At 43.6% G+C, this 549,556-nt stretch overlaps 7 protein-coding genes and 1 pseudogene across 11 annotated transcripts; 1 reads left to right on the forward strand and 7 right to left on the reverse strand.

Moving 5' to 3' along the window:
- Window positions 1-18,326: 18,326 nt before the first annotated feature.
- Window positions 18,327-20,333, reverse strand: LOC132779808 (5-beta-cholestane-3-alpha,7-alpha-diol 12-alpha-hydroxylase-like). Its single transcript, XM_060783472.2, has one exon. The coding sequence runs from the start codon at window positions 20,019-20,021 to the stop codon at window positions 18,474-18,476; it is 1,548 nt and encodes a 515-aa protein (XP_060639455.2). The 5' UTR covers window positions 20,022-20,333; the 3' UTR covers window positions 18,327-18,473.
- Window positions 20,334-41,549: 21,216 nt separating this feature from the next.
- LOC132779809 (7-alpha-hydroxycholest-4-en-3-one 12-alpha-hydroxylase-like) lies at window positions 41,550-43,371 on the reverse strand. Its single transcript, XM_060783473.2, has one exon. The coding sequence runs from the start codon at window positions 43,359-43,361 to the stop codon at window positions 41,820-41,822; it is 1,542 nt and encodes a 513-aa protein (XP_060639456.2). The 5' UTR covers window positions 43,362-43,371; the 3' UTR covers window positions 41,550-41,819.
- A 43,240-nt stretch (window positions 43,372-86,611) lies between these two features.
- On the forward strand, window positions 86,612-88,520 carry CYP8B1 (cytochrome P450 family 8 subfamily B member 1). Its single transcript, XM_060783474.2, has one exon. It carries the CDS (start codon window positions 86,758-86,760, stop codon window positions 88,285-88,287), a length of 1,530 nt encoding a protein of 509 aa, XP_060639457.2. The 5' UTR covers window positions 86,612-86,757; the 3' UTR covers window positions 88,288-88,520.
- Window positions 88,521-104,839: 16,319 nt separating this feature from the next.
- On the reverse strand, window positions 104,840-394,250 carry OBSCN (obscurin, cytoskeletal calmodulin and titin-interacting RhoGEF). The gene is made up of 112 exons (XM_067470395.1): window positions 394,024-394,250; window positions 384,910-386,056; window positions 380,404-380,673; window positions 375,785-376,045; window positions 366,358-366,660; window positions 362,368-362,637; window positions 358,674-358,943; window positions 355,640-355,924; window positions 352,641-352,922; window positions 349,192-349,467; window positions 344,573-344,854; window positions 341,985-342,269; window positions 339,725-340,006; window positions 339,141-339,416; window positions 333,350-333,625; window positions 327,451-327,726; window positions 326,152-326,418; window positions 324,397-324,666; window positions 322,641-322,907; window positions 319,470-319,736; window positions 318,391-318,503; window positions 316,547-316,700; window positions 314,324-314,485; window positions 313,886-313,990; window positions 311,703-311,969; window positions 309,550-309,819; window positions 306,935-307,201; window positions 303,954-304,223; window positions 300,411-300,677; window positions 297,208-297,477; window positions 295,448-295,714; window positions 292,225-292,491; window positions 287,473-287,739; window positions 286,253-286,519; window positions 284,271-284,534; window positions 282,982-283,248; window positions 281,892-282,155; window positions 280,480-280,746; window positions 278,156-278,422; window positions 273,106-273,369; window positions 269,304-269,570; window positions 267,902-268,165; window positions 265,612-265,875; window positions 264,336-264,599; window positions 263,630-263,893; window positions 261,251-261,514; window positions 256,867-257,133; window positions 256,369-256,641; window positions 251,362-251,628; window positions 248,592-248,858; window positions 245,872-246,138; window positions 241,839-242,108; window positions 240,898-241,164; window positions 237,628-237,894; window positions 233,480-233,746; window positions 229,532-229,807; window positions 226,642-226,908; window positions 224,713-224,985; window positions 223,054-223,326; window positions 220,785-221,072; window positions 218,838-219,110; window positions 217,390-218,742; window positions 216,532-216,810; window positions 215,392-215,464; window positions 214,741-214,865; window positions 213,629-213,826; window positions 211,955-211,987; window positions 210,743-210,838; window positions 208,932-209,153; window positions 207,893-207,959; window positions 206,982-207,011; window positions 205,664-205,701; window positions 205,244-205,357; window positions 203,563-203,702; window positions 196,376-196,576; window positions 195,096-195,178; window positions 193,217-193,390; window positions 189,820-189,979; window positions 188,702-188,818; window positions 188,407-188,571; window positions 186,127-186,285; window positions 182,899-183,076; window positions 182,652-182,765; window positions 180,075-180,242; window positions 178,008-178,110; window positions 175,067-175,196; window positions 171,812-171,917; window positions 149,444-149,564; window positions 148,831-148,964; window positions 148,369-148,475; window positions 146,536-146,704; window positions 145,168-145,249; window positions 143,925-144,125; window positions 142,525-142,585; window positions 142,089-142,166; window positions 139,399-139,571; window positions 136,193-136,219; window positions 135,664-135,816; window positions 135,263-135,308; window positions 132,705-132,782; window positions 127,394-130,631; window positions 126,806-126,928; window positions 126,028-126,138; window positions 124,716-124,883; window positions 122,129-122,251; window positions 119,895-120,065; window positions 117,780-117,870; window positions 114,467-114,706; window positions 112,768-112,991; window positions 112,191-112,266; window positions 108,809-108,958; window positions 104,840-106,995 (listed from the first exon to the last, which is right to left on the reverse strand). Exons 2-112 carry the CDS (start codon window positions 386,045-386,047, stop codon window positions 106,821-106,823), a joined length of 27,504 nt encoding a protein of 9,167 aa, XP_067326496.1. The 5' UTR covers window positions 386,048-386,056; window positions 394,024-394,250; the 3' UTR covers window positions 104,840-106,820.
- LOC137097281 (PEST proteolytic signal-containing nuclear protein-like) lies at window positions 221,415-222,214 on the reverse strand (annotated as a pseudogene).
- Window positions 394,251-407,151: 12,901 nt separating the features above from the next.
- On the reverse strand, window positions 407,152-427,470 carry LOC132779028 (meiosis-specific coiled-coil domain-containing protein MEIOC-like). Of its 2 annotated transcripts, XM_060782674.2 has the most exons (8): window positions 427,406-427,470; window positions 420,379-420,504; window positions 418,458-418,624; window positions 417,068-417,169; window positions 413,879-415,544; window positions 411,546-411,680; window positions 409,992-410,172; window positions 407,152-407,614 (listed from the first exon to the last, which is right to left on the reverse strand). In XM_060782674.2, the coding sequence occupies exons 1-8, from the start codon at window positions 427,433-427,435 to the stop codon at window positions 407,346-407,348; spliced, it is 2,676 nt and encodes an 891-aa protein (XP_060638657.2). In that variant the 5' UTR covers window positions 427,436-427,470; the 3' UTR covers window positions 407,152-407,345. The 2 variants fall into 2 exon arrangements, with proteins under 2 accessions (XP_060638657.2, XP_060638658.2); XM_060782675.2 differs by lacking the exon at window positions 420,379-420,504 and having other exon boundaries at window positions 427,406-427,464.
- A 2,121-nt stretch (window positions 427,471-429,591) lies between these two features.
- IBA57 (iron-sulfur cluster assembly factor IBA57) lies at window positions 429,592-437,450 on the reverse strand. The gene is made up of 3 exons (XM_060782676.2): window positions 436,989-437,450; window positions 434,216-434,562; window positions 429,592-431,804 (listed from the first exon to the last, which is right to left on the reverse strand). Exons 1-3 carry the CDS (start codon window positions 437,306-437,308, stop codon window positions 431,410-431,412), a joined length of 1,062 nt encoding a protein of 353 aa, XP_060638659.2. The 5' UTR covers window positions 437,309-437,450; the 3' UTR covers window positions 429,592-431,409.
- An 8,657-nt stretch (window positions 437,451-446,107) lies between these two features.
- On the reverse strand, window positions 446,108-529,444 carry GJC2 (gap junction protein gamma 2). Of its 4 annotated transcripts, XM_060782678.2 has the most exons (3): window positions 528,971-529,444; window positions 510,538-510,674; window positions 446,108-451,028 (listed from the first exon to the last, which is right to left on the reverse strand). In XM_060782678.2, exon 3 carries the CDS (start codon window positions 451,006-451,008, stop codon window positions 449,752-449,754), a length of 1,257 nt encoding a protein of 418 aa, XP_060638661.1. In that variant the 5' UTR covers window positions 451,009-451,028; window positions 510,538-510,674; window positions 528,971-529,444; the 3' UTR covers window positions 446,108-449,751. The 4 variants fall into 4 exon arrangements, with proteins under 4 accessions (XP_060638661.1, XP_060638665.1, XP_060638664.1 ...); XM_060782682.2 differs by lacking the exons at window positions 510,538-510,674; window positions 528,971-529,444 and adding an exon at window positions 495,830-496,095; XM_060782681.2 differs by lacking the exons at window positions 510,538-510,674; window positions 528,971-529,444 and adding an exon at window positions 459,307-459,740.
- Window positions 529,445-549,556: the final 20,112 nt, after the last annotated feature.

Below are 549,556 nucleotides of genomic sequence, written 5' to 3' on the forward strand. Positions count from 1 at the left end.
TGTCCAATTCTGTGCACCACAATTGAAGAGAGATATTGACAAGCTGGAATGTGTCCAGAGGAGGGGAACTGAAATGATCATGGGTCTGGAGAACAAGCCCTATGAGGAGCAGCTTAAGGAGCTGAGCATATTTGGCCTGAAGAAGGCTGAGGGGAGACATGATAGCCATATATAAATATGTGAGAGGAAGTCATAGAGAGGAGGGAGCAAGCTTGTTTTCTGCTGCCCTGGAGACTAGGATGTGGAACAATGGCTTCAACCCTGAGTCGCCTTTGGGCTGATATGGGCGGGGTAAAAATGATATAAATAAATAATAAAAAATAAATTCAAACTACAAGAAAGGAAATTCCATCTGAACATTTGGAAGAACTTCCTGACTATGAGAGCTGTTCAGCAGTGGAACTCTCTCTCTGGAGCGTGGTGGAGGCTTCTTTTTTGGAAGCTGGATGGCCATCTGTCGGGGGTGCTTTAAATGCAATTTCCCTGCTTCTTGGCAGAATGGGGTTGGACTGGATGGCCCACCAGGTCTCTTCCAACTCTATGATTCTATATAGTTGGCTTTCCATTTGTACAGATTCTGTATTCATGGATTCAACATCCACAGTCTGATAGCATTCAAAATAAAATTCCCAGAAGCAAGGCTTAATTTTGCCACTTTCCCATTTTACTACACCATTGTATATAATGGGCCTTGATGTTGAGATCCATGAAAGTTTCCAGGCCCCAAACCCAAGAGATACCAACTCTCTCTCTGTGTGTGTATACACACACACACACACACACACACACATATTTTAAGCACCCTGCAGACTTCCAAATAATGGCAATGGCCACACAGGTTCAGACATTGGGAAATCCATGTTTATCTGTACAATAGACCTCTCAATATGTGTAGAGAGAGACTGGAGAGAACAAATGGCCCCTCCTTGCAAATTTGTTGTTTTATAGCAAAAAAGAAATTGATCTTATAAGTCCCCCTTTCTCCTATTCTGAAACAAACTAATCTTCTTGCGTCTTAACTGACAAAGGACTTTATCACAAAATAGCTTTGTAGCATGATTGGACTGTGTTTGATCTTTCCTTATCACTCAATGTTGTGACTCTTCCACTTTTGTATTTGCATTGTTAATGGATCTCATTTGCCTTTCCATTGTTAATGGGTCACATACTTTCACTGATGGGAAAAACCCATCAGTGGCTCTACTATCAGTATTGTTTCCGGTGCAATAGCATCATTTTGCTGTAGATTGGATATTCTGGCCGTTGTGTGCTATGGTGGACCGTGGTTGTACTCTTCTATTCCTCTCTGTCCCCAAATAGGACGATGTCACGTTACTTTACTTTGATATTGTTTTCATTTTAAAATAAATTTTGTAGTAATTGCACAATTGTACTGCCATGGGGGAGAGTCACCGGAATGCTGTAATTACGCAATCATGGCAGCATCCTCCATTTCAGGAGAAATGTTCAAACGGTGTAATTGCACAATTGCAGCCTAAAAAGAGAAATTTAAAAGCGTGCGTGCACTACGTAGAGTGGACACAGGTAGCAAGGATATGTCCATTGAGTACTAGGGCCTGGACTATGGTTAAAAACAATTGTTTTCAAACTGGGAACAGATTTACTATATCACCTCATTCATGAAGCCTCCAAACTCCTTTGGGGGAAGAGGACTGAATGAAAAGCGGCCTCAGCTGGACTAACCGCATCCCTTCTGCTCCATTTGGGATTCAAAATGGCACAAGAATCTTTGAAGCAAAGGTTGTGGGACATTGCCCTGGGTGAGCTAATAATAATTGTTCTGTCACGCACTGGGCTTGTAACGAATTGCTTTTAAAACAGGACGTGTAACTTTAGCCCAGCGGGAAGCCAGGGGGCCCGAAGAGAAATTCTTAAGGATTTTCACCATAAATAGTCTTTGGAAGGCTTGTGAAATATAACAAAGTCTTTATTGGTGAACAATCAACAGAAACTTCTTTTGTCTTCAAAAGGTTAAACAAATACTTCCAGGCTTTTGTGCAACTGGTGGCTTCTAACTGTTACTTTACTCTAAAGGAAAATCCCTTTCCAAACTTCTCCCAGGCTAACTGTGAACTAGGCCTAACTGATGTGGGATCCACTACCGGGTTGAACTGCATCTCAAAGCACCGAGTGGACCTACCAGTAAGGCCTGAAGGCTCTTCAGCTGAAGTTCTTTGATATTCAAAGCTGTTTTTCCCTCCAAATTCCTTAGAGCTTTAGGGCTGTTTCCCTGGGAATCTTTGGGAATCCTTTTGCTCTTAAGACTGTTCTCCCCCGGGAAGTCTTAAGGGTTGAAGCCTTTGTACAGGAGAAAGTCTGTACACGTCCTGTACATTGACTTTCCTTACTGAGACTGACTAAACATGGCTCCCTTCCCTGCTCAGGCATGAAAACCCAGCTGGGAACTGTATTTATTTTCTGCTCCTCCAGAGCCTAGGAAATGGAGCAATGGATTCAAATTATAGGAAAAGAGATTCCACCAAAATATTAATAGGCGGCAAGAGCTGTTCAATAGTGGAATGTGCTGCTGCCTAGGAGTGTGGTGAAGTTTCCTTCTCTCCCAGAGTTTGGATGATCATCTGTTGCAATTATTTCGATTGCATCTTCTTGCATAGCAAAATGGGTCTCTTCCAAATCTATGATTCTACTACCTTGGGCAAGTCACACTCACACAGCCTCAGTGGAAAGGCAAGGCAAACACCCTCTGAATAAGTGTTGCCAGGAAAACCCTGGGATAGGTTCACTTTAGGATTACTTGAAATTGAAAACAACCTGAAGGCATGGAAAAGCAATTGCACTTACATATGAGTCAGAAATAAAGAGGTAGAAAAGTTGTCACATACTTTTGAAGCCGTGCGCATTCAATGCAAACAGTGTACCATGTAATGTGAACACCTTTCAATAAATGTGAAGAACAACAGGCAGAGGAGTTTTATTAATTATTCATAATGATTTTAACATCCTGACTGATGAACTGTGGTCTAGGGATACATGACAAGTTCTTGGTATTTATGTTTTAATTGAATAACATGCAACATTAATTTGAATGCTAGTTATGTAACTTCCTGCAAAACAAGAAAGCCTGCAATTAGGTTCTGGCTTTTTTTAAACTTTAATTTCCAAAGCTCCTGGGAATCCTGGAAGAATGAGCCAAGATGTCATAGTTTTCTCTTGCATAGTGGGCTTGTGAGTGGAATTAATTTCTTCAGTTTCCCCCACTTCATTTGGTACCTTCATGTCACGATGCCAGGGCTCTGCCTTATTCAGGTAGAGATGAACCAAACAAATACTCAGTTTGTATCAAGCAGTTTAATTAAAACAGCACTTACTTTCTGGCTGTTTTAATAGCCCAAAATATAAAACATAAAGTATTGTCGAAGGCTTTCATGGCTGGAATCACTAGGTTCTTGTGGGTTTTTTCGGGCTATAGGGCCATGTTCTAGAGGCATTTCTCCTGACGTTTCGCCTGCATCTATGGCAAGCATCCTCAGAGGTAGTGAGGTCTGTTGGAATTAGGACAATGAGTTTATATATCTGTGGAATGGCTGGGCTGGGGCAAGGAGCTCTTCCCTGCTGGAGCTAGGTGTGAATGTTTCAACTGACCACCTTCATTAGCATTTGAAGGCCTGGCTGAGCCTGGGAAAATCCCCTGTTGAGAGGTGTTAAGATGTGCCTGGTTGTTTCCTCTCTGCTGTTTTGCTGTTGTAATTTTAGAGTTTTTTAATACTGGTAATAATAAACAAAATCTGGCTACCAGTATTAAAAAAACTCTAAAATTACAACAGAAAAACAGCAGAGAGGAAACAACCAGGCACATTTTAACACCTCTCAACAGGGGATTTTCCCAGGCTCAGCCAGGCCTTCAAACCAGCAGCATCTGCCACCAAGATAAAACAATACTTTTCTCCCAAAGATCAATTCCAAGGCTAGCTCATTATATCCAGAAATTCCCAGCTGCAACCTGTTTCTTGCATACCTCCACGCTTAATTGCTTTCTCCCATGAACTTAGCCCTTTGGAACTAAGATCCACATTAACCCTTACATCACCAACTGCTAGGCCTATCACCACCAACCAGCATCAACCGCAGAACATGATACAGGACACTTCGGTACTTTGGGAGCTCGTAAAGGTAAAGGACTTCCTGGTACGAAAACCTGCCCGCAATGAGAGCAAGCAGGAGCTGATCTCAGCTCCTCCTCAGCTTTCCATCATCACAGTTTAATTTTTTATTAATCCCCCAGCAAACAAAAATAAAACCCTCATTCTCTGAAAAGTACTACCAGTTACCTCTCCTTTAGAGAAGAAAGTAGAAACAGCTGTAAGGAAGCATTAGAGCAGAAAGGAGATTGAAGCATGCCAGGAAATAAGAGCTGTTTTTAAGGAAGCTCAGGGATAGCTGTAGGAGGTCATCACTCTTCCTTACCTGGAAGTGGGAAGCCCCCTTAAAATGCCTTGGAAAGAGTGTGTGGCTGCTGGTGTGGTGCAAGCCTAGGAGAGGAAGCATGCGCGCCTACCTGCCTGTGCAATGCAGCACCTCTCCTGAACAAGAAGACTCCTTACGGCGTGTATGCCTGTCTGCAGCCAAACACCTCTCCTCTAGAGTAGAAACAGGTAAGAGCAGCCTCCTTAAAGCGCGTGCACCTGCCTGCAGCCGAGCACCTCTCCTCTAGAGTAGAAACAGCTTTTAAAAGAACTTGCCTCATTTAAATGCCTTGGGAAGAGTATGAGTGGCGTACAGACCCAGGAGAGAAAGCGTGCACACCTGCCTGCAGCACCTCTCTTCTAGAGTAGAAGCAGCTTAAACGCCTAAAATGGCAGGAAGGAGAGCCTGGGAAGCCCATCCTCCCATAATGGTCTGATAAAAAATGGATCTTTCAGTATCCCAGAGCAAAAAAAGATATCTGACCTGTCGAATTCAGGAGGCTCCCCAAAAATGGATCAGGCCCCCACCGAAAGCCCGGAGACCAAAACAGATCAAGATTTACCCAGATTGCACAAGCCTATTGCATTGTGCGTTCCATGAAAGACCATTGCCTCCCATATGAACTTACCTGTGTTTTGAGATCTTCTGGGAATGCCCTTCTCATGGTCCTTTCATCTTTGTGATTTGTCCAAGGTTATCCATTGCTGAATGAGTAATAGGTCATTCCAAGGTCCAGGGTTGTCATATGTTCTGCAGTTGATGGTGCTTGGTGATGGAAGGGTTAATGTAAAGGGTTTAGTAATCTGTAAGTAAGAGTTCATGGGTGAAAGCAATTAAGGGTGGAGGTATGCAAGAGATGGGTTGCAGCTGGGTGTTTCTGGATATAAGGAGTTAGCCTTGGCACTGATCTTTGGGAAAAAAGTATTTGTTGTATTTTGGTGGTGGTTGCTGCTGGTTCCCCCCCCCCCCCCCGGTCTGTTGGATTTTCGGTATCCTGACCTGTCTCCTGTAATCTTGGAATCCTGGAACCTTGAACCTTTGGATTGGCTTTTGACTACGGTATAGACTCTTGATCTCTGGACTTTGTTTATTGAGCTCTTGGCATTTGACCATTGGACCGGACCCTTTTGACTGTTGTTGTTGTTGTTCATTCGTTCAGTCATCTCCGACTCTTCATGACCTCATGGACCAGCCCACGACAGAGCTCCCTGTCGGCCGTCACCACCCCCAACTCCCTCAAGGTCAGTCCAGTCACTTCAAGGATGCCATCCATCCATCTTGCCCTTGGTCGGCCCCTCTTCCTTTTGCCTTCCACTTTCCCCAGCATAATTGTCTTCTCTAGGCTTTGCTGTCTCCTCATGATGTGGCCAAAGTACTTCAACTTTGTCTCTAGTATCTTTCCCTCCAGTGAGCAGTCGGGCTTTATTTCCTGGAGGATGGACTGGTTGGATCTTCTCGCAGTCCAAGACATTCTCAGAACTTTCCTCCAACACCACAGCTCAAAAGCATCGATCTTCCTTCGCTCAGCCTTCCCTAAGGTCCAGCTCTCACATCCGTAGGTGACTATAGGGAATACCATGGCTTTGACTAGGCAATGGATCTTTGTTGCCAGTCTGATGTCTCTACTCTTTACTATTTTATCGAGATTGGACATTGTTCTCCTCCCAAGAAGGAAGCGTCTTCTGATCTCCTGGCCACAGTCTGGCTCTGCAGTAATCTTTGCACCTAGAAATACAAAGTCTGTCACGGCCTCCACGGTTTCTCCCTCTAATTTCCAGTTGTCAATCATTCTTGTTGCCCTTGTGACTATGAAGTTATTTTTGCTATCAGTATTTGTTTATTCTGTAGCTGCGTGCTATCTTTGTGCTTTATATTTTGGACTATAAAAACAGCCAGCAAGTAAGTGCTGTTTTAACTAAACTTTTTGTTAAAGCTGGGAGTTTTGATTCATCTCTACCTAAACAAGGTAGAGCCCTAGCAACGTGACAAAGGTCATTCCATGGCTGAACGAGGATTTGAACCCTAGTTTCCAGAGTCATGGCCAAATGCTTATACCACTACAACACACTTGTATGGACTATGATTTGCTGTTTTTAACTGGTTTTAGGGGTTTTCTAAAAGTTGAACTACTTTTTAACTTTTGAGCATTGTGAATTTGTCAAATATATTTGTTTTAAAGATTGGAAGCCAATCTTAGTCTAGAAATGAGAAGAAGGCAGAACAGAACTAAATACCATTGTTGTCATCCTACATTATGAGAGCTAAACAAATTATTGTGGTGCCGAGAAGGAAATGCATTTGAGGCCACGGGAAACAATTCAGGTGATCTTATGATTCATAACATCTTGGAAAGGAGAATAAACAGACCCTGAGGGAAACACTCATAAATCAACTACGAAGCTGCTAACACTTTTGGCAAGGAAACAAAATAAAGAAACACCCATATAACTGATATAGGATATGTTTCATTTCTAAAATTGAAAAAAAAGAAGAGGAGAAAGCCAAAACTCCAGAGATTCCTGATTTGCAAACCATGAGAAAGCATGCTTATGCACGTTTCTGAGAAGACAGTTCTGGGAAGCTGCTTATCAGATGCCAAAAAATGACTAGTCCACTCCTAGTCACCGATTCCCAGATACCTTTCAAGCCACTTCTATTTCAAACATGTTTGAGGAGTGTCATGTAGCAAGAAACGAAATACCTCTGAATTTAAATGGGAATTTTTAATTGTCAACCAGAAAAGCTGCATCCACCTTGCAACATACAATTTCAAGTCGAAATCTGACACTCCAAATGGGTGGTTTCTTAGAAACCAAAGGGAACGTGCCATAACTCATTGGGACCTTGTGGTAGAGACCTAAACGTTGAAGTCCCGAAGCAGACAAACTGGCATTTGGTGACAGGAAGCTCTTTGGTATTAAATACCTGGGCAGTGCCAAGGACACGTAAGCTGTTATAAATAATTCACTTATTTGTCTATCAAAATTGGTCTATGTTTAATGTTGGAGCCATGGTGTCATAAGCTTGTTTATTTCATGGATTAATATGTATCTGTATAGTTAATTTTGGGATCTCGAGGCACATCGCCTCATGAGACATACTGCCAAAGGTTTGCTTGTGCAATGTGATGCCCTTTAATTGTAAATGCTTATTAAATGCTTTCCTGGCATAGCATGAGACTGTGACACAGTAGTTTTTGGCTTGGAGAAGCAGTTGCTTCAAGAATATCCGCATTTATGAGGCGTTTGGGTGCTTATTGGGTGCATTATTTATTTAAACTTCAATTACATTTGGCCCAGCCATAGATTTTAATATGTGCACTGTACCTTGTTTAATGTTTTTTTCCTATTTGTGTATGAGATTTATTTTAATTGCTTTGTATTGTGTCTGTTATTGCTTGTATTGATATGTTGTTGGGCTTGGTCTCATGTAAGCCGCACCGAGTCCCTTGGGGAGATGGTAGCAGGGTATAAATAAAGTTTTATTATTATTTATTATTTATTTATTTCGTATCAAAAGCATTGCATAAATTAGTACAAAACTGATACAAATAGAAGGTGCGCAGGTGGCGAAATATCCTTTGACCAAAAACTGGCAACAGCAGCGGCATTGTCTGTAGCCTCCAACAATTCCTCCTCTGTGCATGAGGCAGGGCATAGTGGACAAGCATACAGATGCGGAGGTGTCTGTTCTGCTCCACAGTCACACAAGGTGTGGGATTTTTTTTAGGTTGTGCCATTTTGCCAGGTTGTCTTGTGATCTGCCCACTCCACTTTTGAGTCTATTCAAGGACTTCCAAGCTGCCCATTCTTGGTTTGCCCCTGGAGGAAGACCCACCTAGGTGGAGGGCCATCCAGTTGGGATTTCCTGGTTTAGCTGCCCAGAGGGATACCCTTTCTGCTACTGGAGGGACGGCAAGAGGAGTGGTAGCTCTCATAAAACGTTCCCTTGATTTGAGTCTACTGGGAAGAGGCTGGTAGCCATGCAGTGGGTGGTTTTCATGGTGTTCAACCTTATTTCTCTCACAGTTAGCAGCAACTTCCCATCGCACATCGGGGGGGGGGGGGGGGGGGGTCAATGCCAGCTAGCTTGTAGCGTTTATCAACAGGTGTAGGTTTAAGACATCCTGTGATTATTCTGCATGTTTCATTCAATGCTATGTTCACCTGTTTTGCGTGGGCAGACTTATGCCAAACAGGACAGGGTGCTTAAAGAAGTGAACATAGTATTCACTCACAAAATTCCATCTGATGGGAGTCTTTTGCAGATTCCAGCACAACATTGTTTCACGTATGGTGCATCTAGAATAATATGTGTAACCCATTCCAAACTCCAATAGGTGTTCTGACTTAGAGGGATTCATTGCGTCATCAATGAAAAACAAAAGATGATAGCTCTCATCTTTTGAAAGGAAATTGGAAGAAGTATTCATTTGGAATTTCTTCAGAGATTCTGCTTTTAATGTTGTTGCTGTTGTTGTTGCTACTACAGTGTTCCCTCGCTACTTTGCAGTTCGCTTTGCAGTTCGCTCTCAGCCTTCTCTTCTTCAGGCTAAACATGCCCAGCTCCTTAAGCCGCTCCTCATAGGGCTTGTTCTCCAGATCTTTGATCATTTTAGTTGCCCTCCTCTGGACACATTCCAGCTTGTCAATATCTCTCTTCAATTGCAAAAACTTTGGAAGAAGTTGCTTACTGATTTCTTTAACTAGAAAAGAAGAAAGTGTAATAGTGGGGTACTGGTCTGTGTGATGTGGAAGTGCATCTTTGACATTGGGCAGGAAGGAATGGTGCCCTTCTTGCTGCTGCTGCTCCTGGAGAAGTTATCGTTTGGGGAATTTTTAAAAGGAGATTTTATTTTTAGAAAGAAAAAAAATGCTAAAAATCATGGGATGACCCAAACATTATGAAACTTTGGTGGGCTAACAGTGGTAGATGTCTCCTCCAAATGTGGTCATTTTCATCCTGATAGCCCTAAAATGACAGAAAGGAGAGCCCACGGATCAAAGTTCAGCCAAAATGGACAACCCTACTGCCTGGACAGTTGGACTGGGTCCGTTTTGGCTGGCTCCCCTGAACAGACAGAGACTGGGAAAAGAGATGGCTCATCTGCCTTCTCTTGACACAGCCTCATCATGAATTCCCTTTCTGCCATGCAGCTTTCAAGACTGCATGATATTTACTAGAGAGAATGGCATTGTTCTCAGAATGAAATGGCTTCTGTCCACTTTCATGTTCCAAATAATCACACATCAGTCCTGTAATAACAGTAACTAATAATAACAAACCTGTAATTATGGCATTAGATTAGCCATTCTGAAAGTCTTTCAATGAATGGACTAGGGATTGCTGTGATCCTAAATAACATATAATAATTAGCATTGGCAACAATTTTAGCATTAAAGTTGGAGACGGCATCATCCTAGAGAGGATTTCAAGACAGGTCGTATAATTAAATATGTGCCACAATGGCTTAAAATCTAACAAAAAACTCACTAGCCTCTCCACATTTGTAGGTTTAACTTTTATGGAGAGGTGATAATTTGCATTTATTTATTTATTTACTATATTTATTTACCGCCTTTCTTAGCCGGAAGGTGACTCATGGTGGTTTACATTCGGAACAATTTGAGGCTCCCCAACATATAAAATACAATTAAAACATTAGCATATAAAATATAGGTTCATAAAAAGTCAATCAAAACATAAATCCTTAGCATCTCTTTACTGAAATCACTATTCATAGAATCATAGAATCATAGAATCAAAGAGTTGGAAGAGACCTCATGGGCCATCCAGTCCAACCCCCTGCCAAGAAGCAGGAATATTGCATTCAAATCACCCCTGACAGATGGCCAGCTAGCCTCTGTTTAAAAGCTTCCAAAGAAGGAGCCTCCACCATACTCCGGGGCAGAGAGTTCCACTGCTGAACGGCTCTCACAGTCAGGAAGTTCTTCCTCATGTTCAGATGGAATCTCCTCTCTTGTAGTTTGAAGCCATTGTTCCGCGTCCTAGTCTCCAAGGAAACAGAAAACAGGCTTGCTCCCTCCTCCAGAATGACTGACAATCGCATTGTCAATCATTCTGTTACATTGCATTTGCAAATGCCTGCTCAAAAACAGAGAAATAGAAATGCAAAGTTCCATAGGCAAAACAGAGTCTTAAATGTAAAGGTTAAATTCCCAAAATTCAAAAGCAAAACCATGAAGCATAATCCCTAAGCAACGGTAAAGCAAGAGTCCACGGTAAACAGGTACAAACAGGAACAAGATCCAAGTCTAAAGAAGCCAGAGGCGTGCTGCCAAAAGCCAAGGTAAATCCACAGAAGTTGTTGCAATCCAGAGCAGGGAACGAGGCCCTCAGATAACTATCCACCACACTTGGCTGTGAAAAACAATCCTTTTTCATTGAAGAAAAATGGTTACAAAATAAAGGAAAAATGCAAGTCAAAAGCCACAGCAAAATCAGCAAACATGAATTTAAATGGACAAAGCAAAACCAAAAGCCTCACTGGGAAAATACTGGAATCTGTTATCAATCCACCAACCGTACTTGATATCCTAGAAATCTTTCCAAATTATGGCCAGGGAACCGGGAGAACTGCCAAGGTCTTCATCAATTCTGAAACGATGCCTGAACTGAGACAATCAGCCCGGCGTATTGCAATTAAAACTCAAGAATCGGTTCCGTGAACCGCCCTTCTGTTTTGAAGCCAATGTTTTTAATTCTTGAATTCGGGAGGATCGACGCAAACTGAGTGTTTTACTTCTGTCTTCCCAAATTTGGCCCCTTCTGTTGTCATTACAGTTAACAGGTGCAGAAGGGAAGGAAAGTTCAAGGTCTCCCTCTGAAACATTCTCATGAACACTGGTACTTTCATTTTCCAAATCTACAGAAGTTCCTTCCTCACTAATTTCAGGAACATTGGCATTTTCCAAACCTACAGCAGTTTCTTCCTCACTAATTTCAGGAGCATTAGCATCAAAAGGTACATTTCCACTAGCATCAGTAAATATACTTTCATTAGCATCAGGAGGAACAAACAGAGAATCAGGTTCAAGTTCAAACTCAGGCTGAACCCCAACAGAAGTTAACATGGGAAGAGTAACGTTGGACTGACAGGGATTGCCTGTTGGCTGCATCATTAAATAGTTTTCCCAAACATAAAAGCATTGCGTTGACCTTTGGCTTCACGCTTGCTGGCCAGACGTGAACTTCTACGGACTCTTAATTGTAAATGATCTTGTCTAGTCATTAATTCAGTCTTATCAACAAGGCTAAGCAACTCATTATCTCTGGTCAGCTGGGCCTCATCAATCTGGGAACCGAAAGGATCCACCTGAACTTTATCTAAAAGCACATTCTGTTCCCCGGGGAACAGGCTTACTGTTTCTCCTTCAGAAATCTCACTATCAGCCCCGTCTGTAACATGTACAGAAATCTGTAACCCATCAGCCTCCTCGTCATCCTGCAAAACGACAGGCTCAGAAGACCCAGCAGGCCCAGAAAGTTCAGACACAGATTCAGGCTCAGCTGAGTCACAACAGGAGGGGGCCAATTTAATATCCCGAGGAAGAGCGTTCCATAGCTGAGGGGCCACCACTGAGAGCGTTCCATAGCCGAGGGGCCACCACTGAGAAGGCCCTGTCTCTCGTTCCCGCCAAATGCATCTGAGATGGAAGCAGGACTGAGAGCAGGGCCCCCCCAGAAGATCTTAAAGTCCTAGATGGTTCATAAGGGGAGATTTGTTCGGGCAGGTAAGCTGGGCAATCATGCAAGGGTTGAAAAAGTAGGCAAAGAATATATATTATGCCTGTAATCTTGTGGCTGTGTCCTGCAGAATTCTGACTCTAGTGCATAGGCAAAGTTTGGTTCTCCGGGTGTTTTGGACGTCAGCTCCCACAATTCCTAATTCCTACCGGCTGTCAGGAATTGTGGGAATTGAAGTCCAAAACAACCAGAGGACCAAAGTTTGTCCATGCCTGGTCCAGAGTCTCCAGGAATGTGTGATCCCTTCCAAATCAGGCTGGAATTGGAAATGTCCAGGAGCCCCTCTGTCTTGTCTGGATTTAGTTTCAAATTATTTTCCTCATCCAGTCTATTACAGATGACAGAGACTGAGTAAGGACCAAGGTAGCCTCCTTGGATTGGGATGGACAGGAGAAGTAGCGTTTAGTGTCATCTGTATATTAACAGTATTGTATTCCAAAATTCCAGATGACCTCTCCCAGTAGTTTCAATTAAACAGTGTGTGAAACAACACAGAATACTATGGAAGAACATAAGTCAATGGCCACACAGAAGTTCTCCAGCATCTTCTGCTGGGTTTGCCTCTTCCAGAAGGAATGAAAAGGTAAACAATGCTTTCACGTCCCACCCTGGAGCCCCCGGTGGCACAGTGGGTTAAACCCCTGTGCAGGCAGGACTGAAGACCGACAGGTTCGAATCTGGGGAGAGCGCGGATGAGCTCCCTCTATCAGCTCTAGCTCCTCATGCAGGGACATAAGAGAAGCCTCCCACGAGGATGGTAAAACATCAAAACATCCGGGCGTCCCCTGGGCAACGTCCTTGCAGACGGCCAATTCTCTCACACCAGAAGCGACTTGCAGTTTCTCAAATCGCTCCTGACACGAGAAAAACAACAACAACACCAAAACAAAACAAACGTCCCACCCTATGAGGAATCCCTGAAGCTATCATTGTCAATGGTATCAAAAGATGCTGAGAAGTCCAGCAGAAACAACAGGAGCATGCTCTCCCTGTCCAGTTCTCGGCATAGGCCATCACGCAAGGTGACTAAAGCTGTCTCTTCCATAATCAGACTTGAAACTAGATGGAAATAGATCAGCTAATCCATTTCATTCAGGAAGCCCTGGAGCTGGGAGGCCACCACATGCCGCAATTCCTTGCACAAGAATGCTATGAGATATTTGTTTACAAAAAACAAACCCAAATACACTTGAGGGGAAAATACACACTGCAAAACACATACAGCATCAAGAAAAAACTGCTAGCACACAAGCCATCAAAAATAGTCAGGCAAAAGTGAGATGGAAAGAGCGAGAGAAAGCATGGAAACAGTCAGTCTATATCAGTAGTTCTGAAATTTCCTAATGCTGCGACCCCTTAATACAGTTCCTCCTGTTGTAGTGACCACAAATTAATTTTACTTATCCATTTCCTGACTCGGTCGGTTTGTTGATTATCTGTCCTGTGGGTCAGATCCTATATTACAGTGGTTCTCAAGCTTCTTAATACCGCGACCCCTTAATCCAGTTCCTCATGTTGTGGTGACCCCCAACCATAAAATTATCTTTGTTAATACTTCGTAACTGTAATTTTGTTACTGTTATGAATCATAATGGAAATATCTGATATGCAGGATGTATTTTCATTCACTGGACCAAATTGGGCACAAATACCTGATACGGCCAAATTTGAATTCTGGTGAGGTTGGGAGAGCGTGATTGATTTTGTCATTTCGGGATTTATAGTTCACTTACAATCAAAGTGTATTCTGAACCCCACCAAGGAGAGAATTGAACTAAAATTGGCACACAGAACTCCCATGACCAACAGAAAATACTGGAAGGGTTTGGTGGGCATTGACCTTGAGTTTAGGAATTGTAGTTCACCTACATCCAGAGAGCACTGTGGGCTCAAACAATGATGGATCTGGACCAAATTTGGCACTGATACTCAATATACCCAAATGTGAACACTGGTGAAGTTTGGCAAAAATAGACCTTGATATTTGGGAATTGTAGTTGCTGGGATTTGTAGTTCACCTACAAACAAAGAGCATTCTGAACCTCACCAAGGATAGAATTGGGGCAAACATCCTATTCAGAACCCTCATGCCTTGAAGGGACTCGCTGGTGAAAACCTCCCTCCAGCCTCGCACCCTCTACCTCACCTGGACATGCACATAATGCTGCCATGCGCCAAGCATGCCTGCTCTCCCTTCCCTACTTAGAAAGAGCCCCCCTCCCCCTTGGCTGAGAGGCTGGGCAATCACAGCAGAGGAGGGCTTTCGGTGGGAGGATTTGCCATCTGTTTCCAGAAAGGAAGAGAAGGACAGGCGGAGAGATCTTCAGCCTTCTCTACCAAAGGAAATATATGTTTTCTGATGGTCTTTGGCGACCCCTCTGAAACCCCCTTGCAACCCCCCCCCTCCTGGGGTCCCACTTCCCAGGTTGAAAAAAGCTGATCTATGTGAATCTAAGTTGCTGCCTCAAAAATGTGATGCAGGAGCTTTTAAAAAGCCAAGGCAATTCTAGGCTGCATCAATAGGAGTCTGGTGCCAAGATGAAGGGAAGCCCCACTCTATTCCACTTTAATCATATGGAATGCCATACTTAGTGAAGAGTAGAGACATCACACTGGCAACGAAGATCCACATACTTAAAGCAATGGTCTTCCCTGTCGTCACCTACGGATGTTAGAGCTGGACCTTAGGGAAGGCTGAGCGAAGGAAGATAGATGCTTTTGAGCTGTGATGCTGGAGGAAAGTTCTGAGAGTGCCTTGGACCGCCAGAAGATCCAACCAGTCCATCCTCCAGGAAATAAAGCCCGACTGCTCATTGGAGGGAAGGATACTAGAGGCCAAGATGAAGTACTTTGGCCACATCATGAGAAGAAAGGAAAGCTAGGAGAAGAGAATGATGCTGGGGAAAATGGAAGGAAAAAGGAAGAGAGGCCGACCAAGGGCAAGATGGATGGATGGCATCCTTGAAGTGACTGCATTGACCTGAAGAGTCAGAAACGACTGAATGAACGAAAAACAACAATACCATACTTGTCCAGTTCTGGGCACCACAATTTGAAAAGGATATGGATAATATAATATAATGCTTTATGTATCTCCCCGAAGGGATTCAGGAACAAAGGCTGGGAAACCATGTACCCTCTGAGGAGCATCTTAGAGAACTGGGTGTTTTTAATTTGAAGAAGAGAAGGTGAAGGAGTGGCATGATAATAATCACGTTTAAAGATCAGAAAAGATGTCATGATGTGGAGGGAGCCAGAAACTAGATCATGGAACAATGGATTCAAATTACAGGATAAGAGATTCCACCTAAACATTAGGAATAAGTATTGGCCAAGAGTGCTTTCATGGCATTTTACTGCATGGCAGAATGGGACAGGACTGGATAGCCCTGGGAGATCTCTTCTAATTTAGGATCCTATTATTATATGACTATAACCATGACCATGTGCACAGCTAAAGCACTATTACAAAATTCCCATCACCTTATGAACCCCACTCCCTGAGACATTCTGTCCTGTCTAGCGTATCTTTTCTTTCCTCCTGGATGCAGGGAAAGGGTGGTGGCACCAGTGTCCAATCTGGATAGCAAATTTGGCTGATTTGAACCCAATTCTGCTCACCAGACCACCCCAATGCTACAGGATACTCCGGATTTTCCAGGAAAATCCAGAACATTCCCTGATTTTGTCCAAAGGAGGTGAAAGTAAGTTAAAACAACAACATCGTATTGTCGAAGGCTTTCATGGCCGGAATCACTGGGTTGTTGTAGGTTTTTTTCAGGCTACATGGCCATGTTCCAGAGGCATTTCTCTTGACGTTTCACCTGCATCTATGCAAGCATCCTCAGAGGTAGTGAGGTCTGTTGGAACTAGGAAAAAAGGTTTATATATCTGTGGAATGACCAGGGTGGGACAAAGGACTCTTGTCTTCTGGATCTAGGTGTGAATGTTTCCTCTCAACAAAAGATTGCTCTAGGCACTGCCAGGCAATCAAATGCTAATCAAGGTGATCAGCTGAAACATTCACACCAAGCTCCAGAAGACAAGAGTCCTTTGTCCCACCCTGGTCATTCTACAGATATATAAACCCTTTTTCCTAGTTCCAACAGACCTCTATGCTTGCCATAGATGCAGGCAAAACGTCAGGAGAAATGCCCCTGGAACATGGCCATGTAGCCCAAGAAAACCTACAACAACCCATCATCATCATCATCAACAATAACAACAACCCTGCCACATTCTCCAGAGGCCACTGTGCATCATGTGAACAGCCAGCAGTCAACTTGGCATAAGCCTGGGTTTGAGGGCTTGTATCGACAAACAAACAAACAAACAAACAAAACTTTATTTATACCCCGCTACCATCTTCCAAGGGACTCGGTGTGGCTTACATGAGGCCGAACCCACAATACATCAATACAAGCAATAACAATTACAATACGAAGCAAAATACAAATGCTAATACGAAGCAATTAAAATAAATCTCATACACAAATAGCATAAACATTGAACAGTGGCAACAAAACACATATAAAAACTATGGCTGGGCCAAATGTAATTAATTTTAAAAAAATAATGCTGGGCATGGACAAGATAGAGGAGGTGGGGCGTTGGGGGAACATACAAGCAGTCCTAAGTCAGTATAAAGTGCTTTTGGAGGACATAATGCTAAGGGTTCATTATTCTGGGAAGGCACACAGGAACAGCCATGTCTTCAAGCTCCTCCTAAAGACTGCCAGAGATGGGGCATGCCTGATATCCTTAGGAAGTGAGTTCCAGAGTCGAGGGGCCACCATCAAAAAGACCCTCTCTCACGTACCCACCAAACGCGCTTGCGATGCAGGTGGGAGCGCAAGTAGGGCCTCTCCAGATGATCGGCGGGATCGTGTGGGTTCGTACACAGAAATCAGGCTAAATGCGAATTTCAGCATTCTAATTTCTACCCAAGAGGTCACTCTTCACCTTCAGAATCCTAGAACGACATTCTGTTTATACCCCCAGGATACTTTGAATCAATGGGATTGGCCTACATCTTGACTCACCATTCAGAAATTGACTAAATAGGTCTGCTCTAGTAGGATTCCAAGGCCTACTTAGGTATGTCACAAAAAGTATGCAGTAGAAAATTAGTCAGCAATAGCTGTGGTTGTTGTGTACCTTCAAGTTATTTCCGGCTTATGGAGATGTTAAGGTGACCCTATCACTGAGTTTTCTTAAAAGCACATGAATTGCCCAAGACAGAACTAAAGCACTGCCCTTCCCTTCGAAGAATGCCGTCCCATTGAATGAATTTTTCCTTCAGTCGTCAAACTTCTAGCCTTCTGTAAATTTTGAAACTTCATCATTTCGAAAGATATCTAGAAATACAACATTTGGAAAAACAAATACTCAAAAGATCCATAATAAAGTTAAAATTAGCAACAAACAGCCAACAGAATTAACAGAACAAATAATGTCAAAGGTTTTCATGGCCAGAATCATTGGGTTGTTGTAGGTTTTTTGGGCTATATGGCCATGTTCTAGAAGCATTCTCTCCTGACGTTTCGCCTGCATCTATGGCAAGCATAATCAGAGGTCCTCAGATGTTGTGAGATCCTCAGAGTTATTATAATTATTTGTTCTGGATTGTTGTAGATTTTTTCGGGCTATATGGCCATGGTCTAGAGGCATTCTTTCCTGATGTTTCACCTCTGAGGATGCTTACCATAGATGCAGGGAAAACGTCAGGAGAGAATGCCTCTAGATCATGGCCATATAGCCCAAAAAATCTACAACAACCCAGAACAAATAATAATAATAATAATAATAATAATAATAATAACTTTATTTATATTCCACTCTATCTCCCCAAAGGGATTCAGTAGGCATATACAAGTGATATATATCAATGGGAACCTCTTCAGGAAGCCTGCTAGCAGACAGTCTAAAGCAGTGTTTCTCAAACTGTGCTTCTCCAGGTGTTTTGGTGTTTTGAAATCCCAGAAATCCCAGCCAGCTTACCAGCAGTTGGGAATGGTGGGAGATGAAGTCCAAAACATCTGGAGGAGCACAGTTTGAGAACCTCTGGTCTAAAGATAGAATCTAAAGTCAGACTAAAGATGAAATCAATCATGCCCTTGAAATTGCAAAACAACACAGCCAAACCTCTCACATGGATTTCTTTCTACACCCACATTTTTTAAAAATGAGGTTTTCTTTTCCCTTCTGAGATCCTGAGATCAGAATAAAGAGATGCAAAATATTACCAAGTTTAAATTTCTTTAATCTGAGCATCTCAGGCGATACCTGAACTGGATATCGCGGGAAGGACTGGCAGCCCCAAAGCCGCAGCGCATTTCATCTGTGGGCGGCATGTCCTCTTCGGCATTCACCAGCTCCATATCAAAGTAGACAAGCATCAAGATCACAAACATCTTCATTTCACTGACAGCAAAATAGCGCCCAGGGCACATGGTAGATCCACCCCCAAATGGCATAATGTAATGTTTCAGCAGCTTCCCGTTCTTATAGAATTCCTTTTTGGTGCCATCCGGGTTGATGAATCGGTCATATTTGAACGTCTGAGGCTCAGGGTAGATTTCTGGATCCATATGCAATCCAATGTAGGGGAAAAGAAACAGAGTATCCCCCTTCCGTAATGTATATTCTTTGCCATCTCCCATCTTGATATCTATGTCTTCCATGACACCTCTGATTATGAAAACACTTCCTTTCAAGCGCAGCGTTTCCTGTATTGCGCTGTCCAGAAGAGGGGTCTTTATTTTGTCCAAGGACAAACTGAGGAAGGGGTTTCCTGGCTTCACCTCCTGGCCCGTCTCCTTGAGGACTCTGTCCAATTCTTCCCTCACTGCCTTCATTGCTTCTGGGTGTTTTAAGAGGAACAAAATAATCCAGAACGTTGCTGGACCAGTGTTAGCTTGAGACGCCCAGAGAAGCAGAAGCAGGAACTGAGTCCGCATCTTTTCCGTCATTCCAATGTTAACCATCTCCCGATCGTTTTCAACCACCCAACTGTTGATGTCATCCCTCTGATACAGCTTATCTACTGACAGAATGTCCCACAAGACGCTCTGTAATTTCTGTGTCTCTGTCTTTCCTGCAGGATCCAACAGTTTGACAGCAAGTTGCGGAAAATAATGGTCAAATTTATGAAAGATTTCAAATGTCTCTGCACATTGTGCTAGATTGGTCTCGACTGAATTTTCTTTGCTTCCTCTTTCTTTGTCTGACTTGGTGCCGAATAGAGAAAGAAAACCTGCTTGGAAAATAGTTTTGTAGCTGAAATGGAAGAGTCCAGCTTGGTGCCAAGTTTTTTCTCCATTGCCTGGGCCATGGCCTTTAAGCATCGAAATTTGCAACTTCTCCATCATCACTTGGTTCAGTTCGTTTAGATGCTGCCCATTCAGAAACCTCTTGCTAATTGTTTGCACAGCCTGATGATGAACTTGTGTGGGCTGGAAACCAAATGCGTTATGAACCACTGTTGACGAAAATTGTTCAAAATCCAGTTTTTCTTTGGGTTCCTTCATTAAAGGTTCATGCGTATGAGGATCTGCCACAAAATTTATATAATTGCCACCAACCAAGACGGTGAAAATATCTCCATGTTTCTTCCGCATCCTTTCCAAAAACTCCGCAGGGCTCTTCCTGAATTGTATTGCATATCCGAGCCAGGGAATGAAGCCTTTGTCCAGTGGAGGTTCTTTGGGTCTCCGCCTGCGAAATGCTCCTATTGTGTGAAGGCCACCAAGAATGATGGCCAAAAGGGAGGCGAGGAAAGCAGAAAGCACCGTCTCCCAGAAATTCATGACTGCTGGAGCCAAGGAGCACTGAAAATAATAAGTAGGTCTCCTGGTCTAGTTATACAGCACCCAATGAAGGTGCACATCTGGACAGGACTTCCTCATTCCACCTGTGAGCTGGCAAGAGCAGTTGTGGTTTTCCTGTGCCCTCTGTTGTTAATAACATTCCGTACTCATCAGTCCCTCCTAGGCGATTATTATGTTTTATGCTATGACTCTTCGTGTCTTTCCTATGAACCTGTCATTGCTTAGAACTTATACATATTTATAGGAATCTCATAATTCCTGAAAGAAATGACTGCACTAAAAGAAGCGAAAGAAGAGGAGAGGAAGAGAGAATGGCAAGTGATTTCTGTCGTGGCTTCCATTGGTACAGGAAAAGACACATCCAAAATCTTATTCTGCAGGGCTTCTCTACACGAATGAGGAACTCTGTTCAAGGAGCTCCACTGGCTCTCATTCATCTGCCGGACCCAATTCAAGGTGCAGGTTCTTACCTACAAAGCCCTGAACGGTTTGGGACCCACCTACCTGCGTGACTGCATCTCTGTATACGAACCCACACGATCTCTTCGTTCATCTGGAGAGGCCCTGCGCCAGGCGCGTTTGGTGGGGATGAGAGAGAGGGCCTTTTCGGTGACCAAGGTGCTCGTCTATAAAGCTATTGTCCTCCCAACCCTGCTCTATGCTTGTGAGACGTGGACTGTCTACAGACGTCACATGCAACTCCTGGAACGATTCCATCAGCGCTGCCTCCGGAAAATCCTGCAAATCTCCTGGGAAGACAAGCGGACAAATGTCAGTGTGCTGGAAGAAGCAAAGACCACCAGCATTGAAGCGATGGTCCTCCAACATCAACTCTGCTGGGCCGGCCACGTTGTCCGGATGCCTGACCACCGTCTCCCAAAGCAGTTGCTCTACTCCGAACTTAAGAACGGAAAACGGAACGTTGGTGGACAGGAAAAGAGATTTAAAGATGGGCTCAAAGCCAACCTTAAAAACTCTGGCATAGACACTGAGAACTGGGAAGCCCTGGCCCTTGAGCGCTCCAGCTGGAGGACAGCTGTGACCAGCAGTGCTGCAGAATTTGAAGAGGCACGAGTGGAGGGTGAAAGAGTGAAACGTGCCAGGAGGAAGGCGCGTCAAGCCAACCCCAACCGGGACCGCCTTCCACCTGGAAACCAATGCCCTCACTGCGGAAGAAGATGCAGAGCAAGAATAGGGCTCCACAGCCACATACGGACCCACAAGGAAACCCATAATGGAAGACCATCTTACTCGTCCAACGAGGGATCGCCTAAGTAAGTACTAAGTAAGTTCGGTGGTGGCCCCTCGACTCTGGAACTCACTCCCTTTTTTTCTTTTTTATAAATAAATCTTTATTGAATTTTTCAATTTTAAAATAGACATACATTTACACATAAAAACATACCATACATTCGACACATCGGACAAATCAGACAAATCCGACAGACACACCAAAACTGGTACATACAAGTTAAAATAAGTTGACTTCCGTTTTATGTCCCATCAGTTATAGTATTTGTTGCTTGTAGACTCCCTTTGATCCCCTCGTTACATGAGGATGGAGTCCTACTCCGATTGACCCTATGTTTTCATTTCAATTTTTTTTCCTTTCTTTTTTTTTAATTTTCCCTTAGAGCGGTTCATTCTTCCTCTCTTTTCAACTCATATTCTTCCACCATATCCCAGGTCTAAATATCATTTTTTTTTTTGCTCAAGAATATGAAATGATTCTTATGTTTAAAGCAAACCTAATGGACAGCAGCTGCCTTTACAGAGCCAGAAGAGAGATAACAGAAAGATATATGGCAGCCTGCCGAGAGACGTTGTTTTCAAAGATGCTTTGTTTTACTACCCCCACCCCCTCCTTTCTTTCAAGGACTGTTCTTAGATGTTAACTCTTTATAGGTTGGGACATTTTTAAGGCTTGTGTCAAGAAGAGAAAAGTTACATCTGTGTGTGTGGACAAAAAGGTTTTAAAGGATTCAGGTTGTCATAACTTTTACAGGCTGAATGGCCATGTTCCTGAAACATTCTCTCCTGACAATTTGCCTGCGCCAATGACAGGCATCCTCAGATGTTGAAAGTTTAAACTTTTTCTTTTGGCTATTTGGAGATGCACTCACTAGGAACTGTGTGAGGGCTAATAATTTACAGAAAATAGGGATTTTCCAGCAACTTCTTTTGCGATAAAGAAGAGGCATAGGATCCATGTCTAAAATTTGTTTGGAACAAAAGGTGTTACCGGAGAGTCTGATTTTGTCTCAGGACAACAACTTGCTAGGAGTTATAGAATTTCAAATGCATTTTCTTTTGAGGGAGGATTCAACCCCTCCTTCTTCGCTCCTTTCTCTCTGTTGTTTTGTTGGAGATACAAGATAACAAGATGGTTTTTCTTCTACATATGACGGTGGGTGACCGCTGTGGTTTTATGTTAAAAAAATACATAAAAACTCCCTCAAGATGTCAACAGATAAAAAATGTTTTAAGTTAAAGCAACACAAAACTGTTTTTTAAAAGTCAAGTTGCGAGACATTGATTGTTAAACAGAGTTCTTTACATTGTTTTTTTTGTTTGTTTGGTTTGGTATTTAATTCAAAAGGAAACCAACAATTGATTTTTACAACAGAATTTACTTTTATGTGGATACAATAACCCTGGACATAAATCATAGAATCAGGGAGTTAGGGAGTTGGGGGAGACCTCATGGGCCATCCAGTCCAACCCCCTGCTAGGAAGCAGGAATGTTGCATTCAGATCACCCCTGACGGATGACCCTCCAGCCTCTTCTTTATAGTCCTTAGCCCGAGGTGGCTATATTTCACAGCTTTCTTCAAACATAGGACAAAATACCTCTACAGATTTTGTTATTTAGACCCAATCCCTCTACAAAGTTACTGAAAGAATTAATTTTAAAATGGGACATTAAACCAGAAAGACAGGGCAGTTTGCCCTAGAGTGCCAGATTTAAAAGGCAATGCCTTGCAAAGGGCCAAAAAGGTTTTTGCCTGATTTGAGAGACATTGCCAGCAAAAAGGTTAAACTGTTTATTTAGTTGAAAAAGCAGGTTGAAGTTGGAAAAGCAAGTCAAAGATGGAATGAGCTGTTGCTTGCAGTAGATGGACAGAGGAACGTGAGATAAATCATGGAAAGAAAACCATAGAGAATTGTTTAAAAGGATGGAGATTGGTTGAGAAGACTTCGAAGTGAGAGATTGTGGAGGCCCGCCAATGGATGGAGTGAAAGCTATCGACGGAAACCGACGACAGATGGGTAATCAGTATCCCCCTCCCCCTTTTCTCTCACTATCTTTCTATTTATCTTTTCCAGCTCTTGAGCTCCTGATAATGGGAGTCCAAAATACAAGAGCCTATCCAAAGCACCACCTGCTGGATAGGACAAGCAAAAGACATAAGTGTTTACAACTGTGTTTTTAAAAGAGACAGAGATGATGTCATCACCAGCCTTGGGCCTATCTGATATGGAGAAACCCTTCATTCTGTTCGTATCAGAGCGAGAAGGAGTACCAGTGGGCAGACTTACCCAGGCTTTAGGGTCATGGGAAAAAAAAAACCAGTGGCATACTTGTCAAGACAACTAGACACAGTAGCGCAGGGAATGCCACCATGCCTGCGGGCTGTGGCAGCAGCAGTAGATTTAAATAAAAGAAGCAAACAAATTGACTTTAGGGCAGCCACTGGTCGTAAAGGTACCACACCATGTTAAGGCATTGTTAGACACCAAGAGACCACGCTGGCTCACAAACGAGAGACTGACTAAATATGAGGGGGTGTTATGTGACAACCCGATGATAACCCTAAAAACTTGCGCCACCCTGAATCCGGCTACCTTGTTGTCTGCCCCGGGAGAGCAAATGGTCCACCAGTGCATTCAGGTGATGGAACAGATATACTCCAGCCGACCCGATTTAAAAGACATACCAATGTCCAACATAGACATGACCCTATTCACAGATGGCAGCAGCTTCGTGGAGAATGGTGAGAGGCGTACAGGGTATGCGGTGGTGCAGGGGGAGGGAGAGATTTTGGAAGCAGAGTTGCTCCCTCCGAGAACCTCCGCTCAGCGGGCCGAGTTGATAGCCCTCACCAGGACACTGCAGTTGGCAAAAGGAAAGTGGGTCAATGTCTACACGGATTCAAAGTACGCTTTTACTACGCTTCATGCCCATGGAGCTTTATACAAGGAGCGGGGACTCCTTACGTCGGCTGGAAAGGGCGTTAAGAATGCAGCTGAGATTGTGGCCCTTCTGCAGGCGGTTTGGAAACCGGATCAGGTTGCTGTAATGCATTGTAAGGGACACCAGAGGAGAGAAGATCCAGTTACGCAAGGAAATAGGTTAGCTGATTTGGCCGCAAGGGAAGCAGCAAAACACCCCCGCAATAAGCAGTGCTTGCTGACTGCAACTGCATTAAAAGACTCCCCATTAAAAAAGTTTACATATACACAAGAGGAGGAAAATTGGGCCTTGGGGAAAAAGAGAAAAATGAAAGAGAGAGGTCATAGTGATGCCAGATAACCGCGTCCACGTCCCTAAGGACATGGCGTGGCACATAGTCCGACACACGCATTACACTACACACCTGGATAAGACGGCCCTGGCAACGTCGTTGGGACGACAGATGTACATCGATGGGCTCCATAGCTTAACGGCAGCGGCTGCACGCAGGTGCTGGACCTGTGCCAAGAATAACCCTCGAGAAGGACCTTTAAAGCCCCCAGGAGTTCAACATGTGACGAAGTGCTCATTAAGGAGTGGAAAATTGACCCGCTTAGACCAAAGTGGAGAGGACCTTATACTGTGCTGTTATCAACCCCTACCGCCATCAAAGTGAAGGAAGTCAAACCTTGGATACACTACACCCGTGCCAAGTTGGCGCCCCCGTGTGGAAAGTGGAAAAAGCGGATCAGAGTGACCTGAGACTCAGGATCGTCCAACAACCCCCTATGGGGTCAACAAGGCCATGAAGCTGACCCCATCGGGTACAACAGAACGTCGAAGGTCAAATATGTCACAGTGTGGCCCAACAAAAACACTATCCTGAAAGTGATAGAAAGACAGTGTGATGGGAAGGGGAGGAAGAGACACCAGAAAACCAACAGGAGTTCGGACAGTTTTTGGGTTCCTAATGCTTGTAAATATGATCACTATGATACAGGGAAATTGGCTAAAAAAACATGCAAGACTCATGTTTGCCCAACATGGGGAAGATGTGTCTCTTATATTAGGTTGTTTCATTTTTCTATTGTTAATATGTTGTTTTCCAATTATGCTCCAAACCTGCCAAAACTGTATAATACAAATAACGCCAATAAGAAAGATAGGCCTCATCCAGAGGAAAAGTTGAAGAGACCCATAATAACCTTTGCTGATTTGCTTTCGCTTTTGTAAAACGCTTAGCAAAAAAGAAAATGGAGAAATGAGGCAGCATTAATTATTGTGGAAATGAGAACAAGGCGGATATGTTACCAAATAAGGAAAGGGGGTCTCGTGTGCAAAAGTTGATTGCAGGGCTTTGTGCAAAAAGTTGAGTGCGGGGTGCAGCCCTTGAAGGAATCATGTGTTTTCCTGGAAATCACATGATTTCAGGGAAATGAGAACTTTCGTTTTTCCAAACATATATAAAGAGTTCAGCCCACTAGAGGGGGTCTTCCTAAGAAATGCGCCATGTTGCGCTGGGAGGGGACCTAAGCAGCTGCTTATTTCAGTAAAATGCTTTCCTGGAAGAGAACACGTTGTCTGTCCCATTGATTCTATCGCGCTCGCATTTTGACCTTGGTTTAGAGTCCCAAATGGGACTGGAGATCTGCTACAGTATGTCTTTCCACAAAGGCCACTATCACCTTTTCGTCCATGCTTCAGCACTATTTCCAATTTTAATTTTACATTTGGCCTTCCCACAGTTTTTAATTGTATGTTGTCTTATTGATAATGTTATATATTTATTGTTTATGTTTTTATTTTAATTGCTTGTATTGTTGTGATTATTGCTTGTATTGTTGTGTTCGGCCTCGGCCTCTTGTAAGCCACACCGAGTCCCTTGGGGAGATGGTAGCGGGGTACAAATAAACTGTAATTATTATTATTATTATTATTATTACTCTGGGCTCACCTGGAATGAAAGGCTGGCCATCTTAGGACCTCATCAGACAGACTTCTGGCTCCGTTTCCATGTGTATTGGAAACTGAATCTCATGCAAGTCCCACAAAAGCCATCACATGACCTTAGGGAACCTCCAGTTTGGGACTCCATGGGGCTCCGTTTCCACAGCCCTGATCTAGAACACTGATCTGGTTGAAAGCACCTTTCCACGGTGGCAGACAAATCAAAGTCTTTTCAATTACTAGCAACTTCATCCTTTCTTAAATGGCACCTCTGTTTGTGCAATGGGTTAAACCCTTGTGCCAGCAGGACTGAAGTCGGAGGTTCAAATCCACTGAGAGCATGGATGAGCTCCCTCTGTCAGCTCCACCTCCCAATGTGGGGACATGAGAGAAGCCTCTCACAAAGATGTTAAAACATCAAAACATACAGGCATCCCCTGGGCAACATCCTTGCAGACAAGCCAGAGGTTTGTCTTCAGGAGTTGATTGTTACTCAACTTCAAACCTGAGCAACTGGGGTGTAACAAAATGTCTAATTATAATGTGTGTTTTAAATATGTTTATCAATGTTATGATATAAGTGCAAGCTAGCTGATGTGTGGCCTGAAGCCCAGGCATTGCCATTGTGACGCAGACACCCTTACTTATTTACTTAGGCGATCCCTTGTAGTCCGAGGATGATGGTCCTCCAAGTGTAGTATGGGTCACCAAACTTTAACAGGACTAGTATCAGACGGACAAAATTCCCCAAACAGGTTTTGTGCCCTGTAAATGCTGGATGTTGAATTCATGAGCAGATTCAGTACTCGCCTGCTGCTGTCTACATATAACTTTACCCAAACTTACTTACTTACTACTTACCTAGGCGATCCCTCATAGTCTGAGGATGATGGTCCTCCAAGTGTAGTATCCTGGCGGTGGGTCCGTAGGTGACTGTGGAGCCCTATTCTTGATCTGCATCTTCTCCCGCAGTGAGGGCATCGGTTTCCAGGTGGAAGGCGGTCCTGGTCAGGGTTGGCTTGATGCGCCTTCCTCTTGGCATGTTTCTCTCTTTCGCCCTTCATTCGTGCCTCTTCAAATTCTGCAGCACTGCTGGTCACAGCTGACCTCCAACTGGAGCACTCAAGAGCCAGGGCTTCCCAGTTCTCAGTGTCCATGAGCCCATCTTTAAATCTATTTTCCTGTCCTCCAACATTCCGTTTTTCGTTTTTGAGTTTGGAATAGAGGAACTGCTTTGGGAGACGGTGCTCGGGCATCTGGACAACATGGCCAGTCCAGTGGAGTTGATGGTGGAGGACCATTGCTTCAATGCTGGTGGTCTTTGCGTCTTCCAGCAGGCTGACATTTGTCCGCTTGTCTTCCCAAGAGAGTTGCAGGATTTTCCGGAGGCAGCGCTGATGGAATCGTTCCAGGAGTTGCATGTGACGTCGTAGACATTCCACGTCTTGCAGGCGTCTAGCAGGGTTGGGAGGACAATAGCTTTATAAACAAGCACCTTGGTATCCCTACAGATGTCCCAGTCCTTAAACACTCTATGCTTCATTCGGAAAAATGCTGCACTCGCAGAGCTCAGATGGTGTTGACTTTCAGACCCCCAGGCAAAGGAGAAATGGGAAGAGCTAACTGCCACTGGAGGAGAGAGGACAGTTTCGAAAGAAGTCTGGTAATGGTCAGTTAAGAGGATAGACCTGTCCTGGCTATGTAGAAGCAGGACTCAGAGATTTCCATTGTAACTAGTATAATATTCAGCCTTGTGTTTTAAGAATAGGAGTATTTAACTCCGAGGTATGATCTAGCCAGGACGCTAGAAGAAAGAAATGATCAGACATTTTGTTTTGACTTCAGAGTCAAACCTGAAGCAACAAAAGTGAGCCTGAGAGAAACCAAGTCTTAAAAGAAAAGAAACCTCAGACATTAAAGCGACAAAAGAGAAGCCAATGTGAAAACTTTAATAGTAATAGTTTCATATGTTTAAAAGAACCAAGAGTTAAGTGAAGATCTTGTGTAACCATCAATATGAACCAGAGAAATCTTCAAATAAATGTTGTTTCCGTTCAGTTCAAATACTGAGAATTTGTGTTTGCTTATTTAAGAGAGGATTCTCTAGAAGAGAGGAAACTGAAGATCTTCTGGAGCCGAAAAAAAATTTGTTGCATTGGAATTACACATATTAAAGTGGCACAAACAGGTGTTTTTAAAAATCATCTGTCACTCATATAATCCTCAGTCAAGCCCATGGCCAAGTTGACAATGGTGGGATAAAAAAAGGATAAGATCTATCCTGTCTCTTGACAGAAGAGATTCCTCAGTGCACATTCAGTAGCTACATGGGGGAAAGGATAAAATATGGGGAAAGGACATGGGATGGCTGGCCATCCCAGAAGACAGGGAAAGACAGTAGGGAATGGGTCAGACGGTTCCCTTCACTTTCCCTCCACCCATGTGATGAAGTTGTTGGGAATCAGCCTGTGTTTGTGTTCCTAGATCATGCTGCTTCTGATGTGATTAATGATGGTGCCAAGGATGAGGTGCAAGATGGAGAGGGTTTGGTCAATTATTTTCATACAGACAATGACAGAGAGGCCCTAGTGCAAAGGGCAGTTTCTCATGAGACTATTCCTGCTGAGCCTAGGGATGATGGTTCACTCCCTCTCTCTGTGAGCTCTCAAGATTTGGGTTTGGAAAACAATCTGACACCTGGAAACTTTAATGAGCAGCCAGATAAGGAGTTGAAGGATAGGTGGCTGGAGATCAGCCAGGATCAACAGCAAACTCAATGTTTACGTTGCTCCGAAAGACTTTGTCAGATAAGGGGTAAATGTTTGGGAAAGCAAAACCAATTTCTGAGTTTGGGGATATAAGGTTTGCTTCAAGAGAAAACCTGTTAGATCAGGCAACGTTTGGAAATCAAGTTCATGTGCCATGGAAATCCTGTTCATGGGGTCTTGTTCATGTGGAGAATTTTAGTCTTTTGGGTTGTCTTTGCTCCCTGTTGATTCCTGCCTAGATAAACACTGCCTTGGGAACTGCTTTTATATCTTGTGTGGACATTACTTTGTGTTACTGCATTTTACTGACATTACTTTTTGGAACCTTCTTATTTCCTTACAAGCATTTATTTTTACTGGCTATTTACTAAGCTTCAATAAAAGAGGATTTGTTTCTTCACTCATCGTGTGGTGTGTTTTAAAGTCAGAGGGCTTTTTCCTGACCTGGAGTGCAACAGAAGTCCCTAATGAAGCACAATTACCTCCAGTGAACATCCTATTTCATTTTTTGTTAAATCTGCTTTTCCCCACTTTGGGCAAAAGAGAGGGATACTTCAGAATTTCCTGTTGACTCCAGAGCATCTTGTGGCTTTGGGTAAGTCTGGACAGCTAAATCTAATCCCATTTGGACTGAACACCACAGGATACATCAAACCAGGGAAAGAGGATGGCCCATGTCCATGTCGCCACCGCTTCATGATGACCACAGTTCCATGTGAGCTCCTGACCATCTTGGATATCTATAGAGACATCAGAATGGTGCATTTACGTGATGGCTTGAAGAAACAGGGCAATATCCTTCCTTCTTGTGAGCACCCCATTCTAATGTCAACAGAGATGCCCATGATGGTCAGGACCTCTATGCGCATCTAGTAGTGGAGGCAGTGACAGTGATATGGATGAGTAAGATATATGCTGCATTCCCCAGCCATGGGAACAATAGTTCTGGATTTAGCATGAAGGGGACTCAGAGCAAATCACAGTACATATACACAGCAAACATTCAACGCCACTTTGAATAGACAATACACAGACAAACAAAACAGAAGGAGGTGGTTTGTTGGTGTCAGCTGTTTTTGGTGCCATGGAAGGTTGGGCTTGAGTCCAGGGGGTGCTGTTGCTCTATGACGAAGAGCTGTCAGGACTTCCTCCTTCCTTTTGGTTGCCCAGCATTTTCTGATCTTGTCGAAGGCTTTCATGGCTGGAATCACTAAGTTCTTGTGGGTTTTTTCGGGCTATATGGCCATGTTCTAGAGGCATTTCTCCTGACGTTTCGCCTGCATCTATGGCAAGCATAGATGGCAACCTCACCTCTGAGGATGCTTGCCATAGATGCAGGCGAAACGTCAGGAGAAATGCCTCTAGAACATGGCCATATAGCCCGAAAAAACCCACAAGAACTTATTTTCTGATCTTCTTTCTTTATGGTGTCGTAAAACGCCTCCCCCTCCTTTTAGAAGTACCTAATTTCTCTAATTACACCTAAAGCTGTTTTCGAATTGCTTAGGTAAACAATGAGCTAGGCTGACAGTCGGCAGCTCATGCCAACCCGGGGCTTCGAACTTGCAAACTTTTGGTTGATAGATCTTATAATTGCTGGTGATTTACCAGCTCTGCTAAACCTCCGGCCCTTAATTCCAATTTGTCCAGGATGTCATCTGGACAGCGGAAGATTTTGCATTAAAGGGGCTGTCTAGATTCGCCCCCTGAGCTTGAACAATGCAAGGCAGAAGTGTCCAGGTGAGTAAGCTAGGCTCTTAAATGCTATGAATAAGACTCTTGAAGAAGAACTGAGAGTGAAGTTTGGCATCTGGTGGAGAAAATCAGTCATTACAGTTAATTAGAAAAATCTCTGGGACGGGTTTGTTCTGCTGAAGCTATTATGAAGACATCCTTGCGAGAAGAATGGATTCGGGATTAAGATCAAAAGGGAACGCTACAGAAACACGATGAGAATCGTAAGCCTTCCAGATACAAATGGCTCAACTAGAGCCTAATTTGGAGAAAGCAATGTCAACTGAATTTAAAGGAGATCTCAAAATGGAGCTAAGAACTGAAACAATCTATAGTCCAGATGACATCAGAAATTAATGATTGGAAATGAATACAAGACTCTAGATTAGATATGCTACAAGAAATGCAAGTAGACATTGTGTATCTCTATAAATAAAAATGCAATGTTCGTTTGTGGGATTAATATAACTCAAAAACCACTGGGCGAATTGACACCAAATTTGGACACAAGACATCTTCTAACCCAGTGTTTCTCAACCTGGGGGTCGAGACCCCTGTGGGGGTCATGAGGGGGTGTCAGAGGGGTCACCAAAGACCATCAGAAAACAGTATTTTCTGTTGGTCATGGGGGTTCTGTGTGGAAAGTTTGGTCCAATTCTATCGGTGGGGTTCAGAATGCTATTTCATTGTGGGTGAACTATAAATCCCAACAACTACAACTCCCAAATGGCAAGTTCTATTTTCTCCAAACTCTCCCAGTGTTCACATTTGGGCATATTGAGTATTTGTGCCAAGTTTGATCCAGATCCATCATTTCTCGTGCCCACAGTGTTCTCTGGATGTAGGTGAACTACAACTCCAAAAACTCAAGGTCAGTGTCAACCAGACCTTCCCAGTATTTTCTCTTGGTCATGGGAGTCCTGTGTGTCAAGTTTGATTCAATTTCATCATTGGTGGAATTCAGAATACTCTTTGATTGTAGGTGAACTGTAAATCCCAGCACCTACAACACCCAAATGACAAAATCAATCCCTGTCCAACCCCACCAGTATTCAAATGTGGGTGTATTGGGTATTGGTGCCAAATTTGGTCCAGTGAATGAAAATACATCTTGCATATCAGATATTTACATTACGATTCATAACAATAGCAAAATTATAGTTGTGAAGTAGCAACAAAAGTAATTTTATGGTTGGGGGTCACCACGACATGAGGAACTGTATTAAGGGGTCGCGGCATTAGGAAGGTTGAGAACCACTGTTCTAACCCAAGGAATGACCATCACTCAAAAAAATTGATTTTGTCATTTGGGAGTTGTAGTTGTTTGGATGTACAGTTCACCTACAATCAAAGAGCATTCTGAACTCCACCAAACACAGAGAAACTCCAAGGAGGAAACAATCAGGGACAGCTAATCACCTCTCAACAAAAGATTACCCCAGGCACTAACAAGCTACACCAAAAACTGCCAGGCCATCAAATGCTAATCAAAGTGGCCAGTTGAAACATTCACACCTAGCTCCAACAGACAAAAGTTCTTTCTCCCACCCTGGACTTTCCAAAGATATATAAACCCAAATTTCCTAGTTCCAACAGACCTCACTACCTCTGAGGATGCTTGCCATAGATGCAGGCAAAACGTCAGAAGAGAAGGCCTCTAGAACATGGCAATATAGTCCAAAAAAACCTACAACAACCCAGTGATTCCAGCCATGAAAGCCTTTGACAATACATTCAATTCCGAAGGAATCAAAACTTAAGCATCGAAGCCATCAAACGGTTCAATTTCTTAATGTTTGATGTGGCTCGAGCATGCACATCGGAATACGTGTTGTAAGTGTCAAATATACGAAAAGGATCCGAGTTTTGACTACTTCCGATTTATTTGCACATCTCTGAAAACACACATAAAGGATGTCTCTACAAGGTGGAATTAATGGCATTTGACGAAGTACTAGCATTCTTTCAACATCAACACCTAAATACAACACCGCCTGAGCTCTGCGAGTGCAGCATTTTTCCGAATGAAGCAGAGAGTGTTTGAGGATCGGGACATCCGTAGGGAGACCAAAGTGCTTGTCTAAAAAGCTATTGTCCTCCCAACCCTGCTTAACGCCTGCGAAACGTGGACTGTCTACAGATGTCACATGCAACTCCTGGAACGATTCCATCAGCATTGCCTCCGAAAAATCCTGCAAATCTCTTGGGAAGACAGACAGACAAATGTCAGCGTGCTAGAAGAAGCGAAGACCACCAGCATTGAAGCGATGGTCCTCCACCATCAACTCCACTGGACTGGCCACGTTGTCTGAATGCCCGATCACCGCCTCCCAAAGCAGTTCCTATACTCCCAACTCAGGAATGGAAAATGTAACGTTGGTGGACAGGAAAAGAGATTTAAAGATGGGCTCAAAGCCAACCTTAAAAACTCTGGCATAGACACTGAGAACTGGGAAGCCCTGGCCCTTGAGCGCTCCAGCTGGAGGTCAGCTGTGACCAGCAGTGCTGCAGAATTTGAAGAGGCACGAATGGAGGGTGAAAGAGAGAAACGTGCCAAGAGGAAGGTGCGTCAAGCCAACCCCAACTGAGACCACCTCCCACCTGGAAACCAATACCCTCACTGAGGGAGAAGATGCAGATCAAGAATAGGGCTCCACAGCCACCTACAAACCCACCGCCAGGACACCGAACTTGGAGGACCATCATCCTCAGACTACGACGGATCACCTAAGTATAAGTAAGCATTTTTTGTCAGTGCAAGCTAAAGACCTTGTAAAACAATTAGATCCCAGGACCCCATTGCATCGAGCTATGGCAGTGGAAATTGTGCCAAACATTCCCACCATATATATGAAAGAAAGCAACCCTTCACACAAGTCAAAACACGTGCTCTGAGAACACCCTGAAAATATACAGGCAACACAAACCCAAACCAAATGGACATCACATTAAAAAAAACATCCAAAACCTATAAACAAAAAAGCAGGCAAGAGAAGTAGAAATCATGCATACACAATATAAGCCAGTGGCAGTTGCAACCGCAGTGAAACTACCCAGGATGGTCACCAAATTTTAACAGAGCTAGTATCGGACACAGCAAATCCCCCAAATAGGTTCTGTGCCCTGTAAACACCGGATGTTGAACTCATGAGGAGATTCAGGACTCGTCTGCTGCCGTGTACGTATAACTTTTCCAAAACAAAAAGAATCTGCGAAGCCCACCTCCTCCAAGATGAACTGAACCACCTCAACTGGGCTCTCCAGGCCAATGGAGAGTCCGCCTCAGACATCTAAAGAGCTGCAAGACCAAGAACAAGCCACAAGAGTCAAGATGAAGATCCACCCAGAGGAAAAGTGTTCCTGCCATACATCAAGGGAACCACTGACAGCATAGGGAAGCTGATGAGGAAACACAACATACAAACAATCTACAAACCCACCAAGAAAATCCAACAAATGCTCCGTTCAGCAAAGGACAAGAGGGATCCTCTCACCTCTGCAGGAGTCTACCGTATACCATGCAGCTGTGGACAAGTCTACATAGGGACCACCAAACGCAGCAGCATTGCCCAAACACGCATCAAGGAACATGAAAGGCACTGCAGACTATTTCAACCAGAGAAGTCAGCCATAGCAGAGCACCTGATGAACCAGCCTGGACATAGCATATTATGTGAGAACACAGAAGTGCTGGACCACTCTCACAACCACCATGTCAGACTACACAGAGAAGCCATTGAAATCCACAAGCATGTGGACAATTTCAACAGAAAGGAGGAGACCATGAAAATGAACAAAATCTGGCTACCAGTATTAAAAAACTCTAAAATTACAACAGCAAAATAGCAGAGAGGAAACAACCAGGCACATCTGAACACCTCTCAACAGGGGATTTTCCCAGGCTCAAGCAGGCCTTCAAATGCTAATGAAGGTGATCAGTTGAAACATTCACACTTAGCTCCAGCAGGGAAGAGCTCCTTGCCCCATCCCAGCCATTCCACAGATATATAAACCCCTTTTCCTAGTTCCAACAGACCTCACTACCTCTGAGGATGCTTGCCATAGATGCAGGCGAAACGTCAGGAGAAATGCCTCTAGAACATGGCCCTATAGCCTGAAAAAACCCACAAGAACCTAGTTTTCCAAAACACTCCCTAATCAAACCCCATGGTCACTTCTGGACACTTTCAGTGTTCCTTTCACCTGCCTTTTTCTCCTAGGTGGCTGGGAGCACATCAACATAAACAATCTGAGCACTAAGTCATCGATATTTTATTTTCTGAGAATGCCTTTGGAGCCTGCATCAACTCCAGTGCTTGCTTGGAAAGAAAACTGGTATGGGCAGGACAGCATTTTTACTTTACGACATGAACTGTGGTGTCGAAGGTTTCCATGGCTGGAATCACTGGGTAGTTGTAGGTTTTTCAGGCTATATAGCCATGTTCTAGAAGCATTCTCTCCTGGCGTTTCACCTGCATCTATGGCATGCATCCTGAGAGGCTGTGAGATCAGACCTCACAACCTCCAAGGAAACCTGCCTTAGATGTAGGCGAAACTGGGTTGTTGTAGGTTTTTTCAAAGTGCTGGTCTTAACCTATAAAGCCCTAAACGACTCCGGCCCAATTTACCTGTCCGAATGTATCCTCCCCTATGAACCATCAAGATTGCTAAGATCGTCTGGAGGGGCGAGAGACAGGGCCTTCTCGGTGGTTGCCCCTCAACTCTGGAACTCCCTTCCACTGGAGATCAGAACTGCCCCTTCTATCTTAATGTTCAGGAAACAAGTGAAAACTTGGTTTTGGGGACTGGCATTCGATGAATGAGCCATGATCCTGTGACATGGATGGATGACGACGAATAATGACTTTTGATGACGACTGACCACTGTAATTATATGATTGTATTTTGCTATTTTAATGTTTTAGTGTGATTTGGAATATGATGTTTTAATGACTGTCTGTAAATTGATGTTAGAAACCGGCCTGAGTTCCTCGAACAGTATACAAAACTGCTAAATAAATAAATAAATAAATATGGCCAAGGTCTAGAGCAGTGGTTCTCAACCTGGGGTCCCCAGATGTTTTTGTCCTACAACTCCCAGAAATCCCAGTTTACCAGCTGTTAGGATTTCTGGGAGTTGTAGGCCAAAAACATCTGGGGACCCCAAGTTGAGAACCACTGGTCTAGAGGCATTCTCTCCTGACGTTTCGCCTGCATCTATGGCAAACATCTTCAGAGGTAGTGTAGGCGAAACGTCAGGATAGAATGCTTCTAGGACATGGCCATATAGCCTGAAAAACCTACAATAACCCATGAACTATGGAGTTGGAGGAAAATTCTGAGAGTGCCTTGGACTGCAAGATCCAACCAGTCCATACTTCAGGAAATAATGCTTGACTGCTCACTGGAGGAAAGGATATGAGAGGCAAAGATGAAGTACTTTGGCCACATCATGAGAAGACAGGAAAGCTTGGAGAAGAGAATGATGCTGGGGAAAAGGGAAGGAAAAAGGAAGAGGGGCCGACCAAGGGCAAGATGGATGGATATTATCCTTGAAGTGACTGGATTGACCTTGAAGGAGCTGGGGGTGGTGACGGCCGACAGGGAGCTCTGGCGTGGGCTGGTCCAGGAGGTCACGAAGAATCGGAAGTGACCGAACAAATAAACAACAACACATTAAGAAATCCAGCATTGGTAGAAGTAGAGGGAGAGGGGCTTGATGTTGGATATTGGTAGCGTTTTTCAGTGCTGGATGCCACTCTGGAAATCGGATGTGAGGAATAGATTTTGGCAGCCTGATCAGAGTATGTTATTCCACCTCTGTCCAATCCATAAATATGACAAAATGCTAGCCATGCTATTAATCCAGTTCCCTCCCTCCAAAGGAAATAGAAGAACACATGAAGCAATGAGTTTTAATTTCTAGTGGATCACCCAAGTTCCAGAGAAAGACTCGTAATTGCGGCATTGCACAGACCTCTTTTAGCAAGCTAATTCTGGCATGCTACAAAAAGTATGGCAATCAGCATGGGACAATATGGTACTGCAATGTCTTTATGATGTACCAGCTCTCCATTGCTTTGATGGCACATACTTGGACAGTAGCTTTGGTCAGGATTGCTAGATGAGCAATGCGAGAATGATGTAAAGCAGGCGTGCAGTGACGTGACAACGTCCTACATTGACACCAGACACTTGAGACGCAAGCACGGCACATTTGTCCTAGTTGGAGCAATAGTAGTGAATGGTACATTTGATGGCTGGGAGTAATATCAAGATTACTGGGAAAAATCAGGGCTGAAACCAAGTGCTAGCCTCAACTACAAGAGACCCATTGAAACAATTGTTGAAAAGGAAACCAGTTGGCAACCAATCACTGAACATTTTATATATATACACACACGCACACGCACACGCACACGCACACGCACACACACACACACACACACACACACATATATATATATATATATATATATGGGATATGGCCAAATATTGGCCCTCCAGGTATTTTGAACTTCCTACTGGCTGTTTGGAATTAGTCATAGAATCAAAGAGTTAGAAGAGACCTCATGAGCCATCCAGTCCAACCCCATTCTGCCAAGAAGCAGGAATATTGCATTCAAATCACCCCTGACAGATAGTCATCCAGCCCCTGTTTAAAAGCTCCCAAAGAAGGAGCCTCCACCACACTCCGGGGCAGAGAGTTCCACTGCTGAACGGCTCTCCCAGTCAGGAAGTTCTTCCTCATGTTCAGATGGAATCTCCTCTCTTGTAGTTTGAAGCCATTGTTCCGCGTCCTAGTCTCCAGGGAAGCAGAAAACAAGCTTGCTCCCTCCTCCCTGTGGCTTCCTCTCACATATTTATACATGGCTATCATATCTCCTCTCAGCCTTCTCTTCTTCAGGCTAAACATGCCCAGCTCCTTAAGCCGCTCCTCATAGGGCTTGTTCTCCAGACCCTTGATCATTTGAGTCGCCCTCCTCTGGACACATTCCAGCTTGTCAATATCTCTCTTGAATTGTGGTGCCCAGAATCGGACACAATATTCCAGGTGTGGTCTAACCAGAGCAGAATAGAGGGGTAGCATTACTTCCCTGGATCTAGACACTATGCTCCTCTTGATGCAGGCCACAATCCTATTGGCTTTTTTTGCCGCCACATCACATTGTTGGCTCATGTTTAACTTGTTGTCCACGTGGACTTCAAGATCTTTTTCACACGTCCTGCTCTCGAGCCAGGCATTGTCCTCCATTCTGTATCTTTGCATTTCGTTTTTCCTGCCAAAGTGGAATTGTGGGAGTTGAAGTCCAAAACACATAGAGGACCGAAGTTGGCCTCGTCCCTCCGCGCTCCTTCCTCACCAGGCTGGGTGCCAGGCTTGGGAGCCCAGCCTGGCGAGGAAGGGACCCTTTGAGGCACAGGCACCTTGCCAAATGTTCCTCCTCTCTGGCCTCATGGCTTTCGGCGCTTCGCACACAACTGCTCTCGCCTCCTCGCATGTGGCACCACACCAAGTGGTGGGAAACAGATGAGCCCGCCTTCCCCGTCCAACTGTTTCAAGCCCATGCGCACATGCATGAGGCTAGAAGGAAGGCGGTGGAGTCAAGAGTGTCGCCTTTAAGAGGGAGAGGGAGGCAGAGAAAGGTTGCGATTCGCAACTGGGGGGGGGCATTTAAAGAGGCGCCTCTGCACCCCTGGCAAGCAAAGTGTATAGCAAATGCTTAGTTTGCATAATGGACGAGCCGCCCCTGCCAGTTGGGCTACTCTCACTGGGACAAGCCTTTGGATTTAGATCTTAGGAAGATAGCTCTTCTCTGCTGGCATTGCTCACTACAGGTCGTAGGTTCGAATCCAAGGAGAGAGTGGATGAGCTCCCTCTGTCAGCACCAGCTCCCCATGCAAGGACATGAGAGAAGCCTCCCATAAGAATGGTAAAACATCCAAGCCTCTGCACCCCTGGCAAAACAAAGTGTACCGCAAATGCTTAGTTTGCGTAATGGACGAGCCGCCCCTGCCAGTTGAGCTACTCTCACCGGGACAAGCCTTTGGATTTAGATCTTAGGAAGATAGATCTTCTCTGCTGGCATTGCTTACTGACAGGTTGCAGGTTCGAATCCAGGGAGAGAGCAGATGAGCTCCCTCTGTCAACACCAGCCCCCCATGCATGGACATGAGAGAAGCCTCCCATAAGGATGGTAAGACATCCAAGTATCCCCTGGGCAATGTCCTTGCAGACAGCCAATTCTCTCACACCAGAAGCAACTTGCAGTTTCTCAATGGAAAAAAATGCTCACTGATGTCAGATGTGCACAACAACCATATAATTTAAGGCTTGGTAAGGGAGATTTTCTGAAGTTTGCCTTAAATCTATTTATTTATTTATTTATTTATTTATTTGGTACACTTGTATACCGCTAATATCTCAGCCTGTACGGCGACTCATTGCGGTATACAACATATTTAAAAAATACAATATTCACTTTAAAAATATAGAATAAAATATAAAATACATACATATACATACATAGTATTGGGCCACCAATACAGACCGGAACATCTCATAGTTAAAGTCGTAATCCAATTCGTTATCCTTGATTGCTAGTCCATGATCAAAACATCATCACATCGGAATTAGCCGAAAACTTGCTCGAACATCCAAGTTTTCAGTTTTTTCCGAAATGCCATTAGCGAGGTGGCTGATTTTATTTCAGTAGGGAGGGCATTCCAAAGCCGGGGGGCCACCACAGAAAAGGCCCTATCTCTCGTTCCCGCAAGCCGCACTTGTGAAGCAGGCGGGATGGAGAGAAGGGCTTCTCCCGAAGATCTTAGGGTCCTGGTGGGCTGATAGGCCGAGATACGTTCGGATAGGTATGTAGGGCCAGAACCGTTTAGGGCTTTAAAGGTCAAAGCCAGCACTTTGAAATCTAGAGATGAACCTTTTTATAGCCAGAGAATGGGTGACATTGCATCTCAAAAAACCACTGCAAAGCACAACTAAAATGTCCCAATCCCCAAAAGAGTAAAATAATTACCATAATTCCACAGATATATAAACCCATTTTCCTAGTTCCAACAGACCTCACTACCTCTGAGGATGCTTGCCATAGATGCAGGCGAAACATCAGGAGAGAATGCCTCTAGAACATGGCCATATAGCCCGAAAAAACGTACAACAACCCAATTACCATACTCTTTGGAGATATAACCATTTTAACTCACAACTGAGCTAGTGCACAGACTTGCACTCCTTCCCTAAACTTTACTCCCAGAAAGATTACTGGGACGGAGAAGCTTGCTTCAATAGCAATAAGCCTTGACCTGAATTTTCTCATTCAGCGAAAGCTTAAGACACAAGGTGGACAATACTGTCCTCTATGCTGGAAAGAATAAAGATAACCAAGCTTTAGACCGGAGTTTTAGTGTTAGAGTTATATTAAATTAGTTAATGGAGTAATTATTCATATTGGTATACAACAGTGTTTCTCAACCTTCCTAATGTCGCGACCCCTTAATACAGTTCCTCAATTTGTGGTGACCCCCAACCATAAAATTACTTTCGTTGCTACTTCATAACTGACATTATACTATTATTGCAAATCATAATGTAAATATCTTATATGCAGGATGTATTTTCATTCACTGGACCAAATTCGGCACGAATACCTGATATGCCCAAATTTTAATACTTGTGGGATTGGGTAAAGGATTGATTTTGTCATTTGGGAGCTGTAGTTGCTGGGATTTATAGTTCACTAAAATCAAATTCCACCAACGATGGAATCGAACCAAACTTGGCACATAGAACTCCCATGAGTAACAGAAAATATTGGAAGAGTTTCATAGAATCATAGAATCATAGAATCAAAGAGTTGGAAGAGACCTCATGGGCCATCCAGTCCAACCCCCTGCCAAGAAGCAGGAATACTGCATTCAAATCACCCCTGACAGATGGCCATCCAGCCTCTGTTTAAAAGCTTCCAAAGAAGGAGCCTCCACCACACTCCGGGGCAGAGAGTTCCACTGCTGAATGGCTCTCACAGTCAGGAAGTTCTTCCTCATGTTCAGATGGAATCTCCTCTCTTGTAGTTTGAAGCCATTGTTCCGCGTCCTAGTCTCCAAGGAAGCAGAAAACAAGCTTGCTCCCTCCTCCTCCCTGTGGCTTCCTCTCACATATTTATACATGGCTATCATATCCCCTCTCAGCCTTCTCTTCTTCAGGCTAAACATGCCCAGCTCCTTAAGCCGCTCCTCATAGGGCTTGTTCTCCAGACCCTTGATCATTTTAGTCACCCTCCTCTGGACACATTCCAGCTTGTCAATATCTCTTTTGAATTGTGGTGCCCAGAATTGGACACAATATTCTAGATGTGGTCTAACCAAAACAGAATAGAGGGGTAGCATTACTTCCCTAGAGTTTGGTGGGCTTTGACCTTGAGTTTGGGAGTTGTAGTTCTCCTACACCCAGAGAGAACTTTGGACTCAAATGATGCTGGATCTGGACCAAACTTGGCACAATTGCTCAACATACGCAAATATGAGCACTGGTAGAGTTTGGGGGAAATAGACCTTGTCATTTGGGAATTGTCGTTGCTGGGATTTATAGTTCACCTACAATCAAAGAGCATTCTGAACTCCACCAATGAGCCAAACTTCCCACACAGAACCCCTATGACCAACAGACAATACAGTGTTTTCTGATGGTCTTTGGCGGCCCCTCTGACACCCCCTCAAGACCCCTTCAGGGGTCCTGACTCCCAGGTTGAGAAACACTGGTATACAACAACTGTTAACTTTACAGAAAACAATAAGATGACATCCAAGTGAATAAAAAAAGATCCAGAATTATAAAAAAAAAACCAGTATAAACAGCCAGAAAATTTAAAGTTGTAATTATTCTAGTGGCCAAAGATGGTGCCAGGTCTAGGGATCATCAACATCTCCAAGTTCTTGGTTCTAATGTCAATGCAGTGGTGCAAAGAATTGCAATACAACATGAGTGCTCTACTGGAATTTGGCTCTACCCACTCCACACATCCCCACTGAGAAAGGGCATATTTACATAGGAACTAGTTTTAGTCCTTTTTTACCTATTGTTTCCCCATCAATCAAAATAGTACACAGCTTGGAAAGCTTGTTTATGTTTCTTTAATCTCAACGTTTCAGGCGATACCTGAACTGGATATCGCAGGATGGACTGGCAGCCCCAAAGCCACACCGTGTTTTGTCTGTTGGCGGCATGTCCTCTTCGGCATTCACCAGCTCCATGTCAAAGTAGACAAGCATCAAGATCACAAACATCTTCATTTCACTGACAGCAAAATAGCGCCCGGGGCACATGGTAGATCCACCCCCAAATGGCATAATGTTATGTTTCAGCAGCTTCCCATTCTTATAGAATTCCTTTTTGGTGCCATCCGGGTTGATGAATCTGTCGTATTTGTACATCTGAGGCTCAGGGTAGATTTCTGGATCCATATGCAATCCAATGTAGGGGAAAAGGAACAGAGAATCCCCTTTCCTTAAAGCATATTCTCTGCCATCTCCCAGCTTAATTTCCATGTCTTCCATGACACCTCTGATTATGAAAGTACTTCCTTTCAAGCGCAGCGTTTCCTGTATCGCGCTGTCCAGAAGAGGGGTCTTTATTTTGTCCAAGGACAAACTGAGGAAGGGGTTTCCTGGCTTCACCTCCTGGCCCGTCTCCTTGAGGACTCTGTCCAATTCTTCCCTCACTGCCTTCATTGCTTCTGGGTGTTTTAAGAGGTACAAAATAATCCAGAACGTTGCTGGACCAGTGTTAGCTTGAGACGCCCAGAGAAGCAGAAGCTGGAATTGAGTCCGCATTTTGTCTGTCATTCCAAGGTTAACCATCTGTTGATCGTTTTCAACCACCCAACTGTTGATGTCGTCCCTCTGATACAGCTTATCTATGGACAGAATGTCCAACAACATGCTCTGTAATTTCTGTGTCTCCGTCTTTCCTACAGAATCCAGCAGTTGGACAACAAGTTGTGGGAAATAATGGTCAAATTTCTGAAAGATTTCAAATGTCTCTGCACATTGTGCCAGATTGGTTTCTACTGAATTTTCTTTGCCTCCTTTGTCTTTGCCTGGCTCGGTGCCAAACAAAGACAGAAAACCTGCTTGGAAAATAGTTTTGTAGCTGAAATGGAAGAGTCCATCTTGGTGCCACGATTTTTCTCCATCGTCTGAACTCCGGCCGTGAAGCATCACAACTTGCAACTTCTCCATCATGACTTGGTTCAGTTCGTTTAGATGCTTCCCACTGAGATACTTCTTGCTAGTTATTTCCACAGCATGGTGATGAGCATGTGTGGGCTGAATACCAAATACGTTATGAACCACCATTGCCGAAAATTGTTCAAAATCCAGTTTTTCTTTGGGTTCCTTCATGAGGGGCTCATACGTATGCGGATCTGACACAAAATTTATATAATTGCCACCAACCAAGACGGTGAAAATATCTCCATGCTTCTTCCGCATCTTTTCTAAGAACTCTGCGGGAGTCTTCTTGAATTGTATTGCGTATCCAAGCCAGGGAATGAAGCCTTTGTCCAGGGGAGGTTCTTTGGGTCTCCGCTTGCGAAAGGCCCCTATTTTATAAAGGCCACCAAGAATGATGGCCAAAAGGGAGGCGAGGAAAGCAGAAAGCACCGTCTCCCAGAAATTCATGACTGCTGGGGCGAAGGAGCACTGCAAATAATAAATAGGTCTCCTGGACTCGTTATAAAGCACCCAGCCAGATAGCAATCAGGGCGGAACTACCTCTTGCCATTCCCAAACTGGCAAAAGTAATTGAGGCTTTCCTCTCCCTGCCAATGTTAGTCACAGTTCAGTCGTTACCTCTCTGTTCTATACCATTATACCTACGTTCTGTTTTGTTTATGGGTGGGATTGAGGGGAGTTTTTGGTTGTTATAAGTGACACATTTTAACTACAAACATTGCTAAGAACTGGAAGGACATGTTGACCCAATCGGTGTTTGTGTTCATTGAATAATATAGTTGCTGCTTACACTGTGATTCCTCTGATCCCTATTCCCCAAAGCTGGGATCAGGAATATCTCATATGCTGAAAACAGCGAAAAATAGGGGCAGGCCCTTTAGATGCCACAGAAGGGATGTGTTTTGAGAGTTTGGCTAGGGTCATAGACAGCTTCTGAGACAATTGATTAACCAGCTAGGAGCCAGAGGACCAAAAGCAGGGGTGGCTCAACCCATTACACAAAGTAAGCATTCGCAGTATAGTTGATTTTGCCCAGGGGCGCTCTTGAGGCGCTCTTGGGGGAAAATAGACCTTGACATATGCGAGTTGTAGTTACTGGGATGTATAGTTCACCTAAAATTGAAGAGCATTCTGAGTGTTGGGATTCAGCCTTCGTGCGAATCAGAACCTGAACCTGATTCTTTAATTGTATTTCCTGATGCAACTGAACAGGCCTCTGAACATGTATCTTTCCTTGATGGTGTTGAAACTGTTGATTATGAGGCTAGTGGTGGGGAAAGTGAAACTGAACTTCCTGATGAGAATGTTTTGGAATCAAGCAGTGATAGCTCTCCAGAGGGACTCACACCTGGGTTTGTTAATGAGAACCAAGGGAACAGATTTGGAAAAACAGGAGTGAATCGCAGTTTCTACGAAGGTCAAATAGATTACGGGAGAGGGAGGCTTCAAAGTCTGGAGGCGTTTCAAGAAATAGTTTCTTTAGTTTAAGGGGCCTCTCCCCGGCTGTCTAGCTAGATCAAGCATTGTTTTAGACTGAGGCAGTACCTTGGCAGATTTCCTGTGTTCCATGGTCTGCATTCCCAGAGGTTTCTAGTTTTCAAGTACGGTTAGTGATATGCTAACAGGTTTCTGGTTTTTGTATTGTGGCTTTTGGAATTTTGCTCAAGTTCAGAGATTTTCCTGACTGCTGTGTTTCTACTGTGGCATTTTGACTTTGCATTTACCTTTCTTTTGAAACCATTTTTCATCAATAAAGAAGATTGTTTTTTCCCACAGTCCAGTGTGGTGGATTTAATCTTATGGACTCGTTTCCTGATCTGGGATGCAACACTGAACTCCACCAGTGATGGAATTGAACCAAATATGGCACACAGAACTCCCATGACGACCAGAAAATATATATCAATGATTGGTTGGGGGGGGGGGGGAGGCGCCAAAATACTGTTTGCTTACCATTGAAAATTACCTAGGGCCGCCTCTGACCAAGAGCCAATGTTGAAACCATTATGTCATTTCAAGCCGAAAGGATGAGCGACAACAACATTCACCCAACCACCGCTGACGCTGCCATCATTCCTTCTTGCTCTTCCATTCCATGCAATACATATGGCTTTTGTTGTTGTTCATTCATTCAGTCGTTTCCAACTCTTTGTGACCTTATGGACCAGCCCACACCAGAGCACCCTGTCAGCTGTCACCATTAAGGGCTTCATTTTGGACTTTCTCTTGACTTTGCTTATGTTGGATTACTTGGATTAAAGTGTGCTAAACTGTGCTTTTGAAGCATGCATAGCCTGTCCATTCGTTCAGTTGTTTCCGACTCTTTGTGACCTCCTGGACCAGCCCACGCCAGAGCTCCCTGTCAGCCATGACCACCCCCAGCTCTTTCAAGGTCAATCCAGTCACTTCAAGGATCCCATCCATCCACCTTGTTCTTGGTCGGTCCCTCTTCCTTTTTCCTTCCATTTCCCCCAGCATCATTGCAAGCGCGGCTGGTGGGGATGAGGGACAGGGCCTTCTCGGTGGTGGCCCCACGACTCTGGAACTCTCTCCTGCCAGAGGTCAGAACCGCCCCAACAATCCTGACATTCAGGAAACAGGTGAAGTCGTGGTTATGGAGACAGGCTTTCGAAGAATGAGACAACGATCTGGAGGGAAAACGGTGTATATTCGATATTCGAGTTTAGTATGACGACTGACCACTGTAGTTTTAAATATATGTGCTTTTTTAATGTTTTATTGTAATGTGTACTTTGATATTTTACCGATTGTATGTGTTTTTATGGTTGGAAACCGGGCTGAGTCCCTCTTATGAGGTGAGAAACTTGGTATATAAAACTTTGAAATAATAATAATAATAATAATAATAATAATAATAATAATAATACTTGTCTTCTCTAAGCTTTCCTGTCTTCTCATGATGTGGCCAGAGTACTTCATCTTTGCCTCTACTATCCTTCCCTCCAGTGAAGTATGGACTGGTTGGATCTTCTCGCAATCCAAGGCACTCTCAGAACTTTCCTCCAACACCACAGTTCAAAAGCGTCTCTCTTCCTTCGGTCAACCTTCCCTATGGTCCAGTTCTCACATCCATAGGTGACTATGGGGAATACCATTGCTTTGGCAATATGTAAGAAGCGCGCATGTGCAATCTAGTCCTTGCACTTCCTTACCCGCATCTGCTGCGTGTCCACCCAATAAATGCCTCTGGAGCCACTTTCTGGGCCACGGTAGTGTAGTAGGCCACACTTCGTGACTAGCAGGCCTTCCCCGCACACCAGCCTCCCTTTCTGATGCCCATTGGTTGGTCGCCAGGCAGAGCTGCTCGCCGTCTGCCACCGCATAAATAATGTAATGTAAATATTTTACATTAATATTTATTTAAAATCCGCAAAACAGCGAGTCCGTGAAAAGCGAACCATGAAGTAGTGAGGAAACACCATATTCCACAGTTCCTCAAATATCCTTATGGTATGCAAAGCATATCCTACTACTGTTGGAAGAGGTCAGAAAACTGTTGGAGGATACAAATCTCAGGATGAGCAAATAGTAAAATTGGACGTTTGTGAATGATGCTTTCAAAGCCTGGGCATCCATCTTCTACCATTTGTGCTTGGAGCCAAAATATGGTAGGTACATTGTGATGACATACACATCAGTGCATCAAAAAACACTGCTGGATGCATGCCTCTGGATTCACCATTCTGTCTCAAACAATGACGTAGGAATTCATTGATGTTCTTCTTGCAGAAGATCTAGGAGTGGAAGTGTGACATCAGGTGGGAGAAGACTCCTTGTGAAGTATAGTTTAGTTTCTCAAAAATACCACCGATAGGCTGGGATCTGTAAAAATACCAGATGTGCCATATGGAGGAACTGAGGAGCCTTCTAATCAAGATGAAAGAAGAAAGCACAAAAGCCGGGTTGCAGCTAAACATTAAAAAACCCCAAGATTATGGCAACAAGAATGATTGACAACTGGGAAATAGAGGGAGAAAATGTGGAGGCCGTGACAGACTTTGTATTTCTAGGTGCAAAGATGACTGCAGACGCAGACTGTGGCCAGGAAATCAGAAGACGCTTCCTTCTTGGGAGGAGAGCAATGTCCAATCTTGATAAAATAGTGAAGAGTAGAGAATCACACTGGCAATGAAGATCTGCATAGTTAAAGCAATGGTATTCCACGTCTTCTTCTTAGATGATCCCTTGTAGTCCAAGGATGTTGGTACTCTAAGTGTAGTATCCTGGTGGTGGGTCCATAGGTGACTGTGGAACCCTATTCTTGACCTGCATCTTCTCCCACAGTGAGGGCATTGGTTTCCAGGTGGAAGGCGTCCCAGTCGGGGTTGGCTTGCCGCGCCTTCCTCTTGGCACATTCCTCTCTTTCGCCCTCCATTCGTGCCTCTTCAAATTCTTATTCCCCGTAGTAACCTACGGATGTGAGAGCTGGACTATAAGGAAGACTAGCAAAGGAAGATAGATGCTTTTGAACTGTGGTGCTGGAGGAAAGTTCTGAGAGTGCCTTGGACCGTGAGAAGATCCACCAGTCCATATTTCAGGAAATAAAGCCCGACTGCTCATTGGAGAGACAAAGTTGAAGTATTTTGTCCATATCATGAGAAGACAGGAAACCTTGGAGAAGACAATGATGCTGGGGAGAATGGAAGGGAAAAGGAAGAGGGGCCGACCAAGGGCAAGGTGGAGGGATGGCATCCTTGAAGTGACTGGCTTGACTCTGAAGGAACTGGGGGAGGTGACGGCCGACAGGGAGCTCTGGCGTGGGCTGGTCCATGAGATCATGAAGAGTCGGAAATGACTGAACGAATGAACAACAACAAGAAGGGAAGACTGGGAGCATTATTGCATGCAAGCAGCTGTCTTACAGCATTTCTGCAAAGTGGAATAACAGCTAGCTGCCTACCATCATTTTATAAGGAACTGATGTTAAGCAACTATGATGCCTCAGCAGTACAAAGCCATGCTTCTGGGTGGCAATGTAACTCCAAACTCCCACTGTTATGCTTCCCCTATTTTTTAATGTTTACAGGTGTTTCACAATGGCCTGTAATTGCAAAGTACTGAGTTAGAAATGTAAATGTTTTTTTGTTTTTTTTCTGGTGAGAGGAGGGCAGAGGACGCCACCACAGAAGTGCCTGGCCTCACTGCACAAGATAGGTCCTGGAACCATGGTGCAATCAGGGGCTATTGCAATGCTTTGTGCGGAGGTGGCAGACTAGCAATGGTATCACACAATGTTGTGTAATAGTGTGCCAATATCTATCCCCATGCGATAAAGTCCAAAGTAATACAACTTTCCTAAATAGCCCAGAGGAAAATAGAAATGTTAACTAGGGCTGGGCGGTTTCGTTTCGTTAATTCGTAATTCGTTAATAATTCGTTAATTTTTTCAATTACAAAACGATAACGAACCATTCTGGAGCAATTATTTAAAAAAAACGAATTTTCAAAAACGTTTTGTAAATGCTTTGTATTTCGATATTGTATTCGTTTCGTTATTGTTTTGAGGTCGTTTCATTATTATTTCCGCATGTCTGGGCCAGTTTTATGGTTTAATTAGTGAAAAAAAATTATGATATCACACCAACAGTCAACAACAGAGGGAGAGGGAAGCTTCAGAAGGTTTTGGAGGTTTTTTAGCGTATTTCGCGGTCGCGTCCGCCATTAACGAATCAATTCGTTATTGTTTCGGAAATCGATTCGTTAATTTTTTACCATTTACGAAATTTCGTAAATATCGAACTTTTTAAAAGGAAAATTTTGTAATTATTTTAAATATCGAAACAAAAAAAAACCCCAAATACAAATCGATTTTAGAAACAATTTTTTCCGTTGTTACCCAGGCCTAATGTTAACGTCTTAAGAGAATGCATCACTGATGGTTGACATTCAGTGGAATGACAGGGAATGCGGGAAAGAAAGAAATTTTCTAGGACCCCAAGCTAGAATACCCTGTCTTCCAAATTTGTGCTGTAACTTCTCTATGTGGCTTTCAAAAGCCAATCCACCCTTCTCACTGTTAGATAAAACTTTCCTTAATATTTTGGAGTTTTTATGAGTGGTCTTCCACAATCTGGGTATATCTTGTGCAAGTGTTGTCAAGAATTTGACTTTGGCCCTTCCTTTTGTCCACCTCATCCATTCTGTTTTTCCATCCTTGCTTTTCTTCTGTTCACTTAATTGGAGGAGGAGGAGGAGAAGGAGAAGAAGAACTTTATTTTTCATCCCCGCCTCCATCTCCCCAAGGGATCCTGGGGGCGGCTTACATGGGGCAAAGCCCAGGCAACATACAGATTAAAAGCAAAGACAACAGCAAATTACAAATTAAAATAGCACAAACAGCATAACAGTAATAAACAAGTATCAAGCAACAGCAAAACAATTTTGGAGGCGGGGGGGAGAAGATCCTCATAGTTAAAGCAATGGTATTCCCCATAGTCACCTACGGATGTGAGAGCTGGACCTTAGGGAAGGCTGAGCGAAGGAAGAGAGATGCTTTTGAACTGTGGTGTTGGAGGAAAGTGCTGAGAGTGCCTTGGAGAAGATCCAACCAGTTCATACTTCAAAAAATAAAGCCCGGCTGCTCATTGGAAGGAAGGATAGTTGAGGCAAAGATGAAGTACTTTGGCCACATCATGAGCAGAAAGGAAAGCTTAGAGAAGACAATGATGCTGGGGAAAATGGAAGGAAAAAGGAAGAGGGGCCGACCAAGGGCAAGATGGATGGATGGGATCTTTGAAGTGACTGGATTGACCTTGAAGGAGCTGGGGGTGGTCACACCCGACAGGGAGCTCTGGCGTGGGCTGGTCCAGGAGGTCACAAAGAGTCAGAAGCGACTGGGTGAAACGTCAGGAGAGAATGTTTCTGGGACATGGCCATACAGCCATGCTTCCAAAGCACAGTTCAGCACACTTTAAGCCAAGTAATCCAACACAAGCAAAGTCAAGGGAAAGTCCAAAATGAAGCCCTTAATTTGTATTAACAAGCTGTGGTATAAAGCACATCAAGCGACAAAATAAACACAGGATGGAAATGGCTATGCAGGCATCCATAGTGCTTCACTGATGCACACATGCACATTCTGGGGGGGGGGGGGGGTGTTAGAAAAAGGAATTCCCTTCTCCGTTTCTGTCAAGTTGTGGATCCTGCAGATCCTGGAACCAGTTCGAGGTCAGCCTCTGTGTATCATAGAATCATAGAATCAAAGAGTTGGAAGAGACCTCATGGGCCATCCAGTCCAACCCCATTCTGCCAAGAAGCAGGAATATTGCATTCAAATCACCCCTGACAGATGGCCATCCAGCCTCTGCTTAAAAGCTTCCAAAGAAGGAGCCTCCACCACACTCTGGGGCAGAGAGTTCCACTGCTGAACGGCTCTCACAGTCAGGAAGTTCTTCCTCATGTTCAGATGGAATCTCCTCTCTTGTAGTTTGAAGCCATTGTTCCATTGCGTCCTAGTCTCCAAGGAAGCAGAAAACAAGCTTGCTCCCTCCTCCCTGTGGCTTCCTCTCACATATTTATACATGGCTATCATATCCCCTCTCAGCCTTCTCTTCTTCAGGCTAAACATGCCCAGCTCCTTAAGCCGCTCTTCATAGGGCTTGTTCTCCAGACCTTTTATCATTTTAGTCGCTTTCCTCTGGACACATTCCAACTTGTCAATATCTCTCTTGAATTGTGGTGCCCAGAATTGGACACAATATTCCAGGTGTGGTCTAGCCAAAGTGGAATAGAGGGGTAGCATGACTTCCCTGGACCTAGACACTATGCTCCTATTGGTGTAATCACCATCCAGGCCTTGAAGTACTTCCAGGGCTTACAATCTAATCATCTGCATAGTGAAACTGTATTCTTAAATACGGGTTTCAAGCTGACTTAAGTGGTCAGTGTAGACGTGGCTTTGTTTCCGTTCATGTGCTTAGCATCTCACAGGGCACAAGGAAGTCTATCTCGGAAACATCAGACTCTGAGACAGTTGAAAGGAATGTTTTTCTCAGAACTGGCACAGGGTGGCCATAAATTAATATCCAGATCCAGCTAGATATTAATTAAATGCCATTCATGATGAGATGCTTAGAAACAACTGCAGGAGAAAATTTGACACGACTGGTCAACATCTCCAATTTGAAGCTGAAAACAATGGTGCAGTAACTTAAGTTCTCAGAAATGTTTCAGTCTTAGTGGATCCGGATCGTTTTCCCTCATCATACAGCTGATTCAAATCAATTGAGGGCATGCATGTGTCAAGCACATGGTACAGATTTATATACACTGATTGTTTGATTTGATATCTATCCATCTATGCAGATAAATCTGTGGAGCACTTTGGATGTCTGCACAGCCATTTGCATCCTGTGTGGTCGATTTCACCGTGTGATATGTTTTATACCACAATGTGCTAATACATATTATTATTATTATTATTATTATTATTATTATTATTATGATCCCACAGCAAAAGGAATGTGAATCATAGAATCAAAGAGTTAGAAGAGACCCCATGGGCCATCCAGTTCAACCCCATTCTGCCAAGAAGCAGGAATATTGCATTCAAATCACCCCTGACAGATGGCCATCCAGCCTCTGTTTAAAAGCTTCCAAAGAAGGAGCCTCCACCACACTCCGGGGCAGAGAGTTCCACTGCTGAATGGCTCTCACAGTCAGGAAGTTCTTCCTCATGTTCAGGTGGAATCTCCTCTCTTGTAGTTTGAAGCCATTGTTCCGCGTCCTAGTCTCCAAGGAAGCAGAAAACAAGCTTGCTCCCTCCTCCCTGTGGCTTCCTCTCAGATACCTATGGCTATCATATCTCCTCTCAGCCTTCTCTTCTTCATGCTAAACATGCCCAGCTCCTTAAGCCGCTCCTCATAGGGCTTGTTCTCCAGACCCTTGATCATTTTAGTCACCCTCCTCTGGACACATTCCAGCTTGTCAATATCTCTCTTGAATTGTGGTGCCCAGAATTGGACACAATATTCCAGGTGTGGTCTAACCAAAGCAGAATAGAGCATGGGGAGCATGACTTCCCTGGACCTAGACACTATGCAGGCCAAAATCCCATTGGCTTTTTTTTTTTGCCAAATATAACTATAGTAGTTTGGTTTGATGTCAAGTTTGCAGATGACACCAAATGAGGAGGGAGAGCCAACACTCCAGAAGACAGGATTAGAATTCAAAATGACCCCAATGGTTGAGGGAACTGATTGGACAAAACTCACAAAATGAATTTCAACAAGGACAAATGTAAGATACTACACTTAGGCAGAAAAAATAATATGCAAAGATCCAAGATGGGGGATGCCTGGCTTGCCAACAGTCATTGTGAGAAAGTTCTTGGAGTCTTCATGGAGAATAAGTGGAACATGAGCCAAGAGTGTGATGCAGCAGCTCAAAAAGCCAATGGCATCTAGTGTCTAGATCAAGGGAAGTGATAGCATATCTCTAATCGACTTTGGTTAGATCTCTTTACCTAGAATACTGTGTCCAATTCTGGGCACCACAATTCAAAAGAGATATTGACAAACTGGAAGGTGTCCAGAGGAAGAGGGCCACTAAAATGATCAAAGATCTGGAAACCACGAATCCTTCTGAGGAGCATCTTAAAGAACTGGGTATGTTTAGACTTCAGAAGAGAAGGTTAAGAGGAGACAGGAGAGCCATGTATAAATACCTAAATGTATGCCACAAGGAAGAGGGAGCAGGCTTGATTTCTGCTGCCTTGAAAACTAGGACTGGGAGTAATGGGTTCAGATTACCAGAAAGGAGATTCCATTGAACATTAAGAAGAATCTCCTGACCATACAAGATGTTCAACAGTGGAACTCTCTACCTCAGAGTCTGGTGAAAGCCCTATCTTGGAGAGTTTTAAGCAGAAGCAGGATGGTCATCTGTCAGGGATACTTTGATTGTGCTTTCCTGCATGGCAGGGGGTTGGACTAGATGGCCCACATGGTCTCTTCCAACTCTATGTTTCCGTGATTCTATATCTATCAAACTACTATCGTTATATTTAACATGCCTTCTGTTGTAGGATGATGATGATGATGATGATGATAGGATGCTGTGAGTTTTCCAGGCTGTATGGCCATGTTCAATCTAGAAGCATTCCAGAATGCTTCTGGAACATGGCCATACATCCCTGAAAACTCACAGCAACCCGGTCATTCCAGCCATGAAAGCCTTTGACAACACAGCAACAACAACAAGAACAACAATAATGGTGGTGGTGGTGGTGGTGGTGATGATGATGATGATTAATTTATTATCCACCTCTCCCTGCAACTCGAGGTGGGATATAACATCATGAGATCATGACTATAAACGCCATTTGTGGAGGGAAAGAGATTTCCCCATACCTGTGAGGTGGTATTCTGCACTTTGGCAAGTATTAGTCTGTGAAAAAATACTCTTTCTTTCTGAGTAGAAAAAAAATTTCTCCAGAAATGTGTTTTTGCATGTCAACCAGTGCATTGCTCATTGCACAGCTAACACATTTTCCTCAAGGAAACGTGGCATTGGCAGAGATCCCCAGATGTTCTTCTCTGGAAAAATACTTTCAAAATGCTTTCAAGAACTGCACAAACAAATCATGGGAATTCTTGCTGTATGTGAGGACAGAGAACACAAACATATACACCTCTGTTCCTTGGAATTGTTTATATTGCTCACATTTCACACATTTTGAAATTTGGAAATGATGTCATACTGAGAAGCGAGCCAGCTTGTTTTCTGCATGTGTTGCGTATTTCAGCATGGCGGAAAGGTTGGACTGGATGACCCATGAGTCTATCATTTTATGGTTTTGTTGTTGTTGCTAGCTGCCCTAAAGTCAACTTTGATTTATGACAACCCTGTGAATGAGAGTCGTCCAAGTCACCACCAAAAGTCATGCTCAAGTCTTGCAGACTCGGGGCAGTTGTGGCTTCCATGATGGAGTCCATCTATTTGGGATGCAGTCCTCCTCTTTCCTATTCTGCAAAGATACAGACTCGAGAGCAGTACGTGTGAAAAAGATCTTGGAGTCCTTGTGGACAACAAGTTAAACATGAGCCAACCATGTGCTGTGGCGGCAAAAAAAGCCAATGGGATTTTGGCCTGCATCAATCGGAGTCTAATGCCTAGATCCAGGGAAGTCATGCTCCCCATGCTCTATTCTGCCTTGGTTAGACCACACCTGGAATATTGTGTCCAATTCTGAACACCACAATTGAAGAGAGATATTGACAAGCTGGAATGGGTCCAGAGGAGGGTGACTAAAATGATCAAGGGTCTGGAGAACAAGCCCTATGAGGAGCAGCTTAAAGAGCTGGGCATGTTTAGCCTGAAGAAGAGAAGGCTGAGAGGAGACATGATAGCCATGTATAAATACGTGAGAGGAAGTCATAGAGAGGAGGGAGCAAACTTGTTTTCTGCTGCCCTAGAGACCAGGACTCAATGGAACAATGGCTTCAAACTACAAGAAAGGAGATTCCATCTCAACATTAGGAAGAACTTCCTGACTGTGAGAGCCGTTCAGCAGTGGAACTCTCTGCCCCGGAGTATGGTGGGGGCTCCTTCTTTGGAAGCTTTTAAACAGAGGCTGGATGGCCATCTGTCGGGGGTGCTTTGAATGCAATTTTCCTGCTTCTTGGCAGGGGGTTGGACTGGATGGCCCATGAGGTACCTTCCAACTCTAGGATTCTAGGATTCTATGATTCTACTGCTGTCCAACTCACCAAGCATTGTCTTTTCTACTAATACAGCAGGATAAATCACAAATAGGTGCAAGCAAAATGGATTAGAGTGTTTTAGAGTATTTTAGAGTCTTTTAGAGTGTTATTGTTGTTAACTTGCATCAAGTTGGCTTTGACTTATGGTAACCTCATGAATGAGCGACCTTAGAGTCATCTTACCCTCAACAGCCTTGCTTGTGTCTTCTAGTCTCAGGGCAGCGGTGGCTTCCTAGATTACATTCATCCATCTGGGACATGGTCTTCCTGTTTTCCTAGCGCCCTCCACATTTCTGAGAATGATCATCTTTTGTGGTACGGCCTGTGTCCTTGCTTTCTTCCCTCTCACATTCTTGGCATCTCAGGGCATCGGCTAGGGTGCGGCGCGGGCAGAGAGATGTGAAGAAGGAAGGATCACGTCCTGAGCCACTAAAAAGGAATGCCTTTCTGAGAACTGGCAAAGAGCTGTCACAACCAGGAACTATGCTGGTCTGACAATAGTCATCACAGGGAAGATTGCAATCAAATCAGGGGGCATGCATGCAAGATCCAGCACATGGTATGAATTAGTTTTTATAGGCTACTACAGGTCGAGACAGACAAGGCTTCAAACGTGCCAAACACATTGGTAAACAAAGGATGTGACAACGCTGGCATCGGTTTCTTGTTGTTGGATGCCTTCAAGTTGTTCCTGATTTATGGCGGCTTTAAGGTGGATCAATTACAGGGTTTCCTTGGCAAGAATTTTTCAGATTTGCCCTTGTTTTCCTCGTGACTTGCTCAGGATAAACCACTGGATTTCATAGATTTCGTGGTCTCCAGTCATACTCCAGTGTGCAAGTCACTTACACCATGCTAGCATCTGGTCCTGGAGCTTTGTTTATTTATTTATTTGCATATTTATGTCCTGCCCTTTGTTCAAAGATCTCATCAAGGCTTACAATGAAATCAATTTAAAACAATACATAATTACAATCTGTTGATGGACAGATCATTGGAAACTACTCTCAGGTGTCCCAGTTCAGCCGCTGGAGCTGATGGTCATAGTGCCTATGGACACATCACCATTTGGATGGAGGACCCATTGTGATCTGCTGATAGCCTCTAGCTTGTGCCAAATTATTCAGGTTTTTGAGTGAGGTTGTTCAAGTTACTGTCAACAAACAAGGTGGTACTCAACCCATCTCCTAAATCCTACAGCTTTTCTATGGGAATGGTTCCTCGTACAGCATATTCACATTATCACAACGCATTGTGCCAGGTTGGATACCACTTTTTTCAGATTCCCTCAGCAAGACTCCACTTTGGGCCATTCTACATTGCCAGATCATCCAGAACGACAAGGCAGATAATCCACATTATCTGTTTTGAACTGGATTATCTGAGTCTACTCTGCCATATAATCCAGTTGTGTAGATGGGGTCTTTGATGACATGAATGGTCCCACCACATGACTGTGTTTTGAGAGAATATTTCCCTGTGAGGTCATCCCACTGTAGACCGTTTAAGCTTCATATTCCAACACCAAGCGTAGGCAGTTCTGCTCCAGACCAGGAATTTAGAGGAGACCCATGAGAAGATCTCTGATGATGGAGAAGCACTTTTCTTTCTTTATTTCTTCTGTTCCCACTCCTGTCTTGGATGATCAGGAAACCATGAAGAGAAAATGCAAATCTTGTGGGCCCAACAAACTTGACTCCCAGCTCTTTTCTCACTGTCACAGGAGGAGTTTCCTCATCTTCCAGCATGTCCAGATCTCTTCATGCATTCCAGAGGTTACATATATGGGCCACACATGGGGCTGCACGGGCCGATGTGTGGCTTATATATGAAACCTGATCATGTAGGATCGGGTTCCTTTAACTCCAGATCTTTTAGAAGTCCTCAATGCCTCCCACAAACCTTCTTCCAGGAAGTCGTATTAGTGAGTTGGTTAACTTGCATTCTCATGAGCCATTCCTCTGCTCTCACAAGAACAAAGTCAAGTTTAGTCCTGATGCCACCTTTTTGCCAGAGTTTGTCTCCTTCTTTTTAATTCAACCAGACTTACTTATTTAGGTGATCCCTCATTGGCCAAGTAGGATAGTCTTCCAGGATCAGTGTTCTGGTGGGTCCGTAGGTGACTATGGAGCCCTATTCTTGACGTGCATCTTCTCCCGCAGTGAGGGCATTGGTTTCCAGGTGGAAAGCGGTCTCGGTCGGGGTTGGCTTGACGCTCCTTCCTCTTGGCATGTTTCTCTCTTTCACCCTCCATTCATGCCTCTTCAAATTCTGCAGCACTGCTGGTCACAGCTGACCTCCAGCTGGAGCGCGCAAGGGCCAGGGCTTCCCAGTTCTCAGTGTCTATGCCAAAGTTTTTAAGGTTGGCTTTGAGCCCATCTTTAAATCTCTTTTCCCGTCCACCAACATTCCATTTTCCATTCAACCAGAATATTCAATCAAAATACTGCACCCCATTAGAAGTTCTCTAGATGTGTGCATTCTACCTAGATCATGCCAAACCTTTCCATAAGTCTTCTCATCATCTGCTATAGTGACCTGAGGAAGGCTTCACAGATTTCATCCCAACATTTTCCAAATTGTGTCGTCCACACCATTCCCTGGCCTACTCGTTGATTAAATAGTTAGGGGACACTCATCAAGGGCAGTGGCAACTTCACTAGCTATGTTACAAAGAGTGGCAGTGCCACATAGAATCATAGAATCAAAGAGTTGGAAGAGACCTCATGGGCCATCCAGTCCAACCCCATTTTGCCAAGAAGCAGGAATATTGCATTCAAATCACCCCTGACAGATGGCCATCCAGCCTCTGCTTAAAAGCTTCCAAAGAAGGAGCCTCCACCACACTCTGGGGCAGAGAGTTCCACTGCTGAACGGCTCTCACAGTCAGGAAGTTCTTCCTCATGTTCAGATATGTTCAGATGGAATCTCCTCTCTTGTAGTTTGAAGCCATTGTTCCGCGTCCTAGTCTCCAGGGAAGCAGAAAACAAGCTTGCTCCCTCCTCCTCCCTGTGGCTTCCTCTCACATATTTATACATGGCTATCATATCCCCTCTCAGCCTTCTCTTCTTCAGGCTAAACATGCCCAGCTCCTTAAGCCGCTTCTCATAGGGCTTGTTCTCCAGATCCTTGATCATTTTAGTCGCTCTCCTCTGGACACATTCCAGCTTGTCAACATCTCTCCAAGGCTTCCACATGATCTCAATCATCTACATTTATTCACCTCTAGAGTTTGGACAGATGTATCCTTTGTTAGGGCTGTCATTTCTTCCATTTTACATTGATCAGACCCTATTCCATTGGTAATCTTGCTAGTCACCTATTTTGTGTGAGGCACAGAGGCCAAGATGACAAAGAGTTTGCTCACTTAAAAGTGTAGTTATTTGAGAGTGACCTTATACAACCCACCCACCTCCCTTCTCTCTCCCACTGGATATGGGAGGAAGAAAACAGACCAGAGTTCCTGCTAAAACAATTTTTGTGTGAGTACACAGGTGGCCACTCAGAGAACCACCATTGCAGGTAAAACTCCCAAGAAGTTACCAACTCCATTCACATCAGATCTTCAAGCTAATCAAATGTGTCCTAAAGACTGTTTAGCATTATCAAACAGATCCATCAAGTTGAAGGGCACAATGGAATTAGGCAGGGCATTGTATAATCATCCCTGGATCAAAGTAGAATTACTAAAGTTGCACTCCTATTCTGAAGGGATGATACCCACAAGGACTATGGCAGGGATGGCCATATATAAATACTGTAAATAAATAAAGAGCCTCCACTGGCTGCCGGTCCACTTCCGAGCACAATTCAAAGTGCTGTTCCTGGCCTGTAAAGCCCTATATGGTGCTGGCCCAGCTTACGTTTCTCCCTCTATGATCCACCTCAGTTTAAGATCCACCAGGGAGGCCCTGCTCTTGGTCCCACCAGTCTCACAAACGCTTCTGGTGAGGATGATGGACAGGGCCTTCTTGGTGGTGACCCCCCACTTTTGGAACTCGCTCCCCAGCAAGATTAGATTGGCATCCTCCCTCCTTTCCTTTAGGAAAGAACTAAAATCATGGTTGTGGAACCAGGCCTTTGGCTAGCAGGTATAACGGCACTTCGGACATTGAAATGGACCATATGATTGTTATAATAATGGAAACTGCTATATGAATGTATAACTAATGTTATTATTTTTACTCTATTGTGTATTTATGGTTTTATATTGTTGTTAAATTGTGATATTGTGGCATCGAATTGTTGCAAGTGTTAGCCGTTCCGAGTCCCACCTCAGGGGTTGAGAAGGGCAGGGTAGAAATGTTGTAAATCTACATAAATAAAATGTAATATTCGTTTGTGGGATTAACAGAACTCAAAAACCACTGGACGAATTGACACCAAATTTGGACACAAGACACCTAACATCCCAACGTATGTCCTTCATTCGAAAAAATTGATTTTGTCAGTTGGGAGTTGTAGTTGCTGGGATTTATAGTTCACCTACAATCAAAGAGCATTCTGAACCCCACCAACGATGGAATTGAACCAAACTTGGCACACAGTTCTCCCATGACCAACAGAAAATACTGGAAGGGTTTGGTGGGCAGTGCCCATTGGTTTTGGAGTTGTAGTTCACCTACATCCAGAGATCACTGTGGACTCAAACAATGATGGATCTGGACCAAACTCTACAAGAATACTCAATATGCCCAAATGTAAACACTGGTGGAGTTTGGGGAAAATAACTTTGACACTTGGGAGTTGTAGTTGCTGGGAGTTATAGTTCACCTACAATCAAAGAACATTCTGAACTCCACCAACAATGGAATTGAACCAAACATGGCATACATGACTCCCATGACCAACAGAAAACACTAGAAGGGTTTGGTAGACATTGACCTTGAGTTAGGGAGGTATAGTTCACCAACACTGAGAGAGCACCGTGGACTCAAACAATGATAGATCTGGACCAAACTTGGCACAAATATTCCATATGCCCAAATATGAGCACAGATGGAGTTTGGAGGAAATAGACCTTGACATTTGGGAGTTGTAGTTACTGGGATTTATAGTTCACCTGCAATCAAAGAGCATTCTGAACTTCACCAATGATGGAATTGAACCAAACATGGCATACAGGATTCCCATGTGGGCCACAGCATCACGTAGCAGGGGACGTCTAGTAATAAACAAATAATAAATAAATAGGCAATCATTCAATACTTTAAAACACATACACATTCTTCTTTAGTGTGTCTGCCTGCTGTGCATTTTCTTGATGCTGTACTGACGGGAGCTTCTCAGAAGGCCATCTTCCATGCTGAAACATTCCAAGTATACCTTCCTGGCTCAGTCAAAGGACTCCTACTTCTTCCTTAGGCCCGTGGAATTCGCACATGGACTGCATGAACTAGCTTTAACCTTACCTATCACGGTTCAGTCTTAGCAGTATCACAACTTGTTTACGCAAAGTTAAACCATTAGTCTAGTTGCATATTTAAAGTCAACACCTATAATAATAAATGCATTACGCGAACACGTATTCAGAAATGGAATAATGGGGTGCAAGGAATGGCCATTCACTACTAGAAACTACTTCTGACGCACACAACTGGTATGCTGGCTCATATAATTTCCTGAATCATTTTCACTATCCATATCAATAATACATTTGGAATTGGGAAAGCTCTAGGAAGAAAACATGGAGTGTGCCTCTTCCCATTCATAACATTACATACATATACAGTATGACCTCTATATCTGCGGAGGTTATGTCTCTGGACTTTGCATGAATCCATGGATAATAATGAACCTTATTATTTTCAATCAGCTGTACCCGCCATGTGTTGCTGTGGCCAACCTTCCCTCCCTCTTTCTCTCCTCCTTTCTTTCTCTCTTCCCTTCCCTTTTTTCTTTCGCTCTCTCCTTCCTTCCTTCCTTCCTTCCTTCCTTCCTTCCTTCCTTCCTTCTCTTCCTCTTCCCTTCCTTCCCCCATTTTCTTTCCCTTCCTCTTTCTCCCCATTCGTCCTTCTCTACTTTGGACTGCAACTCCCAGCAGCCCTCCTGATCCATCTATTTATCTATCTACCTACCTACCTATCTCTATCTAATCTATCTATCTGGGGGATTACTGGGAGCTGCAGTCCAGGAATAGGAAGTTGGAAATATGCAGGGATTGGGATGCTCTCGAAAAATCCAAGGAGAAGAAAGCTTGCAGCTTGGTGTCGCACACCAAGGCTGGAAGCACACCTTTGAACCCACAAACACTCCCAAGTTCTTTAGCAAATAAACAGTTTATTTAATAAATGCAAGCAGTATTGAAAAAGGCAAGTAAAATATCATGTAAGAAAGTCTAAAAACAATCCAAAACAGCAGGTAGGCAAATATAATCCATAAAAGAGAACAGGGTTGATACTTAGTTCCACAGCAAAGTCCACGAATGCATGGTCCTTAAAACCCACAGAGGAAAATGTCCAAAGTCTCTTGAAAAGCCAGGGAACAAGGTTGCTCAGAACCAAAATCCACAGAAGTACACAGGAAAACATTCACCAATAGCCACTTGAACATGAGTCTTGATCAAAGAGTTCTATGAATCTTGACATGACATACATACAAGACTTGACCGGTAAACCACGTTGTGCTCACTGAAGGCAATGCTGTGAAAATCCTATATTTATTCAAAAATGATGTGTTAAATGAATAGTGATGCTGTGGATAAGTAAAACCACAGGGCATATAGGGGTCATACTGTCATTTCATCCAGTTTATAACAAACTAGCTGTCCCCTGCCAGGTGTTGCTGTGGCCCAGTCTGTTGATCTGGGAAATAAAGTAATGAGAAAGTGTTGGTTTCCAATATATATAATTATGCTTGTGAGTAAACAGTATTTCTTGCTGTGTCTTTGTCAGTGTTGATGTGGAGAGTGTCTGGTTTGCCCACTCTGGAACATGCAACGTATCATTCTTTAGGGGCCCCTTTCACATCTTTAATACTGCATCTGTCATATACATGTGTGTGTGTGTTTGTGAATGGCTGGATGGCCCTTTGTCAGGAGGGTTTTGATTATGTTTTCTTGCCCTGGTGAAGGGAGTTGGATTGGATGGCCTTAAGGCAGCATTTCCCAACCTGGGAAGTCAAGACCCGGGGGGGGGGGGTCACCAGGGGGGTGTCAGAAGGGTCACCAAAGACCACCAGAAAACACAGTATTTTCTGTTGGTCATGGGGGTTCTGTGTGGGATGTTTGGCCCAATTACATCGTTGGTGGGGTTCAGAATGCTCCTTGATTGTAGGTGAACTATAAATCCCAGTAACTACAACTCCCAAATGTCAAGGTCTATTTCCTCCAACTCCATCTGTGTTTATATTTGGGCATATTAAGCATTCATGCCAAGTTTGGTCCAGGTCCATCATTGTTTGAGTCCACAGTGCTCTCTAGAAGTAGGTGAACTACAACTCCCAAACTCAAGGTCAATGCCCACCAAACCCTTCTAGTGTTTTTTGTGGTCAGGGGAGTCCTGTGTGCCAAGTTTGGTTCAATTCCATAGTTGGTAGAGTTCAGAATGCTCTTTGATTGTAGGTGAACTATAAATCCCAGCAACTACAACTCCCAAATGACAAAATCATATTTTTTGAGTGATGGTCACTCCTTGTGTTGTGAGATGTTTTGTTGCCAAATTTGGTGTGCTTTGTTCATTGCTTCTTTTGTTTTTAAGGTACTCATTATGCACAGAGCATTTTATAGATAGATAGATGATAGATAGATAGATAGATAGATAGATAGATAGATAGATAGATAGATAGATAGATGGTGTGATCCAGGTAGAGCAATTATGATAAAAAGGGGGGTCCTAACTGATAATGAAGCAGGTGAAGCTGAAGCATGAAGTCATGGTTTTGTACTTTTAAAGACAGAAGTTTTCTCTCCCCTGCTAATTTTAAGTTATTATTTGTTGACAAATCCATGGTATGCAAGGTGTAGGTACTTGCACAGGACACACAGAAACATCTATAAGCTTGTTGACACTAGAAGAAGGAATGGGGAAAGAGTGATATGACTTTGGGTGCAACTCCATTATTCCTAATGACTGGCCATTGTTTCCTCAACATGAGCGATTGGGAGATAGCTATCTAGCGATCTTTACCAGGAGGTGTTGGCTCTGGTTCAGAAGAGCAAACTTGCAAAACCACCTCTGAGGGATCTTCCACACATGACAGAAATGCGCTCCAAAGCAGGTCTTCAAATCCAGGCTCCCCAAAGCCCCCCAAAAGAAGCCTAAGATCCGGGTCTGTTCGGGTACCTAATTAATTCAGAACAATGCAGGCAATGGGCACCTCTGGTAAAACCAAGATAGGTCTTTGGTTAAAGGCCTGTCTGGATGGGCCCTGAGTCTTCTTTCCTAAGAAAACCACATGATATTCATGGGATTGCCATAAATCAATGAGTAAGATATAAACACATATGAAGACATAAACACATATGATCATCGGTTCTTGAAAAAGATAGAGTTGCCACTAGGTGGCCATTAAGCCATGAGTTAGATTTTGCATTTTTACAGGTTATTACAAGTTCTTTCAATAAATAGGTCAGAAAATAGCTCTCTAATGAATTTTCTTGTGTCTGACTCTTGATTTCCTGGTGAGAGTTCAAGGGATTGTTGCCTCTTTCTTCCACAACATCTACACAAGACCTAGAAAGAGAAAGGGCAGCAAAGATCTAGCAAAAAGGTGGACATCATTTTGGAAGCAAGATGTTTCGGTCTTGAGATCAGTGAGAGGCAGGAAGACTTCTGCCTCTTCCCTAGACTCTGCTGGTATATTTGTAAATAAATCAAAGACACCAAAACTCTCCTGCGCAACCACTTTCAAAGGAAGTAAATCCCATGTAGTAGCACTTTAAGATTGCTAATCCCTGTGTAAACTTACTTACTTACTTACTTAGGCGATCCCTCGTAGCTTGAGGATGATTGTCTTCCAGATGTGGTGTCTTGACAGTGGGTCTGTAGGTAGCTCTGGAGCCCTATTATTGATCTGCATCTTCTCCTGCCGTGAGAACATCGGTTTCCACGTGGAAGGAGGTCCCGGTCAGGGTTGGCTTGACACACCTTCCTCTTGGCACGTTTCTCCCTTTCGCCCTCCATTCATGCCTCTTTGAATTCTCCAGCACTGCTGGTCACAGCTGACCTCCAGTTAGAGTGCTCAAGGCCAGGGATTCCCAATTCTCTGTGTCTATACCACTGTTTTTGAGGTTGGCTTTAAGACCATCTTTAAATCTCTTTTCCTGTCCACCAATATTCAGTTTTCCATTCTTGAGTTTGGAGTAGAGTAACTGCTTTGTGAGATGATGATCGGGCATTTGGACAACGTGGCCAGTACAGCGGAGTTGATGATGTAGGAGCATCGCTTCAATGCTGGTGGTCTTTTTTTCTTCCAGCACGCAGACATTTGTCTGCCTGTCTTCCCAAGAGATTTGCAGGATTTTTCAGAGGCAGTGCTGATGGCATCGTTCCAGGAGATTGGGGGCAAACTGGGAAGAGATTCTCCAGGACCTCACAGTGGCCAACTCCACGTTTCACAGGCGTATAGCAGGGTTTGGAGGACAATGACTTTATAAACAAGCACCTTGGCATCCCTATGGATGTCCCAGTCCTCAAACACTCTTTGCTTCATTTGGAAGAATGCTGCACTCTGTGAAAACAGAGGGCCTACTATAATGTGACATCAGACTGGCAACAAAGATCCACCTAGTCAAAGCCATGGTATTCCCTGTAGTCACCTACGGATGTGAGAGCTGGACCTTGGGGAAGGCTGAGCGAAGGAAGATCGATGCTTTTGAGCTGTGGTGTTGGAGGAAAGTGCTGAGAGTGCCTTGGACTGCGAGAAGATCCAACCAGTCCATCCTCCAGGAAATAAAGCCCAACTGCTCACTGGAGGGAAGGATACTAGAGACAAAGTTGAAGTCCTTTGGCCACATCATGAGGAGACAGCAAAGCCTGGAGAAGACAATGATGCTGGGGAAAGTGGAAGGCAAAAGGAAGAGGGGCCGACCAAGGGCAAGATGGGTGAATGGCATCCTTGAAGTGACTGGACTGACCTTGAAGGAGCTGGGGGAGGTGACGGCTGACAGGGAGCTCTGGCATGGGCTGGTCCATGAGGTCACGAAGAATCGGAGACGACTGAATGAATGAACAACAACAACTATAATGTGAAATGCTGAGATTCTTTCAGACTAGTATGTGAGGCATAAGTTGTACCATCACACCCAGATACTATGAAGTTAAAACTAAGATGTGCTTCTCTCTTTATCTGGGCAAACCACGCATGCCTTTCTTAAAAGCTCCAAATTCTCAGCAACTGAGGTCAGTCCAGAATTGAACATCAACAGAACATTTATTTTACAAAGTCCTTGGCAGACTTGGCACAGCTTGATGAAGTTACAAACAAAACAGTCAGTTTGGGAAACCATACAGATGTTCTTTCTTTCCTTTTTCCTTCAGTTACCCAGTTAACTTATCCCCAAAGGTAGAAAAAATCCTGAGATCTTTTACCCTAACCCTGAGCTGTTGTCTTTCAGAAAGAGCAAGTCTTCCCCTATCTAAGCTCAAGGTTAGTTTTGGAGATGAAGTAATGAAGCCTTTCTTAATGGCAGAGAAATCCAGAGATATTCCCTACCCCAGCAATGAGCTACTGTCTTCTAGAAAGAGGTCTTTCTCTATCTGAGCTCGACACCAGTTTCAAAGGCATAACCTTGACCCTAAGCGCAATCTCAATCGTACTCACAATGGCTTGTCCGAGCTTGCCTAGCTGGCCACCAACACATCTGAGGCTTTTTCTATACTGAAGAAGGCAGGGAAGATTCCAAAATGGAGAACTCATCCTCAAGAAAAAGGGTGGTCTCTAGACCCAAAGAGATACTTTTTAAACCAATAGTTGCAAGGGCTTGCAGGCTGGCTTCCAACCTCTGTTAATAATTAACTTTCAGGGTACTGCTGCAACCCTGGGGAAAATGCAAAAGGGCGCTATCTCAAGCAACTAAAAAGCAATGCAAACCAAGCTCCTGGAAGACGGAACATGAGTGGTCTTTCTTCCTCTCTCTCCATATTTTTGTAATGTGGCAGCTGAGAAAGAAAACTCAAAAATACCTTCCAAAGGATGGCATCTGGAGCATGAAATTACCGATGTGGTGGGAAGCTTTATCTAGGTCTATCATTATGCCAGCATGCACTTATTTATTTATATAACACCCCTTTCGCAACGGGTTAGCACTTGCTTAATTTATTGTCTGTTGGGTAGCTTTGTGGTTTTATTTTTTATTCGTAAGAGACGTTGGATGTATTTGTTGTATATTGCAGAATATCCATCATGGCATCAAATATTAAAGAGTTGCCTTCTATGTTATGGCACTTTCCTTGAAATACGCTTTGCTATTTGCTATGGTATTTATTTACTGGTGAGCAAGCACGGACAGGATTATCCCACACTTGGATGGTTTGGCATTCCAGTTCACACCAATGATCTTAAATTGCATATATGCTGAATGAGTTGCTGGCAACCTGCCTATGATTGAGCCATACCCTTATAAAGGCTGGCTTGGAATTGTTGGTTAATGCAATCTGACGCCACTTAAACTCCCAAGGCTCAAGGTTTTGGAAACATGAGAGTTGTAGTTTTACAAAAACTTTGCCCTTTCTCCCAAAGCGTGATGGGCCTCACTAAATACAACTCCCAATATTCCATAACATTCAACCATGGCAGTCAGGAGCCCTGGTGACGCAGTGGGTCAAACCTTTGTGCCAGGAGGACTGCTGACTGACATGTGAGTGGTTCGAATCTGGGTATAGTGCGTTGAGCTCCCACTGTTAGCTCCAGCTCCCCATGCAGCAACATGAGAGAAGCCTCCCACAAGGATGGTAAAACATCAAACATTCAGCTGTTCCCTGGGCAATGTCCTTGCAGACGGCCAATTCTCTCACACCAGAAGCTACTTGCAGTTTCTCAAGTCGCTTCTGACACGGAAAAAAAAAGCCATGGTAGTTAAAGTGATGCCAAATTGCATTCATTGTATAGTATGGAATAGATCCATCCCTTGTTTCATATATTTTGGACTTTTACGTTTTCAGTATGCCTGTTAACTGTGCTTTTCATGCATTTCGTAAACTTATGACCTGGACAGTTTCATATTCTGAAATAATATGATTCCTTACATGTGCTCTTGAACTTTTGGTCTAGAATTGGGGACAAATTGGGAATAGATTCTCCAGGACCTCACAGCAGCCAAAATTTTTAAAACTGTGACACTGGGAAGACAAATGCCCTCTGTTTATGAAATAAGACCCCCTATTTTTTCTGCATTTGAATGCATAGTGTATAGATGTATGGATATGCAGGTAGATTGGGCCCTAGGGTGGTGCGGCGTTGAACCACTGAGCTGCCAAACTTGCTGACCGAAAGGTTGGCAGTTCGAATATGGGGAGTGGGTTGAGCTCCTGCTGTTAGGCATAGCTTCTGCCAACCTAGCAGTTTGAAAACATGCAAATGTGAGTAATGTTCCATCTCCCAGGAGATTGGTTTGCCTTACCTTACAGTTGCTTGAAGTTGCTATCTCTTGCATTTTCTCCCAGGGCTGCTGCAGCTCTGCAAGAGCTCTGAAAGTTAACAGTTTCAGAGGCTGGAAAGCCAGCCTGCAGGACTCTTTGCAACTATTGGCCTAGAGAGCAGCTCTTTGGGTTTAGAGACCGCCCTTTCTCCCAGGGAAGAGATCTCCATTTTGGAATCTCCCCTGCCTCTTTAGTTAGAGAAGGAACTTCAGATGTGCTGGTGGTTAGTCAGGGTAGCTCTGGGAGAATCATTGTAAGTACTATTGAGCAATATTATAGTTAGATATTGAGAATCAGATATAGATTAAGATACTATAGATAAATATTGAGTAAGTGTTGGGGTTCAGCCTGAGTTTGAACTTGAACCTGATTCTCTGTTTGTTCCTCCTGATGCTAATGAAAATATATTTACTGATGCTAATGAAAATGTACCTCTTGATACCAATGCTCCTGAAATTAGTGAGGAAGAAACTTCTGTAGGTTTGGAAAATGCCAATGTTCCTGAAATTAGTGAGGAAGGAACTTCTGTAGGTTTGGAAAATGCCAATGTTCCTGAAATTAGTGAGGAAGGAACTTCTGTAGATTTGGAAAATGAAAGTACCAGTGTTCATGAGAATGTTTCAGAGGGAAGCCATGACCTTTCACTCCCTTCTGCACCTGTTAACTTTAATGAGAACAGAAGGGGCCAGATTTGGCAAGACAGAAGTAAATCACTCAGCTTGCGTAGGTCTTCCCGACTAAAAGAAAAACAAACAATGGCTTCAAAGCAGAGGGGCGGTTCACGGAACCAATTCTTCGGCTTGAAGTGCCTTCCGCCGAGCTGACTTTCTCAATTCAGGCATCGTTTCAGATTGATGAAGACCTTGGCAGTTCTCCCGGTTTCCCTGGCCATGGTCTTGAAAGATTTCTAGGATATCAAGCACGGTTAGTGGATTGCTAACAGGTTCCAGTATTTTACAGTGTGGCTTTGGGTTTTGTTTTGTCCATTTAAATTCATGTTTGCTGATTTTGCTATGGCTTTTGACTTGCATTTTTCCTTTATTTTGTAACCATTTTTCTTCAATAAAAAAGGATTGTTTTTCACAGTCAAGTGTGGTGGATAGTTATCTTAGGGCCTTGTTCCCTGCTCTGGATTGCAACAGTAAGATTGAGTCATAGATAGATACATTTAGTATTGAGATATTGAGCTTTACTTCATCTCCAAAGCTAACCTTGAGCTATAGATAGGGAAAAAAACCTGCTTTTTTTCTGAACCATAGCAGCTCAGGGTTAGGGTGAAAGATTTCAGAATCTTATCTGCCATTTTGGGGGAAGGTTGCCTTAGTAACTCAAGGAAAGGAAAGAAAGATCATCTCTATTGCTTCACCAATTGACTGTTCTGTTTGTAACCTTGATGAACTGTGCCAAGTCTGCAAGGACTTTGAACAATAAATATTCCTTTTTTGATATTCAAAAGCCTTTAATAGTCTCAGTTGCTGAATATCTCAAACTTCTAAAGAAAGACACTCGCCGTTCGCTCAGACATAGAGAGCAGCACATCTTAGTTTATTTTTATAACGTCTGGGTGTAACATCACAATTAATAATAATCATCTTTATTTGTATATCACTCTATCTCTCCGAAGGGACTCAGGGGGGTTTCCAGCATGGTATAGCATTGCAATTACCAACATAAGATCAGTTCAGTACTAATTACATCGAACTGCTCAGATCTCGACAACTACAAAAGGCCTGGGCTAGTGCAATGAGGTGGACTAGGGCCTGGGGAGTGGATAAAGTGCAAGTATTGCCTTTCTGATTGTCAGGGAGGGACCTGGAGCTATTTATTTCCAAGGTCTGCTGCATAAGCACAAGAAAACTGGGACAATGAGGAAACATAGGGCCAGAGAAACTGGTAAGGTGCATAACAAGTAGATCAATAGCTACAGCTCTGGGAAGATCAGGGTGCTCCATGACCTCGGAGGTATCTAGACAACGCCGGAAGATCAGGGTGTTCCATGACCTCGGAGGTGTCTACAGACAATGCCGGAAGGTCAGGGTGCTCCATGACCTTGGAGGTTTCTACAGACAACGGCAGAAGGTCAGGGTGCTCCATGACCTTGGAGGGGTCTACAGAAAACGCCAGAAGGTCAGGGTACTCCATGACCTTGGAGGTGTCTACAGAAAACGCCAGAAGGTCAGGGTGCTCCATGACCTTGGAGGTGTCTACAGACAACGCCGGAAGGTCAGGATGCTCCATGACCTTGGAGGTGTCTACAGATAACGGCTGAAGGTCAGCATGCTCCATGGCCTTGGAGGTGTCTACAGACAATGCCGGAAGGTCGGGGTCCTCCATGACCTTGGAGGTGTCTACAGACAATGCTGGAAGATCAGGGTGCTCCATGACCTTGGAGGTGTCTACAGACAACGGCGGAAGGTCAAGGTGCTCCATGACCTTGAAGGTGTCTACAGATAACGGCTGAAGGTCAGCATGCTCCATGGCCTTGGAGGTGTCTACAGACAATGCCGGAAGGTCGGGGTCCTCCATGACCTTGGAGGTGTCTACAGACAATGCTGGAAGATCAGGGTGCTCCATGACCTTGGAGGTGTCTACAGACAACGGCGGAAGGTCAAGGTGCTCCATGACCTTGAAGGTGTCTACAGATAACGGCTGAAGGTCAGCATGCTCCATGGCCTTGGAGGTGTCTACAGACAATGCCGGAAGGTCAGGGTCCTCCATGACCTTGGAGGTGTCTACAGACAATACTGGAAGATCAGGGTGCTCCATGACCTTGTCTACAGACAACGGCGGAAGGTCAAGGTGCTCCATGACCTTGAAGGTGTCTACAGACAACGCCAGAAGGTCAGGTGCTCCATGACCTTGGAGATGTCTGCAGATAATGTCGGAATGTCAGGGTGCTCCATGACCTTGGAGGTGTCTACAGACAACGCTGGCTCTTCAGCTTAGAAATGGAGATGAGCACCACCCCTCAGAGTTAGACATGATTAGATTTAATGTCAGGGGAAACCTTTACCTTTACTTTACAAGTAGACATCTGAACGCCTTTCCTGGAATTTTATGAATAATTGAGATTTTAAAAGGTCAGAAACAGCACTGTGGGTGGAGAGTAATGAGGGGATCATAGAATCATAGAATCATAGAGTTGGAAGAGACCTCATGGACCATCCAGTCCAACCCCCTGCCAAGAAGCAGGAATATTGCATTCAAATCACCCCTGACAGATGGCCATCCTGCCTCTGTTTAAAAGCTTCCAAAGAAGGAACCTCCACCACACTCCGGGGCAGAGAGTTCCACTGCTGAACGGCTCTCACAGTCAGGAAGTTCTTCCTCATGTTCAGATGGAATCTCCTCTCTTGTAGTTTGAAGCCATTGTGTTTATCAATGTTTATAGTTTGATGAGGCTCCAAGCAATTCTTGGGCAGAGGAGGAAAAAGACCTTGTAAAACTACAACTCCCACGATTTGCTAGCATTGCATCTGGGAGGTTAAAGGTATGTCAAACTGCATGCAATGTGGATGCATCCCCATTCAGACACTTCTACCCATCTCTTGGCCTTGGAAAAGGTCACTCTTTCTCAAAGGAAGGTAAGGTGAACTCCCTCTGAACAAATTTTGCCAAGGAAATCCTTGACAAGATTGCTCTACATGAGAAATGACTTGAAGGCTCCTTACAAGATCAACAACCCAAGTTGTTCCATCAGAGGGTTGACAGCACCACCTGGCTGCAGGATCACTACATTTTTTTTCATTGCTAACACACACACACACACACACACACACACACACACACACACACTCTAATAATTGTTTCTTGAGACATTCTCGACTCTGACTCATCTAATTTTTCATAGCCCTGTCTCATAGACATTTTATCACACTTCTTCTTGGAAGCAGTATGTAGATGGGAGTGAAAGAGAAGATTTTACTCTCTCTCTCTAAAGATCCATAAAAATTGACTTCCCACCTTCCAACTTCAAGATTTAAATCATTGGAATTATTAAGCTTCATCTTAATATCAAGCTAAACCACTTGCCACTGACTGAAACAAAGAAAATGTTTCCATCTATATAAATAAAAATGTAATGTTTGTTTGTGGGATTGACATAACTCAAAAACCACTGGGGGAATTGACACCAAATTTGGACACAAGACACCTACTAACTCAATGTATGTCCTTCACTCAAAAAAAATTCATTTTGTCATTTGAGAGTTTTATAGTTCACCTACAATCAAAGAGCACTCTAAACCCCACGAATGATGGAGATGAACCAAAACGTGGTACACAGGACTCCCATGGTCAACAGAAAACACTAGAAGGGTTTGGTGGACATTGACCTTGAGTTAGGGAGTTGTAGTTCACCCACATCCAGAGAGCACTGTGGACTCAAACAATGATAGATCTAGACCAAACTTGGCACAAATATTCGATATGCCCAAATATGAACACAGATGGAGTTTGGGGAAATAGACCTTGACATTTGGGAGTTGTAGTTACTGGGATTTATAGTTCACCTACAATCAAAGAGAATTCTGAACCCCACGAATGACAGAATTGGGGCAAACTTCCCACACAGAACCCCCATGACAAACAAAAAATACTTAAGGCCATCCAGTCCAACTCCCTTCACCAGTGCAAGAAAACGTAATCAAAGCCCTCCTGACAACGAGCCATCCAGCCATAGATATAGATAGATATGATTCACACACACACAGATATAGTATCATAGATTTGAAAGGGACCCCTAAAGAAGGACAATGATATGTTGCGTGTTCCAGAGTAGGCAAACCAGACACTCTCCACATCAACCCTAACAAAGAAACAACAAGAAAAACTGTTTACCCACAAGCATAAAAAATTACATGTATAATAATAATAATAATAATAATAATAATAATAATAATCCTTTATTTATACCCCGCTAACATCTCCCGAAGGACTCGGTGTGGCTTACATGAGGCTGAGACCCAACACAACAAAAAACAACAGCATAACAAATATAACAATAAATGAACTCATAAAACAAGCAGTTTTGGTGTAGTAGATACACACACAAGTCTTGGTAAATATCCTGTGAAAATACAGACAACCTGGTTCTCAAGGGGGTTCTCTTATTATCCACCACCCAGTGATCTCAAAACAGCAGGCAGAAGAACCCTGTGGACGGAGATAAATGTTTCAAAATTCCTCATCCTTTCTTGCTGAGATGTGGGTGTAGGAGGTCATATAGGCAGGGCGGCTCGTCCATTACGCGAAGTAAGTGGTCGCAGAACACTTTTTTTGCCAGGGGCGCAGAGGCGCCTCTGTAAATGCCCCTCGACAGCCACTTGAGGAGCGGCCCCTCAGCTCACAACAGCCTTAGCAGTCCAGGGGAAGCCTCGGCTTTCTTGCCTCGCTGCCGGGCGATCCTCTTCCCAATGGGGCTGGGCCCTTGAGCCTCACCTCGCCCCTCTTGTTCCTGCTCCACCCAGCCACTGGGTGCGCGAGCAGAGCCGCCGCTCAATCGTTCTCTGTGTTCGATCCCTTCCCCATGACCCTTCCCTTCCCCTTTCCCGATCTCCTGGCGCTCCACCCGCCTCCTCTCCTCTCCCCAATCCGCGGGTGGGTCAAAGGGTGGAGCCGCCACGCCTGGCCCGCTTCGGGTCCGGAGGCATGTCTGAAGACCCCAGCGTGCGCACCAAAAGTCGCCTCTTCTCCTGACTTTCTCTTCAGCCATTGGGACCAAGAGAGAGAGAGAGAGAGCCCCTCCGGCTGGAGGTATCTCCCACCTCCGCTCCCTCCTTTGTTTTTGTGCCTATCTTCAGGAAAGGTGGGCATCTCCACCTCTCTCTCTCTCTCTCTCTCTCTCTCGGTCCCAATGGCTGAAGAGAAAGTCAGGAGAAGAGGTGACTTTTGGTGCACACGCCGGGGTCTTCAGGCACGCCTCCGGACCCAATGCGGGCCAGGCAAGGGAGCAAATGCGGCAAGGTAAACTATTACTGGGATGTATAGTTCACCTACAATCAAAGAGTATTCTGAACTCCACCAATGATGGAATTGAACCAAATATGGCACACAGAACTCTCACGACAAACAGAAAATATATATCAATGATTGGTTGGGGAGGCGCGCCAAAATACTGTTTGCTTACTGTTGAAAATTACCTAGGGCTGCCTCTGCATATAGGGGTAAGTGCAAGTATGTGCAAATGCAGTCCTCCTTGCCCTCTGCACAGCCAAAACCTGGTGGAACCCAGTTGAGGAAAAATGTTGCCAGTGTGGTGTAATGGTTTGAACAGGGTTCAATTCATCACGCAGCCATGGAAACCCACTGGGTGACCCTGGACAACTCACACACTCTCAGTCCCAGGAACCTCTGTGATAAGCTTTAAGGCCATCATAAATTGGACATGACTTGAAGGCTGGCAGCTGTAGTCCCCTCCTCTTACTGGTACTAGGTACTGAACCATGAACCTTTCACCTGCAAAGTGGATTGACTGCATCTATAACCTACCTTGAGATTATGCAATAAGGAGATGTGGTATTTGCCCCAGTTAACTGCCAAGTTCAATTAAATTTAATTATGTTCCAAGCTACTAAATGTTTTTATAAGGCATGAGCTTTATTACTGGTCTATTTCAATAGTGAAACTTCTAGCAATGTTATATCTACTGGCCATGCTGGTGTTGTTGTTGTTGTTGTATTTATTTATACTGGTTCTAGTTTGATTTCTTACTGCTGTTGTCACATTCATAGAATGATGGAATCATAGAATTGGAAGAGACCTCATGGGCCATCCATCCAATCCAACCCCCTGTCAAGAAGCAGGACAATCGTAAACAAAGCATCCCTGACAGATGGCCATCCAGCCTCTGCTTAAAAGTCTCCAAAGAAGGAGCCTTCACCACACTCTGAGGTAGAGAGTTCCACTGCTGAACAGCTCTCACAGTCAGGAAGTTCTTCCTAATGTTAGGTGGAATCTCCTTTCTTGTAGTTTGAAGCCATTGTTCTAGTCTCCAGGGCAGCAGAAAACAAGCTTGCTCCTCGCTCCCTATGACTTCCTCTCACATATTTATACATGGCTATCATATCTTCTCTCAGCCTTCTCTTCTTCAGTCTAAACATGCTCAGCTCTTTAAGCTGCTCCTCATAGGGCTTGTTCTCCAGACCCTTGATCATTTTAGTCATCCTCCTCTGGACACATTCCAGCTTGTCAACATCTTCCTTCAATTGCGGTGCCCAGGATTGGACACAATATTCCTGGTATGGACTGAGCAACACATAATAGAGCATGGGGAGCATGACTTCCCTGGATCTTGACACTAGATTTCTATTAATGCACGCCAAAATCCCATTGGCTTTTTTGCCACCACATGACATCCCTGGCTCATGTTCACCTTCCTCCCCATGAGGACACCAAGATCTTTTTCACAGGTACTGCTCTCAAGCCATGTGCCCCCCATTCTGTCTCTTTGCATTTCATTTTTTTTCTGCCTAAGTGGAGTATCTTGCATTTGTCCCTGTTGAACTTCATTTTGCTAGTTTGGGCCCATCATCTCTCTAATCTGTCAAGATAATTTGAATTCTGCTCCTGACCTCTGGAGTATTGGCAATCCCTCCCAATTTGGTGTTGTCTGCAGACTTGATGATCATGCCTTCTAACCCTTCAGGATTTTGATTAAACCTGCACGTACTATTTCTTATTGGCCACAAGGAGGCAATCTCTGGATTGGTGTCCACTTCAAATCCAATGCAAAAATAAAAGAGCCACATGGGAGAGCTGTCCATGAGCAAAGAGGTTCCCAACCTTTTTTGAGTCAGGATCCCATTGTGTAGAGGCAAAGTGACACATTAAAATAGGCTTTTTGATAGAGTAAATGAAAACACGTTGGATCCGCTTGGAGGTCACCAAAATCAATTCTAGCCTTTGGGAAAAAGAAAGAGGGGTTCTCTGGTATGTTCCACAATTAGGATTTTTACTGCTAAAATTCTACCACAATTTATTCATTGACCTTGCAAAGGCATTTGACACAATTAATTGCAGTGCTCTCAGGACCATTCTCCAAAAAATCGGGTGCCCTGACAAATTTGTGGGCCTCCTGCAGCTCCTCCAAAATGACATGATGGCAACAGTCTTGGACAGTAATGGGTCCCAAAGTGACCCATTTAAGGTGGAATCAGGTGTCAAACAGGGATGTGTGATTGCCCTAGCCTTATTTGCTATCTTCATCACTATGATACTTCATCTTGTTGATGGGAAGCTTCCCACCAGAGTGGAAATCATCTATCAGACAGATGGACACTATTTAACCCCAGCAGACTAAAAGCAAAAACTAGGGTTACAACAACATCTGTTACAGAACTCCAATATGCTGATGACAGCATCGTCTGTGCACATTCAGAAGAAGACCTACAAGCCACTCTAAACACCTTTGCAGAAGCATATGAGAAGTTCGGCCTGCCATTAAACATCGAGAAAACCAAAGTGCTCTTCCAGCAATCACCAGCCAATCCCTTTCCAATGCCAGAAGTACAGTTTAATGGTGTAACATTAGAAAATGTTGGCCATTTCCACTCCCTTGGCAGCCTCCTCTCAACAAAAGTCAACATTAACACTGAAATACAACACCGCCTGAGCTCTGCGAGTGCAGCATTTTTCTGAATGAAGCAGAGAGTGTTTGAGGATCATGACATCCATAGGGACACCAATGTGCTTGTTGATAAAGCTATTGTCCTCCCAACCCTGCTATATGCTTGCAAAACGTGGACTGTCGACAGACATCACACTCAACTCCTGGAATGATTCCATCAGCATTGCCTCCGAAAAATCCTGCAAATCTCTTGGGAAGTCAGGCAGATAAATGTCAGCATGCTGGAAGAAGAAGCAAAGACCACCAGCACTGAAGCGATGCTTCTCTGCCATCAACTCTGCTGGACTGGCCACGTTGTCCGAATGCCTGATCACTGTCTCCCAAAGCAGTTACTAGACTCCCAATGGGACATGTAACATTGTTGGACAGGAAAAGAGATTGAAAGATGGGCTTAAAGCCAGCCATAAAAACTGTGGAATAGACACTGAAAACTTGGAGGCTCTGGCCCTGGAGTGCTCTAACTGAAGGTCAGCTGTGACCATCAGTGCTGCAGAATTCGAAGAGGCCTGAAGGGTGACAGGGAGAAACATGCCAAGGCATATCAAGCCAAGCCTGACCAGGACCACCTTCCACCTGGAAATAGATGTCCTCACTACGAGAGAACATGCGGATCAAGAATAGGGCTCCACAGCCACCTATGGACTCACTGCCAAGACACTGCACTTGAAGGACAATCATCCTCAGGCTACAAGGGATTGCCTAAGTAAGTAAATAAGCACAACAGTTGCTATATGGAGCAGAAATATGGGGACAAGGTAACACGAAGCAGGTTGAGTGTCTCAATAATAAGTTTGTAAGAGCTCTTTTAGCCCTTCCTCCTGGGCTCAATCTTGGTTGGCCCTGCTCCATCGGTATTTTGATGGATCAACAACAACCCCATTGCAGTTGGATAAGAAGGTGATTAGAGATTAAAATCTTTGAGATGGATGCATCTGACAACTTGTGGGCTAGTAAACAGCAAGGTTTCACTACTTGGTATCCCCTAATAAAGAGTGACCAATATTGCCCTCAGTATCTTCAAGACTGGGGTAAAAATTGCTGGAAGAAACAATAACAACCTTAGATATGCAGATGGCCGAAAGCGAGGAGGAGCTGAGGAGCCTTCCAATCAAGGTGAAAGAAGAAAGTGCAAAAGCTGGGTTGCAGCTAAACATCAAAAAATCCAAGATGATGGCAACAAGAATGATTGACAACTGGGAAATAGAGGGAGAAAACGTGGAGACAGTGACAGACTTTGTATTTCTGGGTGCAAAGATGACTGCAGATGCAGACTGTGGCCAGGAAATCAGAAGACGCTTCCTTCTTGGGAGGAGAGCAATGTCCAGTCTCAACAAAATAGTGAAGAGTAGAGACATCAGACTGGCAACGAAGATCCGCATAGTTAAAGCAATGGTATTCCCTGTAGTAACCTGCAGATGTGAGAGCTGGGCAATAGGGAAGGCTGAGCGAAGGAATATAGAATAGAACTGTGGTGTTGGAGGAAAGTGCTGAGAGTGCCTTGGAGAAGATCCAACCAGTCCATACTTCAGGAAATAAAGCCCGACTGCTCACTGGAGGGAAGGATACTAGAGGCAAAGATGAAGTACTTTGGCCACATCACGAGAAGACAGGAAAGCTTAGAGAAGACAATGATGCTGGGAAAATGGAAGGAAAAAGGAAGAGAGGCTGACCAAGGGCAAGATGGACGGATGGTATCCTTGAAGTGACTGGATTGACCTTGAAGGAGCTGGGGGTGGTGACGGCCGACAGGGAGCTCTAGCATGGGATGGTCCATGAGGTCACGAAGAGTTGGAAATGACTAAACAAATGAACAACAACAGGGAGCACACAACTCCCATGTTGCGTCAGCTCCACTAATGCCAGTTTGCTACCGGGCACAATTCAAAGTGCTGGCTTTGGCCTATAAAGCCCTAAATGGCCCTGGCCCAATCTACCTGTCCAAATGCATCTCCCTCTATTTATTTACCACATTTGTATACAGGAGTCAACTCAGGACAGTTCACAGTTGGCAACAATTTGATGCCTCAACAATTGTAAACAAATAAAAAAGCATAAAATACTGTTAAAAACATTTAGCATAAAATATAAAAATATAAAAAACGTACAAAGCCATAAAAACATTGTCGTGAGCCATATAGCCTGAAAAACCTTCAACAACCCAGTGATTCCAGCCATGAAATCCTTCGACAATACATTGTCATGAGCGTCTCCTTGTCAAAATCATTATTCAATTGCATTATCAAGTCGTTCCATGATTTAGTATAATTATGCTGCATTAGCAAAGTCTTGCTCAAAAAGCCAGGTTTTAACCTTTCTTCAAAACGTCAGAAGGGAGGGGGCTGATCTTATATCCCTAGGCAGGGTGTTCCACAGTCGAGGGGCCACCACTGAGAAGGCCCTGTCTCTCTTCCCCACCAAACGCTTCTGTGAGGACTGAGAGCAGGGTCTCCCCAGAAGATCTTAACATCCTAATGTCCTCTATGAATCACCATGGCGACTAAGGTCTTCCTGGGGGGCCCTACTCTCGGTCCCACCACCATCACAGGCACAATTGGCAGGGATGTCTCTCGTCCCTGCCAAACGCATCTGCGAGGAAGGCGGGACCAAGAGCAGGGCCTCCCCAGAAGATCTTAACGTCTTAACATCCTCTATGAACCACCGTGGCGACTAAGATCTTCGAGGGAGGCCCTACTCTTGGTCCCACCACCATCACAGGCACAATTGGCGGGGATGAGAGAGAGGGCCTTTTTTGGTGATTTTTCCTCGGCTATCGAACTCTCTTCCTGGTGAGATTGGATCAGCTCCTATCCTTTGGACTCTTCCTGGGAAAATGTTTTTTGTGATCCTACACATGTATATAGCACTACATGTATAGCTCCACACCTTGCGATCACATGTACATAGCACAGTTCCACATCTTGCCATCACCAGTCTGAAATTTGAGAGGTGTGCTCTCAAATGACTCAGTTTTAAGGAAATCCAAAGACCTTTAATCTGAGGCAGCCCCGGCGTCCCGTTGGGTACACAGAATTTATGTCCTGTCTACAGTCTTATGCACAGGCCCAGCGTGCGACAGCACAGACAGTGTTTCTCAACCTTCCTAATGCCGTGACCCCTTAATGCAGTTCCTCATGTTGTGGTGACCCCTACATGTGTCGTCATTTTTATTAATGACTTGATTGAAGGTTTAGATCTTGGAACCAGTTCAAGGTCAGCTTCTGTGTAATCACCATCCAGGCCTTGAAGTAGTTCCAGGGCTTACAATCTAATCATCTGCACAGCGAAATTGCATTCTTAAATACCAGCTTCAAGCTGACCTAAGTGGTCAGTGTAGATGTGCCCTTTTTCCAAGCCTTTGTTTCCTTCCATGTGCTTGGCATCACACGGGGCATCAGGAAGTATATCCCAGAAACATCAGACTCTAAGACAGTTATATTTTTTTAAAAAAAGTTTTACATATTCAGTGCTTAAACATTCTTATACTTATCACAAATTATACATAGAACATATATGTATTAATATAACATTCCATCCTCCTGCAAGACAGAGGTCCTACTGGTCAGTCGTAAGTCCAAACAGGGTATAGGGTTGCAGCCTGTGTTAGATGGGGTTACACTCCCCCTGAAGACGCAGGTTCGCAGCTTGGGAGTGATCCTGGACTCATCGCTGAGCCTGGAAGACCAGGTCTCAGCGGTGGCTGGGAGAGCTTTTGCACAATTAAAGCTTGTGCGCCAGCTGCACCCGTACCTTGGGAAGTCGGATCTGGCCACAGTGGTCCACGCTCTTGTTACATCCCGAACAGATTACTGCAACGCACTCTACGTGGGGTTGCCTTTGAAGACTGCTCAGAAACTTCAACTAGTCCAATGGGCGGCAGCTAGACTACTCACTGGAGCATCATACAGGGAGCATACCACCCCTCTGTTACGTCAGCTCCACTGGCTGCCGATCCAGTTCCAAGCACAATTCAAAGTGCTGGTTTTGACCTACAAAACCCTATACGGCTCCGGCCCAACATATCTGTCCGAACGCATCTCCCTCTACGTCCCACCTCCGAGTCTGAGACCTTCTGGGGAGGCCCTGCTCTCGACCCCACCTCTATCACAAGTGAGATTGGTGGCGACGAGAAGCAGGGCCTTCTCAGCAATGGCCCCTCACCTGTGGAATTCACTCCCCGGGGAAATTAGGTCATCGACATCCCTCCTCTCCTTCAGAAGGAAATTAAAAACATGGTTGTGGGACCAGGCTTTCGGGCAATCTGGCAGTTAGACAAGGACAATGATGACTAGAGAATATGGAATGAATTTATGGACTCTGAGATGGTGAACACTGAGTACTGACTGGTTTTTATTGATTTTTATTGATTTTCTTGTATAAAGTGACTGTTTAATTGTTATAATTGCTGTATACATGTTTTATCCATTGTTTATGTGTATCGCTGGCATCGAATTGTGCCTTTTGTAAGCCGCCCTGAGTCCCCCCTCGGGGGTTGAGAAGGGCGGGGTAGAAATGTGTAAAATAAATAAATAAATAAATAAATAAATAAAATTCTGTCCAATCATCTAGTGCTGACCATTCACCCTAGAACAGCTAATTTCAATACTTATTTCCAAAATGCTGCTGTTTCTATTACAGGTTTGGTCCCCTTACCTTCTATGTATGCATATTCTATCAATAACAGAAAACAGAATGTTGGAGGACAGGAAAAGAGATTTAAAGATGGGCTCAAAGCCAACCTTAAAAACTCTGGCATAGACACTGAGAACCGGGAAGACCTGGCCCTTGAGTGCTCCAGTTGGAGGTCAGCTGTGACCAGCAGTGCTGCAGAATTTGAAGAGGCACGAATGGAGGGTAAAAGAGAGAAATGTGCCATGAGGAAGGCGTGTCAAGCCAACCCCGACCGGGACCACCTTCCCCCTGGAAACCAATGCCCTCACTGCAGGAGAAGATGCAGATCGGCAATCTTTTGTTGAGAGGGGATTAGATGTCCAGATTGCTCCAGGCACTTCCAGGTTATCAAATGCTAGTCAAGATGGTCAGTTGAAACATTCACACTTAGCTCCAGCAGACAAGAGTCCTTTTATTATTATTATTATTATTATTATTATTATCATCATCATCTTTATTTGTACCACGCTAACATCTCCTGAAGGATTCGGTGCAGCTTACAAAGGCCAAGGCCCTCAATAAAACAACAGCATAACAAATACAACAGTAAAACTCAGAAAGCAAACCAATAAACATTAAAGCAATAACAGTAAAACATTAAACAATAACATCATGACACATTTAAAACTAAGGGGCAGGCCAAATGTAATGAATAAAATTAAAAGTGCTGGACATGACAGGTGAAATGTAAGGATTTTAGGGTAGGTGCGATGTGCAGGCAATCTTAAGTCTCTAATAAAGTGCGTTTGGGACATGATGCTGAGAGTTTCCTATTCTGGAAAGGCACACTGGAACAGCCAGGTCTTCAAGCTCTTCCTAAAGGCTGCCAACGTTGGGGCTTGTCCCACCCTTTGTCCCACCCTGGTTTTTCCACAGATATATAAATCCATTTTCCTAATTCTAACAGACCTCACTACCTCTGAAGATGCTTGCCATAGATGCAGGTGAAACGTCAGGAGAGAATGCCTCTAGAACATGGCCATATAGCCCGAAAAAAAACCTACAACAACCCAGTGATTCTGGCCATGAAAGCCTTTGACAATACATTCCTCTGGACACATTCCAGTTTGTTAATATCTCTCTTGAATTGGACACAATATTCCAGGTAAAGTGGTCTAACCAAGGCAGAATAGAGCATGGGGAGCAGTGACAGACTTTGTATTCCTAGGTGCACAAATTATTGCAGACGCAGCCTGCAGCCAGGAAATCAGAAGACGTTTCCTTCTTGGGAGGAGAACAATGACCCATCTTGATAAAATAGTGAAGAGTAGAGACATCACACTGGCAACGAAAATCTGCTTAGTTAAAGCAATGCTATTCCCTGTAGTAACCGGCAGATGTGAGAGCTGGATCAGAAGGAAGGCTGAGTGAAGGAGGAGAGATGCTTTTGAACTGTGGTGTTGGAGGAAAGTGCTGAGAGTGCCTTGGACTGCGAGAAGATCCAATCATTCCATACTTCAGGAAATAAAGCCTGACTGCTCATTGGAGGGAAGGATACTAGAGACAAAGTTGAAGTACTTTGGCCACATCATGAGGAGCTTAGAGAAGAAAATGATGCTGGGGAAAATGGAAGGAAAAAGGAATAGGGTCCGACCAAGGCCAAGGTGGATGGATGGTATCCTTGATTGGATTGACTCGGAAGGAGCTGGGGGTGGTGACGGTCGACAGGGAGCTCTGGCGTAGGCTGGTCCATGAGGTCACAAAGAGTCAGAAATGACATAAGACAGTCTGGCTTTACTCATTGACAGATGAGATGGAAGTCCATGAACTATTTGAACCTTTATGTGTATTGTGTGGTTATTCACCCCTCAGATTAACAACCTACATATTATTTTGAGAAACTCTAGATTGTGAAAGCATGTGCTTTCCCAACAATAATTTGCCTGTACATGGAGATGTGAGGCTGAAACTGCATCTGGGGCAGATGGGTATCTAGCCAAGTGGGCAGTATGGAGCAGCAGAAAGTGGCCAGAAGCCACAGCGCATCACAGGTATGCACCCAACCCTATCTCACACCCCAAACACTCTACCCAGTGCTGTTGAGACACATTATAAACCTTATGAGTCACCTGGAAGACAAACATCAGCTCCCTAAAGCTGAAACGAGGCTAATTTCCATGCAAGGACTTGCACAGTAAAATATTGTTTAGTAATCTCTGTATAAAGTAATGTTTGTTGCCCTCTTAAATGGTTATTTTGTGTTAGAGAGTGGTGTTAGGGCATGTAAAAATCAGTTGGTGGGTGTGTTAACTGAAAATGCAAAGCCCGGGGAGCTAGCTGAGCCTGGGAGTTTTGGCAACAGTTACATATTTAGGCTTTAGCTGTGCAGGAGCTAGCAGAGAGACAGTTCTTGCTTCATGAGCTGCTGGAAGAAGGTCTTCAACATGGACACCCAAAGAACATTTGAATTTCTCTCAAAGGATATTGTGTGAGTCAATGTAACTGTGCTGCCACACGCTGGGCCTGTAATAATTGACTTTTTAAACAGGACGTGCTCTTTGTGCCCAGCAGGGAGCTGGGGTGCCACTGGTGAGAGGCCTTCAAGGATTTTCTCATACACAGTCTTTAAAGAGCTTGAAGTATCTAACAAAGTTCTTTATTATTGCTTAGATCTTCAATAAAACAAGAAACACTTCTTGGATCTTCAACAGATTAAACAAATGCTGCTTAACTTGCCCCCAAAATGGACAGGCACCTTGCTTGGAGAACTATTTCTTTCTTTAACAAGGAAAACCCCCTTTTAACCCCTCCCAGGCAATCTACTGTCTAAGCTTTGCTGATGTAGGTTCTACTACCGGTTCCAATCTGCGTCTTGGGTCCCAAGTAGACCTACCAGTCAAGGCAATGTAGATTCTCCAGCTGGAGTTCTTTGGGTATGAAAAACGGTTTTCTTCTGAAACTTTAGGACTGTTTCCCTCAGATGCTGTAAAGCTGAGAGGCTGTAAGCTCCCAGCCAGAGCTTTGGGTCTGTTTTCCCCCGGAATTTCTGCCCCGGATGCTGTAGGAAATGAAGCTTTTCTACGGATGGAGCTAATCCACATCCTGTAGCTTAGCTTTCCACTATAAAACTGAACTAAAAATGGCTCCCTCTCTTCCCATGGCCCCGGGGAAAGGGGCGGAACCAAAACTTAACAATGATAGACAGGTGGCTAACCCTATGATTGCAAACCAAGGGAAGCCACCTTGTTGCAAATGCATGGAACCTTGGAATATATGTAAACACTCAATAGAAAGAAAATGAAGCTGAAGCTCCTGATACAGCCGTACCAGCACAGTAACTGTTCACATGACTGTATATATATTGCTCTGCATTACAAAGAGTAAACGCCTTGTTCTTTACTGATCATCTGCATGGCATATTTTCTTTCGGTAGCAAGACAGTGAGTGAACTGGTAAAAGCATGAACGACACATAGAATGTATTGTCGAAGGCTTTCATGGCTGGAATCACTCAGTTCTTGTGGGTTTTTTTCGGGCTATATGGCCATGTTCTAGAGGCATTTCTCCTGACGTTTCGCCTGCATCTATGGCAAGCATCCTCAGAGGGTGAGGACCTCACCCTCTGAGGATGCTTGCCATAGATGCAGGCGAAACGTCAGGAGAAATGCCTCTAGAACATGGCCATATAGCCCGAAAAAAACCCACAAGAACTGAGAGACACATAGAATCATAGAATCATAGAATCAAAGAGTTGGAAGAGACCTCATGGGCCATCCAGTCCAACCCCATTCTGCCAAGAAGCAGGAATATTGCATTCAACATACTCTTGATCCAACATACTCAACAGCCATGTTGACTCAGGAATTTGGAGATTTGCAGAAACAAAAAGCCCACAACAGAGCAACTTGTCAATCTGTTGTCTCTATTCAAAAAGCTCTTGCTGGTAGGAGGAGCAATGCCACCATAGAGCTATGGAGTTTAACTCTATGGTCCTATGGCCTATGCCAAATGATTTGCCCAAAGAAAACAATTTCAAACATTGCGCTTGGAGATTGCACTATTCTGTGTTACAAACCCAATTTTACCCATCACATTTGCAAACTGTGCTCACTTTTAAAAGAGTCTTGAAGACTAGAAGGAAGTTGTTCCTTTCAAACATGACTGGTGGCTTTTTGATGCACGTCAAAAATGGCTGATGACCTAGAATCATAGAATCCTAGGGTTGGAAAAGACTTTGGGGGGCATCCAGTCCAACCCCCTTTCAAGAAGCAGGTAAATTGCATTCAAAGCACCCCCAACAGGTGGTCATCCAGCCTCTATTTCAAAGCCTCCAAAGAAGGAGCCTCCAACACATTCCAGGGCAGAGAGTTCCACTGCTGAATGGCTCTCACAGTCAGGAAGTTCTTCCTAATGTTCAGATGGAATCTCCTTTCTTGTAGTTTGAAACCATTGCTCTATTGTGTCCTAGTCTCTAGGGCAGCAGAAAACAAGCCTGCTCCCTCCTCCCTATGACTTCCCCTCACATCTTGATCCATGGCCCTCAACATGTCTCCTCTCAGCCTTCTGTTCTTCAGGCTAAACATGTCCAGCTCTTAAAGCTGCTCCTCATAGGGCTTGTTCTCCAGACCCTTGATTCTTTGAGTCCCTCTCCTCTGGACACATTCCAGCTTAGAGTTAACATCTCCCTTCGTTTATGGTGCCCAGAATGGGACACAGTGTGATTCCAGATGTGGTCTGACCAAGGCAGGATAGAGCATGGGGAGCATGACTTCCACATCCTAGTCTCCAGGGCAGCAGAAAACGAGCCTGCTTCCTCCTCCCTATGACTTCCCCTCACATATTTATACTTGGCCCTCATCATGTCTCTTCTCAGCCTTCTCTTCTGCAGGCTAAACATGCCTAGCACCTGTCAAGAGTGTCTGATGACCTGTTTGATGCTTGCCTCTCTTAACTACTCTTATATACTACTACTAGTATATATTTATTACCTGCCTCATCTTGTGGCTTGAGTATGGTGTGTGTTATGGTGTCTCGGGTTGTTTTACTCAACACTATACTAAGGAGTAGTTATATGGTCTTATAAATGGCCCTTTGAAGTCAGCCATAAGGCTGAGGTGGCCTTAGGTGGAAATGAGTTTGTCATCCCTGTTAGAGAGAAAGAAGCAGCCAATTCAAAATGCATATTCATCGCTGAGCCTGGATCCCCAGGTCTTGGTGGTGGCCAGGGGAGCTTTTGCACAATCAAAACTTGTGCACCAGTTGCGCCTGTACCTTGGGAAGTCAGACTTGGCCATGGTAGTCCATGCTATAGTCATATCCTGAATAGACTTCTGCAACATGCTCTATGTGGGGTTGACTTTAAAGACTGTTCATAAGCTCTAAAATAGTCCAATGTGTGGTAGCCAGATTGCTCACCAGAGCGGCATACAGTGAGCAACAAGCCCCCTGTTATGCTGGCTGCCGGTCTGCTACCGAACACAATTCAAAGTGCTGGCTTTAGCCTATAAAGTCCTAAATGGTTCCAGCCCTGCTAACCTGTCCAAAGGTCCTAAATAGTTCCAGCCCCGCTAACCTGTCCAAAGGTACCTCCCTCTATGAACCACCTTGGAGGCTCTGCTCTCAGTCCCACCTCCTTCGCAAGCACGACCAGTGTGGACGAGAGAGAGGGCCTTCTCAGTGGTGGCCCCTCATCTATGGAACTCCCTCTCCAATGAAATTAGATCAGCACCCTTACTCTTGACCTTCAGGGGAAAAAAGCAAAAACATGGCTGTGGAACCAAGCATTTGTACAGGACAAGAAACGATGTTACTGTTGTTTTATGTTAGGTTTTCATGTAAGGCATTGTATTTTGCTGTGAACATGCTGGAAATCGCTTTGAGTCCCCCCCAGGGGTGGGAAAAGCAGTATATAAATGAAGTAAGTAAACCAATCAATAAACACTCCATGTTCCGATTCAGATCTCTACTTCCCTAGAATTGGCAGCCAGCCTAGATTCCATTCCAACCTCTTTGCCAACACAAAACACTCACATTGCCTTCTCCCGCTTGTCCCTGAAATTAGATCTTGTGATTAGATCATATAACGAGTTATTAATTAAACCAGATAATCTCCTATATAGCACACAGCAGGTGCCTTCATTGGATACAAAAAGGCATAGCAAGAGTTAAGCTCAGCTTGCTGTGTATCCAAAGTTCTCCGGCTCCACCCTCAGTTGCAGATCATCAACCTTCTAACCTGACTTGTTTTGCCACAGAGCTCCAAGAGAGAGAGAGAGAGAGAGGGGGAGAGAGAGAGAGAGAGAGAGAGAGATGGATTTCTGGCTGACAGTCCTATGTGCCCTCCTGGCAGCCATCCTAGGGGGGCTCTACCTGGCGGGGGCATTCCGCAAGCGGAGAGCCAATGAGCCCCCGCTGGACAAAGGCCTCATTCCTTGGCTAGGGCATGGCTTGAACTTCAGGAACGACGGTCTCAGTTTCCTGCAGCAGATGCACAAGAAACACGGTGACATTTTCACCGTGTTGATCGCCGGTCACTACTTCACCTTTCTGATCGACCCGCTGTCTTTTGGAGCCGTGGTGAAAGAAGGAAGAGCCAAGCTGGATTTTATCACCTATGCTGCTGAACTTGTCCGAAATGTGTTTGCCTTTCGGCCTTCTGAAAAGACCCATAAGGTAATAGAGACAGCGAGTGTCAAGCACCTTAAAGGAGACGGGCTGGAGGTGATGACCCAAGCCATGATGGACAGCTTGCAGAAGGTGATGCTTCGCGACCTGGGCTCTGGAGAAAGTCCTAAACCTTGGAAAGAAGACGGGCTATTCCACTTCTGCTACAATACAGTCTTCAAGGCTGGATATTTCGCTTTGTATGGAAACAAGACCGGTAAAGGGGAGAAGGAAAAAGAAAATGCCTTGAAGCAAGACCTCAAGGAATCTGAAGACATCTTTAAGGAATTCCGCAAGTACGACCAGCTTTTCCCCCGCTTAGCCTATTCGATGTTGTCTTCTGGAGAAAAGAAAGAAGTCGAAGGTCTCTGGAACTACTTCTGGAACATCCTCGCGGTGAAGAACGTCTACCAGAAAGACAACATCAGTGGATGGGTAAATGACCAGCAGCAGCAGCTTGCTGAGTCTGGCATGCCCGAGCACATGCGGGATCGGTTTATGTTTTTGCTCCTTTGGGCAGCTCAAGGCAACACGGGCCCGGCATCCTTCTGGCTCCTCACTCACCTTCTAAAGAATCCCCAAGCCATGGAAGAGGTGAGGAAAGAAGTGGCCACAGTGCTGAAGGATTCTGGTCAGGAGCTGAAGTCGGGCAACGCTTTGCTTAATGTGACTCGGGAAATGCTAACCAAAACCCCAGTTTTGGACAGTGCCGTGAAAGAGGCCCTAAGGATGGGAGCGGCTCCGATGCTGATCCGGGCCGTGCTGGAAGACATGCAGCTCAAGATGCATGACGAGAGGGTGTACTCCTTGCGCAAAGGGGACAAGATCTCCATCTTCCCCTATTTGACCCACATGGACCCGGAAATCCATCCCGAGCCCCATCTTTACAAGTACGACCGCTTCCTCACCACGGATGGCAACAAAAAGGAATTCTATAAGAACGGGGAAAAGTTGAAATACGCCACCATGCCATGGGGCGCGGGGATCTCCATATGCCCGGGGCGCTTCTTTGCGGTCAATGAGATCAAGCTCTTTGCCTTCCTCATGGTGGCATGTTTCGAGATGGAGCTGGTGAACCCGGAAGACCACGTTCCTCCGATAGACAAAAGGCGGTACGGGTTTGGCGTCATGCAACCCACGCATGATATCCAGTTCAGGTATCGGATGCGCTATTGAGTGGCACGGAACACAAGCCAGGAGTCAGAGACATGTCTGTTTTTGGACCCAAACATCGGTGCAGGGACCTAACATTTAAACATCAACTGTGTGTGTTTTTGTGGGTAGAAGAAAGCACTTGTTTAGGATTGTTTCCTGGTACTGTAAGATTGCAAAGGGATCTTGTAGCACTTTAGAGACAAACTAAGGCAACAGTGTTGACAACCTAAGCTTGTAGACTAGGCATGGGCAAAGTTGGGCTTAAGCGGCTGAGGGGGAAAAGGAAAGGGCCTGAGGCTGTTAGGAATGCTGGGAGTTGGAGTCCAAAACACCTGGAGAACCCAACTTTGGCCATATCTGTGTAAACTAAGAAATCATCCATACTTTAGAAATATAGCTCTCTGAGATCACATTAACTTCCAGTGACTCAATGTTATGGAATTGTGAGAGTTATACTTTTTTGAGTTACCTTTCTATCAAAGCGACAGGGTGTCACAACAAACTACTCATCCCCAGAGTCCCAAACTACCTTCATTCAACATTGCAGATCCACCACCCATTTCACATATTCTCCTTGGTGTATTTCCCATTTGTCGGACAGGTTTTGTGCTTCCCGCATAGGGCAACATGAATGATTCATGTCAAACCAGAGTAACCCAAGGCCAATAGAGAAATTTCAGACTAGTATGTGACAAAATGTGAAAAATGTTCCGTTCCTGGTTCGAGTTGTTATTTCCTGTTTAATTGTGTAGAACAAATAGTTGTTCTACTCCAGAAACTTCATTTTTGTGGCTGCTATTTTTAACCTTTCGTATGCCATTTTTAACTTTTTGTGCAGACCAACAAAACAAAGATTTTGCAGTTTAATAAACTTTTCCCCATGTATCGTCGAAGGCTTCCATGGCTGGAATCACTGGGTTGTTGTAGGTTTTTCGGGCTATATGGCCATGTTCTAGAAGCATTTTCTCCTGACCTTTCGCCTGCATCTATGGCAAGTATCCTCAGAGGTTGTGAGGTATTTCTAACCTTTCATATGACATTTTATCTTTTGTGCAGACCACCAAAATGAAGTTTGTGTAGTTTGATAAACTTTTCCCCATGTATTGTCGAAGACTTCCATGGCTGGAATCACTGGGTTGTTATAGGTTTTTCAGGCTATATGGCCATGTTCTAGAAGCATTTTCTCCTGACCTTTCGCCTGCATCTATGGCAAGTATCCTCAGAGGTTGTGAGGTATTTCTAACCTTTCATATGACATTTTATCTTTTGTGCAGACCACCAAAATGAAGTTTGTGCAGTTTGATAAACTTTTCCCCATGTATTGTCGAAGGCTTTCATGGCTGGAATCACTGGGTTGTTGTAGGTTTTTCGGGCTATATGGTCATGTTCTAGAAGCATTTTCTCCTGACCTTTCGCCTGCATCTATGGCAAGCATCCTCAGAGGTTGTGAGGTCAGATCTCACAACCTCTGAGGATGCCTGCCATAGATGCAGATGAAACGTCTGGAGATAATGCTTCTAGAGCATGGCCATATAACCCGAAAAACCTGCAACCGCCCAGTTTTTCCCATGTGTTTATGACAGAATCTATTAGGAAATGGCATTTATAACCCAAGAACAAGAATCATATTACATAGTGTTATTACTTAGCAGGGAGGAGCCCCGGTGGCACAACGGGTCCAGTGGTTCTCAACCTTCCTAATGCCGCAGCCCCTTAATACAGTTCCTCATGTTGTGGTGACCCCCAACCATAAAATTATTTTCATTGCTACTTCATAACTGATATGAAGGATGTATTTTCATTCACTGGACCAAATTTGGCACAAATACCTAATACACCCAAATGGGGTTGAGGGGGGTTGATTTTGTCATTTGGGAGTTGTAGTTGCTGGGATTTATAGTTCACCTACAATCAAAGAGCATTCTCAACTCCACCAATGATGGAATTGAACCAACTTGACACCCATGACTAACACTGGAAAGCTTTGTGGGCATTGACCTTGAGTTTTGGAGTTGTAGTTCACTTACATCCAGAGAGCACTGTGGACTCAAACAATGATGAATATGGGCCAAACCTGGTACAAATACTCAACATGCCCAAATGCGAACACTGGTGGAGTTTGGGGAAAATAGACCTTAACATTTGGAAGTTGTAGTTACTGGGATTTATAGTTCACCTACAATCAAAAAGCAATCTGAACCCCACCAACGATGGAATTGGGCTATCATATCCCCTCTCAGCCTTCTCTTCTTCAGGCTAAACATGCACAGTTCCTTAAGCTAGAGAAGATAATAGACTTACCCTGGGCAGTCCTGCATTTCTGCCACTTGCTGAATGTAGTTTAGGGCAGGGTTCCGTCCTGGGCCCAGCCCTGTTCAACATCTTTATTAACGATTTAGATGAAGGGCTAGAAGGCAGGATCATCAAGTTTGCAGACGACACCAAATTGGGAGGGATAGCCAATACTCCAGAGGACAGGAGCAGGATTCAAAACGATCTTGACAGATTAGAGAGATGATTGGCCAAAACTAACAAAATGAAGTTCAACAGTGACAAATGCAAGATACTCCACTTTGGCAGGAAAAACGAAATGCAAAGATACAGAATGGGGGACGTTGATGCCTGGCCGTGTGAAAAAGATCTTGGAGTACTTGTGGACAGCCAGTTAAACATGAGCCAACAATGTGATGTGGCAGCAAAAAAAGCCGTTCAGCAGTGGAACTCTCTGCTGTGGTGGAGGCTCCTTCTTTGGAAGCTTTTAAACAGAGGCTGGATGGCCATCTGTCAGGGGTGCTTGAATGCAATATTCTTGCTTCTTGGCAGAATGGGGTTGGACTGGATGGCCCATGAGGTCTCTTCCAACTCTTTGATTCTATGATTCTAGGACCAGTTGAACTCTCAGCTACAGAGGTCCTTGCCTTCTCAAAGTACATTTTCCAGAATTCTGCAGGTGGCGGAAATGCAAGGCTGCCTGCTTTAAAGCCCTGGTGTGATAATAACATGGTTAAAGTGCTATCAAACCATTATAATTGTACAGTATGGATATGACTCTAAGTGCTGGGTGGCTTTCATAGAATCATAGAATCATAGAATCAAAGTGTTGGAAGAGACCTCATGTGCCATCCAGTCCAACCCCCTGCCAAGAAGCAGGAATATTTCATTCAAATCAACCCTGACAGATGGCCACCCAGCCTCTGTTTAAAAGCTTCCACCACACTCCAGGGCAGAGAGTTCCACTGCTGAACAGCTCTCACAGTCAGGAAGTTCTTCCTCGTGTTCAGATGGAATCTCCTCTCTTGTCGTTTGAAGCCATTCTTCCATTGCGTCCTAGTCTCCAGGGAAGCAGAAACCAAGCTTGCTCCCTCCTCCCTCTCACATATTTATACACGGCTATCATATCTCCTCTCAGCCTTCTCTTCTTCATGCTAAACATGCTCAGCTCCTTAAGCCGCTCCTCATAGGGCTTGTTCTCCAGACCCTTGAGGAGCGGCTTAAGGAGCTGGGCATGTTTAGCTGGGCATGTTTCCCGGTGGAAAACTCCACTTTCAGTATGCAGCAAGGGCACAGCAAACCTGCCTGCTTTTCATTTTAATTACAATGATTGCATTGTATATGGAGATCTTGGAGCTCTGTAAACACACTGTATAAGTCCTAACCCAGGCAGTTATATTTGCGATTGTTTGGACTCCCAACGGAGGAGTACAAATATGTTGTCATTCCTGTATCAAAACTGGCTGAATTCCAATTGCTCAACTCATGGTTCCCTACATTTCAATCTGCGAAAACAACCACTTCATTTCTCTTGGCTTTGTCAAGGCACTCCAAGGGTTGTGTGCTTTCCTCCTTATCAGTCCTGAAGCTGATAACTCTGTCTGCACTTACTGGGGCTGAACCAGGGCCAGGGCTGTTTCAGGAAAGAATCTGGGGGGAATGGCATGACCTATAGATTATGAAAGGATAAACAGATTTCTACCAATTGCTTTCCCACTCATAATGAGGAGGAGGAGGAGGAGGGTGCCTTGCTCCCAGCTGGGACTTTGTAGGGGTGGGACCAGTGTAGTTACATGCTCCCGCCCTGCTCTCCATTCCAGCTTCAACTTTGACCCACCCGCCCACCTATTTTTTAAATTGTGTCAGAAGCAACTTGAGAAACTGCAAACCCTTTAACCCAGTGTTTCTCAACCTGGGGATCGGGACCCCTGGGGGGGTCGAGAGGGGGTGTCAGAGAGGTCGCCAAATACCATAAGAAAACACAGTATTTTCTGATAGTCATGGGGATTCCATGTTTGAAGTTTGAACCAATTCTATTATTGGTGGAGTTCAGAATGTTCTTTGATTGTAATGAACTATAAATCCCAGCAACTACAACTCCCAAATGTTGAGGTCTATTTTCCCCAGACTCCACCACTGTTCACATTTGGGCATATTGAGTATTCATGCCAAGTTTGGTCCGGATCCACCATTGCATGAGTCCACAGTGCTCTCTGGATATAGGTGAACTGCAACTCTCAGACTCAAGGTCAATGCCCCTCAAACCCTTCCAGTGTTTTCCATTCGTCATGGGAGCCAAGTTTGGTTCAAATCCATCACTGGTGGAGATCAGAATTGTGAAGAAGACAGTTTTAATGCCACCAAATGTGAAGATGTGAGTGGTAAAACACCCACTGCCACCTAATCTGTGAGGGAAGCCGGGCAATGATCAATATCAGCCTAGGAGCTATTTTATAAAGGAACTGTTAATGACAGAAGGTTTTATTCAGTGGATAGCGTAGCGTTTACTGTCTCTGGCTGACTTCACTATTGCAGGCTGTTCAACTTAGGAGAAACTGTATCAGGCAAGGCTTGAGGAAAACAGTAACAAGTTTATTTTAACAGGAGTATAACATGTTTAACTGTTTCTTCTCAAGAGGCACAAATCTTGATGGTTACATTGGAAAGGTTTCATGAGTAATCTCAGGCACAGACTTCAAAACGTTTCACAGCAGGCACAGCAGGCTTAAACCTAGCCAAACCTTGATTCTTAATTCAGAATCAACAACCCCCTGTAGCTCTCTCACTACCGGGTCCTTCTCTGCAACTACTTTGGTCACCAACTGATTCCCTGAATCCCCACCCTGAGATTCAGTCTTTCCTATAGCACACCGGCTACAGACACATTCCCTGAATCTCCACCCAGAGACTCAGTCCTCTCAGTAGCTCACCAGCGTACTGACTGACTTTTTAAAACAGCTGCCTCCTGAAGAGGCAGTTGGCTCCGCCCCTGTTGCTATGGCAACTCAGCTAACGCCAAGCCACCGTCTCCCACAAAACATAATCTCCCATACTTACCATCTCTAAACCACTCTCCAAACTACACATAACCAAAGGAATAAAACTTACACATCGTCACAAGAATGTTCTTTGATTATAAGTGAACTGTAAATCCCAGCAACTACAACTCCCAAATTACAAAATAAATCCCCCCACAACCCCACTAGCATTCACATTTGGGTGTATTGGGTATTTGTGCCCATTTTGGTCCAGTGAATGAAAATGCATCCTGCATATCTGATATTTACATTATGATTTATAACAGTAGTAAAATGACTGTTATGAAGTAGCAACGAAAACAATATTTTGTTTGGGAGTCACCACAACATGAGGGACTGTATGAAGGGGTCACAGCATTAGGAAGGTTGAGAACCATTGCTTTAACCCTTTAAGAAACTGGTGACTTTAAGGGTCACCAGTGGGACCAAGTAAGAATTTCCCCCCCTTTGTTTTGGTTTTGCCTAGCCTACACTGTTCAGTCTAAAGCCAATTGGGTGAGTGGGCTTTAAATAAGCTATCATGTGGGAAAAACATCCCAGTGTGTACCTAAGGCACAATGTTGTGGTGCAGGCCATGAAGAGGAACCCTCATCTGTGGTTAAAAGAACCGAGGTGAGGGTGAACAGTAATGGCCTTGAGTGGAGAGAGATTTGGTCTCAGTATCCCCTGGAATTATAATTCTCCATCCGTTTCCCTGAGCGGTCACTCTGACAACAACAGTTTGTTTTAGCTGGAGACACTGGTGTCTCGTCCTTGATAAATGAGGACTAACTCTTGGATGGCCACTGCCTCGGTTTATTTACACACCAAGTTCATGCCCTTAACATTGGTTGGCAGGTCACATACACCCAGATACTTGACGTTTTACCATCCTTGTGGGAGGCTTCTCTCATGTCCCCACATGGGGAGCTGGAGCTGACAGAAGGAGCTCAACCCACTCTCCCTGGATTAGGACTGCTTTTTTTGGTCATGTCAGGAGCGACAGAGTTGCAAAAGGTCAAAATGCTGGAGGCTCTGGAATGGAACTAGCAGCAGCTCTACCCTACAACTACAAAATCTAAACTTTCTGTAAATTGATAAACTGGAGATTTTATGAGTAACTTGTATTTTTTATGTACTGTGTCAATTCCTAAAAGAATAAACTGCATCAAATGAAATATATCAACATGTATCTAGGAGGCAGCTACCTTTCTATGCCCTATGTTTTACATAATCTCTTGGAAAAGAAAATTTCAGCCAGGGTTCCTCCAGCTATTTCCCAGGCCAAATAAAAATCGAAACCTTTATGTATGTATGCAGACAGATGATCCTCTTTGTTACCAGAATAAGCTCGGGATGTTTGCTCATTCAAATTGAGACTGAGAGTCTGCTGCTCCCATGGAAGAGGGGGCTCAGCAAAGATGAATACATTACCTCTCTATAGGGGCAGCCAAGCTTTTGATTGCTTGGAATTACCACCTTTGGCTTTTGGGTCTTGCACCTTTGTTTCACACTGAACTGGACACTTGAGTTAATCAGGGACCCATCAGCATATCCACACCACCATTTCCTCCTGGATTGTGCCCTCCCAAGACGTATCTCTACAACGGATTGGCCCTTTAAACCATGCAACAGCCAGCTGTCTTCCTTCCTGCTACAGGAATCTCCTCTGCAGGCTGTGATGTCAGGGGAACCCCAGGCCAAACCAGGTGCGGATCTCAGCCTGCTTCTTTTTCAACCCATCGGGGAGGGAGTGGGAAGTCTGAATAGCTGTCAGAACTGTATAATATGTTATGTATTATTCTGTGAGTTTATGGTTGTACCTTTTGAAGTGTATTGCTTGTACTTGCATCCTTTTTGGCCAAATTGTAATAAACCTCTGTGGCTTACCTTCAACCCAGAGAGCATGTTCTCTGTCCTGGCTGATCTGGTTTCGTGGATGCTCGCCAGGCACGGGCCTAGACAACTGTGGTCCTAGCTGAAATCACTACTACTGTGGAATCATTGGAGTTGTAGTGTTACAAATTTCTTTTACTTTTTCTGCCAAAGAGTGCTAGTATTTCACCAAGCTACAACTCCTATGATTCCATAGTACTGAGTCATGGCAGTGAATGTGGTGTCAAACTGCATTAATTGTAAACTGTAGATGCTGTAATGATTTCTTTCTACTGTTAATCTGTCCCTTTCTACTTCTTTAAACAAAGGTGTGTCTATACCAAGTATGGGCAAACCCAGGCCCGGGGCCCGAATTTGGCCCCTTGGGCTCTTTTCTCAGGCCCTCCTCTCTCTCTCCATCCTATCCTTCCTTCATTCTCTCTTTCCTTCCTCCTTCCCTTCCTCCCTTTCTAACCTCCCTCTTTCTCCCTCTCTCCTTCCTTCCCTTTCACCATTTCATCCTTCCTTCCTCCATCTCTCCCTCCCTTTTGTCTTTCCTTCCTTCTCTCTTTCCTTCCTCCCTCTCACCCTCCCTCCCTTTTTCTCCCTCCATCCATTCCCTTCAATGCTTTCATCCTTTCTTTCTTCTCTCATCCCTTCCTCCTTCACTGTCTTTCTTCCATCCTTCTCTTCCTTTGTTTCTTCCTTCTTTCCTTCACTTTTTCCTTCCATCATTTCCTTCCTTCCTTCCATCCTTCCCTTCTAACCTTCCTTCCTTCCCTTCTCTTCTCTCTTTCCTTCCTCTTTACCTCCCTTTCTCCCTTTCATCCCTCTTTCTCCTTCCATCCTTCCCTTTCGTCCTTCCTTCCTTCCCTCTCTCCCTCTTTCTCCTTTCATCCTTCCCTTCCTCTTTTTCATCCTTCCTTCCTTCTATCTTTCCTTCTTCCTTCCCTTCCTTCCTTCCATCACAGGGCAGCAAGTCCTCTCAGCAGGGAGTGCTAGCATGTGGCCCCCAAGTTAGAAAGTTTGCCCATACCTGGTCTATACTACAGAATTATCCGGTTTGACACCACTTTAACTGTCATGGCTGAATGCTATGGAATCCTAGTACTTATAAGTTTACAAGCTCTTTAGCCTTCTGTGTCAAATAGTACTGCAACTCCCAGGTTTCTATAGCATTGAACTATGACAGTTAAAGTGGTAACAAACTGCATTAATTGGTAAATTTATTATGGTCCAGAGATCCTTATTATACTGTAGCATTAATTCTACAGTGTAGATGCACCCCAAGATGAGTGTACCTGAACTAGATGCAGGGAAATGCTTTGGAAAAAACAAACTGACAGCCAGGCCTTGGAGTTTATGATTTATCTGATGTCTTTGGACTGCTCCGCTTGGCATTTTGCCCCATGAGATAAGAAGAAAAGCCATGTGGCAAATGGGAAATAAATCAAGGGCAATGATCTTTGCCCACACAATGCTGATAATAAACTGTTAAAAACTTGGCAGAAGTGAGAGCAAGAATGCCAGCATCTTTGGACTCTGTGGGCGTTTTCATGCCTTCAGTTTCACTTATTAAAATGAACTTGTTAGAATATGAAGATGTCATGAGATTCCCAATGGCATCTTGAAGCCTCTCCTTCTCTGTTGGAACAGAAATAGAAAGGTTTCGGAGTGCTGGAGGTGGTGGAATCAAGGGTCTCTAACCTGTACTTGTCTGTGATAAGAAGCAATATGAGATTCCCATAAAAGTCACTGTTCTTGCAGTCCAACCAAAAGTTCATGCAAAATGTTGGGAAGGAATGAATGGAAAAACAATGAGGGAGAGAAGGATCAACATTACAAGTCATTGACATTCTCATGACATCTCCACATTTCTCCAAGAATTGTCCTTCTCCACCTTTTGTTTGTAGTTCTCCAATCTAATGGTAGCAGAAGAGCTCATGGGGATCAAGTATCCAACACTGTGCAGGGGAGCTCAATTGCCATTCTTAAATATCTCAAGACAAGAGGGGGCCACTTCACACTGGCAGCGCTCAAGCTGTTTGAAGCCAAGTCATTAGCCCAACTCTTGTATGGTGCTCAGCTGGGCCCCTTCCCCAGTTTTGCCCCATTAGAGCTGGTTCAGTCCAAGTTTCTGAGATCGGCCTTGCAGGTACCTATATGTGTTTCTAATGCCACCCTGCGACTAGAGACAAGCTTTATGAGAGTGGAGGCCAGGGTGTGGGTGGCCATACTCAACCTCTGGCTCAGACTGTCCCGTGCACCCCTTGGCCTTGCCCCACTAACCATGGAGGATGACTTCCAATCCACATGGAAGCAGGCGGTAGCATCCAAAATCTCCTCATTGGGATTTTCTCCAGGTCTACTATTAGCTATGGATTACAATCAAGCTAAAGCACTTATTAAACAACGTATCACAGACTCAGAGCGCCAACTAGATCTGGCCTCAGTTCCAACCTTCCTTATCAATGAAGACAGCAGATATCTTGCCTCCCCTATGGCATATTTAACAAACTTAGAGGTTCCCATTCATCGAAGGGCTTTCAACCTGGCTTGATGCCACGCTCTACCATCAGCTGTACTCGAAGGCCGCTACCGGAAGATCCCTTTCCCAGAGAGACTCTGCCCCTGTGACTTGGGTCATGTAGAAACAATAGAACATGTGCTCCTTCAGTGCCCGTTCTACAGGGATATTCGTGCCAGGCTTATTTTACCTCTGATATACAAGCACCCAGGCCATTCAGGACAATTTTATACCTCCCTGCTACTTGCAGATACTAATTCAGCTACAACCTACAATGTCGCAAAGTTCTGTGCAGCAGCATACAAGATCCGTCAGGGAATGACTAGTTCCAAAGTCAACTGTGTGTCCAGTAATCTTCTTCCCTGAATCTGCAATTTGGTGATGGATCTGGGCATTGTATGTTTTTATCCTGTTTCACTTTCTGCTCCCTCACCCATATTGTGCTTTAGTAGTTATATTTATATTTTTAATGTACCAAACATACCAAGTTTGTATGAAAATGTGACTCTATTTCCTGTGCTGGTCAATGACCGAAATAAATGATTTGATTGATGATTGATTGATCAGTAGAGACAATGGCTTTAAAACAACATAGAATAAATATCCATTTGCAGAGATACACAATGCTAACAGTAACCAATCTCTGCAAAGGAGCATTATTATGCAATATGTGTCCATGAGATGGTGCCATTGTGCCACAACAAATTTCCCTGTGAAACTACTACTTCTCAATGCATAGCATACAACCAAAATGTGCAACGTAACTATATGCACAACTGTGCTTGTACTGCTGCCAGAAGAACATGTTACTTGCTCCGTGTTGCACCATTTACATACCCCATAAGTATATGTTATGAACAAGATGCTGGCCAAACAGATAATGACAACAAGGACAAGGACAACAACCACACTTTATTTGTAACCTGCCCTATCTCGAGGAGACTCAGGACAGATTCCAGCATAGTCAGACATAGGCAAACATTAAATGCCTCGAAACAATGAAAGACAGATACACAGATAAAGTTAAAAGCATTCGGCTCTGGGTGTAATTCTTATCTCCAGCTCTCAGGGTGGTGCTCACCTCCATTGCTAAGCTAAAGAGCCGGCATTGTCCATAGACACCTCCAAAGTCACGTGGCTGGCATGACTGCATAGAGCACTGTTACCTTCCTATTGATCTGATGAGGAGATATTGGAAAAATAGATATTTATTTATATATAAATTGTATGTACTTTACAAGCACTGAAATGTATAGAAAAATCAGCCCTTCCCTGTATCAGAAAAAATGCTAACAGGACAAGCAAGCTGCTGTCCAGGCACAGCAAGAGGGGGGCTGAAGAGGGGAGCATGTTATCTATACATTCCAAGAGAGAGATAAGCCACAGAGACTGGTACAATATAGCCCAGTGCCTTCCTTCTAGGGAAGGAGCCCTCCTCTCCCTCCTGACAGGTCAAAGTTAGGCCCCTTGATTGATGAATGTAAGCTATGCTGCTCCTAGAAATACACAGAGACATGCCTTTTGCATGTTGGAAAATGTTGTTGTTGTTCATACGTTCAGTCGTCTCCGACTCTTCGTGACCTCATGGACCAGCCTACGCCAGAGCTCCCTGTCGACCGTCACCACCCCCAGCTCCTTCAAGGTCAGTCCAGTCACTTCAAGGATGCCATCCATCCATCTTGCCCTTGGTCGGCCCCTCTTCCTTTTGCCTTCCACTTTCCCCAGCATAATTGTCTTCTCTAGGCTTTCCTGTCTCCTCATGATGTGGCCAAAGTACTTCAACTTTGTCTCTAGTATCTTTCCCTCCAGTGAGCAGTCGGGCTTTATTTCCTGGAGGATGGACTGGTTGGATCTTCTCGCAGTCCAAGGCACTCTCAGCACTTTCCTCCAGCACCACAGCTCAAAAGCATCGATCTTCCTTCGCTCAGCCTTCCCTAAGGTCCAGCTCTCACATCCGTAGGTGACTACAGGGAATACCATGGCTTTGACTAGGCAATGGATCTTAGTTGCCAATCTGATGTCTCTACTCTTCACTATTTTATCGAGACTGGACATTGCTCTCCTCCCAAGAAGTAAGCGTCTTCTGATTTCCTGGCCACAGTCTGCATCTGCAGTAATCTTTGCACCTAGAAATACAAAGTCTGTCACGGCCTCCACGGTTTCTCCCTCTATTTTCCAGTTGTCAATCATTCTTGTTGCCATAATCTTGGTTTTTTTGACATTTAGCTGCAACCCATGTTGGAAAATAGAACTTGATATTTCTGTGATGCTAAGGTGACGTAGTGAATGAGGTTAATGTATATAGACGCATGTTCTTTGTTTGCCTGCATTTGGAGGCTATAAAAGGCACAGTCAACGCCTCTATCGGGGCTCTGGATGCTTTTGGACATAGTCCACTCCAGGGTCACAGCTGGAAATAAATCCGTGCTTTTGAGACCTCTGGACCTCTCTTTGTCTCTTTTCCTGAAACCTTTTCCCTGCCATTTCAGATCTACTCAAATTTGCATGTTTTCAAACTGCTAGGTTGGTAAAAGCTGAGGCTGCGGGACGGGTGAGCGGGAGCTCACCTGTCCCGCAGAATTGAACCTCCAACTTTCCAGTCAGCAAGTTCGGTAGCTCAACACTTTGTGCCACTGCGGTCCTAACTAGTCTTGAACAAGTATCTTGCAATGTGATTTTCTACAGCTGGTGGTTGAACCCACTGTGCTAAAGCCCAGCTTGGAACACCATGAGGATAGCCAAGTACCAGCTCAAGATGAGTCTGGTTTTTCATGCCCATATAGACTCATTCATGGGTAGAACTGGATAGGTGGAGGAAATATGTTTTGGGTGGATGCTTACTTCATGTGACCACAGCATGTGAGGTCCTTTGTAATTATGGACCATATTACATTGGTATATACTTAATTTCTTAGACCTTTTGAACTTGATTTCGAATGGGTCATATCGCATGACGTTACCCCGGTCCGTCAATAATCTGTTGGAATCCTTCTGCAAAACATTACAGAAATGAAGTAATTGCACATCGGATTCGAATCATGGGGGGTGGGGGGGGGTGGGTTGTGTGATTTTATATGTTGTTGAGGGACTGTTTTATATGTGACCATAAAATCAGTATGCATTTCGTCAGATTGAGACTTCTAGGCTATGTCATTGCACATAATAATAATAATAATAATAATAATAATAATAATAATAATAATAATAACTAAAAGTCAACGACAGATCCCAAGTGTAGACTTTGCAAGGAAGCAGACGAAACGATGGATCACATACCTAGCTGACGTAAGAAGATCATGCAGACAGACTACAAGCAGAGGCACAACACAGTTGCTCAGATGATCCATTGGAACTTGTGCCACAAACACCATTTGCCTGCGACAAAGAACTAGTGGGATCACAGCCAGAAAACATTACAGAAAATGAACACGTCAAACTACTCTGGGACTTCTGAATTCAGACTGACAAGAGTTTTGGAGCACAAGACTCCTGATCATGGGGAAAAAAGTATGGGTTGTCGATGTTACAATCCCAAGCAACAGCAGAATTGATGAGAAGCAACTGGAAAAGCTTACACGATACGTGGATTTAAATACTGAATTGTAAATACTCTGGCACAAGCCAGTTAAGGTGGTCCCAGTGGTGATCGGCACACTGGGTGCAGTGCCTAAATACCTTGGTCTGCACTTAAAAACAATCGGCGCTGACAAAATTACCATCTATTAGCTGCAAAAGACTCGTGCCGAATTGTGCCAATTGGAACACATTATTTGCCAATACATCGCACAGTCCTAGACACTTGGGAAGTGTCCAACATGTGATCGAATACAAAACCAAGCATAGTCACTCTGTTTGCTGTGTATTAATCCTGTTGTGTGTCTAATAATAATAATAATAATAATAATAATAATAATAATAATAGTAATAATAATAGTAATAATAATAATAATTGTGCTGGTACGGCTGTACCAGGAGCTCCAACTATTTTCTTTCTGTCATCTGTTTGCAGTCATAGGGCAGGCCTCCTGTCCATCATAATTAAGCTTTGGTTCCGCCCCTTGTTCTGGGCTCTGGGAGGGAAAGGAGCCATTTTTTGGGCAGTCTCGTATAAGGAAACTAAACTATAGGACGTAGATCAGCTCGTCCCGTAGAAAAGCTTCTTTTCTCCAGAACATCCAGGGAAACAGAAACAGAAATTCCAGGGAAAAGGTCCCAAGGCTCTGGCTGAGAGCTCACACCCTCTCAGCCTCACAGCAATCAGAGGGAAAACAGCCCTGAAGTTTTCAAAGATTTCTCTGAGGGAGGACAGCACTACAGATCCACAGAACTCCATCTGAAATATCTACAAGCCTCGGCTGGTAGGTCTACTCGATACCCAGACGCATTTGGAACCAGTAGTAGGACCCACACCGATGAGGCATAGATAGTAAACAACCTGGGAGAAGTTAAATAGGGTTTTTTCCTACAGAGAAAGTACAGTTAATTAAAGTCAGGTGCCAGTCCATTGAGGACTAGACTAAGAAAGCCTTGAAGTGTTGTTTGAAGATTAGTTGTTTGTTCTATAATAAAGACTTTGTTGTATCATTAAAGACTCTAAAGACAATCACTTCAGAAAAATCCCTAAGAACCCCTCTTTGAGGCACCCTGGCTTCCCGCTGGGCTTAAAGTATACGTCCTATAGAAAAGTACAGACAGAACAACAACAACAACAACAACAACAACAACAACAATAATATGACATTTCAAATGGATTGGGAGTAGCCAGTCTTCTGCGATGTGATGAATCAGAGCACTGTAACATTTGTCCATTGCTTTTGTAAACTTGGTGTTTACAAAATAATATGGGAGAAATAATATGGGTTGTAGTTTTTTTGGGTTTTTTTCCCATTGGTGAGGATCTGGAAAACACAAACTTCATTCCGAGTACAAGACAGTAAAAACCAAGCATTTTGGCATAAAATCTTTATTAAAATAATTTATTTAACAAAACAACACTGTGTTCATAAATATCTTTTGCTGTGCCTTTTTAAAGTGCATGCAAGCAAAGGAACTAAATCTTGCACATCATATACAGAATAAAATATACCACGAGGCTAACATTCGAATAGAAATAATGGCTGGAATCCTCAAATAGTTTAGAACCATTCGATTAACTTAGAATCCTTCCACAAGACCATATAACCCAGAATATCAAGGCAGAAAACCCACAATATCTGCTTTGAACTGGGTTATCTGAGTCCACACTGCCATGTAATCCAGTTCACTATGGGAGGGGGCTTAGATAAATCCCACTGAGTCAATGGATCCCCTGGTGGCACAATAGGTTAAATAAACCCTTGATGAGCTCCCCCTGTCAGCTCCAGCTCCCCATGCAGGGCATGAGAGAAGCTTCCCACAAAGATGGTAAAACATCAAAACATTGTGGCACAGTAGGTTGAATAAACCCTTACGTCGGCAGGATTGAAGACTGACAGGTCGGAGGTTCGAATCCGGGGAGAGCGTGGATGAGCTCCCCCTGTCAGCTCCAGCTTCCCATGCAGAGCATGAGAGAAGCTTCCCACAAGGATGGTAAAACATCAAAACATTGTGGCACAATAGGTTGAATAAACCCTTATGTCAGCAGGATTGAAGACTGACAGGTCGGAGGTTCGAATCCGGGAAGAGCGTGGATGAGCTCCCTCTGTCAGCTCCAGCTCCCCATGCAGGGCATGAGAGAAGCTTCCCACAAGGATGGTAAAACATCAAAACATTGTGGCACAATAGGTTAAATAAACCCTTATGTCGGCAGGATTGAAGACTGACAAGTCGGAGGTTCGAATCCGGGGAGAGCGTGGATGAGCTCCCTCTGTCAGTTCCAGCTCCCCATGCAGGGCATGAGAGAAGCTTCCCACAAGGATGGTAAAACATCAAAACATTGTGGCACATTAGATTAAATAAACCCTTATGTCGGCAGGATTGAAGACTGACAGGTCGGAGGTTGGAATCCGGGGAGAGCGTGGATGAGCTCCCCCTGTCAGCCCCAGCTCCCCATGCAGGACATGAGAGAAGCTTCCCACAAGGATGGTAAAACATCAAAACACTGTGGCACAATAAGTTAAATAAACCCTTATGTCGGCAGGACTGAAGACTGACAGGTCGGAGGTTCGAATCCGGGGAGAGCGTGGATGAGCTCCCCCTGTCAGCTCCAGCTCTCCATGCAGGGCATGATGAGAGAAGCTTCCCACAAGGATGGTAAAACATCAAAACATTGTGGCACAATAGGTTAAATAAACCCTTATGTCGGCAGGATTGAAGACTGACAGGTCGGAGGTTCGAATCCAGGGAGAGCATGGATGAGCTCCCTCTGTCAGCTCCAGCTCCCCATGCAGGGCATGAGAGAAGCTTCCCATGAGGATGGTAAAACATCAAAACATCTGGGCAATGTCCCCTGGGCAACATCCTTGCAGATGGCCAATTCTCTCACACCAGAAGTGACTTGTAGTCTCGCAAGTCCTTGCAGATAGCCAATTCTCTCACCAGAAGCGACTTGCAGTTTCTCATGAAACAAAAAAAATGGCTCCACTTTTGGCAACGGAAATGAGGCCAATAATTCTACATGGTGGGAAACATTTTCTAGGACTAGCAAGAGAATTCAGACCAAAACTTTACATTAACATAAATAAATACATAAATAAATAACATTCCTTCTAATTATGGTTTTTCTCTCCGTATTTCCACTAAAACCTCAAACTTTTCAAAAGATGTCCTCTTTTCATGTGAATATATCTGGCAAAAGACCTATATTTCTTATTTAGCCACAATAAACAGTCCAGACCAGGCTTGGGCAAACTTGGGCCCTCCAGGTGTTTTGGACTTCAACTCCCACAATTCCTAACAGCCTACCGGCTGTTAGGAATTGTGGGAGTTGAAGTCCAAAACACCTGGAGGGCCCAAGTTTGCCCATGCCTGGTCCAGACAGTCAAAATCCAAGCTCAACAATCTAGTTCTTGCCAGGAACTCATCTTGCCAAGAACACACCCTGCTTAGGTTCACCTTAGGGTTGCGATAAGTCGGAAAGGACTTGAAGGCACACAGCAACAACAAACACGATTATGTAAGACTATGAAAGATTCTCCTACATGGACAAATCTCTTTATCATATGGAAATGATGGATTTAAGTGGTGCTTTTGTATCTCCAACAATGTATGATTCTCATGTACTTCTGTAGACCTACTGGACAAGTTTACAGAAGGATAGAGACTCCTCTGCATGTGAAGATAGGTCCTTCTTGTATATCTAGATAACAATGAGTAGGTATCAGTGGTGGAAAGGTCAATATTGGTAGTTGGATAGTACTCTGGGTGGAACACCTCAGCAAGCAAGAGTCCAAAAGTGATGATTTGGTAGTTGGATAGTACTCTGGGTGGAACACCTCAGCAAACAATACTCCAAAAGTGACGCTTTGGTAGTTGGATAGTACTTTGGTTGGAACACCTCAGCAAGCAAGAGTCCAAAAGTGACGCTTTGGTAGTTGGATAGTACTCTGGGTGGAACACCTCAGCAAGCAAGAGTCCAAAAGTGACGCTTTGGTAGTTGGATAGTACTGTGGGTGGAACACCTCAGCAAGCAAGAGTCCAAAAGTGGCGATTTGGTAGTTGGATAGTACTCTGGGTGGAACACCTCAGCAAGCAAGAGTCCAAAAGTGGTGACCTGGTAGTTGGATAGTACCTTGGGTGGAACACCTCAGCAAGCAAGAGTCCAAAAGTGGCGGTTTGGTAGTTGGATAGTACTCTGGGTGGAACACCTCAGCAAGCAAGAGTCCAAAAGTGACGCTTTGGTAGTTGGATAGTACTTTGGGTGGAACACCTCAGCAAGCAAGAGTCCAAAAGTGGCGGTTTGGTATTTGGATAGTACTTGGGTGGAACACCTCAACAAGAGTCCAAAAGTGGCAGCCTAAAACCCAGAACCTCAATCACTGGCTGATACCAAAGGAGAGACTCCCTCCTGGTCACACAGAAAACTGGGCAACTTGGAAGATGCTGAAAAGACTGTGCTCTGGCACCATGAAATGCAGAGCCAACCTTAAGAAATGGGGCCACAAAGTGGAGTCCATGGCATGCAAGTGTGGAGATTAGCAATCCACAGACCACGTATTACAATGCAACCTGAACCCTGCCACATGCACAATAGAGGACCTTCTTATAGCAACCCCAGGGGCACTCCAAGTGTCCAGCTACTGGTCAAAGGACATTTAATAAAATGCCAAGTGTGCAAACCTTGTGTTTTTTTAAAAATACAATACAATTGTTTGGTTCACTCCTGATACAATAAATAAATAATACTCTGGGTTTGAAAGCTCACTCAGCCAAGAAACCCCTACTACAGAACTGCCATTAGAAACCTACTAAGCTTACAATTATTGGCACACCTAACTATGCCAACACGTTGGCGTGCTTTGACTCATGCCGACTTGTGCTTCATTCAGTTGTCTATTATGATAATTACAGAAAGAAAACATTGCAAAATAAGGTAGACCAGTCCATGAACTATGAAGTGACATCCACCCCTTAATGAAGATACAGCAGATATTGCAACTGAACCTACCTAAAGAGGCAAACAAGGTGCTGACTTGTTCAAACAGCTTGCACATTGCAATATCCAAAAATTATTAAACAGCAGGTGTCAAATCTTTGGAGTGAGCATTTGTAAAGGGAGGATAAACAGGAACCGAGATGGTCTCCATGCATCTGGGAACATAGACTAAGCTTATGTTATGACTTCTTTCTCTTAGCTAGTCTCCAAGGTTCTACCATCTCCCTTTGCGTACTGATATTCCCGATGAATATACAGCCATGTCTTTGAATTCAGGTGTGCCTGTGCTTTACTACACAGCCATGACACCGTACTTTGAGCACAGCAGAGCTCTTTTTCTTTCCCGTTCAGCCATAAAATTCCTCAGCTTGGTGGTAGAGAACGACACTGTCGCCTGCTGCCTCTCATCCAGGCCCGTCTCTTGCAGCCATGGAGACTGGAGGCATTCCGATGCTGTTGGCCGCCTCCTACCAGGGAACAAGAAAGATGGCTTTAGTTGAGAGGAAAGCATAATTTTCCCAAGAAAGGTCACTTGATTGGAGGCAAAGAAGAGCAACCAGATTGCCTAGAAGGTCATGTCATAGAATGCATCCTGTTTTACTGCTTTGGTTTGAGAGGGACTGGACCTCCTTTGAAGAACATAGCTTAACAGGCAGAAATCCCATCCCAGACTGGGATTTCTGTTAAAGATCTAGGTCAGTGATTCCCAATCTCTGGTCTTTCAGGAGTTTTGGACTTCAACTCCCAGAAGCCTCAGCTACTTTGGCCAACGATTCAAGCATGTGGGAGCTGAGGTCCAAAAACACCTAGAGCAGTGTTTCTCAACCTTCTTAATGCCGCAACCCCTTAATACAGTTCCTCATGTTGTGGTGACCCACAACCATAAAATGATTTTTGTTGCTACTTCATAACTGTAATTTTGCTACTGTTATGAAGTATAATGCAGGATGCATTTGCATTGACTGGACCAAATTTGGCACAAATACCCAGTATACCCAAATTTGAATACTGATGGGGTTGGGGCGAGGGGGATTGATTTTGTCATTTGGGACTTGTAGTTGCTGGGATTTATACGTGACCTACAATTAAAGAGCATTCTGAACTCCACCAACAATGGAATTGAACCAAACTTGGCACACAGAACTCCCATGAGCAACAGAAAATACTGGAAGGGTTTGGTATTGACCTTGAGTTTGGGAGTTGTAGGTCACCTACATCCAGAGTGCACTGTGGACTCAATGATGGATTGATGGATCTGGACCAAACTTGGTACTAATACTCAACATGCCCAAATGTGAACACTGGTGGAGTTTGGGGGAAATAACCTTGACATTTGGGAGTTGTAATTGCTGGGATTTATAGTTCACCTACAAATCAAAGAGCATTCTAAACCCCACCAACAATAGAATTGGGACAAACTTTCCACACACTGTGTTTTCTGATGGTCTTTGGTGACCCTTCTGACACCCTCCTCGCAACCCACACAGGGCCCAACCCCAGGTTGAGAAACGCTGACCTAGAGAGTTTGGGAAGTACTTAATTACAAGTTTGTGTACATGTCAACTTAATCCTTGGCTAGTTTGTAGTAGCAGTACTCTGGACTGGCCCCAGAGGCAGTCGCATACTCCATGCCTGGTGGTGGGGTGGTCTACATGACCCAGTTGGTCCAAAAGCATTGGCCCAAACACTTGAGCTTCCCTTCCCTGTTACTGTCGCTGCTGATGGATGGTTGCAGAAACCCATCACAGGAACACAGTAACAAAACAGTATTTGCAAAGGCTTTTGGGTGGCCAAGGAGAAGCAAGGGAGAAATCCCCTCTACTTCTCCCTAGCTACACCCCTATTGATGTCAACACAGGGCATTGCAATAACCAGGAGCAGAGAAAAGACGAATTCATCCACATCAGATTTCTTCATCTCTTTTTTGGCTTTTCCAGCAGTCCATCAGACCACCACAATGTCCCATGGACAGAAAATATGCCCCTGATTCACCAAAGCTGCTCAATCCTTCAGGACAACCTAGAAGGCCCCAGGGATTGTAAGTTGCCATCCGAACTATAGGGACCCAATATTTTACTTGTCCAAAAATATCTGAGCAGACCTTTGCAGGTTAATTTGACTTCTCTCCACTTACTGTCTGCTTGGGAACAGGCAAAGAGCCATACTGACCTTGCATTAATAAAACAGCCCTGGGTGGGGCTCAAGAAACAAGAGGAAATATACAAATACTTTGGGTGAGGAGGGGGGATATTCTCAAGCACTGAGAAAGGATCTTCTCACCATGGGTTAGAAGAAAGTGTGCTTTGGAGGAATGAGACTGCACCCCCAGAAAGACCAGCGTAGCATTTGTTCAGCTTGACTTTCTCTCGCTTGACGAGTCTCCCAAAGTCGCAGGCAGCCTCGGAATGGATGGGGTACTCGGCACTTAACCTTAGGACAGAGAACAAGAAAGATATGAATATTGGCTTTTGTTCCTTTGGAGTCGTCACTCCCCATTTGCAGGTTTGATCATTCATGGATTTTATTGAAAACTTTCTCTCTCAAATTCTCTAGGTCTTCCGCTGTGGTCAAATTCTGCTGGAACTTGAGCAAACAGTCCTGCTGGACGGCCTACAGATTTCTAGAAACAACATCTATAGAAATATCTACATTTTCCAGCAAAAATCAAACCATAGTCTTGCTGGAGAAAGTAAATATTCCAAAAGAGATTGAATGATTGATTGATTGAAAACATTTATATTCCGGAGGGGACTCAAGATGGAGTACAATAGATATATGGCAAACATTCAATGCCTAAACATAAATAAACTATAAACAAACATAAACACTAAAATCAATTATCCCATGTTAAAATAAACTGTTATAACTGTCTCAGATCATCCATATCGACTCCAGTTGGCAGGGCGAAGTTTCCTGTTGCTGCCTTATTGCACTCTCCCAAAGGCTTGGTCCCACAGCCAAGTTTTTACCATCTTTCTAAAGGACAGGAGGGAGGAGGCTGATCTAATCTCGCTAGGGAGGGAGTTCCATAGATGAGGGTTGTAAAGGATTACGACTTATGTATGGACAAATCTCAACCACTTATAAAGGATTATTAACAAAATCCCAACCCTTTTACCACCACTTGTAATAAAATGTGGCCTATTTAAGTAAAAATCAAAAGCTGAATAAGCTGGAAAGAACTTCTGGCTGAAAACCTTTTAAAAGAACAGTGGCTACCAAGCCTTTGGCTTGCCTTGAGGTATTTTTAGGCTAGAATGTGCTGGATTCTCACTCAGGCTTTATACTCTGAGGTAACACTTAAGAGATTCCTTATAAAATACATGCTGCCACCATTTAACTTTGATTTCTGTAATAATCTGCTTTGGAACTCCTCACACAGAGGCACACATGAGACAGATGTTGTGAACAAATAACAAGGTTGTTTATTTGAGAGAACTTGAACAATACAGGCTTTAAGCTTAGCGGTTTCAATGTTGAATAAAGCGTATGGTTTCTTTAAACAGTTCAAAACTTAGTTGCAAATAACACTCCTCTCTCCCTCCAGAAACTACTAACAGGATCCCTCTCTGCCTAGTATTCTAAACTCCACACAGACAGTCCTTTCCTTTCGGACCTGTCTCTCCACTCCACCAGCTATCCTTCCCAATAGCTATAAAATCTTCCCACTAACTAACTTTGCTGACTAACTGACCAACTTCTGGCTTCATTAACTCTTCTCTTCTTCACACCAAACCCTAACTCCTCCTTCTTTGACACACAGACCATAACTGAGCTGTCAGGTTTTAAAACGCACCCTTAAAGTCATTTTTTTCTCAAGTTAAGCTCTGCCCACTCTCTCCCAGCCAATCACAAACTCCCCTTATTTCCCTCCAAGCTGCTCCTAAGCACCGCCCCCTCCAGGAAATGAGATTCTAAGATGGATGCCCCCAGGCAACCTTTTAAAATGGCTACTGAACTTCCTGGGCCTACTTTTCTGAGCTTTTCCTAGCCTAACAGGTAGGGAATTCATCACTATCAATTGTGCCTGTGACGGTGGCAGGACCCAGAGCAGGGCCTCCCCAAAATACCTTAATCTCTGCGATGGTTCATACAGGGAGATGTGTGCAGACAGGTAGATTGGGCCAAGGCCGTATAGGGCTTTATAGGCCAAAGCCAGCACTTTAAATTGTTCTTGGTAGCAAACTGGCAATCAGTGGAGCTGACGCAACATGGGAATTGTGTGCTCCCTGTATGCCACCCCAATTATTAAGCTGGATGCCTCACGTTGGACTATTTGAAGCTTCCGAACAGTCTTCAAAAGCAACCCTATGTAGAATGTGTTGCAGTAATCTATCCTAGATGTAATGAGAGCGTGGACCAGCATGGCCAAGTCTAACTTCCCAAGGTACGGGTGCAACTGGTGCACAAGTTTGAATTCTAGCCAATGAAGTAACCTGGGGTTCTAGGCTGAGCAATGAGATGAAACACTACACTTTCCACAAGTCTTGTGTTCCATCCTCTGTTTTGCCATCTCTCTGTACAATGCAAAGGCAATGTCAGGTATTTATTTTTTTTGCTTGGGGCACTGGCAGGGAATGTATATTTGTTCTTTTCTGCACCTACCTTTCTGCACCTACCATTGGAAACCTTTATAGAAATGCCAATTAAAAATGTGAAAGCTCTATTTCAGCAAAGAAATGGAGAAATGGAGGAAAGGGGCACATGTAGGGATGGATATTTATTATTTATTTATTATTTATTATTATTATTTACATTTGTTAACCGCCACTCTCAGCCCGAAGGCGACTCGTGGCGGTGTACAGAACATAGAACATAAAGACAACAGTTACAGTAAATCAAGATCATGACGCACATCAACTAACACACAACTAATTAAACTAAAAATCCGCTTCGTCTTGTTAGGGTCATAATCAATCTCGTGGTCATAGCCATTCCGGTGGTCATTCCAAAACATAGCACTTAATTGAAGGCCTTTTCGAAGAGCCAGGTCTTCAAGCCCTTACGGAAGGCCATGAGGGAAGGCGCCTGTCTAATTTCAGCGGGGAGGGAGTTCCACAGCCGGGGGGCCACCACCGAGAAGGCCCGCTCTCTCGTCCCCGCCAAGCGTGCCTGTGAGGCAGGCGGGACCGAGAGAAGGGCCTCCCCGGATGATCTCAAGGTCCTCGTGGGCTCGTAGGCCGAGATGCGGTACTCAAGGTATTTTGGGCCGGAACCGTTTAGGGCTTTGTAGGTTAGCACCAGCACTTTGAATTGGGCCCGGTAGCTAATCGGCAGCCAGTGGAGCTGGGACAGCAAGGGCGTTGTGCGCTCCCTGCGTCCCACTCCGGTTAACAACATGGCTGCCGCGCGCTGGACTAGCTGGAGCTTCCGGGCCGTCTTCAAGGGCAGCCCCACGTAGAGAGCGTTGCAGTAGTCGAGGCGGGATGTGACCAAAGCGTGTACCACCGTGGCCAAGTCAGACTTCCCAAGAAGTCTGTTTGTCTCAGCAGTCAAGAAGGATTTCTGTTTCTGTTTGTCTCAGCAGTCAAGAAGGATTGCTAATCCTCTGCAAAGAATGCATTTGTGCACCAAACTTCCCCTGCATTTTTTGTCTTAATGATCCTAGAAAGTTTTAGTGACAACCATAAAGAAGGAGAAAAAAAGACGCAAGGCAACTTACATGATAAAGGCCGTAACACCAACAGACCAGATGTCCGTTTGAGGGACAGCTCCTTTGTCTGAGAGAAGTTCTGAAGCTAAGAAGACATGTTCAAGTTAGGAGAACGCAATAAGCTGGTTCAAGAGCAGATAGTCCAGTGGCAAGAGGTCACTCTGATACTGATATGGCACGGAGACTCTCTGCTCTTAGTTTTAGCCAAAACTTTAAAGGAGCTGGCCAAAGTACTAAACCGTACCTCTAGAAAATTTCAGCACCTTGGAAACTTTCCTTGTAGCTCCCAAATTTTGGCTCTCCAGAGATTTTGGACTAACTCTCAGAAACCTTAGCCAGCTTGGTCAATGGTCACAGATCCTGGGAACTAAAATCCCAAACATCTGGAGCACCAAAGTTTTGGAAGCATTACTTTCAAGTTTAGACTAAACCCTAGAACAGATTCAGTACCTCTCTGACATAAGAGACAGAAACCACTACTGGTCATATTTGGGAGGACTTGTGGGCATTCAAAGGACTGAAACACACAGCATTAACTTGATCCATGCTATGTTGCACTTACAAATCACTGCAGAGCCACACTTACCCATAGTTTCCACATAGTCGGTACACCCATCCAAGGTAATGACTTGGCCTGGCGTGTAGAACTGGGCATTACCAAAGTCGAGGATTTTAAGCAGATTCGGCTCGGTGATAATCATATTTTCCGACCTTAGGTCCAAGTGCAGGATATTCTGAGCATGGAGATACTCGACTGCACTGAGAATCTGCCAGAGATAGTCTCTGACTTCCACCTCTGAGTAGGATGACCTAAGGAAAAGAATTGAGTCAAACCCAACAGTCATCTCGGTTCCTCACAAGATTCAACTTCATCTTCAACTGTGCAGACTCCAGGAAAACACATAAATATTTGACTGAAGACAAACAATAGTGTAAATACACTAATTGTGAGCAGAACAGATCCACTTTAATAGTAACAATTAATCAAGTTAGACATGAGCCAGCAATGTGATGCGGTGGCAAAAAAGCCAATGGGGTTTTGGCCTGCATCAATAGGAGTCTAGTGCCTAGGTCCAGGGAAGTCATGCTCCCCATGCTCTATCCTGCATTGGTTAGACCACATCTGGAATATTGTGTCCAATTCTGGGCACCACAACTGAAGAGAGATATTGATAAACTGGAATAAGGAGGGCAACTCAAAGAATAATAATAATATTATTATAATAATAAACCTTTATTTATACCCGCTACCATCTCCTGCAGGACTCGGTGCGGCTTACAAGAGGCCGAGCCCAAATATATCAGAAACAAAAAACACAACAACAACAACAATACAACAATAAATAACTCATAGCAAAGCAAAACAATAACAAAAACCATGACACATTAAAAAACCTGTGGCAGGGCCAAATGTAATGGTTAAAATTTTTAAAAAATGCTGAGCATGTCCAGGTGAAATAGGATGGATATTTTAGGGATAAGTGGGTGAGCAGACAATTCAAACTCTCTTGTAAAGTGCATTTGGGACAAATTGCTTGGGATACCTTAATCTGGAAAAGCACACTGGAACATCCATGTTTACAAGCTCCTTCTAAAGACTGCCAGTGTTGGGACATGCCTGATGTCCTTGGGGAGGGAGTTCCAGAGTCGTGGGGCCACCACAGAGAAGGCCTTGTCCCTCGTTCCCACTAATCGCGCTTGCGATGCAGGTGGGATCGTGAGCAGGGCCTCTCCAGATGAACGAAGAGATTGTGTGGGTTCGTATACGGAAATGCAGTCACGCAGCTAGGAGGGTCCCAACCCGTTTAGGGCTTTGTAGGTAAGCACCTGCAACTTGAATTGGGCCCGGAAAATGAATGGCAGCCAATGGAGCTCCTTAAACAGGAGGGTCTGGAGAACAAGCCCTATGAGGAGCAGCTTGAAGAGCTGGGCATGTTTAGCCTGAAGAAGAGAAGGCTGAGAGGAGACATGAAAGCCATGTATAAATATGTGAGGGGAAGTCATAGGGAGAAGGAAGCAAGCTTGTTTTCTGCTACCCTGGAGACTAGGACGCAATGGAAGAATGGCTTCAAACTACAAGAAAGGAGATTTTATCTGAACATTAGGGAGAACTTCCTGACTGTGAGAGCTGTTCAGCAGTGGAACTCTCTGCCCCGGAGTGTGATGGAGGCTCCTTCTTTGAAAGCTTTTAAACAGAGGCTGGATGGCCATCTGTTGGGGGTGCTTTGAATGGAATTTTCCTGCTCCTTAGCAAGCACCATAGCTTAAAGGATGGGTGTATTTACCTTCCAGCCAAAGCATTCAGGAGTTCGGGCCCAACGCAAAGCTCCATGATCAGCACCAAGTGCCTTGGGCTCACATAAGCCCCTTGCAGCTGCCCAATGTTGGTGTGGTGAAGTTTCCGCAGAATGTGATACTCCATGAGCACGGCCTCCTTGTTTTCTTGCCTGTAAGGGATGATTTTGGCAGCCAAGGGGTTCCCGCTGAGCTTTTCTCGGCACTGTTTGGTGATGCTGAAGCGACCCCTGATTCAAGGAAGAAGAAGAAGAAAGGAAAAGACACACATCAAGGTCAACCTCAATTCCTCCAAAGGTTGGGCATCACCAGCCCATCACCAGACACAGTGAAGACATCTGCCCTTGCGCTGTGCTACTCTGCTGCTGAGTACGCATGCCCAGTGTGGAACACATTTCACCACACTAAAACAGTGGATGTGGCTCTTAATGAGACATGCTGCATTATCACGGGGTGTCTGCGCCCTACACCACTGGAGAAATTACACTGCTTAGCCGGTATTGCACCATCTGACATCTGCCGGGAAATAGCAGCCAATAGTGAAAGGACCAAGGCAGAGACATCTCCAGCTCATCCCCTGTTTGGGTATCAGCCAGCACGTCAACGACTTAAATCAAGACATAGTTTTCTAAGATCTACAGAGACACTCGCCGGAACACCTCAGCAAGCAAGAGTCCAAAAGTGGCAGTGCAGGCTCAAACCCAGAACCTCAACCAATGGCTGATACCAAATGAGAGACTCCCCCCTGGGCACACAGAAGACTGGCACCACGAGATGCAGAGCCAACCTCAAGAAATGGGGCCACAAAGTGGGATCCACGATATGCAAGTGTGGAGAAGAGCAAACCACTGACCACCTGCTGCAATGCAACCTGAGCCCTGCCACATGCATAAGGGAGGACCTCCTTGCGGCAACACCAGAGGCACTCCAAGTGGTCAGCTACTGGTCAAAGGACATTTAATCAACTACCAAACTCGCAAATTTTGTATTTTGTCTGTTTGTTTGTTTTGTTCTGTTATAAATGTAATACAATTGACTGGTTGCCCTGACACGGCAAATAAATAAATAACCTGCCCACATTTTTCCATGGCTTTCAAAGTAAAATCATTTCATATATTGGTATTATTTCTACCAGTTGGACAAAGAGGGGAAACACCTACCACAACATCCTGGGAAAGGGCTTACCTCCCCCCTTCTGCAATTTTTAAAAAGTTTAGTACTTATTTGAACTTCAAGAACAAATGTAAACAAATAAGAGGAAAAAATAAGAACTGATGCTCAAAGAGGCTCAGAAGGTGGATACCCACTCTTTACAACTCTTTCATAGTTTGTACATCTGCACGAAGTTAACACGAGCCAACAATGTGATGCGGCAGCTAGAAAAGCCAATGGGATGTTGGCCTGCATCACTGGGAGTCTAGTGCCTAGATCCAGGGAAGTCATGCTCCCCATGCTCTATCCTGCCTTGGTCAGACCACATCTGGAATCACTGTGTCCAATTCTGGGCAACACAATTGAAGGGAGATGTTGACTCTAAGCTGGAATGTGTCCAGAGGAGGGAGACTCAAAGAATCAAGGGTCTGCAGAACAAGCCCTATGAGGAGTGGCTTAAAGAGCTGGGAATATTTAGCCTGATGAACAGAAGGCTGAGAGGAGACATTTATTTATTTAGAGCTTTTATAACCCAATCTCCTCGACCTCTGAAGAGGGACTCAGGCCTGTTCACAACAAAAGATTCATAAACACTAGTATAAAAACATCACACCTCATAATACACTAATCCATAAAATACATTAAAGTACAATCATATAATTACGTAAGGCCAAGTCGTCAGAATGAAATCACAATTCATCACCATCCGTCCGTGTGGTCAAGAGTTATTGATTCACTCATCAAATGCTATATTCCAAAGCCAAGATTTCACCAGCTTTCTAAAAGTCAGGAGAGAAGGGGCAGATCTAATCTCCAGTGGGAGAGAATTCCAGAGCCGAGGTGCCACCACCGAGAAGGCCCTGTCCCTCGTCCCCACCAGACGCGATTGTGAGGGTGGTGGGACCGAGAGCAGGGCCCCTCCAGAAGATCTTAACAACCTTGATGGTTCATAGGGGAGAATCCGTTCGGACAGGTAAACTGGGCCGGAGTCGTTTAGGGATTTATAGGTCAACACCAGCACTTTGAATTGTGCTTGGAAGCTAATTGGCAGCCAGTGGAGCTGGCGCAACAGAGGAGTAGTATGCTCCCTGTACCCCGCTCCTGTTAGTAATCTGGCTGCCACTCTTTGGACTAATTCCAGCTTCCGGGCAGTCTTCAGAAGCAACCTCACATACATGATGAGGGCCATGGATCAAGATGTGAGGGGAAGTCATAGGGAGGAGGGAGCAGGCTTGTTTTATGCTGCCCTGGAGACTAGGACGCAATGAAACAATGGCTTCAAACAACAGGAAAGGAGATTCCATCTGAACATGAGGAAGAACTTACTGTGAGAGTTGTTAAGCAGTGGAACTCTCTGCCCCAGAGTGGGGTGGAGTGGGGTCTTTGAAACAGAGGCTGGATGGCCATCTGTTAGGAGTACTTTGAATGTGATTTTCCTGCTTCTTGGGAGGGGGTTGGACTGGATGGCCCATGAGGTCTCTTCCAATTCTAGGATTCTATGATTCTATGAGCAGTCTTTAGCAGAGAATGCTAAAAGCCTTGTAAAACTACAACACCCATGAGTCAATAGAATTCAGTCATGCAAAATAAAGTGTAGTGGCATTAATTCTACCTTGTATTGTGCCAAGCTGAACATCTTCTACCTCCTCATTTATCCTGGTGGCTTTATTTATTTCACTTACAGTTTGCCTTCTTTGACCTTGTAAAACTACAACACCCATGTAAAACTACACCAAAGTGTAGCGGCATTAATTCCACACCATATTGTGCCAAGCTGCACCTCTTCTACCTCCTCCTTTAGCCTGGTGGCTTTATTTATTTCGCTTACAGTTTGCCTTCCTTTGACCTTCAGAGACCCATTTTTGTGCGGAAGTGCTACCAATACATGAGTGCATGAAGAGCATGGATTGTCTTTGAGGACAGTGCAGTTAAAGCTTTAGATCAAAAAGCATCACCTCATTCTAATCTTCCCCAGAAGCTTCTTGTACATCAAGTGGGCTGTGCATGCCAAAGGTATGACTGTATTCCCTTTGATTTAAACACCTGGACGGACAACTTTCTAGACTTGTGCAAAAGGTTCGATGCTAAGGAGAAGAGAGTTGAGGACACCTGCAAAGACGTCGTTCTGTGAAAATCAAACGTTCCGTGTACCTTTTAATCTCTGTCTGGAAGGCATAGGTCTGGTGGGTTGGCTGAGCTGGAGCCGTCATTTTGTCGTCCGCCGCCTCTTGAGCCTGGAATGCTGGAAGGGGAGGGGGTGGCAGGGGAGGAGATGCCAAAGCAAGCCAAGTTGAAACACAAACACTGCTGCAGGCAACAGGGAGACGCATGGTATCTCCTGCTAAGGCCATTTACTGGATTCGAGGATCTTGGCACTACGTTATCATGATTGGATCCTGAGAAAGACATGTTACTGAAAGCTCCTTGCAATTCCCTGATGTTACCGAAAAATGATAAATCAAGGATTCCCTTATATTCTATTTCTGCATTCATGCATGGGAGAGAGTGGGACTGGAGGGCCCTTGTGATCTCTTCCAACTCCATGATTCTATGACTGACCATGATTCTAATATGGTCAACATTTGTATTGTATTGTCGAAGGCTTTCATGGCCGGAATCACTGGGTTGTTGTAGGTTTTTCTGGGCTATATGGCCATGTTCTGGAGGCATTCTCTCCTGACGTTTTGCCTGCATCTATGGCACTCATCCTCAGAGGTAGCGAGGTCTGTTGGAAGTAGGAAAAATGGGTTTATATATCTGTGGAATGACCAGGGTGAGACAAAGGACTTTTGTTTGCTGGGGCTAGATGTGAATCTTTCAGCTGATCACCTTGATACCATGCAACTGTGGACAAGTCTACATAGGGACCACCAAACGCAGCGCCCAGACACGCATCAAGGAACATGAAAGGTACTGCAAACTACTCCATCCAGAGAAATCAGCCACAGCAGAGCACCTGATGAACCAATCTGGACACAGCATATCATTTGAGAACACAGAAGTGCTGGACCACTCTCACAACCACCATGTCAGACTACACAGAGAAGCCATTGAAATCCACAAGCATGTGGACAATTTCAACAGAAAGGAAGAAACCATGAAAATGAGCAAAATCTGGCTACCAGTATTAAAGGACTCAAAAATCACAACATCAAAACAACAGAGGGGAAACAAACAGGCACATAAAATCACTCTCAACAAGGGATTCCCCCCAGGCAATTCCAAGCCACTGAATGCTAATCAAGGTGATCAGCTGAAACATTCACACCTAGCCCCAGCAGACAAAAGTCCTTTGTCCCACCCTGGTCATTCCACAGATATATAAACCCATTTTTCCTACTTCCAACAGACCTCACTACCTCTGAGGATGCTTGCCATAGATGCAGGCGAAACGTCAGGAGAAAAATTGCCTCCAGAACATGGCCATATAGCCCAGAAAACCTACAACAACCCAGTGATTCTGGCAATGAAAGCCTTCGACAATACATTTTCTACCTTGGCAGCCCCCTCTCCACAAAAGTCAACATTGACACTGAAATTCAACACCGCCTGAGCTCTGCAAGTGCAGCATTTTTCCAAATGAAGCAGAGAATGTTTGAGGACATCTGTAAGGAGACTAAGGTGCTTCTTTATAAAGCTATTGTCCTCCCAACCCTGCTATACGCCTGCGAGACGTGGACTGGCTACAGACGTCACATGCAACTCCTAGCATGATTCCATCAGCTCTGCCTCCAAAAAATCCCTCAAATCTCTTGGGAAGACAAGTGGACAAATGTCAGCGTGCTGGAAGAAGCAAAGACCACCAGCATTGAAGCGATGGTCCTCCACCATTAACTCTGCTGGACTGGCCACATTGTCCGGATGCCCAACCAACGTCTCCCAAAGCAGTTTCTCTACTCCGAACTCAAGAGAAGAAAAACAGAATGTTGGAGGACAGGAAAAGAGATTTAAAGATGGGCTTAAAGCCAACCATAAAAACTCTGGCATAGACACTGAGAACTGGGAAGTCCTGGCCCTTGAGCGCTCCAGCTGGAGGTCAGCTGTGACCAGCAGTGCTCTAGAATTTGAAGAGGCATGAGTGGAAGAAATGTGTCATGAGGAAGGAGCATCAAGCCACTATGATATTTTGCCCATTGGCTACAATTACTTCTTTATTTCTTGGGAGCATACCAAGAATCAGCCACTGACGGCTCACAGACCAGCCCTGATCCCAGGACCATCACTCTAGTACTGCACTAACTCATTTGGCTTGGAATATGGGGATACCTTCTTGATCCCTTTCGCCAATTTTCACTTTGGCCGTTGGGTTGCTGTAGGGACCCACGCCAGCTTTGGTGACGCAGGCAATCCGGAAGGAGTAGACCAAGCCCTCGGGGAGATGTTCCACGGTATAGCAGCAGTCGGAGATGTCGCTGGCCAAAGTCTTCCACTCTCCATCTTGAAAAAGGAGAAAAAGGATTTGTATTTGAACCTGGCAAGGGGTTATAATTGCAATATGTTGACAAGATATATTCTGGAGACTAGGCTTGGGCCTGAATTAGTTTGAAAAAAAAAAGATTTGTAATATTTTGTGGTCCATCTATATATATAAAAATGCTCTGTGTGTAATTAGTACCTTAAAAACCAAAGAACCAATGAACGAAATCACACAAAATTTGGCAACAAAACGTCTCACAACACAAGGAGTAACCATCACTCAAAAATTATGATTTTGTCATTTGGGAGTTGTAGTTGCTGGGATTTATAGTTCATCTATAACCAAAGAGCATTCTGGACTCCACCAATAATGGAATTGAACCAAACGTGACACACAGGACTCCCATGACCAACAGAAAACATTAGAAGGGTTTGGTGGGCATTGACCTTGAGTTTTGGAGTTGTAGTTCAGCTACATCTAGAGAGCCCTGTGGACTCAAACAATGATGGATCTGGACCAAACTTGGCACAAGCACTCAATATGCCCAAATATGAACACAGATGGAGTTTGGGGAAAATAGACCTTGACATTTGGGAGTTGTAGTTGCTGGGATTGATAGTTCACCCACAATCAAGGAGCATTACGAACCCTAACAACGATGGACTTGGGCCAAACATCCCACACAGAACCCTCATGACCAACAGAAAATACTGTGTTTTCTGGTGGTCTTTGTTGACCCTACTGAGACCCCCCTGGTGACCCCCCCCCCCGGGGGTCTTGACTTCCCAGGTTGAGAAATGCTGCCTTAAGGCCACCCAGGGCCATCCAGCCATTCACACAAACATATATATGTATATGACAGATGCAGTATCAAAGATTTGAAAGGGGGCCCTAAAGGAGGACAATGATATGTTGCATGTTCCAGAGTAGGCAAACCAGACAATCTCCACATCAACACTGACAAAGAAACAGCAAGAAATACTGTTTACCCACAAGGAGAAAGACATTACATATATTAGAAACCAACACTTTCTCATTACTTTATTTTCCAGATCACCAGACTGGGCCACCAGTGTCTGTCCATTTCTTTTTGAAAATTTTCTTAGGTTCCTCCTCCAGGGAGGGCCCTGCTGTGAACTCACTTTCCCAGCAGCACTTGCATGGGGTGGACATTGAAAAGTCTCCAAGTTCCTCTTGGAGCATGATGGGAATTGAAGTTTTTCTCTCTCTCTGTTTCCCAGCCAATAAAAAGCCTGGCTGTGTCCATGCTCTGATTGCCTGAGAATGGACACAACTGGCCACTACAATTCCCAGAACCCTCTCTTGCAGTTTGTCTTATTTTTTAAAAAATGTTATGGTTAAAACTTAAAATAATTCTAAAAAATCAGTAGATTGGTGAGTTGTTTTGCAACCTGGCAGGTCTACAGTTGTAAATGGGGTTCTAAAACTGAGGTAGGTTTCATGCAATCTTTGCCAAATGAAAATAGCAACAGCCCTCCCGATTCGAGTTACTTCCTAGTAAACAGAATGAAGGGCTAGCTGACTATTGATCCCAAAATGCCGTGCTGAATGGCACACCTCTACTGGAGACTATACTTTTCAAAAAGGGAGACCAAAGTTGGGGAAAGCAACAGTGTTTGCTTGAAGTTCTGGAATATCCCACAGCTCTGGGACAGCGTGGATAGCTAAATCAGGTCCAGTGTGGACTGGCTGCAGAATGGTCAATAGTGAGTGTGCATGTGCCTTCAGATTGTTTATTGACTTATGGAGACCCCATGAATTTACTAGGGATTTCTCAAGCAAGGAGAACTCAGATGTGGCTTTGCTGGTTTCTTCCTCTGAAATAGAGCCAACATCACCTGGAATTCATTGGCAGTTTCTCCATTCAAGTATTTAACAGGGTTGATCCTGCATAGCTTCCAAGATCTGGTGCCTTTGGGGTATTTACATCTTCTGACAAAGAAACTCCTTTTAATAAGTATTGGAGTATGGTTTTGGGACCTAAGGCAAGGTCTCCATAGAGAGCATGTGGAAGAGATGCAATTTTTCTCAAGTTGTGAAGATGAATGGAATTCTCTTTTACCATCTTTTTTGCACAAAACAGAGTAGGTCACGGGGGTTTTCAGGTCCACGGGCTCCCAAGCCAGCTGCACTCCATCTTCAAGGACATCAACAATATCAGGAGCTGGTGGGTTGGAAGGTGCCTCTGTCAGAAAAGAAGGCAAGATTAACCATGTGGCTGGTAAAATCATAGAATCATAGAAAGAGTTGGAAGAGACCTCATGGGCCATCCAGTCCAACCCCCTGCCAAGAAGCAGGAATATTGCATTCAAATCACCCCTGACAGATGGCCATCCAGCCTCTGTTTAAAAGCTTCCAAAGAAGGAGCCTCCACCACACTCCGGGGCAGAGAGTTCCACTGCCGAATGGCTCTCACAGTCAGGAAGTTCTTCCTCATGTTCAGATGGAATCTCCTCTCTTGTAGTTTGAAGCCATTGTTCCTCGTCCTAGTCCCCATAGAAGCAGAAAACAAGCTTGCCCCCTCCTCCCTGTGGCTTCCTCTCACATATTTATACATGGCTATCATATCTCCTCTCAGCCTTCTCTTCTTCAGGCTAAACATGCCCAGCTCCTTAAGCCGCTCCTCATAGGGCTTGTTCTCCAGACCTTTGATCATTTTAGTCGCTCTCCTCTGGACACATTCCAGCTTGTCAATATCTCTCTTGAATTGTGGTGTCCAGAGAGATATTGACAGAATAAAGCCCCTTCTATACTGCGTACTAAATGATTACAAGCATGCCTTTGATCCCAGAGTGCTTAATATTTTTGGAGGAGGGTGTAGCACTCCAGAGCAGGAAAAAGCCCTCTGATTTTAAAACATGCTGAGTGAAGAAACAAATCCTTTTTATTGGAGCTTAGTAAAATAGCCAGTAGAAAGAAATAACAAAATAGGAAAGTTCCAAAAAGTAAAAGGTCAGTAAAATGCAGTAACTCAAAGCAATGTTCACAAAAGGTATAAAAACAATCCAAGGCAGTATTTATCCAGATAGGAATCAACTGGATGCAAAGACAATCCAAATCCTGCTAATCAACACCAAAATTTATTTATTTATATATTTCACACATTTCTACCCCGCCCTTCTCAACCCCCGAGGGGGGACTCAGGGCGGCTTACAAAAGGCACAATTTGATGCCAGCATAAACATAACAATGGATAAAACATGTAAACAGCAATTATAACAATTAAGACAGTCAATTAGAACATCAAAATCAATAAAAACAATCTAAAGCTCCACATTCGCCATCTCAGAGTCCGTAAATTCATTTCACATTGTCAAGTACAATCGATTCTGGTCGTCACTGTCCTTATCTAACTGCCTGATTGCCCGAAAGCCTGGTCCCACAACCATGTTTTTAATTTCCTTCTGAAAGAAAGGAGGGATACCGATGACCTAATTTCCCTGGGGAGTGAATTCCACAGGTGAGGGGCCACCACCGAGAAGGCCCTGCTCCTCGTCCCCACCAATCTCACTTGTGATAGAGGTGGGGTCGCGAGCAGGGCCTCCCCAGAAGATCTCAAACTCCGTGGTAGGACGTAGAGGGAGATGCGTTCGGATAGGTACGCTGGGCCGGAGCCGTATAGGGTTTTGTAGGTCAAGACCAGCACTTTGAATTGTGCTCGGAACTGGATCGGCAGCCAGTGGAGCTGACATAACAGAAGGGTGTATGCTCTCTGTATGACACTCCAGTGAGTACTCTGGCTGCCACCCGCTGGACTAATTGAAGTTTCCGAACAGTCTTCAAAGGCAACCCCACATAGAGTGCGTAGCAGTAATCTATTTGGGATGTAACAAGAGCGTGGACCACTGGCTAGAAGTATCCACAGGAACAAGACCCCTTAAATAGGATTTCCACAGCACATGATCTTGATTTCCAAGTTTTCCCTAGAAGCAAACCTTATATCCCAAAACCCAGAAACTGGTTTTGTTTTCCCCCACCCTTGATTCCTATCTGACGAAGCCTTTTGGAGCGATTTAAACCTTGAGTTTGTTGTCGGTCCAAGGCTGAACTCCAGCCACCTGTTTTTTCAACTCCCTTTGTGGCTGCTCATTAAAATTTCCAGGTGTCAGATTGTTTTCCAAACCCAAATCTTGAGAGCTCACAGAGAGAGTAAACCATCATCCTTAAGCCCAGCAGGAATATTCCCATGAGAAACTGCCCTTTGCACTGGGGCCTCTCTGTCATTGTCTGCAAGAAAATCAATCACCAAACCATCTCCATCTTGCACCTCAGCCTCAGCACCATCATTTCCCTCATCATTTCTCACAGCATTGCCCACATCGGAAGCATCATGATCCTGGAACACAAACACAGGCTGGTTCCCAACAGAGGGAAGATTATAGAGAAGTGGTTCTCAACATGTGGGTCCCCTGATGTTTTGGTCTTCAACTCCCTGAAATCCTAACATCTGGTAAACTGGCTGGGATTTCTGGAAGTTGTAGGCCAAAACAACTGGGGACCCACAGGTTGAGAGCCACTGCTGTAGAGGGAAGCTAAGCACTTGTAAAGCTAGAAGGTCAGAAGAAAGTGATCTGGGGACCTTCTTCCCAATTGTGCTTTTGACAATTTTATGCTCAGGAGAGCAAGGGGGAAATAATTCCTGGTGTTACCTGCTCTCCTTATTACACAGGAGGTAGAAATGGTGCCCTGGGAGTTGGTGGCCACACAGGTGTAAGTGCCAAAATCCTCTCTTGTAGCTGCTAATATTGTTAAAAGCTGGTAATGTTTGAGCGTGGATGAAATTAGGATCCTGTCGGTGCTGCGAAGGGCTGCTCCATCTGGGAGGTGGAAGCAAAAAGGAAAACTGGTGAAGCATTGCGTATTAAATTCAGTTGGTTCAGGGGAACATGGCAAGAAGCATTTGATATTATTAGGCAAGTTCCACAATCTGGAGTGAATATAAGATGAGGTGTCTTTCTCTTCTTGGGTAGATCTGGGAGATACAAAGCTGAAAAGAAACAGGGCTCTCTGTTCTTTTCCACTTAGCCTGGGGAATGAGATAGATGGGAAAAGCTGAAATGCAAACCCAAAATCTCTGGAGGCTACCAGGTTGAGAAAAACTGGTGCAGATTATGTTCCCTGTAGAGAAAAGCTGTCCCCACTAACTGCTCAGACTCTAAGCCCTAGTATAAGCATTCATTCACTGCTTTCTTTATCCCACTACTTAATCTCTGAGAGTGTGCATGTCACCCCTTAGTACAGTTCCTCATGTGTGGTGACCCCCAACCATAACATTATTTCCATTGCTACTTCATAACTGTAATTTTGCTACTGTTATGCATCGTCATGTAAATATCTGATCTGCAGGATGTATTTTCAAATCCCAAATACCCAACATGCCCAAATTTGAATACCGGTGGGGTTGGGAGGGGATTGATTTTGTCATTTGGGAGCTGTAGTGGCTGGGATTTATAGTTCCCCTACAATCAAAGAGCATTCTGAACACCACCAATGATGAAATTGAACCAAACTTGGCACACAGAACTCCCATAGCCAATAGAAAATATTGGGAGGATCTGGTGGACATTGATCTTAAATTTTTGGAGTTGTAGTTCACCTACATCCAGAGAGCATTGTGGACTCAAACAATGATGGATCTGGACCAAACTTGGCACCAAAACTCAATATGCCAAAATGTAAACACTGGTGGAGTTTGAGGAAAATAGACCTTAACATTTGGGAGTTGTAGTTGCTGGGATTTATAGTTCACCTACAATGAAATAACATTCTGAACCCCACCAACGATAGAATTCGACCAAAATTCCCACACAGACCCCTTATGACCACAGAAAATACTGTGTTTCCTGATGGTCTTTGGCGACCCCTCTGACACCCCCTCACGACCTCCACAGAGGTCCCAACCCCCAGGTTGAGAAACACTGTGCTAGAAGGTGGACCAAATGTATAAATGGATAAGGTCACCTTTGAACCATTCGATACGAGGAGACGAACGAGACGATGTCCGACAGGAGAGGGTTAAAGATTGCCCCAAGGAAATGGTCTGGTCAGTAAGCTCTTCTACAAAAGATGGTGCTGAAAAAGAGAGACATGGCTATAGGATTTTTCTAAGGTATGGAACCATAGGCAGCAGTAATGCAGAAAGCAGTAGGCCCTCCATTTTCGTGGAGGCAAGGCATACAGGGCCTTTGCAAAAGTGGAAAAAACACAATGAAAAATACTAATTTTTAAATCTGGGGATTCATGGTTCTCCAGAACAATTCCATGATCAACTTCTACTGGTACTTTACTCCAGAATTGTGCTGAAGAACCTAAAAATGTTCCCTTTGGGAATCTCTGCTTCATCCAGCTTGACTTTATGGTCAACTTTTGGCAGAGGTTGACCATAGAATTATTCTGCAGAACTAGAGATTCCTACAGATCACATATCAATGAAATCCACAATTAATCTAATTTGCAAGTGTGATTTGCTGACTGTACTCAAAATGTGCCAGAAATTTAAAAAATTCTATTCTACAGTATGCAAACAAATTTCTTGTAGACAGGAAAAATTAGCTCTGCAGAAAGAAGGAGGGGAAGCATGCAACACCATCTTGCCCTGCCAGGAACTGGCCCTGGCAACTATTGCCAGTCCTTTCAAATGGTGCCTTTTGTCGCTTGTATAGTTAATTAGGATTGCATTTTTGTGCAATGTGCAAGCTACACTTCTCTGGGTTCTAGCTTTTTGTGTTTCGTGGACTACCTTTCTCCTTCATCTTGAGGCTTGGCAGAGTGAATGAAGGGAAAGCGAGTCTCCTCTTTGCACTTCCAGGAGACTCTGGCAAGGACACCCGCTCCTGTACCTCGCTCTTCCGCTCTTCAGAGTCTGTTGAAAAGGAGAGAAACCATTACAAATGATACTTGGGATGGCTTACAGTAGCTGGGATGAGATAGAGACTGATTCAAGGATCCTCTCTGTTTACATTTTTGATTTGTTTGCTTGTGCTTTGATCTCAGAGGGCACTACAGCTGTAAAACTATCTGCTAAGATTAACTTGGAGCTTTTGGGAAAGCACATAGAAGAAGAGCTTAATTAAATAAAGCAAAATAAGAATCCCAAGGACATGCTCTGCAAATAATTCTGCAGATTATGGGGTATATTTTAATCTTTCTATCATATAGTTAAGTTTGTAAAAGGGTATTTCTTCTTTAAAGTGACCTTTCATGATAACTAAAGCTTGAGTCTCACATACCCATCATTTCCCACCCCATGTTCATCAACCCTAGAAGTTCTAGCCAACTCACATTGCATTCCCCTTGGTCTATGTGAGACACCGAACCAAAACCTCACCTGCCCTGCTTTCCTCATCAGAAGAGGATTTTCTCGTCAACATCCTGGAAAGATGGGCAACTGAGGCTTTCATCTTTTTCTTTAGGCTTTGCTCTACCAGTTCCATGGATTGAGACCTGACAAAAGGTTTGAAGCGCCCCAATCTGCTCTGGAGGGAGCTCCTTCTCTTCCCTGTTGGATCTTCTGAGAGGACATAAATCTGTTGGGAGTCAACGGGGATATCTCCTTCTGAATCAGACCTTTTCCCTATCATGGGTGCTTGAGTTTGTCTTGACACTGTCTCCAACTCAGGAGTAGATGCCGTTTTCTCTTCATCTTTGTGCATTTCCCTTATCATAGCCTCTTCTTGCAGGTTGTCATCCCTGACACATATTTTCTTCTCCTGATGCACAAGAGCTTGGATCCCAGGTTGCAACCTTCCCAACGGGAAACGCCTTTTCCTGGGTAACTTCTCGGGTGATTTCCTGAAGCTGAGGAACTCAAATGGGAAGTAGACAATGTCATAGAGTTCATAGAGATTGAGGAAAGCAGGCTCCACCTCAGAGATGTCAAACTTGGCTGTCTTGCTGTCAGGATGGGGCATGTCTTCTGAGAGATCCTGGATCTGCACCAAAGCAATTTCATACATCCGGTTGTACATCTGGCCGCTTCCTTGACTGCCTGCATAATAGAATCTGTCCCAAAAATCGGAACTAGCAAGCTGAGAGTCCATCGGCATTTCTTCACCTCCATAACCCAAGGCATGGCCTACATAAGAGGGAGACATCCTTGCCTTTTTGGTCATGAAAAGATCTTCTTCTCCAGGATAAACAACATCTACTTCTGAGGGATCTGCTAATCCAATGCCCCCTTCTCTTTTTCCTCGGCGCACAAGATACCTGGCTGTTCCTCTTCCACGTTGCCCAGGGGAGCCTTGGAAGACCATCTCCCTTGGCGGAGAGATATGTCTCATTCCTCTTGATGGAGAGACATCCCTCTCAAATCCCTCTTGTTCATAAACTGACTCTGCCAAAGCAGTCATCTCTTCTGACAAGCAAACCATTTCATCTACTAGATAGTCTAGATCTTCAGCTTCTCTGTCACTGTAAACTGAGGGTTTCGGAGATAGGCCTTCTCTTCCTCTTCTTTCACCTATAGCAATGGAAGGTTTTGCTAGCAAAATAGGAACTTCTTCCCCCACAGTTGAAAATAGTCCCATTTTTCCTTGAGAAAAGCCTGAAGCAGATGCCCCTTGGTCCCTTGGGATCAATCTATAGACATGTTCTCCTTCTTGAGGGAAACTTCTAACGTCACTAAGAGTAGGCATGGCTTCTCTGTAAATGGAAGGCTTTGAGGATGAGCTCTTTTCTTCATGAGCCATTCCTACAGAGGAGATTTGGGCTTGGAAAGCACCTTGAGAAAATGAAGGAATATTTTGGAGGACACCAGAAACCACCCCACTGTAAATAGCGGGTTTCTGCTGTGAAATTGGTTGGCTTTCTTCCCCAGGGATGTGAACAGGCACTGTCTCTATACCAAAAGGGACCTGGCCTTTTATATCAGGTAATTTTGTCTTACTCGGCATGACAGGTGCTCGGTATAACTGTTTCTGGCTTTTGATTTCTGAGATAGAACTTGGAGCAGACTTTGCTTGAGAACTAGATGGGACTTGCCCCTCTAACACAGTTGATTTTGCGACAGCTGAAGGCTCTTTCCTTCCAGATATTGATGAAACAGACACTTCTGCTTGTGAGACAGGCATACCTGGAGCCATTTTGGTGGAAACTAAAGGCTTCTGGTCTAATACTGAATGGGCTCCAACCACCTGCACAGTCTCTGGGACCTTCAGGCTCTTGCCCTTTGCTGTAGTGCCTTGTTGCATCTTGACCTGATCAGAAGGAAGCCCAGCTTGATGTTTCCCTTGAATATCCAAAGGCTTTAGAAGAGAAGGCCTTACACTCTGGGGAACTCTTTCTTCTTTCAGTTTTGTCTCTTGAGGAAGGTGTTTCCCTCTTTCGCTGCCATGGGGGACCATTGGGAGAGACTGTCCATCAGTGAAAACAGCACTTTCTCCTTTTGTAATGGAGTCCTTAGGTGTCTGAAGTAACTGCTTGACCTTACCTTCATGCTTGTGGACCAACTCTGAGGCTATATCTTCTTGATACATTAGTCCTTCACCTCCAGAAACAGGCTTTTCTATTTGTGTGGATGAAGGCAACTTTGTGTCTTGAAGTAATCCTTCTCCTTTTCCAGGGAGCTGTGTTGCAATTGAAGCTTTCTTTTGCTGTTGTGTGCTCAAAACTGAGCTCTGCTTCATGCCAAGTTGTGGCTGCTCCTTGGAATAATCCTGTTGAGTTCTTGTTGCGTCTTCTCCTGCAGACGTCTTTGTGATGCCACTTTCAGAAGCATGTCTCTGATGAGATACCACCATGGGACTACCCTGAGGAATTTGGTCACTTTCTTCTTCCTCGATGTATTGTTCCTCAGCAAAACTTGCAGCTCTGATTCGGTAATCATCCAAAGAACGACTTCTGCTGGTAACTGGGAAGGCAACTCGGGGGGATTTCTGGGCTGTATCAAAAGAAGCTGATTTTTTCATCGGAGGTCCCCCTTCCCTGGACTTTTCTGTTTCTTCATCACCAGATATCTCTTCGACTCCTTCCTCTCCAAACTGCTCTAGCAGAGGTTCACGCAAGCCACTTAAAGCCGATTTTGAATATCCTGCTTTCCTATATGATCTCTTGGCTCTTTCTAAGTGTTTTCTGTGCTCTTTGCCTGGCGATGGGGGAACATTTGCAAGACTTTCAGACGGCTGGCCGTAGAAAGTACTTTTGATGACACTGTGCCTAGGGATACATCCCGGAGACCGTCCTGCTTCAGCTCCTTCTACTTTTCCTCCTTCTGGAAGCAACAAACCAGTTGGAGAAGAGTCAGATACCTCCATCGGACTTGGCAGTTGGTCTCCACCTTTGACTAGTAGCAGTGAGGTTTCAGAAGGTTTAATCTCAGTGGTGAGTTGATATTCAGGATAATTTGCTTCCTCAAACACAGAAAGGTGAAGTTCTGGCGTGGGACCAAAGAGTCTTCTCCCTGGTGAGACTGCAATTTCATTGTCAGAAGATGACCCACTGGTACTAGAGGAGCTGCTGTCTTCCACCAAGTGTCGGGAGATGCCCAGAGAAGTGTTCTGATGGGTTTTCTCCAAAATGTCTGGGATGGATCTCATTACCAGGACAGCTTTGTAGCTCATAAGGGAACGCTGGGCATTGAAAGAAAGCACAAGAGCAAAGATGTAAGTAGCAGAGAAAAGAAAACTCTGTTATTCAAAGCATACTTGACTTCCAAAAGATACTTGCTTGTACTTTCTGGAGAACAGGCATTGTGATATATGCACAGGGGCGGCTCAACCCAGCACCGGGATTGTAGCGCAGCTGGCTGAGTGTCAGCTGCATTAAGATCACTCTGACCAAAAGGTCATGAGTTCGAAGCCAGCCCGGGTTGGAGTGGGTTTTCAACCAATTGTGTGTAGTCTGTTGTCAACTTTTGCAACCCGAAAGACAGTTGCATCTGTTGCATCTGTCAAGTAGGAAAATAAGGTACCACCTTAAAGTGCGGGGAGGCTAAATTAACTGATTTATGAGGCCATAAAGAAGACTCCGGCAAAGCATTCCAGCAGGGAAGCATGCGGGGAATGCGGAAGTGCTTCATCAGCGTCGCAGATGGATGATGAAAGCGACAGCTCCCCTGGCGGCCAGAAAAAGTTAAATAGCCTCTGGGTATGTCTGTATATGTTTGTATGTCAAAAATTGGCATTGAATGTTTGCCATATATGTGTACACTGTAATCTGCCCTGAGTCCCCTGCGGGGTGAGAAGGGCGGAATATAAAAGCTGTAAATAAATAATAAATAAATAAATACACAAAGTAAGCATTTGCAATATAGTTGATTTTTCCCAGGGGTGCTTTTGAGGCGCTCTTGGGGGGGAAATAGACCTTGACATATGCGAGTTGTAGTTACTGGGATGTATAGTTCTCCTACAATCAAAGAGCATTCTAAACTCCACCAATGATGGAATTGAACCAAATATGGCACACAGAACTCCCACGACGAACAGAAAATATATATCAGTGATTGGTTTGGGGGGGGGGGGGGCGCAAAATACTGTTTGCTTACCATTGAAAATTACCTAGGGCCGCCTCTATATATGCAATTGCACAACAAGGTCCTTATCTCTTTGCAAATAAAAACCGTACAGTGGATTAATGCCCAACAGCGAACAAAACCTGAGATTTGCAGTCTCAGACCTAAACTTCTATGCATCTTATGGTTTTGAGTCTCCACTTACATTTTTAACTGGTACCCCTCACAATGGGCCATCCTAAATTTAGTATGTTGTGGGAATAGTTAAAACTCCCTCCCCATATTTTTATGGTTCCAGTTCAAGACAGTTCCTTCATTTACTTTAAGTCTTCTAATCCCATTCATGAAATTGAAAGAAACACCCTGAACATCATTAGGATACAAAATTGCACTCTTTTAGCACATTTTCTGCAATGGCAATCAAACTGCCAGTCCTGGAGGCATGGCAACTCTCCAGAAGTTAAAGGAGCAGTAAAAACATTGGGTTGTTGTAGGTTTTTCGGGCTAAATGGCTATGTTCTAGAAGCATTCTCTCCTGATGTTTTGCCTGCATCTATGGCAGGCATCCTCAGAGTTGTGAGGTTTGTTGGAAACTAGGAAAATTGGATTTATATACCTGTGGAAAGTCCAGGGTGGGACAAAGAACTCTTGTCTGTTGGAGGTAGGTGTGAAAGTCCCAACTGGCCACCTTGATTAGCATTTGAAGCAATACTAAAATCTGGCAACCAGTATTAAAAAAAACACTCTAAAATTATAACAGCAAAACAACACTCAAACACAGGGAGACTCCGGAGAGGAAACAATCAGGGACAGCTAATCATCTCTCAACAAAATATTCCCCCAGGCACTAACAAGCCACACCAAAAACTGCCAGGCCATCAAATGCTAATCAAGGTGGTCAGTTGAAACATTCACACCTAGCTCCAACAGACAAGAGTTCTTTCTTCCAGCCTGGACATTCCATAGATATATAAACCCATTTTCCTAGTTCCAACAGACTCACAACCTCTGAGGATGCTTCCCATAGATGCAGGCAAAACGTCAGGAGAGAATGCTTCTAGAACATGGCCATACAGCCCAAAAAATCTACAACAACCCAGTAATTCCAGCCATGAAAGCCTTCGACAATACAGTACAAACATTTACACACAAAAGGAAAAACAGTAGAATAGCCAAATTGATGTTTACTAACCTGCCATTTGCTTCGAGATACGAAAAATTTGAGTTGCTTTGTATCGATGAAATGAGTTTCTTCAAGTGGAAGATTGTGCTATAAAGGAAAACCAATTGAGAATATAATTATTCCATGTTCAGGTCAAAATTTCCTTTTGCAATAATACACTGATGCTATTCAGCACACATAGCATCAGTGTGGAATGAAAAGATTACAACATTATTGATTACAGATGTACATAAAGTTGGCTCAAGCACATGGGTCCTTGATCACTTTAATTGTGTGTTTACTTCTGTGTTCCTGCATGGTAGAATGGTCTTAGACTAGATGGCCTTTTCAATCTATATGTTTCTTAGGGCTGTGCAAAACTTAGTTTGTGCCTCATTTGTCGTATTTCGTAAGATTCATACATACAATGCAATATTAAGAAATGCAAGCAGCGCCCACATAAAAAACTTAAGATTCAAAACACTGACCATTTATGAGAGTGATGCAAGTCTCGTAAATGGCTCCCGGTCTCCGTTGCGAGCGCTGCTTCTGCCCCAAAAGGGCTGGGTTTGGTTCACCCAAAGGACTCCAAGGAGGATGGAAAGGCCCGGAGTCGAGGGAGAAGCCCTGGTCTTTCCACAAAATGGGTGGCAAGGGGCCCCAGGGTCGAAGGGAGGGCAAGAGGGCGGGATGTCTGGCTGGATGGTGGGGCAAGGAAGAAAACCTCCAGCACATGGCTGGCCCAGAGAGAGACAGGCAGAGACCACAGTCACATTGAGGCTTTAACACAGGCAGCCCCAGTATTCTGAAGCAAGCAGAATTCGGGGAAATGTAGTTTAGGGTGGGGCCTTTTGAATTCTCCGCCACAGGGGTCCTTGCCTTCCCAAACTATATTTCCCAGAATTCCTCCCTGAAAGTTTTGGTGTTCATTTCCTAAAGGGAATGTTGGGAGTTGAATTAGCCCTGTGAGGTAGGCAAAGTTTTGAGGCAGTAACTCCAAAATTTACTAGTAGTCTTCTTCTTCTTCTTTTTCTTCTTTTTCTTCTTCTTCTTATTATTATTTTTAAGGCTAGATGGGCATCTTTTGGGAGTGCTTTGACTGTGCTTTTCCTGCCCGACAGAAGGGGGTTGGACTGAATGGCCCCTGGGGTCTTCCAGTGAAATAGTACTGTTAATTTAAATTGGTTAAAATTCCCTAAAAATCAGTGGATGTGCAAATCTTTCTGAAACTTTGAGGAACCGATGCCTTGTTATATTTTATTGTTGAAAATAGAAATTCAGTGTTGTGGCTGACATGTTCTGTGATGATGAGGATGATGGGATTCAGATTCCTGGCTCTTTTTCTGTGCCTCAAATCTCTGGGCCTGCGGCTCTCACAGACAGCACAGACAGTGCAGAGTCAACATCAACACAGCAGTTCCCAAGAGAAAGGAATTTTAACGGAGATAGCGAACAGGTGAGGAGGCATTCACCTCCTTCCCATGCTGATACTGAAAGTACTGAAAGTACTGAAAGCCTTGACAGTGACCTGACCCGGCAAGCTCGTCTTGATCTCCGGGTCAGGCGGAGATCTCACCTGGCCAGCAGACAAGAGGCCAGCTCGGTGAAAGGTCATCGCAATGATTTCATGTAATGTTTTCATGTTAGAAAGGTATTTAGGCTTCTTGCAAACCAAGGGAAAGTGTCAGTTCAACGTAGCTTATTAGCCTGAAAGCTTCATGGAATAACCTTAGCCTGGAAAGCAGTACGCTTGGGATTTCTTGCATTGTGATTCATGGGGCAATTGTTTCATTGCTTGTACCTGGGACTCTGGTTTGAACTTTGCCGATAGGATTGTGTCTCCTGCTTTTACCTGAAGATCTTTGGAACTATATTCTGCATTTAACCTTAATCTTTGGAACTTTGCAATGCTTATTCTTTATTTTGACTTGGATTTTTTCCTCAATAAACTATAAAACTACAGTTCTTGTGTGGTGGTGTTTGGAAGCAAGCTGAAGCAGCATTCAAGGAGATCGCTCTTGTAGGGTTTTTTTTAAATGTTGTTCATATAAGCTTTATAATATTCCCAAAAAACAGTAGATGTGTGAAACGTTCTGAAACTTGGGAGGATAATAGAGGTAAATGTGTTCTACCATTGTAGCAAGTTTCATCCCAATATCTCTAAAAATGAGGGTGAAGGGAGTCCTGGAAGCTTCCCCACTTGTGCAATTACATAACGAAAAAGTAACAAAAATGTTGTTAAATCATTATAGTTACAATACGAACCCTTACCATATTTTAGAAGCACTTTAGAAATGATCCCCCCTCCAAACTTAGTAATGATTATTGAAACATTTTTATTGATCGCACAAGCCTAATGATTCTAAATTCTAGAATTCATCTAGTATTTCAAATAATTAGTATTTTTGTTCATTAGATGAATTTTTGTTCCCTCTTTTGGTTGCTTCATTTAGCATTGTTTGCCCCCAAAATAAATAGCTCTTGCAGAAACATCTTGGCTTGAGTTGAGAGTTGGAAGAGGAGGAACAAGCCAATGCTGTTCCTCTTTCCTAGAAGATCAAACTATGTATTGGAGAGAGATTCCATACCTGAAACCAAGCATGGGAAAGGCACTCCATTGCACTAGGTCTTGCCCTGGGAGGGAAGAAAAACATATACTTTGCATTAGGAGAAATGCCTCTAGAACATGGCCATATAGCCTGAAAAAACCCACAAGAACTGAGTGATTCCAGCCATGAAAGCCTTCGACAGTATTTACAACTACTCCAAATAGCTCAGGAAATATCCAAATCAGTACAAATGAGTGACCTGTACAGATGGGAAGGTGGAAGTAATCACACCGATGCAAGTATTTGGGAAATTACACTGAGGAGCTGTGATTTGAGCTGCGGAAAATGCCCCTTTGCCTTCTTTTTTCTCTTTCCTCCCTTCCTCAATGCCCATCCATATTTCTGGGAGATGTCTGGGAAATAACAAAAGAGGTACTCACTCTGGAGAAGGTTGTAACATCTTTCTGATAAAGTCTTTGGCTTCTTTGCTCAGGCGAACGACCTCAGGAACATCCCAAGAAAGGTTTCCACTCTGAATGTTTAAGAGGGTGGCTCTGTCATTTTCACCAGCAAATGGAGACTTGCACGTCAAGCTAATTGTGTCAGAGGAATACAAAAGCATTAATAGGCTGTGTGCATTAGGGGGAAAGTCAGCATAGTGTAATGGTTGGATTGTTGGGTTATGAATCTGGAAACACATCCTTGCTCAGTCACAGGAACCCATTGAGTGACCTTAGGCAAGTGACACTCTCTCAGCCTTGGAGAAAGGCAAAGGCAACCTCCATCTGAAGAAATCTTGTCAAGGACAAGCCATGATAGCTTGCTTTATGATTGGCATAGGTTGGAAATGATTTGAAGGCAGACAGCATTACAAAAGCAGAAGACTGATTAGGGCAATGGATAAAAAAATCAAAATGAAAGGGCACAGCATTGGGAATGTGTCAAAATGAAGAGATCCAAAGTGCTTACCTTAAATAACTAATTACTCCAATAGGCCTATAGAGAAAAAGGGGGAAAGAAGTGTGTCAGAAATAAAAATTAATGTGATAGAAGTTATATAGACAACTTCACTCCATTTATGTAGAGATTATCATCTATATAAATAAAAATGTAATGTTCGTTTTTGGGATTAACAGAACTCAAAAACCACTGGACGAATTGACACCAAATTTGGACAGAAGACACCTAACAACCTAATGTATGTCCTTCACTAAAAAAAATGATTTTGTAATTTGGGTGTTGTAGTTGCTGGGATTTATAGTTCACCTACAATCAAGAGCATTCTGAACCCCGCCAACGATGGAATTGAACCCAACTTGGCACACAGAACTCCCATGACCAACAGAGAATACTGGAAGGGTTTGGTGGGCATTGACCTTAAGTTTGGGAGTTGTAGTTCATCTACATCCAGAGAGCACTGTGGACTCAAACAATGATGGATCTGGACCAAACTTGGCACTAATATTCCATATGCCCAAATATGAACACAGGTGGAGTTTGGGGGGCCTTGACATTTGGGAGTAGTTGTTACTTGGATTTATAGTTCACCTACAATCAAAGAGCATGCTTTAGGAGAGGAGGATGCTCCAAATGCAGTGCTTCCAAGGTGCAAGCTTGCTTCTCCTTGGATTTCTTTGAGAGCATCTCAATCTGTGCATATTTCCTTTTTCCTATTCCTGGACTGCAACTCCCAGCAATCCTCCAGATAGCTAAGATAGATAGATTAGCTAGAGATAGAGAGTAGGTAGGCAGATCGATTAGAAGGACTGCTGGGAGCTGCAGTCTAAGAATAGGTCAAGGAAGAAGAAAGGAGAGAAAGAAAAAGTGAATGAAAAGGGGAGGGAAATCAAGGAAAGAGGTAGAGAAGGAAGGAAGGAGAGAAGGAAAGAAAAAAGGAAGGAAGGAAGGAAGGAAGGAAGGAAGGAAGGAAAGAGGGAGGGAGGGAAGGAGGGAGGGAAGGAAGGAAGGAAGGAAGGAAGGAAGGAAGGAAGGAAGGAGGGAGGGAGGGAGGGAGGGAGGGAAGGAAGGAAGGAAGGAAGGATGGAGGGAGAGAGAGAGGGAGGGAGGGAGGGAAGGAAGGAAGGAAGGAAAGAAGGAAGGAAGGAAAGAGGGAGGGAAGGAAGGAAGGAAGGAAGGAAGGAAGGAAGGAAGGAGAGAGGGAGGGAGGGAAGGAGGGAAGGAAGGAAGGAAGGAGAGAGAGAGAGAGAGAGAGAGAGAGAGAGAGAGAGAAAGAAAGAAAGAAAGAAAGAAAGAAAGAAAGAAGGAGAGAAAGAGGGAGGTAAGGTTGGCCACAGTAACACGTTGTGGGTACATCTAGTCTGTACAATAAGAGTGATCCTGGATACATTTCCACAGGTACTCTAGCAAGAACCCGGGGAATTCTTAATGTAACTGCCTGGCTTATATTTACATGTCTCCTTGATAAACATTTAGAAACAACCATCTCTCCTCTTTAATGTGAATCTTTTCATACTTTAATTATAACCCCAACATAGCAATGATCCTACATCTCCAGATCTGTCAGGAAAATGTCAGGAAAATAGGTCCATAAAGGACAAATTACAGAGTATTCTTACTATTCGATCAAGAAGAAGACTGGGAAGATTCTGAATTACACAGCTGGTTTGACCTCAGCTACAATGGCCTGTTGATGCATTTAATATTCAGACAACGCAACAAACTGGCACATAAAAGATATGGTCTAAGCAAAGAGAAAGAGTAAGAGATGTTTGCCTCTGTCAAAGATTAAAAAATGGGATATGAATTCCTCTCAGAAACTTATCATCAAAGGCCCTGCCTTGAAGCAGCTTCCTCAAGAGGACATACTGGACCAAAATTGTGGTGCATAGGGATCTTGTAGCACTTTTGGAAGCTGAGAGAATGAAGTGGATAGCATAAATATTTGAAGACTAAGTACTTCCTCGTTCATAGCAAATAGACTTAGGGCTCATGTACACTGGACCCAAAACATGGACTCACTAGCCATCTTCATGATGCACAGCAGTTGCCGGTGACTGTCCTTGGTTTTCTTTAAAGCTTTAAACTAACTTTGCCCTGATGTTTTGAATCTGCACTCAGCTATGAAAACACTTTGTGTGATAGTGGTCAAGTCACACTCTCCTCGGGCCCGTCCAGACAGCACCTTTATCCCAGGAGCTTCTGCAGCAAACAGGAAGCTGGCTAGATCCCATTCCCAGTAAATGTGGAAGCAATAGCTACCAAAGGCAAAAAATGTGAGATTTCCAAGTGCGGGAATATCACGATTTTGAGCCGAAAATTTAGATCTTCACATGTCTATATGTGCCTGCAATCAGATATGGGATTTTTTAATCTGGGTTTTAGATGTTTGTTCCCGATTGGTCAGTTCCTAAAAAGAAGATGACATTTGAGTAGAAGGCAAAAACTTTGTTTGTGTGCCAAAAACTTCATGAAACATGTGGAGGGCACATTTGTGGCCCCCGAGTCAATAATGTACATCATTTCACAAGAATAGCAATCAGGGACAGTCATGTATAATCCAGGAACAGCACCCTGTTGTTTGATGCCACAAGTACACAACCAAATCTGTCTGGAAAGATGGCCAAGCAGCCAGACGATAAAAAGTGTCAGTAATGACGAAGTTCTGTTCCTGGCTTGAAAGTATGTGTTCCTGTTTGATTGTACAGTGCTGACTTGGAAAGAAGTGGTCCTACCCCATAAACTTTGTTTGTGTGGCAGATACTTCATGAAATGTCAGGACAAAGAATGAAACTTTTGCAGTCATTCACTGGAGTGATTCTCCACATATCCACATCCTGAGTTTAAAAATAAGAAGTCCCACAGTGACATTCTTGAGAGCCTTTAAATCTCAAAACAAATCATCAAGTCTGAACAACGGAGGCAGAAATCCCAGGACCAACAGGTCTGTATGTGGATCTCTTCTGAAGTCCCAGGATTTTTTGCCCTTGTTTAAAACCCGTGATTTAGTGCTGTCTGGAAGCGCCCTTAGCCTGGAAAGAAGGACATGGCAAACTTCTACAGAATTCTTGCTAAGGAAACCCTACAAGAAGGTTGCCACATACATAAAAGACAGTCATAACCATTTAGACCACTACTTTGTTCTTCAGCGGACCTAAAATGTATTCTCCATTAAACAAGAGCTACTTTGAAGTGAGGATGGGTGGGTTGTATTTTACCAGATATCAGAAGCTTTTGACACTGGTGACTGGGAGAGAATTTCTGGCGAGACAAACTCCGGAGACCCATATTTGCTGTACTGAGGCTCAGCCGGGTTGATCTTCTGAGCAAAGCCAAAATCACAGAGCTTAATGTCATCCCGGTCATCATAAACCATCAAGATGTTTGAGGGCTGTGGAAACATAAAGAATGAAAACATTAGTCTATCTTCATTGTGGTCATCAGCCTCATCCCGCTGGAGCATTGCAGCGCACCCAAATACCTGGGAGTCACTCTGGACTGTGCTTTGACCTACAAGAAGCACTGCCTGAATATCAAGCAAAAAGTGGGTGCTAGAAACAATATCATGTGAAAGCTGACTGGCACAACCTGGGGATCACAACCAGACACAGTGAAGACATCTGCCCTTGCATTATGCTACTCTGCTGTTGAGTAGTACACATGCCCAGTGTGGAACACATCTCACCACGCTAAAACAGTGGATGTGGCTCTTAATGAGACATGCCGCATTATCACGGGGTGTCTGCGCCCTACACCACTGGAGAAACTACACTGTTTAGCCGGTATTGCACCATCTGACATCCGCCGGGTAGTAGCAGCCAATAGTGAAAGGACCAAGGCAGAGACATCTCCAGCTCATCCCCTGTTTGGATATCAGCCAGCACGTCAACAACTTAAATCAAGAAATAGTTTTCTAAGATCTACAAAGACACCCATTGGAACATCTCAGCAAGCAAGAGTCCAAAAGTGGCAGGCTCAAACCCAGAACCTCAATCAATGGCTGATACCAAATGAGAGACTCCCCCCTGGGCACACAGAAAACTGAGCGACTTGGAAGGTGCTGAATGGTCCATGAGATGCAGAGCCAACCTTAAGAAATGGGGCTACAAAGTGGAATCCACGACATGCGAGTGTGGAGAAGAGCAAACCACTGACCACCTGCTGCAATGCAACCTGAGCCCTGCCACATGCACAACGGAGGACCTTCTTTTAGTTACACCAGAGGCACTCCAAGTGGCCAGATACTGGTCAAAGGACATTTAATCAACTACCAAGCTTGCAAACTTCGTGTTTTGTTTGTTTGTTTGTTTGTTTGTTAAAAAATGCAATACAACTGTTTGGTTTGCTCCTGACACAATAAATAAATAAAACCAGCCTCATACTGATCAGACACCCAAATTGTTTCCTTGCTGAATGTGTAGACTCAGTTTGGTGGAATCTTGCCCTTCTTGGGCAAGATTCTGTCCATTTATACCCATGTGAAGCAATAATCCTATCATTTCCAGGAGTTCAGAGACTTTAGGAGGTGGGATCATCAACCTTCCTTGGCCTATAAACCAGTCTGAAATAATTATGGGTTGGTATCTCAACACATGTGGACTGGGATGTTGGCTCTACATCAGAAAAGGAGTTTCTTCAGGCTGCATCCCAGGACTGTTGGGAATTAATTCAGGAAGAATACGACCTTCCACTCAGATTCTTGGATCTCTTATGTCTTCTTCTTTTCACTCCTTCCCTCCAGAAGTCTAAGAATACCTGGGGCACCATCAGAGGCGGCCCTAGGTAATTTTCAACGGTAAGCAAACAGTATTTTGGTGCCCCACCCAACCAATCATTGATATATATTTTCTGTTTGATGTGGGAGTTCTGTGTGCCATATTTGGTTCAATTCCATCATTGGTGGAGTTCAGAATGCTCTTTGATTGTAGGTGAACTACATCCCAGTAACTACACTTGCCGCACTTGCTCCCTTGCCTGGCTCGCTTTGGGTCCGGAGGCGTGCCAGAAGACCCCGGCGTGTGCACCAAAAGTCACCTCTTCTCCTGACTTTCTCCTCAGCCATTGGGACCGAGAGAGAGAGAGAGAGAGAGAGAGAGGTGGAGATGCCCACCTTTCCTGAAGGTAGGTGCAAAAACAAAGGAGGGAGCGGAGGTGGGAGATACCTCCAGCCGGAGGGGCTCTCTCTCTCTCTCTCTTGGTCCCAATGGCTGAAGAGAAAGTCAGGAGAAAAGGTGACTTTTGGTGCGCACGCTGGGGTCTTCAGACATGCCTCTGGACCCAAAGCAGGCCAGGCATGGCGGCTCTGCCCCTTGGCCCACCTGCGGATTGGGGAGAGGAGAGGAAGCGGGTGGAGCGCCGGGGGATCGGGAAAGGGAGCCGGTCATGGGGAAGGGATCAAACATGGAAAACAATTGAGCGCCGGCTCTGCTCACGCACCCGGTGACCGGGTGGAGCAGGAACAAGAGGGGCTAGGCGAGGCTCAAGGGTCCGGCTCCTTCGGGAAGAGGATCGCCCGGCAGCGAGGCAAGAAAGCCGAGGCTCCCCCCGGACTGCTAGGGCTGTTGTGAGCTGAGGGGGTGCTCCTCAAGTGGCAGTCGAGGGGCATTTACAGAGGTGCCTCTGCACCCCTGGCAAAAAAAAAAGTGTTCTGAGACCGCTTACTTTGCATAATGGACGAGTCGCCCCTGGGCACCATCTTGGTTCTAGAGCTTCAGCTCTCCTGGATGGGAGATGTCATACTTCCAAAAATGGCCATTTGTTTTTCAATGGATTTAAGTCTTTACTCAGATTAGAGAAGGTCCAATTCACTCAACAGGACTATTCCTTCAACAAAGCTTCTTTGAAGCACTTTCGTTACTCTCAGAAGCATTTTTCCTATTTTCTGGTCACAATCATTTTCAAGTGTTACCTTGATATCCAAGTGAAGAACTTGATTTTCATGAAGATAGCCAATCCCTTCCAAAAGTTGTTTGATATATATCTTCACCTGTTCGCAAATGAAAAGCATTATCAGCGGATCTCAAAAAAGATACCTCCAATTTTAGACTTCTTCAAGAAGACTGTTACGATTCATAGAATCATAGAATAGAATCATAGAATCAAAGAGTTGGAAGAGACCTCGTGGGCCATCCAGTCCAACCCCCTGCCAAGAAGCAGGAATATTGCATTCAGATCACCCCTGACAGATGGCCATCTAGACTCTGTTTAAAAGCTTCCAAAGAAGGAGCCTCCACCACACTCCGGGGCAGAGAATTCCACTGCTGAACGGCTCTCACAGTCAGATTCCTTGATTTAAAATCCCATTTTTAAATTTATTTTTTAAAAATACAAGGAAGCACCATTACCTCTGCTTCCGTCACCGCATTCTTCTTGAACAATCTTTCCAGAAGCTCTTCACTTGAGCAGCTAATACATTAAGGAATAGTAACGGTAAAGGCTTTTCCCTACATGAAGTCCAGTCGTGTCCAACTCTGGAGGTTGGTGCTCATCTCCATTTCTAAGCTGAAGAGCCAGCGTTGTCCATAGACACCTCCAAAGTTATGTGGCCATAGACATGACTGCATGGAGCGCCGTTCCTTCCTGCCAGAACGGTACCTATTGATCTACTCAGATTTGCATGTTTTCAAACTGCTAAGTTGGTAGAAGCTGGAGCTAACAGCAGGAGCTCACACCACTCCCCGGATTCGAACCTGCAACCTTTCAGTCAGCAAGTTCAGCAGCTCAGCGGTTTAACCTACTGCGCTAAATGCAATGTATACACATGTTGATGACACCTAATTTTGTGCATGAAACAAAGTTTGTGTACCACCACAAAGCAAAGACATGACAATTTCAGCTACTGGTATGGATAATTTTGGAGTATTTCGAATCTTTGAATTCAGAAGAAGGAATTATATGCAATCCTGGGGGTTGCAGTTTAATGAGGCACCAGCACCCGTGCTAGAGATAGCTAAAGAACTTAGAAAACAAAAACTCCCATGATTCCATAGCACTAAGCAACAGCAGTTAAAGTGGTACATAATATAATACTAATAATATAATATAATGTAATACAATATATTGTATATAAATATAATATTTATAATATTATAATGTAATACAATATAATGCTAATAATAATATGAGATTATAATTACATATTTTATATTACATGTAATATTACTAATAATATTACAATATAATGGTTTAGTACAATATAGTAATAAATAATACTGATATTGTATTATGCGTCTATCTACGTCCCATCTCGGAGTTTAAGATCTTCCGGGGAGGCCCTGCTCTCAGCCCTGCCTTTATCACAAGTGAGACTGGCAAGGATGAGGGACAGGGCCTTCTCGGTGGTGGCCCCTCGCCTGTGGAATGCGCTCCCCATGGAAATTAGGTCATCAACATCCCTCCTCTCTTTCAGAAGGAAGCTAAAGACCTGGATATGGGACCAGGTCTTTGGGTAAGCTGGCAGATGGATAAAGGACAATGATGACCAGAGTAGGAAAGGACAATGACAATGCTGGATGGATTATGGATTTATGAATTGACGAACGTTGACCACGAGATGATTTTATTGCTGCTGTTGATTTAATTTGACTGTTTTAATTAGTTATAACTGTCGTCGTTATATTGTAAACTGTATATTGTATTTTGTGAATTGTTGGGCATCGAATTGTGCCTTTTGTAAACCATAACTTGAGTAGCATGCGTGCCATTTCAGGATTTTGGTGTTTGCTGCTGTCTATTAAAAGGATACAGCTCCAAAATAAGGATTAAAGTCTTCCGTGTTTCAAACTGATCCAGAAGCTGAATGATCCTCTCATGGGAGAGAGAGGCCAGAATGTCCCTCTCCCGATAAGCCTGCTCCCTTCTTTTGCCTCGTAGGGGTATAAACTTGGCGGCACAGGACACTCGGTTTTCTTTGTGGACCACCCTCTTGATAAAGCCAAAGGAACCCCTGCGAAGAAAGATAACACCCTCAGGGGACACATTTCCAATACTGGAAGCAACAAGTTTCCTATTAAGTTCCTTCCCAGACTTCAAATATACATTCACAAAAACAGTTGTGACTTCTAAGGACTTTATCACATGAAGCTGATAAAGCGTAATTACAGCAGGACAGTCTCTTTTCATTGGTAGAAAAATCATAGAATCATAGAATCCTAGAGTTGGAAGAGATCTCGAGGGCTTTTCTGTCCAACCTCATTCTTCCAAGAAGCAGGAAAATTGCATTCAAAGCACTCTCAACAGATGGCCACCCTGCCTCTGTTTAAAAGCCTCCAAAGAAGGAGCATCCACCACACTCTGGGGCAGAGAGTTCCACTACTGAACAGCTCTCACAGTCAAGAAGTTCTTTCTCATGTTCAGGTGGAATCTCCATTTTCCCATTGTGTCCTAGTCTTTAGGGCAGCAGAAGACAAGCCTGCTCCTTCCTCACTATGACTTCCTCTCACATCTTAATACATGGCCCTCATCGTGTCTCCTCTCAGCCTTCTCTTCTGCAGGCTAAACATGCCCAGCTCTTTAAGCCGCTCCTCATAGGGCTTGTTCTCCAGACTCTTGATCCTTTGAGTCCCTCTCCTCTGGACACATTCCATCTTGTCAACATCTCCCTTCAATTGCCGTGCAAGTTGTCAATGTTGTTACAAATTCTTTCTTATCTTTATCTACTGCTGCCATCCTGATATTGCAAAGTGGAGGAACGTCTTACAAAAATGCTATAACTAGTTGCAGCAAAAGAGGAAAAACAGTGAAAAACACAGCACAATTGCATTGTTTGGGTAAACATGAGTAGGAAACAAGATTGTGAAGATAACTGATTGTAGAAATTTGCATCCGCAAAATGCAAGCTTAGTGCAATTGTGCCAAGGTGTGAAAGAAAGCATTCAAAATAATAGTATATTTCCACTTGCTTAAACAATGCAATGCCATGAGACGACAGATTGGTGTGATAAAGTCCTAATTTTTAATTGGAATTCCAAGTGAAATTTTGCTCTCACCTTCCTATTTCCTGCTTGACCTCATAGAAGGCATGAAGCTTTCTTCGTGTACTTTCTTTCTTGGCTTCTTGGCTTTTCTTATCTATAGTAAAAATTCAGACAACAATGACAAATAAATGTTGGAATTTGCAAGATGATTATATTCTTGTGCTAAAAAGGAGCATGCACATCCTGCTTCCTGCATATATTCTACACGTCTTTTATTGAATTTATTTATTTGTGGGACTAATTCTGGCTATTCTGAGTTTTCAGAGGACAGGGAATTGCTTTTTTTCTGAATCATGCCAGAGATAGCAGGATCATAGCCTTTGAGCTTGTGGTCACACCTTCTGGGACAGAGACAGACTGGAGATGCCCTCAATTATCCCATCCTTTGGGCCTGAAAGGGATCTGGCCACAGTGGTCCACGCACTTGTTACATCCCGAATAGATTACTGCAACACACTCTATGTGGGGCTGCCTTTGAAGACTGTTTGGAAACATCAATTAGTCCAACGGGCAGCGGCCAGGCTACTCACCGGAGCATCATACAGGGAACATACCACCCCTCTGCTATGTCAGCTCCACTGGCTGCCGATCCAGTTCCAAGCACAATTCAAAGTGCTGGTTTTGACCTACAAAACCCTATACGGCTCCGGCCCAGCGTACCTGTCCGAACGCATCTCCCTCTACATCCCGCCTCAGAGTTTAAGATCCTCTGGGGAGGCCCTGCTCTCGACCCCACCTTTATCACAAGCGAGGTTGGTGGGGACGAGGAGCAGGGCCTTCTCGGTGGTGGCCCCTTGCCTGTGGAATTCACTCCCTGGGGAAATTAGGTCATCGACATCCCTCCTCTCTTTCAGAAGGAAACTAAAAACACGGATATGGGACAAGGCCTTTGGGTAACCTGGCAGACAGACAAAGGACAATGACAACTAGAGTTGGATAGGATTATGACAATGCAGAATGAACTTACGGATTTTGAACTTGGCGAACGTTGATCGCTGGATTGGTTTTTATTAGTTGTTATTGTATAATTGGACTGTTTTAACTATTTATTTATTTGGTTTACTTTTACCCCGCCCTTCTCACCCCGAAGGGGACTCAGGGCGGCTTACATATCCTATTTATAACTGTTGCTGCTATGTATTTTATCTTACTATGTGTATTGCTGGCATCGAATTGTGCCTTTTGTAAGCCGCCCTGAGCGCCCCTTCGGTGGTTGAGAAGAGCGGGGTAGAAATGTTCAAAATAAATAAATAATCCAGGGTGGGAAGACGTAAGCTTTCAAGAGCAGACAGACAACCAATAAGTAAGGAGGAGATGTAAGAAACATATACAAGCTAGGCATAAGGAATATGATGGTTGGAGGGCCATACATCCAGTTACCTTCTTGGACCATCAGTTCTGCTTTGCATAAGACCTCCCCTGCTGAATTTTTGGCCACGAGAGTATAGACACCCCCGTCTTCTGGCCTGGTGTTGTAAAGAATCAAGGAGTATCTCGTGCCTTCGTTGAACTGACGAATCCTTGCACTGTCTATCAACATCGAAATGCCCTGCAAGGATGAGAGTATATTTTAATCTATATAAATAAACATGTAATGTTCGTTTGTGGGATTAACAGAACTCAAAAAACGCTGGACAAATTGACACCAAGTTTGGACACAACACACCGATCAGGCCAACTAGTGACCATCACTCATAAAAACACTGAAAAACACAGCAGAAGAGACTAAAAAACCAAAAAACCAAAAAATACATTACAATGCATGCACAAAACCACATATATACACATATACACAAATATATAGACACACAAAACATATATACACAGATTGGATCACAGCAATGTGTGGCAGGGGACAGCTAGTGATATAATATCACAGAAATGGAGAAATCAACTCAGACGTACATTATGTTGGTGCGTAAAACCTTTACACATTGGGCCATCATGTTTGATGGTCTCATACACAACTCTCCACGTTTGGGAGAAAATACAACTTTGTGAGTTACTCTTTGAAAGTAATTTGTTTAGCTTGTCACAAACCCCATTAATCAGTTACTGTTATCTGCAAAAAACAACAACCCAGTTTTCAGTACATTTGGAGGTGAACCCTTTGGACTGATAGCAAATTATATACATTTGGAAGGAAACCTGACATGTACTGAAAAAGTAACTTTTTAAAAAGTGGCTAGGAAATTATACCCAGTACATCAAAACTAGTTTTAAAATCATCTATGTTTGTATTACTTTTGAAATGTCATGCTACGCCTGCAACATTTGCAAATAGTTAATGTGTTAATGTTAACTATATTTTGTTCTCAAATTAACAAGGTAATTCAGTCAAAAACATTTACATGCACACTTTAATATAAGCAAAATTTCAACTTGGGAAAATTAAATTATTTTTGGGAAAAATACTATCTTTGGGGTGTTTTGATCATGGTTCAGTGAAAATTAGAAGGAACAATAGAATGCCAATAATTTGTTTCTTAACACTCATCTTCCAATCATGCCACATTATCATGGGTATCTGCGCCCTACACCACTGGATAAATTACACTGTCTAGCCGGTATTGCACCACCTGACATCCACCGGGAAGTAGGCGCCAATAGTGAAAGGACCAAGGCAGAGACATCTCCAGCTCATCCCCTGTTTGGGTATCAGCCAGCATGTCAATGACTTAAATCAAAAAATAGTTTTCTAAGATCTACAGAGACACTCGCTGGAACACCTCAGCAAGCGAGAGTCCAAAAGTGGCAGGCTCAAACCCAGAACCTCAACCAATGGCTAATACCAAATGAGAGACTCCCCTCTGGGCACACAGAAAACTGGGCGACTTAGAGATGCAGAGCCAACCTTCAGAAATGGGGCTACAAAGTGGAATCCATGACATACGAGTGTGTAGAAGAGAAAACTACAGACCACCTGCTGCAATGCAACCTGAGCCCTGCCACATGCACAATGGAGGACCTCCTTGCAGCAACACCAGAGGCACTCCAAGTGGCCAGATACTGGTCAAAGGACATTTAATCAACTACCAAACTTGCAAATTTTGTATTTTATCTGTTTGTTTGTTTTGTTCTGTTAGAAATGTAACACAATTGACTGGTTGTCCTGACACGACAAATGAAATCTTCCAGTGTTTATTGACGGTTGATATGACTGAACTCATTTTTCTTTATATGTCCTCCCATTTCACAATATTTCCAACCTACCTTGAACCACAAAACAATCGGATCTCCTTCAATTATGGCATGAAACTTTGCCATCTCCCCACAACGAACTTGTACATCCTCAATCGTCACTTGCATATATGGTGGGCCTGATGAGATAAAAACATTAGTTAGACTGGAAAAATATTCCATAGGTATACAAATCCTCAATCATTTTCTCTTTGGATGCAAGAAGGAATAGTTAAGGTAGTTTTCTCCATCCTCTAGAAGAAAATGAATATGCCTCTAAGATATTCATCATCTTCCAAAGTCTTGCACGAGAATTATTCTGTGCAGAAAAATCTTTTTTCTGCGCAGAAATGATTTTTGTATGCAAAAAATGTTTTCTATGCAGGAAACTGTCTGCACAGAAAAATAGCACAAAACACATGTTTTTTTCTTCAGACTACCCCTGTGATATACTTTGGTTCATTTTGACTTTAGAGTGGAACATGTTTGTCTTACTTGCTGCAACTTTCTCTGCCATTTTGGGGATGCAGGTTCTCTCGATGGTCTCCATATAAAATTGTTTCTCTCTTTCCAGCATATCTGCTCCATCGCCACTGTGCCCTTCTGTTCCATCCATTGTTTGGGGAGTTCTTTGGTATTAAATGAAGAAGGAAAATCACAATGCAAACAGGATTTTTTTCAATATATTTTTATTCCAAAGACACAGCATGAAAATATTATTGTAATCCAACTAATATATCATGTTAGATAGTTCCTTCATTCTGCCATGATATTCCTTGTTGTACTTGGCTGTTCTTATAATGGCTTCACTTGAAAGGGCATGTGCTAACAATTAAAACTATCAAGAATGAAGTGACGGAAAACTGCTTAAAACAGTAGATATTTTTCCACCTGAAGAAAAAAGGGGTGCAGAAGCGATCCAGGCAATCAATCTCTCTCTCTCTATATATATATATATATAAAACATTTTGCCTGGATCCTGCCTTAGGAAACTCCAAAATATTCAATGTTACCTAATTCATCTATCTGATCATGAGAGATGTCCAAGCATGAAATGGGACAGAAAAGGATTCAAAGGCACTGTACCTGAATTGCACAGGGAAGTTACCTTGCAATGGGAATGGTCTCTTCATGAATCCCATCATCCTGGACAGCCGTGTCTTTTTGAGCAAAGACTTGACTTATTTCACCTTTGTCTGCCATTTCAGCAATAGGCTCCCGTTTTTGGGCTAGCAGCAAAAACAGAAGTGGTTAGTTTATGAACGCATGACTGGAATGGAGGGAGAACAAGAGAGAGACACTTGCCATGATGTGTCTACTTCAGCCCTTTTCTTTATGCCTTCTCCAACAGGAAACATAAGCTAGAAAGCTTTTACATAAATCAATTTGGAATGAGCTTTTCATGGGTTCCTCTCAAACTACAGATTTCACAAAAGGTAACCAGATTGCAATCGTGTCGTCTCTTTTAGGACTTTTATGGAGAGTACCAGTCAAAACTGCCCAGGACTGAATCCTAAGAATGAGGTCAGGTGCAGAATGTCACATTGCTGCAATACAAGAGCTGTGTATGGAAATGTTCCTCGGCCATCAATAAACCCAACACAAAGTTCTTTCATTTAAATGATACGAATGACAGGAATGCAGTAGTAGCAAACTTCTTGCATCAGCCAGGAGATGGCTTTGTCCAGTGCTATTCCAAAAGGGACTCCTTGAACGGACCCTAGTTCATACAGCATCAGCCACTTGTCTCTGGAGTGTAAGTAAGTATATTTATTTTATTTATTTAGAACGTCTATATCCCGTTCTTCTCTACCTCCACGGAGGGACTCAGAACAGCTAACAACAGCAAAAATTCAATGCTACACAATAAATAATATTTTAAAAAACAACATACATAATAAATAAGTTATAAAATACACATAAAAGACTGTTCGCCGAGTTAGAAAAAAATCATCCAACTCAATCCAAACATTGTGGTCCAATAACTCTTAGTCTTTACCAGTTCAAACCATCAATATAGAAATGCCTGATTCCAAAGCCAGGGTTTCAGCTGCTTCCTGAAAGTCAGGAGGGAGGGGGCAGACCTAATATCATTAGGGAGAGAGTTCTATAGCTGGGGGGCCACCACAGAGAAGGCCCTGTCTCTCGTCCCCACCAAGTGCAACTACAAAGGTGGTGGGACCGAGAGCAGGGCCTCTGTGGAATATTTTAAAGTCCTGGATGGTTTATAGGGGAAGATACGTTCAGACAGGTAAACTGGGCTGGAACCATGTAGGGTTTTATAGGTTAAAACGAGCACTTTGAATTGTGCTTGGAAATACAATTCAGAAGGTTCAGGTATGGTATCAGTTCCTGGTACTTTGGGGGAAAATAATCTCCCTCATCAGATAACTTGATAAGCCTGGTCTAAATAGCCTTTCAGACACTTTCCAGTATAAGGACCGATGATTCTGGAAGGCTTGGGTTCCATGGACACTTCTGTGGAAACCTCAAGAGTTTCAATGTATTGTCGAAGGCCTTCATTGGCGGAATCAATGGGTTGTTGTAGTTTTTCGGGCTATATGGCCATGGTCTAGGGGCATTCTCTCCTGATGTTTCACCTGCATCTATGGCAAGCATCCTCAGAGGTAGTGAGGTCTGTTGGAACTAAGAAAAAGGGTTTATATATCTGTGGAATGACCAGGGTGAGACAAAGGACTTTTGTTTCAAGGGTTTCTGTGTGTGCAGAAGAATTTTGCACTGCTGCCAGCAATCTCTGAGAGAAGTAATATGTATTTTAGTGTTAGGAAAAGTAATCCAGAGAAGACCCTGATATGTCAAGATACATCGCTGAATACTAAAGTAAGGATCATCCATGCCATTGTGAAAGGTGGACAATAAAGAAAGCAGATTGGAGGAAAACTAACTCATTTGACATGTGATACAGGAAGTGAGTTCCGCAGATGCCATGGACCACATCAAAATTATGTTGGCCATTATATCACAAGATGTTTCACTGGAAAAGATGATAATGCTTGGGACAATGGAGAGCAGCAGGAAAAGAGAAAGGCCACATCCCAAATGGGGAAATTCAACCAAAGAAGCCCTGGTTGCCCTTAATCTGCAAGATTTGAAGAGGTCCATTAAGGTGACCTTGAAGTTTCTCATTCTTGGATTGCCATAAGTAAAAGTCATCTTCATGGCAGTTAACAACAGTTCCAGAGAAACATTGATCCAGTTGTGGTCTTACCAACAGACAGACTAGCAAGTCCTAATCTTTACAACCAGTCTTGTAAGGAACATGATTTCTAACCCTCCAATAAGGGTTATCCCTTATAATACAGTGGGGCTTCTATACCTGCAGGGGTTTGGTTCTGGGACCTACCATATATGGTTCTGAACCATATTACTGGTATTAAATGGTGTTGATATGAAGGCACACACTTCAGCTTGCCCATGTTCACATTCACACATGGTCACTAGAAAATATGGATTGAGATCATGGTAAATGCCTCACTGCAATGGACGCTTGGCAACCCTACATGGAGAAGGCACCATTTTGTGTTCTTTGCTTCAAGGAGCAAAACATCCCAAACCAGTTCCAAACTATGAGAATTTGTTTTGAAGTGCGGCAAATTCTGACACCTTCTAACTGGACCTCACTTTTCTTCTTGATTTTAGTCTCCTGCTTCCTTCTCTTTCTTCCTTTGCATTCTTACCTCTGTCCACAACGGATGGTGCCCCATTTCCACCTAACCATGCCAAGGGTTCTTTTGAGACTAGTACATCCATGCCCACTTGGAAGCTTTGTTCCAACCCATAATGATCTTGATTCAGATGTAACTTTTCAAAAGCTACTAGTTGTGCCAAGGTGGCGTTGGAGGAAGAACATTAAGGTGACCTTGATGCAGTCATAAATTATCCCTTTCATATCATACACCATATTATATGGTTTGAAACTACATTATATGGTTAGTGTAGAGTCATATAATACAGTTCGTTGCAGTTAAACTGCATTAAATGAGTCTAGACTAACCATATAGTGCAGTTCTGGGGCCGGGTATAGCACAGCAGACTAAACCGCTGTGCTGCAGAGATATCCTGCTGATCAGAAGGTCGTCAATTCGAGCCTCGGTTGGAGTGAGCACCTGCTGTTAGCCCCAGCTCACCTGCCTACCTAACAGGTCGGAAGCAGAAATGCGAGTAGATAAAATATGTACCATTTTTAGCGGAGAGGTAATAAAGGTGCCTTTAAAGACATCAATTGGAGGATAGCTCCTAGGCATGCAAGATGGAGCAACAGCATCCCTTGTGTCCGGAGTCGAGCACAGCCTCCAAGATGCCAGAAATAAGATGGGGAAAACTGCCTTTACCTCTATTTGTGTTGTCTGTCCTTGTTAATTGTATAACTGGCATTGAATGCTTGCCGTATGTGTGTTCTGTCAGCCACTCTAAGTTCCCTTTGGGGTGAGAAGCGCAGGGTATAAATACCATAAATAAATAAATTATAAATTATATAGAGGAGATTCCATCTGAACATGAGGAAGAACTTCCTGACTGTGAGAGCCGTTCAGCAGTGGAACTCTCTGCCCCGGAGTGTGGTGGAGGCTCCTTCTTTGGAAGCTTTTAAACAGAGGCTGGATGGCCATCTGTCAGGGGTGCTTTGAATGCAATATTCCTGCTTCTTGGCAGAATGGGGTTGGACTGGATGGCCCATGAGGTCTCTTCCAACTCTTTGATTCTATGATTCTATGATTCTATTTAAATTATCCTCAGAACTCTAGCAACCTCTTTGATATATTTTCTCCATGAGGAGAAGCCTTCAAACCAGGCATGGGCAAACTTCGGCCCTCCAGGTGTTTTGGACTTCACCTCCCTGTTGTATGTCAGCCTGTGATTATGCCTGATGTTTATGTTGATGTTCATGATTGGAATGGGGATGATGCTCCTGATGATGGGCCTGGTTCTGTTCGCATTGGGGATGAGGGTTTGCTTGGGCCTGAGTTAAGTTGAGACGAGAGGCCTAAGCTGTCTTAGGAAGATTCACAAGGCCACATTCTTGAGAGAGGCCCTTCACAGCTTTTCTCAGAACAACTGTCTGAAAATGATTTGTCAGGTGCAGAAGTTAATGAGGGAGAAGATAATGAAAGCTTGGACAGAAAGCAAACTTATAGTAAACAGAGACAAAGTCTTCAGAGACTGAGATCATCAGTTTGTCTACAGCAAAAGAGAGATAACAAACCTTTATCTGGTGGGAAAGTCAAGAGAAATGCTTTCCTTTCAGTTTTGGGATCTGAAAAAAGCTTTATAATGGTTCATGGGAGAGAGCTGCCTCAGTCAGGTCAACGTTGTTATTTTATCCTGGTCTTGCTTTCAAGTGCTCTGAGTTTCATGTACCATGTTTTTGCCAAGATTTGTCTATGAGATTTTTCTTGTTTCATGGATTCAAGTGCCTAGTTTCATGGATTTTTATGTAATCATAAATCTTGTTTTACTTTGAAGCTTATGGACGCAGGAGCGGCTCAACCATTATGCAAAGTAAGCATTTGTAGTATAGTTGATTTTGCCCAGGGGCGCTCTTGAGGGAAAATAGACCTTGACATATGCGGGTTGTAGTTACTGGGATGTATAGTTCACCTACAATCAAAGAGCATTCTGAACTCCACCAATGATGGAATTGAACCAAATATGGCACACAGAACTCCCAAGACGAACAGAAAGTATATATCAGTGATTGGTTGGGGGGGGGGGGGGCGCCAAAATACTGTTTGCTTATCGTTGAAAATTACCTAGGGCCGCCTCTGTATGGACGATTATATATATTAGACCTTCACTGTTTTTGTTATTTTTTTACTGATTTGTCTACATATATTCTTCCATGAACTCCTTGCTGATTTTACCAAGCTCGTATTGTATTTAAGGTCAGAGGTGTTATTCCTCTGGTGTATGACACTCCCACAATTCCTAGCAGTTGGTAAGCTGTTAGGAATTGTGGAAGTTGAAGTCCAAAACACCCGGAGGGCCGAAGTTTGCCCATGCGTGCTTCAAATTCATTTGAGACTCCATCAAATCATAGAATCCTAGAGTTGAAAGAGACCTCGTGGGCCATCCAGTCCAACCCCATTCTGCCAAGAAGCAGGAAAATTGCACTCAAAGCACCGCCAACAGATGGCCATGCAGTCCCTGTTTAAAAGCCTCCAAAGAAGAAGCCTCCACTACACTCCAGGGCAGAGAGTTCCACTGCTGAACAGCTCTCACAGTCAGGAAGCTCTTCCTAATGCTCAGATGGCATCTCCTTTCTTGTAGTTTGAAGTCATTTTCCATTCCGGAACATGACAAATGTGCCATAAGAGACCATCGCAACCTTTCTATCTCCCACACCTTTTGCCATTCTTTACTTCCTTTTGAACTATGGCATCTTGGAAAGAAATGCACCAAAACTTAGAAATCATTTGAAAACAAGACACAAAAGAGATGGAGTAGTACAGCAGCTGATATTAGACATTTATTGATACGAAATTGAGCAGCTAATAAATAGCACGTCCTGTCTTAAACTGCGTCTCTCAAACAATCTGCCTTCCATTTTCCTCTTCTGTTGAGAATACGTTTTAGGAATAGGTTCACTTTTTAAAAAATAAGAAATAAATCCCCACACGGCTCTTTCGGTTTCTACAATCAGGTACAAAGCAAAAATACACTTTGAATCTCTAGGAAAACACCTTGAAAATAAACAGAGAAATTCTTTTCTCTCTCTAAGTATTGTGAAGGAAGGAACGCATCCTTCCATCAAGTTACTTTTCTGCTTCGAAAAAGATAATGTAAACCAGTGTTGGGTGATCGAAGGAAAGTTGTCATTCTTTATAACAAACCATTATTTGGTTTTATATATATATATATATATATATATATATATATATATATATATATGGCAAAGTAAAAACAAAGGTGGGTTGTTGTAGGTTTTCCGGGCTATATGGCCATGTTCTAGAGGCATTTTCTCCTGACGTTTCGCCTGCATCTATGGCAAGCATCCTCAGAGATAGTGAGGTCTGTTGGAAGTAGGAAAATGGGTTTATATATCTGTGGAAAGACCAGGGTGCTGGAGCTAGGTGTGAATGTTTCAACTGATCACCTTGGTTAGCATTTAATGACTTGGAAGTGCCTGCGGGAATCTTTCTTTGAGAGGTGATTTGATGTGCCTGATTGTTTACTCTCTGTGGTTTTGCTGTTGTAATTTTAGAGTTTTTGAATACTGGTAGCCAGATTTTGTTCATTTTCATGGTTTCTTCCTTTCTGCTGAAATTGTCCACATGCTAAAAAAACTCTAAAAAAATCACAACAGCAAAACCACAGAGAGTAAACAATCAGGCACATCAAATCACCTCTCAAAGAAAGATTCCCCCAGGCACTTCCAAGCCATTAAATGCTAATCAAGGTGGTCAGTTGAAACATTCACACCTAGCTCCAGTAGACAAGAGTCCTTTGTCCCACCCTAGTCTTTCCACAGATATATAAACCCTTTTTCTTACTTCCAACAGACCTCACTACCTCTGAGCATGCTTGCCATAGATGCAAGCGAAACGTCAGGAGAGAATGCCTCTAGAACATGGCCATATAGCCCAGAAAACCTACAACAACCCAGTGATTCCGGCCATGAAAGCCTTCGACAATACATTAAAAACAAAAGATTAGCATGTATGCACATGTACAGACATAACACTTGCTTGTAAGTTCTGCTTATAGGATTACAACAGCCCGCTATGGAAGATTTCCAAATCTGGTGCCGTCTTCCAAAAATATTAGGTGAAATAATCTATTGCAGAGAGGTATTTCCATCTTTTGAAATGTCTGTATTTTTCCAATGTAAAATTCATAGTGCAAGACACTATGGATCAGGCATGGTCAAACTTCAGCTTTCCAGGAATTGTGGGAGTTGAAGTCCAAAACATGAGTAAAACATGTACACAATTGCAATGTAATGTTATTACACTGCGGGATTGAAGTACCATCATTGGTATAAACAAACCACTGGTGGTGCAATGGGTTAAACCCTTGTGCCAGCAGGACTGAAGACCAACAAGTCGGAAATTCGAATCCCGGGAGAGCGCGGATGAGCTCCCTCTGTCAGCTCCAGCTCCTCATATGGGGGACATGAGAGAAGCCTCCCACGAGGATGGTAAAACATCAAAACATCTGGGCGTAAACAAACCCTGGTGGTGCAATGGGTTAAACCCTTGTGCCGCCAGGACTGAAGGCCGACAGGTTGGAAATTTGAATCCAGGGAGAGCGCGGATGAGCTCCCTCTGCCAGCTCCAGCTCCTCATTCAGGGGACATGAGAGAAGCCTCCCACAAGGATGGTAAAACATCAAAACATCTGGGCGTAAACAAGCCCTGGTGGTGCAATGGGTTAAAACCCTTGTGCCAGCAGGACGAAAGACCAACAGATCGGAAATTCGAATCCGGGGAAAGTGAGGATGAGCTCCCTCTGTCAGCTCCAGCTCCTCATATAGGGGGACATGAGAGAAGCCTCCCACAAGGATGGTAAAACATCAAAACATCTGGGCGTCCCCTGGGCAATGTATTTGCAGACGGCCAATTCTTGCACACCAGAAGCAACTTGCAGTTTCTCAAGTCGCTCCTGACATGAAAAAAAAAAAAGCTGGGATAAAGCTGTGTTCAGAGGAAGCCTTGATAATAATATTTGAGGTGAGTTGTTGTAGGTTTTTCTGGGCTATATGGCCATGTTCTAGAGGAATTTTCTCCTGATGATTCGCCTGCATCTATGGCAAGCTTGCCATAGATCCAGGCGAAACATCAGGAGAAAATGCCTCTACAACATGGCCATATAGCCCGGAAAAACCTACAACAACCCAGTGATTCTGGCCATGAAAGCCTTTGCCAATATTTGAGGTGGTTTGTGAACTTGAGTATGCTACGTGTCATATTGCTTCCTCTGTAAAACAGAGCCAAACAAATAAACAAAAAAGAATTTTGCTGAAAATACTTGAAAAATGACCTGTCCATCCAGATAGATAGATAGATAGATAGATAGATGGACAGGTCATTTTCAGGCAGTGGTGCAGTGGGTTAAACCACTGAGCTGCTGAACTTGCTAACCGAAAGGTTGGCTGTTCAAATCCGGGGAGCGGGGTGAGCTCCCGCTGTTAGCCCCAGCTTCTGCCAGCCTAGCAGTTCAAAACCATGCACATGTGCGTAGATCAATAGGTACCGCTTCTGGAGGAAGGTAACGGCGCTCATGCAGTCATGCTGGCCACATGACCTTGGAGGTGTCTATGGACAACGCCGGCTCTTTGGCTTAGAAATGGAGATAAGCACCAACCCCCAGAGTCGGACACGAGTAGACTTAATGTCAAGGGGAAACTTTTACTTTTTATATTACGTGTGTGTGTGTATGCCTTCTTGTTGATTTTCAATATTTGTTTTTTCCAGTGACACTGATAGTTAAGACACTGATACAGAGGCAAGTCAACTCAGTATTCCATACAGCTCTTTATTTACTCATGAGCAAATCAGCTACCAATATTAGACGTGTTTTAGTTTAGTATGTGTTCATACATTGTCATTCCTTTGACAAATGAGTTGTGATGTCACAATGGCAATTGTCTTAAAATCAAAGAAATATATAGAGGAGGATTGGATTTCAGATAGTGCTCTGCCAACAACTCAAAACAGTTGAAGAATGAAATTATATCAACACTGTTGGCAATGAAAACATTATAGATCAGGTTGAAAAGAACAATTATCTATTATGTTGTCTTGTGTTATATCCCATAGGATAAAACTGGTTTTAAAAAGAAATGCCAGTGTATTTATTTTTTAGGTCATATTGTTGATCGATCCAGTTTTGTTTGACACCAGAATAAAAGCTCAAAGTCTTTGCAATTTGGTTTTAATTGTATTGCAAAGCAATGAACAACTTGACATGGCTTGTACCATCAAAATGGTGCCTGTGTTTTAAACTTTGATTAAAGTAAATCATTATTTAAATGTTCAGAAGCAATCTAAGGTCATTATGTTGTTTATTCAAAATGCTGCAAAAGAGGCAAGCCATCTTTCCTACAGCTTAATTGTAGAGTTTGGCAGCCCATAATAATAATAACCATGTGAATTATTTCTGGAGGGCTGGTTACTAATTCTCCCATAGGCTCACACTTTGTCATGGAATGGTGTGCCCTCTTAAAAATCACAAATCAAAGGTTACATTACATCTAGCGCAGTGTTCCCTTTAAGACTGGAGAGACTCCATGTTTAATATACAGTATTTTCCATATCATATTTTTCTGTTAGGTTCCAATGATCGTTTCCTTCTTAAGGCTCTTGGTGTTGCATATCGTTGTTGGTAAAGTTCATATTAACTAACTAGTGAGGAAAGCGACCTTGTTTTGGCTCAACTTTGGGAGGAGTCTTCCTTCTTGATGCAGAGCGTGACGGTTCCTCCAACCGTTCCATAGCTGTGGGTTCTGGTGGAAACTTCAGTTTTGAAACTGGATTGTCCATTGTCTGCAGTCAGCTGTACCTCGGTGCAGAAAGACGAGCTCAATTTGAACGGTGTTGATGTCGTATGTGAAGCTGGTGTGGCCATCGCGGCTGCAGAGGAATCACTGACATGGAAGGAGATGTTGGATGGACCCATGGACTGTCCTCCTGTCATGGTGGAAGCTGACACAAAGACCTCTCCAGGGTGATGTCCTTCAAACTCTCTAAAAAAGGTTTGCCGTGGGCTAGAAACCACAGGTCTGCCCACGTTGAGCAAAACCGGCTTCCCAATGGTGGGTTTGTTAATTTCCGTCTGGAGCACCGCAATTTCGCAAGGCCGGTCTTCTGTGGAGTTTGGGCCCCCACTTCTGTACATCTCCCCTTCTTCAGGGACATAGTCCTCCAGGTCCTCAAAAGTTAACACTTTTCCATTACGGGTCAGGATTTTGAGATCTCGGTGTTGGAGGTCGTCCAAACCCACCTGCTCTGGCTCATCGATTATAACATCTTCCGCAAGAACAAACTCATCTTGCATGGGACCTGAGGGTTCATCTTTGGCTACACATACTGGATCACATTCAGCAGCATCATCTGTCTCCTTTAGAAATTCATGTGGTTGTAGACAGTCATCCTTGTCCACCACAGTGGCCTCAAATGGCTCAGCTACAAAGGCAACCACAGGGGATTTTGGAGGTGAACTGGTCTTGCTGATGGATTCTTGAAGGCTGCTCTTGTCTTCCTCCATTTTGTGAACTTTCTCAGTTATAGTAGTGATTTGTGGTCCCTTGTAGTCCACTCCAGCTTTCTCAGCACCTTGGGATAGGAAAGTCTCTGCCTGCTCAACAAATTTATTGTTGGAGTTATTTGCATTTGGATCATCTTCAGATGAACGTCTAGGCTTGGTGCCACGCCGAGGATAACTCGACCCAAATTCATCCTTGTCTGATCTCGCAGGAGACGCTCCTCTCTTCCTTGTTGTTTGGGTGGGCTTCATCACATTGAACTCAATGATTTCTTCTACTTCCACCCACTTGGGTTTCTGCTCCTCCACAGTGGTTTCTACGATCATACTCCTGACGCCTGCCCCTTGCCTTTCGTCCGGCTCGGTCACAAAAAGAGTAGGGATGCCTGCCTTCTGCATTGCTTCTGGGTCGTGCCGGTGGGTGGGTTGCCTAATCTTGGTCACAAACATTGGCTCTGGTGTCGAGAACTCAGATCTCGGGGAGTGAGAAGATGAATAGCTAGAAGGTGGGCGGGCAGGAGATATCCGTCGCTTTACCCTTGGGGTCTTCACCACTGTGGTTATGGTCTCCTCTCTGATGAGGAAAATGTTGGAAGACTGTGTTTGTGTGTGGAGTGAAACTAACCCCGCAACCCCGCACACTTTGGGGTGCATTCCTCGTCACATGCTAACGCCAAACAGGCAGGGTTAGACTTTGTGAGCATTTCAGCAACATGTGAGCGCTGGCATCAGAAAAGCATGCAACAACACTCACCCATACAATCATCTCAAACTCAGACTAGCTTCTTTAACAACACTTTCCAGTATTCCTTGGGCCCATTTGGCTCTCATTGACCAGAGCATCTCAGATTGGCTATTTTACATGAGAAGAAGAGAGACTCTCCCAAATGGAGACCAAGCAACACTTTGGGCAAAAATTGGCCAGACCTTCTCAGATGGTCTACAGCAGTGGTTCTCAACCTGTGGGTCCCCAGATGTTTTGGCCTTCAACTCCTAGAAATCTTGACAGCAGGTAAACTGGTTGGGATTTCTGGGAGTTGGAAGCCAAAACACCTGGAGACCCACAGGTTGAGAACCACTGGTCTACAGTGTTCCCTCACTTATTACGGGTGTTATATCCCAGGACCACCCGCGAAAAGTGAAAATCTGCAAAGTAGGGATGCTATATATGTATATCGAGTTACGAGAGTGAGGCAGAAGCGGGAAGAGATTTAAAGGCACCACACACCTCTTCTTTTGCTAGCTATCTCTGCTTTGTTTGGCAATCTCTCTTGATTGGCTGCCTCTCTCCCGAGGGGGATGATGAAACCCCCTTCCACACTCCATTGTTGTCAGGAGGCAGGATTAGAACACCACTCTGGGCAATGGCAACCAGTTGTAAACTGGGAGGCAAAAACCCGCGAAACAGCGAGTCCGCAAAATGCGAACTGTGAAGTAGCGAGGGAACGCCGTATTCTACTTGAGGATTCTGTATATAAAAATTACTCCTAAATGTGGAGGCCAAGATACATTATAGGAAAAATGGACCATCTCTATTTTACTTGATGATTCTGTATGGTAAGGGTGACCTCCAAACTTTGGAGGCCAAGCGGTATTTTTGTTCCTGAAATAATGTGCCACATTGTGTTTTTCTTTTGTTTTAAGAGGTGCCACTGACAATCTATGGGGAAACTACTACGACCTTTAGAATTACTAGTGCTCCAGCACAAGTAGTTGTTTTTGCCTTCAGGTTGGTTGTTCCATCTTATAATGACCTTAAGGCAAGCTTATCTTCGGTTTTCTTGGCAAGATTTGTTGAGAGGAGGATTCATCCTTGCCGTCATTTGTGGCTGAGAGTGTAAGAGTTGCCCAAGGTCACCCACTAGATTTCGATGGCTGAGCGAGGATTTGGATGCTCTTCATAAAAATCTTGTTAATGATCTTTTAAAAATTATGTTATATTGCAACGTGCGGCAAGCAGGCAAGACTTCACAGCACAGTTATGCGATAGCAGCAAAAATTGAGTATCAACCCAAGGACTGAGAATCTAACCAGGTCACTATGGAACTTCTCGTTGTATTTCATTAGTAGAAGAACTGATGTTCTATTCAGTGGTTCTCAACCTGGGGTCCCCAGATGTTTTTGGCCTACAACTCCCAGAAATCCTAACAGCTGGTGAACTGGCTGGGATTTCTGGGAGTTGTAGGCCAAAAACATCTGGGGACCCAAGGTTGAGAAGCACCGTCTATGTGTTCACCAATATGATAAAGAAGGCTCTCTGGGTTTCATCTCATTTTGTGGTGAAGTGTTCCTTATTTCTATGATGAGCTTCTCTGCTCATTTCAGAGTTAGTGATTCCTATTACGATATGTACATCTGATTTGCAGGACATTGCTTTATAATTACTTAGAATTATGTAGAATGTCCATAGATATTGGGATCAAGACTAGCTTTCATTATCTTTTTATATTTAAGGTTAATGTTTGAAGGATTGGAGATCTGGTGACCAGCTGCAATCAAAGAGTACATTTCAGTGTTGTCAAAGGCTTTCATGGCAGGAATCACTGGGTTGTTGTAGGTTTTTTTGGGCTATATGACCATGTTCTAGAGGCATTCTCTCCTGATGTTTCGCCTGCATCTATGCCAAGCATTCTCAGAAGTATGCTTGCCACAGATGCAGGTGAAAAGTCAGGAGAGAATGCCTCTAGAACATGGCCATATAGCCTGAAAAAACCTACAACAACACATTTCCGTGTGTTTCAACATGTGGTAAGGAGCCCGTGGTGGCGCAGTGGGTTAAATCCTTGTGCCAGCAGGACTGAGGACCAACAGGTTGTAGATTTGAATATGGGGAGAGTACAGATGAGCTCCCTCTGTCAGCTCCAGCTCCAGCTCCCCATGCGGGGACATGAGAGAAGACTCCCACAAGGATGGTAAAACATCAAAACATCCAGGCATCCCCTGGGCAATGTCCTTGCGGATTGTCAATTCTCTCACAGCAGAAGCAACTTGCAGTTTCGCAAGTTGCTTCTGACAGCAAAGAAAATGTGGTAGATTGTTGCTCAAATATTTCTAGGAAGCTAAAAGCTTTTTTCCCCTCTTTTGTTTCAAATCAAAAACTTTTGACAACAACATTGGCAAATGAAAGAGCAGTGGCTGTTCTTCATGGATCAAGGGAGTTGCCTTATTCAACTTTGTGACAATTCCACACAGTCTGGTTGGCTCATGACTATGTGATGTCAACAAACCACGTTTGATGGACAATATGGAGACCAAGGGGAACATATTTTCTTAAAACACTATGGTAATATTTGCCAGTAGAGGCAGAAAATGTGTGCAAACATGTACATTGGACCCTTGGCATTCACTGGGGTTTCGTTCCAGATACCAAATTCTATGGATGCTCAAGTCCAAGTAACATAATGAAATAGCATCTCTTATATGTAATGGCAAAAACAAGATTTGCTATTTTGGGGTGGAGGATTAGAATATTTTCAAGCTGTGGCTGGTTGGATCCATGGATACAGAACCCACAGATATGTAGGACTGACTCTATAGCATGAGAATAAGGATTGAGAAAACATTTTTGGTCACCTTGTCTCAGCTCAAGAAGAGAAGGGAAAAAAGAGGACGAAAAGAAGGCAAGTTAAAAGGCATGTTAGTATGCACGAGCACATCTTTTGAAGAGGTTGCGTTCAAAGATGGAATCTCTATCTGTTTATTTGATCTTTGGCCTGCTCACCTTGCAATAAAAAATAGAATTAGGCGGATACTATAGGTTTAAGTGCTAATTTTGCAGTGAGAGATGGGTTACAGGTCTCGTCGCCAACCCTATTGCTTCCTTTCCTCGTAAGACAAAAATACCACAAGATCTGATGGGATGGGGGGAGGAAAAAAAATATTCACACTTGCATGACCAATAAACCCAGGCGTATTATTGGGACATGCAGAGGCAGCACATCACAACGTGAATGTTAAAAAATATCAACACTTACATGATGATGGTTTTCTTGGGCACTTTAGTCTCTTGTTCAGTGACTACAAAGAAAACAGTATGAACAGCATGGGGTTAAAGAACGGCAGAAGCTGAAACGATGACATTAACTTTGTTAAGCGAATCAAGAAGAAAACTTGATTGGAAAGAATTAAAATTTAGAGCGGGGAGAGGGGAGAACATACACCATCCCATCACTGCTTTCTGTGGTTGTTTCAAACATTTCCGTTTGCAAAATAGTCCTGAGAGTTGGATCCACAATCGCTTCAGTTGAAAACATGCTTGCACGGTGTAAATTGGCATCATTAGTGTTTGTTCTCAAACCAATGGGATCAGCATCTTGGCATGCAATTCTATGGCTGGATCTACACTGGATCTGATCCCAGATTATCTGCTTTGAACTGGATTGTATGAGTCTGCACTGCCAGATAATCTGGGATAAACAATCTGGGATCTGATCCTGGGGTATAGATCCAGCCTAAGGAGCCTATACATGGTCTGTAAGATAGACTTCAATCAAAGTTAGAATAACAGTCTTCACTTGTATCTGGTCCCCATGTGCAACTCCTATGATCAGTGGTTGTCAACCTTCCTAATGCCGTGACCCCTAAATACAGTTCCTCATGTTGTAGTGACCCCCAACCATAAAATTATTTTCATTGCTACTTTAGAACTGTAATTATTCTACTGTTATGAATCGTAATGTAAATGTATTTTCATTGTTACAAATTGAACATAATTAAAGCATAGTCATTAATCAGGGAAACAACATGTTTTGGGGAGGTTGGACAACGGATGATGGGATCTACAGTCCCTCTGACTTCCACAGACCTGGGTCACCCAGCTCAGGGGGGAGGGCCTGGGCCCTGTGGGGAGCCATTTTGAGGAAGGGGACAGGGCCAAAGGAGGTGGCCTCGCGACCCCTCCAAAATGGCCAAGCGACCCCCCTGGGGGTCATGACCCCCACGTTGAGAACCACTGCCTATGATGATGGATTTCTTCTTTCCAATAATGGTCAACTTAGGGACCTTACATGAAGCAGGGGATCGGGGTGGCATTTGAATTGAAGGCTGAGTTAGTCAATTTACTGTATATACTCATAAATAAATGTATCTCATGTGTTGGTAGGGGGCAAGTGTTGGATCCAATATTATAGATCTTGAGATGACCCATGGGAAAGTGCAGGGTTATTCCATGGAGAGGGGGAAACACATTAACAGGTCATCTGCTTCTGGTTACCAGTATTTTCCCACCAAAACATTCAATAAGGTCAGAAGTAGCTCAATAGCAGAGAGAGTGGAGGGGGACAATGATGTATTTTTAGGTTCCTTTGGGACAAACTAAACTCTCACCTTTTGGCATTCTTCACAGAGAAGGCGATAAGAGTTAGGATATCATACTTACCTTGACCCCTAGGCTCCATCAACACTACTAGTCAGTGTAGATTAACTTAATGCAGTTAAACTGCATTATGTGAGTCTACACCAGGCATGGACAAACTTTGTCTCTCCAGGTGTTTTGGACTTCAACTCTCATAATTCCTAACAGCCAATAGGTTGTCGAAGGCTTTCATGGCCGGAATCACTGGGTTGTTGTAGGTTTTTTCCGGGCTATATGGCCATGTTCTAGAGGCATTTTCTCCTGACGTTTCGCCTGCATCTATGGCAAGTATCCTTACTATCTCTGAGGATGCTTGCCATAGATGCAGGCAAAACGTCAGGAGAGAATGCCTCTAGAACATATTGCCCGAAAAAACCTACAACAACCCAGCCAATAGGTTTTTAGGAATTGTGGGCGTTGCAGTCCAAAAACACCTGGAGAACCAAAGTTAGCCCATGCCTGGTTTACACTGACCACATAATCCAGTTTCAAGCTGCATTATATGGTAACATAGCTGGAGCCATAGGTAAGCTAACCCAGTTTTGTTTTGGTCAATGTGTTGACCCCAATCTCTAGCTTTATACATGAGTATATACAATATGCACAAGAGAAGTGTTTCAACTGATTTGTGGATCACAACCTGAGGCTATTTAACCAATAAACAATTCCAGTCATATTTATTTAAATGCATTTATATCCTGTCATTTTCCCACTGCCCCATCTGTAAATATCAAAACTAATTCCTCTGGAATGCTAGAAACCAACACTAAACAGACCCTGCTCTGACCAGTTTCATTCAACAACACAACTGCGGTGTCGTCATCATATGAGATTATTGAACAGAAAGAAGAAAACTTGAATATGAGTGGGAAATTTATTCTGAAGTTTGAAATCATGAGTATATGCTTTGAACTTTATCTATGAACATTACAGCATCTTCTTTTAGACCAGAAGAAGGAGAAGCTGTCATCCTAAGACTACTTTTAGCAAATCTGTGATCTGTGCAAAGCAGAGTGTTTCCTATTAGATAAAATTAGCCTTATTTCTGGCTTGATTTCATAAGGGAGAGGTTTAATCTTTTTTGTGAATGCCTCCTCAAAAGAACATAAAAATTATATATTTCTTAGCTCTTTCAGCAAAAAGAGTACAAAGTCTACAATGGGTGTATCTATGGTGTAGAATTAATGTCCTTTGGCACCACTTTAACTACCATGTTTACATGCTATGTTGTATTTACCTTCCGTGCCAAATGCTCATCAAATTACATAATTCCATAGCATTGAATCATGGCAATTAAAGTGATGTCAAGCTGCATCAATTCTAGAATATAGATGCACCTGATGTCTCCAAAGCAGGTATTAAGCAAAGCAAAAGACACTCCATTTTATGAGTTAGTAAGCTCTGTGGAAAATAATTCCTATAATTCCTAACATTGCATTTTAAATAAGCAATAAAAGCTATGGCATTTCTCATGTTACTCCAGACTCATTCCTATGTAAGAACGTGTATAGACATGGCACCTATGCAAATCTGTAGACGGGTGCGTAAACTCAACCAATATGTCTTTCGTTGAGCCAAATTTGCAAACTGTCCAAGACATTTGCATGTCTTTGCAAACACAAGGGTGCCTGGAAGGAATTACTATGTATTTTTTTAAAAGCTGAACATGAGAAGTCGTGGTCAACAATGGTAGGCCAAGTATCACATATTAACCATGAGCTCCTAGAACTACATAAAAATATCAACATTTCACGGTGTGTGAAGTCAGTTGATGGCAAACTGGTAGAACAGTGTTTCTCAACCTGGGGGTCGGGAGGGGGTGTCAGAGGGATCACCAAAGACCATCAGAAAACATAGCATTTTCTGTTGGTCATGGGGGTTCTGTGTGGAAAGTTTGGTCCAATTCTATCGGTGGGGTTCAGAATGCTATTTTATTGTGGGTGAACTATAAATCCCAACAATTACAACTCCCAAATGGCAAGGTCTATTTTATCCAAACTCTACCAGTGCTCACATTTGGGCATATTGAGTATTTGTGCCAACTTTGATCCAGATCCATCATTGCTTGAGTCCACAGTGTTCTCTGGATGTAGGTGAACTACAAATCCAAAAAACTCAAGGTCAATGTCCACCAGACCTTCCCAGTATTTTCTCTTGGTCATGGGAATTCTGTGTGCACAGTTTGATTCAGCTCCATTATTGGTGGAGTTCAGAAGGCTCTTTGATTTTAGGTGAACTATAAATCCCAGCAACTCCAGCATTACCAAATGACCAAATCAATCACCACCAACCTCACCAGTATTCAAATTTGGGAGTATTGGGTATTTGTGCCAAATTTGGTCCAGTGACTGAAAATACATCCTGAATATCAGATATTTAGATTACGAATCATAACAGTAGCAAAATTACAGTTGTGAAGTAGCAACGAAAACAATGTTATGGTTGGGGGTTCACCACAACATGAGGACCTGTACTAAGGGGTCGTGGCATTAGGAAGGTTGAGAACCACTGTGCTAGAAGAAAGCATGAATTGTACCCATAACAACTTTGATTATCAGCTGTCATTGAAAATGGATTGTTCAAAATTATATTGAGAAACACAATTGGATTGACCCAGTCCTATTTGCAGAATGGTTAATGGGAAATAACCCAAAAGGAATCAACTTTCTCTTTAACTGTTCCAAAACCATCTTCCTTGCTTCCAACTGTTATATTTTAGCAATGTTTAGCTTTGCAAAGCAAGAGGTTCCGATAAGCAGGTTAAATGCGGTCGGTTAAGTGTGAAGGATATCCATCCACAGCATCTAGGCGACAGGTTTTCCTTGTTAATAAAAGCATTAAGACGGCGAATTCACACAATGGAGAATGATACAATGGTTGTGTATGAAACAAAAGAAAACTCAGAAGTCTTCCCGCTGCATAGAAGGTGGTTTCCAAAGATAACTTTATTGCATCGCCTACAGAAAGGAAAATGTCATTTTCATCGTACATTTATCTCGCATGCTGAGCTAAAACAATCAATAGATTTACAGACAAGGTGACATCGTAATACATTGTTAGGCTGAAACTTTCAGATTAATTCAATCGTAAAGTATTAGTTGAGGAAAAGGAAACATTTCGTGGCATGCACTTAAGAAATTTACTCTGTATGCAAATTTAGCAGAACATGGAAGAAAAATGGAATGGTAAACTTGAATCCATTTATCCCGAGATGCATGACGGCATTCACAACGGATTGAGATGTTGTTAAAAACGGTATGAAGACAGACACCATTAAAACGAATAAACCCCAAAGGAATGTCCTTGCAAATATGTATATTTAAACCCTATACAAATCCTTGTCCATTTGACATGAGCACGGATCCAATTTTAGCCAGTCCCTTCAGCCATTCGGCTTATCTGTTTTGTTATGGGTGCTTGAAACGGTAAAGCCCTTCCCGTACGAAAACCCGCCCAACGCAAAAGCAAGTGGGAGCCAATTTAGGCTCCTCTTCCCCTATTCAGCATCACAGTTGAAACTTTTTGATTTTCCTTTATTTTCCTGATTCTTTTATTTAGTGGGACTGACTAGGAATTGGGGACCTGAGGGACGGTGGTTGGGGTGAAACCTACCTTTCCTCTAGATTTAAGGAAGCAAAACTGGCAAACATAAAGGAGATTGCAGGAAGTAGAGAAAACAGAGGGGATTTTTAAGGTAGTCCAGGGAGGATAGCTCCATTGAGCTACAGGGCATCGCTCTTCCTTCCCTGGGCCTCCTTAAAATGCCTTGGAAAGCTGCATGGTGTGCTGCTGGTGCTCTTGAGATCAAGTGCATGCACCTGCCTCTCCTCTAGAGTAGAAACAACTTTAAGAAACATTAAACACGGTCTCCTCTACGAACAGAAAATAAGGGGTCCAGAAAGAGTGTTATCTTAACTCTGATGCTTTTTAAAATCCAGGTCTTAATTGAGAATATGGAAGGGGGAGCCCATGGAAAGTAGCCCCCCCCCACATAATGGGTTGCATAGGGTGCTTCTGTCTGACTGTAGGATCGATATACCAATATTAAATAACCACTCACAAGCCGTTTTGCTTTGAAATGGATATATTGCTTGTATCTCTGAAGCAAAGAAAGACACGACTGACTTTTTCCCACCACCACTTCCTTTTATATACCTTTCCTGGCCATCTCCCCCTCTTCTCAGTTTCCTTGTTAGAACTTGTTGCTTCACAAGTTCCAATACAAGGTTTCCAGCGCCCTTTGCTGGCTTCAAAATGTCACAGAGAGAGAATTGATTCAGCCAGGATGATTCAGCCAGGATGTCATGGAGGAAATTTGTGATGTCTTCATGCTGTCAGAAATTGACTCCTGACAGCTTCCTTAATCCCATTGCTGACACCCAGGCTCCCTTGAAGGGAAGAAAGGAAAGGCTCCCAGGGGAAAGGGGACCCTCGGAAGTTCCCCATTGCCACCAATGGGCTGAAAATATCAATATTTTCAAATGCGGAACAAAAAGGCCCATTCAGCAGCACGCCCATTTTCAGGAAGCACTTGAAAATGGATATGGGGAGCTTCTGGTATCTGACAAATAGAAACAGATAGCAATTCACCGGAAATGCACAAGCTTACTATCCATTTTCTCATTAGAAAAAAATAGGGTTGCCAGTAATAAATCAAGGCTTCCAAGTAATAATCAGGTGATCTAAGCAAAAGGGAACTCAGGGTGGATTCCTTTAGCCAAAGTTCCTTTACAGAGTCACCAAACTAAATAATAGCCATTTTCCCAATTATTATATGTGTCTTTATACCCCACTTTTTCTCAGCTAAAGGTGAATCAAAGTGGCTTCATAAGAAACAATCTAAAACTAAAAAGCGTAAGAAGAAACCATCTAAAACTACAAAGCAGTTACTCAAGAATAAAGTTCTTCCTGGTCATAATGCAACAGTAAAACAAATAAAACAACTACTTCTTTGGGAGATTTGTAGATAAGTATTCAAAACCTGTTCCAGATGAACTCTAGCCTTGGCATGGAAAAGCCCTGCAAATCCTGGGTCAAAGTTGTCATGCGATGTGCAGTCCACATGCAATGGATGGGTTATGAAAGGAACCACATGCTACTCTTCGTAGAAGTCAGGAAAGAGAGAGATGCTCTGCGGAGCATGCAACTTTCATCAAACTTTTTTTAAAAATAATAAAAGGCAAAATAATAATTGTAAAGTGCCACTGTCATTGGACTTCTGATTTTTTTTCAACTTCAAGTCACTCTATAAAATATTAAGATGGAACCCAAGGCAACATTGGTGGTTACTTGGAGACAAACGGGTTCTACCTGTTGTGTTTGCCATGGAACAAGTACATACAAATTCCCCAACAACAGGAAAAAAAATGGAAGGTACAAAACAGAGTGGAGGAAGAGTGGTGAATTGCTTTTCTTCCTCTCAATATCAGTGGGAAGTTAATTGTCAAGAGAAATAATAGATGAGGGAAGACAGTAGACCATATATGGACAAACTTGGGCCCTCCGGGTGTTTTGGACTTCAACTCCTACAATTTCTAACAGCTGGTAGGCTGTTAAGAATTGTGGGAGTTGAAGTCTAAAATACTCAGAGGGCTGAAGTATACCCATGCCTGCTTCAGACCCTTGAAGAATCTCAGTTTTGTGAGCTTGGAGACATTTAGACTTTTCTAGTGACCAAGGGCAAGATGGATGGATAGCATCCTTGAAGTGACTGGACTGACCTTGAAGGAGCTGGGGGTGGTGACGGCCGACAGGGAGCTCTGGCGTGGGCTGGTCCATGAGGTCACGAAGAGTCGGAGGCGACTGAACGAATGAACAACAACAACAGTGACCATGAAGTAGCCATGGCTTTGAATCATGGTGGCCCTCCATAATCGTTGGTCATTTCATGCCAACTATTATCAACAAACAACAAACTATATCACATAAAGTCCTGCTTCCACCCCAAACATCAGCTTGAAGACATAAATAAACATACTACAGCAGCAATGGAGATAATATTATTTTGTAGTTTTTGGAGAAATCTCCATAGTTAACCATGCTGAGATTCAGCGGTTATGTAGTGAAACTTTTAAAAAACAAATCCTATCTTTTCACAATGCACAAACCTTGATCATACAGATACTCAAAACTCTGCTCTTCAGTAAGAAATCATGGATGGATTCCTTATGTGAACTGAGCATTGTATAAAGAAATATGTCCTTTTGTGTGTTATGCCCTGTCACGTTTGCATTGCTACTTCTAGAACTTGTACAATTTCCAAACTAATAACTTCAAGGGAACCCAATAGAGAAATTGTTTATTCTGCACTCTGCAGATAAAGGCTCCTTCCACACAGCTGTATAAAATCCACATTGAACCAGATTATATGGCAGTGTGGACTCAGATAATCCAGTTCAAAGCAGATATTGTTGATTGTCTACCTTGATATTCTGGGTTATATGGTTGTGAGGAAGGGACCTAAAACATGGATGAATTCAAGAAGTGGTCATCCAACCTTTCTTAAATTGGTTTTACTCCTAAGTAACCTATATGGATTGACCTTGAAGGAGCTGGGGGTGGTGACGGCAGACAGGGAGCTCGGGCATGGGCTGGTCCATGAGGTCATGAAAAGTCAGAAATGACTGAACGAATGAACAACAACAACCTATCTGATGTAGACGCAGACTAAGATCATGCTCCACACATAACATTTTGTTATTTTGCCACAAGAGATTAGCATGGCTACTCCTCTGAAACCAACTACATTAAAAGATTTTGGATATCAACAAATTATTTCTATTCATAACCAAAGGGGATATAACTGCTTCCAAGATAAGCAAGCAATTACATGAAGTAATTCTGGAGATGACTTCATGGACACAGGGCTTCATGGCATTATCACTGATCTGATAAAAAGACATACCTTCAATCGTAATGGCTTGATCCGGTCTCCTCTCCTGGGCCAATGCTGCTGCACTCTGATGGTAGAGCTGGGCGCCACTCTTTGCTGTCCCTAACCTGTTCACCAGCTAAAGAGAAGGGTGCAAGGCAAGTGAACATTCACTGAAACATCTAGGAAAAGAACAGTGCTCTTTCCTGCATGCTAACCACCTAAACAATGCAACAGATATGGGGAAATCATGGAATCATAGAATCAAAGAGTTGGAAGAGACCTCATGGGCCATCCAGTCCAACCCCATTCTGCCAAGAAGCAGGAATATTGCATTCAAATCACCCCTGACAGATGGCCATCCAGCCTCTGCTTAAAAGCCTCCAAAGAAGGAGCCTCCACCATGCTCCGGGGCAGAGAGTTCCACTGCTGAACGGCTCTCAAAGTCAGGAAGTTCTTCCTCATGTTCAGATGGAATATCCTCTCTTGTAGTTTGAAGCCATTGTTCCACGTCCTAGTCTCCAGGGAAGCAGAAAACAAGCTTGCTCCCTCCACCCTGTGACTTCCTCTCACATATTTATACATGGCTATCATATCCCCTCTCAGCCTTTTCTTCTTAAGGCTAAACATGCCCAGCTCCTTAAGCCGCTCCTCATAGGGCTTGTTCTCCAGATCCTTGATCATTTTAGTCACCCTCCTCTGGACACATTCCAGCTTGTCAACATCTCTCTTCAACTGTGGTGCCCAGAATTGGACACAATATTCCAGGTGTGGCCTAACCAAAGCAGAATAGAGCATGGGGAGCATGACTTCCCTAGATCTAGACACTATGCTCCTATTGATGCAGGCCAAAATCCCATTGGCTTTTTTTGCCGCCACATCACATTGTTGGCTCATGTTTAACTGTTGTCCACGAGGACTCCAAGATCTTTTTCACACGTACTGCTCTTGAGCCAGGCATTGTCCCCCATTCTGTATCTTTGCATTTCGTTTTTCCTGCCAAAGTGGAGTATCTTGCATTTGTCCCTGTTGAACTTCATTTTGTTAGTTCTGGCCCATCTCTCTAATCTGTCAAGATCATTTTGAATCCTGCTCCTGTCCTCTGGAGTCTTGGCTCTCCCTCCCAATTTGGTGTCGTCTACAAACTTGATGATCCTGCCTTCTAGCCCTTCATCTAAGTCATTAATTAAGATGCTGAACAAGACCGGGCCCAGGACGGAACCCTGCGGCACTCCGCTCGTCACTTCTTTCCAGGATGAAGAGGAAGCATTGGTGAGCACCCTCTGGGTTCGTCCATTTAACTTCTTACACCGACCTGACATCCTTTCTTTCTTAACATCCTCAATGTCTGGCACAAATGCAGGGAACCACTAATCATTCAAGAGGTATTTGTGGGTCAACCAACATTGGTGAATATGAGCTTAGATGCCTCAAGGTGGTAGTCAAGAACCATAATTGTCAGTCAGTATGCGTTTGGAGGCCATTGTGTTCCTCTGCTAACTGAAAGAATTGTACAGTATTTGGAGAGTGGAAACTAATTATTACCATCAGTTTCCCATGAAAAGGGATCACATGCCTTGAATCACTTTCATAAGCTACGTTTCGGATTCCCTGTCAAGACACATTACACTGCTGTCTCACCAGTGTTTTAAAGTTTTAATCTATTGAAATCGGCCCGCCCAATGTGATCAATTTCTGTGTTTTAAATGTTGTGACTTTATATTGTTGATGTGTTTAAATGGGTTTGTATTTTATTTTATTTTTGCTGTGTTCTGTTGTATATTGTTTTACTTTATTGCTGGGCTTGGCCTCATGGTAAGCTGCCCTGAGTCCCCTTGGGGAGATGGTGGCGGGGTATAAATAAAGTGTATTATTGGATTGTTGTAGGCTTTTTTGGGCTATATGGCCATGTTCTAGAGGCATTCTCTCCTGACGTTTTGCCTGCATCTATGGCAAGCATCCTCAGAGGTAATGAGGTCTCACTACCTCTGAGGATGCTTGCCATAGATGCAGGCAAAACGTCAGGAGAGAATGCCTCTAGAACATGGCCATATAGCTCAAAAAAACCTACAACAACCCAGTGATTCCGGCCATGAAAGCCTTCGGCAATACAAAGTTTATTTACTTATTTACTTATTTATTTATTATTTCCACTAGAGGTGTGCAAGACATGCCATTTCAGGGTCCATTTTTGGCTAAGCCCTCATTCTGTTTACCGGGAAGTTACTCGAATTGGGGGGAGTGTTGCAGTTTTCATTAGGCAAAGAATCGGCCCCAGTAGCTGATCAATCCGGCTCTCTTGATCCATTTTGCCAAGCTTTTTGGTTCCCTCCTCCCCTTTCAGTTTTCAGCAGATTACATGAAACAGGCCACTGAATATTACAAATCAAACTAATTTGGGCCCAATACTAATTTCCACATTGTTCATTGTGGCTCTCACTACACATACCGTTTGGCAGTGTGGGTATTATCCGAGCCAAAGGAATATTATCGTTCATCTGTATTGGAAAGTGATTCACAATGATGAATAATCATACCATAAGCAAGCCACCATGACTCACCCATTCTATGATGGACTAAAATGATATGCGTGACCTCACCTTTGAAATTAATATTTGAAACTTATTCCATAAATTATATTGCTTATTGCATCCTAACCCAAGCATTCCTCTCACTCAAAAGATGAAGTTGAGTTATAGTTGCATTTGCTTCGGAAGGAATTTTGTTTACAGCAAAGCTTTATAGCCTTGATGTCAATGTATTAAATTGCATGATGCAAGGGTTGAATGCAAAGAGGTATTTGGAGGCCTGTCATTAAAAAGCTAAAGCCAAGGGAGTGGGACTACAAAGTTGCAGGGATGCAATAACCTTTCTCGTGTTGCTCACCCTTAACTTGAATTAGTCATACTTTCATAGAGAAGGAAATTGAACGAAGAGGAATCTCAATAAAGTCCTGCACACTCACTTTAAAAGAGAAGAGTCAGGAAAATACAGCCATTGACCTCCCAATCCTTCATTAAGTTCAGTCATGAATCCTTCTGAATGCAATGGGCTTTACTCCCAAGTAAGTGCATATAGAACTGCAAGTCCATGTGTTGGTTCATTTAGGATAGGAGCTCCAAAACTTTGTGTCTTTATTAAATGGACTTCATTTGAGGTAACTGGGGCTTTGGGGAAATGAAGCCCAACACACCTGAGGGACCAATTTTGGGTGGACCATTGATTTAGGAGACCCGAAACAATGGGTCATCCAGGAGAAACTGGTTTCCGAACTTTCAGATGCCTTACCTCACATTCATAGACCCCCATGTCATCTTTGCAGGCATTTTTGATCACCAGAACGATCACGCCACTGCGTGGTTCACTGAAACTCTGGTGTTTATTTGGGTCGGTCAATGGGCTTCCATCTTTATACCACCTGTAGCGAGAAGATTAAAAGAGAACTCATCTTAGGTAAAGGTAAAGTAAGGTTTTCCCCTGACATTAAGTCCAGTCGTGTCCAACTCTGGGGGTTGGCGCTCATCTTCATTTCTCAGCTGAAGAGCCGGAGTTGTCCATAGACACCTCCAAGATCATGTGGCCAGCATTACTGTATGGAGCAACATTACCTTCCCGATGGAGTGGTACCTATTGATCTATTCACATTTGCATGTTTTTGAACTGCTAGGTTGGCAGAAGCTGGGGCTAACAGTGGGAGCTCACCCCACTCCCCGGGTTCAAATTTCCAACCTTTCAGTCAGCTAGTTCAGCAGCTCAAAGGTTTGAACTCACTGCACCATTGGGAGCTCCTATACTCAGTTTAGCAAGGCATTAACTCTAAAATGCTGGGGAACAGAGAATGGAAGAGCGTGATGGTTACTTCTGGAGCTTGTGTTCGTATTTTGCTGCATACTGACTGGTGAAAACATTAGATATCAATATAATCAGTACAATGGTTGTGCTGGACCTGCATCTATGGTCCTCTTTCAATTTCCCTTCTATCACTTTTAGGAGAATTTGCTCAATGGTTGCTCAGTTCCACTGTTTGCTTCTACTGCCAAATGAAAGACCTGCTTTGAAGACTCAAGAAGGAATGGAGTTCGAGGTCCTACAGACCAAGTGCTGGCTTTGGCCTATAAAGCCCTTAATGCAGTGTTTCTCAGCCTGGGGGTCATGATGGGGTGTCGGAGGGGTCGCCAAAGGCCATCAGGATACACAGTATTTTCTGCTGGTCATGGGAGTTCTGTGTGGGAAGTCTGGCCCAATTTTATCGTTGGTGGGGTTCAAATGCTCTCTGATTGTAGGTGAACTATAAATCCCAGCAATTACAACTCCAAAAAGTCAAGGTCTATTTTCCCCAAACTCCCAACAGTGCTCACATTTGGGCATATTGAGTATTCGTGCCAAGTTTAGTCCAGATCTATCATTGTTTGCGTCCACAGTGCTTTCTAGAGATAGGTGAACTACAACTCCCAAACTCAAGGCCAATGCTCACCTAACCCTTTCATTATTTTTTTGCTGGTCATGGGCATTCTGTGTGCCAAGTTTGGGTCATTTCCATCTCTGGTGGAGTTCAGAATGTTCTTTGATTGTAGGTGAACTATAAATCCCAGCAACTACAACTCCCAAGGTCCAGATAATCAAAATACATCCTGCCTATCTGATATTTACATGATGATTCATAACAGTAGCAAAATTCCAGTTATGAAGTAGCAACGAAAATAATTTTACGGTTGGGGGTCAGCACAACATGAGGAACTATATAAAGGGGTCGCGGCGTTAGGAAGGTTGAGAACCACTGCCTTAATGGTTCTGGCCCAGTTTACCTGTCCGAACGTATCTCCCGTTACAAGCTACCTAGGACCTTAAGATCCTCGGGGGGGGGGGGTGCTCTCAGTCCTCCCAACATTGCAATCACGCTTGGTGGGGATGAGCGACAGGGCCTTCTCCATGGTGGCCCCTCAGCTATGGAATTCCCTCTCAAACGAAATCAGATCTGCTCCATCTCTCCTGTCCTTCCGAAAAAAAGTGCCACTCAGGGTGCCACTCTGGCTCTGGGATCAGGCCGTTGTGGACTAGACTGACTTGCTGGCAAAGTTATGGTTTTAATGGACTATGATGGACTGTTTCTAGGATGAATTCGACGATGTGTGTTAATATTTCTATATCGTTTTTATACTGTTTTTATTATATTATGTATATTTATGCTTTTATTATTGTGGGCACTGTGTTGTGCCAGTTGTTAGCCACCCTGAGTCCCTCTGAGGAGGTGAGATAGGACGGGATATAAATGCCCTAAATAAATAAATAAACAAACAAACAAATAAATCTATATAAATAAAAATGTAATGTTCATTTGTGGGATTAACAGAACTCAAAAACCACTGAACGAATTGACACCAAATTTGGACACAAGACACCTAACAACCCAATGTATGTCCTTCACTCAGAAAAATTGATTTTGTCATTTGGGAGTTGTAGTTTCTGGGATTTATAGTTCACCTACAATCAAAGAACATTCCGAACCCCACCAACGATGGAATTGAACCAAACTTGGCACACAGTTCTCCCATGACCAACAGAAAATACTGGAAGGGTTTGGTGGGCAGTGTCCTTTGGTTTTGGAGTTGTAGTTCACCTACATCCAGAGATCACTGTGGACACAAACAATGATACATCTGGACCAAACTCTACATGAATACTCAATATGCCCAAATGTGAACACTGGTGGAGTTTGGGGGAAATAGAATGTTGTCATTTGGGAGTTGTAGTTGCTGGGATTTATAGTTCACCTACAATCACAGAGCATTCTGAACCCCACCAATGATAGAATTGGGCCAAACCTCCCACACAGAACCCCCATATGGGCCACAGCAACGCGTGGCAGGGGACGGCTAGTATATAAATAGAAATGTAATGTTAGTTTGTGGGATTAACGTAACTCAAAAACCACTGGACAAATTCACACCAAATTTGGAAACAATACACTTCTCAGGCCAACGAGTAACCATCACTCATAAAAATGCTTAAAAATACAGCGGAAGAGACTTAAAAAACCAAAAAACACATTACAATGCATGTGCCTAACCACACACACACACATGTATATACACACAAATACACATATACACCAATGCACACACATATATACAAATATTTTCACACACAAAACACATAAACATAGACTGGGCCACAGCAACATGTGGCAGGGGACGGCTAGTAATAAATAAATAAATTTATTTATCTTTACCTGATCTGTGGATACGGTGCACCTTCAATAGTGCAAGTAAACTGTGCATCTTCGCCATCAGCGTAGTAAGCATGTTTGACCTTGTTCACAAACCGGGGAGGCACTGGAAAGAAACAATAAGCAGTAAAATAGCTTAATTTGAAACCACATCAAGGAAAACAAAGACGACGGGGGAAAGTTAAGAATGACTACAGACTGGTCAGTCCAAGGCCATAGTTCTTGCAAGTGGTGGAACATCTGGGAAACCAATAACTCTTTTTCTACGCTTGGTGCTCTTCATATGTATTGAACTATGTTGCCATCATTATAAAATGTAATAAGTATGTGTTGTTAAAGGCTTTCATGGCCGGAATCACTGAGTTTGTTCTGGAACAGCTGTTCCAGGAGCTCCAATTTTGTTTGCTTTGCACTTAATGTTTGTTATAGTCCTAAGTTTCAGGGACTCAGCAGATAGGTGGCTTCTTTTGGCTGCAATCATAGGGCAAGCCACCTGTCAATTATCATTAGGTTCCCTGGTCCCGCCCCTTTTTGAGTTTTGGAGGGAATAGGAGACTTTTTGAGTCAGTTCTCACAGAGAAGCCTTTCGCACAGGACATAAAAGCAAGAGCTCCTGTAGAAAGCTTCGTCTTCTACGGCTTGGCTGGGGAGATATACAGCCTACAGCTTACAGCTGTGGGAGATACAGCCCACAGCTTGGATAAGGATTTTGCAGCCTTACAGCTCCTTTGCTGAGGGACTTCAGCCGGCCATCACTGAAACCTGAACTCCTTCTTTTCCCCTGGAAGTCTACAAAGCTCTGCTTGGTAAGGGTCGCTTGTGGAAGCCAGACGCAGTTGGTACCGGGTGCAGGAACTCCACGCCAACAGAGGCAAGTACAGATTGCCCAGATTAGAAGTTAAGGATTTCCCCATTAGTTAATTACAGTTATGAAGATAGTGCCTGTTCCCAGTGGACAAGATTGCAAGAGCCAATAGACTGTGAAGAATGCTTGAAAGTACCTGTTTGTTTTCATCAATAAAGAACTTTGTTGGACTTAATTTAAGCCTCTACAGAACTTTGTTTTGGAGAGGTCCGAGGGCCTTTAATGTGAGGCAGCCCCGGCGTCCCGTTGGGCACACAGAATTTATGTCCTGTCTACAGTCATATGCACAGGCCCAGCGTGCGACAGCACAGAGTTGCTGTGAGTTTCTGGGCTGTATGGCAATGTTCCAGAAGTATTCTCTCCTGACGTTTCACCCACATCTATGGCAGGCATCCTCAGAGGTTGTGAGGTCTGTTGGAAACTAGACAAGTGGGGGTCTATATAGAATGTTCAAAGTGGGAGAAAGAACTCTGGTCTGGCTGAGGCAAGTGTGACTGTTGTAATTGTCCAGCTTGATTAGCACTGAATTAAAGAATTCCAGACAAGAATTCCAAACAAGAAACAATCAGGGCCAATTAATACCTCCCAACAAAGGATTCCCCAGGCAGGAAGCAGCCAAGCTTTGAAGCTGCAAGGCCATTTAATGCTAATCAAGCTGGCGAATTACAACATTCACCATTGCCTCAGCCAGACAAGAGTTCTGCCCCCCCCCCCCCCCGGACATTATTCCATAAATATATAAACCCCACTTGCCTAGTTTCCAACAGACCTCACAACTTCTGAGGATGCCTGTCATAGATGTGGGTGAAATGTCAGGAGAGAATGCTTCTGGAACATGGCCATACAACCCACAGCAAACATGTAATAAGTATATTTGGAGGACTCTAGGTTGGAGAAAATTGCAATAGTCCTTCTTAGTTTTATCATTGTTGCTTGGCATTTAGAGTGATGTTAATTTTAAGTATGGATTCCTTATGTGATTTGAGCATTGTATGAAGAAATATGTCCCTTTGTGTGTTATGGCATAGCAGAGATACCCCAATTATAGTATTAAATGATTGATATCAATGTGGCAGTTGTGAGAATCAAGCCATGATGTATTATTAACATGTCTGACATACAATTCTGGCAATTTTCACTCTGTGGATAAATAAAAGGACTCACTAGAAGGATGCCCCAGTGTATTTTTTCCAAGGGACTCTTACCTTGAACAAGGATCTTCCCTAAAGTGCTGGCACTACCGGCTGGACTAGTAGCGTAGCACATGTATTGCCCCGAATCAACGCCCGTGAGGTTGTCAAGGATCAAGGTGCAAGAGCCATCGAGATCTTCAATGATGATGTGATGGGGATCCACCTCCACAGGCTTACCGTCTTCAAAGGAAAGAGAAAATAACACTTCTGTAACCACAATGCTGAGTTTAGGGCTACAGGTGAATTCACCAAATATGTTCTTACTGGTTGTTGGGACTCAGCCTGTGATTGAACCCGAGCATGTGCTTGAACCTGTGAATGTGTTTCAGTCTCCTGATGTTTCTGTGTCTGATTTGAGTAATGAGGAGGGAAATCAGTCCCCTGTTGCTTCTGATGTGGGGGATGCCGGGACTGACTCTGAGGGGCAAGATGGAGACTGCATGAGTTTCATGCAGACACTGACAGAGAGGCTTCGGTGCAAAGGGCAGATTCTCATGAGAATGTTTCTGTCAGGCCTTGGGAGAAAGCCCTAAACGGCCCAGGCCCAATTTACCTGTCCAAACTAATCTCCCCCTATCAGGCATGTAGCCGGGGGGGGGGGCTTGAGGGGCTTCACCCCCCCCCCCCCGAAATTCTCATGGTGGTCCGCGAATAGGCCTTACTGGTGCATTATTTAAACTGTTACGTTTATTCATATCGTGATCTGATCACCATACGCAATATATCCCATATGCATGGGGGTATTGGGGTAATGATACAAAAGGTTTGCTAGGGTAGACCCTCTTTCACTCAGACTCAGCCCCCCCCCCAACCCAACCCCCTGAAAATAATCCCCCCCCCCCAAAACGAAATCCTGGCTACGGGCCTGCCCACTATGAACCATGGCAGAGATTAAGATCCTCCGGGGAGGCCCTGCTTTCCATCCTGCCATTGTCACAGGCACAATTGGTAGGGACAAGAGACAGGGCCTTCTCGGTGATTGCACCCTGACTATGGAACTGTGGTGAGATCAGGTCGGCCCCTTCCCTCCTGTCCTTCAGAAGGATGGTCAAAACTTGGCTGTGGGACCAAGCTTTCGGGACAGGGCAATAAAGCGGCAATAGGAAAGATGACCAGGCCAATTAGATTTGACGCGGTTGACTAGAACGGTTTTAAAAGATATATTTTAATATTTTGAGAAATGTTTTTTAATGTTTATGTATTGTATGTGAATCTGTGTCCCATCATTGAATGTTTGCCGTATATATGCTGTGCTCCGCCCTGAGAAGGGCAGAATATAAATGTTTTAAATAAAATATAAATAAATAAATACCAGTAATGCATATCATTGAGCCATGGCATTTAAATTAGAGATGACGTCCCTCAAATAGGAGCGGTAGGTGCTCTTGACGCACTTTTTGCTTTGGCTCAACACTAAGATGACTATACGACACAAATCTAATGTGTACTCTAATTTTGGGAAGGAAATTTAGTCAAAAAAGGTGATCTTTAGATTTGAGTATATGCATAACAACAATAACAACAGCTCCATCTGCATTGGGACATCATTTTCATCTCAAGAACAGACAAGCATCCCGAGCTCTGAGGATTATTACCTGGGAAGGAATCCCACTAGAACATTGCAGCGCACCCAAATACCTGGGAGTCACTCTGGACCGTGCTCTTACCTACAAGAAGCACTGCCTGAACATCAAGCAAAAAGTGGGTGCTAGAAACAATATCATACAAAAGCTGACTGGCACAACCTGGGGATCACAACCAGACACAGTGAAGACATCCACCCTTGCGCTATGCTAGTCTGCTGCTGAGTATGCATGCCCAGTGTGGAACACATCTCACCACACTAAAACAGTAGATGTGGCTCTTAATGAGACATGCTGCATTATCACGGGGTGTCTGTGCCCTACACCACTGGAGAAATTACATTGCTTAGCTGGTATTGCACCACCTGACATCCTCCGGGAAGTAGCAGCCAATAGTGAAAGGACCAAGGCAGAGACATCTCCAGCTCATCCTCTGTTTGGGTATCAGCCAGCACGTCAACGACTTAAATCTAGAAATAGTTTTCTAAGATCTACAGAGACACTCGCTGGAACACCTCAGCAAGCGAGAGTCCAAAAGTGGCAGGCTCAAACCCAGAACCTCAATCAATGGCTGATACCAAATGAGAGACTCCCCCCTGGGCACACAGAAGATGGGGCGACTTGGAAGGCGCTGAACAGACTGCGCTCTCTTACCACAAGATGCAGAGCCAACCTCAAGAAATGGGGCCACAAAGTGGAATCCACGACATGCGAGTGTGGAGAAGAGCAAACCACTGGCCACCTACTACAATGCAACCTGAGCCCTGCCACATGCAGAATGGAGAACCTTCTTGCGGCAACACCAGAAGCACTCCAAGTGGCCAGCTACTAGTCAAAGGACATTTAATCAACTACCAAACGCACAAATTTTGTATTTTGTCTGTTTGTTTGTTTGTTTTGTTCTGTTAGAAATGTAATACAATTGACTGGTTGCCCTGACACGACAAATAAATAAATCATTAAATCCATTTGATGAATATTTAACTAAGATATCCAATAGCCATACCTTTATACCATGTAACTGTTGGCTTGGGTGTTCCTGTTACCCGGCAGGCCAACTTGACCGTTTCTCCAACCTCAGCTGTACAGTCGGCCAGTTCCTCCTCAAAGTCTGGTGGATCTGAAAACAAGCAGACTGAAATCAATACCTTCCACTGAAAAGCTGTCTAAGGAAAAGATGAAAAATGGGATTTTCAAGAAAAAGTGTACAACAGCATTATGCTTAGTCCTCCCTCCTCCTGACCTATACTTACCCCAAACAGGGAGGCTGATGCGCTGCTGGATCCCACAGATTTCCTTCACCCAAGAGTTCTTGATGATGACCGTTCTGGCTTGGAAGAGATACTTGCGGACAGCGTCTTCCCGCTCATGCCAGATCTCAAACGCCCGGTCATCCCCTTCCACCAAATCATTCACATCTATATTTGTTAGCTGATCAAAGAACAATGTTAAAAGTCAAGTGAGATCTCATGAGAATAATAATATAGTATCAGATAGCATTGAAATCTTCGTCTTCTCCAAAAATGGCCAAATCCAAAATCAGAACAAACATTTGCTTTTGTGATAGATTCTCCTTCCTTGGAGGCTTTTCAACAGAGGCTAAGTGGCCATCTGTTGGGGGTGCTTTGATTGTGCTTTTCCTGCATGGCAGAAGGGGGGTTGGCCTGGATGGTTGGTCTCTTCCAATCTAAGATTCTATGATTAGTAATTTTATATTCCCTTCTTTTCCTAACAACTTTGCCTAACAACAATGTATTTATTTTATTTATTTAGAACGTTTATATCCCGTTCTTCTCTACCTCCGTGGAGGGACTCAGAACGGCTAACAACAGTAAAAAATTCAATGCTACACAATAAATAACATTTTAAAAACAACATACATAATAAATAAATTTATAAATGCATATAGAAGACAGTTTGCCGAGCTAAAACAACATCCAACTCAATCCAAACATTGTGGTCCAATAACTCTTAGTCTTTACCGGTTCAATCCATCAATCTGCGAATGCCTGGATTTTGGTTTTTTCAGGAGGGTGAGGGCAGACTTAAGCTCGTTGGGGAGAGAGTTCCATAACCGGGGGCCACCACAGGGAAGGCCCTGTCTCTCGTTCCCACCAAGCACAACTGCGAAGGTGGTGGGACCAAGAGCAGGGCCTCTCCAGAAGATTTTAAAGTCCTTGATGGTTTATAGGGGAAGATACATTTGGACAGGCAAACTGGACTGGAACCGTGTAGGGCAGGGGTCCCCAAACTTTTTAAACAGAGGGCCAGGTCACAGTCCCTCAAACTGTTGGAGGGCTGGATTTTAATTTGAAAAAAAATGAATGAATTCCTATGCACACTGCACATATCTTATTTGTAGTGTAAAAACACTTAAAACAATACAATAATTAAAATGAAGAACAATTTTAACAAATATAAACTTAGTATTTCAAGGGGAAGTGTGGGCCTATTTTTGGCTGATGAGATAGAATTGTTGTTTTGTTGTTGTTGTTGTTGTTGTGTGCTTTCAAGTCGTTTCAGATTTAGGTTGACCCTGAGTGAGGGCCGGGAAAATGATCTTGGAGGGCCGCATGCGGCCCCCAGGCCTTAGTTTGAGGACTCCTGGTGTACGGTTTTATAGGTTAAAACCAACACTTTGAATTGTGCTCGGAAGCTAATTGGCAGCCAGTGGAGCTGGTATAACAGGGGAGTTGTGCACTCCCTGTACCCCGCTACCGTGAGCAGCCTGGCTGCCAAGCGTTGGACTAGTTGGAGTTTCCAGGCAGTCTTCAAAGGCAACCCCATGTAGAGTGTGTTGCAGTACCCTATTTGGAATGTAATCAGAGCGTGGACCACCGTGGCCAAGTCAAACTTTCCAAGGTATGGGTGCAACTGGTGCACAAGTTTCAACTGTGCAAAAGCTCCCCTGGCCACTCCCAAGACCTGGGGTTCCAGGCTCAGCAATGAGTCCAGGATCACTCCCAAGCTGCGAACCTGCACCTTCAAGGGGAGTGTAATCCCATCAAGAACAGGCTGTAACCCTATGCCCTGTTCAGCCTTGCAACTGACCAGAAGGACCTCTGTATTGTCTGGATATAGTTTCAACTTGTCCGCTCTCGTCCAGTCCGTTACAGCTGCCAAGCACCGGTTCAGGACCAGAACACACTACTTAGTAGCTGGTGGGAAGGAGGGACAGAGTTGGACAGATGACACCGCCCCCCAAAACTCCGGATCCCCCCCACCAATGGCTTCATGTAGATGTTAAACAACATAGGGGATAATACTGAACCCTGTAGTACTCCACAGTACAATGGCCGTGGGGCCGAGCAGGTGTCCCCTAACAATAATAATAATAACACTTTATCTGTACCCTGCTACCATCTCCCCAAGGGACTCGGTGTGGCTTACATGAGGCCAAGCCCAAACACAACAATACAAGCAATAATCACAACAATACAAGCAACTAAAATAAGAACATAGACAATAAACATATAACATTATCAATAAGACAACATAGAATTAAAACTGTGGGGAGGCCAAATGTAAAATTAAAATTGGAAATAGTGCTGAAGCATGAACGAAAAGGTGATAGTGGCGTTTGTGGAAAGACATACGAGCAGACCTAAAAATCTAAAGTGCTTTGGAGGGACAAAGTGCTATGGAATAATTGTTCCGGGAAGACACACTGGAACAACCACATCTTCAAGCTCCTCCTGAAGACTGCCAGGGTTGGGGCCTGCCTGATGTCCTTAGGGAGTGAGTTCCAGAGTCAAGGGGCCACCGCCGAAAAGGCCCTCTCTCTCATCCCCACCAACCGCGCCTGTGATGCTGGTGGGATCGAGAGCAGGGCCTCTCCAGATGAATGAAGAGATCGTGTGGGTTCGTATACAGAGATGCGGTCATGCAGGTAGGCGGGTCCCAAATCATTCAGGGCATTGTAGGTGGGAACCTGCACCTTGAATTGCGTCCAGTAGATGAATGGCAGCCAGTGGAGCTCTTTGAACAGGAGAGTTGACCGCTCCCTGTAAGGAGCCCCAGTTAACAACCTGGCTGCCGCCCGTTGGATCATCTGAAATTTCCGGGCCGTTTTCAAGGGCAGCCCCACGTAGAGTGCATTGCAGTAATCCAGTCTAGAGGTGACTAAGGCGTGGACCACTTTGGCTAGACAACAACACCTAACGCCTAACAACACCTTCTGGGAGCGACCCTCCAGGAAGGACTGGAGCCACTGCAAAACAGTACCTCCAAATCAAGGGTTCCAGTGCATCCTTTCCAACCATCACCCCAGCATCAGCTGAAGAGGTCTCATTCTACAAGTTTCCAAAGATGTCTGCACAAGCACAGAGAATTCCATATATGTGGATCACAGATACCACGAAGAACTGTTTTTATATATTATAGTTCCTGTAACCAATCAAGCCTACATAAAACCTCCCTGGACTCAAGTCCATAAGCAAACCCAGGAAGCAATCTCATTAGGGAAAGAATAAGGAGCAAACCTTCATCATGTTCTTGAAGATGTAGCTGTAAGTGTCCGTCCTGGTGTCTCTTTTGGGTTTGCACACCAGGAGGTAATTCTTAAAGAGGAAGACGTGGCGCTTGTGGCCCTTCCATGCCATTCGGGCTCCAGGGGCCCCTTCCCATACAATGAATTGTCCCTACAAAGGAAAAGAGTAGAAATTAGTTAACACTTGGCCCTTCACAGATTTCTCACTCTTGGAGAGTCCTAATGCTTCAGGGTTGCTGCTTTGTTCCCATCCAGTGGTTCTCAGTCTTCCTAATGCCGCAACCCCTTAATTTAGTTCCTCAAGTTGTGATGACCCCCAATCATAAGATTATTTTTGTTGCTACTTCGTAACTGTAATTTTGCTACTGTTATGAATCATAATGGAAATATCTGACATGCAGGATGTATTTTCATTCACTGGACCAAATTTGGCTCAAATACCCAATATGCCATAATTTGAATACTGGTGGGGTTGGGAGGAAGTGGATTGAATATGTCATTTGGGAGTTGTAGTTGCTGGGATTTATAGTTAATGTACAATCAAGGAGCATTTTGAACTCCACCAACGATGTGTCAGTTTCGGTATTTTGGGTTACATAGTAGATTTCCATAACCCATGTGATTTAATGCTGTAAGCATGTGTATGAAATAATGTTCAGCAGGCATAGTGTTAAGTGTGTTAGTTCCTACTTGCTGTATGTGACGTATAATGCCTTGTATGGAATGTGAGTAGGCATGTTTTCTACTCAGCATGAAGAAGGAGCCGAGGAGCCATTACTGAGAGTTTTTTGCCACGAGCAGACACTACCATGCAGCTCTGCTATGTATATAAGCTGTAAATAAAGCTAATTGGTTTATTGTTTTATGGCTGTGTGTCAGAGAAGTTTTTATCGCCTCGTCAACCATAAATTAACACGATGGAATTGAACCACACTTGGCACACAGAACTCCCATGACCAACAGAAAATACTGGAAGGGTCTGGTGGGCATTGACCTTGAGTTTCGGAGTTGTAGTTTACCTACATTCAGAGAGCACTGTGGATTCAAACCGTGATGGATCTGGACCAAACTTGGCACATATACTCAATATGCCCAAATGTGAACACTGGTGGACTTTGGGGAAAATAGACTCTGACATTTGGGAGTTGTAGTTGCTGGGATTTATAGTTCACCTACAATCAAAGAGCATTCTGAACCCCACCAACAATAGAATTGTGACAAACTTTCCTCACAGAACCCCCCGACCAACAGAAAATACTGTGTTTTCTGATAGTCTTTGGCGACCCCTCTGACACCCCCTCATGATCCCCCCCCCCAGGGTCCCGACCCCCAGGTTGAGAAATGCTGTTCTAATCAGATAGAAGAGCATAAAGAATTCTCTCCACCGAGTTTTTTTATTAAGCAGTTTTACCCAGTTCTGTATCTCTAGTAGGTTCACCTCCGAATGAAGCAGAGAGTGTTTGAGGACCGGGACATCCGTAGGGATACCAAGGAGCTTGTTTATAGAGCTATTGTCCTCTCAACCCTGCTATATGCCTGCAAAACGTGGACTGTCTACAGACGTCACATGCAACTCCTGGAACGATTCCATCAGCACTGCCTACGGAAAATCCTGCAAATCTCTTGGGAAGACAGGCGGACAAACGTCAGCGTGCTGGAAGAAGCAAAGACCACCAGCATTGAAGCGATGGTCCTCCGTCATCAACTCCGCTGGACCGGCCACGTTGTCCGGATGCCCGACCACCGTCTCCCAAAGCAGTTGCTCTACTCCGAACTCAAGAACGGAAAACGGAATGTTGGTGGACAGGAAAAGAGATTTAAAGATGGGCTCAAAGCCAACCTTAAAAACTCCGGCATAGACACTGAGAACTGGGAAGCCCTGGCCCTTGACCGCTCCAGCTGGAGGTCAGCTGTGACCAGCAGTGCTGCAGAATTTGAAGAGGCATGAATGGAGGGTGAAAGGGAGAAGCATGCCAAGAGGAAGGCACGTCAAGCCCACCCCGACCGAGACCGCCTTCCACCTGGAAACCAAGGCCCTCACTGTGGGAGAAGATGCAGAGCAAGAATAGGGCTCCACAGCCACCTACGGACCCACCAGAACACTGGAAGACAATCATCCTCGGAAAATGAGGGATCGCCTAAGTAAGTAAGTATCTCTAGTAGGTCCTCCACTTTTTAATCAATATTTAATTCAATATTTCTGTGGCTCAGCATGAAGAAATATGATGCAAACTCCTAATATCCATTGGCATGGATGGCCAGCTTCCCTTACCTGTCGGATGGGCTCCCCTAAGATTTCTAAGGTTCCTGGATAGTTCTCAATCAGAGACACATGTAGGTTGTTTTCTGCTCGCCTCGTAAGTGCGGACACAATCGCATACGCCTGCTCCAGCAGCGCACAGTTCTGGCTATTCCTTGCTTTGTTTCGGATGAGCTCCTGCAAATACATCAAGTCAAACCATTGGCTTCATTTGTACTCAACTAGAATTGTAGAGTTGGATGAGAACACAAATAAAATCTCTTCGTTGTAAATAGTCACATCTAATAGTAAAAGGAAAACTCCAAACCTTGATAACTGTTTGATACTTCTGGATCCTGTTGATAGGTCTCTCTAGATAGTGTTGCAGAGGAAAAATAGGTGGCTGGGAAGGATCCTCACTGGATAACGTTCCCTCTGTGTAGCGCTGGACAAAAGAACACAACAAGAAGGCTTCCATAAGTGTCAACTTTCCTATTGTCAATCACTGAAGGTCTTGCTCCTTCATAAACAACTACGCTCACTCCTAAGAACTACTCATGCAACATCTAATTCTCAAAGCTAATGTACCTTCTTCTGATTTGTTGACGGATTCCTTTTTTTTACAATATGTTTTGTCCAAGAAAGAGACAAAATAGGGATTTTGGCCTGCATCAATAGGAGTCTAGTGTCTAGATCCAGAAAAGTCATGCTCCCCATGCGCTATTCTGCCTTGGTTAGACCACACCTGGAATATTGTGTCCAATTCTGGGCACCACAATTGAAGGGAGATGTTGACTCTAAGCTAGGATGTGTCCAGAGGAGGGCAACTAAAATGATCAAGGGTCTGGAGAACAAGCCCTATGAGGAGCGGCTTCAAGAGCTGGGCAAGTTGCTTCTGGTTTGAGATAATTGTCCATCTGCAAGGATGTTGCCCAGGGGACGCCCAGATGTTTTGATGTTTTACCCTCCTCATGGGAGGCTTCTCTCATGTCCTGCATAAGGTGCTGGAGTTGACATAGGGAACTCACCCACAGTCTCACGGATTTGAACCTGCAATCTGTTGATCTTCAGTCCTGCCGGCACAAAAGTTTAACCCATAGCGCCATCGTGGGCAATGTAATAATGATAATGTAATAACACCTCTACTTTTGGCAACACCCTACTGATTTGTGAATATCACACTGATAGATGCTCCCATCACTACTGTGAAAAAGTGCTGGAGGGGTCCCAATCTTTCTTAAAGTTAATCAAGAATTTATTCCTGATCGATTTGTCCATTTTGGCTAATTCACAGATTTCCCTTAGCTATTCTTCTTGTGTTTTGATAAATGGTTCCTTCCCTCTCTGAGCATAGATTATTCTTGCTATGGTTATCATACATTGCAGCATTATCATAATTTTTTTCCCTTGGTGATCATCCACCATTTGTAACCAGCTACATCTTACCTTATAGAAGTCCTGGACTGCTTTACTAACCACGATTGACTCCGCCTGTATGCGTCCCACCAAATACTGGATGTATTTGTCAAATTCCCCTTCGTTCTTAATGAAACACATTGCCACGTCATCATCCGTGTCACATTTCTGGAGCTCTGGGAAGAAAGCGCTGTGGGCAATGGAAGGAAGGAAGATGAGACCTCGACAATCAAATTCCCTTTCCTCAATTTGGCTGTTTCCCCATTTTTAGAACAGTCATGAAATCAGCAGAAAATAAACCTTGAATAAGCATTCATTTATTCTAAAATGGTTCTTGTGGGGTTTTTTCGGGCTATAGGGCCATGTTCTAGAGGCATTTTCTCCTGACGTTTTGCCTGCATCTATGGCAAGCATCCTCAGAGGTAGTGAGGTCTGTTGGAATTAGGACAATGGGTTTATATATCTGTGGAATGGCTGGGGTGGGGCAAAGAGCTCTTCTCTGCTGGAGCTAGGTGTAAATGTTTCAACTGACCATCTTCATTAGCATTGGAAGGCCTGGCTGAGCCTGGGGGAATCTTTTGTTGAGAGGTGTTAAGATGTGCCTGGTTGTTTCCTCTCTGCTGTTTTGCTGTTGTAATTTTAGAGTTTTTTAATACCGGTAGCCAGATTTTGTTCATTTTCATAATCTCCTCCTTTCTGTTGAAATTGTCCACATGCTTGTGGATTTCAATGGCTTCTCTGTGTAGTCTGACATTCACACATATCTCCAGCAGGGAAGAGCTCTTTGCCCCACCCCAGCCATTCCACAGATATATAAACCCATATTCCTAATTCCAACAGACCTCACTACCTCTGAGGATGCTTGCCATAGATGCAGGCGAAACGTCAGGAGAAAATGTCTCTATAACATGGCCATATAGCCTGAAAAAACCCCACAAGAACCTAGTGATTCCAGCCATGAAAGCCTTCAACAATACATATTCTAAAATGGTTAGAGCAGCTGAAAGTATTTGTAAAATAGCAAGCTTACATATTATGAAAAATCCAGTTGGAAAAAGCATTAAAGCAGTCAGCAGAGTAATGGGGTCAACCTCACTTCTCCACCCTTCTTTTGGGGCCATAAATGAAAAAAGCCCTGTCTTTTCTTAGCCTCATCTCAGGAGGGGAATTGGCATATAGTCTCTATTGTTGTAATTGAAGTACATTGAAAGGAACAGATGGTGTTGGAGCTCAGCCTGTGATTGTGTTTCAGGATCAGGGTGCTTTGGATGTGGGGAGAGATGTCAATGAGTTTCAAGATGAGTTTAAAGATGGCAATGGTTTGGTCAGTGATAATGATGCAGAGAATGACCAGGAGATCCCTGTTCAAAGTGAAGTTTCCCATGAGACTGTCCCTGAGGGGTGTGGGGATGATAGTGTGCTCTCTGAATTGTTACCAAAGAGTTCCCATGATAGGAAACATGAAAAGAGCTTGGCACCTGACCCAGCTGCAGAAATTAATGAGCAAATAGATAGACGGGAGGAGATTAGTAAAAACAGGAGAGCCGGACAGTGGTTTTGGCGTTCTGCCAGGCTCCGAGAGAAAAAGATAAGAAATTCTCAGATAAAGCGAAACCAATTTCGAAGCGCTAGAGACATAGCTAACGAGGGGATAAAAGTTCCAAGTACAGGATATGTAATCAGATGAAGCATCATTTGGAATCAAGTCAAGATCTTGTCCTTGTTTCATGGAAGCTTTGCTTGGAAAATTCATGTTTTAAGTGCCTTTGTTTCATGGTTTTGATTCTTGAATTCTATGCTTTTATAGTCATGCCTTGGATTCATGATTCCTGATTTCTTCCATTTTATTTGGGAAGTTTGGACTTTGTTTTCATGTACTTTGCTGGACTATTACCCTGGACTACTTTGCTCCTGCTTATCTTCCTACCTAATTGGATTAACCTATTTCTTTAAAGTGCTTTTTTACTTTACTGCTTTTTAATTATCTTCAATAAAAGGATTGTTTCCCTATCCAACGGTGTGGTGTTTAAAGTCAGAGGGCTTTCCTGTCCTGGAGTGCAACAGATGGGCACAATATTTTTCTTTCAATGAAGACTCAATGAAGTGAACAGGAATGTAGAAGGGCATGTCAGACACTCGCTGGTCTCTTGTTGCGGGACCAAGAAAACATAAAATCATAAAGTTGGATAGGGTCCCAAGGCCATCCAGTCCAACCCCATTCTGTTACGTAGGAAGATACAAATCAAGCCCTTTGGACTAAAGGCCACTCAGATTGTTTCAAAACCTCCAGAAAATGAGATTCCACCACCTTCCAAGGCAGCATATTCCAGATTTCACCATCAAGAAGTTGTTCCTAATGTTTAGGTGGAATTTCTTCTCCTAATATTTTGAACCCATTGCTTCAGCTCCTAGTCTCTGGAGCAGTAGAAGGCAAGCTGGCTCCATCTTCCATTCAAACATGCCCAACGGAAAATCCATGTAGATTTCCATATAATCATGACCTCCCATTGCTAATATTGATTTTTAATCCCTACAACACAGGATTCCAATGTCTTTTCTGCATCTTGGAAGACATCCCCATCACTCTACACATTCCTACTTTGAGGTTTTTTCCTCCCTTCCATAGAATGGTTCAATGTTGGGCTGCTAAAAAGTAGAGATGTGGTAACAAAGAATAGCTGGCTCCTTCAAGCCTTCACATACAATAGAGTCTCACTTATCCAACCTTCGCTCATCCCACCTTTTGTATTATCCAGTGTAGTCTGCCTCCTGCCCAGATCCACAGCTGTTTCAATACATTGCAATGTTTTGGTGCTAAATTTGTAAATACAATAATTACTACATAATGTTACTGAGTATTAAACTGTTTTTTCTGTCCATTTGTTGCAAAACATTATGCTTTGGTGCTTAATTTGCAAAATCATAATGTAATTTGACATTTAATACGGTTTTCCTTAATCCCTCCTTATTATCCAACATTTTTGATTATCCAGCACTCTGTTGTTCCATTTATGTTGGATAAGCGAGACTCTACTGTACCATCATTTCAAACTGTGTGAGAATCCTATCACTGGACCTGAACAACACAATATGTACAATGGTGTAGTAACAAGCCAAGTGCTTTTTTCCAGCTTGGGAAAGGGATACAGAGATGTGGAGAACTTGAATCTTTTCCCATTTCTATATGTTTCCAAAATTTCCCTCCCAAAGTGGCTTCTCCTCCCGAAGAGGGAAGGGTGTTTTACACATTTACATCTAGATCAGGCTTGGGCAAACTTGGGCACTCCAGGTGTTTTGGACTTCAACTAAATAACTACTGGCTACTGGCTGTTAGAAATTGTGGGAGTTGAAGTCCAAAACACCTGGAGGGCCCAAGTTTGCCCATACCTGATCTAGACTGTTGTGCAGTCACTTCTAATGCACATACCTGGAATGGAAGTGTGTCAAGTCGGTGATATTTCTGAAGATAATGAGCTTCTGGCTGGAAACAGCAACAGGGACATTGGCGCAGGTCTCCGTGTATTGGATGTGATGAGTCTGGAGGAACTGCAGGTCCTTGACAAACTCCTCCTCGGAGTTCAGCAAATCCTGAATAATGGGACTGAAGAGGAACATGGAAATAAAAAGAGAAAGGTGCCAGAAGCTTTCATTGAGAGAACATCATTCCATAATACAAGAGAACACACGGTCAGTTTTTAAATAAAAAAATGCCTGTTGCCTTTTGATTCTATCCATTGGAAAAACAACTTCAATTCAGCTAAATACTCATCACATCGTAAATAAATAAGTATCTCAGCAAAGAGACACTTCTCTTGCAGAATCAAAATACTGCAAGAATACCCTTACTTAGACTATATTTGCAGAAAAATAAGGATGTAATAATAATAATAATAATAATAATAATAATAATATCACCATAAACCATACACCAGACATCACGATTGTGGAAAAGAAAAAAGTTTGGATTATTGATGTCACCATACCAGGTGACAGTCACATTGAGGAAAAACAACAGGAAAAATTATCAAGACCTCAAAATCGAACGGCAAAGGCTCTGATTGCATAAACCAGTACAGGTGGTCCCAGTGGTCATTGGCACACTGGGTGCCGTGTCAAAAGATCTCAGCCAACATTTGGAAATAATAAACGTTGACAAAATCACGATCTGTCAACTGCAAAAGGGCACCTGACTTGGATCTGTGCGCATCATTTGGAAATACATCACACAGTCCTAGACGCTTGGGAAGAGTTCGACTTGTGATTTTGTGATACAAAATGCAGCATATAGATCTCGTTTGCTGTGACACAGTGAGGTAATAATAATAATAATAATAATAATAATAATAATAATAATAATTTATTACCTATCTCTCCTTGTGAATAAAGGCAGGGAACAATAGAGAGAAAGGATTCCCCGAAGTACAAGAGCAAAAGGCCACTATACACAAAAAGTAATGCAGTTATATGAAATATTACTGTATTACTTTTTGTGTATAGTGGCCTTTTGCTCAAGGCTGGAAACAACAGGGTTAAACAAGGCAATAAAATTGAAATCTTCTGAGACAGACTAGAATACAGCAGGATCGCCATCTCCATCATGAATACCTCCCCAGACTATGCAAAAATGCAGATAACACAGGCTCCTATTGAAGTTAAGGACTTCCAAACCAGGAATACTACAGGGTCATAGTGAAGGGCCTAGAAAATGTCCAGAATGCCACATTTTGTCAGAAGTGGATCAATGAAATGGATGTATTGGCCCCATAGGTACAAAGGTAATATTGCGTATCGCTTCAGACTGTAGGCAAATGGAAATGACTTTGAATGCTCTCTTAAGAAGGAACATCCCTTTAGGAATGTCTAAATCCTCCAGCATGTCTCTATTGTCAACTTTTGCCAGAAGATATTCTCTTTAGGAAATCACTAGGTACTTCAGGGTGACTCTATGGCAGGTATGGGCGAACTTGAACCTTCCAGGTGTTTTGGACTTCAACTCCCACATTTCCTAACAGTCTACCAGCTGTTAGGAATTGCAGGAGTCCAAAATACCTAGAGGACCCAAGTTTGTCCATGCTTGCTCTATGGACAACCTCCAGTTGACACTGATTGCAAAGTCTCCCCAAAAGACCTAGAGATTCTTAGAGAGAACATTTCAGTCAAAACCATGAATAACCAAATCTGCAAGAGTTGACCATGCAAATGTGGAGGGCCACCTGCATTAAGAACATGGGTAGTTGGAGCTTCAGAGGTAACAAGAGAATGGAAAGCTCTTCCAAGAAAGGACCTTCCAACACAGTGCTGCTCACCTCAGCTTCTTTTTATATTCATCCTCGGAAACAGATTCACCAGGAAACTCGGGGATTTCTGCAACGCCCCACTCTGTAGATAGCTAAAAGACAGGAAATACAACCCGAGTCACTGGGGATCAGGAGCTATTAAGAGGCAGGTCCACAAGAGAGCTTGTGTTGGTTATTAAACTATTCATCCATGTCACAGACCACACAACAGTTAGAGAGAAACATTAGAGAGAAAGCATTTGGCTTATAACACAAGCACATTGTGACTTTTGGAAACATTGGTCACAGAGCTTGGTGGAGAGATTTCGTTGTCCATCAAGGTACGGTTCACCCAGATTCCTCAACGACAAGAGTTGATAAATGATAACAAATTTTTAGGCTTTATCATTTTAGGTAATAGAAAAAAAACTCTAAAAATTCTAAATTATAATTTAAGAAATGAATACCTCGGGTTGTTGTAGGTTTTTTTGGGCTATATGGCCATGTTCTAGAGGCATCCTCTCCTGACGTTTCGCCTGCATCTATGGCAAGCATCCTCAGAGGTAGTGAGGTCTGTTGGAACTAGGAAAATGGGTTTATATGCCTGTGGAATGACCAGGGTGGGACAAAGAACTATTGTCTGTTGGAGCTAGGTGTGAATGTTTCAACTGACCACCTTGATTAGCCTTTGATGGCCTGGCAGTGCCTGGGGCAATCTTTTGTTGAGAGGTGATTAGATGTCCTTGATTGTTTCCTCTCTGTTGTTTTGCTGTTGTAATTTTAGAGGTTTTTTTAATACTGGTAGCCAGATTTTGTTCATTTTCATAGTTTCCTCCTTTCTGTTGAAATTGTCCACATGCTTGTGGATTTCAATGGCTTCAATGGCGAAACGTCAGGAGAGAATGCCTCTAGAACATGGCCATATGGCCCGAAAAAACCTACAACAACCCAGTGATTCTGGCCATGAAAGCCTTTGACAATACAATGAATACCTCACTACCTCTGAGGATGCTTGCCATAGATGCAGGCGAAACGTCAGGAGAAAATGCCTCTAGAACATCACCATATAACCTGGAAAAACCTACAACAACCCAATGAATACCTCCTTTGTAAAAGTAACAACAGGGATATGGCATCATTGAATTGTCTTCCATCACTACTGATTCCCACTCAGGTTTAAGGATATATACTGTGGCTGAGTAGGATATACAAATGACTTTAATATGCTTGTATTTGTGCATAGAAACTTAGAAGAAAACAAAACAAGCTGTTGGTCTCCAAGTTGGGAAGGAGTCTTGGGTGGTCCTTACCTTCAGCCTCTTATCCAGATAGGCCGGAGAAACCCAGCCTTGTCTTGATGGGCTGGACTTGGTGGGTTTGGTCCTCACCAGCCATTTCAGAGGATGAGCAGAATCCAGGACCTCCACATATTGCCCTTCCTTCAGAGTGATGGTTTCACGGTCAGCTCCCATGGGCAGATAGTCAGCTGTGACCATGTAGATGTCAAAGATCTGTAGAAAGGAAGCTTTCTTAGGGTATGTGTACCTACAGTTTCATTTACCCAGGTCTGCTACAATACCTCCTCTCTAGACATGTTCTAGGTTCTCCATGTAATTCGATGGCGTGGTTCCATCCAAGATTGACACAGAGTTGTACCGAAGCACCTAACAATGCCTAGATCAGTGTCCTCACTAAGAATTCCTTATGATAATTCACTTGTTCAATGGGGTTTTTCAAATCCACATGAGCCTCTGGAACTTATCCTCCAAAGATAAGTGGGTGGTACTACATTACTCAGTAGAAATAAGGGGCATTGGAAAGTACACAGGACAAAATGTTCTAAGCATTGTACTATATTACCTTTTTTCCTCTTGTTGTAACCCTTCCCTAACTTTTGTTACTCAGAAATAAGTCACATTGACATTAGTAGCATCCATTCTGTATGTCTATAATAAAAGATTCAAAGCAAGCTAAGAAGAAACGTTGTGCAAGCCCTTGAAGAGCATCACATCGCTTTTGTGCAATGAATAATGGAGCATGGTTTCCCTTGGAGGGAAAGCATAAAGTTGACTCTCTGAGAAGCTGAAGGTTCAGTCTACAAATGGGCAAAAGAAGCTTATTTGGTTTGTTGTATGTGAACATTGTGTTTCCCCCATTCTTTTCCATTCAAAGGGGTGCCCTAACTTAGCTTTATTTCAAGTAATCTATACATATCAAATTGGCGCCCCCAGTAGTACAGTGGGTTAAAGCACTGAGCTGCTGAGCTTGTTGACCGAAAGGTCGCAGGTTCGATTCCAGGGAGCAGCATGAATACCTCCTTTGTAAAAGTAACAACAGGAATATGGCATCATTGAATTGTCTTCCATCACTACTGATTCCCACCCAGGTTTAAGGATATACACTGTGGCTGAGTAGGATATACAAATGACTTTAATATGCTTGTATTTGCGCATAGAAACTTAGAAGAAAACGAAACAAGTTGGTACAGTGAGTTAAAGCACTGAGCTGCTGAGCTTGTTGACCGAAAGGTCGCAGGTTCGATTCCAGGGAGCGGCATGAGCTTTCGCTGTCAGCCCTAGCTTCTGCCAACCTAGCAGTTCGAAAAAAATGCAAATGTGAGTAGATCAATAGATACCGCTCCGGCGGGAAGGTAACGGCACTCATAGAATCATAGAATCAAAGAGTTGGAAGAGACCTCAAGGGCCATCCAGTCCAACCCCCTGCCAAGAAGCAGGAATATTGCATTCAAATCACCCCTGACAAATGGCCATCCAGCCTCTGCTTAAAAGCTTCCAAAGAAGGAGCCTCCACCACACTCCGGGGCAGAGAGTTCCACTGCTGAACGGCTCTCACAGTCAGGAAGTTCTTCCTAATGTTCAGATGGAATCTCCTCTCTTGTAGTTTGAAGCCATTGTTCCGCGTCCTAGTCTCCAAGGAAGCAGAGAACAAGCTTGCTCCCTCCTCCCTGTGGCTTCCTCTCACATATTTATACATGGCTATCATATCTCCTCTCAGCCTTCTCTTCTTCAGGCTAAACATGCCCAGTTCCTTAAGCCGCTCCTCATAGGGCTTGTTCTCCAGACCCTTGATCATTTTAGTCGCCCTCCTCTGGACACATTCCAGCTTGTCAATATCTCTCTTGAATTGTGGTGCCCAGAATTGGACACAATATTCCAGATGTGGTCTAACCAAAGCAGAATAGAGGGGTAGCATTACTTCCTTAGATCTAGACACTATGCTCCTCTTGATGCAGGCCAAAATCCCATTGGCTTTTTTTGCCGCCACATCACATTGTTGGCTCATGTTTAACTTGTTGTCCACGAGGACTCCAAGATCTTTTTCACACGTACTGCTCTCGAGCCAGGCGTCCCCCATTCTGTATCTTTGCATTTCATTTTTTCTGCCAAAGTGGAGTATCTTGCATTTGTCACTGTTGAACTTCATTTTGTTAGTTTTGGCCCATCTCTCTAATCTGTCAAGATCGTTTTGAATTCTGCTCCTGTCCTCTGGACTATTGGCTATCCCTCCCAATTTGGTGTCGTCTGCAAACTTGATGATCATGCCTTCTAGCCCTTCATCTAAGTCATTAATAAAGATGTTGAACAGGACCGGGCCCAGGACGGAACCCTGCGGCACTCCGCTCGTCACTTCTTTCCAAGATGAAGAGGAAGCATTAGTGAGCACTCTCTGTGTTCGTCCACTTAACCAATTACAGATCCACCTCACTGTAGTTTTGCCTAGCCCACATTGGACTAGTTTCCTTGCCAGAAGGTCATGGGGGACCTTGTCGAAGGCTTTACTGAAATCCAGGTACGCTACATCCACGGCATTCCCCGCATCTACCCAGTTTGTAGCTCTATCGAAGAAAGAGATCAGATTAGTCTGGCATGACTTGTTTTTGATAAATCCATGTTGACTATTAGCGATGACTGCATTTGTTTCTAAGTGTTTGCAGACCGCTTCCTTAACAATCTTTTCCAGAATTTTGCCCGGTATCGACGTGAGGCTGACCGGACGGTAGTTGTTTGGGTCGTCCTTTTTTCCCTTCTTGAAGATTGGGACCACATTGGCCCTCCTCCAATCTGCTGGAACTTCTCCCGTTCTCCAAGAACTCTCAAAGATGGTTGCCAATGGTTCCGAAATGACTTCCGCTAGTTCCTTCAATACTCTGGGGTGTAGTTGATCTGGCCCTGGGGACTTGAATTCATTAAGAGCGGCCAGGTATTCCTGGACGACTTCTTTCCCAATTTGGGGTTGGATGTCCTCCAATCCCTCATCCACGCCATCTTGCTGAGGTTGAAGACTCTCTTTTTGTGAGAAGACCGAGGCAAAGAAGGCATTAAGTAGTTCTGCCTTTTCCCTATCCCCTGTCAGCATTGCCCCATCTTCTCCTCGAAGAGGTCCTATCGCCTCCTTGTTTTTCCTTTTTCTACTGACATAAGAATAGAAGCCCTTTTTATTGTTTTTAATGTCCCTGGCAAGTCTGAGCTCGTTTTTTGCTTTAGCCTTGCGGACCTTTTCCCTACAGGTGTTGGCTATTTGTTTGTATTCTTCTTTGGTGATTTCTCCCTTTTTCCACTTCTTGTGCATGTCTCTTTTGTGTCTTAGCACAGTTAGAAGTTCTTTGGACATCCATTCTGGCTTCTTTGCACTTGTCCTATTTTTTCTCTTTGTTGGCACGGTTTGCAATTGCGCCTTGAGTATTTCACTCTTGAGAAATTCCCATCCATCCGTAGCTCCCTTGTCTTTTAGTATCTGTGTCCACGGAATGCTGCTCAGCGTTTCCTTCATTTTTTGGAAATCAGCTCTCCTAAAGTCCAAAATGCAGGTTTGACTTGTCTTAGTTTCGGCCTTCCTTTGTACCTCAAATTGCAGGAGCACATGGTCACTTGCCCCTAAGGATCCTACCACTTCGACCGCATCGATCAGGTCCTCCGCATTTGTTAGGATGAGATCAAGAGTAGCCAATCCCCTTGTTGCCTCTTCTACCTTCTGGACCATGAAATTGTCTGCAAGGCAAGCGAGGAATTTGTTGGACCTTGTACTCTTGGCCGAGTTTGTTTTCCAGCAAATATCAGGATAGTTGAAATCGCCCATGACTACTACATCTCTTTTCTGTGCCTGTTTGGTCAACTGTTGGCAGAAGACTTCATCAAGTTCTTCCTCCTGGCTTGGGGGTCTGTAGTAGATGCCTACAACGACATCTTTTTGAGTCCCAGTTCCCTTGATTCTTATCCAGATGATTTCAAGCTGGTTTCCCAGATTGCTGTCTTGAATTTCTTCTGCAGCATAAGAGTTTTTGACATATAAGGCTACTCCGCCTCCTCTCCCCTTTGTTCGGTTTCTGTGAAAGAGGTTATACCCCTCGATATCTACATTCCAGCGATAGGAGTCATCCCACCAGGTTTCAGTGATGGCTATGATATCATATTTGTGGTGTTGTGCTAGAAGTTGGAGTTCGTCTTGTTTATTTCCCATGCTCTGTGCATTAGTGTAAAGACATGTGAGCCCCTGGGATCTTCCCTTGAGCTGTTTAATTGGGATTATTGTGCTTTTGGCACTTGGTCCTTGTCGTGTTTGTGCAGCCCTCCGTTTAGCCTTCTGGCGATTCCCAGACATTATGGGTAAAGTAGTGTTCGCAAGGCTGTTGTCCCCCTCCCCCGGTGGACCTAGTTTAAAGTGCGTCTAATGAGGTTTGCGAGTCTGTGAGCAAAAAGGTGTTTTCCTACTTGTGTGAGATGCACCCCATCCCTTGCCAGTAGGCCATCCTCCTGGAAAAGCAGGCCATGGTCGAGGAAGCCAAAGCGTTCCTCCTGACACCATTTTCTAAGCCAGTCATTGACCTGTACTATTTTTCTGGCTCTTGTGGGTCCGTGTCTTACAACAGGGAGGAGGGATGAAAAGACCACCTGTACATTACATTCTTTTAGCATTGCTCCTAGAGCTCGAAAATCATTTGTGATCTTTTGAAACGTATGCCTTGCAGTATCATTGGTTCCTACATGAATCAACATGAGGGGAGGACGGTGATAGGGCTTGAGGAGCCTGGTGAGCCTCTGAGTGATATGGTGTATTTTTGCCCCCGGTAGGCAGCATATTTCTCGAGCCATCCCATCTGGTCTGGAAATGACAGCTTCCGTTCCTCTAAGGAGGGAGTCGCCTACTACCAAGACCTGTTTACTTTCAGGAATGACAGGGCCCCTTTTGTGCAATGTAGTGTGTAGGTCTCCAGAAAAGTGATCCTGTTGGTGTGAATTGTGTAGGTGAAAAGTGTTGTCCTCCTCCTCGACATCCCCGGTGCATTCGTCAAGGACAATCCATTGAGATTCGTCCAAGAGCCTATGGTTCTCCTGTATGTGTTCCTGTTGCTCCTGGTCTATGGTTGGGGATGGTACACCTGCAGGATTGTACAAGTGTGAATGTTGTGAAGTGTTGTCCCAGTCAGGGCTATCCCCCGCACACTGATCAAGGATGAGCCACTGATCAGTATCTAAGCCATTCTGGTCTTCCCCAATATGTTGTGTTTCTTGGTCAGGTGATAGTTGTGTGAGAATTTGGAATCTATTGTGTAACTGCAGCTGAGCGGAAGTATTCTGAGGAGGCTTCCGGGTCCTATGTGTCCTTCTAAGGGTGACATTTCTCCAAGCCTGAGGGTTGTCCACATCTGAGGTGCTGTTCTGTTGAGCCCCCCCGTAATGTTGGTGTGATATGGGCTGCGTGTCTAGGCCAGTGTGGTGTGTGGTGTCTAAGAACAGCTCAAGTTCCTGAATGTCCTTAAGGGTCTTAATACGGTCCTCAAGTTGTCGTATCCTGTGTTCCATGCGAGTGATCTGTGTACACTTGGGGCAGATGTAATTGAGTAACTGTAGTGTGAAAAAGCTGAACATGCCACAGCTTGTGCATGAGACGGGAAGTTTTCGTGTTTGTTCCATCTGGAGGTTGCTAATGACCTCCCCTTGGTGTGTGTTTGATGTTGTTGTCTGTATGCAGGGGTGAAAGTATAGGTTACTGAGTGTACGAGTTGCCCAGCTGCCCCTTGGGTTCAGACACTGGTTTATATAGGATAACCAGGAAGCTCCGCCTCTCAGACAAAGCAGTTAATTTTCAAACTCAGGAAGCCCCTCCCCTGAAGCAGAGCAGTTAATTTTTAAACTCAGGAAGCCCCTCCCCTCAAAGAAAGCAGCACTGAAAGCTGTTAAATTTAAAGAAGCTTACCCTGAAGCAGAAGGAAACAAAATGGGTTCCTGCTTCCTCAACTTCTGTGGAAAGCCCAGCTGCCCCTTGGGTTCAGACACTGGTTTATATAGGATAACTCCATGCAGTCATGCCGGCCACATGACCTTGGAGGAGTCTATAGACAACGCTGGCTCTTTGGCTTAGAAATGGAGATGAGCACCACACCCCAGAGTCAGACATGACTGGACTTAATGTAAGGGGACAACCTTTACCTTTACCTTATACATATCAACTGCCCATTCCAACTGCAATGTCATTCTGCAACACAGTACTGCTGACCCTCCATATCCATGGGTTCTGCATCCACTGATTCAGCCAACCATGGCACAAAAATAATCCCAAAAGACAACCTTGATTTGACTACTTCTTGAACACCACATTGATGTCCAGTAATGCCCTGTTGTAACCCTATATCATTTCAGATACTCAGATACCATCTACACTGTCCTTATATCCCCGGATCTGATCCCAGATTATCAGTTTATATCCCAGATGATATGGCACTGGAGACTCATATAATCCAGTTCAAAGCAGACAACCTGGGATCAGATTCTGGGTTATAAGGACAGGGTAGAAGGGGACTATGACCAGTATTTGTTTGAGATATTTATTTATTTATTTATTTATTTACAGTATTTATAATCTGTCCTTCTCACCTCGAAGGGGACTCAGGGCAGATTACAATGTACATATACTTGGCAAACATTCAATGCCATAGACACACAACATATATAGGCAAACACACAGAGGCCATTTAACATTCCAGCTTCATGAGAGTATTCTGGCCACCAGGGGAGCTGTCATTTCACCGTCCATTTGTGACACTGATGGAGTACTTCCTCATGCTTTGCATGCTTGTTGGAGATTTTTATGGCGTTGTAAATTAATTAACAGCCCCCCCCCCCCCACTTGAGAGATGCAAATATCTTTCGGGCTGCAAAAGTCAACAGCAAGCTACACAATGGTCAGAAGCTCACTCCAGCCCGGGATGGCTTCAAACTCATGACCTTTCTGTCAGTAGCAATCTAATGCAGCTGACTCCCAGCCAGCTGCGCCACAGTCCCGGTGCAATTCACCATTTTATATAGGGAACCCATTTTCCTCTGTTACTGTATATAATGGGATGAGGACCCAAGCATTTGGTATCTACCAGATAGCCCTGGAGCCAAAGCTGAGCAGATGCCAAAGGGTCCCTGTATTGTGGTTGCTTTTTCTTGAAAAAGAAATGCTTGCAACAAGTTGACTTAAGTAGGTATGATACCTCTCCCCTGGCATCCCCTTCATCCGATTCAGAGGAAGACTCCTGAGCAGTGGATGAAGGCCTGGACCTGCCATGTCTTGGGGATGGAGATGGTGTTTTGGATTCATCATCGCTATCAGCTCCAGGGACTCGAAGTGTGGCTGAAAAGGAGAGATAAACAATTAAGAGGCACAAAGAACCAATAGATGCTCTACAGATTACTACTTTATTTTGCAGGAAGCAAACATTTGAAATCAATGTATTGTCGAAGGCTTTCATGGCCGGAATCACTGGGTTGTTGTAGGTTTTTCCGGGCTATATGGCCATGTTCTGGAGGCAATTTTTCTCCTGACGTTTTGCCTGCATCTATGGCAAGCATCCTCAGAGGTAGTGAGGTCTGTTGGAAGTAGGAAAAATGGGTTTATATATCTATGGAATGACCAGGGTGAGACAAAGGACTTTTGTTTGCTGGGGCTAGGTGTGAATGTTTCAGCTGATCACCTTGATTAGCATTCAATGTCTTGGAAGTGCCTGGGGGGAATCTTTTGTTGAGAGTGATTTTATGTGCCATAGCAGAGCACCTGATGAACCAACCTGGACGCAGCATATTATTTGAGAACACAGAAGTGCTGGACCACTCTCACAACCACCATGTCAGACTACACAGAGAAGCCATTGAAATCCACAAGTATGTGGACAATTTCAACAGAAAGGAAGAAACCATGAAAATGAACAAAATCTGGCTACCAGTATTAAAAAACTCAAAAATGACAACAGCAAAACAACAGAGGGGAAACAAACAGGCACATAAAATCACTCTCAACAAAAGATTCCCCCCAGGCACTTCCAAGCCATTGAATGCTAATCAAGGTGATCAGCTGAAACATTCACACCTAGCCCCAGCAGACAAAAGTCCTTTGTCTCACCTTGGTCATTCCACAGATATATAAACCCATTTTTCCTACTTCCAACAGACTTCCAACTACTGGGGGCGCCAATTTGATATGTATAGATTACTTGAAATAAAGCTGAGTTTTTGAGTACTGGGACACCTGTAGGGAAACCAAAGTTCTTGTTTATAAAGCTCTTGTCCTCCCAACCCTGCTATACGACTGCGAGACGTGGACTGTCTACAGATGTCACATGCAACTCCTGGAACAATTCCATCAGCGTTGCCTCCGGAAAATCCTCCAGATCTCTTGGGAAGACAAGCTGACAAATGTCAGCATGCTGGAAGAAGCAAAGACCATCAGCATTGAAGCTATGGTCCTCCGGCATCAACTCTGCTGGACCAGCCATGTTGTCCGGATGCCCGACCACCACCTTCCAAAGCAGTTGCTCTACTCCGAACTCAAGAACGGAAAATGGAATGGTGGTGGGCAGGAAGAGATTGAAAGATGGGCTCAAAGTCAACCTTAAAATCTCTGGCATAGACACTGAGAACTGGGAAGTCCTGGCCCTTGAGCACTCCAGCTGGAGGTCAGCTGTGACCAGCAGTGCTACAGAATTTGAGGAGGCACGGGTGGAGGGTGAAAGAGAGAAACGTGCCAAGAGGAAGGTGTGTCAACCCAACCCCAACCATTGGAAATTGTCAGAAATGGTCAGGAAACCTGAAGCTCACCTAGGATGTATGGGCATCTTAAATTGATAACCGGTCTTCAATATTGGTTGCCTCCTATAAACGTGAAGTTGTGAAGCTCACCTTGACTTATCTTTGCAGAGACCATTTCTGTGATCTGTGAGGTCAGCTTCTGGAGAAACTCCTCCGTGCCAACTTCCGTAAGTGAAATATGGCTCCGAGCGGCTTCTCCATCTCCTGCCGAAAGAGACAGTTGCACTGAGGAATGCAATTTCCTAGAGTGCCATTGTTCATAAAGATGCACCATGTATGTTACATTGGAAACCATTTTTGTACTATAGGGAGGGAGATTCTGATGGTATGGTGGGCTTATTTTACTATTTACAGTTGGGTTCCCCCTGCCCCCATTCTCCAATGAAAAATTATTTATTTTTTCACAAGTATTCTAGGAAACAAATTAACATTAGTGAATGTAATATGAAACACAAAGCAGTCATTATGTAAACGGTTCAGTATGAATGAAATTGTAACAACTTTTCCTACCTTTTTGTGCTTCAGGTGTTTGAACTGAAACCCCAACCCTGACAAACAAGAAAAGAAAAATAGAAGAGAGGGTGAACAAGTAAGCAGACATCTCATTCTTATCTTGAGATATTGAAAGTAACAATAATGTGCCACTTTTCTGGTTACACATGGAGTTTTCTGATATTGGGTTAGAAGCAAGATAATGGGAAGTTTTCCTGCACATAACCATGGCAAGGACAGACAGACATGGAAGTCTTGGCAGTCTTCCATCGTCCTAATTTTCTCTCTTTCTCTATTTTTTGTCAAATAAATGGACAAAATGGAAATCCAGACAAAAGACACACCTACACTGTGTTGCACTTCAACCACAGTTCACCTTGCTCTTACCACCAACCAGGAATCCAAAAGCAATAGAAAAACAGTTTATTTATATAAAAGTACATATAAAAAAAGGGGGGGACACCAAAAGAAGTAAGAAAAGCAAAATCCAGCAGGTAATAATAAAAAGTAGTCAATAAGTAAAAAGCCCAACTCAACTGATAAAGAGTAAAACACTTCAAAGGCAATAATGCATATAATCCATAATGTATATGACAACAAGAGTCATAACATGAGACTAGATCAGAAAACAAGAATCAAAACATGAACATGAATCCAGAAACATCCATAACCAAAACTCCCAAGATCTCAGACTAGAACCATGAACTGGGCCAGGACTAGATATCTTCACAGCTTCGTAGCGTTGCCTGATCTGAATTCCCAAAGAGACACTCTCTACTTTAAGGGCTGCAAAACATGAACTCATTTCTTTGACTTTGGCTTTCCAGCTTGTGGAATTTTCTCCCTGCTTCCATTCTCGCGAATCCTCCTTGATTTCCTGAGCCTGATATCCCTATCTAGCCCAGCTTTCCCCCCAGATGAGCTATCTTTATCTGAGGTTGCTAAGCTTCTTGTGGGTGAAAAGTCACCTCCCTGTCTGCTGGACTCCAAAACAGTTTCACTTTCATCCCCAACTCACAGACAGAATTTTGCCCTGAAATCCCCTCATTTCTCTCATTGAAAGAACCATCCACCACTCTCCCAAGCTCTCCAGGTTCTGGAATCCCAATCCCCTCATCATCATCTGTCTGAACCACAACACACTGTAGAACTAATGCAATTTGCCATTACTTGAAACACCATGTTTCAATGCTATGGAGTCCTAGGAGTAGTAGTTTCATAAGTTCTTTAGCCTTCTCTGCCAAACAGTGTTGGTGCCTCACCAAGATTCATCCTCCGAGTATCTAAACATTTAAAATATCATTAAAACTACATATTAGAAAGACTCAAACATTACCCGCGTTCGTTTCTTTCCTTGTCTTCATACCTGCAACAAAAAAGGAGGAGAAAACAATGTATTTCCTCAGGAGACATTCCAGGAGACCTTAGAATACTATGAATTTGTAAAACTGAAAAACTTAAAGTTTTTATTACAGATTAATGAGTGATTTATAGCAGGACACCTGTGGGGTGCATAACATCAATGCATTAACCAAGTATTCAAAAGGATACATCCTGAGAAGAAAGTGAATTTGGGAGGGTCCCAACCTCAGTTATGGTAGCCATTAGCCAAGCTACTCCTATGCTTAGAAGCTAACCAAATCACATTGCATTATTTTTATTTCTCTACCTTCCTATCCTTGAATGAATACTCCCCCTCCCCAATACACACACATTTAAGTTTTATTACGAGCATCCAGAACAATTGCTTCTCTTAGCTTTTGGGAAAATTGAATCAGCCCAGCCCATTGCACTCTGCTAGTCTAAATACCAAAGTATCAAAATGAGTAATGGGCCGCAGGGATTTCCTGGGAAAGAAACTGAAAAGATGCCTTAAAATTATGGCAAATTATATCTACGGTACACTGATTTTCAAAACTAGATAAATTAGTTTTCCTTTCTGAATTGAAACCATGACATTCATTGCAATACTTGAATCTTAGCCATATTGCAAAGTCACCCAAATTTGGATAAAAACAGACAAGCTCCCCATACTGTTACTGTTTGGACAATCCCTATTTCTGTGACTAGTGCGCTCGTATAATTTTTGAGAACATACATTCTTATCTTCTCTTTTCCATGGTTGGTATCAGGTATTGAATTTTAACAAAATGTCCTCCAAAAGGTTGTGTGAGGGGCATATTTAGGGCATAATTGCACAGTGTATTCAGATTGTGAGTTCTTCTGGCCACACTGCCATCAACTTACCCAAGTGACGTCATGATAGCTTCGGTCACCATCACACGCTCCTGGGTCAGGGATTCTGCCTCCTTCACTGCAGGAGAATGAACAAAACCATACAACTAAAAATTATAATTCAAATTGTAACAGTGAGAAGATTGAACAAGTCTGTGATAGAGATGTGGACCTTAGATTTTTCAAGTAGCAAATACCCTCTTTTGGCTTAAGGTGGAGCTATGGGGAAAGATCTGTTGTCATATTTACAAGCTACAATTTCTATTTACAAGCTATAATTTATCTTTCCACATCTCCCTTTATTTTCAGCATTTGATTATAAATTATTTCTTTCCAATCTTAAATTAGCTTTTTATTGAATACGCGCCTTTAGTCAACCGTAAACTTATGGCAATCCCATGAATGCCATAATTCTTTTATGTGTGGAAATGTGGAAAGCTTATTGTAGTATGGCCATGTTCTAGAGGCATTTTCTCCTGACGTTTCGCCTGCATCTATGGCAAGCATCTTCTGAGGATGCTTGCCATAGATGCAGGAGAAACATCAGGAGAAAATGCCTCTAGAACATGGCCTTTATCCCAAAAAAACCTACAACAACCCAGTGATTCCGGCCATGAATGCCTTCGACAATACTTATTGTAGTAGTTCTTTAGAGGCAAATGTATAATATAATACCATATAATACCTAAGTCTAGCATGGGCAAACCTCAGCCCTTCTGGTGTTTTGGACTTCAACTCCCGAATTGTGAGAGTTGAAGTCCAAAAGACCTGGAGTACCGAAGTTTGGCCGTGTCTGTCCTAAGTCATCTCTCTATAGAACTGGTTATTTGTCTTAGAATGGTGTCCACACCAAAACCCAGAAATTATGTTTTTCGTAGCTAATGTTTTGCAAACCAGTCAAAGCATGCAGGTACAGGAAGCACAGATGGAGCATCCCTTATCTGCAATCTGAAATGCTCAAAATATTGTGTATAAACACTTCTAGTCCCAAGCATTTCAGATAAGGGAATACTCGACCTCTATTAACAAAAGACAATGGAGAAGAACTTACTATCTAAAACTTCTAGCGTTGCACTGCAGATCGACTGGCCGGCCTGATTGGAGGCAATGCAGGTGTAGTTCCCACTGTACCCCTTTTTCACATCCAGCAAGATAAGGCTGTGGTGCATGTTGGAACTGGCCAGTTTGTAGCCTGGAGTGTCCGCCTTGATCCAGAGGATCTCTTCTCCATCAGTCTCTTCCTTCAACCAAGTCACGGAGGGCGGTGGGCTTCCTAGAGGAAGTAGTTGGGTTAGTAATAATAATAATAATAATAATAATAATAATAATAATAATAATACACTTTTTATATATATTCCGCTTTATCTCCCCAGAGCAGTGGCTCTCAACCTGTGGGTCTCCAGGTGTTTTGGCTTACTACTCCCAGAAATCCCAGCCAGTTTACCAGCTGTTACGATTTCTGGGAGTTGAAGGCCAAAACATCTGGTGACCCACAGGTTGAGAACCACTGCCCCAGAGGGACTCACAGCAGATTACTTTTACATATATAAGTCAAACATTCAAGGCCTTTTAACACAACGTACAATGCACAGACAGAGGTAAAGGCCATCCCCTTCCATCTCTGGCATCTGGAGGTAATGCTCAACACTGGCCATGAGGAAGTGCTCTTGGTCCATTTTTCCATGCTGAGGAGTCTGTTGTCCATATGAAAGGGTCTTTGAGTGAAATTTGCAAATGCTAAGCAAGCAGCTTTGAGTGAAATTAACAGCAAAAGAGAAACATACCCTTTCTCTGTAGAAAAGGAGCAACAGGGAAGAAAATGTTTTTAAGAAACAAGATATGACATGTAGAGGTTGGAAGTTGTGTTGTGGTTAAGTTCAAAGGTTGTGGTTAAGCGCAGAGTCTGCAGGTACAAGAAGGTACTTTCCATCAAAAGGTCAAGGGAGAGGGGCTGGAAAGAGAGTGCTTTCCATGACCTATTACTTGAGTATAAAAGTCAGCACAAAAAGAGGAGGGGCGCGGCAGTCACTTGAAGGGTAGCATCTGCGCATGCTGCCAGGCTGTCTGTCTTCTTCATGAAGAAACTAAAATAAACCTTGGGTTTTTTAAATCTCTTTTGGGACTGTCTCCTTCCTTACGTGTTCCCGTGATGTGGACCTAAGAAGAACCAATTTAGGGTCTCTAACACATAGACTTCTCTGATTGTGTTGCCAGCAAGTCTGCATGGAGAACCCCTTTACCTCCTCCCCGAGCAGTACCTACTTGCATTACATGCTTTCGAACTGCTAGGTAGGCAGAAACTAGGGCTGACAGCTGAGACTTGCAGCTTCGAACTACTAACCCTCCAGTCAGCAGATTTCCTGCAGCTAGCAGTTTAACCCACTGTGTTACCGTAGTCCCATAGTAGACCACGACACTCCAAATCTAGAAGATAGCATCTTCTAAAATGGCCTTCAACCATGACTAGGCCCTTGTATTGTTTTTACTTTGCTGCAAAATGCCTGGAAACATGACAAAATGGACAACATCCTCCTTTTCAAGGAACTGGGTATTTTAGAACACACAGAAAGAAAGAGTTTAGGAGATGCAAGAATGAAGGGACACTTATATCTTGCAAAATGGATTGCCCTTTGGCCATCATTGCTTTAAACTGTAAGCTGACTGAGACAAGATCCTAATATGTCAAAAGGTATGGCATTTAATGATTAAAATCACAGTACACCAAAAGTACCATCTGCAAATTCAATAACTGGGGGGGGGGGGGGAGAATCAGTTTTATACTTGTTTTATTTATGCAATGCTTTTGACACATAAATAAATAAATAACTAGGAAGGGGGAAAATCATGGTTAAGATCATTTACCTTCAACTTTCACGGAAAGGGTAATGCTGACCCCTTTGTTCACTTTTTTGTTGGTAAATCTCTCAAGGAATCGTGGAGGTACCAGCTGCTCAATGTCTAAAAAGTAAGATAATAAAATGCTAATTTGGCTTTGGACATGTTGAAGCAATCCTAAGAAATCACTGGAATTGATCAAGGCACTCCTAAAGGAAATGAGCCTTAGATTTCAGTCAAGGGCTACATTTTCATTATTATGGGTAGGATCCAGCTGGGTCCTTGCACTGATGCAGGAAATGCAGTAGATCTTAGAGAAGCCTGTTCTCCATCCACCCCAACACACTGTTGCACCTCAGAATAGGTTCACCTTGCTGAAAACACCAAACTGCACACAGCCAGAAGTCTTTATAGTTTATTAAAAAGTAAAAGATAAAAAGTTCTTAAAAGCAAAAGTATTGCTCTAAAAGATCAATACAAAATAATACTTTGAAGCATGATCCAAAAAGGCACCAGCAAAGCAAAATCCCATGAGAACATGACTGAGTCTTGAGACCATGAACACAAGAACTGCAAGATAATCCAGAGAGGCAAAATGGTTAAACAAAAAGTTGCTCTTACAAAGGTTTGGTCCCAAACACACTGCTTAATACCCTTTGCAATACATGAAAGTATTTCTTTGGCCTCTGACCTCCTTCTTGTTAGCTATTCTCACACTCCTTCGAACTCTGAATTCCAAATGGTCAGCATGATCTAAAGTTCCCGTTTCGTCAAGGTCAGTCTGTTCGTTAGTGTTATCCAGTTTGTCTTCCTGCTCATTATCAGGCTGAGAACTGTCCTCCTTTTCTGAGTCAATGTGCACCTGCACCTGGCTAATTTCAGTATCAACAAACTCATTCCTTGCTGTGGAAAACTGAACTTCCACACCCTGTTCCTAATTAACTGTAACAGGGACATTTTGAACCAGATTGTGAACCTGAATCCCATCATCCTCATCAGAGGCACTCTGTGGTTTCTGCTGAGTCACAACACACACGTGCAATTGCAAGATCTCATTTCTTCTTCACCCCAGCCCTCCTCCTTAGCACAGCTCTGCTCTGAAGGGTCGCCCAGAAAGAAGATAGTAATAACATATGGGCTGGGCAGCAAGCAAAAATCCTGACTGCTCCAAACATTGCTGATTGATAGTACCACAATCTAATCTAAACAATTCTTTCCCTCCTCCATTTCCTTTCTCACCTTTTCTTGGCTCTTCGTCTTTCTCATAAGGCTCTGCAAAACAGAAACAACAATAGAACCATGAATTGACAACAACTGACAATATTCTAACATGGTGAATCTTTATTCAAATCCAAGGGGAATTAATATATTTCCACTGTGATGAATCTAACCTTTTGCCAGGAAGGCCGAAGCCTGGAAAGTCAGTAGCTGACATGTTGAGAGATAGGCAGGAGAGCTAAGAGGCAAGAGGGAGGAGTCAGCTGACTCCTGATTGGCTAGAGCAGTCAGGGGAGGAGTTAGCTTTTAGAGGGAAAAAGGCTGTGTCTTTTTGACAAGTGGAGAGAAGAGCTTTAAACATCGGAGAGTGTAGAAGGATAGTTAGGAAGAGGGAGCTGTGAAGAATTTAGACAGGGAGAGAGAACTTTTGAAGTGAGCCTTGTAGTTAGAGCATAGGGAAGGTAAAGGTTCCTGGTTCACTGTACATAGTAGGGTCAGTGAAGGAAAGCCTGGTTTGCTCTGTGAGGCAGTCAGTGGGCTGTTCTCAGGGACACACTGTGTCAGTGTAGTGAACAGTGTGAAGCAAGGAACTCACAGGAAACAAAAGTTAAAGTCTTAAGAGAAGACTGCTTGTCTAACCAGCTAAGCCTCATGTAACCGCATTACGCTTATATACCACTCTTATTAAGAGTTGATTTATTCACCAAGTTTAAATAAACCTGTTTGAATTTCATCTTAAACTGGTGTCTGCCTCGGTCTGTCACATTCCTTAGATCTCAGCTAGCCTAAAGAAAACTAAATTTCAGTCCAGTCAGCAAGAGAAGCAGTCTTTAAAGAAGAACAAAAGGCTTGAACAAACTTTACCTATTTCACATTCACACTCATGTTTTCCTCAGACATATAATTGAGGTGGTGGCGGCGAAACTACCAATTACATCAGTAATTAACATCGTTAAATTAGTTGGTCACAACAATATTGCTGAGGTGGGATAAGAGAGTCTTCCCCCTTTGTCATAGTCATTTATCCTTGTTAAAGTAGTGTCCAGCTGAACGTTAACCCTTCACACTGGTGGGCAGTGGTGTGATAGTTTGTCCCCTCTGCCCAGTGTGTCGTTGATCTTTGTTATACTGGTGGCAGCGGTGGGATTGCTTGTCCCCCCTGCCAAAAATATCGTTGATCTCCTTTATACCACCTTTCTAGTTTCTGCCTTGAATCAAGGTAATATCTGGTGGAACTCTAATTCAAATTTGCTTGTCTATGTAATGCTTGCATGACAATAGGAAAATGTACATTAATGTTTAGGATTACTACCATTCACTTATAGGTATAAGAGCTTGTTTCATTGTCACGTTGTTGATAATGATGATGATGATGTTCAATGTGTTGTTAAAGGCTTTGAACATCTCTACAAAGAGAAACTGTTCCAAGACACACAGAGATTGGAATAATAATAATAATATTAATATTAATAATAATAATAATAATAATAATAAATTTTATTTATATTCCGCCTATCTCCCTGGAGGGACTCAGGGCAGATTCCAAACATAAAAGGCATCCAATCAATGCCTGAACACAATAACAATACACTCATAATAGCAAAAAATGACAACACAATATATAAAAGCAAAATATAACTTAACAACTAAAATTAAATGAAAAACGCAACCTATTATACCAGACATGGTACTCACCTTTGACAACCAATCTGGCAGCTGAGTAAGCAGAACCAGCGGAGTTGCTAATAAATACAGAGTATTCACCAGCATCCTCCTTTGTGACATTAAGAATTTCAAGAGCATGAAACTCTCTCTTGTCGGTCTTCAGCAGTCGTTGCGACACATGCAATGGTTGGCCGTCTTTGAACCAGTAGAGCTTAGGCTCTGGGTAACCTATGGCAAAAAAGTCGAGATGTGGATTAGAGACAAGAAAAGAAAAGATGGCAGCAAAGTACTGCTCCAGACTTTTCCATTTTCACCACATGACACTAAGGACTTTATTGCACAAGGCAGGCAAAGTGGCATCACTTTTGGGGATGGCTCTTATCACAGGACAATGTGCCCATCCCATTGCTGGTCTACCTCCTAATCATGGTTATCTCAACCCTACCTATTAATAGGCAAAATCTGCCAATAGACTGCAACCACATAATGTTCTCATCACCTATCTCAGTGTGATGAACCTCTTGCACATCTGTGCCAGCACGACAGCAGTAAAAGGACATCAAGAGGCAGGATTTTCCTCCTCTTTCCCTGTCCCCCTTCCACCTCACTATTGCCAAACTATCAGCTTTCTGTTTGCTTTATATGACATAGTTATATTTGCTCTTTTTTTTTCAAAGTTTGAAATACAGAATAGCAGTTGTGCAGGATTACAAGGGTATGCAAAAGTATGATTGCAGGACTATGAATTGGGGAACGTTGTGCAATTGCACAATGGAATAGCCTTGCAATATTGAGGTGCCTCAACCCATTATCATCGATAGTGTGCCTCAACCCATTATCACTGATAAGTGTGCCTTATTGTGGTTTTGTGCAATAAAGGCCTAAGGAATCAATCATCGCTCTCATGGTCTATCACTGAACTAAATAACTCCTCGCCCCCAAAAATGATGAGCTATGAATATAAGCACTCTAATGATATGACGAGCTATGAATATAAGCACCAACTACTTCTCTCTCACAAGTTAGAAAAAGTCTGCCTTTAGAAACAGGTTGTCGTGATTTGGAAAATTAAGGACATCTTATCAATAATCCAACCACTATACAAACATATGGGTAAGACTGGTATGGAAGTTTTCTGTTACCTTTAACCTTCAGGTGGAATTTGGCAAAGCGAGCTCCAGGAGCTACATGAATGTCATGAAGTTCGTCCAGGATTTGAGGCAACTGTTCCTCTTCCGTCATGGATTCTACTCCTTCTTGTTCACGACTGGCTCAGGAAGGGAGAGAAAAAGACACTTTTGAGATACAACCCCCAGGCTTTGCTAGTAAACAGGTATGAAACACATGCACACAAGTTGATCATTCCTTGTATAGAATTTGAGAATCTATAATTGTCCCTATGGATGGTTGACATAGTGCCATCTTTGTAAACTGATGGTTTAACATACCAAACCTCGTTTTCGGCACAAAATTATCAAAAACATTGTGTAAAATTAGTCTATGTGTATAAGGCATATATGAAACACAAATGATTGTCATGTTTACACTTGGATTCAACCTTCAAGATATCTCATTATTTATGTTTAGGCAAAAAGAGGTGTTCCAATTTTTTTTAAAAAAAAAACAACCAAAAACCCTGAAATTCAATGTACCTCTGGCCCCATGCATTTTGGATAAAGAATACTTAAGTTGTATATCTTGACTGAGAGGTCTAAGAATGTACCCCAATGGTAGTTTCTCCTAAACCATGTTAACGTAATGTAGAAATTTTTCAGAATGTAGTGATTGCTTACCTGGAGAGGTACCCTTTGGCACTGTAATAGGATGAGGTCTCTGTTGCAGCTGTATCATAATCTGTGCTGGTTACTAAAGAATAGAAAAGAAAGGGGGAAATGCATGATTTTGGTGATATGTTGATTCCAGCTGTATGGAAAGTTCTGCAATCTCCATTGCTTGTTTGTTCTTCACACATTTCAGAATGGCTTTATCAAAAGGAATTGTGTGTTGGGATTAATGCAGCTGCTTGAAGAACAGAATGAGAAACAATGTAACTTGAGCTGGGAAACTGGTTGGGAGAAATTCTCCCAACAGATATATAATAAGTTGTAGGAAAATAATAATAAAACTTTATTTATAACCCACCCTACCCCCCCTACCCCCACGGAGATATCATGGCAATGAACGATTGCCATCTTTTGTTGGAAACCAAATGCAGTTATATATTAAAGCTATATGCCAGGCACGGGCAAACTTTGTCCCTCCAGATATTTTGGACTTCAGGAATCCAATTGTGGGAGTTGAAGTCCAAAACACCTGCTCATACCTGCAATATGCAGTTGTATAACCACATTTACCAAGTGATATTCATCCAGTGTTTACACGCTTTTTCTCCAAAACTTGCACTCTGAACTCATTGTGAACTTGTTGAACCCTCCAAACCATTAGCATCCTGTTCATTTACAGTGAGTCCTCCACATATACGGGGGCAAAGGGCACAGGAGCCCTGTGAAAATTAAAAATTGCAAATTTGAAAAAAAAAAACAACCTTCTCCAGGTTCTCCTGATTAATTATATGGCCAACCTCTTAAGAATCTCTTGGTCAGTGGTTCTCAACCTGGTCCCCAGATGTTTTGGCCCACAACTCCCAGAAATCCCAGTCAGTTTATCAGCTGTTAGGATTTCTGGAAGTTGAAGGCCAACCCATCTTGGGACCCACAGGTTGAGAACCAGTGCTCTAGGTCTTCCAGTGTGGCTCTGGAGAACCTAGAAATCCTAGAGAACATTTTAATCAAATCCTTGAATCATCAAATCTGCAAAAAGTGAACCCACAAATGTGGTGGACTGTTTGTACTCCTATCTAACATGTCATATTGTTTGAGATGCCATTCTCTCTTCTGCATTGTCCTCTGCCCGGTCCCTGTGGCAAAACTCACAGTCCACTCGTAGCTCAGCTTTTGTCGAAGAGACTCCCATGCTGTTTTCGGCCAGGCACCGGTAGACGCCCATGTCAAGCGGGACGACCGCTGTGATGATCAGCTGGTGACAGCCTTCTTGATCCTCGTTGATCATGTAGTGGTCATCCTCTTCAATGACTCTCCCGTCCTTGAACCATCGGACAGTGGGGATTGGTTTGCCAATAACAACACAGTCAAAACTGACTGGATAGCCATCTTGCACCTCTTGGTTTTGAAGTTCAGTTATGAAGACAGGAGCTGGAATGATTGCAATGATGATTAATCATTCTCATCTCATCTCACAGTGAAGAATCATAGCAAATAAGATGACCTCGAACTTTTATCCTAGCCTGGACCCATAGAGACAGTTGTTCAATCCTGAACCCAATCCTGAAACAGTGCTGACACTTTCCCCTCTCCATAGCATGACTTTTGACTTATCTAGGGGTCATATCAAAACCTATAACTTTGGACCCAAAAACCACCCCCAACTTAAACATTAAGTTGACTTATGCATGAATATATATGATGTTACACAGAAAATTGTCATCTATAGTCCAATGATTTTCCAGCCCTGTCATTAAGTAAAACTGGGAAACCACACCAAATAACATTGCTTTCACCTTTATGGAGATCATGTGTGGAATATAAACATAACAGGTTCTAATCCCATTTGTCCTTAAGCCATTATACAAAATGGCAGGTGAGGATGTTAACATTTTGATGGCATTCTGAGAACCCAGTTATGCATTTTAGAAAACTCGTCGGCCATCTTCAAAGTCCCTAACATCTGAGAGTCACCTTCCAAGTAAAAAAAACTTTGACTTTTCCACTTACCAGTATCAGATGTTAGCAAAGGAGGTGGTGGCCGTTTCACCAGGCTCTTGAGTTGACCTGGCGCAGGTGGAGTGGCTTTCCCAATACGCAGCTCTATCTTCTTGGGGCCCTGATCCAAAATGTCAATCTCAACAGGGATGCCCATAGCGGCGAACATCTCCCTAAACCGGTTTGCAGCTGTTTTGGCCTCAAACATAATTTCAAACTTGATGTAGATGTATCTTTCATCTTCACGGTAGGTTTGGTGGTCAACCACCTCTATCTCTCCTTCGTCAGCACTGACAAAGAGTTCCTCCTCCACGTCTGAGATCTCAGTGGAGATTTTGGATTTGAACAGCTTATGAAGCCTTCTCCCTGCTTTGCGGAAGGCATCATCCAACTCACTGCCGGAGGAGCTCTCTGTCTCACTCTCAGGAAGCTTTTTGGCAGGTTTGTGCTTGCGTACAGGCACTTGGGGAGGGGGCTTCACTGTCACCTTGGCACTGTGGGAGACGCTGCCAAACTTGTTGGACACTTCACACGTGTATTTGCCCATATCGTCCATTTCCAAGCCAGTGATAATCAGGGAAAAGGTCCCATCACTGTAAATGTCAATGTGGTAATGGCGCCCATCAAAGATTTCATTGCCATCTTTCAGCCAGCGGACTTTCATATCAGTCTTGCTTTGGGCCACACATTCAAAGTGTAGGTTACCCCCTGGTTCACCAAAGAAGTCTTTGAAGGTCTCCACAAACACTGGACATTCTTGCTGCTTGATCTCCTTCCTCACTTTATACCCTTTGAAAGCAGCTTGGATCTTCACAGCTGCCTGAGCCATGGAAGGATCATCCAGATCTCCTTCCATCACTTCTGGTTCGGTTGGCTTAGCCAGAGGAGCTGCCTCAGTGCCAGTCTTCTCCCACTGTTTATAGATTTTCTCAGTGGAAACGGTCTGGACTTTAGTGGTGACACTAACACCGGGTGTGCCCGCCTTTTTGAGATACGTGATCAGGGAAGGTGTGCCAGATCTGGACTCATCATCTGAACTGGTGAGAGAGAAATCGGCTTCTCCTGCTTTGGCTGATTCATCGCATGTGGAATACTCTTCAGAGTAGTACTGTCCCATCTCAGCTTCCTCCTTCTTCCGTTTCTGAAGTTTGTCATCTTCTTCTGGCAGTTCGCTGATTGAGTCCAAGGTTGGTTCCCGACTCATTCGACGCTTCTTGGCCAGAGCTTCCCAGAGAAGGTGAAGGTCACCCTCTTGAGCAGCTTCAGGTGGTAAGCTGGGCTGTGTCTGCTCATCTTCTGCTTCTCCCAAAGCTGCAGGTTTTGGTGTTTCCTCGGTGACTGCTTTCAGCATCGACACTGTGGAGACTAAGATGAAATTAAAGTTTTGTTATTCCATCAAAGGACTGCCAAAGAGAAAATACCAAAGCAGTAAAAATATTGAGAAATAACCACTCACATACCTTCTGTGGAAAGACTGGCAGATGTTTTGACATCTGGAGATGCCATGCAGGTATAGGACCCTTGATCATCAGGCTTGAAATTATGAATGATGAGAATTTGTTTTCTGCCCTCCGAGATGATTTCGTATCTCCCTCCTGGCTGGACCGGTTCTTTTCCCTTGAACCAAGTTACATCTTGGGCTTCGCTGGATAATTCGCACTCCAGGCGAGTCTTCTCCCCTTCCACGGCAGACTTGTCCACCAACGGCCGAGTGACGGAAATTGCCTCTGGAACTGGATGCATCAAGAAGAATGGATTTATTCCACACTATTACGGTTTTGCACTTCAGCAAACAAGGCAATATCAAAGAAGGCCATCCAACAAAAACCTAGCAACTTGTTTTCAGAGTTAGGTTTTTGCCTTGCTAGGAATGTGGGTTGTCATTATGAGAGAAGAAATAAGGAATGTAGCAAAACTGAGAGTTTCTGCTTTCATGGAAGACAGTAATAAAGAACATTATGGCACAGAAAGGCTGATATTATCCTAGTCTGAGCTTTCATGGGACACATATCTGACTTTTTCAGCCTGACCAAGATCTAGCAAATGTCTCTTTAAAATCAGAATGCGGAAAGAGACGCAAATAACAAAATATGACTACATAATTGTGATGAGTTCAAAGCCAGCCCGGGTCAGAGTGAGCTCCCAGCCATTAATAGTCTAGCTTGATGTTGACCTATGCAGCCTACAAGATAGTTGCCTCTGTCAAGTAGGAAATGTAGGTACCGCTTTATACCATGAGGCTAATTTAACTAATTTATGACTCCATAAAAACTTCCAGCAGTGTGCAGAAGAATGAGGAAGTACTCCATCAAAGGACTCAGTGTCACAAATGGTCGGTGAAGTGGCAGCTCCACCTGTGGCCGGAATCGAGCATACCCTCATGAAGCCGGAAAAGCTAGAATGTTATATTGACTCTGTGTCTATCTATATATGTTGTATATCTAACTGGAATTGCATGTTTGCCATGTATATGTGAATTGTAATCCACCCTGAGTCCCCTGTTGAGTGAGAAGGGCAGGATATAAATACTATAAATAAATAAAATAATAAATAAAAAAATATTGTATAAAGAAGTCATCACAACTCCACCAATCTCATCTGTGAAGAAGCAGACTTTAGCGGCAGCATGTCAGTATTTCAACACACCATGCCAAGATGATACATAATTGTTTTTGTTAGGAGAAACACAACTTATGACGTAGCATCAAACACAACAAGGCACACTAGAAGCTGTGAGAAAGTTCATTTTGATGTGGCCCATGATTATATTTCTTTAAATATTTGGGAGGATATCATATTGAGAAGGGAATCACTGTGCTTTCTACAGCTTCAGAGACTAAGATGTGGAGCAACAGATTCAAACTACAGGAAAAGGGATTCCACAAAAACATTAGGAAGAACTTCCTGGAGGTCAGAGCTGTTTGACAGTGGAATCCAGTACTGACTTGTTTTCTCGTAGAACCTCTTTCTCTGAAGGCTTTCAACAGAACCTGGATGGGCACCTGTTGGGAGGACTTGGATTCATAGAATTGGAAGAGACCTCATGGGCCATCCAGTCCAACCCCATTCTGCCAAGAAGCAGGAAAATCGCACTCAAAGCCCCCCTGACAGATGGCCATCCAGCCTCTGTTTAAAAGCCTCCAAAGAAGGAGCCTCCATTGATTATATATACTTGTATGGCAAAACCAGGTTGTGCTGGATCACCCTTGGACTCTCTTCCAATTCCATGAAATTGTAGCCTTGCTCATCCATAGATTGTTGGATACAGCTTCTTATAAACTCAGCTCATGGCCAGAAATTGCTTAGAACTAGGCAGGTCTTTCTCCAGGAGGGTAATGCACACATCATGCAAAATATCAGACTATAGCGCAAGTCTAAGGACCGAGCGGGATGCCTCTAATTCTCACCTAGCTGCACACTTTGAGGCAAATGCACTGGCTTGCCAGCACCCCCTTTGCTCACAGCGGAAATGCGGAATCTGTAGGTCTGTCCCGCTGTGAGACCGTCCGCCACAAACTCTGTGCTGGGGATGACTCCGGTGTGGCATGGCTGCCAGTCACTGCCTGGGCTTTTCCTTTCAACCTGGTAGCCGAGGATGTCACTGCCCCCATTGTTGAGCGGCTTGAACCAGGACAAGGTGACCGAATGACTGGTCTTACTTAAGATCTCCGGCTCCTCAGGAGGGTCAGGGAAGGCTGAGGGCACAACATAATTCCAGGGATGTATAAGGTGAGTGCGCAAGGGATCATAACTCAAGTAACATATTGAAAATCATCATGAAGTAGAGGAAAAACTGGATGCCATTTCACAAGCGTATCTGTACAATGCCACTTTAACCATCCTGCTTCCAACCTATGGGATTCAGGAAGGTGTCGTTTGCTGAAGTAATATTCTACTCCAAGGAAGTCTAGTGCTGTAGTTCAAGGGAACAGAGCAGATATCTTTAGCAGGGAATGTGTGTGCCCCTCCCCAAACTACAAATTACCTCTACCTTTAAACACATTTTTGTGCACCCAAAATAGCCTTAGACCACTCTAAAAAAGGAAACTGTTCCTTTAATATCATACCCTCCTGTTTCCCCAACACCCTAGATCTTAGTACAGAACTAATCCTCTTGTTCATGGACATTTCCAAGGTGGGGTTTCATGTTCCTTTCCCATAGCTTCTGGCTGTCTGAAAATCCATGCTTTCCTTTGTTGAAAGATTTTGGTCCTGCTGAAGTTGGAGTACCCCTTCCAATGTTCTTCATATGCATTTTAGCTTCTGGGGGTATCTCTTCAGGTTCACTATCATCATCTTCATTGAAGATTTCTGCTACAGAAAGTGGTTTTGCAGCTAGGTTGGGAGTAGGCTCTTTAGGTTTATTTGCTCCAAGTTTGATGGATATTGCATGTGGTTTTTTTGCAACCTGTGTGCCAATTTGCAAATCCAACCTTGGACATTTTGGCTGGAGCTGGCTTTGTTGAGAAGTCTTCAGCTTCTTCCTCAGCTGCCTACTTCTCCACGCTGCGACTGGAGCTTTCTCCTCCATTACTGGAAGAAACAGTCATGGTTTTAGGTTGTTGTAGGTTTTCCGGGCTATATGGCCATGTTCTAGAGGCATTTTTGTTTCGCCTGCATATGGATGTTTGCCATAGATCCACGTGAAATGTCAGGAGAAAATGCCTCTAGAACATGGCCATATAGCCCGGAAAACCTACAACAACCCAGTGATTCTGGCCATGAAAGCCTTCAACAATACAGTCTTGGTTTTCACAGGTTTTTCTGCCTCTTCTTCAGGTCCTTCGTCAAGCCACGGTCGTTTCAGCTTCATCTCGCCTGCCTTGCTGTCCGCCATCTTCCCTCCTTCTAGATATCCCCAAGGATTGAGAGCAGCAGTTAAAGTGGCACCAAACTGCTCTGACTGTTCAGTGTGGATTCACCCCTTATAGCATTCGCATTCCTTTGAGGACTGTGGACTAGATGGTCACTTTGAATTGTATTCCTTTCACAGCAATGGTTCAATGCTGGACTCATAGGATCCCTCTATGTACTGCGTTCCATCAACTGCCCATTTCACCACCAACTTTTGGCTCATTTAAAGATGTGTTTGATCAGCTCCAAGGACAAGCATGATCAGCCCCAACTCCACAGTCTGCTATTTGTCTAGAGTCCACCCAAGACACTCACAAATGCCCAACCTTTTACCATCGGGGCCCTGACATTTCTTGCTTGAGTTCCTTTCCAAATCAATACCATTGCTGTTAAGTCAGACAAAATCATGATGCAATCCTTCTTTTAAAAACCAACAACCTTTTCCACTTGAATCTAATTCTGGATTTGTTAGGATGTTAAGCCAAAACAGACTCTAATTTTCAAATGGATTTGCTGGAACCAGAACAAATCTTTGAAAATTGATGCAATGCTTGGGCCACCCAATAGATCTGCATTAGGCTGTTGAGGCAGATCATCTGGACTCCAAGCATTAAAACTGGCATTTACAGCAGTCCTGTATATCATGCAAGTTATACTGGAGTTGATGAAAGAAATAAACATCTTTGATCTAAAATTCCACAGAATATGCCAAGCAAAGAAAGAGGGGCATGATACAGAAACAGCTATATCATGACCTACCAATACTGTTGTACACAGCTAAGACAGAATCATCAAGAACTTGGTTTTTTCCCCACCACCTACCTATGATGGATAACTTGGCAGATGCAATGGCGTCCCTCGCAGCAAAGGTCACTTCCCCAGAATGATGTGGTTGAGCTTTCTTGAGTATGAGTGTATACGTATTTCCTTCTGCCTGGATCCCCCAGGTTTCATCTGGTTGGATATCCACGTCATTAATGTACCAAGCAACCTCATGGACTGGCACTGCTTCACTTAAAACACAAGTGAAGACCGCTTGGTCCCCAGCGGTGACTGTGGAGTCTGTCAACGGCTGCAAGAATTCAAGACGCCATCCTGAAATTTAGGCAAAGAAAGAAGGAAGAAAAGGTTAAGTGGAACCTTGGAGCTGTTGAAAGGAAAGTTGAATGGCTGTGAAGACACCAAAGGATGCCAAACTAACTTGGTATCCACTTGAGTTTGGTTCTGGAATGGATACCAAAATCCATAGGTGCACAAGTCCTATTATACTGGCCAAAACATATGTTGGTGTCTTAAATGTTAGATCTGTTCCTGGATATATTTGACCTGCTGATTCCAAAAATTTCACCACTTTCCCACTATCTAGTATTTGAGATACAGAACATATGCCATCTATTAGTCACTACCTAATTACCCATAGAAAACAGAATGACTATATCTAAGAAACAAGAGCTGTTGGGGTCTATCAATGTGATTATCTGAATCAGTGCCCCAAATAGTCCCAGGAACAGGCCTAAAAATGAAAACACCAAGATTTTCTTTTGCTGGGCTGTGTTAAACACAATAAAATAGTAAGCAACTCAAATGAGTGCCAGAGAGAGCCTGAGGATCTGTGAAATGGTAGGAGGCTACATCCGTGTAGTGTTCAGCATACAGCATAATCAAGGTTTACTTTCTGGATACATATTGAGTCTCCTTCGAGAGAGATAAAGCAGGGTAATAATAATAATAATAATAATAATAATAATAATAATAATAATTTTAAAGCTATTGATACAGAACCCATGAATATAGAGGGCCACCTATATATTAGGCAATATTCAAGGATTGTACAACTATATTGCAGTGGTTTGAAATGACATAATGAATTCTCAAAGCACATGCCACATACTAAATTACACAAAAGATGTCTGACTTGGTCCGCAAATTGATAAACATTAAAGAGACTGCAAAAAATGAGAAAGCTCAGGTAGGCATTATTGCATTGGATATATATAAAGCCTTTGACTCAGTGGGTTGGACAGTGCTGAAATCACTAATTCAAAAATATGGCTTTGGAGAGGGTTTCCAACATATTAATAGACAAATATACTCAGAAAGCAGGGCTAAAGTCATAATTAATTATTTGGGTACTGAACCTTTTAGTATTAAGCAAGGAATAAAGCAGGGTTACCCTCTTTTCTCGGTACTATTTATATTAGTTATGGAATTATTAGACTCTGCAAACAGATAAGATAAGGAGATACAGGGAATGGGAGTGGACAATAAAATCAAAATCAGCTTATTTGCGGATGATACACTTTTGACAGTCAGGAATCCAGGTGGGGCACTAGATCAAAAGGCACTTTCTAACTATCTTCAAGATGTTATTTAGATAGATATCAACATCCATAATCTGCCAGAAAACCCTAACATGAAAGGCACTTTCTAACAAAGTGTGCATATATATTCTAGGAAGCCTTCTGTCTATGTTGTCATTACCTTTCACAGTCAGGAAGGCTGACGTCACCACATCGCTGGCTTGGAAAGTCACCCTGCAGCTGTCTTGCAGAGTGAGGTTCTTCAAGAGAAGGAGATGGCGGAGCCCATTTTCAAAATAAACCATCTCGATGTTCTCAGAGGTTTTGGCTGGTTCGTCATCAATCAGCCAATTGTAGTTGTAGCATTCTGGTTTGGAAAGGTAGCATTCAAACAGAGCTTCACCGCCTTCCATGGCATCGACATTCTCCAGGCCTTGGATGATGGTGTTCTTGGCTGTTCAAAGACAAAAATGGTTTTGAAAGATATTAATCCTTGTGTTCATTCCAATTAGGCACTGCATTAGCCAGGACCAGAAGAACTTGGACTGATCGCAAAGAACAGTTGGACATAATTCTTTAGGTGATAGGTCTCACCTTGTTCTAGAAATGCAATGCAACCCCTTATCCATAGTTTGACTTGAGTATCTGTTCCCAAAGATTTTCCCTTCTCGGAGTGCTTGTGGGCCCAGATTTACTGACCAGTGTAGACTTGCCCAAAGTCCTCCAGTGAGGGGACCTAGGGCTTACGCTTTTCACCAAAGTATAATAAAATATAGGGATTGCTGTTACCCACAGTTTTGAAATGTATCACTTGCAGTTATATGGGTCAAGCTATTAACTCATAAGTCAATATGGCTCAATATTGACAAAGAGCTCTGAAATGATGCGGCCTTTTCACTTGATTCCCCCTGACCAATGATATTGCCTCTTCTATTTTGAATGCTGCTGTAACATTCATATAAAGGTGACAGGGAGTTAGGAGTCATTCACAACTATAGCTAAACCCTTATTTTAGAACAGTTTTTGCAGTGACAAGACAATGCTAAATTTACACAATTTCTGCAGCTTCAAATAACTTGTCAACTACACAAAGCTATCAGGGACTGACAAATAAGCTGAATGTTGTCCAAGTCGCCTTGGAGCAAGAAAGGTCATTCAATGTCAAGATGAATGCAGATCCATTTTCCTTTTTTGCTTAACATGAAATGTTTTGAACAAGCCTAATTCCTCTCTTGAATTGCTGAAAGGATCAGTCAGGAAGGCTATGAAAACATTCTTAGGAACAATATGAAGGCTTCTGAAGAAAATCCTATCATGTCTCCAAACAACCAATGCAGATAATGAAAATTGTGCAATAACAGAGGTTGTGTGTTATTACAAATGCATTCATGTATATAATAGTGTTCTTTCCATGCTCATTTTATTGATAAACAATAATTGTGGTCTTTCCACAGGCAGAGAACAGCCAAAAGTTAAAATCATACAGCTACACAACTGTAAAAACAACATAAACCCAAACAACAATCACATAACGATAGCAGCCAAAATCTACTAAAACAATACCAAGTTCCCATTTAGAAAGTATATAGAAAGTCAAAAGTATTATTCAGTATTAAGGGTGTTTCAGAGGCTTTGGATACATTCTCTTATTTATCCTTACAACAGCCCTGTAAGGTAGGCCATGTTACAGTTCCCATATTACAGGTAGGAAGGCTGATGCTCAGGTAGACTTGTCTAAGGTCTTTCAACTGAACCCATGCTTGAGATGAAAGTTAGGGGTAATTCATTGGTCAGCTGACTTTCCAAGGAAAGACATTACATTGGAATATGACATTGTCCAAGAATGGAAGGAACTTTTGCATGAACCAAGGGGACATGTTTAGGTAAAATTGATCAAGGGGCATCATCTCAAAAGGTTCAGAAAGACCTTCTCTGCTACAGGTAACAGCTGAAGGAGAAGTTTAGATTAAATGGTAGATTCAATAGCTAGGAATTGAAATATAGATTGGAAAAATATGGCAGCCACAAAAAAAGAAACAATCTGCTGGGCCAGGTCAGGAGCTCTCTTTTATTCACACGAGAGTCTTCTTTCCACCACAGAAGATCTCACCTTGGACATCGAGCATGGCCACCACTTTGGTGCCTCCGGCTTCACAAGAATAGATGCCAGTGTCCGTGGGAAGAGCTGGCTGGATTTTAAGCCTGGCCACATTCCAGTCCTGCTCAATGGTTATCCGCCGGCCATCGGCATGGACCTCCTGGTCGTTCTTCATCCACTTGGCCTCCACCGGCCGGGAGTACTGGCAGATGAATTCAGCCGTGCCATCCTCGTCGACAGTAAGGTCCTTCATGGGGCTGACCACCTCAATGGTTGGATCTGTCAACCGACACGTCAGGGAGGGGACAGGTATTAGTGCAGCCTTTGTGGGGAGTCTGCGGGCACTTTTTCAGTGCCTGCCAGTGTGAGTGAGTTGCACGAAAGCTGATGAGAAACACGATTTAGTTGGTGGAGTTTAGTGTTTGCATGTGTCAGCAGCGGGGCTTGTGGAAGCAAGGAGGTTAGACATTAAGGTAGCTGTTGTGGTCGAGGTCAATACGTAATGTGGACTGGTCAGGGATGGAAATAATGTGAAAGTGGCAGTAATGCAACAAAATTGTCCAGAGTGGCAAACAAAGTTAACTAAAATTGTGAGGAGCTTAAGATCCAGATCACAAGAAGACTGGTTGTATTCTAGGGTGTATCTACACCAGGTATGAGCAAACTGCCATGATTTCCTAGCATTGAATGATGGCAGTTAAAGTGGTGTTAAACTGCATTAATTCTATGGTGTAGATCAGGCATGAGCAAACTTTAGCCCTCCAAAATATGGTGTAGATCAGGCATGGGCAAACTTTAGCCTTTCAAAATATGGTGTAGATCAGGCATGGGCAAACTTCAACCCTCCAGGTGTTTTGGACTTCAACTCCCACTTCAATTCCTAACTTCAGTTGTGAGAGTTGAAGTCCAAAACACCTCGAGGGCTGAAGTTTGCCCATCCTGATCTACACCATAGAATTAATGCAGTTTAACACCATTTTAACTTCCATCATTCAATGCCAGGAAATCATGGCAATTGTATTTTATAAGATCTTTAGTTTCTCTGCCCAAGATGCTGGTGCCTCTCAGATGCAACATGACTCTCAGATGTCATGTTGCACTCATTCTCTAGTATAGATGAATCCTATTACTCCGGAGATCCACTTAGCCATGGCTACTCACTGGTAACCTTGGGCAAACTGCTCTTTATCAGCCTCAGAGAAAGGCAAAGGCAAACTTCCTCTGAATCAATCTTGCTCAGCAAATCTGTGATAAGGAGTGGTTTAAAGAGGTGGGCATATTAAGCCTGGAGAAGACTGAGAAGAGACATGATGGCCATCTACAAATATGTGTGAGGAAGTCATAGAGAGGAGGGAGCAAGCTTGTATTCTGCTGCCCTGAAGACTAGGATGCAATAGAGCAATGGCTTCAAACTATAGGAAAGGAGATTCCACCTGAACATTAGGAAGAACTTCCTGACTGTGAGAACTGTTCAGCAGTGGAACTCTCTGCCCCAGAGTGTAGTGAAGGCTCCTTCTTTGGAGGCTTTTAAGCAGAGGCTGGATAGCCATCTATCAGGGGTGCTTTGAATGGGATTTTCCTGCTTCTTGGGAGAATGGGGTTGGACTGAATGGCCGATGAGGTCTCTTCTAACTCTAGGATTCTAGAGTGGCCATAAAGCAGAAGTGACTTGAAGGCCCACAACTTCAACAACCCAAGCTGATCCATCAGGGTCAAACCAAGTACAGTTGGCCAGTGAATGGATGGGAACACAGACAAGGCCAATGTAAGTTCAATTGATTCAGTTCTGTTCTACTTAGGACCAGACTTCGAATCTTGAAGTCTGTGTTTCATTCACACCAGTAGCTACCAATCTTTGGTCCTCCAGGTGTTTGGGACTTCAACTTCCAAACATCCCAGCCTAATTACCAGCTGCTAGGAATTGTGGGAGCTGAAGTCCAAAATATCTGGAGGACCCAAGGTTGGGAACCACTGATTTACACAGCTGTTTCATTCTTCTTTGGTCCCATAAATGGTTGTGCACAATGCCTCTTCCAAATAGAATCACAGAGTTGGAAGAAGACACCTCATAAGACATCCAGACCAACCCCCTGCTAGGAAGCAAGAAAATCACATTTGAAGCACCTCGAACAATGGCCATCCAGCCTCTGTTCCAAAGCCTCCAAAGAAGGAGCCTCCACCACAGAGAGTTCCACCAGTGAACAGCTCTCACAGTTAGGAAGTTCTTTCTAAAGTTCAGATGGAACCTCCTTTCCTGTAGTTTGAAGCCATTGTGCCGCGTCCTAGTCTCCAGGGCAGCAAAAAACAAGTTTGCTCCCTCCTCCCTAGGACTTCCCCTCACATATTTAAACATGGCCCTCATCATGTCTCCTCTCAGCCTTCTCTTCTGCAGGCTCAACATGCTCAGCTCTTGAAGCCGCTCCTCATAGGGCTTGTTTTCCAGACCCTTGATCATTTTAGTCGCGCTCGTCTGGACACATTCCAACTTAGAGTCAACATCTCCCTTCAATTGTGGGAGATGTACATTGTCATGATTTATTGGCCAAGTATTGGCCAAGTGTGTGATGGAGGCTCCTTCTTTGGAAGCTTTTAAACAGAGGCTGGATGGCCATCTGTCAAGGGTGATTTGAATGCAATATTCCTGCTTCTTGGCAGGGGGTTGGACTGGATGGCCCATGAGGTCTCTTCCAACTCTTTGATTCTAGGATTCTATTGGAAGAAATGGGGCACTATTAAACCACTTTTGTCTCTTTTAGGGGAAAAAAGATAAATACAGGATTGTGCTTGTTAATGCATGCCTTCCGGTGGCCATTTTGCAGAACCGTGTTAAAGGGCAGCTGAAGCCAGAAGCATATGCAGCAGTGTGGTTTGTGGATGGAAAGTTGGCATTGCATTCCAATACCTTTGATTAATAATTTAGCGGAGGATTTGAGGGGGCCGGCTCGGAAGGTCACAATTCCAGAATCATTAGGCCCCAGATCCTTCAGTGTCAACGTGTGGATTTTTCCATCTTGGACAGAGATTTCGTTCAGGGGGCTGCTCTGGAGGGGAGAACCGTCCAGCCACCATTGTGCGCTTTGCACGCTGGGGCGCGAGAGCACGCAGGTCAAGGTGGCCGATTCCCCCGCAAAGACGTCTGTGTTCTTTAAACCAGAAACTATCTGCAATTCCTCTTCTTCTGCGTAACAGAGCGGGAGAACGCACACCGAGGGAGAACAAAGGTGTAAGATCCTTTTACAACACTGACAGCATCTCCCATTTGAGCCTCTTTTGAGGGTTTGCAAAATTGATATCCAAACATATGCAGAAATATATTTCGCACCCACATAGACGCATTGCTTTGATTATTATTGGAACAGATTTAAATCATTATGGAATTATAATGGTTTGACACTTGCCTTCCAAACCTACTGGTAATGTTGATATTATATAAGAGGCTTTGGGAAGTATCTGTGGTAACCGATGTGCATGGAAAAGTGAAAACTCTTTGGAAGTTTGGCTGAGGATAAGATCTTGCAAAATTCAATTTGGTCACACATTAACATCTATCTATCCACATAATAAAAGTGAAAATACTTGTGCGCCAGCTGCGCCCGTACCTTGGGAAGTCTGACTTGGCTACGGTGGTCCGCACTCTGGTTACATCCCGTATAGACTACTGCAACGCACTCTACATGGGGTTGCCTTTGAAGACGGCCCGGAAGCTTCAAATGGTCCAGCGTGTGGCAGCCAGGTTGCTAACAGGAGCTGGGCTCAGGGAGCATACAACTCCCCTGTTGAATCAGCTCCACTGGCTGCCAGTCTGCTACCGGGCTCAATTCAAAGTGCTGGCTTTAGCCTATAAAGCCCTAAATGGTTCTGGCCCAGTCTATCTATCTGAACGCATCTCTCCCTACGAACCCCCCAGGAACCTAAGATCGTCAGGAGAGGCCCTGCTCTCGATCCCACCTGCTTCACAGGCACGTCTGGTGGGGACGAGAGACAGGGCCTTCTCTGTGGTGGCTCCCCGGCTGTTGAACTCCCTCCCCAGGGATATTAGATCAGCCCCCTCCCTCCTGACTTTCCAAAAAAGAGTAAAAACTTGGCTCTTCGAGCAAGCATTCGGAACCCCGGAGTAAACAGACAAACTAGAGTTGGAAATTGACCCAGGAACGGTTAAGACAATGTAAATGGATGAAGATTTGAACAGAGGACATAGTTTCTTTTTAAATTGTTATTATGCAGTGTCGTTTATGTTTAATTGCACTGAATGTTTTTGCTTTATCAATGTATGTATTTTGTTTCGGCATCGAACTGTGCCGACTGTGTATACCGCCCTGAGTCGCCTTCGGGCTGAAATGGGTGGGATAGAAATAATGTAAATAATAAATAAATAAATAAATATGTGTATGTGGCTGGGGTGTCCACTTACACAGACAAGTTCCTGCCTCCACGAACAGCTATAGCTCCCACTAGTCAAGAGACACCAATGGCCCTCCCTCCAATGACATTGCAGGCTATAGTGAGTACCGTGAACATGTCCAAGAACCCCACCAATGTCTTCCACATACGCAATACTGCCCACCACCCAAGTGAAGTATTTCATATGGAGACAATTTCATCCTAGATTTTATGTGTTTCCTCCATCACAGACATCCCAGTGTTTCTAACTCTCTCCGTTGGTGTGGAATTTGCATGACCCCACCACCCACTTCCTCTCCCATCACCCTTTCCTATTCTTTTCTATGGCACACAGCAAACAGAGGAATTGATCAGCAACTGAACATACTAGAGAGAGGTTTGGGGAGAATTCACCATAATTTATAGGAGTTGTAGGTACTGGGATGTATAGTTCACCTGCAGTCAATGAGCACTCTGAACTCCCCCAGTGATGGACCTGGAAATAATTTGGTACACAGAACACCCATGACCAGAACAAAAATACTAGAGGTCTTTGGGGAAAATTCACCTTGATTTGGTGAAGTTGTCGTTCACCTGCATCCAAAGAGCACTGTGAACCCAAACGCTGATGGATCTGGACCAAACTAGGCGCACATACCTGATATGCTGAAATTTGATTACTGGAAGGGTTTGGGGGGGGGGGGGCTGACCTTCCCTTCTGTGAGTTGTAGTTCACCCACAACCAGAGAAACTGTGACCTCCACCAATGATGGACCTGGACCAAATTCAGCACACAGAACCCCCATGACCAATTCAACCTACTGGAGGGGTTTGAGGGACTGACTCACTATAGTGAGAGTTGTAGTTTACCCTACAGACAGAGAGCACACTGAACTCCACCAATGATGCATCTAGAGCAAACTTTCCCAACATAACAAACTTTAAGGACTGATGGGAGTTTTTTGGGGTTGACCTGGCGTGATGTGAGTTGTAGTTCACCCACAACCTTATGCATTTTATACAGTTAAAAATTTGACTTTCAAATAATCCAGGCAATGTTGTGTACCCAAGCTGAATAATGAAATAAGCCCAAAATAAGGAAAATTCAACTCAACTGGACTCCAGTGGTAGTTGATAACATTCATGTCAGTTGGCGAAGGCTTTCATGGCTGGAATCACTGGGTTCTTGTAGGTTTTTCGAGCTATACAGCCATGTTCTAGAAGCATTCTCTCCTTACATTTTGCCTGCATCTATGGCAAGCATCCTCTGAGATGGATGCTATAGACCTCACAACCTCTGAGGATGCCATAGATGCAGGCGAAACATCAGGGGAAAATGCTTCTAAAACATGGCCATATAGCCCAAAAAACCTACAAGACTCCCATGACCAAAAGAAAATACTGGGAGGATCTGGTGGACACTAATCTTAAATTTTTGGAGTTGTAGTTCACCTACATCCAGAGAGCACTGTGGACTCAAACAATGATGGATCTGGACAAAACTTGGCGCCAAAACTCAATATGCCGAAATGTAAACACTGGTGGAGTTTGAGGAAAATAGACCTTAACATTTGGGAGTTGTAGTTGCTAGGATTTATAGTTCACCTACAATGAAATAACATTCTGAACCCCACCAACGATAGAATTGGACCAAAATTCCCACACAGAACCCTTATGAACACAGAAAATACTGATGGTCTTTGGCGACCACTCTGACACCCCCTCACGACCCCCACAGGGGTCCTGACCCCAGGTTGAGAAACACTGATCTAATGTGATAAAAATTAGTTTTTTTCCAGATTAAGCACTACAAGAAATGCCCTCATATCTCCTCATATTGCCCCCAAAATAATAAAATAAAATAAAATTTTATTTATATCCGGTCCCATCTCCCTTTGGGACTCAGGGTGACAATGCCCTGAGTCCCCAACAACACTCAGAGACTGGGGAATTCCAGACAGGAATCATTCAGGGCCAACTAATCACCTCCCAACAAAGGATTCTCCCAGACAGGAAGCCGCCAAACCTTAAGGGTGCAAAGCTATTCAATGCTAATCAAGGTGATCCATTGCAGCATTCACTTGTTTGTTTACATCTTTGTCAACAGACAAGAGTTCTTTCTCCCACCCTGGGTACTCCACACTTGCCTAGTTTCCAACAGACCTCCCAACCTCTGAGGATGCCTGCCATAGATGCAGGCAAAACATCAGGAGAGAATGCTTCTGGAACATGGCCATACAGCCCAGAAAATTCACAGCAACCCAATATTGATGGATACATTCATTGAGAGTCATCGTGTGCCGAGACATCAAGTAATGAGAAACAAAACGTGACTTGTGTGAGGTACTTGTAAGAGTTTAAACGACACTGTGTTGCCACACAGTTGTAAAGTGATAACCTGATGTACTGGTACATGTTTTAGATGCATGTTTTTCTTTGGAAGTAGCCAAATAAAGTATGGCCAACGCACCTTGTACATAGACGGAGCAGGTGGACTGCTCGTCTCCAGTGCTGCATGTGTAGGACCCACAATCCTCAGGCTCCAAATCATGAATGATCAGCTCAACAGTGGTGCCTTTCTGGCGCATCTCATGCTTGGCACCGGGTTGAAGGACTACAGCTCCTTTCCTCCATTCAATGGGAGCGTCGGGCCTGGAAGTCTCACAGTGCAAGGTGGCCTTTCCCCCGGCTTCAGATTCCACGTTCTGCAACGCTTTGGTAAAGAGCACTGGCACAACTACAAGGAAGAAAAAGGTCGTCACAGGAAAAAGGAATGGAAGGAAGGGTTGCACCCATGGATTGTTACAGTTCCATGGGGGTTAGCTATGGCCATAAACTATCCCGAGTCACTGTGATGGGCATCTGGTTGCTTGTGCTTTTCACCTTAAGAACAAACAAGCATCCCGAGCTCTGAGGATTACCTGGGAAGGAATCTCACTGGAGCATTGAGGGCACCCAAATACCTGGGAGTCATTCTGGACCGTGCTCTGACCTACAAGAAGCGCTGCCTGAACATTAAGCAAAAAGTGAGTACTAGAAACAATATCATATGAAAGCTGGCTGGCACAACCTGGGGATCACAACCAGACACAGTGAAGACATCTGCCCTTGCGCTATGCTACTCTGCTGCTGAGTACAATAACAACAGCTCCATCTGCACTGGGACATCATTTTCATCTCAAGAACAGACAAGCATCCTGAGCTCTGAGGATCACCTGGGAAGGAATCCCACTAGAACATTGCAGACCCAAATACCTGGGAGTCACTCTAGACTGTGCTCTGACCTACAAGAAGCACTGTCTGAACATCAAGCAAAAAGTGGGTGCTAGAAACAATATCATACAAAAGCTGACTGGCACAACCTGGGGATCACAACCAGACACAGTGAAGACATCCGCCCTTTCGCTATGCTAGTCTGCTGCTGAGTACGCATGCCCAGTGTGGAACACATCTCACCACGCTAAAACAGTGGATGTGGCTCTTAATGAGACATGTCACATTATCACGGGGTGTCTGTGCCCTACACCACTGGAGAAATGACACTGTTTAGCCGGTATTGCACCACCTGACATCAGACGGGAAGTAGCAGCCAATAGTGAAAGGATGAAGGCAGTGACATCTCCAGCTCATCCCTTGTTTGGGTATCAGCCAGCATGTCAACGACTCAAATCAAGAAATAGTTTTCTTAGATCTACAGAGACACTCGCTGGAACACCTCAGCAAGCGAGAGTCCAAAAGTGGCAGGCTCAAACCCAGAACCTCAACCAATGGCTGATACACAATGAGAGACTCCCCCCTGGGCACACAGAAGACTGGGCGACTTGGAAGGCACTGAACAGACTGCGCTCTGGCACCACGAGATGCAGAGCCAACCTCAAGAAATGGGGCTACAAAGTGGAATCCACAACATGCGTGTGTGGAGAAGAGAAAACCACTGACCACCAGCTGCAATGCAACCTGAGCCCAGCCACATGCACCATGGAGGACCTTCTTGCGGCAACACCAGAGGTACTCCAAGGGGCCAGATACTGGTCAAAGGACATTTAATCAGCTACCAAGTTTGCAAAATTTGTGTTTTGTTTTTTTTTAATTTGTCTGTTTGTTTTGTTCTGTTAGAAATGTAATACAATGTCCTGGTTGTGGATGACACGATAAATAAATACTGCTAATCAGTTGAAACATTCACACCTAGGTCCAACAGACAAGAGTTCTTTGTCCCACCCTGGTCTTTCCACAGATATATAAACCCATTTTCCTAGTTCCAACAGACCTCACTACCTCTGAGGATGCTTGCCATAGATGCAGGCGAAACGTCAGGAGAGAATGCCTCTAGAACATGACCATATAGCCCAAAAAAACCTACAACAACCCAGTTCCATGGGAGTCAGTTTTGGCCATAAACTGTCCCAAGTCACTGTGATGGGCAGCCTGTTTCACAAGATGCTGGACCATTTTTGTCAAGAGATAGGGGACAAGTCTACACAAACAAATTACTCATCTTGTATTTACTTCTAGATGTTTCCATAATGTGTATGGACTTCCAGTGAGGACCTTGGGTTTTGCAGGGTTAGACCAGCTTTGTCCCACTTTGGACAAAGTTGGAGGATACTTCGGAGTTTGCTGGAGACTGGCTTTGGGTCAATCTTGACGATGGGATCAAATCTAATTTGGACCAGTCTGCTGCCAGAAGGGACACCAGCAACACCACGTTTTCCCTGTGTTCATCAGTGCAGGAAAAGGGGATATATTGTGTCTATCCCCCACCTTCATCATACAGGGACATTTGCTGATTTCAGAACATGGTGCTTCAAGGCTTGCATTGGGGTTTGTGTCCAATTTGGAGCAGCAGCAATGGCATATTTATTTATTTTATTTACAGTATTTCTATTCCGCTCTTCTCACCCCACAGGGGACTCAGGGTGGATTACAATGTACACATATATGGCAAACATTCAATGCCAAAGACACACAACAGATATAGACAGACAGCCAGAGGCTATTTAACTTTTTCTGGCCACCAGGGAAGCTGTCGCTTTCATTGTCCATCTGCGACACTGATGAAGTACTTCCACATTCCCCCTATGCATTTTGCTGGAGTGCTTTGCTGGAGTCTTTTTTATGGTCTCGTAAATTAGTTAAGTTAGCCTCCCCACACATAGGTATTACCTAATTCTCCTACTTGACAGATGCAACTGTCTTTCGGGTTGCAAAGGTCAACAACAAGCTACACAATTGGTCAGAAGCTCACTCCGACCCGGGCTGGCTTCGAACTTCATGACCAGAAGTGATCTTAATGCAGCTGACATTCAGACAGCTGCGCCACAATCCCGGTGCTCGAGGTTAACATAATGGTACAATAAAGGTTAACATGATGGTACAATAGGCCTATGCACAGTCAGCCTGGTTGGACTGTGTGGATGCCAATGTGGAACTGCACTGGGTTCGGATAAGTTAATATGAGCATGTCTGACCACCTTTGAGGCCAATTCAGAGCAAGTGCTGCAAATTCTCAACAGATTTAGAGACTCCTATAGACCAGGCATGGACAAACTTGGGTCCTCCAGGCATTTGGACTTCAACTCCCACAATTCCTAACAGCCTGTCAGAATATGGTGGTTTAAATGTAATCGAATATTGTAATAATTTAAACTGTGTGGTATAGCAATGCAATGTAAGAGTTAAATGCACAGAGATGTGCTTGATTCCTAAAGCGTAACTTTGGAGTGTTCCGATAATGTATTTACATTCCACAGAAATCAGATAACTATGTGTTCCTGCTTCCAACGATGTACAGCTAGGTGGATAGATGTGTTTTTGCTACTTCTGTAAATAGTTTGTAGTTTTCAAGATTTGCATTAAAGTAAGCCATTCCAGGCTTTGGGGTTGATTTACAGTAGTATGATGTGTTTATTTTCCTTGTGCTTCCAAGTGCCAAGAAGTATCGAGATAAGGAAGAGAGGTATTTTATCTCTGTTAGGAATTGTGAGAGTTGAAGTACAAAACGCCTGGAGGGCCTAAGTTTGCCCATGCCTGGTATAGACACACCTAGGATTTGGGGGCCAGGATGGATGGATGTCTCATTCTGGGACTGTGGCAACTCTGACCACAAGGTCATGAGTTCGAAGCCAGCCCGGATCATAGTGAGCTTCCGCCCAATTGTGTAGCTTGTTGTCGAACTTTGCAACCTGAAAGACAGTTGCATCTGTCAAGTAGGAAAATTAGGTACCACCTTAAAGTGTGGGGAGGCTAAATTAACTGATTTATGAGGCCATAAAGAAGACTCCAGCAAAGCACTCCAGCAAAAGCATGTGGGGAATGCGGAAGTACTTCATCAGTGTCACAGATGGACGATGAAAGCGACAGCTCCCCCAGTGGCCAGAAAAGATAAATAGCCTCTGGCTGGCTGTCTATATCTGTTGTGTGTCTTTGGCATTGAATGTTTGCCATATATATGTACATTGTGATCCGCCCTGAGTCCCCTGCTGTAAATAAAATAAAATAAAATAAAATAAATATTTCACTGAGGACAGATGGGACAAGTAATCGAAATAAGATTCATATCCTCATTGCCAAAGGCAAGTGTGTGGGTGGCTGGGAATTAGCCAAAGTCTCTCTTACCTTTAACCTTCAACGTAGCAGTTGTCTGTTGGTCCCCTGAGTCACAGGTGTAATCCCCCGCATCCTGCGCTTCCAGGTCGTAGATGAGGAGCTCCGCAAAGGTTCCTTCTTGACGGATCTCATACTTGTCGCTTGACTGAATGGCCACCTTCCCCTTCTTCCAGGCCACGGGAGCCATGGCCTTTGAGAGCTCACAGCGAAGCGACACCGTGTTCCCTGCCTCCACCTCCTTGTTCTGAAGGCCACGCTTGAAAAGCACAGGGAGAGCTGGAAGACAACAAAGAGATCTCACACCATTATTATAATCAGAGGGCTAGATTTTGATTCTGGTCAAATATTCGGCTTTAGGAGCTGGGCATGTTTAGCCTGAAGAAGAGAAGGCTGAGAGGAGATATGATAGCCATGTATAAATATGTGAGAGAAAGCCACAGGGAGGAGAGAGCAAGCTTGTTTTCTGCTTCCTTGGAGACTAGGACGCAATGGAACAATGGCTTCAAACAACAGGAAAGGAGATTCCACTTGAACATGAGGAAGAACTTCCTGACTGTGAGAGCCATTCAGCAGTGGAACTCCCTGCCCCGGAGTGTGATGGAAGCTCCTACTTTGGAGGCTTTTAAACAGAGGCTGGATGGCCATCTGTCAGGGGTGATTTGAATGCAATATTCTTACTTCTTGGCAAGGCGTTGGACTGGATGGCCCAGGAGGTCTCTTCCAACTCTTTGAGTCTATGATTCTATGATTACTATGGAAGGCAACAACAACATTAAATCATTGTGAGTCGGCCCTTGGTATCCACTGTGGTGTGGTTTCTGGATTCCCCATGGATGCCAAAATCCATGGATGCTCAAGTCCCATTACATACAATGTCATCCATCATATATGTAGTGACAAACACTCAAATAAGTGACAGAACAAGTCTAAGAATCTATTAAATGGTACACATCAGCATACTATTGGGAATCCAACAAAATCAGGGTTTGCTTTTGGAAATACTTCAAGCCATGGTTGATTGGATTTGTAGGCGCAGATGTTATAATTCAGCCAATGATTGTGTCTGATGTCACTGAGGATGATAGCTTTGCTGGGCCTAAGATTTCAAAATCCTGGTCTTGCTGAAAGGCCTGAGGTTTCAAGTCTTGAAAATGAACATTGTGTTTCTCCTGTAGAGTCTGAAGGTCAAATTCCTGAAGTGGGCCCAGAGCAGACTTTCTCTAAGGAACTGACTTCTGAAGATGAATTGTCAGGTGCAGAGGTTAATGAGTCAGGAGATAGAAGACAAAACTTTTAGAAACTTAGGGTGAGTTTGCAAGACCTGAGCAAGACCTTGCTCCTATTAGCAAAGAGGCCCTTATCTGGTTGTAAAGATAAACAAAATGATTTCTTGATGGTTTATGAGACAGAAAAAGCTTTATATGAGAAGGGAAAAGATTTTAGATCAGTCTAGGCAATGTTGGAGTTTTAAGGAACATCTTGCATCAAGCTTTTGTTAAGGGAATTTCTAATTTCATGTTCCAAGTCAGCCAAATTCCTGTTTCCAAGCCTAAAGGATTATTTTGGAGTTCTGTGTATTAGGTTTTCATACTGCCTTGTTTATCTGGATTTTTCATCCTTTAATTTTGCATTCTGCCATTGTAGCTTGAAGTTAATGGGCTAGTTCACATCTTTGGACTATAATGTTTTACCATTTTATTGCTTTGCTTTTATATATTCTTCAATAAACTGCTTGCTGATTTTATTGGACAGGCGATTAAGGACAGAGGTGTTCCTGCTCTGGGATACAGTAGCAAAACCCATGGATCCAGAGGACCAACTGTATTTCAAATCTACTCAATTTCATGGATTCAAAGAGACAACTGTATTTCAGATCTTGGCAATTTCGTAGATACAGAAGGCCAACTATATTTCAGATCTAGAAAACCTCAGAAAGATCTAAGTTCTATTCTTTAACCTGTCTACAGGGGCGGCTCAACCCATTACGCAAGGTAAGCATTTGCAGTATAGTTGATTTTGCCCAGGGGTGCTCTTGAGGTGCTCTTGAGGGAAAATAGACCTTGAAATATGTGAGTTCTAGTTACTGGGATGTATAGTTCACCTACAATCAAAGAGCATTCTGAACTCCACCAATGAGGAGGAGGGCGACTAAAATGATAAAGGGTCTGGAGAACAAGCCCTATGAGGAGCGGCTTAAGGAGCTGGGCATGTTTAGCCTGAAGAAGAGAAGGCTGAGAGGAGATATGATAGCCATGTATAAATATGTGAGAGGAAGTCATAGGGAGGAGGGAGCAAGCTTGTTTTCTGCTTCCCTGGAGACTAGGACGCTGAACACTGGCTTCAAACTACAAGAGAGGAGATTCCATCTGAACATAAGGAAGAACTTCCTGACTGTGAGAGCCGTTCAGCAGTGGAACTCTCTGCCCCGGAGTGTGGTGGAGGCTCCTTCTTTGGAAGCTTTTAAACAGAGGCTGGATGGCCATCTGTCAGGGGTGATTTGAATGCAATATTCCTGCTTCTTGGCAGAATGGGGTTGGACTGGATGGCCCACGAGGGCTCTTCCAACTCTTTGAATCTATGATTCTATGAATGATGGAATTGAACCAAATATGGCACACAAAACTCCCACGACGAACAGAAAATATATATCAGTGATTGGTTGGGGAGGGGGGCACCAAAATACTGTTTGCTTACCGTTGAAAATTACCTAGGGCCTCCTCTGCCTGTCTACATGGATGTACAGACATGAAAGATGCAGGCATATGTGCCCGATATAAATTCTCTCCCACCCCATTTTTTTAAAGTATTGAATTAATTCTGATGCATTTTATTGCAAGCAAGGCCTCCTGGGTTGTGTGCCTATGACTAACAACATGTGGCATAAAGACACTATTGATATGTTTGTTTTGTAAACTCAACAGAGTCAGACCAGCACAATCTATAAGCACATAGATGTCTCTGTGGTTATAAACAATGCCGTGCATCTCATTTCCTGCCAAGAAATTGCAGGAACTGTAATCTACTGACTGCCTTTGGGCTAATCACCAGTTGGGCTCACACTTTAATCTGTGAACAGAAATGTCTAGCTGTTCCGGCTTTAAACAGAGGCTGGATGGCCATCTGTCAGGGGTGATTTGAATGCAATATTCCTGCTTCTTGGCAGAATGGGGTTGGACTGGATGGCCCATGAGGTCTCTTCCAACTCTTTGATTCTATGATTCTCCTCTAGCCTTGGTCCTGCAAAATGCCCAACTGATTGCTACCAAGACAAGTCCTCACCTTTAACCTTGAGCCTGGCTGAGGTCTTCCTGTCCACAGTGCTGCAGCTGTACTCCCCTCCATCTTCAGGGACCACATTGCGAATGGTCAAGGTGTGTTTAGTTCCTTCGACCTTGATGTCAAACTTCTGGCTGGGCTGGATGGCGGTTGAATCCTTTTTCCATTCTGGTCGGATGCCAAGTTTGGAGAGGTCGCAGCGGAAGACCGCTGTGCCGTTCTCGTCTACTTCCGTATTATCCAGCTGCTTTATGAAGACTACTGGTGCAGCTGTGCAGAGAAACATGGAGTTTTTACAAGACTGGAATTGCAAGAAGACACTGAAATCCACAAGCATGTGGACAATTTCAACAGAAAGGAGGAAACCATGAAAATGAACAAAATCTGGTTACCAGTATTTAAAAAAACCCCTAAAATCAGGACAGTAAATAAAGAGCAACACTAAAAGAACAGTGGAATTCCAGACAAGAATCAATCAGGGCCAGCTAATACTTCCCAACAAAGGATTCCCCCAGGCAGGAATCAGCCAGGCTTTGAAGCTGCAAGGCCATTCAATGCTTATAAAGGTGGCCAATTGCAACATTCACACTTGCCTCCAACAGACAAGAGTTCTTTCTCCCACCCTGGATATTATTTCACAGATATATAAACCTCACTTGCTTAGTTTCCAATATACCCCACAGCTGCTAAGGCTGCCTGCCATAGATGTGGGTGAAACGTCAGGAGAGAATGCTTCTGGAACATGACCATACAGCCCAGAAAACTCACAGCAATCCAAGGCTGGAATCATTATAATTATATTCAAGTGAGCAACAAATTGCTCCAAAGACTTGGCATTTAAAAATGGGTTTCCACTTGAACTACTTCCTTTTTTTACGCAGAATTCTGTGGTATAATATGCATTGCTCAGTGTTTTAATGATTGAGCAGCATTAGATCACTTACGCTGCACTGTCAGTTGAGCCTCCGAAGTGTTTTGTCCCACTCGGAAAGTCACGGCACCAGAGTCTTCGAGGCCCACCTTCCGGAGGGTGAGCGAATGGACCTTCCCTTTCACCGCAATCTCGTTCATTTCGTTGGACTGGAGAGGCACGCCGGCTAAAGTCCACTCCACATCCTTGGCCTTTTCCTGGGAGACTTTGCATTGAAACACTGCGTCCTCGTCTTCGTACAAGGTGATGTCTTTCAGTGCCTCCACAATGGTCACCGGAGGCTCTGAAAACAAAAGCAGAACTGTGCTTTCCAAAATTTTCATCTCAATAAAGAAAGGAGCTCTTGTCCAGAATGATCATCAACTGCATCTAATGCAAACAGAATAGACCAGCCATGGGCAAACTTCGGCCCTCCAGGTGTTTTGGACTTAAATTCCCACAATTCCTAACAGCCTACAGGCTGTTTGGAATCGTGGGAGTTGAAGTCCAAAACACCTGGAGGATCAAAGTTTGCTCATGCCTGGAATAGACTCTCCAGTTTCAAGCCAGACTCCCAGAAAGCAGGAAAATATGAATAAACTGAGAGAACACCATCCTGGGAATCCTCTGTCAGTTTTATGGTCAACTTCCTCGATCACATCTTTTCAATTAAAAAAAAAGAATCAAGGGAGCAGAGGGATGATTTATTGTTGCCACCAATTTGAAAGGAACCAGTATTCAGGAGATTTTACCCCAGTTCCCAATTTTAAAAAGAACTGGCCAATTTGCAATGGAGGTTGCCGATTAGGAAGCAAATTTACCATCAAGTTGGAAGGGAGGCTGTTCAATTGCACCTCCTCCTTTATTAAGAAAGTAATAACTTAGTAGTAATTACACTGTATATACTGTAGCGTAACTGGAGAGAAGAGTGTAGGTTTATTGGGTTACTTTTCCCTGCGTTTCTGCCACCACGTGAGGTAAGTTGTAATATTGTGAGAAATGGCACTTTGGACACATAATAGGCGGAGCTGAGGCAATCTTCTAATAAAAGTTAACAATTTTATTAAGTACACAGCGTGTGGATGCAAGACATAACTTTTCCTTGTTGCACTTGGAAAAATACTTGTAACTTTAACAGTTCATTCTTTCAAGTAACACAGTATCCTTCTGACATAGAGCACTTGTTTCAGACAAAGTTTCAATACAGGGATGTTTCCCTTGTTTGATCCTCCCTAGATCAAATACTAAGTAAACTATTCTTTAGCCTCTCCTTAGACTAAAAGAATACCAGCTCTGTTTCACCATTTGGCTGCACTAGCCTGAGAAACTTCCAATAGCCAAACCCAGCTTTTCAAAGCCTCAAAGCTTTGCTTCACAAGTCACTCTGCCACCTTTCCTTTCCTTCTCTCTCAACTCCTAACTCCTCACTCCCCTGAACCTAAACCCGGACTGCTCACTCCTCTAAACCTAAACCCTAACTGATTTTTAACTGTCGTTTTTTCAAACTCTCCCCTCTAAGCTCCTCCCACTTCCCTCTCTCCTGCATTGGTCTCCATGGCAACGCACATGGAGGACTCCTCTGACTTAGGCCGCTCCAGCATTACTGCAGCCAATCTAAACACAAATACAGTTAAAATCAAACAATTTATAATCAACTCCTGTACACTATGTAACAAAATTTGAAAAAAAAACAGTGTCTAACCAAAAAGATCTAACCAAAAAGGATTGGAGGGAAAGAATGCGAGAATATATCCTAATGGCCAGACTAACTTATAACAGGAGGAATAAGAACAATGAGGACTTTTTAGAAAAATTGAAGTTGGCCATGGCATATCTGATTAGAGAGTCAGTAATATAGAGGAGCTCCATTAGGAATTTAGGTTTACCATGAATAAGGATAGATAAATAGGCTTAAAGGCTTCATAGTGTTTCGGTGATGGAAGTCATGTTGAAGGGTGCACGGGTGTGGGGATGAGGGTTTATTTTGTTTAGGATAGGGGTTTTGGGATGAGTGTATGGTCTGATGTGTGTAAAATGCTATGTGCTGATTTCCTGAATGCTATGAAAAAAATTGAATAGAAAGCTTTGATTGAAAGCAGTGGAAAACAGGCAGAAATAGCAAGTCTATGTGTATTAAGTTATGTAAATGATAATAATTTGTACTCAATGTCAAAATTAATTAGTTGATTGAATAAAGTAGATAGGCATGTACATGTCAAAAATATTGGTACCTGATTCTATCTGCCACGATTGATGTACCATAATCAAAATAAACACTTTTTTTAAAAAAAAAAAAAAGGGGGGGGGGGAGAAAAAAGAAGAAGAAAAAACAGTGTTTCTGGTTTTAAAATATTATTTCCTGTTCAAATGTGCAGTAATTACTTTGATAGTAGTTGTTCTACTCCAGAAACTTTGTTTTTGTGACTGCCACAAACTAAGTTGAATTGGTTGAGAAACAATGAGGTATTCATTGAAAGATGGAGCCCCCGGTGGCACAGTGGGTTAAACCCCTGTGCCAGCAGGACTGAATACCGACAGGTTGCAGGTTCGAATACGGGGAGAGGCAGATGAGCTCCCTCTATCAGCTCCAGCTCCTCATACGGGGACATGAGAGAAGCCTCCCAGATGGATGATAAAAACATCAAATCATCCAGGCATCCCCTGGGCAACGTCCTTGCAGACGGCCAATTCTCTCACACCAGAAGCAACTTGCAGTTTCTCAAGTCACTCCTGACATGACAAAAAAAAAATTCATTGAAAGGTAAAGGTTTCCCCTGACATTAAGTCTAGTCGAATCCAACTCTGGGGTGGTGGTGATCATCTCCATTTCTAAGTTGAAGAGCCAGCGTCATCCGTAGACACCTTCAAGGGCATGTGGCCAGCATGACTGTATGAAGCACCTATTGATCTACTCACTTTAGCATGTTTTCAAGCTGCTAGGTTGGCAGGAGCTGGGGCTAACAGTGGGAGCTCATCCCACTCCTCAGATTCGAGCCACCAACCTTTTGGTCAGCACGTTCAGCAGCTCAGTGGTTTATAGAATCATAGAATCAAAGAGTTGGAAGAGACCTCATGGGCCATCCAGTCCAACCCCCTGCCAAGAAGCAGGAATATTGCATTCAAATCACCCCTGACAGATGGCCATCCAGCCTCTGCTTAAAAGCTTCCAAAGAAGGAGCCTCCACCACACTCCGGGGCAGAGAGTTCCACTGCTGAACGGCTCTCAGTCAGGAAGTTCTTCCTAATGTTTAACCTGCTGCGCCACCCAGGAGCCTCAATTCATTGAAAACTATAGCAAAATATGCTGCAGGATGTCCCTTCCACAAGAATGAAGTTTTTGCAGTTGAATAAACTTTTTCCAAGTTGTTATAATAGAACCAATTAGGAAATTGCATGTATAACCCAAGAACAAAAAATGTGTAACATAGTGTAATAGCATAACATGGAATTTTAAAGTTATAGTTGTTCAGCTATGATGAAATACCGTAAAATCCAAGTGGGTGGCTTTTGACATAAGGTTCTGAAAGCATAATTGAGCACAATGGCTGGCTCAGACTATCTGAATATGACCACAGGTAAACTCTCATAAATACTCCATTTCCTGAGCACCGGAATGGCCAGACAACAATACACAAGTTGAATATCTCTTATCTGAAATGCTTGGAACCAAAAGAGATTTTAGAATCTCCTTATTTGTAGATATATATATATACCCATAATATGATCTCTTGGAGATGTGACCCAAATCAAGACACAATATTAATTTATACTTCATGGCCACCTTATACACACAGCTTGAAGGTTGTATACAAGATTTTAATAATTTTGTGCATTGAATGAACTTGGTGTACATTGAACCATCCAAAAGTAAAAATGTTGCTATCTTAGCCACTTAGGTTTTGGATTTGAGGTATTTTTGATTTTGGAATTCTGGATAAGGGATGCTCAAACTGTTGCATTGTTATCCCACCACCTGATCCTTATTCCCTCTAGTTGACAGACATGAATCCAGTTCCTTCTGGCATAGCTAGGAACTGCCTCCCCAAAAAGCCAACCCAAATGCCCACCTTTCACCAGCAGAACTGCTGCTGTCTTGTCGTCTGGCGTGGTGCAGGTGTATTCTCCGGCATCAGCAGCATTCAACTTAGAGATGGTCAGCTCCACTACGGCGCCTGCTTGCTTCATCTTGTACTTATCACTGGAGCGGAGGACCGAGCCTTCCTTTTTCCATTGCACCGTTGCATCTGGTTTAGAGATCTCACAATGCAAAGTAACGGAGCCCCCTTCCTCTGCCTCCTGATTCTCCAGAAACTTAACAAAAAGTACTGGCAAAGCTAGCAGGGAAGAAATAGAAAAGGAGGAAGAATTGCTGACAGTTGCTATTTCATGTTAAACCGCATCCTAACTTGGAGACTGTGACTCAATGCACTCAATCTTGAGTACATCTCCACTGAAGAATTAACATAGTTTGACATCTCTAGAACTGCCATGGGTCAATGCTATGGAATTCTGGGAGATGTAGGATGGTGAGCACCCACATTCTTTGGAAGAGAAGGCTAAAGACATGTAAAACTAAGGCTCACCTGATTCCGTACTATTGAGCCAAGTAAAAAGTTGAAACAAACTCTATGCTTATTCTAGAATGTTGATACAGCAAACATTTCACTTTTGGAAGATGCACAATTATAAGCTGTGATTAAAAGAAAGATGGATGGATGGATGGATGGATAGAGGTCTGCCATAATCACCCAAACACTGAAGACGGATATCAGAAAGAAGGCAGCAATAACAAGCCCTACTTAAAATGTTTGGTGATGGCTACAAAATGTGTTCCTTGCATTTTCATAGAATCATAGAGTTGGAAGAGACCTCATGGGCCATCCAGTCCAACCCCCTACCAAGAAGCAGGAAAATTGCATTCAAAGCACCCCAAACAGATGGCCATCCAGCTAGAATATATGGTTAAGAGTCTACATCAATACTCCTGTGTGATTTTTTCTTTTAATGTCATTTTGTATGTGCATTTCTCCTTTTATATACCTGTTTGCTTACAAATTTCCCAAACATATACATTTTAGCAAATAACTAAAGAGGCTCCTTCTTTGGAAGCTTTTAAACAGAGGCTGGATGGCCATCTCTCAGGGGTGATTTGAATGCAATATTCCTGCTTCTTGGCAGGGGGTTGGATTGGATGGCCCATGAGGTCTTTTCCAACTCTAGGATTCTATGATTCTAACTCTATCAAAGAGATGCTGTTTTTTGTACAGTAGAATCTCGCTTATCTGACTTTCACTTATCCGACATTCCATCTTATCTGATGCTCTTATCCGACGCCCGCCTTTTCCTCCAGCATTTCCCCTTCAATTAAAGGAGCGCTCCCCAACTTTCTCTCCATTCCCAATAAGTGAAAAGGGCAAGACAAGGAGGAGGAGGAGGGAGAGAGGGAGGAAGACGCAGGACTAGAAGAGGAAGCGTCCTCCCTCCTTCCCTCTGTGATTTCCAAGTTCCTCTTCTTCATCCGGGTGCTTCCTGCTGGGCCGCTCTAGCCCTGAGACATTGCCTTGCCTTAATCCTTTGAGTCCCTGTTGTTAGTATTCTAGAAGTCTAGTGCCGCGTCAGACAGGAGGAGACTCCGTATTATCTGACATTTTCGTTTATCCGACGTTCTGCCAGCCCGTTTATGTCGGATAAGCGAGATTCTACTCCAGGGGTCCACACACATTTTAAACAGAGGGCCAGGTCACAGTCCCTCAAACTGTTGGAGGGCCAGACTATAAATTGAAAATGAATGAATGAATGAATTCCTATGCACACTGCACATATCTTATTTGTAATGCAAGAAACACTTAGAAACAATATAATAATTAAAATGAAGAACAATTTTAACAAATATCAACTTATTAGTATTTCAATGGGAAGCATGGGTCTGCTTTTGGCTGATGAGTTAGGATCGTTGTTGTGGTTGTATAATTTCAAGTCGTTTCAGACTAAGGTTGACACTTAGCGAGGGCCGGGTAAATGACCTTGGAGGGCCGTATCCGGCCCCCAGGCCTTAGTTTGAAGACCCCTGCTCTACCATATGTAGTTTCCTCCATCCAAAAATTTAGACAAGTACAAATGTCAAAAGATAACTCTGTTGCAATTCACATATTAATGGATGAAATTAGAAGTAGCCTAGTGTTTATCTTGTTTATTTGCATTGCTGTATTGTTGGGTTTGGCCTCATGTAAGCCGCACCGAGTCCCCTTGGGGAGATGGTGGCGGGGTATAAATAAAGATTACTATTATTATTATTATTATTATTATTATTATTATTATTATTATTAAAATCAGAAATGCATCAAACTTCTGCCCTATCTCTACTATGTAGCAAAATTTGAAAAAAAATCTGTTGGATGCTTGCCATGGATGCAGGCGAAACGTCAGGAGAGAATGCCTCTAGACCATGGCCATATAGCCCGAAAAAAACTACAACAACCCAATCTGTTCCTGGTTTGAAAGTGTTATTTCCTGTTTAATTGTGTGGTCGTTACTTTGAAAATAGCTGTTCTACTCCAGAAACTTTGTTTTTATGGTACTAAATAGACTCAATGAGGTATTAATAGAAAAACTAGAGCAAAATGTGCTGCAGGATGTTCCTCCCGCAAAGACAACGTTGTTATAGTTGAATAAACTTTTTCCATGTTTTTGTGATAGAACCAATTTTTAACCCAGGAACAAAAATTGTGCCACAGAGTGTTATAGATACAAGGCCAATCCTGGTTTCAGAAAATGAGCCCCTGCTCACCTTTGATGACCACTGATGCTGTGGTCTGGTGGTCGCCTGAGTCACAGGTGTAGTCCCCGGAGTCCTCAGGTTGCGCATCGTGAATGAGAAGCTCAACTCTGGAGCCCTTTTGCTTCATCTCATACTTGGTGCTCTGCCGCAGCTTAATGGACCCTTTACTCCACTTCACAGGGACGTCGGGTTTAGACAGTTCAGCCAGGAGGGTGACGGTTGAGCCTTCTTCCACCTCTTGGTTTTCAAGCTGAACTTCGAAAAGGGCTGGGATGGCTGAAGACCCAAGAGAGGAAATAAGAGAGAACGTGCACTAAGAAAATGTCAGGATTAATTTAGTTATATATGTATTTTAAATGTGTTTCTATGTATTTTCAAGATGGATTCCACTGTATATTAGAAATGCTGTATAGAATGTTTATTCAATGAGGCTGTGTTTATGTAACCTTGAGAGAAATAAGATAAAGTTTGCTCTTGCTGGGAACAGAAGGGAGTAACTAGTCTCAGCAAGAAGATATAAACAGATGTAAAGAGACTTTCATTTAGACTAGTTCCTGAATTGTAGCTCGCTGTAGTAAGACGTGTCTGTTGAATGTGCTTAGTAGACTTAGTTTCTTTTGTAACTCAAAGCCTACAGAGTCCTTATTTTACAACACAGTGTCTGCTGATCTAACAATCCTTCTGCTGTGCACCACCAAACTCTGACAGAAAATACATTCAGGTTTTGTGACTACAGTGCATCTGTTGGAAACAGAAACCTTCTTCAAGCCTCCACTAGTTATTTGTTATGTATATAATTCAGATTGCTTACTGTATTGTATCTGTGTGTATTGGTTTGCAGTTTTTTACTCTTTGTTGTTGGGAGGGACTGCAGACCATGTGATCAAGTCTGGGCTTGTTCAGGACTCCATTTTAGAAATAGATGTATGCTTTAGACTTCAATAGGAACAGTATGCTTACAGACTCCACTGGACTTTCAGACTAGACAGAGACTCTATTAGACTCTCAGAACAGAGAGATGCTTTGGACTTTGGATTGTTGATTCTAAGAAAGATGCCCTGTGTTACCTACGAAGAGAAACTACTACAAATCCTATCTGTAACTGGACTGATAAGCAAAGTACCTGTATGCTGAATACATGAAGTTTGTGAGTAAACCAACTGTTACTGAAGTCTACTTATTTTTGTCTCTTGAGAGCATGATTAAGAAGCAAATATATTTTAAGGGAGAGTAGATGTTTTGGACAACTAAAAAAGACACTTCTGAAACTCTGCTAGATATACATGTGTGTTTTTGTGCATTGGCATATCTTTTGTCCCTGACAGTTCAAAGAGATATTTGGGATATCTGTTTAACAGCTGAGAAACCTAATTGCCTTGAATGCCATTTTCCCACAAGGCTATGACTCTAACAGGTCATGCTTTTTACCAAAAGGTTGTGGCATCATTTTTCAAAAGGTTATGACTTCTAACAAGGTCCTGACTTTCTGGAGATTTCAATTTTCCAAAAGCATCTACACCAGACATGGGCCAACTTGGGCCTCCAGGTGTTTTGGACTTCAACTCCCATAATTCCTAACAGCCTACCGACTGTTAGGAATTATGGGAGTTGAAGTCCAAAACACCTGGAGGACCCAAGTTGGCCCATGCCTGATCTACATTGTAGAACGAATGCAGTTTGATACCACTTGAACTGCCATGGCTCAATACTATGGAATCCTGGGAGTTGTACTTTGCTGAGGCACCAGTGCTCTTTGGCAGAGAAGGCTAAAGACCTTGCCAAACTACAACTCCTATTATTCTGTAAAATTGTGCCATGGCAATTAGGAAAGAAATAAGAAAACTATCCAATCAAGGAAGCAATGTTTCTAGACCTGGAAGACCTCGAAGGATAATTGATGACCAGGGCTTTTTCATTCATAGGGTTGCTAGAAATCAATTTGATGTCAAAGAATGTGCCGTCGCACCTGGGGGCTATTATTCTCAATAAAGGAGGGATGGACGTGGCATCTTTCTCCCAGAGGATTGCTTCTTGCCCTCCTATAGGAAACTGGATCTTTCAAGAACCCAAAATGCTGTAAATAACTCAAAATAAGTTTTATTTATCACAAAGTCATTTCTTTAAAGCAATGAGTTGGAAAACTTCAGAGGGGTGAAGGAAAACATACGTTACAGTCTCAATTAGTCCTGGGTCCAAGGGGTTTGAAGCTGAGAAGCCTCACCAAGATTCCTCTTTCCTCAATGGTTGTGAACCCCGAGGCAAACCACAACCCCAGTTCAGATGGCCTATGTTTTGAAGACTCAGGATCTTCCTTTGGTGCCAAAAGAACCGGTTTGAAGGTGCTTGGGTCTCCTCAATGTTGTCCAGGATGATCTGGACATAAAGCATGAGTCCCAAGGGTAAAAAACCTCAGAGTTGATGCTAAGACATAACTTAAATCAGGGTCTTTTAGAGTCAAGTCTCTTACTCACATCCATGTGGTATGAACTCTGATGGCAGAATGAGAAAGAAAAGGGAAGCACTCCCCTCCTGCAGGAAGAGGTGGAGCCAAACAGTACTGATTGACAGCTATAAGTAACCAATCCATACAACCATACATAAGCAGGGCAAAAGGGGCAGGATTAAGCATGATACAACAATTTAAATCTTGCAACTGACAGTTTTATACATAGGTGGCGCCACTCGCGCCATCACAAAGAACAACAAAGCAAAATAAATTGGGTCCTTCTCCTTTGGAGAAAAACAAAAGCATCATCTACCGGGATTGTGACTGCCTCACCTTCAACAGTTATGGTTGCTGTGGTCTTCTGGTGTCCGATGTCGCAGACATATTTGCCAGAGTCTTCAGGTTTAACATTGTAAATCTTTAAAGTATGTACTGTTCCTTCCTGCTTGATCTGATACTTGGAGCTTGGGGAGATCACTTGGGAACCCTTCTTCCATGTCGCTGAGACGTCAGGCTGGGAGACTTCACATTTCAGAGTGGCCGTGCTGTCCTCTTGCAGTTCTTTGTTCGCCAGCTGCTCTTTAAATACAGGAAGTGTGGCTGAAAATATAACGAATTTAGTATTTTAAAAAACTGTACTGAGCTGAAGGATAATATGACCCATTTTGCATCATTCCATTTCAGGCAGTCAACTCTAGACTCAAGGCTAACACTGTACCAATGTAATTAATGTTTCTTAATTTGCATCACAAGCATAGCTCCCAATTTCTGGACCTTCCAAGAGTGCATGACACTACAAATAATAGTGGACCCCAACATTTTTAACGGGTTAAATGATGGATGCACCAAGAAGAAGGTGTAACTTGGATAGACACATTTGGAATTGATTGAAATACGGATGAAATCATACGATTTTGGACATCCGAAGTGAGTTTTGAACCATGCAGGAAAGGTGGGAGGGGGGATTCTGAATTTGAACCACTCACCCATTTTTTTTCCAAAATATTCTGTAATGTTTGGGTGTCTTCCGTTGTTATTTTAATTTTCACAACCATTATGCAACTTTGGTGAAGCCAAAAAAAGCATAAAGTAAAGCAAGGGTTTTGCACAGCTGGTAATCTCCATCAACTATAAGGGGAAGTCTGACTTGGCCACGGTAGTCCACGCTCTTGTCACATCCCACCTAGACTACTGCAACGCTCTCTAAGTGGGGGTTGCCCTTGAAGACGGCCCGGAAGCTTCAATTAGTCCAACGTGCGGCAGCCATGATTCTAACAGGAGCGGCGCACAGGGAGCACACAACCCCCCTGTTGCGCCACCTCCACTGGCTGCCGATTTGCTACCGGGCTCAATTCAAGGTGTTGGCATTGGCCTATAAAGCCCTAAACAGTTCCGGCCCAAGATACCTAGCCGACCGCGTCTCGGCCTATGAACCCACCAGGACTTTGAGATCTTCCAGGGAGGCCCTGCTCTCGATCCCGTCGGCTTCCCAAGCATGGTTGGCGGGGACGAGAGATAGGGCCTTCTCGGTGGTGGCGCCTCAGCTGTGGAACGCCCTCCCTACAGACATTAGGATGGCATCATCTCTCATGGCATTCCGAAGACAGTTGAAGACCTGGATGTTTGTGCAGGCGTTTGAGTAATCTAGTGCAATCTGGTAATTGAACATAGGAATGGAATAATGGACAACGAACCCAGACTTTGCTTGGATGATGAAATGATTGGGTACGACTGTTTTTGTGATAATTGTGCATTGTAATTGCTTATTGGTTATTAGTGGATAATGTGTTAAGTTAATTGTTATATGTTGTATGGAACTACCTTTTTTTTTTACTATTTTTTACTGTTTGTGAACCGCTGTGAGTCGCCTTCGGGCTTGAGATACAGCGGTATATAAGCAAAGTAAATAAATAAATAAATAAATAAGATCTATCAACCGAGAGGCTGCAAGTTTGAAGCTCTGGGTCAGCGTGAGTGGCCAACCGTAAGCCCTGCTTGCTGTTTACCTAAGAAGTTTGAAAACAGCTTTAGTTGTCATTAGAGAAATTAGGTAACACTAAAAGCAGGGGCGTTGCTTTACGGCGCCATAATGAAAGAAGATCAGAAAGTGCTGGCCGACCAAAAGGAAGAAGGAAGTCCTGACGGCTCTTCATCATAGAGGTTGGAGCGAAAGCACCCTCCCCCCGCCCTTGGATTCGAGCCCAACCTGCCATGGAACAAAAACAGTTGCACACTGAGTCGAAACAAATCACCTTCTTCTGTTCTGTCTGTCTGCCTATTCTTTATACAAAGCAGCATTGAATGTTTGCCATGTATGTGTACTGTGACTCACCCTGAGTCCCCTTTGGGGTGAGAAGGGCAGAATATAAATAAAGTGTTGTTATATTGTTGTTATTGTTATTTTGGCCGGTGCTGCCAGAAGGGATGCATGCATTGGGTGTGGCTAATCACAACCATCTTAACTGTAGTTTGGGAAGACCAGGCCACCAATGGTAGAGATTGTAAAAAGCACTGCTGTTAAACACATTTCCCACAATGCATGCCTGCTCAGTAGCCAGATGATGGCTGAAGGACCCAAAATAGCTGTCTAAATATAAAATAAACTGATTGAATCTACAAAGAGGTCTAAAGAAGGCAGCAAAGCAATAAGCAACTTTTGCAAAGCCAAGAAAACATAAATTGCTTAAAAAACCAATCATTTTACTTTGGCCTGATTGCCATGAACAAGGCACTAGGGCTGCCAGCCACAGCCAGCCAGCCCTTTACAGTCAGTAAGTAATGATAAAATAAAATGATGGATTGTATCTGCAAAAAGGAATAAACAGAGGGATGTGTCTTGAGGGTCCCTTCCAACTCAGTAGAGGAAGCAAATGGATGTCAGGAGAGTTTGGATGGTGCCTTTCCTCCCAGAAGAAGGGGATCAGTCTAGATGTCCCTTGATGAGGTCTGTACTATGATTTCTGTTCTCCACCAAATTAACACAGTTTGTGCCACACAAACAATGTTTCTGAAGTAGAACAACTACTTTCAAAGTAAAGGCCACCCAATGGAACAGGAAATAACACTTTCAAACCAGGAACAGATTTTCTTTATTATTAAAAAAATGTTTTTATAAAAAAAATTGAAAATTTCATCAGGATTGGTCTAAAACTGAGGGAGGGAGAATTCCCTGAAATTTCCCCAGTGCCAGTGCTGTTCCCCTACTGTGCATGCACATCCACTTTAAAGAATCAATTTGAAAGTGCTGGAAGTTTCGGAAAGTTTTCAAATTTTTTTGGAAAAATTTGGAAGTGACTTTAGAATCAAACCACTAGTACCCCCTACTTCCGAACTGAGTTTAGCACCATTTTTTTAAACCAACCAAGCCTAGTAACTTGTTCAAGAAGACATTCTAAAACAGGCATGAGCAAACTTCAGTCCCTCCAGGTGTTTTGAACTTCAATTCCCACAATTCCCAACAGCCAACCAGCTGTTAGGAAATTCACCTTGGCTTTAACATCATTTACTCTCATTCGTGATCATTAAGTGAGTTCTCATCTTGCCATGAGCTGAAAATGAGATCAAAAATGTACCTGCGCTCTTCACTTCTCAGCTATTCTGGTTCACCTTTGACCATAAGTGAAGACATATTGTACAAGTGGGCCTTAGAAATTTCAGGATATGTTTCTCAATATACATGCAATACAGGGGATATGTTCCTGGACTGACCATTGAAATAGAAAACAGTTGATAATGGTGAACCCTACTGAAATGAACCTCTGTATAATGTTCCAACGTTAGTGTTGGGACTCAGCCTGTGTGTGACCCTATGTGCGAACTTGAGCCTGAATCTCTGATTGTATTGCCTAATGTTGATAATATTTATGTAAATGTTGAAGGGCCTAGTTTGGATAGTGAGGGTGAAGTGATCAATGAGGATGAGGTTCAAGATGGAGACACTTTGGGCAGTAAAAATCCTTGTTGTTGTTGTTGTTGTTCATTCAGTCGTCTCCGACTCTTCATGACCTCATGGACTAGCCCACGCCAGAGCTCCCTGTCGGCCGTCACCACCCCCAGCTCCTTCAAGATCAGTCCAGTCACTTCAAGGATGCCATCCATCCATCTTGCCCTTGGTCGGCCCCTCTTCCTTTTACCTTCCACTTTCCCCAGCATAATTGTCTTCTCTAGGCTTTGCTGTCTCCTCATGATGTGGCCAAAGTACTTCAACTTTGTCTCTAGTCTCCTTCCCTCCAATGAGCAGTCGGGCTTTATTTCCTGGAGGATGGACTGGTTGGATCTTCTCGCAGTCCAAGGCACTCTCAGAACTTTCCTCCAACACCACAGCTCAAAAGCATCGATCTTCCTTCGCTCAGCCTTCCCTAAGGTCCAGCTCTCACATCCGTAGGTGACTACAGGGAAGACCATGGCTTTGACTAGGCGGATCTTTATTGCCAGTGTGATGTCTCTACTCTTTACTCTTTTATCGAGACTGGACATTGCTCTCCTCCCAAGAAGTAAGCGTCTTCTGATTTCCTGGTAAAAATCCTACAGGCTTTGATTTAGAGGCTTCAAGGGAGAAGCCAAGTTCTCATGAGAAAGAAATTTCACTCCTTTCTCCTCCTGGCCCAAGCTTGCAAGATAACGACACCTGGTCGAGTCAATGATAACAGCCGCAGTTTAGAGATAAGCCAGAGCCACAGAGAGACTCAATGTTTATGTAGGTCCGAGAGAATTCGACGACTGAAACCAAAGAATAGAGTTAGCCAGAATCAGTTTCTGGAATTTATGAGTGGCCATGAGGTGGATTTCCTCAGACCAAGCATCGTTTAGTTTCAAGTACAAAGCTCCAGGGTTTTCCAGTTTCCAGCAGCCTGGTCTCCAAGGGAATTTCTGGCTTCAAATGAGATTTAGCAGGGGCTAATCTGTTCATGGATTTCTATTGAGAGTTGTCTAGATATTATTGCTTTGGATTTTCTGCAAGCTTTCTGGACATTGCTGTTTGCTGTTTTATTTTGACTCTTTTGTTGTTGTTCATTCGTTCAGTCGACTCCAACTCTTCGTGACCTCATGGACCAGCCCACGCCAGCGTTCCCTGTCGGCCGTCACCACCCCCAGCTCCTTCAAGGTCAGTCCAGTCACTTCATTTTGACTCTACCTTTGGACTTCTATCTATTTTATATTCATCATTCAATAAAAAGGGATTGTATTTTTCCTAAACCAAGGTGCGGTGTATTAATGACAAGAGGGCCCTGTTTCCTGCGCTGGAGTGCAACAATTAGAACCTTTCAGAGAAGCAGTAACAAACTGAGATGAACCCATGCAGTAGTCCTCGATAGCAAGAGGCCACCAGTCAGTCCTTACCTTTCACTGTGAGCTGGGCAGTGGAGGTGTATGGTCCAACTCGGAAAGTGACGGTGCCAGAATCTTGTTGGCTGACTTTCCTCAGCCTCAGCGTATGGATCCTGCCTTTCTCAACGGAGATCTCATTCATCTCATTGCTCTGGAGAGAGGCCTCCTGCAGCTTCCACTCCACATCTCTCGCATTGTCATGGGAGACTTTGCACTCAAAGGCCACGTCTTCATCCTCAAACACTTCGATGTTCTTCAGGCCCTTGGTGATGGTGATGTCCAGCTCTGTAAGAGGCATGGCATCCATCAGAGACAGAGCAACAAGGGGGGAGCAAAGGTCTCAAAACACAACACATTTTGGGATTGACACAGTGGAAATTATTTCAATTGTCCCTTCAAATCAATCTTGAATTCTTGCTAGAGGTTCTTAACTAGGAGTCATTTGTAAGTTGGATGTTTTTAACTCAGGGACTGCATGTAATGACATTGGCAAAAAGCAGCACCACTTACCCTTCACAGTTAATGTCGCAGAGGTGGTCTGATCTCCCGTAATGCAAGAATACTCTCCGCGATCTTTGGGCTCCACGTCACGAATAAGCAGCTCGCATCTGGTCCCTTCTTGCCTCATTTCGTATTTGTTGTCAGGATGAAGAGCCACGCCATCCTTCCTCCACTCCACCGGGGCCTTTAGGACGGTTAAGTCGCATCGGAATCTGGCTGTTCCTCCTTCTTCAGCTTTTTCGTTCTTCAGAGGTTGCTTGAATTCAGGCTTCAGGGCTGCAAAATCAACAACAGTCAATGAAGACACAATATGGGCTCCTGCGCAAGAAGAGGAACCTACAAACTGTTCCAGGAAGGAAAAACACCAGAGGTTTCAGGCTGTGGAATAAATGGTTATTTGATCTTCCAAGAGGACAACATACAGTGCTGGTAACAAGGCACAACCATAATGGTTACAATTTTATACAAGGAAGGAAATGTTTGTCATTAATCCTAAAGCAAAAGAGATGCATTGATTTCCTTGGCATTTCCACAGGAAGGTCATTGCTTTCTTCCTTTCCACCACCTTTAAAAAATAACCAGGATCTCTCAAAATATGTTTGCAAGTGTTCAAACGACATATTTCATTCACTCCTGTGGATTGTAAATTACCATAAGCTATGTTTGTTGGTAATGGTGAAGAACCCAGTTGGTTTTCCCCCATTGTTATCGAGACACAGTGAAGACATCTGCCCTTGTGCTGTGCTACTCTGCTGCTGAGTATGCATGCCCAGTGTGGAACACATCTCACCACGCTAAAACAGTAGATGTGGCTCTTAATGAGACATGCCGCACTATCACAGGGTGTCTGCGCCCCACACCACTGGAGAAATTACACTGCTTAGCCGGTATTGCACCACCTGACATCCGCTAGGAAGTAGCAGCCAATAGTGAAAGGACCAAGGCAGAGACATCTCCAGTTCATCTCCTGTTTGGGTATCAGCCAGCACATCAACGACTTAAACCTAGAATTAGTTTTCTAAGATCTGCAGAGACACTCACTGGAACACCTCAGCAAGCGAGAGTCCAAAAGTGGCAGGCCCAAACCCAGCACCTCAATCCGTGGGTGATACCAGATGAGAGACTCCCCGCTGGGCACACAGAAGACTGGGTGACTTGGAAGGCGCTGAACAGACTGTGTTCTGGCACCACAAGATGCAGAGCCAATCTTCAGAAATGGGGCTACAAAGTGGAATCCTCGACATGCGAGTGTGGAGAAGAGCAAACCACTGACCACCTGCTGCAATGCAACCTGAGCCCTGCCACATGCACCATGGAGGACCTCCTTGTGACAACACCAGAGACACTCCAAGTGGCCAGATACTGGTCAAAGGACATTTAACCAACTACCAAGTTTGCAAAATCTGTGGGTTTTTTTAATCTGTGTGTTTGTTTTGTTCTGTTAGAAATGTAATACAATGGTATGGTTGCTGATGACAGGATAAATAAATAAATCTTGTCCTCAAATTTTGACTCACCTATAACTTTAACGAATGCATATGCCCTATTCTCAGATCTGTAATGAATCAGTTTCATAGTTACGTTTTTCATTTTCCATCACTTTTGCACAGAATTGCGGTCACACGCCATACGGTATCCTTCAAAAAGATGTTAGTGTGCACTTTCTGGGATGTTAGCATTCAAACAATCAGCTCAAAATGCACAAAATATCTGTATCCTAAAAACTAACCTGTTTCATTTACTTAATTAATTCATGTGCCACTTCCCTCCCAGATGTTGACCCCAAGCTAGCTTCCAAGGACAGTGAATTAACTAAATTACCTTGTTAAATGATTGGTGAATGTGTGAGCATATATATATATGTCTGCAGGATTAATCACATACCCTAACATACAGTTCACCAACAAACTATAAATTAGCATACATCTATCTGATACGGGCGGGATAGAAATAGTGTAATTCATTCATTCATTCATTCATTCATTCATTCATTCATTCATTGAAGAGAGATATTGACAAGCTGGAATGTGTCCAGAGGAGGGCGACTAAAATGATCAAGGGTCTGGAGAACAAGCCCTATGAGGAGCAGCTTAAAGAACTGGGTATGTTTAGCCTGAAGAAGAGAAGGCTGAGGAGATATGATAGCCATGTATAAATATGTGAGAGGAAGCCACAGGGAGGAGGGAGCTAGCTTGTTTTCTGCTTCCCTGGAGACTAGGACACGAAACAATGGCTTCAAACTACAAGAAAGGAGATTCCATCTGAACACGAGGAAGAACTTCCTGACTGTGAGAGCCGTTCAGCAGTGGAACTCTCTGCCCTGGAGCGTGGTGGAGGCTCCTTCTTTGGAAGCTTTTAAGCAAAGGCTGGATGGCCATCTGTCAGGGGTGATTTGAATGGAATATTCCTGCTTCTTGGCAGGGGGTTGGACTGGATGGCCCAGGAGGTCTCTTCCAACTCTTTGATTCTATGATTCTATAATATCTTATACTTTTCACTGAGCTTGGAAACCCAGGTTTCGGTGGTGGCCAGGGGAGCTTTCGCACAATTAAAATTTGTGCGCTAATTGCACCCGCACCTTGGGAAGTCAGACTTGGCCACAGTGGTCCACACTCCCGTTACATCTCAAATAGACTCTAAGTGGGGTTGCCTTTGGAGACTGTCCAGAAGCTCCAAGTAGTCCAACAGGAAGCAGACAGGTTTCTCACTGGAGCAATGTACAGGGAGCATACAACTCCCCTGATACGTCAGCTCCACTGGCTGCCAATTTGCTACCGGGCACAATTCAAAGTGCTGGCTTTAGCCTATAAAGCCCTAAATGGTTCCTGTCCTAGTTACCTGTCCAAACGCATCTCCCTCTATGAACTACCCAGAACATTAAGATCTGCCAGGGAGGCCCTGCTCTAGGTCCCACCTCCTTCACAAGCGCGACTGGTGTAACATAACTGTGTTTTATATTATTGTGGGCATCGAATTGTGCCATTTTGTAAACTGCCCTGAGTTGCCCTCGGGCTGAGAATGGCGATATAGAAATATAGTAAATAAACAAACAAACATCTCAGTAATGTTGTACATATTTGATGAAACTTCCTAGCAATTACACTATGTAACAAAATTTGAAAAAGTTTCTGTTCCTGGTTTGAAAGTGTTATTTCCTGTTTAATTATGCAGTATTTACTTTGAAAGTAGTTATTATATTGCGGAAACTTTGTTTTTGTGGCTGCCACAAACTGTTGGAAAACTATAGGAAAATGTGTTGCAGGATGTCCCTCCTGCAATGACAAAGTTTTTGCAGTTTAATAAACTTCTTCCATGTTTTTATTATAAAACCAATTAGGAAATGACATGTATAACCCAGCAACAAAAATCGTGTTACATACTGTTATCATACATGGCACCCAAACTAACAAAATGAAGTTCAACAGTGACAAATGCAAGATACTCCACTTTGGCAGGAAAAACGAAATGCAAAGATACAAAATGGGGGAAAAAATGATGCCTGGCTCGAGAGCAGCACGTGTGAAAAAGATCTTGGAGTCCTCGTGGACAACAAGTTAAACATGAGCCAACAATGTGATGTGGCAGCAAAAAAAGCCAATGGGATTTTGGCCTGCATCAAGAGGAGCATAGTGTCTAGGTCCAGGGAAGTCATGCTACCCCTCTATTCTGCTTTGGTTAGACCACACCTGGAATATTGTGTCCAATTCTGGGCACCACAACTCAAGAGAGATATTGACAAGCTGGAATGTGTCCAGAGGAGGGCGACTAAAATGATCAAGGGTCTGGAGAACAAGCCCTATGAGGAGCGGCTTAAGGAGCTGGGCATATTTAGCCTGAAGAAGTGAAGGCTGAGAAGAGATATGATAGCCATGTATAAATATGTGAGAGGAAGCCACAGGGAGGAGGGAGCAAGCTTGTTTTCTGCTTCCCTGGAGACTAGGATGCAGAACAATGGCTTCAAACTACAAGAGAGGAGATTCCATCTGAACATGAGGAAGAACTTCCTGACTGTGAGAGCCGTTCAGCAGTGGAACTCTCTGCCCCGGAGTGTGGTGGAGGCTCCTTCTTTGGAAGCTTTTAAACAGAGGCTGGATGGCCATCTGTCAGGGGTGATTTGAATGCAATTTTCCTGCTTCTTGGCAGAATGGGGTTGGACTGGATGGCCCATGAGGTCTCTTCCAACTCTTTGATTCTATGATTCTATGTTCACAGGTCCCACCAAATGCTCAGTAATGAAGTGATATGTGTGTATGTATGTACCAAGTAGAGTATAGAAAATGAATCAGAGGTCAATTTTCCCATCAGCAGCATCAACATCTATATTTCCTTATTTACACACCCAGAATTCTACTGCCAATGTATCAATGAACTGGCTTAATTTCACATGTTTTACCGTGAACGGTTAGAACTGCGGTGGTTTTCTTCTCTCCACAAAGACAGCTGTAACACCCAGCATCCTGAATGTCTAATTCACAGATCGCCAATTCCACAATGTTGCCTTCTTGTCTCATATGGTATTTGTTGCTTTCTTCTAGCTTCTTGTTTTCCTTCCTCCACTCCACTGGAGCAGCCTTGGTGAGCTCACAGTGCAGCGTGGCTGATCCATGTTCAGTGGCTTCCAAGTCCTTCAGCTCCGTTTTGAACTGTGGTGGGAGGGCTGCAGAACACAAAAGACATGGGTGAAGGACCAGCCTCCATCAGGGGGTGGCGCAGCAGGAGTGGGAAACCAGTGGGAGGGAGGAGAACAGAAACTGGAGTGGGGAGTTTGGTCCAGCAGCTGAGGATGGTTAATGGAAATAAGGGCCTCCATTGCCTTCAGCAGCCACTGGCACAATTTCAAACGTAGATAGCACTATGAATAATGACTCTCCAAACATATCTTCACAACAGTCATTGACGCTCACTACAGATTTACAATGGAACATGAAGACACAGAAGACAACACAGAACAAGTGGGAATGTTGCTACATTGGTGTTCAATGGTATGGTAGAGTCCAAGTTCCATGTCATCTGCACAGAATGGTTTTTATCGTAGACTGTTAGAGTCAATGGCTGGTCTCTATAGGTTCAAATATATGTCTTGATGCAAGACCAAGAACAAGCCACAAGAGTAAAGATGAAGATCCGCCCAGAGGAAAAGTGTTCCTACCATACATCAAGGGAACCACTGACCGCATAGGGAAGCTGATGAGGAAACACAAAATATGAACCACCTACAGACCTACTAAGAAAATCCAACAAATGCTTCATTCAGCAAGGGACAAGAGGGATCCTCTCACCTCTGCAGGAGTCTACCGTGGACAAGTCTACATAGGGACCACCAAACACAGCGCCCAGACACGCATCAAGGAACATGAAAAGCACTGCAGACTACTCCAACCAGAGAAATTAGCCATAGCAGAGCACCTGATGAACCAACCTGGACACAGCATTTTATTTGAGAACACAAAAATGCTGGACCACACCAACAACCACCATGTCAGACTACACAGAGAAGCCATTGAAATACACAAACATGTGGACAATTTCAACAGAAAGGAAGAAACCATGAAAATGTACAAGATCTGGCTACCAGTATTAAAAAATTCTAAAATTGCAACAGCAAAAACAGCAGAGAGGAAACAGGCAGGGACATCTAATTACCTTTCAAGAAGAGTTTGCTCCAGGCACAGTCAGCCCATTGTATGCTAATCAAGGTGGTCAGTTGAAATATTCACACCTAGCCCAACTGAAAAAAGTCCTTTGTCTCACCCTGGTCATTCCACAGATATATAAACCCTTTTTCCCAGTTCCAACAGACCTCACCTCTGAGGATGCTTGCCATAGATGCAGGCGAAACGTCAGGAGAAATGCCTCTAGAACATGGCCATATAGCCCAAAAAAACCCACAAGAACTTATTATCTCTTGATGCTTTTCAGGTTTACATCAGAGAGACTGCCAGCTCAACAAATGGATCCAGTTGCTTCATGAAATACTTGTCTCTTAGCATCAGGACCTCTTGTCCCTTTCTCCACTCCCCCAAACCATCCAGCCATGTTAACTTACACTGCAACTTACCATTTTACCCTTGATGACTTCTGGACCATGAACACCTTGTTTGAAAGACCAGCAAGGGTGAAAGGTATGACAACAGATCCAAAGGCAGAGTTACAAATGGGGAAAGCAAATCTTTCATGAGCTGATTTTTAATATAATGACTTCAGAACACCATGTATCTTTTAGCCAGGATGAAGACTCAAGGCTATTAAGAAGGACTAGGAATCATAGAAAAGGAAGATAGTGAGGAAGAACAAGCAAGTGAGATCAGTGAAGGATTTGTAGGATGAGAATGAGATGTGGCATCCACACAGGAATTAGTGTCCAGTACTGAAAGAAGACAGGGTGACATGGATGAGGGAGAACAAGCAAGTGAGATCAGTGAAGGGTTTGTAGGATGAGAATGTGGCATCCACACAGGAATTAGTGTCCAGAACTGGAAGAAGACAGGGTGACATGGATTTCCAGGTTGCAGTTTGGACTCACTCTTCTTGACTGTCTCCATGAGCATGCTAGGGATACAGACACACAGACACAATATCCACTTGGTTAGGACTTCCATATTATTACAAACCACCACACTTCAATTTGGTGGAGGACACATGGACAAACTAGGCATACATTGTAGTTGGGCTTGGAGCACACTTGTCAAACCGTTGACCATCACGACTACTGACAGAAAGGAGAACAATATCTGTTGAGAGTTTGCAATGTAGTAATTCACATGTTGTTTACCATTGACTATCAAAGAAGCTGTGGTTTGTTCATCCCCACATGTACAGGTGTAGTTTCCAGCATCCTGAAGATTAAGTTGGTGGATCACCAGCTCAACACTGGTGCCATCTTGTTTCATGACGCATTTTTCACCTGCTTGGAGCACTTGATGCTCCTTCTTCCATTCTACTGGCGCAACTCGAGTCAACTCACAACAGAGTGTGGCTATGCCACCTTCTGTGGCATCTATGTTCTTCAGGTTGCATTTGAAGTGTGCTGGCAAAGCTGGGGATCAGAAAACACCGTATTTCTTTTAATGACACATGACAGCTTGGAGAAGGCATTTGGGACCACACAACACAAGATGACACAAACACAATAAAATAAAATGCATAACATTGGGAAAGGCAGAAAGTTGAACATGTCTTACAATGTGCCTAGCTTCCTGTCCTTGTAATTTGTATCACAAGGACCAGAAGGGATGGGAATTTCCACAAGGTAGACAATGCTGTCTTGTGGGGAAACATTGAACTGTCTTAGGAAGATGTAATTAGTTTCAGTATCGCTTGTGTGACAGGTCTATGGATGGCTTCTGCCCAGCAGGAGCAATATCACACATACACAAACAAACAGACAACTCCAAATGACAAACATCAATAAATAGGAAATATGTGCAACTACAGAAATTGGATAGTGGGCGAAATAGTAAGCAACCATGTTCCTTTACCATGAACAGTCAAGAAAGATGCTGTCTTCTCATCTCCACAAAGGCAAGTGTATTCTGCAGAATCTTCCAATTCCACATCTTGGATCACCAGCTTAACAAAGCAGCCCTCCTGCCTCATTTGGTATTTATCGCTTTTGCTGAGCAAATGCTGCCCCTTCATCCACTCCACCGGAGCGGCCTTAGTCAATTTGCAGCTCAGAATGGCAACTCCACTTTCCATCACTTCCTCGCTCTTTAGATGTTCTTCAAAACTGGCTGGTAGAACTGAGGAACGCAACATATGGAGACGGTTAAAGCACAAATACACAACAGAAATTACCTTTGTCTAGCAGCTGAGAGGCCATTCTGAGGTCACTCAACAAGGTCGGATCATTGATTAGGTGTTTAGCCAGATGTCCTTTAAAAAGATCTCCTGACCTAAAATGTGTTTTGGTTGCACCTGGGAGAAGTGTTTGGAACAGACTAATGTGTCCAGAGGAGAGCAACTAAAATGATAAAGGGTCTGGAGAACAAGCCCTATGAGGAGCGGCTTAAGGAGCTGGGCATGTTTAGCCTGAAGAAGAGAAGGCTGAGAGGGGATATGATAGCCATGTATAAATATGTGAGAGGAAGCCACAGGGAGGAGGGAGCAAGCTTGTTTTCTGCTTCCCTGGAGACTAGGACGCAATGGAACAATGGCTTCAAACTACAAGAGAGGAGATTCCATCTGAACATGAGGAAGAACTTCCTGACTGTGAGAGCCGTTCAGCAGTGGAACTCTCTGCCCCGGAGTGTGGTGGAGGCTCCTTCTTTGGAAGCTTTTAAACAGAGGCTGGATGACCATCTGTCAGGGGTGATTTGAATGCAATATTCCTGCTTCTTGGCAGGGGGTTGGACTGGATGGCCCATGAGGTCTCTTCCAACTCTTTGATTCTATGATTCTATGACTTGCTAAAAAACCAAGCAGCATTAGTATTATGATGTTCACCAGATGTTGGGTATGGGCATTGCTGGTGTTGTTGTGTGCCTTCATGTCATTTGGACTTATAGTGCTCTTCTCACAGGTTTGTCTTGGCAAAATTTGTGGAGGAGAGCTTTGCCATTGCCATCCTCTGAGGCTGTGAGAGGAAATAATATTTAGGGGCAAAGCATGCCATTGTGTAATGTAAAGGCCCAATGAAATTAAAAATCTTCAAAGCACGTAAACAACAAGGGCACTGCTCTAAAAACACACATACACACATGGGAAAAGGGATGGTGGGCAATAGGAGAATTCTGTTCAGGTGCTCAATATTACCATGTACAACTAAGGCAGCGGTAGTGTGTTCATTGCCACAAACACAGGCATAATCCCCAGCGTCCCCTTCTTCTAGGTCTTGGATCACTAGTTCCACCACGGTGTCCTTCTGTCTCATTGTGTATTTTTCATTAGGTTTCAGAGACTGGTCCCCCTTCTTCCATTGCACTGTGGCTTCTTTGCTGAGTTTGCAACGCATGGTAGCCGTCTCCCCTTCTGTGGCTTCGGTACTTTTTAATTCTTCTTTGAAAAATGCAGGTACAGCTAAGGAACAAAGGAAGGAGCAAATATTCTTTACATCCTTGCATTCTCTCACTGAGCAGCGAGTGACTCACCATTCCCACTGTCTGTTCTACACCAAACAAGGGTCCTTTTTGGCTGTACGATAGCACGACACAAGACATGGATTCAACACAAGTACAGTAGCCATACAATTGGCAATTGTCCGAACAAATAACAAACGAAGACACATAAACACTCAATATGAAGACATGGGATTCTTAAATCCGGGATATCATTGAAGGATGCTCTAGAACTGTAGTTTCCAAACTTCATGGGATCTCTTCTACCACAATTTGTCTGCCATGGAATACTTTTTGCCACCAGAATCCAGATGTCTTGCAAGGATTTTGAAAAAGGTTATAGAAAATGCAAAATTCACAGACAGCATTGTCCAGGATTTGGGCGCTTAGTGGCCCATGCTACAAAAGATTTTTATGCAGGCCTGGATCAAATTCTGCTACAATTCTAGATCAAGAAATTCATTTGGACCAACAAAGAATTGCAGCATTTGGATTCCATCATAGGAATCCACCCTATACGGTTCCGAATAGGGCTCCACAGTCACCTACGGACCCACCAGAATACTGATCCTGGAAGACTATCCTACTTGGCCAACATGGGATAGCCTAAGTAAGTAAGTAAGTGTACGGTTCCGGCCCAGCTTACTTGTCTGAATGTATCTCCCTCTACGTCCCGCCTTGGAGCTTAAGATCATCCGGGGAGGCCCTGCTCTCGATCACACCTCCATTGCAAACGCGGTTGGCAGGGATGAGGGACAGGGCCTTCTTGGTGGTGATCCCTCGCCTGTGGAACTCACTCCTCAGCAAAATTAGGTCAACTGCATCCTCCTGCCTTTCAGGAAGAAGTTGAAAACATGGATGTGGGACCAGGCCTTTGGGGTAGCAGGCTGACAATGATGACAATGCTATGGAGAGCGGACTATGGACTGGCTTGGACTGAGTCGTTGGTTGCAGAATTTGGATTTAGATATGGCCAACAGTTAATACTATTTTTAATGGATTTAAATGTAATTTAACCTAATGTTTTTACTCATTATGTAATTGTTATGTTTACTATGTTTTGTATGTGAGGGTATCGAATCGCTGCCAGCTGTAAGCCACCCTGACTCCCCCTCTGGGGGTTGAGAAGGGCAGTGTACGAATATTTGAAATAAATAAATAATAAATAAATTTTGGATGCCTATTAATGCATCCAAAGACTGTTTAATCATTTGTTACAGGGTTGCCTTAAATACATGATTGCCTTAATATGTTACTTGAGGATAACATCTTCTAAAACCCTCAGTGGAAGACCATGTATATACTTTCACACCATCCTCCTGAGTTGCTGTTGTTGTTCATTCGTTCAGTTGTCTCCGACTCTTGGTGACCTCATGGACCAGCCCACACCAGAGCTCCCTGTCAGCCGTCACCACCCCCAGCTCCTTCAAGGTCAATCCAGTCACTTCAAGGATCCCATCCATCCATCTTGCCCTTGGTCGGCCCCTCTTCCTTTTTCCTTCCATTTCCCCAGCATAATTGTCTTCTCTAGGATTTCCTTTCTTCTCATGATGTGGACCAAATTTGGCACAAACACCCAATACGTCGAAATTTGAATACTGGTGGAATTGGAGTACTTCTTGAGTACTGGTCAGAATTTCAAAGCCACGCTATCATTTTTGAAACAAACCCTTGTATGATTAATGAAAAATGCAACATTGCCCTTGAGAAGTGAAGATGGTGGTGACACAGTGGAGAAAGCTGTCCTTCAAGAGTAGTAGATAGTTTGATAATACGTTGCAGAGAAGATTTCCCTAGAAGAGAGACCGGAAATTACAGTTCTAGAACTTGTGGGGCCACACTAAATAGACCAAGGGGAGTTCCAGTGAATTTGACAAACACCACAAAAACGTCACATTACAAAGGAGAATCTGACATCAACAGATGAGACAAGTAGAAAGGAACGTGTAGGCTTCTCCACAAATTTACGGAGGGATGCAGTAATTTACCATGCACGGTTAGAGCTGCAGATGTCTTCTGATCTCCACAAACACAGCAATAGTCTCCAGCATCTTTCACTTCCAGGTTGGAGATCACAAGCTCTGAGAGGACGCCGTCCTGCCTCATCTTGTATTTGTCACTCGGTTTGAGCAACTTATGCTTCTTCCTCCATTCCACGGGAGATGGTTTCGTGAGTTCACACTGGAAGGTGGCCGTCCCATCTTCCAGGGCTTCTTGGTTCTCCAGGCCTTTCTTGAACTGGGCAGGGAGGGCTGAGAAGTTTAGAGTGAACAGACCATGTCAATGCAAAACCAACAATGTGCACAGATATTCAAGGAATATGGACCACATGGTTTGTCATGCTGTGTTCCAGGAATTCCACAGTTCCCTTCCATGAGAAATAGAGAGAGCTGCCAATTTAAAGGATTGAGCAGCTTCATGGAGGAGGAGGTCAGGAGTGGTGACCAGCCATGGTTAGAACCTCCAATATCAGAGCATTTCTCTGTATATGCTTCCTGGAAAGCATGAACACCAAGGAATTGTACTCATAAGGTGCCCAAAGGTTTCCATGGACAACTAGTTGGTCATCTTGTGAACAGAATAACTGGATTAGGCCTAGCTTCAGTCTTTTGTTCTTACTATATCCTCCATTTACCTTCCACACTGCTAAACATTTTTTATGGAAATGCTTCACATGTAATAGGGGAGTCTAAGGCCCCTTCTACACTGCCCTATATCCCAGGATCTGACCCCAGATTATCTGCTTTAAAATGGATTATATGAGTCTCCACTGCCAGATAATCTGGGATGAGCAAATAATCTAGGTTCAATGTATTGTCGAAGGCTTTCATGGCCGGAATCACTGGGTTGTTGTAGGTTTTTTCGGGCTATACGGCCAAGTTCTAGAGGCATTCTCTCCTGACGTTTCGCTTGCATTTATGGCAAGCATCCTCAGAGGTAGGGAGGTGCTTGCCGTAGATGCAGGCGAAATGTCAGGAGAGAATGCCTCTAGAACATGTCCATATATCCTGAAAAACCTACAACAACCCAATCTAGGTTCAGATTCTGGGATATAGGTCAGTGTGGAAGGGGCCTAAGAAGCTTAAAATGTTCCTCCTCAAGTCTCTTGAGAAGCATAGTAAAGGACTAACATGCCAACAGAATTAAAGCATTTATTTATAATGGAACCATGCTATCCCACATTTAATGTTCTTGCCATCTTTTAAATAAGGATTAAGACTTCTAAACGTCTGATTGCTTTCTTTGGTTATAAAATATATGAGTTATCATTCTGTTTACAAAATAAGTAAATCTATTTGGATTCCTTGACTGCCCAGGAGAACAATCAAGGATGTTCTTCAAATCTACATGGGTTGTATCTGATCATAAGAAGTAGAACCTTCAATATACCATTGACTTTCAAGGAAGCAGAGGTCTTCTGGTCACCAAACATGCAACTGTACTCTCCACCATCAGCCAGTTCCAGGTTGTGAACGACAAGCTCAGCAACAACACCTTCCAGCTTCATTTCGTATTTGGCACTTGGCTTGAGCGCCTCGCTGCCCTTCTTCCACTCCACAGGAGCGGCCACTTTGGTCAGTTCACAGTGCAAAGTCGCCGTTCCACCTTCTGCAGCTTCCAGGTTCCTCAACTCTGTTTTGAATCGTGGAGGCAGAGCTGGAGATCGCAAAGATCGTGTTAAACAAGGCAAGGTCATCATGGCTGGAAGATTCCAATACATTCCTTGGGATTTACAAGCAAAGCTGGTGGATAAAGGAAAACCTACAACTGGCCTCCAGATTCATCTCAAGACCAGTGTTTCCCAAGGTTTAGTTTCGAGATGTTTTCTACTTCAGCTTCTTAATACACTTCCTCATGTTGTGGTGACCCCCAACCATAACATTATTTTTGTTGCTACTTCATAACTGTAATTTTGCTACTGTTGTAAATTGTAATGTAAATATCTGATATGCAGGATGGATTTTCATTCCCTGGACCAAATTTGGCACAAATACCCAATACGCCGAAATTTGAATACTGGTGGAATTGGAGGTGGGATTGATTTTGTCATTTGGAAGTTGTAGTTGCTGGGATTTATAGTTAACTCCACCAATCATGCAATTGAGCCAAGCTTGGCACACAGAACTCCCATGACCAACAGAAAATACTGGAAGGCTTTGTTGGACATTAACTTTGAGTTTGGGAGTTGTAGTTCATCTCCATCCAGAGAGCACTGTGGACTCAAACAATGATGGATCCGGACCAAACTTGTCACGAATACTCAATATGCCCAAATGTGAACACTGGTAGAGTTTGGGGGAAATACACATTGACATTTTGGAGTTGTAGTTGCTGGGATTTATAGTTCACCTACAACCAAAGAGCATTCTGAACCTCACCAAGAGAACTGGGCCAATCTTCCCACACAGAACCTCCATGACCAACAGAAAATACAGGAAGGCTTTGTTGGGCATTGACCTTGAGTTTGGGAGTTGTAGTTCACCTCCATCCAGAGAGCACTGTGGACTCAAACAATGGTGGATCTGGACCCAACTTGGCACAAATACTCAATATGCCCAAATGTGAACACTGGTGGAGTTTGGGGAAAATAGACATTGACATTTGGGAGTTGTAGTTGCTAGGATTTATAGTTCACCTACAATCAAAGAGCATTCTGAACCCCACCGAGAGAACTGGGCCAATTTTCCCACACAGAACCTCCATGACCAACAGAAAATACTGTGTTTTCTGATAGTCTTCAGTGACCCCTCTGACACCCCCTCACAACCCCCCCCCAGGTTGAGAAACCCTGTTATAGACCACCCATAACTAGCTTGACCACTCTAATTTTTTCAGTAGAAAAATATATGGGATTGCGTGTTCCTAATGAAGCCATGAACCTTGTCCAAGTTTCAAATAGCATTCACACGCATTCACACGCATACTTAAGCACACAGGACCAGAGTAAAGAAGGGAGTCGAGAAGACAATTCCCTGCGACATCAGATCCCCTTCCCCATCAAAAATATACTAATATTATGAATAATGTATTAGTACTATGCTAATAATATAGTATGTTTTATGTACATATGACTTGTAAGTCGCTCTGACTACCCTTCGGGGTAAGAAGGGCGGCATATAAATGTCATAAATAAATAACTCATGAAAAATAAATATACCATCTACGCTACAGTTCCAAACAGAGCTTTCAAACTTTACCAGACTTTACCAGTACCCACCTGTAACACTGCCAACAAAATATTTGTATTGCATATGCATTCATGTGCAGCTATGGGAAAACACTACAATTAGAGTATTTTCTGATACGCACACAGCACACATGTCAACCAAAAATAGATCCTTTTGTGCCTTGAAATCATTGTTTGTTCAGGGCATAGGAACTCAGCAGTGACTTGGTTGCTTTCAAATATTGCATATCCATCAAAGTACAGTATGAACCCCCATATCCACAGTGAATACATTCCAAAACCCTATGTGGACACATTAGAGTCTCGCTTATCCGACCTTCACTTATCCGACCTTCGCTTATCCGACATTCGCTTATCCGACATTTCATCTTATCCGACGCTCTTATCAACGCCTGTTTTTCCTCCAGCATTTTCCCTTCAATTAAAGGAGCACTCTCCAACTCTATCTCCATTCCCAGTAAGTAAAAAAGGCAAGGCAAGGAGGAGGAGGAGGGAGGAAAGGGGGAAAAGAAGCAGGACCGGAAGCAGAAGTGTCCTCCCTCCTTCCCTCACTGATTTCCACGCTCCTCTTCCACATCCAGGCACTTCCTGCTGGGCCGGTCTACCCCTGAAGCATTGCCTTGCCTTAACCCTTTGAGTCTTTGTTAGTATTCTAGGTGTCTAGCGCCACGTTGGACGGGTAACAGTAGGAGACTCCATATTATCCGACATTTTCATTTAGCCGACATTCTGTTGTATCTATCTATATAAATAAAAATGTAGTGTTTGTTTGTGGGATTAACATAAGTCAAAAGCCACTGGATGAAAGGCCGCCAAATTTGGCCACAAGACACCTACTAACCGAAGGAGTGACCACCGCTAAAAAAAAATTGATTTTGTCATTTGGGAGTTGTAGTTGCTGGGATTTATAGTTCACCTACAATCAAAGAGCATTCTGAACTCCGCCAATGATGGAATTGAACCAAACTTGGCACACAGGACTCCCATGACCAACAGAAAACACTAGAAGGGTTTGGGGGGCATTGACATTGAATTTGGGAGTTGTAGTTCACCTACATCCAGAGAGCACTGTGGACTCAAACAATGATGGATCTGGACCAAACTTGGCATGAATATTCCATATGCCCAAATATGAACACAAATGGAGTTTGGGGGAAATAGACCTTGATATTTGGGAGTTGTAGTTACTGGCATTTATAGTTCACCTACAACTAAAAAGCATACTGAACCCCACCAATGACAGAATTGGGGCAAACGTCCCACACAGAACCCCCATACTTAAGGCCATCCAGTCCAACTCCCTACATCAGGGCAAGAAAATGTAATCAAAGCCCTCCTGACAAAAAGCCATCCAACCATAGATATAGATAGATATATATATGAGTCACACACAGAGAGATATAGTATCAAAAGAAGGACAATGATATGTGGCATGTTCCAGAGTAGGCAAACCAGAAACTCTCCACATCAACACTGACAAAGAAACAGCAAGAAATACTGTTTGCCCACAAGCAGAAAGACATTACATATATTAGAAACCAACACTTTCTCATGACTTTATTTTCCAGATCAACAGACTGGGCCACAGCAACGCCTGGCATGGGATGGCTAGTGTTGCATAAGCGAGACTATACTGCACCTAGAAAATGTGGATAATAGCAAACCCTATATTTTTTACTATACTTGAGCATGAAGAACACCACAGAGTTGTACTGGAGGACCTAGATAAACATATAAATCTTGGAGGAAATCGTTTTTGGAGTCTGGGTTTCCATAATCACAAGGAGGGAATCCATGAATTAGTAGGTCATACTGTATAACTATATGGCATGAGATGGGATTCTGGAATTACTGTAGAAAGGATTTGGGAAATAGAAAAAGGAGACTTAACACTATGAACAGAACCTCATCTAGAATGTATACAAAGTGGTATTGGAATCTAGATATAAAGAAATGCCACAGAACACCTGCAATATGACACTTTTCTAGATATATAATATTTACCATGCACCGTTAGAGACGCAGATGTCTTCTGATCACCACAAATGCAGGAATAGTCTCCGGCATCCTGCTCGGTGACATTGTGGATCGCCAGCTCAGCCACACGATCCTTCTGCTTGATTTTGTGTTTGTCGTCTGCCTTGAGCGGCTGCCCGGCCTTCCTCCACTCCACCGGGGCAGCCTTGTTGAGTTCGCAGCGGAGAATGACCGCCTCCCCTTCGGTCGCGTCTTTGCTTTTGAGCTCTTCTTGGAAATGTGCGGGTACAGCTGAGGGTGCAACATCGACAACGAGCGTGTCATGGTCCAAAACGTCCCACGAACAGCAGGCTCTTCCACAAAGTTCAAAGGAGCCCCCTTCTAATCAGTGGGGCCTTCCAGAGAGCCATACTTTGCTGGTTAGGCTCAACTTGGTATGGCATTGTCAACAACAGAATGCCATACAAAGTACTGAAAATTCTTTCATGGGAGTAATGCCCTTTTGACAAAATGTCATTTGGCCCCAAATTTTTAAAAATTGTGTTGTCAAAAGTTTTTCATGGCCAGAATCATTAGGTTGGTGTGTATTTTTCAGGCTGTATGGCCATGTTCCAGCAGCATTCTCTTCTAACATTTCACCTGCATCTGTGGCTAATGGCATCTTCTTAGGTTCTGTTGGCAGTGGAGCAAATGGGGTGTGTGTGTGTGTGTGTGTGTATGTATGTGTGTGTGTATATATATATATACACACTAGCCATCCCGTGCCACGCGTTGCTGTGCCCAGTCTGTGTATATGTGTTTTGCGTGTGTGTATATGTGTATATGTGTGTATTTATATATTTCTGTATATGTGTATTTATGTGGTTATGTGCATGTGTTGTAATGTTTTTTTGGGTTTTTTTTTTGTTTTTTGGGGGGGTTTTAAGTCTCTTCTGCTGTGTTTTTCAGTGTTTTATGAATGACTGTGGCCAAACCTTCCCTCCCTCTTTCTTTCCTTTCTTTCTCTCCTTCCTTCCCTCCCCCTTTTTCTTTTCCTTCTTCTTTCCCTTTTTCTTCCCTCCCTCTTTTTCTTTCTTCCTTCTCTACCTGTTTCTTTCTTCCCTTCCTTTGCTCTTTGGTTCCATCCTTTCTCTTCGCTTTCCTTCCTTCCTTCCTTCCTTCCTTCCTTCCTTCCTTCCTTCCTTCCCTCCCTCCCTCCCTCCCTCCCTCCCTCTTTCTCTCTTTTGTTCCTTCTCTCCTTTCTTCCCTCTCTCTTTCCTTCCTTCTTTCACTTTTTTATTTCCCTCTCTTTCCTTCTCTCCTTCTTTCCCTCTTTCTATCCCTCCTTCTTTTCTTCCTTCCTTCCCCTTCTATGTGTATATGTGTTTTGTGCATGTATATATGCATGTGTGTGTGTGTGTGTGTGTATATATGTGTGTGTGTGTGTGTGTGTGTGCATGAGTGTTTGTGTCTATATGTGGTTTTGTGCATAGTTTGTAATGGGTTATTTTGGTTTTGGTTTTTTTGGGGTTTTTTGGCTTTTTGAGTCCCTTCTGCTGTGTTTTTCAATGTTTTTTATGAGTGATGGACACTTGTTGGCCTGATAGGTGTCTTGTGTTCAAATTTGATGTCAATTCATTCAGTGGTTTTTGAGTTATATTAATCCCACAAATGAACATTACATTTTTATTTATATAGATAAGATATATATCTGGAATAATGCCCATGTGAGAGAAATAATGGAATAATGCCCGTGTCTGTTTGAAGCAAGTGTGAATATTGCAATGAGCAAGCTTGGTTAGCATTGAGTGGCCATGAAGCTGCAAAGTCAATCAGTGAGAGTATCTGCATAGAGGTAGCCTGGGTGCTGTTACCCGGAGGCATCCTTTGTCTGTTTACTGGCCCTTGATTGTTTGCTGTCAGGAGTTTCACTGTTTTTGAGTCTTGTTCATTATTTTCTCTCTTGATTTTGGTGCTTTTTAATACTAGTAACCAGATTTTGTTCATTCTCATGGTTTTCTCCTTTCTGTTGAAATTGTCCATGTGATTTTAGATTTCAGTGACTTCTCTGTGTAGTCTGGCATGATGGTTGTCCGAGCGGTCCAGTGTTTCTATGTTCTCCTATAATATTTTGTGTTCTAGCACGGCTGTACCAGGAGCTCCAACTCTATTTTCTTTCTGTTAAAGTTTGCAATCATAGGGCAAGCCACCTGTCCATCATAATTAAGCTTTGGTTCTGCCCCTTGTTCAGGGCTCTGGGAGGGAAAGGAGCCATTTTGGGCAGTCTCACACAAGGTAGCTAAGCTATAGGATGTAGACCAGCTCGTCCTGTATAAAAGCTCCCTTTCTCAAGAACATCCAGGGATACAGAAACAGAAATTCCAGGGGAAAGGTCCCAAAAGCTCTGGCTGAGAGCTCACAGCCTCTCAGCCTCACAGCATCAGAGGGAAACAGCCCTGAAGTTTTCTAAGAATTCTTGAAGGGAGAACAGCATTATAGATCCATGGAACTCCGGCTGAAATATCTACAAGCCTTGGCTGGTAGGTCTACTCAATGCCCAGACGCATTTGGAATCGGTAGTAGGACCCACATCAACAAGGCCTAGATAATAGACAGCCTAGGAGAGGTTAAAAGGGTTTTTTTCTTACAAAGTACAGTTAATCAAAGTCAGGTACCAGTCCATTGAGGACTAGACTAAGAAAGCCTTGAAGTGTTGTTTGAACCATTGAAGATTTGTTATTTGTTCCATAATAAAGACTTTGTTGTATCATTAAAGACTCTAAAGACCATCACTTCAGAAAAATCCCTGAGAACCTCTCTTTGAGGCACCCTGGCTTCCCACTGGGGATAAAGTATACGTTCCATACTAAAGACAATTGTTACAGGCCCAGTGTGTGACAGAACATTTTGTGTCCAGGTTGGTTCATCTGGTGCTTTGCTATGGATGACTTCTCTGGTTGAATGAATCTGCAGTGCCTTCCATGTTCCTTGATTCATATCTGGGCAATGCTACTGCATTTGGGGGTCCCTATGTAGACTTGCCCACAGCTGCCTTGTATGCAGTAGACTCCTGCAGTGGTTAGTGGATCCCTCTTATCCTTTACTGAATGTAGCATTTGTTGGATTTTCTTGGTGGGTCTGTAGATTTTTTGGAGGTTGTGTTTCTTCATCAGTTTCCTTATGCGTTCAGTGTTCCCTTGATGTATGGTAAGAACAGAGGGTGCCCCCAGGCAACAGACGCCAGGCTACCTCTACACAGATACCTTCACTGATTGACTTTGCAGCATCATGGCTACTCAATGCTATTCAAGCTTGCCAACTGCAACACCCACACTTGCTTCAAACAGACAAGGGTTCTTCCTCCCACACTGGACATTATTCCACAGGTATAAATACACTCCTCTTGCTTCACTGCCAACAGAACCTCTGAAGGTGACATTAGCCACAGATGTAGGCGAAATGTCAGGAAATAATGCTACTGGAACATGGTCATACAGGCCAAAAAACTCACAGCAACCCAGTTTTTAAAAATTGACATTTTAAATTTTAGCATAAACATCAAATTATACTCCTCTAAAGAGGAAATATTGGGTTTTTCCTACTTTTTCCTAGCAACACATTGGACAAAACCCAAATAAATTGCCCATTATCATTCCATTCACTGCTGTTAATTAATTGCAGTTTCTTTTCAGGGCAGCTCTCACAAACAGATTACAAACACATACAAATCCTTCTCAACGCAAATAGTACGATGAGGACAACGACACACAATTGCACCAGATATAGTGGGCAGATTTCATCGAATGACTTTAAATGCCCACAACAAGTAAACAACAGCAACAACACATTTAGGAAGACATTGTAACACTGAGGGTCAAAAATGACTTGAAGGCACACAACAACAACAACAACAACAACAACAATGTATTGTCAAAAGCTTTCATGGCTGGAATCACTGCGTTGTTGTGAGTTTTCCGGTCTGTATGGCCATGTTCCAGAAGCATTCTCTCCTGACATTTTGCCTGCATCTATAGCAGCCATCCTCAGAGGTTGTGAGGTGACAGCCTCACAACAACAACAACAACACATTTAGGAAGACATTGTAACACTGAGGGTCAGAAATGACTTGAAGGAACACAACAACAACAACAACAATATATTGTCAAAGATTTTCATGGCCGGAATCACTGGGTTGTTGTGAGTTTTCTGGGCTGTATGGCCATGTTCCAGTAGTATTCTCTCCTGATGTTTCGTCTGCATTTATGGCAGGCATCCCCAGAAGTTGTGAGGTCTCGTGTGTCTTGGAACAGTTTCTCCCGTAGAGATGCTCAATGTATTGTCAAAGGCTTTCAGGGCCAGAATCACTGGGTTGTTGTGAGTTTTCTGGGCCGCATGGCCATGTTCCAGAAGCATTCTCTCCTGACATTTTGCCTGGCTCTATAGCAGGCATCCTCAGAGGTTGTGAGGTGACAGCCTCACAACAACAACAACAACAACAACAACAGCAACAGCAACACATTTAGGAAGACATTGTAACACTGGAGGTCAAAAACGACTTGAAGGCACACAGCAACAACAACAACAATGTATTGTCGAAGGCTTTCATGGCTGGAATCACTGGGTTGTTGTGAGTTTTCCGGGCTGTATGGCCATGTTCCAGAAGCATTCTGTCCTGATGTTGTGCCTACATCTATAGCAGGCATCCTCAGAGGTTGGGAGATGACAGCCTCACAACAACAACAACAACAACAACACATTTAGGAAGACATTGGAACACTGGGGGTCAGAAATTACTTAAAGGCGCACAACAACATGAACAACAACAGCATATTTAAGAAGACATTGTAACACTGGAGGTCAAAAATTACTTGAAGGTACACAACAACAACAACAACAACAACAACAACAACAACAACAACATTTAGGAAGACATTGTAACATCAGAAATAAATACAGCACAATACACAGTATTTCACCACATTGGCAACAAAGCCAGACAAGAAACAGAACAATGAACGGAGACAGCACAAAACCAGGAGTTTCCACAGAGTAGACAGACTCCGAAACATCTCCGACGCAATGCAGAACATTCCATTACCATGAACGGTCAAGACGGCTGTTGTTTTTTGATCTCCACAAAGGCAGGCAAACTCTCCCGTGTCCTCCACCTGCAGATCCCGGATCAGCAATTCCGCCGCTGCTCCTTCCTGCCTCATTCGGTATTTGTCGCTGGGCTTGAGGGCCTGGGGCCCCTTCCTCCACTCCACTTCAGCTCCCGCTCTGGTCATTTCACAACGCAAGGTGGCCGTGGTGCCTTCTACCGCTTCCCTGTTCTTCAGTCCTTCTTTGAACAGTACAGGAAGGGCTGAGAGGAGGGCAATAAGGACAGAGTGTAAAAATATGTAAGGAATAGGTGGGAAGAAAAGAAACTGAGTTCATGCAACCAATGCATTTCCATCGCTCAGAGCAGCAAAAGGCATCACCCCTTGAGGAGAAACATTGGTTGTCTAAACTTCTCTAGAGTGTTCTTTCCTTTGGAAGAGATGAAAAATAGATATGAATAAAAAGATTTGTGCAATTTAGAAAGGTACTTGGCCCAAGATAGATAGAAACCAATCAGGGGCGGCTCGTCCATTACGCGAAGTAAGCGGTTGCAGAACACTTTTTTTTGCCAGGGGCGCAGAGGCGCCTCCGTAAATGCCCCTCAACTGCCACTTGAGGAGGTCCCCCTCAGCTCACAACAGCCCTAGCAGTCCAGGGGGAGCCTCGGCTTTCTTGCCTCGCTGCCGGGCGATCCTCTTCCCAAAGGGGCCGGGCCCTTGAGCCTCGCCTAGCCCCTCTCGTTCCTGCTCCACCCGGCCACCGGGTGCGCGAGCAGAGCCGGTGCTCAATCGTTCTTCGCGTTAGATCCCTTCCCCATGACCGGCTCCCTTTCCCGATCCCCCAGCGCTTCACCCGCCTCCTCTCCTCTCCCCAATCCACGGGTGCCGCCGCGCCTGGCCCGCTTCGGGTCCGGAAGAGTGTCTGAAGACCCCAGCGTGCGCACCAAAAGTCGCCTCTTCTCCTGACTTTCTCTTCAGCCCTTGGGACCAAGAGAGAGAGAGAGAGCCCCTCCGACTGAAGGTATCTCCCACCTCCGCTCCCTCCTTTGTTTTTGCGCCTACCTTCAGGAAAGGTGGGCATCTCCACCTCTGTCTCTGTTGGGGTTCAGCCTGAGTTTGAACTTGAACCTGATTCTCTGTTTGTTCCTCCTGATGCTAATGAAAATATATTTACTGATGCTAATGAAAATGTACCTCTTGATGCCAATGCTCCTGAAATTAGTGAGGAAGAAACTGCTGTAGGTTTGGAAAATGCCAATGTTCCTGAAATTAGTGAGGAAGGAACTTCTGTAGGTTTGGAAAATGAAAGTACCAGCGTTCATGAGAATGTTTCAGAGGGAAGCCTTGACCTTTTCCTCCCTTCTGCACCTGTTAACTTTAATGACAACAGAAGGGGCCAGATCTGGCAAGATAGAAATAAATCACTCAGCTTGCGAAGGTCGTCTCAAATTAAAGAATTAAAAACATTGGCTTCAAAGCAGAAGGGCGGTTCACGGAACCAATTCTTGGGCTTTAATTGCCTTCCGTGGGGCTGACTTTCTCAGTTCAGGCATCGTTTCAGAATTGATGAAGACCTTGGCAGTTCTCCCGGTTTCCCTGGCCATGGTATTGAAAGATTTCTAGAATATCAAGTACGGTTAGTGGATTGCTAACAGGTTCCAGTATTTCAGTGTGGCTTTGGGTTTTGCTTTGTCCATTTAAATTCATGTTTGCTGATTTTGCTGTGGCTTTTGACTTGCATTTTTCCTTTATTTTGTAATCATTTTTCTTCAATTAAAAAAGGATTGTTTTTCACAGTCAAGTGTGGTGGATAGTTATCTTAGGGCCTCGTTCCCTGCTCTGGATCGCAACAGTCTCTGTCTCTGTCTCTCTCTCTTGGTCCCAATGGCTGAGGAGAAAGTCAGGAGAAGAGGTGACTTTTGGTGCACACGCCGGGGTCTTCAGGCATGCCTCCGGACCCAAAGCGGGCCAGGCAAGGGAGCAAATGCGGCAAGTGTAGTTACTGGGATGTATAGTTCACTTACAATCAAAGAGCTATCTAGAAAGGAATCTATGAAAACCCTCTTGAAGATATTGTTCATGCAAAGTCATGCACCATTGTAGGACACCTTCTTGAAATAATAAAGTTTCATCACTATTCTGACCAAGAAGCTTCATGACTGGGATTGTATTTGATGTTTCCCCTGGAAAAACTGGAATGCATCCAGTGGAAAAGGTCTGTAAACCATGAGTACAAAGGATAGGAAAGCCATGGGGATCGGACCAAAGCAACAGAGCGAGCAATGGAACAACAAAAGTGGTTTCTTGGAAAGGGCTTTACCCTTGACTTCTAAAGATGCTGTAGTCTGCTCCCCTCCACAAACACAGCTGTAACTCCCAGAATCGGTGACGTCCAGGCCTTGGATGACCAGTTCGGCCACGGCACCTTCATGCCTCATTTTGTACTTGGAGCCTGGCTTCAGGGTCTTGTGGCCTTTCTTCCATTCCACGGCGACAGAGGCTTTGTTCAGCTCACACTGCAGAGTGACGTTTTTCCCTTCGGTCGCTTCTTGGTCCTTCAAGGGTTTGGTGAAAAGCACGGGAAGGACTGCAGAGTGAAGGCAACATGGGATGGAAGCCCATCAAAGATGACACAGTCAGCATCACGATCTATTCTCCTCTTAGCAATCAATCAGAAGCATGCTAACAGCATGGACACACTGATTACAATTGGCCCTCTGTACCAAAGGATTCAGCATCCATGGAATATATTAATAGACAGACAGACAGACAGACAGATAGATAGATAGATAGATAGATAGATAGATAGATAGAGATATGTGGGATGCCATTTTTCTATACCATGATATATAATGGGACTTGAGAATCCACAGACTTTGGTCTCCACAGGGGATCCTGTAACCAAAGCCCTGTGGGTACCAATGGCCCACTCTATATGCATCTTCATTAAAAATGTCTCAGAGACATCCATTTGGTCAGGTTGCAAAGCTGTTGAATACGTTAAAAAATTAACATTAGAAGTCCTGACCAAACATATCACTCAAACTTCGCTAACTGTCTTCAGTTTTGAAACAAATACTTTTCACATTTCAGTAGCCTGGATTTCAGTAAGTTTCCAAGTGACTGCTCATTTGTGTCCAGCTAGCTGGCAGATCTGGAGATGTTCCTGTCCTTGGAATTTTATGTGCCAAACTGAAAAGAAAACCTACATCTTCCCTCTCCTACTAATGCAGACTCTCACCGACAGTACTGAATTAAAATTTCAGGAAAGAATTACAGAGATCCTGTGACATTTCTCCAAGATTTACATTGCAAACAAACTTGGAGAAAATTCAAAGGGATCGTGTGGCACCATAGAAAACCTCCATAGACTTATTCTACGTCTAAAGATGCATGGGTTCCATATATCTGAAGAAATACATTAAGTCTATGAAAGGTTATGTTGCAACTTCTTTCTCTCAGCCTCAAAAGGTGCTAAAAGGTCCCTTTGCATAATGTTATTCCAGACTAGCACAGCTATGTCTTTGGAGAAAATATTTGTCAGGGTCTCCTCTAAGCCTCTGATGAATTAGTTCCAGAAGATCACAAAGGTATGTTGGAAGGAGGGGAAAAGGAATGGTGGACATGCAATAATACAGTAATGAGTAAGGATCAGAAAGTGAAGCTTTGGAATTAATTTCAGAAGGAAAATTGGAAGAGAAGGCTGCAGGCCAGGTATACATAGTATATTACCATTCACTGTCAAGCTAGCTGTAGTCTTCTGGTTTCCACATTTGCAAGAGTAGTCTCCAGCATCTGCCACAACCAAGTCATGGATCACCAGCTCAGCATTGAGCCCATCCTGCCTGATTTTGTATCTGCCGCCTGCTTTGAGTGCCTTTGGCCCCTTTTGCCACTCCACGGGAGAGGCCTTGCTCAGCCTGCAGTGCAAAGTCACCGTCTCACCCTCCGCAACCTCGTGGCTTTTTAGCTCTTCTTGAAAAAACACAGGCAGTGCTAGAGAATGCAATATGGACAGAGAGAAAGAGTCACATCAATGGAGGACTGGGTGGCTTAGGTAGGAAAGCTCCATGTTACTGGGAAAGCACATGAGGACAAAACGAAAAAAATAAACAAATGAAAAGTTTCAGAGAATGTTCCTAGCATGAGAAAGAGCGGTATCAATAGGATTGTGGCGCGGCACCGGGATTGTGGCGCAGCTGGCTGAGTGTCAGCTGCATTAAGATCACTCTGACCAAAAGGTCATGAGTTCAAAGCCAGCCCGGGTTGGAGTGGGTTTCCAACCAACTGTGTAGCCTGTTGTCGACCTTTGCAACCCAAAAGACAGTTGCATCTGTCAAGTAGGAAAATTAGGTACCACCTTAAAGTGTGGGGAGGCTACATTAACTGATTTATGAAGCCATAAAGCATTCCAGCGGGGAAGCATGCGTGGAATGCGGAAGTGCTTCATCAGCGTCGCAGATGGACGATGAAAGCGACAGCTCCCCTGGCGGCCAGAAAAAGTTAAATAGCCTCTGTCTATGTCTGTATATGCTTGTATGTCAAAAATTGGCATTGAATGTTTGCCATATATGTGTACACTGTAATCTGCCATGAGTCCCCTGCAGGGTGAGAAGGGCGGAATATAAATGCTGTAAATAAATAAATAATAAATAGATGAAAAGTACACTCTGGGCATCTTGCAAGATATCATACATTTGCGTATTAAGAGAAGTTAGAACTACGGGAGCTACTAAGAAGTAAAAGAAATCCTTGGTGGAGCAAAAGCACTTTAAGGTATGATGTAAAGCTTGTGCATTAACAGGCTGTTGCTGTTAATTACCATTGACTTTCAAAGCAGCAGTGGTTTTCAGATCTCCGCACACACAAGTGTAGCTCCCAGCATCCCCCGGTTCCAGGTCTTGGATGGTGAGCTCAGCAAAGCGGCCTTCTAGCCTCATTCTGTACTTCTCGCTGGGTTCCAGCACCTTCTGATCCTTCATCCACTCGACGGAGTCGACTGCCTTAGTTAGCTCACATTGCAGAGTGGCTGTTCCACTCTCAGTGGCTTCCTCGTTCTTGAGTTGTTTTTTGAACTGGGCTGGCAAGGCTAAGAAATGCAGATCAAACAGAGACTCTGTCAACAGCCACAAGCTACAACAGGCATGGGCAAACATGGGCCCTCCAGGTGTTTTGGACTTCAACTCCCACCATTCCTAACAGCCGGTAGGCTGTTAGGAATGGTGGGAGTTGAAGTCCAAAACACCTGGAGGGCCCAAGTTTGCCCATACCTGAGCTACAATGAGCTCCTCCAACCAACCCACTTCAGTCTCTATTTATGATACTGGACTCAGTTGCGAGGAGTTTCCTTCATGACATACTTTCAATAGAATCCATGCATTTCTAACTTTCGAAGGCCAAATTCAACATCAATTTCTTACCAAATAATAAGGGACTCCGTTGTTTTTTAAAAAAAATAAGATTGGAAACCTACATTTTTCATGTCAGGAGCGACTTGAGAAACTGCAAGTTGCTTCTGATGTGAGAGAATTGGCTGTCTGCAGGGACGTTGGTCAGGGGACACCCAGATGTTTTACCATCCTTGTGGGTGACTTCTGTCATGCCCCTGCATTTGGAGCTGGAGCTGACAGAGGGAGCTCAACCCACTCTCCTCGGATTCAAACTGCTGACCTGTTGATCAGAAGTCCTGACGGCACAAGGGTTCTCAACGTGGTGTCCCCAGATGTTTTTGGCCTACAACTCCCAAAAATCCCAGTCAGTTTACCAGCTGTTAGGATTTCTGGGAGTTGAAGGCCAAAAACATCTGGGGACCCCACGTTGAGAACCACTGGTTTAACCCACTGTGCCACCGGGGGCTCTGCGGAAACCTACTTATAAGGTGTAACACTCAACCCTTTCTTAATGGAGGTGGAAGAGCTGCATGATAAGGTATATCCCTTCTGCCTGCTCTACAATTTGTCAGATATCACGTAACAAGTGAAATCAATGAAGAGTAAATCTTGGTACATCATGCCAATATAATGAAGAAGGCCAAGACAAAGAAGAAAATAGAAGAGGAATGAATTAAGGTGAAGGGACCTTGCCAAAAGACTACCAACGTTGAGTTTTTACCATTCACTGTTAGGACAGCTGTTGTCTTTTGGTCTCCAGCGGTACATGAGTAATCTCCAGCATCCTTCAGGTCCAGATCATGGACAATCAATTCCACAACAGGACCATCTTTCTTCATTCTGTATTTGCTGCTGGGCCTCAAGCCTTTCTGCCCTTTCATCCACTCGACCGGAGTTGGTTTGTTGAGCTCACAACGCAGAGTGACCACTCCGCCTTGTGTGGCTTCTGTGTTCTTCAGGGCTTCTTTGAAACGGACAGGTGTTGCTGAAGGAAGAAGGGTTTCTTTTACATATATGAGCATCACTTCACCAACATCTGGTGGCATTTTAGGAGATGAAAATTCACACAGCCATTGATTGCATTCAGTCTCTGAACTTCATTCCACCTTCCTCAGTGTTGTAGCTTTCTTGCTCATTCTTTCTAGTTCTCCTGGTCTTTTCTCCTCTGGCTCTTTCCCTCTTACTATTTTTGGACCATTTCATTTTCCCTTGGTGTTTACTAAAACTCTTCTACCTCTCCTATATTTCTCTAAGTTTAGTTTGGCAAATAGTATCTTAATCCTTTGTTGATTATCAAAAGATGAGCAGCTGATGAGACCTTAACACTAGGGATGTATGAGCCATTAAAAATGGTTCAAAAGCCATTACAAAACTGGGGATGATAGTGTTTCATTTCTAAAGTGTTTCTAAAGTATACTTAGTGAAAATTTCATTACTATAACGAGACTAATAAAATTTCATTATTATTTCGTAACCGTAATTGTGCATAATTAAATTACTATAACTGGGGAAACTTCAGGGACTATTTTTCTTCATTTTTAAAACTATTGAGGTGAAACTTGCTCCAATGGTAGAAGATATTGACCACTGTCAGCCCACCAAATTTCAGAATGTTTCACTTATCCACAAATTTTTGGTGAATTTTTAAAGTTTTTATAAACAAGGGTTTTTTAATAATAAAAAAAATCTATTCCTAGTTTCAAAGTGTTATTTTCTCTTTAATTCTTTAGTCTTTTTTTTAAAAAAAAATAGTTGTTCTAATCCAGAAACTTTGCTTTTGTGGCAGAAACTTTGCTAAATTGGTGAAGACTCGACCAAGCAAAATGTGCTGCTATATATAGGATGACTTCTCTTGCGCAAAGTAATAAACTTTTGCCATGTTTTTATGACAGAACCAATTAAAAACTGCTATTTATAACACAGGAACAGAAATCATATTATAGAATATTAACAAATGAATTGGTAATCTTGCTGGCTACAGACCAATCTCCTCTCCTAATCAGGGCTTTCTGATGCTGTTGTATACTGGGAAATGTAGTTTAAGGCAGAGCCTTTTGAATTCTTTGGCATAGGACTCCTTCCCTTCCCAAACTACATTTCCCAGAGTTCTATGCTGTTCCCAAAATGCATTGCTCCCTCTTTTCATGGTTCCTAATACCCAAACTCCATTAATTCCAGGCAGGCAAGCAGCCTTTTTGGCTGAAAGGCTTTGTTTCCTTGCACTGAGGATGAAATTGACTTTGGGACCATTCCGAGATTTACAAAACTAAAACGAAAAAGTATGGGGTCAGCTGCAATTCTAAAATATTTGGTGTGGGCCACGCAAATGTTTCAGATATGGCTTCTGACTTACAAAACATCGTATTTTCTTATGATTTCTGACACTTCTGAATTTTTTGCACCTGCCTACTTAACACTATAATCACTCCGTCACTCTACAGAAGACTTTAGATTCAGATTTCTTAATGAGCTATGAACCAAAAGAGTACTAAAATCCTGTTGACCATCCTGACCTTCAAATGAGAAGATAAGGATATAGAAATGTGAGCCAACACTATAAGATAATCCAAACTTATTTAGTTCACAAGATTATTACACTGCATGATAAATGTTAAACCTGGCAAACCAAAACTTGAAAGAGCTTGTGCAAAATCAGAGAAGGGGGAAGAGACAATGCGATGGACGTATCCCTGTTCACCCTACCATGGACTTTGACCTGAGCTGTGCTCTGCTGTTCTCCAGTGTCACAGGAGTATCTCCCCGCATCCTCTGTCTCTGCGTCATGAATGATTAGTTGAGCTACACAGCCTTCCTTCTTCATCTCATACTTCTCACTGGCCCGAAGGACAGTGGCTCCTTTTTTCCAGGACACGGCGACATCCGGTGCGGCAAGGACACAGCGCAAAGCTACAACTTCCCCCTCTTCTTTCTCCGTATCTCTAAGCTCTTCTTTAAACATGATTGGTGCAGCTAAAATGAATAACCAGGAAAGGAGGAAAAGTACAGGTTGGAGTGGAAATGCAGATAGGGAATACACTCGGATCTCAATGAGGTAGTCAGGGAGAAAACCATAACCCTTCTCCCTCACATATAGAATTATTCAATCATCTTAATCACTGTTTCAGATTACAGGGGTACGTGCGGTCAAGACTACATTGAGACTAGCCCGGGCATATCTGACCTACTCCAAACTCTTTCAAGATCCCATTCTGAGAGCCACCACAACAGACTCCAGTGAGTCCATAACCAAATACATCATTTCCTGTGATGTAGGACATACAACCTAGCATTTTCTCTATCATATCATGGTCCTTGAACCAATATACATTGCTCAGTTTCAACCAAATCTCTGTAAGTACTGTCAGGAAGGACTCAAGTCTAAATTTTAAAAATTTAGTCGGAAAACAGGCCCCAAAATCTAGATTGATTCATCTATGTTTGGGTCAAACATGACTGCACAGGTGACTGAGACCCATATGTGCAATTTCACAGAGACCACGTAGAAGAATGGCTAATTCATGAGTCTAAATGGTCATATGTCCCACTAGGGCAGTGCTGGTGTTTCCTCCTGTCAACAGAATGTCCTTGATTTATCCATGGGATAAATCCATAGTTTTGGCCACAGCATCCATGCTTCAAAATCCATAGTTTTGGCCACAACATCTGACCTCAACTTATACATGAGATCAACCAAGCATGGGCAAACTTGGAGGGCCCAGGTTTTCCCATGCCTGGTATATACAATTATAATATGCAAACACTGGTATAATCTCATACATATCTGTACGAGCTGAGGAAAAACAGAGACAAGTAGATTATGGAATGCACTATAATCTGCTTCTATAAGGTATGAACTACAAAACGTTGACCATCAGATGATTGCAAACAGAACAGAGCTTCCCAGAGCCCATGGCTCTTCCTACCCGTCACTTCCACACGAGCAGATGTCTTGACCTCGCCAATGGCACACGTGTATTCCCCGGCATCCGCCGCCTTCACATCCCGGATGACCAGCTCCACCACAGTGCCCCGTTGCTTGAGTTCGTACTTATCGCCGGCTTGCAGGACGTTGCTGCCCTTCATCCATTGAACCGGCAGGTCTGGTTTGTTCAGCTCACAGCTCAAGCGGACTTTGCTTCCTTCCTGAGCTTCCCTGTTTTGCAGTTCTTGTTGAATAAGAACCGGCAGGGCTAAAAATGCAGAATTGAAGATGGTGAACATAAAATGGGAGATCAAGGAATGTGGGTTCAGGGTTTCCCTATGTGCTGTTTTGCAAGTATATGAATATGAAAGCCTGAAATAGGAAATCCAGAAGACGGAAGTAGGAATTAACAGCTATTTAACTAACAACTTGCAATCTATATATATAAGAACCTTAAGGTCGTAATTAAGCAGTCAAAAATGGCTAAACCACTGGACGAAATCTCACCACATTTGCCCTGCTAATACCTCTTCCCTCAAGGTATGACCAACAACCCTCAAAACACCAATACGCAACAACACAAACGCACAATACCCGAAAAACATGGAGCATGCGCAAAGGCCTCGGGAGGAAAACGATGAGGAAGGACTCCATTTCCCAGCTTTCCCCGTGCCCAAATCTCCCTCCGCATGCGCACTGCCGTCTGCCTGGCTCCCTCTACACGAGCCCAGCCTGAGAAAGCCCACCAGACCGATGTAAGCACTCACGCTCGGGGAGGGCATGGGAGCTGGGGGGGGGGGCCGCCGAGGGCAATGAAAACTACACAAAACAGGAGGGAGAGGAAGAGAAAGAGGGAAAGAAGGAGGGAAGGAGAGAAAGAAGGAAAGAAAGAAAGATAGAGCAGAAAGGAGGGAGAGAAAGAGGGAAAGAAGGAGGGAAGGAAAGAAAGAAAGGGTAGAGAAGGAAGGGGAGAGGAGGGAAAGAAGGAGAGAAGGAAAGAAAGAAAGGTAGAGAAGGAAGGAAAGAGAGAAGGAAATAAAAAAGTGAAAGAAGGAAGGAAGGAGAGAAGGAACGAAAGAGGGAAGGAAGGAAAGAGACAAGGAAGGATGAAACCAAACAGCAAAGGAAGCGAGAAAAGAAACAGGTAGAGAAGGAAGAAAGAAGAAGAGAAAGAAAAAGAGGGAAAGAAGGAAGGAGGGAGGGAAGGAAGGAGAGAGAAAAAGAAGGAGGAGAAAGAGGGAGGGAAGGTTTGCCACAGCAACGCGTGGCGGGTACAGCTAGTTATCTATATAAATAAAAATGTAATGTTCGTTTGTGGGATTAACATAACTCAAAAACCACTGGACGAATTGACACGAAATTTAGACACAATATACCTATCAGGCCAACAAGTGACCATCACTCATAAAAACACTGAAAAACACAACGGAAGGGACTTAAAAAGCCAAAAAGGCAAAAAGACGCTACGGCGCATGCGCAAAAACAACTCCCCTCGATAAACAAAACACACAAAAGCATATACACACTCTCTTTAGGACTACAGCTCCCAGCATCCCCTAGACCAGGCCCTTTAGGGGGGAGGATGCTCCAAATGCACTGCTTTCCAAGCTGCAATCTTGCTTCCCCTTGGATTTCTTTGAGAGCATCCCAGTCCATACATATTTCCTATTTCTGTACTGCAACTCCCAGCAATCCTCCAGATAGATAAGATATATAGATTAGGTAGAGATAGCTAGTAGGAAGATAGATCAATCAGGAAGACTGCTGGGAGTTACAGTCCAAGAATAGATAGAGAAAGAAGAAAGGAGAGAAAGAAAAAGGGAGGGGAAGGAAGGAGAGAAGGAAAGAAAAAAAGGGAAGGAAGGAAAGAAAGAGGAAGAGAAGGATGGAGAGAAAGAAAGGAGAGAAAGATGGAGGAAAGGTTGGCCACAGCAATGCGTGGCGGGTACAGCTAGTGTGTGTAACCTCAGTCTGCTTCCAATATAATGCTCTTTAATGGAGAAAAATTATAATTTAGGTTCATGTGGACTAAGTGTTATAACATGTAATTAACATACGCACATATAACGTACAATTTCTGCCTACAATATCAACATGTAACATTGATTGTTGTACACATAGTAGGTGACAGACTGACACAAAAGGTAAGACAAAAATACACACAGCTAGATGTAAAATAGAGACAAATAGACTCTACAATAACAGAAAACAGCAAACACAGAAATATCCGATGACGGCGATATCGTACGCATGATTTTGTTGACAGCTGTAGGGTTAGGATGCTCCATTGGTGGAAGTGAAAAGGTTTCTGAAATTTTGCTACTGAGATATTCAATGTATTTCCAACTGCCTTCCAGAATGAGATATCGCTAGAGTAACTGGAACGCACTGGTCTTGTCTGATTTCAGAAACTAAGTAAAGTTCACACTTGGATGGGAGGCAACCAAGGAATTTATTTATTTATTTCGCTTGCTTCTACCCCGCCCTTCTCACCCCGACTCAGGGGGACTCAGGGCGGCTTACAAAAGCGAGGCACAATTCGATGCCCGCATCACATAACAACAATAGGGCAATAAACATCAGTTAACAAACAGCAATAACATCCATTAGCAAAACAACAACTATTATAGGCAAAAACAACCTTAAAACCAATAAAACCAATAAAACTGATACAAACCATTTCTCCTCATTAACGGTCAGCGTTTCACAATCTCATAGTTCACATTCCAATTGTCAGTCCTTTCAGTCCTATCCCTCTGGTTGTCCATATCTAATTGTCAGATTGGCCAAAGGCCTGGTCCCACAACCACGTCTTTACCTTCCTCCTGAAGGCGAGGAGGGATGTCGATGCCCTAATTTCCCCCGGGAGTGAGTTCCACAGGTGAATCCCAAGGCCCTCCAGATATGGATAGGAGAAATCCTGCCTCAAACTCTAGAGAATCACTGCCATTCAGCGATATCAAATACTGCCTTGATAGACCAATGAAAGCACCAAGCACCTAACTGAGAATGAGTCCCATCAAACCCATTGGCATGGTATTTCCCTTCCAAAAAGCAAATACAATTTACTATATTGGATTGTAGAGATCCACCACTTGAACACAGCAGACTATTAGTGACTCTGCACCATACTCTTTGGTCCTGACCTAGAAATGGAAAACAGACATACACATACATGAACACAAGAACTTTCATTTGCTAGCATGATTCAGAACTTTGTGTGTGGAAGCTTGAACCTGTGGTGTAGAGGAAGGGAGTTTAGATACCTTGATAAGATAACAGTACAGGAATTAAAGTTTAAATAATTATCACAATAAACAAATTGCAATACTGCACAAATGTCGAAATGGGACTCATCATGAAGGCAATCCATTTGACAAGACAAGACGTAGTCACAATGTGTGGTGAATTGTGCTTTTTGTTGCACATATCTCATTTTATAGGAGGCATTAGGCCAAGCATGGGCAAACTTGGGCCCTCCAGGTGTTTAGAACTTCAACTCCCACCATTCCTAACAGCCTACTAGAGTTATAGAACTCCAGTATGCTGATGACAATGTTGTCTGTGCGCATTCAGAAGAACCCTAAACACCTTTGCAGAAGCGTACAAGAAGCTCAGCCTGTCACTGAACATTGAGAAAACCAAAGTGCTCTTCCAGCAGTCACCAGCCAATCCCTCTCCAATGCCAGAGATACAGCTTAATGGTGTAACATTAGAAAATGTTGACCACCTCCGCTACCTTGGCAGCCACCTCTCCACAAAAGTCAACATGGACACCAAAACAGCTTTTTTATTAATGAAGCAGAGAGTATTTGAGGACCGGGACATCCGTAGGGAGACTGAGGTGCTTGTTTATAAAGCTATTGTCCTCCCAACCCTGCTATACGCCTCTGAAACGTGGACAGTCTACAGACATCACATGCAACTGCTAGAACGATTCCATCAGCGCTGCCTCCGGAAAATCCTGCAAATCTCTTGGGAAGACAAGCGAACAAATGTCAGCATACTGGAAGAAGCAAAGACCACCAGCATCGAAGCGATGCTCCTCCGCCATCAACTCGGCTGGACTGGCCACATTGTCCGGATGCCCGACCACCATCTCCCAAAGAAGTTGCCCTATTCCAAACTCAAGAATGGAAAACGAAATGTTGGTGGGCAGGAAAAGAAATTCAAAGATGAGCCTCAAAGACAACTTTAAAAACTCTGCCATAGACACTGAAAACTGGGAAGCCCTGGCCCTTGAGCGCTCCAGTTGGAGGTCAGCTGTGACCAGCAGTGCTGTTGAATTTGAAGAGGCATGAATGTAGGGCAAAAGAGAGAAATGTGCCAAGAGGAAGGCGCATCAAACCAACCCTGACCGAGACCGCATTCCACCTGGAAACCGATGTCCTCACTGCGGAAGAAGATGCAGATCAAGAATAGGGCTCCACAGTCATCTACGAACCCACCGCCAGGACACTACACTTGGAGGACCATCATCCTCAGACTACGAGGGATTGCCTAAGTAAGTAAAGTAAGTACCGGCTGTTAGGAATTGTGGGAGTTAAAGTCCAAAACACCTGGAAGGCCCAAGTTTGCCCATGCCTGCAATAGACACTACAGTACGCCCTCCATATTTGTATATGTATAGAAGTGTATTCATGTCCTTACATGCTTCTTTGCAGAAATTTAGTGTTGGAACTGATTTCCCTCCAGACACTAATCTATGAACCTGCCTCTGCTCTACTGAGAGAAACTAGATGGCATTTCCTACCTTGTACAACCAGCTTTGCGCTTGACTGCGTGTCGCCAATGTCGCAAGTATAGATGTCGGTGTCACTTTCCACCAAGTCGTTCACCGTGAGTTGCAACACGTTCCCCTTCTGGCTAATCTCACATTTCTTGCTCGCTTTGAGATCCGTGATCCCTTTCCTCCATGTCACAGTCGAAGCTGGCTTCTTAGTTTCGCAGGTAAAAACTGCTTTTTTATTTTCTTCTATCTTCAGGTCTGAAAGATCTTTGATGAAGCAATTCCCCGCTTCTAATGTGAGATAGAATAAAAAATTTTTTTTTTAAGTTAACACTCCCCTGAAGCAAAGAAACAGAGATAAGACAGTTCCGGGTAATAGCTCAAAGAATAAACATGATGACAGCTGAACACGTTTCTGGAATGTTTATTTATGTATTATACTAGCTGTCCCCTGCCACGTGTTGCTGTGGCCCAGTCTCGTGAGCTGGAAAATAAAGTAATGAGAAAGTGTTGGTTTCTAATATATGTAATGCTTGTGGGATAAAAGTATTACTTGTTGTTTCTTTGTCAGTGTTGATGTGGAGATGTCTGGTTTGCTTACTCTGGAACATGCAACATATAATTCTCCTTTTTTAGGGGTCCCTTTCAAATCTATGATACGATATCTGTGTGTGAATCATAACTATCTATATCTATGGCTGGATGGCTCTTTGTCAGGAGGGCTTTGATTACATTTTCTTGCCCTGGTGATGGGAGTTGGACTGGATGGCCTTGAGTATTTTCTGTTGGTCATGGGGGTTCTGTGTGGGAAGTTTGGCCCCATTCTGCCAGTGGGATTCAGAACACTCTGATTATAGGTGAACTATAAATCCCAGTAACTACAACTCCCAAATGTCAAGGTCTATTTCTCCCAAACTCCATCTATGTTCATATCTGGGCACATGGAATACTCCTGCCAAGTTTGGTCCAGATCCATCATTGTTTGAGTCCATGGTAGTCTCTGGATGTAGGCGAACTACAACTCCCAATCTCAAGGTCAATGCTCACTAAACCCTTCTAGTGTTTTCTATTGGTCATGGAAGTCCTGTATGCTCCGGTTGGTTCAATTCTATCATGCTATTTGATTGTAGGTGAACTATAAATCCCAGCAACTACAACTCCCTATCTATCTATCTATCTATCTATCTATCTATCTATCTATCTATCTATCTATCTATCCATATCTATCTATGGCTGGATGGCTCTTTGTCAGGAGGACTTTGATTATGTTTTCTTGCCCTGATGAAGGGAGTTGGACTGGATGGCCTTAAGTATTTTCTGTTGGTCTTTGGGGTTCAGTGTGGGAAGTTTGCCCCAATTTGGTCGTTCATGGGGTTCAGAATGCTCTTTGGTTGTAGGTGAACTGTGAATCTAATTAGCAAAAATTCAATGCCTTAAAATAACATAAAATTTGTAAACTTCTACATTAAAAACCAGAAAGTTAAAACATCTAAAAACAATCACATCAATTATTAAAATCACATAATCCAAAATCATAATCCATGGCCATTCCGAATGTCATTGCACAGATTCTATGTTCATTTATTGCACTGTGGTTATTCTCCAAAAGCTTGGCCCCAAAGCCAGGTTTTAACTCTCTTTCCGAAGGCTAAAAGGAAAGGAGCTGATCAAATATCACTGGAGAGGGAGTTTCATAGTTGAGGGGTCACCACTGAGAAGGCCCTGTGTGTCGTCCCAACTAATCGTGTCTGTGAAGAAGGCAGGACCAAGACCAGAAGATATTAAGCTCTGTTATGGTTCATAGGAGGAGATACATTTGGACAGGTAAGCTGGGCAGGAACCGTTTAGGGCTTTATAGGCTAAAGTGAGCACTTTGAATTGTGCTCAGTAGCAAACTGGCAGCCTGTGGAGCTGATGTAACAGTGGAGTTGTATGCCACTCCAGTGAGGAACCTAACTGCTGCTTGTTGGACCACTTGAAGCTTCCGAACAGTCTTCAAAGGCAACCCCACACAGAGTGCATTGTCGTAGTCTACTCAAGATGTAACAAAAGTGTGGCTCACCATGGCCACGTTTGAGTTCCCAAAGTACAGGTGCAACTGGCGCACAAGTTTTAACTGTGCGAATGCTCCCCTGGCCACCCATGTTTCATGTGACTCTTGGTTCACCCCTGCCTTGTTGATCCTTTGACTGGTTTCAGTCACTGAATTATAGCTAGGTTCCAGTTTTGATCAGACATCTCTTGATTTAGCCAACCAATTGTCATAAATATGATATGTGGTTTGAATGAGATTGAATGAAATTGTATGAAATGAGTGTGCCTGGGACATATAGAGGCTAGAGATGCCATCCTAATACTGAAGCCTGGGAAACTACTAAAACTGCTGAACTGCTTACATTGATGGACAGAGACAAATTATTAACTCCTGGTGGAAAACAACATGTTTACATTACCAGAGACAATGGCTCTTTTAAGTTAAGTCAACACAATAGTTCCTTATGTTAAGAAGGAAATCCAGTAATCAGTTAAAGAAGAAACGCTAACATCTGTCTGGACCTAATGGAGTCAGGATGTTTTAGATGCCTATCATCCATTTACAACTTTTTGGAACAACATCAGCAAGATGTATGCTATGTAAGAGATATTTTACTATTCCAAAATTGTGGCAGACTAGAGGAGTCTGGTCCACCTGCCATCTTCTCCAAAGCAGTTAGGAATTGTGGGAGCTCAAGTTCAAAACACCTGAAGGGCTGAAGTTTGCCCATGCCTGACATAGACAAATGAATGGGTCCTGGAACAAATCAAGCCTGAACTTTCCCTAAAAGCTAAGATGTCTAAACAGAAACTTACCACATTTAGAGCATATCATGAGATGGGACTCATTAGAAAAGACAGTAACATTTAGTAAGTTAGGAGACAGTAAGAAAAGATGATGACCACATATCAGATGGATAGACTCAGTCATGGAAGCCATAGCCCTGAGTCTGCAAAACCTGAACATGACATTTGATGGTGGCTTGGAAGTATCTCATTTATGGGGTCATCAGAAGTCAAGGTCAACTTGATAGCAGTTAACAACAACAATAAGAAAAATGTAGGAAAGTTTCGTTAAGATGAACCAGAACCTGCTCAGATCCTGAGAATGCACTGTGTTGAACGATGACTCCCAGAAACCCAACATGACCACAAAAGTTACTACTCTGAGCTCTATCTCCTGCGCCATTCTTCTCAGAGGATGAACACTCACCTTCCACAGTAAGCCTTGCTTTGGTTTTGGAAATTTCTGTCTCACAGGTATATTCCCCACTGTCCTTGACCGAGGCATCGTGGATGATCAAGATGGCCCGGGTCCCCTCCTGCCGGATGTCGTACTTCTGGCTCCTCCGGATCTCCTTCCCATCCTTGCACCACTTGACGTTGCTGTCCCATTTGGACATGTCACAGCTCAGGCTCACCTCCTGGCCCACCACCGTGGTTTTGTCTTCCAGCTTCTTAGTAAATTCCGCTGGCTTTTCTGGAAGGAAGCAAAATAACAAAATAATTGCAACCAATGCAGCCCCAACGGCAATTTTTGTTGTTCCCAGCCCTCCTGAATCCTCCATCCATCTAACATCCATCTATCACCCATCTATCACCTATCTATCACCCATCTAACACCCATCTAGCAATCTATCTATCCATCCATCCTCCATCCATCTATAATCTATCTAACACTCATCTATCATCTACAGTATCATCCATTTTTAATCCATCTATCACCCATTCATCCTTCATCCATTTATAATCCATTTAACATCCATCCATCACCTATCCATTCTCCATCCATCTATAATCCATCTAACATCCATTTATCACCCATCTAGCACCCATCTATCATCTATCTATCTATCTATCTATCTATCTATCTATCTATCCATCCATCCATCCATCCTCCATCCATCTATAATCCATCTAACATCCATCTTTAATCCATCTGTCATCCACACATTCTTTATCCATTTATAATCCATTTAACATCCATCCATCATCTATCCATCCTCCATCCATCTATAATCCATCTAACATCCATCTATATACCATATATCCATCCTCCATCCATCTATAATCCATCTAACGTCCATCCATCATATACTCATCTATCACCCATCCATCCTTCCTCCTTCTATAATCCATCTAACATCTATCACCCATCTAACACCCATCCATCTATTCATCCATCCTCCATCCATCTATAATCCATCTCCTATCTATCATCTATCTGTCTACCTATCCATCCATCCTCCATCCATCTACAATCCATCTAATACACATCTATCATCTATCATCCATCTTTAATCCATCTATCACCCATTCGTCCATCCATTTATAATCCATTTAACATCCATCCATCATCTATCCATCCATCCTTCATCCATCTATAATCCATCTAACATCCATCCATCATCTACCCATCTATCACCCATCCATCCATCCATCTATAATATATCTAACATCCATCTATCACTCATCTAACACCCATTTATCATGCATCCATCCATCCACCATCCATCTATAATCCATCTAACAACCATCTATAATCTATCCATCCATCCTCCATCCATCTATGTGTATAATCCAGCTAACATTCATCTATGACATTAATGCTCCACATTAACTGAAGTTAGGAGCACAGGACCAGAACAAAAGTGGTAAAACTATAAATTACAAAGTCACTTTTTAACAGAGAGGCATCTCTATTAAAATTTCTAGGTCCGGCATGAGTCTATGGTCAACTTCTATCAGATGCTAACCATAAAATCACACTGGAGGAACTGGAGATTGCTAGAGAGTTGTTCTCTCTAATCATCTCTAAGTCATCCAGCATGACTTTGTGCTCCACTTCCAGGGATACTTGACCACAGAATTGAACTGGGAGACCTAGAGATGTCTAGAGAGAACATTTTAATCAAATTCACAAAAGTGAAATGTGGAAAGCGGACTGAATATGACAACTCTTTTGTTACCCACCTTTCACGACCAGCAAGGCCTTAGAGTTCAGGTCCCGTCCAGAGAAAACCACTTCTCCAGCATCAGAAGGAAGGGCTTTTTTGATATTGAGGGTATACTTCCTTCCTTTGTTGAAGGCCCTAAACCGTCCTTCATGGCCCACTTCAGTCCCATTGAGCAGCCAATGGCAATCCTCAACACTCTCGTGGGAGAGGACACATTCAAAGCTGCAGCTCTCTCCTTCCAGCACTTCGGTGTTCTTTAAGCGTTTTGTGATGCCAACATTCAGCTCTGGAGAGGAAGATACATATATCAACCATCTATGGTAAGGTATGGGCAAACTTTGGCCCTCTATGTGTTTTGAACTCCAACTTCCACCATTCCTAACAGCTGGTAGGCTGTTAGGAATGGTGGGAGTTGGGGTCAAAACTCCTGGAGGGCCCAATTTTGCATGCCTGACTTATGGTCTGGAAGACTCCAGATGCAATGGACCACAAAGCCCATCAGCCCCATCCACCTTTTTTGCAGTGGCATCATCGGGTTTGGTGTCACTCATGGCATCTCCCCTATGGATCTCCTTCCACAGCAGATCATACAGAATCCTTAGCAATGTTTTTTATATTAATGCAATACAGAAATAATTATTTTGACGGTGTCATTGAATGCGGTCTGCACCCATTGCAACCCCCAGTGATGCCACTTGTTTCTACATTTCCAACAAGAGGAAAAAATGCATAAAATATTATGAAGGCATTTGAATACATTTCCTAGCATTGTTCTTGTTGTTCATTCGTTCAGTCGTCTCCGACTCTTTGTGACCTCATGGACCAGCCCATGCCAGAGCTCCCTGTCGGCCATCACCACCCCCAGCTCCTTCAAGGTCAGTCCAGTCCCTTCAAGGATGCCATCCATCCATCTTGCCCTTGGTCGGCCCCTCTTCCTTTTGCCTTCCACTTTCCCCAGCATCATTGTCTTCTCTAGGCTTTCCTGTCTCCTCATGATGTGGCCAAAGGACTTCAACTTTGTCTCTAGTCTCCTTCCCTCCAATGAGCAGCCGGGCTTTATTTCCTGGAGGATGGACTGGTTGGATCTTCTCGCAGTCCAAGGCACGCTCAGAACTTTCCTCCAACACCACAGCTCAAAAGCATCTCTCTTCCTTCGCTCAGCCTTCCCGAAGGTCCAGCTCTCACATCCGTATGTGACTACAGGGAATACCATGGCTTGGACTAGGCAATGGATCTTTGTTGCCAGTCTGATGTCTCTACTCTTTACTAGTTTATCGAGATTGGACATTGCTCTCCTCCCAAGAAGTAAGCATTATTATGTGTTAAATCTGAATGTTAGAGCAGTCCCAGACATGGACCAGGACCTTAAGCCATTCCATACTCTCTATGGTGCTGCCATGGGCTTTTGCTGTGTACAATCACATTGCCTACTGTGGCAGTGTTATCCATGTTTTGGTATTTCACTGTATTAGATATTGAGCTATAGCTATATATGCTGTACAGTAGAGATGGGCACAGTAAAACTTGCTTAACTCGGAATAAAAGCATGTCTTGTTAGGGTTGATTGGTGGCTCTTTATTTTTTAATTTTTTATTTTTTTTTTGTAACGAAGAAACTATCCGAGTTCTTTCTCATTAGAAACTTGAGAGAGAGAGAATGTGGAAATGTTTTTACTGGTTAGGAAATTGATGATTACCTAATCAATGGAGGGAACAACTGCAGAAAGTATAATGTATATCGTATTTTGATGAACACAAAGTATTTGAATTGTAGAATCTATAAATACGTCATGCATATGATGCCTGCTCATTCTGACTAGATCTTGGTAAATTACTATTATTATTATTATTATTATGCTTATTTATACCCTGCTTTTTCTCTCCAAGAGGAAACAGAGACTCTAAAGTAGCTTGTTCCTGTTTTTTCTTAAATAAGAAATTTTTCAAAACTTACAAAATGAAGTTCAACAGTGACAAATGCAAGATACTCCACTTTGGCAGGAAAAACGGAATGCAAAGATACAGAATGGGGGACAATGCCTGGCTCGAGAGCAGTTCGTGTGAAAAAGATCTTGGAGTCCTCGTGGACAACAAGTTAAACATGAGCCAACAATGTGATGTGGCGGCAAAAAAAGCCAATGGGATTTTGGCCTGCATTAATAGGAGCATAGTGTCTAGATCCAGGGAAGTAATGCTACCCCTCTATTCCACTTTGGTTAGACCACACCTGGAATATTGTGTCCAATTCTGGGCACCACAATTCAAGAGAGATATTGACAAGCTGGAATGTGTCCAGAGGAGGGCGACTAAAATGATCAAGGGTCTGGAGAACAAGCCCTATGAGGAGCGGCTTAAGGAGCTGGGCATGTTTAGCCTGAAGAAGAGAAGGCTGAAAGGAGATATGATAGCCATGTATAAATATGTGAGAGGAGGGAGCAAGCTTGTTTTCTGCTTCCCTGGAGACTAGGACGCGAAACAATGGCTTCAAACTACAAGAAAGGAGATTCCATCTGAAAATGAGGAAGAACTTCCTGACTGTGAGAGCCGTTCAGCAGTGGAACTCTCTGCCCTGGAGTGTGGTGGAGGCTCCTTCTTTGGAAGCTTTTAAACAGAGGCTGGATGGCCATCTGTCAGGGGTGATTTGAATGCAATATTCCTGCTTCTTGGCAGAATGGGGTTGGACTGGATGACCCATGAGGTCTCTTCCAACTCTTTGATTCTATGATTCTAAAGCTTTACTACTTCAAAGTATAAAAGGCAGGGGGAAGAGGAACCAGAATGGTGTAGTGATTATACCATGCTGGCTTTACTAAAGGTTATTGTATCTACTAGGGTTGGATAGGTTCGCTTAAATGTGGAGTAGCAGTATATCAGCTTTCATCAAGATTGGTGTAAAAATGAGGGAGGGAGAAGAACTTGGAGTTTCCTCAGTGCCAGTGCTGTTTTCCACATATTGCACAAATGCGTCTGCCATTAATGAAGCTATTAATTCGGAAGTTTCAGAAGTTTCGGAAAGTTCCGACTTTTTTCGGAAAAATTTGGAAGTGACTTTAGAATCGAACCACCAGTGCCCCCTACATCTGAAACCAGTTTTGAACCATTTTTTTAATCAACCAAGCCTAGTATCTACTCCTGTTTGTAACACATTGTACTATGGACTATACAGCTTAATGGGTGCGTGTCCCATCCCGTAGTTCTGGATTTCTCCAGAGTCTCTTACCTTGGATGTTGACCCTAGACTTGGCGACCTCTGTGCCGAGGTCACAGGTATACAGTCCGGCGTCGCTCTTGCTGAGGTCATGGATGACGAGACCCAGCGTCTTCCCCGCCTGAAGCATCTCGTATTTCTCTCCTGGCGTGAGCTCCAGACCCTCCTTCTTCCAGATGGGTTTGACCTTTGGCTTGGAGACCTCACATTCCAGGGTGATGGTGCCCCGCTCTTCTCCAACCACATCATCCAAGGATTTCATGAAGACAGCAGGCTTCTCTGCAAAACAAAGCAACAAGGAAAGAGATGAAGCATTTAGAAACGTTGGTCTATCTGTAACTCATGTCCAGGTCAGGATTGTTGATCATGCATTTACACTGTGGAATTAATTCAGTTTGACACCACTACATGACTCAATGCAATGGCATTCTGGAAATTTATGTTTTACAAGGTTTTTGTTGTATGTCAGCCTATTCAGCCTGTGATTGTGTCTGATGTTCATGATGGGAATGGGCATGATTTCCTTGATGGTGGGCCTGGGTCTGTTGGCAGTGGGGATGAGGGTTTGCCTCAGTTTTCCTGGGTCTGAGTTAAGCTTAGATGAGAGGCCCAAGCTGTCTCTGGAAGATTCACAAGGTCACATTCCTGGGAGAGGCCCTTTACAGTCTTTCTCAGAGCAACTATCTGAAGATTATTTGTCAGGTGCAAAAGTTAATGAGAGTCAAGCTAATTAGAGCATAGATAGGAAGCAAGGCTTTTGTAAACAGAGACAGAGTATTCAGTGCGCAAAGAAAATAAGTTCGTTTACAGGAAAAGAGAGGTAAGAAACCTTTATCTGGTGGTAAGGTCAAGAGATGTTTTCCTTTTAGTTTTGAGATCTGGAAAAGTCTTATATTGATTCATAGAATCATACAATCAAAGAGTTGGAAGAGCCCTCATGGGCCATCCAGTCCAACCCCCTGCCAAGAAGCAGGAATATTGCATTCAAATCACCCCTGACAGATGGCCATCCAGCCTCTGTTTAAAAGCTTCCAAAGAAGGAGCCTCCACCACACTCCGGGGCAGAGAGTTCCACTGCTGAACGGCTCTCACAGTCAGGAAGTTCTTCCTCATGTTCAGATGGAATTTTCTCTCTTGTAGTTTGAAGCCATTGTTCCGCGTCCTAGTCTCCAGGGAAGCAGAAAACAAGCTTGCTCCCTCCTCCTCCCTGTGGCTTCCTCTCACATATTTATACATGGCTATCATATCTCCTCTCAGCCTTCTCTTCTTCAGGCTAAACATGCCCAGCTCCTTAAGCCGCTCCTCATAGGGCTTGTTCTCCAGACCCTTGATCATTTTAGTCGCCCTGCTCTGGACACATTCCAGCTTTTCAATATCTCTCTTGAAATGTGGTGCCCAGAATTGGACACAATATTCCAGGTGTGGTCTAACCAGAGAGGAATAGAGCATGGGGAGCATGACTTCCCTAGATCCAGACACTATGCTCCTCTTGATGCAGGCCAAAATCCCATTGGCTTTTTTTGCCGTCACATCACATTGTTGGCTCATGTTTAACTTGTTGTCCACAAGGACTCCATGGGAATGAGTTGCCTCAGTTGGGTCAATGTTGGAATTTCACGACGGTCCTGCTTTCAAGCGTTCTTAGTATCATATACCAAGTTTTTGCAAAGGTCCTGGTTTATTTATTGGATTTTTCATGCTGTCTTGTTTCATGGATGTATATACCTATGGACCTTGTTTTACCCTGAAGGTCATTGAGTAACCTTTGCTTTGAAACTGTACTGTTTTTGTTAATTTTATTGCTTTGCCTACTTAAATTCCTCAATGAACTGCTTGCCAATTTTACCAAGCTGGTGTGGTGTTTAAGGTCAGAGGTGTTCCTTCTCTGGTGTATGACAGTCTTTAGCTTTCTCTGCCAAAAAAGTGTTGATGTCTCACCAAACTACAAATCCTAGGATCCCATAGCATTGAGCCACAGTGGTTTAAAGTCTCGCTACATTAATTCTGCAGTTCAGGTGCATCCTTGGAGAACCTCTTTGAAAGAATGTTGATGGAGGACATATTCATGTGGAGAATTAAACATAAGGCAAAAGGATGGGAGAAAAATATATATGCATGTTTTAGCTTTAAGCTCTTATTACCAGTACAGGCAATTCCCAAGTTACGAACAAGATTGTTTCTGTGGGTTTGTTCTTAAGTTAAATTTGTATGTAAGTTGGAACAGATGTGTGTTTTCAGTGTAACTCCAACCAAATAAATACATGCATATTTTAAGTTTAAGCTCTTATTGTCAGTAAAGTGTTAAGAGAAGAATATTAACCTTTCAGAAAGGAAAAAAAGAATATACAAAAGTTGAGGAAAGACCAAGCAATCCTGCGGAAGGAGACATGGTCATCTTGGAATCCCCAGGATGAAGGTGGACTATATGCAGGGGCGGCTCGTCCATTACGCGAAGTAAGCGGTCGCAGAACACTTTTTTTTTGCCAGGGGCGCAGAGGCACCTGTGTAAATGCCCCTCGACTGCCACTTGAGGAGCGCCCCCTTAGCTCACAACAGCCCTAGCAGTCCGGGGGGAGCCTCGGCTTTCTTGCCTCACTGCAGGGCAATCCTCTTCCCAAAGGGGCCGGGCCCTTGAGCCTCACCTAGCCCCTCTCGTTCCTGCTCCACCCGGCCACTGGGTGCACGAGCAGAGCCGGTGCTCAATCGTTCTCCGCATTCGATCACTTCCCCACGACCGGCTCCCTTTCCTGATCCCTCGGCGCTCCACCCACCTCCTCTCCTCTCCCCAATCCGTGGGTGGGCCAAGGGGAGGAGCCGCCGTGCCTGGCCCGCTTCGGGTCCGGAGGCGTGTCTGAAGACCCCAGCGTGTGCACCAAAAGTCGCCTCTTCTCCTGACTTTCTTTTCAGCCATTGGGACCAAGAGAGAGAGAGAGAGAGAGAGAGCCCCTCCGGCTGGAGGTATCTCCCACCTCCGCTCCCTCCTTTGTTTTTGTGCCTACCTTCAGGAAAGGTGGGCATCTCCACCTCTCTCTCTCTCTCTCTCTCTCTCTCTCGGTCCCAATGGCTGAGGAGAAAGTCAAGAAAAGAGGTGACTTTTGGTGCACACACCGGGGTCTTCAGGCACACCTCTGGACCCAAAGCGGGCCAGGCAAGGGAGCAAATGCGGCAAGGTGAACTATTACTGGGATGTATAGTTCACCTACAATCAAAGAGCATTCTGAACTCCACCAATGATGGAACTGAACCAAATATGGCACCCAGAACTCCCACGACAAAAAGAAAATATATATCAATGATTGGTGGGGGGGGGGGGGGGCAAAATACTTTGAAAATTACCTAGGGCCGTTGAAAATTACCGTTGAAAATTACCTAGGGCCGCCTCTGACTATATGTGACCCCAACACCTGTGGTTTCTCACCCAAAGATTGATTTATTTCCAATAATTCTTCCATGGCATCAGGGTAAGGGTTCCTGGGCTTCATTTGGTAACACAAGAAGAGCATTTTGAAAAGCAATACAGAAAAGTAGAAACAGACAAAGATGACAACTTCTCACCTTTCACCTTCAGCCGTGCGCTCTCTGAGACCTTCTTGTGCACCTTGACGGTCACTGTCCCCGAGTCTTCTGGCATGACGTGTTTTAGCGTCAGGCTGTGAATCTTGCCCAGGCTCTTGATCTCATTGAAGTTGTTGGGAAAGAGATGTGTGTCGTTGAGGAACCATTCCACATCTTCAGTGTCTTCAGACAGTTCGCAGGAGAAGGCCGCACAGCTCTCCTCCTCGATCTCCACGTCCTGCAGGTGTTTGGTGATCTCCACCTTGCGCTCTGTTCATCAAGGAGAGCAAAGAATGAAGCATTGTTAGTGCTTTGGCACATTCTTGGGCTTCCCACTGTTGTCTCCCTTCCATAAGCAAATACAGTGGGGTTGCCATGAAGTATGAGTTCTGGAAGCCCACAGAGATATGAAAAAACATGGATGATTGCAACTCATATTATTAAACATCAGCCATGTGAATGTACATGATTCCACATCTCCATGATCACATCACTGCCATTCAATGACATGGGGAATGATGTTCCATGTTCAATGGAATTTGCTGTAATTATTTCAGAAAATTAGAAAAAGGTTGATATCCCAAGTAGGACATCCATATCCACATTTCAGCTTAGTGTAGCCTTACAAATACACTAAAGCAGTGTTTCTCAACCTGGGGGTCGGGACCCTTGGGAAGGTCGCAAGGGGGTGTCAGAAAGGTCGCCAAAGACCATCAGAAAACACAGTATTTTCTGTTGGTCATGGGGCTTCTGTGTGGGATGTTTGGCCCAGTTCTATCGTTGGTGGGGTTCAGAATGCTCTTTGATTATAGGTGAACTATAAATCCCAGCAACAACTCCCAAATGTCAAGGTCTATTTTCCCCAAAGTCCCCCAGTGTTGGGCATATTGAGTATTCATGCCAAGTTTAGTGTAGATTCATCATTGTTTGAGTCCACAGTGCTCTCTGGATGTAGGTGAACTACAACTCCCAAACTCAAGGTCAATGCCTACCTAAAACTTCTAGTGTTTTCTCTTGGTCATGGGAGCTCTGTGCACCAAGTTTGGTTCAATTCCATCGTTGGTGGAGTTCAGAATGCTCTTTGATTGTAGGTGAACCATAAATCCCAGCAACTACAACTCCCAAATGACAAAATAAATCCTCCCCCAACCCCACTAGTATTCACATTTGGGTGTATCGAGTATTTGTATCAAATTTGGTCCAGTGAAGGAAAATACATCCTGCATATCAGATATTTACATCATAACAATAGCAAAGTTGCAGTTATGAAGTAGTAACAACAATAATTTTATGGTTTGGGGGTCACCACAACATGAGGAACTGTATTAAGGGGTCGTGACATTAAGAAGGTCGAGAACCACTGCACTAAAGACTCTTTCTCATTACCAAGTTACATCACTTTGATATAACTCCCAAAAATGCATCCTACTGGATCCTAGGATTTGTTGTTTAATGAGCTATAGGATCACTCTGGCAGAGAATCTTAAACATTTAATGAAACTACAAATTTGATGATTTCATAAGAGTCTTTCCTTCCTGATGAGAGCCTTCTTCCATATCTAGTGTGCCTTCAGGTTGACTTATGGTGACCCCATTAATTTCATAGGGTTTTCTTAGGTAAGGAATAATGCAACCAGTTTCTGCCTCTCCCACAGAACTATGGGAGTTGTAGTTTTACTATGTCTTTTGCCTTCTGTGCCAAAGAGTGCCAATACCTCCCCAACCTGCAACTCTTAGGATTCAACAGCACTAAGCCATGAAAGTTAGGGTGCATACAGGGGCGGCTCAACCCATTATGCAAAGTAAGCATTTGCAGTATAGTTGATTTTGCCCAGGGGCGCTCTTGAGGCACTCTTGGGGGAAAATAGACCTTGACATATGCGAGTTGTAGTTACTGGGATGTATAGTTCACCTACAATCAAAGAGCATTCTGAACTCCACCAATGATGGAATTGAACCAAATATGGCACACAGAACTCCCACGATGAACAGAAAATATATATCAGTGATTGGTTGGGGGTGTGACAAAATACTTTTGCTTACCATTAAAAATTATCTAGGGTCGCCTCTGGGTGCATCTACACTTTAGAATTATGCAGTTTGACACCAATTTAACTGTTGTGGTTCATAACTATGGAATCATAGGAGTTCATCAGTGTTCAACATATTTAGCCTTCTATGCCAATATGTGCTGGAGCCTCACCAAACGACAACTCCCAGAATTGCAAAGCACAACAGTTGAAGTGAAGTCAAGCTGCATTATTTTTATAGTATAGATGCATCCAAAAACTCTCTGGGATTTTGGCCTGCATCAATAGGAGCCTAGTGTCTAGATCTAGGGAAATCATGCTACCCCTCTATTCTGCCTTGGTTAGACCACACCTGGAATATTGTGTCCAATTCTGGGCACCACAATTCAAGAGAGATATTGACAAGCTGGAATGTGTTCAGAGGAGGGCCACTAAAATGATCAAGGGTCTGGAGAACAAGCCCTATGAGGAGCGGCTTAAAGAGCTGGGCATGTTTAGCCTGAAGAAGAGAAGGCTGAGAGGAGATATGATAGCCATGTATAAATATGTGAGAGGAAGCCACAGGGAGGAGGGAGCAAGCTTGTTTTCTGCTTCCATGGAGAATAGGACACGGAACAATGGCTCCAAACTACAAGAGAGGAGATTCCATCTGAACATGAGGAAGAACTTCCTGACTGTGAGAGCCGTTCAGCAGTGGAACTCTCTGCCCTGGAGTGTGGTGGAGGCTCCTTCTTTGGAAGCTTTTAAACAGAGGCTGGATAGCCATCTGTCAGGGGTGATTTAAATGCAATATTCCTGTTTCTTGGCAGAATGGGGTTGGACTGGATGGCCCAGGAGGTCTCTTCCAACTCTGTGATTCTATGATTCTATGATTCTCAACCCATTCCTCTTTGTGTGAATGAATAAGCAAAGGCAGTTACACACACATACACAACATTCCTTCTGACATACCTAAAACAGTCAGCGTGGCTTTGGTTTCCGTGCTTCCAGCTTTGCATTTGTAAACACCGGAATCGCCAACATTCAGCTTCAGGATTTTGAGCTCTGCCGAGTATTTCTCCCTCTTGATCTTAAACCTGTCGGAGGCCTCGATGAGGGTATGGTCTCTGTACCACTCCACCGTCTTTGGGGAAGGCTTGAAGTCACAAGAGAGGACCACCGAGTGGGTTTCCATCACCACCTTGTCTTCCAGCTGCCGGGTAATGGTCACTTGGAGATCTACAAGGGTCACAGAGGAGAGACAGCCAATGCTAACTGATGAGTGGAACAATGAACGGAAGAGATAGACCTTCATCTTTCCTTCCTATCTATCCCTTCCAACCCTTGGCTCAATGCAGATGCTTCCATCACTAAGGGAGCAGGAGACAGCACGGAGGTTATAGACACCAATTTATAGCGTGCATACTAAAATAAACAGAATATTCTTCCTCTTGTTTACATTCTCTCCCATCCACCTCCATTGTTTTTTCTTCTCTGCATTGAATTTTAGTTCGTGAAGCTCCATTGGGGAGAACCACAATAACTTAGTGATTTGAGCATTGGACTAATAGCAGATATTATTTATTTATTATTTATTTAGAAGTTTTCTATACCGGCCTTCTCACCTCGACGAAGGACTCAGGTCGGTTTACAGCATATATAAAATACAATCATATAAAGAACAACAAGTGCAAAGTCATTACATATTAAAATAGTACAATACAGTACAATAAAACATCATCATCACAATTACCTAAGCCAAATCGTCAATCCAGTCATGGTCATAGTCATACTCGTAGTCACAGTTCATCATAATTCATCACAGGGGGAGGTTCTAGGTTCAGTCCTCGAATGCCACATTCCAGAGCCAGGTCTTTAGTAATTTCCTGAACGTCAGGAGGGAGGGAGCACATCTGATCTCTAGTGGGAGGGAGTTCCAAAGCCGGGGAGCCACCACCGAAAAGGCACTGTCCCTTGTCCCCACCAACCGTGATTGCGAGGGTGGTGGGACCGAGAGCAGGGCCCCTCCGGAAGATCTTAATAGCCTTGATGGTTCATAGGGGAGAATCCGTTCGGACAGGTAAACTGGGTCAGAGTCGTTTAGGGCTTTATAGGTCAGAACCAGCACTTTGGATTGTGCACGGAAGCTAATTGGCAGCCAGTGGAGCTGGCATAACAGAGGGGTTGTATGGTCTCTGTACCCCGCTCCTGTTAGCAATCTGGCTGCCGCACGTTGGACTGATTGAAGCTTCCGGGCAGTCTTCAGAGGCAACCCCATGTAGAGAGCGTTGCAGTAGTCTTAACGGGATGTAACCAGAGCGTGGACCACCGTGGCCAAGTCAGACTTCCCAAGGTACTGGCGCAGCTGGCGCACAAGATATGGGCAAACTTTGGCCCTCCAAGTGTTTTGGACTTCAACTCCTACCAGTTCTTAAGAATTGTGGGAGTTGAAGTCCAAAACAGCTGGAGGGCCAAAATTGTCTATGCCGACTCTAGAGACTAAGACTCTTGAATCCTCTCTTGGCCATAAAACCCCATTCTGCCACATCAACCAAGACACACTTTCCCAGCTTGAGAAGCAAATTCCTAAACATTGCTAGGCAAGAAAACCCTATGATAGCATCATCTTAGAATCACCATGTGTTGGAAATGATTGGAAGAGCCACAACAACAAGGGACTTGTTTATTATCATATTCTTGATGCTATAAAACAGTGTTTCTCAACCTGGGGGTCAGGACCCCTGTGGGGGTCGCGAGGGGGTGTCAGAGGGGTCGCCAAAGACCATCAGAAAACATAGTATTTTCTGTTGGTCGTGGGGGTTTTGTGTGGAAACTTTGGTCCAATTCTATCATTGGTGGGGTTCAGAATGCTATTTCATTGTGGGTGAACTATAAATCCCAACAATTACAACTCCCAAATGGCAAGGTCTGTTTTCTCCCAACTCTACCAGTATTCAAATTTGGGCATATTGAATATTTGTGCCAAGTTTGATCCAGATCCATTATTGCTTGAGTCCACAGTGTTCTCTGGATGTAGGTGAACTACAACTCCAAAAACTCAAGGTCAATGTCCACCAGACCTTCACAGTATTTCCTCTTGGTCATGGGAATTCTGTGTGCCAAGTTTGATTCAATTCCATCATTGGTGGAGTTCAGAAGGCTCTTTGATTTTAGGTGAACTATAAATCCCAACAACTCCAGCATTACCAAATGACAAAATCAATCACCCCCAACCTCACCAGTATTCAAATTTGGGCGTATGGAGTATTTGTGCCAAATTTGGTCCAGTGACTGAAAATACATCCTGCATATCAGATATTTACATTACGATTCATAACAGGAGCAAAATTACAGTTGTGAAAATAATGTTATGGTTGGGGGTCACCACAACATGAGGACCTGTAGTAAGGGGTCGCAGCATTAGGAAGGTTGAGAACCACTGCTATAAAAGGAATAAATTGCAATGCATTTTACCCAGGTGGAAGGACATAAATTTAGCTGGCCATATCTGTTTCAAAATGGAGTAATGTACACAAGCCCTGGAACAATCCATCGTAATTTCAACTACAAAGCAACTAGCAAGTTACCTTTCACAACCAGGTTGGCTGAGGATTTGGATTTGCCAATGGCAAGCTGGATGGTGCCGGTCATGTCCACGTCAGTCTTTCTCAAGATCAGGCGGTGGATCTTCCCTTCTTGCTCTATCAAAATGTCCTTGCTGGCTTGAAGGACCTCCCCGCGTAAGGACCACTTGGGAGGTTTCACCGACTGAATGGAGATCTCACACTCGAACCTGGCTTCCGCTGGCTCAATCACCTCAACGTCTTTCAGCTCCTTCACAATATTAATGGATTGCTCTGAAAGGAAGAACCAGAAGGAACCAAAGAGAAACGTTACTTGCCTGTCCCATCTACTTATCCAAAAGTCCTCGGACCACAAGGGTTTGGGATTTTGGATTTTTCCAGCTTTTGAAATTCCTGTCTTTGCATGACAGGGAGTTGGAGTAGATGGCCCTTGTGATCTCTTCCAGCTCTATGACTTTATGACTCTTTGATTGTATATATGTTTATGATGAAATATGTTGGAGATGGGACCCAAGCCTAACCATGAAATGCATTTCCATTTCATAGACGCCTTATACAAATAATCTGAAGGTATACTATGCCTAATTAATAATTAATTAATAATTAATAATTAAATATTTATTTATTGTCGAAGGCTTTCATGGCCGGAATCACTGGGTTGTTATAGGTGTTTCCGGGCTATATGGCCATGTTCTGGAGGCAATTTTTCTCCTGACGTTTCACCTGCATCTATGGCAAGCATCCTGAGGATGCTTGCCATAGATGCAGGTAAAACGTCAGGAGAAAAATTGCCTCCAGAACATGGCCATATAGCCCGGAAACACCTACAACAACCCAAATATTTATTTATTTATTTAAGTCTAATTAATTGATTGATTAATATTTAATTATTCAATTAATTAATTAAGCCTAATTAATCAATTATTTAAGTATAATTAATCAATCAATTAATTAATTAAGTCTAATTAATTAATTAATAATTGTGTCCAAGAGACAAATGTTTGGAAACACTGGGCGATCAGAAAGCAAAGTTGCCACTATCTCAGCAACCCATGATTTCATAATTTGGAGTATTTTGGAGAATTTTGGACAAATAATGCACAACCTATACTGACTGATGTTGCTTCTGGATCCAGACAAAGCAAAGGATTACCAATAATCCCCTATCACTCTTCAAGGGCTGAATTGCTTTTTAAGATTATGTCAATGGGTGATGATGATGATGATGATAGTGATGATGGTTCCTTAAATGAGCACAGACAACGAACAGATAAGACTTCAAAGCATTTTCATCCAATGGACATATCAACAGTAGGTTTGTTTTCTTAACAAGGCTTACATTTCCACAGTCCCTTATGAAAAACAAAATCCAAAAAACTATGTAATAAAATTTGCAAAATGTTCAGTTCCTGGTTTGAAAGTATTAATTCCTGGTTAATTGTGCAGTCCTTATTTTGAAAGTCATTGTTCTACTCCGGAAACTTTGTTTTTGTGGCTGCCACAAACTAGATTCAAGTGGTTGATATGAGATATTCATTGAAAAACGGTAGCAAAATGTTCTGCAGGATGTCCCACAAAAACAGCATTGTTGCAGTTTAATAAACTTTATGATAGATCCAATTAGGAAATGATACGTATAACTCAGGAACAAAAAGTGTGGAATGCAAGGAGTCCAAACCACAGAGCTTGCACATGTTGCAAATCTGGATTTCCAGCAAACTTGGATCATTTTGGATGGCCATTTTATATTTAAATGAATGTGCAAATTGACTGCAAAGCTGTTGAAATTTCCTGAGGCAAAGAAGCAAAGTTGTTGTCAAAGGCTTTCATGACAAATCACTGGGTTGCTGTGAGTTTTCCGGGCTATATGGCCATGTTCCAGAAGAGGAGGGAATGCTCCTGGAACATAGTTATACAGCCCAGAAAACTCACAGCAACCCAGAAGCAAACTTGCTTAAAATTTTATTGATTTCTCCAACTTATTTCATTTAGGAAACTGGACCGAGAAAGGAATGGCAAAGAAAGGGCAAATAAACAGGACTGATGACTAAACATAAACAATACTCTTTTACATGCCATGAAACCCCATCATCAGCTCTTCACCATATGCACAAATCTGTTCTGACCCATATTTCAACCAAGAAGCAGGTTGTTACCTTCCACGTAGAACTGAGCAGTGCTCTTCTCGTCAATTGCATCACAGGTATAGATGCCTTCATCCTCAAATTCTGCCTCGTTGATGAGAAGCTTCCTGTAGACCCCGTCGCTCACCATCTCATACTTCTGACCCGGATGGATCTCCTTGTTATCCTTGTACCATTTGACCTCCGCATTGGCCCGAGACACTTGGCACTCCAGAAAGCCCCGGTGCTTCTCAATGGCGATCCTCACGCGCAGGGGTTTCACAAACCGTACGGGCAATTCTGAAAGAAGATAAAGAAATAGTAATATTTCACATTTGGACAGTATTTTAAGGAATTCAAAGAGTTCCATATATAGGCCTTAACCTACTAATTTGGCAAGCTAAGAACCAAGGAAATATCAGAAACTAGAAATGGTTGAAAAGTTGTCTTTTCAAAACTTGCAAGTGAAAGAGTGAATACTAGATACCTCAATGCTATGAAATCCTGGATTTTGCAAAGAAGGCAAAACACCTTGTAAAACTATAATTCCCAGAATTTCATACCGTTGAGTCATAGCAGTTCAAGTCAGTGTCAAACTGTGTTAACTTTACCATCTAGATACGTTCTTTTTCAGTATGTCACACTAGGTTATTTTAAAATTAATTCATTTAAGTGGCATCCCATTAAGTGATCAAACCATCACCGCTCAAGCAGGGAGCTTTGAGATGGTTGAACAGGAGCTCTCCGAAGCTCTAGGTGCTCTAACTGCCTATTACAGGAAAAACCAGCTGATTCCTAATCCATCTAAAACACAGACATGTGCTTTTCACCTTAAGAACAGACAAGCATCCCAAGCTCTGAGGATCACCTGGGAAGGAATCCCACTAGAGCCTTGCAGCGCACCCAAATACCTGGGAGTCACTCTGGACCGTTCTCTGACCTACAAGAAGCACTGCCTGAATATCAAGCAAAAAGTGTGCGCTAGAAACAATATCATACGAAAGCTGACTGGCACAACCTGAGGATCACAACCAGACACAGTGAAGACATCTGCCCTTGTGCTATGCTACTCTGCTGCTGAGTACGCATGCCCAGTGTGGAACACATCTCACCACACTAAAACAGTGAATGTGGCTCTTAATGAGACATGCTGCATTATCACAGGGTGTCTGCGCCCTACACCACTGGAGAAACTACACTGCTTAGCCTGTATCGCACCACCTGACATCCGCCAGGGAGTAGTAACCAATAGTGAAAGGACCAAGGTAGAGACATCTCCGGCCCACCCCGTTTTGGTATCGGCCAGCACACCAACGACTTAAATCAAGAAATAGTTTTCTAAGATCTACAGAGATACTCGCAGGAACACCTCAGCAAGCGAGAGTCCAAAAGTGGCAGGCTCAAACCCAGAACCACAATCAATGGCTGGTACCAAATGAGAGACTCCCTCATGGGCACACAAAAAACTGGGTGACTTGGAAGGCGCTGAACAGACTGCGCTCTGGCACCACGAGATGCAGAGCCAACCTTCAGAAATGGGGCTACAAAGTGGAATCCTCGACATGCGAGTGTGGAGAAAAGCAAACCACTGACCACCTGCTGCAATGCAACCTGAGCCCTGCCACATGCACAATGGAGGACCTTCTTGCAGCAACACCAGAGGCACTCCAAGTGGCCAGATACTGGTCAAAGGACATTTAATCAACTACCAAGCTTGCAGACTTTGTATTTTGTCTGTTTGTTTTGTTAAAAATGTAATACAACTGTCTGGTTGCTCCTGACATGATAAATAAAACCGAATGAGAGACTTCCTCCTGGGCACACAGAAAACTGGGCCACTTGGAAGGCACTGAACAGACTGCGCTCTGGCACCACAAGATACAGAGCCAACCTTAAAAAATGGGGTCACAAAGTAGAATCCATGACATGCGAGTGTGGAGAAGAGCAAACTACAGACCACCTGCTGCAATGCACCCTGAGCCCTGCCACATGCACAATGGAGGACCTTCTTGCAGCAACACCAGAGGCACTCCAAGTGGTCAGCTAGTGATCAAAGGACATTTAATAGAATACCAAGTCTGCAAACTTTGTGTTTTGTTTGTTTATAACTGTTCTGGTTCGCTCCTGACACGATAAATAAATAAATAAGTGACCAAACAACGATTTCTATTCTGGGTCTTTGAGAATTTCCCAAGTTAGGGAATACTAATCCTTACCTTTCACTTTAAGTTTTGCTCGAGATTCTGCCGTTTCGGCAACAAATTTGATCTCCGCCGAGTCCTCCACTTCCACGCTTCTGTAGACAAGCTGGTAGCTCTTTCCTGCAAAGGAAAATCCGTGGGTGAAATCAATTAATAGGTCTATTAAAGTTTTTGAGGATTGAAGGCAAAGTAAAATCTTGCTAAAAGTTTGTTGACGATTGCTATTGGCTGTTCAATGGGACTTTATAGGGCATCTTGGAAAATAATTCTCTAAGTGAAGAACACTCAATGCCATCAGGATACACAGTGTCAAACTACAATTCCAAATATTCCTTGCATCTGCATGTTCAGCAAGTCTAAACAAATCAAGTCCCTCGTCATTGCTTTCCCCAACATTTTGTTCACAACATACAACCGCCTAAAAAGTTGGCCATCCGTTGACTTTTTCCCTACCATCTTGACGCAACTTGATGTTGTCTCCTGCCCGGATTTTGTGTTCGTTGCTGAACCACTGCGTTTCCACCTCATCGTGTGAAATCTCACAGAGGAACGACGCGCTTTCTTTCTCGCTCACTTCCAAGTCTTCAAGCGGCTTCACAATCTTGATGTCTCGGGCTGAAGAGACACAGAGACATGCTCATTGTGGCATATTTGTTGCTTCTCCTTTCCAATACTAGTTGAACCTAAAAAAACACGTTCCTTCCAACTTTAGGTGCATCTATGCTATAGAATTAATGTGGTTTGACACTACTTTAACTGTCTTGGCTCAAAGCTATGGAATCTTGGGAGTTATAGTTCTGCAATGTCCTTAGCATTTTCTAACAAATAGTCTCACCAAGTTAAAACTTCCATGATTCCTCTGCAAAGAACTATGGCACTGAAAGTTCCACCTTGTCTCCTGTGCTACGCTAATCAATATAAATAAAAATGTAATGTTCGTTTGTGGGATTAACAGAACCCAAAAACCACTGGACTAATTGACACCAAATTTGGATGCAAGACACCTAACAACCCAATGTATGTCCTTCACTCAAAAAAATTGATTTGGTCATTTGGGAGTTGTAGTTTGCTGGGATTTATAGTTCACCTACAATTAAAGAGCATTCTGAACCCCACCAATGATGGAATTGAACCAAACTTGGCACACAGTTCTCTCATGACCAAGAGAAAATACTGGAAGGGTTTGCTTTGGGAGTTGTAGTTCACCTACATCCAGAGATCACTGTGGACTCAAACAATGATTGATCTGGACCAAACTTGGCACGAATACTCAATATGCCCAAATGTGAACACTGGTGGAGTTTGGGGAAAATAGAATCTTGACATTTGGGACTTGTAGTTGCTGGGATTTATAGTTCACCTACAATCACAGAGCATTCTGAACCCCACCAATGATAGAAATGGGCCAAACCTCCCACACTGAACCTCCATGTGGGCCACAGCAACGCATGGCAGGGGACGGCTAGTAATGTAATATAATATAATATAATATAATATATTGTATATACATATAATATTTATAATATTATAATGTAATGCAATATAATACTAATAATATTATTATATTATAATTATATATTTATATTACATGTAATGTTACTAATAATTTTACTATATAATGGTATAGTACAGTATAGTAACATTTAGTACTAATATTGTACTATGCTAATAATATATTGTGTGTGTGTGTGTGTATAATAAACAACTCTGAGTTCCCTTCAAGGCAAGAAGGGTAGTATATAAATTCGTAAATTAAATAAATAAATAAATAATAAAGTGGTGTCAAAATGTATTAATTCTACAACGTTGATGCATCCTCTGCAAACCAAATAGGACACAAGACTTAGAACGTCAACCAGGACTGTGGCGCAGCTGTCTGAGTGTCAGCTGCATTAAGATCACTTCTGACCACAAGGTCATGAGTTCGAAGCCAGCCCGAGTTAGAGTGAGCTTCCGGCCAATTGTGTAGCTTGTTGTCGACCTTTGCAACCCGAAAGACAGTTGCATCTGTCAAATAGGAAAATTAGGTACCACCTATGTGTGGAGAGGCTAACTTAACAAAATTTATGAGGCCATAAAAAGACTCCAGCAAAGCTCTCCAGAAAAAAGCATGCGGGGAATGCGGAAGTACTTCATCAGTGTTGCAGATGGACGATGAAAGCGACAGCTCCCATGGCGGCCAGAAAAAGTTAAATAGCCTCAGACTGTCTGTCTGTATCTGTTGTGTGTCTTTGGCATTGAATGCTTGCCATATATGTGTACATTGTAATCTGCCCTGAGTCCCCTGCGGGGTGAGAAGGGCGGAATATAAATACTGTAAATAAATAAATAAATAATAAATTAGTGCAGTTGGCCCTCCATATTTGTGAATGTAACTTTTTCAGGTTAATTTGCCAATTTGATTTAAATAATATATAGGTCTTCCAGCAGACTGCAGGACCTAGAGATTGCTAAAGAGATCACTTCTCACTTTGTAGGTCCTCTGGTGCAATTCTATGACCAATATCAAGTGGAAGTTGACCTCTGAGTTGTGCTGGATATGGAGTGACATTGACCAATAGCACTTTATTGGCATCCCATTTTTTAATGTTAGCATGACAGTCACAGATATGAATTGGTAAGCTGGCTATAATGATGAACATCTTGTAAGTATTCATCCTTGCCATGGAAACATACCTTGGATCTCCAAGGCAGCAGTGCTCTTGTCATCATCCGCATCACACATATATTTCCCTCGGTCTTCGTATTCACATTTGTGAATGGTGAGGCTTCTCTTCGTCCCCCGGGCCACCATTACGATTCTTTTATTTGGCCGCAGCTCAGTGCCATCCTAGAAGGGAAACATTCAAATTGGAGTCAGCAATCGCAAGCTCTTCACAGATTAGATAGAATTTTGTGCTCTTGATTTGTCAAAATTTATTTATTTTATTTATTTATTTACACTATTTCTATCCCACCCATATCAGCCCGAAGGCAACTCAGGGCGGCATACAAAGTCGGCACAATTCGATGCCATATATACATTGATAAAAAGCAAAAAGCCACATTACAGTACATTTACAAACATAAAAACAATCAATAATAAAAAATTAAAAACTATGTCCTCTCATTCAAATCCTCATCCGTTCCATCGTCTTGACCATTCCTGGATCATTTTCCGATTCAAGTTTGTCTGTTTATCTTGAGGTTCTGAATGCTTGCTCGAAGAGACAAGTTTTCACTCTTTTTCGAAAGGTCAGGAGGGAGGGCGCTGATCTAATATCCCTAGGCAGGGAGTTCCACAGCCAAGGGGCCGCCACAGAGAAGGCCCTTTCTCTCGTCCCTGCCAAACGTGCTTGCGAAGCAGCGGGATCGTGAGCAGGGCCTCCTCCGACGATCTCAAGTTCCTGATGGGTTCGTAGGAAGAGACGCATTCGGATAGATAAGTTGGGCCGGAACCGTTTAGGGCTTTATAGGCTAAAGCCAGCACGTTGAATTGTGCGTGGTAGCAAACTGGCAGCCAGTGGAGCTAATACAACAGAGGAGTTGTGTGCTCCCTGAGCGCCGCTTCTGTTAGCAACCTGGCTGCCGCAGGCTGGACCATTTGGAGCTTCCGAGCCGTTTTCAAAGGCAACCCCACATAGACAAGTTGCAGTAATTTATACGGGATGTAACCAGAGTGTGGACTACCGGATGGAAAACCAGAATGTACTATATTCTCTCATTTAGCATACTTCCAAACTTCATAAAAACTTTTTTTCCCCCAAGTAAGATATAATTAAGTCAAATATCCAGGACCTTATAACAGCTGTTAATAGTTTCCCAGATTGAGAGGGAGCACTTGAAGGAATATGAGATGAGACAAAATAATCTAATAATAATGTAACACGACTTTTGTTCTTGGGTTATCAATGTCATTTCCTAATTGGTTCTCTCATAAAAGCATGGGAAAAGTTTATTAAACTGCAAAAAACTTTGTTTTTGTGGGAAGGACATCCTGCAGCACATTTTGCTATGGTTTTCCAATGAATATCTCATTGTGTCTCAACCAATTCAACATAGTTTGTGCCACAAAAATGAAGTTTCTGGAGTCTAATAGCTACTTTCAAAGTAAGTACTGCACAATTAAACAGGAAATAATACTTTCGAACAGGGAACAGAACATTTTTCTAATTTTCTTACATAGCGTAATATGAAAATGTCCCAAGAACACAGAGGAGAGAATATCTCATAGGGTTCAGATACAGGTAATAGTCAAGAAGAATATAATGAAGCTCGAAGGTGTCCAAAGGAAGCCAATCAAAATGGCTAAAACTCTAAAAACCATCACTTTATATGTAATATTCATTCATGATATGCCTTATGGATAAATTGGCATGCTAGTTCTTAGCTGATTTAACTTCAATCATCTTCCATTTATTCAACTGCAATTGCTATTGGATTCATTACAGGCAACTGGATCAAGAAGCAAAACTCTTATACTTTTTGCAAAACTCAGAAAGACAACTTCGTAACCTATTCCTGGGAAATGAATTCATTACCTTACGCCACTTCACTTCCGCATTCGCCCTGGACAGTTCACACTCAAAGGTGACGTTATCCTTGTGCTGAGCTTTGAGATCTACCAGAGGTTTGATTATTTTCACTGGACTTTCTGAAAGGAATAAAAGAGGGGAGAGAATGAAAAGGACCCTTGGGTTTGTGAAAGACATCATGAGATGAACATGAGATGTTCCGACCATCAGGTTAGATACACAATAGAAGTGTTGCTTTGTGGCGATAAAAACCAGAGCCATCACCAAAACCCATATTCAAGTCTCAAAAATGTGGGTTGAGGATTAGTATGACAGCATCTTTAGAAGGAGCTAGAATATCGTACTTCCAATAATACAACTTCCATATTCAGAAATTGCTGCTTCTGGAAGTTCTTATAGAGTCATCCTGGACAACCTAGCAAATTCCCAAGCAATGTATCTTTTCTAAGAATTTTCTCGTTTCTCCAGCACAACTCTATGTTAACTTCCAGTTAAAGCATAACCATAGGTATCAGTCCTGGGGTAGAGAAGAAACTTTCCCAACCCTGCGCAGCTGGGCTGGGAGAGAGGTTTGCCTCTTCCCATGAAGAGAGAGAAGCTGTAGCTCTATATAAGCAGGTGTGCATATAACTAAGTAGACCTTAGTGTTATTTCGCCTCAGTGTGAGAGAGGCGTCAGTCTGAGTGACCCCTCAGTGTTAGCAGCCCTCAGTCTGTGAGGTCTCTGTGGAAGAAGGGTTTTAGTGTGTTAGTATGCCTAGTGTGAGAAGGCCTCAGTGGGAGAAAGGCCCCAGTGTGAGGTAGGTAGGCCTCAGTGTTAGTAGGCCTCAGTATGAGAAGACCTGGTGTGAGAAGCTTCGATGAGAGAAGCCCCAAGTTGAAGGCCATTATGTGTAAGGTTCCAGTGTAATGGCTGCTATGTATAAAGCTAATGTGTGAAGCTCTTGTGTATGTGAGAGAAGAGGCTCTGTGAGAGTGAAGCTGCTTATCTGCATGAGGAAACTTCCTTGCTCTCGAGATTTTCTGTCTTCCTTTCTGGAACCAGAAGTGAAATACCCACAACATCTTCTCTGAGAGGACACCTACCTTTCACATTAAGTCTTCCTGTGGTGTGAACTCCTTCTGCCTTGAAGGCGATGAGACACGAATCCTCCATGGCAAGTTTGGAGAGGGTCAGCGAATGCTTCTTCCCTTTGGTGCTAATGAGGCAGTTCTCCTTGGGCTTCAGCCTCAAGCCGTCCTTCATCCAGGTCCCTTCCACATCTTCATGGGATAACTCCACCTCGAAGGTGACAGAGTCTTTTTCGTGGACATCCATAGGTTGCAAGCCCTTCACCACCTTGATGGGCCTCACTGAAGGGAGAAAGCACGTGATAAAGAATTAGATGGATCTTCTATTCAAGAGAATATGAAACCCTTCTGGAAATTGAACTAAGAAAGCAATACAGGAGGAAGAAGTAGAGGAACTCTGAGAATATGGCCAAGACAGAAGACCTAAGAACTGTGTTTTGATCCTGTTGTATCTCACCTCAAATCACAAGAAGATAATAAGGAGCATCACAAGGAGGTAATACATTGTGGTTGTTGTTTTCACACTACACACATATACCATTTCAATATAACTTTAAATGTTATAACGCCCACCTACTGTCAGACTGTAGGATTTATATAGCAATATTAAATAACCACTCACAAGCCGTTTTGCTTTGAAATGGATATATTGCTTGTATCTCTGCAGCAAAGAAAGACACTTCTGACTTTTTCCCACCACCACATCCTTTTATACACCTTTCCTGCCCATCTCCCCCTCTTCTCAGTTTCCTTGTTAGAACTTGTTGCTTCACAAGTTCCAATACAAGGTTTCCAGCGCCCTTTGCTGGCTTCAAAATGTCACAGAGAGAGAATTGAGTCAGCCAGGATGATTCAGTCAGGATGTCACGGAGGGAATTTATGATGTCTTCATGCCATCAGAAATTGACTCCTGACACCTACCATATTCTGGGGTATGTAGTTCTGTGAGGCAGTGAAGCTTTTTGGCAGTAAATTTTAAGTCGCCCATAAAACCGCAAATCCCAAAGGAATACTCTTGTTCCATACCTGGGCACTGTTTCACAACACAGCGCTCCAGATTATTTCAATAGGTGTAGATGCATCCTAGCTAAAGAAGTAAGCTTGCAGAGGTTGATTATCCCTAATCTGAAATGAGTGGGACCATAAGTAGTTTAGATTCTGAATATTATCCCTTGTTTTTAGAATACCTGCATTTGTAATTATGTACATAATGAGCTGTCTTGGAGATGCGACCCAAATCGGGATACAAAATTTATTTATATTTCATATACACTTTCCCAGAATTAAAGCAATGTGGCACTTGTAATAATTGTGCAAGAAACAAAGTTTGTGCACATTGAACCATTTTCAGAAAGCAAGTAATGACTAGTCAGTTCTGTGAGCATGTAATTTGCTCTTCAGCTTCCATCTTTCTGATATATATTTTTTCCCAGGCTCTGCCCTCTAAAGTCATATTTGTCTTTGACTAAATTTATGGCTGGCTCTGCAAGGCCCCTTTTTGACATCTTCTGTCTAAGTTGCAAGGATTCCAAAAACTCCAGCATACCTGTTATAGGGTTGACCTTTGGACTGGGTCAATGGATATCCCGTCCCTCATGATAGGGAATGTGCTTACAGGGACACTGGGGTTATTTTGGGGAAGGGATTAGCAAAAAGCACCAACTCAACACACTTAAGGATGACCCAAGCAGCTGTTTGTGCTGCGGTACAGTAGGAGACAGAAGCAAAAGCACTTTTTGTCTTGGAAATCAAACTCAGGGCCCTTCCACACACCCATATTATCATAGAATCATAGAATCAAAGAGTTGGAAGAGACCTCATGGGCCATCCAGTCCAACCCCATTCTGCCAAGAAGCAGGAATATTGCATTCAAATCACCCCTGACAGATGGCCATCCAGCCTCTGTTTAAAAGCTTCCAAAGAAGGAGCCTCCACCACACTCCGGGGCAGAGAGTTCCACTGCTGAACGGCTCTCACAGTCAGGAAGTTCTTCCTCATGTTCAGATGGAATCTCCTCTCTTGTAGTTTGAAGCCATTGTTCTGTGTCCTAGTCTCCAAGGAAGCAGAAAACAAGCTTGCTCCCTCCTCCCTGTGGCTTCCTCTCACATATTTATACATGGCTATCATATCCCCTCTCAGCCTTCTCTTCTTCAGGCTAAACATGCCCAGCTCCTTAAGCCGCTCCTCATAGGGCTTGTTCTCCAGACCTTTTATCATTTTAGTCGCTCTCCTCTGGACACATTCCAGCTTGTCAATATCTCTCTTGAATTGTGGTGCCCAGAACTGGACACAATATTCCAGATGTGGTCTAACCAAAACAGAATAGAGGGGTAGCATTACTTCCCTAGATCTAGACACTATGCTCCTATTGAGGCAGGCCAAAATCCCATTGGCTTTTTTTGCCACCACATCACATTGTTGGCTCATGTTTAACTTGTTGTCCACGAGGACTCCAAGATCTTTTTCACACGTACTGCTCTCGAGCCAGGCATTATCCCCCATTCTGTATCTTTGCATTATCAAGGCAGTTTTGTTTGTTTTTTTGTCGTGTCAGGAGCGACTTGAGAAACTGCAAGTCACTTCTGATGTGAGAGAATTGGCCGTCTGCAAGGACGTTGCCCAGGGGACGCCTGGATGAATTGATGTTTTTATCATCCTTGTGGGAGGCTTCTCTCATGTCCCCGCTTGAAGAGCTGGAGCTGATAGAGGGAGGTCATCCACCTCTCCCCAGATTTGAACCTGCAACCTGTCCGTCTTCAGTCCTGCTGGCACAGGGGTTTAACCCACTGCGCCACCAGGATTATCAAGGCAGATAATCCACAATATCCGAGTCCACGTTGCCATATAATCCAGTCCAATGTGGATTTTATACAGCTGTATAGAAGGGATCTCAGTCACCCCAACATAATGAAATGGGATACATGCCTAATTTAATATATTAAAAATTAACCATATCCACACAATACTAAATAGTCCTGTGATTCCTAGATCCACTAAAGCTGCCTAATCCAGCCCTATATGGAAAGAATGTGCTGTGTGTGTGACTAGCCCCCTTTCCTCAAAGTTGGGGATGGATAGCTGGCAGCAAAAAGTTTTGGAATATTTCCAGATAATACTCAACTGCCTGAGAGGCATAATTTGCATTTCCAAAATGCCTATCTGCCTATATGACTAATTCTGACTTACTTTCCACAGTGAGTTTTGCCTGGGTCTTGTCATGGAGGGTCTCGCAGGCGTAAAAACCACGGTCCTCGCAGGCAGCACTCTTTATCACGAGGCTGTGCTTTGTCCCCTCGGCCTTGATCTCCATGTTGGCATCTGAATGGAGCAGGCTGCCATTCTTCACCCACTTCACCTCTGTGGTGGCCTTTGAGAGCTCTACTTCTAGCGTCACGGTCTCCTTCTCCTCCACCGTTTTGGCTTCCAGCTTCTTCACAAACAAGGCTGGGGCTTCTGCGTACAACATAAACATAGAAATGTCATTTTGGAAGGTCCCAGGAAAGATGACCACAGTTAGACACAGCTCAAAATGACTTTGCAATAAAGGTTATCTGCAAAGAAAAGGGCCATGGCAGGTAGTCCTACCTACAAGGACACCACAGTCTAAGAAGGATATTGACAAGTTGGAAGGCATCTAGAGAAGGGCAAGTAAAGTAGGAGAACATCTGGAAACCATGAATTCCTATGAGTGTAAGGATCTGGGTATGTTTAGCCTGGAGAAGAGGTTCTGGAACACCCTACCAAAGGAAATAAGACAGGCCCCATCCCTCCCCTCTCTTCGTAAGAGTTTGAAGACTTGGTGGTTACAACAAATCTTTAAGAATGACCAGTGCTAGCTCAGCCCAGACACTGTCCGGACACGACCTAGCCCCTTATATATTACCCTGGACATTCTCCTAACAGGCCCCTGGAAATAGCCAGTCCCCGCTTTTGTCGTTTACCTATTACAGTACTATACCCAAATGCCGGTCCCATCTTATTTCAATTTGTATCAGTCTCGACCCAACCTTTTAATTGTTCTGACCCATTCCTTTTCCATGCCCTAACAAATAGACATGAAGAGCAGGCAGGGTTTTTCCTTTTAATGTTTATGTGTTGTTGGGTAATTCCATGCTTATGTTGCTGTTACTGACATTTTTTGTTCATGTTGTGACTCTGTATGTTTTGATGTTGTTGCTTGGAAACTGCCTTGAGACGTCTGTCCCCCCCCCCCTCCCAGAAGATAGAACAGTATATAAATAAATTATTATTATTATTATTATTATTATTATTATTATGCTGCTAAGAGGGGACATGACAGCCATGTTTATATATTTCAGAATGTTGGTGGGCAGGAAAAGATGGGCTCCAAGCCAACCTTAAAAACTCTGGCATAGACACTGAGAACTGGGAAGCCCTGGCCCTTGAGCACTCCAGCTGGAGGTCAGCTGTGACCAGCAGTGCTGTAGAATTTGAAGAGGCATAAATGGAGGGTGAAAGAGAGAAACGTGCCAAGAGGAAGGCGTGTCAAGCTCCACAGTCACCTACGGACCCACCGCCAGAACACCAACCTTGGAGGACCATCATCCTCAGACTATGAGGGATCACCTAAGTAAGTAAGTTTATATATTTGAATGAGGTCATATTGAGGAGGGGGCAAGTTTGTGTTCTTTTGCATGGACATGAAGCACTGGATTAAAACTGTAGGAAACCAAGGATCCTTCCACACAGACCTATATCCCAGAATATCAAGGCAAAAAAAACCCCCACAATATCTGCTTTGAACTGGGTTATCTGAGTGCATATGGATTTATATATTCCATTGTTGAATTCCCTTCAAGTGAAAACTAGAACCTTAGAGAGAGGAATTCCTAAGACCTTCTGGGATCCATTCTGGCCAGATGTCACTAAGACAATCTACCCTGTGATGTCAATCCCGTGTTTTGCTTCTTTCCTTACTCACCTTCAACCTTGAGGTTGGCCTTGCTCTGCACCCCTTCTGCATCTGCTGTGATTTCACCTGAATCTTGCAGATTCAGGTCAGTGATGGTGAGGCTGTGGTTTGAGTCCTTCTGGAAAATGACGTATTTCTTGCTGGCATCGATTTTGGTTCCGTTGCGGCTCCATGTGACGGCTGCATCATTGGGGGAAACAACACATTTGAAGAAGGCTTCCTTGCCTTCTTCACCAACTATGTTGTGGAGGCCTTTGACAAACTTCACCACTCTGGGCACTGGGGAAGAAGATGATTCTGTGTCAACACATCATTAAGATCATCATGAACATATATCATTCACTTCTTTTTTCCCAGGTGGTCCACGGTTACAAGAAACTGTGAATATGACCACACGCCATTAAATTAGCTTACTTTTGGTAACAGAGTTGGGTTGGAGGACCTCCAATGGCACATCATAGGGTTGCATTGTGAGGTCTTCCAATGCAATTATGTAGTAAACATACTGTACAATCATCTAAAAGGTAAAGGTTTTCCCTGACATTAAGTCCAGTTGTGTTTGACTCTAGGGGGGGTGGTGCTCATTGTCGGCTTTGTCCATAGACACATCCAATGTCATGTGGCCAGCATGTCTGCATGGAGCACCATTACTTTCCCATCAGAGCGGTACCTATTGATCTACTCACATTTGCATGTTTTCGAACTGCTAGGTTGGCAGAAGCTGGGCCTTACAATGGGAGCTTATCTTGCTTCCCGGATTTAAACTGCCAATCTTTCAGTCAGCAAGTTCAGCAGCTCAGCAGTTTAACCCGCTGTGCCACCAAGGGTCTACAATCACCTAAAGGACCCAGAAAATTCCCAAAAAAAAAAACCCACCATATTTCCCTAAGCAGTGACACCACATATATGCTTTCCAAGATTACAGAATTTTAAAATATTCCCACCAAATGACAATTTCTCAGGATATTATTTTGCATGAAAATACACAGGATTTATGCCTAAAGAAAAGCATTGTTTCCAGATAACGACATGAAAGGTTGTTGGGGCTTTTTTGCACAAAACTCCCAGTATTTTTATTTATTTATTTACTTTATTTCTATACCGCTTTTCTCAGCCCTCAGGCGACTCAAAGCGGTGATTTTTAACTAAAAACAAACCCTTCCTTCTGTAGAAATAGTGTTTGTGTGCAGGAAAAATGTGGATTTCACACACAGACAACATTCAAATCAAGATAGAGAGCCACTATGACTTCCCCTGATCGAGACACCAGACTCCTATTGATGCAGCCTTGAATCGCATGGCTTTTTGTGCAGTTGCATCACAGTGTTGACTCCTGTTCAGCTTGTAATGTACTCCTGTATCTAGGCATTTAATTTCACTGTGCTAGTTTGGTCCCGGCTCTCTCATCTGTTAAGGAACAATGGCTTCAAACTACAAGAAAGGAGATTCCATCTGAACATTAGGAAGAACTTCCTGACTGTGAGAGCTGTTCAGCTCCTTCTTTGGAGGCTTTTAAACAGAGGATGGGTGGCCATCTGTCAGGGGTGCTTTGAATGCAATTTTCCTGCTTCTTGGCAGAATGGGGTTGGACTGGATGACCCACCAGGTCTCTTCCAACTCTGATTCTAAGGTCATTTTGGATCCTGACCCTATCCTTTGGGGTATTAGCTGCCCTCCTAATTTGGTGGAATCTCCAAATTTGCTAAGAAGGTCCAGCAATGAACAAGGAACACCTTAGCCTTTATGATACTACCCAAGCCATACCTATGGGAGTGACCTGAATGCTGCACTTGTCATCTTTGGTTTCACAGCAGTAGTTTCCTTTATCTTCTGCCCGGAGTCCTGTAATGGTTAGAATGCGCTTTTCACCGCTCTCGCGCATCTGGTAGTGCTTGTCTGCTTTGAGCTCCACTCCATCCTTGCGCCAGACAACGTCGCCCTTCGGCTGGCTGAGCTCACAGCTCAGAGTCACGCTCCCGCCAATCTCCGCTTTCACTGGCTCCAGCTTCTTTGCAAATTTGACTGGGACTTCTAGGGTTAAATGGAGAGAAAGTACGTTATCACACATAACATGTAATCTTAAAGGAGACTTCTCTTCTGTGTTACATCTTCCAGTTTGGATTGTCTCTCATAAATGTTCTAAAAGAGGTCTGTTGGAAACTACGATAATTGGGTTTATATATCTGTGGAATGTCCAGAGTGGGAGAAACAACTCTTGGCTGTTTGAGGAAGGTGTAAATGTTTCAATTGGCCACCTCGATTAGCATCTAATGGTCTAGCATTTTTCCAGGTGTGGCTTCTTACTGCCTGGGGGAATCCTTTGTTGGGAGGTGATTAGTTGGCCCTCATTGTTTCTTGCCTGGAGTTCCCCAGTTTTGAGTGTTGTTCTTTATTTACTGTTATGATTTTACAGTTTTTTTAATACTGGCAGCCAGTATTTGTTAATTTTCATGGTTTCTGTCCTGATTTGCCCTTCAAGAACAGCCTTAATACCACGTTGGAAATAAATGAAAAATGCTTTACTTCAGCAAACACAGGAAAACAGCACATGCAGTTTAATGAAGTACTTTCCGCATTCCCCGCATGCTTTTGCTGGAGAATATTTTTTATGGCCTCGTAAATTTGTTAAATTAGCCTCCCCACACATAGGTGGTACCTAAATTTCCACCTTGACAGATGCAACTGTCTTTCGGGTTGCAATGGTTGACAACAAGCTACACAATTGGCCGGAAGCTCACTCCAACTTGGGCTGGCTTCAAACTCATGACCTTTCGGTCAGTAGTGATCTTAATGCAGCTGACACGCCACAATCCCTGATATAAATGTCCGAAATAATTAATTAATTAATAATAGACACTGATATCCAAAGCAATTGCAGGACACCAAGGTACAATGTTCTTGGGTTGGGAGAAGCTTGGGCTGCTTGAACTTGATTTGATATTTAATATTCACCTTAGATTACTCATTACTTTATCCTTGCAAGTCCATCTGACTTCCACCTGTCTTACAAGATTCTCCATTTGAAACTCCATTTCTGACTCATCTAGAGATGTCTCCTCTCACCTTGGACCTGAACTTGGAACTGCTGCTTGTCACTCTTGGTCTCGCAGGTGTAAACACCAATATCCTTAACCTCAGCCTGCTTCACGGTCAGGGTCCGGGAGGCTCCATCCTTTTTCATCTCGTACTTCTTGTTGCCCTTGATTTCGATCCCATCCTTGAACCATTTGACCTCGGCATTATCAGGCGTCACAGAAGTTGACAGGACCACGCTTTTTTGCTCCTGGACAACAATCTTTTCTTCCTGGGCAGGTTTTCTTTGGAATTTGGCCTCAGGTTCTAGAAAAGGAGAAGGAAGAAGAAATGGTGGAGGAAGAAGTAACAGTTATCACCATAACTCTTTAAAGCTATCCAACATGATCCTCATATCTACAGGTATATCCAATTGTGACAAAATATGACTTGTATTGTCAAAGGCTTTCTGCCATAGATGCAGGCGAAACGTCAGGAGAAAAATTGCCTACAGAACATGGCCATATGGCCCAGAAAAACCTACAACAACCCAAAATATGACTTCTCGGCATTTTCTAGTTCTTCCAGCACAAATCTATGATATTGTGTCCTTCATTTCAATTGATTTGGCTATTATCTACATTTTCTCATATCCATGTGAAGTCTGTGAATGTTCCACTATGGGTATGTGGGTCATACCAAATTGGGAGGGATAGCCAATACTCCAGAGGACAGGAGCAGAATTCAAAATGATCTTGACAGATTAGAGGAATGATGGGCCAAAACTAACAAATGAAGTTCAACAGGGACAAATGCAAGATACTCCACTTAGGCAGAAAAAACGAAATGCAAAGAAACAGAATGGGGGGCGATGCCTGGCTTGAGAGCAGTACGTGTGAAAAAGATCTTGGAGTCCTCGTGGACAACAAGTTAAACATGAGCCCACAATGGGATGTGGCAGCAAAAAAAGCCAATGGGATTTTGGCCTGCATTAATAGGAGCATAGTGTCTAGATCTAGGGAAGTCATGCTACCCCTCTATTCTGCTTTGGTTAGACCACACCTAGAATATTGTGTCCAATTCTGGGCACCACAATTCAAGGGAGATATTGACACGCTGGAATGTGTCCAGAGGAGGGCGACTAAAATGATCAAGGGTCTGGAGAACAAGCTCTATGAGGAGCGGCTTAAAGAGCTGGGCATGTTTAGCCTGAAGAAGAGAAGGCTGAGAGGAGATATGATAGCCATTTATAAATATGTGAGAGGAAGTCACAGAGCAGAGGGAGCAAGCTTGTTTTCTGCTTCCCTGGAGACTAGGACGCAATGGAACAATGGCTTCAAGCTACAAGAAAGGAGATTCCATCTGAATATGAGGAAGAACTTCCTGACTGTGAGAGCCATTCAGCAGTGGAACTCTCTGTCCCGGAGTGTGGTGGAGGCTCCTTCTTTGGAAGCTTTTAAACAGGGGCTGGATGGCCATCTGTCAGGGGTGATTTGAATGCAAAATTCCTGCTTCTTGGCAGAAAGGGGTTGGACTGGATGGCCCATGAGGTCTCTTCCAGCTCTTTGATTCTATGATTCTATTCTATTATTCTTGATACTATAAAACAGTGTTTCTCAACCTGGGGGTCAGGACCCCTGTGGGGGTCATGAGGGGGTGTCAGAGGGGTCACCAAAGACCATCAGAAAACATAGTATTTTCTGTTGGTCATGGGGGTTCTGTGTGGAAACTTTGGTCCAATTCTATCATTGGTGGGGTTCAGAATGCTATTTCATTGTGGGTGAACTATAAATCCCAACAATTACAACTCCCAAATGGCAAGGTCTATTTTCTCCCAACTCTACCAGTATTCACATTTGGGCATATTGAGTATTTGTGCCAAGTTTGATCCAGATCCATTATTGCTTGAGTCCACAGTGTTCTCTGGATGTAGGTGAACTACAACTCCAAAAACTCAAGGTCAATGTCCACCAGACCTTCACAGTATTTCCTCTTGGTCATGGGAATTCTGTGTGCCAAGTTTGATTCAATTCCATCATTGGTGGAGTTCAGAAGGCTCTTTGATTTTAGGTGAACTATAAATCCCAACAACTCCACAGGGAGGGGGGAGCAAGCTTGTTTTCTGCTTCCCTGGAGACTAGGACGCAAAACAACGGTTTCAAACTGCAAGAAAGGAGATTCCATCTGAACATGAGGAAGAACTTCCTGACTGTGAGAGCCGTTCAGCAGTGGAACTCTCTGTCCCGAAGTGTGGTGGATGCTCCTTCTTTGGAAGCTTTTAAACAGAGGCTGGATGGTCATCTGTCAGGGGTGCTTTGAATGCAGTATTCCTGCTTCTAGGCAGGGGGTTGGACTGGATGGCCCGTGAGGTCTCTTCCAACTCTAGGATTCTATGATTCTATGATTCTATACTATGTATCAGCCCAAACTACATAAAAACTCCAGAGAACTTAAAGTTAACAACATGGATGCAAATATGTGCTAATGCTCACAGATCTATATAAATAAAAATGTAATGTTCATTTGTGGGATTAACATAACTCAAAAACCACTGAACCGATTGCCGCCAAATGTGGCCACAAGACACCTACTAACCCAAGGAGTGACCATAGAATCATAGAATCAAAGAGTTGGAAGAGACCTCATGGGCCATCCAGTCCAACCCCCTGCCAAGAAGCAGGAATATTGCATTCAAATCACCCCTGACAAATGGCCATCCAGCCTCTGCTTAAAAGCTTCCAAAGAAGGAGCCTCCACCACACTCCGGGGCAGAGAGTTCCACTGCTGAACGGCTCTCACAGTCAGGAAGTTCTTCCTAATGTTCAGATGGAATCTCCTCTCTTGTAGTTTGAAGCCATTGTTCCGCGTCCTAGTCTCCAAGGAAGCAGAAAACAAGCTTGCTCCCTCCTCCCTGTGGCTTCCTCTCACATATTTATACATGGCTATCATATCTCCTCTCAGCCTTCTCTTCTTCAGGCTAAACATGCCCAGTTCCCTAAGCCGCTCCTCATAGGGCTTGTTCTCCAGACCCTTGATCATTTTAGTCGCCCTCCTCTGGACACATTCCAGCTTGTCAATATCTCTCTTGAATTGTGGTGCCCAGAATTGGACACAATATTCCAGGTGTGGTCTAACCAAAGCAGAATAGAGGGGTAGCATTACTTCCTTAGATCTAGACACTATGCTCCTATTGATGCAGGCCAAAATCCCATTGGCTTTTTTTGCCGCCACATCACATTGTTGGCTCATGTTTAACTTGTTGTCCACGAGGACTCCAAGATCTTTTTCACACGTACTGCTCTCGAGCCAGGCATCCCCCATTCTGTATCTTTGCATTTCATTTTTTCTGCCAAAGTGGAGTATCTTGCATTTGTCACTGTTGAACTTCATTTTGTTAGTTTTGGCCCATCTCTCTAATCTGTCAAGATCGTTTTGAATTCTGCTCCTGTCCTCTGGACTATTGGCTATCCCTCCCAATTTGGTGTCGTCTGCAAACTTGATGATCATGCCTTCTAGCCCTTCATCTAAGTCATTAATAAAGATGTTGAACAGGACCGGGCCCAGGACGGAACCCTGCGGCACTCCGCTCGTCACTTCTTTCCAAGATGAAGAGGAAGCATTAGTGAGCACTCTCTGTGTTCGTCCACTTAACCAATTACAGATCCACCTCACTGTAGTTTTGCCTAGCCCACATTGGACTAGTTTCCTTGCCAGAAGGTCATGGGGGACCTTGTCGAAGGCCTTACTGAAATCCAGGTACGCTACATCCACGGCATTCCCCGCATCTACCCAGCTTGTAGCTCTATCGAAGAAAGAGATCAGATTAGTCTGGCATGACTTGTTTTTGATAAATCCATGTTGACTATTAGCGATGACTGCATTTGTTTCTAAGTGTTTGCAGACCGCTTCCTTAACAATCTTTTCCAGAATCTTGCCCGGTATCGACGTGAGGCTGACCGGACGGTAGTTGTTTGGGTCGTCCTTTTTTCCCTTCTTGAAGATTGGGACCACATTGGCCCTCCTCCAATCTGCTGGAACTTCTCCCGTTCTCCAAGAACTCTCAAAGATGGTTGCCAATGGTTCCGAAATGACTTCCGCTAGTTCCTTCAATACTCTTGGGTGTAGTTGATCTGGCCCTGGGGACTTGAACTCATTAAGAGCGGCCAGGTATTCCTGGACGACTTCTTTCCCAATTAGGGGTTGGATGTCCTCCAATCCCTCATCCACTCCATCTTGCTGAGGTTGAAGACTCTCTTTTTGTGAGAAGACCGAGGCAAAGAAGGCATTAAGTAGTTCTGCCTTTTCCCTATCCCCTGTCAGCATTGCCCCATCTTCTCCTCGAAGAGGTCCTATCGCCTCCTTGTTTTTCCTTTTTCTACTGACATAAGAATAGAAGCCCTTTTTATTGTTTTTAATGTCCCTGGCAAGTCTGAGCTCGTTTTTTGCTTTAGCTTTGCGGACCTTTTCCCTACAGGTGTTGGCTATTTGTTTGAATTCTTCTTTGGTGATTTCTCCCTTTTTCCACTTCTTGTGCATGTCTCTTTTGTGTCTTAGCACAGTTAGAAGTTCTTTGGACATCCATTCTGGCTTCTTTGCACTTGTCCTATTTTTTCTCTTTGTTGGCACGGTTTGCAATTGCGCCTTGAGTATTTCACTCTTGAGAAATTCCCATCCATCCGTAACTCCCTTGTCCTTTAGTATCTGTGTCCACGGAATGCTGCTCAGCGTTTCCTTCATTTTTTGGAAATCAGCTCTCCTAAAGTCCAAAATGCGGGTTTGACTTGTCTTAGTTTCGGCCTTCCTTTGTACCTCAAATTGCAGGAGCACATGGTCACTTGCCCCTAAGGATCCTACCACTTCGACCGCATCGATCAGGTCCTCCGCATTTGTTAGGATGAGATCAAGAGTAGCCAATCCCCTTGTTGCCTCTTCTACCTTCTGGACCATGAAATTGTCTGCAAGGCAAGCGAGGAATTTGTTGGACCTTGTACTCTTGGCCGAGTTTGTTTTCCAGCAAATATCGGGATAGTTGAAATCGCCCATGACTACTACATCTCTTTTCTGTGCCTGTTTGGTCAACTGTTGGCAGAAGACTTCATCAAGATCTTCCTCCTGGCTTGGGGGTCTGTAGTAGACGCCTACAACGACATCTTTTTGAGTCCCAGTTTGAGACCACCACTAAAAAAAAATGATTTTATCATTTGGGAGTTGTAGTTGCTGGGATTTATAGTTCATCTACAATCAAAGAGCATTCTGAACTCCACCAATGATGGAATTGAACCAAATGTGGCATACAGGACTCCCATGACCAAGAGAAAACACTTGAAGGATTTGGTGAGCATTGACCTTTAGTTTGGGAGTTGTAGCTCACCTACATCCAGAGAGAACTGTAGACTCAAACAATGATGGATCTGGACCAAACTTGGCATGAATATTCCATATGTCCAAATATGAACACAGATGGAATTTGGGGGAAATGATACCTTGACATTTGGGAGTTGTAGATACTGGGATTTGTGTTTTGAGAGAGAAAATGTCCTGTGTAATTTTGTTTGTGATCCATAATACAACATACTTTCATTTTAAGTAAGTTCTCTCCATTCAAAAATTCCAAAAGATGACCATAAAGTTGAGTCAGAAGACCTAGAGATTTCTAGAGATAGCCCTTCTCTAAGAATTCGTTGGCCTTCCAGCACGATTCTGTGGTCAACTTCTGGGAATACCTATGGAAATGCCATGGATGCTTGCCATAGATGCAGGCGAAACATCAGGAGAGAATGCCTCTAGAACATGGTCATATAGCCCTAAAAACCTACAACAGCCCATGAAAGATTCTTCTAGAAAACCTTGATACCCATGCCAAAGATCATTCCAATGCCATCACAGGTCTCACATCATTTTGGTTCTTCACTGAACTCTACCTTTCCTCCTGTGGAGGCGATGAACTTACCAACTGCTTCAACCTTGAAGGTCAGCTTCTGTCCAGCAGCTTCACAAGTGTAGGCCCCAGCATCCTTCTTCTCCACTTGTTCCACGACCAGTTTTCTGGAGGTGCCTTTGGACTCCATCTTGACTTTTTTGTTGGAGCTGAGCAGCTTCCCGTCTTTGTACCACTTCACTTCCGTATCAGAACTGGCCACCTCACAGGACAAAACGGTGTCCTCTTTCACAACAGCTTTGACCTCCTTCTGCACCTTCTCCTTGTTAGCAAAGATCTCTACAGGCTCTGTGAATGTGTAAGAAAGAAACACAGCTTCTGTTGGGGGAGGATGGATGTCTCCATTATCAATTAAACCAGTTCTTGAGACCTAGCTATGTAGCCCCATAGCAGAAATTGATAAACCCATGGCAAACTTCTTATTTATTTATTTACTGCACTTATATCCCTTCTCAACCCGAAGGGAACTCAGGGCAGCTCACAACAAAGGCACAATTCAATGCCATGAGTACACATAAAAATAAGACAACATATAATTTAAAAATCACACAATTAAAACATATCAACTTAAAAGAGTTACTTAAAATTTATTTATTTACTAGCTTGGGGACCCGGCGCTGCCCGGGTTATTAGAGAAAGTGGGTAATGGCGGTTCTGTATGCCAAGTTTGGTTTTTCTTGGTCATTGGCTGATGGTTGCATTGTTTTCAGGAAGTGAGTGAAGGTACTTGAAGTGCCATCATCCATGGTCCACCCTTCTCCAAACAGCAGCAGGATATAGAGTGTGTCATGGGGGATCTGTGTGCCAAGTTTGGTCTTTATCAGCCATTGGATGAGGGTGGTAGTGGTTTCAGTAAGTGAGGGAAGGTAATGCAAGTCCCATCATCCAAAGTCCATCCTCTTTCAAACTGCAGCAGGATGTAGAGTGGGCCATGGGGACTCTGTGTGCTAAGTTTGGTCTAGATTGGTCTATGGATGAGGGTTGCAGCAATCTTGGGAAGGAAGTGGAGGTACTTGAAGTCCCATCATCCACGGTCTGTCCTCCTCCAAACTGCACCAAGATGTGGAGTGGGTCATGGGGGCTCTGTGTGCTAAGTTTGGTCTTGATCCGTCATTGGATGAGGTTTGCAGAGGTCTCAGAATGTGAGTGAAGGTACTGGAAGTTCCATCATCCATGGTCCACCCTTCTCCAAAACTGCAGCAGGATGTAGAGTGGGTCATGGGGGCTCTGTGTCTTGATTGGTCATTAGATGAGTTTTGCAGCAGTCTTGGGGAGTGGAGGTACTTGAAGTCCCATCATCCATGGTCTGTCGTCCTCCAAACTGCTCCAGGATGTAGAGTGGGTCATTGAAGCTCCATGTGCCAAGTTTAGTCTTGATGAGTCATTGGCGAGGGTCTCAGTGGTCTCAGGAAGTGAGTGAAGTGACTGCAAGTCCCATCATCCATTGTCAAATTCTTCCAAACCGCACCAGGATGTAGAGTGAGTTATGCGGGCTCTCTGTGTAAATTGTGGTCCTGATCCATCATTGTTGGCAGTTATGGTCTTAGGAAGGGAGTGCAGGTATTGCAAGTCCCATCGTCCATGGTGCATCCTCCTTCAAACTGTACCTGGATGTAGAGTGCGTCATGGAGACTCAGTGTGCCAAGTTTGGTATTTATTGGTAATTGGTTGAGGGTTGCAGTGGTCTCAAGAATTGAGCAATTGTACTGCAAGTCCCATAATCCACGCTCCATCCCCGGCCAAACCACACCAGGACGTAAAGTGGGTCATGAGAGGTCTATGTGCGAAGTTTGGTCCTGATCAGTCATTGGATAAGGTTAACAGCGGTCTCAGAATGTGAGTGGTGGTACTGCAAGTCCCATCATCCATGGTTCCTAGTCCTCCAAACTGCAGTAGGATGTAGAGTGGGTGATGGGGGCTCTGTGTGCCAAATTTCGTCTGTATTGGGAGTGTTCTGACCCAGCCCCCGGCCTTTCCTTTCCTCTCTTTCTCATCTCGGAATGTTGGATTTGAGGCTGGCCAATCAGAGACCATATGCAAATTTCCTTCTGTCATGCCCCGTTTCTGCCATGAACCCTCTTCTCCACCAGGGGCTCCTATTGAAGCTGCCCAATCAGAGACCATATGCAAATAGCAGCATAGTGGCAGCCAATCAGAACGCTGCCACAAACTTTTCCGCCCTACGTCCTCCCTCCACATACAAACACTCTTCTTTATTATATACTAGCTTGGGGACCCGGCGTTGCCCGGGTTATTAGAGAAAGTGGGTAATGGTGGTTCTGTATACCAAGTTTGGTCTTTATTGGTCTTTGGATAACGGCTGCATTATTTTCAGGAAGTGAGTGAAGGTACTTGAAGTCCCATCATCCATGGCCCATCCTCCTACAAACAGCAGCAGGATATAGAGTGGGTCATGGGGGCTCTGTGTGCCAAGTTTGGTCTTTATCAGTCATTAGATGAAGGTGGCAGTGGTGTCAGTAAGTGAGTGAAGGTACTGCAAGTCCCATCATCCAAAGTCCATCCCCTTTCAAACTGCAGCAGGATGTAGAGTGGATCATGGGGGCTCTGTGTGCCAAGTTTGGTCTTGATCGGTCATTAGAAGAGAGTTGCAGCAATCTTTGGAAGGGAGTGGAGGTACTTGAAGTCCCATCATCCATGGTCTGTCCTCCTCCAAACTGCAGCAGGATGTAGAGTGGGTCATTGGAGCTCCATGTGGCAAGTTTAGTCTTGATTAGTCATTGTCGAGGGTCTCAGTGGTCTCAGGAAGTGAGCAAAGGTACTGCAAGTCCCATCATCCATCTCCAAATTTTTCCAAACAACACCAGGACGTAAAGTGGGTCATGAGAGGTCTATGTGCCAAGTTTGGTGTTGATCCGTCATTGGATGAGGTTTGCAGAGGTCTCAGAATGTGAGTGAAGGTACTGGAAGTTCCATCATCCATGGTCCACCCTTCTCCAAAACTGCAGCAGGAGTAGAGTGGGTCATGGGGGCTCTGTGTGCCAACGTTGGTCTTGAGTGGTCATTAGATGAGTTTTGCAGCAGTCTTGGGTAGTGGAGGTACTTGAAGTCCCATCATCCATGGTCTGTCGTCCTCCAAACTGCTCCAGGATGTAGAGTGGGTCATTGAAGCTCCATGTGCCAAGTTTAGTCTTGATGAGTCATTGGCGAGGGTCTCAGTGGTCTCAGGAAGTGACTGCAAGTCCCATCATCCATTGTCAAATTCTTCCAAACCGCACCAGGATGTAGAGTGAGTTATGCAGGGTCTCTGTGTAAATTGTGATCCTGATCCATCATCGTTGGCAGTTGTAATGGTGTTAGGAAGGGAGTGCAGGTATTGCAAGTCCCATCGTCCATGGTGCATCCTCCTTCAAACTGCACCTGGATGTAGTGTGTCATGGAGACTCAGTGTGCCAAGTTTGGTATTTATTGGTAATTGGATGAGGGTTCAGTGGTCTGAAGAATTGAGCAATGGTACTGCAAGTCCCATAATCCACGGTCCATCCCCGGCCAAACCACACCAGGACGTACAGTGGGTCATGAGAGGTCTATGTGTGAAGTATGGTCCTGATCAGTCATTGGATGAGGTTAACAGTGGTCTCAGAATGTGAGTGGTGGTACTGCAAGTCCCATCATCCATGGTTCATAGTCCTCCAAACTGCAGTAGGATGTCGAGTGGGTGATGGGGGCTCTGTGTGCCTATTTCGGTCTGTATTGGGAGTGTTCTGACCCAGCCCCCTTTGGCCTTTCCTTTCCTCTCTTTCTCATCTCGGAATGTTGGATTTGAGGCTGGCCAATCAGAGACCATATGCAAATTTCCTTCTGTCATGCCCCGTTTCTGCCATGAACCCTCTTCTCCACCAGGGGCTCCTGTTGAAGCTGGCCAATCAGAGACCATATGCAAATAGCACCACAGTGGCAGCCAATCAGAAAGCTGCCACAAACTCTTCTGCCCTACGTCCTCCCTACGTCCTCCCTCCGTCCTCCCACACATACAAACACTCTTCTTTATTATATATATAGATATAGATTTATTTATTTACTGTATTTGTATACCGCCTTTCTCAGCCCGTAGGCGACTCAAGGCGGTTAACAGGGCAAAATTCAATGCTTACAATGTCATAAATGCAATTTAAAACACAACATATAATAAAAACTAAACAAATCAATAAAATATAAATTCATAGTGTCTCCTCATTAAAAACATTGTCCGGACTCATTGTCTAGTTGTTCCATTTTCCTGTGTCAGTTACTCTGCATTTGCAAACGCTTGTTCAAAAAGCCACATATTGACTTTTTTCCTCAATTTTAAAAGGGAGGTGGCCGATCTAATATTTATAGGGAGGACGTTCCACAGCCGAGGGGCCACCACCGAGAAGGCACTGTCTCTAGTCTCCACCAAATGTACTTGTGACGAAGGCGGTAACGAGAGCAGGGCCTCTCCAGATGATCTTAAGGTCCTAGATGGTTCATAAGGGGAGATACGTTTGGACATGTAAGTTGGGCCAGAACTGTTTAGGGCTTTACAGGTTAAAGCCAGCACTTTGAATTGTGCCCGGTAGCAAATTGGCAGTCAGTGGAGCTGACGCAACAGAGGAGTTGTATGCTCCCTGAGTGCCGCTCCTGTTAGCAATCTGGCTGCCATTCATTGGACCATTTGAAGCTTCTGGACAGTCTTCAAAGGCAACCCCACGTAAAATCACACAGTCCAAAAGCATATTCCAGGAGCCATTCCAATTGTCACCTGCATTATTTATTATTGCAATGAGAGATCACTGTTGCACTGGGAATCATTGTGCAAACTCTTGGCCCCACAACCATGTCTTCACTTTCTTCCTGAAGGTCAGGAGGGAGGGGCTGATCTAATCTCACTGGGGAGAGAGTTCCACAGCCGAGGGGCCACCACTGAGAAGGTCCTGTCTCTCATCCCTACCAATCGAGTCTGTGAAAGAGGTGGGACCAAGAGCAGGGCCTCCCCTGCTGATCTTATACTCTGAGGTGGATCATAGAGGGAGATACATTTGGACAGGTAAGCTGGGCTGGAACTGTTTAGGGCAGTGGTTCTCAACCTGTGAAGTTCTTAGAACTCTGTGAACTACAGTCTTCAAAAGCGCTAGAAATATGAAGTTTGTTTGTTTTTTGTTTTTTTGTCGTGTCAGGAGCGACTTGAGAAACTGCAAGTCATTTCTGGTGTGAGAGAATTGGCCGTGTGCAAGGACGTTGCCCAGGGGACACCTAGATGATTTGATGTTTTTATCATCCTTGTGGGAGGCTTCTCTCATGTCCCCGCATGAGGAGCTGGAGCTGATAGAGGGAGCTCATCCGCCTCTCCCCGGATTCGAACCTGTGACCTGTAGGTCTTCAGTCCTGCTGGCACAGGGGTAATATGAAGATTATTACCTGCTCTGTATGTCAATTACAACATTTTATGTAAAAGGGCAGGGTATAAAAAAATTGTTTTAAAAGCTTCTCTATTAGATAAGCTCTTCTTTAAATATGCTTATAGTTAATATTATTTATCATAATTTATCTTGAGTTCTGTGTGTGCCTGAAACTTTTCGAAATTGATAGCGGCTGTTGTGAACATTGTTTGGGATTTGACAAGAATAATAAAATATCATCTGCAAATAAATTTATTTGCAGTTACCCCTCCATATTTGTAAGCTTCACTTTGGCAATTTTGATCATTCGTGCATTTCTTTAATAAGTTCCCTCAGTATTTGTATTTCCTCCAGCATGATTCAGTTGTCAATTTTGGACCATTCCCAGAGAGGTGTCCTCTCAGGTTGGTGTATTTGATTCTTACCTGTGACATTAAGTTTGAAAGTCACTTTCTGGTTGCCGGCTTCGCAGGTGTACTCGCCCACATCCTTCTTCTCTGTTGCTTGTACAGTCAGCCTCCGGGATTTGCCTTCAGCTTCTACTTTGTGTTTCTTGCTAGAAGTGATGAGCTTCCCATCTTTGAACCACTTGACTTCAGTCTTGGCCTGAGCCACTTCGCAGCTGAGTGTAGCCTCCTTTGAAAAGACAGCCTGGACCTCTTTTTCGACCATCTCTTTGTGGGCAAACACCTCCTCAGCTTCTGAACAATTCCACCAACAGAAAATTTAATATCAATATTTCAGTTACGGACAGATATAATATTTGTGACTTAAGATGCATCTACACAGTTGAATTAATACAGTTTGACATCATTTTAACTCCTTTGTCTCAATGCTAGGGAATCCTGGGACTTGTAATTTGGTGATGTACCACCAATCTTGGGCAGATAAGGCTGTAAGACCTGTAAAACTACAGCTCCCAGGCTTCCATGGCATTGAGCCATGCTCAAAATTACTTTAAAATCTATATAAATAAAAATATATAGGGGAAATAAAATAGTATTTGTACCTGTAACTGTGACTTTGAAGGCCAGTTTCTGTCCCGCTGCTTCACAAGTGTATTCCCCAGCATCTTTCGTCTCTACCTGTTGGACAATCAGCCGCCGGGATTTGCCTTCAGTCTCTACTTTGAATTTCTTGCTGGCGGTGATGAGTTTTCCATCCTTGAACCACTTCACTTCTGCTTTGGCCTGGGCCACTTCACAACTGAGAGTAGTGTTTTCTGAAGACATGGCCTTAATCTCTTTCTGTACCTTCTCTTTGTTGGCAAATATTTCCTCAACTTCTGCAACTGGGGAAAGAAGCAGATAGGTTTTCTAGCTTCACCTCCCTCAAACCTAAGGCCATTCAAGTTTCCCATTCACCCCCATTTGACTGAGAAACACATTTAGCGATCCACTGGAGTTTTTTTGATCCACCCACAAAATTCACATCACAAGCACAGAGCTTTAGAGTGTTCATCAAGCTGAGTTTTGAGAAGACAACCTCATTAATACCTGATGTTCTTGATAATTGGGTTCCTGAAAAAAGTAGGTAATGTTGGAGCTCAGCCTGTGATTGTGTTTCAGGATCAGGGTGCTTTGGATGTGGGGAGTGATGTCAATGAGTTGCAAGATGAGTTTCAAGATGGCAATGGTTTGGCCAGTGATCTTGATGCAGAGAATGAGTAGGAGATCCCTGTTCAAAGTGTAGTTTCCCATGAGAATGTCCCCAAGGGGTGTGGGGATGATGGTGTGCTCTCTGAATTGTTATCAGAGAGTTCCCATGATAGGGAACATGAAAACAGCTCGGCACCTGGCCCAGCTGCAGAAGTTAATGAGCAAACAGATAGACGAGAGGAGATCAGTAAAAACAGGAGAGCTGAACAGTGGCTTTGGCGGTCTGCCAGGCTCTGAGAGAAAAAGATAAGAAATTCTCAGCTAAAGCTAAACCAATTTCTGAGCACTAGAGACATAGCTAACAAGGAAATAAAAGTCCCAAGTATAGGATATATAGTCAGATGAAGCATCGTTTGGAATCAAGTCAAGATCTTGTCCTTGTTCATGGAAGCTTTGTTTGGAAAATTCATGTTTTAAGTGCCTTTGTTTCATGGTTTTGATTCTTGGATTTTATGCTTCTATATTTATGCCTTGGATTCGTGTTTCCTGATTTCTTGCATTTTATTTGGGAAGTTTTGACTTTGTTTTTATGGACTTAGCTGGACTATTACCCAGGGTTACTTTGTTCCTGCTTATCTTCCTACCTAATTGGATTTACCTATTTCTTTAAAGTGCTTTTTTACTTTACTGCTTTTTAATTATCTTCAATAAAAGGATTGTTTTCCATCCAACGGTGTGGTGTTTAAGGTCAGAGGGCTTTCCCTGTCCTGGAGTGCAACAGGTACGATTTTGTAAGGGAAACCTATTTTGAATGTGCCATATCAAAGGTGAGCAAACTCCAATAGGCAAAATATACAGTATGCCTCCCCACCTTATCCACAGGGAATACATTCCAGGGCTTCATGTGGATATGTGGGTCTATGGGTTATAGTGGAATCGACTGAATGGATGAATTCTGACAATGTCTTGATGGAGGACTCAGAAGATACCTCCAGAGGACATCTCTCTAGGTATCGCTGTATCCTCGAACACATGCACCCTCAAACTGCAGCCCTCCAGCTGTTTGAGCTTCCAACTGCCAGAAGCTCTAACCAGCTTGTTAGTCAGAAATTCTAGGAGTTGGAGGTCCAAACAGATGGAGGGCCACAGTCAACTTCTGATGGAAAAATTCCATAAAGTCTTGCTTCAGATTCTAGAACAAACTTTGGCCCTCCAGGTCTTATGGACTTCAACTACCACCATTCCTAACAGCCTACAGGAATGGTGGGAGTTGTAGTCTGAAACACCTGGAAGGTTGAAGTTTGTCCATGCCTGTTCTAGAACATGCCAAGACTAGGTCCTTCAGTACAACTTTACGATCCGGTGGAAGCCTACCTTAGAATTCCCTGGAGACCTAGAAAATATCTAGTCAAATGCAAGTAATGAAATCACAAGTACCAGTTCTGTGGATACGGGGGTTATCCTCATCCAAAGTGTAAACAAATTATACAGCAACTCTTCAGAAATGGATTAAACTCTTACAAATTTCATTTGTACTTCCTTAAGAATGAATCAGGTAAAGAATGAAATCCCAAGGAAAGGGAGCAAAGAAAATAAGTGGTGTTGATTATCTTTAGTCAATAGAAGAAGGCAATCCAAATATATGATTGTGTATTTTGAATATCCACAAACCTTTTTCATCAGCTACAGTGACCTTGAAGGTCAGTTTCTGGTTGCCGGCTTCACAAGTGTATTCTCCCACGTCTTTTTTCTCTGCTGCGTGTACAATCAGCTTCCGGGATTTGCCTTCAGCTTCTACCCTGTGTTTCTTGCTAGATGTGATGAGTTTCCCATCCTTGAACCACTTCACTTCTGTCTTAGCTTGAGCCACTTCACAGCTCAGTGTGGCATCCTTTGAGGAGACAACCTTGACCTCTTTCTGGACCTTCTCCTTGTTGACAAACACATCCTCGGCTTCTGTAATATTGACAATGAACCATATCCCAGCTGAGCAAAAATGTTAGGATACACCAAAACGTCAACAATTAAAAGAGATCTGGCTTTTGAGGTCCAATGAGAAATGGATAACTCCGTGGAGACCAGGGGTCAGTTTCTTCCTCCTATAAAGCCATCATCACTTGCAAAAACTCCTCCAATAATCCTGACAAATATTTCTATCTTCCTTATTTATTTATTTATTTATTTATTTATTTCTACCCTGCAACCATCTCCCCAGAGGGACTCAGGGTGGCACACAAAAGCACTCAAGGTGCAAACACATAAAATACAATAAGTGCATGACCAATCTTACTTAGCAGCTTTCCCAAAATGACACTTCCTATTGCCATTTTGAAAAGCCATCTAATGAAATTTTAGGTATAGATTCCTATATCCACAGGGGATACATTTCCAGCTGAACTATAATTAGGTTCTTGTGGGTTTTTTCGGGCTATAGGGTCACGAAGAGTCGGAGACGACTGAACGAATGAACAACAACAACAGGGCCGTGTTCTAGAGATATTTCTCCTGACATTGTCCACATGCTTGTGGATTTCAATGGCTTCTCTGTGTAGTCTGACATGGTGGTTGTTGGTGTGGTCCAGCATTTCTGTGTTCTCAAGTAATATGCACAAATAATATACACAGAGAAGCCATTGAAATCCACAAGCATGTGGACAATTTCAGCAGAAAGGAAGAGACCAGGAAAATGAACAAAATCTGGCTACCAGTATTAGAAAAAACCTCTAAAATTACAACAGCAAAACAGCAGAGAGGAAACAACCAGGCACATCTTAACACCTCTCAACAAAAGATTTTCCCAGGCTCAGCCAGGCCTTCAAATGCTAATGAAGGTGGTCAGTTGAAACATTCACACCTAGCTCCAGCAGAGAAGAGCTCTTTGCCCCACCCCAGCCATTCCACAGATATATAAACCCATTGTCCTAATTCCAACAGATCTCACTACCTCTGAGGATGCTTGCCATAGATGCAGGCGAAACGTCAGGAGAAATGCCTCTAGAACATGGCCCTATAGCCCGGAAAAACCCACAAGAACCTAGTGATTCCAGAAATGAAAGCCTTCGACAATACATTGAACTATAATTACTTGAAAATGTGGATGATGATGATGATGATAATAATTTATTTATATTCCGCTCTATCTCCCCAAAGGGACTCAGGGTGGATAGAACTGAACGCCATTAAATTGGGTTGCTGTGAGTTTTCCAGGTTGTCTCGCCATGTTCCAGAAGCATTCTCTCCTGATGTTTCACCCACATCTATGGCAAGCATCCTCAGAGGTTGTGAGGTCTGTTGGAAACTAGGCAAGAGAGGTTTTTATATCTATTGCCTAGTTTCCAACAGACCTCACAATCTCTGTGGATGCCTGCCACAGATGTGGACAAATGTCAGGAGAGACTGCTTCTGGAACATGGCCATACAGACTGGAAAACTCACAGCAAACCAGTGATTCCAGCCATGAGAGCCTTTGACAACACACCATTAAATTACCTAACTTCTTGAACCACTTCAAGAACCACTTCAAGAACCAAGAACCACTTCTTGAACCAAGACTCATCACACAATAGAATTGCTCTGAAGGACCTCGAGATTCCTAGACAGGAATCCTAGGTAATATATTGTGTCTTCCCTTGTGGAGAGAAAAAGCGGGGTATAAATAAACATAATAACATAATAATGACTCAATGAGTACCACAGAATCACTTGGAACTTGCTGACCAAAAGGTTGGCAGTTCAAATTCGGGGAGTGGGGTGAGCTCCCACTGTTAGCCCCAGCTTCTACCAACCTAGCAATTTGAAAACATGCAAATGTGAGTAGATCAATAGGTACCACTTCTGTGGGAAGGAAACTGTGCTCCATGCAGTCATGCCAGCTATATGACTTAGGAGGCATCTATGGACAACACCGGCTCTTTGGCTTAGAAATGGAGATGAGCACCAACTCCCAGAGTCAGACACGACTAGACTTAATGTCAGGAGAAACCTGACATTAATATATAGCAGTTTACTCTCCAGTATAGTATAGTGGTTGGAGCATTGATCTATGACACTGGAGAACAGGATTTGAATCGCAACTCTGCCTGGAAAGCCATATGGTTAACTTGGGCAAGTCACTCTCAGACCCAGAAAACCTCATGGTAGGTTCATATTAGGGTCACCATAAATTGGAAATGGTTCAAAGGCATACAACGGCAAATTTACCTGAACCTGAGGTCCTATAATTACACTACCTACAGCCCCACTTACAAATCTATTTGTACCTGATACAGTCAGTTTGAAGGCCAGTTTCTGTCCCCCAGCTTCACAGGTGTATTCTCCCGCATCCTTCTTCTCCACCTGCTGCACAACCAGCTTCCGCTTCTTGCCTTCGGTTTCTATCTTGAATTTGTTGCTGGCTGTGATCACCTTCCCATCCTTCAACCACTTCACATCTGTTTTGGCCTGGGCCACTTCACAGCTGAAGGAGGCATTTTCTGAAAGGGTCGCCTTGATTTCTTTGAGGACCTTCTCCTTGTTGGCAAAGACCTCCTCCACTTCTGCATCTAGAGAGGAAGAGAACATGATGTGACCAGTGAGTCTTTAAAGATTCCCAATAACATGTTGATGGGGAGATATTGGAAAAGTAGATATTTATTTATGTATAAATTGTGTGTACTTTACAAGCATTGAGATGGATAGAAAAATCAAGTTATCTCTGTATTAGAAAGAATGCTGAAGGAGATCTGTGTCCAAGGCATGGGCAGGAGGGGGAACATTCCAGGGGAGAGATAAGCCCATCCTAGTAGCAACAGAGATAAGTAAAAAGTAAGGAGCCAATCCCCCTCCCTCGTGACAGGTCAAAGTAGGCCCCTTGATTGATGAATGTAAGCTGTATGCTGCTCTTTAGAAAGAATCATAGAATCATAGAATCAAAGAGTTGGAAGAGACCTCATGGGCCATCCAGTCCAACCCCCTGCCAAGAAGCAGAAATATTGCATTCAAATCACCCCTGACAGATGGCCATCCAGCCCCTGTTTAAAAGCTTCCAAAGAAGGAGCCTCCACCACACTCCGGGGCAGAGAGTTCCACTGCTGAACGGCTCTCATAGTCAAGAAGTTCTTCCTCATGTTCAGATGGAATCTCCTCTCTTGTAGTTTGAAGCCATTGTTCCGCGTCCTAGTCTCCAAGGAAGCAGAAAATAAGCTTGCTCCCTCCTCCTCCCTGTGGCTTCCTCTCACATATTTATACATGGCTATCATACAGAAATACAGAGCCATGTTGGAAGATAGAATTTGATATTCCTATGATGCTAAAGTGACACAGAGAATGATGTCAATGTATGTAGAAGCATGTTTCTTTGTTTGCCTGCATTTGAAGTGTATGAAAAGGCAGTTAACGCATTTATCGGGCACTCTGGTGCTTTTGGACACAGCTCCACTCCAGAGTCCCAGCTGGAAATAAAGCCGTACTTTTCTTTTCTCCGGAAAGGGCCTCTCTTGATAGTATCTCTCCATCAAATGCTGCTACAATATGGAATACATAACACACATTAGGTAGCCCAGAAGGCTGGTTATTCCCAAATCAGTCTCCTAAGTCAGAGGACTCCAATGTCTATTAATACATAGTCACAACTAACATCTCTCATCCAAGTACTAACCAAAGCTGACCCCACTTAGCTTCCAATATCTGATGAAATGTTTATATTGCAGGCATGGGCAAATTTGGGCCCTCCAGGTGTTTTGGACTTCAACTCCCACAATTCCTAACAGCCTACCGGCTGTTAGGAATTGTAGGAGTTGAAGCCCAAAACACCTGGAGGGCCCAAGTTTGTCCACACCTGCAATATAAACATTGAATTCCTCAACATCTGCCAACTGCATTCGTTGAATGCTGCCCTTGCAAAAGCAAACATCCCATAAACATTCGTCAACAACCCCACACACAAAAAATGTTCCAAAGAGGGGAATTGTGACCTTTGGTGACCAATGGAAACAGAACAAGGATGGTCAGGGAAGCTGGAAGGAAAAGGACAGCTGTTTTAATGTGTGAGAGGAGATTGGAACGGGAGAAGCGGCACACGAGAAAAGGGCTTAGGCGGCCCAGAGCTGAGCTCAGGTTTGCTTCGTGGAACTGGAGAATCGGTTTTGCTGGCCCTGGGGATTTTTAACCCAAGATGCTGGAAGGTGGCACCTTGCGATGGATTAATAAGAAGCATACTTAGAAGTGGAGCTTGGAAAAGGAATGTCTTCTGCTCTTGTGCATGCCGACACAGAAGCGGAGCGGACTCATTGCACAAGGCAAGTGACAGAAAGGTTCCTAAATCAGATCCCATAAGGCTCGGCTTCCAAACTTATGACCATTTTGGTTGCTGTTCTCTGGACACCTTTCAACTCATCAACATCATTCTTGAACTGTATTGCCCAGAACTTGACACAAGATTATTCCAGATGAGGACTAAGCAAAGCAGAATATAGAAATACTATGACTTCCTACGGTCAAAAACACTATACTCCTATTGATGTAACCTAGAATTGCATATGCTTTTTTAGTTCCTGCACCACATTGTTGACTCATGTTCAGCTTGTTGCCTACTGATTGCCACCTCATCACATTGAGAGGGAAAAGCATGGGTGACTCTATCTTTAAGAGTAGAGAATTGACCCTATAGTCAGCAGTCCCGTTTGGAGTTCTTCCTCGTTGCCACACTCACACTCATGCATGGAAATTTAAGAACTGACAATACATTCATCTTACATTCATTACAAGATCAATATTATTTTTTGTTTTTAATCAGGAGGAACAACAATATCCAAAAACCAAGAGATCCCTTGTCCTGCCCAAAGACTCTTACATTCAGGGACACGGACACCAGTTTAAAACCATTTCTTTCCATGGGATACTATGTTTCTGCATCAAAGTCCATAGAATACAAGAGACAGTGATCCAGGTTAAAACCATTTCTTTCCATGGGATCCTATGGTTCTCCATCAAACCCCATAGGGTACAAGACACAGTGATCCAGGTTAAAACCATTTCTTTCCATGGGATCCTATGGTTCTGCACCAAACCCCATACGCTACAAGAGACAGTGATCCAGGTTAAAACCATTTCTTTCCATGGGATCCTATAGTTCTGCATCAAAGCCAATAGGATACTAGGATCCTATGGTTCTGCACCAAACCCCATAGGGTACAAGAGGCAGTGATTCAGATTAAAACCATTTCTTTCCATGGGATCCTATGGTTCTCCATCAAACCCCATAGGGTACAAGACACAGTGATCCAGGTTAAACCATTTCTTTCAATGGGATCCTATGGTTCTGCACCAAACCCCATAGGGTATAAGAGACAGTGATCCAGGTTAAAACCATTTCTTTCCATGGGATCATATGGTTCTGCATCAAAGTCAATAGGATACTAGGATCCTATGGTTCTGCACCAAACCCCATAGGGTACAAGACACAGTGATCCAGGTTGAACCATTTTCTTTCCATGGGATCCCATGGTTCTGCACCAAACCCCATAGGGTAAAAGAGACAGTGATCCAGGTTAAAACCATTTCTTTCCATGGGATCCTATGGTTCTGCACCAAACCCCATAGGGTACAAGAGAGAAGGATCCAGGTTAAACCATTTATTTCCATAGGATCCTAGGGTTCTGCACCAAACCCCATAGGATACAAGAGACAAGGATCCAGGTTAAACCATTTCTTTCCATGGGATCCTATGGTTCTGCACCAAACCCCATAGGGTAAAAGAGACAGTGATCCAGGTTAAAACCATTTCTTTCCATGGGATCCTATGGTTCTGCACCAAACCCCATAGGGTACAAGAGAGAAGGATCCAGGTTAAACCATTTATTTCCATAGGATCCTAGGGTTCTGCACCAAACCCCATAGGATACAAGAGACAAGGATCCAGGTTAAACCATTTCTTTCCATGGGATCCTATGGTTATGCACCAAACCCCATAGGGTAAAAGAGACAGTGATCCAGGTTAAAATCATTTCTTTCCATGGGATCCTATGGTTCTGCACCAAACCCCATAGGGTACAAGAGACAAGGATCCAGGTTAAACCATTTCTTTCCATGGGATCCTATGGTTCTGCATCAAACCCCATAGGGTACAAGAGACAATAATCCAGGTTAAAACCATTTCTTTGCATGAGATTCTATGGTTCTCCATCAAAGTCCATAGGATACAAGACACAGTGATCCAGATTAAGCCATTTCTTTCCATGGGATCCTATGGTTCTGCACCAAACCCCATAGGATACAATAGACTACTGATGGTTGGGCAATGAAGCAGGATGGGAAACTTTGATGGTTCCCGTCTTACCTATTTTTCAGATGTAAACATGGAAGTAAAGCATGATAAGAGATATGAGCTCTGAACAGGATTGCTAGGCCGTGTTCAGAGTTCAGGACACATCTGCCTATCTTCAACCCAGGAATGTGTGGTGAGCTCTGTGCCTCTCCATGCCTGAAAAGAGGCTGAAGTGTCCTACCAGGGGAAAATGTCTCAGTGTGAGGAGGTCTACTGCTGGAGTCCCCTCCTTTGAGGACACTTCTGCCTCTTTTCAACCATGGAGAGCTATGCATGAGAGCTGGAAGTAGTTTAACTCATGTGATGAGATCCGTGCCTCTCCATGCTTGAAAAGAGGATGAAGTATCCTGCAAGGGGGAAATTTCTCAATGTGATATGGTGGTTAGACTCTTGGATCCCTTTCACATGGATTGTCTCCAAGCCAGGTGTCCCCCACCCTGTATCAATGCATCTGATTCTTATTGCCTAAGTGCTCCCTGTTGGAGTCCATTTTGTTAGTAATGGTCATTTCGAGTTCTGATCCTGTTCTCTGGACTAGAGTATTGGCTACTATTATCACAGAAAGAATCCTTGTACCTGCTACAGTAACCTTGAAGGTCAGTTTCTGGTTGCCGACTTCACAGGTGTATTCGCCCGCGTCCTTTTTCTCCGTCGCTTGTACAATCAGCCGCCGAGATTTGCCTTCATCTTCTACTTTGAGCTTCTTTCCAGGAGTGAGAGGTTTCCCATCCTTGAACCACTTCACTTCTGCTTTGGCCTGGGAAACCTCGCAGCTGAGGATGGCATCTTTCGAAGAGACAGCCTTGATCTCCTTCTGTACCTTCTCTTTGTTGACAAACACATCCTCAGGTTCTGATTCAGCCAGGATTTGAAAGTAAAGCAGAACACCAACAGTTCAGTTACAGAATAATGCACCTTTACTTGTGATTTGGTCTTTCATTTATGCTCCTTTCTCTAAATATACACACAGTACACAGTTTAAAGATATACCTTAAAGCAGGCATGGGCAAACTTGGGCCCTCCAGGTGTTTTGGACTTCAACTCCCACAATTCCTAACAGTAGTCAGAGGACTAATAAACAAACATATCTATCTATCTATTTACTACAATGAGCTCTTTGATAGCAAAACGGAAATAGGTAAAGGTAAAGGTAAAGTTTTCCCCTGATATTAAGTCTAGTTGTGTCTGACTCTTTGGGGTGGTGCTCATCTTGATTTCTAAGCCAAAGAGCCAGCATTGTCCATAGACACCTCCAAGATCATGTGGCCAGCATGACTGCATGGAGCACAGTTACCTTCCCGCAGAAGCGGTACCTATTGATCTACTTACATTTGCATGTTTTAGAACTGCTAGATTAGCAGAAGCTGAGGCTAACAGCAGGAGCTCACCCCCACTCCACGGATTCAAATTGCTGACCTTGCAGTCAGCAAGTTCAGCAGCTCAGAGGTTTAACCTGCTGCACCACCAGAGGGTTCCCAACAGAAATGCAATACAACTAATTCCCTAGTTGTGGAAAGAAAAAGCGGGGTATTACTATTATTATTATTATTATTATTATTATTATTATTATTATTATTGGGGAAAAACAATCCTGCCTACTTTTTGGAAAGGCATGACTTTTTAAAGATCATAACCTTTTGGGAAACCAGGAATCTCCATAGCCTTTTGGAAACATGGCCTTTTTGGAGATTAATTGGCATTCACACTACTTGGAATAATCATAACCCTTTGGTAAAGTACGGTATTCCTGAGAAGAGTTAAATAAAATACTCATTTGAGTGAATCTTCTCTTTAGTGGTAAATATCCACTAGTATTCATGCAAGGGAAATTAGGCTTCTCAGTTGTTAGACTAATATACCTGGTTATCTCTCTTTTCTACAAAATAACCATTCTTAACATAGTAATTTACAAACATTTATAGCCACATTCCGTTCCTTTTATGTAGATACCAACAAAAAAAAATTGTATCTCCCGAGGAGAACATACTTTCAAGTGTATAATTTTGTAAGTATTCAAATGTGTTGTAACTTATGGTAATTAATGGATATGTTCAACAAATATTGATGCAATAACAAGTGTGAAGACTTTACTAATTTCTTAATGTGTAAAATACTTGAATATTAAGTATTTCTACAATATAATTATTTTCAACATAGTAATTTTCAAACTCTTATATCCACATTTCGTTTCTTTGATGTAGACACCACTGACTCAAAAATATCTGTATCCCCTGAGGAGAATTTGTTCAAGTGTATAACTTTGCAAGTACTTAAGTGTGTTGTAACTTATGATATTTAATGATACAGATGTTCTATGTGTATGCTACTGGAGTAAAACATTGATTTGTACATTAATTTCAGTCCACCAGAGGAAGGCCTGAGGTAGGCCGAAACCGGTCATGGTCGGCTGATCCACAAGCTACTTATAAAAAGATATGACTGTACTAAATATTTGCACCATATTGTTTGTTGTCGCTGTGAGGTTAACAGTGCAGCATGTTTATATACTGTTGTTGAATTATATCATTGTTTATGTTATACAAGTGGTATTTTTGTTGTATGTATTTCATTCAGGAACCCATCTATATTATAGTATATCTCTCTGAACTGTCAGGAACAAAGATATGCCAATGCACAAAATGCTTAGCAGATCTTCAGAAGTGTTATTTCAGTTGCCCAAAAAATCTACTCTCCCATTTTGCTTTTAATACATTACTAAACACTGACTCAATACAGATTGACTACTCACTGCAGCATACTGACACTGTGCTGTCGCGCGCTGGGCTCCTATAAAAGACTGTAAACAGGACTTAAATTCTGTTAGCCCAGCGGGATGCCGGGGTTGCCTCAGAGAGAGGTTTTTTGGGATTTTCCAGAAAAGATGGGCTCCAAAGTCTTTAAAGATGCAACAAAATCTTTAGCACTGAACAAATAACAAATCTTCAACGATTAGCTTCAAAGTTTTCTTAATAAACTATTGGCTTTCTCGGTCTTGCCCCGAAAGGCAGGCAACTGTTCCTTCAAGGTTGGGAAAATCCCGGACCTCTACCTGGGCAATCTGTCTTCTCTTCTGTTGGCATGGGGCCCCTACACCCGGTCCAATCTGCTTTATGGTTGCTGCAAAGGGCCCTTACTGAACAGAGACCTTTGCAGGACTTCCAGGAGGAGGAAGATGTTCACTTCCCAGTGATGGCTGGCTGAAGCGCTGTGGGACTGGATCCCTAGCAAGAGAGCTGTGAGGCTGTATCTGTATATCCCTGGCCAAGCTATGGGGCTATTTCTCCCCGGCCAAGCTATGGGGCCTTTTCTCTCCAGCCAAGCTGTAAATGATGAAGCCTTTTACAGGAGGCTCTGGTTTAAGTCCTGTAAAGAAGGCTTCTGTGTGGACTGACCTAAAATAGCTCCTATTCCCCCCAAAACACAAAAAGGGGGCAGAACTAGGGAACCTAATGATAATTGACAGGTCATTGACCCAATAACTGCAAAGTCAGGAAAGCCATCTAACTGCAAATGCATAGAACTTTAAAAAACATGCAACAATCCACAAATAGCAAGGTAAGCTGGAGCTCCTGGTACGACCGTACCAGAACAGACACTACTGACTTCTAAATTGTACTGTACTGTTTCTGATGCAAAACTCTTTACTTCTAAGAATGGAGTCTCAGTCTGAATAGTCCCAGATCTGGTCACATGGTCTGCAGTCCCTCCCACAACCTCAAACAACATAGAGTTAAGAGAAAACTGCATATCTATCTATCTATCTATCTATCTATCTATCTATCTATCTATCTATCCATCCATCCATCCATCCATCCATCCATCCATCTATCTATCTATACACACACACACACAAACACACACATATCAAGGTCATGTCAGATTATAGCAGAACAGCTTTAAGTTGTGTACTAAGCAATCCTGTTGAAAGGAAGCATGTTGATTTTGCCCAGATGGGAGGCCCACTGACCTCCTTTGCAACCCCAAGTGATGGCAATACAAGAAGGAAAATGAAATAGCATTCGTACCTACTACTATAACTTTGAAGGTCAGTTTCTGTCCCGCAGCTTCGCAGGTGTATTCCCCAGCATCCTTCTTCTCTACCTGTTGGACAACCAGCTGCCGGGATCTGCCTTCGGTTTCTACCTTGAACTTCTTGCTGGAAGTGATGAGTTTCCCCTCCTTGAACCACTTGACTTCTGTCTTGGCCTGGGAGACTTCGCAACTGAGAGTCGCATTCTCAGAAAGGGAAGTCTTGATCTCCTTCTGTACCTTCTCTTTGTTGGCAAACGCTTCCTCGGCTTCGACGACTGATGGAAGGAAAGAGCAGCAAACACATTTCAATGACCGCCCTTGAAGCTACATGGACCATGCTCATTAATACAGGTGACCCTCCACTTTGGTAGAGTTAGGGGCACAGGACCCTTGTGAATGTGGAAATAAATACTTCATATTCCTAGTTTTCAACAGATCTCACAACCTCTGACCATGCCTGCCATAGATGCAGGTGAAACATCAGGAGAGAATGCTTCTGGAACATGGCCATACAGCCCAGAAAACTCACAACAACCCAGAAATACTTCTCTTTGAATCCCTCATTCCTTCAAGGCAACTCTTCCATCAGATGTTGACCATAGAACTGCACTGGAGGACCTTCAAAGAGAAGCCAAGGTTTTGTATTTTGGTAAGACACCAGCACCAGAGAAGACTAAAGACCTTGTCAAACTATAGCTCCCAACATTCCGTAGCACTGAGCCATAGCAGTTAACCTAGTGAAAAAAACTATATTAATTCTGCAGTGTAGATGTATCCTAGGTTTCAATATTGCTGATTGGATGTCTAGTTTGTCTCTCATTTAAATGCAACAGGGCAACATCTAAGGGTGGATTGTAGTTTGACACCACTTGAATGGCCATAGCTCAATGCTATGGAATCCTGGAAGTTGTAGTTTTGCAAGGTCTTTTAGTCTTCTCTGCCAAAGAGTGCTGGTGCCTCATCAAACTGCAGCTCATAAGACTTTGCCTCCTTCTACAATACCATATAATCCAGACTATCAAAGCACATTATCTGCTTTGAACTGGATTATATGCGTCTACTAGGCTTGTTTGATTTAAAAAATGATTCAAAACACGTTTTGGATGTAGGTGGTGCTGGTGGTTCGATTCCAAAATCAATTCCAATTTTCACAGAAAAAAATGTTCAATTTTTTTTTAAACTTCCGAGACTTCAGAATGCTTTCGTTAATGGTTTGAAAGTGTTATTTCCTGTTGCGTTGGGTGTTCTTTTCTTTGAAAGTAGTTGTTTTACTCTAGGAGCAGGGAAAAGCAAGAGGAGGAAACTCCTTCCTTTCCCGGTTTAAAACTGGCTTCTCTGGCTTGAGCCAGAAGCCGGGGAAGAAAAAAGGGAGGAAATTCAGCCTTCCCCGGTTCAAAACTGGCTTCTCTGGCTTGAGCCGAGAATCATTTCCAACTCACTTCCTGAGTCAGAAGAAAAATGGCAAGACTAGCTTCAGAAGGGCAGAGGGACTTCCGGTTTCCTAAAAAAGTTCAAAATCGCTTCAATGTGCTGGTACGGCCATACCGGGAGCTCCAACTTTATTTGCTTTGTATTAAATGTTTGTTTGCAGTCCTAGGTTTCAGGGACTCGGCAGATAGGTGGCTTCCTTTGGTTGCAGTCATAGGGCAAGTCACCTGTCCATCATCATTAAGTTTTGGTTCCGCCCCTTGCTCAGGGCAATTGGGAAGGGAGGGGAGCCATGTTTCAGTTAGTCTCAGCAAGGAAAGCTAATGTACAGGACATGTGCAAGCTTCCCCTGTACAAAAGCTTCAACCCTTAAGACTTTCCGGGGGGAAACAGCCTTAAGAGCATCCAAGACTTTCTGGGGGAAAACAGTCTTAAGAGTCTCCAAAGATTTCCAGGAAAACAGCCCTAAAGACCAAAGAACTCCAGCTGGAGAATATCTAAGCCTTTACTGGTAGGTCCACTCGGTGCTTCGAGACTTAGTTCGACCTGGTAGTGGAGCCCACATCAGTAAGGGTTAGATCGCAGTCAGCCTGGGAGAAGTTAAAAAGGGGATTTCCATTTAAAGTAAAGAAGAAGTTATTGAAGACAGTTGCCTGTCCTTCATGGGCAAGATTAGCAAGTCACCAGTTGCATAAAGCTTGGAAGCATTTGTTTAACTTTATTGAAGACAAGAGAAGTTTCTGTTTGATTGTTCATTAATAAAAGACTTTGTTATACTTCACAAGCCATCTAAAGGTCATTTGTGGTGGGAAACCTCTGAGAACTTCTCCTTGGGTCCCCTGGCTTCCTGCTGGGCAAAGGTTGCATGTCCTGTTCTAAAGGAAATCTTTACAGACCCACCGTGCGACAGAACACTTCAAAAAGGTAATTTTTCTGAATTTATTCTGAATTACGAAGATTCCGACTGGACCTAACCATACCTAGAGTCTACACTGCCATTTAATCCAGTTCAAAGCAGATAATCTGGATTTTATATGGCAGTATAGAAGGGGCCTTCATAACATTGATTAAAGGCAGTTAAAAGTGGTGTTGAAGTGTATTTACTCTACAGCAGCGGTTCTTAGCATTTGGACAAATGTTTATGGGGCAAAGGAAGCATTCAACAAATACAATTGGCAGATGTTGAGGGATTCAATGGGACTATGACAGGCATGGGCAAACTTTGGCCCTCCAGGTGTTTTGGACTTCAGTTCCCACAATTGTGAGAGTTGAAGTCCAAAACATCTGGAGGGACAAAGTTTGCCCATGCCTGGACTAGAAACATTCCACCTGATCTTGGAAAGTTAGTACGTGGATGAGAGATGTTTACTTATGATGATGTATTGAATGGACATTAGAGTCTGCTTCGGACTTCACTTCTCACAAATACTAGCCAGCTCAGATTATGGTGAGGGATTCTGGGAGTTGGAGTCCAAAAAGGAGGAACATTTGGCAGTGTCCTTTCACTCAAAGGAAAAAAGCAGACTTAAATAAATAGTAGGGGAATAAAGGAAAATATGCAAACCTTTTGGACTTGTTGCAATGAGGGTGAAAGTCAGCGGCTGTCCAGCGGCTTCGCAGGTGTATTCGCCAACATCCGTTTTCTCTACTTGCTGTACAACCAGCCTCCGGGATTTGCCTTCAGATTCTATCTTGATCTTCTGGCTGGACCTGATCTGTCTCCCATCCTTGAACCACCGGACTTCTGTGTTAGCTTGGACCATCTCACAGGCAAGGCACGCGTTCTCAGAAAGGACCACCTTGACCTCTTTCTGTACCTTCTCCTTGTTGGCAAACACTTCCTCAGGCTCTGCAATAAAACAAGTACAGGCTCATAGGAAGTGGGGAGGCTAACTTTGGTAAACCAATTGGCTTAAGAAGTATAATCCACCTGTGCATAACACAAATTCATATTATGCATCCAAATAATAATAATAATTATTATTATTATTATTATTATTATTATTATTATTATTATTATACATAACAAGAGTAGTACACAAACAAGATCACTATGCTGGCTTTTGTATTTGATCACACCTCGGATACTTCCCAAGTGACAGATGGTAATTTTGTCAGCGCCGATTGTGTTTAAGTGCAGGCCAAGGTCTTGAGGCACTGCACCAAGTGTGCCGATCACCATTGGGAACACATTGACTGGCTTGTGCCAGAGTCTTTGCAGTTAGTGCAGTTAAAGGTGGCATATACTAATTATGTACTGTCTTAGCAAGGACAGTTTTCCCATATCACAAAAGAAGGGCCATAGTGCCTCACTTCTTGCCTGATGTTTACTTAGCAAGGCAATCCATCCACCCTTCCACCTTAAATCCCATCCACCTTAAATCCAACTGAGGTCAAGCAATGGACCACTGCTCTTGCCAACCAAAATCAAACTCAGATCAAATATATCAGTGTCTCCTCCTACTGCAGAGTATTTTCTTCAAATAGTTGATCTGAACGTAGTTAAGATGTCAAAAATGTATAGAAGGCACACAGTAAACAATCTTTTTGTTGGCAGACTTGTTTCCTACGCAAACATAAGTGTTCCTACAATCAGCCTCATGATCTCTTTTTGTTTTTGTTTCTCTTTATTGGCAGCTTGTGGATCCCATAGAAGTCAAATGGAGAATATACTCCTAATTCTGGTTAGTTTTGAAAGAGCTCTCCAAGGTGCCAGAGCTATTTAAGAACAGGGTTCAGCACATTGGACAGCGACAGTAGAGTAGAGCTCCGACAGCAATTTAAAAAGAGTGTAAAGACATATCTCTTCTGGCAGGCTTACCCAGCTAGTCTTTAAGCAAGAATTTTAAATGCATGTCTTGTTTTTAATCTCTGTTTTTTGTATTTTCAGATGTATTTTATAGAAATATGCTTTAATATGTAGCTTTTATAGAAATACATTTTAATATGTGGATGTGTAGTATTTTTACAATATTTATGTTTTAGTTATTCTATAACCCACCTCAAGCCATGGGAGAGGGGGGTTAGAAATGATGATATTATTATTATTATTATTATTATTATTATTATTATTATTATTCTGACACAAAAACACAGTATGTCACAGCAAACGAGATTATTATTATTATTATTATTATTATTATTATTATTATTATTATTTGAAGCACCACAAGAGTCCACAGCAGACACTCTGCTGGCTGTTGTATTATTATTATTATTATTATTATTATTATTATTATTATTAGAAAAATAACAAGATTAATACACAGCAAACAAGATCACTGTGCTGGCTGTTGTATTGGATCACACGTCAGATACTTCCCAAGTGTCTAGGACTGTGTGATGTATCAGCAAATAATATGTGTGGATCCCAGTAGGTGGCCTTTGGCAGCTGACAGATGGTAATTTTGAGAGCACCAAATGTGTTTAAGTGCAGGCCAAGGTCTTTAGGCACTGCACCCAGTGTGCTGATCACCACTGGGACCACCTTGACTGGCCTGTGCCAGAGTCTTAAATCCTCATATTGTGTCAGCTTTTCCAATTGTTTCTCTTCAATCCTGCTGTCACCTGGGATTGCATAATCGATGATCCATACTTTGATGATAATGGTGATGATCACCACCATTAATGTTGTGGTAGTCAAGAGTATTAGAATGCTACTCAGGGTTTGGATCCTTATCTGGCCATTGGAACCCACTGGTTGATCTTAGGTGTGTCATACTATCTCAACCACAGTAGAAGTCAACAATGGCCCTCTTTGCAACAAAACACTGTGATAGAATTGCCTTAGGGTCATCATAGGTCAGAAGCTAGTTTATCCCATATAATGTTTGAATGCCTGATCACCATCTCCTAAAACAATTGCTTTACTCTCAGTTTTTTGGTCGTGTCAGGAGCAAGTTGCTTCTGGTGTGAGAGAATTGGCCGTCTGCAAGGACGTTGCCTTGGGGATGCCTGGATGTTTTGATGTTTTATCATCCTTGTAGGAGGCTTCTCTCATGTCCCCACATGAGGAGCTGGAGCTGATAGAGGGGCTCATCCGTGCTCTCCCCGGACTCAAACCCGCGACCTGTCGGTCTTCAGTCCTGCTGGCACAGGGGTTTAACCCACTGCGCTACCGGGGGCTCCACTCTTAGCTCAAGAATGCAAAACAGAATGTCGGTGGGCAGCAAAAGGGATTAAAAGATGGGTTTGAGCTAACTTTAAAGAATAGGGCATAAACACCAAGAACTGGGCATTTAACTGTAGGCCAGCTATTACCAACAGTGCAATGGATTTTGAAGAGGGGTGAATGTGTCAAAAGGAAAACGCAGCACATAGCAAATCCTTTTCGGGACCACCTTCCATCTGGAAATGTATGTACTCATTGTGAAAGACCATGTAGATCCAGAATGGTCTCAACAGTCTCTACGGACCCATTGCCAAAACGCTACCCTTGGAAGACTAGGTCACCGGGATCGCCTATAGTATTGGGGTAGGACTAGAAATCCCTGGACATCTTCCTCCCTTTGCGGTTTTGTGTTCCTATAGACACACCACTCCACTGAAAGCACCTACTATAACTAGGTGGCCAAGGGAAATGATCCGGCCATGCTCACCTTTGACCTCTACTTGGAATGTTAATTTGTCACTCATCGTTTCGCAGGAGTAGATCCCTTCGTCTTCCTTAATTGCGTTTTTGACAACGAGTTTCCGCTGCAATCCTTCGGCGGCAAAGGTGACTCTCTGGTCCGGCTTGATCTCTTTCTTGCCCTTCTTCCAGACGACACCCTCCGTGATGGAGGAGACCTCGCAGACCAGCTCAAACTTCTCCGAGAGCTTGACGGAAATCCCAGGGACTGAGTCATTGGCAAAGTTGGCCACTTCATCTAGAAAATAAAATTGAGATGCAACCATGTTTAGGAAAGGTCTATATATGCCAATAACTGATCAAGACCAAACTTGGCACACAGAGCCCCCATGACCCACTCTACATCCTGGTGCACTTTCGAGCAGGACGGACCATGGATGATGGGACTTCAAGTACCTCCACTCCCTTCCCAAGACTGCTGCAACCCTCATCTAATGACCAATCAAGACCAAACTTGGCACACAGAGTCCCCATGACCCACCCTACATCCTGGTGCTGCTTGAAGGAGGATGGATGATGGATGATGGGACTTGCAGTACCTTCATTCACTTCCTGAAACCACAGTGACACTCATCCAAATACCAATAAAGACCAAACTTGGCACAGAGAGCCCCCATGGCCAACTCAATATTCTGGTGAGGTTTGGGGGAGTACAGACTATGGATGATGGGACTTCAACTACCTCCACTGACTTCCCAGGACTTCTGCAACACTCATCTAATGACAAATGAAGACCAAACTTGACACACAGAGCCCCCATGACCCACTCTCCATCCTGGTGCAGTTTGGAGGAGGATGGACCACAGATTATGGGACTCACAGTACCTTCACTAACTTTCTGAGACCACTGCGAACCATATAAATAACTGATAAAGATCAACCTTGATACACAATTCCTTTCTCAAATAACCCGGGCAGTGCCGGGTCCCCAAGCTAGTGTGTGTATGAATGTGTGTGTGTGTGTGTGTGTATGTGTGTGTGTGTGTGTGTGTATGTGTGTATGTGTGTGTGTGTGTGTGTGTGTGTATATATATACATATATATATTAGAATCATTGAGTTGGAAGAGACCTCGTGAGCCATCCGGTCCAACTCCCTGCCAAGAAGCAGGAAAATCACATTCAAATCACCCCTGACAGATGGCCATCTAGACTCTGTTTAAAGGTCTCCAAAGAAGGAGCCTTCACCAAACTCTGGGGCAGAGAGTTCCACTGCTGAACATCTCTCACAGTCAGGAAGTTCTTCCTAATGTTCAGATGGAATCTTCTTTCTTGTAGTTTGAAGCCATTGTTCCATTTCGTTCTAGTCTCCAAGGCAGCAAAAAACTAGCTTGCTCCCTCCTTCCTATGCCTTCCCTTCACATATTTATACATGGCCATCATCATGTCTATATATGAAGCTTAGATTAAAATATACTCATGTGAATAAGAAATTCAGACCAACGATGGTTCTAGATACAAAGTGCCCCATAATCAAGTTCAATCCAGAGATTAGAAAAGAAATGACACAATAACATCATGGATCAAAGTGTCAAGGATCCCAGCAAAAATGGGGAAAGCACAAATAGTGGGAAACACTTTTCTAGGGATCTCTAAACCGTCCAGTGTATCTCTATGATCAACCTTGATTGGGAGTTGTCCATTGAATCCTACTGGGGTATCTACATATAACGATAGTAGTTGTTGTTGTCGTGTCAGGAGCAACCGGTCCTGTTGTGAGAGAATTGGCTGTCTGCAAGGACTTTGCCCAGGGGATGCCCGGATGATTTCTGAAGTTTTGTCATCCTATTGGGAGGCTTCTCTCATGTCCCCGCATGAGGAGCTGGAGCTAATAGAGGGAGCTCATCTGCCTCTCCCCGGATTCGAACCTGCGACCTGTCGGTCTTCAGTCCTGCCAGCACAGTGCTTTAACCCACTGCGCCACCGGGGGCTCCAATGATAGTAGTGTCCTCTGTAAACAATGTAATCCATGACAGTTAAATCTGCAAATATGAAGGCAGGCTTGTACTCATCAATACATGAAAAGGGAACACATTTGGAAATCTAGGACACAACTTGAGAATAGTTTAATTCCGGAAACCCATGCTGGGCAGATTTTAAAAGTAGTGATCTGGGTCAATTCAAACAAACCAATCAAAAACCAGTTTCTGTGAACCAAAATAAATATGTTTGAATCTTTGTTTCCATCAAGACACAGATGGTAAAGTTTTGAAGCTCAGTTCCACATTGAGGTCACCATGCCCCATCCAGGAAATAAAGAACAGCATTAGACCGAGCTGTGGCAGCTAGCTGCATTAAATCACTACTGACCTAGAGGTCATGTGTTCGAAGCAAAGCCAGCCCGGGTTGGAGTGAGCTTCCAGCTATTAGTCTAGCTTGCTGCCAACCTTTGCAGCCCAAAAGATAGTTGCATCGGTCAGGTAGGACATTTGGGTACTGCTTTATGTGGGGAGGCTAATTTAAATAATTTACGACACCATAAAACAGTGGTTCTCAACCTTCCTAATGCTGCGACCCCTTAGTACAGGTCCTCATGTTGTGGTGACCCCCAACCATAATGTTATCTTCATTGCTACTTCATTACTTTCATTTTGCTACTGTTATGAATCGTAATGTAAATATCTGATATGCAAGATGTATTTTCAGTCACTGGACCAAATTTGGCACAAATGCCCAATATGCCCAAATCTGAATACTTCACTTCACTTTACTTCTTAGTCGCTCTCCACCAAGGTGCTCTGAGTGACTTACAATTTAAAATAGCATTTCACAATATAAAAACATTCAACAGTGACTAATTAGCAAATTAGATTTGATTACTTAAATGCACAACCAAACAGAATACTGGTGGGGTTGGGAGGTGATTGATTTTGTCATTTGGTAATGCTGGAGTTGCTGGGATTTATAGTTCACCTACAATCAAAGAGCATTCTGAATTCCACCAATGATGGAATTGAATCAAACTTGGCACACAGAATTCCCATGACCAAGAGAAAATACTGGGAAGGTCTGGTGGGCATTGAGTTTTTGGAGTTGTAGTTCACCTACATTGAGAGAGAACACTGTGGTCTCAAGAAATGATGGATCTGGATTAAACTTGGCACAAATACTCAGTATGCCCAAATGTAAACATTGGTAGAGTTTGGAGAAAATAGACTTTGCCATTTGGGAGTTGTAGTTGTTGGGATTTATAGTTCACCCACAATGAAATAGCATTCTGAACCCCACTGATAGAACTGGACCAAACTTTCCACACAGAACCCCCATGACCAACAGAAAATACTATGTTTTCTGATGGTCTTTGGCAACCCCTCTGACACCCCCTCGCAACCCCCACAGGGATCCTGACCCCCAGGTTGAGAAACACTGCCATAAAATCTTCCAGCAGTGTGCAGAAGAATGAGGAAGTACTCCATCAAGAACTCGGTGTCACAAATGGACGGTGAAGCAGCAGCTCCCCCTGTGGCCAGAATCGAGCATACTCTCATGAAGCCAGAAATCTGGAATGTTAAATTGCCTCTGTGTCTGTCTATATATGTTGTAAGTCTAATGTTTGACATGCATATGTGCATTGTAATCAGCCCTGAGTCCCCTGCAGGGTGAGAAGGGCAGAATATCAATACTGTAAATAAAACAAATACATAAATAAATATGTGAAGAATACCTTTCAGCTTTATCTTAGCAGTGCTTTCGATGTTGTTGTTGGTGATGAATTTCACCTCGGCCTCTTTGAAGGCGCTTGTGACACGCTTGACAGTGAGGCTGTGCGTGGTTCTGGTTCTTGTAATGATGTACTTGTCGCTGTTCTGGACCTGCGTGCCGTTAATAAACCACGATCCGGAGCAAGTGTTCGTGAGGTCAACGGTAAAAGTCGCATCCCGACCCGGGTTCACTTCTGCGTTTCTCAGAGGGCTTCTCACGGCCAACACTGGTTCTATGGGAGAAGAAGGACAATGTGACAAAGTTAAAAGCTCCAAATTGCAGGTGAAATAGGAGCACAACCCAACTAGGGGGGAAAAATTATGGATCTGAATTGCACATCTATATAAATAAAAATGTAATGTTCGTCTGTGGGATTAACATAACTCAAAAATCACTGGACGAATTGACAGGAAATTTGGACACTACACCCCTCACAGACCAATGAGTGATCATCACTCATAAACCCCTCCCAAAAATTGTGAAAAGGACGTAAACCCTTCCAAAAAAGTTAAAGTACGATACAGCGCATGCACGAAAATGACAGCTCTCAGCATCCCCTAGACCAGGCCCTTTAGGGGAAGAGGATGATCCAAATGCACTGCTTCCAAGCTACAAGCTTGCTCCTTGGATTTCTTTGAGAGCTTCCCAATCCCTGCATATTTCCAATTTCCTATTCCTGGACTGCAACTCCCAGCAATCCTCCAGATAGATAAGGATTAAGATAAAGATTAGCTAGAGATAGATAGTAGGTAGATAGCTCAATCAGGAGGAGTGCTGGAAGTTACAGTCCAAGAATAGGTAGACAGGAAGAAAGGGAAGGAAGGAAGGAAGGAAGGAAGGAAGGAAGGAAGGAAGGAAGGAAGGGGAAAGGGGGAAGGAAGGAAAGCATTATGCTAATTTACACTGGTGTATATTACATTATCTCCACCTTCCCTCCCTCTCCCCCTCTCTCTCTCCCACCCTCTCCCCCTCTCTCTCTCCCTCCCTCTTCAACCACAGTATATTTGCAGATCCAGCCACTGGTAGAGTCTTTGTATTTTTTCTTTGATGTGATCGTTGGCTCCTCCATTTTTCACCCAGTTGAAGTAGACCTTCCTTTCTTTGTCCATTCTTGGTATTTGCTTGGTCATAATTCCCATAATATCTAACAGCACTTGGTCGTACATATAATCATTCCAATTACTTAACATCCATTTCAATTTGTCTTTCCATCCCCTAGCAATCACCGCATGGGCCGCTCTTATTGTTACCTTAAATAACTCCTGGCAATTAGTTATTATACTTGGATGATCCAACACTCCCCAAAGTAGCAAATCATTATTAATTTGAATTTTTATCTGGAATATCTCCTGAATTTTTCCTTGTATCATTTGCCAGATTTTTTTTATTTCAGAACACTCCCACCACATGTGTGAATAAGTACCTTTTTCTTTATTACAATGCCAACGCTTTGAATTCTTTCCTTTTACCATATTAGCATAATGTCTTTAATATTTGTTGAATTGTCTAGGATTTATATGTGTAACACTTGGAATTTGGCTTACTGATTTGTGTTTATAACATAATAAAATATCTTTTTTAAAAAAAGGAAGGAAGGAAGGAAGGAGAGAAGGGGAAAAGGGAAGGAAGGAAGGAAGGAAGGAAGGAAGGAGAGAAGGAGAGAAGGAGAAAAGGGAAGGATGGATGGATGGATGGAAGGAAGGAAGGAAGGAAGGAAGGAGAGAAGGGGAAAAGGGAAGGAAGGAAGGAGAGAAGGGGGAAAGGGAAGGAAGGAAGGAAGGAAGGAAGGAAGGAAGGAAGGAAGGAAGGAAGGAGAGAAGGGGGAAAGGGGAAGGAAGGAAGGAAGGAAGGAAGGAGAGAAGGGGGAAAGGGGAAGGAAGGAAGGAAGGAAGGAAGGAAGGAAGGAAGGAAGGAAGGAAGGAAGGAAGGAAGGAAGGAAGGAGAGAAGGGGAAAGGGAAGGGAGGGAGGGAGGAGAGAAAGAAAGAAAGAAAGAAAGAAAGAAAGAAAGAAAGAAAGAAAGAAAGAGAGACGGAGAGAAGGTTGGCCACAGCAACGCGTGGCGGGTACAGCTAATAGAAAATAAACCTAATATTCCAAATATTTATAATCCCTTGTTTTGTATTCAAAGAGCAATTCCAAGCCCCGCTTCTCTCAAAATTGAACATTTCCCAGGTTAAGTCTGTTGTAAAACTTTAACGTCCATAATTACATAGCATGCAGTCATGGCAGTTGTTAAACTACATTAATTCTACCCTAGGTTTCGATGTTGCTAGCATTCAAGCCATGCAACTGATGCCCAACTTGGCTCTGATTTAAGTGAATAGAGGAACATCTAAGGGTGCATCTACACTGTAGAATTAATGCGGTTCGACGTCACTTCAACTACCATGCTCAATGCTATGGAATCATGAGATCCACAACTGTCCTTAGCCTTCTGTGCCAAAGAGTGCTGGTGCCTCACCACACTACAACTCTCAGGGTGCCATAGCATTGAGCCGAGAAGGTTCAAGTGGTTTCAGACTGCATTAATTATACAACATGGATGTTCCCCTAGAGCAGTGGTTCTCAACCTGTGAGTCCCCAGGTGTTTTGGCCTACAACTCCCGGGAATCCCAGCCAGTTTACCAGCTGTTAGGATTTCTGGGAGTTGAAGGCCAAAACATCTGGGGACCCACAAGTTGAGAACCACTGACCTAGAGGGTGATGAGCAAGTTCAACTCTTAGCCTCAGAGGAAGGCAATGGCAAACCACTTCTTGCCAAGAGACCCCATGATAGTATTGACATAGGTCAGAAATGACTTGAAGGCTCACAACAACCACAATTGTTGGCACTGAGTTACAACGATCCCTCCAAGGTCCTTAACCCCTCTTCCTAGGTTTATAGGATTAATGTGAGAATTGTGCAGATCTTCAGACAATCCCCAGCATCGCCCACTCAACATAGTTAGGAAGTCCTCCTTGGAAGTCCTCTTGGATCTCACTTTGCAAGAAGGGTGAGGTATCAATTCAATACATCTATATAATTAAAAATGTAATGTTCGTTGTGGGATTAGCATAACTCAAAAACCATTAGACGAATTCTCACCAAATTTGGACACAATACACCTATCAGGCCAACGAGTGACCATCACTCAAAAAAATTGATTTTGTCATTTGGGAGTTGTAGTTGCAGGGATTTATAGTTCACCAACAATCAAAGAGCATTCTGAACCAAAAGTGGCCCAAGGACTCCCATGACCAACAGAAAACACTAGAAGGGTTTGGTGGGCATTGACCTTGAGCTTAGGAGTTGTAGTTCACCTACATCCAGAGAGCACTGCAGACACAAACAATGATGGATCGGGACCAAACTTAGCATGAATATTCCATATGCCCAAATATGAACACAGATGGAGTTTGGGGAAAATTCCAGTTGTAGTTACTGGAATTTATAGTTCACCTACAACCAAAGAGCATTCCGAACCCCACCAATGACAGAACTGGGGCAAACTTTCCACACAGAACCCCCATGACCAACAGAAAATACCTAAGGACATCGAGTCCAACTCCCTCCACCAGGGCAAGAAAACGTAATCAAAGCCTTCCTGACAAAGAGCCATTCAGCCATAGATATAGATAGATAGATATGATTCACACAGAGAGAGATATAGTATCCTAGATTTGAAAGGCACCCCTAAAGAGGGACAATTATATGTTACATGTTCTAGAGTAGGCAAACCAGACAATCTCCCCATCAACAATGACAAAGAAACAACAAGAAATACTGTTTACCCACAAGCATAAAGACATTACATATATTAGAAATCAACACTTTCTCGTTACTTTATTTTCCAGATCACCAGGCTGGGCCACAGCAATGCCTGGCAGGGGACAGCTAGTAAAATGATACATAAATGACACAGAATCAGGAACTCTCCACAACATAAAAGCATTGACCTCTCCAAGACTCACCAAGGTGCAGCGTTCCTGGGAATTCAAGGTAGTCACTCTGCCCATAGCTGTTCACCGCCGACACTCGGAAGTAGTAATCGGCCTCCTCAGGAGGGTTGCTCAGGGTGAACTCGGTTTCGGGAACTGGAGACTCGTGGCATTTCAACCAGGTGAAGCCGGTCATTTTCTTGCGTTCCACCAGGTATCCGTCAATGGGGATGGGGCGTTCCATTTTGGGAGGGGACCAGGCCAACGTCACTGAGGTTTCTGTTTTATTTTTCACCACCGGGTCCAGAGGGGGGTGAGACGGAGGCTTCTTCGGGGCTGGACGGAAGGAAGGAAAAACTTATTGTCAAAGTGGCATGAGGAAACCATCACATGTTTATAATGATTTCTATCCCTCTTTTTTCCAATGGCAAATTCAATCAGAGGTGTCAAACTCATTTTCATGAATGGCCACATCAGACTTATGGTTGCCTTTAAAGGCCACTGAATCCAGAGGGTCAACTATAATTTTTTTGCATAATGGTCAATGCCCTTTAGTTTGGATCTTCAGATGTTACTGAACAACAATTCCCATCACCTTTGATGATCAGTTATGTGGATTGGGGATAATGGGAATTGCAGCCCAACTGCAGTTGTGGCTCTGGGGTTGGGGAATCATAGAATCAAAGAGTTGTAAGAGACCTCATGGGCCATCCAGTCCAACCCCATGTCAAGAAGCGGGAATATTGCATTCAAATCACCCCTGACAGATGGCCATCCAGCCTCTGTTTAAAAGCTTCCAAAGAAGGAGCCTCCACCACACTCCAGGGCAGAGAGTTCCACTGCTGAACGGCTCTCACAGTCAGGAAGTTCTTCCTCATGTTCAGATGGAATCTCCTCTCTTGTAGTTTGAAGCCATTGTTCCGCGTCCTAGTCTCCAGGGAAGCAAAAAACAAGCTTGCTCCCTCCTCCCTGTGGCTTCCTCTCACATATTTATACATGGCTATCACATCTCCTCTCAGCCGCCTCTTCTTCAGGCTAAACATGCCCAGCTCCTTAAGCCGCTCCTCATAGGGCTTGTTCTCCAGACCCTTTATCATTTTAGTTGCCCTCCTCTGGACACATTCCAGCTTGGTTCAAAGGTTCAAACACATTGTAAAGTTGGACATCCTGTCCACAAGGCTTATATCTACAATCAAGCCCCACTATCCTAATTAAACAGAACAAGTTTAATTGTGCTTTACAGATGTTCCTGTATCACAGCTCCCATCTGCTCTAATCATCGTGCCTAATGAGGACGAATTCAGGAGTTATAGCCTAGCTTCTGGAGGGTCACCTAAAAAGGTTGACCCTCTAGAAGCTAGGCTATAACTGTTAGTTAAACCCTTGTGCCAGCAGGACTACAGACCAACAGGTCAAAGGTTCAAATCTGGAGAGAGTGCGGATGAGCTCCCTCTGTCAGCTCCAGCTCCCCATGCGGGGACATGAGAGAAGCCTCCCAGAAGGATGGTAAAGCATCAAAACCTTCAGGTGTTCCCTGGCCAACATCCTTGCAGATGGCCAATTCTCTCACACCAGAAGTGGCTTGCAGTTTGTCAAGTCGCTCCTGATACGGAAAAAAAAACCTAAAATGATATGGCAGGCTGGATTTATAATTACTTTTCCCCACTTTGAGCAAAGTTGAGGAATATTCTGAAATTTGCTGGAAACTCCAGAATAACTCATAACTCCAAGAAAGACTAGATAATGAGATCTGGCCTAATTTCGTCCAATATGCTGTCTAATCATGGTGTAGATATTTAAAAATATATTTTAGGCAGATGACAAAGAGTATTTAAGTCCTTCAAGAATTTGGTGACACAATTAAGTGTAATGCATTAAGCACCAAGCACAATGGCTCAGCATTGGCCATATTTCCCTGGAAAGCAAGACAACGTCTTAGCCAAAAGGAGAGGAGATTCCATCTGAACATGAGGAAGAACTTCCTGACTGTGAGAGCCGTTCATCAGAGGAACTCTCTGCCCCAGAGTGTGGTGGAGGCTCCTTCTCTGGAAGCTTTTAAGCAGAGGCTGGATGACCATCTGTCAGGGGTGATTTGAATGCAATATTCCTGCTTCTCGGCAGGGGGTTGGACTGGATGGCCCATGAGGTCTCTTCCAACTCTTTGATTCTATGATTCTATGAATGCTCCCCGATGAAGCTGAAGTGATAGGATTATTGGAGTAGTAATGGGATAAGGAACATTTAATCTAGTCTGCAGAAGACGGACGCAGAGTTGAAGATGAGTTCTAGTGTTACAATTATTGTGAAGGAAGGAGAAAGTTAACTAAGTAAATACATATACCCACTACCCCAAAAGAGTCTATGAAAGTTGCTTCAATAGCCCTTGCAAATTGAAGCAAGATGAGCTGGTGATTTGTACATGTCATGTATCATGTTCTGCAGTTGATGGTGGTTGGTAGTGGCAGGCCTAGCAGTTGGTGATGGAAGGGGTTAATGTAAGTCTTAGTTCTAAAAAGCTGAGTAATCTGTAAGTAAGAGTTTACAGGTGAAAGCAATTAAGGGTGAAGACATGCAAGAGCTAGGCTGCAGCTGGGTGGTACTGGATATAAGGACCTAGCCTAGGGACTGATCTTCAGGAGAAAAGTATTTGTCCTATTTTGGTTGTGGATAGGTTAGTGGTTTTTGGTATCTTGACCTGCCTATAATCATCATCATCATCATGTATTGTCGAAGGCTTTCATGGCCGGAATCACTGGGTTGTTGTAGGTTTTTTTCGGGCTATATGGCCATGGTCTAGAGGCATTCTCTCCTGATGTTTCGCCTGCATCTATGGCAAGCATCCTCACCTCACTACCTCTGAGGATGCTTGCCATAGATGCAGGCGAAACGTCAGGAGATAATGCCTCTAGACCATGGCCATATAGCCCCAAAAAACCTACAACAACGCAATAATAATAATAATACTTTATTTGTACCCCGCTACCATCTCCCCAAGGGACTCAGTGTGGCTTACATGAGGCCAAGCCCACAATACAACAATAAACAATAACACCAATAATACAAAACAATACATAAACTCATAAGCAAAAATAAGCAATAAACATTAACAATAACACGACGCATTTAAAAACCTATGGCTGGGCCAAATGTAATAATTAAAATTTTAAAAATAATGCTGGGCATGTAACTGGGATAGAAGTTTTGGAGAGGGAAGAAATGTGCAGGCAATCTTAAATCATTATTAAAATCGTTTAGGGACATATCGCTGGGAGTTTCCTTATTCTGGGAAGGCACACTGAAACAGCCATGTTTTCAGGCTCCTCCTAAAGACTGCCAGAGTTGGGGCTGCCTAATGTCCTTGGGGAGTGAGTTCCAGAGTCGAGGGGCCACCACCGAGAAGGCCCTTTCCCTCGTCCCCACCAATCCCGCCTGTGAGGGAGGTGGGAGCTCGAGCAGGGCCTCTCCAGATGATCGAAGAGATCGTGTGGGTACATACACAGAAATGCGGTCACGCAGGTAGGCGGGTCCCAAACCATTTAGGGCTTTGTAGGTAAGCACCTTCACCTTGAATTGGGACCGGTAAATGAACGGCAGCCAATGGAGCTCCTTAAAGCGGAGGGTTGACCGCTCCCTGTAAGGAGCTCCAGTTAACAACCTGGCCGCTGCTCGTTGAACCAGTTGGAATTTTCGGGCCATTTTCAAGAGTTGCCCCACATAGAGTGCATGACAGTAGTCCAATCTGTCTACAGAACTCTGGAACCTTGAATCTCGTGACTGGCTTTTGACTATGGTATAGACCAAGGGTCCTCAAAGTTTTTAAATAGAGGGCCCAGTCACAGTCCCTCAAACTGCTGGAGGGCTGGATTATTATTTGAAAAAGCATGAATGAATTCCTATGCACACTGCACATATCTTATTTGTAGTGCAAAAAACACTTAAAAACAATACAAAAATTAAAATGAAGAACAACTTTAACAAATATATTTATTTATTATTTATTTCTCGCATTTCTATCCCGTCCTTCTCAGCCCCCAAAGGGGGACTCAGGACGGCTTACAATGGGCCCCATTCCGAAGCCATTACATAACAAATTACAAAATTAAAACCACAATTAGACATAAAGCATAATTAACAATACATAAGCCATCGTGACGGCCGACAGGGAGCTCTGGCGTGGACTGGTCCATGAGGTCACGAAGAGTTGGAGACAACTGAACGAATGAACAACAAAGCCATCGTTAAAACAGTCTCATCAGCCATATCGTCATTCCAGTCACATTCCCTTAAGATGCTGCATCTATTGTCCAAAAGCCTGGTCCCAAAACCATGCCTTTAGTTTCTTTCGAAAAACTAGGAGGGGGTGGCTGATCCTACCTCATTTGGGAGTGTGTTCCATAGGTGAGGGGCCACCGCCGAGAAGACCCTGCCTCTCGTCCCCGCCAGGCGCATTTGTGCTGTTGATGGGACTGAAAGCAGGGCCTCCCCGGATGATCTTAGGTTTCGAGGTGGGACATAGGGGTGGATGCGTTTGGACAAGTAAGCTGGGCCAGAACCGTACAGTACTATATAGGTCAAAACCAGCACTTTGAATTGGGCTCGGAGGTGGACCGGCAGCCAGTGGAGCTGGCATGGCAGGGAGGGTGGTATGCTCCCTGTATGTCGCCCCAGTTAGTAGTCTGGCTGACGACCGTTGAACTAGCTGAAGTTTCTGAACCGTCTTCAAAGGCAGCCCCACATAGAGCGTAGTGCAGTAATCTATTCAGGATGTAACTAGTGCGTGGACCACCATAGCCAAGTCAGACTTCCCAAGGTACGGGCGCAGCTGGAGCACAAGTCTTAGTTGTGCAAAAGCTCCTCTGGCCACTGCCGAGACCTGGGGTTCCAGGCTCAGCAATGAATCCAGGATCACTTATTAGTATTTCAATAGGAAGTGTGGGCCTGCTTTTGGCTGATGAGATAGGATGTTGTTGTTGTTATGTGCTTTCAAGTTGTTTCAGACTTAGGTTGACCCTGAGTGACGGCCGGGTAAGTGACCTTAAAGGGCTGTATCAAGCCCCCAGGTCATAGTTTGAAGACCCCTGGTATAGACTCTTGATCCCTGGACTTTACTCATTGAACTCTTGGTGTTTGACCGCTGGCCTGAACACTTTGACTATGGTGTTCTCTCGAATCTTTATCAGCGTCTGCTTTCAGTCTTTGCCTTATATTGTGTAGCTGTGCTGTCTTTATGTTTTATACTTTGGACTATGAAAACAGCCAGACAGTAAGTGCTGCTTTAATTAAACAGTTTAACACAAGCTGGATGTTTGTTTTGGTTCATCTCTGCCTGCATACTGGCAGAGCCCTGGCAACGTGACAGTACACAAGCCATTCTTCCTTCCCAGAGGACACCAAACTTGGAAAGTTTGCAACCAGGCATGGGCAAACTTGGGCCCTCCAGGTGTTTTTGGACTTCAACTCCCACAATTCCTAACAACCTACTGGCTATTAAGAATTGTGGGAGTTTTAGTCCAAAACACCTGGAGGGACCAAGTTTGTCCATGCCTGCTTAAGACCATGAGATCTGAAAGCCCTAAGGTTGGCAATTTGGCATCCCTCAGCATAGTCCAATTGCAAGGATGCCTAAAAAGGTCACGCAACCGGCAGCATGCCAAACGCTGGACTGCCCTGAGCAGTATATCTGCTGCTATTTGCACTTGCTGCCAGCGAAATGTCTCAGATCCGTAGCTGCAAACTGAGCATGGAAGGAATTGTACAAGAATGGGAACGAGTCTTCCATTCCCGTTGCTGTAAAGGAGGCTCGTGGGATTTTCCAAGCTGCTATTTTCTCATTGTGCAAACATCGTTGGTAAGATACAAAGCGTAAAAATAAGAAAGCTCGAGCCTTCCTTTTCTTGGCGACCCACAGAAATATCTATCGGTGTCACAAGATACGCCGTCATGCCCCCCGTGGTTTAATGGGAAGGCCAACGCTTCAGCGCTCCGGCCAATTTAACACCCAGCTCAGGTTCGGTAGTTTGGTGAAATGCTGAAATTGGATCTTGAGGCCCTAACCTTGGACATATTAAACTCCGTAACATTATGCCTAGGGACGCTTTGCTTTTTTGCTGCATCCCCCGCTCTTGTTTTTCAGAATGAAAAGGAAATGGCATACAGAACTGGGTTACTTTTTGTCCGTGGTCAACAACATCAACTTGGCTGCTGTGAGTTTTCCAGGCTGTCTGACCATGTTCCAGAAGCATTCTCTCCTGAAGTTTTGCCCACACTTATGGCAGGCATCCTCAGAGGTTGTGAGGTTTCCAACAGACCGCACAATCTCTTAGGATAATTGCCTTAGATGTGGGTAAACACCTTTGCAGAAGCATACACAAAGCTTGGCCTGTCACTGAACATCGAGAAAACCAAAGTGCTGTTCCAGCAGTCACCAGCCATCCCCTCTCCAATGCCAGAGATACAGCTTAATGGCGTAACATTAGAAAATGTCGACCATTTCCGCTACCTTGGCAGCCACCTCTCCACCAAAGTCAACATCGACGCCGAAATACAACACCGCCTGAGCTCTGCCAGTGCAGCATTTTCCAGAATGAAGCAGAGAGTGTTTGAGGACCGGGACATCCGTAGGGAGACCAAGGTGCTTGTCTATAAAGCTATTGTCCTCCCAACCCTGCTCTATGCCTGTGAGACGTGGACTGTCTACAGACGTCACATGCAGCTCCTGGAACGATTCCATCAGCGCTGCCTCCGGAAAATCCTGCAAATCTCCTGGGAAGACAAGCGGACAAACATCAGCGTGCTGGAGGAAGCAAAGACCACCAGCATTGAAGCAATGGTCCTCCAACATCAACTCCGCTGGACAGGCCACGTTGTCCGGATGCCTGACCACCGTCTCCCAAAGCAGTTGCTCTACTCCGAACTCAAGAACGGAAAACGGAATGTTGGTGGACAGGAAAAGAGATTTAAAGATGGGCTCAAAGCCAACCTTAAAAACTCTGGCATAGACACTGAGAACTGGGAGGCCCTGGCCCTTGAGCGCTCCAGCTGGAGGTCAGCTGTGACCAGCAGTGCTGCAGAATTCGAGGAGGCACGAGTGGAGGGTGAAAGAGAGAAACGTGCCAGGAGGAAAGCGCGTCAAGCCAACCCCGACCGGGACCGCCTTCCACCTGGAAACCAATGCCCTCACTGCGGAAGAAGATGCAGAGCAAGAATAGGGCTCCACAGCCACATGCGGACCCACAAGGAAACCCATGATGGAAGACCATCTTACTCGTCCAACGAGGGATCGCCTAAGTAAGTAAGTAAGGGTGAAACATCAGGAGAGAATGCTTCTGGAACATGGCCAGACAGCCCAAAGAACTTACAGCAACCCAGTGATTCAACCCATGAAAACCTTCGACAATACGTTGTGAGGTCTGTTGGAAACTAGGCAAGTGGGGTTTGTATATCTGTGGAATGTCCATCAATGTGGCCATTTGCAACAATCACACTTCCTTCAAATAGACAAGAGTTCTTTCTCCCACCCTGGACCTTCAACAGATATACAAACCTCACTTGCCTAGTTTCCAACAGACCTCACAACTTCTGTGAATGCCTGCCATAGATGAGGCCGAAATATCAGGAGATAATGCTTCTGGAACATGGCCACACAGTCTGGAAAATGCACAGCAAGCCAGTGATTCCGGCCATGAAAGCCTTCGACAACACATTGAACACCAACTTGGTTTTTCCGTGATAAATAAACCCATATAAGCAGCATCCACACTGTACATTTAATTCAGTTTCACACCACTTTCACTGCCATGGACTCATGAGAGGTCCAGTTTGGTAAGGCACCAGCCCTCTTTAGCGGAGGAGGCTAAAGACGTTGTAAAACTACAATTCCCATGATTCCATAGCATTGAGCCATTGTAGTTAAAGTTGTGTCAAATTGCATTCCTTTTATAGTGTGGATGCACCACGAATTACTGCTTTTGACCAATAGTCTGTTTTTAATTAATGCTTTCTCTCTGTTGTGTTTTCCAGTTATGCATTTATTATGCAATGCTGTGGGTGAAAAGTGATTCGTGGATAATGTATTGTCGAAGGCTTTCATGGCCGGAATCACTGGGTTGTTGTAGGTTTTTTTGGGCTATATGGCCATGTTCTAGAGGCATTCTCTCCTGACATTTCACCTGCATCTATGGCAAGCATCCTCACTACCTCTGAGGATGCTTGCCATAGATGCAGGCGAAACTTCAGGAGAGAATGCCTCTAGAACATGGCCATATAGCCCGGAAAAACCTACAACAACCCAGATTCATGGATACCTTAATACAGAATGGGTTTTAGCACAGCTGGTTAATCGCCAGCAGCAATAAGATCACACCAATTGAAAGGTTGCAGTTCGAAGCCCGGGTGAGCACCCAACCTTCAGCCCAGCTTGCTGTCCACCTAAGTGGTTCGAAAACAGCTGTGAACTGTGAGTAGAGAAATTAGGCATCACTTAAGAGGGGAGGTATTTTACGGTACTATAAAAAGGAAATACCAGAAAATGCTGGTGATCAAAGGATGGAGGAAGTCTGTGATCAAGGACTCTTTGTCATAGAAGATGGAGCAACAGCACTCCCCTGTGGCTGGAATCAAGCACAACCTCCAGGATGCCGAAATTGGGAAAAATAATACCTCTATCTGTCCTATTTAACAGCATTAAATGTTTGAAAAGTATATGCTCTGTGATCCATCCTGAGTCCCCTTTGGGGTGAGAAGGGCGGAATATATATGCTGTAAATCTATATAAATTAAAATGTAATGTTCATTTGTGATATTACCAGAACTCAAAAACCGCTGGGAAAATTGACACCAAATTTGGAAACAAGACACCTAACAATCCAATGTATGTCCTTCACTCAGAAAAAATGATTTTGCCATTTGGGAGTTGTAGTTGCTGGGATTTATAGTTCACCTACAATCAAAGAGCATTCTGAACGCCACCAACGAGGAAATTGAACCAAACTTGGCACACAGTTCTCCCATGACCAACATAAAATACTGGAAGGGTTTGGTGGGCAGTGTCCTTTGGTTTTGGAGTTGTAGTTCACCTACATCCAGAGATCACTGTGGACTCCAACAATGATGGATCTGGACCAAACTCTACAAGAATACTCAACATGCCCAAATGGTGGAGTTTGGGGAAAATAGACCTTGACATTTGGGAGTTGTAGTTGCTGGGATTTATAGTTCCCCAACAATCACAGAGCATTCTGAACCCCACCAACGATAGAATTGGGCCAAACCTCCCACACAGAACCCCCATGTGAGCCACAGCAACACGTGGCAGGGGACAGCTAGTAAATAATAAATAATAAAGGTTCCTGATTCCTCCCTTCAGTCCTATAACTGTCAGCACAAAATCTGCATATCCTTGTCTGAAAACAATCTCATACCTTAACAATTTCATATAGAAAGAGAAGAAAACGTAGCTCACCTGAAACAGTAAACTGGGTGGATGTTCGGCAGTCGTCGGCCACAAACACGATCTCGCCGGTGTCTTCCATTTTGCAATCTCGGATGATCATGCTGTGCTCCTTCTTGGATGCGGTGATAGAGATCCTGCTATTGGGCTTCAGTTCTTCCTTATCCTTCAGCCACCGGGACTTCTGGCACTTGTTTTCTAGCTCCACACAGAATATGGCCGTGTCGTTCACACTGACTGCAGTCTTCCTTGGAAGCTTCTTGATAATATTCCCTATGGGAAAAATTGGGGAAAATATTATTTATTTACTTATTTATTTAGAAATTTTGTATACTGGTCTTCTCACCTCCATCGAGGGACTCAGGCCGGTTTCCAACAACAATATCACAAACAATCATTAAAAACATCATATTCCATATTACACTAAAACATTAAAAGAGTAAAATACAGTCATATAATTACAATGGTCAGTCGTCACAATAAAATCGTTGTTCATCATCATCCATCCATATCGCAGGATATTGCCTCATTCGTCAAATGCCAGTTTCCAGAGCCAAGTTTTCACCTGTTTTCTAAACATCAGGATAGAAGGGGCAGTTCCAATCTCCAGTGGAAGGGAGTTCCAGAGCTGAGGGGCCACCACCAAGAAGGCCCTGTCCCTCGTCCCCACCAGACGCACTTGTGAGGCTGGTGGGACCGAGAGCAGGGCCACTCCAGATGATCTTAACAACCTAGATGGTTCATAGGGGAGAATACGTTCGGACAAGTAAACTGGGCCGGAGTCGTTTAGGGATTTATAGGTCAACACCAGCACTTTGAATTGTGCTCGGAAGCTAATTGGCAGCCAGTGGAGCTGGCACAACAGAGGAGTAGTATGCTTCCTGTATCCCGCTCTTGTTAGTACTCTGGCTACCGCTCGTTGGACTAGTTGTAGCTTCCGGGCAGTCTTCAGAGGCAACCCCACGTAGAGAGCGTTGCAGTAATCTAAACGGGATGTAACCAGAGCGTGGACCACCATGGCCAAGTCAGACTTTCCAAGGTACAGAATTATCTTCCACTTGAACATGAGGAAGAACTTCCTAACTGTGAGAGCGGTTCAGCAGTGGAACTCTCTGCTCTGGAGTATGGTGGAAACTCCTTCTTTGGACGCCTTTAAGCAGAGGCTGGATGGCCATCTATCGGGGGTGCTTTAAATGCAATTTTCCTGCATCATGGAAGAATGGGGTTGGACCAAATGCTCCATGAGATCTCTTCCAACTCTAGGATTCTATGTTAAGTATTCACAATATATATTTAAATGTAAGAGGCTAACAAAAGTAAAGTTCTTTATGTATAATTTCAGCTAACTCTATCATATCTCTCATTAAAAGCATCAGGTAGCAAGTTGTGGAGGAAAGGTAGTCTGTCTGGAGATTCAGTCCAGTTGCTAATCAGAATAGATGTGTGCTTGATATAAAGCCAGACTATCAACATAATCACTTAGCCAGATGTTTGTTGGCAGTCTTGTTTAGTAATGCTGCTCTATCTACACTTCTCTTCCTGGGTAATAGAGTGTTGTTGCACTCCAGGCCAGGAAGAAGCCCTCTGACTTAAAAACACCACACAGTTCAGTAAAAATGCCAACAGTTTATTGTAGGTAATTTAAAAAGCACTAGCAGTAAAACACTCCAAAGAAATAAGTAAATCCAAGTAGGTAGAAAGATAAGCAGGAACAAATAATCCGGGAAATAAATCCATCAAAGTACATGAAAAAACCCAAAACAGAAACTTCCAAGGTAAAACTCCAAATCATGAAATTAAACAAGGTATGACTTGAATCTTTCCAAGGCAAGACTCCAAGATTTGCCACTATGTCTTGATCCAGTTCCAAACGTTGCTTCATCTGACTACAGATTCTGTACTTGGCACTTTTAATCCCTAATCTACTCTAAATCCCCGCCAGAAACTTGTTTCTATTCCACCTAGATTCTGTTATCAATTTCTCTCTCAGCCTGGCAGAGCACCGGAGAGATCGGTGTGCTATTCTGTTTTGTCTGAAAACAAGCTTTCTATCTTCTAGCTCATTAATTTCTGCAGCTGGACCAGGTTCCGAGCTTTTCTCAGGCTCAAAGACCTGGGAATTTCCTGGTAACAATTCAGGCCCTCCTCCAGAGACCATCCCATCATCCCCAAACTCTTCAGGAACATTCTCATCAGCAAAGATACTTTGAACAGGAATCCTATTGTCATTCTCTGCATCTAAAGCACCCTCATCATTAGAAACAGCATTGTTATTCCCAACATCATTAAAAACAGCACTATCATTCCCAACATCCACAGAGCCCTGATCATTAGACACAATCACAGGCTGAACTCCAACAAGTGTCCCTGAAGGGAATTCTGACCTGGAGGTTCTTTATTCAACCTGAAAGTCAATTCTGCTCTTATCTCCTATCACTGATCCAAGATAAGAGACTGTTCCCCAAGGAACAATTACATCCAGCTCTTGATCTATCTGCATTCTCCTTCTCCTATAGGGAAACTCTGACCTTAGGCTCCTAATCCAACCTACAAGCTAATTCTCTCTTACCTCCAATCACTGATCAGAGAAAAGAGATTGTTTAGTATCCAAGAAGTGATTACTTCCAGCTTTCGGTCTTTCTGCATTCCCCCTTCTCAGCGAATAGTGTCCTTCAGAGAAACACTGATAGATGGGTTCCTTATCCAACCTGCAAGCCAATTCTGCTCTTATCTCCAATCACTGATCAGAGATAAGAGGTTATTTAATAATAATAATAATAATAATAATAATAATAATAATTCTTACTCGTCTCTTCTCGTGACTCAAGGAGGATATCAAAAAGTGATAACATCTGGCTCTTGGTCTAGCTACATTCCCCTTCTCAGCTAATAGAGTGTCCCTGAACGAAACTCTGAGCTTGAGGTTCTCTATTCAACCTGAAAGCCAATTCTGCTTTTATCTCCAATCACTGGTCCAGATAAGTCAGTTTAGCATCCAAGGATCAATGACTTAGGGCTGTTGGTCCATCCATATTCCTCTTCGCAATGTGTCCCATGTGGAGACTCTGATCTGTAGGTTCTTTATCCAGCCTGTAAACCAATTCTGCTCTTATCTCCAATCATTGATAAGAGAGAAGACAACTGTTTAACATCCAAGCAGTTATTACATCAATCTGTTGATGTCTCTGCATTTCCCTCCTTGCTTACAAGGGTGTCCTACTGGGAAATTCTGGCCCGTAGGTTCCTTATTCTACCTGTAAACTGAATCTGCTCTTATCTCCCATCATTGATCAGATATCATAAACTAGCATCCAAGGAGTGATTACATTAGGCTATTGATCTGTCTGTCTGCATTCGTCTTCTCAACTGCTTGGGTGTCCCTCTGGGAAACTCTGGCCTGTAGATTCCTTAACCAGCTTGGAAGCCAATTCTGCTCTTATCTCCAATCACTAATCAGAGATAATAGGTTGTTAAGCATTCAAGGAGTCTTGGTCAACTTTCCCATTTTTCATACATTTCACATACTCATCGGGCTGCATCAAAACCACAAGTCATGGGCTATTACTTCCAGTTTTCTTTTCTTCTGATTTTGGTTAATCCAGTTGTCTTGCTTTTTGTGAGCTTTGGGGGCTGCAGAGATATATGGGAGGGTTTAAACCGCCATGTTTTAAAAAAATCTTTAATGGTTTTCTCTGTCAAAATGGAACTGAACCTAGCTTTGTATGACAGGATATGACTTTTATGACCCTAGCTCAGCTGTTCAAGCCGCAATGTGAGAAAAAGAGCCGGGAATCCCATCCAAATCCCATGCAACATCCGCTTGTACCCTGTTAATGCAAGGTCTAGATGGGTTTGTTTACCAACATTAGGGAGGATGGAAGAAGTAGTCAAGTTGCAAAGAGAAGGAAGAGGTGGGTTGTACATTTAATGTTCTCCCAGACTTTTGAAAGAAGAGACGCGTTGCCGGAGCACCAGGCAGCTCTGTCAGTACAGTGGGATGGTTTCATGGTGTGTTTGGGTTTTCATCTACATGGGCATTAACTCAAGGAACTGGCCATATAAGGCAAAGATGGCGCTATCGGGACCACCATTCCACGTGTAGAAGCAAAAAGGTGGAGCTGTCCAACTGGGTCATTGCTGTAGGTAGGAAGGTATTCTTCATTGTATCTGAGGGTAGAAGTTCTCACTTCTCCTTGCACTGGGCACCATAGTTGAAGAAGGACATTGACAAGCTGGAATGTGTCCAGACCATATAGAGAATTTAATTGGTTTGTTGGTTGATTGGTTTGTATTCCACCCTATAACTAAACATCTCAAGATGGCATGATATAAAATCCAGTTGAGAAATTGGTTCTCTAGCACCATAGTGCAGGCATGGGAAAACTTTGGCCCTCCGGGTGTTTTGGACTTCAACTCCCACAATTCCTAACAGCCTACCGGCTGTTAGGAATTGTGGGAGTTGAAGTCCAAAACACCCGGAGGACCAAAGTTTGCCCATGCCTGCCAGAGTTCATCTCACCATTTCTCAAACTCTACTTAGTGACTATCTCTCATTGAATCCACAAATACTGTCAGGGGTAACACTTATACCCCAAAAATCCTAAGGATATGAGAACTTCCCTTCCACTCACCTTGGACAGTCAGTTCTGCAATGGTCCTGCTCCCTTCTTTCATTTCACAGATGTAGACAGCATCATCATCCATGGTGACGTTTTGGACCGTGAGCTTCCTGTGTGTTCCTTCTTCTTCAATATTATACTTCTTGCTCTGCTGAAGTTTCGTCTCCTCTTTGAACCAGGTGGTTTCGGTGGTGGCAGCAGGAACCTCGCACTGGAAGGTTGCCGACTCCTTCTCCCGGACTTCCAAATCTCGTAGCTTTGTCTTGAATGGGATTTTCGGTTCTTGGGGGAGAAAGGGTGAGAACGTTATTGGAATTGCAACATCACAAGAAAACGAGGACATGATAGAAGGTTTCCTCTAATCACCACTGTGACAGAATAATTAATACGGAGAGAACTTCACCATAGGACCTACAAGTTGACCACAGGACTTACAAATGCCTAGGCAGTGGTTCTCAACCTGTGGGTCCCCAGATGTTTTGGCCCTTCAACTCCCAGAAATCCTAACAGCTGGTAAACTGGCTGGGGATCCACAGATTGAGAACCACTGGAAAAGAGAAAGGTTCATTTGAGGAATCTCCAGATCCTCCAGCTTATATCTGCTGGAAGTTCACCATAGGATCTACAAGTTGACCACAGGGCTTGCAAATGCCTAGAGAAGTGTTTGCTCTATGAATCTCTAGGTCAGTGGTTCTCAACCTGGGGTCCCCAGATGTTTTTGCCAATTCCCAGAAATCCCAGCCAGTTTAGCAGCTGTTAGGATTTCTGGGAGTTGAAGGCCAAAAACATCTGGGGACCCCAGGATGAGAACCACTGCTGTAGGTCCTCCAATGCACCTTTATAAACAACATCCACCAGACATTGATAATAAGCATCTCACAAATGCCTCGACCTATGTTCTTCTCCAGGAATCACTAGGTCCTCCAGTGATCCAGTGATCCCCAACCTGAACTTATAAAAGCAGTAATAAATCATCAGAAAGGCCTTCCCTTATAAGATGTTGCATCCATGCTATGAGACAACTGTGGATCACCTGAAGCAAACAAAATTGCTATCTACTTTGGAACTATTATTTTTCCAACTGGCACATTTCTCTCAATTAATCAACTAAAGCTCATATGAGAAAGCAATTAGTATTGTTTTTAACTGGTGCAATAAACAAGATGCTTTCGGTTTGGGACCATCCTACCTGCGTGACCGCATCTCCGTTTATGAACCCACGCGTTCTCTTCGCTCATCCGGAGAGACCCTGCTTGCAATTCCACCTGCGTCGCAGGCACGTCTGGTGGGGACGCGGGACAGGGCCTTTTCTGTGGTAGCCCCCCGACTTTGGAATACCCTCCCCAAAGACATCAGACAATCCCCTACGTTGGCAGTCTTTAGGAAGAGCTTGAAGACCTGGCTGTTCCGATGTGCCTTTCCAGAATAGGAAAACTCTAGCAATATGTCCTAGAAGCACTTTATCAGAGTTTTAAGATTGCCCGCACACTGCACTTACCTTAAAATCTGACATACCACCTGTCACACCCAGCACTTTTTAATCTGTATCCATTACATTTGGCCCAGCCCTAGTTTTATTGTGTTATGGTGTATTGTTTTTGTTGTTTCTGTTATTGTTTTAATGTTTTGATTTGCTTTAAGTTGTGTATTTGTTATGCTATTGTTTTATTGAGGCCTTGGCCTTTGTAAACCGCATCGAGCCCTTCGGGAGATGCTAGCAGGGTACAAATAAAGTTTAATAATAATAATAATAATAATAATAATAATAATAATAATAATGCTTTCCTTCAAATACATATGAGGTTTTTGAATTGCATGGCTACTTTTATATTCTACAATATTATATTATACAATATCTATATTGTAGAATGAAAGCAGTTTGACACCACCAGCTTTACAAGGACTTCCACCCTTGTTGCCAACAAGTGTTGGTGCCTCACCAAAGTACTTCTCATGGGATTCCATAGCATTAAGCCATGGCAGTAAAAATGGTGTCAAACTGCATTCATTGTGCCATGTAGATGGACCCTTATCTTGTTATTCCTTCCCCTTGGGCCATCTTCTCCCATAAGAGAAGGCTTCTCTTGAATGTTGCACAGTCAGGAATACATTGCCCCAGCCTCGTGCCCTCCAAGAGGGCTGCCAGTGGGAGTGAAGGTTATGAATCACCGCCAGCTGCAAGGCAGGCCACCTGTTTGGCATAACATGAAGTCCTTCCAGCATGACCAGCAACATTCCCCTCCACTTGCCTCTGTTTAGAATACTTGGAAGACTGAAACAATCAATTAAGTTGGAGAAGAATATTTATTGTTGTTGCTGTTGTTGTCTTTTCCAACTGATGGCAACCCTAAGGCAACATATCACAGAATTTTCTGGAGCGGAGAGTGTGCAACTTGTCCAAGGTCACCCAGTGGGCTCCATGGCTGAGTGTGGAACCAAATCCTGATCTCCAGGGTCATAATCCAACACTACATCATGCTGGGTCTCTAGAGAACAAGATGCTATGTTCCAAATTGAGGCTGGATCACTGCATCACTAGGGAATGTAGGAGGTGCAAGGTGCGCCAGGTGACACCATCAGAGCAGGACCTCCACCTACTCAGGTGACAAGCATGTGGGATGAAAGAGGAGGCCTCCCCTCCCTCTCTTCTCCTTTCCTTTCTTTTCCAATGCCCATGAGCACTGGTATCTCACCACTAAAGACCTTGTAAAATACAACTTCCATGACCCCATATCACTGAGCCATGGTAGGTTGAGTGGTGTCAAACTACATTTATTCTACGGTGCAGATGCACCCAAAGAGGCTGAAGATGAGCTAACCAACTAGGACAATGCAACCAGGTGTGAGCATCAATGCTGCAACATTTTCTACGTGAAAATCATGCACACTGACAAATGCAGAAGTGGATGGAGTGGCAGAACAAACTGTCCTCGTCAAAGGGCTCACTTGGAAGGTGAAGAGTCAAGAAGCAAGACCAACCCATACTATTTCGCAACCTCAGCCCTCTTGTGCAAATGAGGGAGCAGTTTCAGCATTGCTGCCTTTGAGGCCAGGCTTGCGCTCGAGGGGGCACCTGTTCACCATGGAAGGAGATGGGAGGCCCTCCGGCTCGTGGCATATAAGCAGCCAAACAGCTGTCCAGACATCGCAGCCTTCTGTCACTTTTGGATGAAACCCTAATGAATGTGGACAGGCTGGGTTAAGGCACCTCCTGCTTGCCTAATAATTCATGGAGATAGTAAGCAAACTGCAACTGTTAATGACCAGTTCATGGGGTGGATGCAGGACTGCTTCCCTGACCCTTGGATGTTATTGTTGTTGTGTGCCTTCATTTCCAATCTATGGTGACCCTAAAGTGAAGCTATCACGTGGCGGTCTTGGGAAGATCTCTTCAGAAGAGGTTGGCCATTGCCTTCCTCTGGGGCTGAGAGAATATGATGCACTCAGTGGATTTCATGTTGGGATAGGGCTTCAAAACCTCATCTCCAGAGTCCTAACCCAACACGCAAAACACTACACCTACAACTTTAATTTGTTTACAAGTGAGCAATGAAATAACTTCAAAAACTTCCCACTGAGGACCAGGGCAAGTCTGAAGTCCCTTTCATTCTAAGAGTGAGCTTTTACAAGCAGTTCACAGACTTATCTAACCACAGTCTAGGGTTGGAAAGGCCTGAGCATTCATCTTATCCAGCACCCTGAGTCCAGGCCATCCATTATCCCATCCAGGTTCTCTCTTGCCCCAACCAAAAAACAAAATGCAGGGCCACCACCAAATGAGCCACATACAAACAGGTCCAGATGGATCAAGAAAGAAAGCCAAACAGAGCACCACAAAGTGTAGCAAAAATCTCAACATGAATACAGATAAATTCTAAAGGTGAGATGCCCCAATGAGTCCTAGAAGGCATTTGGTATAAAATGCTTTTTGTGTGTGTGTCAGGTGGATGCGGTGGTCAGGTTATGGCTCTCCAAATGTCTTCAAGGGACAGCTAATACCCCACCACCACCTCTTATAGTTGCCCACCCCAGCTTTAGCAACTGCTTTTCTCTCATGGAACCGGAGTACGATATGTGTAAGTCAACCTTATGGGTAAGTCAAGGGCAAGTTTTGGGACCAAAATTATGGATGCATCCATGGTCATCCTGCAGAGAGGGGAAAGGCCAGTATCTCTAGAGGCAGGCCACCCTACAATCAAAGAGCCATTTTCTTGTCCAGACATTCAAGAAGTCTAGAAGTGGCACCACTATGGATGGAATAAAGTGGTTCTGGGCTTCTTTTAGGTTTTCTCAGCTCTTGCATTTTGCCATATGACTTGGAGAAAATAATAGTCCCTTTTTTGATAAGAGTTAAGGTGCAACATTTTCATTGAGCCATTGATAAGATGAAAAATGAGGGGCTTTTGGGTGGAGGTGCCAATTTTTGGCTAAATCTTCTGGACTTGTACATGAGTACTATATATATGATATGGCCTTAGTTGAGGTTATACTTAATGGCTGCCAATTGCAACTACTTACCTTTGACTGTGACCAAAACAGAGCTGTAAGTCTGCCCAGCCAAGTTGGAAGCCGTACAAGTGTAGAGACCATTATCAACTTGCTTGCAGAAGAGGATCTTCAGCACAAAGTTCTCCTGTTCGTCTTCATAGATGATGTGCCTTCGACCTTCCAGGATGACTTCGCCATCCTTCTTCCAAACAATCTCCGGCTTGGGTTCTCCCGTCACGTAACAGCTCATCTTGGCGTGTTTCCCCTCTGTGACAGTGAAGGTCCGCGTGGTCACTCCATAATATGACCCTCCATCACCTCGGAGGCCTTTGGCAGTCAAGCTGGCTGCCCTTTCATAATCAAGGGAGAGATTCAGGCCCAGTTTGGACCGTCCTTCAGTGGAGGAGTAAGCTGAGGAGATGATGGAGTCGGTGCTGGAAAAGTCCGTCTTCCGGATTTCCTCCCGTCTTTTTTGCAAGTGGGTCAGCAATGGGGATGTCTTGCTGTTGCCCACATCTATGGCATGTCGGGTGCCCCCCGGGCTGTAAGAATCTGATGTATCGACCACCAATGAAGCTGCGGCACTGGTGGCCCCGAGAGGGTTTGCGGCACGGCAAGTATACGTCCCGGTGTCATCCAAGCGAGTGCTTTGGATCTTGAGGGCGTTTTTCTCACCCTGGGATTGAATCTGGATGCGGTTGGATTCCGACCTGCCACCCAAGTTCCTCCCATCTTTCTCCCAGTTCACAGAAAGAGGAGGACTTCCCTGGACGATGCATTTGAACATGGCATCTTCTCCCATGATCACTCGGATTGATGTCGGCTTCTGGATGAAGTACGGTGCCTGTTCCGTCACCGTCGTCTGCTCCCCAACCTTGATGCTCACTGCAGCAAAGGCCTCCCCAATGGTGTTCTTGGCCCTGCAGATGTACTGGCCGCTGTCCTCCAAATTCAAGTCATAAATGGTCAAACGATACAGATCCCCGTCTTCCACCATCTTAAATCTCCCTCCAGTCTGGATGGGAAACTTGTCCTTCTCCCAGCTCACCATCGGGATGGGATTTCCCATAATCTGGCAGCTCAAGGTGGCATCTTTCCCCATGGACACCGCAAAGGCCTTGGGCCTGGTCAAGAACCTTGGAACCCCGCTGTAAGAGTTGTAATCCATCTTGATGATCTAGAAAGAAGAAAATGAGGGAAAGAGAAAAAGAATAGTCATCAATGGGAAGTTTGATCACAAGATCATTTTTGAAACATTTCCATATCTGGCATTGGAGACGCTAGATCAGTGTTTCCCAACCTTCCTAATGTCGTGACCCCTCAATACAGTAACTCAACTTAAAATTATTTTTGTTGCTGCTTCACAACTGTAATTTTGCTACTGTTATCAATCGAAATGAAAATATCTGATATGCAGTATTTTCATTCACCGGACCAAATTTGGCACAAATACTGAATATGCCCAAATTTGAATACTGCTGGGGTTTGGGGGGGAGGAATTGATTTTTGTCATTTGGGAGTTGTAGTTGCTGGGATTTATAGTTAACCTATAATCAAAGAGCATTCTGAACTCCATCAACGATGGAATTGAACCAAACTTGGGACATAGTACTCCTGTGACCAACAGAAAGTACTAGAAGGGTTTGGTAGGCATTGACTTTGAGTTTTGGAGTTGTAGTTCACCTACATCCAGAGAGCACTGTGGACTCAAACAATGATAGTTCTGGACCAAAAAAATCCCTCAATATGCCCAAATGTGAATATTGGTGGAGTTTGGTGAAAATAGATCTTGACATTTGGGAGTTGCAGTTGATGGGTTTATTGTTTATTGGGTTAGTTTATTGATGGGATTCGTTTATTGATTGTGTTATGTACTGATGATTTTAACCTGTTAATTGTTGAATTGATGTTTTGTATGTATGTATATTCAACATAGGCATCGAATTGTGCCTTCTTTGTAAGCCGCCCTGAGTCCCCCCTCGGGGTGAGAAGGGCGAGGTAGAAGTAATCGAAATAATAATAATAATAATAATAATAATAATAATAATAATAATAATGGGGTTTATAGTTCACCTACAATCAAAGAGATTCGGAACCCCACCAATGATGGAATTGAACCAAACTTGGCACATAGAACTCCTATGACCAACAGAAAGTACTGGAAGGGTTTGGTGGGCATTGACCTTGAGTTTTGGAGTTGTAGTTCACCTACATTCAGAGAGCAGTGTGGATTCAAACAATGGTAGTTCTGGACCAAACAAATCCTCAATATGTCCAAATGTGAACACTGGTGGAGTTTGGTGAAAATAGATCTTGACATTTGGGAGTTGTAGTTGCTGGGGTTTATAGTTCACCTACAATCAAAGAGCATTCTGAACCCCACCAATGATAGAATTGGGCCAAACTTCCCACACAGAACTCCCATAACTAATAAATATTATGTTTTCTGATGGTCTTTGGTGACCCCTCTGACACCCCCTCATGACCCCCCAAGGGTCCCGAACCCCAGGTTGAGAAACACTGCCCTAGATATATACAACCATGCACATCAATATTAAACATACCAGCATGTAGCAACAAAAGAGCTTCTCCTCACTCTGAATAATTATTCAAAATATTCAATGCCAATTTGTCATTAGTATGAGTAAAGGTTGCAAAATAGTACAGTATGATCCCAATATCCATGGGTGATATGTTCCAAGATCCTCTTGCCTGAAGTGGTGGATTATTTGGACTCTACATGACTCCATACCCAAGGAGATCCTCTACCTGAAGTGGTGGATTATTTGGACTCTACATGACTCCATACCCAGGGAGATATGTTCCAAGAGCATCACCACCCCATGGATAACAGTGAACCCTATATTTTGACTATAGTTGTGATGGGATTATATAATTAAACTTCACTAGAGGACATAGAAAAGACAACAAACACATCTGGAAGGGAATGTTTTTGGTGTCAGTAAGTGAAACTATAGATATTGAATCCATGAGACAGAATAATGCTAGAGGACCTGGAGAGGCTCACAAACACTACCATGTGTGGGTCTCTAGGTCCTCTAAAATTCCATATTCTGTGGCATACTTGCACCAGAAGCCCATAGAACAGCACCGAACAATCTGAACACCACCAATGATAGAATTGGGCCAAACTTCCCACACAGAACTCGCATGACCAATTTTTTGCCATGCCATTGGCTATAATATGACATACATGTCTATGAATTCTGGCATCTTAAAGAGATCCTGGATCCACTGTACTCCATATGACTTCCAACTTCCAGCTCTTTTCTATCTCTCTTTGAGTGCAATCCACATTCTAAACATATTTTGCCAAGAAAACCCCATGATAAGTTCGGATTAGGGTTACCATCAGTCGGAAACGACTTGAAGGCACACAACAACCACAACAAACTCTTTGTCAATACGTGATGGAGATGGTCACCATAATAAATGGCTTTAAGCTTGTATTAGAGAATGATGGATATCAGCTAAGTTGAACATATGAGAAAACAACCATAGGATAGGGTTATTGTAGTCATAGCTTGACCAGGTTTCTGCTAGGGATCCATTGGTTGGGATCCATTGGGATCTCCACTTATTATGGTATAAGAATGACCCAAACCATGTAGGGCAGTGGTTCTCAACCTGGGGTCCCCAGATGTTTATGGTCTACAACTCTCAGAAATCGTAGCCAGTTTACCAGGTGTTAGGATTTCTGGGAGTTGAAGGCCAAAAACATCTGGGGACCCCAGGTTGAGAACCACTGATGTAGGGTTTGATGGGACATAACCAGCACTTTGAATACATTGGTGTATCTACAACGTAGCTTGACACCACTTGAACTGCTATGGCTCAATTCTATGGAGTCCTGGGACCTGTAGTTTTGCAAGACCCTTAGCCTTCTTCTTCCAAAGATTGTTGGTGCCTCACCAAACTGCAACTCCCAGGATCCCATCACATTGAGCCAAGGGAGTTCAAGTGACGTCAACTATCAAGTTGTGCTAATTCTACAGTGTAGCTGCACCCATAGTAACAGAAAGCTCACAAATATCTTTTGACCATTGGAAAGTACAATGCCTAACTATTTTGAAGACACCACCATGCTATTTAACACCCAGTCGCTCATCGGCATTTGATTAAAATTGGTATTGCCAGGTATCCATTCATTTCCAAGCAGCCAAGCTGAGGCACATATCATAATCTCTGTTTTCTTTCTAATATATTGGTTTCAAAGCCAAAATAAACATTGAAATGAGAATTTCATGATGAATGCAGGCATACCTAACAACCAGCTCAAGAGACTCACCCAACGAAAGGGATTGAATTGATAGCCACACTTGGAATGAGAATCATCTGCTAGACCAGAACTGTGCAAACTTGGGTCCTCCAGGTGTTTTGGACTTCAACTCCCACAATTCCTAACAGCCGGTAGGCTGTTAGGAATTGTGGGAGTTGAAGTCCAAAACACCTGGAGGTCCCAAGTTTGCCCATGCCTGTGCAAAACAGACCTTAATAGCAACTTGCAAGAGATATGCCAAGCCATCACATCACCAAAGTTGGGATGATGAAGCATCTACCCAAAAATCCTGCCCATCCTTCTCAAATCAGAACATTGGGTCACTTTCTGCATGAGCTGTTTTTCCATCACATCACCAAATGACGTTCTCTATGGAGACCATGATATCAATTTTCCTTTGAGATCATGAATCATGGAGGAGCATATGAAATAATTGCTTGAGGTAGATCCTATTGTGGTCCTGGTTACGAACATTCAGCTTTCTGTTACTATGGGTGCAGCTACACTGTAGAATTAGCACAACTTGATAGTTGACGTCACTTGGATTACCTTGGCTCAATGTGATGGGATCCTGGGAGCTGTAGTTTGGTGAGGCACCAACAATCTTTGGAAGAAGAAAACTAAGGGTCTTGTAAAATTACAGGTCCCAGGACTCCATAAGTATTGAGCCATGGCAGTTCAAGTGGTGTCAAACTACATTGTAGATGCACCCATGTATTCAAAGTGCTGGTTATGTCCCATCAAACCCTACATCAGTGGTTTTCAACCTGGGGTCCCCAGATGTTTTTGGCCTTCAACTCCCAGAAATCCTAACAGCTGGTAAACTGTCTAGGATTTCCGAGAGTTGTAGACCATAAACATCTGGGGACCCCAGGTTGAGAACCACTGCCCTACATGGTTTGGGTCATTCTTATACCATAATAAGTGGAGATCACCAATGGATCCCAACCAATGGATTCCTAGCAGAAACCCGGTCAAGTTATGACTACAATAACCCTATCCTACGGTTGTCTTTCCATATGTTCAACTTAACTGATATCCATCATTATCTAATACAAGCTTAAAGCCATTTATTATGGTGACCATCTCCATCACGTATTGACAAAAAGGTTGTTGTGATTGTTGTGTGCCTTCAAGTCGTTTCCGACTGATGGCAACTTTAATCTGAATTTATGATAGGGCTTTCTTGGCAAAATATGTTCAGAATGTGGATTGCAGTCACAGAAAGATAGAAAAGATCTGGAACTTGGAAGTAATATGGAGTAGAGTGGATGCAGGACCTCTTTGAGATGCCAGAATTCATAGACATGTAAGTCATATTATAGCCAATGGCATGGCAAAAAATGATCATAGAATCATAAAGTTGGGAAAGACCTTGTGGGCCATCCAGTCCAACCTCCTGCCAAGAAGCTGGAAAATTGCATTCAAAGCATCCTTGACAGATGGCCATCCAGTCTCTGTTTAAAAGCCTCCAAAGAAGGAGCCTCCACCATACTCCAGGGCGAAGAGTTCCACTGTTGAACTGCTCGTGTTGATGTTCATGTTTAGACTTTGGTCCTATCTCCAAGCTCTCATAACATACGATATTGGCTACACACATAAAATCCATTATGGCTTGGAAGAATTACATAACATCAATGGACTTCCAGTCCTTTGTATGGGCTAAACTGGGCTGAACTGGTTTTGCTAAATGCTAAGGAGTCCCCGGTGGTGCAGTAGGATAAAGCGCTGAGCTACTGAACTTATTGACCAAAAGTTCGCAGGTTCAAATCTGGGGAGTGGCATGAGCTCCCACTGTTAGCCCCAGCTTCTGGCAACCTAGCAGTTCGAAAACATGCAAATGTGAGTAGATCAATAGGTACCACTCCAGCGGGAAGGTAACAGCGCTCCATGAAGTCATGCTGGCCACATGACCTTGGAGGTGTCTATGGTTTAGAAATGGAGATGAGCACCCACCCCAGAGTCGGACACTATTGGACTTAATGTCAGGGGGAAACCTTTACCTTTAAGGAAAGCTGAGCAATGCTGAGTGTTGCAAAGTAAAGGGAATGGACTAGGAGAGCCCTTGGCCACTATGGCCCCAAACCATAAGCACTGGATATACAATAAGAGGTATTCCAAAATCTGGGGGGGGGGGGGAGAGAAAGACCCCTCTGATCCCCCCTTGTGACCCAACCCCCAGGTTGAGAAACACTGAAATAAATAATACTAATACTTTTGCTAACAATAATAATAAATGTCATTTCCTAATTGGCTCTATCATAAACAGTTTATTAAACTCAGTTCTTGTGGGTTTTTTCGGGCTATATGGCCATGTTCTAGAGGCATTTCTCCTGACGTTTCGCCTGCATCTATGGCAAGCTTCCTCAGAGGGTGAGGTCTGCTGGAGCTGGGGAAAAAGGGGGTTTATATATCTGTGGAATGACCAGGGTGAGACAAAAGGCTTTTGTAAGTTGGGCTAGGTGTGAATCTTTTCAATTGACCACCTTGATTAGCATACAATGGGCTGACTGTGCCTGGAGCAAACTCTTCTTGAAAGGTGATTAGATGTCCCTGCCTGTTTTTCTCTCTGCTGTTTTAATTTTAGAATTTTTTAAAACTGGTAGCCAGATTTTGTTCATTTTCATGGTTTCTTCCTTTCTGTTGAAATTGTCCACATGCTTGTGGATTTCAATGGCTTCTCTGTGTAGTCTGACATGGTGGTTATGAGAGTGGTCCAGCACTTCTGTGTTCTCAAATAAAATGCTGTGTCCAGGTTGGTTCATCAGGTGCTCTGCTATGGCTGACTTCTCTGGTTGAAGGAGTCTGCAGTGCCTTTCATGTTCCTGGATTCTTGTCAGTTTATTAAATTCTTATCAGTTTATTAAACTGATAAAACTTTGTCTTTGCAGGAGGAACAACCTGCTATAGCACATTTTGCTATAGTCTTTAAATGAGTTCCTCATCGCAGAGTCTCAACCAATTCAACCTAGTTGTGGCAGGCACAAAAATGACGTTTCTGGAGTAGAACAACAACTTTCAAAGTAAAGACTACACAACTGAACAGGAAATAACACTTTCAAACAGGGAACAGATTTTTTTTTCAATTTTTGTTGCATAGGTAAAGGTAAAGGTTAAGGTTTTCTCCTGACTCTAGGGGTTGGTGCTCATCTCCATTTCTAAGCCGAAGAGCTGGCATTGTCCGTAGACACGTCCAAGGTCATATGGCTGACATGACTGCAATAATTTATAATATTATAATGTAATGCAATATAATACTAATAATAACATGATATTATAAGGGACTCCTTATTATAATTATATATTTGATGAGAAGATTGGGTACGGTTGTTTTTTGTAATAAGTGTGCATTGTAATTGCTTATTGGTAATTTATGGATAATGTGTTAAGTCAATTGTTATATGTTGTATGGAACCACTGCTGTTTCTACTGTTTTTACTGTTTGTGAACCGCCGTGAGTCGCCTTCGGGCTTGAGATACAGCGGTATATAAGCAAAGTAAATAAATAAATAAATAATATTTATATTACATGTAATATTACTAATAATATTACAATATAATTGGTATAGTACAATATAGCAATATTTAAAACTGATATTGTACTACACTAATAATATTTGTATGTATATATATAACGGCGCTCCATGCAGTCATGCTGGCCACATGACCTTGGAGATGTCTACGGACAACGCTGGCTCTTCGGCTTAGAAATGGAGATGAGCACCACACCCCAGAGTCAGACATGACTGGACTTAGTGTCAGGGGACTACCTTTACCTTTTACTATGTATATATACCTTGTAAGCCGCTCTGAGTCCCCTTCGGGGTGAGAAGGGCGGCATATAAATGTCGTAAATAAATAAATAAATAATGGAGCGCCGTTACCTTCCCGCCAGAGCAGTACCTATTGATCTACTCACATTTGCATGTTTTCGAACTGCTAGGTTGGCAGAAGCTGGGGCTGACTCCCCTGATTTGGACCTGCAACCTTTCATTCAACAAGTTTAGCAGCTCAGTGGTTTAACCCACTGCGCCACCGGGAGCTTTACATAGTGTATTCAAATTCCACAGAAGTCAAACTCTCAAAAGTGGATGGACACTTTTGCAGCCATATGCCATTGTAAACTGGTAGCTTCTATGGGACTTATGTCCAAGTTTGGCAGCTCTTATATCTCTGAAGACTTATAGAACAGAAATGCAGATGAACGAGAAGGAGCGACACCTCTCTTTCCCCCTCCAACAACAAATGTGGGTCTTCAATATGGATCGGCATTCATCTGTACCAAACGCAAAAAGGGGGACATAATTGCCATTGCAGCCACTCCATGTCACTGAGATACCGCTCTTAAAATAGACCCAGCTGTCATTCTCCGTCTTTTTTCAGAGCCCATCTGTAGAAATGCAAGCCGAGGAATGGGGAAGGGGGGCTGCCGCAGCTAGGATTAAAGCCCACCGAAAAAGAGCGGTGAGGTCAGAGAAATTAACCAAAGGCCAAAAAACCGAGCAGCGGACGAAACCAAAATGGGGAGAAAGCAAATATGTGTTTGTGTCCATCTCCATCTCTATCACACCCAAAGAATCGTATCACTCTGGCCAAATCTAAACTTCAACATCTCAAGTTTAAGCCACTTGTAGAATTGCTTTGTTTCCTTCTTTGTAGCAGCTGAAAATCACAGCTTTCCATCATCACCAAGCAAAGCCCTTAAGAGAGAACTATCTCAAATCTTGACCTTCAACTTTCAGGTTCATTTCAACTAAAACGGCTCATCTTTCCAACCTTTCTTTCCAAAGACATTCATTATCCAGACTCCCTTCTGCATTCAAACTTGACACCTGGATGCTTACCTGGAGTCTTGCTTAAGCTTGGACGAAACAGGCCACTTGCATTGGAATGGCAGAAAGCAGATCCTTCTGGAGTGGAGACCAAAGGGACGAGGATGGCGAAGGGGGCATGGGGAGACCCGGTGAATGTCGGCCTCCCCGTTTGTGTGCCCAGGGAGAAACAAAACAGAAACCCCAGTGAGGTTGGGGACTTGCGGACAGCGATCCCCTCAGTCCCCCCAATGTGGCTCCAGAGCTCCAGGGCTTAGCCTCCCTCCGGCCCCTCCCTTCATCCACCCTACGACAGTCCAGTTGGGCGGCCGGACAGGGCCTCCCATGTCCAAAATAGCCACCGGTGTCATCTAACAGGCAGATTGCATTTCAGGCAGTGGAGAGACGAAAGGGCAACGTCTTTTAGGAAGCCCACCACTGGGAGACAGGCTCTCCGAGAAGAGTTAAAAGAGACCCCAAAGGCCATAATAAATAATAATAATACTTTATTTGTACCCCGCTACCATCTCCCCAAGGGACTCGGTGCGGCTTACATGAGGCCGAGCCCACAATACATCAGCAAAAAACAACAACAATCAACTGACGTAAGGATTAGTTTCCATCGTCAATAGTCTTGTGTGTACCTTCAAGTCATCTATTGACATATTGTTGCACTCCAGGACAGGAAAAGTCGTCTGACTGTAAACACCACACCATTGATTTCAAAACAATCCTTTTATTGAAGATGATTTAAAAAAACCAGCAAAGTAAAAAAGCACTTTAAAGGAATAGGTAAATCCAATTAGGTAAGAAGATAAGTAGGAGCAAAAGTAGTCCAGGATAAAGTTCAGCAAAGTTCATAAAAGCAAAGTCCACACCAATTAACTAACAATAATCCAAGGCATGAGTAGGCATTCATACAATCCAAGAATCCAAACATGAAACAAGAAATACTTAGACAACAATCTTCCCCGCAAGGCTTCCATGAAACAAGGACACGAACTACACTTGATTCTAAATACAAAACAATAAAATGAAACTCATAAAGAAAAAAACAAGCAGTAAACATTAACAATAGCACAACAGCGCTTAAAACCTATGTAATAATTTTTTAAAAATAAAAAAAATAATGCTGAGCATGACCAGGTGAAATATATAACTAGGGTAGAATTTCGGAGAGGAAAGGGGTGTGCAGACAATCCTAGATCACTGATAAAGTGGATTTAGGGACATATTGCTGGGAGTTCCCTTATCCACATTGTAAAATGTTTGCAGTTTCGCCCCATTTTGCCATGACTCAATGCTATGGAACCCTGCGGTTTGGAGTCTGGTGCAGCGCCAGCACTCTTCAACAGAGCAGGCTATCAAACTACAACCCCATAATTCCATAGCATGGAGTGATGGTGGTTCAAGTGGTGTCAAACTGTATTACATGTACAGTGTAGATACACCCTAGGTTTGTTGGGTTAACTCGGGTGATGACGCTGCTCTCAGCAGCAGCTTGGAATACTGTTTTCTCCAAAGCAAAATACAGAGTTAAGGGAAGGCCGAGCTAGAAACCCAAGGTCAACGATCCTCAAAGATCTGCTTGCACCCATTAGAGTTGACCGTGTGTGTCGAAAACAGGTGGCTGCTCCTGTGATTGACAGCATGGAAAGGGAAGCACCGGTATGATGGGAGAACATTTCTTTTGCTCTGAAAGTAGAGCAAAAACTTGATCTGCAAGGTAGTTTTATTAGTCAACAGGAAAATAATCCTCCTATGCAGAAATACCAAGCATTGGGCCCTCTGGGTGTTTTGGACTTCAACTCCCACAATTCCTAACAGCCTACAGTGACATATGTGCATAGAACTATCAGTGACGCATATGGAAAGAATGCTGATGATAATGTTCCTTCATAGAATCCTGTTGGTGACATTCATGCATAGAACCCTGCATAGAACACTGTTGATGTTCCTGCATAGAAACCTGTTGGTGATGTACCTGCATAGAACCCTGTCAGCGACATATGTCCATAAAATTATCAGCGATGCATATGCAAAGAAGCCTGATGAGGATGTTCCTGCATAGAACCCTGTTGGTGATGTACCTGTATAGGACCCTGTCAGCGACATATGTGCAAAGAACTATCAGTGATCCATATGCAAAGAACTCTTATGATGTTCCTTCATAGAATCCTGTTGGTGACATTCATGCATAGAACCCTGCATAGAACCCTATCAGTGACATACATGCAGAGAAATGTCAGTGATGCATCTTCAAAGAACCCTGTTGGTGATGCACCTGCGTCGAATCCTACCGGTGATATTCATGCATACAACCCTCTCAGTAACATACATGCATAGAACCCTGCTAGTGATGTTCCTGCATAGAATCCTGTTGACATTCATGCACAGAACCCTGTTGATGTTCCTGCATAGAACCCTGTTGGTGATGTACCTGCATAGAACCCTGTCAGCGACATATGTGGATAGAACTATCAGTGGTGCATATGCAAAGAACCCTGATGATGATGCTCCTGCATAGAAGCCTGTTGGTGACATTCATGCATAGAACCCTGTTGATGTCTCTGCATAGAACCCTACCAGTGACATATGTGCATAGAACTATCAGTGACGCATATGGAAAGAATGCTGATGATAATGTTCCTTTGTAGAATCCTGTTGGTGACATTCATGCATAGAACCCTGCATAGAACCCTACATGCAGAGAAATGTCAGTGATGCATCTTCAAAGAACCCTGTTGGTGATGCACCTGCGTAGAATCCTACTGGTGATATTCATGCATACAACCTTCTCAGTAGGTTCTTGTGGGTTTTTTCAGGCTATAGGGCCATGTTCTAGAGGCATTTCTCCTGACGTTTCACCTGCATCTATGGCAAGCATCCTCAGAGGTAGTGAGGATGCTTGCCATAGATGAAGGCGAAACGTCAGGAGCAATGCCTCTAGAACATGGCCCTATAGCCCCGAAAAAACCCACAAGAACCTAGTGATTCCAGCCATGAAAGCCTTCGACAACCATCTCAGTAACATACATGCATAGAATCTTGCTAGTGATGTTCCTCTATAGAATCCTGTTAATTATATTATTCATAGAACCCTATTCATGTTCCTGCACAGAACCCTGTCAGCAACATATGTGCATAGAGCTGTTGGTGGCACATCTGCAAAGAACCCTTATGGTGATGTTCCTGCATACAATCTTGTTAGTGACATTCATGCATAGAACCCTTTTGATGTTCCTGCATAGAACCCTGTTGGTAATGAACCCACATAGTATCCTGCTGGTGACATTCCTGCATAGAACCATGTTGGTGATACATGTGTGCAGAGGATCCTGTTGTGCATCCAGGAAGAAATGGTCTTCCAAAAAAATTTCTGGGTTTTCCAGGCAACTCTCTAGTATGCTTCCCCTAGAAGTTATCAGTGTTGCATTGGAGATGTTTCTCTAGGAACCCTAGATCCTCCAACACAATTCCACAGTATGCTTGGACTGGAAGACAGGTCATTTCATTGCATTTGGTCTTGTCCACAGTTTCATATAACCACCATCTAGCAGGGAATGTATTGTGTATGTGTCTTACAGCATACTTACGCAATCTCAGCTTTGCTGTATTCTTTGGAGAAGCAATGTCTTTTGTAAACTCACTTTAATGTAGGGTTGAACCACAATGAAATGTAAAACATGAGAATGGCAAAGAAGCAAACCCAGAATTTCCCAGGTTTCCATTCATAAGTTGCAGAGAAAATTCTAAGCCATTAATAGCAGTGTTTCTCAACGTGGGAATCAGGACCTCTGGAGTCGCGAGGCGGATGTCAGAGGAGTTGCCAAAGACCATCAGAAAATACTATTTTCTGTTGGTCATGGGGGTCTCTGTGTGGGAAGTTTGGCCCCATTCTATCATTGGTGGGGTTCAGAATGCTCTTTGATTGTAGGTGAACTATAAATCCCAGCAACTACAACTTCCAAATGTCAAGGGGTATTTTCCCCAAACTCCATCAGTGTTCACATTTGGGCATATTGAGGATTCATGCCAAGTTTGGTCCAGATCTATCGTTTGAGTCCACAGTGCTTTCTGGATATAGGTGAACTACAACTCCAAAACTCAAGGTCAATGCCCAAAAAAGCCTTCCAGTATTTTCTGTTGGTCATGGGAGTTCTGTGTGGCAAGTTTGGTTCAATTCCATCATTAGTGGAGTTCAGAATGCTCTTTGATTGCCTATTCTGGAACATGCAACATTTAATTGTCCTTCTTTAGGGTCTCTTTCAAATCTATGATACTATATCTGTGTGTGTGTGGATCGTATCTATCTATATCTCTGGCTGATAGTTTTTTGTCAGGAGGGCTTTGATTACGTTTTCTTGCCCTGGTGAAGGGAGTTGGACTAGATGGTCTTAAGAATTTTCTGTTGGTCAGGGGGGTTCTGTGTGGAAAGTTTGCCCCAATTCTGTCGTTGGTGGGGTTCAGAATGTTCTTTGATTGTATAAATCCCAGTAACTACAACTCCCAAATGTCATGGTCTGTTTCCCCCAAACTCCATCTATGTTCATATTTGGGCATATGGGATATTTGTGCCAAGTTTGGTCCAGATCCATCATTGTTTGAGTCCACAATGCTCTCTGGATGTAGGTGAACTACAACTCCCAAACTCAAGATCAATGCCCACCAAATCCTTCCAGTATTTTCTGTTGGTCATGGGAGTTCTGTGTGCCAAGATTGGTTCAATTCCATTGTTGGTGGAGTTCAGAATGCTCTTTAATTGTAGGTAAATTATAAATCCCAGCAACTACAAAACTCAAGGTCAATGCCCACCAAATCCTTCCAGTATTTTCTGTTGGTCGTGGGAGTTCTGTATGCCAAGTTTGGTTCAATTCCAACATTGGAATACTCTTTGATTGTAGGTGAACTATAAATCCTATAAATCCCAGCAACTACAACTCCCAAATGACAAAATCAATCCTTCCTCAACCCCACCAATATTCAAATTTGGGCATGTCGGGTATTTGTGCCAAATTTGGTCCGGGTAATGAAAATACATCCTGCATATCAGATATTATTTACATTACGATTCATAACAATAGCAAAATTGCAGTTGTGCAATAGCAACAAAAATGTTATGGTTGGGGGTCACCACAACATGAAGAACTGCATTAAGGGGTTGCTTCATTAGGGAGGTTGAGAAACACTGCCTTGTAGCAACCGAGAGCCAGGTAAGCTAACCAAGTTGTCATGAAGAACTGCCCTGTCAAACGCCTTCGAGTGACACCATTAAGGCGAGGACAGCATGCCACCTTTAATCACCTTGGCCCAGGATGAGCGTGGAACTGGAAGCGGAACATTTCAGGGCTGCGGCCTTCCAGACTCACTGCCTCCAGCAGTATAATATGACACAGATCGCATTTCCAAAACCTGGCAGTCGAAGGGCTGCTCTGACGCGTATGGCTGTGAACAACATAGCAGCTCTATAGGGCCCTGGCATTTGAACTACGACACATACATTGCTTGGGATCCAAGCTGTCATTGCATCTGTTGAACTTAATGGGAAAGTTTCATATTGGCCTCATAGAATGCTAGTTGGAGGAGATGGCAAGGGCCGTCCAGTCCAACCCCTTGTCAACAAATCAAATCCGTCCTTTGAACATTGGTTTACCAACCAAGCAGGCTCTGCAAGATATAATTTCCCAGTGGATTCAGCTAAACTTCACATTTTGCAAAGATTATAGCCCAAAGCAATCTGCTTTTCATTCAGCGATGAGTTTCGTCAAGGCAAATTGCATTACTGCCCAAGCGCAAACCCCTCAAGTCTGCAGATATAATTTATGTTGGAATTCTACCAAAGGTTGCTGGTTCATGGAAGGACATGTGGCTTAAGGAAGTTGAGACCCTACTCATATGGTGCAACTCAAGTGTGTCATTACTGTTTTGTCTCATTGTCTCTGGGTTTTTGGATCTTGCAGCCTTCAGGATTGAAGAAGTTACTCAAAAGTTGCTCTCTGGAAGATTCAAGTATATCACCATTTGGTTCAATTCCATTGTTGGTGGAATTCAGAATGCTCTTTGATTGTAGATTAACCATAAATCCCAGCAACTACAACACCCATATGGCAAAATCAATCCCCCCTCCCCAATCCCACCAGTATTCAAATTTGGGCATACTGGGTATTTGTGCCAAATTTGGTCCAGTGAATGAAAATGCATCCTGCATACGATATTTACATGACGATTCATAACAGTAGAACAATAAGTTATGAAGTAGCAACAAAAATAATGTTATGTTTGGGGGTCACAACGACATGAGGAGTTGTATTAAGGGGTTATGGCATTTGGAAGGTTGAGAACCATTGGACTAGATGATGGCTGCCATCCTGGAAAGACTTGCTACCAATCCCAATGAACTCTAAGGCTTACGCTTGAGCATGAATGGGCTATGTAGGATAGGAAAGGCCCCTGTGTGCTTTCAAAGCATTATTGCAAGGTTTCTCTTGGCAAGATTTATTCAAAGAGCCTTTGCCGTTGCTTTCCCCTGAGGCTGAGAGAATGTGACTATTGCAATATAATCCAATGCATTTCCATGGCCAAGCAGGGACTTGAGCCCTGGTTTCTTGAGTTGTGATCCGATGCTGAAATCACTCTGTCGTGTTGATTCCATAAATTTCATCCCAAGCTACTATTTTTTTTCTCCTGAATGTCTTAAAATCAAACAAACACTACCATGATGATTTATTTAAATATTAAATACTTTAATTAAGTGTTAGCCAGCACATGTAACAGTTATTCCAGAACAATTATCCCAAAGGAGAGCCTTACACAGAAAACAAGAGCGGATATTAACACATAGAGCAAAAACCAAATTATCAGCAATCATATCCATGTAGAGAATGAAAACATGACATTGGAAACAAAGTGGGAACTCTCCATTCAGCATGATTTCTTTACCATATATCTTAATAAACCCCTTTTCAGGACTTGACAGCCCTTGGCACCTTTCCGATCCCATCTAAATTGCTTAACATAATTGACAAGTGCCCAGCTGTTAAGTGACGTCTTCCAACTGAAGATCCAGCCTTGGCTAAACAGAATTCTGTTTCACTTAATGGGATTTCAAAGGAGGTCCCATCCAGAAAGTTATAAGAGAGGTAGAAGTGGGTTGTTGTTGGGTTTTGTTTTGTTTTTTTGCAGATTTCCAATCCACAGTTGTTTCTAGAGACAATCAATCAGCACCTGAACTGACCAATGAACGATGCAAATCTGGCCCTTTCCTGTTCTATCCACCATATCTCTATAACAGGCAGTACATCTACATATTTTTATTTATTTTTTCTGTGTAACCAGATTGATGCAAAGCATTAATACAAAAATAGCACACTAAGGACCTCATCACAATAATGAATCCACTTAAAATCCGGTTTCTGCCTCCTGCAGAATTCTGGGGTTTGTAGTTTAGCAGCCTCCCTAAACTACAAACCCCAGAATTCTGCAGGAGGCAGAAACCAGATTTTAAGTGGACTCATTCTCTACTATGATGAGATAGTAAGAACTGATGTTCTAATCTTCACATTATGAATAGTCACAAAAATAAAAAGCAAGTGTAAACTTTCACAACTCACTGCAAAGCACTCTATTTGGAATAAGGTCCTATGGGTTAGTTCCAGGTTTAATCAGAGTGAATCTGCAAAGAAACATGACCCATTTAAAGCCTTGTTGATACCTTGGATTTGCATAGATTTGCTCTGACAAATCACCAAGGTGATGGTTCCACGAACAAAGAACTATTTATTTCAAGGTTAGCCTCCAGCTCAACAATTTAGCAAGCAAACATCATTGCTATGATAACTTCCCTGTCTAAGTAGCCAGGCAACAAATAATTACAGACCCGTTTATCGTAAGCGGTCCCTATGAAAGTTTCCCCATTTAAAAACTTCAAGGAAAATGGGCAAATTTGGGGATCAAAGTGACTAAAGGATGCTCAAACCTGCCCTTATACATGATGGTTCTGATACAGATTGGAGTTGCACATTCTTCCTCCCAAAAAGAATCCTAAACTAGATGCTTGGTACTTAATGTATTGTGTACTTTAGCCCTTAACCTATCCATAGGCTAAATAAGTAACTTTTTTGCACTAGTAGTATTGCTAAGAAGTTTGGCAAACTTTGCAGGTTGGAACAAGTTGTGAGATGCTACGAAAACCTGTCCTAAAGAAAGGCATTAAGGACCTCCTCACACTAGAGAATGAGTCTACTTTAAATCTGGTTTCTGCCTCTTGCAAAATTCTGGGGTTTGTAATTTAGGGAGGAGCCTTTAACAGCCTCACAAAACTACAAACCCCAGAATTCTGCAGGAGGCAGTAACCAGATTTAAAGTGGATTCATTCTCTAGTACAGTATTCCTTTTCACCAAAGTGATATAAAGCTACCCAAGGAGTGCTGGTGACTGAGGCTGGATCTACACTGCCTTATATCCCAGGATCTAATCCCAGGTTATCTGCTTTGAACAGGATTATGAGTCTACACTGCCAAATAACCTGAGATAAGCAGATAATCTGGGATCAGATCCAGTGTAGGTCTAGCCTGAGACTCACACAACCACGACAGGAACCATTTCAATATGGGTTCTATAAAGGAAAATAAATATTAAAATAGAGGCAAAGCTGAATTCTCAAAAACCTGCAACAATGCCACGGGAAAATAGTCAGTTTTAACACATAAGTCATCTAGAATTAGAGTCATTCTGGGATTCGTCAATAAAAGAGAACCAACGAGAACAAAACAAGTAAAATCAAGGGCTATAAATGCCTCTAAAAGTGAATTATAGTCTCTAACAAAACTGTAAGTTTCATGCATTGACAAGATTATAGTCAATCTCATCCTTAGAAAATTGCAAAGTGAGCCGACTAAGGCTTGGCTCAAAATTGGTCCCTGGACTTTATGGCAACTACATATAGTTAATATGTAGTTAATTAACTACAGTTACTATGAGTTTCAAAAATGGTGTGTGTTGTACATTTTGGCATCCTACGGACATAAACAAAACTACCAACAAGAAATAGATTCAGCTTTATCATGAGCTTCATCTCCTTTAAGCTCCTCAATCATTGCCACTCATCTCATTTGTATACATTTGTATACAAACTTTGGAGAACTAACCTTCAAAAGGAGTTTTGCAATATCCATCCCATCCCAGACAAACCTAACAAAATATTACCGAAGGCTTTCATGGCCAGAATCACTGGGTTGTTGTGTGTTTTCCAGGCTGTATGGCCATATTCCAGAAGTATTCTCTCCTGACGTTTTGCCTGCATCTATGGCAGGCATCTTCAGAGGTTGTGAGGATGCCTGCCATAGATGCAGGCGAAATGACAGGAGATAATGCTTCTGGAACAAGGCCATACAGCCTGGAAAACATACAACAGCCCACCAAAATAAACTCTGGATCAGAAAAACCTGTGTTTGCATATCTCTGCTGCATATTTTAGCTGATCTGAAGTTACAGTTATTACTGGGGAAGTTGAGCACAAAGTAGGGGCATCACAGTGAATTGCATTTGGAAAAGTTATGCATGGATATGCCCACATCAAAAAACAATAACAAAGGAGTTGCATTGCCTCCGATAATAATCTCATTGTCAAGTTATTTATCGAGACGTGATTCAAATGCAAGGGATTGCAGAAAAATTAAATCAGAATGCCACTTCTGATTGGCTACATGATGCCTTGGGGGGAAAATGGGCTTATTGAAGAGCTTCTAATGACAGTCAAGTCTGTAGAATTGGCTCTCCAAATTTGCAGGGGTTTAGACTAGGCCTGGGCCAACTTGGGCCCTCCAGGTGTTTTGGACTTCAACTCCCACAATTCCTAACAGCCTACCGGCTGTTAGGAATTGTGGGAGTTGAAGTCCAAAACACCTGGAGGGCCCAAGTTGGCCCAGGCTTAGTCTAAACAAAGAAAATCCCACAGAAACTTGAAATCGAATGAAAATCCATATATTACAATTACATCCTTTGGTGAGATAGGCTCCTATCACTGTCTTAAACAGCAAAACAAATAATTTTATAAGCAATACAAGGAAAACTGATGCCTTGTAACTACCCTAAAAGTAGCCGGAAATGGCCTACGAAACATCCATACCATAAAACTATCACATACAGCTTAATAGATATCCCCTTTAAATATATTGCTCAGTTGCAACAAAGATTGAGCTCACAGCTATAGACTTCAAAGACTTTTCAAAGGCACGTGACTTGTAACAACCAACCATAAACTACAGTTTTGAAGAATTGTCACAGATTCGGTGTGTTGAATACACTCATCCCTACACTCCTGGTAGGGAAAAAAAATAACAATGATTTTATAAACAGGAAAAATTACAGTTTCCAACACAGCAATATATATCCAATCAACTCATACTTTAAAATAGTACAAATTACACCCAAAAAAAAAAAAACATATTTGATCTTACGCCACATAGTGCAAAGTGCACAAAATTTGACTTATTTAGACAAAACCAAGACTAAAAAATATTTTTTACTTATACCTTTAAGAACACAGCACTGTGAAGACGGTGTGGTTCTATTATTCCTTTGCTTTGCAACTAAAGAAAGGGAGCAAATGAGGTATTTGCAAATTCCTACTAAAAACCTTGTAAAAATTTTATCCAAAGTGTTGTCGAAACCTTTCATGGCCGCAATCACTAGATTGCTGTGAGTTTTCCGGGCTGTCTGGCCATGTTCCAGAAGCATTCTCTCCTGGCGTTTTGCCCACATCTATGGCAGGTATCCTCAGAGGTTGTGAGGTCTGTTGGAAACTAGGCAAGTGGGGTTTATATATCTGCAGAAAAATGAACAAAATCTGGCTAGCAGTAACTCTAAAATCAGGACGTTAAATAAAGAACAACACTCAAAAACGGGAATTCCAAACAATAAACAATCAGGGACAACTAATCACCTCCCAACAAAGATTCCCCCAGCAGTAAGAAGCCAGACCTTGAATCAAGGTGGCCATTTGCAACATTCACACCTACCTCAAACAGACAAGAGCTCTTTACTAGGCATGTGCAATCCAGGTTCTAAAGTATTTACAAAACTAAAGTTCTGGTTGTGAAAACTAGGGGGCGCTGGTGCTTTGCTTCTACAGTGTTGCAAAAGTTCTGGTGGTGAAAATTTCAGAACTATAACAAAACTTTCAAAATTTCATTATAAATGGCAGTTCCTAATAGGTTCTGTCATTAAAAATCACCAATAATTAAATAATAATGAAATTTTGAAAGTTTTGTTAGAGTTCTGAAATTTTCACCACCAGAATTTTTGCAACACTGTAGAAGCAAAGTACCAGCGCCCCCTAGTTTTCACCACCAGAACTTTAGTTTTGTAAGTACTTTAGAACCATTTAGAAACATGCCTACACTTTACCCACCCTGGACCTTCCACAGATATATAAACCTCCCTTGTTTAGTTTCCAATATAGTTCACAACCACTGAAGATGCCTGCCATAGATGTGGGTGAAACATCCGGGGAGAATGCTTCTGCAACATAGCCAGACAGCCCAGAAAACTCAAATTTATCCTAAGTAAGCATCGACAAGATCAAAACTGAAAATGGTGAGGGAGTGGCATGACAAGCAAACACATTATGCCTTACTGAGCTGGAATCAAAGAGAACTAACCACTCATTTGAATTCTTCATTAATGTATAAAATACAAACAGTACAAATAAGTAATCTGACATAGTACGAGATTGTTAAAACGTTAATACTCATAATAAATAAGAAGAAAACCAACACTAAAGCCCCAATCCAGTCATTGGGCACACGGGAATTTGAGGAAAACACACACACACACACACACACACACACACACAACACAAGTGTACAGATTTCTTCCCTTCACTACCACAAAATGGGAAGTCTATATTGTTAGAAAAATCCACGAACAACAACAAGGTATTTTTGGACTAGGGCTGGATCTGAACTGCCATTTAGCACAGTTTCAGGATTTGGATTAACTGCATCCTAACTACGTTATGTGAGTCCACATGACTATATAATCCAGTTCAACACACAGTTCATTTGGAATATGAAACTGCAACACTCCTTTCCATTTTCTTCTTATACATTCACAGTGGCATGTAAACAGATCTGATTGTCCAAGACACAGCATGAATTCTAATAATAGTGGGTTGTGATTCCAACAACACAGTGATTCCAGCCATGAAAGTCTTCGACAATACATCTAATAATAGTGATTTAACACACACATCATTTGCTCATGCTTACCCACTTTGGTAACCTAGTATAAAATTAGTTGCATGGAGCTATTTCTACCAATACCCCATCACCATAAACATAATGCAATATATATTTATCGATCATATATACAGATGCACTGACCCTGAGCATACACTTGAGCCTGATTATTAGGTCTGGCAAGGGATCAAAGTGTACAGTAAAATAAGAAATATATATATTTATATATATGTGGTATATATTACCCCTTAAAATAAATACTCAAACAATTAATCACTACCTTTTTCATTGAGTGCATACCAAAATAAATAGTTAATTCAAGCTGCTACTAAGGCATCGACGTCTTCCATTTCTAGCACTAAACAATTTAATCTCATTGGCTAAGGCTTACCATGATACAACATTTAACACTGCATTCAGCATTAGTTCAGTTTTCCTTTCCCAAACAGATTCTGCTATGCTAAAGTTTGGATTAGTACAAATGGAAAATCAGGTGGAAAACACAGCTTTGCCATGTTAACATAATAAGGTAATATTTGCTGCCGAAGCTTGAGTCAAACCGCTGAGAATGAACTCAAGGACCTTTAACTCCTGACAACACAACAGAGATTTGCATTATAACATTAAATAAAACCAAACTAGTATTTAGTAAATAACTTTGGCACTTAGAATGTTATTATTATTCTTATTATTATAAAAAGAAAGATTCAATTTCGTAGCACATCAAAAAGTGCTAAATTATATTAAAAAATACAACACAAATAGCTAGATCATTTGCAAGTTTCCTAGCAAATTGCTAGAATAACAGCTTTGGATCAGTGGTCAAGATGGACTCCTATTGCTTGGTCTCAAGTCAGGCATGGACAATCTTTGGCCCTCCCTCCAGGTGTTTTGGACTTCAACTCCCACAATTCCTAACAGCCTACGGGCTGTTAGGAATTGTGGGAGTTGAAGTCCAAAACACCTGGAGGAAGGGCCAAAGTTTGCCCATGCCTGACTTAAGTCAACTCACAGAGAATGCACAAGACCAAAACTGCTGAAATACTTTGACCGGAACTGATGCATCTAGGCTTGAAGATCAGCAGCGGAAAGGCTGCTAGATTTGCCAAGTGCGACTTATCTTCTGCCCTGCGTTAAGGTTCTCTCATTTGCGTCGTTGCCCTCTCTGTTGCTTGGTTTGCTTTCGTGTCCCGAGACACCGTTTGCCTGGAAGCTGCTATCTGCAGGACAGAGTTCCTGCAAGGCCCTTTCCACTTCCTCCTTCTTGGCCAAAGCACTTCCTGGCATCTTTGGCAAAGTCATCTGAAGAGCGCACCACAAAGCTGTGCGTGTTTTCCGCGTGAAGAAAGCCAGGTCTTTAATAGCGGCGGCCAGAGCAAGGATATCTGTAACAAAAAACAGTTTGCAATCAATGTATTGTTGAAAGCTTTCATGGCCGGAATCACTGGGTTGTTGTAGGTTTTTCCGGGCTATATGGCCATGTTCTAGAGGCATTTTCTCCTAACGTTTCGCCTGCATCTATGGCAAGAATCCTCACTACCTCTGAGGATGCTTGCCATAGATGCAGACGAAACGTCAGGAGAAAAAGCCTCTAGAACATGGCCATATAGCCCGGAAAAACCTACAACCACCCAGTTTGCAATCAATTACAGCAGGCATGGGCCAACTTTGGCCCTCCCTCCAGGTGTTTTGGACTTTGGCTCCCATAATTCCCAACAGCCACTGACATCCAAAAAACCTGGAGGACCCAAGTTTGCCCGTGCCTGATTTGCAGATTCCGTTGGTTCCATTTTTGTAGTAACCTAACCCAATCTTTCCATGTTTTGGAAAAAAAATGTCTTTTGAATGTTCCACACCCAAAAATGTTTGGAAAAAACTGACATAGAGCAGAAGTCCTCAAACTATTTATTTATTTACTTACTACATTTATATACCGCCCCTCTCAGCCCAAGGGTGACTCGGAGCGATTAACAATAGGCAACAATTTGATGCCAGTGTAGTTACAGCAAAATTAAAAAATTAAAACAATCATAAATACTTTAAAATACTAACAGCAATATAAAACATAAAAATTGTACACAGCATTTAAAACATTATCAAAGCATCTCCATATCAAATCATTGTCCGGTTGTGTCTTCAGTTGTCCAAACTAAGGCCCGTGGGCTGGATACGGCCCTCCAAGGTCATTTACCTGGCCCTCGCTTGGGGTCAACCCAAGTCTGAAACAACTTAAAAACACACAACAACAATAACAATCCTATCTTACCCGCCAAAAGCAGGCCCACACTTCCCACAGAAATACTAATAAGTTTATATTTGTTAAAATTGTCCTTCATTTTAATTATTGTATTACCGTATATACTCAAGAATAAGCCGACGCGAATATAAGCCGAGATATCTAATTTTACCCCAAAAAACTGGGAAAACATACTGACTCAAGTATAAGCCGAGGGTGGGAAATGCAGCAGGTACTGGTCAATTTCAAAATAAAAATAGATACCAATAAAATTACATTAATTGAGGTATCAGTAGGCAGAGGCGGCCCTAGGTAATTTTCAACGGTAAGCAAACAGTATTTTGTCCCCCCCTCCCCCCAAAACCAATCACTGATATATATTTTCTGTTCATCGTGGGAGTTTTGTGTGCCATATTTGGTTCGATTCCATCATTGGTGGAGTTCAGAATGCTCTTTGATTGTCGGTGAACTATACATCCCAGTAACTACAACTCGCATATATCAAGATCTATTTCCCCCCAAGAGCGCCTCAAGAGCGCCTCTGGGCAAAATCAACTATACTGCAAACGCTTACTTTGCGTAATGGGTTGAGCCGCCACTATCAGTAGATCCAATGTTTTTGAATATGTACATAAAACTGTAATTTAAGATAACTGTCCAACTCTGATGAAACCATTATTTTCATCTTCTTCAGTGTAAATGTGCTTATGTATCCTTGCAATAAGAGAATATAATAAATGTAATAATTTAGTAATAAAAATTAATTATTACATTTATTATTATTATTATTTTATTGATTAAAATAATGGAAATGTAGTAATAAGAGTTATAATAGAGTAAAATAATAAAGGTAAATATTAAATGTAGTAACAATAATAAAGTAAAATAATAAATGTAATAATACTAATAGAGTAAAATTATAAATGTATTACAAATAATAATGATAACAGAGTAAATTAATAAATAACCTTGACTCGAGTGTAAGCTAAGGGGGACTTTTTTCAGCCTAAAAAAAAGAGCTGAAAAACTAGACTTATACTTGAGTATATACAGTATTTTTAAGTGTTTTTTGCACTACAACTAAGATATAAGCAAATATAATCTAGCCCTCCAACAGTTTGAGGGACTGTGACCTGGCCCTCTGTTTAAAAAGTTTGAGGACCCCTGATATTGATTGTTGATAGAAAACATAGAATACTAATATAGACATGATTACGGTTTGCAGAGAAGCAGAGAGAGACAGATAGATTTTGGAGTGTGCTCTTTCTCACTTCATGAGCTGCTGAAGGAGTTTATCCAAACAGACAAAGGAAGTCTATTTTAAACCTCTCATTAAAGAACATTATGTGAGCTGATGCAACTGAGAACAGTGTACATATGTTGTTCTGAACTTCAAAGAGTAAACTACTTGTTCTTTACTGTTCACCTTCATGGCGTATTTTCTTTCTCTGGCAAGGCAGTGTGTGGGCTGACCAATTGTGAACTACACATAGTTTATTTTACATCACACCACAGGAATCACTTGCCTTTTTCATTATGGTGACGAGATGTCCGTTGCCTTTGAGGATTAACCGAATTCACCACCTCAGCCTTGCGTCTTGCTTGCGTAGCCCAGATGGCTTCCAGGTGACGTCCCAAAGTGGCCGATATGTTTCTATGAACAGGACTGCCAGATATGTGCTCCATTTTCTCTAGTAAAGTGTATACCTAAGGAAAAAGGTGACCAATGCTTCGCTATACTTTTTAATCTTGGAGAAGAAAAAGATTACCAAGCACATAGGGTCAAGAACAAGGCATGGGGATGCATCTACACTGTAGAATTAATGCAGTTTGGCACTACTTTAATTATCAGGGCTCAAAGCTATGGAATCCTGGGAACTGTGGTTTGACAAAACACAGACACTCTTTGGCAGAGAAGGCTAAAATCCCTGAACAACTCCCAAGATTCCACAGTACTGATCCACAGCAGTTGAAGTAGTGACAAATTACACTCATTTTGCAGTGCAGGTGAAACCCTGGACACATGTACGCACTTCACATGTTCACTCCACAAATAAAGCTATATTGCAAAATGCGCTGCCATTGTTGTTCATAATTTAAATAATAATAAAAAACTTTATTTATACCCCGCCACCATCTTCCCAATGGGGACTCGGGGCGGCTGACATGAGGCCAAGCCCAACAACACAATACAATACATAAAATCATTCATAATACAGTAACAGAGAGAAGGCCACATGTACAGAATAAGATACTAAAGCTAAAAATGTGGGGTGAGTTAGGGGTGGAGCAGATTTATTTGTGTGGGAGAAACTCTTCAGGAATTGAGTTGAGAGGCGTCTTCGTAGGCGAGGAGGGAGTGTACTCTAAGGACAGATGTTGAGGGGTCATGGCAATATCAGGTTGTATGGTTAATCACCAAAGGCACAAGTTTATGTTTATGAGTTTTATTTTATTGTTTTGTATTACTACTGTTGTTGTTTTTGCTGATGTACTGTGGATTCGGCCTCATGTAAGCCGAACTGAGTCCCTTGGGGAGATGGTAGCCGGGTATAAATAAAGTATTATTATTATTATTATTATTATTATTATTATTATTAAGAGCCAGGTTTTAAGATTCTTCTTAAAACTTTCTAGGGTGGGGGATTGCCTAATCTCGCCAGGTAATATATTCCACAGCCGGGGGACCACTAAGGAGAAAACGGCAGGGGCGAAAGCAGAGCCTCCCCCGAAGATCGAAGGGATCGGGCAGGGAGATACGGTCACGAAGGTAGGCAGGTCCCAAACCGTTTAGGGCTTTAAAAGTGATGACCTGTACCTTGAATTGGGACCGGAAAATAAATGGCAGCCAATGAAGCTCCTTAAACAGGGGGATTGTCCACTCTCCATAATTCGCCCCCGTTATTAATCTGACTGCCAAGTGTTGGACAAGTTGTAGTTTCCAGGCCATCTTCAAGGGAAGCCCCACAGTTCTATTTACAGTTCTATTTCCCCTTTATTTTCTAAGTAGACTAAGGCATTTTTCCCATGATTCTGAAAGGACTGCCGCAACTGCACGTCATCATTATGAAACGTATTACCTTTGCATGCTCTCGAAATTGGTCCACAATCAGACGATCTACTCTGGAAGGCTTTGCAGGAAGCCGAGAAAACGGAGCATTACTTGACCCGGATACGCGCTTCCCTGGGAAATGTCTTGCTAGATCTGCCTCTGCCTGAAGAGAACACAAAAATAAAGATCTATATCATTCTACTCCTTATTGCATCTGAAGTAGTTGAACAACACTAATTCATACGACTGCTTTTTATTGGAGATGTTCGTTTAAATGCTATTCAGAACTGGCAGCAGCATCACAACCACCTGGTTTGCTATATTGACATTGGGTTGTTGTAGGTTTTTTCGGGCTATATGGCCATGTTCTAAAGGCATTTTCTCCTGACATTTCGTCTGCATCTATGGCAAGCATCCTCAGAGGTAGTGACATTGGTTTGAGTTCTTTCAATTCTAGATTCGCAACAGAATAAAACATCTTGCAGAGTGTGCATTTAGTAAACAGAACTTGCTGTGAGTATAATTACTATATCATTGTTGTGTATATTATATATCTTTGTTATGCATATTGTATGTCCAATGCAACTAAAATAAAGTGAAGAAAGGGGGTCAGGAAGACAGTTCCATCTTGTCTCCTGTGTTATGCTAATAATATAATATAATATATTGTATATACAAATATTTATAATATTATAATATTACAATATAATAGTAATAATAATATAATTATATATTTTATATTATATGGAATATAACTAATAATATTATAGTATAATGGTACAGTACAATATAGTAATATATAATACTGATATTGTGCTATGCTAATAATATAATATATTGTATGCATATATATCTTGTAAGCCACTCTGAATCCCCTTCGGGGTGAGAAGGGCGGCATATAAATGCCGTAAATAAATAAATAAATAAATAAATAATGTAGAACTAACTTTAGCCACTATGTATGTTCCCTTTAGGATCCACTTCTCAGAAATATCACATAGAAAAAAAGAGTACTGTTAATAGACCACGTCTCAAGTGTTGAGCTTTTGGATATGTGAGTAAGCAGTGTGTATATATACATTTACAAGCTTTATGTTCCTAGATGACAACTTGTATGTTTGTATTTATAATATGTAACATTTACAGGTCCAACCACCTTATGAAGGCTCTTGTGAGTCGAAACCGCTTGTGAGGAAATGTTGGGGTCTCATCTATATAAATAAATATATCAGGGGTCCACTCAAACTAAGGCCCGAGGGTCGGATATGGCCCTCCAAGGTCATTTACCTGGCCCTCGCTCAAGGTCAATCTAAGTAAAAAAAACGACTTGAAAACACACAACAACAATCCTATCTCATCAGCCAAAAGCAGGCCCACACTTCCCATTGAAATACTAAGTTTTAAAAATTGTTCTGCATTTTAATTATTGTATTGTTTGTAAGTGTTTTTGCACTACAAGTAAGATATGTACAGTGTGCATTATGAATTCATTCATGTTTTGTTTCAAATTATAATCCATCCCTTCAACAGTTTGGGGGATTGTAAGTGGCCCTCTGTTTACAAAGTTTGAAGACTCCTGATCTATCTATATAAATAAAAATGTAATGTTCGTTTGTGGGATTAACATAACTCAAAAGCCACTGGACGAACTGACACCAAATTTGGACTCAATACACCTATCAGGCCAACAAGGAACCATCACTCATAAAAACACAGCAGAAGAGACTTAAAAAGCCAAAAAAACAAAAACAAAAATTACATTACAATGCACGCGCAAAACCACACACATATACAGTATATATGTAAACACACATATATACACATATGCAAATATATACACAAACAAAACACATATACACAGACTGGGCCACAGCAATGGATGGCAGGGGATGGCTAGACTGTACTAAAGACATAAGAAGCACTCTTACTATACATATGAAGAGGAGTCAATTCATATTTTGAGAAAAGAACAAGTTCTTTTCAATATGAATGTAACACTTGTTTTATTGGCTTTATTTATGTTTGTATGTATGCATTGCACTTTTATGTGTTTCAATACTGATGCATCATAGAATTTTAGATACCTTAGATGCAAATGATAGGTTCTAATCAAAAGCTGTAATGCTGTAATGCTGTCCTTAGACGAGGCATGGGGGCAAACTTGGGCCCTCCAGGTGTTTTGGACTTCAACTCCCACAATTCCTAACAGCCTACCAGCTGTTAGGAATTGTGGGAGTTGAAGTCCAAAACACCTGGAGGGCCCAAGTTTGCCCACGCCTAGTATATGGCATACCAAACTAACAGAAGCAGATATAGCTGCTGCTTATGTTATTTATTGTGAACTCCACTTATGTTACCCACCTTTTTGCGTTCCCTCTCTAGCGCTCTAAGCTGTTCATAACACTCTTCCAGGTGAATGTGGAGCTCATTGGCCGGCCCGCTGCGACTCTTTGGAGGCCTGTAGTGGTTCAGAGGCGGCGGAAAGGCAAAGTACGGCGCAGCTGTATTATCTCCTCCGCAAATGTCACTGATGAAAGGACTGATGCGTGAGAAATCCTCACAGCGGAAAAGATCGGCAAGTTCAGACAACGGAAACGGCAGCAGGGAAAAGGCAGCAGGGTTAAATGGCGACGGAAACAGAGGAGGAGGAAACAGAGGAAAATGAGGCAGGTGTTTATAACCAGATATCAATGGGAAAAGAGGGAGGAAAGAAGGATTGATGTAGTCAGGAAAGATGGCACTGTTCTGTTCCTGATTTCTTCTCAAGACATCAAACTGTGTTCGATCTGGACCCGGGAAGCCCGCATGTTGACTCCAACTGTTTTTATGTCTCCTTTCATTCTGCCCAATTTTCTCATCATTATTGTTTCGATTCTGCTTCGTGTCATATCTATGGTACTGTGCAGATGCATTTGCAGAATACTGCTGTGATATACAGCTGGAGGAAGCGGTAAGTGGCATTTTACCAAAGCTTCCCTCTGTATGCAGTGCAGAATCACCCTGGGAGGATCCAAGAGGGTTATGCTGTTTCTGACTTCCAGAGCAACCGGAATATCCTGAATTGTGGGAAACATCTGTGAAAAACTGCAGTTTCCTGTCCCTTCCTGAGGATAACATTGGCAAATGTGGAGACTCATTTGCAGAAGGCCCACCTGACCGAGGACCTGAAGATAACTGAGAATTAATTTGCATTTGCTTTCCATACATTACACTTGATAAAGTGATTGGATTTTGTGTTTTAGCATCCAGCCAGGTGTAACCATTGTAAGATGAATCCATATTCTCTGCAGCTGGCTTCAGAGACAGCTGATTATTAGAGTCTTTCCCAGGATGTACAGGGTTCTTACATTCAGTATGGACAAAATTGGTCCTATTGGAGTGGTTTTGTGGACAAATTTCCTCAAATTTCACATTCACTCCCTCAGGAAAGCTATTCTCCTTATTAAGTGATTGACTGAAGCTAAAGTGCCTGGAGTCGTGAGCAGCTGAAAAGGCTCTTTTAGCACACAAACCGTTTTCCTTCGCCATTGGGTCCCACATTCTATCCACAGCAGCGTTAGACAAATGCTCAAAATACTTGCTTGATCCTCCTGTGACATTTCTCCCAAGCTTGCCTCCAGCAGGATCAGTTTTGGGGGATTCTCTGTAGGTATTGGTGCTATCTTTCATTTGAGGCCGAGATGCTGAAGTGCTTCCACCATGATTCTTCTCATAACTGAAGAAAGTGATCCCTCCATTCTTAGAAGTGTTGTCGTCCAAATTGGGCATCTTTGAGAGCTCATGGGGAGAAGGCATGAAAGGCTGTGATGGTGGAAACTGGGACTTGATCACATGCAGATCCTCACATTCTTTTTTAAATAGCCCTACGGAGGAGGCCGTTCCTAGGTTTTCTTCACAAAGCTTCGGAGAACTAGCAGAATTGCAGTTTTCACTTTCCAAACATTTCACGGGAAAAAGCCCCGAGAAACTCCCGTCGTTTTCAAAGTTGGGTGACCACACTGGGGGAAACAGTCTTGACAGTGAATTCCTGAAATAACAAGAGGTTTCAGAATTAAACATGGGCTGTCTCTACCGGCTGTCAGGAACTGCAGAAGTTGAAATCCAAAAGACCTGGAGGGCCAAAGTTTACCCATTCCTGCTCTAGCCAGTGCAAAAGCTAGTTGTGAAACCAAAATTAAGGGGGGGGGGGAATCCATTCTTAGCTGTTTGGGAAACAAAGTAGAGATATAAGTGCCAAGTACTGAGTCTAGGTTCAGCAACATTGGATTCACGATAAAGTTCTTCATGCCAAATTCCTGGACCTTTAACTTTGTTTGATTCCTGTTTTAAGCGCCTTCGCTGTTATTTTGCCTTTGAAATCAAGCCTCCGGTTTTATTGACTTCTTTGGACTATTTCTCTTTGGATTAATTGCTCTTTTTACTTCCTAATCAATTGGATTTACCTTTTACTGTGGATTACTTTTTATTGCTTTGGCTTGTATTACCTTCAATAAACTGCTTGCTATTTTAACTCAACTAGGTGATGTTTAAAGTCAGAGGGAATCTTGCTTTCGAGTGCAACAAGGATAAAATTGATTTTTCTTGATTATAAAAACCCTGGAAAATTGGGGAAACAAAGAAAAGAATTCTCTGTTCTTACACATAGAATCATAGAATCAAAGAGTTGGAAGAGACCTCAAGGGCCATCCAGTCCAACCCCCTGCCAAGAAGCAGGAATATTGCATTCAAATCACCCCTGACAAATGGCCATCCAGCCTCTGCTTAAAAGCTTCCAAAGAAGGAGCCTCCACCACACTCCGGGGCAGAGAGTTCCACTGCTGAACGGCTCTCACAGTCAGGAAGTTCTTCCTCATGTTCAGATGGAATCTCCTCTCTTGTAGTTTGAAGCCATTGTTCCGCGTCCTAGTCTCCAAGGAAGCAGAAAACAAGCTTGCTCCCTCCTCCCTGTGGCTTCCTCTCACATATTTATACATGGCTATCATATCTCCTCTCAGCCTTCTCTTCTTCAGGCTAAACATGCCCAGTTCCCTAAGCCGCTCCTCATAGGGCTTGTTCTCCAGCCCCTTGATCATTTTAGTCGCCCTCCTCTGGACACATTCCAGCTTGTCAATATCTCTCTTGAATTGTGGTGCCCAGAATTGGACACAATATTCCAGATGTGGTCTAACCAAAGCAGAATAGAGGGGTAGCATGACTTCCTTAGATCTAGACACTATGCTCCTATTGATGCAGGCCAAAATCCCATTGGCTTTTTTTGCCGCCACATCACATTGTTGGCTCATGTTTAACTTGTTGTCCACGAGGACTCCAAGATCTTTTTCACACGTTCTGCTCTCGAGCCAGGCGTCCCCCATACACAGATCTATGCAAAATCAAGCTTAGGCTGCCATCCTATGCATGTTTACAGTAGAAAGTTATTTCAATGATATATACCATGTGTAAGCACTTGGACCTTCCCACATATATTATGCTTTGGCTAAGGATGTTAGCTGAGACATATTTTCAATTAAGCTTTACAGTAACTAGTTATATAAATAGTTATCAATTTACCAATCTGTAGCATGTTCCTGCTTGTTTGGCTCTTCCAAGATGTTTGCCACTAAACCAAGCACATCAGGGCCGTGGCCAAAATGCGATACATTTTCTTGTGACCTGAAAATAAAAGTGGGGAAAATATTACAGTCTTAATCAATTCCTTACATGAGTGTGTTATTATGTTGCTTCAGGTTCTGCAACACACTTTCAAATTTTAGGATACAGACAGTTGCCAAGTTATGAACAAGATAGATTATGTAGGTTTGTCCTTAAACTGAATTTGTTTGTAAGTTGGAACAGGTACATGTTCAAGTGTAACTCCAACCAAATATATAAAGGTAAAGGTTTCCCCTTGACATTAAGTCTAGTAATGTCTGACTCTGGAGGTTGGTGCTCATCTCAATTGCTAAGCCGAAGAGCTGGCATTGTCCGTAGACACTTCCCAGGTCATGTGGTCAACATGACTACATGGAGTGCTATTACCTTATCGCCAGAGCTGTACCTATTGATCTACTCACTTTTGCATGTTTTGAAGTGCTAGGTTGGCAGAAGCTGGGGCTAACAGCGGGAGCTCACTCCGCTCCGCGGATTTGAACCACTGACCTTTTAGTCAGCAAGTTCAGCAGCTTAACCTGCTGCACCCTCTGGGGAAACCCAATATATATATATATAAAGATACATATATATAATACATATAAGCTTTGGATAGCATGGAGGACTGCCTGTATATGGATTAGGATGCATAAAAGAAACAACATAATGGAAACATTTAAAGAAAAGGAATTATGAGGCCAAGATCACTGGAAAGTTTGTTATGCAGCAAAAATGTTATAAGCATTGTTTTAACTGCAGTGAAATGATCCAGTTAGCTAAAGCAGCAAGGACATCTGGGAAGAATTTTTTTTCCTACTGTTTATAACAGTGTACGCACATGAAAGATGGGTTTTTTAAGTCTCTATTTTTTAATATACTGCTTGTATTACTAGACTTGGGGTGTTAAATGTCACAACCATCATTCCCAATTGGAGGGAGGAACGTGAGACAGAACAATTTCCCCTCCTTATGTCTTTCTTTACTTTCTGACCGTGTAAGAACTCATGGACTTTTCTTATTTACAATGAACATAACAGTCCCAGCAGAACTGCACATCAAAATCAAGTAGGATTGAAAAAAACATTACACCTGCTATGCCAAACAAGCCTATACAGTACCCTTTTTTCAAAATTAAATAGAATGAAATTTAAAATATGCATAGGAACCACACAAAGTAAAAAAAAAAAAGGACAAGTTGCATTAAGGAACAGGTGCTTGTCATCATCTAAAAAACAACAAGGATAAAAGATTCAGCCTGGAGTTAGTTCAGCTGCAGAATTTTCCAGAAAGAGCCACAAGAGGGCAATCCTACCTTTTTCTGATGTGGTCAGGGAATGAAAGAGTAGAATGGGAATCATCTCCACAGGTTGACCAGCTACCATAGAACTGCGGAGGCCCCATGGCGGAGGGCGTATTTGTTATTCCTCCAAACAGCAGGGGGCGCAACTGGGCCTCCATTCCATGTTGAGTGCTATTTACCTGAGTTGCAATTAAATAGAGAGCAGTTTTTAAAATTAAACAACTTTACAAATCAAACAACTCAACAAACATTGCCACTAATGATGAAAAAGCAAATAGTTTTGTCTGTGCATCAAAAGGTTTTTTTTTTTAAAAAAAGCTATAAAGTTTTATAAAACTATATAAAATATGTATAAAATAGTTATAAATGATCTGCATATGAGGATTTCTATAGTTAATGGGGGATTACTGCAAAAAAAATCTTCTAGCATGCTGTTCTTGCAGGCACAGGTATTTGAACACTGGGATTTTGTGGTATTTTATTTGATATTAGAAAGATCAACTACTAAATTGTCATCTTTAGTAAAATTGTATGATGCCTCATAACACAAGATACAAGTGTGTCTGATTAGGTTTATTATGTTTTATTCAATTACTTATTTTTGGCTAGTTATCAAAAGTTTTTACTGACATTGTTTTATGTATTGTCTCAATTTGGTTTGTTTTTTTGTTTCATTGTTTGTTTATTTATTTAAAGCATTTACTGTATATACTCAAGTATAAGCCTAGTTTTTCAGTCCTTTTTTAGGCTGAGAAAGTCTCCCCCGGCTTATACTCGAGTCAATGTTACTTATTATCTTACTTTGTTATTGTTATTATTATTACATTTATTATTTTATTGTTGTTATTATTACATTTATTATTTTACTCTATTATTATTATTATTATTATTATTTTACTCTATTTATTATTATTGGAGGACATGTAAGCATATTTACATTGAAGAAGGTTAGAATAATGGTTTAATCAGAGTTGGACAGTCTTATCCTGAATTAGAGTTTTATGTAAATATTCAAAAACATTTAACCTACTGATGCCTAAATTAATATAATTTTATTGGTATCTATTTTATTTTGAAATTTGCTACTAGCTGCTGCATTTCCCACCCTTGGCTTATATTCGAGTCAATCCATTTTCCCAGTTTTTTATGGTAAAATTAGGTGCCTTTGGGTTGGCTTATACTCGAGTATATATGGTATATCCCATCCTTCTCACCCCTGATGAGTGACCCAGGGTGGCTATTAAGGCACTGAATTTTTGCCACTTTTGTTTGGAAACTTCCCTGAGTCCCCTAAGGGAGATAGGGTGGGTTATAAATAAAGATAATGATGATGATTCATTACAAGAATACATATATTGAGCATCTGCAATGATAGCCGTCTTGTCTTTACTTAACCATGTATACAAGTCATGGTACATTTCTTACTTCCTACTTTTGAAAAAAATGGAGAAGTTCTAAAGAAAACTTAAAACACATCCATGTTCTAGCAGATAAGGTTACTGTACATGCTTCACAATGAACTCCCAGTTATTAAAAATGTACATATTTTCCATATACTTAACAGAGTCGAAAACCACAATGGCATATGATGAATTGAAATTTATATATGAACTTTGCACATTTTCTCTCACTCAAGGAGAACATCAACAACTATAATGTTTAGGACATACATTTGATTTTTCTGAGCAAGGATCAAGTTAATTCCCCTAAACCTACCAGCTGTTAGGAATTGTGGGAGTTGAAGTCCAAAATATCTGGAGGACCAGACTTTGGGTATCACTGCCACATCACATGCTTTTGCATACCAAAGATTACATTCTGGGGGGGGGGGGGGAGGAGGATTTCCTATTTTCAAGTAGCCCTGTCTAAACCAATAGACATGGAAATATCTGTTTTATATAATTACAAAGTGAATTCCCTCCCAAGGACTCACCTGTGGCTCATAATGACCAAATGCGTCATTCTGCTTCACCATGTCCCCACTTTCTGCATGCAAACTTTTGTTTCCAAAGTGAGCATTTCCAAACAAACAGAGATTGGGAGTCATAACAGGTTTCACCTGTGTACAGATAAACGGTTGCAAAACAGTGAAACTATTCCTGAGGACAAATTCAGTAGCATGCAGAGCAATATGCTCAAGAAAAAAGAACTACAAGAGTAGTTTAAACAATCCAGTTTAGTATTATATATGAAATAGAAAAACTATGTTCAGCAAACTCAGTATTACCTTCTTTCTCCTGGGATTAAATTCCCTTTGTATGGATATTTTTCCTATTACAAACTGGACCACAAGAATCATAGAGTGGGAAGAGACCTCATGGGCCATCCAGTCCAACACCCTGCCAAGAAGCAGGAAAATTGTATTCAAAACATCCCCGACAGATGGCCATCCAGCCTCTGTTTAACAGCCTCCAAAGGAGCCTTCACTACGCTCCAGGGCAGAGAGTTCCACTGCTGAACAGCTCTCAGAGTCAGGAAGTTCTTCTTAATGTTCAGATGGAATCTCCTTTCTTGTAGTTTGAGGCCACTGTTCCATGTCTTAGTCTCCAGGGCAGCAGAAAACAAGCTTTGCCCCCTCTTCCCTGTGACTTCCTCTCACACACCTCTCACATACTTATACATGAGTTTTATTAAAGTATTTTCGATCTCTCCGCTGAACAATATACCTCTATTGATGTAGAAACAAAGCATTTGGCATCATCATTGGCACCCAAATACCTGGGAGTCACTCTGTACCGTGCTCTTACCTACAAGAAGCACTGCCTGAACATCAAGCAAAAAGTGGGTGCTAGAAACAATATGATACGAAAGCTAACTGGCACAACCTGGGGATCACAACCAGATACAGTGAAGACATCTACCCTTGCACTATGCTACTCTGCTGCTGAGTATGCATGCCCAGTGTGGAACACATCTCACCACACTAAAACAGTGGATGTGACTCTTAATGAGACATGTCGCATTATCATGGGGTGTCTGCACCCTACACCACTAGAGAAATTACACTGTCTAGCCGGTATTGCACCACCTGACATCCGCCGGGAAGTAGCAGCCAATAGTGAAAGGACCAAGGCCGATACATCTCCAGCTCATCCCGTTTGGGTATCAGCCAGCACGTCAACGACTTAAATCAAGAAATAGTTTTCTAAGATTTACAGACACACTCACTGCAACACCTCAGCAAGCAAGAGTCCAAAATTGGCAGGCTCAAACCCAGAACCTCAATCAATGGCTGATACCCAATGAGAGACTCCCCCCTGGGCACACAGAAGACTGGGCCACTTGGAAGGCGCTGAACAGACTGTGCTCTAGCACCACGAGATGCAGAGCCAACCTTAGGAAATGGGGCTACAAAGTGGAATCCACAACATGCGAGTGTGGAGAAGAGCAAACCACTGACCACCTGCTGCAATGCAACCTGAGCACATGCACAATGGAGGACCTTCTTGCAGCAACACCAGAGGCACTCGAAGTGGCCAGCTACTGGTCAAAGGACATTTAAACAACTACCAAGGTTGCAAACTCTGTTTTGTCTGCTTGTTAAAAATTTGTTAAAAATGTAATACAATTGTCTGGTTGATACTGACACAATAAATAAATCATCATTATTGTCTCAAAAGGAACTCCCTTTAAAAAAAAAAAAACTGTCTGATTTCAGATTTACTAATGTAAACCCAAGAGAACTAGCCTGGTAGAATGGTTTACATGTAGAACTAAGGTTTCTGAAAGGATGGGTTCAGCCTTGTAAATCTGTTTGGTGACTCAGAAAAGGTAATACTTTTTCAGCCTTATAGGAAGGCAACAACAAAGTTATTTCCCTTACCTCATTTAGCTTCTGTTGCCATTTATACTTATTTTATACACATAATAAAGAAGGATAAACATATACTACCTCTTCTTTAGTTTGCTTGACAAACTGCATCACTTTTCAGATACTCATATGCACACTCGCTCATGAACAATATAGCAGAACCAGCAATTTCTGGATCTCAGCTGTGGCAAATTCAGCCATCGTCAGTATTTTGGAGCTGATACCTTACAGATTGCAGCTGAGACCCATAGGCTACGAACTCACACATTACTCTGGTCATACAAGGACAACAGTAAAACCCTGCTCAGAAGAGTTAAACTAACGTATATTGCCTCTTGTTGACTCCAGACTAAGCCATGACTGGCAAATAGGTGTCAATAGATTATTCCCAAGAAAAAATGACAATTTTGGAAAGGCTGGGGAGAAGTTTTTGGGTCCAGGGCTAAATTAAGATATTTAAACAGTGTGTGTACTCAACAAACTATTTCTTTTTAGTATGGTTTACCAAATAAAAATCAAGCATGCTATATTATTATTATTATTATTATTATTATTATTCTGACACAAAACCACAGTATGTCACAGCAAACAAGATCTATATGCTGGATTTCGTATCACAAAATCACAAGTCGAACACTTCCCAAACATCTAGGACTGTGTGGTGTATTGTTGAATGATGCGTACAGAGCCAAGTAAGGTGGCCTTTTGCAATTATTATTACTATTATTATTATTATTATTATTAGCAACAGCAGCACAGCAGCAGCTGCTGCTTTGCCTCTCAATCAGGACATAACAGGATATACAAACATACATATAACAGAAACATACAAATATATCTATATAAATAAAAATGTAATGTTGGTTTGTGGGATTAACAGAACTCAAAAACCACTGGACGAATTGACACTAAATTTGGACACAAGACACCTAACAACCCAATGTATGTCCTTCGCTCAAAAAAATTTGATTTTGTCATTTGGGAGTTGTAGCTGCTGAGATTTATAGTTCATCTACAATTAAAGAGCATTCTGAACCCCACCAACAATGGAATTGAACCAAACTTGGCACACAGTTCTCCCATGACCAACACCAAATACTGGAAGGGTTTGGTGGGCAGTGTCCTTTGGTTTTGGAGTTGTAGTTCACCTATATCCAGAGATCATTGTGCACTCTAACAATGATGGATCTGGACCAAGCTCTACACAAATATTCAATATGCCCAAATGTGAACACCGGTGGAGTTTGGGGAAAATAGAATCCTGACATTTGGGGGTTGTAGTTGCTGAGATTTATAGTTCACCTACAATCACAGAGCATTCTGAACCCCACCAACGATAGAATTGGGCCAAACCTTCCACACAGAACCCCCATGTGGGCCACAGCAACGCGTGGCAGGGGATGGCTAATCAAATAATATAAATATAGCAATAAATAAAAACAACAACAGTATTTCTAAATACATTTAAGAAATTTTCCAGAAAATATCCGCCATTGCTCAGGTTGAAGGCTGCTTCAGCATCTCTCGCTAACCCAACCGTTTATATCTACCTTCTTATGTTTTCTGCATTTAAGACTTTTTTAAAAGTCCACCAAACTCTAGAAGAAAACATTTTTTTAAAAAACCTACTCGGATGGCCAATTTAAACAGTCTTGAGTGCAATTCAAAGAATGATTGCTTACATTTTACACTCCCCTTCCCCAATCTGAACACGGGAAGAAATTGTCAAAATGGTTCTGAAATCCCCAAACAAACCTGCTCTAGAGTTACACTAGGTGCTTCCTGCATGTGTGGGCCATCAAGAATGCAAGCTTCTAAGGGAGAAAGGAGGAGCTATATGTAAATGCATTCTGCGTGGCTCTTAACTCCAATGTCAAAACCTAGGCTAGTCAAAAATGTGTTCAGCCGCCCCCAACTCCGCTGCTATGGGACACTTGGGCATGACAACTCTTCCGTTACTACTTGCATACAGAAGCTGTTGCCAGGTTATTGTAGTGCCTCTTTCTCCATGCACCAGAGAAACGGGATAAACAAATAAGCAAGGGGAACACAGCCATGACTCTATCTAGATACTTAGAAGAATATTATCTATTCTTTGCACAGTTTCCAAGCAACAACCGTTGATCTACACACAACAGGCGCAAAGCCTGGTGTTACTTTACCTCCAGAAAATATTCTCCATGCGTACGATTCCTAATGAAACAGATCTGGAATGATAAGCTTTCTTCTTCATACCCTTCAATTATTTTGAAACTGCAGGCTGCATTTTCCAATTTGAAAAACATTGCGCTTATTACATTTTGGCCCTCACTTTCACAGCCCTGCCTGATGTCACTAGAATATCAGTATGTAAAAGGATTATGGGAATTGTAGTCTGCTTTACAAAGCAAAACATAAACAAAACCAAAAAAATTCCATTGCACATCCTGGCCTAACTGGGCCAATATGAGAGGGAAAAGACATTACACAAGCATGTAAAACTTCACTAGATTCTTCGCCATTGTGATCTCCCCAAACTGTGGAAAAAGCCAGTTGTTCAGATCTAGTTACTTTCAAATAGTGCATTCCTAATCCTCCTGACCTTGCCAAGAGCTCCTATTTAAACATGAATGTATGTGTCATGTAATAGGAAATTTCTCACTGTCATCTAAAACAAAACGCACAACCTCAACCCTCACTTTCAGAAGGGAATGAGATAAGCTTAATTAACTTAATCTTCAGTTTTATACTGCAAGAGGAGGGTTTGTGTTCAAACCCAATTTTTCCTTTGCACAGATCTATAGACTAATGCTCATTTTCTCACCTCTCAACAAAAGTTTGCTCCAGGCACTGTCAGGCCATCTAATGCTAATCAAGGTGGTCAGTTGAAACATTCACACCTAGCTCCAACAGACAAGAGTCCTTTGTCTCACCCTGGTCATTCCACAGATATATAAACCCTTTTTCCTAGTTCCACCAGATCTCACTACCTCTGAGGATGCTTAACATAGATGCAGGCGAAACGTCAGGAGAGAATGCCTCTAGACCATGGCCATATAGCCCGAAAAAACCTACAACAACCCAGTGATTCCAGCCATGAAAGCCTTCGACAATACAATGCTCATTTTACCCCATCCCAACCCCAAATCTAACTGTAACCCTTTTACCTTATGTATTATATTTGTTATATTATATCATATAGCACACAATAGATATTTCATTATATCTTAGTTAATATATTATGTAGTGTATGATACATTATATTATATAATAGTTTATATATAATCACAAGAAAATAACAAAAATATAAAATGCAATTACAATCTAATATATAAATGAATAAAAATATTTATATTTAAAATAATAGGATAGAATTAAATTAAAATAATTACTTTACATTAATTTGTTATATTATGATATAGTATATGATATATATTATACTAGCCGTCCCCTACTGCTGTGACCCAGTTTGCGTATAAGTGTTTTGTGTGTATATATATTTGTGTATATGTGTATTTGTGGTTTTGCACATGCATTGTAATGTATTTTTTATTTTTCAGCTTTTTAAGTCTCTTCTGCTGTGTTTTTCTGTATTTTATGAGTGATGGTCACTTGTTGGCCTGATTGGTGTCTTGTGTCCAAATTTGGCGGCAATTAGTCCAGTGGTTTTTGAGTTATGTTAATCCTACAAACAAACATTACATTTTTATTTAAATAGATTATATATTTGTTAAAATATATATATTGTTTGTTATATTATAAATTATATATAATTATAATAAAATAACAATATAAATATATTAAAATACAGACTATAAAATACATTTAAATATAATTACGATAAAATAAAATAAAATAAAAAATACAATAATAAAATATAGAAATATAAAATACAAAACAATACAATTATTTATATCTAAAAACAACTTGTACTTTATTTATTACATATGTTAAATTATATAGTATAAGATATATATATTATTACAAAAATGATAAAAATATAAAATACAATAATAAAATATAGAAATATAAAATATAATACAAAACAATACAATTATTTATATCTAAAAATAACCTGTACTTCATTACATATGTTAAATTATATAGTATAAGATATATATATATATATATATATATATAATATTACAAAAATGATAAAAATATAAAATACAATTATAATAAAATATATAAATATAAAAAATACAAAACAATACAATTATTTATCTCTAAAAATAACGTACTTTATTTATTACATGTTAAATTATATAGTATAAGATATATATATTATATTAATACAAAAATGATAAAAATATAAAATACAATGATAATAAAATATAGAAATATAAAAAATGCAAAAATACAATTATTTTTATCTAAAATAACTTGTACTTTATTTATTACATGTTAAATTATATAGTATTTTATATATATATATTATATTATTACAAAAATGATAAAATATAAAATACAATGACAATAAAATATAGAAATATAATATATAATACAAAACAATTATTTATATCTAAAAATAACTTGTATTTTATGTATTACATATTATATATTATATTATATTATTACAAAAATGATAAAAATATAAAATACAACGATAATAAAATATAGAAATATAAAATATAATACAAAACAATACAATTATTTATATCTAAAAATAACTTGTACTTTATTTATTACATGTTAAATTATATAGTATAAGATATATATATATATTACATTATTACAAAAGTGATAAAATATAAAACACAATTATAATAAATATATTATATAGTATTAGATATATATATATATATATATATATATATATATATTATATTATTACAAAAATGATAAAATATAAAATAAAATAATAATAAAACATAGAAATATAAAAAATACAAAACAATACAATTATTTATATCTAAAAATAACTTGTACTTCATTACATATGTTAAATTATATAACATATATTATATTATTACAAAAATGATAAAAATATAAAATACAATTATAATAAATAAAATATGTAAATATAAATTAGAATATATTAAAATAAAAAAAATAAAATTTACTATAATTTACTAAAATAGCTTAACAATTAATTTAATATTACAGCTGTTATATTATAGGATAGAGTAGATCATATATATTAGTTAATCTGTGTGAGATCCGGCCTCACCTCCAGAGAGCCCGCCCCGTCCGCCACCATCTTGAAAATGCCTGCTCTTCCTTTTTCCGGTGCTTAGCAACCGCAGCCGGCCGTCGACTGATTGGTTGACAACTTGATTGACAAGCGAAGGAGCGGGGTTCCCTTCAACCGCCTTCCTCCCATTCGCTGTGAGGGGAAGGAGGCGGGCATTGCTGACTTGGCCCCGCCCCCTCCTCGCGCGCTTTTCTCCCTCGCTCGCGCCCGTAACGGTCACTTTGAGCCCCGCCCCTTAGTCTGCTCAGCCAATCAACGCGTGAGTAGAAAAGGGGGCGGGCTGCCCCTTTTCTACTCACGCGTTGATTGGCTGAGCAGACTAAGGGGCGGGGCTCAAAGTGACCGTTAACAGCTGTGAGTCAGCAAATAAAGCCCACACTCTCTCAGCCTCAGAAATGGCTTCAAACATATATTATCATTTAGTTAATATATATTAACAAATATATAATATATATTATATTATATTATATTATATTATATTTTTCTTCTTGTGCCATTTGGATATTTATATGAAAATGTATTATATATTATATAATAATTTAATATCTATCTTATATATATATATAGAAATGCTCTGGTCATAATGAGTGCCTTAAAAACAAAAAAACCAATGAACGAAATCACACCAAATTTGGCAACAAAACGTCTCACTACACAAGGAGTGGCCATCACTCAAAACATTTTGTCATTTGGGAGTTGTAGTTGCTGGGATTTATAGTTCACCTACAATCAATGAGCATTCTGAACTCCATCAACGAAGGAATTGAACCAAACTTGGCACACAGTTCTCCCATGAGCAACAGAAAACACTGGAAGGGTTTGGTGGGCAGTGTCCTTTGGTTTTGGAGTTGTAGTTCACCTACATCCAGAGAGCACTGTGGACTCAAACAATGATGGATCTGGACCAAACTCTACACGAATACTCAATATGCCCAAATGTGAACACTGGTGGAGTTTGGGGGAAATAGAATCTTGACATTTGGGAGTTGTAGTTGCTGGGATTTATAGTTCACCTACAATCAAAGGGCATTCTGAACCCCAGCAATGAGAGAGTTGGGCCAAACTTCCCACACAGAAGTCCCACAAGCAACAGGAAATACTGGAAGGGTTTGGTGGGCATTGGCCTTGAGTTTGGGAGCTGTAGTTCACCTACATCCAGAGTGCACTGTGGACTCAAACAATGATGGATCTGGACCAAACTTGGCACAAGCACTCAATACGCCCAAATATGAACACAGATGGAGTTTGGGGGGAATCGACCTTGACATTTGGGAGTTGTAGTCACTGGGATTCCCAGTTCACCTACAATCAAAGAGCATTCTGAACCCCACGAACGACAGAATTCGGGCAATTTTCCCACACTGAACCCCCATGACCAACAGAAAATACTTAAGGCCATCCAATCCAACTCCCTTCATCAGGGCAAGAAAACGTAAACAAAGTCCTCCTGACAAAGAGCCATCCAGCCATAGATTAGATAGATTAGATAGATAGATAGATAGATAGATAGATAGATAGATATGATTCACACACACACACAGATATAGTATCATAGATTTGAAAGGGACCCCTAAAGAAGGACAATGATATGTTGTATGTTCCAGAGTAGGCAAATCAGACAATCTCCACATCAGCACTGACAAAGAAACAACAAGAAATACAGTTTACCCACAAGCATAAAGACATTACATATAATAGAAACCGACACTTTCTCATTACTTTATTTTCCAGATCAACAGACTGGGCCACAGCAACGCGTGGCAGGGGACAGCTAGTGTGTGTGTGTGTGTGTGTGTGTGTGTATAGTGTATTTATTTATTTATTTATTTATTTGCGGCATTTAGGGGACTTACATTTAGGGGGCTTACAAGATATATTTCCATACAATATATTATATTGCTAGCATAGTACAATATCAGTATTATATATTACTATATTGCACTATACCATTATATTGTAATATTATTAGTAATATTACATGTACTTTAAATATATAATTATAATATTGTATTACTATTACTAATACAAACACTAGAATTCTGCAGGAGGCAGAAACCGGGTTTTAAGTGGATTTTTTCCCTCTGGTGTGATGAGGCCCCAAGTTACTATTAAAATATACAGAAAACTCACAAATGTGGAAAATAAAAAGTCCTTTACAATAGTTTAAAGTTTGAGTAGATAATTTCTTTAATGCAATTATTTTGTGTCACTCAAGTAAAGATGAAGGAATACTTTTAGGTTCACAATAAATTATAATATTTCATTGCAAAAAGAGTGTCGATCACAGATTGCCAGTCTCTCTCTGCATTGTATTGTCGAAGGCTTTCATGGCTGGAATCACTGGGTTGTTGTAGGTTTTTTCGGGCTATATGGCCATGGTCTAGAGTAGGGGTCCTCAAACTTTTTAAACAGAGGGCCAGGTCACAGTCCCTCAAACTGTTGGAGGGCCGGATTATCATTTGAAAAAAAAAGAATTAATTCCTATGCATACTGCACATCTCTTATTTGTGGTGCAAAACCACTTAAAAACAATACAATAATTAAAATGAACAGTTTTGACAAATATAAACTTATTAGTATTTCAATAGAAAGTGTGGGCCTGATTTTGGCTGATGAGTAGGATTGTTGTTGTTGTTGTTGTTGTTGTTGTTGTGTGCTTTCAAGTCATTTCAGACTTAGGTTGACCCTGAGAGAGGGCCGGGTAAAAGACCTTGGAGGGCCGCATCCAGCCCCCGGGCCTTAGTTTGAGGACCCCTGGTCTAGAGGCAGTTTCTCCTGACGTTTCGCCTGCATCTATGGCAAGCATCCTCACTACTCTGAGGATGCTTGCCATAGATGCAGGCAAAACATCAGGAGAGAATGCCTCTAGACCATGGCCATATAGTCCGAAAAAAACTACCACAACCCACTCTCTCTGCATTCTCTCCCAATGGATAGCAATGTATATTCTAGAGTTCTTATTACTCCTTCCCTGCAGTGATGACTCCTTTCTTCAACAGCCTTTGCCAGAGAGTAAAATCAAAATATTAACAAAAATAGCATGCTTTAAGTATAGAAGGCACTGTAATACCCAGGAGTCTAGGGGTCCATCTACACTGTAGAATTAATGCACATTGATACCACTTTGATACTGCTCAGTGCTATGGAATTATAAGAGTTGTATTTTTTTCAGCAAGATCTTGAGCCTTCTCCACGAAAGGGTGATGGGGCCTCATCAAACTACAGCTCCCAGGATTGCATTGCATTGATCCATTGCAAAGTGGTGTCAAACTGCATTAATTCTACTGTGTAGCTGCATCCTTTGTGGCTAGCCTATGATTCAAGGACCCAACAATATCTACTGGGATGTGCAGAGTTGTGTTTTTATTTCATTGCTATACAAAATATTTCAAGAAAGGAAGTACATGGATTGGGATCTTTCAAGCTCCATTCTGCAAGGAAGCTACTGACAAAATAGAGGGATATGTTTATGGTGCAGAAAAACATCCCTGTTAAAGAGTAGATTAATGGAAATCAAGCTCTGCTCACAAGTGCTGTTATCAGTCCAATCAGTAAATCAATGTGGAAATGGGTACAATCCACAATATCTTTTTTCATAATCTGCATCGATGTCGAATCGCAGAATGAAAGATACATCTACACTGAAGACAGATTGCAATTTGATACCACTTTAACTGCCAGGGCTCAATGCTGTGGAATCGTGGGTGTTGTAGTTTTACAAAGCCATTCACCCTCTCCAAACTACAGCTCCCAGAAATCTGTACGAATCTCTAAGGTTCTGTGGTTAACTAAAGGCTAAAGACCTTGCAAAACTACAACTACAAAACTACGACTCCCAAGACCGCACTGCATAGAGAAACTGCATTAAATCCACGGTGTAGATGCACCCAGAGGTAGCGATAAGACCGACCGAACTTCAAGCCCATCAGGAATCTCCAACAACGAGGAAGGCGGTAAACGATGCCCAAACAAAGTCTTCTCTATTTATTGACGGATTTGGGCCACCATTTGGGGACGGAGGCAACGAGGCTGACGCGGGAATCACCGGGCAACTTGAGATGCAAGGGTTCGTGGACGTGAGCCAACCGCAGCAGCGCTATCCCAAACTCGTCCCCTCCAGCACGGTATTTTCCAGCAGGCTTTCCCGATTCGGATACTATTTCGGCTCCTTCAGGAAGTCCTTCTGGAGGAAGAGGAGACGTGAGCCGTACGGGCAAGAGGCGTTTCCGGATGACACCCATATGGTGGGTCCTGGCCGTTAGCTCCTGGCCAATGTAGCAGCCTTTGGTGAAACTGATGCCGTTCAAGTAAGCTACGTTGGACTCCAAAGGCAAGGCAACTCCACAAGGCAGGTCTCTCACTCCTTCAGGGATGCCTGCAAGAGTGAGAAGAGCAGCAAGTATTAAACACAATCTATACCAGGCATGGGCAAGCTTCAGCTTTCCAGGTGTTTTGGACTTCAATTCCCACAATTCCTGAGAGCCAGTATTATTACTATTATTATTACTAGCTGTACCTGACATGTGTTGCTGTGCCCAACCTTCCTCCCTCTTTCTCTCCTTTCTCTCCTTCCTTCCCTCCCTCTTTCCTTCTTTCCTTCCCTTTTTTCTCCTTCCTTCCTTCCTTCCTTCCTTCCTTCCTTCCTTCCTTCTCGCCCTCTCCCCTTCCTTCGCCCCCCCCTTTTCCCTTTCTCCCTTCTTCCTTCTCTACCTATTCTTGGACTGCAACTCCCAGCAGTCCTCCTGATCGATCTATCTACCTACCTATCTCTATCTAATCTTTCTATCTGGAGGATTGCTGAGAGTTGCAGTTCAGGAATAGGAAATTGGAAATATGCAGGAATTGGGATGCTCTTAAAGAAATCCAAGAAGAAAGCTTGCAGCTTGGAAGCAGTGCATTTGGATCATCCTCCTCTCCTAAAGGGGATGCTGGGAGCTGTAGTCCGGAAGAAAGTGTGGATATGCTATTGTGCGTTTTCTTTGCCAGGGTGAGCTGTTTTTGTGCATGTGCTGTAGAGTTTTTTGGTTGGGTTTTTTTTTTTTTGCATTTTTTTGGCCTTTTAAGTCCTTTTGTTGTTTTTTTCAGTGTTTTTATGAGTGATGGTAACTCGTTTTTATGAGTGATCGTTGGCCGGATAGGTGTATGTGTCCAAATTTTGTCTCAATTCGTCCAGTGGCTTTTGAGTTACATTAATTCCACAAACGAACACTACATTTTTATTTATATAGATTACTAGTTGTCCCCTGCCACGCATTGCTGTGGCCCAGTCTACGTATATGTGTTTTGTGTGTGTATATATATGAGTGTGTATATATTTGTGTATATATGTATATATGTGGTTTTGCACAAGTGTTGTAATGTTATTTTTTTTAGCTTTTGGAGTCTCTTCTGCTGTTTTCAGTGTTTTTATGAGTGATGGTCACTCATTGGCCTGATAGGTGTACTGTGTCCAAATTTTGTGTCAATTTGTCCAGTAGTGTTTGAGTTACGTTAATCCCATAAACGAAAATTACATTGTTATTTATATAGATTATTATATTTATTGATACCCCACTTTATCTCTCTAAAGGGCACTCAAAGCAGTTTGACATAAAAGTGTTAGTAGTCAATTTAAAACATACAAAAATGCCCCCCGTTTGGGGAGATCATCAGGAGTTTGGAGTTTGATGTCACCTGTACACAGATAATGTTCAATTCTATTACTCTTTCCCACCTGCTACTAATGGAGCCCCCGGTAGCGCAGTGGGTTAAACCCCTGTGTCGGCAGGACTGAAAACCGACTGGTCACAGGTTCGAATCCGGGGAGAGCGCGGATGAGCTCTCTCTATCAGCTCCAGCTCCTCATGCGGGGACATGGGAGAAGCCTCCCACAAGGATGGTAAAAACATAAAAACATCCGGGGTCCCATGGGCAACATCCTTGCAGACGGCCAATTCTCTCACACCAGAAACGACTTGTAGTTTCTCAAGTCGCTCTTGACACGACCAAAAAAAAAAACCCTGCTACTAATGAGGCTGTTCAGGTCCTGAACTGGTGCTTGGCAGCTGTAACGGTCTGGATGAGAGCGAACAAATTGAAATTGAATCCAGACAAGACAGAGGTCCTTCTGGTCAGTCGAAAGGCCAAACAAAAATATAGGGTTACAGCCTGTGCTGGATGGGGTTACACTCCCCCTGAAGGCACAGGTTTCCAGCTTGGGTGTCCTCCTGGATGTTGCTGGACTGCACCCTATATCTCAGACATGGGCAAACTAGTGGGAAATGAAGTTCAAAACACCTGGATGGGCTGCTCTAACTCCTCCCTACTTGCAATGCTGACCAGGGCCAATGAGAGTTCTTGCCTACTAACACCAGGAAGACTGCATATTGTGGATATGGGATTTAAAGGTATTGTTTTGCAGTGGCTCCGGTCCTTCTTTGAGGACCATTCTCAGAAGGTATTTATGGGGGACACCTACTTGACCTCAAACCATTGACTTGTGAAGTCCCACAGGGATCAATATTGTCCCCTATGTTGTTTAACATTTACATGAAGCCGCCAGGAGAGATTATCTGGAGTTTTGGAGTGAGGTACCATTTCTACGCTGAAAACTCGGCTTATATATATGGATATATGGCATATTCCCCTCAATTGTAAGATGCATCCCATTTTTAGAGATATTTATGGGGAAAATATGCGTCTTAGAATCAAAGAAATAGGGTTACAATAATCATAATAGAATCATAGAGTTGGAAGAGACCTCGTGGGCCATTCAGTCCAATCATCCACAGGTGAACATGACTTTACCTTGTTTGTACCTGTGCCTATGATAATCCTTCATGTTTCCTATCTGGCTTCCAGGAACGATCTCGAGTGGGTCAGTGCCTTGGCTGGCGATCAACCTCCAACCCATAATATCCACTCGGGGGTCAGGAGTGGCAACCACGACTTTACTAGCGCATTGCTGGAGTTTCTGGGACGCTTCCTCTGAGGGTCCCTCTGGAAGAACAGCCCACAAACAGAGGTCCAGGCAAGGAGTGATGTCAACTTTCCTTCGGATCTTGTACAGTTTCAAATGCTTTTGAAGGGGGTCCAGGGCAGCAGCATCACATTCCAGCAGGAGGTGAGGCTCTTCTTGCGAGTTTACGTGAAGCCTGAAAAACATCCAAAATCAGGAAAAAACAAATACCTCTCTTGGAACTAAGCCTTTCAATCCCAACTTCGGCCCCTTCCTGTGTTGTGCCAGATTGTGGCCTTTTTTAAATTATTGTTTACTATATTTTTTATTTCACTTTTCTCCCAATATGGGGACTGAGGGCTTTCCCAGTTCATCTCTCTTTTGCCTTCTGCTACAGTTCTGCTTCCCAGAAGACACAGTGAATTACATTTTCAAAAACAAGAATTGCCTTCCTTGTTTTTTCTGGCTTGGTAGTAGTGTACACATATACTATACAATCAATGAAGTTTGGCACCATATTAACTGTCTTGATTCAATGCTATGGAATCTTGGGACTTGTAGTTTTGCAAGGTATTTAGCCTCTCCCACCAAAACGTGCTGGAGCCTTACCAAACTACGCCTCCCAGGATTACACAGCATTACACCTCCCAGGATTACACTCTACCTGGTCACGCCCAGCACTTTTTAACTTTAATTTGGCCCTGCCATTGATTTTAACTGCGTCATTGTGTGTTGTGAATGTTATTGCTTTGTTTTTTGAGTTATTTTGCTGTTGCTGTTGTTACTGTTTATACTATTGCATTTGGGCTCGGCCTCTTGTAAGCCGCACCGAGTCCTTCGGGAGATGGTAGTGGGGTACAAATAAAGGATTTATTATTATTATTATTATTATTATTATTATTATTATTATTGAGCCAAGGCAGTTAAAGTGGTGTCAAACTACATTAAGTGTAGATGTCTTAATGTTGTAGCGTTTTTGCTATGTTTGTGTATTTTAATGATTTTGTAACCTGCTCCGAGCCATGAGGCGAGAAATAAAATTGTTGTTGTTTATTTATACCTTGCTTTTTCTCTCCACCAAAGAGAAGCAATCTGGTGTTGCTTCCTGCCTCAATCCACGGGGAGAGGAATAAAACAATGATTAGTAATAGTACAAAATGGGATTTAAAAAAATAATTTTAATGGTGCATATATATAGAGATAGAGAAGACATTAATTATTATGACTTCAATTGCTTTTATATGGATTTTTATTATGTGAGATTACATGTTTTTGTTGATATGTATGTATGTTTATAGCATCTAAATTTTGCCAATCTGTACGCTGCCCTGAGTTGCCTTCGGGCCGAACAGGGCATAGGGTTACAGCCTGTGTTGGATGGGGTCGCACTCCCCCTGAAGACACAGGTTCGCAGCTTGGGTGTGATCTTGGACTCGTCGCTGAGCCTGGAACCCCAGGTTTCAGTGGTGACCAGGGGAGCATTCGCACAGTTAAAACTTGTGCGCCAGCTGTGCCCATACCTTGGGAAGTCTGACTTGGCCACGGTACTACTGCAACGCTCTCTACGTGGGGTTGCCTTTGAAGACTGCTCGGAAGCTTCAAATGGTCCAACGCTTGGCAGCCAGGTTGCTAACAGGAGCAGCACTCAGGAAGCATACTACTCCTCTGTTGCGCCAGCTCCACTGGCTGCCAGTTTGCTACCGGGCACAATTCAAAGTGCTGGCGTTAGCCTATAAAGCCCTAAACGGTTCTGGCCCTACTTACCTCTCTGAATGCATCTCCTCCTATGAACCGGCCAGGACACTAAGATCATCTGGGGAGGCCCTGCTCTCTGTCCCGCCTGCATCACAGGTGCGCTTGGCGGGGACGAGAGACAGGGCCTTCTCAGTGGTGGCCCCTCGGCTGTGGAACGCCCTGCCTGCAGATATCAGATAGGCCCCCTCCCTGCTGGCGTTTCGGAGGAAAGTGAAGACCTGGCTGTTCGTACAAGCATTTGATTAAACAGTGTAATTGAACATAGGAATATGGAATAATGGATGGTGAGACTGGATTCTGATTTTACTGTTGAGGCGCTAATGATTGTTATACTGATGTTTAATTATTTATGTTACAATTGTTTTTAATTGCCCTATACTTGTCTCGTGATGTTTTGTATTGATGTTGTTCACCGCTTTGAGTCGCCTGAGGGCTGAGAAAAGCGGTATATAAATAAAGTAAATAAATAATAAATAAATAAAAGAGCAGGATAAAAATGCTGTAAAGAGACTTAAAGAGACTTAAAAAGCCAAAAAAACCCCAAAAATTACATTACGCGTGCACAAAACCACACACACACACACACACACACATATATAAACACACATATACACACAGACTGGGCCACAGCAAAGCGTGGCAAGGGATGGCTAGTATGTATATATATGTATATGGATATGTATGTGTATATATATATATCTCGAGAGAGATAAAATAACTTCCAAAATTAGAAATTGATCAGGATGTATCCACTTCGGGGGCAAGCTAATTTCTAAGCTTGGCTCCCCTTGCATTAGATCCCTAAGTGCAAAAAACCCCAAGCCAAGTGGACATGCCAACTCTGTTTAGCATCTCTCTCCTTCTCACCTGTACAGGATGACGTCATAGAGGCAGCGCCCCTGGACGTTGAGCGCATGCGCGTAGAGCGCTCGTGGCGTGGTTAGAGAAGCCCCGCCCCCCTCCTGCGTCAAGAGCGTCACGTCATTCGTCAGCAGCCCTTGGAGGAAGGTCGCCGCCTCCGGGCCTCGGAGCCGTAGCAGTGCCCGGCTCTCCAGCGGGAAGCAGGTGGTCACCACGGTGGCCGCTTGGCTGCCTCCTTTTTCCCCGCTTAGCTTCCTCTCTCCGCTCCGGAGGCCCAAGCGGAGGGAGAGAGCCCTCCGCAGCGCCGCACTCGCCCTCACCAACATGGCGGCGCTCGAAGAAAGCGAGTTGTCTTTCACCCCGCACACATCTTGGCTGAGGAGACGAGTTGCGCCGACTGCGCAGGCGCATCAACATCTTCGCTAAGGGAGGCGGGACTATCCCCGTTCTTGGCTTCTTATTAGTCGAGGTGCCTGCCTGTTTTCCCGTGGCCACGCCCTCTCAAAGTTTCCCAAGCTCTGGCCTTCAGGGACTTTGGGGACTTCAGTTCCCAGAGTTCCTTGGAATTGGCCAAGGAATTGTGGGAGCTGAAGTCCAAAACACCTGGAGGGAGGACTCAAGTTGGCCCAAGCCAACTTGGTATAAAGGTTCCCAAGAAGGAGCTTCCACCGGGCACTGAGGCAGAGAGTTCCACTGGTGAACAGCTTTTCTTAGTCAGGAAGTTCACTTAGAATCTCCTCTGGAGGGAGGACCCAAGTTGGCCCAAGCCTGGTTTAAAGGTTTCCAAGAAGGAGTTTCCACTGGACCCTGAGGAAGAGAGTTCCACTGGTGAACAGCTTTTCTTAGTCAGGAAGTTCAGCTAGAATCTCCTCTGGAGAGATGACCCAAGTTGGCCCAAGCCTGGTTTAAGGGTTTCCAAGAAGGAGTTTCCACTGGACCCTGAGGTAGAGAGTTCCACTGGTGAACAGCTTTTCTTAGTCATGAAGTTCAGCTAGAATCTCCTCTGGAGGGAGGACCCAAGTTGGCCCAAGCCTGGTTTAAGGGTTTCCAAGAAGGAGCTTCCACCGGGCCCTGAGGCAGAGAGTTCCACTGGTGAACAGCTTTTCTTAGTCAGGAAGTTCATCTAGAATCTCCTCTGGAGGGAGGACCCAAGTTGGCCCAAGCTTGGTTTAAGGGTTTCCAAGAAGGAGCTTCCACTGGACCCTGAGGCAGAGAGTTCCACTGGTGAATAGCTTTTCTTAGTCAGGAAGTTCAGCTAGAATCTCCTCTGGAGAGAGGACCCAAGTTGGCCCAAGCCTGGTTTAAGGGTTTCCAAGAAGGAGTTTCCACCGGGCCCTGAGGCAGAGAGTTCCACTGGTGAACAGCTTAGCTTGGTCAGGAAGTTCAGGTAGAATCTCCTCTCCTGTAATTAGAACCCATGGCTCTATTGAGTCCTGGTTTCAAGAGAAGCAGAAAACAAGCCTGTTCCTTGTGACACCCTTTCCCATATTTATCCATGGCTATCCTGTCTCCTCTCAACATTCTCTTCTGCAGGCTAAAGAGACCCAGTTCTTTAGGGCGCTCCTCATAGAGATTCATCGTCTCCAGACCTTTGATCCTTTGAGTCGCCCTCTTCCTCTGGACGCCTTCCAGTTTAAGAGTCAATATCCCCATTGAACTGTGGGACTCAGAACTGGACACGTTGTGATTTTGAGATCAAAGGTAACCCCTCTCCCCCAGGTCTCAGTAAAAGATGGTTCAAAATCAGGGAATTCATAGTTTTGCCAAGGACAACAGGCTGGGATGATCCCACAATCCCCTATCTCTCCCCCATGTGGGAACCTAAGGTAGAGTTAGATAGATAAGGATAAGATTAGTCTGGTTTCCCCAATATCATAATTATTTCATTAATCAGGAGCCCCCAATGGCGCCATGGGTCAAACCCTTGTCCCGGCTGGACTGAAGACCGAAAGGTCGGAGGTTCAAATCCGGTTATTTATTTGTCGTGTCAGGGCAACCAGTCAATTATGTTACATTTCTAACAGAACAAAGCAAACAAACAGACCAAATACAAAATTTGTGAGTTTGGTAGTTGATTAAGTGTCCTTTGAGCAGTATTTGGCCACTTGGAGTGCTTCTGGTGTTGCCGCAAGAAGGTCCTCCATTGTGCATGTGGCAGGGCTCAGGGTGCATTGCAGCAGGTGGTCAGTGGTTTGCTCCTCTCCACACTCGCATGTCGTGGATTCCACTTTGTGGCCCCATTTCTTGAGGTTGGCTCTGCATCTCGTGGTGCCAGAGCGCAGTCTGTTCAGCGCCTTCCAAGTCTCCCAGTCTTCTGTGTGCCCAGGGGGGAGTCTCTCATTTGGTATAACCCTCGGATTGAGGTTCTGGGTTTGAGCCTGCCACTATTGGAATCTTGCTTGCTGGGATGTTCCAGCAAGTGTCTCTGTAGATCTTAGAAAACTATTTCTAGATTTAAGTCATTGACGTGCTGGCTGATACCCAAACAGGGAATGAGCTGGGGATGTCCCTGCCTTGGTCCTTTCACTATTGGCTGCTACTTCCCGGCGGATGTCAGGTGGTGCAATACCGGCTAAGCAGTGTAATTTCTCCAGTGGTGTAGGGCGCAGGCACCCCGTGATAATGCGGCATGTCTCATTAAGAGCCACATCCACTGTTTTAGTCTGGTGAGATGTGTTCCACACTGGGCATGCATACTCAGCAGCAGAGTAGCATAGCGCAAGGGCAGATGTCTTCACTGTGTCTGGTTGTGATCCCCAGGTTCTGCCAGTAAGCTTTCGTATGATATTGTTTCTAGCGCTCACTTTTTGCTTGATGTTCAGGCAGTGCTTCTTGTAGGTCAGAGAACGGTCCAGAGTGACTCCCAGGTATTTGGGTGCGCTGCAATGCTCCAGTGGGATTCCTTCCCAAGTAATCCTCAGAGCTCAGGATGCTTGTCTGTTCTTAAGGTGAAAGGCACATGTCTGTGTTTTAGATGGATTAGGGATCAGCTGGTTTTCCCTGAAATAGGCAGTAAGGGCACCTAGAGCTTCGGTGAGTTTTTGTTCAACCATCTCAAAGCTCCCTGCTTGAGCAGTAATGGCACAATCATCAGCATAGATGAAACTCTCTGTCCCTTCTGGCAGTGGCTGGTCATTTGTGTAGATGTTGAACATGGATGGAGCAAGCACGCTCCCCTGAGGCAGGCCATTCTTCTGTTTCCGCCATCTGCTTCTCTGGCCCTGGAACTCAACAAAAAAGCTCCTGTTTTGTAGCAGGTTTCCTATGAGGCGGTCGTCCTTTGTGATATTATACATTTTTCTCAGGAGGAGGCGGTGGTTCACAGTATCATAGACAAGTCTATGAAGACAGCTCCTGTGATCTGAATTTGAATTTGAGATACACTCTATGCTTCTTTGCAAGAGCATAACACAGTCTTTCAAGTACTCATCAGACTACAATCTCCATCAGTAGGGATTGTGGCACAGCTGGCTGAGTGTCAGCTGCATTAAGATCACTCTGACCAAAAGGTCATGAGTTTGAAGCCAGCCCGGGTTGGAATGGGTTTCCAACCAATTGTGTAGCCTGTTGTCGACCTTTGCAACCCGACAGACAATTGCATCTGTCAAGTAGGAAAATTAGGTACCACCTTAAAGTGTGGGGAGACTAAATTAACTAATTTATGAGGCCATAAAAAAGATTCCAGCAAAAAGCATGCGGGGAATGCGGAAGTACTTCATCAGTGTCATGAGTTCGAAGTGTCATGAGTTCAGGTCATGAGTTCGAAGCCAGCCCGGGTTGGAGTGGGTTTCCAACCAATTGTGTAGCCTGTTGTCGACCTTTGCAACCTGAAAGACAGTTGCATCTGTCAAGTAGGAAAATTAGGTACCACCTTAAAGTGTGGGGAGGCTACATTAACTGATTTATGAAGCCATAAAGCATTCCAGCGGGGAAGCATGCGGGGAATGCGGAAGTACTTCATCAGCGTCGCAGATGGACGATGAAAGCGACAGCTCCCCTGGCGGCCAGAAAAAGTTAAATAGCCTCTGTGTATGTCTGTATATGTTGTATGTCAAAATTGGCATTGAATGTTTGCCATATATGTGTACACTGTAATCCACCCTGAGTTCCCTGCGGGGTGAGAAGGGCGGAATATAAATGCTGTAAATAAAAATAAAATAAATAAATGCTACATTTTTACAGAGTTTACAGACACGATCAATCTTGCAAGAGACCAAGAAAACACAAGCATTTTATTTATTTTTATTAGTTCTGTCATCCTAAGTACAATCAGGCCATAACATTTACTCCCCGAAAAATATTTACAGAGACAAGAGTCAATTTCACACTCAACAGGTTTCTCATACAAGTTAGTACAAAAAAACAAAAACAAGACATCTCCCCACCCCCCCCCCCCCCAAAAAAAAACACACAGTGGAAACTTCATAACAACATAGATTTATTATATGGACATTTTGTTACTTTCAAGTATTTTCCAGTGGAATGGAATGTGAGTGAGAGATTCATTTTGTTCTGGGTTGCTGTAGGTTTTCCAGGCTGCGTGGCCATGTTCCAGAAGCATTCTCTTCTGACGTTATGCCCACATCTATGGCAGGCATCCTCAGAGGTTGTGAGGTCTGTTGGAAACTAGGCAAGTGAGATATATATCTGTGGAATAATGTCCAGGGTGGGAGAAAGAACTCTTGTCTGCTCGAGGCAGGTGTAAATGTTGCAATTGGCCACCTTGAAAAGCACTTAAGGGCCTTGTAGCTTCAAAGCCTGGCTGCTTCCTGTCTGGAGGCATCCTTTGTTGGGACGTGTTAGCTGGTCCTGATTTATTATTGTCTGGAATTCCCCTGTTTTCTAAGTGTTGCTCTTTATTTACTGTCCTGATTCTAAAGTTTGTTTTTTGTTTTTGTTCATTTTCATGGTTTCTGTTGAAACTGTCCACGTGCTTGTGGCGGGTGTGAATATTGCAATTGGCCACCTCGACTAGCATTTAATGGCCTTGCAGCTTCAAAGCTTGGCTGCTTCCTGCCTGGAGGCATCGTTTGTTGGGAGGTGTTAGCTGGCCCTCATTTATTGTTGTCTGGAATTCCCCTGAGTGTTGCTCTTCATTTATTTTCCTGATTCTAGGGGTTTTTTTTTTAATACTAGTAGCCAGATTTTGTTCATTTTCATGATTTCCTTCTTCCTGTTGAAACTGTCTTCATGCTTGCAGCAGATGTAAATGTTGCAATTGGTCACCTCGACTAGCATTTAATGGCCTTGCAGCTTCAAAGCCTGGCTGGTTGCTGCCTGGAGGGATCTTTTGTTGGGAGGTGTTAGCTGGCCCTGATTTATTCTTGTTTGCAATTCTCCTGTTTTCTAAATGTTGCTCTTTATTTACTTCTCTGATTCTAGAGTCTTTTTAATACTAGTAGCCAGATTTTGTTTATCTTCATGGTTTCCTCCTTCCTGTTGAAATTGTGAATGTTGCAATTGGTCTCCTTGATTTGCATTTAATGGCCTTGCAGCTTCAAAGTTTGGCTGGTTGCTGCCTGGAGGGGGGGGATTCCAGACCTGAATCAATCAAGGCCAGCTAACACCTAGAATCATAGCATCAAAGAGTTGGAAGAGACCTTATGGGTCATCCAGTCCAACCCCATTCTGCCAAGAAGCAGGAATATTGCATTCAAATCACCCCTGACAGATGGCCATCCTGCCCCTGTTTAAAAGCTTCCAAAGAAGGAGCCTCCACCACACTCCGGGGCAGAGAGTTCCACTGCTGAACGGCTCTTGCAGTCAGGAAGTTCTTCCTCATGTTCAGACGGAATCTCTTCTGTCCTCCCAACAAAGCATTCCCCCAGGCAGCAACCAGCCAGGCTTTGAAGCTGCAAATTCTTTCTCCCACCATGGACTTTACGTGGATATATAAACCTTGCTTGCCTATATACCTCACAACCTCTGAGGATGCCTGTGATTCCAGCCCATGAAAGTCTTCGACAACACACCTGTTCTGTTTTGGCTTTTGGATGTGAAACCAGTTGAAAACATTGTCAACCGTGGCTACTTCCAAGATGAAAGCTAGGAACGACACAGAGGATGCCTTTGGGGCAGGTTTCCCACTATCTTCTAGAACTATAATTTCCAAACTTCCTTGGGATCACATACTTGCTGACTATAAGAAAATTATAAGCACAACTAAAAGTCCTCTCTTCCTTTTTTCAAAGGAGTTGCCAAAGGAGTTATCTCTACTGAAACACAAGCCATAGAGAAGACTTTCTCCACCATCCAGGCCTACACCCTACATCAGTCGCAATGAGGCAGAAGGCTTTTATCTCTTCTTCCCCTCCATTTCAGAATGGGAAATTTGCTTATATTCCCTGGTTTGACTAAAACTCAAAATAGAGTTGGGAAGGCTTTTTCTCCTCGGGTTGCTGTGAGTTTTCCATGCCGTCAGGCCATATTCCAGAAGCATTTTTTCCTGACGTTTTGCCCACATCTATAGCAGGCATCCTCAAAGGTTGTTGAGCTCTGTTGGAAACTAGTGGGGTTTATATGTCTGTGGAATGATGATGTCTGCTTGAGGTAAGTGTGAATCTTGCAACTGGACAGCTTGATTAGCATTAAATGGCCTTGCAGCTTCAAGGCTTAGCTGCTTCCTACTGGGGGAATCCTTCGTTGGGAGGTGTTAGCTGGTTACCAGTATTTTTTTAAAAAACTCTAAAATCAGGCAGTAAATAAAGAGCAATACTCGAAAAGCAGGGGAATTCCAGACAAGAATCAATCAAGGTCAGCGAACACCTCCCAACAAAGGATTCCCCCAGGCAGCAACCAGCCAGGCTTTGAAGCTACAAGGCCATTTAATTCACAGAAGGCCCAGACAACTTGACCAACAGTTAGGAATTCATTTAATGGCATTGAAAATGAACAAAATCAGGCCACCAGTATTTAAAAAAAACCTCTAAAATCAAGACAGTAAATAAAGAGCAACAGTCGAAAAGCAGGGGAATTCCAGACAAGAATCAATCAAGGTCAGCGAACACCTCCCAACAAAGGATTCCCCCAGGCAGCAACCAGCCAGGCTTTGAAGCTACAAGGCCATTTAATTCACAGAAGGCCCAGACAACTTGACCAACAGTTAGGAATTCATTTAATGGCATTGAAAATGAACAAAATCAGGCCACCAGTATTTAAAAAAAACCTCTAAAATCAAGACAGTAAATAAAGAGCAACAGTCGAAAAGCAGGGGAATTCCAGACAAGAATCAATCAAGGTCAGCGAACACCTCCCAACAAAGGATCCCCCCAGGCAGCAACCAGCCAGGCTTTGAAGCTACAAGGCCATTTAATTCACAGAAGGACCAGGCAACTTGACCAACAATTAGGAATTCATTTAATAGCCTTGAAAATGAACAAAATAAGGCCACCAGTATTTAAAAAACCCTCTAAAATCAAGTCAGTAAATAAAGAGCAACAGTCAAAAAGCAAGGGAATTCCAGACAATAATCAATCAAGGCCAGTTAATCACCTCCCAACAAAGGATTCCCCCTGGTAGCAACCAACCAGGCTTTGGAACTCCAAGGCCATTTAATGGCCTTGCAGCTTCAAGGCTTTTCTGCCTCCTGCCTGGGGGAATCCTTTGTTGGGAGGTGTTCGCTGGCCCTGATTGATTCATGTCTGGAATTCCCCTGCTTTTTGACTGTTGCTCTTTATTTATTTGTTGGGAGGTGATTAGCTGGCCCTGATTTTTTCTTGTCTGTCACAGAAATACTGGACCACTTTTAACAACCACAACATCAGACTACACAGAGAAACCATTGAAATCCACAAGAAGCATGTGGACAATTTCAACAGGAAGGAGGAAACCATGAAAATGAACAAAATCTGGCTACCAGTATTAAAAAACTCTTAAAAATCAAGACAGTAAATAAAGAGCAATACTAAAAAACAGGGGAAATTCAGACAAAAAACAATCAGGGCCAGCTAACACCTCCCAACAAATTATTCCCCCCAGGCAGGAAGCAGCCAAGCTTTGACGCTGCATGGCCATTCAGTGCTAATCAAGGTGGCCAATTGCAACGTTCACACTTGCCTCCAGCAGACAAGAGTTCCTTCTCCCACCCTGGACATTATTCCACACTTGCCTAGTTTCCAACAGGCCTCACAGCCTCTGAGGATACCTGCCATAGATGTGGGCAAAACGTCAGGAGAGAATGCTTCTGGAACAAGGCCAGACAGCCTGGAAAATTCACAGCCAGCCAGCGATTCTGGCCACGAAAGCCTTCGACAACACTAAAGCAAAAACAGTGCATTCCTACTATCCATTCTGATATGGAGAACACAGCTGCAAAGCTGCATTCGTTTTGAGACCCAGTATGGCATAATAGTTTGGCTATGACTCTGAAGACTAAAATTTGAATCTTTGCTAGGCCATAGGAAACCAATGAGTCACTTTCTGTCAGCCTCGGAGCAAAGCAAAAGCAACCTTTGACTAAATCTCGCCAGGAATGGCCCATACATAACAGACTCGCCATAAGTCAGAAATGACTAGCATACGACAACAAAGCATCTACTTTTGCATTTTGTTCATTATTATATGGGTTAAATTCAGAAATTTGGGGTCATATTGATGTATCCAAGCACTGCCTCTGTGCTGATCAATAAGATCAATACGTTAACAGTGGTTATAGCCTATTGATTACCATATCAAAACAATACCCAAATCCAAATCTGCCGATATGCATGATATGATTGACTTGTCGAAAGAAAAGTTGTCTCTAAAATAAGGAATCTCCTATTTGTGTAAACTGGAACAATATTATATTAGCTCTACTTCGATCACTCATTATTTTAATTCTCCCAATGCTTTATTATTGGGGTTAAGGGCACAGAACCCCTCTGAAAGGGGAAGGAACACAAATAAGTCGCTTATCTTTATGTCAGAGGAGACTTCCTTCCAAACAGGCCCTATATCCCAAGTTTTCTGGATTTAAACTGGATTATATGAGTCCCCACTGCCAGATAATCTGGGATAAACAGAAAAATTTGGATCAGATCCTGGGACTTACAGTATTTTGCCCGGGCATAGGCCAACTTGGGCCCTCCAGGTGTTTTGGACTCCAACTCTCACAATTCCTAACAGCCTACCGGCTGTTAGGAATTGTGGGAGTTGGAGTCCAAAACACCTGGAGGGCCCAAGTTGGCCCATGCCTGATCTAGTCCCTTTTGGGGGAACTGTCTCCCCAAATTCCCGACTGTGATATTGGGATGACGCTAACAGAAGTTTTATTCCGCAAAAGCCATTTGTTTCTCATCATGTTAGCACCAATCTGCCTTCACAACGAAGATACCACAAGTCACTCATAATATTACTTAAAGGCACTTTAGGGTCTAGGATGTGTTCGAGCCACGTTTGCACCAAAAGTCAAGGGAACAGGAACAGTTTACAACACCTTCCACCAAAATAAACAAAGACTGCACATAGGTCTTGGATCCTTGAGTGCTTCTCAGCGAAGCACAAAAGCATAAACACACCACATAGATCTAAAGTTGCAACTCCACTAATACCAACAATGCAGGACTTCAGCCTTTTCCTTGCAAGTTCGCTCTTGATCTAGGGAAGCCATCATATCATTGCAAGAGGACCATGCATCCATCTTAGTGCTCCCTTTCCAAAATGCAGAGGTTGTGATTTTGTGCTTCCACCAATTGCACAAAGATGGCACATGGGTCTTAGATCCTTGAGTGCTTCTCAGAGAAGCACAAAAGCATAAACACGCTGCTTGTGTCTAAATTTGCATCTCCACCAATACCAATGATGCAGGACACGTCCAAAGTTGCAACTCCACTGGTGCCCAAGATGCAGGGCTTTGGCCTCCTCCTTGCAGGCTCACTCCTGATCTAGGGAAGCCATCACACTGTTGCAAGAGGACCATGCATCCATGTTAGTGTCCCCTTTCCAAAATGCAGAGGTTGTGATTTTGTGCTTCCACCAATTACACAAATATGGCACATGGGTCTTAGATCTTTGAGTGCTTCTCAGCGAAGCACAAAAGCATAAACACGCTGCACATGTCTAAATTTGCAGTTCCACCAATACCAACGATGCAGGACACGTCCAAAGTTGCAACTCCACTGGTGCCCAAGATGCAGGGCTTCATCCTCCTCCTTGCAGGTTCACTCCTGATCTAGGGAAGCCATCACACCATTGCAAGGGGACCATGCATCCATAGTGTCCCATTTCCAAAATGCAGAGGTTGTGATTTTGTGCTTCCACCAATTACACAAAAATGGCACATGGGTCTTAGATCCTTGAGTGCTTCTCAGCGAAGCACAAAAGCATAAACACGCTGCACATGTCTAAATTTGCAACTCCACCAATACCAACGATGCAGGACACGTCCAAAGTTGCAACTCCACTGGTGCCCAAGAGGCAGGGCTTCATCCTCCTCCTTGCAGATTCACTCCTGATCTAGGGAAGCCATCACACCATTGCAAGAGGACCATGCATCCATAGTGTCCCATTTCCAAAATGCAGAGGTTGTGATTTTGTGCTTCCACCAATTACACAAAAATGGCACATGGGTCTTAGATCCTTGAGTGCTTCTCAGCGAAGCACAAAAGCATAAACACGCTGCACATGTCTAAATTTGCAACTCCACCAATACCAACGATGCAGGACCAAAGTTGCAACTCCACTGGTGCCCAAGAGGCAGGGCTTCATCCTCCTCCTTGCAGGTTCACTCCTGATCTAGGGAAGCCATCACACCATTGCATGAAGACCATGGATCCATTTTAGTGTCTTATTTCCCAAATGCAGAGGTTGTAATTTTGTGCTTCCACCAATTACACAAAGATGGCACATGGGTCTTAGATCCTTAAGTGCTTCTCAGAGAAGCACAAAAGCATAAACACGCCACATAGGTCTAAAGTTGCAACTCAACTGATACCAACGATGCAGGACACGTCTAAAGTTGCAACTCCACTGGTTCCCAAGATGCAGGACTTCGGCCTCCTCCTTGCAGGCTCACTCCTGATCTAGGAAAGCCACCATATCATTGCAAGAGGACCATGCATCCATGTTAGTGTCCCATTTCCAAAATGCAGAGGTTATGATTTTGTGCTTCCACCAATTAAACAAAGATGGCACATGGGTCTTAGATGCTTAAGTGCTTATCAGCGAAGCACAGAAGCATAAACACGCTGCACATGTCTAAATTTGCAACTCCACTGGGACCCAAGATGCAGGGCTTCGGCCTTCTCCTTGCAGGCTCACTCCTGATCTAGGGAAGCCATCACACCATTGCATGAAGACCATGGCTCCATCTTAGTGCCCCATTTCTGAAATGCAGAGGTTATGATTTTGTGCTTCCACCAATTAAACAAAGATGGCACATGGGTCTTAAATCCTTGAGCGCTTCTCAGAGAAGCACAAAAGCATAAACACGTTGCACACGTCTGAAGTTGCAACTCCACTGCTGCCCAAGATGCAGGGCTTTGGCCTCCTCCTTGCAGGCTCACTCCTTATGTAGGGAAGCCATCACACTATTGCAAGAGGACCATAGATAAATGTTAGTGCCCCATTTCCAAAATACAGAGGTTGCGAGCACAATCAATAATTCAGAGTAAGATACTACAGTAACGTCTGTCAGTGGGCCATCTTCCACATGAGGAGTTAGACATTAAGTAAGTGTTATTTGAAAAAACTTTGGAAAGCACACAGCAAAAGGGTAACCGGCGAAGGCCTACAAATGCATGGAGGGGACAGGATTAAAGGGTGAAGGGCCATCTTGGGTTGGGCCAAATTTCCACAACAGGAGACGTCCCAATACATGGCCCTCTCTCCCTTTCAGCTCCCAGCTTTGAGAGAGAGGTGGAAGTATAGGGTGGTTGCCACTGGAAGAATTGCAAATACAAACCCCAGTGCATGCATCACTAAGATGTTGGGGAACTGGATGAGCCAAAAGGCATCAGAGGAAAGGGATAATCACTGCATATACTCATGTAGAAGTCTAGAAAATTATAGTCCAAAAAGGAAACTGAGTCAACTTATCCACGGGTCAGTGGAAGTACTGCATCTTTTATCCGAAACACGGCGACTGGCCCCATGAGGAGACATTGGTGCATTCCCCTTCAGACTTTCAATTTATCAACCAGTCCTATCAAAATCCTTAATTTTGGCCCCCAAACCTCCTCTCGAGTTATACAAGAGGTCGACTTATGCATGAGCGTGCATGGTGCAATAAAATATAGGCATCATAAAGAGAACAGACAAGAGCAAGGAGGGAAGCAAAGGAAAATCAGCCGGATGAAGGGAAACACACTGAATGCAACCAGCTAAGCCAAGGGGAATGTTAAATGAGTGGCAGTCCCTGATTCCTGCAAGGAAATTATTGGGGAGTTTCTGTGCTTTCTCGGCAAGAGGGAAGGGATTTCTCTCCTGAAATTTCAAGTCAGAGAACAATATTTGCAACCGCACCCCACAAGTTCCACCCTGAGAGAACAACGATAATAAACACCAAGGAGGAAATCCTTAAGGAGTTAACCTTTTGGAGTTAGCACAAAATGACCAACAAGTCCTCTCGTGTCCAGACGCTGAGCTTTGTGCACCTGGGAGCAGAATGTGGGTGTAGGGAGAGGCCTTTCCTGAACCAACCAGGGAGCATTGCTCCAACACATTGCTGGCAAACATTGGATAGCCTTTATCCAGACGTTTTGACCTTCGAAAGCAACCCAAAGCTCTCCGGAAGGAATCCTGTTCCAGCGAGAAGACAGCTCCAGCTCCTGCTTTGCCTATATCAAGCTTATTATATCCAGACAGAGTTTTTCCCATCTTTGCCGTTGGAACTACCTCTCTCCGAACCAGCTTTAGGCTTGGCCCCTTGTTTTTCCTGGGCTGTGTTGGCCCTGTTCTGCTCCGCCATCGTCCCGCCGGATGCAGGACTGCTGGTCCTCGAGGGCTGCCCATTCCCCTGAGTCCCATTGTAGCTCTGGAAGGCAATATCCAGCTGCTCTTGAGCCACCCGCAAGTGTTTATGGAGCGTGGACAAGTCTGGGGGAATGTTCTCATCAGGGCTGGTGCACTGCTGCTCCTGAGCGACGTTGGCCAAGTTCTGCTCGTGGGCCATCAAACTGTTGGGCACCTTGCCCTGCTTGTCTGATTTCACCACCAGATTGTACTCCGGCGGGCAGGAGATGTTCTTGGGGTAAGCGGCGTAGTTGTAGGGCGGCTGCCGGAAGCTGTGGATCTTCCGTTCTCGGATGGCGTCCCGGATGGTGCCGATGCCCAAGTGGCACATCTCGGCCAGATTGAGGAGCAAGCAAAGGCAGCTGACGACGTACATCACCAAGAGGAAGATGGTCTTCTCCGTCGGCCGAGACACAAAGCAGTCGACGTCGTGAGGGCAAGGCTCTCGGGTGCAAAGGTAATACGGTGTGACTTCGAAGCCGTAGAGCATGTACTGCCCGATCAAGAAGGCCACTTCGAACGAGGCTCGGGTGAGGAGCTGGAAGACGTAGATCTTCATCAGGCCCTCCTCCTGGATATGTCTCCTGCCGTCGTGCTTCTTCTGCTCCTTCCTCTCCTCCTTGGCTTTGGCTTTCTCTTCCATCTCCACAATCTCATCGGCGATCATGGGCTCCTCCTCTTCAGCTCCCAAGGGGTCTTCCAGATTGCGGACGGCTTGCCAGTTAAGCGCAAACTGCTTCTTCCGCTTGAAACCCCGGAACCTCTTCTTCTCCTCTTCTGAGGACCTGGCGATCCTGTGGATGGCGTAGCCCAAGTAGATGACCGACGGCGTGGAGATCATGATGATCTGGAAGACCCAGAACCGGACGTGGGAGAGTGGCGCAAAGGCGTCATAGCAGACGTTGTCACAACCAGGCTGCTTGGTGTTGCAAGTGAACTTGCTCTGTTCGTCCGAATAGATGGACTCGCCCCCGACGGCCGTCAGGACAATGCGGAAGACGATCAGGACGGTCAGCCAGATCTTCCCCACAAACGTGGAGTGGTTGTGAATTTCTTCTAGTAGGCGGGTTAGGAAGCTCCAGCTCATGTTGGTCATAGGGGCTAATCATTTATAACCTGCACAAAAGACAAGAGAAGTTGGAACATTAATTGTATATGGTGTATTTATTTACTTATGTACAACATTTATATATAGCTTTTCCCCCCTGAGGGAACTCAAAGCGATTTCCAATGTAATGAAGGCAAAATGCAATGCCATACATCAGCGTTTCTCAATCTGGGGGTCAGGACTCCTGGGGGGGGGGTCGTGAGGGGGTGTCAGAGGGATCACCAAAGACCATCAATAAACAAAATATTTTCTGTTGGTCAAGGAGGTTCTGTGTGGGAAGTTTGGCCCAATTCTATCATGGGTGAGTTTCAGAATGCTCTTTGATTGTAGGTGAACTATAAATCCCACCAACTACAACTCCCAAATGTCAAGGTCTATTTTCCTCAAACTCCACCAGTGATCACATTGGGGCATATTGAGGATTTGTGCCAAGTTTGGTCCAGATCCATCCTTGTTTGAGTCCACAGTGCTGTCTAGATATAGGTGAACTACAACTCCAAAACTCAAGGTGAATGCCTACCAAACCCTTCCAGTATTTTCTGCTGGTCATGGGAATTCTGTGTGTCAAATTTGGTTCAATGACATCATTGGTAGAGTTCAGAATGCTCTTTGATTGTAGGTGAACTATAAATCCCAACAACTACAACTCCCAAATGTCAAGGTTTATTTTCCCCAGACTCCACCAGTGTTCACATTCAGGCACATTGAGTATTTGTGCCAAGTTTGGTCCAGATCCATCATTGCGTGAATCCACAGCACTCCTCTGCTCCTTCCTCTCTGAGTTGTAGGTGAACTACAACTCAGAAACTCAAGTTCAATGTTTACCAAACCCTTCCAGTGTTTTCTGTTTCTCATGGGAGTTCTGTGTACCAAGTTTGGTTCAAATCCATCGCTGGTGGAATTCAGAATGCTCTTTGATTATAAGTGAACTATAAATTCCAGCAACTACATCTCCCAAATTACAAAATCAATCCTCCCCAAACCTCACCAGTATTCAAATTTGGGCGTAACAGGTAACAGGGAAAGGCATACTGCAGGGTTGTATCCTAGAGTTAAAATTGCTGGAAGAAACATTAACAACCTTAGATATGCAGATGATACCGCTTTGATGACTGAAAGCAAGGAGGAGCCTTCTAACCAAGGTGAAAGAAGAATCCCACCAGTATTCAAATTTGGGTGTATCAAGTATTTGGTCCAGTGAATGAAAATACATCCTGCATATCAGATATTTGCATTACGATTCATAACAGAAGCAAAATTACAGTTATGAAGTAGCATTGAAAATAATGTTATGGTTGGGAGTCACCACCACATGAAGAACTGTATTTAGGGGTCACGGCATTAGGAAGGTTGAGAACTACTGTGCTAAGTGATCATAATTGTACGACACAAATAAACTATCACAGTGCACTAGGTGGGACCGCTAACCACGACTGATGTAAAACACACTTGCATAATGAATAGTGCAAAGGACCGCATTATTGTATGAGAAGTAGTGTTGATGATGTAAACACATCATTGTAAAATCATGAATTATGTATGGATGGCTTTGTGCTAGCCATGACTAATGGTCACCAACTGAATTGCTTCTCTCTACGGTTTATTTATGGAAAAAACCTTGTTGTCCAGAGTGGGTTCAAGTGGCACATGCCTTTTGGAGACGTGCAATAGATTGCCCATTGTTGCCTTTCAAACTAGCCATGCATTGCTTCCAATTTTGTCTCTCTGGGGAGGGGAAAATCAGGATCTTTTCTTTCTACGAAGCCCTTCCAATATCATATTGAAACCCACAAATCCTTCACCTGTATATTGCTAAGGAAAAGTCAGAAAACTAGCCATCTTGAATGTCAAATATGCAACTTTCAAGGACTGTTTACATCTTGCATCTTATAGTGCATCGATAGGGTGAATGCGGCCATAATTCAATGCATTCAGAAGAAGACCCCTGAGCCACTCTAAACACCTTTGCAGAAGTATACGAGAAGCTCGGCCTGATGACAACAACATGTTATAGAACTCCAATATGCTGATGACAACATCGTCTGTGTGCATTCAGAAGAAGACCTACAAGCAACTCTAAACACCTTTGCAGAAGCATATGAGAAACTCGGCCTGATGACAACAACATGTCATGTGCACATTCAGAAGACCTCCAAGCCACTCTAAACATCTTTGCAGAAATATACGAGAAGCTTGGCATGATGACAACAACATCTGTTATAGAACTCCAATATGCTGATGACAACATCATCTGTGTGCATTCAGAAGAAGACCTACAAGCAACTCTAAACACCTTTGCTGAAGAATACGAGAAGCTCAGCCTGATGACAACATGTTATAGAACTCCAATATGCTGATGACAGCATTGTCTGTGCACATTCAGAAGACCTCCAAGCCACTCTAAACATCTTTGCAGAAGTATACGAGAAGCTTGGCATGATGACAACAACATCTGTTATAGAACTCCAATATGCTGATGACAACATCATCTGTGTGCATTCAGAAGAAGACCTACAAGCCACTCTAAACACCTTTGCAGAAGCATACGAGAAGCTCAGCCTGTCATTGAACATCAAGGAAACCAAAGTGCTCTTCCAGCAGTCACCAGCCAACCCCTCTCCAATTCCAGAAATACAGGTTAATGGTCCCTTGGCAACCACCTCTCCACCAAAGTCAACATCGACACCGAAATACAACGCCGCCTGAGCTCTGCGAGTGCAGCATTTTTCCGAATGAAGCAGAGAGTGTTTGAGGACCAGGACATCCGTAGGGAGACCAAGGGGCTTGTTTATATAGCTATTGTCCTCCCAACCCTGCTATACGCCTGCGAAATGTGGACTGTCTACAGACGTTATACTCAACTCCTGGAAGGATTCCATCAGCGCTGCCTCTGAAAAATCCTGCAAATCTCTTGGGAAGATAGGCGGACAAATGTCAGCGTGCTGGAAGAAGCAAAGACCACCAGCATTGAAGCGATGGTCCTCCGCCATCAACTCCACTGGACTGGCCATGATGTCCAGATGCCTGATCACCGTCTCCCAAAGTAGTTACTATACTCCCAAATCAAGAACAGAAAACGGAATGTTGGTGGACAGGAAAAGAGATTTAAAAATGGGATCAAAGCCAACCTTTAAAATTGTGGCATAGACACCGAGAACTGGGAAGCCCTGGATCTTGTGTGCTCTAACTGGAGGTTAGCTGTGACCAGCAGTGCTGCGGAATTTGAAGAGACACGAATGGAGGGCAAAAGGGAGAAACGTGCCAAGAGGAAGAAAGCGTGTCAACCCAACCCTGACCGGGAACACCTTCTACCTGGAAACCAAAGTCCTCACTATGTAAGATCATGTGGGTCAAGAGTAGGGCTCCGCAGTCACCTAAATATCCACCACCAAGACACTACACTTGGAAGGCCATCATCCTCAGGCTACGAGGGATTGCCTAAGAAAGTAAGTAACTAAGGCTCAATGCTATGGAATAATGGAAGTTGTTGTTTTACAAGGTCTTTAGGAGTCCCCGATGGTGCAGCGGGTTAAAGCGCTGAGCTGCTGAACGTTCTGCCTGAAAGGTTGGCGGTTTTAATCCGGGGGGTGGGATGAGCTGCTGCTGTTAGCCCCAGCTTCTGCCATCCTAGCAGTTTGAAAACATGCAAATATGAGTAGATCAATAGGTACCGCTCCTGCGGGAAGGTAACGGCGCTCCATGCAGTCATGCTGGCAACATAACCATGGAGATGTCTACAGACAACTCCAGCTCTTCAGCTTAGAAATGAAGATGAGCACCAAACCGAAGAGTCGGACACGACTACTCTTAATGTCAAGGGGAAACCTTTACCTTTAGCCTTATAAGAGTGCCTCTCCAAACGACAACTCCCAAGATTCCTAATCATTGAGTGATGCCAAACTGCATTAATTCTATAGTGTAGATGCAGCACCCCAGCTGGAAGCATCACTGGACACTCAAAGAGTCTTCCCAAGAAGTATTTTTCAAGGAAACGGTGGGTTATAGTTGATGAAAGCTTGGGACAGAAATACATTGGACTTCCTTCCTATATGTGTGTCACACACATACATATATACATATACTTGCTGACCGAAAGGTTCATACATACATACACATTTTCTCCCCCCCCCCACTCTCAATATATATATGTATGTATGTATGTATGTATGTATGTATGTATGTATGTAATGTTAGTTTGTGGGATTAACATAACTCAAAAACCACTGTACAAACTGACACCAAATTTGGACACAATACACCTATCAGGCCGACAAGCGACCATCACTCATAAAAACATGGAAAAACACAGCAAAAGAGACTAAAAAGCAAAAAAACCCAAAAATACATTACAACTCATGTGCAAAACCACATATACACACAAATACACATATATACACATATACACAAATATATATATACATATGCACATATATACATACAGAAAACCCATATACACAGACTGGGCCACAGCAATGCATGGCAAGGGATGGCATATATATATGTGTGTGTGTGTGTGTGTGTGTGTATGTATATGTGTGTGTGTGTGTGCGTGCGTGTGTGTGTGTGTGTGTATATATATGTTGTTGTTGTTGTTGTTGTTCATTCGTTCAGTCGTCTCCGACTCTTCGTGACCTCATGGACCAGCCCACGCCAGAGCTCCCTGTCAGCCGTTACCACCCCCAGCTCCCTCAAGGTCAGTCCAGTCACTTCAAGGATGCCATCCATCCATCTTGCCCTTGGTCGGCCCCTCTTCCTTTTGCCTTCCACTTTCCCCAGCATAATTGTCTTCTCTAGGCTTTCCTGTCTCCTCATGATGTGGCCAAAGTACTTCAACTTTGTCTCTAGTATCTTTCCCTCCAGTGAGCAGTCGGGCTTTATTTCCTGGAGGATGGACTGGTTGGATCTTCTTGCAGTCCAAGGCACTCTCAGCACTTTCCTCCAACACCACAGCTCAAAAGCATCGATCTTCCTTGGCTCAGCCTTCCCTAAGGTCCAGCTCTCGCATCCGGAGGTGACTACAGGGAATACCATGGCTTTGACTAGGCAATGGATCTTGGTTGCCAGTCTGATGTCTCTACTCTTTACTATTTTATCGAGACTGGACATTGCTCTCCTCCCAAGAAGGAAGCGTCTTCTGATTTCCTGGCTACAGTCTGCATCTGCAGTAATCTTTGCCCCTAGAAATACAAAGTCTGTCACGGCCTCCACGGTTTCTCCCTCTATTTTCCAGTTGTCAATCATTCTTGTTGCCATAATCTTGGTTTTTTTGACGTTTAGCTGCAACCCGGCTTTTGCGCTTTCTTCTTTCACCTTGATTAGAAGGCTCCTCAGCTCCTCCTCGCTTTCGGCCATCAGAGTGGTGTCATCTGCATATCTGAGGTTGTTAATGTTTCTTCCAGCAATGTTCACCCCAGCCTTGCATTCATCAAGCCCCGCACATCGCATGATGTGTTCTGCATACAAGTTTAAAAGGTTGGGTGAGAGGATGCAGCCTTGCCGTACGCCTTTCCCAATCTTGAACCAGTCTGTTGTTCCGTGGTCAGTTCTGACTGTTGCTACTTGGTCCTTGTACAGATTCCTCAGGAGAGAGACAAGGTGGCTTGGGATGCCCATCCCAATAAGAACTTGCCACAATTTATTATGATCCACACAGTCAAAGGCTATATATATATATGGAAACATGGATTTTAAAAAATGAGAATTGCCCTCAAGAATAGGGCTGAAAAGCTGTGTCTCTTTCCTTCTGCAAATCCCACTGTTCGGGTCTCCATTTTACACACACACACACACACACACCATGTGCTTTTGAAACCGACACAAAGGAAATACTGTGTTCTGGAAGACAAGAATATCTGTGTGAATGAAATGGAGGAGGGAAGTCCATGGAGACAAAGATAGATCGGGATAAACATACGGAGGGTTAGGTTTAAGGTGCTATTTAGACCAAGTAGTTCCAGCAAAGGCAACACAACCCTACACCAGACTAAGGGGACATCTACACTGTAGAATTAATGCAGTTTGGCCCCACTTTAACTGCCTTGAAATCCTGGGAGTTGTAGTTTGGCAGAGAAGGCTGAAGACCTTGCAAAGCTACAGCTCCCAAGATGCCACAGCATTGAACCATGGCAATCTCACATAGAATCATAGAATCAAAGAGTTGTAAGAGACCTCATGGGTCATCCAGTCCAACCCCCATCTGCCAAGAAGCAGGAATATTGCATTCAAATCACCCCTGACAGATGGCAATCCAACATCATTATGATCATTGTTTATATTTTGATCTCCAGCTTTCAACTCTTTGATTGACACAAATTATGGGGGTAAACCCCACACGATTTAAAATCTGCAAAATATAAACAATCCATTCTATTTCAAAACATCATTTTCCAAGGCTGTCTTGCTCTTCAAAAGGATAGTAAGTGGGGGTGTCCTGCTAATATTATTTCCCCCCTTCCAAACCTATCCCTCCGATTTGAACATCCTTTCTGTAGACATTTCCTCCCACGCTCTCCGTTTTTCTCCAGGGATTTCCTCCCAACGTTCTTTCAAATTTGGTGCAAGACAGGAAAATAAAGGAAAAAGCGATACGGAGATAGGATTCTATGGCAATTAAATGCATTCATTCTGTAGTGTAGATGCACCCCAAACTGGTTCAAAATCTCCAAAGAATGAGAGTTCATCATTCCCCAAGGCAGTCGATTCTTCTAACTAACTAACAACAACAACAGATCGGTAATAAATAAAAGGGTAATAAATGGGTGTTCTGTTAATATTCGTTTTTGCAAATTAACTAAAGTGCTAGACACATTACTAGGCTCTTTCTTAAGCTGGAACTGCATTATGTTAGCAATGTAGACCCATTATAATGCAGTTCAATCTACACTAGGTATGGGCAAGCCCAGGCCCAGGGGCCAAATGCGGCCCCTTGGGCTCTTTTCTCAGGCCCTCCTCTCTCGCACCACCCTATCCTCCCTTCTTTCTCTCTTTCCTTCCTCCTTTGCCCCCCTCCCTCCTTCCCTTCCACCATTTCATCCTTCCTTCCCTCTTTCTCCTTCCTTACTTCCTTCACTTTTGTCTTTCTGTCCTTCTCTTTCCCTCCCCTCCTGTTTCTCCCTCCCTTTATTCCTTCCACTCTTTCGTCCTTCATTCCTCCTCTCTTTGCTTCCTTCTTCCCTTCCTTCCATTCTTCCCTTCTATCCTTTCTTCCCTCCTTCCCTCTCTCCCTTTTTCTCCTTCCATCCTTCCCTTCCACGCTTTCATCCTTCCTTCCTTCTGTCCTTCCTTCCTTCCTTCTCGCTTTCCTTCCTTCTTCCCTTCCTTCCATCCATCCATCCTTCCCTTTCAATCCTTCCTTTCCTCCTTCACTCTAGCCCTCTTTCTTCTTCCCTCCTTCCCTTCCACCCTTCCTTCCTTCCTTCCTTCCTTCCTTCCTTCCTTCCTTCCCTCCCTCCCTCTTTCTCCTTCCATCCCTTCCTTTCACCCTTTCATCCTCCTTTCCCTCTTTCTTCCCTCCTTCCTTCTCTCCCTCTTTCTCCTTCTATCCTTCCCTTCCACCCTTTAATCAGTCCTTCCTTCCTTCTCGTTTCCCTTCCTTCCATCCTTCCCTTTTACCCTTCCTTTCCTCCTTCCCTCTATCCCTTTCTTCTTCCTTCCTTCCCTTCCACCCTTTCGTCCTTCCCTTTCGTCCTTCCTTCGTTCCCTCTCTTCCTCTTTCTCTCTCCATCCTTCCCTTCCAACCTTTCATCCTTTCTTCCTTTTCCCTTTTCTCCCTCCTTCTCTCTTTCTCCTTCCATCCTTCCCTTTGTCCTTCCTTCCCTCCCTCTTTCTTCCCTCCTTCCTTCTTTCCCCTTCCATCCTTCCCTTCCATCCTTTTATCCCTCCTTCCTTTCCTTCCTCCTTCCTTCCCTCCCCTCCATCACTGGGCAGCCAGTCCTCCTAGCAGGGGATACTAGCATGTGCCCCCCAAGTTAGAAAGTTTACCCACGCCTTATCTACACGGACCATATAATGCAGTTCCATGTAGATCCAGTCTACATTTCTCCCATAAAGGAGCTGCAGTTCGTAGCAGAACAGGGTTGGTTTGGATGATCTTTGTGGTCCCCTCCAACACTGTGGTTCGGACATCCTTTGCGTATACATTTCCACCAACGCTCTTCCTTTTAAATTCTCACAACAACATTAAAAAAGACCAAACATAACGTAGAAAACAAAGAGAAGAATCCCATGCTCTTCCAAACCTTTGGAAGGAAAATAAAGCAGGAAAGGAGATACCAACCAGTTACTCACGGAGACATGATGCTTCTGGATCACGAAAGATGCCACAAAAAGTCATGAAAGAGCCACTTCGGAGCAAACTTTTAAGCACATCCTTCCGGGCTCCGCCTTCCTGGCCCTGAGACGGCAACCCACCGACCTCCCTATAAATAAAGACTACGAGCAAAGGCCACGTTTCCCTTTTAGTGGGAGACAGAAAAGTCTCCCTGAAACAAAAGGTTGCGCCGAAAGGCATAGGAAGGCACTCCAATGTCTTGCTTTCTATGGAAACCTTTGCACACATCCTGCGCATTTTGTGCAAAGAGGAGAAATGCACCCTCTCCGGTTTCCCTGCGAAAAGTTGCTGGGTTTTGCATGTCTTCAGTGTAAGTTAAGAGCATCGGTAACGGAGGAGAGGGAAAGCATGACTAATGGGAAACATCTGGGAAGCGCATGGCCAGGGAACGGCAGCGCAAGGCTTTGGAAAGAGAGGAAAAGGAAGAAAGGAACACTCGCTGGATTGGAAAGCTATGGAGCCATGTACAGTTTCAGGCCAGACAGGAGTGCATCTGTATCAAAACAAAACACTCTTTGGGTACGTCAACACTGCAGAAGGAATGCAGTTCAGCACCTCTTGGGTTCAGTGCTATGGGAGATGTAGTTCTGCAAGGCCGTCTTGGCAAACAATGCCTCCCCAGATATAACATTCAAAACTACGGGATTCTGAGCATTGATAGTTTTACACTTAGATTCATCGACACTACAGAAGAAATGCAGTTTGACACCATTTGGGCTCAATGTTATGGGAGATGTAGTTCTGCAAGGCAGTCTTAGCCAAACTATGACTCTCCAGATATAACATTCAAAACTATGGGATTCTAAGCATTGATAGTTTTACACTCAGATGCATTGACACCATGGAAGGAATGTACTTTGACACCACTTGGGCTCAATGCTATGGGAGATGTAGTTCTGCAAGGCCTTCTTGGCAAACAATGCCTCTCCAGATATAACATTCAAAACTACAGGATTCTGAGCATTGATAGTTTTACACTTAGATGCATCGACATTACAGAAGAAATGCACTTTGACACCACTTGGGCTCAATATTATGGGAGATGTAGTTCTGCAGGGCTTTCTTGGCAAACGATGCCTCCCCAGATATAACACTCAAAACTATGGGATTCTGAGCATTGATAGTTTTACACTTAGATGCATTGACACTACAGAAGAAATGCAGTTTGACACCACTTGGGCTCAATGTTATGGGAGATGTAGTTCTGCAAGGCCGTCTTGGCAGACAATGTCTCCCCAGATATAACATTCAAAACTACGGGATTCTGAGCATTATTAATTTTACACTTCAGGTGCATTGACACCATGGAAGGAATGCAATTCGACACCACTTGGGCTCAATGCTATGGGAGATGTAGTTCTGCAAGGCCTTCTTGGCAAACAATGCCTCCCCAGATATAACACTCAAAACTATGGGATTCTGAGCATTGATAGTTTTACACTTAGATGCATTGACACTACAGAAGAAATGCAGTTTGACACCACTTGGGCTCAATGTTATGGGAGATGTAGTTCTGCAAGGCCGCCTTGGCAGACAATGTCTCCCCAGATATAACATTCAAAACTACGGGATTCTGAGCATTATTAATTTTACACTTCAGGTGCATTGACACCATGGAAGGAATGCAGTTCAACGCCACTGGAGCTCAATGCTATGGGAGATGTAGTTCTGCAAGGCCTTTTTAGCAAACAAAGGCTCCCCAGATATAACATTCAAAACTATCTGAGCATTGATAGTTTTACACTTCAAGTACATAGACACACCAAAAGGAATGCACTTCGACACCTGTTGGGCTCAATGCTATGGGAGATGTAGTTCCCCAAGGCCTTCTTGGCAAACGATGCCTTGCAAAATGCATGCCTCCCCAGAAATAACATTCAAAATTATGGGATTCTGAGCATGATAGTTTTACATTCAGGTTCTTCGACACCATGGAAGGAATGAAGTTTGACACCACTTGGTCTCAATGCTATGAGAGATGTAGTTCTGCAAGGCCGTCTTAGCAAACGATGTCTCACCAAATACATGCCTCCCAAGATATAACATTTGAAACTACAAGATCCTGAGCATTGATAGTTTTACACTTCAGGTGCATTGACACCACGGAAGGAATGCAATTCGACACCACTTGGGCTCAATGCTATGGGAGATGTAGTTCTGCAAGGCTGTCTTGGCAAACGACTCGCCAAATGCATGCCTCCCCAGATATAACTTTCAAAACTACAGGATTCTGAGCATTGATAGCTTTACACTCAGGTGCATCGGCACCATGAAAGGAATGCAGTTTGACACCACTTGGGCTCAATGCTATGGGAAATGTAGTTCTGCAAGACCATCTTGGACTTTCTTGGACTGTTTTCTCTTTGGATGTATTGCTCTTTTTACTTCCTAATCAATTGAATTTGCCTTCTTATTGTGGATTACTTTTATTGCTTTTGGTTTTGCTATCTTCAATAAACTGCTTGCTATTTTAACGCAACTGTGTGGTGTTAGGAGTCAGATGGAATCCTGCTGTGGACTTTGTTGTTGTTCATTCGTTCAGTCGTTTCCGATCTTCGTGACCTCATGGACCAGCCCACGCCAGAGCTCCCTGTCGGCCGTGACCACCCCCAGCTCCTTCAAGGTCAACCCAGTCACTTCAAGGATGCTCTGGACTACAACACCCATTACTCTACTCACATTTGCATGTTTTCGAACTGCTAGGTTGGCAGAAGCTGGGGCTAACAGTGCTTCCCTGGATTTGAGCCACCGATCTTTTGGTCAGCAAGTTCAGCAGCTCAGCGGTTTAATCCACTGCACCAACAGGAGCTCCTAAATCAAGTAGAAATCTACACAAATTTCTAGGAAATATTTGCAGTATTGGGATCTTAAGGCAGTCCAGGAAATAATTGCAGCTAAAATCAGAATCTGTTCAAGACTGTTTACAAGAAGGGAGAGTAAATGCACGGAAGATACTGAGCTAGTGAGATAAAGGCAATTGCAAAAAGAAAGAGATAGCATATGTTTACTTAGGGAAAGGCAATGACTGGACGGTGTTGGGTTTAGAGCTTCATCCGGTGTTTAAATAGGAAGAGAAGAAGTCCAAACAGTTCCAACTGGCGGCTTCCACATTAACATAAAGCAATGCATCCACTCCGTATTTTAGTCCAAATGAATGAATTCAAGGGTGCATATCTCAGTCTACACCAGGCATGGGCCAACTTCGCTCCTCCGGGTGTTTTGGACTTCAACTCCCACCATTCCTATGCTGCCATACGCTGAGCACGCCTGCTCCCCCCTCCCCACTTGGAGTCTCAGAAACAACCCTCCCTCTTGGCAGAAGGAGAGCTTTTGGTGAGAGGATTTGCCATCTGTTTCCAAAAAGGAAGAGAAGGACAGGCGGGGAGATCGTCAGCCTTCTCTACCAAAGGGATGCCTAAAACCATCAGAAATATATGTTTTCTGATGGTCTTTGGTGACCCTTCTGAAACCCCACTTGCAACACCTCCCAGGTTGAGAAACACTGACCTAAAGCTTCGGAGAGCTTCTGTTCAGCCATTTCAAAGCTCCCTGCTTGAGTAGTGATAGCATGATCGTCAGCATAGATCAAGCTCTCTGTCCCTTCTGGCAATGGCTGTACTAAGTAATACAACTTTCCTATGATCTTGAAGGCATGGCCTATTTCTTGCACAACTGCAGCATTAAACTTGAGCATACTAGACAAGAAACTATTATCCAAAATATGATGAGATGCTGAACTTTGGAGGAAATTTCCCAATGTTGTCTTTTCCTGGGGAAGAATTTTCTGACGAAACTGAAAAGCACTGATCTCTTGGATATGCTGTTTTCAGAATATAGGGGCAAAATAGCACATAAAAAACATAGGATTGTTGTAGGTTTTTTCAGACTATATGGCCATGTTCTAGAGGCATTTTCTCCTGACGTTTCGCCTGCATCTATGGCAAGCATCCTCAGAGATAGTGAGGTCTGTTGGAACTAGGAAAAGGGGTTTATATATCTGTGGAATGATCAGCGTGAGACAAAGGACTCTTCCCTGCTGGAACTAGGTGTGAATGTTTCAACTGACCACCTTGATTAGCATTTGATGGCCTGGCAGTGCCTGGGGGAATCTTTTGTTGAGAGCTGATTAGATGTCCCAGATTGTTTTCCTCTGTTGTTGTGCTGTTGTAATTTTAGAGTTTTTAATACTGGCAGCCAGATTTTGTTCATTTTCATGGTTTCCTCCTTTCTGTTGAAATTGTCCACATGCTTGTGGATTTCAGTGGCTTCTCTGTGTAGTCTGACATGGTGGTTGTGAGAGTGGTCCAGCATTTCTGTGTTCTCCAATAATATGCTGTGTCCAGGTTGGTTCATCAGGTGCTCTGCTATTGAAATCCACAAGCATGTGGACAATTTCAACAGAAAGGAGGAAACCATGAAAAAGATTGCTCCAGGCACTTCCAGGCAATCAAATGCTAATCAAGGTGGTCAGTTGAAACATTCACACCTAGCTCCAGCAGACAAGAGTCCTTTGCCCCACCCTGGTCATTCCACAGATATATAAACCCCTTTCCTAGTTCCAACAGACCTCACTACCTCTGAGGATGCTTGCCATAGATACAGGCAAAACGTCAGGAGAGAATGCCTCTAGACCATGGCCATATAGCCCGAAAAAACCTACAACAACCCAGTGATTCCGGCCATGAAAGCCTTCGACAATACATAAAAAACATATTTAGGACTTTTGGGGGAAAGCTTTGCCAAAGCTCAAGCCACCTATTTAGACAGAAGAGGAAAAAACAGAGCTCCAAAACAAAAACAAAAAATATATACTTTCATTTCCAGTATAGTATTTGTATATTTGTCCCATAAACACGGGAGAAATGTTTGGTCTAGCAGGCAGCTAACTATGTGTTGCAAACTAAGACTGGGAAGCAAAACACTAATCAGGTAGGAAATGCAGGTTCGGACAACAAAACTTCACTCTGGCTTCCTTCAGCCTCCTTGGCTCTCCCTGCCCTTTAGTTTCTCTCCATCGCAACTTCAAAATCATAGAATCAAATCAAACCAAAGAGTTGGAAGAGACCTCCTGGGCCCTCCAGTCCAACCCCATTCTGCCAAGAAGCAGGAATATTGCATTCAAATCACCCCTGACAGATGGTCATCCAGCCTCTGTTTAAAAGCTTCCAAAGAAGGAGACTCCACCACATTCCGGGGCAGAGAGTTCCACTGCTGAACGGCTCTCACAGTCAGGAAGTTCTTCCTCAGGTTCAGATGGAATCTCCTCTCTTGTACTTTGAATCCATTCTTCCATTGCGTCCTAGTCTCCAGGGAAGCAGAAAACAAGCTTGCTCCCTCCTCCCTGTGGCTTCCTCTCACATATTTATACATGGCTATCATATCTCCTCTCAGCCTTCTCTTCTTCAGGCTAAACATGCCCAGCTCCTTAAGCCGCTCCTCATAGGGCTTGTTCTTCAGACCCTTGATCATTTTAGTCGCTCTCCTCTGGACACATTCCAGCTTGTCAATATCCCTCTTGAATTGTGGTGCCCAGAACTGGACACAATATTCCAGGTGTGGTCTAACCAAAGCAGAATAGAGGGGTAGCATTACTTCCCTAAATCTAGACACTAGGCTCCTATTGATGCAGGCCAAAATCCCATTGGCTTTTTTTGCCGCCACATCACATTAATACTTTATTTGTACCCCGCTACCATCTCCCAAGGGACTCGGTGCGGCTTACATGAGGCCGAGCCCACAATACAACAATAAACAATAACAGCCATAATACAAAAACAACACAAAAAACTCAAAAAAAAATAAGCAAAAAACATTAACAGTAACCTATTTAAAACCTATGGCTGGGCCAAATGTAATAATTAATTTTTTTTAAAAATAATGCTGGGCATGAACAAGTGACATGTAATTGAGATAGAGGTTTTGGAGAGGGAAGCAATGTGCAGACAATCTTAAATCATTATTAAAGTGCGTTTAAGGACATATTGCTGGGAGTTTCCTTATTCTGGGAAGGCACACTGAAACAGCCACGTTTTCAGGCTCCTCCTAAAGACTGCCAAAGTTGGGGCTTGCCTAATGTCCCTGGGGAGTGAGTTCCAGAGTTGAGGGGCCATCACCGAGAAGGCTCTCTCCCTCGTCCCCACCAATCGCGCTTGTGAGGGAGGTGGGAGCGTGAGCAGGGCCTCTCCAGATGATCGAAGAGATCGTGTGGGTTCGTACACAGAGATGCGGTCACGCAGGTAGGCGGGTCCCAAACCGTTTAGGGCTTTGTAGGTAAGCACCTGCACCTTGAATTGGGACCAGTAAATGAACGGCAGAAATGGAGCTCCTTAAACAGGAGGGCTGACCGCTCCCTGTAAGGAGCTCCAGTTAACAACCTGGCCGCCGCTCGTTGAACCAGTTGGAATTTCCGGGCCGTTTTCAAGGGTAGCCCCACGTAGAGTGCATTACAGTAATCCAATCTGGAGGTGACTAAGGCATGGACCACCCTGGCCAGATCCACCTTCACGAGGTAAATAAAGTAGTTTACTCTTCGTAGTTCAGAACAGGATATGTACAATTGATCAGTTACATCAACTCACAGAACGTGAGAGATTTAAAATGGTCTTTCCTTGTCCATGTGGATAAACTCCTTCAGCAACACATGAAGGGAGATCACACTTCCAACTCTGTCTCTCTCTGCTTCTCTCCAAGCACCTGCATAGCTCAAGCCTGAACAAAAATCTAACAGTATCCAAAAGTCCCAGGCTCAGCCAGGTTAGCGGCCATAGCCCGACCAATCAGCTTCATGCATCTTATTTTACAGTTGACACACACCCACTCACTGATTCCTTAAATGCTTCAACAGTTCGGTTGAAGCATGTAATATATTAAACTGTCATGGCTAAATGCTATGAAATACTGCGATTTGCAAGACTTCGTCTGTAACGATGCCACTAGTTTGTAACAGTTTGTGAAGGAGCCACCACTTTGTAAAGAGTTACTAAATTGATAACATAACTAATGGCTTGTAATATTGATTTGGTCCTTCTTCAATGTGTAGCGTGGCTTGACTTGAAAGTATTTGTAATGGAGACTTGGCATAAGATGAAACGAACAAGTTTATTGAAGTATAGAAGAAGCTTGATGGTTTCAATGTTGCTTAACTCTTAGAGGCACATTTCTTCAGAGGTTACATTTAATACATTTCATAAAACAACTCTTAAGAGGACTATTCCTTTCACTAAACAGGTTTTAAACATATTTTAACTTCAAAATTTGTTTCTTTCTTTAACAGATCACTTCAGGTACTAGCTTATTCTTCCCTGGTGTTATTTCTACTGCAGTAAAGATTCTTATCAGGGTTCTCTCACCCTTTCTTCTCATACACTAACTACTAACCTAAATAAGTCAACTTGGCCTATCTAAACCTCACAGGCTAAAAGCCTAAACCTTCTTGATTCTCAACACAGTAGAATCAGCCTTTCCTTGTAGTTCTTAGACTACAGACTACCTTACTGGTTCTCAACACACAACAGAAACAGCCTCTCCTGCAGTTCACAGACCGCAGACTAATCGTTTTAAATTGGCTGCCCTGCCAAGTGGCAGTTGGCTCCGCCCCCTTTTTCATGGCAACCCAGTTCAGAATGAGCTGAGCTGGCTACCATCCCCCCAGTTTTGCTAGTTTAAATACTTACCCTTTTAAACACCTATCTATAGTTATATATAACTGTGGATTAAAATTCACATTTCACCACATCATCAAATGACAGCTCCTAGGATTCCAAAGCATTGATCTATCGTAATTAAAGTGGGGTCAAAATGATATAGAACAGAATGTTAATGTTTTACTAACTGAATAACCACAAGGTTTTGGCACTGCATTTTGTCAGTGCATTGGAAGAAATGGCACGATCATCAGCATAGATGAAACTTTCTGTCCCTTCTGGCAGTGGTTGGTCATTTGTGTAGATGGTGAACATGGATGGAGCAAGCACGCTCCCCTGAGGTAGGCCGTTCTTCTGTTTCTGCCATCTGCCAGAAGGGACAGAGAGTTTCATCTATGCTGATGATCGTGCCATTACTGCTCAAGCAGGGAGCTTTGAGATGGTAGAACAGCTTTCCGAAGCTCTAGGTGCTCTTACTGCCTATTACAGGGAAAACCAGCTGATCCCCAACCCATCCAAAACACAGACATGTGCCTTTCACCTTAAGGACAGACAAGCATCCCGAGCTCTGAAGATCACCTGGGAAGGAATCCCACTGGAGCATTGCAGCGCACCCAAATACCTGGGAGTCACTCTGGACTGTGCTCTTACCTACAAGAAGCATTGCCTGAACATTAAGCAAAAAGTGGGTGCTAGAAACGATATCATACAAAAGCTGACTGGCACAACCTGGGGATCACAACCAGACACAGTGAAGACATCTGCCCTTGCACTGTGCTACTCTGCTACTGAGTATGCATGCCCAGTGTGGAACACATCTCACCACACTACAACAGTGGATGTGGCTCTTAATGAGACATGCCGCATTATCACGGGGTGTCTCCGACCTACACCACTCGAGGAATTACACTGCTTAGCCGGTATTGCACCACCTGACATCCGCCGGGAAGTGGCAGCGAATAGTGAAAGGACCAAGGCAGAGACATCTCCAGCTCATCCCCTGTTTGGGTATCAGCCAGCACGTCAATGACTTAAATCCAGACATAGTTTTCTAAGATCTACAGAGACACTCGCTGGAACACCTCAGCCAGCGAGAGTCCAAAAGTGGCAGGCTCAAACCCAGAACTTCAACCAATGGCTGATACTAAATGAGAGACTCCCCGCTGGGCACACAGAGGACTGGGCGACTTGGAAGGCGCGGAACAGACTGCGCTCTGGCACCACGAGATGCAGAGCCAACCTTCAGAAATGGGGCTACAAAGTGGAATCCAGGACATGCGAGTGTGGAGAAGAGCAAACCACTGACCTCCTGCTGCAATGCACCCTGAGCCCAGCCACATGCACCATGGAGAACCTTCTTGCAGCAACACCAGAGGCACTCCAAGTGGCCAGATACTGGTCAAAGGACATTTAATCAATTACCAAACTCACAAATTTTGTATTTTGTCTGTTTGTTTGCTTTGTTCTGTTAGAAATGTAATATAATTGACTGGTTGCCCTGATACGACAAATAAATTGGAAGAAATGGAGCACAATCCGCGAAAACTATGCCAAAACAATAGAAGGCTGCCAGAGATGCCTCCTCTCTCCTTTTCTGAAGCATTTCTTGTTTTCCTAGAGCTGTTTCCTAAAGCGAAGAACGGGAAAGAGGGCAAGGAATGAAGGAATCCAGGAGCACCTTTGGGACCCCCTGGTTGCGAGTCTGGCTTTGAGGCTTGCAGGAAAAGGAAGCGAGCGGGAAAGGAACTAATTACTTGTCGAGGTCTTTACGAGCGGCCCTCTGACACTCGGGTTGTGGCGGTGCTGTTTTTGGAAAGGGAACAGACACAAGGGCAGGACAAGGGGGAAACTTCTAAAAGGAGCGCCAAGGCGATGGTGGTTCATGCGCCGGCCACCCGCCTGCCTTTCGGGGTCTTTGTTGTCTTTGCCAATTGGGACCGTCGAGGGTTGGAAAGCTGTTTTCTTTCTTTTGGGGAAGAATTATGTTTTGTGACTATTAACCCTGCATAGATGAGTAAGACATCCAGCTAGTTTCCAAATATATGGCCATAGTTGGGTTGCCAGGTTTCCAAAATAGCAAGAAATAGCCGTCGTAATTCATGTCTTAGGCAAAGTTGTCGACCAAATAGCAAGACAAAGCAACTTGCTTGGATGATAACTTCCCAAAATTACAGTCCTCCCAAAACCAAACGTTTCCAAGCTGTGCTCTTTCCAGTGTGTCCCAATATGTCAGAGTAACTGAATGCACATTAGGGGCTCAATCTATCTATCTATATAAAAATGTTCTGTGCATAATGAGTACCTTAAATACAAAAGAACCAATGAATGAAATCACACCAAATTTGGCAACAAAACGTCTCACTACACAAGGAGTGGCCATCACTCAAAAAATTACGATTTTGTCATTTGAGAGTTGTAGTTGCTGGGATGTATAGTTCCCCTAAAATCAAAGAGCATTCTGAACTCCACCAACGATGGAATTGAACCAAACTTGGCACACAGGACTCCCATGACCAACAGAGAACACTAGAAGGGTTTGGTGGGCATTGACCTTGGGTTTGGGCGTTGTAGTTCACCTACATCTAGAGAGCACTGTGGACTCAAACAATGATGGATCAGGACCAAATTTGGCACGGATACTCCATATGCCCAAATATGAACACAGATGGAGTTTGGGGAAAATAGACCTTGACATTTGGGAGTTGTACTTACTGGGATGTATAGTTCCCCTAAAATCAAAAGAGCATTCTGAACTTCACCAATGATGGAATTGAACCAAATGTGGCATACAGGACTCCTACGACCTTGGGTTTGGGAGTTGTAGTTCACCTACATCTAGAGAGCACTGTGGACTCAAACAATGATGGATCTGGACCAAATTTGGCACAGATACTCCATATGCCCAGATATGAACACAGATGGAGTTAGGGGGTAATAGAACTTGACATTTGGGAGTTGTAGTTACTGGGATTTATAGTTCACCTACAATCAAAGACCATTCTGAACCCCACAAACAACAGAATTGGGGCAAACTTCCCACCCAGAACCCTTATGACCAACAGAAAATACTTAAACCCATCCAGTCTAACTCCCTTCACAAGGGCAAAAAAACGTAATCAAAGCCTTCCTGACAAAGAGCCATCCAGTCATAGATATAGATAGATATACATGATTCACACACACACAGATATAGTATCATAGATTTGAAAGGGACCCCTAAAGAAGGACAATTATATGTTGCATATTCCAGAGTAGGCAAACCAGACAATCTCCACATCAACACTGACAAAGAAACAACAACAAATACTGTGCCTTGGAGAATGGAGCCTCTACCCAACAGTAGGAAATGAAACTCTCATTTATGGAGATGTTGCCAAAACCACTGATCCCTTCCACCATGGATACAAAAAAAAAAGACCAATCTAGAGTTCAAAGAGGCAATGAGTTTGAATAGTTATAGACTCATAGAGTTGGATCAGAAGTTGGTCACCTTCATGGACACTTTCCACTGTAACACCTTCTTCTCCACCTTGGCCATCTCCTTCTTGAATTGCTTTGCCCAGAACTGGACACAGTATTATTCCAGGTGAGGTCTGACCAAAGCGAAATGGAATGGGACCATGAGTTCCCTCAGTCTAGACCAGTGGGTCTCAACCTGTGATCCATGGACCACCAGTGGTCCACAAGAACTAAAATATGGTCCGCAGCCTCACCATTACCATACTATTGCAATGAGAGTGGACTGGTCTCGCAAAATCCTCTTAAAGTGCCGAGGCTTATTAAATATCGTTTTCTGCAGGCGAGCAGATGGCGACTACCAGATGGCCTGTATTCTGTATTAGAAACTAGAGCTGATGTGGTCTCTCCAATGCAATTTTCTGAATCAGCACCCCAAATAACCAAACCAAATCTAAAGTTGACCAAAAACTGCTTCATAACTCTTTTGGTACTAATATTGGAGAGTGGTGCCTGGTCAAAGAGGTTCCTGGTCAAAGGGGTCCCTGGTCAAAGTGGTTCCTGGTCAAGTGGTCCTTGGTCAAAGGGGTCGTTTGTCAAAGGGCTCCCTGGTCAAGAGGTCCCTAGTCAAAGTGGTCCCTGGTCAAGGGAGTTCCTGCTCAAAGTGGTCCCTGGTCAAAGTGGCCCATGGTCAAAGTGGTCCCTGGTCAAAGAGGTCCCTGGTCAAAGTGGTCCCTGGTCAAAGGGGTCCCTGGTCAAAGTGGTCCCTGGTCAAAGTGGTCCCTGGTCAAAGAGGTCCCTGGTCAAAGTGGCCCATGGTCAAAGGTGCCCATGGGCAAAGGGGTCTCTGATCAAAGGGGTATTTGGTCAAGTGGTCCCTGTTCAAAGGGCACCCTGGTCAAAGTGGTTCCTGGTCAAAGGGGTCCCTGGTCAAAGTGGCCCGTGGTCAAAGGCGCCCTTGGTTAAAGGGGTCCCTGGTCAAAGTGGTTCCTGCTCAAGAGGTCCCTGGTCAAAGTGGTCCCTGGTCAAAGTAGTCCCTGGTCAAAGGGGTCCCTGGTCAACGGGACCCCTGGTCAAAGGGAATCCTGGTCAAAGGGGTCCCTGGTCAAAGTGGTCCCTGGTCAAAGGGGTCCCTAGTCAAGCAGGTCCTTGATCAAAGGTGTCCTTGGTCAAAGGGACCCGTGGTGAAAGTGGTTGCTGGTCTAGTGGTCCCTTGTCAAAAAAAGGTTGGGAACCACTGATCTCTAGACACTCAACTCCAATTAATGCAGCTTAGAATTGCATTGGCTTTTTTCGTTGCTGCAGCACATTGTTAGCTCATGTTTAGCTTATGGTCTAGTAAAACTCTTAGATTCCTTTTGCATGGCTGTTTCCAAACCAGGGGTTACTCATCCTATATCTGTGCATATCATTTTTACTGCCTAAGTGTAGTACTTTACATTCATTGTCTCTCTTCAAACTTTGTTAAAAACAGGGATTGGAAGCACTGTCAGAATTACTCAGAAACATGTTTCCAACCTTCAGGAAACCTACTTGGGGGAAATAATAAGACCAGTGAGAATTTTGTACAATTCCCTCTAGTATTTCTAACTATGATGGGTTGACTTTGCATCTTCTCCAGATGAATGACTGGAGAAGGCGGTTTCCTCCTTTCCCCATAGTTTTACCTACTTTCTCGCTGCAGCAGAACATCAATCCAGAGCTTGGGGAATGGAGCCCCTTCCCAATAAAAGGAAATGTGGGGAATAGGGGCCTTGCCAAAATCCACGCAATGTCCCACCATGGATACAAAGAGCTCCCTTCGGAGTTCAAAGGGGAGAGGAGTTGTAATAGTGAGAAAGGAAGGAGAGAAAGAGGAATCCATGGGAAAAGAGGAGGGCCAAGTTGGCATTGTTTTAAAAACTAGGGGTCCCGGGACCTCTGGGGAAAGGGTCAGCGTTGGAGCAGGAAGCCGGACAATTGCCCAGACCAAAAAGGAAGCAGAGACACGGAAAGAACAAAGCAGTGGAAAGATCTCCGGCAAGCTCTGGTGGGAAGTGGAAGCCGCCAGTGCTTTGCAGAAGGTAGAGTTTCGGAGAGGAAGGATGCCCCGCCTGGCCCCTGGCTTTTGCAAAACAAGCACATCTGCCCAGGTGTTGCAACCTAAGCCTGGATGGAGAGCTTCCAAGGTTTCCTCAAGAGGAATGGGAAGCCAAACACCTGTGGGTTGTTGCATCGTTGAGCCAAATATTTAACACCTGCTGTTATTTGGGTTGAGTTTACTGTCTCTACTGCAAAGCCTAGAGAAGGGAATGATGCTGGGGAAAGTGGAAGGAAAAAGGAAGAGGGGCCGACCAAGGGCAAGATGGATGGATGGCATCCTTGAAGTGACTGGACTGACCTTGAAGGAGCTGGGGGTGGTGACGGCCGACAGGGAGCTCTGGCGTGGGCTGGTCCATGAGGTCACAAAGAATCGGAGACAACTGAACGAATGAACAACAACTGCAGGCCAGAGCTTTGGAAATCATAGATTCCTAGAGTTGGAAGAGACCCCAAAGATCATCCAGTCCAACCTGTTAGAGGAGGGGTCCTCAAACTAAGGCCCGGGGGCCAGATATGGCCCTCCAAGGTCATTTACCCACCCCTCGCTCAGGGTCAAGCTAAGTCTGAAATGGCTTGAAAGCACACAACAACAACAACAACAACAATCCTATCTCATCAGCCAAAGCAGACCCACACTTCCCACTGAAATACTAATAAGCTTATATTTGTTAAAATTCTTCTTCATTTTAATTATTGTATTGTTTTTAAGTGTTTTTTGCACTACAAATACGATATGTGCAGTGTGCATAGGAATTCATTCATGTTTTTTCAAATTATAATCTGGCCCTCCAACAGTTTGAGGGATTAAAACGTTTGAGGACCCCTGTGTTAGAGAATATAGAAAAAATCAGTTGGTGAGTGTGTAAACTGAAAAATACAAAGCACAAAGCTGACTGGTTGGGCTATGCCCTGGAAGCTAGCTGAGCCTGGGTGTTTTGGCAACAGTTACATATCTACGCCCAACAGTTTGAGGGATTAAAAAATTTGAGGACTCCTGTGTTAGAGAATGTAGAAAACATCAGTTGGTGAGTGTGTAAACTGAAAAATACAAAGCACAAAGCTGACTGGTTGGGCTACGCGCTGGAAGCTAGCTGAGCCTGGGTGTTCTGGCAACAGTTACATATCTACGCCCAACAGTTTGAGGGATTAAAAAGTTTGAGGACCCCTGTGTTAGAGAATGTAGAAAAATCAGTTGGTGAGTGTGTCAACTGAAAAATACCCGGAAAGCTAGCTGAGCCTGGGAATTTTGGCAACAGTTACATATCTACACTATGCAGCTATGCAGGAGCTTAGAGAGAGAGAGAGAGAGAGAGAGAGAGAGAGTTCTTGCTTCATGAGCTGCTGGACACCTTCCACATGGACACCTATTTGAATCTCTCTCAAAGGACATTGTGTGAGTCAACGCAACTGTTCACATGACTGTTATCTATGTTGCTCTGCATTACAAAGGGTAAACTCCTTGTTCTTTACTGATCACTATGGCAAGCATCCTCACTACCGCTGAGGATGCTTGCCATAGATGCGGGCAAAACGTCAGGAGAGAATGCCTCTAGACCATGGCCATATAACCCGAAAAAACCTACAACAACCCACTCTTTACTGATTGTCTGCATGGAATATTTTCTTTCTCTGGCAAGACAGTGTGTGGACTGGTAAAAACATGAACTACGCATGATTTCATTCTGCCACACAACCCTCTGCCATGTGGGAAAACACAACCCAATCCCTCCTGACAGATGCCCATCTAGCCTATGTTGAAAAACCTCAAGCGATGGAGACTCTACCAGACTCCGAGGCAAAAAAGCCACAGAATATTTTCTTTCTCTGGCAAGACAGTGTGTGGACTGATAAAAACGTGAACTACGCATGATTTTTATTCTGCCACACAACCTTCTGCCATGTGGGAAAACACAACCTGATCCCTCCTGACAGATGCCCATCTAACCTATGTAGAAAAACCTCAAGCGATGGAGACTCCACGAGACTCCGAGGCAAAAAGGCCATGGCTTTTGTGACTTAATACCCAGTTGCTGGAGAACGTAAACAAAAACAATTACTTTCACAGAATCTTAGAATAGAAGAGTACCCTGAAGGCCATTTAGTCCAACCCCTGACCACATGGGAACGCCCCACTAAAGCACTCCTGAAAGATGCCCATTGCAGGGTGCATTTATACTGACTTAATGCAGTTTGATACCACTTTCACTGCCTAGTGTTATGCAGTTTTACAAGGTCTTTAGCCTTCTCTACGAAAGAGAGCTGGCAGTTTCCCCAATTATGTCTTCCATGATCCATAGCATTGCGGCATGATAGTTAAAGTGGTGTCAAATTGCATTAATTCTATAGTGAAGATGTACTCTTGTATTTATTTATGACATTTATATGCCGCCCTTCTCACCCTCAAAGGGACTCAGAGCAGTTTACAAAATATATATATACATACAATATATTATATTATTAGCAAAGTACAATATCAGTACTAAATATTACTATATTGTATTATACCATTATATTGTAATATTATTAGTAATATTACACATTATATATTCATTTGTGGAATTAACAGAACTCAAAAACCACTGGGCGAATTGACACCAAATTTGGACACAAAACACCTCACAACCCAATGTATGTCCTTCACTCAAAAAAAAAATTGGGAGGGGATTGATGTTGTTATTTGGGAGTTGAGTTGCTGGGATTTATAGTTCACCTACAATCAAAGAGCATTCTGAATCCCAGCAACGATGGAACTGAACCAAACTTGGTACACAGTTCTCCCATGACCAACAGAAAATGCTGGAAGGGTTTGGTGGGCAGTGTCCTTTGGTTTTGGAGTTGTAGTTCACCTACATCCAGAGATCACTGGGGACTCAAACAAAGATGGATCTGGACCAAACTCTACACGAATACTCAATATGCCCAAATGTGAACATTGGTGGAGTTTGGGGAAAGTAGAATCTTGACATTTGGGAGTTGTAGTTGCTGGGATTTATAGTTCACCTACAATCACAGAGCATTCTGAACCCCCGCCAAGGATAGAATTGGGCCAAACCTCCCACACAGAACCCGTGGCAGGGGACGGCTAGTAATTATAATATATTATTAGTATTAGTATTATATTGCATTACATTATTATATTATTAGAAATATTATATGTATATACAATTGAAGGTCTTTTAGCCCTCTCTTTTCAAAGAGTGCGCGTGGCTCGCCAAACTACAAATCCCAGGATTCTATAGCATTGAGCCATAGCAGCTAAAGTGATGTCAAATTGCATTTATTTCACAGTGCAGATTCATCCTTAGTCTTTCCCCCATTCCCCCCAAATATGGGCTCCCAAGCTATTATAATTAAAGTCATTCCGTGGGTTAAACATTCAGAAGCCTTTTCGTATGGATTGCTGCCACTGCAAATGGGTGAATGCCACAGATAAGGGAGTGAGAACCACTTGGTAGTTGGCTCTCCTACCCTGAGAACATCCGCTTGTTTGTATACAGTTATGATATTTGCACTCGTAAGGGTCAGAAAGAGTCTGGTCTCCAAACCTCGACACTCATGTTAAAACAATTTTTTGCCATTCCTTTTTGTTCCTGCTGTGCTAGAGCCTGGCTGCAGAAAGCTTTGCTATTGTACTTTCTACTGGCCGTTCCCTGCCACGCGTTGCTGTGGCCCAGTGTGTGTATATGTGTTTTGTGTGTGCATACTGTACATGTGTTTATGTGTGTGTATAAGTAAAGGTCAAGGTTGTTCCCTGACATTAAGTCCAGTCATGTCTGACTCTGGGGTGTAATGCTCATCTCCATTTCTAAGCCGAAGAGCCAGCGTTGTCCATAGACACCTCCAAGGTCATGTGGCCGGCATGACTGCATGGAGCGCCATTGGGGGCTCCGTGTGTGTATATATTTGTGTATATATGTATGCTTGTGTATGGGTGTATATACACATTTGCGTGTAGGTGTGTGTGAGTGTGTGTGTGTATATATATATGTGTGTGTGTGTATTTGTGTGTTTATATGTGTACATGTATATTGTGTATATGCATATTTGTGTGTATATATGTGTGTGTATGTACGTGTATATGTGTATGTATGTGTGTATATATGTGTTTTGTGTGTACATAACTGTACATGTGTTTATGTGTGTGTATATATTTGTGTATATATGTATGTGTATGGGTGTATATAAACATGTGTGTATATTTTTGTGTGTTTATGTGTACATGTATATTGTGTATATGCATATTTGTGTGTATATATGTGTGCATATGTACGTGTATATGTATATGTGTGTATGTATATGTATGTGTGTATATGTGTTTTGTGTGTGCATACTGTACAAGTGTTTATGTGTGTGTATATATTTGTGTGTGTATATATTTGTGTATATATGTATGTTTGTGTATGGGTGTATATACACATGTGTGTGTTTATATGTGTACATATATATTGTGCATATGCATATTTGTGTGTATATATGTGTGTGTATGTACGTGTATTATGTGTATGTATATGTATGTGTGCATATATGTGTATATTGGTGTGTGTTTGTGAAAATATATACATTGTGTTTGAATGTGTGCATGTGTATATGTATATGAGTGTATGTGTATATGTATATATGGTGTATTTTTTGGGTTTTTAAGTCTGTTCATCTGGGGTTTTGTGTGTGTGTGTGTGTGTGTGTGTGTTTAGAGACCAGAACGTGGAACAATGGCTTCAAACTACAAGAAAGGAGATTCCACCTGAACATGAGGAAGAACTTCCTGACTGTGAGAGCTGTTCAGCAGTGGAACTCTCTGCACTGGAGTGTGGTGGAGGCTCCTTTTATGGTGGCTTTTAAACAGAGGCTTAATGGCCATCTGTCGGGGGTGCTTCGAATGCAATATTCCTACTCTTGGCAGGGGGTTGGACGCTGTTTTAAGCAGTATTCCTTTTTTTGTGGCTGCCACAAATTATATTGAATTAGTTGGGACTCTATTAATTGAAAAACTATATCAAAATGCGCTGCGGGATGATGTCCCTCCCGTAAACACAAAGTTTTTGGAGTTTAGTCAACTTTTTCCATGTTTTTTATTATAGAATCAATTAGGAAATGACATTGATAACCCAGGACCAAAAACTGTGTTTCTTAGTGTAATACCATGGGTCTATCCACACTGCAGAATCGAAGCAGTATGACACCACTTTAACCTCCATGACTCATGGCTATGGAATCATGGGATTTGTAGTTCGGTACGACACTAGCACCCTTTGGCAGAAAAGTAGAAAGACAAGATAAGAGCTCTTTCTCCCACAGATATATAAACCCCATTTTCCTAGTTTCCAACAGACCTCACAATCTCTGAGGATGCTTGCCATATATGCAGGCAAAACGTCAGGAGAGAATGCTTCTGGAACATGGCCAGTCAGCCCGGAAAACTCACATAACTTAGCAGTTCAAAAGCATACAAACGTGAGTAGATCAATAGGTACTGCCTCACAACCTCTGAGTATGTCTGCCATAGACACAGGTGAAACGTCAGAAGAGAATGCTTCTGGAACATGGCCAGGCAGCCCGGAAAACTCACATAACCTAGCAGTTCGAAAACGTGCAAATGTGAGTAGATCAATAGGTACTGCCTCTGAGGATGCCTGGCATAGATGCAGGCGAAACGTCAGGAGAGAATGCTTCTGGAACATGACCAGGCAGTCCAGCAAACTCACATAACTTAGCAGTTCAAAAACATGCAAATGTGAGTAGATCAATAGGTACTGCCTCACAACCTCTGAGGATGCCTGGCATAGATGCAGGCGAAACGTCAGAAGTGAATGCTTCTGGAACATGGCCATACAGCCCGGAAAACTAATAGTAACCCAGTGATTCCAGCCATGAAAGTCTTCAACAATACAAAGTAGAAAAGACCTTGTAAAACTACAACTCCCAAGATTCTATGCACCAAGCCAGTTAAAGTGGTATCAAACTGAATCAATTCTACAGTGTAGATACATCCAGTTAGTAAACTCCTTCAATTACTCCTATAGCTGCTGCGACTTCTACTAAGCTTGTGCAAAAAAATGAAGTATAGTTCTGCAAAAGTTTTCAAATGCTAAATTATCCTACTTTGTTCCTACATAAAATAGTATAGCCTTAAAGCTAAGAGGGGAAAAAGTATCTACACCGCCATATAATCCAGAATATCAAGGCAGATAATCCACATTATCTGCTTTGAAATGGATTATCTGAGTCTAGATATAAACCAGTTCAAAACAGATCATCTGGATTTGATACAGCTGTGTAGAAGTCTGTTTACTGCAATACTGTATTTGTTTACTTCTAAGTTGCATTTTCCCCTCCATATAAACATCTCAGACATCCTAAGGTGCATGTTAGAATTAGCAAACAACAATAATTAAAATAGTAATAACGAAACATAGATTTGATTGGATTGATGAAAGTTTTTCTGGGCTATATGGCTATGTTCTAGAGGCATTTTCTCCTGACGTTTCGCCTGCATCTTTGGCAAGCATCCTCAGAGGTAGTGAGGTCTCAGACTTCACTACCTCTGAGGATGCTTGCCACAGATGCAGGCGAAACGTCAGGAGAAAATGCCTCTAGAACATGGCCATATAGCCCGGAAAAACCTACAACAACCCAGTGATTCTGGACATGAAAGCCTTCGACAATAGTTTTGGAGACGTGATGCTGCCACGTCTCCACAGATGCCACCTCACTCTCCTGGAGGCATTTTGCAAAAGTTACCTTTCTCTTCCAAGATGATGGGATGGGCAGTTAGTTGAGGACGGAGTGACCAAACCCGAAAAAAGAGTGAGCCCTTCCCGTTGCTCAGCACATCTGTCCACAGCTGGATGGCAAGCTTGGTGTGAATGGGGAGAGAGAAAGAGCAGGATGCTGGAGAAAGTGAGGCAAAGAGGGGCTTCCTGGAGGTGTTTATATAGGTGTGCCTGATGATGATGGCCCCTTGATGGGATGGGACGGAAGGGTGGAAATGTTACAGGAGATGGATAGACAGATACGGGCTGTCCACAAGTTCGGTTCTCTAGGTTGGTTCTTAAGTTCAATTTGTTTGTAAGTTGGAACAGGTACATTTTAAAAGTAAAATTCTAACAAAATATGTGTGCGTGTGTGTGTATATATATAATATATTAGCCGTCCCCTGCCACACATTACTGTGGCCCACATGAGGGTTCTGTGCGGGAGATTTGCCCCAATTCTATCATTGGTGAGGTTCAGAATGCGCTGTGATTGTAGGTGAACTATAAATCCCAGCAACTATAACTCCCAAATGTCAAAGTCTATTTTCCCCAAACTCCACCAGTGTTCACATTTGGGCATATTGAGTATTTGTTTAGAGTTTGGTCCAGATCCATCATTATTTGAGTCCACAGAGGACTCTGAATGTAGGTGAACTACAACTCCCAAACTCAAGGTCAATGCCCACTAAACCCTTCCAATATTTTCTGTTGGTCATGGGAGTTCTGTATGCCAAGTTTGGTTCAATTCCATTGTTGGTGGAGTTCTGGATAGCCTCCTTGGTAACAGGTGAGAAAGAGTGACAGATTTGGACATCATCTGCGTAGAGATAACCCCTCAATCCGAAACTCCGGATGATCTCTCGCAGCGGCTTCATGTAGATGTTAAACAACATCAGGGACAGAATTGAGTCCTGCAGGACTCCACACAACAATGGTTGTGGGGCCGAACAGGTGTCACCCAGTAACACCTTCTGGGACCATCCCTCAAGAAAAGACCGGAGCCACTGTAGAACAGTACCCCCAAGTCCCATGTCCTCGAGGTGTCCCAGAAGGATACCGTGGTCAACGGTATGGAAGACTGCTGAGAGGTCCAGCAGAACTAACAGGGACACACTCCCCCTGTCAAGTTCCCGGCGAAGATCATCTACCAAGGCGACCAAGGCTGTCTCAGCTCCATGTCCCGGCCTAAAACCAGACTGTGCCGGATCTAGATGTGTCTACCAGAAACCTCTGGAGTTGTGTTGCCACCACACGTTCCACGACTTTGCCCAAATAGGGGAGATTGGAAACTGGCCGATAGTTGTCGAATGGAGTGGGATCCAGTGATGGTTTTTTCAACAGTGGTTTTATTAATGATCAAGGGTCTGGAGAACAAGCCCTATGAGGAGCGGCTTAGGGAACTGGGCATGTTTAGCCTGAAGAAGAGAAGGCTGAGAGGAGATATGATAGCCATGTATAAATACGTGAGAGGAAGCCACAGGGAGGAGGAGGGAGCAAGCTTGTTTTCTGCTTCCTTGGAGACTAGGACGCGGAACAATGGCTTCAAACTACAAGAGAGGAGATTCCATCTGAACATGAGGAAGAACTTCCGGACTGTGAGAGCCGTTCAGCAGTGGAACTCTCTGCCCCGGAGTGTGGTGGAGGCTCCTTCTTTGGAAGCTTTTAAGCAGAGGCTGGATGGCCATCTGTCAGGGGTGGTTTGAATGCAATATTCCTGCTTCTTGGCAGGGGGTTGGACTGGATGGCCCATGAGGTCTCTTCCAACTTTTTGATTCTATGATTCTATGATTCTATTATAGCTCGTTTTAAGCTTGCTGGAAACTTTCCTTCCTTTAAGGAGGCATTAACCACCACCTTCACCCACTCCGCCAATCCCCCTCTGGCTTCCTTTATCAGCCAGGAATCGGCAGGGGTCTAGGATGCATGTGGTAGGTCTCACTTCTCCAAGGATCCTGTCCACATCCTCAAGCTGAACCAATTGAAATGAATCCAATAAAACCGGACAAGCAGGTGTTCTTGTTACATCCTCAGAGACCGCTGTTAACATGGCGTCAAAGCCCGACCGGATCGACGCAACTTTATCCGCAAAGAAACAAGCAAATGCTTCACAGCGATCCACCAAGTCGTTAGGGATCTCGCTCTTATGCGGATTTAATAGTCCTCTTGTTTATAAAGCTATTGTCCTCCCAATCCTGCTATACACCTGCGAGATGTGGACTGTCTACAGATGTCACATGCAACTCCTGGAACGATTCCATCAGCGCTGCCTCCGAAAAATCCTGCTAATCTCTTGGGAAGACAAGCAGACAAATGTCAACGTGCTGGAAGAAGCAAAGACCACCAGCACTGAAGCAATGGTCCTCCGCCATCAACTCCGCTGGACCAGACACGTTGTCCGGATGCCCGACCACCGTCTCCCAAAGCAGTTGCTCTACTCCGAACTCAAGAACGGAAAACGGAATGTTGGTGGGCAGGAAAAGAGACTTAAAGATGGGCTCAAAGCCAACCTTAAAAACTCTGGCATAGACACTGAGAACTGGGAAGCCCTGGCCCTTGAGCGCTCCAACTGGAGGTCAGCTGTGACCAGCAGTGCTGCAGAATTTGAAGAGGCACGAATGGAAGGTGAAAGAGAGAAACATGCCCAGAGGAAGGCATGTCAAGCCAACCCCAACTGGGACTGCCTTCCACCTGGAAACCAATGCCCTCACTGCGGAAGAAGATGCAGAGCAAGAATAGGGCTCCACAGTCACCTATGGACCCACCACCAGGATACTACACTTGGAGGACCATCATCCTCGGACTACGAGGGATCGCCTAAGTAAGTAACTAAGTAAGTAAAGTACCAAACACACACAGAACGCCAAAGGGACCCTAAAGGGCCATCCAGTCCAGCCCCATCCTGTTGTACAGAAGGACACAGTAGAATCAGTCCTGGCAGATGGCCATCCTGTTTCAAAACTTCTATGATACTGCTATGGAGGCACCCTAGAATCGCATTGGCTTTTTTAGCTGCCACATTACACTGTTGACTCATGTTCAACTCGTGGTCCACTATGAGAAGGAAATAAAAGAGGGCAGCGGAGGTGGAGAAGCTCTAAAAACAAAGATTCAGAAAAGAGTAGGAAAGGAAAGGAAACCTTGATAAATATGCACCCACCAGTTCAACGTTGGCTTTCCTTTCCTTAATGATGGATGGTTTTCATGAATGAGTTCCCAACAATGGAAGAGGGAAGGAAGGCCAATGCAGTGCCCAGGGGAAGCCATGCCCATCCCATGGATTAGTTTCCTACCTTGTATAGCAATACTCCCATCCATCCCCAAAAAATTCCCCATCTTTTCCTCCCTCTTTCTCCTCCAAAAAGGCCACGACTGTTGTGATTTAATACCAAATTGTTGGAGAATGCAAACAAAAAGTTTTACTTTCACAGAATCATAGAAATGAAAGGAACCCCAAAGGCCATCTAGTCCAACCCCTGGCCACATTGGAATACCCTACTAAAGCACTCCTGAAAGATGCCCATTGGTGGGTGCATTTATGCTGTTATGTTAGTGCCGTTTGACAGCACTTTTACTGCCATGACCTAATGCTATTGGATTCCTGGGAGTTGTAGTTTTGCAAGGTCTTTTAGCCTTCTCTTTCCAAAGAGTGCTGGTGGTCCACCAAACTACAAATCCCAAGAAGCAGGAAAATCACATTCAAAGCACCCCTGACAGATGGCCATCCAGCCTCCAAAAAAGGAGCCTCCACCACACTCTGGGGCAGCGAGTTCCACTGCTGAACAGCTCTCAAGAAGCAGAAAAATCACATTCCAAGCACACCCAACAGATGGCCATCCAGCCTCTGTTTCAAAGCCTCCAAGGAAGGAGCCCCTGCCACACTCCGGGGCAGAGAGTTCCACGGTTGAACAGCTCTCACAGTCAAGAGTTCTTTCTCATGTTCAGGTGGAATCTCCTCTCTTGTAGTTTGAAGCCATTGTTCCATTGCGTCCTAGTCTCCAGGGAAGCAGAAAACAAGCTTGCTCCCTCCTCCCTATGACTTCCTCTCACATATTTGTCTCCTCTCAGCCTTCTCTCAGCCTTCTCTTCTTCAGGCTAAACATGCCCAGCTCCTTAAGCCGTTCCTCATAGGGTTTGTTCTCCAGATCCTTGATCATTTGAGTCACCCTCCTCTGGACACATTCCAGCTTGTCAACATCTCTCTTCAATTGTGGTGCCCAGAATTGGACACAATATTCCAGATGTGGCCTAAGCAAGGCAGAATAGAGCATGGGGAACATGACTTCCCTGGATCTAGATACTAGACTCCTATTTATGCAGGTCAAAATCCCATTGGCTTTTTTGCCGCTGCATGACATCGTTGGCTCATGTTTAACTTGTTGTCCACGTTTGCATGTTTTCGAACTTCTAGGTTGGCAGAAGCTGGGGCTAACGATGGGAGCTCACCCCGCTCCCCGCCGACCTTTCGGTTAGCATGTTCAGCAGCTCAGCGATTTAACCCGCTGTGCCACCAGGGTACAATTGCAGATGCCTTTGAATAAAGTTTGTCCAATTTGACCAATCTAGACCTTATCGTCCCTTTTGCAAAAGATTACCTGCATGTTCCCAATATGATTCTGGCCCCATTTTCTCACTCAATAGGGACAATATACCCAACTGTCTGCATGTCTCGGCTGCAAATGGAGATCAAATCCCCACCATGAAAAGGTCTCTTTGTCCCCGGAGCCTTGAGCCTAATTTGACTTTTTGATCTTATGAAAGACACCACTAGCTGCAAATCTAAATAAAATAGGTCTTGCTTTTTAAAAAGCCTTGCCTTGTCTTTTGGTAGCTTCTCTGATGTAAACAAAGCAGCCCTTGTGCTTGTTCCAAAGATAGGACATTTGTAACATAAGCCATTTGGAAGGCAAGGAGAACCAGAAGGAGCTGGGTGCACCATTGCTGTACTTACTTAGGCGATCCCTTGGAGTCAGAGGATGATTGTTCTCCAAGTGAAGTGTCCTTGGTGGGTCCATAGGTGACTGTGGAGCCCTATTCTTGATCTGCATCTTCTCCCGCAGTGAGAGTTTCCAGGTGGAAGACGGTCCCGGTGAGCACGTTTCTCTCTTTTGACCTCCATTCGTGCCTCTTCAAATTCTACAGCACTGCTGGTCACAGCTGACCTCCAGCTGGAGTGCTCAAGAGCCAGGGCTTCCCAGTTCTCAGTGTCTATGCCAGAGTTTTTAAGGTTGGCTTTGAACCCATCTTTAAATCTCTTTTCCTGTCCTCCAACGTTCTGTTTTCCATTCTTACATTCGGAACAGAGCAACTGCTTTGGGAGACAGTGCTCGGGCATCCGGACAACGTGGCCGGTCCAGCGAAGTTGATGGCGGAAGACCATCTCTTCAATGCTGGTGGTCTTTGCTTCTTCCAGCACGCTGGCATTTGGACCGACCACTTCCTGGTCAGATTTAGGCTCACTGCGCCCCCTAACCTCTGCAGAGGTGGAGGACCCATTAAGTTGGTCCGCCCCAGGAGGCTTATGGATCCGGATGGATTCCTGATGGCTCTTGGGGAGTTTCCCGCCACCTCGGTAGGTGATCCTGTCGAGGCCCTGGTCACTCTCTGGAATGGGGAGATGACTAGGGCAATTGACACGATCGCTCCGGAACGTCCCCTCTCAAGTAGCCGAGCTAAACCAGCTCCCTGGTTCACCGAGGAGCTGGCAGCGATGAAGTGAAGGAAGAGGGAACTAGAGAGTGTGTGGCGTTCAGATCCGAGTGAGCCAAATCGAACACAGTTTGTGTCCTTTTTAAGGGCATATGCCGCGGCAATAAAAGCCGCAAAGAAGGCCTTCTTTGCGGCCACTATTGCGTCTGCAAAGAACCGTCCGGCTGAGCTGTTCCGAATTGTCAGAGGCCTTTTAAATCCCACCACTCAAGGTGGGAACCCTGACGATTCGACTTCTCGCTGTGAAGCTTTTGCTCAGTTCTTTACAGACAAAGTCGCTTTGATCCGTTCTGGTCTGGATACCATGTTAATGGCAGTCTCTGAGGATGTAACACGAGCACCTGCTTGTCCAGTTTTGATGGATTCATTTCAATTGGTGAAACCCGAGGATGTGGACAAGATACTTGGAGGAATGAGGCCAACCACATGCATCCTGGACCCCTGCCCATCCTGGCTTCTAAAGGAGGCCAGAAGGGGATTGGCTGAGTGGGTTAAGGTGGTGGTTAATGCTTCCCTTCGGGAAGGCAAGATTCCAGCGAGCTTAAAACAAGCTATAATAAAACCGCTGTTGAAGAAACCATCACTGGACCCCACCAAATTCGACAACTATTGGCCAGTTTCCAATCTCCCCTTCTTGGGCAAAGTCTTGGAACGTGTGGTGGCCTCACAACTCCAGGTATTCTTGGTAGACACGGATTATCTAGACCCGGCACAGTCTGGCTTTAGGCCGGGACATGGTACCGAGACAGCCTTGGTCGCCTTAGTGGATGATCTGCGCCGGGAGCTCGACAGGGGGAGTGTGTCCCTGTTGGTGCTGCTTGACCTCTCAGCGGCCTTCGATACCGTCGACCACGGTATCCTTCTGGGACGCCTCGCAGGGATGGGTCTTGGAGGTACTGTTTTGCAGTGGCTCCGGTCATTCCTGGAGGGTCGATCTCAGAAGGTGTTGTTGGGGGACACCTGTTCAACCCCACAACCATTGTCTTGTGGGGTTCCTCAGGGCTCAATATTGTCTCCCATGTTGTTTAACATCTACATGAAGCCGCTGGGGGAGATCATCCGGAGTTTCGGGGTACGGTGTCATCTGTACGCGGATGATGTCCAACTCTGTCACTCCTTTCCACCTGCTACTAAGGAGGCTGTCCAGGTCCTGAACCGGTGCCTGGCCGCTGTGACGGTCTGGATGAGGGCGAACAAATTGAAATTGAATCCAGACAAGACAGAGGTACTCCTGGTCAGTCGCAAGGCCGAACAGGGCATAGGGTTACAGCCTGTGTTGGATGGGGCCGCACTCCCCTTGAAGACGCAGGTTCGCAGCTTGGGTGTGATCCTGGACTCATCGCTGAGCCTGGAACCCCAGGTTTCAGCGGTGACCAGGGGAGCATTTGCACAGCTAAAGCTTGTGCGCCAGCTGCTCCCATACCTTGGGAAGTCTGACTTGGCCACGGTAGTCCACGCTCTGGTTACCTTCCGTTTAGACTACTGCAACGCTCTCTACGTGGGGTTGCCTTTGAAGACAGCTCGGAAGCTCCAACTAGTCCAAAGCTCGGCAGCCATGATTTTAACAGGAGCGGAGCACAGGGAGCATACAACCCCCCTGTTGCGCCAACTCCACTGGCTACCAATCTGCTACCGGGCTGAATTCAAAGTGCTGGCGTTGGCCTTTAAAGCCCTAAACGGTTCCGGCCCTAGCTACCTATCTGACCGCATCTCTGCCTATGAACCCACGAGGAGTTTGAGATCTTCCGGGGAGACCCTGCTCTCGATCCCACCTGCTTCTCAAGCTCGGCTGGCGGGGACGAGAGATAGGGCCTTCTCGGTGGTGGCTCCTCGGCTGTGGAACGCCCTTCCTACGGACATTAGACTAGCACCATCTCTAATGGTATTCCACAAAAAGGTGAAGACCTGGATGTTTGTGCAGGCGTTTGAGTAATTTAGTGCAATCTGGTAATGGAACATAGGAATGGAACAATGGACGACGAACCTGGACTACGCTTGGATGATGAGAAGATTGGGTACGGTTGTTTTTTGTAATAATTGTGCATTGTAATTGCTTATTGGTAATTTATGGATAATGTGTTAAGTCAATTGTTATATGTTGTATGGAACCACTGCTGTTTCTACTGTTTTTACTGTTTGTGAACCGCCGTGAGTCGCCTTCGGGCTTGAGATACAGCGGTATAGAAGCAAAGTAAATAAATTTGTCTGCCTGTCTTCCCATGAGATTTGCAGGATTTTTCAGAGGCAGTGCTGTTGCAATCATTCCAGGAGTTGCATGTGACATCTGTAGACAGTCGACATTTCGCAGGCATAAAGCAGGGTTGGGAGGACAATAGCTTTCTAAACAAGCACCTTGGTCTCCCTACGGATGTCCTGGTCCTCAAACACTCTCTGCTTCATTCAGAAGAATGCTGCACTTGCAGAGCTCAGGTGGTGTTGTATTTCATTTATTATTACTATTACTTAGAACATTGGCTAGTCCAGCAGAGTTGATGGCGTAGGAGCATCACTTCAATGCTGGTGGTCTTTGCCTCTTCCTGCACGCTGACATTTGTCTGCTTGTCTTCCCAAGAGATTTGCAGGGTTTTTCAGAGGCAATGCTGATGGAATCCTTCCAGGAGTAGAGTGTGACGTCTGTAGACAGTCCACGTTTCTCAGGCATATAACAGGGTTGGGAGGACAATAGCTTTGTAAACAAGCACCTTGACATCCCTGTGGATGTCCCGATCCTCAAACACTCTCTGCTTCATTCGGAAGAATGCTGCACATGCAGAGCTCAGGTGGTGTTGTATTTCATTTATTATTACTGTTATTTAGAACATTGGCCAGTCCAGCAGAGTTGATGGCGTAGGAGTGTCACTTCAATGTGTCCACTGAACTGGCTAAGTTATCCGAATCCCCAATCACCGTCTTCCAAAACAGTCCCAACTCAAGAATGTGAAATGGAATGTTAGTGGACAGGAAAAGAGATTTAAAGATGGGCTTAAAGCCAAATCCTCAAAACTGTGGCATAGACATCAAGAACTAGAAAGTCCTGGTCCTTGAATGCTCTCACTGGAGGTCAGCTGTGACCAGCAGTGCTGTGGAATTTGAATAGGCACGAATGGAGGGTGAAAAGGAGAAATGTGGCAAGAGGAAGACATTTCATGCCAACCCTGACCAGAACCACCTTCCATCTGGAAACCAATGTCCTCACTGTGGGTCAAAAATAGGGCTCTATAGCTACCTACATACCCACTGCCAAAACACTACACTTGGAAGACCATCGTCCTCGGGCTACGAGGTATTGCCTAAGTAATGAAGTAAGTAAGGTTCAATGCTATGGAATAATGGGAGTTGTCGTTTTACAAGGTCTTTAGGGCCCACCGCCAAGACATTGTACTTGGAGGATCATCATCCTCAGGCTACGTGGGATCACCTAAGTAAGTAGTGTAGAGTCATCCAGGAAGGTTTTATGGTATGCACGTCGGATACTCACAATCCAATGGAGAATATATACATACATATATGGGGATTTTATTGTACTATTTTGGCTGTTTGCAAGCTCTTCATTTGGAGACGAAACCACAGCCCATCACTCTCTATCGCTCATATTCTTTAGCTAAAGCCAGATTCCTCCAACTGTATCTGCACCGGATTGCCGCAGTTGGGTGGAATTCCAGCCTCAGCAAAACAAATAAAAAAATAAAATAAAGCAAATGTAATTAACTAAAAGGAGTTAAAAGTCATTGGAAAGAGTGAATAGGCAATAATCCGGACATGTCATCGCGGCTTCCACCAACAATGGGAGGGTCAGCTCCCGGGAGACGGCAACGGCGGCCTGCATTTCAATAGCTGGAACTAGGTGTAACTCAGCAATTCACATTATGAGTCAAACCCAAGCAATTTCGGCTTTGAGAAAGGCTCTGGCCATGCCGTGTCTGGACGGAGAGCAGGAAACGAACGGCCGGCTCCGAAATGCGCGACGTGGCCCTTTTGGTCAGTTTCTGCATTTTCCACCGGCAGCTGGGAAATGCGCTTCTTGGCCTTTGGAAAGGGCTCGTTAACACCAGAATGGAGTTGTTTTTGCCAGAAGGTGAGATCAACACAAATCAAGTTTTATGATCTGATGAGTCATCAGAAAACCCATTTGAGAACATTACATTTGACAGAAAGAAAATTGAAAGGCACCGATATAGGATGGGGGACACCTGGCTTGGAAACAGTACGTGTGAAATGGATGGAGGAGTCTTAGTAGAGCACAAAGAGTCAAGATAACGACTACCACATCAGCTCTAGATTATTAAATATGGTTTTCTGAGAGTGAGCAGAGGGCAACTACTGGATGGCATATGTTTTGTATCAGAGACTAGAGCTGATGTGGTCTATCTCTGTCTTGGATAGAGTTACAAGCTGGGTAGATGCGGGGAATGCCATGGATGGAGCGTACCTGGACTTCAGTAAGGCCTTCAACAAGGTCCTCCATGACCTTCTGGCAAGGAAACTACTCCAATGTGGGCTAGGCAAAACTACGGTGAGGTGGATCTGTAATTGGTTAAGCAGACGAACCTAGAGGGTGATTCTCCCCAATGCTTCCTCTTCATCCTGGAAAGAAGCCAATGGGATTTTGGCCTGCATCAACAGGAGTCTAATGTATAGATCCAGAGAAGTCATGCTACCCCTCTATTCTGTTTTAATTTAAAAACAGCAAGTAAAAAGCACTTTAAAGAAATAGGTAAATCCAATTAGGTAAGAAGATAAGCAGGAGCAAAAATAGTCCATAGTAAAGTTCAGCAAAGTCCATAAAAACAAAGTCCACACTTCTCTAATTCAGGAAACCAGGAAACATTAATCCAAGGCATGAGTAGGCATTCATACAATCCAAGAATCCAAACCATGAAACAAGAAATACTTAGACAAAAATCTTCCCAGCAAGGCTTCCATGAAACAAGGATGAGAACTACACTTGATTCTAAACAATGCTTCATCTGACTATATTTCCCATTATTGGAACTTTTATCCCCTTGTTAAGCTATCCCAAGCATTTTGAAATTGGTTTCGCTTTGATTGAGATTCCCTTATCTTTTTCTGTCGGATCCTGGCAGACCGCCGAAGCCACTGTTCGGTCTGCCTGCTTTGACTAATCTCCTGCCTCCTATCTATCTGCTCATCAAGTTTTGCAGCTGGGCCAGGTGCCCAGTTGTTTTCAAGACCCAAATCCTGGGAACTCTCTGGTAGCAATTCAGGGAGTAACCACCATCCCCATACCCTTCAGGAACATTCTCATGGGAAACTACACTTTGCACAGGGATCTCCTTGTCCTTCTCTGCATCAGTATCATTGACTAAACCATTGCCATCTTGAAATTCATTGGCATCACTTCCCACATCCATGGCACCCTGATCCTGAAACACAATCACAGGCTGAACTCCAGCACTGATAGTCTAATGGAGTCTGAGCTCTGAGCAGATCTGATGTGCTCTGTACCCCATCTCACCTCAAGAAACATAGAGAAACATACATATACAATACAGTATACAAAAATATTATATACAAACAAATTACTAGTAGGGGCTTGAGGAAGGTTGCTATTTCCAACATTTTGTGAGTCTACATTGCCATATAATCCAGTTCAAGGCAGATAATCTGGATTGTATATGGCAGTGTAGATGAGGTATATGCATTACAGGTCTATGTATTACAGGCAACCAATTGCTCTCTCTCTATATAAACCCTTTTTCCTAGTTCCAACAGACCTCACTACCTCTGAGGATGCTTGCCAGAGTGCAGGCGAAACGTCAGGACAGAATGCCTCTGGTCATACAGCCCGAAAAAACCTACAACAACCCAATAGCTCTCTTGTTTCTATATTTCCTGAAAAGTAGCATTTCCAAGTTCTAGATCCATGTAGGGCTATGGGTTTATTGATATTTGGCTCAATGTTAGGAAACTTGGGAGCTGTAGTTTTACACCCACCAGTTCAAAGTTTGCTTCCCTTTCCTTAATGGTGGATGAATGAGCTCCAATCAATGAAAGAGGGAAGGAAAGCCAATGCAGTGCCCAGGGGAAGTCATGCCCATCCCATGGATTAGTTTCCTCCTTTTATAGGAATACTCCCATCCACCTGAAAAATAACATCCCAATCATTTCCTCCCTCTTTCCCCTCCAAAAGGGTTTTGGAAGCCACGGCTCTTATGATTTAATACCAAATTGCCGGAGAACTAAAGAAACTTTAGTTCCACAGAATCATAGACTTCAGAGGGACCCCCAAAGATCATCAAGTCCAGCATGTCTCTACCTAGGGGTCGGGACCCCTGGGGGGTCATGAGGAGAGTGTCAGAGGGGTCACCAAAGACCATCAGAAAACACAGCATTTTCTGTTGGTCATGGGAGTTCTGTGTGCCAAAATTGGTTCAATTCCATCGTTTGTGGAGTTCAGAATGCTCTTTGATTGTAGGTGAACTATAAATCCCAGCAACTGCTACTCCCAAATGTCAAGGTCTATTTTCCCCGAAACTCCACCAGTGTTCATATTTGGGAATATTGAGACTTCGTGCCAAGTTTGGTCCTGATCCATTCTTGTTTGAGTCTACAGTGCTCTCTGGATGTAGGTGAACTACAACTCCAAAACTCAATGTCAATGCCCACCAGACCCTTCCAGTATTTTCTGTTGGTCATGGGAGTTCTGTGTGCCAAGATTGGTTCAATTCCATCGTTGGTGGAGTTCAGAATGCTCTTTGCTTGTAGGTGAACTATAAATACCAGCAACTACAAGTCCCAAATGTCAAGGTCTATTTTCCCCCAAACTTTACCAGTGTTCATATTTGGGGATATTGAGTATTCGTGCCAAATTTGGTCCAGATTCATCATTGTTTGAGCTCTCGGTGCTCTCTGGATGTAGATGATCTACAACTCCAAAACTCAAGGTCAATGCCCACCAGACCCTTCCAGTATTTTCTGTTGGTCATGGGAGTTCTGTGTGTCAAGATTGGTTCAATTCCATTGTTGGTGGAGATCAGAATGCTCTTTGTCGGTGAACTATAAATCCCAGCAACTACAACTCCCAAATGACAAAATCAATCCCCCCCCCCCAAACCTATCAGTAGTTAAATTTGGCTGTATCAGGTATATGTGCCAAATATGGTCCAGTGAATGAAAATACATCTTGCATATCAGATATTTACATTACGATTCATAACAGTAGCAAAATTACTGTTATGAAGTAGCAACTAAAGTAATGTTATGGTTGGGGGTCACCACAACATGAGGAACTGTATTAAGGGGTCACGGGCATTAGGAGGTTTGAGAATCATTGATCTACACTGTGGAATGAGTGCAATTTGAAACCACTTTAGCTGCCATGCAATCCTGGGAGTTGCAGTTTTCCAAGGTCTTAAGCCTTCTCTGCTGGTTCCTCACCAAACTACAAATTCTAAGGATTTCACAACATGAGGAACTGGATTAACGAGGAACTTGGAGACTAGGACGCGGAACAATGGCTTCAAACTACAAGAGAGGAGATTCCATCTGAACACGAGGAAGAACTTCCTGACTGTGAGAGCCGTTTAGCAGTGGAACTCTCTGCCCCGGAGTGTGGTGGAGGCTCCTTCTTTGGAAGCTTTTAAACAGAGGCTGGATGGCCATCTGTCAGGGGTGCTTTGAATGCAGTATTCCTGCTTCTTGGCAGAATAGGGTTGGACTGAATAGCCCATGAGGTCTCTTCCAACTCTTTGATTCTATGATTCTATGATTCTAAGGGGTCATGGCATTGGGAAGGTTGACAACCACTGATCTAGTCCAACCCCTGGCCACATAGGAATGTCCCACTAAAGCACTCTTGAATTGATGGTTGCATTTTCACTGTTGGATTCGTGGAATTTGAGACGACTTTTACTACCATGACTTAATACTATGGAATTCTAGGAGTTGTACTTTTGCAAAGTCCTTAGCCTACTCTACCCAAAAGTGTTGGTTCCTCACTAAACTACAACTCCCAAGAACTCATAGCCTTGATCCAAGGCAGCCAAGGTTTAGTCAAACTGCATTGATCCTACAGTGTGGAGACACCCCAGGATGGATGGCTTTTATTGCCCACAGGAGCCCTGGCTGACATCCTGCAATCCTTTTTTTTGCACAGCCTTGGCCCGTGTTGCAAATATTTATTTTGGCTCGCCCTCCGCAGAGGTCTCCCCCTCATCCAGCGCCAGAACAATGAGGTCTTTTCCTTTCCGCATTCCTCTGCCTCCGACGTCTTCCTAGCCAAAAGAACTTGCCTCGGAGCATTACAACGGATTCTTTCCAAATTAGGTCCCTCTGAATTCCTTTGGTGACAATCCTTTTGAAACTCAAAGGGGTCAAAAAGCAATACAAAAGTTTGGAAACCACCTAATTACATTTTCATAATGAGGCAAGACATATGGCTCTCTAGCAAAACTCTATAGGTTTGATGGAGACTCCAGGAAGGATGGATCCATTTCTTAGGACTCATTCCAACAAGACAATTTGCACGAACAGATGTTTACGTTATGTTTATGGGACCCAGTTCAGCTCTCTGTACTTATTCTGGTTTCAACCAAGCTTAAATGGACCTTAAATGATCAACCGATCAGGCCATACAAGTAGAACCAAACAAACAATATCAATAACAAGAGCATACAAAAACAAATATCACTAAATACAGGTAAATATTCCCTTAAGTTTGCGATGTTGTTTTCTGTTGACAAGCAAGCACTGCAGCACAAAAGCTGGCCGCTTTTGGCCACATCATTGGATTCTAATCTGCCTTCAAACAGTGTATATAAAGGGTTGCTGTAAGTGTTTTGGGCTGTCTGGCCATGTTCCAGAAGCATTCTCTCCTGATGTTTCACCTGCATCTATAGCAGGCATCTTCAGAGGTTGTGAGGTCTGTTGGAAACTCTGCAAATGGGTTTATAATAATGGAATAATGTCCAAGATGGGATAAACGTTCGAAGAGAAGCCACTGGAACATGGCTCTACAGCGCAGAAAACTAACAGCAACCCAATATTTCTGTGGGGCCTCTCGACCCAAAAAAACTTCAAAAAAAAGATAGAGATCAGAGTTCAAACCCTCATTCAGCCTGGAAACTTTTAAGATGTGCTTTGGCAAGTCACATGCCCTCAGCCTTGGAAGAAGACAATGCTGAACCTCTTCTGAACAAATATTGCCAAGAAACCCTTTAACAACATCTCTAGGTCCTGCAAGATGACACTTATGGGCAATGCCCACCTGAAGATGGCCATAAATCTGCGCTGGGCAATCTACAGATTTCTAGAGAGAACATATTAACCAAATAGGTGATTAATCAAATCCCCAAAAGTCAAGTCCTCGAGTGTGGTGGGCCAACTTGAAATACATTCTTGGGGAAAGTTTGGGCATATAAATGATGATAATCAGAGAAGCATATATTTTTGGAGTTGGAAGGGACGAGCAAGGCTATCTAGTCCAACCCTTTTCCATGTAGCAGTGGTTCCCACCCTCTTTTGAGCAGGGACCACTTTGACCAGAGACCACTTGATGAGGGACTACTTTGAGCAGGGACCACTTGTCCAGAGATCACCTGACCAGGAACCACTTGACCAAGGACCACTTTGACCAGGAACCATTTGACCACGGACCACTTGACCAAGGATCACTCTGACCAGGGACTACTTGACCAGGGACCACTTGACCTAGGACCACTTAACCAGGGACTACTTGACCAGGGACCACTTTGACCAGGAACCAATTTGACCAGGGACCACTTTGACCAGGAACCACTTTGACCAGGGACCACTTTGACCAGGGACCACTTTGACCAGGAAACACTTGACCAGGGACCCCTTGACCAGGGACCACTTGACCAAGGACCACTCTGACCAGGGGCCACTCTTCAACATTAGTACCAAAAGAGTTACAAATCAATTTTTGGTCAACTTCAGATTCAGTTTGGTTATTTGGTGTGCTGATTCAGAAAATTACATTGGATAGACCACATCTGTTCGAGTTTCTGATACAGAACATATGCCATCTAGTAGTCACCATCTGTTCATTTACAGAAGACCATATTTAATAATTTAGAGCTGATGTGGTAGTAGTAATCTTTTGTGGGCAGTCAGTCTCTCCCCTCCCAACATCCCCATTGCCTCGACACAATAAGAGGGTTTCGTGAGACCAAGTGCTCTCCTTGTTGTGTGGTGTCGGGCAACAGTGCAGCATCGGTGAAGCCACGGACCATATTTTTGTCCTTGTGGACCACTGGTGGTCCACAAACCACAGGTTGGGCACCATTGCCATACAGGAATACACAACTAAAGCAACTAAATACAACCTCTGTTTATAGGCAGCCAAAAGTTTGGGAAGGCAAAGGTTGTCCCCTGACATTAAGTCCAGTTGTGTCCAACTCTGAGGTGCGGTGCTCATCTCCATTTCTAAGCCAAAGAGCCGGCGTTGTCTGTAGACACCTCCAAAGTCATGTGGCTGGCATGACTACATGGAGCGCCGTGCAACTAAATACAACCTCTGTTTATAGACAGCCAAAAGTTTGGGAACTAAGGTCCAAATATACTATGTTTTGGGCTACACACTATGCAAGCGGTTTTGCACCTTTTCCCCAGAATCAATCAGAGAAAGGAAAGTCAGACTAAAACCTGAACATCCAATTTCTGTTCGCAATATCTGCACCCAAAAGCATTTTCCTTTTATATCCATGTCCTACCTACACCAAAGTAATTAAAGCTCAACATATTCCTACTGAAGAAGTGTGTCAATTCCAACCTCAGTTTCTCTGTTGCGGAAAAAAAACACAAGCAAAAGTTTGTTGCCGATGGACAACTCTATGAAACATATTTGATCCACCACTTACAATTGAGTTGGCCAACCCTTCATCATCTTCCATGGAGACCATCTCACAAAGGAGCCTTTCAACAGCCATGTGGCCTTGGACGTGGAGAATAGTAGGCACCAAAATATCTTTAGAATGTAGTAATGCTCCACGGCAAAGACAAGAAGAAATGCACGTTTTCAAACGATGGGCAGGTATCCATGTGGCTCAAATGACCAGAGCATGTCCATCCTAACGGTATATGGGACATGCAGCACATCTTTCCAATCCTGCTCTGGTCTTCTGTGTATTTTCAGGTAGGTTTCATCCAAGGACACGTGGAATAATTAAATTCCAAAAGCAAATTCTCCTGAATGGATGGTGGCAATTGTTTGTGATCCGTTGGTTCCGAACTTGAAGTTTCCCAAAGTTTTTGACTTCAGTTCCTTCTCACCATTTCCAATGAAAGTTGGAGTACTAAATAGCTGGAGGGTCAAAGTTTGGGATCTACTACAAGTCCATCAATCCACATCTGGAAACACAGCAGACAAGCATATCCTCCTTATCAAGCATCTTCATGGCTTTCCAACTCCAGAGAGAGGCAAAGTTGAGCAGCAATCTTGCAGAGCGCTCCAGTTTGACTCACAATTTGAGCTTGCATGCCTCTTTTGTCCACCACGTCCCATAGAAAATATTTTATGCTTCTGTTTCATGCCTCGACTGTGGAGAGAACAACCAATTGGGGTCAAGAGCGTACTTTATCTGCAGTCCACAATGGGCTCGTTGAAGGCTTAATCTTTGAAGGCCATGTGTTTCGGAGAAATGCTACATCAGAGACAAGGGGCGAGCAAAGAAAGTGGTCCTTCTTCTCTCCACGGCAGGGATGTGCCGACGATCACGGAGAAACTGAATCGCTCTGGCATAAGATGCCCATTGTATTTCCAGCCACAAAGACTTAACCCCAAAGTTGCTGTTTGAATGTTTTTGAGTGTAAGTTTGGGGCATCTCAAAATTGGGGAGACAACTAGGTTGCTGGCTCAGGATTATCCCAAGCGAAGAGGTTTCTAAAGCAAAACCTGAGAACTAGTTACAAAACCCCCTTGTATTTTTTATGTAGTCTACATTCTCCTTTCTTCCCAGATGCAAATGCACCAGGACTCACCTTCCACTCTGCTCTGCATCCAAATTTTGGATAGGGACATCTACACCAGCGTTTCTCAACCTGGGGGTCGGGACCCCTGAGGGGGTCGCAAGGGGGTGTCAGAAGGGTCACCAAAGACTATCAGAAAACAGTATTTCCTGTTGGTCATGGGGGTTCTGTGCGGGAAGTTTGGCTTAATTCTACCATTAGTGGGGTTCAGGAACATGAAAGGCACTGCAGACTACTTCAACCAGAGAAGTCAGCCATAGCAGAGCAAGCCTCCATGAGGGGTGCCCATAAAGGAGTTTTAGTGTATATTTTGTTTTTATACTTTTCCCAAGTTATTGTCGAAGGCTTTCAATGGCTGGAATCACTGGGTTGTTGTAGGTTTTTTTTGGGCTATATGGCCATGTTCTAGAGGCATTCTCTCCTGACGTTTCACATGCATCTATGGCAAGCATCCTCAAAGGTAGTGAGGTCTGTTGGAACTAGGAAAGTGGGTTTCCAGGGCTGGAGACAGCAACAGAAAAGCCCACTATATGGTTCAGATATGTGGATGACTCCTTCACCATTTGGAGCCATGGAGAAGAAAAACTCAACAGGTTCCTGGACCATCTGAACAGCATCCACCCAAACATCCAGTTCACCATGGGAAAAGAAAATGAAGGAAGACTGCCTTTTCTAGATGTCTTAGTCATCCACAAACCAGATCAACAATTGGGTCACACCATTTACAGAAAACCCACACACACAGATATCTAGATAAAAACTCCAACCATCACCCAAGTAAAAAAAGAAGCACCATTAAAGCCTTGGCAGACTGTGCAAAAAGAATCTGCGAAGCCCACCTCCTCCAAGATGGACTGAACCACCTCAACTGGGCTCTCCAGGCCAATGGAGACTCCACCTCAGACATCAGAAGAGCTGCAAGACAACCAAGAAGAAGCCACGAGAGTCAAGACAAAGACCCACCCAGAGGTGGATCCCTTGCCACACATAAAGGGAACTGCATAGGGAAGCTGATGAGGAAACACAACATACAAACTATCTACAGACCCACCAAGAAGATTCAACAAATGCTACGTTCAGCAAAGGACAAGAAGGATCCTCTCACCTCTGCAGGAGTCTACCATATACCATGCAGCTGTGGACAAGTCTACATAGGGACCACCAAACGCAGCAGCATTGCCCAAACACGAATCAAGGAACATGAAAGGCACTGCAGACTAATTCAACCAGAGAAGTCAGCCATAGCAGAGCACCTAATGAACCAACCTGGCCACAGCATATTATTTGAGAACACAGAAATGCTGGACCACTCTCACAACCACCATGTCAGGTTACACAGAGAAGACACTGAAATCCACAAGCATGTGGACAATTTCAACAGAAAGAAGGAAACCATGAAAATGAACAAAATCTGGCTACCAGTATTTAAAAACTCTAAAATTACAACAGCAAAACAGCAGAGAGGAAACGATCAGGGACAGCTAATCACCTCTCAACAAAAGATTGCCCCAGGCACTGCCAGGCCATCAAATGCTAATCAAGGTGGTCAGTTGAAACATTCACACCTAGCTCCAACAGACAAGAGTTCTTTGTCCCACCCTACTCATTCCATTTTCCTAGTTCCAACAGACCTCACTACCTCTGAGGATTCTTGTCATAGATGCAGGCGAAACGTCAGGAGAGAATGCCTCTAGAACATGGCCATATAGCCCGAAAAAACCTACAACAACCCATCTCTAAGATATTTCATTATATACAGCTATGGAAACACTTCTAATCCCAAGCAGTTTGGGTAAACGAGACTCAACTTGTACTATTTGTCAACGGCCAAGGCATTTCTAATGTCAAAGCAAAGGAAACCGAAGTCTGTACCATTTGAAATGGACATGGGTTAACTATGTCTTCCTGCAGGGAGCAAAGGAAATAACTCATCAGAACAGCAAGCGATCCCATTGTCCAAAACAGGGAGGCTCTGTCCACCAGGCTTTTTCTTTTGGACAGCAATCAGTTTTGAGAGCTGATTTGATTTAGGATATGGATTAGGGACACCCTGAGTGCATATTCTATACCAGGCATGGGCAAACTTGGGCCCTCCGGGTGTTTTGGACTTCAACTCCCACCATTCCTAACAGCCGGTAGGCTGTTAGGAATGGTGGGAGTTGAAGTCCAAAACACCCGGAGGGCCCAAGTTTGCCCATGCCTATTCTATACTGTACAATGAATACAGTTCGACACCAAACTACTATGTCTCAGGGCAATGGACTCCTGGGAGTTGTAGTTTCACAAGGCCTTAGACGTGACATGACCTCTAAAGTGGTGTCCAACTGCATTAATTCTATAGTGTAGTGGCACCCAAAGTATTTTATCTTCTCTGCCCAAGAGGGCTAGTTCCTCAACAAACTACAACTCCTAGGAGTCCATTGCACTGGGAAGTTAAAGTGGTGTTAAACTGTATTAATCTTCTTCTTAGGTGATCCCTCGTTGGCCAAGTAGGATAGTCTTCCAGGATCAGTGTTCTGGTGGGTCCGTAGATGACTGTGGAGCCCTGTTCTTGATCTTCACCTTCTCCAACAGTGAGGGCATCGGTTTCCAGGTGGAAGGCGGTCCCAGTTGGGGTTGGCTTGACGCGCCTTCCTCTTGGCACGTTTCTCTCTTTTGCCCTCCATTTGTGCCTCTTCAAATTCTACAGCACTGCTGGTCACAGCTGACCTCCAGCTAGAGTGCTCAAGGGCCAGGGCTTCCCAGTTCTCAATGTCTATGCCACAATTTTTGAGGTTGGCTTTGAGCCCATCTTTAAATCTCTTTTCCTGTCCTCCAACATTCTGTTTTCTGTTTTTGAGTTCAGAGCAGAGCAACTACTTTGGGAGATGGTGGTCGGGCATCCGGACAACGTGGCCAATCCAGCAAAGTTGATGGCGGAGGACCATCGCTTCAATGCTGGTGGTCTTTGCTTCTTCCAGCATGCTGACGTTTGTCCGCTTGTCTTCCCAAGAGATTTGCAAGATTTTCCGGAGGCAGCGCTGATGGAATCGTTCCAGGAGTTGCATGTGACGTCTGTAGACAGTCCATGTTTCACAGGCATATAGCAGGGTTGGGAGGACAATAGCTTTATGAACAAGCACCTTGGTCTCCCTACGGATGTCCCGGTCCTCAAACACTCTCTGCTTCATTCAGAAAAATGCTGCACTTGCAGAGCTCAGGCGGTGTTGTATTTCAGTGTCAATATTGACTTTGGTGGAGAGGTGGCTGCCAAGGGAGCGGAAATAGTCAACATTTTCTAATGTGACACCATTAAGCTGTATCTTTGGCACTGTATTAATACTACAATGTAGATGCACACCTAGTGATTGATACCTTCTCATCAGAACTTGGGAAAGTTACTTTTTGGGGCTTCAACTACCAGAATTCCCATTGGTCATGCTGGCTATGGGGAAAGCTGGTAGCTGTACTAAGTTTTCCAAACTCTGATTTCTAGGAAACCTAGATGATGACCCAACAAATCAGAAAGACAAAAGGCAGGGAATTCTATTTTATTTATTTTTTGCATTGCTTTCCAATGCCATAAAGTTCCACCCATCTCATTAAACACCCCTTCTGCTCAGCTGCTGTCATCGCCCTTGTTATGAGCCAATTCAGCCCTTTGCAACTTTTGATTTATTTCCAGCCTTCATGTCAATTGCCAAACATCTTCTCCATCTGCTCCTTGCGCAGCTTTGCTATTGAAGAAAAGAGGAAAGCACTCCATCTAGTGGTACTTTAAAAAGCATATTTGCGAAAGGACGGCACCGTTTGGCCCTGGTTTTGCTCTTCCTCCAAATTCTCCACTTCAAGAACCACACAAACCAGTAACCAGAACTATATATATATCCCTTATGGGCAAACCCAGGCCTGGGGCCAGATGCAGCCCCTTGGGCTCTTTTCTCAGGCCCTCCTCTCTCACACCATCTTATCCTTCCTTCTTTTCCCTCTTTCCTTTCTTCCTTCCTCCTTCCCTCCTTCCTTACCTCTTTCGGCGAATAATGTGTGCAGATTCCTGTAAGGCAGTGTTTCTCCTGAGGGGGTCGTGAAGGTTTGCCGGAGGGGTCGCCAAAGACCATCAGAAAACATAGTCTTTTCTGATGGTCATGGGGATTCCATGTGGGAAGTTTAAGCCAATTCTATCGTTGGTGGAGTTCAGAATGTTCTTTGATTGTAGTGAACTATAAATCCCAGCAACTACAATTCCCAAAAGTCAAGGTCTATTTTCTCCAGACTCCACCAGTGTTCACATTTGGGCATATTGAGTATTTGTGCCAAGTTTGGTCCAGATCCACCATTGCGTGAGTCCAAGGTGCTCGCTGAATATAGATGAACTACAACTCCCAAACTCGAGGTCAATGCTCACCAAATCCTTCCAGTATTTTCCGCTGGCCATGGCAGTTCTGTGCGGCAAATTAGGTTCAAAATGATCGCTGGTGGAGTTCAGAATGCTCTTTGATTACAGGTGAACTATACATCCCAGGAACTACATCTCCCAAATTAAATGAAAATACATCTTGCATATCTGATATTTACATTATGATTTATAACAGTAGGAAAATGACTGTTATGAAGTAGCAACAAAAACAATGTTATGGTTGGGGGTCACCACAACATGAAGGAATGCATTAAGGGGTCACAGCATTAGGAAGGTTGAGAACCACTGCTGTAAGGTGGCCTTTTGCAGTTGGCAGATGGTTATTATTATTATTATTATTATTATTATTATTATTATTATAAACACAACAAGATGAGTCCACAGCAAACAAGGTCACTCTGCTGGCTGTTGTATCAGATCACACGTTGGACACTTTCCAAGTGTCTAGGACTATGTGATGTATTGGCGAACAATGTGTGCAGATCTGAGTAGGATGACCTTTTGCAGCTGACAGATGGTAATTTTGTCAACACTAATTGTGTTTAAGTGCAGGCCAAGGTCTTTAGGCACTGCACCCAGTGTGCCAATCACCACTGGGACCACTTTTACTGGCTTGTGCCAGAGTCTTTGCAGTTCGATCTTTAAATCCTCATATCGTGTAAGTTTTTCCAGTTGCTTCTCGTCAATCCAGCTGTCTCCTGGGATTGCAACATCGACAATCCATACTTTGTTTTCCCCACAATTGTGAGGTCAGAAATTTTGTGCTCCAAAATTCTGTCAGTCTGAATTTGGAAGTCCCAGAGTAGTTTGACGTGTTCCTTTTCCGTACCTTTTTCAGCTTGTGATCCCACCAGTTCTTTGTCGCAGGCAGATGGTATTTGTGGCACAAGTTCCAATGGATCATCATCATCATCATCATCATCATCATCGAGTTGTGATACTTTGCCAAACTACAAATCTCAAGCTTTCATAGCCATGGCAGGTTTAGTACAATTCGCCATGGTTTAACACCCAGCTTAGCTTCCAAGATCAGGCAGGTTTTAGGGTTTGTTTTATGGTTGGTTGTCACTTCTCCAAAACGTGTACGTATTAAATACAAAGAACCATTCTGGCACTGTGAAAAATGCCCACAACATCTGCTTTCCACATCATCAGAGAGTTGTGATACTTTGCCAAACTACAAATCTCAGGCTTTCATAGCCATGGCAGGTTTAGTGCAATTCACCATGGTTTAACACCCAGGTTAGCTTCCAAGATCAGGCAGGTTTTAGGGTTTGTTGGCTGGTTGTCACTTCTCAAAAACGTGTACGTATTAAATACAAAGAACCATTCTGGCACTGTGAAAAATGCCCACAACATCTACTTTCCATTTATATATATATATATACAAAACATGGAGATAACAAATGGAATCGACAAACTTACTTGCCATTCTTGCAATGGCACACATGTGCTCAATGCAAAGAATATCCAAAAACGGCACAAAACGAAAAACTGCATCACACTCTTCAACTACACATCACTCAATCAAAAAATGCACTTATATAATGAATGCAGTCTGACACCACTTCAACTGCTATGAAATCCTGGGAGTTGTAGTTGGTGAGGCAAAATAAAGATCTTGTCAAAGTACCAACTCCTACTATACCACAACACTGAGCCACAGCAGTTGAAGTGGTATCAAACTGTGTTAATTGTACAATGTAGATCAGGCATGGGAAAACTTGGGCCCTTCGGGTGTTTTGGACCACAACTCCCACAATTACTAACAACCTACTGGCCTCATAACCTCTGAAGATGCCTGCCATAACGTCACGAGAAAATGCTTCTGGATCATAGCCATACAGCCTGGAAAACTCACAAAAACCCATCCTACTGGCTGTTAGGAATTGTGGGAGTTGCAGTCCAAAACACTTGGAGGGTCCAAGTTTTCCCATGCCTGGTGTAGATGGAGCCTGACACAGTCTCCAAGGCCACTTAGAAACCCACCAACCAGTCTTATTTGTCACAAACTCAACTATAAGGCAGAAAGTCAATGATGGAAGGAAATGCAAAGCTGGATTGTTGTAGGTTTTTCAGGCTATATGGCCAGGTTCTAGAAGCATTCTCTCCTGATGTTTCACCTGCATCTATGGGAAGCATCCTTACAGATTGTCCTCTGAGGATGCTTGCCATAGATGCAGGTGAAACGTCAGGAGAGAATGCTTCTAGAATATGGCCATATAGCCCAAAAAACCTACAACAACCCAGTGATTCCAGCCATGAAAGCCTTCGACAATTACATGCAAAGCATTTTTATTATGCATCTACATTGGAGGATTAATGCAGTTTGGCACGACTTGATCTGCCATGGCTGAACGCTATGGTATTACCGGCGTTGTAGTTCGGTGAGGGATCAGCGCTCTTGAGCAGAGAAAGCCGAAGACCTTGCAAAACTACAGCTCCCAGGATTCCACTATGGCACTTAATGTGATGTCAGACTGCATTCATTCAACAGTGCAGAATGAGCTTGCAAGCACCCACTGAAAATTGCAGAATGAATAAATAATAGAGGAATATGAATCGACAAACGAAGAATTCCTGACCTGAGTTCTTTGTCATAGTATTCCATCCTTGGTGAGTTCTCCTCCAAATCTCCCCCCATCAAAATATGACCGTTCTTAGTGGGTCTGCATCCCCTTTTGCCCTGGAAAAGGGTCTCCCATTTCGCTGATGGCTTTGAAGGGAAGACGTCCCAGTCTGAGTTTTGCTTTCTTCTCTCCCTTTCTGCCTTTCCCTTTCAGCTACAGGAATCTGGAGACTCTAGATTCCTAAGCGAAGGATGGGGGCAGGCGGGGAAAGGGAGGTGGGGAAAGGGAGAAGAGAAGGAGAAGAGGTGGCTCTCCAATTTGGAGGAGAGCTCCAGAAGGGGCACTTAAGGTCACCAAGTTGAGAGACGTTGGGTGCATTTCGGCACCACTTTAATTGCCGTGGTTGAGACTATACAATTGTGGGAGCTGTAGTTTTACAAAGTTTTGCAAAGTCTGTAGCTTACTTTGCCACACAGTGTTCCGTCTTCACAGAACTACAACTCCCATTATCTCATACCCCTAGTTGGAGCTGTAGAATGAATGCAGTTTAAAGGAACACTTAAGGTCACCAAGTTGACAGACTTTGGGTGCAGTTTGGCACCACTTTAACTGCCATGGTTGAGACTATACAATTGTGAGAGTTGTAGTTTTACAAAGTTTTGCAAAGTCTGTAGCTTACTTTGCCACACAGTGTTCCGTCTTCACTCCCATTATCTCATACTCCTAGTTGGAGTTGTAGAATGAATGCAGTTTGAAGGGACACTTAAGGTCGCCAAGTTGACAGACTTTGGGTGCAGTTTGGCACCACTTTAAACGGCCTTCTTGAGACTATACAGTCATGGAAGTTGCAGTTTTACAAAGTTTTATAAAGTCTGCAGCTATTTTGCCACACAGTGTTCCGGCTTCACAGAACTACAACTCCCATTATCTCATACCCCTAGTTGGAGCTGTAAAATGAATGCAGTTTGAAGGTCACCAAGTTGACAGACTTTTGGTGCAGTTTGGCACCACTTTAAACTGCCATGGTTGAGAGTATACAATCATGGGAGTTGTGGTTCTACAGTTTTATAAAGTCTGCACCTATTTTGCCACACAGTGTTTTGGCTCCACAGAACTACAACTCCCATTATCCCATACCCCTAGTTGGAATTGTAAAATTAATGCAGTTTGAAGGGGCATTTCAGGTCACCAAGTTAAGCAACTTTGGGTACATTTTGGCACTAATTTAAACTACCATGGTTGAGAGTATACAATGTTAGGAGTTGTAGTTTTACAAAGTTTTGCAAAGTCTGTAGCCTATTTTGCCACGCAGTGGTGCTGCTTCACAGAACTACAACTCCCATTATCCCACAGCCCATGCATCCATCTCATGAAATTGATGGAGTTTCAGTTTGAGAAGATCTATGCCTTCCTACTCTCCCAAAGAGTGCTGGGGGCTCGCCAAACTACAAATCCCATTATTCCATAACATTAAAGCAGTGTCAAACTACATTCATTCTACAATGTTGATGTGCCACTAGTCTCTCTATCGCTGTTTCCTTTGTATAAATATCTGCAAAGCGAGGGGAGTTTCCACTCGAACTACAAGTCCCAGCATCACCAAGCCTGCTATGCAGGATTCCTATTTAGGAAGGCAATGCCCTCATTCGACCCTGGTACAGAGAATGGTGCATCTCCACTGTAGAATTAACGTGGTTTTGACACTCTTCTGGCACCATGGGAGTTGTAGTTTGACATCCCCTGGTACAGAGAATGAGGCATCTCCACTGTAGAATTAATGCAGTTTTGACACTCTTCTGGCATCATGGGAGTTGTAGTTTGACATCCCCTAGTACAGAGAATGAGGCATCTCCACTGTAGAATTGATGCAGTTTTGACACTCTCGTGGCATCATGGGAGTTGTAGTTTGGCACCCCCTGGTATAGAGAATGAAGCACCTCCACTGCAGAATTGATGCAGTTCTGACACTATTGTGGCATCATGGGAGTTGTAGTTTGACACCCCCTGGTACAGAGAATGGGGCTCCACTGTAGAATTAATGCAGTTTTGACACTCTTATGACATAATGCGAGTTGTAGTTTGACACCCCCTGGTACAGAGAATGAGGCATCTCCACTGTAGAATTGATGCAGTTTTGACACTCTTACGGCATCATGGGAGTTGTAGTTTGACATTCCCTGGTACAGAGAATGGGTCATCTCCTCTGTAGAATTGATGCAGTTTTGACACTCTTACGGCATCATGGGAGTTGTAGTTTGACATCCCCTGGTACAGAGAATGGGTCATCTCCTCTGTAGAATTGATGCAGTTTTGACACTCTTACGGCATCATGGGAGTTGTAGTTTGACATCCCCTGGTATAGAGAATGGTGCATCTCCACTGTAGAACTGATGCAGTTTTGACACTCTTATGGCATCATGGGAGTTGTAGTTTGACAAGGTATCGAACCTTCCCTACCCAAGTGTACCGGTGTCCCACCAAACTACAACTCCCAGGCAGTTCAAGTGGTGTCAAACTACATTAATTCCATGGTGTAGACGCACCCTTGCTCCCGACCTTCTCTTTTGTGCTAAGAAGCAATGGCGCCGGGGCCAAAAACCAAGAGGCAGCAGCCAAAACAAACAGCGAAAAGACACAATCCAGACGCTGGAGGTGGCTGACAACCTGTCAAAACATCCGAGAAAGATGCATAAAAGATGCAAAGTTGAGCACGGCCTTGAATAAACAGAGACGGCTCCGGAGTTGCCAGCCGCTTCTCCCTTTGGAAGGTGAACGTGGGAATATGTTCGGACTCGAAAGTTCAAGAGCAAAGGAGAGGAGAAATATCTGCAATGTCAAAAAGAGAGCCAAGGAACATGGGACGCCAAATACCTCAGTGGTATATATATATATAATATTGTGATGCAACTCCCAATTCCTTGAAATCGGCCTTCGAGCGGATGTGCTAACTGGAAAATAATTATAACATTTCTTTTGCAAATTTTGTTTTGGTTCATCTCTGCCTGCATTCCGGCAGAGCCCTGGCAAAGTGACAGTACAAAAATCCATTCTTTCTTCCCAGAGGGCACCAAACTTGGAAAGTTTGCAACCAGGCATGGGCAAACTTGGGCCCTCCAGGTGTTTTGGACTTCAACTCCTATAATTCCGATTTTAACACAAACTAGGTGTTTGTTTTGGTTCATCTCTGCCTGCGTTCCGGTAGAGCCCTGGCAAAGTGACAGTACAAAATCCATTCTTCCTTCCCAGAGGACACCAAACTTGGAAAGTTTGCAACCAGGCATGGGCAAACTTGGGCCCTCCAGGTGTTTTGGACTTCAACTCCCATAATTCCTAACAGCCGGTAGGCTGTTAGGAATTGTGGGAGTTGCAGTCCAAAACACCTGGAGGGCCCAAGTTTGCCCATGCCTTACAAATGGATGCTAACCTTCATGTCTAAATGCTACAGAATCCTGGGAGTTGTAGTTTGGTGCAGCACCAGCACCCTTCAGCAGACCTTGTAAAACAACACCTCCCAGGCATTGAGACATGGCAACTGCATTCAATGTAATTGAGACATGGCAATTGAAGTGGTGCCAAACAGTGTAGACCAGGCATGGATAAACTTGGGTCCTCCGGGTGTTTTAGACTCCAACTCCCACAATTCCTAACAACCTCAGCCCCCCCTTTTTTCCCCTCAACCGCCTAAGCACCCTTTAGCAGACCTTGTAAAACTACACCTTCCAGGAACAGAGACACAGCGAGTGCATTCCATAGCATGACAATTGCATGATCGATGCATTCCATAGCATTGCGACCTAGCAATTGAAGTGGGGCCAAACAACATTAATTCAACAGTGTAGATCAGGCATGGGCAAACTTGGGCTCTCCGGGTGTTTGGGACTCCAAGTCCCACAATTCCTAACAGCCTCAGGCCCCCTTTCCCCCTCAGCCACTTAAGCACCCTTTAGCAGACCTTGTAAGACTACATCTCCCAGGCATTGAGTCATGGCCATTGCAATCCACAGCATGGCATTGCATTCTCAATGCAATTAAGCAGCTGAAGGGGGGGGGAGGGGAAGGGAAGGGCCTGAGGCTGTTAGGAATGGTGGGAGTTGTAGTCCAAAACACCTGGAGGGCCCAAGTTTGCTCATGCCTGCCAAATTGATGCAGTTTAGCAAGACTTTAACCTTCATGTCTAAATGCTACACAATCCTGGGAGTTGTAGTTTGGTGCGGCACCAGCACCCTTCAGCAGACCTTGTAAAACTACATCTCCCAGGCAATTACATTCCATAGCATGGCAATTGCATTCACAGTGCAATCCATAGCATGGAGACATGGCAATTGAAAGAGTGCCAAACAGCATTAATTCGACAGTGTAGGTCAAGCATGGGCAAACTTGGGCCCTCCAGATATTTTGGACTCCAACTCTCACAATCCCTAACAGCCTCAGTCTCCATAGTATGACTCCTTCCTGATACCAGAGAGTGAAGCAGATCTGGACTAGGCTTGGCCCTGACTTCGGTGCAAAGAGCCTTCTTGACCTGACTGGGCAGATATCCCAGCAACAAGCTAGAACAGGCATGGGCAAACTTCAACGCTCCAGGGGGGGAAAGGAAAGGGTCTGAGGCTGTTAGGAATTGTGGGAGTTGTAGTCCAAAACACCTGGAGGGCCCAAGTTTGCCTATGCCTGGTGGAGATTCACTCTAAGTTGCAAGGTCTATTATTATTATTATTATTATTATTATTATTATTATTATTATTATTTGAAACACAACAAGGTGAGTCCACAACAGACACTCTGCTGGCTGTTGTAGTGGATCACACATCAGATACATCAGATACAAGTGCCTAGGACTGTGTGATGTATCAGCAAATGATGCGTGCAGATCTGAGTAAGGTGGCCTTTTGCAGCTGGCAGATGGTAATTTTGTCAGTGCCGATTGTGTTTAAGTGCAAGCCAAGGTCTTTAGGCACTGTACCCAGTGTGCCGATCACCACTGGGACTACCTTGACTGGCCTGTGCCAGAGTCTTTGCAGTTCGATCTTTAAATCCTTAAGGTAAAGGTAAAGGGAAAGGGAAAAGTAAAGGGAAAGGTAAAGGTAAAGGTAAAGGTAAAGGTTGTCCCCTGACATTAAGTCCAATCGTGTCCAACTCTGGGGGTTGGTGCTCATCTCCATTTCTAAGCAACAGAGCTGGCACTGTCCGTAGACACCTCCAAGGTCATGTGGCTGGCATGACTGAATGGAGTGCCGTTACCTTCCCAACAGAGTGGTACATATTGATCTACTCATATTTGCATGTTTTCGAACTGCTAGGTTGGCAGAAGCTGGGGCTAACTGCGGAAGCTCACGCTGCTCCCTGGATTCGAATCTGTGACCTTTCGGACAACAAGCTCAGAAGCTCAATGGTTTAACCCACTGCACCATCGGGGGCTCCAATCCTCATATTATTATTATTAATAATACATTATTAATACATTATTAATACAGCTTAATCGTGTAACATTAGAAAATGTTGATCATTTCTGCTACCTTGGCAGCCATCTCTCCACCACAGTCAACATCGACACCGAAATACAACACTGCCTGAGCTCTGCGAGTGCAGCATTTTTCCGAATGAAGCAGAGAGTGTTTGAGGACCGGGACATCCGTAGGGATACCAAGGTGCTTGTCTACAAAGCTATTGTCCTCCCAATCCTGCTCTATGCCTGCAAAATGTGGACTGTCTATAACGGTCACATGCAACTCCTGGAACGATTCCATCAGTGCTGTCTCCAGAAAATCCTGCAAATCTCTTGGGAAGACAAGCAGACAAACGTCAGCATGCTGGAAGAAGCAAAGACCACCAGCATCGAAGCAATGGTCCTTCGCCATTAACTCTGCGGGACTGGCCACATTGTCCGGATGCCCGACCACCGTCTCCCAAAGCAGTTGCTCTACTCCGAACTCAAGAACGGAAAACGGAATGCTGGAGGAAAGGAAAAGAGATTTAAAGATGGCTCAAAGCCAACCTTTAAAACTCTGGCATAGACACTGAGAAGTGGGAAGCCCTGGCCCTTGAGCGCTCCAGCTGGAGGTCAGCTGTGACCAGCAGTGCTGCAGAATTTGAAGAGGCACAAATAGAGGGTGAAAGAGAGAAGCGTGCCAAGAGGAAGGCACGTCAAGCCAACCCCGACCGGGACCGCCTCCCACCTGGAAACCAATGCCCTCACTGTGGGAGAAGATGCAGGTCAACAATAGGGCTCCACAGCCACATACGAACCCACCCCCAGGACACCGAACTTCAAAGACCATCATCCTCGGACTACAAGGGATCGCCTAACTGTAACTGTAACTATTATTATTATTATTATTATTATTATTGTTATTGTTATTATTATTATTATCGGGTTGTTGTGTGTTTTCCGAGGTGTATGTCCATGTTCCAGAAGCATTCTCTCCTGATGTTTCACCTGCATCTATGGGAGGCATCCTCACAGGTTGTGAGGTCTTCCTCTGAGGATGCCTACTATAGATGCAGGTGAAACGTCAGGAGACAATGATTCTGGAACATGACCATACAGCCCAGAAAACCCACAACTCTGATTTCGGCCATGAAAACCATCGACAATACATTAATATTACCATTTGGAAAAGCAGGTGACACTCCATACCTTTCACAGACAGGAAAATGGGTGGTCTTTTGACTATAGAGATTCCTGCTTGTCTCCTTCTGTTTATCCTCTTCCTTTTTTTTTTTTTGTCCAACGCGGAGGATCCGTGCGACAACGAGGATGCAGTGGCTTCACCTCTGGGCAACAAAAGGAAAGAAAGGAAGACAATTCATCATTATCTAGGGAAAAGGACCAGCGGGCTTGCGCCGCCAAGCACAACGTGGCATCGCTGGGCATCTCGCTTTGAAAGGCTACCATTGTTATTATGGGGCTTGCACGCACTGAATCGCATTCACACTCCGGGGATTAAAGGGTCGCCCTTTTCTCTGCCCGTCCATTCATCAAAAACCTCTGCTCAGTGTCACCTCATGTCCGTATGGTCAGAATTGCTTCAATACAGCCACGAGGCCACTGGAGTTCAAGCTCACAAGGAATTGTCCTTACTTTGAAAGCAGCTGATCTACTCCAAAAACTTTGCAGATGGGAAAAGTTTGTGAAACTGCACAAACTTTGTTTTTGCGAGAAGGGCACATTTTGCTCTCATTTTTCAATGACTATTTCGAGTCTCAACCCATTCAACCTAGTTTGTGGCAGCCACAAAAACAAAAACTCCGGAGTAGAACAAGTATTTTCAAAGCAAGGACCGCGCCAGTAAACAGGAAATAACACTTTTGAAGCAGGAACAGAAATGTTTTCAAATTTTGTTTCCTAGTGTAATGGTGCATTGATAAAACCAAGGGTCCATCTACACTGCAGAATGAATGCAGTTTGGCATCACTGGAACAGCCACGGCTCAATGCAATGGAGTCCTGGGAGTTATAGTTGAATAAGGTCTTTAGCCTTCTCTACCAAAGAGTGCTGCGGCCTCACCAAACTCAACTCCCGGTAGTGCTCAGCATTGTGCCATGCAATTAAATGTGGAACAAAACTGCATTCATTCAGCAGATTCAAGGTGCAAACACCAGGTATGGGCAAACTTCAGCCCTTCAGCTGTTTTGTACTTCAACTCCCACAATTCCTAACAGCATCGTAGAAGCTGAAGTCCAAAACACCTGGAGTGTTGCACTCCACGTCAGGAATGCCCTCTGACTTTAAACACCACACAGCTGAGTAGAATGCAAGCAGTTTATTGACGATATTTTAAAAGCAGTAGCAGTAAAAAGCTCCATAAAAACAGGTAAATCCAATTAGGTAGAAAGATAAGCAGTAGCAAATAGTCCAGGAAATCAGTCCATCCGAGTTCATGAAAAACAAATACTGAAACTTCCAAGGAAAACTCCAGAACTTGAATCATGAATCAATTCCATGGACCTGGGAAGATATCTTGACTCAATTCCAACGTTGCTTCGTCTGACTACAGATTCTGTACTTGGCACTTTTATCTCCTATGTCCCAAGTGGCCAGGAACAGATTTCGTTTCAGCCTTGACTCTGTTATCAATCTCTCCCTCATTCTGGCAGAGCGCCTGAGATTGGTTTGTTTGCCTGTGCTAACTGAAAATTTACAGTGGCGTATAAAAGTCCCAGTCTCAACCATCTTCCCAGGCAAAGCTCAACCCATCAACTTCATGCATCTTATTTTACAGTTAACACACACACACACACTAACTGATTTCTCACATGCTCCAACAAAGTTTGCCCATGACTGGTCTACACTGCAGAAATAAGGTCTTCATCATCATCAACAGGAACAACAACCAGAATAATACCTACGTTGCCGGATGAAGATGCTATTGTGCTTCCAAAGTAGAGTGATGTATAAATGTACTCCTTCTCTGCAAGCACCTGCATTGCTCAAGTTTGAAAATGTAACAGTATCCAAACGTCCCAGGCTCAGCCATCTCCCTGGGCGAAGCTCAACCCATCAGCTTCATGCATCTTATTTTACAGTTGACACACTCTCACACACACTAACTCCAATAAAGTTTACCCATGACTGGTCTACACTGTAGGAATAAGGCCTTCATCGTCGTCGTCGTCATCATCATCAACAACAACAGGGATAGGAAGAGGAACAACAACCAGAATAATACTTACGTTGCTTGATGAAGATGCTATTGTGCTTTCATCTTATTTTACAGTTCACACACTCACACACACACTAACTGATTTCTCACATGCTGCAACAACATGACTGGTCTACACTGTAGAAATAAGGCCTTCATCATCGTCATCATCACCATCATCAACAGCAACAACAGGGATAGGAACAGGAACAACAACCAGAATAATACCTACGTTGCTTGATGAAGATGCTGTTGTGCTTCCAAAGTAGAGTAGTAAATAAATGTACTCCTCTGCAAGCACCTGCATAGCTCACGCCTGAAAAAATGTAACAGTATCCAAAAGTCCCAGTCTCAGCCATCTCCCCAGGCAAAGTGAGCTTCATTCATCTTATTTTACAGTTCACACACACACACACGCACACTAACTGATTTCTCACCTGCTCCAACACAGTTTGCCCATGACTGGTCTACACTGTAGAAATAAGGCTTTCATCATCATCATCATCAACATCAACAACAACAACAACAACAACAACAACAAGAACAACAACAACAAGAACAACAACCAGAATAATGTTGTCAGATGAAGATGCTATTGTGCTTCCAAAGTAGAGTGAGGTATAAATGTACTCCAAAATAGTTTCATTTCACTACATATGTTTGCTTTTTTTCCTGCTCTCTGTTCTCTGTTTCCTTTGACACATAAACACACATCCAGTACACGCCATGCACTTTGTCCCACGCTTCCCCTTTAACCCCACTAACCTCTCTTGGCCACATGATGCCCCAAAGGGATGCTTCAGATTTCTCATAACCCACTTCGGGCATGAAGCCCTCCCAATGCGCCCGTTTCCACTAAATCTTTTTTATTGATTTCATTTATCCTATCCATTGAGCAAAGCATGGGAGCATTTTTTGGGGCTGGATAGGGATTGCAACTCCCATCATTCAGCAAACAAGGCATTTTAGCCTGAGCGATGAACCTGTGACCCAGTTTATTATTGATTGATTAAAACAGCCATATCCTGCCTTGTATCATCAGATCTCAGGGCAACACATATTTGAAATCAATGCAAAACGACCGAGAACGATTTGAAAACATAAAGTGCTAAGGAAGGATGAGGAATACCCAGACAATTAAAACACGCATTTTGTTTGTTTTGATCCTGAAGTTCTCCCAAAATAGGGAATCCAAGGTAGCTATGGGTGCATCTACACTGTGGAATGAGTGCAATTTGAAACCACTTTAGTTGCCGTGTAATCCTGGGAGTTGCAGTTTTCCAAGGTCTTAAGCCAGCGTTTCTCAAACTTCCTAATGCTGCAACCCCCTAATACACTTCCTCATGTTGTGGTGATCCCCAACCATAACATTATTTTCGTTGGTACATCATTACTGTCATTTTGAATCATAGAATCAAAGAGTTGGAAGAGACCTCGTGGGCCATCCAGTCCAACCCCATTCTGCCAAGAAGCAGGAATATTGCATTCAAAGCACCCCTGACAGATGGCCATCCAGCCTCTGTTTAAAAGCTTCCAAAGAAGGAGCCTCCACCACACTCCAGGGCAGAGAGTTCCACTGCTGAACAGCTCTACTGTTATGAATCATATGCAGGATGTATTTTCATTCATTGGACCAAATTTGGCACAAATACCCAATACGCACAAATTTGAATACTGGTGGGGTTGGGTGGGATTGATTTTGTCATTTGGGAGTTGTAGTTGCTGGGATATATAGTTCACCTACAATCAAAGAGCATTCAATCATGGAATTGAATCAAACTTTGCACACAGAACTCCCATGACAAACAGAAAATACTATAAGGGTTTGGTGGGCATTGGCCTTAAGTTTGGGAGTTGTAGTTCACCTGCATCCAAACAGCACTATGGACTCAATCAATTATGGATTTGAACCAAATTTGGCATGAATACTCAATATGCCCCAATGTGAATACTGGTGGAGTTTGGGGAAAATAGACTGTGACATTTGGGAGTTGTAGTTGCTAGGATTTACACAGTGTAGAAATGCCGATCTACACTGTGGAATGAGTGCGAATTGAAACCACTTGAGTTGCCATGCAATCCTGGGAATTGCAGTTTTTCAAGGTCTTAAGCCTTCTCTATTAGTACTTCAACAAACTACAAATCCCAGGATTCCAAAGCACTGACCCGTGACATTTCAAGTAGGATCAAACTACATTTAATTCTACAGTGCAGCCAACAATTTAAAAAGTCAATGAATATGAAAAGTGAATCGATTGCAATTGCAAAGCAAGCGAGAAAACTCTCCGAAGTGAGCTTCCAAGTGGCCCCTTTGTCCCCTTTTTAGCTCAGAGAGGATTTTAGAAGAGTTAATGGATCGACAAACCAGTGGCTAATTAGATTTCTTTCCTTTGCCATAATAGGGTTCCCTGCTGAGACCAACCGGAGATAACACATCTCCAGCCGCGTTTTGACCCAAAATGGGATTTCAGACTAGCACACACTATCGGTTTGTGACCTTCAATCAATGTCTTCCTGCTGCTCCCATTTCCACTGCATCTACACTGCAGAATAAATGCAGTTTTGACACCACTTCAGCTGTCATGGCTCAATGCTATGGAATCATGGGGTTTGTAGTCTGGAGAGGCACCAGCATTCTTTGGAAGACTTTGTAAAACCAAAACTCCCAGGAATGCATAGCACTGAGCCATGGCATTTAAAGTGGTGTCAAACTGCATTAATTTGACAGTGTAGACCAGTGGTTCTCAACCTTCCTAATGCTGTGACCCCTTAATACAGTTCCTCATGTTGTGGTGACCCCCAAACATAACATTATTTCCATTGCTACTTCATAACTGTAATTTTGCTCCTGTTGTGAATCGTTATGTAAATATCGGATATGCAGGATGTATTTTCATTCACTGGACCAAATTTGGCACAAATAGCCAATGTGCCCAAATTTGAATACTTGTGGGGTTGATTTTGTCATTTGGGAGTTATAGTCGATGGGATTTATAGTTCACCTACAATCAAAGAGCATTCTGATCTCCACCAACGATGGAAACTTGGTGTAGAGAACTCCCATGACCAACAGAAGATACTGGAAGGGTTTGGTGGGCATTGACCTTGAGTTTTGGCGTTGTAGTTTGCCTACATCCAGAGAGCACTGTGGACTCAAACAATGGTGAATCAAGACCAAAATTGGCACAAAGACTCAATATGCCCAAATGTGAACAATGGAGGAGTTTGGGGAAAATAGACTTTGACATTTGGGAGTTGTAGTTGGTGGGATTTATAGTTCACCTACAATCAAAGAACATTCTGAACTCCACCAACGATGAAATTGAACCAAACTTGTCACACAGAACTCCCATGACTGATAGAAAATACTCGAAGGGTTTGGTGAGCATTGGCCTTGAGTTTGGGAATTTTAGTTCACCTGCATCGAGACAGCACTATGGACTCAAACAATGATGGATCTGGACCAAACTTGGCACGAAGATTCAATATGCCCAAAAGTGAACACTGGTGTTTGGGGAAAATAGACTTGACATTTGGGAGTTGTAGTTGGTGGGATTTATAGTTCACTTACAATCAAAGAGCCTTCCGAATTCAACCAGTGATGGAATTGAACCAAACTTGGCACACAGAACCCCCAAGACCAACAGAAAATACTGTATTTTCTGATGGTCTTTGACAACCCCTCTGACACCCCCTAAACCCCCCCCCCCCCCCGGTTGAGAAACGCTGGTGTAGATGCAAGGAAAGGCTCCAGAGAAGAGGAAAGAGAGAAAGCGATGGTACTGCTGTGTGAGCTACAACTAAACAAAAACCTGGATCCTGAAAAGTTTGTGTTCTGCCACAATATTTATCGGAACACCAGATAAACAGACTCACGGAACTGACAGCTTGATGCTCTTAAAATATATATATTTTCCATTCCTGGGTTCCAAGTGTTTGTGCATTTTCATAACAAGACATCTATTGTCTGGACACAAACAGACCTCCGTGCATGTTCCTGCTTCTCATTTTTCCATTGCTAGAGTTCTAAATTTGAGCAGAACTTCTCCAGTTCACCTGGTTTCCTTCGATGGATGGAAAGACCACAATTTTGCACACTTGGAACCCCAAACTTTTGGGAAAGGGGCCCATTGGATTGTCTGCAGCAACTGGCATGGAATACTAAGGGGTGCATCTACACTTCAGAATGAATGCAGTTTGGCACCACTTTAACTACCATGGCTCAGTGCTATGGATTCCTGTGAGTTGGCTGGTGTCTCATTAAACTACAACTCCCATGAGTCTATACTATCGAGCCACAGCAGTTAAAATAGTATCAAACCACATTAATTCCACAGTGTAGATGCATTCTAGGACAACCCTGTGGTGGAATGAAAATCACGCGTTGTTCACAATTTTACTAGTCCACAAACTTAGTGGTGCAACATTAGAAAATGTTGACAATTTCAGCTCCCTTGACAACCACTTCTCCACCAAAGTCAACATTGACACTGACATTCAACACCGCCTGAGCTCTGCGACTGCAGCATTTTTCCAAATGAAGCAGAGAGTAGGGATACCAAGGGATACCAAGGTGCTTGTTTAAAAAGCTATTGTCCTCCCAACCCTGCTATACGCTTGTGGGACGTAGACTGTCTACAGAGGTCACATGCAACTCCTGGAATGATTCCATCAGCGCTGCCTCCGGAAAATCCTACAAATCTCTTGGGAAGACAAGCGGACAAATGTCAGAGTGCTGGAAGAAGCAAAGACCACCAGCACTGAAGCGATGGTCCTCCGCCATCAACTCGGCTGGACCGGCCACATTGTCCAAATGCCTGACCACCGTCTCCCAAAACAGTTGCTCTATTCCGAACTCAAGAACAGAAAACGGAATTATTTCGCCGTTTGATTTATTAAAAACCCATCCAAACTCAAGTAATGAAGGTGGAGGCGTTACTTTTCATTCAACCCTCGTAGAATTGATGTAGTTTGGCACCACTTTAAATGCCATGGCTTAGTGCTATGGAATCCTGGGAACTGTTCTTCAGCCTTCTCTGCAAAAGGGTGCTGGTGCCTAACCAAACTATAAATCCCATGATTTTTCTCAAGGAATGTTTCCCGTTTTCTTCTTGTCCTTTCTCCTCCACTTCATGTCCCTCTCTGTTTTCCTCTCCTCTCCCTTTCCTTCTATATTTTTCCCTTCCTTTTCCAAATCTGGCAACGCAATGCACGAGCAAGAATATCCCTGGTTACACAATCAAAATATGGCTGCATAATCTCAATGTTCCCGATGGGGCGAAAGCCAAACCGCCACGAACCCAAAGAGCAAGCGTCAGCTCAAAGAATCCCAAAACTGTTTTGTTTCAGCTGCTCAAAGTAATGCTAAAGTCAAAAGATGCTGGAACAGAATTTAATATTTCGAGAAGGACAAAGATGCAAAACCTCAACTCTGTCCATTTGGCAGAAACAGCTCCAATTACTCCTCTATCTTCCCATTTTCCCAGTTACTTTGGGGAAAACTTTTGGCTAGGACTGCTTGGGGTTGTATTTCATTGAATCTGGAAAGCCATACACTTCTACTGTCTCTATACTTCAGTGTTTCTCAACCTGGGGGTCGGGACCCCTGGGGGGGGGTCGTGAAGGGGTGTCAGAGGGGTCACCAAAGACCTTCAGAAAACACAGTATTTTCTGTTGGTCATGGGGGTTCTGTGTGAGAAGTTTGGCCCAATTCTATCATTGGGGTTCAGGACACTCCTTGATTGTAGGTGAACTATAAATCCCAGCAAGTACAACTCCCAAATGTCAAAGTCTATTTTCCCCAAAGCCCATCGGTGTTCACATTTTGGGCATATTGGGTATCTGTGCCAAGTTTGGTCCGGATCCATCATTGTTTGAGCCCACAGTGCTCTCTGGATGTAGGCGAACTACAACTGCCAAACTCAAGGTCAATGCCCACCAAACCCTTCCAGTATTTTCTATCGGTCATGGGAGTTCTGTACGCCAAGTTTGGTTCAATTTCATTGTTGGTGGAGTTCAAATGCTCTTTGATTGTAGGTGAGCTACAAATCCCAGCGGCTTCAACTCCCAAATGTCAAAGTCCATTTTCCCAAACCCCACCAGTGTTAACATTTGGGCAGTAACAGTATTTTCTGTTGGTCATGGAAGTTCTCTGTGCCAACTTTGGTTCAATTCCATTGTTGGTGGGGTTCAGAATGCTCTTTGTTTACATGTTAACTATAAATCCCAGCAACTACAACTCCCAAATGACAAAATCAATGCTCCACCAGTATTCAAATTTGGGCATATCAGGTATTTGTGCCAAATATGGTCCGGTGAATGAAAATAAATCCTGAAGATCATTATTTACATGGCGATTCATAATGTTGGGGTGATGGTTGGGGGTCACCACAAAATGAGGAACTGTATTAAGGGGTCGCGCCATTAGGAAGGTTGAGAACCACTGCATACTTTAAGCAGCTCAAATATAGAGTTCATGGAACCAAAGAGCTATATGGCCATGTTCTAGAGGCATTCTCTCCTGACGTTTCGCCTGCATCTATAGCAAGCATCCTCAGAGGTATTGAGGTCTGTCCAGATGCAAATTAATTGATATATATGTAGATTTGCTCCTTTGTAAGTACATGGAGCCTTTGGTTCCAGGACCCACATTGGATACTCAAATACTCAATTACATACAATGCAATACAAATCTATATATAAAAAATGCTCTGTGCATAATGAGTACCTTAAAAACAAAAGAACCAATGAACGAAATCACACCAAATTTGGCAACAAAACGTCTCACAACACAAGGAGTGACCATCACTCAAAAAATTATGATTTTGTCATTTGGGAGTTGTAGTTGCTGAGATTTATAGTTCACTTATAATCAAAGAGCATTCTGAACTCCGCCAGCGATGGATTTAAACCGAACTTGGCACACAGAACTCCCATGACCAACGGAAAACACTGGAAGGGTTTGGTGAGCATTGACCTTGAGTTTGGGAGTTGTAGTTCACCTATACACAGAGGAGTGCTGTGGATTCATGCAATGATGGATCTGGACCAAACTTGGCACGAATACTCAATATGCCCAAATGTGAACACTGGTGGAGTCTGGGGAAAACAGACCTTGACATTTCAGAGTTGTAGTTGTTGGGATTTATAGTTCACCTACAATCAAAGAGCATTCTGAACTCGACCAACAATAGAATTGGGTCAAACTTCCCATACAGAATCCCAATGACCAACAGAAAATACTATGTTTTCTGATGGTCTTTGGTGACCCCTTTGACACCCCCTCACGACCCCCTCAGGGGTCCCGACACCCAGGTTGAGAAACACTGTTCTAGAGGCATTCTCTCCTGACGTTTCGCCTGCATCTATAGCAAGCATCCTCAGAGGTAGTGAGGTCTGTTGGAAGTAGGAAAATGGGTTTATATATCTGTGGAATGACCAGCGTGGGACAAAGAACTCCTGTCTGTTGGAGGTCTGTTCAGATGCAAATTAATTGATAAATATGTAGATTTGCTCCTTTGTAAGTACTTGGATCCTTTGGTTCCAGGACCCACATTGGATACTCAAAATACTCAATTATATACAATGCAATACAAATATATATAATTATATAAAATTGGGTTCTATAAAATGCCAAAATCAAAGTTTGCTTTTGGAAATTGAAATGTCTATTTTTTACTTTTGGGCAATTATTTTGTCTACACTCCATCTGTGCACCGCAGATTTTTTTTCTGCTTTGACACCAGAAACTCCAACCTCATATCCCTGGACTCCACTTCTGCAATACATGCTCTCCTGTGCAACCCTGCCCTTACGTAATGTTTCACAGCAACTAATATTTACGGCTGGAGGCAACGACTGAACCACTCAAAACAATTTACAGAACATGTTCCTGGCACAGATTCTGGTCGCCGGAGCCAGACCAATAAAGAACACGAACGACGGGTCGATCGAGCCAAATCTGAGCCGGGTTCACAGCTGGAGTGCGGAACGGTCAAAGGGAAAGCAGGAAGATGCTCAAAGACGGGACAAGTTCACAGAACTTGGAGCAGTTTGAGTTTGGAGACTGCAGCTCTCAGAATCCCCCAGCCAGCACTCCAAGAATATTATGCATATGATTTGCATAAAGTAAAGGTAAAGGTTTTCCCCTGGCATCAAGTCCAGTCATATTCGACTGGGGGTTGGTGCTCATCTCCATTTCTAAGCCGAAGAGTACTTCCTCATTCTTCTCGTATCCCAGTAAGCTAGAGCTGACAGATGGGAGCTTCTCTCGTGTCCCAGCAAGCTAGAGCTGACAGACGGGAGCTCACCCTGTCTCGCAGATTTAAACCAGCAGCCTCAGGTCAGCAACCCAACCTTCAAGTCAGCAGTCCAGCTGGCACAAGGGTTTTACCCAATGCACCACCGCCACTTTGCGTCTCAGTCCAAGAGTACAAACAACAACAACAACGTGATGATGATGATGATTTTTTAAACCATTTTTGAGAACATACTGCAAGTCACTTCTGGTGTGAGAGAATTGACTGTCTACCGAGATGTTGCCCGGGGACGCCCGGATGTTACCATCCTGCTGGGGATGCCCGGATGTGTTACCATGGCTATACTACTGGGTCTCAGTGCAGGAGTACAAACAACAACAACAACAACAAGAAGATGATAATAATGATAACTTTTTTATAGTTTTTGAGAACATACTGCAAGTCACTTCTGGTGTGAGAGAATTGACTGTCTACCGAGATGTTGCCCAGGGGATGCCCGGATGTGTTACCATCCCGCTGGGAGGCTTCTCTCGTGTCCCGGCAAGCTAGAGCTGACAGACGGGAGCTCACCCCATCTCATAGATTTGAACCAGCAACCTACAGGTCAGAAACCCAACCTTAAGGTCAGCAGTCCAGCTGGCACAAGGGTTTGACCCAATGTACCACCGCCACCGCCACTTTGGGTTTTGGTCCAGGAGTACAAACAACAACAACAACAACATGATGATGATGATTTTTTAAAATCATTTTTGAGAACATACTGGAAGTCACTTCTGATGTGAGAATTGGCTGTATACAAATATGTTCCCCAGGAGATGCCCGGATATGTTACCATCTTGCTAGGAGGCTTCTCTCATGTCCCAACAAGCTAGAGCTGACAGATGGGAACTCACCCCATCTCGTGGATTCAAATTGGCAACCTTCAGGTCAGTGACCCAACACTCAGGTCAGCAGTCCAGCCGGCACAAGGGTTTAACCCATTGTGCCACCATGGCTCATGATGGTGATGATTTTGATGATGATGTTAAGAGACCCAACACATTTGGAGACCCCTATTTGGAGGACAATTGGAAAGCTGGATTTTTTTTTTTAGTATAGCTTTGCATTGGTATATCTTGCACTGGTATATCTCTAAATCCCTACATTTCAATAGGGTTCATTATTATCCCAAATTTTCTGTTTCTACTGTAAGCTCAGAAACACATCCATCAGAAATATAGGGATCATAGTAAAGGTAAAGTTTTTCCCCTGACATTAAGTCCAGTCGTGTCCGACTCGGGGTTGGTGCTCATCTCCATTTCTAAGCCGAAGAGTACTGAGTACTTCCTCATTCTTCTGCACGCTGTTGGAAGGTTTTATGGTGTCGTAAATTAGTTAAATTATCCTCCCCGCATAAAGCGGTACCTAAATTTCCTACTTGACAGATGCAACTGTCTTTTGCGCTGAAAAGGTCGACAGCAAGCTAGGCTAATGGCTGGAAGCTCACTCCGACCCGAGCTGGTTTTGAACTCATTACCTCTCAGTCAGTGGTGATTTGATGCAGCTCGCTATCAGCAAGCTGCACCATAGCATAGACTATATTGTGTTTGTTTACATACCTTACAAGCATTCTGTTATATTGCTTCATAGTATAGCCATCTCCATTTCTAAGCCAAAGAGCCGGCGTTGTCCATAGACACCTCCAAGGTCATGTGGCCAGCATGACTGCATGGAGCACCGTTACCTTCCTGCAGAAGAGGTACCTATTGATTTACTCACATTGGCATGTTTTCACACTGCTAGGTTGGCAGAATCATAGAGTTGGAAGAAACCTCATGGGTCATCCAGTCCAACCCCCTGCCAGGAACAGAAGCTAGGGCTAAAAGTGGGAGCTCACCCTGCTCCCCAGATTTGAATAGCCAATTTTCCAAGCAGCAGCTCAGCGGTTTAACACGCTGCGCCACCAGGAGGCCCAGCTTTGTATACTTCCATATAAAATCCTAGAGTCGGAAGGGACCCCAAAGGTCATCCAGACCAACCCTGTTCTGCCAGGCAGGAAGACCCAATCCAAGCCCTCCCAACAGATGGTCATCCAGCTTCCACTGAAAAAAACCTCCTCCAGAGAAAGACACTCTAATGGACTCTTAAGTAGCATATTCCACTATGATACAGGTCATAATCAGAAAGAATCATATTTAAATAATGGAAATTGAGGAGAGACTTGTTTTCTGCTGCTTCATAGACTATGACATGGAGCAATGGATTCAAACTAAAGGAAAATATATTGTCGAAGGCTTTCATGGCCTGAATCACTGGGTTGTTGTAGGTTTTTTGGGTCGTATGGCCATGTTCTAGAAGCATTCTCTCCTGACGTTTCGCCTGCATCTGTGGCAAGCATCCTCAGAGGTTGTGAGGAATACCTCACAACCTCTGAGGATGTTTGTCACAGATGCAGGCAAAACGTCAGGAGAGAATGCTTCTAGAACATGGCCACACGACCCGAAAAACCTATAACAATCCTAAAGGAAAATAAATTCCATCTAAACATTTGGAAGAAACTCCTGGCAGTAAGAGTTGTTCAGCAGTGGAATCTGCTGCTGCCAGCGAGTCTGATGGAGTCTCCATCTCTAGAGGTATTAAAGCAGTGGTTGGATGGCCATCTGTCAGGAAGGCTTGGATTGTATTGTCCTGCATGGCAGAAGGAGGTTGGACTGGATGACCTTTGGAGCTCTCTTCCAGTTCTAGGATGCAGCCCATTTAATACCCACTGTTTCTTCATCTGCTCTCCCCAGAAATGGCACAAAATCCATGCGCAGGACACACAGCATGGCTCTCTGTCGCTCCCTCTTGGTTTCTTGCAGAAACTCCAAGGCAGAGGCATTCCACCCACACACACTCACATAGTTCCTTCGCCACCCAAAAACACATTCCATCCTGCTGGGAGGCTTCTCATTTGTCCCGGCAAGCTAGAGCTGACAGATGGGAGCTCACCCTGTCTCGTGGATTCAAATTGGCAACCTTCAGGTCAGCAACCCAACCTTCAGGTCAGCAGTCCAGCTGGCACAAGGGTTTGACCCAACGCATCACCGCTACTTTGGGTCTCAGTCCAGGAGTACAAACAACAACAACAAACAACATGATGATGATTTTTTTTCTCATCTTTGAGAACATGTTGCAAGTCACTTCTGGTGTGAGATAATTGGCCGTCTACAGAGACATTGCCCCGGGGGACACCTGGATGTGTTACTATCCTGATGGGAGGCTTCTCTCGTGCCCTGGCAAGCTAGAGCTGACAGATGGGAGCTCACCCCATCTCACAAATTTGAACCAGCAGCCTTCAGGTCAGCAACCCAACCTTAAAGTCAGCAGTCCAGCTGGCACAAGGGTTTGACCCTATGCACCACCGCCACTTTGGGTCTCAGTCCATGAGTACAAACAACTACAACAACATGATGATGATGATGATGATGATGATGATAATGATGATTTTTTAAAATCGTTTTTGAGTACACACTGCAAGTTACTTCTGGTGTGAGAGAATTGGCCATCTACAGAGACATTGCCCAGGGGATGCCCGGATGTGTTACCATCCTGCTGGGAGGCTTCTCTCTTGTCCTGGCAAGCTAGAGCTGACAGGCAGGAGCTCACTCTGTCTCGCAGATTTGAACCAGCAGCCTGGTACCTAAATTTCCTATTTGACAGATGCAACTGTCTTTCGGACTGCAAAGGTTGACAGCAAGCAAGGCTAATGGCCGGAAGCTCACTCCAACCTAGGCTGGCTTCGAGCTCATGACCTCTTGGTCAGTGGTGATTTAATGCAGCTGACTATCAGCTAGCTGCACCACAGCATAGACTATATTGTGTTTGTTTACATACTTTACAAATAGTGTAGTAGTATAGCCATCTCCATTTCTAAGCCAAAGAGCTGGCATTGTCCGTAGACACCTCCAAGATCATTTGGCAGGCATGACTGCAAAGCGCACCGTTACCTTCCCGCAGAAGCAGTACCTATTGATCTACTCACATTTGCATGTTTTCAAACTGCTAGGTTGGCAAAAACATAGAGTTGGAAGAGACCTTGTGGGTGGGCCATCCAGTCCAACCCCCTGCCAAGAAGCATGTTTTCAAACTGGTAGGTTGGCAGAAGCTGGGGCTGACAGCGGGAGCTCACCCCACCCCCCAGTTTCAAAACCGTGACCTTTTGATGAAGGATCATACTATTTTTTTTAATTTTTCAAAGCTACCATGAGATCAGGACTGAGAAAAACAGAAGGATATAAATAATAATCATTACTATTATTATGAGTCTAATAAATGTTATTACCAATGAATGTCTGGGCTTTATTTTCTGATGCCGAAACAGCCCAGCTTTATTGGGAAATGCCTGGACTATTAGTAGAACAGACGTGATCCAGACCCGGGAGAGGCCTTTTACTGGAACTGAACCAAACTTGGCACACAGTTCTCCCATGACCAACAGAAAATACTGGAAGGGTTTGGTGGGCAGTGTCCTTTGGTTTTGGAGTTGTAGTTCACCTGCGTCCAGAGATCACTATGGACTCAAGCAATGATGGATCTGGACCAAACTCTACACGAATACTCAATATGCCCAAATGTGAACACTGGTAGAGTGTGGGGAAAATAGAATCTTGACATTTGGGAGTTGTAGTTGCTGGGATTTATAGTTCACCTGCAATCAAAGAACATTCTGAACCCCACCAATGATTGGGCCAAACCTCCCACACAGAACCCCATTTGGGCCACAGCAACGTGTGGCAGGGGACAGCTAGTATTTAAATAAATATAATCTGGCTTGGAAATAAATAATAATTATAAGGTGCAGTGAGTTAAAGCGCTGAGCTGCTGAACTTGCTAACCAAAAGGTCACCAGGTTCGAATCTCGGGAGCGGGGTGAGCTCCCACTGTTAGCCCCAGCTTCTGCCAACCTAGCAGTTCAAAAACATGCAAATATGAGTAGATCAAATGGTACCGCTCTGGCGGGAAGGTAGCAGCACTCCATGCAGTAATGCTGGCCATATGACCTTGGAGATGTCTACGGACAACGCCGGCTCTTCAACTTAGAAATGGAGATGAGCACCAACCCCCAGAGTCGGACACGACAGGACTTAATGGCAAGGGAAAAACTTTATCTTAATGCCTTGGGAATTTAGTCTGTGCATTTCCAGTCAGTTTCGATGATGAATTTTAAACTCCACCATGTTTATAAGATTGGGCAACTTGGAAGTCCCTGAATAGACTCAGAAGCAGAGTGGGCAGATAAAAAGACAATCTGGCAAAATCTCTTGGGAAGACAACAAAGAAGCAAAGACCACCAGCACTGAAGCGATGGTCCTCCGCCATCAACTCTGCTGGACCGGCCTCGTTGTCCGGATGCCCGACCACCGTCTCCCAAAGCAGTTGCTCTACTCCGAACTCAAGAACAGAAAACGGAATGTTGGTGGGCAGGAAAAGAGATTGAAAGATGGGCTCAAAGCCAACCTTAAAAACTCTGGCATAGACACTGAGAACTGGGAAGCCCTGGCCCTTGAGCGCTCCAGCTGGAGGTCAGCTGTGACCAGCAGTGCTGCAGAATTTGAAGAGGCACGAATAGAGGGTGAAAGAGAGAAACATGCCAAGAGGAAGGCACATCAAGCCAACCCCGACCGAGACCGCCTTCCACATGGAAACCAATGCCCTCACTGAGGGAGAAGATGCAAGTCAAGAATAGAGCTCCACAGTCACCTACCGACCCACGAGCACCCTGATCCTGGAAGACTATCCTACTCAAACAATGAAGGATTGCCTAAGTTACTGCCTGGGATATGCCTTTGTTGAGAGGTGATTAGGTGTTCCCGATTGTCTTGTCTGGAGTTCCCTGTGTTTTTGCCTGGTTTTTTATTTACTGTTATAATTTTAGAGGTTTTTTTAAATACTGTTAGCCAGATTTTGTTCATTTTCATGGTTTCTTCCTTTCTGTTGAAATTGTCCACATGCTTGTGGATTTCAATGGCTTCTCTCTTACTCTCAGGAAGTTCTTCATTATCTTTTCAGTCCAACCTTTTCCCCTGCCATTTGAAAGCATAGCTCCCTTGTGCCCTAGTCTCTAGAGCAGCAGAGAGTCAGCTCACCCTTTCTCATGTTCCCTATCTATCTTCTCTTCTCCCAGCTGAACATCCCCCAGGAGGAAAGGAAGAAGGAAAAAGAGAAGGAAGGATAGAAGATGATAGAAGGAAGAAAGGGTGGAAGGGAATGGAGGGAGAAAGGGAGGGAGGAAAGAGAGAAGGAAGGAAAGACAAAAGGGAGGGATGGAGGGAAGGAAGGAGAAAGAGAGAGGGAAGGAGGGCGGAAAGAGGGAAGGAAGGATGAAAAGATGGAAAGGAAGGAAGGAGGGAAGGAAGAAGGAAAGAAAGAAGGAAGGAAAGACAAAAGAGAGGGAGGGAGGGAAGGAGGGAGAAAGAGAGAGAGAAGGAGGGTGGAAAGAGTGAAGGAAGGAAGAAAGGATGGAAGGGAGGGAGGGAGGGAAGGAAGGAAACAGAGAAGGAAAGAAGGCTATGATGGTGAAAGAGAGAGAGAAGGGCCTGAGAAAAGAGCCCAAAGGGATGCATCTGGCCCCCAGGCCTGGGTTTGCCCATACCACCTCTCCACAAAAGTCAACATCGACACCGAAATACAACACTGCCTGAGCTCTGCGAGTGCAGAATTTTTCCGAATGAAGCAGAGAGTGTTTGAGGACCGGGACATCCGTAGGGATACCAAGGGGCTTGTTTATAAAGCTATTGTCCTCCCAACCCTGCTCTATGCCTGCAAAATGTGGATTGTTTACAGATGTCACTCTCAACTCCATCAAAGTTGCCTCTGAAAAATCTTGCAAATCTCTTGGGAAGAGAGGCGGACAAACATCAGCATGCTGGAAGAAGCATTGAAGCGATGGTCCTCCACCATCAATTCTGCTGGACCGGCTACATTGTCTGAATGCCCAACCACCATCTCCCAAAGCAGTTGCTCTACTCCAAAATCAAGAACGGAAAACGAAACGTTGGTGGACAGGAAAAGAAATTTAGAGATGGGCTCAAAGCCAATCTTTAAAACTCTGGCATATACACTAAGAACTGGGAAGCCCTGGCCCTTGAGCGCTCCAGCTGGAGGTCAGCTGTGACCAGCAGTGCTGTAGAATTTAAAGAGGCACAAATGGAGGGTGAAGGAAAGAAACATGCCAAGAGGAACGTGTGTCAAGCCAACCCCGACCGGGACCACCTTCCACCTGGAAACCAATGCCCTCACTGCAGGAGAAGATGCAGGTCAAGAATAGGGCTCCACAGCCACCTATGGACCTACCACCAGGACACCAATCTTGGAAGACCATCCTATTCGGACAACGAGGGAACAGCTAAGTAAGTAAGTAAGGTATAGTTCCACCCTAGAGCAACAGATGGATGCAAGGGTTCCTGAGGATGTTAAATAATACTTTTCCTTTCAAAGTTATCCAGTTTTCATTCCATTTATGATCTGGTCACTTCTTGTGCAGTAAACTTGACATTTCCATAGTTTGCTCTGTCACTCATACATTAACCATTCTACCGTGATATCCAACAGCATTCCTTCTAGTTTGGATGCACCCCAAGTTTGCAAAGAAAATTAATTTGCAGAATGAGACGGTGGACTAAAAATATATTTTAACCCAGCTTGACTTTTGCTGGAAACTCACAACCCACATTCCCATCTCAGCTGACACCTGGGGTGCATGCATCCACACCAGGCTTGGGCAACTTGGGCCCTCCCTCCAGGTGTTTTGGACTCCAACTCCCACCATTCCTAACAGCCGGTAGGCTGTTAGGAATGGTGGGAGTTGGAGTCCAAAACACCTGGAGGGAGGGCCCAAGTTTGCCCATGCCTGATCTACACTGTTGAATTAATGCAGTTTGATACCACTTTAATTGCCATGGAATCCTGGGAGTTGTAGTTGTAGTTTGGAGAAACTCATCACTCTTTGCCAGAGAAGACTGAAAACCTTGCAAAACTACAACTCTCACAATTCCATAGCTTTGGGACACGTTGAAGTCAAAGTGCATCCACTCTACAGTGTAGATTCACCCATTCTGGACCACCTTTTCCACTAAGTAACAGTAGCATTTTGATTCCAACAAGAAGTAAATAGTAACCACCCATTTCCCCATTTTTCTGACCCACTCACCTCTTTTCCGTCCCAGCAGGAAAGTCAGAACCGGTTCCGTCCCCTTTCCAACATCCCCGTGCGGATGCCTCTCTCTCCACGGCGCAGCAGAGACCGAAAACTTGGGTTTGGATTCAGACGGGCGAAGAGTCCTTGATTCGTGTCTAGAGAGGGAGATCTCTTGGCTGATTCAAGAGAGGAAGGCTTCGGGTCCCTCCAGCATCATGTTGCTCCAAAACTCCAGTTGGAAACGGAGAGAAGAGACCCCCCAAAAGGCGAGAAGAAAGCGCCAAGCTCCAGCCTGAGATCCTGCACGCTTGGAGGTCCAGCTGTGGATGTGTGTGCGCGCAGGCGCGTGTCAGGAACGAGCAAAAAGAGGGGGAGGAATCCCTCTGGGTGCTTGCTTGCAGTAGATCCCAATCGCAAGAGCTCTGCCAGGGAAACCTCTGCCTGGATAAGTTAGGTTTTTGCGCTTTGGGCGCACAAGGAGAGGCCAAACTCTTGTGCGTAAAAGGGAATCACTTTTACGCACCAAAGCTAACCAAACTTCTCCGCGAGGGATGTTCCTCTTCCTCTCTCTTCTATTGCGTTAAGGATACTCCTCTTTGTGTCTTTCTTCCCGTGAAGGATGCTCCTCTTTGTCTCCCTCTTTTGCAGCCAAAGAGAACCAAACTTTTGCTCACGGGAAGTTCCTTTTTCTCTGTCTTTGGCGCGCTCCAAAGTCGTCCAAACTTTGGCGCGCAGGATCCACTTCTTTCTCTCTCTTTTTTTGCGCCCCGAAGCCAATCAAACGTTTACGCCTCTGTCTCTCTCTTTTGCGCTCTAAAACCTTCCAAACTTTTATATGGAGGATGTGACTTTCCTCCATATGCGTTCTCCAAAGTTATCCAAACTTCAGTACAAAGGATGGGCTTCTTTCTCTTTCTTTTGCATGCTTCAAAGCCATTCAAAGGATGTGTCTCTCACTCTTTTTTGGCACACCAAAGAGGCCAAACTTCTATGTGTTGGATCATTTATTATTTATTATTTATTTATTTTGGGTACTTCTACCCCGCCCTTCCCATAGCACTTTATGTTGTTTAGGTCTGCTTGTATGTTTCCACAAATGCCCCATCACTTTTTCGCCCATGTCCAACATTTTTTAAAACTTTTAATGACATTTGGCCTACCCATAGATTTTAAAGTGTGTTGTCCTGTTGTTGATGCTTATGTTATTGGTTTACTGTCTTGTTGATTTGAATTGCTTGTATTGTTGTTGTTATTGCTTGTATTGTTGTATTCTGGGCTCAGCCTCATGTAAGCCGCACCGAGTCCCCTGGGGAGATGGTAGCGGGGTATAAATAAAGTATTATTATTATTATTATTATTATTCTCAACCCCCTAAAGGGGACTTAGGGCGGCTTCCAACCGGCATACATTTGATGCCTACAATTCAACACAATAAAATACATAGTAACAATAATGATAAACAGTTAAAACATTACATTAATACAATAAAAAGCCAGCCTGGTGGCCATCATTTCGCCAAGTCCATAATTAATAAATTCACTCCGCTTATCATAGTCCGTTTCCAAAGCTTTAGTCGTCATTGTCCTTGTCAGTCTGCCAGATTACCCAAAGGCCTGGTCCCATATCCATGTTTTTAATTTCCTTCTGAAAGAGAGGAGGGATGACGATGATCATGGGATGTACCTCTTTTTGCACACCAAAGCTGACCAAACCTATGCACGAAGGATGGACCTCTTTCTCTCTTTTGTGTGCCAAAGAGAGCCACACATCTATGGAGAACATTGTGTACCCCAAGGCCATCCAAACTTCTGTCTGAAGAATGCACCTTTGTTTTGTGCAACAATGCCAGTCTAACATTCTGCATACACCAAGAGACCAAACTTATGTGTGGGGGATGTGTTTTCACCCCAAAACTGGTTAAACTTTTGCATTCAAAATGTGCCTTTCTCTCTTTTGCATTCTCCAATGCTGCCCAAACTTCAGTGTCAATGATGGCGCCCTTTCTCTTTCTTTTGCATGCTCCAAAGCCAAAGGATGTGCCTCTTTTTTTGGCTCACCAAAGAGACCAGACTTCTGTGTGTGGGATCATGGGATGTACCTGTTTTTGCACACTAAAGCTGACCAAACCTATGCACAAAGGATGCACCTCTTTCTCTCTTTTTGTGTGCCAAAGCAAGCCACACATAGCTGGAGTATAAATAGGAGTCCAGTGCCTAGATCCAGGGAAGCCATGTTACCCCTCTATTCAGCCTTGGTCAGACCACTTCACCTGGCACGACACTGTGTCCAATTCTGGGCACCACAGTTGAAGAAAGGTTGACGATGTGTCCAGAGGAGGGCGACTAAAATGATCAAGGGCCTGGAGAACAAGCTCTATGAGGAGCAACTTAAAGAGCTAGGTATGTTTAGAGAAGGCTGCGAGGAGACATGATGAGGGCCATAGATCAAGATGTGAGGGGAAGTCATAGAGAGAAGAGAGCAAGCTTGTTTTCTGCTGCCCTGGAAACTAGTACACAATGAAGTAATGGCTTCAAACTACAAGAAAGGAGATTCCACCTGAACATGAGGAAGAACTTCCTGACTGTGAGAGCTGTTCAGCAGTGGAACTCTCTGCCCTGGAGTGTGGTGGAGGCTCCTTCTTTGGAAGCTTTTAAGAAAAGGCTGGATGGCCATCTGTCGGAGGTGCTTTGAATGCAATTTTCCTGCTTCTCGGCAGAGGGTTGGACTGGAGGGCCCATGAGGTCTCTTCCAACTCTATGATTCTTTCTCTCTCTCTTTTACAGCCAAAGAGAACCAAACTATTGTGCACAGGAAGCTCCTTTTGCTCTGTCTTTGGCGCGCTCCAAAGTTGTCCAAACTTTTGCGCGCAGGATGCACTCCTTTCTCTCTTTTTTTGCGCCCTGAAGCCAATCAAACTTCTATCACCTCTCTCTCTCTCTTGCTCTCCAAAGCCTTCCAAGTTTTTATGTGGAGGATGTGCCTTTCCTCCTTTTGCATTCTCCAAAGCTATCCAAAGCTATCCAAAAGCTATCCAGTTTGTTGTAGGTTTTTTGGGGTGTATGGCCATGTTCTAGAAGCATTCTCTCCTGATGTTTCTCCTGCATCTCTGGCAGGCATCCTCAGAGGTTGTGAGGTTTGAAACTAGGAAAATTGGCTTTATAGATCTGTGGAAGTTCCATGGTGGGAGGAAGAACTCTTGTCTGTTGGAGGTAGGTGTGAATGTTTCAATCTGGCTACTGGTACTAAAAAACTGTAAAATTATAATAGTCAATAAAAAACAAAACTCAAACAAACAAGAAACAATCAGGAACACCTAAGCATCTCTCAACAATCTCAACAAAGGAATTTCCCAGGCAATAACAAGGCACACCTAAAAACTGTCAGGCAATCAATTGCTATTCAAGGTGCCCAGAAAAGGAGATTCCATCTGAACATGAGGAAGGACTTCCTGACTGTGAGAGCTGTTCAGCAGTGGAACTCTCTGCCTCAGAGTGTGGTGGAGGCTCCTCCTTTGAAGGCTTTGAAACAGAGGCTGGATGGCCATCTGTTGGGGGTGCTTTGAATGCAATTTTCTGCATCTTGGCCAAATGGGGTTGGACTGGATGGTCCACCACATCTCTTCCAACTCTATGATTCTATTATTGTATGAGCATGCACACCTTTCTCTTGCGCATTCCAAGGCCATCCAAACTACTATATGAAGGATGCGCCTCTCTCTCTTTTGTGCACCAGTGCCAGTCTAACATTTGGCACACATAAGAGACCAAACTTACGTGTGTGGGATGTGTTTTCACCCCAAAGCTGGCCAAACTTTTGCATTCAGGATGTGCTTCCTTCTCTTTTACACTCTCAGAAGCCAACAACAGTTGTCTTTGCACAGACTGTGCCTTCTTTCGCTTGCTCCAAAGCCATCCAACCTTTCGTACAAAGGATGTGGCTATCTTTGGTGCACCAGCTAAAATTCTGCACATAGGATGTGCCTGTCCTTCTTCAGCGCACCAAAGAAACCAAACTTCTATATGTAAGATGCTCCTCTTTTTGCACATCAAAGACAGCCAAACTTTTGTGTTGAGAATGCGCTTTTCTTTCTTTTGTCTGCTAAATGGATCCCAACTTTTGCACACAGGATGGGTCTCTCTCATTTTTGTGCACCAGAATGAGCCAAACTTTTGTGCACTTCTTTTTTTGCGCATGCCAAAGGCAACCTACTCCTTGTGCACCGTTTGGGCCTGTCTCTTTTTGCTCACTGAAATAAGTGCATAATGTGCCTCTCTTTTTTTCCTTTTGCGCACCACAGTCAGCCAAACCTCTGCCCTCCGAATGGGCCTCTCTCTTTTGCGTCAAAGCCAAACAACTGCAGCTTTGCAAATGTGGAGGAGGTGGGATCCACTCTCCAATCTAAACTCCCCATTTTTCTTTGCGAACATTTCTTCCCTCTCCTCGGTCACGCTTTGCCCTTATAAAGCCTTAGAGGCAGGGAGCTGTGTTTAGACATTTCCTTTTGATTCCCTCCCCTTCTTTTCTCTCCATCGAAACCCAGAAAGGGGTCTGTGGTCTGGCTGCATTTGTGTTCTTTTTAGAGAAGGAATTGCAACCAATTTTAAAGGATGGGGTTAAAAAGCAAATCTGGTCCAAAGGGAGACATAGATAACTAAGGCAGCATATATTTTTAGGGAGGATAGTAAATCTTGTTTGTTGTTGTGTGATGTCAAATTGCATTAATTTTACAGTGTAGATCAGACATGAGCAAACTTGGGCCCTCCAGGTGTTTTGGACTTCAACTCCCACAATTCCTATCGGCTGTTAGGAATTGTGGGAGCTGAAGTCCAAAACACCTGGAGGGCCAAAGTTTGCCCACGCCTGGTCTCGGCCGTAGCCAGAGGAGCTTTTGGACAGTTAAAGCTTGTGCACCAGCTGCACCCGTACCTTCGGAAGTCTGACCTGATCACAGTGGTCCATGCTCTGGTTACATCCTGAATAGATTACTGCAACGCACTCTATGTGGGGCTGCCTTTGAAGACTGTCCAACTAGTCCAACGGGCGGCAGCCAGATTACTCACCGGAGCGCCATACAAGAAGCACATCACCCCCCTGCTATGTCAGCTCCACTGGCTACCGGTCCATTTCCAAGCACAATTCAAAGTGCTGGTCTTCGCTTATCCAACCCTATATGGCTCCGGCCCAGCTTACTTATCCAAACGTATCTCCCTCTACGTTCCACCTCGTAGTTTAAGATCCACCGGGGAGGCCCTGCTCTCGATCCCACTTGCCTTGTAAATGCGTCTGGTGGGGACAAGGGACAGGGCCTTCTCGGTGGTGATTCTCTTCTTGGTGGTGATTCTCTTCTCTTGTGGAATTCGCTCCCCAGCGAGATTAGATCAGCATCCTCCCTCCTTTCCTTTAATTGAAATCGTTGTTTTGGAACCAGGCTATCAGCTAGCAGGCACAGCAGCACTTTGGACACTGAACTGAACCATGATTGTTATGATAATGGAAACGGCTATGTGATTGTATAATTAATGTTATTGTTTATAATCTATTGCATATTTATGGTTTTATGTTGTTGTTATATTGATATTGCGGTATCGAATTGTTGCCAGTGTTACCTGCTCTGAGTCCCCCCTCGGAGGTTGAGAAGGGCGGGGTAGAAATATTGTAAATAAATAAATAAACGTAGATACACTCTAGGACATGGCATAATGGATTCAGATTGGAGGAGAAGAGATTCAACCTAAATGTTAGGAAGACTAAACAGGATCAAACTACAACTGTTGGAGCATGTTTAGAAATCAGTTAATATGCGTGTGTCAACTGTAAAATAAGATGCATTAAGTTGATTGGTCGGGTTATGCCTGAGGAGCTGGCTGAGCCTGGGGCTTTTGGATACTGTTACATTTTCAGGCTTGAGCTATGCAGGTGCTTGCACAGAGAAGCAGAGAGTGAAGAAGAGAGAGACAGATTTGCTTTTTGGCTGCTGAAAGGAGGTCTCTCACATGGACACAGAAAGGATCGTTTTTAATCTCTTCAAAAGGACATTGTGTTATTTATTTATTTATCGTGTCAGAAGCAAACCAAGCAGTTGTATTGCATTTTTAACAAACAAACAAAGAAAACACAAAGTTTGCAAGCTTGGTAGTTGATTAAATGTCCTTTGACCACTAGCTGACCACTTGGAGTGCCTCTGGTGTTGCTGCAAGAAGGTCCTCCATTGTGCAATTGGCAGGGCTCAGGTTGCATTGTAATAGGTGGTCTGTGGTTTGCTCTTACTTGTATCTCCCTCAACGTCCCACCTCGTAGTTTAAGATCCACCAGGGAGGCCCTGCTCTCGGTCCCACCGCATGTCGTGGACTCCACTTTGTGGCCACATTTCTTAAGATTGGCTCTGCATCTCGTGGTGCCAGAGCGCAGTCTGTTCAGTGCCCTCCAAGTCGCCCAGTTTTCTGTGTGCCCAGGGGGGAGTCTCTCATTTGGGATTGAGGTTCTGGGTTTGAGCCTGCCACTTTTGGACTCTCGCTTCCTGAGGTGTTCCAGTGAGTCTCTCATTTGGGATCAGCCATTGATTGAGGTTCTGGGTTTGAGCCTGCCACTTTTGGACTCTCGCTTGCTGAGGTGTTCCAGTGAGTGTCTCTGTTGATCTTAGAAAACTATTTCTTGATTTAAGGACATTGTGTGAGTCAATGCAACTGTTGAAATGACTGCACATATGTTGCTCTGCATTACAAAGATCAAACTACTTGTTCTTTACTGTTCATCTGTGTGGAATATTTTCTTTCTTTGGCAGGGCAGTGTGTGGGCTGATCAAATGTGCAGTACACATGATTCTCATGCACCCCAAGATTTCACTATATTTATGCAAAAATGGGTGCATGGAAAAAATACTAAACATTTTGGATTAGGGAGACTCAACCCATATTTTAAACGTTGCCCTTTTTCCGCCGTGTTCCAGCCCTCTCAAATAAGGCCAGAAGTGTTTATATGCCTTTCTGCTGCAGATATATGCGATTTTGGAGCGGATGTGCTGCCCGCTCACACCCGAGGCTGTGTAAATTGCTGCCAAAGGCTGTTTGCCAGCCCTGGCACTTGGAGATCATTTCAGGGAACCCGCTCTGGCGTGCCAGCAGGGCGAAAGGCGACCTCCGACCTTCCCTCGGGGCTCGAGCGTCAGGGCAGACTCGTCCCTCGCATGGTGATGATGTTTTGCTGTTTATGTTGTTTTAATCCATTTCTAAAATAAGCTCACTTTCTTGCCTCTGCTAATAGCATCTCTGCGGGCATCCCCAAGCCGTCATCCCCCCGTTATTTATTCCATTTTGGGAAGAGCATACTGCAACTCCCGATGGTACATACTGTGCCGGAACGAACATTTGTGACGGTGAGGATATTGTAGAAAACACGTAGTTTGGCACGCAAGCTTTCGTTATGCATGTGTGTTCCTATTATCCCTGACATTGTGTGTTAGCATGCATTCTCAGAGTTTGTTTTGCCAGTTACTTTCTCTGAAATAAACACATATAGGTTGGAATAATAGAGTTGGAAGGGATCCCAAAGGTCATCTGTCCAGTCCAGTGGTTCCCAACCTGTGGTCCGTGGACCACCAGTGGTCCTCATGAACTAAACCATGGTCCACACCCTCAACACTACTACATCATTGCCTCGAAAACACGTGGCAATGAGAGTGACTGGTCTCATGAAACCCTCTTAAAGTGCCAAGGGGATGTCCGGAGGGGAGAGGCTGACCACCAACGAAAGATTATCACGACCACATCAGCTCTAGATCAAGGGTCCTCAAACTAAGGCCCAGGGGCCGAATGTGGCCCTCCAAGGTCATTTACTTGGCCCTCACTCAGGGTCAACCTAAGTCTGAAACTACTTGAAAGCACACAACAACAACAATCCTATCTCATCAGCCAAAAGTAGGCCCTTTTATAGTGCCGAGGAGATGTCTGGAGGGGAGAGGCTGACCACCAATGAAAGATTACCATGACCATATCAGCTCTAGATGATTAAATATGGTTTTCTGTGGGCAAGCAGATGGTGTTGCAACCCAGAGCAGGAAACGAGGCCCTAAGATAACCATCCACCACACTTGACTGGGAAAAAAACAATCCTTTTTTATTGATGAAAAATGGTTACAAAGTAAAGGAAAAATGCAAAGTCAAAAGCCACAGCAAAATCAGCAAACATGAATGTCCATGAACAAGATCAAAAACGCAAAGCCACACTGTAAAATACTGGAACCTGTTAGCAATCCACTAACCGTACTTGGTGTCCTAGAAATCTCTCAAGACGATGGCCAGAGGAACCGGGAGAACTGCCTAGGTCTTCATCAATCTAAAATGATGCCTGAACTGAGAAAGTCAGCCCGGCGGAAGGCACTTAAAGCCGAGGAATTGGTTTCGTGATACGCCTCCCTGCTTTGAAGCCCTTGTTTGTTTTTCTTTTAATCTGGAAGACCTTCGCAAGCTGAGTGATTCACTCCTGTCTTGCCAGATCTGGCCCCTTCTATTCTCATTAAGGTTCCCAGGTGCAGAAGGGAGTGAAAGGTCATGGCTTCCCTCTGAAACATTCCCATGAACACTGGTACTTTCATTTTCCAAATCTACAGAAGTTTCTTCCTCACTAATTTCAGGAGCATTGTCACTAATTTCAGGATCATTGACATCAAGAAGTACATTTTCATTAGCATCAGGAAGTACATTTTCATTAGCATCAGGAGGTACAAACAGAGAATCAGGTTCAAACTCAGGCTGAACCCCAACAGATGGTGACTACTGGATGACATATGTTCTATATCAGAAACTAGAGCTGATGTGGTCTATCCAATGAAATTTTCTGAATCAGCACCCCAAATAACCAAACCGAATCTAAAGTTGACCAAAAACTGATTCGTAACCCTTTTGGTACTAATGCTGGAGAGTGATCCCTGGTCAAAAAAAAAAAAGTTGAGAACCACTGATGTAGTCCAACCCAATTCTGCCACACAAGAAACAATCAAAACACTCCAGACAGATGGCTATACAGACTCTGCTTAGAAACCTTAAGAGGAGACTCCATCAGACTCCAAGACAGCACCACATTCCACTGTCAAAAAGCTTTTCCTGCAGTTTGAAGCCATTGTTCCATTGTGCCCCACCAAACTACAAATCCCAGAATTCTGTATTATTGAGCCATGGCACTTCAAGTGGTGCCAAACTGCATTCCTTCTACAGAGTAGACCATTGGTTCCCAACCTGTGGTCTGTGGACCACCAGTTGTCTGTAAGAACTAAATTATGGTCCGCGGCCGCACTGTTACTACACTGTTGCAACAAGAGCGACTGGACTCACGAAACCGTCTCATAGTGCCAAGGCGTATTAAATATTGTTTTCTGTGGTTGAGCAGATGGCAACTACTGGATGCCATATATTCTGTATCAAAAACTAGAGCCAATGTGGTCTTTCCAATGCATTTTTCTGAATCAGCACCCTAAATAAACAAACCAAATCTAAAGTTGACCAAAAACTGATCCACAACCCTTTTGGCACTTACGTTAGAAAGTGGTCACTGATCAAATTGGTCACTGGTCAAGTGGTCACTGGTCAAATTGGGCTCTGGTCAAAGTGGTCCCTGGTCAAGTGGTCCCTGGTCAATGTGGTCTCTGGTCAAAGTGGTTCCTGGTCAAAGTGGTTCCTGGTCAAAGTGGTCCCTGGTCAAAGTGGTCTCTGGTCAAAGTGGTCCCTGGTCAAATGGTCCCTGATCAAATTGGTCACTGGTCAAATTGGTCTCTGGTCAAAGTGGTCTCTGGTCAAATTGGTCACTGGTCAATGTGGTCTCTGGTCAATGTGGTCCCTGGTCAAAGTGGTACCTGGTCAAGTGGTACCTGGTCAAATTGGTCCCTGGTCAAAGTGGTCCCTGGTGAAAAGAAGGTTGGGAGCCACTAGTGTAGATGCACCCCAAGATGCACCCTGGCACAACCTGGGGATCACAACCAGACACAGTGAAGACATCTGCCCTTGCGTTATGCTACTCTGCTGCTGAGTATGCATGCCCAGTGTGGAACACATCTCAACGCGCTAAAACAGTAGATGTGGCTTTTAAGGAGACATGCCACATTATCACTGGGTGTCTGCGCCCTACACCACTGGAGAAATTACACTGTTTAGCTGGTATTGCACCACGTGACATCGCCGGGAAGTAGCAGCAAATAGTGAAAGGACCAAGGCAGAGACCTCTCCAGCCCATCCCTTGTTTGGGTATCAGCCAGCACGTCAACGACTTAAATCAAGAAATAATTTTCTAAGATCTACAGAGACACTCGCTGGAACACCTCAGCAAGTGAGAGTCCAAAAGTGGCAGGCTCAAACCCAGAACCTCAACCAATGGGTGATACCAAATGAGAGACTCCCCCCTGGGCACACAGGACTGGGTGACTTGGAAGGCGCTGAACAGACTGCGCTCTGGCACCACGAGATGCAGAGCCAACCTCAAGAAATGGGGCCACAAAGTGGAATCCACAACATGCGAGTGTGGAGAAGAGCAAACCACAGACCACCTGCTGCAATGAAACCTGAGCCCTGCGACATGCACAATGGAGGACCTTCTTGCAGCAACACCAGAGGCACTCCAAGTGGCCAGATACTGGTCAAAGGACATTTAATCAACTACCAAGCTTGCAAATTTTGTGTTTTGTCTGTTTGTTTCTTTTGTTCTGTTAGAAATGTAATACAATTGTCTGGTTGCCCCTGACACGATAAATAAATAAACCCCAAGTGCTGGGTAGAGGTGGATTCAGTTGGTTCAGTTGGATCCCTACATGAAAACCATAATTTGGGCATACATCTGGGGGATTCGTGTTCTACTCACAGATTTCCGTACCTGAATTTGGGCAGCTCATGATACAAACTAGTACGAAAAGGGAGATTTGAACCCAACACTTTGAATGGAGACAGCTTGAGTAGATTTACAACCATCCAGCCTTCCAATTCTTTGTGTTTCTGAAAACGGACATTACGTCCAAGAAAGTGGTTCTGAGCTGGTCATCTTCTGAGTAGATTTCCCTCCTCCTGCTGCAATTCCCCCCCCCCCCTTATTTTTTTCACAGCTGGATGCCTTCTTGCAGCTTGGTACTAAAATAAAATACTAATCATTGTAGTGGAAAAGACTGTGAAGGCATTGTGTGAGAATCAGCAGATCTCTTAATTCTTTCTGGGAGCCTGATTTGTCCGGCTGAGCGACACCAGAAACAAATGGGGAGGAAATGAATGGCAGCTGAAAGAGAGAAAAGGAACATCGAATGCTCCAAATCCTCTTTCTGCGCAGTTTCCAGTTTGTAAGATACCGGTACTTCTCATTGCAAAACTTCCATGACATGCGAGTGTGGAGAAGAGGAAACTACAGGACACCTATTACAATGCAACCTGAGTGTTGCCACATGCCCAACGGAAGACCTTCTCACAGCGACACCAGAGGCACTCCAAGTGGGCAGTTTCTGGTCAAAGGACATTTAGTACAATGCCAAGTTTTTAACTTTTGTGTTCTTAAATACATTACAACTGTGTTCTCAACTTGCTTCTGACACTATAAATAAATAACAGAAAAGAGCCAACCTTTTTGCAAAGTCATTTGCCATGAATAGGAACTGCGACTATATACATTGGGCTGTTGTAGGTTTTTCAGGCTGTGTGGCCATGTCCTAGAAGCATTCTCTCCTGACATTTCACACACACCTACGGCAGGCATCTTCAGAGGTTGTGAGGTCTGCTGGAAACTAGGCAAGTGAGGTTTATATATTTGTGGAATAATGTCCAGGGTGAGAGAAAGAACTCTTGTCTGTGGGAGCTAGGTGTGAATGTTTCAGTTGGCCACCTTGATTAGCATTTTATGGCCTTATGTTGGGGTGCTGCCTGTGTGTGAACCTGAATCTGATTCTCCAATTGTATTTCCTGATGCCCATGTAGATGTCAATGTGAATTCTGAGGCCAATTTGGATGATGATGGTTTGAGTAGTGAAAATCCTTCAGCCTTGGAAAGCGAAAGTCAAGATTCCCATGAGAACATGTATTCCGAGCCGAGATGAGATGGTTCACTCCCTTTTCTTCCCAGTCTTAGTTCTCCAGAGAATCAGACACCTGGCCTGCCTAATGAGGATAGGAGGGGGCAGATTTGGCAGAGTCGGGGAGAAGCACAAAGTTTACGCAGGTCAGCTAGATTGAAAGAAATCCAAACAAAACCTGCGGGAGTGTCTCGCAATAGATTTCTCGGCCTTAAATATGCTTGGCCTGAATACAGCTTCAGACCAGGCATCGTTCCAGTTTTATGTGCCAGCGTTTGCAGGTCTCCTGATTCCAGTAGCTTTGTTCCTCAGAGGTTTTCTAGTTGCCTCAAGTACGGTTAGTGGATTGCTAACAGATTCCAGGATTCAGCAGTTTTTCTGTGGGTTTTATGATCTTGTTTATGGACATTTCTTGTTGCTGATTTTTACTGTGACTTTTTACCTTTGCATTTTCCCTCTATTTTGTATTCATCTTTCATCAATAAAAAAGGATTGTTTTCCTGAAACCAAGTGTGGTGGATTGTTGTCTGAGGGTCCAGTTTCCTGCTCTGGGTTGCAACACCTGACAGTTTTTAGGTGTGGCTTGTTACTGCCTGGGAAAATCCTTTGTTGAGAGGTGATTAAGTGTTCCTGATTGTTTCATGTCTGGAGTTCCCGTGTTTGAGTTTTGTTCTGTTGTTGATGTTCATTCGTTCAGCCGTTTCCAACTCTTTGTGACTTCATGGATCAGCCCACGCCAGAGCTCCCTGTCGGCCGTGGCCACCCCCAGCTCCTTCAAAGGTCAAGTCAGTCACTTCAAGGATGCCATCCATCCATCTTGCCCTTGGTCGGCCCCTCTTCCTTTTTCCTTCCATTTTCCCCAGCATCATTGTCTTCTCTAAGCTTTCCTGTCTCCTCATGATGTGGCCAAAGTGCTTCAACTTTGTCTCTAATATCTTTCCCTCCAATGAGCTGTATTTGTTTGGTGTTTACTGTTATAATTTTAGAGTTGTTTTAAATTTTGAGAGGTGATTAGGTGTTCCTGATTGTTTCTTGTCTGGAGTTCCCCTGTGTTTGAGTTTTGTTCTTTATTTACTGTTATAATTTTAGAGTTTTTTTTAATACTGGTAGCCAGATTTTGTTCATTTTGTTCATTTTCATGGTTTCTTCCTTTCTGTTGGAAGGAACCACCTCTCAACAAAGCATTTGTTGGCCTGATAGTTTTTAGGTGTGCCTTGTTACTGCCTGGGAGAATCCTTTGTTGAGAGGTGATTCCTTTCAGCAGAAAGGAAGAAACCACAAGGAATAAAATCTGAATACCAGTATTAAAAAAAACTCTAAAATTATAACAGTAAATATAGAACAAAACTCAAACACAGGGGAACTCCAGACAAGAAACAATCAGGAACACCTAATCACCTCTCAACAAAGGATTTTCCCCAGGCAATAACAAGCCACAACTGAAAACTGTCAGGCCAACAAATACTAATCAAGGTGGCCAATTGAAACATTCACACCTAGCTCCAACAGACAAGAGTTCTTTCTCCCACCCTGGACTTTCCACAGATATAAAAACCAATTTTCCTAGTTTCCAACATGCCTCACAACCTCTGAGGATGTTTGCCACAGATGCAGGCGAAACGTCAGGAGAGAATGCTTCTAGAACATGGCCATACAGCCTGAAAAACCAACAACAACCCAATGATTCTGGACATGAAAGCCTTCGACAATACAATAAGTACATTTCTCCCAAAAGAAGAATTTTTCCCAACTCCGTTGCCTCTTCCCAGCAAAGTCTTGGTTGTCTAATCAGGCTCAGTGAAATAAATTGGTTAATAAGCTATTTTGGGTTGTGGCGCAAGGGTCAAAAGCTCTGAACCGTTCTTGGCCGCTTTTGCTAATTGAAAACGACACATTTTTCTCGGCAAAAGGGACGTCAGCTGCGTTCGGCGGCTGACGCAGCATATTTCGGTACAATTGCATATCCAGAAGAAGAGAGCCAGATGCTGGAAATAGGAGCAAAGTCCAGAGAAAATAGTGAATTGATCTAACTACAGTTGGCTCTCCACATTTGCAGATTTCACTTTTGAGAATTGTGGGTCAGGCATTTATGATGCCTTGTGTTTACCCAAAATTTGGCACAAACTTATGTGGTTGCTCTGCACATACAATCACAGAGTTGGAAGAGATCTCGTGGACTATCCACTCCAAACCTGTTCTGCCAAGCAGAAAAATGACATTCAAATCACCCCCGACAGATGACCATCCAGCCTCTGCTTAAAAGTCTCTAAAGAAGGAGCCTCCACCACACTCCGAGGCAGAGAATTCCACAGCTGAACAGCTCCATGGCATGTTTTTCATTGTTAGCGCTTCCAATACATGATGCATGGGAGTTTGTAGCTGTTTTGGGCTGGAAGTGAGAGAATAGTGAGTTACCAAAAGCTTTGAAACAGATTAGTTTGATTTACTATGAGTTTTCTTGCATTTCCATCCATTTTTTCCAATGGAGTTCATATCAAAGTGTCTGTTATATTGCAGTTCTATGATTGCAAGGGTTGGATCACAGCATAGAGTAGTGGATAATGAGTCATATTCTACACTACAGAATGAATACAGTTTGGCAATGCTTTAATTCCATGCTATCGAATCCTGGGAGTTGTAGTATGATGAGACACCAGCACTTGAGACCTTGCAAAACTACAACTCCCATTCTTCCCGACACTGCTTTGACTCATGTGGTCACATGCTATTGAATCCTGGGAGCTCTAGTTTGATGAGACACCAGCACTCGGGACCTTGCAAAACTACAAGTCCCATTCTCCAGTGTAGATGGGCCTTAAATCTCTGAAACCAAGGGTGCATCTACATTGTTGAATAAATGCAGTTTTATCCTGCTTGAGGTGCCACGGCTGAATGCTATTGAATCCTGGGAGTTGTAGTTTGATGAGACACCAGCACTGGAGACCTTGCAAAACTACAACTCCCATTCTCCAGTGTAAAAGGGTCTTAAAACTCTGAAACCAAGGATGCATCTACATTTTTGAATGAATACAGTTTTATCCTGCTTGAGCTGCCACGGCTGAATACTATCGAATCCTGGGAGTTGTAGTTTGATGAGACACCAGCACTCGGGACCTTGCAAAACTAGAATTCCCATTCTCCAGTGTAGATGGGCCTTAAATCTCTGAAACCAAGGGTGCCTCTACATTGTACAATGAATGCAGTTTTATCCTGCTTGAGCTGCCATGGCTGAATGCTAGCAAATCCTGGGAGTTGTAGTTTGATGAGACACCAGCACTTGAGACCTTGCAAAACTACAACTCCCATTCTTCCCGACACTGCTTTGACTCATGTGGTCACATGCTATTGAATCCTGAGAGCTCTAGTTTGATGAGACACCAGCACTCGGGACCTTGCAAAACTACAAGTCCCATTCTCCAGTGTAGATGGGCCTTAAATCTCTGAAACCAAGGGTGCATCTACATTGTTGAATAAATGCAGTTTTATCCTGCTTGAGGTGCCACGGCTGAATGCTATTGAATCCTGGGAGTTGTAGTTTGATGAGACACCAGCACTGGAGACCTTGCAAAACTACAACTCCCATTCTCCAGTGTAAAAGGGTCTTAAAACTCTGAAACCAGGGGTGCATCTACATTGTAGAATGAATGCAGTTTTATCCTGCTTGAGCTGCCATGGCTGAATGCTAGTGATATCGAGCTCTTTTGGGAGGGTCTTCCCAGCGGGGGAGATCCCTGAAGACCGCTAAAGGGGTCTTTGGCCTTGGTGAGCAGCCAGTGAACGCCAATCCAAAAAGACGCAAAAATATTAAAAATCAATCTCACCAGGCTGAAGAGGTATGTGACCGAAGCGTTTATTCTGCGATTCAGCTGAAAAGGATGCGTTACAGGGATATTTCCTCCATAAGCATACAGTACAGTGATTTTCAGGCATATTTATACACACAGAACAAAGGAAAATCAGTTGAAACTCCCGCCCGCCCTCCCTCAGCTGGCTTCGCCCTGATTGGCTGGCCCTGGAACAGCTGGGAGGAGGCCTGGCCGCATGTCCCGCCTCTCCTCCAATCGGCGAGTGTTGCTGCTTCCAGGGGGCCAATTGGAGCCTTCCTAGCGCCTCCGAAGATGGTCCAATCAGCAGCCAGGAGGCGGGACTCAGCTTGACAGCCCACGGGGAGGCAGGGCGCCCCGGAGGCGTCCCCCAGCTGATTTCCGAGCCTTTGTGTTTGTCAAGGGGTGGCAGACAGAAGAAACAAAGGATTTCCTGATTTCTGACTGCAGATGTGTATAGACATGAAAAAGGGGCTATGGGTGGCATTCGGATCTCAAACTCTGTAGACAAAGGGGATCCTTAATCACAAAGGAGCTTACACAAATACCATGATTGATTTAATCAGTCCGTTTTCCGGGTTCCGGTTGACCCATCTTTGGCTTGTTTGTCTGACTCTGAAAACAAACCTTAAGGTAATTGTCAACCCTGATCCATGCAAAATGTCAATATGAATGGGGTTTTTCTGAGGAAATTGGATTTCCTCAGCTGCAGCCTCAGGTCACATCCTTTCTTAGTAGGGTAAAGTTCAGAGGGGAAAAGTAGGGAAAAGGGCAAGGGTACATCTCATAGATTTCATATTGTGCATATCATATACATTCTTCATATATTTCATAAAGGGTTCCCCATCCCAGCAAAGTTTATTAAAGACAACAATAATAAATGCATTTCATTCTTGTTGGAACCATAGTCTCCTTGGTGGAGGCGCATGTAGGCTGAGGCTGCTTGTCCCTCCAAGCTAGCCTGGTCTGAGGTTTGAGTCCAAAAGTGTGGCTGAAAACAGTCCGGGATGTGGAGCAGAAAGTCAATAGGAGAGGGCAAGCAAGAGAGTTCAAAGGGGGGGGGGGAAGATGCTCTGCATCACTAGCAAATCCTGGGAGTTGTAGTTTTAAGGAGCCCCCGGTGGTGCAGTGGGTTAAACTCTTGTGCTGGCAGGACTGAAGACCGACAGGTTGCAGGTTCGAATCCAGGGAGAGCATGGATGAGCTCCCTTTATCAGCTCCAGCTCCCCATGCGGGGACATGTGAGAAGCCTCCCACAAAGATGGTAAAACATCAAAACATCCAGGCGTCCCCTGGGCAGCGTCCCCTGCAGCCAAGGTTTGGGTGCTGTCGCTTTTAAGACCAGCTTGGAAGCAAAAAAGGAAGCAAGTGGCAAAGCTTTAGGCTGAATATAGGAGAGGTTGAAGGCATTGAGAAAAGGGTCTTATCATGTCAATGCTTTTCGCCACATTATTCCATTCAAACCAAGTGAATCCCATCTCTGGCTGGATTTAGAATGCCATATAATGCAGTTTGGAACTGAATTATATGGTTAGTATAAAGTGTAGAGCAGGCATGGGCAAACTTCGGCCTTCCAGGTGTTTTGGACTTCAACTCCCACAATTCCTCCCTAAACTACAAACCCCAGAATTATGCAGGAGGCAGAAACTGGATTTAAAGTGGATTCATTCTCAAGTGCAGTATTTCTCAACCTGGGCGTCGGGACCCCTTGGAGAGGTCACAAGGAGGTACCAGAGGGATTGCCAAAGACCATCAGAAAAACACAGTATTTTCTGTTGGCCATGTGGGTTCTGTGTGGAAAGTTTGGCCCAATTCTATCATTGGTGTTCAGAATGCTCTTTGATTGTAGGTGAACTATAAATCCCAGCAGCTACAACTCCCAGATGACAAGGGCTATTTTCTCCAAACTCCACCAGTGTTTGTATTTGGGCATCTTGAGTATTTGTGCCAAATTTGGTCCATATCCATCATTATTTGAGTCCACAGTGCTCTCTGTTTGTAGGTAAACTACAATTCCATAACTCAAGGTTAATGCCCACCAGGCCCGTAGCCAGGATTTTAATTGGGGGGGGGGGCTGAGTTTGATTCGGGGGGGGGGGGCTGAGTCTGGGTGAAAGAGGGTCTACCCTAGCAAACCATTTGTATCGTTACCCCAGTATCCCCATGCATATGGGATATAATGAGCATGGTGATCAGGTCATGATATTAATAAACGTAACAGTTTAAATAATGTACCAGTAAGGCCTTCTCGCTGACCACCATGAGAATTTCGGGGGTGGGTGGGGTTGAAGCCCCTATAGCCCCCCCCCCCCCCGGCTACATGCCTGATGCCCACCAAACCCTTACAGTATTTTCTGTTGGTTGTGGAGGTTCTGTGTGCCAAGTTTGGTTCAATTCCATCATTGGTGGAGTTCAGAAGGATCTTTGATTGTAGGTGAACTATAATGACAAGTTCTATTTTTCCCCAAACTCCACCAGTGTTCACATTTGGTCATATTGAGTATTTGTGTCAAATGTCATCCAGATCCATAATTGTTTGAGTCCACAGTGCTCTCCGTTTGTAGGTAAACTATAACTCCAAAACTCAAGGCCAATGCCCACCAAACCCTTCCAGTATTTTCTGTTAGTCATGCGACTTATGTGTGCCAAGTTTGGTTCAATTCCATCATTGGTGAACTTCAGAATGTTCTTTGATTGTAGGTAAGCTATAAATCCCAGCAATTACAACCCCCAAATGTCAAGGTCTATTTTCCCCAAACTACACCAGTATTCACATTTGGGCATATTGAGTATCTGTGCCAAGTTTGGTCCAGATCCATCACTGATTGTGTCCACAGTGCTCTCTGTTTGTAGGTAAACTACAACTCCAAACTCAAAGTCAATGCCCACCAAACCCTTCCAGTATAGATCATGGGAGTTCTGTGTGCCAAGTTTGGTTCAATTCCATCATTGCTGGAATTCAGAATGCTCTTTGATTGTAGGTGAACTATAAATCCCAGCAACTACAACTCCCAGATGACAAGGTCTGTTTTCCCCAAACTCCACCAGTGTTCACTTTTGGGCATATTCATGCCAAGTTTGATCCAGATCCATCATTGTTTGAGTCCACAGTGTTCTCTGGATGTAGGTGAACTACAACTCCAAAACTCAAGGCCAATGCCCACCAAACCCTTCCAGTATTTTCTGTTGGTCATGGGAGTTTTATGTGCCAAGATTGGTTCAATTCCATCGTTGGTGGAGTTCGGAATGCTCTTTGATTGAAGGTAAACTATAAATCCCACAACTACAACTCCCAAATGACAAAATCAATAACCCCCCCAACCCCACCTGTATTCAAATTTGGGCAAATCGGGTCTCTATGCCAAATTGAATGAGAATGAGAGTATACCCTGAATATCAGATATTTACATGATGATGCATAACAGCAGCAAAATCACAGTTATGAAGTAGCAACGAAAACAATGTGATGGTTGAGGGTCACCACAACACGAGGAACTGTATTAAGGAGTCGCAGCATTAGGAAGGCTGAGATACACTGCTCTCGTGTGATGAGGTCCATAAATGCCCAAAGCATTTCAGTTAAGGGACACTCAAACCCAATGTTTCCCTTCCTCATTGGCTCCCTCTAGCGCACTCTTCTGGGTTGCTCCAATCTACAACTCACTGGACAGCACAGCATTGAGCCATGCCAGCCAAAAATAGGGCCAAACGGCACTATTATTATATTATTGTCCCATTTTATCTCTCTAAAACAGAGACCCAAAGGACCTGCATTCACTTTACAACGTGGATATATCTTCGGGCACATGAATGCATGGTTTAAAAATATCTTTTAGAAATATGGAACAGAATAATCTATATAAATAAAAATGTAATGTTCGTTTGTGGGATGAACATAACTCAAAAACCACTGGATGAATTGACACCAAACTTGAATACAATACACCTATCATTCTATGATTCTATGAAAACACTGAAAAACATAACAGAAGAGACTTAAAAAGCCCAAAAAAAGCAAAAAAAAAAAGTGACAGCGCATGTGCAAAAACGACTCCCCCCAGCAAACAAAACACACAATAGCATGTCCACGCTCTCTTCCGGACTACAGCTCCCAGCATCCCCTAGACCAGGCTGTGCAGAAGTCATTGATACTATGTATGTATTTAACTGTTAGAGTATATATGTGTGTTAGTAGCTAAAACTAGAGTTATCTGGTTTGAATCCACAGTGAGCGTTGCCAAGGAGACCAAGGCAGGCTAGCAGGAGAGTGGAAAGTGAGCGGAGCCAAGCAAGGAAATGTTATGTGCGTCTTTGGAAAAGGGGCAGTTCAGTTGAGAGTGAGAGTTGAGTGTGGAGGCTTGAGAAGCCTGGGAGAGCAGTGTGTGAGAGTAGCTGTAGGTTTTTCAGTCTAGGAGGGCTGAAGGGAGAAACCTGGCCAGTTTCTTTAGTCAGAAAAGACTAAAGGAAGCTTGTTAAGATCCCTAGTCGAGGAAGGACTAGAGATCAGATATCTGATCAAGGAAAGATCAAATTGAAAGGCTATTCACATTAGGAAACATTGTTCACTAAAGAGCTTCACCTCAGTAAAAGTTAGCCACGAGCTGTATCATCTGAAAGAGTGGACTATATTACAAACTAAGTGTTATTCAAAGTTCTATAAGTTATTTAACAGCCTGCAACCATACACTTTGTACACAATAAACTTGTTATCTTTTGTTTTTTTGTATCGTGCAAACTACAAGA

Source organism: Anolis sagrei, chromosome 6 (genome assembly GCF_037176765.1).
Source record: "Anolis sagrei isolate rAnoSag1 chromosome 6, rAnoSag1.mat, whole genome shotgun sequence".
Lineage (NCBI taxonomy): Eukaryota > Metazoa > Chordata > Lepidosauria > Squamata > Dactyloidae > Anolis > Anolis sagrei.

Excerpts from the sequence above, each read along its gene's own strand:
- LOC132779028 (XM_060782674.2), bottom strand. The coding sequence starts at position 427,435 with ATGGTGGCGGACGGGGCGGGCTCTCTGGAG. Across the intron at positions 420,505-427,405 it reads ACGGGGCGGGCTCTCTGGAG|GTGAAACCTGTTATGACTCC; the intron begins GTGAGGCCGGAT and ends ATCTGTACACAG. Across the intron at positions 418,625-420,378 it reads TTGGTCATTATGAGCCACAG|GTAAATAGCACTCAACATGG; the intron begins GTGAGTCCTTGG and ends ATTGCAACTCAG.
- CYP8B1 (XM_060783474.2), top strand. The coding sequence starts at position 86,758 with ATGGATTTCTGGCTGACAGTCCTATGTGCCCTCCTGGCAGCCATCCTA.
- LOC132779808 (XM_060783472.2), bottom strand. The coding sequence starts at position 20,021 with ATGAATTTCTGGGAGACGGTGCTTTCTGCTTTCCTCGCCTCCCTTTTG.
- GJC2 (XM_060782678.2), bottom strand. The coding sequence starts at position 451,008 with ATGACCAACATGAGCTGGAGCTTCCTAACCCGCCTACTAGAAGAAATT.
- LOC132779809 (XM_060783473.2), bottom strand. The coding sequence starts at position 43,361 with ATGAATTTCTGGGAGACGGTGCTTTCTGCTTTCCTCGCCTCCCTTTTG.
- OBSCN (XM_067470395.1), bottom strand. The coding sequence starts at position 386,047 with ATGGATTACAACTCTTACAGCGGGGTTCCAAGGTTCTTGACCAGGCCC. Across the intron at positions 311,970-313,885 it reads AGCAAAACTTAAAGTGAAAG|AATTGCCCGTACGGTTTGTG; the intron begins GTAAGGATTAGT and ends ATCTTCTTTCAG. Across the intron at positions 136,220-139,398 it reads TCAAAAGCTTCTGATATCTG|GCCTATTGGAGTAATTAGTT; the intron begins GTAAAATACAAC and ends TTTTCTCTATAG.
- IBA57 (XM_060782676.2), bottom strand. The coding sequence starts at position 437,308 with ATGTTGGTGAGGGCGAGTGCGGCGCTGCGGAGGGCTCTCTCCCTCCGC. Across the intron at positions 434,563-436,988 it reads TATGACGTCATCCTGTACAG|GCTTCACGTAAACTCGCAAG; the intron begins GTGAGAAGGAGA and ends GATGTTTTTCAG. Across the intron at positions 431,805-434,215 it reads TAGGCACAGGTACAAACAAG|GCATCCCTGAAGGAGTGAGA; the intron begins GTAAAGTCATGT and ends TCACTCTTGCAG.